Raw genomic sequence first — 493,003 nt, forward strand, 5'->3', positions numbered from 1 at the left:
TTTTTATATATCGTAGCTACTATGGCTGCTGTGAGAAATGGATTGGGATGGCGTTGGTGGATAAGACCAGAAGCTGGAGACCAGTCAGAAGACTGCCTCAGGTCATAAGAAGAGGTTACTTCTCTCAGGTCATCAGCAAGTATGTTTTGAGAGGTCTTTCAGGCAATGGTCACAGACGTGTACTGATTATTACAACATCCACTGTAACACAGTTGGCTGGTTGGGCACTCATAAATGTTATGTCCTTCACTTGACATTTTCACCAGCTGAGCAAATCATATCATCCAACCCTGAAAATACAATATGTACATCAATTCAACACAACAAATAATTTTTGAGTAGTAAATATGTGCAAGTCACGTGTTAAGATTTAGATATTCCCAGGTGTGGTGTCACACACCTTTAATCCCAGCAACCTAGGAGGCTGAGTCAGGAGGATTGTGGGTTCAAAGCCAGCCTCAACAAAGTCAAGGCACTAAGCAATGAGCCCCCATCTCTAAGTAAAATACAAAATAGGGCTGGGGATGTGGCTCAGTGGTCAAGTGCCTGGAAATTCAATCCCCAGTACCTAAAAAAGAAAATGAAAGAAGGGGAATGAGGATGAGGTTCAGTGGTAGAGAGCTTACCTAGCATGCCCAAAGCCCTGGGTTTAATCCCTAACACCACAAAAATCAGTAAATAAATCAAAATAGTAGAAGAAAGACAAACTCTGACCAATAATTACATTAATCCAGACATTTTCTCTACAATGAAGATGTAATTTCTGGGAGCCAGACTCAAGAATCGTCTCAAACACTACTTACCAATATATCAGAAAATGACTAGCACCAGGGGAAAATGTACTAAGAAAAGGAACCATACTGGGAGTGTCGTTCAGCTGTAGGGATTCTTATCTAGCATGTTGTGAGACCATGGATTCTGTCCACAACATTGGAAAAAAAAAAGATGAGGAAAGATAAAGGAAACTTACTAAATAAACCAGGCACATCGGTACACACCTGTAATCCCAGCAACTTGAGACTAAAGCATAAGGACACAAATTCCAGGCCAGGAACTTAGCAATTAGCAATTTAGCAAGACCCTCCCTCTCTCAAAATAAAATAAATAAATAAATAAAAAGGGCTGGGAATGTAGCTCAGAGGTAGAGTGGCCATGGGTTCAATTCCCAGTACCACAGGAAAAAAAGAAATGCAAAAGGCGAAAAAAAAATGAATTTTTTAAAAACTTGCCTAATAGAAAAAGAAATACAAATTAAAGCCATGATTTAATACGATTTTTATCTATCAAACTAGCAAACTTTTTTTTTTTTCAGTGCTGAGGATCAAACCCAGGGCCTTGCATGTTCTAGGTAAGTGCTATACCACCAAGCTACATCCCAGCCCTGGAAATTATTTTTTAAACTGTATACTCAGTGTTAGTAAAGACAAGACAAAGTAATGTATGTACTTGATATACGTTTCAAGAAAGAAATTAAATTGGTTCCTTCTGGTGTGTAATTTAGCAATTCACATAAAAAGACCTCGAAGTTACACATGTTCTTTGACACAGAAATTTTAGGTGTTTATCTTTTTTTTTTCTTTTTTCAGTGCTGAGGGTGTAACCCAGGGCATCATACATGCTAAACAAGTGCTCTACCAGTGAGCCACATCCCCAGGCCCACTAAACATTTATCTTAAGGAAATAATCATTGAAACCCCAAAAGATTTTGCCACAAGAATTATATAATGGAAAAACTAGAAGTGGCCTATATTTCCACAATTGGGCATTTAAGCCAAGGTATATTTACAGAGTACTATGCAACCATTAGAATGTCAAAAAGAAAGAACAGTTTTAGGATGAGGGAATATATTTTCATTATTAAGTAAGAAAAAGTCAATTAAAAAAACATATTACTTGCATTTTTTATAAAAGCTTACTTGGGCTGAGGATGTAGCTCAGTAGTAGGGTATTTGCCCAGCATGTAAGAAGCCTTGAGTTCAATCTCCAGTACTGCCAGAAATAAAAATAAAAATTTTAAAAAGTAAATTTTAAAAATTTATTTGTGTATAACTTCAAGACTAAAAGAATTTACACCAAATTGTTACCCCTGTTGATCTTAGGTGATACGATTTCAAACAATTTAAAGTTCCTCATTTGATCTTTGTATCTTCTAAATTTTCTTCAATAAGTGGGAGATAGAGCTCAGTGGAAGAGCACTTGTCTAAATTTTCTTCAATATGCAAAAAAAAAAAAAAAAAAAAATAGTACCAGAGATTTAAACTAGGGGTGTTTATCACTGAGCTACATCTGCAGCCCTTTTTATTTTTTCATTTTGAGACAAGTTCTCACTAAGTTGCTTAGGGCTCACTAAATTACTGAGGCTGGCCTTGAACTTGTGATCCTCCTGCCTCAGCCTCCCAAGTCATAGGGATTACAGGTATGTGCTAGGCAAAATTACCATACCATACCTGGCCTGGCCAGGCAAAATTATTTTTAAAAGTGTTTGGAGTAGCGAGGAGTGGTGACACACGCCTGTAATCTCAGCAGCTAGGGAGGCTGAAGCAGGAGGATCTTGAGTTCAAAGCCAGCCTCAACAAAAAGCAAAGTGCTAAGCAACTCAGTGAGACCCTACCCCTAAATAAAATACAAAACATGGCTGGGAATGTGGGTCAGTGGTTGAGTGTCCCTGAGTTCAATCCCCAGTACCAAAAAATAAATAAAATGTTTGGAGTACTTTTTCTTAGTTACAAATCAAACTTATAAAGTCATTGGGTACTTTGTCAAGAAAAAGGTACGAAAGTCTCTACTCACCCTGATGTAGAAAGATCTAGGAAATTCCTTTCGAGGTAGAGCTTAAGAATATCACAGAAGGCCCCTTGGGAAGCTAAGGTCCCAGCCCAGTAGACCAGTGTCAAGAAAGGGATGTAGGGCAATACAGAGTTTGGGCAATTTGAGAAATTCTGAAGTATTTAGAAATTGATAGAATAAAGAAACACACTGATCATAGGAATTTGGGGATGCTCTCTGATTTAGGAAAAGGAAACTCAGTGTTTGATTTTTAAAACATTGATACCAAAGATGACAGGACAAAGGGTTACTCCTGGTGCAAACCTTGAGTTCAACTAATCAGCCAGATTTTCTTTTTCTTTTTTTTTTTTTGGTACAAGGTTCACTTAACCCTTGAGCTACCTCCCTAGCCCTTTTTATATTTTGCTTAGGGCTTCACTAAATTGCTGAGGCTGGCTTTGAACTTGAGATCCTCTTGCCTCAGCCTCCTGAGCAGTTGGTATTATGGGCATATGCCACCCGTGTCGCCCAGCTCTCAGATTTTCTTTAAACTTTAGTTTAATTAAATTTATTTTTCTACATTACATTGCTAAAATCTGAAAATGAGGTTATGTGCTTTACACCTAGGAGACTATTCATATATTTGACCAAGAGATCATACATTAAAAAATAGAGATTTAAAAAAAGATATGAGTAAAATCATACTTCAAATAGTGCCTATTTATGGGATGAACAAAGGACAGAGTGAAATAACACAGTTCATTTGGGGTCAAAAAAATTTTCCTGGAACCAGGCACACACCTATAATCTCAGCAACTCAGGAGGCTGAGGCAGGTGGATTGTAAATTCTAAACCAGCCTCAGAAATTTAGCAGAACCCTGTTTCAAAATAAAAAATAAAAAGGTGTAGTTCAGTAGTAAAACTTCCCTGGATTCAGTCCCCAGTACTGGGGCCTCCCCTAACCCTACTAACTTTTCAAGCCATGTTTTACTAGGTATGTGTGCCTTGGGAAAAGAAAATGCAGAATATTCATGCTCTGCCTGAGCCTCTGAGAGACCCTCACTGCTCATATGTCAGGACCTCTCCAGAAATTGTCCTTTCCCAGGGTTCTCCTAGGCAGAATATCAAGGGTGGGGCCCATTCTAAATACCCTCAGAACTATATCCACAGAGCAAACCTCTACCCAGAAAGTCAATTGGTCAAAAATTTCACACTCCACGTTTGAAGAAAAAAAGTCTCCATTTATACCTAATTGTAATCAGCAACCAAAGTCATTTGTACATCATGGAAAAGACATTCTGCATTTCCCAAAGAAATGATTTAAGGAATCCACTCCTCAAAACTGAAATTATTATTCTAAGTCTAAGAAGTTTCATGTCATACTTCCAAATGGATATTATGGGTATTGTTTTGTTTGGCAGGGTACACATTGCTCTAATTATATGGAAACGGTTCACCAAGGAAGCACACGGCAACCATCATGCAATCTGAGAGTAATTAACAGCTTCATTCTGTTGTCTAAACCACAGCCACCCAATAAAATATTAAAATTGTAAATAACATGCTAGTAAATTTTGTTAACTCTTCAAGCTATGTTTTACTAGGTATATATGCCTTGGGAAAAGAAAATGCATAATCATAATATTTTCAATTTCTCCAAACAAAAAGACTTCAAACAAAAGAAATGCTGAAAGACTTTACATAGCATCTAGCTAAAAAAGCTGAACTGTTTTCGTCTTAAGGAAACTGTGATGTATTATACACCCAGCTTTGGGGGCAATGGAAACAAAATGCTAGTCAACTCTATTAATTTTGCTTTATTCATTCAAAACCAAAAGGACCCAGCCTGTGAAAACAGAATCAGCCAAAAGTGATTCAACATTTGATTACTATGTAAGCCCACTTTGGGAGCTTTCTCCCTAAAGTGCTCTCACATTTTTTCCAGCTCTCTAGATACTTATTATTCAACAAATATTTGTATTAAGGACCTTATATGTGTCAGGTAAGGAGATTCCTAGGGAACTTTTTTGATCCCTGCAATTGTCCTTATGCAGTGCTGAGCAAAGAATCCAACAGAGCCCCAAAATGGGTCATGACAGAAAATTCTAAGATTGCTATGGTAAGTTTCAGGCTGGCTGTCTCAGCCAATGATTCCATTAAGCCAAGCACTGAGGGTGAATAGGGCCAATCAAGTTGGCAATAAGCTATTTAGAATGTAAAGCTAGAACCTAGACATTTCTGTCAAAGCCAGCCCTTGATAGGGGGACTGCATGCATTTACAGGCCACTAAACTTCACAAAATGATCTGCACTATGCATTTGTGGGAGAATCAAAGACTGAAAAACACAATTCTGATGTGTCATGAGAGTTTGTAGTCAAGCTAGGGATTAAGAATTTTGGTGCTGCAAAGAACTTTGGGGATAAAGAGAACAAGGTACTATAGGACTAGAAAGTCTCTCATGCTCTCCAGATAGTGAATGCTGTGCATGGCTACCTCCTGCCCTGCTAATCACAGAGGCTTTGATTGTACCAGAAAGGCTTTGTAAATTTTTTTTCTTTTTTGTAATTTATTTTTTAGTTGTAGGTGGACACACAATATCTTTTTTCATTTTTATGTGATGCTGAGGATCGAACCCAGTGCCTCACACGTGCTAGGTGAGCACTTTACCACTGAGCCACAACCCCAGCCCAGCTTTGTAAATGTTTATTTGAATTTTAAGTAAATTATTACATGTTATTCCATATACTAATTTCAAACAACACAAAAATGCATAGAGTAAAATGTCCCATTTGTCTTTGGTCCCTAGCCATCCAATTCCCTACCTCAAAAGCTACCTAATATTACAACTTTCTTACATATAATTGTGTAGATGAGGCATATCTGTTTGTGGAAAGAGATAGAGATATATACAAAAATCTATTCCTTTATTTTCTCACCTATTTTTTGTTTTTGTTTTTGCTTCGTTTTTATTTTGGGTACTGGGGATTGAACACTGTTTTACCACTGAGCCATATCCCCAGCACTTTTTTGTTTTTGAGACAGAGTCTCACTAAGTTGTTTAGGACCTCGCTAAGTTGCTGAGGCTGGCCTTAAACTTGTAATCCTCCTACGTCAGTCTCCAAAATATTTTAGATTATAGGCATGTTTCACTGTGCCTGGCTTCCTAACTCTAATTCTCCTTTTCTTTTTTCCTCATTGGTTCTAAGGATTAAACCCAGGGCCTCATGCATGCTAGACAAGCACTCTACAACTGAGCTACAACCTCAGCCCTTTTATTATTTTATTTTGAGATAGGGTTTCTCTAAGTTTCCCAGGCTGGCCTCAAATTTTGATCCTTCTGCCTCAACCTCTTTAATTTTCAAGACTACAGATGTGTGCCACCATGCCTGACAAGGTGTACTTTATGTATATTCTGAATATTAAACCTTTATTAAATATATGAATTGCAAATATATTCTCCCATACTCTAGGTTGTCATTTCACTCCAAGGATTGTGTTCCTTTTAATGTACAAAAATTTCTAAATTTGATGTAGTCTCATTTGTTTATTTTTGCTTTGGTTGCCTGTGCTTTTGATGCCATATCTAAGAAATCACTGCCCTCCTTTAAGTCTTTATTTATTTTGTGGTCTTGGGGATTTCAACCAGGGCTTCACATGTGAAAGGCCAAAGCTCTACCACCGAGCTAACTTCCATTCCCATATCTAAGTGTTTAATTCATTTTTAGTTTTTTTTTTTTGTAGATGATGTAAGATAAGGATTTAACTTTTATTCTTTTTCATGTGACTATCCAGTTTTCCCAATAGCATTTGATTGAGAAACTGTCCCTTCCCCATTGAGTGTAGTGGTTTCCTTTCAATATAAACATTCTTGAGTCTGTTTCATTATAAAGACAAGCAAATAAGCTAGGTGTTGTGGGTTCATGCCTGTAATCCCAGCAGTTTTGGAGGCTGAGGAAGAAGGATCAAAGGTTTGAGGCCAAACTGAGGAGTCTGACACATGCCTGTAATTCCAGTAGCTGGGAAGGCTGAGGCAGGAGGATCACAAGTTCAAAGCCAGTCTCAGCAACTTAGCGATGTCTGTCTCTTGATAAAATATTAAAAAAGGAGTGGGGGTATGGCTCACTGCTTAAGCTCCCCTGAGTTCAATCCCTAGTACCAAAAAAAAAAAAAAAAAAAAAAAAAAAGTTTGAGGTCAGTTTCAGCAACTTCGCAAGATCCAACTTAGTGAGACCCTGTCTCAAAATAAAAAGTAAAAAGGGCTGGGGATATGTCCCAGTGGTAAAGTGCACCAGGTTCAAGCCTCAGAACCAAGAAATTAAAACAAAAAGCAAAAGCTTTCCTTTGTTTCTATTTCGCACTTGTATGAGTTATTTACTACTGTGTGTGTGGTATACTATGCCAAAATTCCATGATTTAAAACAACAATCACTTATTTTCTCACAACTCTGCAATTTGGACAAAGACCCATACTTTGCTCTATGTGGCATCAGCTCACCTGGCTTAACTGAAGGACTCAGAGGGTCTATTGGCAATTTAATACTGGCTGTCAACTGGGCCATGATCGGAGTCTCAGTTCTTTTCTACATGACTTTTCCATGGGCTGCTTGGACTTCTTCCCAACACTGTGGCTGTGTGCAAACATGAGTGTCCCAAGAGTAGACAGAACCAATATCTTAAAATTCTACCTTCTATAGTCAAAGAATTGAAAACTGATAGGAAATTTCAAAATTCTTCTAGCACATATAAATCCCACAATAGCATCTAAAGCATTTTCTGAGCTCATAAGGATAGGAACTACATGTGTCTTATTATTCACTGTTGTATTCCCAAAGATATCAGTTCTGGAACCCTCCAAGGTATACATAAAGCACTCTAAGAATGTTGGTTAAGTGAATGAGTGAATGAATGAGTTAAGAGATAACCGGTGGGCTGGGGTTGTGGCTCAACGGTAGAGCACTCACCTCGCATGTGTGAGACCCAGGTTCGATCCTCAGCACCACATAAAAATAAATAAACAAACCAAAAAAATGATATTGTGCCCTCTATAACTAAAATAAATATTTAAAAAAAGATAACTGGTATTAACTGATTTTTATACTTCTCTATAGTATAGGGACTATATCTTTTTGAGTTCAAATGTTTTTAAAAATATTTTTAGTTGTAGATGGACCCAAAACCTTTATTTTATTATTTTTTTTTTATATGGTTCTGAGGATCAAACCCAGTGCCTCATACATGCTAGGGAAGCACTTTACCAATGAGCTACAACCCCAGCCCTCAAATGTTTTATTATCAATAACATCTTGCTTATCTCTATCAAAGGCTCTTTTCATCTTATTTCCTCCTTGGTAAAAATGACCAAAAACAATTTGTTAGGGGCCTCATTTTTTTTTCTTTCATGATGGAAAAAAAATGTATATTTAGATTTAGTCAGCTGGACTCAGTTTAGATGCTAACAAATTTGTCAGCAATATCCAAAGCATCATAATCAGAAGCCAGTTGAACATATAACCCATTTCCTCCTGATCAGGGTATTGACCTGGCTACATCAGTGTCATAGAGCTTCCTAGTCTGTTTGAGCTGGTGTCTGGCCTTGACATACACAATGAACACAAGTGTGTATTGTCTTATATATTCTTCATGGTGACAGAGTTCTCCTAGGGTATCTTCTGAGGCTACCTGGGACCTACATGTCTTGGGTTGCTAGAAGGTAAATGATGTATAGATCTTCCCCTCCCCTCCTTTGAGACAGGGTCTTGCTAAGTTGCCTAGACTGGCCTTGAACTTAGATCCCCCTCCCACAACCCCCTAAGTATCTGGGATTACAGGTGTGTACCCTTCTGCTCAGCTATGGATCTTCTTGTGTGTGGCTGTTGACTCCTTTCAGCACTGCTTTCTTGGCTTTTAAAATTTTTGCTTTGGCTTTGGAGCTTCTGTCTTTGCTTTTGGTGCCATCTTGGTGAAAAAAAAGCAGACACTTTTTGTGTTTTTTTTTTTTTTAAAGAGAGAGTGAGAGAGGAGAGAGAGAGAGAGAGAGAGAGAATTTTTAATATTTATTTTTAGTTCTCGGCGGACACAACATCTTTGTTGGTATGTGGTGCTGAGGATCGAACCTGGGCCACATGCATGCCAGGCCAGCGCGCTACCACTTGAGCCACATCCCCAGCCCATACTTTTTGTTTTTTTGAGACAAGGTCTTACTACATTGTCCTGGCTGGTCTCCAACTCCTGGACTCAAGCAATCCTCTGGTCTCAGTCTCCCAAGTAGCTGGGACTACAGTTTCATACCACCATACCAGGCTGGGAGCCTCGTTTTAACCATCCAAATGTTTGAAGTAATTTGTAGACCCTCTTAAGTCTTCCCTTTCAGCAACTGAACAGTCCCAAATCTCTCTTTCTCTCTCTCTCTCTCTTTTTTTTTTTTTTTTTTTTTTGAAGTACTGAATTGAACCCAAGGACAGTCTGATATGGAACACAATCTCAGCCCTTTTTAATTTTTATTTTTTTGATTCCTCACTTTAAACAATTTTTTTTAATTAGTTATACATGACAGTAGAATGCATTTTGACATATTGTACCCTTTTTATTTTTTATTGTAAGACAGAGTCTTACCTGGAATGGTGGCACACTCCTGTAATCCCAGCAGCTCAGGAGGCTGAGGCAGGAGGATCAGGAGTTCAAAGCCAGGGCTGGTGATACATCTCAGTTGGTATACTGCTTGTCTTGCATGCATAAGGCCCTGGGTTCAATCCCCAGCACCACAAAAAAAAAAAAAAAAAAAAAAGAGTTCAAAGCCAGCCTTAGCAATTTAGCAGGCCCTAAGCAACTCAGTGAGACCCTGTCTCTAAATAAAATGCAAAAAAAGGGCTGAGGATGTGGTTCATGATTAAGTGCCCCTGAGTTCAATCCCTGGTACACACACACACACACACAAAAAAAGTCAGTGTCTCATTAAATTACCGTTGATGATCTTGAATTTACAATCCTTCTGTCTCAGCCATCCCAATAGATTAGATTACAGGCATCACCACTTCATCTGGCCAGTCTCAACTCTTAACTTCTTTCAAATATCAATTTAGTTCCTGTTTGATCTTTCTGACCTCTCTGAGTTTTCAAAATCTTTCTTAAAATGCAGAGTTTCCAATTGGTTCATGATGCTTTAGTTAGGATGAGACAGACATATTGAATATTGTAGAAGAACTATTGCTGAAGGACATCAGGTTTATGCATTCTTTTCTTAACACTTTCCTGTGATAGCTGATCAAGTATACTTTTTTTTTTTCCAGAGATGCCTTGGATTTGAGAAAAGACAACCAGAATTCACACCAGTACAAGACAATTGTAACAGGGTCTTCTTAGGGTTGCTGTGAGGTTGAAATAAACTAGTGTTCATAGAAATCTTGAATCTCCACCTCCACCATTCTGGCTGAGTGGCTTTCAATTCATTCATTCATTTCATCCATTCAACACATAGTTTTTGAACCTACTCTATGCCAGGTACTGTGCTAGGTACTAAGGATAAAGTACTTAGCAAACAGACCCAGCCTCTGCTCTCATAGAATTTATGTTCCAATTAACAAAAGGAATAAGTAAAATATACTCTCTTAAATAGTGATAAATACTAAGAAGAAAAATTAAAAAAAAAAAAAAAAAAGGAATAGGATCCAGGTGCCGTGACACAGGGATGTGGCTCAGAGATAGAGTGCCCCCAGGTTCAATTCCCAAAAAGGGGTGGGGAATAGGGAGTGTGGTGTGCAGGGATTACAATTTTCAATAGATTTAATAGCCAGCATGGTGGTGCACACCTTAATCCCAGCAGCCCGGGAAGCTGAGGCAGGAGGATCACAAATTCAAAGCTAGCCTCAGCAATTTAGTGAGGCACTAAACAACTCAGTGAGACCCTGTTTCTAAATAAAATACTAAAAGGGCTGGGAAAGTAGCTTAGTGGTTGAGTGCCCCTTGGTTAAATCCCCAGTACCCACTCCCCAAAAAACCCAATAGAGTCAATAACACTTTTTTTGGACTATGATATACTAGAAGGTGATAATTAAGTCAAAATCCTAAAGATGAAAAAAAAAATACTAAAGAGGCAAAGCAGTGAATTGTATGGATTTCTGTGGATAAAAGAGAATAGTGCAAAGGCCCTGAAGTGGTAAATGGCCCTGAGAAAGAGCAGGGAACTAGTGTGGCTGAAGAGAAGTGATTAGAAGACCAGAGCAGAGTTCACAGGGGACAGCTTCCACCAGAGAGAAGGGCATGGGAGCTGGTCAGTGAGCTGTGACTCAATTAATTCATTTCTGACAATTATAACAGGATCTTAAAGTTGCTGTGAGGTTTAAATAAACTAATGTACATAGAAAGTGCCTGGCAGAGACTAGGCCCTCAGCAGAAATGAGTTTAATTGTCTGCAAGTCTTTGAGACTGTTTTCCAAGTTGGGGAATTGAATTGGTTTTTCCTAATGATTTGCTTTGAGTGATTAGAGAGATGTTTCTGTTCTGGAGCATCTTCATGGAACAAAAACAAAAGCATGTGCCTAATGTCAATTAAAGTGCTAACCCACATACCAGAGATTTTTTTTTAAGGTGTCAATGGACCTTTATTTTTATTCATTTACATGTGGTGCTGAGAATTGAACCTAGTGCCTCACACTTGTTAGGCAAACACAGCTACCACTGAGCCACAACCCCAGCCCCAGAATTGTTTGTTTTTGTTTTTAATCTAAGAGATCCAAAATTACATACCCACCCATTGATGACTTAAAGAATGCTGTTGTGAGACCCTCTTTTAAAGGAAGCTGAAGATGAGGTGAGAGAGGAACAGTGACCCTGGGTCTCTGGGGAATGATAGACTGATTTAGTCAATTCTGCAGAATATTCAGTCAATGCATAAATCTGAAAGACTAAATTCTCTCTGATACATGCTGAATATCATGTCTAAAATAAGAGTTTCCAGTGACAGTACTGCCTAACCAACAGGTGTTTCTCTGCCTATTTATTTTTTGGAAGGTCGAGATTTTAGTTAAAGGGATAGAGGCATCCTGACCAATCAAGCAGCCAATCAAGAGACATTTGTTCAAGAACAAAGGTGAAAGAAAACCAATGGAGAGTAAGCTCCAGTTCCAGAATCCAGAGGTGGAAATTGTTTTCATTTGCTTCCTCACAGAAGCCCTTGCTTTCTGGCCTCTAGAACAGTCTTGCTGTTCTTGCAACAGATAGAAACCTAGGGGGCATGGTGGCACACGCCTGTAATCCCAGCAGCTCAGGAAGCTGAGACAGGAGGATCAAGAATTCAAAGCCAACCTCAGCAAAAGAGAGGCACTAAGCAACTCAGTGAGAAGTGAGACCCTGTCTCTAAATAAAATACAAAATGGGGCTGGGGATGTGGCTCAGTGGTTGAGTGCCCCTGAGTTCAATCCCTGCTACCACAAAAAAAAAAAAAAAAAAAAGAAAGAAAGAAAGAAAAGAAAAGAAAGAAATCTAGGTGGATTGAATTAATTATTTTTTCTGTCTTGAATCCATCAATCACAGGCCTTTTAAATATTAATGGATCAGGCTAAGACAACCTCAGATTCTCTAAGAGGTATCTAGGTAACACAGTTCAACTATATCATCAACTAGAACTAAGCTAAACACACACACAAAACCATAATGACAAAAGACTAGTTGCGTTAGGCAATAAGATTACTTTATCTTATTTTTCAAAATATTGATTTTTGAAATTAAACCGGGGGGCTGCAGTAAATGTAAATTACCTATGGGTTTTATGTAATTAATTTGTAGTTGAAGAGGAAAGGGACCAGGGGGCAGGAAGAAAGGAGAGAAAGGGAAAATATTGAAGAATAATATTGACCTAATTATATTATTGTATCTTGTACATGTGTGAATATGTAACAACAAAGTCCACTGTTACACGAAACTATAATACACCAACAAAAATGTGGAAAAATTTTTTGTTAAAACTTCATATAGGTGTAACAGGGGTTCACTTGATGCTTTGACTATATCCCTTGTGGCTTTGAAACTTATGTTTTTTTTCTTTTTCCCAACCTTCTTCTCCCTGATCTCCTCTCTAATCTTCTTTTCCCTAACCTTCTCCTTCCTGATCTCTCCTCCCTAATCTCATTTCCTCTGAATCACCTCTATAAAAGCCCCCTATTCTTACTGATAGGTAGAATCACAGCCTTTGGGACAAGAGTCCCTGTGTTTCTCCTTTGCTAGCAAAGCAATAAACTATCTTACTCCTTTTTCTCAAAACCAAGTTCTCATTATTGGATTGGCATTTGGGACAAGGAGAAGCTTTTGGCAACATAGGGTCTGGGTTGTAGCTCAGTAGTAGAGCAATTGCTTAGTACATGTGAGGCACTGGGTTCGATCCCCAGCACCATAAATAAATAAACAAACAAACAAACAAACAAATAGATGTATTGTGTTCATCTACAATTATATGTATCCTTCATATAAAGAAACAACCTGGTGATATATGCCTATAATCCCAACAAAAGGAGGTGAGGCATAAGAATTCAAGTTTCAAAAGATGTCTGAGCCATTTAGCAAGACCTTGTCTCAAAATAAATATTTTAAATTTGATCATTGTACATTTTATTTTTAAATTATGTTTTACATAAAAGGAGCACAACTTTTCATTTCTCTGGTTGTACATGATGTAGAGTCACACCATTTATGCAATCATACCCATATATATCAGTGTCATTCCACCATCTTTCTCTCCCACAGACATCCCTTCCCCTCCTATTCTTCCCCTCTGCCCAATCGAAAGTTCCTCCATTCTTCCCTTGCCCCCACCATTATAGTCAGCATCCACTTATTAAAGAAAATATTTGGCCTTTGATTGACTTTCTTTGCTTACATAATATTCTCCAACTCCATCTATTCACCTGAAAATGCTATAATTTCATTCTTCTTTAAGGCTGAGTAATATTCCATTGTGTATATATACCACAGTTTCTTTATCCATTCATCTATAGAAGGGCGTCTGGGTTGGTTCCACTGTTTAGCTCTTGTATTTGAGTTGTTATAAACATTGAGGTGGCTGCATCACTGTAGTATGTTGATTTTAAGTCCTTTGGGTATAGACTAAGGAGTGTGATAACTGAGCCAAATGGTGGTTCCATTCTAAGTTTTCTAAGGAATCTCCATACTGCTTTCCTCCTGCCCACATCCTGCATAGGCGGTGGAAATGGGTTCTTCTTGGTGGAATGGGCTGGCTGGGAAATAAAGGCCAAGAAAGACAAAGCAATTAAAAAAAAAAAAAAATATATATATATATATATATATATATATATATATATATATATATATATATATATACACAGAACACAGGAAATATTTTTAGAAAGCTGGGGTGGGACTTGCTAGCCAATCTTAGGGATCAAGCTTCCACACTGAAAAAAGAAAGCAAGCCAAATGGAGCCTGCACTTGCTTTATTTATACTGGGGAACATCAAAGGTTTTCCATGGAATATTCTTTGCCAAATAAGGTAGGAGGTGGGCTATGCAGTTCCCAGGGGGTTAAGACCAACTCCAAAGCTACCAGGGTAGAGTGGGGATAGAGGTCATGTGCCTTGGGCAATCTATTGCGCAGGGGAGCCGGGATAATTCCCAAGGAAAACAGGTGGCTCCCTGCACTTTCCAAAGTGGTTGCACCATTCAAAATAAAATCTTAAAAGAGGACTGAGGAGGGCTGGGGTTGTGCTCAGTGGTAGAGCGCTCAACCTCGCACGTGCGAGACCCTGGGTTTGATCCTCAGCACCACATATAAAAATAAACAAGTGAAATAAAGGTGTTATGTCCAACTACAACTAAAAAATAAATATATATATTTTTAAAAAGAGGACTGAGAATATACCTATAGGGTCTTGATTTAACAAGCAGCCATCTTGAAGGTTAACCACCACCTTAGATAAGGTTCACCATCCTGTACTTTCTCTTAGCCGAACTCCCCCCACCCCCATTAGTGACCTACCCCATGGTACCACAGCCCTCAGCCAATCCCAGAAGGACACGATCCCTTGGCTCTGGAAAGCCCCATGGTGCCATCAACCTAAGCCAATCCCATGCTACTCCCACTCGCCTCGCTCTGAGGCAGGCACCTGAGCCTGACCCACAGCTACACCTCCAAACCCAGCCCCACAAAAGCTGGACACCCGAACATCTCCTATAGAGAGATGGCCTTCATTTATCAGCTCTGACAAATACATTCTCGTGTGGATCTCTGGCTGGTCTCTGTCTTTCATTTCTCGCTCCTGGTTCCTTGCTTTCCTTTCAATAACTCGGTGGTAGAACACTTGCCTAACACTCATAAGAACCTGGGCTCGATCCATAGTATCACAAAAAAAAAAAAAAAAAAACGCATAAATAAAATAAAAATAAGGCTGAGGATGTAACTCAGTAGTAAAGTACCCCTGGATTCAACCCCCAGTACTGTAAAAAAAAAAAAAGTACATTAGAAGTACACTAGACATGCATTACTTTTGTTATTTAAAAACATTGTCTGCTGGACTTGGTGTCCCATGCCTGTAATCCCAATGGCTCAGGAGGCTAAAGCAGGAGGATCATGAGTTCAAAGCCAGCCTCAGCAATTTATTGAGGCCCGAAGCAACTCAGCTAGACCCTATCTTTACACAAAATATCAAAAAAGCAGCTGGGGATGCCCCTCAGTGGTTAAGAGCCCCAGAGTTCAATCCCCAGTACCAAAAAAGATTTTTAAAAATTGTCTGAATTTTGTGTTAATTAAAATTCAGCTGCCTAATATTTCTAAAAATCAAATTTGCTTTCTCACTAGAAACATAAATAAATCAATTCATTATATTTACTTTCTTTCCAGAAAATGGCTTGAGAAAAGCATAGAAAAGCATACCGTCATGAAGGTTTGTGTCCCTATGATTTAATAATGTTATCCTGTACTAGGTATTGTTGGTTTTTGCATGTATTCATTGCCTCATCTTATCTGCACAATCCCATGAAGAAGTTTCTACTAAGGAGCCAATTTTAGAGATGAGGAAACTGAGGAGAAGAGAGGGAAATAAATTACCCAAGTCAATTAAGTGGTATGAGGCACAGATTTAGGTGGATTTAAAGCCTTTACAACTATCGGATGCCGCACTACCTTTCAGAGAGGTGAGAGCATTAAGGCAGCCCGAATCACCTCCTCATCTACTGCCTCCCACAACTGTGGCATACCCCTGCTTCCCGCACCTCTCCTCTCACTATTTGTAGCTGGCCTGATTTCAGGGGAAAAGAGAATTCCTTCAGCTTCTATCTTTCCCTGCATCATCTCTTCCCCCCTCTAAGAGAGACACTTCCATTCAATGTTAATTCCTCAAAGACTGAGGCCCCATCTTTATTCTCTCTTACCCCTCACGTCCACAGCATGTCTTTTTACTCACTCTTTCCTCTTGGGATATGAAGTGGGTTGCCAGATTTAACAACCCTATATTCATTGCAATCTTTGGGACATACTTATGCTAAAAAACTAGCTGGGTACAGTCGCACACACTTGTAATCCCAGCAGTTCGGGAAGCTGAGGCAGGAGGATGGTGAGTTCAAAGCCAGCTTCAACAAAAGCGAGGTGCTAAGCAACTCAGTGAGACCCTGTCTCTAAATAAAATACAAAAAGGACTGGGGATGCGGCTCAGTAATCGAATGCCTCTGAGTTCAATCCCCAGTACAAAAAAAAAAAAAAAAAAAAGCCTATTCATTATTTAACTGAAATTTTAATATAATGAGTACCCTATATTTTAGGTGATCCTATCTATATAGTCTTCCTTTCATCATTTTTGGTGGGTTTTTTGTTGTTGTTGTTGTTGTTGTTGTTGTTGTTTTGGTACTGGGAATTGAACTCAGAAACACTCAACCACTGAGCCATATCCCCAGCCCTATTTTGTATTTTATTTAGAGACAGAATCTCACTGATTGCTTAGTACCTCACTAAATTGCTGAGGCTGGCTTTGAACCCAAGGTCATCCTATCAGCCTCCTGAGCTGCTGGGATTACAAGCATGTGCCACCACACCCGGCCTTCCTTTCATCCTAAGAAAACATACCAAATCAATCTTAATCCCTCATCTCCTTCCAACCTCCAATTGCCCAACCAGAAGACACCTATCACGCCCATGCCTCCTCCCAGGGAAAAATGAATGACAGTAAAATCACATCTGCTGTTGCCCAAATAGCCCTTGTTTGGGCCAGGCATGATCTGGCCTCCTCTGCCCACTGCCTCCACAGCAGACTGGAGGCAGACCTAAGAAATCACTAGACTGAACTCTGAGCCAGTCTGATAGTCTAGCTAAAGACCAACTGTCCCCAAAGATACAGTAGTGTTGATGCACTAGGAGACCTCTGCTTGTAGCAGACCCAGTACCCATCACCCTTGGTTACCCTCTGCAAGTATCAAATGCAGCCTCAGCCTGACAGTATCAGCACTTCTCCCCCTAACCTCACTCTCAACCCCTAGAAAAAGGAGTGTTGCATGGGCTCCGAGTGTAGCTAAGTGGTAGAGTGTTTGTAAAGCATGCATGAGGCCCTAGGTTTGATCTCTAGCACACGGTCCCCCACCCCACCACCACCAAAAGGAACCTGGTCCTGGGCTTGCTGCCATTCTCTGAGAGGTGGGGAATATGTAACCCTTCAGGAAGAGACTGAAGGATGATAGATATTCCTGAAACTTGGGTTTTATCCCAATCACATAATTGTATTATACTATGTTTTCACAAATTTCTTGAAAGCAAGAGCTATAACTTTTATGTTCAGATGCTGAGAATAAGTACAAGGCCTAGGTAGTTACCCATGAATGAATGAATGAATAAATCTACAGATAAAATGGCCTCAATAAGAGAAAATTAAGCAGGGTGTGGTGATGCATGCCTATAATCCCGGGACTAGGGAGAATGAGGAAGGAGAATCACAAGTTCCAGGCCAGTCTCAGAAATTTAGCCAGACCTGTCTCAAAATTTAAAAAAAAAAAAAAAAAAAAAAAGAATTAGAAGAGGAATTAGAAGAAGAAGGAGGAGGAGGAGGAGGAGGAGGAGGAGGAGGAGGAGGAGGAGGAGGAGAAAAAGAAAATTAAACTGTGGCATCTCAGCTCTCTGAAATACCAAATACTTATCTAAAGCAAAAAGCATATCTCAGGCTAGGGTTGTGGCTCAGCAGAAGAGTGCTATGAGGCCCTGGGTTCGATCCTCAGCACCACATAAAAATAAATCAATAAAATAAAGGTATTCTGTCCAACTACAACTAAAAAAGTAAATAAATAAATATTTTTTAAAAAAGCTTATCTCAAGGGGCTGCAGTTGTAGCTCAGCATTAGTGCACTTGCCTGGCATGTGTGAAGCACTGAATTAGATTCTCAGCACCACCTATAAGTAAATAAAGTAAAGGTCTATCAACAACTAAAAATATTTTTAAAAATAATCTCAATTTATGGAAATGTGCAAATTAACCAATTGAATTCAGAAAATAAACACTGGCTCATTTATTTTTATTTGTATTTTTATTTATAATTATGTTGAAATCTATGTACAAATCACAATCAAGCACAATTAAGACTGGCAAAAGCCTGGCACGGTGGCACATGCCTGTAATCCCAGTGACTCGGGAGGCTGAGGCAGGAGGATAAAAAGTTCAAAGCTAAGAGCTGGGGTTGTGGCTCAGTGGTAGAGCACTTGCTTAGTATGCGTGAGGCATTGGATTTAATTCTCAGCACCACATATAAATAAAGAAATAAAGTTTAAAAGTCCATCAAAAGTTCATCATTAAAAGAAAAAAAGTTTAGGGCTGAGGTTGTGGCTCAAGCGGTAACGCATTCACCTGGCATGCGCAGGGCACTGGGTTCGATCCTCAGCACCACAAAAAATAAAAAAATAAAGATGTTGTGTCCACTGAAAACTGAAAAATAAATATCAAAAAATTCTCTCTCTCTCTTCTCTCTCTCTCTCAAAAAAAAAAAAAAGTTCAAAGCCAGCATCAGTAACTTAGTGAAAACTTAATCAACTTAATGAGACCCTGTTTCAAAAAAAATAGAAAAGTCTGGCAAAAAAATTTGGAGTTTTAATACTTTAGAAACTAGTATTCAGTAAAGGGTATTCTATGGTTTTATTGTTTTGTTGTTGTTGTTGTTTTGTTTGTAGTATTGGGGCTCGAACCCAGGTGTGTTCTATCAGAGCTAGATCCTCTGCCTTTTTACATTTTTTAAAAATTTTTGATGACAGGATTAAACCTAAGGTGCTTAACCACTGAGCCACGTCCCCAACTCTTTTTTATTTTGAGACAAATTCTCAGTAGGTTGTTTAAAGTCTCACTAAATTGCTGAGGCTGGTTTTGAACTCCCAATCTTCCTGCCTCAGCCACTGCACTTGCTGGGATTACAGGTGTGCACCACCATACTCGGATAATATTCTATAAATTTACAAATATTATTATTTGTTTATAATTTTTAATATTTATTTTTTTTAGTTGTAGATGGACACAATATCTTTATTTTATTTTTATGTGGTGCTGAGGATTGAACCCAGTGCTAGGTGAGCTCTCTACCACTGAGCCACAACCCCAGCCCTAAATTTATTTTTATAAATTTATAAATATTCTATAAATTTTCTCAATTTCAAAATAAATATTTCTTTTTAAATTTTTTTAGAGAGAGTGAGAGAACTTTTTAATATTTAATTTTTAGTTTTCGGTGGACACAACATCTTTATCTTTTTATTTTTATGTGGTGCTGAGAATCGAACCCAGCACCTTGCACATGCCAGGCGATCACGTTACTGCTTGAGCCACATCCCCAGCTCCTTAAATTTTTTTTTTTAGTTGTAGATGAATACAATATCTTTATTTTTACTTATTTATTTATTTTTATGTGGTGCTGAGGATCAAACCCAGTGCCTCACACATTCTAGGCAAGTGTTCTACCACTGAGCTACAACCCCAGCCCCAAAATAAATATTTCTTTATAGCTGAGAATCAAGAGGGATCTCAGCCTCTGAATCACTGGAATAAATAAATTCACAGGTTCATAATTTGAGCTCTTATTAAAATTTTTTTTAAAGAGAGAGAATTTTTTTTAGTATTTATTTTTTTAGTTTTCAGTGGATACAACATCTTTATTTTATTTTTGTGTGGTGTTGAGAATCAAACCCAGTGCCCCACGCATGCCAGACGAGCACACTACCGCTTGAGCTACACCCCCAGCCCCAGCTCCTATTAAGATTTGCACAAGTTAAATTTGCTCCCATGTTCATGATACTCTATGACAGAAACAGTATCTATTCAACACAAATGGAAAGGAACTTATGGCCATGACCTGGTTTATTTGACCAGTAAACACGACAAGTATAGCTGGGCATGGTGATGCACGCCTGTAATCTCAGCAACTCTGGAGGCTGAGGCAGGAGGATTATAAATTCTAGGCTAGCCTCAGCAATTTAACAAAACCTATCTCAAAAATGTCTGGGGATGTTGCTCAGTGATAAAGTACCTCTAGGTTCAATCCCTGGTAACAACAACAACAACAAAGTGTGTATTTTCATTGCACCATATAATTTCCATTAGCTCTTTGCTTTTATTTTTTATTTTTTAGTTGTAGTTAGACATAACACCCTTATTTATTTTTATGTGGTGCTGAGGATCGAACCCAGGGTGTGCATATGCTAGGCAAGTGCTTTACCGCTGAGCCACAACCCCAGCTCCTTATTTTTTTGAGTGCTGAGGATTAAGCCCAGTACCTGATACACACACTCTACCACTGACCACTGACATAGATCCTCAGCCCCATCTTTTTACCTCTTATGTCTGAATAGGTTATTTTGTTTGTTTGTAGTTTGGGGATTTTTTCGTTTTTGTTTTTTGTTTTGGTACCAGAGATTGAACTCAGGGGGCACTTAACCACCAAGCCACATCTCTAGCCCTTTTTATTTATTTATTTTTATTTTAAGACAGGTCTCACTAAATTACTTCGGGCCTTGCTAAATTGCCAAGGCTGGCTTTGAACTTGTGATCCTCCTACCTCAGCAGCTTGGATTCCATGTGTATGCCACCACACTAGCTTGTTGTTTCTTTGTTTTTTGTTTTCTTTGTTTTCAGTACTGGGGATTGAACCCAGGGTACTCTACCACTGATTCATATCCTGAGCCCATTTTATTTTTTATTTCGAGTCAGAGTCTCGCTAAATTGCTAAAACTGCCTTGAATTTGCAATTCTCCTGCCTCAGCCTCCCAAGTCACTGGGATTATAGATGTTGGTCACTGTGCCTAGCTCAAATTGTGTTTAAATTCTAGCCTTGTTCCTGAAATAATAGCTACAGATTCATGTGACTCCCTAAACTACATTTTCATTGGTTATCCTCTGTGAAAACCCTTGGTGGCTCCTAGTTGCCCAAATCTAATTCCTCAGCCTACTGAATTCCAATCTGCTCTTTCAATCTTATCTTTCACTAATCTCTTTTTCTTAACTAAATGCCTAATACAAATGCCTAATTCAAGCCCTACTTTATACATTCCTCAGGTCCTCTCTATCAGTGTTTTGGATTCCTTCTTCTTCTTTTTTTTTTTGCCTCAAAAAGTGACATTTATTCAAAGAAAAAAAAAAAAAAAAAAAAAAGACAAGATGTCCATTCCTTGGCTCCCTTCCCCTCTCCTTCCAGTTGTTCCTTAGCCCGCAAAGGATTGAACACTGGCTGGGGCTAGCTAGCAGGACAGCTCTTCTTAGATGAGGTCAGCAACAATGAGGGGCATCTCTTCAATGGAGATGTTATAGAAGGTCTCAGTGTTTCTAAGAGTCCTCTTGTCTTCTTCTGTCACCATGTAAACAGCCATATCTTATGGCCAAAACTCCTACTTTGACCAATTCTGGGGGTGTGGTTTTCCTTGTTGGTGGGAAGGTGATAGTTGATGACTAGAGAAACCTGCTGCACATCAATGCTTCTGGTCAGAAGGTCAGTGATAATCAAAAATTGCCTAAAGCCAGACCAGAACTCCCTTATGATCACATCTTATTCCTTTTGGTCCATATCTCCATGCATGGCAGAGACAGTGACGTCTTGGGCATGCATGTTCTCAGTGAGCCAATCAACCTTCCTTTGGATGTTGATGAAGATCACTGTCTGGGTAAAGGTCAGGGTTTCATAAAAGTCACACAGCGTGGCAAATACCCTCCAGGGTCAACTCTTCCTTCTTTTTTTTAATTGGTAGATGGACACTGTAATGTACTTGCTTAGCATCTGGATGACCATCTTAAGTGACAGCCGGCATCTTAAGAAAAAGTTTTGCTCTCCCGCCCAAGGGCCTTTCTGAGAAAGGTTCACCACTCCCTCTTGTTAACCCCACCCTTAACCTCTCACTCTCCTTCTATGGAGAGATGGCCTTTATTTGTTATCTCTGACAAATAAACTCTCGTGTGTATCTCTTCCAGGTCTCCAGTTTCTCACTCGCCCATCTCCAGGTTTCTCACTTTCTTTTCAGACACAATACCTTTATTTTATTTATTTATATGTGGTGCTGAGGATCGAACCCCGGGCCTCACACATGCTAGGCAAGCACTCTACCACTGAGTCACAATCTCAGCCCAGCTCTTCTTCTTGACAAGAATCCAAATGGGGTCCCTCATGAACTTCTTTTCACATCAAATACATCAGAAGGCATTGTAACTGACAACAAAACCACTGGGTACTGCTGTTGAGCTTCTGGAAAACGTCATAGATCTGGTCCTTGAATCTGCAGCTTAAAGTTTCATCAGCTTCATCCAATGCAAACATCTGGATATATTTGGGAGACAGGTATCTCTGGTTGAGCATACCAAACACACAGCCAGGGGTATCCACAATGATATGGGGAGCCTCCGTCTGCAACTTTTGCACCTCAGCACACACATTGGTGCCCCCAATGCAGGCATGACATCCAATTCTTAAATGGGTGCCAATACCAAGGACTGGGTGGATTTTAGATCTAATTCAATCTGCTGGAGAATTATATGGCAAACGTGGCTTTTTTCCTAGTCCCAGACTGGGCTTGAGCAATCACATTATAACCCTGGATACAAGGAAGAATGGCTCAATGCTGAATGGCAGAGGGCTTCTCAAAACCATGGGTATAGATGTCACAAAGGAGGGTCTCTTGGGCTATTGTCTCTGGATCAGGAATCCTGACTTACAGATATGATCCTTAGAAACTAGGCTCTTCTCTTTTTGTTGAAAAATCAATCTTCCTTTCTTCCTTTCACCAAGGATTGAACCCATGGGTGCTCAACTACTTAGCCACATACCCAGCTCTTTTGATTTTATATTTTTGAGACAGGGTTTCCCTGAGTTGCTTTGGGTCTGGATAAATTGCTGAGGCTAGCCTTGAACTGGCAATCCTTATACCTCAGCCTCCTGAGTCACTGGGATGATAGGCAAGTGCCACCACACCTGGCTAGAACATTTCTTCTTTGGAATTTTCTTTGGCCCTTATCATTTTCTGGCATTGTTAATATCCTTTATGTGTTTTCATTTGGTCTTCACAAGTAAACAATGTCATCACTGAGGTGGAATGAACCAGCAGGCTGATCTTCACAAGATAGGTTAGGGCGTCATCAGACAGATATAGAAGTTCAATTATGTATACTCCTATTAACTGAGTGGTATTTTATAATTTCCAGAAATAGCCAGATGTAGTGGTGCACACTTGTAATCCCAGTAGCTCAGGAGGCTGAGGCAGGAGGATCATGAGTTCAAGGCCAACATCAGCAATTTAGTGAGGCCCTAAGCAATTTAGTAAGACCCTGTCTCTAAAATATTAAAAAGGGCTGGGGTTGTGGCTCAGTGGTTAACTGCACCTGGGTTTAATCCTTGGTACCAACAATAATAATAACAACAACAACACAGTCAGATTGTAAAACTGAATCATGCTAACTAAATCCTAAGGAAGATTTATAACCATAAGAACATACACCAGAACCAACCCAGATGCCCTTCAATAGATGAATGGATAAAAAAAATGTGGCATCTATACACAATGGAGTACTATGCAGCAATAAAAAATGACAAAATCATGGAATTTGCAGGGAAATGGATGGCACTAGAGCAGATTATGCTTAGTGAAGCTAGCCAATCCCTAAAAAACAAATACCAAATGTCTTCTTTGTTATAATGAGAGCAACTATGAACAGAGCAGGGAGGAAGAGCAGGAAGAAAAGATTAACAGTAAACAGAGACATGAGATGGGAGGGAAAGGGAGAGAAAAGGGAATTTGCATGGAAATGAAGGGAGACCCTCATTGCTATACAAAATTACATATAAGAGGTTGTGAGGGGAATGGGAAAATAAACAAGGAGAGAAATGAATTACAGTAGATGGGGTAGAGAGAGAAGATGGGAGGGGAGGGGAGGGGGGATAGTAGGGGATAGGAAAGGTAGCAGAATACAACAATTACTAATAGGGCATTATGTAAAATTGTGGATGTGTAACCGACGTGATTCTGCAATCTGCATTTGGGGTAAAATTGGGGGGTTCATAACCCACTTGAATCTAATGTATGAAATATGATATGTTAAGAGCTTTGTAATGTTGTGAACAACCAATAATTTAAAAAAAAAGAACATACACTATTTTTATAGACCTTTATTTTATTTATTTATTTATTTTTATGTGGTGCTGAGGATTGAACCCAGTGCCTCATTCGTGCTAGGCAAGTACTCTATCACTGAGCCACAACCCCAGCCCCCCAAGAACATACACTTTTATTTGAAACTTTTTTTCAGATCATTTTTATTTGGCAATACCAGTAGACATTTGTATAGGCTAGTATCTTGATATGAACCAAATAACAGATAAAGAAGTTTTCAGCCAGCCCTGGTGGCACACTCCTATAATCCCAGCTACTTAAGAGTCTGAGGCAGGAAGACTAAATTCCAGGCCTGTTTGGGCAATTTACCAAGACCTGTTTTAAAACAAAAAGAACTGGAGACACAACTCAGTTGATAGGGTGCTTTCCTAACTTTCCCAATTGAACCTAGCTTTACTGGATTCAGTTTCCAGTACAGCAGAAAAGAAAGATGAGGAGAAGGAGAAGGAGAAGAAAGAGGAGGAGGGGTAGGGGAAGAAGGATGTGGGGTCAGGGTTGTGCAGCTCAGTGGTGGATACTTACTAGCAGAATACTTATCTGCGTTCAGTTTTCTAGGAGGAGGGCTAATTTACAGTAAGTAGCTGTAAGAGGGGAAAAAAGGAACTGGCTTTGTAATTATCTATGTTTTCTATTGCTGTTATAACAAGTTACTGTAACCTTGGTAGCAAACAATAAACAAATATACTATCTTATAGTTGTTTGGTTTAGAACACCCGTCTTAGTCCAGGTGGGGTGGCACGTGCGTGTAATCCCAGCAACTGGCAAGTTCCAGGCCAACCTCAGCAACTTAGAATGGCCCTGTCTCAAAATAAAAAGTAAAATGAGCTGGGTATGGGGTATGTAGGTCATGGTAAAGGGCGCCTGGGGTTCAATCCCCAGTACAAAAAGAAGAGGAGGAAGGAAAAAAAGAGGAGGAGGAAGAAAACAACAACACCCATTGTAGTCTGCACAAGATCAAGATGTGCTTCTTTCTGGAATGTCAGGGAGAGAATCTGTTTCTTTGTCTTTCCCAACTTCTACAGGCCCTCATATTCCTTGGTTCATGAACCCCTTCTTCAAATCATGCTAAAATCCTCTTCTACCTCTCCCCCCCCTTTTTTTTTGTGCCAGGGATTGAACCCAGGGGCGCTTAAACACAGCCACATCCTCAGCCCTTATTTCCTGGCTTCTCTTCCACTATTTACTTATTTATTTTAAATATTTATTTTTTAGTTGTAGTTGGACACAATACCTTTCATTTTATTTATTTATTTTTAACATGGTGCTCAGGATCGAACTCAGGGCCTTGCACATGCTAGGCAAGTGCTGCTCTACCTATGAGACACAACCCCAGCCCTCTCTTCTGCTTTTAACGACCTTGGTGATTAAATTGGATTTAGCCAAATAATTCAGGATAATCTCTTCCCCATTTGAAATTCCTTTCTCCCTTCCTTTCTTTTTTTTTCTTTCTTTCTTCCTTCCTTTTTTTTTTTTTTTTTTTTTTTGGTGCTGGGTATTGAACCCAGGTGTTCTTAACCATTGAGCTACATCCTTACCCTGTTGTTGAAAGTTTGGTCCATGACCCCAATGCCAGTCCAGTAACGAGGACACGGTTTAGAGAAAAATGAAAAAGAAGGTTTATTGCTTTGCAAGCAAAGGAAAAACACAGGGAACTCCTGTCCCACAAGCTGTGATTCTCCCCATCAGCAGGAACAGGGGGCTTTTTAAGAGGTGATTCCGTATGTTCTCTGTCTGGAATCGTAATTCACCTGTTAATTTGGGAGACAATCGTTTTGGAAATCTTCTGGTATCACCCCCAAAGTCTGGATTACTTCCTTCCTATTGTGGATGTGTATTTAGGGACAAACTAACTCTGCCTATAATGGGGAAGATTTATTTATTTGGTGCTATGTATTGAATCCAGGGGTGCATAAACGTTGAGCCACAACCCAAGTCTGTCTTTCTTTCTTTCTTTCTTTCTTTCTTTCTTTCTTTCTTTCTTTCTTTCTTTCTTTCTTTATTTTTTGAGATAGGATCACACTGAGTTGCTTAGGGACTCACTAAACTGCTGAGGCTGACCTCAAAATTGTGATCTTCCTGCCTCAGCCTCCCTAGTTGCCAGGATCATAGGTGTGCAGCACTACCCCTGGCCTAATTTTATCTTTTTGTTGGTGGTGATAGTGCTATGGCCTTGCACATACTAAGTACATGCTCTACCAGTGAGCTACACCCCCCAGTCCCTTATTCATTTTTATTATATATATTAAGGTGTATAATAACATGTTTTCATACATACACACATATATATAACAAAATAATTACAGAAGTTTCTTTCTTAGAGCATGCTACAGGGATACTGCCACATCGATGCTCATAGCAGCACAATTCACAATAGCTAGACTGTGGAACCAACCCAGATGCCCTTCAATAGATGAATGGATAAAAAAAAATGTGGCATCTATACACAATGGAGTACTATGCAGCAATAAAAAATGACAAAATCATAGAATTTGCAGGGAAATGGATGGCACTAGAGCAGATTATGCTTAGTGAAGCTAGCCAATCCCTAAAAAACAAATACCAAATGTCTTCTTTGTTATAATGAGAGCAACTATGAACAGAGCAGGGAGGAAGAGCAGGAAGAAAAGATTAACATTAAACAGAGACATGAGATGGGAGGGAAAGGGAGAGAAAAGGGAAATTGCATGGAAATGAAGGGAGACCCTCATTGCTATACAAAATTACATATAAGAGGTTGTGAGGGGAATGGGAAAATAAACAAGGAGAGAAATGAATTACAGTAGATGGGGTAGAGAGAGAAGATGGGAGGGGAGGGGAGGGGGGATAGTAGGGGATAGGAAAGGTAGCAGAATATAACAATTACTAATAGGGCATTATGTAAAATTGTGGATGTGTAACCGACGTGATTCTGCAATCTGCATTTGGGGTAAAATTGGGGGTTCATAACCCACTTCAATCTAATGTATGAAATATGATATGTCAAGAGCTTTGTAATGTTGTGAACAACCAATAAAAAATAAATAAATTTAAAAAATTAAAAAAAAAAGAAGTTTCTTTCTTTCTTTGTAGTAAGAAAAGGTAATCTCTACTTTTTTAGCAAACTTCCAGTATACAATATTATGAACTATAGTTCTTATGTTGTACATGAGATCTCTGGATCTATTCATCCCACATAACTGCAGATTTGTACCCTTGACCTACATCTCCCCATTAAGACCATCTTGGTCACATATGCAAAATCTAAGGTGGTAAAAAATTAATTACCAATCATTGTTTAAGGGACCTTATCTGGTGCCTGAGGTGCCAGAAGAAGAAGTCAAATTTCTGGAATGGAATGCCAAAAAAATTTTGGTCTCAGGCCATGTAGTTCCCTAATGCCCAATGGCACTCAGCTGCATGGGATTATGGGAAGTTTTGCCCAAGCAGGACATCTTGGGGTGCAGTTATCCCAGCTTCCCAATCCATTCTGGGGTCTTCACCCCTGCTGGGCCCTCAAAGTAGTAATAATGTTCCTAGGTCTCTAGCACCCCTCCTTAGCACCCCTCCTTAGCACCCCTCTTCATCACCCCCACTCCTTCTCCCAGGCCTCTCTTTCTTCCCTCCCCTTCTTTGCCGGATTTACTGGATTTTACAAAACACTTGAAGAGCACTTGGTGTTAAGCTGCTTTTGGCTTTCCTTCTTGCAAATTCCTAGGGAAGAAATTACAAAAGTCCTATACAAGAAGGACCTGTGCAGAGTGGGATAGTGGAGCAAAACACAGTATTATAGTTAATAAATTATCACACAAAAACACTCCCGTTAAGTAAATACAGCCTACTATTTTATCTTTTTTTAACTAGAATTTTTTTTTAAGATTTTTATAAGCCAGGCAACATCTGTTTACATTTGTCACTTATCTGAATGTTTCTCATACTTTATCTTACATTAGCTATTTTAACCTGGATGCTCCCTTAAGATATTTCTGGATATCTTGATAACCCCAGCTACACAGGAAGCTGAAGCAGGAGGATTGCAAATTCAAGGTCTGCAATTTAGCAAGACCCTCCACAACTTAGTGAGATGCTGTCTCAAAAAAAAAAAAAAAAAAAAAAAAAAAAAAAGATGAGAATGTATCTCCCTGGTAAAATGTTTTGTTTGTTTTGGTAGTGAGGAATGAATCCAGAGGTGCTTTAACACTCAGCCACATCCCCAACCCTTTTAATTTTTTTATTTTTTGAGACAGGATCTTGTTAAATTGCTTAGGGTCTAGCAAATTGCTCAGGCCAGCTTTGAACTTTTAATCCTCCTTCTTCAGTCTCTAGAGCCCAGGATTATAGGCGTGCATGACCACACCTGGCTAATTCAGTGGTCCAAACTACAGTGCTGTGCAACCATCATCACTGTCCAGTTCTAGAATTTTTTATCACCCCAAATTGAAGCCTAGTACCTATGTAGTCATTTCTAACCCAACCGATGATTTGCAGAGGTGTTTTTGTTTTTTGCTGTGGGGATTGAGGCCAGGGCCTAATACATGTTAGATAAGCACTCTACTGTGGAGCTACACTCCCAATCTCAATAGTTTTCTTTTTTCTTTCTTCTTTTTTTTTTTTTTTTTTTTTTTTTGGTACTGGAGATTGAATCCAGGAGTGCTTTACCACTGAGCTACTTATTTTTCAACTTTGTGTGTGTGTGTGTGTGGGGGGGGGGGTGGTACTCAGGGACATTCGACCACTGAGCCACATCCCCAACCCTATTTTGTATTTTATTAGAGACAGGGTCTCACTAAGTTGCTTGGCTCCTCGCCATTCCTGAGGCTGGCTTTGAACTCACGATCCTCCTGCCTCAGCCTCCCAAGTCCATGGGATTATAGGTGTGGGCCACTGCACCCAGTTTATTTTTTACTTTGAGACAGGGTCTTACTAAGTTTCTTGGAGCCTCAATAAATTGCCAAGGCTGGCCTTGAACCTGGTATCCTCCTGTCTCACTTTCTTTACCTGCTGGGATTACAGGTGTGCACCACCATACCTGGCTAACACCCTGAGATAGCAAGTAAACATATGAAAAAAATGTTTAACCAAGCAAAGTGGCACACACCTGTAACCCCAGCAACTCAGGATTATTACACACAAACAATGAGACAGGGGGATCATAAGGCCAGCCTTGGCAATTTGGTGAGGTCCTAAACAACTTAGTGAGACCCTCTACGAAAATAAAAATAAAAAGGACTGGGGCTGTAACTCAGTGGTTAAGCCCCTCTGAAGCTCTTCTGGGTTAAATCCCAAATTACCACGACTGCCCCCCTTCAAAAAGAAAATATGTTTCACATCATATGTCATTAGGGGAGGGCAAATTAAAACAATGATGAATATCATTATACATGGATCAGAAAGGCCAAAATCCAGAAAAATGAGAGCAAGAACTCTCAAACTGGGCATGGTGGCCCATGCCTGTAATCACAGAGATCTGAGAGGTTGAGGCAGGAGGATTGTGAGTTCAAAGCCAGCCTCAGCAAAAGCAAGGAGCCAAGCAACTCAGTGAGACTCTGTCTCTAAATAAAATACAAAATAGGGCTGGGGATGTGGTTCAGTGGTTGAGTGCCCCTGAGTTGAATCCCCAGTATTCTTCCCTCCCCTCAAAAAAGAACTCTCATTCACTGCTGGTGAGATATAAAATATCAGGGCCACTTTAAAAGACAGTTTGGCAGTTTATTACAAAAAGAAACACATTCCAATCCCATTACCTACTCTACATGCCCTCCCCCCCCAAAAAAGAAATATACTCTATATAAATTCAATATAAATATATTGAATCCAGGGGTACTCTACCACTGAGCTACATCCCCAACTCCTTTTGGATCTCACTAAATTACCCAGATTGGTATACTCTTCCTGCCTCAGTCTCCACAGTCTAGGATTACAGGCATGGACCACTGTGCCTGGCTCATGGAGGACCTTTAAATGCACATTATTCAATTAAAGACATGAATCTGAAAAGATTAAACCTAGTGTATGATTCCAACTCTGGCATTTTGGAAAAGGCAAAAGTGTGAACAGTAAAAAGATCAGTGGTCACAGGGGTTGGGGGAAAGAAGGGATGATGAATAGAATCACAGAGGATTTTTAAGTGAAGCTATTCTATATGACAGTACAATGGTAGACACCTGTCATTATGTCTGCTTGCTAGGCAGATAGTTTTAGGGGCGATTGTCTATGCTTCTGGGGTGGATGGGAAACAACTGCTTTCCCTTGAAATGGCTGTTAACACTCCTTCAAGTTGTTCTTTGGTTTCTGATAAGGCCCTACAGAGAAACCTGCAAAAATCGCTGAGTCACTTACTCTTCTTGGTGACCAAGCATAAACTTGGCTCATTTTAATAAATTTTTCCTGCACAGGAGGCTTTCGGATCTGCCATTTTTTGCACATATCATCTCCTAATTGCACACTGGCTTTGTACCCACCAAGGAGCAAACTCATGGTGTTTGGTTAAAGTTCTATATTTGTCAAAACCCAGAGAATGTGCAACACCAAGAGTGAACCTTAATGTCAAGTAAGGACTTTGGATAATAATGATGTTTCAGTGTAGGTTCATAAATTGTAACAAATGATACCACTGTGGTGGGGGACGTGGATAGTGGGGAAGGCTGTGTAGGTTTGGGACCTGGAGGTGGGAGTGGTATAGGAAACTGTACTTTCTGCTCAATTTTGCAGTGAAACTAACATTGTTCTAAAAAATAAAGTGTATTTTAAAACAAACAGACAAAGAAAAAAAAAGAATGTAACACATTACTAAGATAAACTCACCCAAGATGTAGCATTAGGTGAACCAAGGAAGTTCAAACTGTTTTATGGGCTGATTTTGTAGGAGTTGGGGGAGATAAGTATGGTTCAAAAACATAAATAGAAGAACATAAAGAATTTGCTAGCAAGGGGCTCCTTCTGGGGAATGGATTGGGGAATCAGGACTGGAGAATTTTTATTTCCTTTGGTCTGTAGACCCAAATTGTAACATGAGCTTGTAGTTCTGGTTTTCCTTGATTACAGACTTTATTTAAGTAATAAATTGATATAGGTATTTTCTTGTCAAAATATTCTAACAATTCAGATAATAGAAAAGTGCGCTTGACCTCCCTCCGCTCAACCCCACCCCTTCCTGGGAGATAGCCACTGCTGGAAGTTGTTTGTGTTGCTTTTTTATCGTTCTTAAAATTTCTATGCAAATCCCTTTAAGCTGCTTCAATTGCTGTGTTTACTAGTAATTGTCAAAGTCCCCAATAACCACAGAAATGCTGTTTATGGGGAAAGGGAAGTTTTAAAATAGGGGAGCAATAATGTTTGTCAGAAACCAGCCAGGCAGCAGGGAAAACCCCAGCCTTTTTTAGCTCTCAGAGACCAGGAGGATGGCTTAAGGTGACTGCCCAGAGGCTGGGAGTGGACAAAGAAAGGAAGCCTAAAACAATAGGGTCACTCCACCTCTGCCCATTGGGAGGTGTGGCTGCTTCAGTAAATGTGGAATTGGCTTAAACCAAAGTAATTTAGGGATTGAGAAGTTACCAGAGTGAAACTTTCAAATCTTTACTTTAAGTTTTAGAATAGGCTGTGATGAGAAGAACGGAATCCTCTGAGAGTCAGAGGCTTCTTTAGGCCCAAACTTAGTTTTTGACTTTTTTTTTTTTTTTTTTTTTTTTTGCTATACTGGAGATTGAACCCAGCGCCTCACACATGCTAAGCAAATGCTCTACCACTGAGCTACACAACCCCAGCCCTTGGCCCAAACTTTCTAAAAAGTAGCAACTAAAATGTTGGCACTAAGATTATTCTGGTGCCTTACAGTTTCTGTAGGGATTAAAATAAGTGCATGCCACAGAATCTTTTAATTAAGAAAGTTGTTCTCACTGGGTACAGTGGCACATGCCTGTTACCCCAGCTCCTTGGGTAGCTAAGGCAAGAAGATTGAAAGTTCCAGGCCAACCTTGACAATTGAGCAAGACCCTATCTCAGAATTTTTTAAAAAAATAAAATTTCTGAAAATGTGGATGTGTAACCGATGTGATTCTGCAATCTGTATTTGGGGTAAAAATGGGAGTTCATAACCCACTTGAATCTAATGTATGAAATATGATATGTCAAGAGCTTTGTAATGGGCTGGGGATGTGGCTCAAGCGGTAGTGCGCTCGCCTGGCATGCGTGCGGCCCTGGTTCAATCCTCAGCACCACATACCAACAAAGATGTTGTGTCAGAACAGGAAGGAAGAGCATGAGGAAAAGACTACAGTAAACAAAGACGAATGGGGGGAGAGAAACGGAGAGAGAAGGGAAAGCATATGGAAATGGTAGGAGACCTTCAATGATACATAAAATTATAAGAGGTTATGAGGGGCAAGGGGGAGGGAAAAAAAAGGGAGAGAATTGAACAACAGCAGGGGAGGGAGAGAGGGAAGATGGGAGGGGAGGGGAGGGGAGGGGAGGGGGGATAGTAGAGGATAGGAAAGGTAGCAGAATACAACAGTCACTAATATGGCATTATGTAAAAATGTGAATATGTAACAGATGTGATTCTGCAATCTGTATTTGGGGTGAAAATGGGAGTTCAAAACACAATTTGAGTCAAATGTATGAAAGATGATATATCATGAGCTCTGTAATGCTTTAAATAATCAATAAAAAAATATCAGTGAAAAAAAAAAGATGTTGTGTCCGCCGAGAACTAAAAAATAATAAATATTTAAAAATTCTCTCTCTCTCTCTCTCTCTCTCTCTCTCTCTCTCTCCTCTTTCACTCTCTCTTTAAAAAAAAAGAGCTTTGTAATGTTTTGAACAACCAGTAAAAAATAAAATAAATAAATAAATAAATAAAGTTTCTGTTTATGTCGTCTTTGGATTACCTGACAATTTTTGCAAAATATTAATTTATCCCCTAATTATAAAAAAAAGTTACAGTATTTTTACAAAGTTCGGGCCAGAAAATGTATCAAAAGACGGGAAACTCCTAACGTGGGCCTCTGATTTAATTGAAAAAACCCCAAGACTGGGACTCTCATCCTGCCTCTAACCACTGTGTGAGCTCATGCTTAATTGCATAATGCTTTATTTGTCTCATCTGTAAAAGGAGAGTGTTGGTACAAATGATTTCCCTGCTCCGAAGGCTCAAAAATCTAATCATTGAACTCATCTAGTTAATGTAAGACTGTCAGACTGAATCATACAGTCAAAATGAAGTGGAGAGTTGGATCAATGGTATGGATCATTCTGGGGGGAAAAATTGGACCTCAATTAGATATATTTCAGGCCAAATTGTTTATTCTGTTTTATTTTTCTGGGGCTGTTGCGACAGAATCCTACCTGATGGATTGAGGTCACTTATTTGTTCTCAAATCTGTTTGACCTAGCTGAACCCTTCAGAGTTCCACACCCTTATACCAAACAAAGCGCAGTGTTGCCCTATATACTCTGAAAAGGCAAAGATGTTCTTTCAACCCAGTGCTGACTAGTGTCTACCATCATCGAGTTAACAGCCCATCTTAAACTCAAAAGTGCCTATGATTCATCTGGGGACCTTTTAAAATGCCAGTTCTGATTCAGCAGATCTGAAGTAAGGCTCAATATTTTTTGCTATGTTTGGGATTGATCTCAAGGTCTCATACATGGTAGACAAGGATTCTATCACTAAGCTACATCCCCAGCCCAAGATTCTGCATTTTTAACAATCTCCCAGTTGCTGGTGGTCTGTATTGTACACTTAAGTATTGAGAGGTGTGTGCCACTTACTGCAAGTCAGTCACCATTCAATATGCTTTACATTTATTAACTCACAACAACCCCTTAAGGTGACACAAATTTCATTATGTGCTTGGCCTATAGTAGTAGTTACCCAATGAATACCATTGAATGAATGCATTCCTCTTTTACAGATGGTGAAATGAGACTTAGGGCCTTAAATTACCTAATATTGCACAGCTAGAAAGTGGTTAAAAAAAAAAAAAGTGACACAGGACAGTCTGACTATAGGGCCCATGAATAATGTCTCTTCTTTTTTTGAGATAAGGTCTCACTGTGTTGCCGAGGCTGGTCTTGAACTCCTGGGCTCATGTGATCCTCCTGCCTTAGCTTCTCAAGTAGCTGGGATTCAAGGCACACACCACTGCAGCCAGCTCACTATTTCTTATCCTAGTGATTTTTCAAGTTGACCAAGCTAGTTCATACTTTCCCATTCCCCACCCGCACCCCCACCACCAGTGCTGGAGATTGAGCCCTATACCTTGCACATACTAGGCAAGTACTCTACCACTGACTTACAGCCCCAGATTCATACTTACCCATTTTTATTCAGGTTTCAGTCTGATATGACTTTCTCTTTTCTCCTTTTGGTCAGGGATGTTCTTCTTAGTCTGAAGTACCTAACTTTCTCAAAACGCCTCTGGGAAGTCTTCCTTCACCCTGAGGCAGAATTACTCACTCCTTCTCCTTTTGTTCCCATAGCATTTTATTCATCCCTGTAATTACAGACATTCTAACACTATATTATGATTTATTTATGTGTCTACATCTCACCAGGTTGTGTTCTCCTTCAGGGCAGGGACTAAGTTTCATTCATGTTTGTATCCATAGCCTGGCATTTAATCAGGATTCAATAAATGTTTGTTATGTGAATGAATAAAAGAAAGTCTTTGATTTGACTTTACAAAAGATATAGGAAATATTTCTTTGAAAGGACATTTCTTACAATCACCTTTCTATAGAAGCTAAGGGCATAAGATTAAATCTTAACTTTGCTGATGCTTTGGCAAGAAATTATTTCAATACCAACAAGGTGTCTTGCTTTCTGACATTACTTAATACAAACGTGTCAAGGAATAGTTATAAAGACAAATCTTAAGTGCACTTACATGGGAGAGGCTGAACAAATAAATATGAATGGTTTGCTGATAGTAGCAATCCAAGGAATGTATCCTAGGGAATTCAATAGCCAAAAAGCCTCAACTATGTTCATTTACCTTTTAAATTTTAGACAAAGGTGTCGAGAACAGAGGGGAAAAATTACCAGACACTTGTGCTCAGTCCGTTTTTATGACTTCTAGTTTCAATGCCTTCTGAAAACACTGAGGACTTCAGGTTCCCTACTGTAAGTAATGTGTCATCTCTTCTTTGTCTATGCAATTAAAAAAAACTTTATTTAATTTATTATTATTATTATTATTATTATTATTATACTGGGTATTGAACCTAAGGGCACTCAACCACTGAGCCACATCCCCAGCCCTGTTTTGTATTTTATTTAGAGACAGGGTCTTGCTGAGTTGCCTAGGGCCTTGCTAAATTGTTGAGGCTGGCTTTGAACTCAAGATCTTCCTGCCTCAGCCTCCCAATATGCTGGGATTACAGGCATGTGTCACCACTCCCAGCTATTATTTATTTATTTTTATATAGTGCTGAGGACTAAACCCACTGCCTCACATGTGTTAGGCAAGCACTTTATCACTGAGCCACAACCACAGCCCCAACTATGCAATGTTGATAACAGTAAGTTCAATTCCTCAGACCAGTCATTTGGTAGGTTATTCACATAGTTGGGTCTCTGAAATTGTTAATTCCTGCCAACCTGTCTTCTAACTTTGAGATATAACTGACCCATTGAAAAATCCAGAAGTAAAGCCATTCTCTTCATTGGTATGCTATTAAACATGATAATTATTCCAACATTATTTTCGGTGACTTGATTAAGACCTTTCTGCCTTTTCCCTCCTCATTTTTCTTTGTGTAACCAAAAACATCAGTTGTAAAACTCTCAAGTAACTTCTATTGCTGGGTATGGTGGTGCACTACTGTAATCCCAGCAACTCAGGAGGCTGAGGCAGGAGGATTGAAAATTCAAGGCCTGCCTCAGCTACTTATTGAGGCCCTCAGCAACTTAGTGAAAGGTTGTCTCAAAATTAAAAAATAAAATAAAATAAATTAAAAGACCTGGGGTGGGGCTGGGATTGTGGTGCAGTGGTAGAGTGCTCGCCTAGCATGCATGAGGCACTGGGTTCCATTCTCAGCACCACATAAATGTAAAATAAAGATACTGTGTCCACCGAAAACTAAAAATTAAATATTAAAAAAAAGACCTGGGGCTGTAGCTCAGTGTTAAAACACTCGTGTGTTCCATCCCTAGTACCAAAAAGAAAGAAACTTCTCTTAATTCCATAAATATGGCCCAAAGCATCAACTCCACAGTGATAAAGTTTGAATGAACTATATATGTAGGGGCATCTTCTAGCTATTTCTCATTGTTTACTCATTAAAAATCTGCTTGCCAAAAAAGGAGCCAGGATATCAAAAAGACAGTGGATTTGTGGGTACATCCCAGAAGCATTTACAAGTAGACAGACAGGAACCTTCAAGCTGACCCGAAGAAATTGTTGAGTTATAACTTAGCGTTTGAAGACTAGTGAGCCAAAAAGATTCAGGATTCAGAGAAAGAGGATGATTAATAGCACAAAGCCCAAGAGAACAGGGGTGGGGTGTGTGATCCACAGCATAGGTGGAAAAAATAGCCTTAATAGGTGAAAGGAAGGGTGTTATTTTGGAGGCAGGAAGTCAGGGGAGTTCCTTTTAAAGACTTCTTGTTTTCTCTGAAGTTGGAGGTGAGGTCATTCTTGGAGGGAGAAGCAGGAGGGTCAGAGGTTTGTGGAGGTTTGAAATGGTTGTTGTGGATAATGGGAAACACTCATGAGGCTTGGCAGCCCTGAGGGGCTCCTTGCAGGTGGCACTACAGAAAAGCTAAGGGATCTGAGGATATAGTTCAGGGTAGACCCCTGCCTAGCATGTGCCTAGCATGTGAGAGGCCCTTTCAATCCTCAGGACCAGGGGAAAAAACACAAACAACAGAAAAGCAAAGGGACTATCAGTCATGGTGATGGGCCAAGAGACAAGGGCTAGAGAAGGAAGAAATGATGGCAGAAGGAACACAACAGTATAAAATGATTGCATCAAGCTAATTAACACATCAAATACTTATTTTTTTATGTTGAAAACATTCAAGATTTACTCTCAGCAATTTTGAAATATACAATACATTATTGTTATTAACCTATTGTCACCTCAAACTTTTTTCTTCTTTAACTGATGGGAATTGAACCCAGGGGCACTCTACCACTGAGCCACATCACCAGCCCTTTATATCTTTTTCTTTTGAAGCAGGGTTCTCCCTAATTTGCTGAAGCTAGGTTTGAACTTTGTGTGTGTGTGTGTGTGTGTGTGTGTGTGTGTGTGTGTGTGTTTCTGGGGATTGAACCCAGGGCCTTGTGCATGCGAGGCAAGCACTGTACCAACTGTAGCTTTGAACTTTTGATCCTCCTTGCCTCAGTCTTCTGAGTTGCTGGAATTACAGGTGTGCACCACCATGCCCTGTGTCCTGGTTTTTTGTTTTGTTTTGTTTGTACTAGGGATTGAGCACAGAGGTACTTAACTTCTGAGCCACATCCCCCAGTCCTTTTTATATTTTATTTTGAGACAGGGTCTCCCTAAATTGCTGAAGCTGACTTTGAACTTCTCATCCTCCTGCCTCATTGTCCCAAGCCGCTGGGATTACATGCATATGCCACAATGCCTGGCAAGATGTTCACTCTTAAAACATCAAAAAGGAACAAAAACATCAACTTAAAACAAAAGACATCATAAAGCAAACTATATAAGTGTTTGGAATAATTTCTTTCTTTTTTTTTTTTTAAGAATTTTTAATATTTATTTTTTAGTTTTCGGTGGACACAACATCTTTGTTGGTATGTGGTGCTGAGGATCGAACCTGGGCCGCACGCATACCAGGCGAGCACGCTACTGCTTGAGCCACATCCCCAGCCCTGTTTGGAATAATTTCAAAGCTACCAAACTAATTCAAACTAATGTCCAGACCCACATCTGAGGTTTTTAACAAAACTATGAATGTGCTAGAGATGAGTTAACATTATTGGTTTTGTTTTGTAAATGGGGTGCTGCAAATTTTTGTGGGAATGGAGGGGTAACAGGAATGAGTGAACAAAATATGTGTATAAATAAAAAATTAAATTGCTAATGAATCTACTTTAAATTTACTGGAACAAAACTTATTCTGTTTTTCCTCTTTACCTTTAGTGCTATGGAAGCCAGAGTCTATCTAGTATTGATTTACATCCCCAGCCCATTTTTTATTTTGAGATAAAGTCTTGCTAAGTTGTATAGGCTGGCCTTTATTTTATGATCCTCCTGACTCATCCTCCCAAGTATCTGATATTATAAGCATGAGCCAATATGTCCAGTTTCATTTTTTATTATTTATTTATTTATTTTATGGTGCTGGAGATTGAACCCAGGGCCTTGTGCATGCAAGGCAAGTACTCTACTTACTGAGCTATATCCCCAGCCCCCAGTATCATTTTTTAAAAAAATGGTAATATGTAGAAATGGTCTATTTATTTATTTGTTTTTTTTTATTTATTATTATTATTATTTTTTGGTACCAGGCATTGAATGCAGGCACGTTTAACCACTGATCCACATCCCCAGCCCTTTTAAAAATATTTTATTTAGAGACAGGGCCTTGAATTTGTAGTCCTCCTGCCTCAGTCTCCTAGGTGCTGGCTGAGATTACAGTCTGGGATTCTATGTGCCCGGCATAGAAATGGTCTTAATATGTACATACTACCATTTTTTCTTTTTTTTTTCTCTCTCTCTGTTTTTTCGCTTTGTTTTTGAGTACCGGAATTGAACCCAGGACCTCACTCATACTAGACAAGTGCTCTACCCATGAGCTACATCTCCAGACCAAAATATATATCTTTTTTTTTTTTCTTTTGGTATCAGGATTGAACCAAGAGGCACTTAACCACTGGACCACATCCCCAGCCCTATCTATCTATCTATTCTTTTTTAATTTTTTAAAATTATTTATTATTATTAATTTTTTTAGTTGTAGTCGGAAACAATACTCTTATTTCACTTATTTATTTTTATGTGGTTCTGAGGATGGAACCCAGGGTCTCGCAAGTGCAAGTGGAGCGCTCTACCGCTGAACCATAACCCTAGCCCTCTATCTATTTATGTATTTATAGTACCAGCGATTAAACCCAGGGGTGCTTAGCCACTGAACCACATCCCCAGTCCTTTTAATTTTTTTACTTTGAGGGCTTTGGTGAGAGCTTTGCAACTTAACAAAACTGAGGCTGGCTTTGAACTCATAATCCTCCTCCTCTGCCTCTGAACCACTGGGATTGCAGGCATGCAATACGGTGCCTGGCTTATGCTATAAAATAGACTCAGCTCTATTTTTATTAATTTTATCTAGAGGAATTCAATTAGTTTTATTAATTAGATCAATTTCTAAAGTTACGTACCTAGAGAATCATGTTCAAATAATGCTACATCATCTTCTCCTTTTTATTTTTTAATTTATTATTTTTTGGGGGGAGGTACTGGGTTTGAACATCAAAGGGTGTTTTACCATTGAGCAACAGCCCCAGTTTTGTGTGACACGGTCTGGAGAAATTGCTGAGGCTAGCGATCCTCCTGCTTCAGCCTCCTGAGTTGTTGGGATTACAGGAATGCACCAGCATGACTTGCTTCCTTTTGAATATTTTTACATCATATCCAATACATGTTTTGTTGTATCGGTCAAATCTTCGAAAATAATATGGGAAAGTAGCTGCACCTTACATTATAGGCAAAAGCTAACCTCCCTTATGTTAGAAAAAGTTCCTACCGAACCCAGAGAAAAAGCCCTAGAGAAAAATGGACAGGGGCTATGAATAAATATTGCAGAGAAGGAAATACAAACTTAAACACAAGGAAAAATGGCACAGCCACACTTAAGATGATAAAAATGCTGTGGTGCTGTTTTTTACCCATCAGATTGGCAAATCATGGGAAGTTTGTTAACACGAGTGCTGTGGGAGAATAGGTGATCTCTTCTACTGCTGATGGGAATGTAAATTGATTTAATCCTTGTGGAGCAAAATTTGGCAATATCTGTCAAAATTACAAATGCATATACCCTTTGACCTAGCAATATCACTCTTAGGAATTTATCTAGAAGATATATTTGTACACATGTGAATTAATCCATATGCATGGTTATTTATTACAGCATAGTTTGTAACAGCAAAAAACCGGAAACAAATGTTCCTCAACAGGGAATGGAATAAATTGTAGCATGTCCATTAAATGGAATATTAGGCCACCAAGAAAGAATGATGTGTTGATAAAGATCTTTGATATATGTCACTAACTGAAACAAATAAGGTGCAGAACAGTGTTACGGCATGCTACATTTATGGTGGGAAAATGTGGCAAAATATTAATATATAGTTTTATTTGGGGTACTGGGAATTGAGCCCAGGGATCCTCAACCACTGAGCTTCATCCACAGCCCTTCTATTTATTTATTTATTTATTTATTTTGCAGTGCTGGGAATAAAATCCAGGGCCTCACATATGCCAGGCAAGCACTTTACCGCTAAATTACACCCCTTTCCAACCCTTTTATCTTGTTTATTTATTTATTAGTACTGGGGATTTAACCTAGAGACACTTTATCACTGAACTATAACCCCAGTCTCTTTTTTATTTGTACCAGGGATTTAACACAGGGCCACTTTACCACTGAGCCACAATCCAGCCCTTTTTAAAATTTTTTACTTTAAGATAGGGTCTCACTAAGTTGCTGAGGATCTTGCTAAGTTGCTGAGGCTGGCTTTGAATTTACAATTCTTCTGCCTCAGCCTCCAAAATTACTGAGATTACAGGTGTGCACCCTGTGCCTGGCTTTTATTTTTTAATTTTTATTTTGAGACAAGGTCTTGCTAAATTGTCCAGGCTGGCCTCAAACTTTGGATCTTCCTGTCTCAGTCTCCTGAGTAGCTAAGATTACAGATTGAGTGCAAAGATTAAGCCCAACTCTGATATATGTGCTTTCATTTGTATATTCATAAAGAAATTCTAGAATAATACATAAGGTACCTACAACAGGGATTCTTTTGGTACTCTGGGTCTGAGCCAGTGGGATTCAGGAGTGGGAAATGTTTACTGAACCTGTTTATATTTTAAAGTGTTTGAACCGTGAAAACGCATTGTCTATTTTTAAATGTGGGGGGAAATATGTTTAAATTGGCTATTATGGGCTCCTTTGAAATTGTTAACAGTGCACAGTGAAGTAGCTGGACACATATCCACAGGGGCTCACCGCTGAGGTGAGTATATATGTAGTTTTCTGCTTTGGAATCAGAAGACCTCTATATGCTGAGCTCAAATATTGGCTGTGGCCTTGGGCAAATTCCTTAACCACACCCATGAGAATACCAACCACAAGGGGTTGTCATTGAATTAGGGAGATGATGTTATATAGGTTTTAGATCAGGGCCTGGCATGCCTTTTCATATCTTCTGAGAGTTGGCACCTGTTCCTCCCTTCTCCCAAAGGCATTGGTACCCGTTTCCCTTCCAAGTACAAGGTAGTAGTTTGTTTACATGTCTGATCCTTGTATAGACAAACACCATGTCTTGCTCATCTGGGCTACCTGCGCCCCACCCAGAACCATTGCCCAGCATATAGTAAGCTGTAGTGGGCACGTAATAAATGTGTATTCATTTATCCAGTGTAGATCTATTGAGCACCTATCATTTTGCTGAGTGCTCTCTTGCTGCTGAGCCTTGAAAAGACCTGTGGCTCTTGCTGACAGCTTAGAAGAAGAGATAAACATTAGACATATATATATTTTGGTACGGGACATTGAACCCAGGGGCACTTAACCACTAGCCCCCTTTTTAAAAAATTTTAATTAGGGATGGGGTCTCACTGAGTTGCTTAGGGCCTCGTTAATTTGCTGAGGCTGGCTTTGAAGCCATAATCCTCCTGAGCTGCTGGGATTACAGGTGTCTGCCACAGCGCCAGCTAGACAGATACCTAATTACAGTGGGATGAGTGAAAAGGATAGTATATAGCACAACGAGCTAGGTGTGAAGATGCATGCCTGTAATCCCAGCATTTCAGGAGGCTGAGGCAGGAGGATAGTAAATCAAAGCCAGCCTCAGCAACTTAATGAGGTCCTTAGTAACTTTGCAAGACCAAGTCAACAAAATACAATGAGACTATAAAGAGTCTCTCTTAGGAAGTGGCATTTATATGTGTGTGTATCTAAGTATGTATGTACTGGGATAGAACCCAGGGGTGCTTTATCACTGAGCTACATTTCCAGCCCTTTTAAAAAATTATTATTATTATTATTATTTTAATTAAGAGGTCTCACTAAATTACTGAGGCCAACCTCAAACTTGAGGTCCTCCTGCCTCAGCCTTCTGAGTCACTGGGTTTATAGGTATGTTTAACCACACCTGGAAGGAAGTGGCTTCTAAAATGAGAACTGAATCCTGGTGTGGTGGTGAAGCAACTTCAATAGCCCTGAAGGCAGACTTGATAAAACTTGTTAACACTGGTGGACTTGGTAAGAACAACTGGTTTCTAAGAAGGGTTTAAGATAGGAGAAAGAAATTGATTAGATATGAATTTCTTAAAATCTTTCTAGCTACCCTAGAAACAACATTAGTAGACTTTTGTCATGTCTATGGATAAGTGTTAAATGAATGAGTAAATGAACCCCAATCAATTCATCAACAATTATCTTCAAGTGCACTATAATACAATGTCCTTTTTGGCACATTCTTTTGTATTTTCCTGAGACAATATATCATTTTTATTTATTTTTTCATGGGGGTACTGGGGATTGAATCCAGGGACACTTTACCACTGAGCTACATCCCCAGCCTTTTATTTTTTATTTTGAGACAGGGTCTCGCTTAGTTGCTGAGGCTGGCCTTCAACTTGCTATCCTCCTGCTTCAGCCTCCCTAATGGCTGGGATGCTGGCATGCACTAACATGTCCAGCTCCTCTTTACTTTAGATCTAGGAAGTCGCAGACATTTTCAGCTCCAGATTAGTAACCATTTTTAAGATGATTACAGATTGATCCTATTACCTTTCAATATAATTTTACTCTAGAAGATCTTCAAATCTTAAAACTCTTTCGTGGGTGGGCTACACAGTCTTCATTCCACCCAGAGCACCAGCCATACCACCACTCTCTGCTCAAACATCCCAGTTACTGCTGAGGAGACACCTCAAGGAACATTCCCAAACAATAAACAAGTAAGTAGTTCTGGCAAAGGAGCAAAGCAAATAGGGACTGAGGAACATCAGAGTAAAGCTAGCTTTCATCTTAATTAGTGTGATTTCTACAGTATTTGCCGTAAACATCTAGAAATTGATTTAGGTAACATTTCAGAAAGTGCTACCTTTACAATTATAATAACACCAGGGAATCAAATGGATCAATCCCATCCATTTGGCCAAAGTTAACAGAATTCAAATGATATAGCAACAGATTCTGGTTTTCTTACAAAAAGAAAAGTAACAGTACAAATAAATGGTTTAAAGCTCTGGAATCATTTTTATTCTGTTCTTAATCTTACAAAGAATTTGACATTATTGCTAACATCATCAAGATAATAAAGTAATAAAGTAATAAAGTTCTGAATCTCTATTTAGAAAGTTATAACTTCATGAGGAAATACCTTTTGTTTTTCCTTCGTGTGGCAATCTAAGAAAAGGAAGAAGTCATTGCCATATAATATAATTAGTGCTGTAGATATCAAACATGGTGCTGCAAGCTATCTAAACGAATACAAATTCTAAAGAAAACAGTCAAGACTGTAAATGTCTTCTTGAAAAACATTTCTTCACCAAAGGTCTGTAAACATCCAAAAATGAGTCCCTGCATGCTGGAATGTCTTGTAGAGTGGCTTGATGAAGTTGATAATCACCCTGGGTGACAAAATTGTTCTTTGACAGTGAGGGATAGCTATTTGATAATTATTTAGAACTTGAATTTTTGGTTTTGTAGTCAAGGAAAACATTGCATTTTGTGAAGTAATTAACATAACTATTATCTGAAAACTAGTTTGTCATGGGTACTATTTGTCAGTGAAACAAAAGATGAATCCTGACAGCAGTGTGCCTTTGGATGCCTGAGAGTGCCTGGTACCATGAACTGTACATACACATTCAGAAAATACCTAGTGACTCAAAAACAACCAACAAGAGGAAGCAGCAGCTCTTTGTTTCCTGGCTGCCAAGAGGTGAGCAGCTCCTCTGCTACACTTCCCCACCACTGCACTTCAGGCCCAAAGACAACCAGGCCAAGCAACCATGAACTGAAACCTTTGAAACAGTGAGTCTAAAACAAACCTTTATTTCTTATAAGATGACTATCTCAAGTATTTTGTCACAGTGAGGGAAAACTGACTAACACAATAAAATTCTAGTATCATTTTAATCAGTGCACATTTCAAGCTCAAGTTTAAAATTTTTCTGACAGAGAAACAGATTTTGGAAAGAGTTAGATAAATATTTTTCATCTGTAGTCCTGTGTTTCTTTTTTGTTTGTTTGTTTTTTGTTTAGTACTGTGGATTGAACCCAGGGGTCCTTTACCACTGAGCTACAGACCCATCACTTTTGATTTTTCAGTTTTGATACAGGATTTTGCTAAGTTGCTTAGGGCCTCTAAAGTGCCCAGGCTAGCCTGAAACCTGCAATCCTCCTGCCTCAGCCTCCCAACTTGTTGGAATTGCAGGTATGTACCACTACATCTGGCCGGCATGCTGTAATATGGCACTGACTTCACAAAATAAATCAAATCTCAAAGACAGTTTAAAAAAATAGTTGGTCATTTGGGTTGACTGGCCAAGAACAGATTAAGGAAATGTTTCAAGAAACATGTCACCACAATGAGCTTAGAGAATTCTTTAATGGACTGCTTCAGAGGAGAAAGGTGGGAGGTCAGAGTGACCATCGTGGGAGGTCAGAGTGACCACCTTGTGTGTGCAGTTTTCTTAATTTGCTTTGGCTTAAAATATGCAGCATGTCAAAAGGCCATGTTTTGGGATATCTGGTGCTGATGCTGAGTCCTACTGTGTGTTGTATTGTACTATTGGTGTAGGGTGGATAGGAGTGGGCTGTCTCCAGACAGTGTGGACATGCTTTCTGATGGTTGTTTGGGAAAAGATAAGAAGGAGAATATCTCTCTCTCTCTCTCTCTCTCTCTCTCTCTATATATATATATATATATATATATATATATATATATATATTTTTTTTTTTTTTTTTTTGGTGGTGGTGGTGGTGGGGATATTGAACTCAGGGCCTTGTGAATGCTAGACAGGCACTCTACCAACTGAGCTATATCCCCAGCCCCAGAAAGGAGATCATTTAAAAAAAAAAAAAAAAAAGGAGGAGGAAGAGGAAGAGAATTGGATGTCTACAAGTAGCAGGCACTTTGATACAAACTTTATAGGCATAACAGGTGTTAACTACTGGTTCTCACAATGACCCTGTGAAGTAGCTCTCTTGCTGTTATCTTCACTTTGCAGATGGGGGGACTGGGCTAGACAGGGCAAGTAATTTATCTATACTCGGTCACAGAACTAAAAAGTAGGAGATTTGGGATGAAAAAATTAGACTTACTCACCCAAGGGCATTCTACCACTGAGCTACATCCCCACCGCCCCCCCTTTTAATATTTACTTTTTAGTTGCCTCGCACATGCTGGGGGAGTGCTGTACTGCTGAGCCACAACCCAGCCCCAGCCCTAGCCCTTTTTATTTTTTAGTTTGAAACACAGTCTCACTAAGTTGCAAAAGGCTGGCCTTGAATTTGAGGTCCTCCTGCCTCAACCTCCCGAGTCACTAGGATTATAGGTATGTGACACTGGGCCCGGCTCAAAATAGACATTTATCTCTAGAGTTTTTAATCACTATGCTGTTGCTTAAATGTGGGATGACTGGGGCTGGGGATGTGGTTCAAGCGGTAGCGCGCTCGCCTGGCATGCGTGCGGCCCAGGTTCGATCCTCAGCACCACATACAAACGAAGATGTTGTGTCCGCCAAATACTAAAAAATTTAAAAAAAAATGTGGGATGACTAAAGCTGAGTTTTTCAAGCAGTAGGTCATAGTCCATCATTTTCTTTAGTCTTTTAGAAAGAATAGCAAAGAACAGAATAGAATGGAACAGAACATATCAGAGTGCATTACAGTTTCATAGAACTGCTGTCCTGTTTCAGGTATTTACGTATAGATGAGGAAATGTGAATGGAGTGTAAATTCAGTTCTTTTGGGTTGACATAAATCGCTTATGGCCCTGCTAACTTGCTGAAGTAGGCCTGGAATTTACTATCGTTCTGCCTCAGCTTCCTGAGTCCTATGTCACTGTGCCAGCCTGTTTTATATTTTTGGTGGTGCTGGGGATTGAACCCAGGGCCTTATGCATGCAAGGCAAGCACTCTACTAACTGAACTATATTGCCAGCACTCTCCCCCCTTTTTTAAAACAAGCAGGAGTTTATTAGGAAGGGTGAGAAATGTAGATAACATGCAGTACAGGCGCTGCACAGTCACCAGAGAGGATGATCATAGCTTGAGATCTTCTATGGTAAAGAAGCTTTCTTTCAATTAAATTAAAATTTTGGGTGGAGTTCAAACTATTTTCATCTTTAATCCTTTTTGGTCCTTTCAATATTTTCAGGAAATACAATTGAGTTGATTTATTTTTAGGTTTAATTTTGCAAGCAAAATAAGATTACTATATTTTCCCTCTGGCAAATTAATTCTGTTAAGTTTATATGTGTGACAATCAGGTTGTTTGCTACTGTGTGGTAGATTATTTTCATGTTTTGAAAAATAGTTTGTTTCTTTCCTAGTTTACCACCAAGAATTATGCAAATGAAAATGAATTTGTTTTCCTGACTTTGCTTCTTATTTCATGTATGATTAATTGCAATCGTGTTGAAATTTTTTTTTCTTTTTGGTGGTATTGGGGATTGAACCCAGAGGTTCATGCATGCTAGGCAAGTGCTCTACCACAGAGCTATATCATCAACCCTCTATAGATTGAAACTGTCTCCTTAAGTGGACCAGTCTGGCCTTGAACTTGCAATCCTCCTGCCTCAGCCTCCCAAATAGCTGGGATGACAGGTGTGATCCACTATGCCCAATCTGAAGTATTTTTTGACAGGATATTAAACTTGGAATTTTTAAGCTTTTGTCATCACTTCTTTGATTTTGGATTAAGTAAAGGTTGATAAATGATTTGAACCATTCATTATGTAGGCTAAATGTGTTTATAACGTTAACTGTTAAGATTATTGCTGATTCCCACTAATGGGTTATTGATTAACTATAATGACCTCCTCTACCGTATCTGATATGTCCATTGTGAGTTGGCACAGTCTATAATTTCAAGAATCATAGTTCAATATTTTATGATTCAAAATAAGATTTGTAGGCTGGGCACAGTAGCTCACACCTGTAATCCCAGCAGCTCAGCGGGCTGAGGTAGGAGGATGGTGAGTTCAAAGCCAGTCTCAGCAATGGTGAGGTGCTTAGCAACTCAATGAGACCCTGTCTCTAAATAAAATGCAAAATACGGCTGGGGATGTGGCTCAGTGGTCAAGCACTGAGTTCAATTCCCGGTACCCCCCCCCCAAAAAAAAAAAAAAGGAAAATAAGATTTCTAGAAAGAATCTAAAAAGTATATCAGATTTTTTCTGTAAAGTAAGCACTGAAAGCCCTTTCTGACATATCTAAGTGACCAGATTTTTCATAATGAATGTAGCATACAATATATATTTTTACACTGCATTGGACAAAGGTTCTCCATGTAATGTGATTCTAAATGCCTGGTTGCCCACACTTTCTGTATACATTGTTTAAAATGAGATCCCTTTGAGCATTTGCTTTAGAATAAGAATCTGGATGTTTCCTTTCCTTCAAGGAGTAATGGGAAATTGTACAAATTTATTTTATTTGCCTCTTTTGACAATAATAATACCATATGGAGGGGCTGGGGCTGTGGCTCAAGCGGTAGTGCGCTCGCCTGGCATGCGTGCGGCCCGGGTTCGATCCTCAGCACCACATACAAACAAAGATGTTGTGTCCGCCGAGAACTAAAAAATAAATATTAAAAATTCTCAAAAAAATACCATATGGGACTCAAAATACTTTATTTAAGTAAATAAGTATTTATTCAAGTATAGAAAAAGCTTCCTTATGCTATGTATTCCCAAAATTTCTAATGAAAAAAAATTTTTTATTCCAATGACTTGGGAGGCTAAGGCAGCAGGATTATATTTTAATGCCAGCTTCAGCAAGTTAATAAGAACTTGTCTCAAAATAAAAAGTAAACCTAGCATCTCAGGAAACTGAGGCAGGAGGATCTCAAGTCCAAAACCAGCCTTAGCAAAAGTGAGGCGCTAAGCAACTCAGTGAGACCCTGTCTCTAAATAAAATATAAAATATGTGGCTCAGGGCTGGGGCCGTGGCTCAGTGGTAGTGCACTTACCTGGTATGTGTGAGGCACTGGTTCGATTCTCAGCACCACGTATAAATAAATAAAAGTAAAGATCTATCAACAACTAAAAAATATTTTTTTTAAATGTGGCTCAGTGGTCAAGTACCCCTGAGTTCAATCCATGGCATCCCCCCAAATAGGTTCAATACCCTGTGTCCCCGCCAAAAAAAACCCCTCATAACCTTACACTTCTTTATCTCTTTCTATCTATATCTATCTACACAGATATCTATTTATTATGGTATTACTACTCAGCTACGTCCCCAGCCCTTTTTATTTTGTGGCAGGTTCTCATTAATTTGCCCAGGATGGCCTTAAATTTTCAATCCTCCTCCCTCAGCTCTAACACTACAAGTTGCTGGGATTACAGGCATGTGCAACCTCACCTAGCCATCTCTTGTAATGTTCAAGAAGACAAGAATACACAGACAATTGTCACTGAGCCAGAAAGGACATTAGAAAACTTCTAGTAGTTTGACCACTTCACAGATGGTGAGGAGCACTATTTTTTAGAGCTGACCCGGAAGGGGAATCTAGACTTCCTGATTCCAAGCATTTTTCACTGTCCCATTTTGTGATTGATTGATTGATTGATTGATTTTATTTGTTTGTTTTTGGTATGGAGAATTTAACCCAGGGGAACTTTACCATTGAGCTGCATCCCCAGCCCTGTTTCATTTTGCTATAGGGTCTTTCTTGCTAAATTGCTGAGGTAAAGCTGTCCTCCAACTTGCTATCCTCCTCTTGCCTCAGCTTCCTGAGTTGCTGGGATTACAGGTATGCTCCACCATGCCTGGCTGGTAATGTTAATTATTTTTTAATACTTTTTTAGTTGTAAATGAACACAATATCTTTACTTTATTTATTTTTTTATGTGGTGCTGGGGATGGAACCCAGTGCCTCACGCATGCTAGGCAAGCGCTCTACCACTGAGCCACAACTCTGGCCCAGTAATGCTAATTTTTTTAAAAATATTTTTTAGATGTTAATAAACCTTTATTTTATTCATTTATTTGTATGTGGTGCTGAGAATTGAACCCCGTGCCTTACACATGCTGCACAAGTGCTCTACCATTGAGCTACAACCCCAGCCCAGTAATGCTAATTTTTAAAAGAATGTGGCAACATTTAGAAAAATACTGTTTGATTCTGTGTAATTTTCTTTTTTGGTATAGCTCACTTATCTCTCCATACTGCAGAGCTACTACAGGACCATATATATCCTGTAGGAGCAGAATTTGGAATATAAATGAGGGACTCATACAAGAAAGTATTCTTGTCCCTTGAGCAAACCTTGTATGTTTGCTGTATACCAGTCATTTCCACAGTTTAAGTTGTTTGGCTGCAGCTTCAATAACCAAGGAAATTATGTTATGCACAAGACCTTGGGGATTTCATGTTCACTGGGGCCAATAAAAAGCAAATTGTGTCATGCTTCCTTACCAAGAACTTCATTATGATATTCTGCCAGTTACCTTCTTAGATCTTCATGTGATTCTGTTTCTTTCTCAAGATTCTTAGGCAGTTGGTATTTGTTTTTTAGGGATTGGCTAGCTTCACTAAGCATAATCTGCTCTAGTGCCATCCATTTCCCTGCAAATTCCATGATTTTGTCATTTTTTAGTGCTGCGTAATATTCCATGGTGTATAAATGCCACATTTTTTTTATCCATTCATCTATTGAAGGGCATCTGGGTTGGTTCCACAGTCTAGCTATTGTGAATTGTGCTGCTATGAACATCGATGTGGCAGTATCCCTGTAGTACGCTCTTTTAAGGTCTTCAGGGAATAGTCCGAGAAGGGCAATAGCAGGGTCAAATGGTGGTTCCATGCCCAGCTTTCCCAGGAATCTCCAAACCGCTTTCCAAATTGGCCGCACCAATTTGCAGTCCCACCAGCAATGTACAAGTGTACCCTTTTCTCCACATCCTCGCCAGCACTTGTTGTTGTTTGACTTCATAGTGGCTGCCAATCTTACTGGAGTGAGATGGTATCTTAGGGTGGTTTTGATTTGCATTTCTCTGACTGCTAGAGATGGTGAGCATTTTTTCATGTACTTGTTGATTGATTGTGTATCCTCCTCTGAGAAGTGTCTGTTCAGGTCCTTGGCCCATTTGTTGATTGGGTTATTTGTTATCTTATTGTCTAATTTTTTGAGTTCTTTGCATACTCTGGATATTAGGGCTCTATCTGAAGTGTGAGGAGTAAAAATTTGTTCCCAGGATGTAGGCTCCCTATTTACCTCTCTGATTGTTTCTCTTGCTGAGAAAAAAACATTTTAGTTTAAGTAAGTCCCATTTGTTGATTCTTGTTATTAACTCTTGTGCTATGGGTGTCCTATTAAGGAATTTGGAGCCCGACCCCACAATATGTAGATCGGAGCCAACTTTTTCTTCTATCAGACGCAGAGACTCTGATTTGATATCAAGCTCCTTGATCCATTTTAAGTTAACTTTTGTGCATGGCGAGAGAAAGGGATTCAGTTTCATTTTGTTGCATATGGATTTCCAGTTTTCCCAACACCATTTGTTAAAGATGCTATCCTTCCTCCATTGCATGCTTTTAGCCCCTTTATCAAATATAAGATAGTTGTAACTTTGTGGATTAGTCTCTGTGTCCTCTATTCTATACCATTTGTCCACCCGCCTGTTTTGGTACTAGTACCATGCTGTTTTTGTCACTATTGCTCTGTAATATTGTTTGAAATCTGGTATCGCTATACCGCCTGATTCACACTTCCTGCTTAGAATTGCTTTTGCTATTCTGGGTCTTTTATTTTTCCATATGAATTTCATGATTGCTTTATCTATTTCTACAAGAAATGCCGTTGTTGATATAATAAGAGCAACTATGAACAGAGTAGGGAGGAAGAGCAGGAAGAAAAGATTAACTTTAAACAGAGACATGAGATGGGAGGGAAAGGGAGAGAAAAGGGAAATTGCATGGAAATGAAGGGAGACCCTCATTGCTATACAAAATTACATATAAGAGGTTGTGAGGGGAATGGGAAAATAAACAAGGAGAGAAATGAATTACAGTAGATGGGGTAGAGAGAGAAGATGGGAGGGGAGGGGAGGGGGGATAGTAGAGGATAGGAAAGGTAGCAGAATACAACAATTACTAATAGGGCATTATGTAAAATTGTGGATGTGTAATCGATGTGATTCTGCAATCTGCATTTGGGGTAAAATTGGGAGTTCATAACCCACTTCAATCCAATGTATGAAATATGATATGTCAAGAGCTTTGTAATGTTGTGAACAACCAATAAAAAAAAAAAGATTCTTAGGCAGTTTTTCATTGAAACCCTGTTTACTCTGTCCTCCTACTGGTTCTTTTCCTTTCATTCATATTTATCTATCTGCTGTGCTAGGAATTGAACCCAGGGCCTTCCACATGATAGGCAAGCACTCATATTAAACTACCTCCCTTTTAAGTCCCTTTAGTAGTCCTGCTCTCCCTCCTTAGTCCCTCTTTCTCCCAGCTCTCACCCTCACTTCAAAGAAATATGTTTGCAAATCTTTCCCTCCAACTAAAGCTTCCATGACTGTTTTAGTCAACCTTTTCATTGCTGTGACTAAAAGACCTGACGAACAATTAAAAAAAGAAAAGTTTATATGAGGGCTTATGGTTTCAGAAGTCTCAGTTCACGGACAGCAGGCTCCATTTGAGATGAGATTGGTAGAAGGAAGTGGCTCATGCGAAGATGAGCAAGCAGAGACTCCACTCTACACATACAACATATATACCCCCAAAGGCATGCACCCAGTCACCCACCTCCTCCTGCCACACCCTACCCCCTTTGGTTTCCATATAGTTAATCCCATCAGGGGATTAATCCACTGATTGGGTTAAGACTCTCATAACTCAATCCTTTCTCCTCTAAAGCTTCTTGCATTGTCTCACACTTGAGCTTTGGGGGACACCTCACATCCAAAACCATAACAATGCCTGAAAGTACTCTTCCCACCCTACACCATTCATCTGCAAGAAAAACTAGAAGGGAGAAATAACATCTGCCCCATCCTCAGTTTTGCTTCCCCTAAGGCAGAGACTAGAAGATGACTCTTAGAAGCTGGCTTTAGGATTGACATTAGTCCTTTGGGGCTTCTCTGGAGAGAACTGCAGTTTGAGATGTGAAAAAGCCTTGGTGGGGAGGGCAGGGAATCCTTGTTTTCTTTTTAGTCTAGGTCTGTGGAAGGGCACTCACATCTCCTATCCTAGGGATTTAGCCTGAGGGGCCAGTTGACCCTGGTGAACTCAGTAACAGAAACAACAGAAGTCTGGGAGTCCAAACAGGCTGCAGACTACATTTTCCAAGTACTATGAATAAGTGAACTCTTCTGTTGGAAAGATGATGAGGAGCTGTTTAAATGCTCAACTGGATGAGTGTGGTGGTGCAAGCCTGTAATCCTAGTGACTCAGGATGCTGAGGCAGGAGGATCACAAGTTCAAGGGCAGCCTCTGCAATTTAGGGAGGCCCCAGTTCAAAATAAAAAATAAAAAGGGGGGCTGGGGATATGGCTCAAGTGGTAGCCCGCTCAGCTGGCATGCGTGAGGCCCGGGTTCGATCCTCAGCACCACATAACAACAAAGATGTTGTGTCCGCCGAGAACTAAAAAATAAATATTAATTTTTTTTTAATATTTAATATTTATTTATTGTATTTTTAGTTCTCGGCGGACACAACATCTTTGTTGGTATGTGGTGCTGAGGATCAAACCCGGGCCGCATGCAGGCCAGGCGAGCGCGCTACCGCTGAGCCACATCCCCAGCCCTAAAAAAAAAATTTTTAAAAAAGGGCTGGGGATATAGCTCAGAGTGCCCCTGGGTTTAATGCCTAATTCCACATACACACACACACACACACACACACACACACACACGCACATGGACACACATAAATAAATAAATAAATTTACATGTCCAACTGTCCCTTGAGGTCCTACAGGCTTATTGAATTCAAGGATTAGGTTTTGTAGTTTTGTATCTTTCTGTAGCATCAGAGCTGACACTACTGTGAGTAAAAATGAATAAATCCTTGTGACACAGATGAATGAAGGATTCCATTGTCTTGCCTCCAGGTTTTCCTAGCCATGACACTGGACACATGAATTCCTTAGAAAACCAAGATTGTTGTGGACCTCCCTGGATTTTGCAAATGCTAGAATAGATTCTGGACTTTGGGAGGCTCTCTGAACCCTGGTCTAATTTCTATGGCCTGGGTTTCTTGGCCTCCTGACTTACTCTCTTCCCAACCAAAAAACTGAGTGGGTGGCACACACTTGTAATCCCAGTCGCTCTGAAGGCTGAAGCAGGAGGATCGAAAGTTCAAAGTCAGGGCTGGGGATGTGGCTCAACTGGTAGCGCGCCTGGAGTGCGTGTGGCCTGGGTTCGACCCTCAGCACCACATACCAACAAAGATGTTGTGTCCGCTGAGAACTAAAAAATAAATATTAAAAATAAAATTCTCTTCTCTCTCTCTATCTTAAAAAAAAAAAAAAAAGAAAAAAAAAACGAAAGTTCAAAGTCAGCCTCAGCAATTTAATGAGACCCTGTTTCAAATTTTTAAAAAATACAAGAAGGGCTGGGGAAGTGGCTTGCCCTCCTGGGTTCAATCCCTGGTACAAAACAAAACAAACAAAACACAAAACCTGAAACCCTTGTCCTTGATAAGGAGATATGCATCCTGGTTATGTAGAAAGAAGTTAGAACTGTTTACACTGGTGTCGTTCATAAAATCCCCTTCTTGCTTCTCTGTAACTCCCTTGAATTGAGCCCACTGGTCTATCGCAAAGATAATAAAGATTGCAAATGGCGCAAGGGTAATTAAGCTGATGATCTTCATCATCTCTCACCTCACTGCCTCTGAAGGCCAGCCCAGCACTGTTTTCTATTTCCTTAGTCTGGTGCACCTGTAGGCTTGTTTTTGTCTCAGTCTCCTGGGCAGCATATGGTTCCCACTAAGCTCATGCCTTCCAGCCTGGACTGCACACCCCTTCCAGCCATGGGGGCCCATTTGTTCCTGAGTTGCTACACTACTTCAGCTTCAGCTTCACAAACTCTCGCCCACTTTATTAGCTCACCTCATGCTCTCCTTGTCTCTCCAAATTCACTGTAAAACCCTTTGAGGGGAATTCTATTATTACCTATAAAGAGAAAGAAGTGTTGTTTGTCTTGGTGTAAACAATCTGGAAAGAAAAGGCTGTATGGTGCATTTGTGATGAGTGTAGAAATTATATTTAGATTCTACAAAAAATCTATTGTGAGTCAGACACTGTGGTGCACACCTGTAATACCAGCCACTGTGGAAACTGAGGCAGGAGTATCATAAGTTCAAGGCCAGTCTGGGCAACTTAGCAAGAAACTGTCTCAAAATAAAAATTAAAAAGATGATCCAGGGGCCTGGCGTTGGGGCTCGGAGTGCTCACCTAGCACGTGCAAAGCCCTGGGTTCGATCCTCAGCACCACACAAAAGTAAAATAAAATAAAGGTATTGTGTCCAACTACAACTAAAAAATAAATATTAAAAAAAAGAACACCTGGGGATGTAGCTTAGTGACAAAGCAATTGCCTGGCATGTGTGAGGACCTGGAGTTGATCCCTAGGACTGCAAAAAAAAAAAAAAAAGAGTGATCCAATTATTATTCATTTGAAAATCTTCAGATTTTGGTTACATTACAAATAGAGTTATATTGGCAAATCATGCTAGATCATTCTTCAAAAGTTATTTTCCCCCATAAAAGTGAAATTACTGGGTATACCCTGAAGTCTGAGATGATAGACTATTCTTAAGAACATATTCCATGAATTGTTACAATTTTCAAAAAATGTCTGAGCAAATGTAGTACCTGTTATTGAAATAAATCTCTTGCTTTTCAACATTTCTCTGTTTAAAGATAATAGAGCAGTTAAATAAATAAATATTAAATAAATAAGCAGCTAAATTCTAGGGTGTATGTTAACTCTTTTTCTCTTGAATATATATGTGTGTGTGTGTGTGTGTGTGTGTGTGTGTGTGTACTCTTGAAAAATATATATATATTCTCTTGAATATGTATAGATATATTTTTATTTTATTTTATTTTTTGATACAGGGGATTGAACCCAGAGGGACTTAACCACTGAGCCACATCCCTAGTCCTTTTTATTTTTTTATTTTGCCACAAGGTCTCACTAAGTATTTAGGGCTTTGCTAAGGTGCTGAGGCTGGTCTTGAACTTCCAATCCTCCTGTCTCAACTTTCTGAACCTATGGGACTACAGGTGTGAGCCACTGCACCCAACCTCTGGAATATAATACACACACACACACATATATATATATATATATATATATATTTTGGGGGGGGTACCAGGGATTGAACTCTGGCACGCAACCACTGAGCCACATACCCATCCCTGTTTTGTATTTTATTTAAAGACAGGGTCTCACTTAGTTGCTTAGTGCCTCACTTTTGCTGAGGCTGGCTTTGAACTCTCCATCCTCCTGTCTCAGCTTCCTGAGCTGATGGGATTACAGGTATACGCTACAGTGCCCAGCTCTCTGGAATGTATTTTAAGAGAACCCGAAAGTTTCCAATTTGGCTAGGCTATACTGAAGCTTTTTAAAAAAATTATTTCATTATACCTATATGTGCCAATCCATTCAGGACATGGTATTTCTCTTTCTTTTCTTTCCCCAATATTCTGGAATTTGTATCCAAATAAAAAGAATAAAGGTGTTGGGATTGTGGCTCAGCGGTAGAGCGCTCTGCCTAGCATGGGCGGGACCCGGGTTCTAGTCTCAGCACCACATAAAAATAAAGGGATTGTGTTGTGTCCATCTACAAAAAAGATTCTTAAAAAATAAATAAATAAATAAAAACGAAAGGGTTCATTCTTTCTAGGAAACTTCCTTATACTTTAGTCATTCATTTACTCTATTTTTCTATCTATTTATTTACTTATTTATTTAATGTTTTGATACCAGGGATTGAACCCAGGGGTGCTTAGCTACTGAGCCTTATTCCCAGCCCTTATTTATATTTTAGAGACAGGTTCTCACTGAGTTGCTTAGGGCCTTGCTAAACTGCTGAGGCTGGGTTTGAACAAGATCCTCCTGCCTCAGCCTTTGGAGTCACAGGGATTATAGCTGTGCGCCACCACGCCTGGACTATCATTTACTTTATTTATTTATTTTTTTGAGAGTTTTAATATTTATTTATTTTTTAGTTTTCGGCAGACACAACATCTTTGTTTGTATGTGGTGCTGAGGATCGAACCCAGGCCGCATGCATGCCAGGGGAGCAGGCTACCACTTGAGCCACATCCCCAGCCCTCATTTACTTTATTTATTTATTAATTTGTATAAGGGTATCCTTATATTCTTCTTACTTTATTTTCAACTACCTTAACTTTCTGTATCCATTTCTGCATATTAACGTGGCAATAATTATAATTCCTACCTAATTGGATTGTTGTGAAAATTAAATGATTAAATATCACAAATTACATAGAAAAGTTTCTGGCAAATAGTAAGAGTAAATGTTAGCCACTATGACACTTTCCATTTTGATTATTACCTTCATCTTGTGATCTGTCTGGGCTCACGGTCTATTGCTGTTTGATCTGTCATTCTGAGTAAGCATGTAGAAATCAATTCAAAAGGGTTTATAGATAATACCACCTAAAGGCAAAATGATGTACTAAGATTTTGCAAAAAATGCATTTATGATGCTAATTCAATTTCTTCAGAGAGGGATTTCTTATGCTCAAGAAGTGCATTTTAAAACTTCTCCTAGCAGGAGAGAATTATAAAGTACAGAGTACCTAAAAATAACATATTTTTTAGTGAGCCCAGTACAAACTTACACATACTATGCTCTGAACTTTAATTTTTTGGTCTTCTCAATTCAAATTCTTAAAGAATCTCTGTCCTTATCCTACCCCAACAGATACCACAGTGACATAATCTAGTGTCTCCTTACCCAAAGTGTGGTCCATGTACTATTGACATCAACATCTTCTGGAAGTTGGTTAAAGATAGAGAATTTGCTGGGGACAGTAGCACATGCCTGTAATCCTAGCAACTCAGGAGGCTGAGGCAAGAGGATTGCAAATTTGATGCCAGCTTCAGCAATTTAGTGAGACCTCGATTCAAAATGAAAAAATAAAAAGGGTTGATCATGCGGCTGGGGTTGTGGCTCAGCAGTAGAGTGCTTGCCTAGCACATGCGCGGCCCTGGGTTCGGTCCTCAGCACCACATAAAAATAAATAAATAAATATATTGTGTCCAACTAAAAAATAAATATTAAAAAAAAAAAGGGGTTGGGCATGTAGCTCAGTGGTAGAGTACTCTGGGTTCAATCCCTAGTACTGAAACAAAGCAAAACAAACAAAAAAAAAAACCCGAAAAGCAGAATTTGGGGCCTGCTCCAGACCTACCAAATCAGAATGTGCATTTCCATAGGCTTTCAGGCTCTTCCTATTTACAATAAGGTTTGAATAGCACTAATCTTGTTGAGAGGCAGCTTTCTTTCTCTTCTCCTACCCCCTGTAGAGGACCAGGATAACTTCAAGCATTTTATTTCTCAATCTCTGCACTACTGACATTTGGGTTGAATAATTTTTTGTTCTAAGGGTTGTCCTGTTCATTGTAAAATGTTTTGCAGCATCCCTGGTCTCTACCCATTAAATGGCCAGTTGTGACAACCTTAAAGGTCTTGGGCTGGGGATATAGCTTAGTTGGTAGAATGTCAGGTGCATATGCACAAGGCCCTGGGTTCAATCCCCAGCACCACACACAAAAACAATAAAAGTTCTCTAAGTTAGCCACTAAGTTTCTTTTTAGTATTGCCTTGACCTTTTACCTACCTGTAATGTGCTCTATTTGTGCTTATTGATGCTATTTTGTGAGATAATCCTTGATTATTAATGTCTCATATGGGGGCAAAATTACCAACTGTTGAGAACTACTGAAACAGATCACTGTTTTTTTTTAGCTAACTTTGTTACATCCTTTATTTCTTCTAGAGTCAGATTGCCTAATAGAACAGCTTCTATCATTATAATCTATTTTGTTCATTATGAGAATAAGATTTTGAAACATGATATTGATAAAATTCTACCAAAATTTGAGAATAAATTTCTACTACTCTTTTTTTTTTTTTTTTTTTTTTTGGTACTGAGGATTGAACTCAGGGGCACTTGACCACTGAGCCACATCCTCAGCCCAATTTCTGTATTTTATTTAGAGACAGGGTTTCACTGAGGGTGTCACTGAGTTGCTTAGCGCCTTGCTAAATTGCTGACTCTGGCTATGAAGTCATGGTCCTCTTGCCTGCACCTCCCAAGCCGCTGGGATTACAGGTATGCCCTATGCACCCAGCTACTCTTTCTTCATGGTCCTAGGAATTGAATCCAGGAATGCCTTACCACTGAACTACATTTCCAGTCCTTATTTATTTTTATTTTGCGACAATTTGAATTTGTGATCCTCCTTAGTTTCCCATGCAATACTCTTGTCTGCTTTTTAAGCTTGGTGGTATACCTGAATCTCTTCTCTTAATCAACTAGAGCAGCAGATAGACAGTACAATACAGGGCAGAGTCAGACAGACCTAGTAAGTGGTGAAAATAAAAGAAAGTATAACCAACTTTGTTTAGAGTGGCATCTAGTTGCTTTTCTGCTTTTGTTCAATCATAGTGCCACAGAATTTTATCTAGTAGCATTTCCTAATTAGTATTAATTTCTAGGGGTTCATATGATTAGAAAAGCTAAAAAAAAAGATCTGGGCTCCATGGCAAATGCCTATAAATCCAGTAACTTGGGAGGCTGAGGAAGGAGGATAACTAGTTTAAGCCAGCCTCAGAAATTTGGAGACACCTGTCTCAAAACAAAAATTAAAAACAACTGGATATGTAGCTCAGTGGCAAAGTGCCCCTGAAAGAAAAAAGGAAAGAGAGGAAGTGGAGCCAGGAGGAAGAACGGAAAGAGGAAAGACAAAGCTTTTACAATGAAATATGGTAAACCCCTACTTTCTCTGCCTCCCACTTGGCCCTCTCACTGTCTGACTTCATCTTCCTCTTCAGTGACTCTGATCACAACTGGCCTACCTGGTGTTCTTAAATACACAGTGGTGTAATGGCAAATGCTTACCAAGAGGTACTCAGGGGAAAATATCCTGACATTTAGTTGACTTCCATGGTATATGTAATCCCACCAAGTGACCAATGTCACAAATTGTGAAATTGTGAAGAGATAAAGAAGTAACATATCATTATATCCTATTTCTTGTGTTTGTATGTGTGTGTGTGTGGGGGTATACTGGCACTTAACCACTGAGCCACATTCCCAGCCCTTTTTTATATTGTTTAAAAATATTTTTAGTTATAAATGAACATAACACCTCTATTTTATTTACTCATCTTCATGTGGTGAAGATTGAACCCAGTGCCCCATTTGTGTGAGGCAAGCACTCCATCACTGAGCCACAACCCCAGCCCTTATTTTTTATTTTGAGACAAGTTCTTACCAAGTTGCTCAGGGCCTCCCTAAATTGCTGAGGCTAGCTTTGAACTTGTGATCCTGCCTCAGTCTCTTGAGCCGCTGAGATTACAGTGTGTACTTGGCTCATATCCTGTTTCTATCATGCAGATATCATTGATGTAAGTAACCTTAAGAGCACAGATAAAAGTAAAGTATAATAACATAATAAGGAAGTCATGAGTTGTGTGTTTTTGTTTTTGTGGGATGGGGATGGAACTCAGTGGTGTTCTACCAGTGAACTACTCTCTTCTTTATTTTGTGATAGGATCTCCCTAAGTTGCTGAGGGTGACTTGGAACTTGACTTCTTCCTATCTCAGCCTCCCAAGTGTGAGCCACTGTGCTTAGCTACCTTTGTTTTAAATACAATTTAATAGTACATTTGTGTGTGTGAGGGGGGTGGGGGGGAGAGAGAGAGAAAGAGAGAGAGAGAGAGAGAGAGAGAGAGAGAGATGCTAGGGCTTGAACCCAAAGCCTTACATGTATTACGCAAGTACACTATCACTGAGAAACATCCCCAGTTCCTTATAGTTCTTTATTTGTTACTTTCTACATTCTTTTTTTTTTTTTTTTTTTTAAGGCGTGAGAGGGAGGGAGAGAGAGAGAGAACTTTTTTTAATATTTATTTTTTAGTATTTGACGGACACAACATCTTTGTCTGTATGTGGTGCTGAGGATCGAACCCGGGCCGCACGCATGCCAGGCGAGCGCGCTACGGCTTGAGCCACATCCCCAGTCCGACTTTCTACAGTCTTAACTAGAATTGCATCTACCTTTACACTTCCTGTTCCACTACCCTGATCCACTTCTTACCTTAGCACTTATCACCATGCAACATACTATTTCTTATTTATGTTATTTACTTCTGGTGTCCTCCATTTGAGTCAAATTCAATGAAATTTAGAATTTTTTAAAATATATTTTTTAGTTATAGGTGGAGACAATATCTTTATTTTTTATTTTATGTAGTGCTGAGGATCGAACCCAGTGCCTTATGCATGCTAAGCAAGCACTCTACCTCTGAACCACAACCCCAGTCCAGAAATTTGGAATTTTTGTAGGATTTGTTTCCCCTGGAAACATCAGTACTTAGAAAAGTGACAAGTAAATGGGGGGCTCTCAATATTATTTTGAGTAAATGGATGTGTCATTTCTTCATCTATTTTATTTCCTTTTCTGTTTTCACTGCCTAATACATAATGGAATATTTTTATGTAAGAAGTGGCATTCTTCCAATCTATAGGTACAAACTTCACCTTTCCAACTATAAATCAAAATGGACATGTTGGGCACAGGAGTACATACATGTAATTCCAGCAATTTGGAGGCTGAGCCTTGGCAATTTAGAGACCCCGTCTGTAATCCCAGGGGCTCAGGTGGCTGAGACAGGAGGATTGTGAGTTAAAACCAGTCTCAGCAAAAGCGAGGCGCTAAGCAACTCAGTGAGACCTTATCTCTAAATAAAATATAAAATAGGGCTGGGGATGTGGCTCAGTGATTAAGTGCCCCTGAGTTCAATCCTTGTTTCCAAATATATATATAAATAAATAAAATAAAATAAATAAAAATAAAAAAGGGTTGGACAAGTAGTTAAGTGATAAAGTACTCCTGGGTTTGAGCCCCAATACCCGCCGCCAAATTGTAATGAACTGAATGTTTGTGTCCCCTGCTGAATCTGTATGTTGAAATCCTACCTCTTTCCCCAATATAACAGCATTAGGAAGTATTAGGAGGCAGGACTTGGGGAGAGTGATTTTGTCTTGAGAATGGGGCCCTCATAATGAGATTAGTATTTTATAGAAGAGGGCCCAGAGAGCTCTAGTCCTTTCATTCTCCCCTGACTTCATGGGGAGAAGTCAGCAGTCTGAAACCCTAAGGAAGACCCCCATTAGAACCCAACCACACCTGGCATCCTGATTCCAGGCTCTAGAACTGTGAGGAATTTTTTTTTTTTTCTGACTGGGGATTGAACATGAGTACTCATATATGCTATTCAAGTGCTCTACCACTGAACCACTTTCCCAAACCCAGTAAAATGTGTTCTTTAAGACACCCAGAACATGACACTTTGGTATAAGCAATCCAAATTGATTGTTAGAGTGAACCTACAATCCCAGCTAGTTATTTTTATTTCTGGCTTAGAAATGCTTCAGCAAAATCAAGTATGGTTTTCCCTATCCTATCTGCAAATGATCCTAGTTAAATAATACTTCATCTTTCATTTCTCCATGAGTCATATTTTTTGGGATCCCTTGTTGAATGTCATCACATAGAACTGTATAAATTTCTCAGACTGTCTATCAAGCAATCTTGTTAGATGCTTTTTCCTCTATGTTCTCAAAAAGGCATGGCTGGGGATATAGCTCAATAATTGATTGCTTGTCTAGCAAATGCAAGGCCCTTGGTTAGAACCCAGGTACCACCAAAAATAAACAACCAAACAAAAGGCAACAACTGGGCTGGGGTTGTGGCTCAGTGGTAGGGAGCTCGCCTAGCACATGTGAGGCCCTGGGTTCCATCCTTAGCACTACATAAAAATAAATAAAATAAAGGTATTGTATCCAACTACAACTAAAAAAAAAAAAAAAAAAAAGGCAACAACTTCCTTTTGGACAATTGCTGTTTCTGCTCCTGATTGAGAGTTCATAGACTCCATGCAGGTTATTCACTGAGGTTCAGGTGATACATGGACTTATCTCCACAGACAGAATATTCACAATCATTTTCCAAAAAACATTTTCAAAGCTGTAAATTGGGCTTGGTAGGAGTATATTTGCAATCTGAACTATGCCATTCTAGGTCATTTTTTTTTTTTGTAGAAAAGAGCAGGGCACCCCTTTCTCTCCTATACTCATGCTTCAGCATTCTACACAATTATACTTTCATCTGAGTTAGATGGGTAATAGTTTTGAAATCTAAAGATATGGTGTTATATACACTTTTTATTTATTTTATTTACTTATGTATTTATTTTGTAGTACTGGGGATTGAACCCAGGAGCACTTAACCACTTCTCCAGCCCCTTTTCATTTTTTGAGAAAGGGTCTTACTAAGTTGCTGAGACTGGCCTCAGACTTGATATCCTCCTGCCTTATCCTTCCAATTGCAGGGATTACAGATGTTTGCTACCATGCACAGCTCTCATGAAGCATTTCTAAAAACAAAAACAATTTCCTTGTAAGATATTCATGAAGAAATATTTCTTCCAGAGAAATAGTTTTTGTGTCTTCAGAGACTTAAAAAGTCACAAACATGGGCTTGGGCTGAGACTCAGTGATAGCGCACTTGCCTGGCATGGGTGAAGCACTGGGTTCGATTCTCAGCACCACATTAAAAAAAAAAAAAGGTCTATCAACAACTAAAAAAACATTTAAAAAAAAGTCACAAACATGTCTTATAGATTCATTGGGGAAATATGCCCATGGAATTGTAAATTTGTGCTCAATATATGTATGTGCACAGTTGCTCAAACTCATAGTTGTGTTCAATCCAAGTACCTGTTTTTCATGGATGATGGGAAGAAATGAACATTGCAGCATTGCTGTATCCCTGAGAGCAAAGAGGTTTTTTTCCTCAAAAACAGTGAAATGTTCAATTGTTATTAAAATGGACTCATTACTTAACTTTAATTTAAAAAAATATATTATATGGACTTTTAACCTTATGTCTATTCCTTGAGCTCACAGTTAGTGGATATCACCTTCAGAGCTCAAGAAATACACAAAAGGAGCAATATCCATTAAAGGTCAAATGAAAATGCTATTATTGCTCCTTTGAATTATTAGACTCCAGTGTGATTTTTTTTTTTTTAAACGGGGATTGAACCTAGGGGTGCTTAACCACTGAACCATGTCCCCAGCCTTTTTATATTTTATTTAGAAACAGGGTTTCACTTAGTGGCTTAGGGCCTTGCCAAGTTGCTGAGGCTGGCTTTGAACTCAAGATCCTCCTTTCTCAGCCTCCCAAGCTGCTGGGATTACAGGCATGCGCCACCATGCTGGGCTAGTGTGAACTTTCTTACAGGTGCATGTCATGATTTCATTACCTATAAATGGAAATAATAAATACCTATAACTTTGATAGACAACAAACAGGTGTTGTTCATATAGTTCGATGGTATATAAATTAATAAAATTTTTTAGGGGACACCTTGGCAGTACCTATCAAGAAAATTACAGGAACTTTGACACAGTAATTAGGACTTTAACCTAGAGATAGAGCCACATTTGTGCCCGAAGATAAGTGTATAGAGAGATTCACTGCAGCTTTATGGGTCAGAGGGAGAACAGAAAACAGCCTAATTATCCCTTGTGGGGAAATGGTTGAATCATGTATGGTACTGAGAAGATGGGGAAGATTACAAGACTATTAACAAGGATGAGGTGGATTTACATGTTCTTACCTATTAAGTTATAAGCAAGTTGCTGAAAAATATGTCATATGTCATGCATATTGAATAAAACACAAAGCAAATGGTTATGAACACACAGAAAATTTCTAAGTATATCTAAGACTCCCTGGATGATTGCCTTTGGGCAGGCAAAAGGATTGGGGTACATATGAATGGGATTTTCACTTTTTACTGTAGATACTTGCTTCTCTGTGACTGAATTGTTAACCATGATCACATATTATTTTTATTTATTTATTTTTTAATATTTATTTTTTAGTTTTTTTGGCGGACACAACATCGTTGTTTGTATGTGGTGCTGAGGATCGAACCCAGGCCGCACGCAGGCCAGGCGAGCGCGCTACCGCTTGAGCCACAACCCCAGCCCTCACATATTATTTTTAAATTAAAAATAATTTTTAGGGCTGGAGTTGGGGCTCAGTGGCAAAGCGCTCGCCTTGCATATGTGAGGCACTGGGTTTGATCCTCAGCACCACATAAAAATAGGTACACAAAAATAGAGATACTGTGTCCATGTGTAACTTTAAAAAAAATAATTTTTAAAAACAGAAAAAGGTGACAAGTGGATAAAAGGAATTTATAGGTTTCTATTTCTTTTATTTTTGATGAGCATTACCATTTTGGAAGATAACATGAACTACCAGCCAGGTACAATGGCAAATGCCTGTAATCCTAGTGAGTCTGGAGACTGAGGCAGGAGGATGGCAAATTTGAGGTCAACGTGGGAAACTTAATGAGACCCTACCTCAAATTTAAAAAGGGCCTGGGTACGGAGCTCAATGAAAAATCATCCTTGGGTTCAATTCCCTTTATTCCCTGTCCCCACAAAAAAGAGAAAAAGAAGAAAATAATTGTGGGTAAAGTGGGCTTGCATATACATGTATGAAATGGGGAGAGACACAGAGGGAATGGGGGGGGGGAGAGAGAGAGAGAGAGAGAGAGAGAGAGAGAGAGAGAGAGAGAGAGAGAGATGCAAAATAATAACTATCTTTTAGGACTGTGAAGAATTCAATAAGAACATTGTATAAAAGGTCTCCTACTAGATGGTAGGCAGGAACTCAATACAATTTGCTTACCCATATTCTATCTCAAAGTTCCAAATCTGTTTGTTTTCAAGGAATGAAGGCAATGAAAAAGTATTAAGACACACAGACTTGTGTTCTAAATTTGATCCTGAAAATACAGTGATCAAATTATCTGCCCCATCACCCACCCTCCCTCCCTCCCTTCCTTCCTTCCTTCCTACCTTCCTTCCTTCCTTCCTTCTTGGTGTTGGGGATCAAACCCAGGGCGTTGTGCATGGGAGGCAAGCACTCTACCAACTGAGTTATATTCCCAGCTCCTTGTCACTTCTTTTTACAGTTGCTAATAAGTTTATATGCAATACTTCAATTTAGCTAATTCTAGGCAAAATGGATGGATCAAATATTTGCAACCAATTTACTAAAGTTAGAGAGAGATGTCTGGGGGTGTATGATTTAAAGATGGCCTAAAAAGTCAAAGGGCTGGGGTTGTAGCTCAGTGGTAGAGCACTTGCCTAGCATGTGTGAGGCACTGGGTTCGATTCTCAGCACCACATATAAATAAATAAATAAATAAATAAATAAATAAATAAATAGAATAAAAGTCTATCAACAACTAAAAAATATTTAAAAAAAAAAGTCAAAGAAGGGGATTGCAAACTGAGACTATTTGACTTTTATAATCTATGTGTTGCTTCAATGGGTTATATTGCTCCTTCACATCCATTTGATCTTTAACTCCAACTTGTGAAACAGGCATGAAGCATACCAATCCCATATAAACCATAAGAGAGAACCCGACACCCAAAGAGGTAGCAGTGACTTGTCCCACATCACCCTTTGAGCAAAGCCAGGTCTTACTCCCAGTTTTTTTTTTTTTTTGTACTGGATATTGAACCCAGGGGTGCTTTAGCACTGAGCTACATCTCAGCCCTTTTTATTTTTTCTTTAAAGACAGGGTATAAGTTCGCTGAACTGGCCTAAACTTGAGATACTCCTACCTCAGTCTCCTAAATCACTGGAATTACAGGTGTGTACCACTTTGGGCATGGGGGATTGAATCAGGGTGCTTAACCATTTAACCACATTCCTAGTCCTTTTTTTCATTTTGAGAATGAGGTCTTGCTAAGTTGCTTACAGCCTTGCTAAAAGGCTGAGGCTGGCCTCAAACTTGAAATCTTCCTGGTTAGCTTCCCAAATTGCTGGGGTTACAGAAGTGGGCCACCTCTGGCCCAGTTGGTTTTCAGTCCCATTGTTCTGCCATCCAAAAACCCGGTGTGGCTTGGTCCAAGGGCTAAAAATGTGGGGGACTTGTGTCCTATTTTTAAAAAAATCTTGGATTTTCTGGTTAAAAGAATATAAGTATTTCAAATGACCAGTGTATATCATATATATTATATATTATAGTTTGATATTACTCAGTCAATAAATAAAAATCTTAGATCTGAAAGCCAATCATTATCTTTTAAATACATCTAAGCATTGAGTTGTCACTAGGTTTTTCTTTATTGGAGGGAGAGGGAGTTATCCTTAAGTGGCGCTTCCATATTAATTGTACACTGAGTGAGGATTTGCTGAAGAAAATTGTGTTGCTTTTATAAGCCATTTGTCTGCCTCTTGGTGGCACAATGGGCCTAGTAAATTTTGGTGGGCAGCTTGCTCTGTCTTTTCTTTCAATATTTATTTTTTAGTTGTAGTTGTACACAATACCTTAACTTTACTTATTTTTACTTATTTTTAATAATACTTTACTTATTAAAAAATTTTACATGGTTCTGAGGCTCGAACTCAGGGCCTCCCATGTGCTAGGCATAAGCAAATGCTCTACTGCTGAGCCAACCCCAGCCCAGCCCCCCAGCACAGCTGCTTGCTCTTTCTTCTCTTTTTTAGTTTAAGGACCTTTATTTTATTCATTTACTTATATGAGGTACTGAGAATCGAACACATACTAGGCAAGTGCTCTGCCACTGAGCCACAACCCCAGCGCAGCTTGCTGTTTCTTAAGAACAATCTGTAAAGCTGATTTGGAGGACACTTGGGGACAAACAAGAGGCAATCATGTGAAAGCGTGACTTTCAGAGAAAATACTATTTGGTAAGATCAAGTATGTGAAGGGCAGCTAGACTTTAAAGAAAAAAGTGTGGCAGATCAAGGGCACCAAGTGGGACTTATTTAGAATACAAGCTCAACCAGAGAAAATTCGAGTTACAGTGTTTCGGTTTTTAGGAATAGTTAAGTGTCTAAACTACCAAATCTTTCCCAGGACTCTTGAGATCACGAGTCGCCAAGATTGCATATCCCGCAGCACACCGCCAACCTTATTCCTGGGAATTCTCATCTTAAATTCCTGGGCCCCAAACCCTGGCTTCGGAAATTGATTACAGTTCCGGGGCCTACAATCAGCCTCGGAAGTATCCTTTTCACACTTTTCTCCCCCTCCATCCCCTCCCGGCATTTACAAGCAACTGGGTGTGCCCTCCCCTTTCCGAGCGCAGCCCCCATCCCAGGGGCGGGTCCTGGTCCTGGCGGGCTCAGGTCTCTGCAGGTTGGCGGGAGCCGACGGGGGCGGGCCGGAGCGGGTCCGGGTAAAAGCCCCGCGAACGCCGCCGCGCGCTGCGCTCCGCGCTCAAACTCGCGCAGCCACCAGTTCACTAGCGGCGTCCCACCCTCCTCGTCACCAAAGGCGTCCAACCAATGAACGGGCGGGAAAAGCCTGGCCAGCGAGCCAAGCACCGGGAGGGGGTAAGGCGGCAGGGGGAAGGGAAATCGAGGGCGGGCCGCATTTGATTGACAGCGCGCTCGAGCCAATCCTCCAGGAGGCTTCTCTTCGCTCCCTTCTCCGCTCGGCTCAGTTCTAGGTCCCACCTCCTCCACCCCGCTCCTCACTCCTTTTTGACCCACCCCACTTCCCCTCCCCCACTCTGCGGGCAAATCGCTGCTGAAAAGAGGCGGGGGCCGAAGCAGCAGGCTCGTGTGGAGCTTTGAGGACGGATTGACAGTCATTGCAACCAATAAGATATAGGCTGATGGCGCGGCTGTGGCTGGAGTCGGCCAATGGGCAGGCAGGCTGGGGGCGGAGGCCCAGGTTCCAAACGCTCCGCGGCGCCATGGGCTGAAAACTCAACCGAGATGGAATCTCCCAGTCTGAACCGGTTTCAACCGGTTCCGAGTTTGAGGCACTAGGAGGAGGGGGAGAAGCGGCTGCAGCGGCCGCGGCAGGAGCAGCGGGAGCTACAGCATCAGCAAGAGCAACAGTAGCTACAGCCCCGGCGGCGGTGCTTGTTCCAGTCTTTGCTGCTGCAGTCCGTGCAACCACCCAGAGGGGGAGGGGGGAACCACCAGTCGCTGAGGAGCAAGAGAAGGGGGGAAAGTTTAGGCGAGCCGGGGTGGGGGGGCCCAGCGCCGGAGCCGCGTGAGAGTAGGAGCCGTGTTTTGGTAGGGGGGAGTCGGACTGCAACTGGCAGCAGAGCGTTTCCCCCGACCGTGTGGACTCTACACCCCCTACTCCTGCCGCTCCTGCTGCCGCCTGTGGCTGGAGGGTCCCCCTGGGGCTGAATCTTTGGGACTTGACCCCGTTCCCCTCCCCCTTTGCTCACTCCCCAGCCGGGCGGGAGCATTTATCCCTCAGATTAATTCCCCTTTTTTGGGGGGGGCGGGTGGGTGTGTTGGGGGGAGGTGTCCCTGGAATAGTAAATATTGAGCTTTTTTGCCCTTCTCTCCGTTTTTTAATTTCCTTTTTTTAAGGTGGGAAAACTGAAACCCACCTTGATTTCCTCCCCTTTTCCCCTTCCCCACCTTCCCTCGCCCTAAACCCCGACAAGGAAGGAAGAAGCAGTTGGTTCAATTTCTGGGTAAGTCGACTGTGTCTTCAGGGCCGAGGGTCGGGCGGCGGCGCGGCCGGGCGGGAGGAGGCCGGCGTGGGGCGCGGTGGCGGCCGCGGGAGGCAAGCCCGGGAGGCGGCGGCGGCGGGCGCGACGGGCCCACGGTGGAGCCTGCGATTGAATGGAGACGCTTCTGCCGCTGGGGGATGGAGGCGGGGAGGCGGCCGCGGGAGGGGAGCGCTTGCTGGGTCATTCGAGTGTGAGGGTGGCGGTGGAGGAAAGCAAGGAGCGTGGTAGTGAAGCGAGGCCCCGCGAGGGGGTGGAAGGGCTTCCCCGACCCATTGGGCTAGGCAGAAGTTGGGGTGATTTGGAAACATCTCAGTAAATTATGAGGAGTGGAAGTTTCCAGAAATATTTAGTGCAGCAGCATTGAAACGTCCGCCTGCATCACGTGGCCCCCTCGGTGGAGAGCTTGGGATGGGGGAGGGAGGGGCTGCCTAGTCCGTGCTCCTTCTGCAAGAAAACTCTATAAAGATTTCTTGATTTTTTTTTTTTTTTTTTTTTTTTGGCAAAGTAGGATGAGAAGTAGGAAAGATTAGTTAATTTCTCAGGGATCTGCAAATGGGGTTCCGAGTTGTGTAGTTCTTTTTCGGGGATTTGAATGTTTTAAGTTGGTCGAATCACTGAGACTGCTAGCAGTGTACGGTAGATGATGCCCTGATTCTCCTTCATTCGGATGTCTCTTGAGTTTGGGGTGGAGGGGTGGAAATGGTGTAGTAGAAGAAGCATTAGTTACATGCCCAGCCCGGCCGCCTGTGATCACTCAGAGGCCGTGCTACAGAGAGAATGGGGCGGTGAACTTAAGGCGACTGGTCTAAATGCCTCCTCCGAGTATGGGCGGGGTGAGTGCGTGCTCCTGTGTGCTATAGTTAGAAGTGCTGCAAATCGGTTCGAGTGGGAAGCGAAGGGAGGGCGGGCCTTAGTGAGGTGTGTTTCTCTTGAATGAAGCAGGCTATTTCCCACACACCTAAGTAGCAGTCTTTTGCCTTGAAGCGACTTGTTTTTTCACATACTGTGAAGTTACCATTAAGCAACGGTTGTGATATTTTTCTGGTTTGGGGTGGGAACTGGTACTGTGTAGTTGTTGCCTGTTCAGATAGAAGTGGCAGTGAAGGTATTTTGGTAATTGCTTCCTAGCTAGAGTCACCGCATTGCTGGATAATCCTTTAGAATATGCAGTCCGGTGAGTGGATTTTAGGTTGAAAGGATCCAACGAAAAAGCGTGTGTGCTTACACCTTTCCCGCTTTTGCTGTCTGCCTGATTGTATATCTTAAGCATGTGGACACTGATGGTAGTGGAAAGAATGTTTTGGAAAAGGTTTGATTTGGGGGTACTAAATGCTTGGCATTGACCACAAAGCCGCCATTTCTGTACTACATACAGTTCAAGAATAGGTAGGTCATTTTGAAGATAACCACTAGTTCTAAGGATTGCAAACTACTACTGTATTTAAACGCTTCTATTCTAAACCTGATTTTTCATTTGAAAACTCTAGCAAGAAAAACTCTAAGAACAATGTACTTGAAAGTAACTTTTATGCAGTCTATGAATCCTTTTTTGTTTGGAATATAAATTATGACAAGTAGGTGAAAAGTTTAATTTTTAACCAAAAAATCGAAACTTGATGTGTAGGTAGATCTTGGTGCTTATTGGACGTTCGTTTTAAGCTTTAATTTTTGAGGTTTTATTCTTAAAATTAAGGCACTTGATAGTAGAGGTAAATTATGTGTCTTTTTTTGTGGAATATACATTTTGTTAGTAATAAGATCTAAAGTGTTTTATTTGACAGGTATTTTGCTGCTTAAAAACTCTAAACATTATAGAAAGTTTTGAAGTTTTATCATTTACAAATTGTCAATAATGGACTAAAATACATTGAAGGATTGGAAAAAACCCATGTACTCAATTTCTTGTCTTTTACATTACATTGTGTAATGTAGGTATATTTTACAATATCTCTAACCTAGGTAACTCATCTTTTGGACTTCTAATTTATTGTAATTGACATTTGATACTGACATAATTTTTAAGACATTTATGCTAAAATTGAAATCGCTGCTTTTGTTAAGGACAGTTATCAACTACTGTAAATAGCCAATAAGTAATTTTTCCTTTCAAACTAATTTGCCTAGACACAATGTAATCAAATTAACCACTCATTTCCTGATCCTAGAAGGGGAGAAGTGAAGGTGACTATCTGACTTTGTTCTAAACATTTAAGGGTTTTATAGATGGGTTTCAAGGTGTTTTGTATCCTCTTTAATTGTATTCAAAATTGTAGCTTTATAAAATTTGGACTAGAACTATCATGTTTATGGTATCTTAATACCCTTCCCCCCAAAGGTTAAGGAACTATTGCCTCAACCAGTCTGATTTAAGTGGCACCTGTTAACTTTTTTTTTTGGTACTGTGGAACTCAGGACTTCCCACGTGCTAGGCAAGCTGTCTACCATGAAGCTATATCCCCAGCCTTGAATGGCATTGATTTTTGAAGGAAAAACAGGAAAGAATTTTGTAATTTTGGGCAACTAAAAATGTGAATATGTGCCAGTATTTTAGAGTAGAATCCTCTTAGAAGGATAACATTGCATATAAACCCCAGTAGGTTTTAGCCAATACATTTGAGTTAATTTACCACTTTGTCCTGTTGGTGACTACATACCTGAAAATTTTTTTTAAAAATCTAATTTTGGCCTGTTGCATAGGACTTATTACATAGGAGAGCATATGTTCATAAGTGTAATTTTAATCCCCAAATTCATTGAAACATTTGAGTGTAGAAATTAATTCTTGAGGTTAAGAGAATTGTTAAAAAGATTTGTTGACACTTGTTACTGGTGATTTGCAATAGGAAATCTTGTATGTTCATATTTAATGTGTATCATCGTCCTGTCTTTTCAGCATATCTTAAGAATTAAGATATTTGAAGGGAGCTTATACTGAGCTATCCTGAAGATCCTACTTAGAAGAAAAAAGCCATGTCTGCTAATCCATGCTTAAAAATTTGCCATCAAGACTTGTTAACTATCAATTTTTAGGGCTATAAAAGCCTAATAATGGATTCTCTTAAAAAATAGGTTAGCATACTTTATAAATGTTAGTAGTTTAGTAAAATTTTTCTGGGGTCTAAAACCACTAGGAAATTAATGGACCCTAATAACTAATGTAGTTGTGCATTAGCTAAGTTCAGCTTTTGTTACTTGGCTGTCATTAAAGGTTGTTTTGTGATAATAAGGTAGCTTCTAAAGTTTGCTATTTAAAATATTTGTAAGAATATGACTGAAGTAAACTTACTTTAGAAAGTTTTTTTTTAACTGATAATATTAATTTCATGGCCAGCTTCAATTTTTTTTCTTTCCTTTCAGTAATCTATGCCAGCAATTATGACAATGTTAGCAGACCATGCAGCTCGTCAGCTGCTCGATTTCAGCCAAAAACTGGATATCAACCTTTTAGACAATGTGGTGAATTGCTTATACCATGGAGAAGGAGCCCAGGTAAAGTAGCTGACCAAAACTTAATTATTAAAATGTAACAAAGTTGATAGATAAATTATCAGTTTTTAAAAAGATACTCTACTTTTAATATGAATTTGGAATTGTATATTAACTGTAATGAGAATTTGGACTGGAGAAAGAGATTTCATATGTTTGATGGTTATGAGTAGGATATTGTAGAATATTATACTTACTATGTTGGTAACTTCAGAAATATTCACTATTATATATTAAAAGTTAGTTGGGCATGGTGGCACAGGCTGGTAGTGCCAACAACTTGGAGGCTGAGGCAGGAGGATGGAAAGTTCCAGACCAGCCTCATCAACTTATATGCTGTCAGTAAAGTAAAAAAAAAAAAAAAAGTATGTCGTGTGTATCTTTTGTGTGTATTAAGTTTGGAATGGGTATGGTTATTCTGTTTTATTTTATGTGGTCCTGGGGGTTGGACCCAGGCCCACAGGCATGCTAGGCAAGTGTGCCACCACTGAGCTGCATCCCCAGCCCTCTTGATTCTTTTATTTTTAAATATGAAATTGCAGAACTATTTCATAGGTGTTTAAAAAAGTCCAATAATGACCAAACATTTTCATATTAGTTGAATTTTGTGGAATGTAGTAATGTGGATAATTGTCTTAATATAAGCCGTGTTTTCATTAGTTTGAGTTTTTTTTTTTTTTTTTTTTTAACATCCAATTAAAAAAATAGGTGAACTGGATATGCTGGGGCCTGTAATCCTAGCAACTCCAAAGGCTGAGGCAGGAGGGCACATTTAGGGCAATCGTGGGCAATTTAGTGAGACTCTGTCTCAGAATAAAAAAATATAAAGGGCTGGGAATGTAGTTCAGTGATAGAATGCCTTGGATTCAAATTCCAGTACCAAAAATAGACATAAGTGAAACAGGCATTAAGTTTTTAAGTTGTATGATACAAACTAGTCAGTCAGTCATGAATTTTATGGAATGAACTATTTTTGAGTAAAATTTCTGCAGTTGTATCAAAAATCTTTAATGTGATATGACATAATATCTAACGTTACAAGTTATGTTGCCAAAACATTCCTGGTTGAACAGTGTTTTGCTAGTAAATAGGAAGTTATTTATATTGTCAAGATATTTGTATAATTAAAAGACCCTGGGTGCTATCTTATTTTTTGGAAACTTGAAAAGTGGCTAAGTCGTTTCTTATAGGTAGCCCAAAAAGAATGATATGTAAACATTAAGCGATCATAATTATTTTGATTACCTTGTGAAATCCACAGTGCTGATATCACTATAATAAACAGAAACTTCAAAAAGGAAAAAGGTTGACAAATGTTCTAAAACTAGAAAAATGTATCCTGGAGTAATTTTGTGTTAGTCCAGGTTAATATTCCCAGGGACTTTTTGATAAGTATGTTTTACATCTCCAGAAGTGTTACTGAGAAACTAATAGTTGACTGTGTATTAAATTTATATATTTCTTTTTCTTATGCTATACATTCAACATGAGCTTAAAGCTTCATTTCTGCTAACATGGATGCATGTAAAGCAGCAGCTTTTAAAAGAGTATTAAAGTAAGTTTGAAAAACATGAAGTAAAGTTAGGTTCAACATCAAAGTCACTAATGGAAGCACTAGTCTATAGCAATTAGGAGGAAGAAAACCATTTACTTTCACATTGATTCAGTTGCTGATATCACTTAACCTTTGCTCTTCTTTTGTGGGGGGATCAGGAATTGAACCCAGGGTACTAAACCACTGAGCCACATGCCTAGCTTTTTCTTTTTTACTTATTTATTTAATCTAATCTAATTAATTATTATTATTATTTAAATCTTATTTATTTTTGTCTTTTTTGGAACTGGGGGTGGAACCCAGAGCTTTGCGAATGCAAGGCAGACTCTTTGCCACTGAGCTACATCCCAGCCCTAATTAATTATTTTGGGTGCCAGGGATTGAAATTTCACTCACGAGCACTTGACCACTGAGTCACATCCCCAGCTCTATTTTGTATTTTATTTAAAGGTAGGGTCTCACTGAGTTAAGCGTCTTCCCTTTGCTGAGGCTAGCTTTGAACTCATAATCCTCCTGCTTCAGCCTTGGGAGCTGCTGGGATTACATGTATGCACCACCGTGCCTGGCTGTTTTTTATTGAGACAGGCTCTCACTATGTTGCTGCGGCCTTGATAAATTGCTGAGGCTGGCTTTGAATTTTCAGTCCTCCTGCCTCAGCCTCCTGAGCTGCTGGGATTACAGGTTTGTGCCACCAAGCCAAACACATCTTTGCTCTTTTTAACATCTAAAAGATGTTAAACTAATGGTAGTAGTGAGTTGTTGGGTTTTTTTTTTTTTTCCTTTGTTTTTGGTATCCAGGATTGAACCCAGGGGCACCTAACCACCGAGCCACATCCCCAGCACTTTTTCCTATTTTATTTAGGGACAGGGTCTCACTAAGTTGCTGAAATTGGCTTTGAATTTGTGATCCTCTTGCCTCAGCCTCCCAAGCAGCAGGGATTATACGAACTGCCATTATGCCTAGCTTATTACTTTTTTAATATATTTAGTTGTTGATGAACTTTTATTTATTTATTTATATGTGGTGCTGGGAAACAAACTCAGTGCCTCACACATGCCAGGCAAGTTCTACCACTGAGCCACAATCCCATCCCTGATAGTACTTTTTTTAAAAAAAATCTTTATTTTATTGGTTTTTACTTTTTTTTTTAATGTGGTGCCTATGATCTAACCCAGTACCTTATGCTCACTAGGCAAGCACTTTACCATTGAGCCACAACCCCAGGCCCCCTCATACTATTTTTAATGTTTCATAATATTAAGAGATTTATGTTTTATTGTATACATATTTTAAATTTTTTAAAATTGTAGATGGACAGAATGCCTTTATTTTATTTGTTTCTATGAGGTGCTAAGGATCAAACCCAGTGCCTCAGGCATGCTGTTACTGAGCTACAGTTCTAGCCCCATTGTTTGTAAATTTTTTTATAAGGGCAGCAGCTTTCCATGAAGTATTTTGCTTATGTTATACATAAGCAAGTGCCAAGTCAGTAGCATAAATAATCTGCAAACTATTATATAATAAATGAGGGAGCTGAGATTTAGAGCTTAATGCCATTTAAAAATTTCTTTTAGCCACTAATTGTCAAGTCTTTAAACTTCCAGGTCAGTTTAGTTTTCATATAACACTTCCTTGGGGATCTTACTCAAAAGCAAAAAGAGTTAGAGACCTTTAGTAGAAAGTATGTTTTTAGTATAGATGTTTTATTTGACATCCAGGAAGTTCTCTAGTCACTCCTATAGAGTCTCATTTGTATAACCTATCTTCCAAGAGATTGAAAAGTTAGTCATGATATGTAAAGCATAATACATAGAAGTAAGTTCTTAGTACATAGAAGACACTGTAAAGGGTACATTTAGAAATAAGTGTAAAATGTTTAGCATGTTTTCGTTTCTTCAATTTATTTGCTAATGTCAAAATAAGTGCTAATAATGTGGCAACAAATTTATTGTGCTCAACTGTAGAATCCTAGTATTTTTTTGTGGATGAAATGGCATGTGTGGGTGGGTGGAGTACTAGGGAATGAACCCGGAGTTTCACACATTGCTAGGCAAGTGCTCTGCCAGCAGCAGAGCTATGTCACCAGCCCTCAAGGATGAAATAACTTAAAAAAAAATCTTCCCTTTTAGCCAGGTGCATTGGTGCTTTCCTGTAACTTAGTAAGACCTCAGCAACTTAGTGAGACCCCATCTCAAAAAGGACTGGGGATGTAGCCCAATAGTCAAGTGCCTCTGGGTTAATCCCCAGAACCACCACCACCCCCCCCAAAAAAAGATATTCCCTTTTAATTTGTAGACAGAATTTTTGCCTAGATAGGTAATTTAGTAAGATATTTAGCATTGTAACATTAGGATTGCCTTATTAAAAAGCATTTTTCTATTTTTAGTCAAGAAGATAATTGAGAAAAAGATGGAAGTGATAGATGTTTTCTGCAATATTGTGTTCTTTTAAGTATCTTGAACTCATTTAACCTATTGCTTAGCAATTAAAATGCTTTCACCCATTCAGTTAGTAGCACCGGAGATGTTTGATTTTCCTCCCTCTTCAGTAACAGTATACTTTTGTGTTTTTGTTGTTTAAACCCCTACTGGCATTTTAACATAATAAAAAATATGTGAGGATGCTGGAATTAGGATAAAATAAAAATATTAGGGTGGAAGTACCGTTAGAGAGTAAAATTACAACTAATAGGAAAGAACATGGTGTATGGTAACATTGAAGTGAATGATGGTAGTATAGGAAGTATTTGATTTGCTCAAGTGTAGAAAACTCATCACTGTCAGAATATTGTTTTGACCAAGTAAGTTTTATTTGGCATGGATCTTTGGCAAATCCTATCCTCTCAGTATTTTCTCTGTGTTAGTGCATATCTATAGTTAGATATGAATAACTAGTTATTCTCAGGTAGAGGGTGAAAACACAACTGAAGTCGGTTTTGACCCTAGGTAAGTTTATATCATTACTCTATCTGTGCAGTGCTGGGGATTGAACCTAGGGTCTGTTCTAGCTTAGGCAAGCACTATATCACTAAACTACATTCCCAGTCCTGTGTCCTTATTCTTTCTGCCCTTTATGATTTCTTATATGACACAACACTTTATTGGATTCTATTAGTCCCTTATTAAAATCAAATATTAAATTGTGTATAATAGGCCAAGTGTAGTGGTGTACACCCTGACCCAGGAGGCTGAAGCAGGAGGCTCTCAAGTCAGCCTGTGCAAATTAGTGAGACCCTTTCTTAAAAAAAAAAAAAAAAAAATATACCAGGGTTGGAACCCAGGGGTGCTTAACCACTGAGCAACATTCCCGGCCCCTTTATATTTTTTTATTTGGGGCCTCACTAAAATACCGAGGCTAGCTTTGAACTTGGGAGTCCTATTTCCTCGGCCACTGGGATTACACCCTTGGGCCACTGTTCTGGCTTTATGGTCTCACTAAGTTGCTGAGGATCCTGCTGAATTGCTGAGGCTGGCTTTGAACTTGAAATCCTTCTGCCTCAGCCTCCTGAGCTGCTAGGACATTATAGGTGTGTATCACCATGCCTGACCTAAAATAATGAAGAAACAAGGAAAAGCTGGGAATGGAGTGGAGTGACCTTATTTTCAATCCCTGATACTGCAAATAAATAATAAAATTGAAAAGTAAACTGTATAATTGGATTTTAAAAGTTTACACTTTAATGACTAACTTCTAACCCCATGTCCTCACAGTGGAATGCAGGCAACTGTGATTTTAATCTTTTAAATTCTGGTGGGATTTAGGGTAGAAAAACACTGTAAGTTCTTGCTTATGTGTCTCTAAATAACAAGCAGTGGGTATTGCTGATTAAATAATAGGATAATCATGAATGGGTCATATTTGCTCTTTGAGGAAAAGATTATTGTTAACATCAAAGCAAAAAAAGCATATGATTTTTTTGAAGTTCAAATCATAAAGCCAAGCTATTGATTTTCAGGAGTCTCTGTCCATTGAAGAAAGAATATTTCCTGTACCCTTTTTATTTTATTTTATTTATTTATTTATTTTGGTCACCAGGGGTTGAGCCTAGGGGTACTTTACCACTGAACTGAGCCACATCCCCAGCCCTTTTTCCTTTTTTGTATTTTATTAAGAGACAGGGTCGCTAAGTTGCTGAGGCTTGCTTTGAACTCATGATCCTCCTGAGCCTTCCCAGACACTGGGATTACAGGCATGCCCTACCTGGTTCCTGATTTCTTTTTGATATTTTTTTATAATCCATAGAATTGAACCATTAATATAGAAAAGGGTAATTGACAGTTGGGGAATGGGCTGGGGATTGAACCTAAGGACTATTATGTGCTCATTGACAAATTTTAAAATTGTCAAACTTTAGTATTTTTCCTGTTGTAAGTTTTGTTAGAAATAAGAAACATCCAGTTGAACCATGTGTTCTTTCTGTCTGAGCCCCTCTAGTTGCTGGGATTGCAGCCATGTGCCATTGCACCTATAGTAGATGTGAATTTTTATGTTACTTTTGGTTGATTTTAAGTGCTAAGAACTGGTAAAACAGTTCTAACAGGGTAGGTCTTTGTTAGCATTTACCAGGATTTATTTTATGGGGTGTGGGACTAAACCTACTGAGCTACATCTCCAGCTCCACATTGGTTGAGAATACCAAATAAAAATTTGCCCCAAAAGGCTGTTGTTTTTCAAAGAAACAAAGTATTCCTTTTTATTTTTTTCTATCTGGGCTTGAACCCAGGGGTGCTTAACCATTGAGCCAACATCCCCAGTTCTTTTTATTTTTTATTTTGAGACAAGGCCTCCCTAAATTGCCGAGGATGGCCTCAATCTTTAATACTTCTTCCTCAGTCTCCTGAGTCCCTGGGATTACAGTTTATTCCGCCATGCCTGTCTAAAATATTCCCATTTTTTTAATATTTATTTTTTAGTTGCAGTTGGACACAACACCTTCATTTTATTTATTTTTATATGGTACTGATGATCGAACCCAGTGCCTCGCACATGCTAGGCGAGTGCTCTACCATTGAGCCACAACCCCAGCCCCTAAAATACTCCCATTTTTAATTAAGCCTTATTTAGAACATTTTTATTACTTTCTCAAATGTTTCCAAAATTAATAGAATTACCATCCTATTAGAATTTGACTCCCTTATTACTTAACATTTAAGTGAATGATTCAAAAGAACAAGTTAGCTTAAAATTCTTTTTGTTTGATATTTTAGCAAAGAATGGCTCAAGAAGTATTGACACATTTAAAGGAGCATCCTGATGCGTGGACAAGAGTTGACACAATTTTGGAATTTTCACAGAATATGAACACGAAAGTAAGCAAGTGGTGGTTTTAAAATGCATTATTTCTTTTCATTCAGTCGTAAACTTTGAGGAAGGTATCTCATTTTTAGTATTAGCATTTGTTATCTCAAATCATTTTATATTGTAAACTTATTTCAAAATTTAGTCTTAAACATAGAATTAATTCTTGCACATAGTCCTAAGAATTAGAATGGAGTTTTGTAATTGGGACTAGTACGCAAGGTGGCTTTTTTTTTCTTTTCTTTTTTTTTTCCTTTTCTTTTTAGAACATGCATACAGGTCTAAGTAGCATAAATTCTGAATGTTATTCAGAGATGAAATAACATCTGAGGAATTATTTTGGGCAAGTAATCAATATAATACAGGCTAGGCATGTCCACTCAAGTTGTGTGGACAGCTTAAAACCCTACTCCATGGTACCAATGCTTTTAATGGGACAGCACTCAGTTTTCATTTGCAATTGAAAATGTTATGATTCTTTTTTTCTTAAGTTTGAACAGAAGGGTTGATCAAAATGTGTTTTGACTGTTTTAGGCTTGATGATTCACGCTTCTCTTTAAACTGCCTTAAAGTAATAAAATACCGTGGCGTTCTGTTTAATACACAAAAGGTTTCAATTTGATAAACCTTGTGTTAAAACAGAAAATAGCCATGTTCACATCTGTTTCTGAAATCAGACTGTGTTAATTAACAGTTTTAAAATATTAATTAATTTTGACATCTTGTAAATTTTAGGGAAAAATACAGTCCAGAACTTCCTCAAAGTGCTAACCTTAAGTAACATAACAGTGTTTGCCTGTTTGCTTGCCTGGTAAATTTTGCTTTTTATACTGACAGACATTACTAATGTTTAAGTTGATTTATCAACAGTATTTTTAAAAACTCAAATTTGTCTTGTGAAAAATGAGATGATTAGAGGAACAGAAAGAAAGCAACAGGTAAAGAATTCTTCAATTTACATAAATTACAAATGATTTGGTGCTAAATTTATGCACTATGACATTTGGCTTTTATGCAATCATTTTTTTTTCTTTAAAGATGTTAACACTACCTGATATTAATCATAATGTTCCATTATGTTGATTGCTTGTAATAGGAAGAAAAGGGGTGTCTTCCTGTGCAACTGACACAGCTAGGCTTTGACGGCAGGCCTCCACAAGGTCTACCCTTTTGATTCCCTTTAACTGAATTCTGTTCATCAATTGTTTTTGTTTCATGGGTGGTGGGAGGGGAAAGGGGAATTCAATGCATAAAATAAGTATTTCTAAGGGCTCAGTAGAAATTTCTACCATAGGGATCATTTCATGCATTTATTTTTTCATGCAGTCTTTGCTGTTATCTGTCCCTCATCTTCATAAATCAGCAGTGGATTTCTCAAGTTCTGAGATGTAAAACAGAAGTGAGTTTTAGAATGTATGGGTTATTTATGGACATTTCTAAAGTAGTCATTTATCATTGGCTTTCAGATTTGACTGCCAGTTCAGATTTTTGAACCGAAATACATTTTTCCCATTTAAGGGAATGTGAATTGTTTTCCATGTGAAGTCTTTTATGTCTAAGAGGACTTTGGTGTTAGGAAATTATGGTAGAGGGTGGATAAAATAGACAGAGATTGATTGATTTCCTTTGACCTAAGCTGTGCAAAGCTTTTGTTAGGGTCCCTGCCTCAACCCATTTGGCAGAACAATGAGATATGCATTCTGTGTTCAGTAAGCTGATACCTTTTTACCCTTGGAGAAAGGATTAGAGGTTAGTAAATAGGTATTTTAATTAATAATGTGTTGATCAATAAAAAATAAATAAATAAAAATTTTGGTCCAAGTAAGATGAAATTTTAAAGATTTTGATTCTGATACACTTGTGGATTTTGTTAGTATTTTAAAGGTCTTTTGCTTATTAGCAAGAAGCATTTTTGTAGTAGAGAGTACATTGTTTTGACTTTGTAAGTCTTTTGACAGTCTGATCTTGTGCTTGAAAACTGAAGAAAAATTTCAATATGTTCTTAAAAGCTAATTTAGAATTTCTATCAATTGGGACTTTTTTTCCCCCCTTTGGTTAACATTTTTCTGAGACCTAGGTGTAGCTAGCTGTGTTCTTAAAAATGAACAGAATAGAAAGCTTCACTACCTTACTGCTTGCTGATTACGAAACATTTTAATGGCTTCAAATTTGTAATTTCAGAATTTCTTTGGCCTTGTTTTTATTCTGGAAGTCTGTAAGGAAGGTTCTGCAAGTGTAGGATTGAAGTTGAGGTGGCCAAATTTTCCTGGAAAGTGTGAAATGTTAAATGAAAACAGCAAAAACATTAAACTGTTTGAGCACAATGTAGTTTGGGACAGTCTATATTGTGCTTTGGATAAAAAGCATTTGCATGATCCCTTTGGTTGAAATACTAATGCTCCTATTTTATTGTTTAATGACTAACCATTTTAAAGATGAACTCTTATTCTCAGCCAAAACTTGCAATCTGAGGTCACGTCTGAATGAGTTTACCTTTCAGGTATTATAGGTGATTCTTCCAGCTAAAATATACCACATTATTTTTATCCCTTTTCTTCCTCCTGCATGTCCACACTGATTGGTCATAGTAATAATTTTAGGTAGTAGCTCTTGGAGCATTATAAATTCTTAAAAACATTGTTAACTGTTTTAGAGTGTGTAATCAGCAAGAGGGACAAAATGGCTTGAAAGTGGTATCTTTTTAAACTTGTACATTTTTTAAATAACTTTTTTATTTAGGAAGGAATACCTGAAAGGTAGATGCAGATTGCAACCTGCATTTGTATATTTTTTTGACTGTGCACAAAAGTTTATCTTTAAATTAGTAGAAATAGCAATTATAAGGGTGGGGTTAAAATTGAAAATAAACCCATGGGTTGTCTTGCTGCTCCTTAAGTAACACACCAGTGATGCTTAAACAGTTTGTATAGAAAGTATCTGTGACAATACTTTAATATTTGGCCAAAAGCTTACAACTCCTAGAGGATGGTAGGAAGCTTGATAGCATCCAAGCTACTAAATTCTTAGGAGCCTGGTGGTGTTAAAGATGTGAGCTTATGAGCAGTCAGTTATGCTGTGAATTCATATCTGGCTGCTATTTTTCCTTCTACAGATAAGCCCATTTGGCTGCTAAAGAGGGCTTTTTATTTGGTTCTTCCTCCTGGTGTGAGCATGTATAAACAGCAGGACTTTAAATAGTAAACAGTAAAATGAGGAAAATGCATGAAATCTCAGTGTATGGGTGAATAGGTCTTTGTTTAATATATGTAATTAAACTTGATAGCATAATGTTTTTGAAGCTTTAGATGTAAATGTGTGAATGTCTGTCCATTTGTGAATTCCTAAGAGTAACCAGTCCTATGGCAATATATTCACATGCTTCTATTCTCCAATTTTCAGTATTATGGACTACAAATTTTGGAAAATGTGATAAAAACAAGGTGGAAGATTCTTCCAAGGAACCAGTGTGAAGGTAGGAAAATGTTCTAAAGAATTATAAATTCAGAGTTTTATTATTTCTGGTGCTTTTATTTCAGTGAGTGGTTTTGGGGGGGAACGAGGATTGTTGTAGTTTATTTTTCCCTAATGGAAATTATATGCTTTCCTCATGTTGCAAGGCAGGTTTTGTTTACATTGGGAAAGGTGATTAGGTTAAACCTTTGTAGAGACCATGCTGGTCAAACATTTTACAATACATATTGGAAAATATATGCAGGGCTGGGGGGTGTTTCAACTGGAAGAGAGAGTGCTTGCCTCACATGTGCTCCTCTGTTTGACCCACTACCACACGTAGCACAATACATACATACATAAATCTGGAACACATCTGGCAGTGAAAGAAATTTGAAAATTTGTTAAGTTCACAAGACAGTAATTTGAAAAGTAAAAGTACTTTAGCAGGTTTAACTGGGCTTAAGGAAAACAAAGTATGAAAATTCATAAGATTGTTTGTGTTTTTTACCTTTTACATATTTTTGGTTGCTTTATATATAGAAAATGAAGATGTGGTGATAACTTGATTTTGGTGTTTAATTTTACTGCATTTGGAAGTTATCTTTTAACAAACTTGAGGAAAGTTGGAATTCTTTGCAGTTCTAGTTGTCACTGACTTTATTATATATTTGTATCACTCTTTTTTTTTTTTTAAGTTGTGATGGACACAGTACCTTTATTTTATTTATATGTGGTACTGGGGATTGAACCCAGTGCCTCACATGTACTAGGCAAATGCTATACCACTGAGCCACAACCTATCACTTGTTCATTTCTGTTTAAAATGTAAATAGAGCTGAGCATGATGGTACAAACCTATAATCAGGAGGGTGAGGCAAGAGGATCACAAATTTCAGACTGAGCAATTTAGTGAGATTCTGTTTCAAAAGAAAAAGGGCTGGAACTTAGCTAAGAGGTTAAGCATCCCTGGGTTTAATCCTGAGTACCCCTCTAAAAAAAGTATGCACACATATATCTATTTGTCTGGGACTTTGTAATGGGGAATATATTATCTATCTATTTTGAGACAGGTTCTTATAAGTTGCTTAGGAACTCACTGAATTGCTGAAGTTGGCCTTGAAATTGTGATCCTCCCGCTTAGCATCCCTAGTTGCTGGAATTACAGGCATGTGCCACCAAGCCCCCCTGCAAGCCCTCTTTTGTTTTTGTTTTTATGGTACTGTAGCAAACCCAGGTTGCAAGCATGCTAAGGATGTACTGCACCACTCATCTGTATCCCTAGGCTGCCTTTGTTTTTATACACTTTCATCCCTGCTTTATATTACATAGGATTCTAATAAAGCTTTTCCAGCTCTAAGTGGTTAAGGATTGAATTTAATCAATGTCATATATATTTGTTACTAAAAAAAAAAAAATTAGGCTCAAGGCCTCCTTGAGATTTTGACTTTTTTTTGCTTTCTGCATTAATAGCAGTAGTATGTTTTGGTCTTGTTTTTTTTTTTTTTTTTTTCCATAAAGGTATTGTAACTCCCATGTGTTCATAAGTTAGTATCAAACATATTACAGGGCACAAAAGACTGTTTACATTTTAAATCTGCTTTGCTTATAAAAGGGAGAGAGGAAGGAATAGTGATTACTCAGCCTGACTTAGAGATTTGTTTTATTCGCATGTTACCATCCACAATGCTGATATTAATTACTTAATTTCTCTGCAACTACTCTTTTTGTTTGTTTGTTTGTTTGTTTTTGTTTTGGTGGTGGTAGGAGTTGAACCCTAGCATCACCTACTTGCTCATTTTCTACTTCTGAGATGTCTTCCAGTCAAATATCTTTTTGAAGCATCAGAATCACTTTTCTAACCTCCTGTGTTTCTTTCACAGTAATAATGAGATTTGTTGGGATATAAAATTTTATTCACTTATATTTGGTGGTGCTGGGGATTGAACTGACTTAATCCTCAGCCTTTTTCATTTTGAGATAGGGTATCCCTAAATTGCCAAGGCTGGCCTTAAACTTTTGATCCTTCTGCCTCAGCATCCAGAGTTGCTAGAATTCCAGGCATGCATCATTTTTCCTGGCAACACGTCATTTTTAGAAAAAGCATTCTAATAAAAAATTATGTTTGCATTTCATAAAGTGTATTACATTGCTGTGATTCTTATTTAGCATTAAGTCTAAAAGTTGTTTGTTTTTTTCTTAAATATTTTTTTAGTTGTAGTTGGACATAATGACTTTATTTATTTTTCTATGGTGCTGAGACTCAGACCCAGTCCCTCGCACATGCTAGGCAAGCACTCTACCACTGAGCCACAACCGCAGCCCTTGTTTATGTTTTTTTTCTATTTTGGTTTTTTGCTTCCCCTTCCCTTACTATAACATAAGGATCAGAGAATGTTTTTGTGGCATTCTTATTGCTTGATAAATTGGTGTTCAGTATATAATTATTCAGATGATTTGCCATTAATACAGTGATTATGTTCTCCAGGTTATTGCTTTAACAATCTAAAGGGTTTCCAAATATTTTTGCTTATTTATTTTTCCATACTGGAAATTGGGAATTGATCCCAGGACCTTGTACATTCTAGGCAGGCATTCTACAACTGAGCCTTTTTTATTCTGAGATGGGGTTTTGCCGAGTTGCCCAGGCTGGCTTTGAACTTGTGGTCCTTCTGTCTAGCCTCTGGAGTAGCTAGGATTATAGGCTTTTGTCATTGTGCCCACAGCAAACAACAGCCTCAACACACACCCACCTCAGCCCCATGTGCTGCCATGCTGGCCTCCAGATTGGAATCCTCTTGACTCAGCCCCCTGAGTTGCTGGTCTTACAGGCATGTGCCACTAGACCCAGCTAAAAGGAATATTTGTTTTGATGAATTACTATACACTTAAAAATCCTTAACAAAAGCTTAAGAAAGGTGAAAGGGAAATTTTAATATGTGAAGTAGAAGAATTTCCAAATAAGGACTGGTTGCTATTCACTGATGCTTGAAAGGAACTGTGACTGCCAGTAATACTAATTATCTTAGCTGTACATGAGAGTCATGATTCAGGTAACCTTCCCTACCCTTTCCCCTTTTTTTGGTATGAGGGATTGAACCCAGAGGTGCTTAACCACTGAGCAACTTCCCCAACCCTTTTTTATTTTTAAAGACCCTGCTAAGTTGTTGAGGCTGACCTTGAACTTTTGCTCTTCCTGCCCCAGCCTCCCCATTTGCTGAGAGTATAGGCATCTGTCACCATGTGTGGCTTCCTTCATTGTTTATTGAAAAAAAAATATTGGCTAATTAATAATTTTTTGTTCTGTAATATATGTAAATTTTTGAGATGGGACTATCTGATGGGACTGGGGGATGTAGCTGAGTGGTAGTGTACTTTGTCTAGAGTTTACCAGGTTTGCATATGAGTACTGCAAAAGCAGGGGTAATATTTTCAGTATTGTGTATGATTGACAAAAGCTTTTCCTCACCCCTGTGCTGGGGATCAAACCCAGAGCCTCATGCATATTTTGCAGGAGCTCTACACAAAGCAGTTTTAAAACTAGTTAATATAACTGGTCTTAGTAGAAGAGGGATGTGTTTTATTGCTCAATTATCAGCTTGCATCCATGTAGTAAATATGAGCCAGGAAAGTGTGTTTTGTTCAATGGTCATAGATTCTTGGTTCCTGTGTTATTTGTTTTTTGTGTATATGTGCGGTGCTGGGAATAGAACCCAGGGATGCTATCTGAGCTACATCCCCAGCCCTTTTTTAAATTTTCTTTTTGAGACAACGTTTTGCTGTTAAACAGTTGACCTCAAACTTGGTGCTCTTCCTACCTTAGCTTCCTGAATTACTGGAATTACAGGCATGTTCATGATGTGCAGTATATTATTTTTTGGAAATATGACTGGATTTTTAGTAAAATTTTTGTTGTGGCATAATGTTATAACACTAACTGTATTTAACCTTTTTTTAAAGTATAGAAATTAATGTCACTAAGTACATTGACAGTGTTATGTAAACATTACCCATCTCCACAATTTGTTTTCATTAACCCGATTGAAGGTGTATTCATTACACGACTAATTGCCTATTACCCTCTTCCTTCAACCCTGGGTGGCCAACCACTCTTCTTTCTGAATTTGCCTATGTACCTCGTAAATGGAATCATGTAATATTTGTCCTTATATCTGATTTATTTCACTTATAAAATGTTTTCAATATTAATACATGTTACAGCATATATCATTCATTCTTTGAAGGCTAAATAAAACTCCAGTGCACATATACACCAATTTGTTTATGTATTTTTGCATTGATGGGAATTTTGGTTGTTTTCATCTTTTTTTACTGGAGTGAATTTTGCTGCTGTAAGCTTTAATAAAATGTATCTTTTAGTGTTTTTTGTTCCATATCTGTTTGCAGTTATAGACCCGTTCGTTTAAACGGTGAATGTTGCTTGTTTCATTGGTACACTCCGGTAACCCCATTGGCTTGGGAAACTGGGGCAGGAGGATTACAAGTTCAAAGCCAGCCTTAGCAGCAAGGCCCTACACAACTCATTAAGATCCTGTCTCTAAATAAAATATTTAAAAAGTGCTGGGGATGTGGTTCGGTTTTTTGTTTTTGTTTTTTTTTTTTAAATGTTTGTTAGCCAAGTGCCATGGTATACATCTGCCATGGAGGCTGAGGGAAGATCATTTGAAACTATGCATTCCAGCATTAAGACCCCACATCATAAATAAAATTGGTGTTTGAGAAATCCATTCTTAAAATGACTAAACATGTAGGCCTAAGTTACAGTTTGTCTAGTCCTACTGTGGAACTATCGTTTATTAACCCCTTTTTAGAATTGTCTAACTATTTTTCTCCCAGTTGGCTATTTGTTCTCACACAAATATTTTATTAAGTGGGAAATCATCTGCATTCCCTTGAATATGTAAAGAAAGAAAACAGCCGTCTTTAAGTGATCATCTTTCCATCAGAGTGATTTGAACAGGTCTAATTTTTGTAGTTGCAGATGGACACAATACCTTTATTTTTATGTGCTTCTAAGGATCAAACCCAGTGCCTCACACACATGCTAGACAGGCAGTTACAGCCCCAGACCTGTAATAAATATTTTCGTTTTGTAATAGGCATTGATAGAGAAATGTACAAAATATACATTTTCATAGCTTGTGAATAAAGTAAAAGAGGTTTTCACAGTGTTTGCAACTAAATTGAACTCATCTTTTCTATACCCGCTTTGAAGTATATTTTTGTTTTTATCTTTTTTTTTTCTTTTGGTGGTGGTGCTGGGTATTGAACCCAAGGCCTTGTGCATGTAAGGTGCAAGCACTCCGCCAACTGAGCTATATCCCTAGCCCTCATTTTTTATTTTCAGACAGGGTCTTTCTAAGTTGCTTAGAGACTCACTAACTTGCTGAGGATGGCTTCAAACCTGTCATGCTTCTGCCCCAGCTTCCCAAGCTGCTGGGATTACAGGTGTGTGCCCATGAGCCCTGCTATGATTTGAATTTTGAAAGTTTTGCTTTTATAGAAATAATGATATCTCAGTATGTTGTATTAATTTCTTCTCAGTATTTAGTGAATTTTCTACATATAAAAAACTCTTGGCAAATACTCATATTTTTTTTACCTTTTACCCTATCATCATATATATCCATTATTTTGCAAAGCAATTCTAAGGGCTAATTATTTTTGCTGTGATTTGTGAGATGATATGTGTGTTCTAAGCCAGCATGGGAGTTATTTAATTCTCGTCTTTTTGCCAAAGTGGAGTTGGCAGCATTCTGTTGCATATTGATATTGAATAGTTGAAACTGATTCTTTCCCCCTGTGCTGGAAAGCAAGCCTTATGCATGGTAAGCATGTATGTGTTCTGCAGGTAGATTAATAGCCAAGCCCTGAGGTTTTTGTTGTTGTTCAGAGTGAGAATAGGGTCTTGGGCCATTTGATTGTTATAATGTCAGTAACCAAAGAATTTACTGTTTGAATCCTTTGAAAATACAAATGATATAGTAAACATGGGAAGACATTAAACCTCAATGAGAACTCATTCTTGATTTTACATTTTTTGGTGCTGGGGAATCAAACCCAGGGCTTCATACATGCTTGGCAAATACTCTACTGCAAGCCGTTGTTCTTGATTTTTATATCAAATTTTATACCACATATTTCAAAGATAAAGCTACTAGAAGACATCCTACGTTTATGTGTACTTTCTGTGTAGTTGGAAAAGAAATTCCAAATTAATGCAGTTTTTACTGAATGATGTCTACAAAAGTAGTCTAATTATGTTTAAATAAGGTTTGTTCTGCATGTTACATTTTGTAACTCACAGTCACTACTTCATTTATCAAATTTCATAATTATTTGTTTAATCTCACACACAGAACTCTTTCTGCTACTTAGAAGCATTTGGATTTTCTATCCTAATGTATTTATTGCATCGTTGGGGGTTTTTGTTTGTTTGTTTGTTTTTAATACCTTTATTTTCATGTGGTGCCGAGGATCAAACCCAGCACTCTGCAAGTGCTAGGCAAACGCTCTACCACTGGGTTTTGTTAAGTACTCAGAGATGATTTTCTTTCTTTGTGGTCTGATGGGGTGCTTAGCCACTGAGCCACATCCACAGTGGCCTCTAATGTGGGATCCTTCTGGTATAGTCTCCTTAGTAGTTGGGATTGCAGACATGTGCCACCAGGCCCAGTTCCTCCAAAGATGGGTTTTTTAAAAATGATGAGGGTGGATTAAATGCAACTACTGCACCATTTTAAAGAAGATAGTTGATATCCGAGAACTTTGATATCAGAGGGCATCCTGTTGATATTCAGGAGTTCCTTTATTTCAATGACATTTTCCAGTTGTCATGTTTTATGCTTTGCCTCAAGTACCAGTGAACTTTAGGAAACCCTGAATCATGGGAAAAGCATCCACATCTTAATATATGCCAAATAGAGGCTGTACTATTACTTTAAGACATTGTCTTGTTCGTTATACAGATTTAAAGTACTGAATTTTCTTACAATGTGGTATTAAAAGTTATTTAATCACAAAATAAATAAAATATTTTAGAGGATAATTTACTTTAGATCCCTCCCCCCTTTCTTAACAGTAAAGCACACTAGGTTCAATCCCAATCTCCTGCCCCTGAAAAAAATCATGGAAAATAATTTAGAAAGAGTTATATGAGTGAGATTGTGGGGCTGGATTGTGGCTCAGTGATAGAGTCCTTGCCTTGATCCTCAGCACCACATAAAACATAAATAAAGGCATTGTGTCCATCTACAGCTAAAAAAAAATAGTAATAAAAATAAAATTTAAAAAGTGAGATTGTTGCTCATTTCAAAAAGGACTGAGGATGTGTAGCTCCTGAGTTTGATATCTAGTATCAAAACAAAACGAAAAACATTATTTTCTGTCTATATGAAATTTCCTTTTGTTATTTACAAGTTATTGTAGAATTAGAAGAAAGTTTCCCTTAAAATTCTTCATTTTATTGTAACGTTGATGACTGGGCCTCGGTATAAATATCAAAGCCAGAAAAATTAACACCAATTGATTACTACTAATTATAGATCTTACATTTCCTCCCTAATGTCCTTTTTCTGTTTCACATTATGTTTATCTGTCTCGTTAATCTCTGAATGACATTTTCTTCCCCTCTGGTGTGATGCTGGGGAATGAATTCTGGGATCTGATACATGATAGACAAATGCTCTACCACTGACCTACACATCCTCTGGTCCTATTATGATATTGCCTGCTCGTTTCTTATTTATATGATTTATTTTCTCTTCATGGATCAGTGTATTTTATGGAATGGAATATGTGTCACCTAATGTTGACAGAACTTTTTTAAGGTTTTATTTGTTTTTATGTTACTGGGGATTGAACCTAAAGGCACTTTACCACTGAGCCATACCCCCAAAGCTTCTTCTTTTAAGACAGGGTCTGGCTAATTTCCATAGGGCCTTCTGAAATTGCTAAGACCTGTCTGGAACTTGTAATACTCCTGTCTCAGTCTCCTGAATTTCTGGGATTATAGGCATGTACCACCAGTCCAGGCAACATTTTAATGGAATGAATATATGAACATATATGAATAAATATTTAATTTATTCATTTTAGTTGATAGACCTTTATTTTTTATTTATATATGGTGCTGAGAATAGAACCCAGTGCCTCTCTACCACTGAGGCAAGCTCTCTACACTGAGCCACAACCCCAGCCCCTTAATGGGATATTTTTTTTATTGCCCTTTTTATTGTATATGTTTCCAATGTAACAGTTAGGAAAATTTGGTACTTGGCAAACAGTTCATTAATCTTTTCTCATACCATATGTATTCATACTACTTTCCATTGAATTTTTCATTTGATATATAGCATTTATTGTGGCCTATTGTATTAGTGAAGTTTTTTCAAGATTAGGAAAGTGTTTTCATGATACTTATAAAATGTATTTATTTTGTTTTTATTGGAGACATTGGAGGAAATTGAAATTGTTAGTTCTATCATAGTTAATAGAAATTGTATTTTCAAGTGCCAGTGAAGGGGAACCATGGTTTAAATGGTTGGATACATTTTCTAATTTGAGTGTCACTTGCTGAGCAAATTAAATTTCCATGTTCAGGATTTGGTAGGTGGGGCTTGAAGACACTATGTTTCAGTTAGCTCTGAAAACTGCATGTAAATCTTCATGATTCATTGATGGTGGCAAAGCCTAAATCAATCATGTAAAAATATTTGCAGTCCTTAATTCCATGTTGTGGGAAATATTCAATTGTTCAATTAGGGAACCTGCCTCAGATCTGTTTGGTATATTATATTAAAGATATGTCACACTAAGTTTTTAAAAACTTCAAATTTTTTTTTTAAATAGGAATAAAAAAATACGTTGTTGGCCTCATTATCAAGACGTCATCTGATCCAACTTGTGTAGAGGTAAGAGGGCTTTTTTTTGAATATTATTTTTGAGAAGGTAAAATCATTTAAATATTCTTGACTAGAATTTACTTTATAGATACACAAACGTAGGCATATTTATAGTAAGTATAATCATTGTCTCCTAGAAGGATTTTTTATGTTAATGTTCTTTGTTAGGCCTTCATTAAGCTCTTACTTAATCTGTTCTTTTTCCCTTCCTCAGAAGGAAAAGGTTTATATCGGGAAATTAAATATGATTCTTGTTCAGGTAAGTTTAAACTTTTTTCATCAGAAAAGTAAACTATTTTTCTTAGGCATACTATTTGACATAATTTAATACTGTTTTATCAAATAAAGTAGATCGATGTCTTGCAGAAATAGCATTAGTAACCTAACAACTATAATATTTATAATTTACTAGATACCTTTTGAAATGCTTAATTGTATGTGTGGTGTGGTAGGAAACTTCGAGTATTTTAGTCTTTTCAATTATATTACTCCATTGTGGATTAGACTGTATATTTGAGTGTCTCTGGTTTTCCATATGACTGATGTAATTTTCTCATTTGCTTGGCACTATATATTTATGTGGTGCTGAGGATCAAACCCAGAACCTCGCACAGCTCTACCGCTGAGCCACAACCCCAACCCCTATATCAAGCTTTTATTCTTATATCTTTGACTTGGTTTTTGACCTTTTTCTAATTCTCCATTAAGTCTTTTCAAACTTACTTTATTGTCTAAATGTAGAATTTTTATATTTATTTATTTATTTATTTATTTTTACAGTATTGTCACAGTACTGTAAGTTTACTACCACTTACTCGTCATACCAGAGAATCTTTAGAAAAATCCCTAGCTTAATTAAAACAAATTATATCCCATGCTGCTTCTTTTTTTATTATTATTATTTTTTGTTGTAGTGGGACACATACCTTTGTTTGTTAATTAATTTGAAGTATTTTGTCAATGGATCTTTAATATTTATTTTCTTGGGTGTATATGGACACAACACAACGCCTTTATTTTTGTGTGGTGCCAAGAATCGAACCTGGGTCCTGCCCGTACTAGGGGAGCGCTTGCTCTACCGCTGAGCCACAATCCCAGCCCTGACAATGGACCTTTAATTAATTAATTTATATGCAGTGTTGAGAATCGAACCCAGGGCCTTACACATGCTAGGCAAGGGCTCTGCTGCTCAGCCACCACCCCAGCCCCTAATAATTTATTTTATGTGGTGCTGAGGATCAAACTAGTGCCTCACCCATGTTAGGCAAGCGCTCTGCAACTGAGCTACAGCCCCAGCCTGTAACATCCCATGCTCTTATATAGTCATGTCAAAATGAATCCAGTGTTATAACTAACAAGACCCAATTAAAATATATATATATATATATATATATATATATATATATATATATATATAGATGCACTTTAAAAATTCCTATGGAGTAGGTTGTAGCTCAGTAGTAGAGCACTTGCCTAGCATGTATGAGGCACTGGGTTCAATCCTCAGCACCACATAGAAAATACACAGATAAAATAAAGGTATTGTGTTCATCTACAACTAAGATTTAAAAAAAAAAAAATCCCTAGCTTATCACATACACAATACAAACTTAAGTCTAATTACGCTTTTTTTTTCTTTTTTGAGAGAGAGAACAAACAGGTATGTTAAATCATCTTCGGAAAATCCAAGATGTATAGATTAAGGCATAATTCTATGCTGGGGAGTATTTTAGTATTTATCAAGGGACTGGGTTGTGGGTCAGAGATACAGTTTTTGCTTCGCATATGCAAGACTCTGATGTTGTATATCCCCAAAACAAAAATTTTAAAAATTTCAAGGCTCACATTCCATAAGAGGAGTCTTTCTCATTTTTGGAGAATACACCCAGGAACTCAACATCTACCATGTAGTTAGTTAGTTACTCCACCACTGCACTACTCCCCAGCATAGAATTATGCCTTAATCTATACATCTTGGAGTCTCCTAAGATTATTTAACACATCTGTTTGTTCAAATGTTGATATTCATACACATTAGAGACAAATGAGACAATAAGTTAGAATAATCGAGCTCAGTCATAGAATGTTTAAGGCAAAGAGAATTTTATCTGTATTTTTTCACCCTGTATGTGGTAATGGGAGTAGCATGTTTTCTGCTTTAATAAAGGGGGAAATGTGGTAAATATTTAATCTCTGCTTTTTAGTATACTGCATGAAAATTCTTTGAAGATTTTACTTGTGTTTGACAAATGAGATGAAGTTCACATTTGTTATTTTAGATACTGAAACAAGAATGGCCCAAGCATTGGCCCACTTTTATCAGTGACATTGTTGGAGCAAGTAGAACCAGTGAAAGTCTTTGTCAGAATAATATGGTGATTCTCAAACTCTTAAGTGAAGAAGTGTTTGATTTCTCTAGTGGACAGATAACGCAAGTGAAAGCAAAGCATTTAAAAGACAGGCAAGTAATACTTTTTCTATGGATTTTCTAAAATTATATCATCAGGTTTAGAGACAACTGTGATCTGCAAAGTGTTTTATTACTTGAGGTAGTTTCATAATATAAATTTGAACTGGTCCTAAAGTGGGTATGTTGTAAAATTGACTCATTGGACAGTATGTGAAGTGTTAAGAGATGTTGTCCTCCTTCAAGACCTGTTTTATGTGATAACTATTCAATCATGAATTCTAAATAAATGATTTATGTCCACTGTCAACTGAATACTTAACTGTCCCTGCTTCTGTGAGTTCCATTTATAGTTAACACTAGGAACGCACCAACTTGCCTTTAGGAGTAAATAGCCTGGATAAATTATAGATATAGCATATTCCTTCCATTTAGTACTTAAAATTTGTTCTTACTACAAAGAATGCGCCAGCAAAGTTTAAGTGTTTAAGTCACTAGTGTCTTTAATTACCACGTTGCTAAACATATTTCAGTGTTTTCATTGCTATGAAATAATTGTGATCCTTCTCTTGATCTCTCCCTCCCCCCCTTTTTAGCATGTGCAATGAGTTCTCACAGATATTTCAGCTGTGTCAGTTTGTGATGGTAAGTGCTTTTAATTTGATTTTATTTTAAAATGAATTATGATAGGAAAATAATTACTTACAGAACTGGTTTTGTTACAGGAAAATTCTCAAAATGCTCCACTTGTACACGCAACCTTGGAAACCTTGCTGAGATTTCTGAACTGGATTCCACTGGGATATATTTTTGAAACAAAGTTGATCAGCACCTTAATTTATAAGGTACAGTGAATGAATACATTTAAGTTAAATTTGTCTAAGTAATCACACATATATCATTATTTTCTTTTTTTTCAAATATTTTTTAATTTTAGGTGAACACAATATATTTTACATTTATGCGGTGCTGAGGATCAAACTAGTGCCTCGCGCATACTAGGCGAGCGAGTGCTCTACCACTGAGCCACAACCCCAGCCCCTATGTCATTATTTTCTTTCTTTTAAAACCCTAACGATCAAACTTATTTGAGAAGGAAAGGAACTGCTTAAGATTTGGGTATAGTTGCACATGTGTTTGGTTTCATCAATTCAAGAGGCTGAGGCAGGAGCATCACAAGTTTGAGGCCAGGCTCAGCAACTTAGTGAGATCCTGTCTTAAAATAAAAGGAGCATATCAGACTTAAAATCCAGTGATTTTGTCAATTATCCACGGAATTTTGTTAATTTATTATGTTGTTACTGTGTGTGTGTGTGTACACACACACGGGATTGGATTTAGGGGCACTCAACCACTAAGATACAAGTCACAGAAAAGTGATATTTCAGTGAAATGAAGAGTATATTTTACCTGAAATTTTTAAATGAGTCACGTGTGATTCTGTTTTGCATTTATTCCTCTATCGTTAAACACTGTTAACCTAAGAGTGATGTGATAGATGTGATGAATACTATATTTTATTGGACCTCATAAAAGCAAACTATTGTATCTTATTTGAAATTTGTAGATTAGGGTATATCCTGTTTTTTTAGGCTTCTAGTGCTTGCTAAAAATGGTGTGCCGTTTATACCTTCTCAGCAATAGAAGATAAAACATTTTTCTATACCTTTACTAAATTACCTAGTTACATGTTGACAATCATCTAAAATACTAAAAATCCAAAGTGCTGGGTCCTATTTAACTACATAGGAAAGATGTCTGTAGATGTCATATAACAGGTCCTGAAAAGTTTCTAAGCAAATTGTTTTTCAGATGTCTAAGGTCACATCAAAAAGAAAATACAGGGTACTCTTAAGCATTTATTGTATATTGGGCAGATAGTGAAATTTATTTAAAATATGTACCAAGGGGCTTGGGTTGGTGCTAAGTAGTAGAGTGCTTGCCTAGCATGCATGAGGCACACTGGGTTCAATCCTCAGCACTACATAAATGTAAAATAAAGATTGTGTCCACTTAAAACCAAAAAAAAATTTAAAAATAAATATGCAAACTTGCCTAGCATGTGCATGACTCTGGGTTTGATCCATAGCACAGCCAAAAACAAAACAAAAAAAACAACAGTGAGTTCTAAGGAGGATAATAAAAAATGTGACCACACTATGTGCCTGAGAAGTTGAATAACTTCAATTTCTATACTTTCTCAGAAGATGACTGTGATGTAGGAAATACATATTAAGGTATTTTACGGGGGTGAGGAGTGTGTGTGTATGTGCACGCGCGCACACATGCACTTACAAAACAATACTTTAATCCATTTACCTGTTTTTGCTTGTATTGTGTTCCTTATTGTTAGCATCTACCTTTAAGTGTTTTTGTGCTGTTTTTAATTTTATGCTTCTCCCTTCTTTTGAACTAGTTCCTGAATGTTCCAATGTTTAGAAATGTCTCTCTGAAGTGCCTCACTGAGATTGCTGGTGTGAGTGTAAGCCAATATGAGGAACAATTTGTAACACTATTTACACTGACGATGATGCAGCTAAAACAGGTAATGCACCACTGTCTGAAAAAGAGACTGAACAATTTTAATATCTTGGAAAACATCTTCGAGTGTGTATATATCAGCTATCATGACTTCACATATATAAAATATATTGTTATCCCCAAATGCTAAGTGATTTATACTTTCTCAGCAATAGAATATGAAAAAGATTTTATTTTATTTTTTAAGAGAGAGGGAGAGAGAGAGAGAATTTTAAAATTTATTTTTTAGTTTTTGGCGGACACAACATCTTTGTTTGTATGTGGTGCTGAGGATCGAACTCGGGCCGCACACATGCCAGGCGAGCGCGCTGCCGCTTGAGCCACATCCCTAGCCCTAAAAAAGATTTTATATACCTTTACTAATCCTGGTTATGTTGACCATCACATGAAAGCCTAAGAAATGAAGTTCTTGGTTCTATCTTAACTACAAGTGAAATATGTTTGTGTAAAATCAGTAGTCACGTAGAGGTTTGAGCACTCTGGAAATTCCTTGAAATAAAGGTTTTAGGAATATTATGGTAATCTTTCTTGTAGACATCTGAGCATGCAGTGGGAAACTTGGAAACTGTTTACCAGATCTGCTTGGTATCATATCTGAATTACTTGTTCCCAGCCCTGGTTGGATTAGTTATCTGATAGGTGGTCTAGGAAGTCAGTCATATACTATATTACTGATTGTGATCTGAATGGATTATTTTTCTTTGAGAAAAATCAAAATCTAGGTTATAAAAGGAATGGCAGACCTAGGCATTCACTGTATGTTTTGATATTAGCAAATGGGTGTCAGAATCTTAGAACTCTAATCTCTTTTGTTCTGTAAATTGCATATTGATAGTCTATTTTTCAATTTTCAGATGCTTCCTTTAAATACTAACATTCGACTTGCATACTCAAATGGAAAAGATGATGAGCAGAACTTTATTCAAAATCTCAGTTTATTTCTTTGCACCTTTCTTAAGGAACATGGTCAACTTATAGAAAAAAGATTAAATCTCAGGGAAACACTCATGGAGGTAGGCTTTATGGAACCTTGGTTCCTGAAGTTCTCTATATAATACTAACAACTTTTAAAAATATGTGCCTTTCTTCTAAAATGTATGTACCTTTTGAAATTTCTTCTTATCTGTTACTTTACCTCCTCATAATAAATGTTCTCAATTCTGAATTTGTTATGAGGCATTATCCTTTACATCTTACTTTGTGTTCTACATAAAACTAGAACTAAAAATCAAACATTGCTTCTAAGTCAAAAAACACTTTTTAAGTAATTGAGGTGACTGATACAACAAAAGTTTGGACTAACTGGTTAGAGTGTTTACTAAGCGTGTATAAGACCCAGGGTTCAATCCCCATCATTGCCCTCCTCCACACACACACACACACACACACACAATTTAATAAAGTTGTATAATTCTATGGCAGTTTAGTATATTCAAAATGTTGTGTATCCTAAACATTGTTTAGTTTCAGGATATATTCCTTATCTCCAAATGAGACCCTCTTAACAATCATTGTTAAGAGGGTCTCATTAACAATCATTACTCTGTATTCTGGCAATTGCTTCATAACTTTCTGTCTCTGTGGATTTACCATAGTCTGGTTATTTCATATGTGAATCTCACATGTGGCTTCTTTCACTTTAGAATCATATTTTAAAGATTCCTGTAAACTTTACCTTCCTTCATTCTTAATAATTGAATATTATTCCATTGTATGAGTATATTAAGTTTTGTTTTATCTATCCAGTTTTGATGGACATTGGACTTATTTCTACCCTTTGGTTATTGATTCCAAAGACATTTTTAAAAGGCTTGAGTAAGCTGTATAATGATTAACAACTATTAAAGACATTTTAAAGTATTACAGGGCATGTCTGAAGCAGCATTATTTGTTTCAGAGATGTTATTTAGTTTGATGCTTAATAAAATCTGAGTTGTGCTTTAAAGATTATGGAGATAGGTTAGTAATGTTTAAGAATTTAATTGTGTTGGTCTTACATGTAGGCCCTTCACTATATGTTGTTGGTATCTGAAGTGGAAGAAACCGAAATATTTAAGATTTGTCTCGAGTACTGGAATCATTTGGCAGCTGAACTCTATAGAGAAAGTCCATTTTCTGCATCTGCTTCTCCGTTACTATCTGGAAGTCAACATTTTGATGTTCCTCCCAGAAGACAGCTGTATTTGCCTGTGTTATCAAAGGTAACATTAAAGTGATTGGGCGAGTGCTCTTTTTCTTTACTGTAATTTCAAAGATTTCATGGAAATAGTTTGATAAATCTATTTAATGAGCCAGTTACAAAAAGAAAGAATCTTGACTTCTCAATTAATGTTGAAAGCTAAAGTAGGAGAAGGATTGACAGCTTGCAGTTCTAAGCCAGGCCCCATGGCAGAGCCTTGTAATAGGTAGGTAAAGGCAGGAGGATCCCAAATTTGATGCCAGACTTGGCAGTTTAGGATAACCCCATCTCATTGTTTTTAAAAATGATTATTTTAAGTTGTGTTGCTGTAGCTTGGTAATGCTCTCTGAGGCTCAATACCAAGTAGCGGTTGGGTAGAGGATGTAGTTCTCAAAAGCAAGGTCCTTCCGATAGCATTAGCATCATCTATGAATTTATTAATACTGATTCATTAACTATTACCATTCTAGTGAATGAGAACAAGAAACAAGAAGTTTGATTATTTTGAGTTCTTTTAAAACACATGGTTAAATAAGGTTTTGAAAACCATTATTGTAAGGGCTGTGTTGATGTAGTGTAAGCTCACTGGTAGAGTGTTTGCCTAGTATGTGTGAGGCACTGGGTTTGATCCTTAGCACGACACAAAGGTATAAAAATACATTGATGATATTTTAAAAAGATCCATTGTAGAGATGCATTTTATATATTTTCTTAATAATTTTATTTTTTTCTGGTACAGTAATTTAAGTCCATGCTTAAAGTTTTTCTATTTCTACATTTGAAGTTGATTTCAAATGTCTAATTTTTCTTGATTGGTTTATTATTCAATAGGTTCGTTTATTGATGGTTAGTCGTATGGCTAAACCAGAGGAAGTATTGGTTGTAGAAAATGATCAGGGAGAAGTTGTGAGAGAATTCATGAAGGATACAGATTCCATAAATTTGTATAAGAATATGAGAGAAACATTAGGTAAGTTACCATTAGTTTCATTATTGGTATTGTGAATGTATTCTTGGGTGGAGAAAACTAGGAAAAGTGCTGTACTTTTTGAATTTTTCAGTAGGTATCTTTATTAATGTACTATTACTAATGAAAATCCTTTGGTTTGTGGAGTTTTCCTCTTTAAACATTTGGAACTTTTTCTTCTTTGTAGTTTATCTTACTCATCTGGATTATGTAGATACAGAAAGAATAATGACTGAGAAACTTCACAATCAAGTGAATGGTACAGAGTGGTCATGGAAAAATTTGAATACATTGTGTTGGGCAATAGGCTCCATTAGTGGAGCAATGCATGAAGAGGATGAGAAACGATTTCTTGTTACTGTTATAAAGGTATGTGGCAGATATGCATGAAGTAGAACCGTTTGATGGGAATATTTTGTTTTGGTAAATGACTAAATTTGTCTTATTTTACAGGATCTATTAGGATTATGTGAACAGAAAAGAGGCAAAGATAATAAAGCTATTATTGCATCAAATATCATGTATATAGTAGGTCAATATCCAAGGTTTTTGAGAGCTCACTGGAAATTTTTGAAGACAGTCGTCAACAAGCTGTTTGAATTCATGCATGGTAAATCCGTTCAGCTTTTCATGTGTTTGATTTAGGTTTTACTTTTGTTGACCAAAATAGATTAATGTTTTTTGTCTTGTTAGAGACCCATGATGGAGTCCAGGACATGGCTTGTGACACTTTCATAAAAATAGCTCAGAAATGCCGCAGACATTTTGTTCAGGTTCAAGTTGGAGAAGTAATGCCATTTATTGATGAAATTCTGAACAACATTAACACTATAATTTGTGATCTTCAGCCTCAACAGGTATGTAATGGGCAAATGAACATGTTATTTTTATAAAGTAAGCACTATATATTCATCCCAACCTACTAATGGTTTTAGAAGGAGTGCCATTTTTTAATTCATTTCAAATGTTTTTGTGGTTAAATTTTCACAGGCGGATACGGTAACAACAGATTATTAGGCTTTGGCATACATAATATAATGTTTCAGTACATTTGTAAATGCTTTGTATGTGGTTTTCCTCAGTGGGCTAAATAAGAATGTGAAAGTAAAACATGTTTGCTTTTTAAAATAGGTTCATACATTTTATGAAGCTGTGGGATACATGATTGGTGCACAAACAGACCAAACAGTTCAAGAGCATTTGATAGAAAAATACATGTTGCTCCCTAATCAGGTGTGGGATAGTATAATCCAGCAAGCAACCAAAGTAAGTTTTTGTTTATTTTTCTGGAAGTTCAAGTGGAATTGAATATGACTAATATTTGTATTATCCTGTTTTGATCACAAGATGAGAAGATTAACTAATAAATACTTTTGGGGACTAGGGATTAAAGGTAGTGTCTATGGATATAAAGAACACACCCTGCCAATTAGCTATGCCTCTATCCCCAGTAATGAAGACTTCTGCGTTTATTTTCGAGTTGTTGTTTTATATCAGAAATAATAAATAGGATGGTGCTTTTGCATAAGGGAAGTATTGTGGGTGTCTGTGCTTTAAATGTTAATAATTACAATGACAATTCTTCTTTCCACCAACTCCAGAATGTGGATATACTGAAAGATCCTGAAACAGTCAAGCAGCTTGGTAGCATATTAAAAACAAATGTGAGAGCCTGCAAAGCTGTTGGACATCCCTTTGTAATTCAGCTTGGAAGAATTTATTTAGATATGCTTAATGTATATAAGTGCCTCAGTGAAAATATTTCTGCAGCTATCCAGGCTAATGGTGGGTAACTCTGAATTATTATAGAATGATAAGAATGCTATGTAACGAGTCAGTTCTTTCACTGCTTTAGGTTAAACTTCATTATTTCTCACAGACCTGTATCAACTTTCTGAAGTCCTAGATGACCCTGGACATTTTCTAAACAATTGTATGGCCTTTGCTCTGGGGGTATAGCTTAATGCTTGTACCCACTTGGCATGCACAAGGTCCTAGGGTGATTCCCTGTTCCCTTCCCCCGTTCTCAGCCATGAACCTTGTCTTAAAAGTTTATTTTCCAGTAAACTCTGTACTTTTGGCTTAAAATTTTTATGTTAAACAGAAAGTAATGGTATTGCAGAAACCCCTAATTATTAATTTCAGATTAGATTCTAATTGATCCTATTTTTTAGGCGAGATGGTTACAAAGCAACCACTGATTAGAAGTATGAGAACAGTAAAAAGGGAAACCTTAAAGTTAATATCTGGTTGGGTGAGCCGATCCAATGATCCACAGATGGTAAGTAAAACTTGTTTTGATAGCTTTTATGTTACAATATTCTGCTCTCCCTCCCCCCAAATCTGTTCATCAGTAAGAGAAAGTATGAAAGAGTGGTGATAATAAAACAAGATAACTGAGAATAGGTTATTGTTTGATTTCCACGGACAGGGGAGGTTTGATTAATGAAGCTTGGATGCAGTTTTTGTGTTCCCCGTGATGGAGCAATTTATATAGCTGCATAACTATCATTTGTTTTGTAATTGAGTATACACATCAAAGATTTAATCTAATGTGATTTCCAGGAACTGAAATAGCTTTGAGAAATTAAAACTGGCCTGATATGCCTCAACTTGGAAATATGTGAATTATTCTTAGGTATTGTTATGTGTTTTTCTTCATTTGAGCTTTGCATAATTACCAAAACATCCTATCCCATTACAGTTACTATTTCAATGGTGGTTAACAAAAAGTGTGCTGTATACTTTAATACTTTGGAAATTTCATATTGTTCTTTATGAGGATTTATTTTTCAAGAATCTTATTTGAAACAATTCTTAAGGTTGTTAACAAAAATTGAAATGTGTATTGTGTGATCAAAACTGTATTAAGTGCTGAGGATGTTTAGCTCAGTGTTAAAGAAATTGCCTAGCATAGGCAAGCCCTTGGCCTTAGGTACTGTCACCAACAACAGAAAATTGCAGGCAAAAGATGAGTTCAAAGAAATTTTGAAGGTGATAATTTATAGTAGCTTGGGCAGATTTCAGGAGCACAATGAGAATGATGTTACGTAATACTGTGGGTTAAACCCTGGCAGGGCCTGGCATGGCCTAGGCAGCCAGTTGCATTACCACTGAACTTGGAACCCTACCTTTTTTTGAGATGGAGTTTGCTAGGTTGTCCATCCAGGCTGCCACATCCAGCAAATTTTAACAGACTCATATTGTGTATTGTAGGACATTAATAATAGTCCTTTAGTCCTTTTGTGGGGTTGGGGGATAACCCAGGATTGAACCTAAGGGTGCTCAACCACTGAACCACATCTCCAGCTGAGTAGTTCTTAGGACCTTACCGCTGAGGCTGGCTTGGAGTTCATGATTCTTCTGCCTCACCCTGTTAAGCCACTGGGATTAAAAGTGTTCACCAACCACTGTCTCCAGTTTATTAATAGTCGCCTTAAATGAAATATGATTTATTTATTTTACGTGACGTACAGAATGTATTTTGTATGTGTGTGGTTGTGGTGCTGGGGATTGAACCCAGGGCCTTCTGCATGTTAGGCAAACACTCTACACCAACTGAACTATATCCCCAGTCCCCAGAATCTATTTAAAAAAAAAAAAGTTAATGGTTTTGGAACAGTTGTAGGATTTTTTTTTTTTTTAAGGTATTGGTATTAATCCAGGGGCATTTAGCCACTGAGCTACATCCCCAGCCTTTTTTTGTTATTTATTTTTGAGACAGGCTCTTGCTAAGTTGCTCAGGGCCTCACTCAGTTGCTGAGGCTGACTGAACTTTCAACTTCCTTGCCTCAGCCTCCTGAGCTACTGGAATTCCAGGTGTGCATTACTACACCCAACTCCAGTTCTTTTTCTGAGAATGTCTGGTTGTTATCTTTTGTTTTTTAAAATACTTATTAATTTGTATACATTGACATGTCTTCTAGAGGTTTAGTATGATTCTTGGAGCTTGTAGATATTAATCCATTTAAGAAACAGGTAAATTAGACACTCTGATTTTAATTTACTTATATATTATTCCTAGAATCCTGGTCCTGTCCTAACTCGGAGCCAATAACTAAATTTTTCTGCATCACTTTTCTTATAGAATAGATTTGAACCATACTGTGTCTAAGAGTCTTTCCAGTTTTAATTTTGATTTTTCTGGTCTCTCCTGCTAAAAACAAAAGGGAATAGAGGTATAGCCTAGTAGGAGAACATTTATGTAGCATGATGCCTAAGGCTCTGGGTTCAATACCCTGTACCCCCACTCCCACCCCAGTTTACCAGAATGAAAAGAAACTTTTTTATTTAGTGTAGAAAAACTTACTAAAACACAGGATTTCTATTTTCAGCAGATAATCAACCTAAGTCTTAAAAACTGTTTATAATAATAAGTACCTAGATTAAAACTTGGAAGTTTTTTTCCCCCTCAACAGGTAGCTGAAAATTTTGTTCCTCCTCTGTTGGATGCAGTTCTCATTGATTACCAGAGAAATGTCCCAGCTGCTAGAGAACCAGAAGTGCTTAGTACCATGGCCATTATTGTCAACAAGTTAGGGGGGCATATAACAGCTGAGATACCTCAAATATTTGATGCTGTTTTTGAATGCACGTTGAATATGATAAATAAGGTATGTGATTTATATTTTAATTAGATAATTGGAAATATTGGGATATTTCCTCAATTCTTGAATATGTAAGTGGTATTTCTGAGTGTAGCATGATTTTCAAGACTCAAAATTAAACATTTTAATGTCTAGGTCAGGGTAATGTTGTTGTTGTTTTGTTTAATGTATACAAAATCTTGGTAATAACCAAGGATAGGCCTGGGGAGATAGCTCAGTGGTACAGCTCTTAACTAACATGCATGAGGTCCTGGGTTTGATTCCTCAGTACCACCAAAAGAAAGATACTGTCTATGTGGAAAGAGGTGGGTAAGGGCTGGGGCTGTAGCTCAGTGTTTTAGCACTTTCCTAGCACATGTGAGGCACTGGGTTTGATCCTCAGCACCACATAAAAACAAATAAAATTATGTCTGTGTACAACCTATATATATGATAACACCTAGGAATTAGTGATGAAAACTCAAGGAATGTCTAATATTCTTTTAAGAAGGTTGTTAACCCTGAAAGAAAAGTTGGATGTCCTGTTTCAGCTTCCCAAATTATTAGGATTACAGGTGTGTGCCATCATCCCCAACCAAATTACACGGACTTTGATGAATTTGCTTTATGAGTATGTGGGCCTTCTAAGTTCATTAAATCTACTTCATGTGTGTGGTAGGCATAGTTTCACCACCCTTGAATGGTGGGTTCTATTTGCTTTGGATTTACCATTGTGGGGCATTTTTTCTTATGGGATCCGTTGATAACTCAGCAGTTATATTGAAGTAAGCCTTTCCCTTTCCCTCCAGTCTCACATAAATAAAGCATTAAAATGTTAACTTTGTTCCCATCCCTTATTTTTAGGACTTTGAAGAATATCCTGAACACAGAACGAACTTTTTCTTACTTCTTCAGGCTGTAAATTCTCATTGTTTCCCAGCCTTCCTAGCTATTCCACCAACACAGTTTAAACTTGTTTTGGATTCCATTATTTGGGCTTTCAAACACACGATGAGGAATGTTGCAGATACAGGTAAATACACAGAAAAAGTATACTTAGATTCGATTCAAATTCTGTACAGGAGATTCCCTTTCATCCACTGTTTCAGTTCTTAAGGTTTTCCTGAAATCAACCAAGATCCTAAAATATTAAATGGAAATTTTTCAGAAATAAATTCATTAGTTTTAATGAATAGTTTTAACTTTGTAGCATAGTGAAATCTTCTGAGCTGCCTGGAATAGTTCATACCTTTAGCATATGCATACTCCATATGTACTGCCAAAAGTGTCTGATAATATGTCATTAATCTCTTACTCTGCCTGGTTTATAAATTAAATTTAGATACATGTAGGAGAGAACATAATGTATACAGTGTTCAGTATTTTCTTGGTGTCAGGTTCCCACTGTGGTCCTTGAAACAGCATCTCCTATAACAAGGGAGATTGTCTGATAAAATATAGTTAATAGTTGTAAATAGGTTAGTATCACTTCATTTGTCTTGATTTTTATTTTTGCCTTTTTTATTATTTTTACATGACAGCGGAGTGCACTACAACTCATGTTATATGGCATATTTTTTCATTTCTCTGGCTATACATAAAGTGTATTCACACCAATTCATGTCTTCTTAACATGTCCTTTTGGATAATGATGTTCATCACATTCCACCATGGTTTCTAATGCCCTTTCCCTCCCACCCCTCTGCCCTATGTGTGGGTGTCTAAAAGTATTTTAATCAACTATTGTAAAGCTTAAGTCCCTAGGCAAAATTGAGTTGTGCCAAGAAGGGCCTAGGTATGGGTAGGGAGAACATCACTTAGACTTAGTTCCATATCCTCAGTAGTGGTTTTTTCCTTTTCTCATATATGCTTTTTCTCTATAACACTTAGGACCAGCTAGGGCGAGTGAAAGAATATTCTGGCAATGTAGGTTTTTATTTGTTTTAAAATAGTAATTTCATGTAACAGTAAATTCCACCTAACTTTGCTACCTGTTTTAGGGAGTATATGTGTATTCAGCTGAGCTTTCAGAAGTAGTAAGAAGGTTAGGGATGGTCTTTATAAGTAAGCCAGCTTTCAATGTAGTTGTACTCCATTGCTGGTTCACAATTAAATTGAAGTACATAATTTTTAGTCCTCAATAGAAGAGGGGAGAATAAATTTGTTTATTGGTTGGTAATGATTTTACATTGATCTTTCTCTTTCAGGCTTACAGATACTTTTTACACTCTTACAAAATGTTGCACAAGAAGAAGCTGCAGCTCAGAGTTTCTATCAAACTTATTTTTGTGATATTCTGCAGCATATCTTTTCTGTTGTGACAGACACCTCACATACTGCTGGTAAGAATTTAAACTTGTTAAAATGTTAAGTGTTCTACTTGTTAAATTTCATCTGAGTTAATGATTTCCTTCTCATCAACAGGTTTAACAATGCATGCATCAATTCTTGCATATATGTTTAATTTGGTTGAAGAAGGAAAAATAAGTACACCACTAAATCCTGGAAATCCTGTTAACAACCAAATGTTTATTCAGGAATATGTGGCTAATCTCCTTAAGTCTGCATTCCCTCATCTACAAGAGTAAATTATTTTTATAAATACTACATTGTTTGAGTTTTAAAATTATTTTGGTGGGATATTGAGGATTACAACTTACAGCTGAGGTCATAACTCAGTGGTAGAGTGCTTGCCTACAATGTGCATGGCCATGGGTTCAATCCCAGTAAATAATTTTAAGAGTAATTTTGTAAACTTTTAATGCTTGGGGGTTTGGGGGGTTTTTTGTTGTTGTTGCTTATTTGTTTTAATATTATTTAATGATTTAATGCTCTTTTTTTGTTTGTTTTTTGTAGTGCTCAAGTAAAGCTATTTGTGACGGGGCTTTTCAGCTTAAATCAGGATATTCCTGCTTTCAAGGAACATCTAAGGGATTTCTTAGTACAGATAAAGGTATGTAATTATTTGCAGTTAAATATTAATGCTTAGTGCAATTAATTGTATCAGAATTAGTAACTTAATTCACAATGTGTAAAACAGGTGTGCTTTTAAAAAATGTACTACTGGGGCTAGGCACAGTAGTCCCAGCAGCTTGGTAGTAGTAGGCTAAGGCAGGAGGATCGAGATTTCAAAGCCAGCTTCAGCAACAGTGAGGCACTAAGCAACTCAGACCCTAACTCTAAATAAAATACAAAGTCGGGATGCGGATGGGCACAGTGGTTAAGCACCCCTGGGTTCAAACCCTAGTACCAAAAGAAAGTCGGTATCATAGGATGTTGAGTATTTTTTCTTCAAAATGCATTTATTGTGTTGGAGGTTCTATCTTTTTTATCCCTCACTCTACAGTCAGGATTCTTATTATCTTCCACCTCATCCTCTTTAATGGCTCAAACTGTAAGGAAGTACCCTCTTTCCTTTGTTGCTGTAGAGAGTGTACAGAATGTGATAATTACCTGAAGCCCAGTTGTGGAACCCAAGAATATAAACAAACTTGGTTTTACCACTATCATTAACCTTAGGAGAAACGCCTTTCTTAATATTGTTGCATCTGAAGAATATTTAATATTTGGGATCGTGCTGTACCTACCTTGTAACCTCTTTATTTCCAACAACATTGGGTTTAACTCAGTTATATAGTATTGTATTAATATACTAGAGCTTAAAACCCAGTTAATATATTAATGTTTCTACTCTTTTCACAGGAATTTGCAGGTGAAGACACATCTGATCTGTTTTTGGAAGAAAGAGAAACAGCCCTTCGACAGGCCCAGGAAGAGAAACATAAACTTCAAATGTCTGTCCCTGGCATACTTAATCCACATGAAATTCCAGAAGAAATGTGTGATTAAAATCTGAAGTCATGCTAGGTTTTTTCCTCTTCAACTCTTGTTGGCAGACAAGAATAGTATCTGGATATTTGTCGACCAAAATGATGCCAATTTGTAAATTAAAATGTCACCTAGTGGCCCTTTTTCTTATGTGTTTTTTGTATAAGAAATTTCCTGTGAAATATCCTTCCATTGTTTAAGCTTTTGTTTTGGTCATCTTTATTTAGTTTGCATGAAGTTGAAAATTAAGGCATTTTTAAAAAATTTTACTTCATGCCCATTTTGTGGCAGGGCTTGGGGGGGAGATAAAAATTCAATTTGAACATATACTTGTAAATTCTAATGCAAAATTATACAATTTTTCTTGTAAACAATACCAATTTTAATTAGGGAGCATTTTCTTTTAGCCTGTATTTCAGTCTAGAAGAAAAGGTAATGAGTAAAACAAATTGCGTTGTTAAAAGGATTATAGTGCTGCATTGTCTGAAGTTAGCACCTCTTGGACTGAATCGTCTGTCTAGACTACATGTATTACAAGTCTGTATGGCAAGTTTGCAGCAAGATCATGTGCATATCATCCCATTGTAAAGCAACTTCAAAAAATATGGGAACACAGTTAGTTATTTTTACACAGTTCTTTTTGTTTTTGTGTGTGTGTGCTGTCGCTTGTCGACAACAGCTTTTTGTTTTCCTCAATGAGGAGTGTTGCTCATTTGTGAGCCTTCATTAACTCAAAGTGAAATGGTTAAAAATATTTATCCTGTTAGAATAGTCTGCATCTTTTTAACAACTCATTAAAAAAAACAAAACAGAACTCTGGCTTTTGAGATGACTTATACTAATTTACATTGTTTACCAAGCTGTAGTGCTTTAAGAACACTACTTAAAAAAAGCAAAATAAACTTGGTTTACATTTATTTTCCCTTTATCGACTCAAAATTATTCTTGTATTAACGGATGTGGTTTTAAGATTTCTAAGGCTTAGTCTTGAGGGCTGGGGTTGTGGCTCAGTGGTAGAATGCTTGCCTAGCATGTGTGGGGCCCTGGGTTCAATCCTTGGCACCACATGAGGATAAATATATTGTGTCCATCTACAACTAAAAAATAATTAAAAAAATAAAAGGGTAAGTCTTGAGCCTTTCAAATGGTGGGAGAGGTAGGAGCAGTGGCTCATGTGTATAATCCTAGCAATATGGATTCTGTCTTTAAAAGGACCAGGAATGCTGGGCTTGGTGGTGCACACCTGTAATCCCAGCAGTTTGGGAGGCTAAGGCAGGAGGATCACGAATTCAAAGCCAGCCTTAGCAAAAGTGAGGTGTTAAGCAACTCGGATCCTGTCTCTAAATAAAATTCCTAAATTCAATCCTCAGTAAAACCCCCATCCCAACAAAAAGGGGGGGACCAGGCAGGAATGTAGTTCAGTGATAAGCATTTCCAGGATCAATTCCTAATACCCAAGAAATGGGGTGGGAGGTTGTTATTATAACGTCAAGCCAGCTTCGAATTAGGTTTAATTTTTTTTTTTAATTCTTGTTGCAAACAGTGGTTTTTCCGTTGGTATCTCATATGATCCCCTCCTCAGCCTCAGTGTCTTATTGAATAGAAATAGCCGACCTATCCTCTAGCTCCTGGACTCTTGCTTTGGGTATTGTAAGAGACCAAGTTCTGGCTTGAGAACCACAATGGTCCACATTGATTTTGAAAGGATTGGCACTAGCAACTCAACTAGTGCCAGGAACGAGTTAGTGTTTTTTCTAAGGCTCCAACCCAGGACCTTACAAATGGGGTGGAGGGAGTGCTCTACCTGAGTTATACCCCAGCTCCAAGTGTCTGCATTGAACTCAACCAAGGTGGTTGCAGTTACAAACAAGATTAGAATCATTTCTTAAAAGTTTTAAGATTTCTAAAATACTTAGCTGGGCCTGGAGATGTGTATCTTTATAATCCCGGCTACATGCAAAACAAGAATGAAAAGTTCAAGGCCATCCTGAGACACTGGCTCAGAGTTTAAAGGAGAAGGCTCGGAATGAAGTTCAGTGGTAAAGCGCTTGCCTAGCAGGGTTGAGTTAAATCCCTAGTCCCAGGGACAGTGAGGTTTGCTGGGTGTGGTGGTGTGGGCATGAAGCCCTGTTGTGAGATTTACACAAGTGTGAATCATTTTGAGCCTTCGAGTTCAAGACCAATCTAGGCAACAGACTTATTTTAAAACTATTTATTTGCTATTATCAACACACTTTGAAGAATACTAAAGATAGTGTGTTCTCTTTGTCAGGTGCTTAAAATGGTGAAGGCAGTCAAAGTCATCCTAGATTTTTTTACTTTGTTTTTTAAGGTACTCTGGGTTGGACCTTGGGGTGTTGAACCATATAGAGTCACATCATCAACCCTTTTTATATTTTGATACAGGGTCTCAATAGGTTGCTTAGGGTCTTGCTAGAGCTGACTTCAAACTCTATGTCCTGCCTCAGCCTCCCAAGTCACTGGGATTACAGGTATGCTCCACCACCCCATCCATCCAAATAATAAAACAGGGTTATTGGTGTAGATGGAGCATATTTACCTGGGTTTCATACTCCAAACCTCAAAGAAAAAAAAATGGGGGTCAGGAGTTGAATTTGGTGTGCATAATAGGTTATCCTCCACGAAAGTGGTTAGCTGAGTGGTGGTGTTTTTGTTGTTTTGGCATTTTATTGGTGCCCTACCAAAATTTCCTCAGCCCTTTTTGTTTTTTTGAGACAAGGTCTCAATAAGCTTCTGAGGGCCTCACTAAATCACTGAGGCTAGCCTTGAATTTGTGATCCTTCTGATACATATAGTTATTAATTTGTAAATAGTACTTGTGTAGTCCTCATTTATTCCATTTGTACTTTGTGGGATACATCCTCAGTAAGCGTAGAAAACTAGCAAAAAATCCATAATATATATATTTCCCCAGTTAGGGAAATGTCACTTGTTGCTTCTTTTCCAAATGGAAAATATGCTTTGCATTTGTAGTCATTTGTCTTAGTTAACATTTTCTCCACACAGTTTGCATCTGGTTAGTTATTTTTCAGATTTATTTTTGGGTAACCACTGAACCACATTCCCAGCCCTTTTTATTTTTTATGTTGAAACAGGGTCTCACTATTTTGCCTGGGGCTTAGTGGCTTTGAACTTGCCTCTCCATGTTGCTGGGATTTCAGGTGTGTGCCACCATGCCCAGCTCAGATCTGTTTTTAAAAACAGTATCTGGGATTGGGGTTGTGGCTCAGCAGTAGAGCACATGTGAGGCCCTGGGTTTGATCCTCAGCACCACATAAAAACAAAATAAAGGTATTGTGTCAACTACAACTAAAAAGTAAATATAAAAAAAGAAAAAAATAGTATCTAAAGCCAGGCTTCAATGAAATTAAATTCCAGCAACCCAAGTTGCTGAAGCAGAGGATTGAAAATTTGAGGCCAGCTTTTTACCCTCTTAGTTTCAGGGGAAAAAAGGAAAAGAAGTGGAATGTAAACTCAGTGAAAAAGTGTCCCCCTGGGTTCAATTCCCATTACAACAAAAAATAAACTACTGCTGCTTGCAGTGGCTCATGCCTTGTTATCCTAGCAAGGCACGAGACAGGAGGATTGGAAGTTCAAAGCCAGCCTCAGCAACTTAGTTAGACCCTCTCAAGGGGGGTTGAGGAGGTGGTTCAATGGTAAAGCACCTCTGGGTTCAACCTCTGGTACCAAAAAAAAAAAAAAAAAAAAAATTTTTTTTTAATTGTTAGTATTTATTTTTTAGTTCTCGGCGGACACAACATCTTTGTATGTGGTGCTGAGGATCGAACCCGGGCCGCACGCATGCCAGGCGAGCGCGCTACCGCTTGAGCCACATCCCCAGCGCCCCCCCCCCCCCCAAAAAAAAGAAAAATTTTTTAATTGGTCTTCCATTAAGGAAGAAAATAAAATATGTTAAAGGAACTAGTGTTCTCCAGAGTTGGACAAAAGATGTGAAAATAAAGAACAGGCAGCTGACTCCATAATGGAAAAGTGCTGAAAATGCCAATGAAATTGTGTGGCAGTGGGCTGGGGATATAGCTTAATTGGTAGAGTGCTTGCCTCACATGCACAAGGCCCTGGGTTCAGTCCCCAGCACCACCAAAAAAAAAAAAAAATTGTGTGGCAGTGATGCCTGCCTTTATTATTCAATCACCATTTTATTATTCAATCACTATCTACAATGCCTAGAATCTCACCAACTCAAGATGCTGAGGCAGTTCCAGGCCAGCCTGGGCAACTTGGTCTCAGTAAAAGGGCTGTGGATGTAGCTCAGTGGTTGAGTCTACCTGGATTTATATTGGGGGAAAAATATGTGTAGTTGACAGACAAAACCATTCAGACGTCATCTTTGTTATTAATTGCTGTATGGATTATCAAGTAAAAAAAAATCTACATGTTCAAATTTAATAAATGACGGCTGGGATTGTGGTTCAGTGGTACAGTGCTTGCCTTGCGTATGTGGGGCACTGGGTTCAATCCTCAGCACCACATAAATAAAGGTATTGTGTCCCTCTACAACTACATTTTTTTAATTTAATAAATGAAACTTAAAAACCTAAAGCCTAGGAAAAATTAGAGATTGAGGAAAGAGCCTAAGAGTTGGGAAAGTTCATATGCAGACCTGTCATTTGGTTGCAAGGGAGGTTGTTTGAGAAAATGGGTATCTAAAATTCCAAGTATTTCCTTTATCCATTTTTTGCGGGGTGGGTAGTTACTGGGGATTGAACTCAAGGGCACTTGACCACTGAGTCACATCCCCAGTCCTTTTTGTATTTTATTTAGACATGGGGTCTCTCTGAGTTGCTTAGTGCCTCACTTGCTGAAGCTGGCTTTTGAACCCAGCCTCCTGAGCTGCTGGGATTACAGGCATATACCACTGGGCCCAGCTCCTTTATCCATTTAAAAAAATAAAAATAAAATCTGGGGCTGGGGATATGGCTCAAGTAGTAGCACACTCGCCTGGTATGCATGAGGCACTAGGTTTGATCCTAAGCACCACATAAAAATAAAACAAAGATATTGTGTCCACCTAAAGCTAAAAAATATTTTTTAAAAATCCGTTTTAGTTGTAGATGGACACAATACCTTTATATGTTTATATATTTTTTAATGTGGTGCCAAGGATCAAACCCAGTGTGCCTCACGCACGCTAGGCAAGCACTTTACCACCGAGTCACAACCCTAGCCCTCCTTTATCCACTTTAAAAAAAAAATTATTTTTTAGTTTTAGGTGGACACAATGTATTTTTATGTGGTGCTGAGAATCGAACCCAGTGCCTTACACACGCTAGGCGAGCGCTACCACTTGAGCCACAGCCCCTATCCACTTTTTAAAAAATATATATTTTTTAACATATTGTTTAGTTGTCATTGAATGTTTATTTTATTTATGTGGTGCTGAGAATCTAACAGTGCCTTACACATGCTAGGCAAGCTCTCTACCACTGAGCCACAACCCCAACCCCTTCTTTAACCATTCTTAATTGGGCTAATGCCCAAACTGTATCATCTTTTTCCTATAGTGCTTACCAAACAAGGCCTTTTTTTCCCCCGACATTGGAATGGAAGCAGTTGTTCTACACTCAAAATCTTCCCTTTTGCAGGCTGAGTGGTAGAGTGCTTGTCTAGCATCAATGAGGCACTGGATTCAATCCTCGGTACCACATAAAAACAAATAAAGGTATTCTGTCCATCTACAACTAAAAACATATATAAATCTCCTTTTTTCCTCTCAAGTCTCTTCTATTAGCCTATTAGCACAACCAGAGTTTTATAGAAGCTGTGGCATATTTTGTATCTCAGTAACATATATGTGAGATATAGTCTGAACATTACTTTTCAGCCCCTGACCCCAAATAAACCCTACAAGCTGGGGATATAGCTCAGTTGGCAGAGTGCTTGCCTCTCATGCAGAAAACCCTGGGTTCAATCCCCAGCAGCACAAAAATAAATAAATAAATAAATAAATAAAAATAACCCTACAATTACAACAGTAAAAACACACCAAAAACCCTCAGTCTCCCATACTTTGGGCTCAATATATTATAGAAAGATTATTCAAATTGAGGAGGTCAGATTCATCTAACTACTTAAAAGTAAACAATGGGCTGGGGTTGTAGCTCAGTGGTAAATCACTTGCCTAGCATGTGTGAGGCACTGGGTTCAATCCTTAACAGCACATAAAAATAAATAAAATAAAGGCATGCTGTTCATCTACCAAAAAAAAAAAAAAGTGAGATGAACATAACAATAATAATTTTAAAAAAACTATTCTAAAATGTGCTTCACCATTTTAGGAATTATCCAGCTCATAGACACATGGTACCATTCCACAAGAAATCCTTTTGTTCCTGAGTCCACTCAAGTCTAGATTTTCATCTGGAAAATTTTTATAGGTAGAACTAATGTCCTGAACTTTGAAATTGACATACTTATCCTGTAGGTTGCTAAAGCATTACAGATTCACATTGTTTTATTTCGGTTTTTAAAGAGTCTTAAAACAGCCAGGTGAGGTATAATCTGCAAGGCAGGAGGATTTGCAAGTTCAAAGCCAGCCTCAACAATCTAGCAAGGCCCTGAGCAATTTAGCAAGACCCTGTCTGTGAATGAATGAATGAATGAATGAATGAATAAAATGGGCTGGGGATGTGGCTCAGTAGTTAAAAGCCATAGGGTTAAATCCCTGGTCCCACACATTAAGTAAAACATAGGCAGTTACCTATAAGAAGAAATCTGCTTTTTTTTTTTTTTTTTTTTTTTAAGAGAGAGTGAGAGAGGAGAGAGAGAGAGAATTTTTTTAATATTTATTTTTTTTTAGTTCTCGGTGGACACAACATCTTTGTTGGTATGTGGTGCTGAGGATCGAACCTGGGCCGCACGCATGCCAGGCGAGCGCGCTACCGCTTGAGCCACATCCCCAGCCCAAGAAATCTGCTTCTTGTGGTACTTGTAACTAGTTGATGAGCTGTGAAAATGCTATAATGTTAGTAAGGGAACAACTACTATGTATTTGATCCACTTAAATAACACCCTGATAGATTTTAGTAGCCAGTTTCTCCGTAATACTTATTTATGGTCAGTAGTTGCTATAGTTTGGATCTGTGTGTATGTGTTTGGCACTGTGGATCAAACCCAGGATCTGGCACAGGCTATATCCTCAGCCTCTTAGTTTGGATATTCATCTCTAGTTCTTTTTGTTTTGAGGCTGGATCACATTAAATTGCCAAGTTTAGCTTCAAAGTTGCAATCCTCCTGGGTTGGCCTCCCAAGTTACTAGAATTATAGGCATACTACACCGTACCTATCTTAATTATTTATCTTTTTTAATATATATGTATATCATGGGGATTGAACCCAGGGGCACTTAATCACTGAGCCACTTCCTCCGACCCTTTTTTTAATTTGCTTTATTTTGACACAGGATCTCCCTAAATTCTTAGAGCCTAGCTTAATTACTGAGGTTGGTGTCAAATTTGTAATCCTCTTGCCTCCCAAATCACTGGGATTATAGGCATGTGCCACCATGTCTGGTTAATTTTGATTTGAACATCCTCCAAAACTCTTTATTAAAATCTTTTTTTAAATACCATTTGGCCTATTCAGTTAGGGAGAGAATTTTTTATTTATTTTTGGGGTGCTGGGATATGAACCCAGGGCCTCATGAATGACAGGCAAGTAGCTTACCACTGAGCTACATCCTCAGTCCAGTGTGGTGAAATCTTGACCTCCATCCTGTGGTGCTACTGGGAGGTGATGGAACCTTTAAGAGGTGGGGCCTAGTGAAAGGAAGTTAGAGGCACAGGCTTCTTCCTCTTTCTGCTTCCCAGCTGCTGTAAATTGAACATGCTCCCTGTATCACAGACTTCAGTCATGATATACTGTGCTGCCTCAGGCTCAAAGGCAACAGGGCCAAGAGACTACAGAATGAAACCTCTGAAGCCATCAGCCAAAAGAAACCTTATTGCCAAGCACAGTGGCACACTTCTGTAACCCCAGCAGCTCAGGAGGCTAAGATAGGAGGATCACTAGTTCAAAGCCAGCCTCAGCAATGGCAAAGCACTAAGCAATTCACTGAGACCCTGTCTCTAAATAAAATACAAAATAGGGCTGGGGATGTGGCTCAGTGGTCGAGTGCCCCTGAGTTCAATCCCAGTACCACCCCCAATGTGCCAACAAAACAAAATAAAAAAACCCTCAAAGTTTTGATGAACATTCTTGTAACTAAATTGTAGCTTTCTAATTGTTCTTAGGTAAAATTACTAATCGTGGAATTTTATGCCAAAATATACATAAAAATAAAAGCTTTTTTGGGTACAGTGGTGCTTGCCTGTAATCGCAGTAACTCAGGAGGCTGAGACAGGAAGATTGCAAATTCAAGGCCAGCCTCAGCAGTTTAGTAAAGGCCTTTCTCAAAATTTAAAAATAAATAAAAAGGACTGGGGATATAGCTCAGTAGTAAAGTGCCCCTGGGTTCAATCTTTTTATTTTTTTTTAGAGAGAGAGACAGAATTTTTTAATACTTATTTTTTTCGTTTTCAGCGGACACAACATCGTTATTTGTATGTGGTGCTGAGGCCGCACGCATGCCAGGCGAGCACGCTACCACTTGAGCCACATCCCCAGCCCCCTGGGTTCAATCTTCAGTACCAAAAATCAATCAATAATTTAAAATGACAGAATAAATAAAATCTTTTAGTATATTTTTTTTCAGAAAAATTTGACCAGTTTTTTTTCTCACCAATAATATGTTTAGGGTTATGATTTCTTTCTACCTTGACCCAAGTTGGGAATTATTAGAAATTTCCTTTAAGCTTGGTGTGGTAGCATGCACCTAAAATCCCAGCTACTCAGGAGGCTCAAGTGGAAGGATTGCTTGAGCCCAGAAATTGAACACCAGTCTGGACAACATACTATGATATCATACCATACATTTTTTTTTAATAGTTTAATGCTGTAAACAGTCTTCAGTGTACTGTAATGAAGATTTAGTATTCATAATTCCCTTCCATGGTACTAAATCCAAAAATATTTTGTAGATCTCATTTTAGTTAACTTCCCAGCAGCATTCAATACTTGTCATCTTCTTTTTGAGTTATTTCTCCTGGTTTAAATGGCATCAGAATCCTCCCAACTTGATATTTTTAAATTGGTTTGGGACCTCTTTTCTTCTATTTATTTTAAGTGTTAAAAGTAGTGGTGCTGGGGCTGGGGTTGTGGCTCAGTTGCAGAGCGCTTGCCTAGTATGGGTGAGGCACTGGGTTTTATCCTCAGCACTGCATACAAATAAATAAAAATAAAGGTCCATTGACACCTTAAAGAAAAAATAAAAGGTCCTATTTAAAAAAAAAAAAAAGTTGGGGCTGGGCTGTGGTTGTGGCTCAGTGGTAGAGTACTTCCCTAGCATGTGTGAGGCCCTGGGTTCGAGTCTCAGCACCACATATAAATAAAATAAAGGTCCATTTACAACTAAAATAAATATATATATTAAAAAAAGTGGTGGTACTGAACTGGGATTGTGGCTCAGGGATAGAGCACTTGCCTAGCATGCGTGGGGCACTGGGTTGGATCCTTAGCACCACATAAAAATAAAGTAAAGGTATTGCGTCCACTTACAGCTAAAAAAAAAAAAAGTGGTGGTGCTGGGGATCAGGGAACGGGGGATGTGCACTGCCAGTCATGTGTGTCTTGGGGGGAAAAAGAATAAGTCCATCAAGGTTCTTACTTTGGCTGGGTGCAGACCTGTTATCCCAGCAGCTCAAGAAGCTGAGGCTGTAGCTAAGAGACGTGACAGGCCTGTAATCCTAGCTGAAGCAGGAGGATTGTAAACTCCAGGCCAGCCTCATCTCAGCAACTTAGTCAGACCCTAACCAACTTAGTTGACCCTGTCTCAAAATAAAAAGGTCTGAGGATGGGGGCTGTGGCTCAGTGGTAGAGTGCTTGCCTAGCATGCATGAGGACCTGGCTTCAATCCTCAGCACCACATAAAAATAAAGATATTATGTCCACCTAAAACTAAAAAATAAATATTAAAAAAAAAAAAGGTCTGGGGATGGAGCTCAATGGTAAAACACTCCGGAGTTCAATCCCCAGTATAAAGAAACAAAAAAGTGATTTTGCACGCGTCTGGACAGCACGTCGGTCGCGTTATCCTTCTCTTAGTCTCCGACCTCTCGCCCTCGCCTTATTGCCAAAATGTCGCTGTCTAACAAGCTGACTCTGGACAAGCTGGACGTTAAAGGGAAGAGGGTCATTATGAGAGTGGACTTCAATGTTCCTATGAAGAATAACCAGATAATGAACAATCAGAGGATTAAGGCTGCTGTCCCAAGCATCAAATTCTGCTTGGACAATGGAGCCAAGTCAGTTGTCCTTATGAGCCACCTCGGCCGGCCTGATGGTGTTCCCATGCCTGACAAGTACTCCTTAGAACCAGTTGCTGCAGAACTAAAATCCTTGCTGGGCAAGGATGTTCTGTTCTTGAAGGACTGTGTGGGCCCAGAAGTAGAGAAAGCTTGTGCCAATCCACCAGCTGGGTCTGTTATCCTGCTGGAGAATCTTCGCTTTCATGTTGAGGAAGAAGGGAAGGGAAAAGATGCTTCTGGGAACAAGGTTAAAGCTGAACCAGCTAAAGTAGAAGCTTTCCAAGCGTCACTTTCCAAACTAGGGGATGTCTATGTGAATGATGCTTTCGGCTCTGCCCATCGAGCCCACAGCTCCATGGTGGGAGTCAATCTTCCACAGAAGGCTGGTGGTTTTTTGATGAAGAAGGAGTTGAACTATTTTGCCAAGGCCTTGGAGAGCCCAGAGTGACCTTTCCTGGCCATCTTAGGTGGACCTAAAGTTGCAGACAAGATCCAATTGATCAATAATATGCTGGACAAAGTGAATGAGATGATTATTGGTGGTGGAATGGCTTTTACCTTCCTTAAGGTGCTCAACAACATGGAGATTGGCACTTCTCTGTTTGATGAAGAGGGATCCAAGATTGTCAAAGACCTTATGTCCAAAGCTGAGAAGAATGGTGTGAAGATTACTTTGCCTGTTGATTTTGTCACTGCTGACAAGTTTGATGAGAATGCCAAGACTGGCCAGGCCACTGTGGCCTCTGGAATACCTGCTGGCTGGATGGGCTTGGACTGTGGCCCTGAGAGCAGCAAGAAGTATGCTGAGGCTGTTGGTCGGGCTAAGCAAATTGTATGGAATGGACCTGTGGGTGTCTTTGAATGGGAAGCTTTTGCCCAGGGAACCAAAGCACTCATGGACGAGGTGGTGAAAGCCACTGCCAGGGGCTGCATCACTATCATAGGTGGTGGAGTCACTGCCACTTGCTGTGCCAAATGGAACACAGAGGATAAAGTCAGCCATGTGAGCACTGGTGGTGGTGCTAGTTTGGAGCTCCTGGAAGGTAAAGTCCTTCCTGGGGTGGATGCTCTCAGCAATGTTTAGTACTTTCCTGCCTTTTGGTTCCTGTGCACGGCCCCTAAGTCATCTTAGCATTTTTCGCATCTCCACTTGGCATTAGCTAAAACCTCCCCCCACATCAAGGTTCAGCTAGTGGCCAAGAGAGGTAGCACCAGGAACCCTTAAACAGTTGCACAGCATCTCAGCTCATCTTTACTGCACTCTGGATTTGCCTATATCCTTCAAGATCTCATTTAAATATTTTTTTATGAGTTTTTTTTTAAGAGAGAGTGAGAGAGGAGAGAGAGAAAGAGAGAGAGAGAATTTTTTTAATATTTATTTTTTAGTTCTCGGCGGACACAACATCTTTGTTGGTATGTGGTGCTGAGGATCGAACCCGGGCCGCACGCATGCCAGGCGAGCGCGCTACCGCTTGAGCCACATCCCCAGCCCCTCATTTAAATTTCTTAGTGACTAAACCATTGTGCATTCTAAAGTGCATCTATTTATATTTTGCCTGTTAAAACAAAGTGAGCTGTGTTAGCTTAGTTCTCTTTTTGAAGTAGCTTATTTTGATTAGCTTGTCACTGTTCAATACTCGGCATGGAAACAAGATGAAATTCCAGTTTTAGGGAGAAGCAATTGATGAACTATTAAATGATCAATAAACATGTCCATTGAAACTGGAAAAAAAAAGAAACAAAAAAGTTATTTGTTCCTTTCCCCTTCATTCTATTCCCTCTTGTTGTATGATCTTAGTTACATTCACCAGTTTTGGCAGGTATTATAAATAAAGTGAACACTCAGCTTCTGTTTCCTTTCTCTACAACAAATACTGGAAAGTAAAGTACTTCATTTCCAAGCTTTTCTTGTGGCTAAGGGTGGCTGTATGACAGAGTTTGGACAATCAGTTCTGAAGTTAAATTAGCTATATAGTCTTTGCTTTCCTGCTAAGAAGGAACAGTTGAGTAAATGACTTTTTTTTTTTTTTTTTTTTTTTGGTGGTACCGAGGATTCTACTCAGGGCCTTGCACCTGCTAAGTAAGCACTCTACCACTGAGCAATGCCCCAGACCTTTAATTTTTTTTTTTTATTTTGAGACAAGAGTCTCACTAAAGTACCCAGATTGACTTTTTTTTTTAAGAGAGAGAGAGAGAGAGAGAGAGAGAGAATTTTTAATATTTATTTTTTAGTTCTCAGAGGACACAACATCTTTGTTTGTATGTGGTGCTGAGGGTCGAACCCGGGCTTCACGCATGCCAGGAGAGCGGGCTACAGCTTGAGCCACATCCCCAGCCCTCCAGATTGACTTTGAACTTGCAATCATCCCGCCTCATCCTGAGTAGTTGGAATTACAGGTGTGCCCCACCATGGCCAGATTTTTATTTCTTCTTCTGGATTTTTTTTTTTTTTTTTTTTTTTTTTTTTGTACCAAGGATTGAACCCAGCAGTGCCTAGCTACTGAGCTACAAATCCTTTTTGTTATTTATTTTGAGACAGGGTTGCACTAAATTTCTTAGGGACTCTAAATTGCTGAGGCTGGCTTTGAACTCATGATCTTTCTGCTTCAGCCTCCCAAGCCACTAGGATTGCAGGTGTGCACCACTGTGACCAGGGCTGGAACTTTTAAGTAATGCTAAAGGTTTAGCAATTATCTTTCTTCCGTGAAGCAAAGAGCCAGCATACTAAGAAACATTTTCATATTTACCTTTTTAGTCCAGACCTTGCCTTTGAGTTTTAAAGTTTAACAACTGTATTTACATTTACTCTTTAATAATTTCAAAAGTACATGAAGCTTTCAAAATACAGTACTTGTCATCTTGACCCAACCTCCCCTTAGTTGTCCTTTAAGTGATCCCTAACCTAATGAATGCTACTAGCTTATAGGAACATAATCATAATAAATAAGCACATTTTTTTTTTTTTTTTTTTTTTTTGGTGCTGGGGACTGAACCTAGGGTCTTATGTATACAAGGCAAGCACTCTACCAACTGAGCTATATCAACAGCCCATAAATGAGCACTTCTGGGGCTTGCTCTCCATGGTCTTGGCGGCAGCTGGCTCAGGGCAGAAGGCCGAGCCATGTTCTACCTAAATGGTTTTGATTCCCACCTTCTATTTCTATACCTGCAAACTGTGAATCAAAAGCCCTTGAAATATGTGAGTAGTGACCTTGTCATTTGGAAGCTTCCTGCGCCTTTGATTTGAAAGGATTCCATAGAATCAGATGTGCTAGGACATTTCATGTCCCACAGTGGTGCTAGGACAGAGGTTGGGCGCTTATGGAATTGGAGTAACCCTTATGGCATGTCAAGGGAAAATAACAAGCTACCTCAGAGAGGAGTCGACTCATCTGGTCTCTCTCTAATTTAGAAATACAGTTATCATAGGGCTGGGAATGTGGCTCAAGCGGTAGCGCGCTCGCCTGGCATGCGTGCGGCCCGGGTTCGTTTTCCAGCACCACATACCAACAAAGATGTTGTGTCCGCCGAGAACTAAGAAATTAATATTAAAGAATGCTCTCTCTCTCCCTCCTCTCTCTTTAAAAAAAGAAAGAAAGAAATACAGTTATCAAAACGGACTCCAGAAGAAAGAACTGACAAACCAGTAATGATGGAAGAAATTGGGAAAGGTGCCAAAAAATATCCCTCACACCACCAGGCTGGTGTCACAGGTTAAAACAAACAAACAAACAAAAACTCCTTCATTAAGAAGAAGCGAGTTTAAGCAACATGATGGATTCAGAAACTCATGAAGAGAGGCCACCAATTCTCACATCTTCAAAACAAGACGTCTCACCTCACATTACAAATGTTGGTGAGACGAAGTGTTACTTTTGGCTGCTGCTCAGCTTTCAACTGCGTAGCCATCACGTTTCCCATCCAGAAATTCTGTTTTCCGCACAGCTCCACAGAATCAAAACCTGCCAAGCTGTACTTCAGTTGAGGGGTGAATGGATTTAGAAAGTTGTATGGAGGGATCCTTCCGCCATTGATGCAGAAAACAACCACCTTGGCACTTATCTTTGATCTGTATGAGGATTTGTCTTTCCTTCTCCAAAAGCACGTCAGTGTCCCAGAGTTTGCAACCCATGGCTTGGCGGCTGTACTTGCAAGCACAACCAAGCTATTTTCACTCCATTGAAAAGAGTTGGGTGGGGCTGGGATGTAGCTGAGTGGCAAAGCGTCTGCCTTCTGCCTTGCTTTCGCAAAGCCCTGGGTTTTACCCCCAGTTCCAAAAAAAAAAAAAAAAAAAAAAAAAAGAAAAGAAAAGAAAAAGAAAGAAAAGGAAAAAAAAGAAAAAGAAAGCAAAGAAAGCAAAGAAAAGAAAAGGAAAAAAAAGAAAAAGAAAAAAAAGAAAGAAAGCAAAGAAAAGAGTTGGGCGTATGTGTGGGGGTGGGTTGGGGGGCATGGTGGCTCAGTGTCGCACCTTGTAATCCCAGCAGGCTGGGAGGCTGAGACAGGAAGATCCTGAGTTCAAAGCCAGCTTCAGCACTTTAGCAAGTCCCTAAGCAACTCAGCAAGACCCTGTCTCTAATTAAAATACAAGATAGGGCTGGGTATGGTATGTGATTCAGTGGTTGACTGCTCCTGGGTTCAATCCCCAGTACCAAGAAAAATAAATAAAGAAATGGGCACTCCCCCCGCCCCAGTACTGAGAATTGAAACCAGAGCACTGACCTACATCCTCAGCCTTTTTTAAAAAAAATGTGGAACAGGATCTCACTAAATTGATCTTGAATTTGGGATTCTCGTGTCTCAGCCTCTTCAGTAGCTGGGATTACAGGTGTGTAACACTGTGCCAATCTAAATGGGCATATCTATCCAGTTGTGCAAATCACGAATCTGGAGACAGTCCTATGTTTTCCTCTTTCCTCATAACCATTAACCAAGTCTTATTCTTTTCTTCTGTAAAGTATCCTTAGGATTCACTGTCTTTTTTTTTTTTTTTTTTTTTAAAGAGAGAGTGAGAGAAGAGAGGGAGAAAGAGAATTTTAATATTTATTTTTTAGTTTTCGGCGGACACAATATCTTTGTTATTTTTTTTTTTAAGAGAGAGTGAAGAGAGAGAGAGAGAAAGAGAGAGAGAGAGAGAGAGAGAGAGAGAGAGAGAGAGAGAGAGAGAGAGAATTTTTAATATTTATTTTTTAGTTCTCGGCGGACACAACATCCTTGTTGGTATGTGGTGCTGAGGTTCGAACCCGGGCCGCGCGCATGCTAGACGGGCGCGCTACCGCTTGAGCCACATCCCCAGCCCCTGTTATTTTTTTTTTTTAAAGAACAACTTACAGCATTTTTCCTTTTACTCAAAGAATAAATTGATTTTACTTATTTAAAGAGAGAGAGAGAGAATTTATTAACATTTATTTTTTAGTTCTCGGCGGACACAACATCTTTGTAGCTGAGGATCAAACCCGGGCCGCCCGCGCATGCCAGGCGAGTGCGCTACCGCTTGAGCCACATCCCCAGCCCAGGATTCACTGTCTTTTCTTCATCATTACCCTAGTGCAAGCTATCATCATCTTTCTGAATTAACATTAGTGACCCTCAGTTTTCCCTACCTCCAGTCCAATATCTATGAATTGTTAGTCACAATATTTTATTTATTTATTTAGGTATTGAGGATTGAACACAGGGTGCTGTACCACTGAACTATATTCCCAGCCCTATTTATTTTTAAAAATTTTTTTGTAGTTGTAATTTTTATGCGGTGCTAAGGATCAAACCCAGTGCCTCACACAAGCCAGGCAAGCACTCCACCACTGAGCTACAGTCCCAGCCCCCTGTTTAGTTTTTATTTTGAGACAGGGTCTCCCTTAATTTGAGGCTAGCCTCTCAACTTGCAATGCTCCTGCCTCAGCCTATAGTCACTGGGATTTTGAGCACATGCTACTGCATCCAACCAAATCATGTTTCTTAACATTATTGCATAGTTATAGCTTCTCTGAACATAAACAAGATTGAGGTTATCTGCTTTTAAGTACCTATGAAATTGAGCCCACCTAATCCAGGATATTCTCCCCATCCAAAGGTCCTTAATTTAATCACATATTTAGAATGTCTTTTACCATATGAACTATCATATTCACAGATTCTGGGGATTAGGATATGAACATGTGGTGTGGTGGGCATTTTTCTTTTCTTTTTTTTTTTAAAGAGAGAGTGAGAGAGGAGAGAGAGAGAATTTTTAATATTTATTTTTTAGTTCTCGGCGGACACAACATCTTTGTTGGTATGTGGTGCTGAGGATCGAACCCGGGCCGCACGCATGCCAGGCGAGCGCGCTACCGCTTGAGCCACATCCCCACCCCATCCTACTATCTTTGATGCCTTGGTTTCTGCTTCTTGCCTATTGGTTTGTTTTGGAATGTCTGCTGCTACTCCTGATATCACCTCTGTATGCAAGGCAGATAGAAAAGGGATGGAGGGGCTGGTGTTGTGGCTCAGTGGTAGAGTGCTTGCCTAGCATGCAGGAGGCCCTGGGTTTGATCCTCAGTACCACATAAATGTAAAATGAAGATATTGTGTCCACTTAAAACTTAAGAATAAATATTTAAAAAAAAAAAAAAGGGATGGAGGTGTACAAAACACTACCAGTGGTCTGTCCATATTCCCTAATTCTTATCACTTCAGTGCAGATGTGGACATTCTATTTGGTAGTGCCTGAATGTCTATACCTGTGGGTTTTCTTTGGATGCCTGTACAAAGAAAGAGTGGTAGGATAGTAGAGAATGCTGCATACAACTCATTCCTCTAGCAACAATCAATGACTAGAATTGATGAAAATACCAACTCCCTTATCTCTTTGGTGAGACTTTTTTTTTTTTTTAACTTTGAGACAGGCTCTTGCTAAGTTGCTTAGGGCCTTGATAAATGGCAGAGGCTGGCTCTGAACTTGCAATCCTCCTGCCTCAGCCTCTGAAGCCATTGGAATTACGGTGTGCACCACTGCTCCCAGGTGGTAGGATGATTTTGAGACACATTTCATATTGGTTATGTCCAGTTTCCCAGTAGGATTAGGCTGTGGTGGGCTGGGGATGTAACTCAGTGGTAGAGCACCCGGCTAGCATGTGAAAGGATTTGGCTGTGATGACACTCATGGGAAAGGGTTTGATAATGAATGTTTTATTGGATAACTCTCTCCCCGTTTTCCTATCTCACTGCTCCACTATCCTACTATTCTTTCTTGGGAATACATCAAAATAAGCCATTTCGATTTAGATCATTCTACTTGGGCCTGCTTTTGGCGAACCATGATCACCTTACCACCATTTTCTTGTCTTTAAAGTAGATGTTAGCCAATAATGGAGGCTGAGGCAGGAGAATTGCAAGTTCTAAGCCAGCCTCAGCAACTTAGTGATACCTGGTCTAAAAAAAAAGTTGGAAATCATTATCTGGAGCTTATATATTCTTCATCATCAATAAGAACAAAAATGTAGCTTTCCTACAAACAGGACACATGGACAATATGTTTTAGATATATAAACTGTCCTACAAATAGGACATTAGGCAAGTATGATATCCTTTTATACATTAAATATACAAAGAAGTGACATTCATGACCTGTTTGACAATTATTATTATTATTTTTTAAAATATTTTTTTAGTTGTAGAAGGACACAATACCTTTGTTTTATTTATTTATTTTATGTGGTTCCAGGTATCAAACCCAGTACCTCACACATGCTAGGCAAGTGCTGAGCTACAATCCTGGCCCCTAGACAATTATTTTTGGTGGAAAGGAGCAAAACACTTCAAAGGCTTATAGTAAACTTTTGAAAATATGTAGTCAATTTTGAAAAACCTGGCTAGTTTTGACATTGTTCTTGATCTTGTCATTTGAGAATAATATGACTTCTTATGTCAAATCTATCATGTTTTTCCATACTATCACTTAAATTGTTATATCTACCCAAGACCTTGATTCCAGAGCAATGACTCTACTCTTTTTTCCATCACTGAACTTTGCTGAGTTTTTCCACTGTATTATAGGGTGTTTCAACAATGGCACGCTTATTATCTAACCATTTTACAATGGGAATTTCATTATTTACATTAAATCTGTGATCATATGACCCAGTTGTTTTTTCATCATTCTTAGTTTCAGAAGACACTTATTTACTCCATTTTCTCTCATGGTGACTGTAGCATGGAATTCAATGTTTTGAAGGTGTGCCAACAAGTCATACTAGTGAACAGATTGTCAAAAACAACACAATGTGACTCTGGATTCTCTAACACTTGGAGCATTTATAGAATTACCTTATTCTCAGGCAAAAGATCACTGTGTAGTCATTCTCAAGCATTTTTTCTACACTATAAGTCAAAGTTATAGCAGTAACCCAATATTCACACAGTGCCCAGAATTCATAACCAAATTTTATGGGCTTACTTCTTACTTCTGTTTCAGGGAATTGTGTCCATAATATCTGATAATCATTTCATCCACTACTAAGCATTCTTCAAAGATACTAAACTTCATGTAAAACTTTTGAATCATATTTATTAGAGGACAATTTTCTTTCTTTTTTTTTTTTTTTGGTACTGGGGATTGAACCCAGAGGCACTTAACCATCAAGCCACATCCCCAGCCTTTTTTGTTTTGTGTTTCTTTTTGAGACAGAGTCTAAGTTGTTTAGGACCCTGCTAAATTGTTGAGTTTGGCCTTGAACTTGAGATCAAGTTCTGCTTTAGCTTCCCAAGCTGCTGGGTTTACAGGAGTAGGCCACTGAAACTGGCTGAATTTTAAACTTTTTTTTTTTTTTTTTTGGTAGCGGGAATTGAACTCAGGAGCACTCAATTACTGAGCCACATCCTCAGCCCTATTTTTATTTTATTTAGAGACAGGGTCTGTCTGAGTTACTTAGTGCCCTTCTCTTGCTGAGGCTGGCTTTGAACCAGAGATCCTGCTGTCTCAGCCTCCCAAGCCACTGGGATTACAGGTGTACACCACCTTGCCTGGCTTAATTTTAAACCCTTTTCTTCAATATTCTTCCATTTGTTATTGTTTCAAAACTATATGACATCATAGTTCCTGGAAAGGATTTCTTGACATTGCTTTTTTTTTTTTTTTTTTGTAAATGGAACTGAACCCAGGGGTGCTTATCCACTGAGTCAACATCCTCAGCCCTTTTTATCTATTTAATTTTTTAGTTGTAGTTGGACACAATACCTTTATTTATTTATTTTTATGTGGTGCTGAGGATTGAACCCAGGCCACAAGCTAGGTGAGTGCTCTACCGCTGAGCCACAACCCCAGCCCCAGACTCTTTTATTTTTGAGACAGGGTCTGCCCAGGTTAGTGCCCCACTAAATTGACAAAGTTCGCCTTGAACTTGCAATCCCCTTGCCTCAGCCTCTACAGTCTAAGATTAGAGGTGTGCACCACTGCACATGGCTGACATTGCATTTTTGATGGTAAATCTACCCAAATCTTCATCATTTGACTAGTAGTTCCTTATAAAGGGTAGCTTATGATAACCTGAAAACATAAGAATTCCTAAAAATGTTTTTAACTCACTTATACTAAGTATTTCAAATTTATTCTTACTTTCTGTAGAATAGTGTACAGTTTCTTTAACAATATGATCATATATTTCAGGTGTCAATATTTCTTCAAAAATCTCCACTGGGCTGGAAGACTCCAATGAATCCCCCATTTTTCGCAAGCATTCATAGTGTTTTTCTAGATCAGTTTGGTGGCACATGCTTGTAATTCCAGCCACTCAGGAGGCAGAAGCTGGAAGATTGCAAGTTCAAAGACAGCCTCAGGAACTTAGGGAGACCCTATTTAAAAAAAATGTCTGGGGATGTGGGTCAGTGGTAGAGCACACCTGGGTTCAATCCTTAGTACTTATTTTTTTCCCAATTCTCTAATCATTTATCTATTATTTTTCTCAAGAGAACACAATTCTAAAAACATTTATTTCCAAGTTAATCATAAAGGGCTGGGGTTGTAGCTCAGTAGTACAGCATTTGCTTAGCATGTGTGAGGCACTGGGTTCAATTCTCAGCACCACACATAAATAAATAAAATAAAGGTCCATCAACAACTAAAAAACTGTATATAAAAATAAAAGTATAAATATATGCTCAACTGAAGTTTTTTTTCTTATTGTTGATACATCTTTATTTTATGTATTTGTTTATATTCGGTGCTGAGGATCGAACCCAGTGCTTCACACATGCCAGGCAAGTGCGCTATCGCTGAGCCATAGCCCCAGCCCTCAATTCAAGTTTTTATAGGTGTCCTATATACAGTTCAAAAGGACATAACGGGCTGAAAAATAGAGGTCAGATATGGTGGTCAGCATATGTAATTCTATCTACTTGGGAGGCTGAGGCAGGAGGATCACAAATTCGAGGTCAGCTTGGCCAGTGTAGTGAGATCTCATCTTTAAAAAAGTAGAAAGATAAATTAGGAAAGGGCCCAATTAAAGAGTATATTCTTTTTTAAAATGTCTTTAAATTTTTTTTTTAGCTGTAGATGGACACAATACCTTTATTTTATTTATCTATTTATTTTTATATGGTGCTGAGGATTAAAACCAGTGTTTCACACATACCAGACAAGTGCACTACCACTGAATCACAACCCAAGCCCTAAAGAGTATATTCTAAAAGCAACAGAATTTTCTTTTATTTTTTGTGGTTCTGGGGATCGAACCCAGGGCCTTGTGCATGCAAGGCAAGCACCCTACCAACTGAGCTATATTCTCAGCCCAAGCAGCAGGATTTTACAGGAAGGAAATGATATAAACTAATTGATGTTTAAAAATAATCATTCTAGAAAATTTAAGAATCATGCCACGATTTGCTAAGCTTGTGTTCAAAGCACTGAACTAGGTAGTGTGGCAAGAATAAGTATACCTGTGTATTAATAGTGCATAACATAATAGCTGATGTGTGACACGAGTCAATTATTATCTGTTTTTTCGTTTTGGGGTACTGAGGATTGAACTCAGGGACACTTGACCATTAAGCCACATCTCCAGACCTATTTTGTATTTGATTTAGAGACAGGATCTCACTGAGTTGCTTAAGTTGGCTTTGAACTAGGGATTCTCCTGTCGCAGCCTCCGAGCTGCAGGGATTACAGGCATGCAACACTGAGCGCAGGAAATTCTTATTTTTAATTGAATCCAGAGCATTTTACCGTTGAGCTACATCTCCAGTCCTTTTTAGTTCTTGAGATAGAGTTTTAGTTGCTAGGGCTGGCCTAGAACTTTCTGACTCAACCCCGTGAGTTGCTGGGATTCACCAATGTACCTTGCCAAGTGCAAATTCTACAGTAACTCTGGTTTGTAATATTTCTTTTTCTTGTTTTTGTGGTGCTGGGGATTCAACCCAGGGCCTTGTGCATGCAAGGCAAGCACTCTACCAACAGAGCTATTTCCCCAACCCCTGCTTTGTAATATTAGTACCAGGTTTTAACACAAAACTTGACAAATAACAGAAAGATAGATTAAAATCCTATGTTCAACAATAGCAACCAGGTGGGGCACAATGGTGGACAGCTTTAACCCCAGTGATTTAGGAGGCCAAGTCAGAAAGATTGCAAATTAGAGGCCAGTCTCAGCAATTTTTGAAACCCTGTTTCAAAAACAAAACCAAACAAAACTAGAAATGTAGGTCAATGGCAGAGTACCCCTGTGTTAAATTTCCAGTACTGCAAAAAGATAAAAAGCAAACAAAACTGGAAGCACATGCCTGTAATCCCAGCAACTAGAGGCTGAGGCAGGAGGATCCCAAGTTCCAGGCCAGCCTCAGCAACTTAGTGAGACCCTCAACAATTTAGCGAGACCCTTTGTTAAAACAAAAAGAATAAGGCCTAGGATGTACCTCAGTGGTAGGGTACCCCTGAATTCAATCCTCAGTACAAAATAAATAAATAAAAGCAACCAGAATATTGAGAAAGATAAATAAGTTCCACAGAACTATTAATTTTCCAAAGTTATTTATGTTTTTTCTTTTTATTTTTTTGTACCAAGGATTGAACTCGGGGGCACTTGGCCACTAAGCCATATCCCCAGCCCTATTTTGTATTTTATTTAGAGACAGGGCCTCAGTGAGTTGCTTAGTGACTCATCATTTCTGAAGCTAGCTTTGAACTTGTGATCATCTTGTCTCAGCCTCCCCAGCCACTGAGATTATAGTTGTACATCACTCGACCAGCTACATGGGATTAGTTTTGCAGACAAATATTTAGATGTTATGAATATGCTATGAATTGGAAAATCAAATTTCAGATTTGTATAATTTTATAAAATGTAATTCCACCACTAGATGGCAGTATATAAACAAAATATTGAAAACAGTCATCCTTCAAGCTATCATAGGTAGTATGGTGATAAATCCAGACTTATTCACTATTCTTTGAGACTGCATACCTTACAAGCACTTTAAAAGGTCTCAATACAAATTACTGAGGCAATAGTAAAGAGTACAGAGTAAAGAGGCAGGTAACTTTTTTTTCTCCCACAGGCTTGTATCTTTATTATAAGAAGCAGTTGAATAGATAAAAGGGTTGATGAATAATCACCCATAGGACAAGTGTGATCTGCTATGTTTTGTATGTCTTGTGGACTAGGAACGATTTTTACATTTTAAGAAAATGGGGAGGTTGAAGCAGGAACATAAATTCTAGCCCAGCCTCAACAATTTGGTGAGACCTTGTCTCAAAATAGGGCTGGAGTTGTAGCTCAGCGGAGATGTAGCCCTCCCTCCCCCAGGTTCAATCTTTAGTACATACATACATACATACACACACACACACACACACACTCACACACAGATGAATTATTATCCTGTGTATCATACACACACACACACACTCACTCACTCACACACAGATGAATTATTATCCTGTGTATCATTTCCCCGTTTCCCAATTACTGGGGGGATTGAACTAAAGGGTGCTCTACCACTGAGGTACAGTATCAGCTCCCACTTTTTTTTTTTTTTCCTAATTTTGAGACAGATCTCATCAAGTTGAGAGGCTGGCCTCGAATTTGTAATGCTCCTGCCTCAGCCTCCAGAGTAGCTGGGATTACAGGCACGTGCCTGACTTGTATCAACTTTAAGATGTATTTTTACCCCCCTTGGGACTTGTTAAAAACATGATAAAATGGATGCTGTATTATTTTGTGTATCAAGATGTTTCAGAGAGAAAAGAAATAAAAAAGCACAGGGCTAGGTGGCACAAAACTGTAATCCCAGTGGCTCAGGAGGATCACCAGCCTCAGCAATTTAGTGAGACCCTAAGCAACTTAGTAAAACCCTGTCTCTAAATAAAAGAAGGCCTGGTGGGCTGGGGTTGTAGCTCAGCTCGCCTAGCACATGTGAGGGCCTGAGTTTGACCCTCAGCACCACATAAAAATAAAGGTATTGTGTCCAACTACAACTAAAAAATAAATAAAAAAAAAAAAAAAAAGAAAAAAAAGAAGGGCTAGAGATGTGGTTCAGTGGTTAAGCCCCCGTGGGTTCAATTCCTAGTAGGAGGGAGGGAGAGATTTGTGTTAAAACCTGGTATTAAAAGCATCATCATGCCCCCCTTTTTTCATACAAAATCTATCCATTTATTTTCTAATTAATTTTTTATTTATATATGACAGTGGAATGCATTACAATTCTTATTACACATATGGAGCACAATTCCTCATATCTCTGGTTGTATAAAAAGTATATTCACACCAATTTGGAAATGTCATCCCTCTTTTTGTGGCACTGGGTATTGAATCCACTGGGTGCTGTATAAGAACTACACCCCAGCCTTTTTTCTAATTTTAGAGACTGGCCTTGTTCCAACTTTCAATCTTCTTGCTTCAGCCCCCAGAGCTGCTGGAATTCACAGGTATGTGCCACAAGCAGCCATTCCCCACCCCTTTTTTTTTTTTGTGGTCTGGGGATTGAATCTAGGGCCTTGTGCATGCATGGCAAGCACTCTACCAACTGAGCTATATCCTCAGCCCTCCCCACTTTTTTTTTTTTTAATTAGGAAAGAATAATTCTTCCCAAAAGACTCACCCTATGAATTTCTGGTTACATTTCATGGACAAGGGTTCAACTGTATGGCCAGTCCTAGAGAAACTAGATTTTACCATGATTTTTGGCTTAAACAATTCTGAAGACTCAAGATTTCACTGATGTCACCTACAAAATTTGGGTTCTGGGGCTGGGGTCGTGGCTCAGTGGCAGAACACTTGCCTAACATGTATGAGGTACCGGGTTTGATTCTCAGCACCGTATATAAATAAATGAATAAAATACAGATCCATCAACATCTACAACAAATATATATATATATATATATATATATATATATATTTTAAATTTGGGTTCTGCTGGCGGAAAAGGAGTAGATGCAATGAATGTTGAATGGACAATATTGGATGCAGAAACCCAAGTTTAGAGGGTAAGCAAGGAAGATTATGTATGCAAAATAGCCCTACAGCTTCTAAGGAAACTTAAAACCAGTAGGGTACAAACTTTATGACACCGACAGAAAGGCATGGCATAATGGGCAAGGTGGTCTGTGTATGGAGAAATTGTGTGACGTAATCTCGACAAAACCCATAAAAAATTACTACCGAGGCTTCCTTCTTAATTTTTTATTTTTTATCCACACATACTTTTTCTATTTTTCCAAGGCGTTCTTTAGCAGGTGCAAGGAAAATTTTCCAAACTAACTAGTTAACACAATACCAAACTTCAGCCGAGGGTCCCCTTCACCCGTACTTCACTCCTCGATCGTCTTAATAGCCCTTGCTATTGCACTCAGCTCTGTACTCTTGCAGATACAGAGTGGACAGGCATATTGTGAGCGAGCGGCCTTCTCGCGTTAAAACGAGATGCCATGCGAACACTGTACCCGCCATTTCTAGTACCGTCAACCTGTCTTATTGCCAGAGACAGATGGGCCTCAAATTGCAAGGTAGCAATAAACGGGGATGCAGGTTAAGGCGGGCCCTGGGATGTTCCATTTTCACTGAACCCCGTGGGGAGAGGGCCGTGTGCCGGAACCTGGCCTGCCCTGTCGCCTTGGCCTGGCACCCTTGTTGACCCCCTACTTTCCTCGCACTAAAAGCGCCTGAACGCAGGCCGAAACCTTCATTAACTTCCCTTCTTGGGCTGGGAGGAAAAATGGCGAAGCGCAGGGGCGGGCATCAGGATGGCACGAGTGACCCCGCGCTCGTCAGGCCTTGCAGCCCACGGCGTGAGCCACGGTGGGCGACGCCGCGCAAACGCGACCCGCTAGGCGCCTCCGCCATCTTCGCCTACTCACCCGGACTCCCCCCGCAGACGCGCTGGCTTCGCGTTTCCCTTCCGGCCGCTGACAGAGATCCGGGCTGGGAGGGGTGGGCGAGCGCGCGGAGGGGGTGGACCGAGGGCGGGGAGGCCGGACGGAAGAGGAAAGGGAGGGCGGCGAGCGGCCACGGCGGGGTGTGGAGCGTGCGGCGTGTGTGCGGTGGGAGGGCGGGAGAAGGGGGGGGAGGCGGAGTAATGAGAGCGCGAGGCGCTTCTCGTCGGCTCCTTCGCACGGGCGGAAAGAGCCGAGCGCAGCCCGAGCGCCCTATTAAAATGGCGGCGGCGTCGGCGGTGGCCGCGGCGTCTGGTCGGTGAAGTGACTCTGCTGCTTCTCTCCCCACCCGCCCCCTCCCTCTCCCCTCCCCTGTCCTTCCCCCCCTTCCCCGCCGCCGGCGCCTCCGCGCCCCTCCGGCCTGCGCACCTCCCCTCGCCCCCCTCCTCTCCCCCGCCCGCTCCGGGGACCGCCGGCCCCCTCCCCCATTCTCCTGCTCCCCGCCCCGTCCCCGCCGCCGCCCGCCCTCGTCGCCTCCCCGCCCCGCCGGCCGGCCGGCCCCCTCCTCCGCCTCTCTCCCCTCCCCCCGCCGGTCGGGATCAGTCAGTACGATCCGAAGCGGGGGAGGGGGGGGGCGGCGGCCGAACGATGTGCGAGAACTGCGCAGACCTGGTGGAGGTGTTAAATGAAAGTAAGTAGCCGGGGTAGAGGCCTGTCGGGGTGCAAGGTTTGGGGTCCTCGCGGCGCTCTCCGGCCTCCCCAGGCTGCCGCGGCCTGCGGAAAGCGACGGCTGGGCCCGGCGGCGTGCGGGCCTAGCGCCCGGGGAAGGTGCGCGGTGGCGCGGCCGCCTCGGCGTCTCGGGCCCGGCCGCCCGGGTTACCTGGGCGCTGGAGAGGCGGCGGCCGACGCTGCGGAGCTCCGGCCGGGCCCGGCCTGGGTGCTCTTAGAAAGTTTCCTCATTACAGGTGTCAATTAACGAAGGCACTAATGAGCCCCTCGCCTCCTTCGCTGTGCCTGGAAGGTGAGGGGAGGTGGGGTCGTAGGAGAAGGATTTCCTCCGCAGTCCGAGTGCTCCGGCCGCCCTCTTTGATTTCTAGCGTGCTGTTGAGGCCTCTCTCACCTGCTAATCTTCATTAAACTCCCTGGGAGGAGGGTGGTGGATTTTCCCTCCCTTGGGGGGTGTGTGGGTGTATTAAACCCATCTGCTACTCCTTAAATAGCTGAAAATGAACTGTGATAGTGATGACTGGAACCTTCATACCTCTTTTTTAAAATGTTATTTCTTACTGTAACATTAATCGTTTTAGTGGTAAATTCTGTTAAGGAGAGTAGGTACTATAGATACCATCCCGGGATAGTCATGGCTTGTCTCCTGGAAAGAAAGACCTGATTCCTTATACTTTTTATTGTTAACTAGCATATGTTGATCATTTCTGGCCAGATTATTTTATTCCTGACCTTGGAAAGATGGTATTTCAGTTTAGAGATGCAAGCAATATTGCAAGTCAACTACTTCTGGGCCCGAAGGCCTAGGTTGGAAGAGGTAAAATTCGGTGAAAAGACCAATTTACAGAAACTGGATTGATGAGAAAATGCTTGTTTATGAACAGTTTATGTAGGAATTGAACTTGTATTCTCTGTGTTTTATTTCGACACACTTCCAAATTACCTTTTTTTCTAATATCATTCACTTAAACAACTGATACTTAAACAATTGATATGCAAAATGCGCCATCGTGTTTGTGTTTGAATTTCCATTAATGACCAAAGGTGGTAAGAAAAGTGGAAGAGTTCTTGTTTGCTTTCAACTGTGTATTTACTTCCTGACAGGTGGAAGTAGGCTTTTGCCCATATTCAAATGTACTTCTAGCATTTGTGTCATGCTAAATTTTTCTAGAATTTTAAGGTTATTTGTATTTTGAGATACTTTTGTTCTTGGTGCAGGTGGTTTCTGATATGAAGGTAAGCATAAGTCCTTAGCAATTTTTTTCAGTAAAACTATTCTGTATCTTCCATGTGTGTGACTTTATTTTGTGGTACTGAGGATTGAAACCCAGTGCCTTCATGCTAAGCAAATACCACTGAGCTCCCAACCCCCCCTTTTTTTTAAAATTATGTTTTGAGGTAGGGTCTTCATAAATTGCTCAAGTTGGCCTTGATCCTGTGATCCTCCTGGCTCAGTTTGCAGAGTTATCTAGTATTACAGTACAGGCACACACTACCATGTCTGGCTGATTGTGACTTAATTCTAAGTTGGAAAAGTAATGAGTTTGCTGTCTCATGCATGTTAGGAAAAAATAATTTTCAAAAAACTTATTTTAAACTTAACTAGAAACATTTTAATTACCACCCTCCCTGGGTGGGGGGGTTTGAGCCCAGTCCTGCTTCCACTGAGCCTCATCCCCAGCCCTTTTTTATTTTTAGACAGGGTCTCACTAAGTTGCTTAAGGTCTCACTGAATTGCTGAGGTTAGTTATGAACCTATGATCCTTCTGCTTCACCCTCCCCAACTTCTGAAATTATAGGTGTGTACCACCACACCTGGTATCATAGTATCTTTTTTTTAAAAAAATACTTTTTTAGTTGTCAGTGGACCTTTAATGTATTTATATGTCGTGCCTAGAATTGAACCTAGTGCCTTACACACACTTGGCAAGCACAGTGCCACTGAGCCACAACTCCAGCCCAAAATTATAGTATCTTAATTAAAGTTTATTAATCTTTTGAAAGTTATCTTGATATTAAAGTAGAGTCTTATTCAAGATGATCTGGGAAACACCTGGAATTTTGGTATAAGCCAGTGGCCTCTTAAAGTACTTTTTTTTTTTTTTTTTGCAGGGGGAGGATTGAGAGGATGACTGGGGATTGAACGAACCCAGGGGTACTTTACCACTGGGCTGTATCCCCAGCTCCCTCACTTTTTATTTTTCTTTTTGTAAATTTTGAGACTGGGCCTCACTAAGTTGCTGAGGCTAGTCTTCAACTTGCAGTCCTCCTGTCTCAGTCTCCTGAACTGCTGGGATTGTAGCGTGTGCCATCATGCCTTGTTTAGTTTAATATCTCTTTTTAAGGTTCAATTTGAACATTTGCCTGCAGCTGGGTGCAGTCAGGCAAACCTGTAATCCCATCAACTCAGACTGGATCAGGAGGATCACAAATTCCAGGTCAGTTTTGGCAATTTAGGGAGATCCAATCTCAATAAAAAAAGGGCTAAATTAAAAAAGGGCTGGAATGTGGCTCGGTGGTAGTGTCCCTTGTTTTAATAATCATTTAACCACACTCCTCCATGACCTGCTAAACATTTAAACACTGATCTCACAATGATGCTTCCTTTTTTTAAAAAAATTTACTTCAGCAGTTTTATATGAAGTTTATATGAGGCTATTGACAGTTGCTTTTTTTTTCTCTGAGGTTGTTACAAGATTATTTTTTTCCATTGGTGCAATTCCTGTATCCCCAATTTTTTTTTAATATTTATTTATTTTTTTAGTTTTCGGCGGACACAACATCTTTGTTTGTATGTGGTGCTGAGGATCGAACCAGGGCCGCTCACATGCCAGGCAAGCGTGCTACCACTTGAGCCGCATCCCCAGCCCTGTGTATCCCAAATTTAACATAAAGTTGTTAAATTCCGTTGGACACAGTGAGACACACACACACTCTTGTAATCTCGGCTATTCTGTGGAGCCTGGGGTAGGAGGATCCCAGTTTGAGGTTGGTTTGGGCAATTTAGCAAGGTTCTGTCTTAAAACTTTAAAAAGGGCTGGAGCTATGTAGCTCAGTGGTGGAGTGCTTGCCTAGCATGGTTGGGGCCTGGATTTAATCCCCAGTAACACACACACACACACACACACACACACACACACACGCAGATTGTTGAATTCCTTGAGGACAGAAGGTATTGCTGTATCTTACCATAGGAATATTTATCCGTGGCTATGATGAATGGAGTATGATGATTGAAACTTGATGAAACGTGTTGAATCAGGAGATTATACGGTCTTGTAATCTCAGTATCTATGGTCTGCCTTTTTTCTCCCTTATAGGTTGTACAAAGATGCATATCAATTCAACCTTGATTAGAAATTCAGAATTAAAGCCCCAAAATAACGTGTTTTAAGATTTCTTTTTAAAAAATTATTTTTTTAGTTGTAGTTGGATATACTATCTTTATTTTATTTTATATGGTGCTGAGAATTGAACCCTGGGCCTCTCACGTGCTAGGCGAGTGCTCAACCACTGAGCCACAACCCCGACCCAAGGTTTATCTGTTGATATCAACTCCCCATAACAATTTCACCTACCAAGAGAAGAAATAGAATTATTTATTTTTTTGGTGATGTATTTTGAGTTGATGTTAAAGAAGCTATTAGAATTATTAAAAAAGCCAAAGCCCTGTTTCTGTTCAAATTTACAAACCCTGATCAAATTTAAAGACATGTGCTTGAAAACATTGATAATATATAATCTAAAAAAATTTTTTTTTTTGTGTGTGTTGTTGTTGTTGCTGGGGATTGAACCTCGGGCCTCAAGCATGCCAGACAAGCACTCCACCAGAGCCATATCCCCAGCTCCAAATTTTGAAAGAGTACATGTGGCTGGGTGCACACCTGTAATCCCAGTGACTCAGGAGGCTGAGGCAGGAGAATCTCGAGTTCAAAGCCAACCTCAGCAATTTATCAAGGCCCTAAGCAACTCGGTGAGACCCTGCCTCAAAATAAAAATAAAGAGGGCTGGGGATGAGGCTTAGTGGTTAAGAGCCCCTGGGTTCAATCCCTGGTACCAAAAAAAAAAAAAAAAAAAAGTACACATGTGGATAGTATGTCAGATAGTCACAGAGGGTAAGGATTTCATATAGAATATTATTTAAAGAATAATATTCTTTAAATAGAATGTAATATAATTAATAAAATAAAACTTGGTAATAATAGATTGTAAATAGCTTCCTTTTGTCATTAGTTGTTTTTTTTTTTTTAATGGACACAATACCTGTATTTTATTTATTTTTATGTGTTGCTGAGGATTGAACCCAGTGCCTCACACATGCTAGGCAAGTGCTCTACCACTGAGCTACAACCCCAGCCCCTATCATTACTTTTGGGGGGGGGGTGCGGGGGAAGTTTTTTTCTTCTTTTTTTTTTTTTTCTCCAAGGCTGAGGACCGAACTCAGGGCCTTGTGCATGCTAGACAAGCTCTGCCACTGAGCTAAATCCCCAACCCCTAGTTTTTGAGAGTGTTAATATTACCAGTTGTACCTGTAGTTCTACTGAGAACTAATTGTAGGAGGAAAGGAAGTTCCAAGCCATTTATACATGTAAGGCTCCAGCCATAGTGTAAACTTCCATCATAAAACATACACAGATACACAAATACATGGATTTGTCTATGGGTGATTACCCATTGAAGCATGCCTGGATTCAGGCTAAATCCCTAGTAAGGACTGACCCTCACCCTGTTTTTAATTGGATACTTACAGATATTCTGGAAGTTGAAACTTAGGCGTGTAATAGGTAAGCTGTCTACTGAGCTATATCCCTAGCCCAGTACTAACATCCAAGTTTCCATTTTCCTTTATGTTTTGTTTTTAATTAGGAAGGAATTTATAGCGCTTGGATGTACTGGGTGGGTTTTTGTGGTATCAATTTGTGGAATTCTATTCAGTTTAGGATAAAGTCTGTTTATTTTTTGGCACTGGGGATTGAACCCAGGGGCACTATTCCAATGAGCTACATCCCAGCTCTGTTTTATTTATTTTTTATTTCTAAGAATCTTACTAAGTTTCTTAGTTTCATTTGACATATCATTTGAGATTCTCATTAGGTATGGTGATGCCTGCCTGTAGTCCTAGAACCCTAGAAGTTGAGGTAGAAGGATCACAAGTTCAAGGCCAGCCTCAGCAACACAATTTATTGAGACTCTGTCTGAAAATAAAGATTAAAAAAGAGCTCAGTGGTAGAGCACCCCTGGGTTAAATCCCCAGTACCAGAGAAAGAAGGGGGGAGGGGGAAGGAGCTCTATTAACTGATTTTAGATTAAAAAAAAAAAAAAGGTTTAGCTAAATTCATATAACTTGCTAAGTTCACATGGTTACATTTTGAGAAGCCAGGGTTTGATCAGAACTTAATCCAGATCAGACTACAACTGTATAAATTTTGTGGTGATATATTATTTTTTTGGGTCATGGGGATTTAACTCAGGGGCAGTTTACCATTGTTCTACATGCCCCTGTGTTCAATCTCCAACACTGCATAGGTATTTGACTCTTAAAATTTGAAAATTTGATCTTACTGCATTACATAATCTCAAATTATGGATTTTTACTTGGTAAATTAATTTTGTTAATAATGTCTTTTTTGGGGGGCGGGTATTTGGGATTTAACCCAGGGGTACTTTACCACTGAGCCACATTCCCAACCCTTTTTATTTAAAATTTTTTTAGTTGTAGATGGACACAATACCTGTATTTTATTTATTTACTTTTATATGCTGCTGAGGATCTAACCCAGTGCCTCACATGTGCCAGGCAAGTGCTCTACCACTGAGCTACATCCCCAGCCCCCAACCCTTTTTATTTTGAGACAGGATGTCGCTCAATGGCTTAGGGCTTTGCTGTTAAGTTGTGGAGTCTGGTCTTGAACTCCTGTCTCAGCCTCCCGAGTTGCTGGGATTATAGGCTGTGCCACTGTGCCTAGCAATATATGTCCTCTTAAAACAATGTTTGAAATACTGACTTTCAAGGATAATAGTATTCAGATATTTAGTCTAAGTATCTTTATTAAGTAACTTCTAAACCATGATGCACTATAAGTACTTCAGTATATTACATGTAGGCTATCGGCATTGTGTAATAACATTTGATAACGTTTCATGAAAAAAGTATTAGTTAATATTCCTTGTATGTTTAATAGTGATAGTATCTGTAGGTCTACTTTATAGGTATTTCCTCCATGTGGAGTGATGTATTAATAAAAACTATATTTCCAGGCAAGTGCTATATCATTGAGCTACATCCCTGCCCCAAATTTTTATATTTTTATTAAAAGAAAGGAAGTTTACCACAATGACTTGACCAATGTGTGATCTTAGTCAAATGGACTGTGCCTTTTGCTTTTTCACTTGTTACCTCCCCACGTTATAAGGTTACAGATGCTCACTGCAGGTAAATTGAAAACTTTTAGATCACCTATAATTTAACCACCTAACTCCTGTTGATACTTTGAAATATATTTTTTTTGTATACTATACTTTTTAAAATTGGAGAATGAGATGAATGTAGCTTAATATCTACCATGTTTCCTCTAACATTGTTCGACCATTTTCTTTATTTAAAATTTTCCCCCAGTGGAGCTGGCAAGGTCACCAAGTCTGCCCAGAAAGCTCAGAAGGCTAAATGAATATTACCCCTAATACCTGCCACCCCAGTCTTAATCAGTGGTGGAAGAACAGTTTCAGAACTGTTTGTCTCAATTGGTCATTTAAGTTTAATAGTAAAAGACTGGTTAATGATAACAGTGCATCATAAAACCTTCAGAAGGAAAGGAAAATGTTTTGTGGACCATTTTTTTTTTTGTGTGTGTGTGTGGCAGTTTTAAGCTATTAGTTTTTAAAATCAGTACTTTTTAATGGAAACAACTTGACCAAAAATCAGTCACAGAATTTTGAGACCCATTAAAACAAAAAATTTAATGAGAAAAAAAAAATTTTCCCCCAGTACTGGGTATTGAACCCACGGGTGCGAAACCATTGAATTATACTCTAGTCCCCACAACTCCCCTCCCGCTTTTTTTTTTTTTTTTCTTTTAAGACAGAGTCTTGATAAATTGCTTAGTCTGGCCTGAATCCTGAATCCTGAATCTTAGAATCCTCCTGCCTCAGCCTATGTGTTGTTGGAATTACCAGTGTGCCCCACTGGGGTGGGGGGAAATTTGTACTGGAGATTTAAACCAAGGGGTACTTTACCACTAAGCTACATCCCTAGCTCTTTTTTAAAATTTTTATTTATTTATTTTTTATTTTGAGACTTAAGTTGCTTAGGACCTTGGTAAGTTGCTGAGGCTGATCATGAATTTGTTATCCTCCTGTTTCAGCCTCCTGAACCATTAGGATTATGTTGCAAAATTAGTTTTTTTTGTTTGTTTTTTTGGTACTGGGGATTGAACTCAGGAGTGCTTTACCACTGAATTGCATCCTCAGCCCTTTTTGAAACAGTCTCACTTAAGTTGCTTAAGGTCTTGCTAAGTTGCTGAAGTTGAACTAGAAGTTGTGACACTCCTTCCTTAGCCTCCTGATTTCCTGGGATTACAGGTGTGCGCCATCACACTTGGCTTCTATTATTAGCTCTCTTTTTTTTTTTTTCTTTGCAGGGGCGGGGTGTACTGGGGATTGAACTCAGAGTCACTTGACCACTGAGCCACATCCCCAGCCCTATTTTGTATTTTGTTTAGAGTCAGGGTCTCACTAAGTTACTTTGCACCTTGCCGTTGCTGAGGCTGGCTTTGAACCTGTGATCCTCCTATGTCAGTCAGCCTCCAGAGCCACTGAATTACAGGAATGCCTGGTGCTTTATTAGCTTTTGAAAACATGTTTTTGTCTGTAATATTTCATCTTACATAGAATTTAATATTTCTCTATTATGTTTCTTATTCTTTCATAAATATGAGTAATGCTGTAATGAGCATCCTGGGACATAACTCTTTTAATTAAATCCCTGATTCTGAAGACATAGATTCCTAGAAATGTTATTACCATGTAAAAAATATAAGTATTTTTCTGTCTAGCTTTTTTTTTTTTTTCCTGTGCTGGGATTGAATGTGGCCTTGTGTGGTAGGAAAGTGTTGTACCACTGAGCTACACTCCCAGCTTCAGTCTGTTCATCTTATCCCCCCCCCCCCCAAAAAGACTATTTCCATTCTTAAAGCAGAGTCTGTGTAACTTGGGCATCCTCAACCTATGGTGAATATTGTCTTAAAAAAAGTGTTTTCACAGATTTAAAAAAAAAAAATGAAATTGTCATTTGCAGGAACTTGAGACTGTTCTGTTAAGCGAAATAACCCAAGCTCAGAGGGTCAGGGGTTGTATGTTGTCTCTCATGTGGTAGAGAGGAAAAAGGAAAAGGAAGGTGGAGGGGATCTCATGAAAATTGAAGGGAGATTAGTAGAATAGAGAAGAGGGACCAGTGGGAGGGTCAGGGAAAGGGGAAATTCGGGGGATGATATTAACCAAATTATATTGTCACTTTGTATGCCTGTAGGAATATGTAACATCTCCCACCCTTATGTACAACTATGATGTACCAATAAAAAAATGGGGGGGGGTTTGGCAAAAAAATCTAACAGCCAGTTTAACCACTCATGTTTTTATTAGCCATTTATGTTTTTTATTTAATGAACTGTCTTGTGTTGTCACTTTTTAGGTTTTCATATTTTATGTTCTAACTTAATAGAGTTGTCATAGGACTGTTAAACCTTATAAGAGGAGTTGAGTATGGTCAGCCCTTTGTATCTGTTTCAACCAGCTGTAAATTGGAAAACAACTGGGTCTTGTATTGAACATTTACAGACTTTTTTTTCCTTGTCATTCCCTAAATAATACAGAATAACTATTTATATACATTTACATTGTATTTGCTGTTATAAATAATCTAGAGTATATAGGAGCATGTATGAAGCTTGTGTGCAAATGCTGTGTACCATTTTATACAAGGGACTTGAGCAGCCTAGGATTTTGGTATTCAAGGGGGATCCTGGAAGTCCCATTTTCCCCTATACTAAGGAATGACTATATTTCAACCTTTTGGCCATATTCACCACATAGTTTTAGTTTGTTTATTTTTTATATGATTCTGGGGATCAAATTCAGGATCTTGTGAACACATGCCTTACCGTTCAACTATATCCCCAATCCTTTTTTATTTTATTTTTTAAAAATATTTGTTTTTAGTTTTAGGTGGACACAATATTTTTATGTGGTGCTGAGGATTGAACCCAGTGCCTCATGCATGCTGGGCAAGTGCTCTACCACTGAGACACAATTCAGCCCCTATAACTATTTTTTTAAAAAATAATTATAATACTGGGAATGAACCCAGGGAAACTTTACCATTAAGCTACGTATCTAGCCCTTTTTATTTTTATTTTTTAAAAATTTGAGACAAGCTTTTGCTGAATTGCATAGATTGGACTGGGATTTGTGATCTTCCTGCCTCAGCCTCCTGAGTTCCTGTGTAAAGGCATGTGCCACTGAAGCTGGCTACTTATAACTTTCAGTATTTTTTTTAATATTTATTTTTTAGTTGTACACAATACCTTTATTTTGTTTATTTATTTTTATGTGGTGTTGAGGATCGAACCCAGGGCCTCGCGAATGCCAGGCGAGCACTGTACCACAACCCCAGCCCTCAGTATTTTTTTAATGCATGCAGCAGCAACTTCAGAGTTGCCTGTCTAAAACACAGATATGAACATCATGTTTCCCACTTAAACTGTCACAACTCTTCACTGCTTGAAGAATAAAAGAATAAAATCTTAACACTGTATTATAGCAGATTGTCCAAATTTACCTTTCCAGACTTCTCACCTTTTTTGTGAGGCTTCTCAAATCTCTTTTACGCTTTCTTAAAAATCGCTTATAACTTTTAGAGAATACTTAATTTGTGGCTCCCCCTCCCTTTAAAAATACTTTAAAATTAACAGCAGCTTCCTTTGAACTTTGTTTGCTAGATGGTGAATTCCTTATAGTCAGGGATCATGTTTTACTTTTTCTTCTCCCAATCCTAACATTGTTTTGTAGAGAGTAGAGCTAAGTGAACATTTTTTTAAAAATATTTTTTAGTTATAGACGGATGCAATATCTTTATTTTGTTTATTCATTTTTTATGTGGTGCTGAGGATTGAACCCAGTGCCTCACATGTACGGGGCAAGTGCTCTGCCGATGAGCCACAAGCCCAGCCCCAGTAAACATTTTTTTTAAAAAAATATTTGTTTTAGTTGTGGGTGGACACAATAACCTTTATTTTATTTTTGTGTGGTGCTGAGGATCGAACCCAATGTCTCATCTGTGCTAGGTGAGCGATCTACCACTGAGCCACAACCCCAGCCCCAAGTAAACATATTTGTACCATAGAAAAAAAAATGCAATTGTGGGCACTGGGGGGTGTAGTTCATAACTTCTTTGTGCTACCAGGGATTGAACCCAGATTAACCACTGGGTTACATCTCCAGCCCTTTTTTATATTTTATTTAGAGATGGAATCTCGCTGAGTTGCTGAGGCTAACTTTGAACTCATAATCCTCCTACCTCAGCCTCCTGAGCTGCTGGGATTATAGGTCTGTGCTACCTTGTCCGGCAGGCTGTTTTTATTTTGAGACAGGGTCTCCCTAGTTTTTTAGGGCCTTGTTAAATGGCTGAGGCTGGCTTTGAATTTGTGATCCTGCTGCCTCAGCCTCCTGAGTTCCTGTGATTACAGGTGTGCTATACCACACCTGGCAGAGGTCCTTTCTTTCTTATATCCCCCGGTGTTGGGGATGCAAATCAAGTCAAGATGGCGCCTGGCAGTTTGCCAGGAGGAGTGGTTTGTGAAGCAATGCCAGTGAGCCATTAAGATGATGAGGATTTCTTATTGACTGACTGCTGTATCTAGATGATGATAATTGAGTCAAGCTGTGTGTAATTAGTTAAGTATATATACCTCTGCTGTCCGGCAGAGAAGCGGTTCCTGCTTCCTTGGGTGCCCGCTACTTTGAGTTCTTGCTCAGTTCCCGCTGAGTTCCCTTGCAATAAAGTAGTTCCCCTTTCAACCTTCAAGTTGCTTGTCACCTCCCGGTTATTTGTGCCCAGCTGGACTGCTGCATTTGGTGGCCTGTAAGGGGAACGCCTGAAGCTTGGGGGGAGAACAGCAGCTGATTTGGATTCCAGAGAGACTAACTAAAGCGATTTCTACAGACCATAAAGAAGATGATTTGGCTCAAATCCATAACAGCTGATATCCAGAACCCCAGTTTAGCTATCCTTACATCTGAGATAATGGTTCTTCTACACCTGGAGGCTATTAAGCACCCTTAAGGAGTATTTCAAATGTAAAAAACCTTGAGGCTTACTTGTGGGAATACCTTCAAACCCATATGCAAGTTACAAAAAGAATTTTTCTTTTTTGAGCTCATACAGACCCAGGTTAATGTTTTTCTGATCAGTTGTATTTTTTAATCAACTGTGGAGTTTTTAAACATTGCAGTGGAGATTTCACCTGTGAAAAGCTACAAGGCCTTTACTATTGTGCCATGTGTGCACACTTGTGTTGTATGTTTGTATGTGTGTATGTCCATATATCAGGAGCACTCATGAAAAAATGGATCCATATATCTTGTATTCACATGATTTAAACAGTTTAATTTAAATTGAGTATTGTTTTAATATGTAAACAAAAAAAGGTTAACAGATCTGTTTGTTTACTTTTACCTTTCCTTTTCATTATATCTAATAATTCTGTTCAGGATAATGTAAATTGTTCAGAAAATTGTTTTCTTAGTGCCTGTTGGAATGCTACACAATTTTCTTTAGCTATCATTGCCAGAATTCCTACCTTAAGACAAAAATAGAAGAATTTCCAGTATTAATGAAAACTAAATGAGACTTCGGAATTACAGCTACCATCATCACAGCTGTTGCTGTTTCTGCTGCTGCCTCTACAGCTTTTGCGATAGCTATCACACAAATTGTATAAACTGATGCATCAATGAATAATGTAACTCAACAAGTAATGCTTAATCAAAGAGTTGATTTGCTTTGAGAAGAAATAGACATATTAATGGATTCCTCTGCTTTAAGCTGCTTGCGGAACTTACCTGGACTATGTATCACTTATATGCATTATGAACTAATCTATGGATAATTGTAATAGTACCAGGGTATCTTTGCTGATGGTGTCATCTGTGATAGTTTTTCCAGAGGTTTCTCACTTGGCGCAGTCAATGGCTTGGTATTGTGGCATTTTGTATCCTCTTCCTGCTTGTGGCAGGTTGTTTATGGTGTTTGTGTAAAAACCACTATGGTTGTTATCCACAAGTATGGCTAAGTGTGTTGGGCTGGTAGTCAAAGACGGGTAAGATCCAATTACAGTGGTACCAACCTAAGACAGGAGGCTGATGATTTGAGGTCAGACCATCCGATGATGGGTAAGGACCGTATGTAGTATTGGACAACCTAAAACGGGTACGGTCCCTAAGCCACTTACTTGTTTAATAAAACAAAAGGGAGGAGATGTTGGGGATGCAAATCAAATCAAGATGGCGCCTGGCAGTTTGCCAGGAGGAGTGGTTTGTGAAGCAACCCCAGTGAGCCATTAAGATGATGAGGTATTCCTTATTGGCTGACTGCTGTATCTAGATGATGTTAATTGAGTCAAGCTGTGTGTAATTAGTTAAGTATGTATACCTCTCCTGCTACCTTGGGTGCCCGATATTTTGAGTTCTCGCTCAGTTCTGGCTGAGTTCCCTCGAAATAAAGTAGTTCCCATTTCAACCTTCAAGTTGCTTGTCACCTCCCAGTTATTTGTGCCCAGCTGGACTGCGGCACCCGGGAAAGCTATACTTCTTAGCCATTGCAGATTGGATTAGAGATAGACTCCTGACTTCCTTGGATTGATGGGGTTTCTGTTGACTATCAGGTTTTTCCTGTAAAAGAGTATTTTAACTAAATGGCCATTTGGCTCTGAGCAATCAGATGAGGGCTTTGGCAAGCTGATGTAGGGGAGCAGAAACATTGAGCTATCAGAGGAGACTGTTTGCAGAAAGAATTGGAGCAGATTTGTGGAAACAGTTGACGTTGTATCTGTATGAAGAGAGAAGAAAATATCTGGTGGTTTTCCAGTATGTGGCTTGAACTCCATTTGAGTTATCCCCTTCTTGTACATATCATACGAGTTAGCATTCAGCCAAAACGGTTTTATTCCAATATTACCCCTTGGTGGGTTCTTTTATTGGAGAGTCAGTATAATTTTTACCCATTAGTGCTTCATTGTAATTTTCTTTAGGTTTTTAGAATATGTTAAGTGTCATTAGTAGCGTTAAGTGTCATTAGTAGCCTTCAGTGATGAGAAGAGCCCCATCCATTGATATGTGAGGGTGATTAGGCTTTTTTAAAAGAATGAAAGTAGCTTTGTTCTTTCTCAATCTAGAAAGGAGGTTAACTTCGCTAGAAGAAAGTCAAATAGAATAGAAAACAATTAAGGTGAAAATTATAATCTGAAACTAAGTTTACTAAATAAATCTCTTCAATCATTCTTTCCCTTTCCTCCCACATGCTATTTATATAAACTAATAATTACACGTTACTCTTTTGTTGGTATTACTACTATTTCAGTGCTGGTGATCAAACCCAGGGCCTTGCTTATTACTGTGTAAGCACTCTATCCCTAGGCTCCTGATATTATTATTTAAAAATTTTTTTTTCAGTTGTAGTTGGACACAGTATCTTTATTTTACTTATTTTATGTAGTGCTGAGGATTGAACCCAGGGCCTTGCCTGTGCTAGGCAAGCCCTCTACCGCAAGCCACAACCCCATTCCCCCATATTATTTTTATTAATAAGTTGTAGGTGTCTTTCAGTATGAGCTTAATTATAATTTTCATAGCTTCAATGTCGTTTTTCATTATTTGATTATACTTTGACTTAACCAGCTCTCCTGACAGTTGTTTGTTATCTTGAATAAAGTCTTTGAAGTCATATCACTGAGTATTTATACAGACTATCTGGAAGAAAATGTGACAATAAGAGAAAATTGGAAGCGCAGGTTTGGTGGCACACACCTGTAATCCCAGCGGCTCCCGAGGCTGAGATAGAAGGATCATGAGTGTTCAAAGGTAGCCTCAGCAACCATGAGGTGATAAGGAACTCAGTGAGACCCCATCACTAAATAAAAAAATACAAAAAGGGCTCAGTTCTACCACGCGGCCTGCGCAGTGGTTTCATTAATGAGGTTCTAGGCATAAAGTTAGTTAGAAGAGATCGAAATAAAACACACAGACAGTACCTTATTTATATTGCTAGGTCCGAGACGGCTCACCTCTCTGGTTCCCACCTCTAGCCGCCCAGCAGGGCAGCGAGGATTACTCAGGGCTAGCAGAGGAGAGAGAGAGTGAACAGCCGAGGAGTAGCCTTTTATTGGGGAACAAGAGATTCAGGGGAGAATTCCATCCAATGAAGGTTGAGGGGGGGCTGCACTCCAAGGTCAGGGTCAGTGATTGGGTCCCCGGGGTCAGTGGTCAGGCACACCCCCACACGGATGGGCTCTCTCATCAGGAAAGGGTCGGGAAAGCTTCGACAGAGCCAAAGCGCCTCAGGCCTTTAACAGGAGTCACCCAATCACGTGTCAGAATGGCTTCCCACACTCAGTGTCAAGTGCCCCTGAGTTCAATCCCTGGTACCAAAAAAAGAAAAGAAAATTAGAAGAAATAAATGTGTGCTCCCATAATTATAACATCAGGCTTTGCAACGCAAAATCTATTTATTTATCTACTTATTTATTTTTAACTGCTGGGAGGGTTTTAAAATGTAATATTGTACTAGGCATGATGGCACGTATCTATAATACCTGTGACTTGGTTAGCTGAGGCAGGAGGTTCACAAATTTGAGGTCTGCCTGGGCAACTTAGTGAGAACCTGTTTCAAAATACAAAGGGCTGGGGGTGTAGCTCAGCGGTAGAGTGCTCCTGGGTTCAATCTCAGTACTAAGTAAGAATGCAATGTACTTGTTCTAAATCACAAGACAAAATGGAGGGGTACTTTTTATTCTGGCACTTTGTTTTAGACTCATGAACCAATATTTTTTAATTATTGAGAAAGGTTTATTACCTGATGATGGATGTAGAAGTGCAAGAGTAGTAGCAAACACTAAAGCTCAGAAAAAACTAAGACTTAAGAAAACTCCTTAAAGGATGGAGGTGTGTAGTTCAGTACTGTCAAGTGCTTACCTCACTTGTGTAAGTCCCTGGGTTTTGATCTTCCAACACCTCAAAAAACAAGAAACAAACCAAAAAGCTTGAGTTCAATAGGGCTTTTGAAGTTGTGTAAGATCAATAAAGGAACAGTGGACCTACTGCTTAGTAGAGTGCTATAATGGAATGTGGTCAATGGAATTGTTTTACTCTAGTGGTATTTTGTTTCCATCTTCCCTTCTACATGGATCCCTAAACTAGCAGAATAAATTATATATTAAGTGGGACTCTAAATCCCTAATCAGAAAGTCCACCAAAGCTTTTTGAGCTAACATTCACATGTTAGCTTCAAATTTTGGATTTTCAAATGGGGTGCTCAACCAGTACAGTCTATGCCAGTATTCTAAAATCTGAAAAATTCCCAAATCTGAAACACTTCTCATCCCAAGCATTTCATATAAGGGTGAGAGATTTGCTATTGTTGGTCAAATATAAAATCTCCAAGGTTTTGCAGATTACATCCAGTGAAGGTCATAGAGTTTATGGTTATGATGTGAAACTTCAATTGGTAAATGTCTAGAATAGCAGAAATTGGCAAATATAGTCTTTGAGTATTCCCCCTCCCCCCCCCCCCATTTTGGAAACTATAAGAGAAATTTGCCACCATTAAATAATCACTAAGGAAAGAAAAAGTTTAGTAAAGAATCATGGCAGTAATACATAACTTCTATTTATAGATGTGTAGCATTTGACTATATCAAGCACTGGATAAATCTTGACACTATCCTTGTAGAAAAGATGAAAAAAAATCTTGTTAACCTGAAGGGATGTGACTGGTGACAAACTACAGGACTTTTTCCTTATTTCCTTTTCAAGATTTTTAGTAGTGATCATGGTTTAGAAACAGTTTAGAAACTGTTTCTTAGAATTGTTCCTGTTTGGGGGAGTGAGGGAGACTTGAAGCCCCATCCACTGTCGTAAAGTTAAAAGCTCAATTTTTTTTAATATTTATTTTTTAGTTGTAGTTGGACAAAATACCTTTATTTTATTTTTTTGTGGTGCTGAAGATTGAACCCAGGGCCTCTCACTTGCTAGGTAAGCACTCTACCACTGAGCCACAACCCCAGCCCAAAAAGCTCAATTTTATTTGGTTTATATTGTTAGATTTCTTTTGTGGAGAAAAAGAGTATAGTTGATTTATAAATAAGCTTGTAAATTATTCATCTGTGGGCACTCAAAAAGGTAATATAAAACTAGACACAGTAGTATGTTCCTATAGTCCCAGTTACTAGGGAGGCTGAGGTGGGAGGATCATGAGTTTGGGACCAGCCTGGGCAACATAGTGACACATCAGCTTAACAGTCTTCAAGTGTTGTGCCCAAACTACAGGCAGTAGTAGTACCATGCTTGTGCAGTTAGAATACTGTTGAATTACATGTAACAGTGGTAATATATATGCTCCTGGATTTATGATGGGGTTGTCATGATTAAACTCATTGCAGAGGGAAAATACCCTAAATTGAAAATTCATTCAACACACCTAACCTACCAAACATAGTTTAACAATGCAGTACACTATAAAGTGTTGGTTTTTGACCCTTGTGGTCAGAAGATGTGGCTCTTTCACTGTGGAGCATTGCAAGAGAGTATTTTAACAGCATATCAGAAGCCTGGGAAATTGGGTATGGTAGGATATGCCCGTAGTAATCCCAGAGACTCCAGAGGCTGAAGCAGAAGGATATTACAATTTCAAGGCCAGCCTTAGCAACTTAGACCCTCAGCTACTTATTGAGACTGGGGGACGGAGGGGATGAACTGGGGATGTAGCTCAGGACTTCAATCCCTAGTACCACACACCTGCCTCCAAAACATAACCAACAGCAAAAAAAAAAAAAAAAAAAGGAAAAGCTCAAAATCTATAGTTAGAAGTATGGTAAAGTAAAAGAATCATAAGTCAGGGACCATCTGTATATTTCTGTAGCTATTTGAATACTGTAATTTCACATATATTCATTGAAACTCACAAGAACCCTGGGGGGGGGGAGTAGCAAGACTGATTAGAATTTACTTCTTTTTTCTATTCAGTGTACTTCTCATTAACCAAGTTTTTTTTTTTTTTCTTCCTTTTTCCTTTTGTAAGAGGAAGTTGGGAAACTGGAATCTGTTAAAGAAATTGTGGAGAGATTAATTTGGCTAAAGTGGGTTAGACAAGGAGGTTTCAAGGAAAATGGAAGACTGAATCGGGCCTTTGCATAATTGGAGTATTTGTTGGGAATGAGAGTAGTAAAATAGCTTACTTTCCCTGATTTGAGAAGCTCACATGACAGCCCTGCTAAACCTTGTCCAATTGTTTTGTGTTACCACCTTTCTGTTATGCAGTTCACTGCCACTGTGCCTTTGTTGTATACATTATGCCTTTAAGTCTTGTTTTTGGTTTGGTGCTGGGATGAACCCGGGAGTACTTTACCACTGAGCCCTATTTATTATTTTGGGACAGAGTTGCAATTGCTTAGGGCCTTGCTAAGTTGCTGGGCTAGCCTTGAATTTGTGATCCTCCTCCTCCTCAACCTCCAAAACATTAGGATTACATGTGCCATCGTATCCAGCTGCCTTCAAGTCTTAAGTGTTGATTTTGTTTTTCTCAGAGGCCACTCTGAAGTTGTTTTCCTTCATAGTTTATAATTACATATTTATAATTGGCTGACTTTTTAATGCTTTTTTATTCTATGAGGTTATCGGTTATATGATTGTGGCTCTCTGTTGTAATTACATTTCACAGTGCTTGCACATGCTAGGATTAGTACTGCTGGAGATTGTACTCAGGTGTTCTAGGCAAGTGCTCTACCACAGAGCTACATTCTAGCTGTTTTTTTTTTTTCCTGTTTTATTAGTATTCTTGGATATTTTGAATATTGTCAGTACATGGTTTTGTGATATCTTGCTTACTGCTCCTTTCATAAAAAGGTACTATGTTGATTTTCCCACCACCTACCACGAGAAGAGATGGGATGTTTTTAAAAACTGATTTTGCCAGTGACTTGGGGTATTTAAAATTTTTCCTTAATAGCTCTTGATATTAACATGCATGGGTTAAAGATTTTAAGATGGAATTATTTTTTTTTAATTTTGTTTTTTAGTTTATGTGGACACACAGTATCTATTTTTATGAGGTGCTGAGGATGGAACCTAGAGCCTCATATATATGAGGCAAGTGATCTACTACTGACCTACAGCCCCATCCTAGGAATTATGTTTTTAATCAGTTAGGATCCTATGGCAAAGACCAGCAAAAGTAACACCTTTGAACATAAATGAAAAGTAGTTATTTAAAAAAATTTTTAATCTTATTGTTATTTGAAGCATTAATTAAGCACTTTGGGCGTGTGCTATCTTGAGGCATGGCTTACTTTTAATCCGTACATTTATAATATCAGGACTTCATTTCTTTGTGTCTTGCTATGTTGTCCTTTCTTGGTTTTGACTTCAGTTTGGCCATTCCCCTCTTAGCAAAAATTGCTGTTGAACTATCTTTATACCACACTGTTTAGATATCACATATGTATACAATGCAGGTGAAAAGAGAATCTTCTGGAACCTGCTGTATAAGAATAAGGAAGCTTTTTCTAAAATCTTGCCAGCACATCTTACTTCACATATTGGCTCATATATCTTTGGCTCTATTCCTGAGATAGAGTTCAAAGAGGACAAACTTTGGTTTAAACTAGACAGGATCCATTTCTGAAGCTGATTTTATCTAGATCTCATAAGCTAAAAGTATGGGCTTCTCCACAAGAAATTTAAATATTGGTTACTATGAAAGCAGTGAAATTGCTTTGGATAGCAAGCACACAGATGCCTAATACAATGCTATGCTAAAAATAATTTATTAGTATTTACTCAGCTGGTTATTTTGAATGTCTCACCTTAACTCTTCATGTGTAAATATTTGTTTTTTCAGTGTATAAAAGTATTTTGAGGGGCTGGGGATGTGGCTCAAGCCGTAGCGCGCTCCCCTGGCATGGGTGCGGCCCGGGTTCGATCCTCAGCACCACATATAAACAACGATGTTGTGTCTGCTGAAAACTAAAATGTAAATAAAATATTTAAAAAAATATTTTGAATGTTAAATGTTTAAAGCATCCCCCCCCCCCCCCGCCCCGTTACTGGGGATGGATAAAGGGACCTTTTATCACTTTAACGAAGGATAAAGGGACCTTTTATCACTTTAACGAAGGCAGACTGTGTTAGTTGCCAATGGTAAAATTTGAACTTTGAAGCAAAAATTGGGATTTTTTGAAAACTTGTACCTGGCAGTGTGAACATGACAGCTGCCCAATGCTTATAGATTTTTCTTTTTCTCTCTTTTTTTAATATTTATTTTTTAGTTTTTTAGGTGGACACAATATCTTTGTTTTATTTTTATGTGGTGCTGGGAATTGAACCCAGGGCCTCACACATGCTAGGCGAGTGCGCTACCACTTGAGCCACATCCCCAGCCCCCTTTTTCTCTTTTTATTCTTCTTTTTTTGGGTATTGGGGATTGAGCTCAGGAGTGCTTTACCATTGAGCTACATCCCTAACCTTTTTTATTTTTTATTTTGAGACAGGGCCACTAAAGTGCTTTAAGTCCTTGCTAAATTGCTGAGGCTGGCTTTGAACTTGTGATATTCCTGCCTCAGCAGCATCCGGAGCCTCTGGAATTACAGGCTTGTGCCACCCCCCCAGCTAGAGTGATTTCTTAATATGAAATGTTTGACATTCAGATTTTTCAAATATCAGTTTTTTTTTTAAAGAGAGTGAAAGGAGAGAGAGAGAGAGAGAGAGAGAGAATTTTTTAATATTTATTATTTTTTAGTTCTCGGCGGACACAACATCTTTGTTGGTATGTGGTGCTGAGGATCGAACCCGGGCCGCACGCATGCCAGGCGAGCGCGCTACCGCTTGAGCCACATCCCCAGCCCCTCAAATATCAGGTTTAAAAACTTAATTTTTCCTTCTCAATTTGGATCAAGATGAGAATTGGTCTTATTCTATTTACTAATTATACTTAACCTGGTGGATGTATAATTTACATACGATAAAATGATGCATCTATTTTAAGTGAACATTTCCATTCATTTTGACAAATGTATTTAGTCTTGTAGAAACTACAGTTGTACATTTGCATTAGGCCATTTATCCCCTGTGCCCATTTGTAGTCAAACAGATCACCACATTTGTATCCTTGTTAACTACTGATGTGCTTTATTGCCACCTAAACTTAGAATTTTTTTGCTGTAATTTTGTTATATGTATTTTTTTGTGGTTCTGGAGATGGAAACCATGGCCTTATACATGCCTGGCTAAGTGTTATACCACTCAGCTACAACCTAAGCCCTTTTAATTTTTTGAGACTGGTTTTAGTAGGCTGCTGAGGCTGGCCTTGAACTTAACTCTTCTGTTAAAGCCTCCCAAGTAGCTAGGATTGCAGGTATGTACCACTGCAACTGTCTTATGAGTTTATTAAAATGAAGATGAACTGTATGTGCTCTTTGTAGCTTGCTTTTTAAAAAAAAAATACATTTATTTTATTTATTTATATGTGGTGATGAGGATCGAACCCAGGGCCTCACACATGCTAGGCGAGTGCTCTACCACTGAGCCACAACCCCAGCCCGCTTTTTTTTTTTTTTTTTTTTAACTTATGGCTATAAGTGATCCATGTTGCTTACCAGTATATCAGTAGTCTTATTATTGCTTAATACAATTTCATATATCGTTATGCTATATATTTTTTGTATCCAGTCCATTTTTGGACATTTGGTCCTTTGGTTTGTTTGTGATTTAAGGCTTTTTGAATAAAGTTGTTGTCAGTATTTTGTTTTGCTTTTTTGTGGTTTGTTTGGTTACCTCCCTGGACTAGTTTGATGAATTCTGACTTTCCCATAGTTTATAATTTGATGTCTGTGTTTATTGTTTTAATATATAATCCTTTTCATTCTTTAATTTTACTAGTGAATTGTCTTCCTAGGAATTTTGCCTGAGTCAGCATAGCTTAGTGGTCATGGTTATGTTTTTCTTAAAATGTCTTAGTCTCTTGTTATATGTATAACTAAAAAGAACCAATTAAAAATGTTTAAATCTCTGGGCTGGGGATGTGGCTCAAGTGGTAACGCGCTCGCCTAGCATGTGCAGGGCGCTGGGTTTGATCCTCAGCACCACATAAAAATAAAATAAAGAAGTTGTGTCCACCAAAAACTGAAAAATAAGTAGTAAAAAAATTCTCTGTCTAAAAAAAATAAGAATGTTTAAATGTCTATATTTCTCTTTTTGTTTGTATGGAGGGGAGGCTGTTTGTTGAAGAAACTGATGGTACCATGGATTATTTAGCCATAGACTTTCGTAGTCTATGTTTGCTAACTTTATCCTTGTTAAATAACTTCACATGTATTTTTTTTTCCTCTATTTTTATACTTTGATTATTTGGAGGTTTGATTAGACTTAGTTAGGTTTCTTGACAAAACTGTTTATTAGATTTTGCTGTGTTTTTTCCTGCTCTTGGGCATAATATGAAATTGTTGCCCCCCCCCTTTGGTTGTGCCAGCAGCCACTGCCTATATCTTTTTATATCATTAGCAGTTGCAAAATGGTTCTAATCCAGTGGTCCCCTGCCCCCTTTATTAGCTGGACTATGTGTATAAGGAGAAATTTCCTTTTGTGACCTATTTCTTTGAAGTATCTTTTGTATGGAAAAGGCAGGATAAATGGCTCATTGTTTTTCCTTTACCTATTTTCAAACAGTGAATTCTTTAAAAAGTGAAAAGGTGATCAATTTAGTCTTAAATTTTTTTTTTAAAGAATCATGAACTTATATAATTGAAAGTATTGAGTAGTTTGCCTTTATTAAGATTTGGGGGCTATTTTCATACCATTTTGTAATGAGCATCCTTTTTTTTTTCCTATCTGATGCATTTTTTTTCCATTGTTAGGATATATATTTTACTTGTTTTCTGCTGATAGCTATTCAGATTAAATTCCAGTGTCCTGTTTTTATAAATAATGTGTTGAATATCCATTAATGTTATTTCATATGACAGAACATCTGTAGGAAAAAGGTGCTTAAACAATAAGAGGATCAGTGTATTTGTATTGATAGGTACTTTAGCAAATTATCTTCACTTTTTTTCTTAATGTTTGCCAACTCTAGATATTTTAAATGTTTTGCCAACTAGGTTCAAGAGAAATAATATTTCATGGTATGTTTGAGCCATGTACAACTTTTTGTTCATTTTCTGCCCATTTTCTACGATTTTTGTTTTTTCATTCTAATCTCTTGTCATTTTAGATTACTCTGTTGCAAAAGATTTGTACTAATTTTTCATGTCTTCGAAATTTGCTTTTGTTAACATTTAGTCATACAAAAATGTTAAAGTATTATCAATTTAGAACACTTTAAGAACACCGGTCTTTATTACTGCCGTCTTCCACATTGTCCTCAAACTAGTATTTTATTTTGTTAATTTTTTGTTAAATTTTTTACTTTGGCTACATATTTATTTCCTTCTTTATTTACTATTTTTCTTCTTGCCTTTTGCCCTTTCTTTTCTTTCTTTTTTAATGCTATTATTGCTGGGTATTGAATCCAGGGCCTTGTGCATGGGTAAGCATGTGCTCTACCTACACTCTTCTTTCTTTTCCTTTTCCACTCATGGCTTTTGTAGTAAACTATATGTATTTGTTAAATTTTATTTCACCCTTCCCTTTGAGGTGTCAAGTTCCACAAGGGTACATATCTTAACATTTCAAAGTTCTAAGATCATAAGTCTGCCTTTGATTTTTTAATTATCATTACTCTGTAGACTTTTAGTAAAACTTTGTTTTGACAAATTTCAAATATGACAAAAGAACACAAAAAGTGTTAAGACTTACGCTTTTTCTGATAATAGTTCATCTAAATTCATAGCTAAATGATACCTTTGTTTGTTGACTTGTATTTGTTAGTTCTTTGGCTAGTCTTTTAAGTATGTTTGTAATTCCAGGTTTAGTAGTGTGTCATTTATACTTTACCACCACATACAACACATTTTAAAATATTTAGGGTTTATGGCAATTTTAGGATTTTCTGCATACTGTATTGTTTCATGAATCAAGCCTTAGTTTTATTAACTTTTTATTTTATTTTATTTTGCCTTATGGAGATAGAACTCTGGGCCTGGCACATGCTAGGCAAGTGCTCTAACACTGAGCTATACCTGTAGTCCAGTTTTATTAATTTCCTTTATTTGTGTGTGCTGGGGATTGAACCCAGGGTTTGTGCATGCAAAGCAAACACTGTATCAACTGAGCTATATCCCCAGCACCACCACCCCTGTTTTTGTACCAGTGATTGAACATTAAACTTGGGGCACTTAACCACTGAGCCACATCTTCAGCTCTTTTTGTTTTGAGGTAGGGTCTTCCTAAGTTGCTTAGGGTCTCAAAGCTGCTAAGCCTAGCCTTGAATTTATGATCCTTTTGTTACAGTCTCCCAAGTCGCTAGGATTATATAGTTTGCTTTTGGTTTTATTAACTTTTTTAACAGCTGTGTGTGTGTGTGTGGGGGGGGCGTTGGTGTTGGGAATTGAACCTAGGGCATCCTGTATGCTAAGCATATATTCTACTACCCTAAGCCCCCCTTATCTTACCTTTTTTTTAGTTGTAGATGGACACAATACCTTTATATGTTTTCATTTTTTTCAATTTTTTTTTTAGTTGTCAAAGGACTTTATTTGTTTTTATATGGTGCTGAGGATTGAACCCAGTGCCTCACACGTACTAGGCAAGCACTCTACCACTAAGCCACAACTGTAGCCCTTACCTTCCTATTCCCTTATGCAGTAGTTATATAGTTATAACATTATATCTGTCTGTTTCTCTTAGTTCTCTGAATCTTTGCTCTTGATAATACTCTGGCTGTGATTCCATCTCCGTGTGGCTTCTCTGTCCTGCCCACTGGCCTATTGTTGATGCTTAATATAGTATTTCGTCTCTCAATTTCAGGATTATGGGATTTTTTTCTATTCATTTTCATTTTCCAGCAAATTTTATCATTTTCAGCATTAGGACTCTTAACTCCTTGGTTAAGTTTATTCCTAGCCTTTTATTATTTTTCATGCTATTGCAAATGGAATTGTTTCCTTGATTTCTTCTACAAATTTTTCATTGTTGGTATATAGAAATGCACCGAATTTTTGTGGGTTGATTTCTGTATCCTGCAGCATTTTGAATTTATTCTTTTTGTGGGTTCCTTGGGGTTTTCTGTGGTGTTCGTGTTATATATGGACATAGATAATTTTACTTTTTTCCTTTTCAGTTTCTTTTTCTTGTCTAACTGCTCTTACTAGAACTTAACATTACTATGTTAAATAGAAGTCATGTTAACTAACCTTTTCTGTTCCTTATCTTTGAGGAAAGGGCTGTCTTTCACCATAGAATATGATATTAGGTGTGATTCTGGAGAATGCTAGTTTGTCTGATTCTTACAAGACATTCTTCTCTTACTTTTTGGTTTTCTGGTGAATGTAAATAAACAATAGAAAACTTACATTAGTTAGAGTGCCAGGTGTCCTGATGAAAATGATTGTCTGACCACACATAAGTTTTTGAGAACGTGTGCCCTTTGGTTTTGTATTAGAGAATGTTATGATGGTTGCAGCTACTTTGTTCATTGTTTTAAGGCACTGTTATTGCTGGGATGGAAAACTGGCATTGTGTATTATGGTCCCTTCTTTTTTCCTTGTTGACAATTCAACTTATCCCCCTACTATTTCTTATCCTGTCCTGGTTGCTAGGTTTTGTTAAGAGAGTTCTCCCTGATGGTTGGTAATATCTTTTGCTTTCAGGACCTCTGATATGACCCAGGTCCCAAAAGCCTCATCTTGGTTCGTGCCGTTACCTTATGATGCTTTGTTTGGCATATGCTTGGTTGTCTTGTGCGTTTTCCTTCTCTTGCTAGCCAAGAAAATCTTGAATCTCCTACTTGTGCTGCCAGCATTCTGAAGCTGAATATAGGAAGAATACTGTTAAGTCTCACCATTAAGTATAGTTTGATTTAAAAAAAAAAGTTGTTTTTTTTAAAAACATAAATTTTAAATGTAATTGGTAAATAGAAGGAAAATATTGGTAGAATTGAACACCTCATTGGTTCATAGGGATTTCCCCTCAATACATGAATATTTTATGGTGCTTCAGGCAAGCGTTCTTGGGATTCAAGAGAAGACCCTAGCAGTATATAAAGAAAGAATATAAAAGCTGTTTTCAGAAATATCTTTCAGAAATATCTTGTTATATATATTATGACCTGTTTAATGGATTCAAGGGCCCATGTTTTCTATTTTGTAAAGCTATAGGTGGAAGTTGAAGATAGGGAAATGATTTTACAATGTTGGGTTCATGAGAGTGGTTGTATCTGGTTTTTATATTTGGGGAAATAACCTAATTAGAACTGATGGTCCTCAGGCATCTTCATATTAAAAGAAGACGCATGAACCTTATGGTTTACAGGTTGAAAGTGCCAATAGATTTACCTCTGTTAGTACTTCTCAGTAGTATGACTTTTTAAAAATTTTTAGTTATAGATGGACACAGTGTCTTTGCTTATTTTTTATATGGTGCTGAGGATCGAACCCAGCGCCTCACACATGCTAGGCAAGTGCTCTATCACTGAGACATCACCCCAGCCCCCTCAGTACTATTATTGATTTTGTCAGTGCTCTAGGTATAAAGTTTCATAGGTTTTAAGTATGTTGATTTTAACTGTGCTTTATTGTTTGCTTCATTATTTTTTCATGAAAGATTTTGAACAACAGCCTTCTCAGGAATGCTTATATGACATTATAGTAAGAAATGTCTATACAGAGTCATTTACATCTTTTCAGTGTGATACTTCTGACTTTCAGTTGCATGCTTTTTCAAAGACTAGATCTTCGTGAAGTTCGAAAATCTCTAGAAGGGGGCTGGGAATGTGGCTCAAGCGGTAGCTCGCTCGCCTGGCATGTGTTCGGCCTGGGTTCGATCCTCAGCACCACATACAAACAGGGATGTTGTGTCCCCCGAAAACTAAAAAAAAAATAAACAAATATTTAAAAAAAATCTCTAGAAGGGCTGGGGATATGGTGCAGTTGGTAGAGTGCTTGCCTCACACTCACAAGGCCCTGGGTTCAAACCCCAGCACCCTCGCCCCCAAAACAAAACAAAACCCACAGACACATGAAAATCTCTAGAGAGGAATAGTCCTTTTAGGGATTGTATGTGTGGGTGTGTGTATGTGTATGGAGGAAATAAAGGGGTATCTAACTATTCCCTCCCCCCATATTGGGGGTTGAACAGAGCCTCACATACGCTCTACCAGCTTCTAGAAAGAATAGAAATTCTAAAAGCACATTCTCATCTTTTAGCTTTATCCATTTCCTGTTGAGGTAACCTTTGTTAATGCCGGTATGCATCGTTATAGTGTATTTGTACTAGTACATTAGTCCATAACATTTGTGCATGTGTTAAAAGTTAATAATTTACTGTCTGTATTCGTAGGAAACTTTACCTTTTTCATTCATCTTTTGAAATTGAATACTACGTTGCTCTTTGATTTATCATTTTCTGATAAACCCATCATTAGTTGAAGATATTATAAATTGAAAACATATTTAAGGGTTAAACATATATAATGTTTAACCCTACTGAATATAATGGTATTATTTCTATTGACCATGTATTGTTTTTGCATCATCATAAAGTGGAAAATTTCTAAATTGAACCTTTGGAAGATGGGGACTATCTGTCTTAGATCTTTCTTTTTTTTTAATATATATTTTTTCTTTTATTTTTTTTTTATATATATTTTTTCTTTTCTTTTCTTTTTTTTTTTTTTTTTTTTTAAGTTCTCGGCGGACACAACATCTTTGTTGGTATGTGGTGCTGAGGATCGAACCCAGGCCGCACGCAGGCCAGGCGAGCGCGCTACCGCTTGAGCCACATCCCCAGCCCTGTCTTGGATCTTTCCATACACGGAGTTCAGTTTGTTAACCAAAGTATCCATTTACCTTTTTTTTTTTTTTTTTTTTTTTTTGGTACCAGGATTGAACCTAGGGTTGCTTTACCACTGAGCCACATCCCCTGCCCTTTTTAAAATATTTAAATAAAATATATAAATATTTAAATAAAATAAATAAGAGAGGGGCTGGGGATGTGGCTCAGCGGTAGCACGCTGGCCTGGCATGCGTGCGGCCCTGGTTCGATCCTCAGCACCACATACAAACAAAGATGTTGTGTCCGCCGATAACTAAAAAATAAAATATTAAAATTCTCTCTCTCCCTCTCTCTTTAAAAAAAAAAAAAAAAGAGAGAGGGTTTTGGTGAGTTGCCTAGCACCTTGCTAAGTTGCTAAGGCTGCCTTTGAACTATCCTCCTGCCTCAGCCTCTAAGTCGCTGGGATTATAGGCATGTGCCACTGCACCTGGCTCCATTTACCTCTTATGGATACTATTTTTAATCTCATTCATGTCAGCCTAAGTTCTTTATCACTGTACTAAAATCATTTTAAAATAAGACTCTTTTTTTTAAAGTCCCCTCTCCAGTTAAAATTTTGACTTATATTCTGTGAACTACCTGGGTACAAATGGCTTGACTTCTTCTTACCCCGTACTAGGGATCAAACTTAGGAGAAACTTAACCACTGAGCGACTGACTCCCCCCCCCCCCAACTCCCCCACCTCCTCACCTTTGGAGGTCCTGGTGATTGAACCCAGGGGCACTGAACCACTGAGCCACATCCCCAGCCTTTTTAATATTTTATTTAGAGATAATGTCTAGCTAAGTTGCTTTAGGGCCTGAGTTGCTGAGACTGGCTTTGAGCTTGTGATCCTCCTGCCTCAGCCTCCCCGATCCGCACTTTTAAAATTTTTTATTTTTAAACAGGGTCTCCCTAAGTTGCCCAGAAACTCGAAATTCTCCTGCCTCAGCTTCCTGAGTTGCTGGGTTTACAGATGTGCATCACTGTACCCAGCTGGTTTGACATTTTAAATGCCTTAAATCTTAGTCCCTGAATAGTTGTAGTTTTAATTTTGTTTATAAGAAATAACTTTTGAGTTGGGCACAGTGGTTATGCCTGTAATCCCAATGATTTGGAAACTGAGGCAGAGGAACTCAAGTTCAAGGCCAGCTTGGGCAATTTAGCAAGATCTGGGCTCAAAAAATAAGCATTACAAATACTCCTCCCCCCATACTTGAATAACAGGCTATATGTCTTTTGTGTTTTGCATTAGTTTTTATATAATAATGTGTATTGTTTAAAAAGTTAAATAGTATACACCTATGTGTATTGTTTAAATAGTTAAATAGTGTAATTACTATATATCTTCACTTGTACTGTGTGCGAGCCTTGTCAACAGCTATTGCTACAGCTCCAGTTTTTTCTCCTAAAGGTGATCACTTTCTATTTTACCCGATTTTGCTTCCCAGCTTTTACCGGCCTCAGTATATACAATATTGTATTGCGTGTACTTTTTCTCTTTATGGTGCTAGGCGTGGAACCCAGAGCCTTATGCAAGGTACTTGCTCTACTGCTGAGCCCCTCCCACCTTTTTCTTTTTTTTTTTTTTTTTGGTACCAGACAGTCTTGCTAACGTGCTTAGTTAGGGCCTTGCTAAATTGCTGAGGCTGGTCTTAAAGTTGTGATTCTCCTGCCTTAGGCTCTGACATCGCCTGGTGAGCGCCATCATGCCCAGTTTATTTCTTAATTTGGTACTGGGGATTGAACTCGGGGGCATTTGACCACTGAGCTACATCCCCAGCCTTATTTTGGATTTTTTTTAAATATATATTTTTAGTTGTAGATGGATACAATACCTTTATTTTTTTATTTTTATGTGGTACTGAGAATCAGACTTGGTTCCTTACACGTGCTAGGCAAGCACTCTACCACTGAGCCCAAGCCCCAGCCCCCATATTTTGTATTTTATTTAGAGACAGGGTCTCACTGAGTTGCTTAGTGAGTGCCTCACCATTACTGAGGCTGGTTTTTAACTCGTGATCCTCCTGTCTCAGCTTCCTGAGCTGCTGGGATTACAGGTGTGTACCACTGCATCTGGGTATTTTCTTTCTTTCTTTCTTTCTTTTTTTTTTTAAGAGAGAGAGAGAGAATTTTTTAATATTTATTTTTTAGTTTTCGGTGGATACAACATCTTTGTTTGTATGTGATGCTGAGAATCGAACCTGGGCCGCACGCATGCCAGGAGAGCTCGCTACCGCTTGAGCCACTTCCCCAGCCCCTTATTTCTTGATATATATTTTGACATTTGACCCCCTCTACCTCCCTTTTTGGTCTGTTGACTTTGCTATGGATGTAGATTAGCTCTTTTGTCATTGACATACCCTTCTAATTTTTTTCCAAATCAGTATGGTTATGTATTAGGATGTTATAAATATTGTTCACTGCTGAGCCAGGTAGTTTAGTGTAATTACTGTCTATCTTCACTTGTACTGTTTCATTTCCTGTAATTATTGCTAAGGGTGTGTGTGTGTGTGTGTGTGTGTGTGTGTGCTGCATTTATGAGAATTCCTCTGGAAGCTTGACACATTTAAAACTGTTCTGAGGGGCTGGGGATGTGGCTCAAGTGGTAGCGTGCGTGCCTGGCATGCATGCGGCCCAGGTTCAATCCTCAGCACCACATACAAACAAAGATGTTGTGTCCGCTGAAAACTGAAACATAAATATTAAAAATTTTCTCTCTCTAAAAAAATAAAATAAAAATAACTGTTCTGAATGAGTAGAAGTTTTACTCTTCACTGAAATCATATATACATGTTTAGTTGTCTGCATCCTTGTCCCCCCATACAGTGATAATTATAGGATCTCTTTTCACATATCCAGGAGTTTCTTTTTAACTGTGAACTTCTTTACCTAGAATGCTTTCTTTTTTTTTCTTAAATATATGACTCCTTAAGTTTTCAATATTTGCTTTAAAATCACCTCTTCAGAGTATTCCTGACTTCCCCATTCTGAGGTGGCTTATCCTGTATTAATTGCGGCACAACATCCTACTTGGTTTCTTCTTGAAACAATATGTATGTATGTATGTTTTTATTTATTTACTTCTTGTTTTCTTCCTCTTCATCACTGGATTAAGTTCTATGAGATGGGGATGTTTTATTCACCATCATGTATCTAGTAATTAACCCAGTGCTCAACAAATATAAATGAATGCATAAGTGATTATATCCAGACAGTGAAGATTTAAATGCCATGTGTTCTGTAATCTTGGCTTTTATTTGTCTAGCAAGGAGTTGGTGAACTATATAACCTGGCCACTACTTGTTTCTTGTAATATTGTCCATGCTCACTTATTTACATACTGTCTCTTTCATGATACAGTAGAAGAGTTACATAGTTGTGACTGATATCTTCAGACCTACAAAAGCCAAAATATTTACTTTCTGGCCCTTTAGAGAAATTGCTGACCTTGTATTATCAAATATTTTACAATCTGCACCATTTTTAGCCAGAATGTGTTCAATTTTTAAAAAAGTTTTAGGTGGACACAGTACCTCTATTTTTTAAAAAAATGTATATATTTTTTAGTTGTTGATGGACCTTTATTTTATTTATTTGTATGTGGTGCTGAGAATCGAACCCAGTGCCTCATGCATGCTAGGCAAGTGCGTTACCACTGAGCCACAACCGCAGTTCTACCTTTATTTATTTTTACGTGGTGCTGATGATCAAAGCCAGTGCCTCACAGGTGCTAGCCAGTACTGCGCTCTACCACTGAGCCACAACTCTAGCCCCAAAATGCAATTTTTTTTTTTTTTTTTTGTACAAGGGATTGAACTCAGTGGCACTGGACCACTAAGCCACATCCCCAACCCTATTTTGTATTTTATTTAGAGACAGGTCTCACTGAGTTGCTTAGCACCTCGCTATTGCTGAGGCTGCCTTTGAACTCATGATCCTCCTGTGTCAGACTCCCAAGCCCTTGGCATTATAGGCATTGCGCCTGGCTCTCAAAATGCATTTTTTTAAATGCAGTTTCTTTTCTCAGTTTTACTTTAGATTCTTTTTTATAGTAGTACATATTCTATATGAATTGGTAATGTGTCAGTCAAGGTCCAGTTAGAAAATTGAAAAAGGAGTTTAATAAAGCGAGTGAATTACACAGATGTTGGATGTTTAAAGGGCAAAGGAAGAGGGAACCATGTAGAAATACAGAGACTGCAGGAAGCAGCTAATTTTTTTCTTAAGACTGTCTGAACAAAGGCCAAAGAAAGTTGTCAGAATCTAGTGACTTAAAGGAAGGCATTCTGTTTGACTACCTCTGGTACCTCCTAGAAGGGTACCAAGAGATTGTTTCTTGGAATGCTAAGAAAAGCTGGAGGCTAGAGTGGGTGCTGCTGCTAGGTGATGCTCACAAGTCCATTTTCTATCCTGCCTTCTACTCTTTTAGTTCTTCATAGGCACTGGATGAAAATCTTAACAGGAAGACAGCTGGAAATGAAAAATGTAGCTTGCAGGGTCCCAATCCCAGCATCATAAAGCATAGAACAGAAGGGTGGGTTTTGAGTTGATAGATAATAACTAGAATAACTGGCAAAGTATTCCCCTTTCCTTTAGTTGCATCTGTTAAAAATCTGTTCTTAAGCTTAAATTAGTCAGTAATTAAATTAAGATTTATTTTCTTCGTTGAAAGTAAAAGAATTAACTGAAATATTTGCTTTGTTAATTTAAGCTTTACTTTTGAAGTATTGGCTTTAAGATTGGTTTATCATTTCATAATTAACTTTTTTTTCTTCTTTGTTTTAGTATCTGATATAGAAGGTGGTGATGGATTGCAGCTCAGAAAGGAACATACTCTCAAAATATTTGCTTATATCAATTCCTGGACACAGAGGTATGTGTCTTTAGATATTTTAAAGAATCACTTTTTGAGTTGTATTTTAAATTGCCATTATTTGTCATCAAATTTTCTTTTAGGGATTTATTGGATTGGATAACTATTACTTTTTTGCAATACTGGGAATTGAACCCAGAAGCATTCTACCTGAACCACATCTGCAGTTGTTTTTTTTTTTTTTTTTTTTAACTTTTAATTTTTTGTGTGTGCTGGGAATCGAACCCAGGACCTTGTGCATGCAAGGTAAGCACTCTACCAACTGAGCTGTATCCCCAGCCCTGAATTTTTAAAAATTTTTTATTTTGAGACAAGGTTTTGGTAAATTTCTGTATTTAAAAAAATTTCTTTTAAGTTGTAGATGGATACAACACCTTTATTTTATTTATTTACTTTTATGTGGCGCTGAGAATCAAATCCAGTGTGTCACATATGCTAGGAAAGCACTTTGCTGCTGAGCTACAACCTCCGTCCCTGGAATGTATTTTGATAGAAGAAATTTTGGAACCCAGCTTGAAAATAATTTTATTTTGATTTATAGGTTCCTCATGAATGTTTTTATTTTATTTTTATGTTTTGTGATACTGGGGGTTGAACCCAATGGCACTCTGTCACTGAACTGCATCCCCATTTCTTTTTATTTTTTGTCCAAGTTGACTTGTATTCTTCCTGTCTCAGCCTTCCAAGCTACTGGGATTACAATTGTACTCCACCTTGCCTGGCTCAGGAATATTTACTTATTAACAGTTTTAGTAATTGTCACTACATTTTTTTTTTTTTTAAAGAAAGACTCTTTTTTTTTTAATATTTATTTTTTAGTTATCGGTGGACACAACATCTTTATTGGTATGTGGTGCTGAGGATCGAACCCGGGCCGCACGCATGCCAGACGAGCGCGTACCGCTTGAGCCACATCCCCATCCCTGTCACTACATTTTTTTGTGCAAGGCATTTACCTTTTTTTAATTTTTGGGGGGGGTCATTGCATGCAAAAGTGTAAACACTTAAGTAGGTTGCATATAAGTCTACTTGGGAAATAAAGTCCTCATCAGGCTGGAAATAATAGGTATAGGAATGAGAAGAAAGTAGGATGATGCGGGCGGTGGAAGGGTATGTATGATATTGGAAAATAAATGCAAATAATGTATACAGTTCAAAATGGCAATTTTGGGGAATAAGCCTATTAAAAGGAAAAAAAAAATGATGGCAGGCATGTGGGTATAGGTCTGAATCCCAGCTACTTCGGAGGCTAAGGCAGGAGGATCACAAGTTCAAGGCTAGCTTGGACAATTTAGCAAGACCTTGGTGCATGCCTGTAATCCCAGAAGCTCAGGAGGCTGAAGCAGGAGGATCATGAGTTCAAATCTAATCTCAGCAAAAGCGAGGTGCTAAGCAGCAGTGAGACCCTGTCTCTAAATCAAATACAATATAGGGCTGGGGATGTGGCTCAGTGGTCGAGTGCCCCTGAGTTCAATCTCGGGTACCCCCTCGACCCCCCTCCTCAAAAAAAAAAAAAAAGACTAGGGATTAAATATTGCTGAGGAGAAGTTAGCTGTTTTTATTCTTGAACTTTTCCCTTTCACTTTTAGCACATTCCCTGGAAGCTTTTAGGATCACTGTTTTTTTTTTTTAAACATTTTTTTTAGTAGTTGATGGACCTTTATTTTTTTTTTATTTGCTTATTTATATGTGGTGCAGGGAATCAAATGCAGTGCCTCACATGTATGAGGCGGCAAGCACTCTACCGCTGAGCTACAACTCTAGCCCCAGGTCACTGTCCTTCTTAAGCTTCAAAAATTGCACGAATGACCTGGGCAAGATGGCATGATCATAATCCCAGTGACACTGGAGACTGAGGCAGGAGAATCACAACTTAAAAGATACTCTGAATAGCTTATAGAGACCCTCAGCAACTTAGATCCTGTCTCAAAAAAGAAAATGTACTTTGGATGTGGCTTAGAGGTAAAAGCCCTCCTGGGTTCAATTTCCAGTACCAAAAATAAGAAGAAGGCATGACTATGCATAGTTTTTTGGGTGCTGGGCATTGAACTCAGGGCCTTGTGCATATGAGGTGAGCACTCTACCAACTGAGCTATAACCCCAGGCCTGATTATACATTTTTTACTGGGCCATTCTGTTGTGAAATTTTTTTATTTCATAATGCATATTTTCCATTCTGTCTTCCTAGAAGTTTTAAAAATCTTGGATTATAAGCTTTTCTTTTTCTCTCCATTATCAATCTTTGTTCTACTTTCTTGAAGATTTCTTCATTTTTACTTTCTGGATTTTTGAATTTCATAAATTGCTGTAATTTCAATTGTTTTTTAAGTTATAAATGCTATAGTTGTAAAAGATGTATATATTTGTGCAGTTAAAGAGTACCCCTTCCACCCCACCCCCGTTGCTGGGGATCAAACCCAGGACTTCAAGCATATTAGGCAAGTGTTCTACCACTGAGCTAAACCCCCAATCTCAAACTGGTATTTTTATAACATTCCATTTTTGTTTCAGCAATCTAGTATCTGTTACCATCTCTCAGATTGTAAATTCCAGTTAAAAATCTTTGGTTTTTCTTTCTGCATAATCTTATCTGAATCTTCATATTGTTTGTTTTTATCTGCCTTTGATGATGCAGATCTCCCCACCCCCAAAGAAAAAAAGGCTTACCCTTGACTATATTTTTATGGTTAAGAGAGAGACACTAGGGGCTGGGATTGTGGCTTAGTGGTAGAGCGCTCACTAAGCACACGCGAGGCCCTGGGTTCGATCCTCAGTACTATATTAAAAAAATAAAATAAAGATATCTGTCTACCTATAATTAAAAAATAATTAAAAAAAGAGAGACAAAAAAGTGAATTAATTCAAAGTTCTCTCTGGGTGGGGCATCTCAGATGTTCTGTACTGTATAATAGTAAAATGAGCAGGCCTTCTTACTGGCTTCTCTCTTGGGCTGTGTTCCCCAACAGAGGTGTCTGTTAGCCTTGTGCCAGAGATGTAGTGTGTTGATTAGGAAGGGAAGGATGTTTGGTATTGAGTCCCGGATTCATTCATTCATTTATTCATTTATTTTTGTGGTGTTGGGGATTGAAACCAAGGCCTTGTACATGTGAGACAAGCACTTTACCAACTGAGCTATATCTCACAGTCTGGATTTTGCCCTGTGTTTCATCTTTGCCTTTATAGATACCTGGGTGCTCTTGAGTCCTGGGCTTTTCAGTGTTCTTTGTAGTATATTTTCTTGTTGTAGAAACATTCCACTGTAGTCCTTCCATGTTTTTTTCACTGTTACTACTTTTTAAAAAATTTTTTCTTCTTTTTAGTTGTAGATGAACAAATGTTTTGTTTATTTTTATGTAGTGGTGAGGATTGAACCCAGTGCCTCACACATGCAAGGAAAGCACTCAACCACTGAGCCACAACCCCAGCCCTACTCTGCTACGTAATTCTCCATTTTATATCATCAAAATATGTTGATATCTGTTATCTTTTGATTTCATTGTTTCTGTATTTATGGAGACTGAAAGTCTTTGTTCACTTTATCATATTTGTAGAGGGATTTGTTTTATGTGAAATCAAGCTGAACTTAAGAGAAAAGTGATGTTTTTATTTAAAAACACCCTTTCCACTTACACTGTGCATATTTTTATTTAAAAACACCCTTTCCCCTTATACTGTGCATATTTTTATTTAAAAACATCCTTTCCCCTTATACTGTGCATAATATATATCTCAATTCTGAGAAGCAAATTCAGAGACTTGTGCTTCTCAGAATTGAGATATATATTATGTATAATTTAAGATAACATTTTGTATATATGTATGTGTCTGCACTTCAGCTCTCCCTGAACTTATGTATTTTTATTCAGGCACGTGGATCCACTTTTTCATATTAGTTTCTTTATATTTTTGTCTTTGAAGATTAGTTTCCTTGTCAGTTTTTAATAGTTTAACAATGCCTAATTTTTAACAACTAACTTTTAAAGTAAATTTGGCTTTCCTAATCCAAATCTGATACCAAGATCTTTTTCCTGGGAAAGTGGAATCTCATTTCCACTAAAGAAAAAATACTTAAATTTATGATCTTAAAGGAAGAAGCTGTTCATCAAAATAACTTTAGAACAGCTGGGTGTGGTGGTGTATGCCTGTAATTCCAGCCACTCTGGAGGCTGATGTAGGAAGATTGCAAATTCAAGGTCAGTCTGGGCAATTTTGTAAGAAGTTGACTCAGGAAAATAAAAAATAAAAAGAGCTAGGGATCTGACTCAGTTCAATCCCCAGTACCTGGAGGTGGTGGTGTGGTACTTTTGTAGTAATATATTTTTCTTATAGAAATTGTAGCAAGCATTGTGATGCAAACCTATAATCCCAGTGACCCTGGAGGCTGAGGCTGGAGGATCACAAGATTGAGGTCACCCTCAGCAATTTAGGGAGACTATTTAAACAGTGTGTGTCTGTCTCTGTGTGTGTGTCTGTTTCTCTTTCTCTTTCTCTCTCTCCCCCTCTCCCCCCCCCTCTTTCTCTTTCTCTCTCTCTCCCCCATATACTGGGGATTGAACAAACTAAGGGACACTTATGCACTGAGCCGCATCCCCAGCCCTATTTTATATTTGATTTAGAGACAGGATCTCACCGAGTTGCTTAGCACCTTGCTTTTGTTGAGGCTGGCTTTGAACTCACAATCCTCCTGTCCTCGGAGCCACTGGGATTATAAGTGTTTGCCATTGTACCATGCGAGAGCCTGTCTCAAAATAAAAAATAAGGGCTTTGATGTGGCTCAGTGGTTAAGTACCCGGGTAGTAGGTTCAATCTCTGGGACCAAAAAAAAACAAAATCAGGAAAAAAAAAAAAAAGAGGGCTGGGGTTGTGGCTCATTCGTAGAGCACTTGCCTAGCATGTGTGAGGCATTGGGTTTGATTCTCAGCACTGCATATAAAGAAAATTGAAAACTGAAAAAATATATAAAAAAGAAAAAACAAGAAAAGAGAAAAAGGAAATTTTAAATATGGAGGAGACCTTAGAAGTAACAATTTTTCTGGGTGTGATGGCACATGCCTGTAATTCTAGCGGTTTGGGAGGTGAGGCAGGAGGATCCAAGTTCAAAGCTACCCAATTTAGTGAGCCGTTAAGCAATTTAGTGAGACCCTGTTTCACAATAATAAAGGCTGGGAATGTGGTGTAGTGTTTGTGTCTTGGTTCAAACCCTGGTTGCAACAAAAAGGTAAAAACACTTTCATTTTGCAACTGAGAAAATAGGCATGATATGTTATTTATCTATTTTTGGATAGCAGATTACTCTTAAAGTGATATCTTAACATCAATAAACATTTACTATCCTCCGAGTTTCAGTAGGATAAGAATTTGGGATTGGTATAGCTGGTTGGTTTTGACTTGGTTTTAAGGTTTCAGTCAAGATGTTAGCCAGGTTACAGTTATCTGAAAGCTTATGTGGGGCTGCAGGATCTACTTCAAAGTTGGCTCACCAGATATGGTTGTCAAGTTAGTGCTGTTAATGGGAGGCCTTATTTTTTTCTCATGTGAATCTCTTTGCAGGCTGCTTGATTGAGTGTCATTATAACATGTGGCAATGTCTTTTATGACCTAATCTCAGATGTCCTGCATTGTCATTTCCATCACATTCCATTCATTAGAAAGCAAGTTTAGTCCATGTTTAAAGGGAAGAATCAGGGCCTTCACCTTTTAAATGGAAGAGTATTAAAGAATTTGTGGCCATATTTTAAGTTCACCATAGTGATCGAAGTGAAATTATTCCTATGTGGTAATACAGGGAGTTGGTGATCTATTTGGACTATAGTTCAGATGTTTTGGTAATATTATAAGTGCAATTACAAATAATAGCTGCTTAACTGTCATCTACCATTGGACATCAATATTGTTAGAACAGGTACTTAGGGATTCATCAGATATTATCTACAGTATGCCAGGCATTATGCTGTTAACTGGACATGTCTAAGAGAACTGGATAAACATGTATTACTATTTTTTTCTCCCACTTTTCTGGGACTATACTGGGACCGAAGTAATACACGTGTGCATTTGGTGTTTTTAAACACATTTGATCTGTCAAAGAGAGTCTGAATACTCATCCCAAGTAGTCCTCAAGCATATTGTTAATTTAAAGAAGTAGATGTTTAATTAGTCGATAACAAAACCCCATATATTAAATAACTAGCTAGCTTTACTAAAGTATATTTTATTATAGCCAGTTTCTTAATGCTATTGAGTATTCAGTCTTGAAGAAGCAAAGAAATATAATTCCTATTTTTAAATAGTTCCTTATGTAGAAGTTCAGATAAGTGAGTACATAAAACTAAGAATGATAGCTATAATCCCAACATGGTGACTTTCATTAACTGAAATTCCAGTTGGTATGACAAGGTGCTTCTCTAGCAGGAAAGAAATTAAAGTTTATGAAAGAAATATTTTAATTTTTGCTTGTTTTTTTTATATCACTTATTAAAAATATTGTTTCTAAGAAGCATTTATTTATTGAATTTTATTTTCTCTTATAGGCAATGTCTATGCTGCTTCAAGGAATATAAGCATTTGGAGATTTTTAACCAAGTAGTGTGTGCACTTATTAACTTAGTGATTGCCCAAGTTCAAGTGCTCCGGGACCAGCTTTGTAAACATTGTACTACAATTAACATAGATTCTACGTGGCAAGATGAGAGTAATCAATCAGAAGAACCATTGAATATAGATAGAGAGTGTAATGAAGGAAGTACAGAAAGACAAAAATCAATAGAGAAAAAATCAAACTCTACAAGAATTTGTAATCTGACTGAGGAGGAATCTTCAAAGAGTTCTGATCCTTTTAGTTTATGGAGTACAGATGAGAAGGAAAAACTCTTACTATGTGTAGCAAAAATTTTTCAAATTCAGTTTCCCTTATATACTGCTTACAAGCATAATACGCATCCTACTATAGAGGTATGTAAAAGTAGGTATTGTGAATTTTCATATTACCAAGTCATAGCTTGGCAGTCTATTTCTCACTTATGAATGAATATGAAGGCAATTATTGTTGATCCAAATATTTATAAAAATCACTGCTTTGAAAATTTTTTTCTCCTAGAAAATTTCTGTAGCAATTTGTGTTGAAAATTTGGTCTGCACAAATTTTTAAATTTTAAATTTACAAATTTTAAGATTTGTAAATTGAACCATAGATATTAAATCAGTAGTGACATTAACATTTTACTTATGTAGACATAAGCTCTGTGTATTGTGATTCTTTGAAAAAATAATGGTTGAGGGAAAAAAACAGAATTTTTAATTTCATTCCTAGAAACAGATGACAGGTTGGAATTCTCCTTCATCAAGATAAAAGCTTAACAAATTTTCTGTGTTGTTTTAAGTAATAATATTCTCTTTTGTAAGTCAAGCTGTTGAACTGTTAATGTCATTTTATAAGAATTTTTAAGTTTGGTAACTCATTAAGATAATTAAGATAGTGGAATTTATTTCTATAAAGAAGGAATTGTGACAGTTATGTGATAATGTATTAGTATCTTAACACAATGGTTATTTATTATTTCTCACAATTCTGGAAGTTGGTTAGACAATTCCTTTACCAGTTTTGTATGGGCCCAATTATGCAGCTGTATTTACTTTGAGAGTGGAAAAGTCCAGGTCATACTTTGTGTAGTGTCTAGTATTTGGTGCTGGCTGCTCCCTGAAACTTTCTGTGTTTTCTTCCCATGGCTGCTGCTTTCCCACTAGGCTAGACTGGGTTCCACACAGTTTTAGCACTACTCAAAGAATGCAAAAGTAGAAGCAATAAGGTCCAGTCTCTGAAATGGCACAAAATAAATTCTGCCATATTCTTGTGTTTGAAGCTGTTCACAAGGGGGCCCACATTCAAAGGGTTAGTGAAGTAGACCCTATCCCTAGATGAGAGGAGAGGTCAAGTTTCATTTTTATCTTTGATGATGTGTTTCCTATATATAATGGGATGAGAAGAATTGTGGCTATAGGAGAATCTACCAAGTGCCTTTTTTTTTTTTAAAGTCTGTCTTTTCTCCACCAGAATAAATAATATTCTGTAATCTTCATACATGACATATAAACTTCTTTCTTCATCTGGAAAATAATAAACATTTATTGGAATATTTTCACATTAAATTGAGACAGCTCAGGGAGTAGATATTTTCCCTATTAGAATTTGCCATAAGAATATTTTAAAATCATATTGTGTTCTGTCTTCTAGAATTCTTAACCTATTATCTTCTCATACGGAAACTTTTCCAAAAACCTTTTATATAGGATACATTGAGCATTAAAAAAAAAAGTCATCAGAATCTTTTCAACAAAAAAGGATACATCATGCAGTACTGAACTTTTTTTTTTTTTTTTTTTTGAGGGGGTGCTGGGGATCAAACCCAGGGCTTCACACATGGTAGGCAAGTGTTTTATCACTGAATTAAACTCCAAGCCTAAAAATTTAATGTTAACACCATATTAATAGTCTTTGAAAGTCTTAACTTGGTATTGAAAGGTAATAGAAATAGTTTGGTTAGGGGATCTACTCCTCAAATTCATACAGAAATAAAGTTTTCTAGTTAAAATTTTATTTTTATTTTATTTTTGTGGTGCTGGGGATTGAACCCAGGGCCTTGTGCATGCAAGGCAAGCACTTTATCAACTGAGCTATATCTCCAGCCCTTAAAAATTTCTTGATAGAACTAAAAGCATTATTAAGTCTAACTAAAAGCATTATTAAGTCTGCTGTTCCTAAAGTCACTTTGCTCCTCAGATTTGTTTTGATTTTCAAAAGTGCTTATCCCTAGGGGCTGGGGATGTGGCTCAAGCGGTAGCGCGCTCGCCTGGCATGCGTGCGGCCTGGGTTTGATCCTCAGCACCACATACAAGCAAAGGTTGTGTCCACCGAAAACTAAAAAATAAATATTAAAAAATTCTCTCTCTCTCTCTGAAAAAAAAAAAAAAAGTTAAAAAAAAAAAGTGCTTATCCCGACGTTTGTGGAGGCGCATACCTGTAATCCCAACAGCACTGGAGGCTGAGATGGGAGGATCACAGGTTCAAAGCCAGCCTCACCAACTACGAGGTGCTGAGCAATTCAGGAAAACCCTGTCTCTAAATAAAATACAAAATAGGGCTGGGGATGTGGCTCAGTTGGTTGAGTGCCCATGAGTTCAATCCCCAATACCCCCACCCCTAGAAAAAGGGTGCTAATCTCTAATGTAGTTAGTTATACACCTCTGCTTTTTCTTTTGTAATAAAATACCTCATTATTACTATTCTTGAAGATCATTTTATGTGACTTAAGTATTTTGTTGAAAGTGGTTTTATAAGGTCTTTGAGGTAAAATTCTAATGAAAACTCTCATGAAGGACCTTTCTTATACAGCATTCTGTATTGGGTATGTACTTCTTTAGTCCTATGTTTGTAATAGTTGTTTCCCAGATTTTTTATGTTTTAGCAGTGATCTGTTACAAATATCGTAACATTTCTGGCTTTCTATCCTGGTTGCCCTGTAATTAAATATTTTAAGGGTCAGCTATTTCAGAGAGTCTTAGATTGAAACCTTTGTGTAGTTATAAAATTATTATAAAATTATTTTGTATATTTCCAAATGATATGAATATACATAAGCTAGCACTTATTATACAGTGCAGTAGGGCTTTTTTTAAGAAAATATTTATATTTTAGTTATAGGTAGGCACAATATCTTTATTATTTTTATGTGGTGCTGAGTATCGAATCCAGTGCCTCACGCATATTAGGCAAACACTCTGCTGCTGAGCCATGGCCCCAGCCCAACTTTAGGACTTTTTGAGGACAGTAAAAAGTAACTTGAAGAGTTACTTGAGAAAGTGACTTGAAACTATGGCCCTAGTAGTAAAAGCTTGGAAGCAGATTAAATTTACTATATTTACATTGATAGGTGTTCAGCTTTTCTCTACATCATATTTGCTTATTTTGAAATATTATGTGAGTTCTGTGTGATGGTTTTCAATCATTTTCACTTTATATGATAGGATTATAGCAATGAATGAAAGGTTTCCTTTGGCAGCTGTTTTTCAGATGAATATCTTGCTTTCTGATTACAAAAGCATTTTATTGCATTTTCAGTATGATTTAAAAAAAAAACCAACCCAATCTACAAAATATTTTTAAAGCCTTGCATCTCCCTTCTTTTGTATTTCCTCAAAAAACTTTTTATCTGTTTAGTTTAGATCTTTCCAAATAATTAAAAAATTATGATCATCAGATCCTGGGTATAAATCCTGTTCTTAAATAAATGTCCTACAAGGTGTTATCTTTCTCTGCTTGTACATATGGATCTACCTTTAAAAAAAATATATATTTTTTAGCCGTTGATGGACCTTTATTTATATGCAGTGCTTAACAGGTTTTTAAAGGTATAACCTCTATGCCATAAAAATCACTTGTTTAAGGAACAGTTTATTTTTAGGACATCTAGAGAGTTGTTCAGTCTTTGCCATATCCAATTTTAGAATATTTTATTTTAATTCAGTTACCAAGCCACCGGTTATTTAGTCACCTGATGAGTATCTGTTCTTTCTAACTTAAGGGTGATATACAGAATTTCAGTGAGCATTATTATACATATATTTTCTAACATTTCTCTGATTAGTTCTTTTTTTAATATTTATTTTTTAGTTGTAGTTGAACACTATACCTTTATTTTATTTATTTACTTTTATGTGTTTCTGAGGATGGAATCCAGGGCCTCGAACGTCCTAGGCAAGCACTCTACCACTGAACCACAATCCAGCTCCTAATTAGTTCTTTAGGATAAGTACCCAAAAGATGAATCACTGGTTCAAAGGCAGTGTACATTTTATATTATTTTCTTCAGCTTTTTGTAGGCATGGGGATTAAACTTAGAGGTGCTGTATCACTGAGCAATATTTCCAACCCTTTTTGTTCTTTAATTTTGAGACAGGATCCCACTGAGTTGCCCAGACTGGCCTCACCGTCTGAGTAGCTGAGATTTCAGATTGACAGTACCTGGCTGGCAATGTGCGCTGTAAATGTTGATAGGTACTTTACCTTCATTAACAACGAATGTTCTTCCAGGCATTTTAAATCTCATGTATGGAAAGAACATTGTGGAACTCTTTAAGTATACCTTTAGAGAATTGCAGAGCACAATTTCAAATCACTTAACTGAGTTATATTTTTATAAAAATCACCCTATTTTTAAGGAAAGGTTAAAGTCATTTCTGTTTAAAAAGGAAAAGTAATGTGTAGTACATACTCCTGAACGATTTCTTTCAAGAGGGTTGAAAAATACTTTAGAGCTAAGTCATATTAGCTTAAATGAGGAATATCACTGTTGATGATGTTAAGCAATTGCAGAATAATCAGTGTGAGTTTTTTATAAAATCAGTTTTTAGAAGACCTGTATACTTTTTAGATTGTCATTTAATACTAGTGACTTAATTTTATCTACTTTTTTTTTAATTAGGATATATCAACTCAAGAAAGTAACATATTAGGGGCATTCTGTGATATGAATGTAAGTGTTCCATCTTTTTCCATTTTTAACATTTTTGGAAAATGTTTTTTTCTGTTTGTCTTTTGAGTGTATTTATATGTTTCAGTATCTTTCTAGTATTGCTATTAAGATGAAAATTTTTCCTGTTAAGTTTTAAAATAGTGACATTCTCTTCATTTTCATAGGATATAGAAGTACCATTGCATTTGCTTCGTTATGTATGTTTATTTTGTGGGAAAAATGGCCTTTCTCTCATGAAGGATTGCTTTGAATATGGAACTCCTGAAACTTTGCCATTTCTAATAGCACATGCATTTATTACAGTTGTGTCTAATGTAAGTATGGTTTGGAATTGATTTTAATCTTGGGAGTGATGTTTTGTGTTTTAGTAACATCCAGAAAAAGGAGATTTTTTAAAAATAATTTCCATGTCAAATAACATTTCTGTATTATATTTTGAAAAAATGGAATATAGAAATCATTAGAATTGAATTAAATTAACCCTTTTTTAAAGTTAGAATAGGTAAAGACAACAATTAACTTTATCTAAAATGAAACATAGCTATTTACAAAACTCTTCTGCTGAAATTAACATTTCTTGGAAAATTTGGCGGTTTTAGATTATTTAAATATTGGATAACCAATGATATTACTAGTGTGCCTGTTGTCCCTTTATAAAGGTGTAACATTTCTTTTTGCCTTTGTAAAGAAGCTAAGTCTTTTGTTTGTTGGGAATGTCTGTTCTGTGAAGTATAGTAAGTATGGTACTAGAGATAAATAATTTTACTACCTGTATATTCAAACTTTAATAACATATTCTGGTCATCATTTTAAAAATGGGTATAGCAAGTTAAATGTAACTTTGTTAAGAACTGAACTCTTGTGCAACTGTTTGAATAAAGTAAATAAAAAATAGAAACATTGAGTGAAAAATGACTCAAATATTTTGTTGCATATTCCATTGAAACTCTGTAGTGAAATAATGTACTGGAAAGAGTGCTGGTATAATTCAAACTTATTGATTATTGGAATCTGCATATTTCCAAATTAAAATGAATGATCTCTAGCTGATTGTGGCAATGTACACCTGTATTCCAAGCAGCTCAGGAGGCTGAGGCATGAGGATCTCTAGTTCAAAGCCAGCTTCAGTAACTTATGGAGGGCCTAAGCAAGCCAATGAGACCCTGTCTCTAAATACAAAAAAGGGCTGGGATATTACTCAGTGGTTAAGCGCCCCCGAGTTCAATCCCCAGTACCCCCCCCCCAAAAAAAAAAAAAAAAGCGATCGCTATCAAGTTTATTTTTATTTCTAAATCCTATGGTTTCTAATAGTTTAAAAATATTACATGTAGTTGGGCATGGTGGCACCTGTCTGTAATCCAAATGACTCAGGATGCTAAAGCAAGAGGATCACAAGTTTGAGGCTAGCCACTCAGCAACTTAGTGATACTCTGTCCAGAAAGAAAAGACTGGAATTGTAACTCAGTGATTAAAGGGCACCTGGGTTCAAGCCCCAGTACAAAATAAACAAACAAAAAAGGCTATACATAATGGCAAGTATACTTTATAGGTTTCTGATTTATAGTTGCATTTAAATTCTGAATTCAATCCTTAACTTTTTAATCTATAAAATGGGAATGATGATGGTATCTATCTTAGAGGATAATTGTAAGTCTTAAAATTAAAAATTCTAAGTTTGGATGTGGCACTTGATAAATATTTGGTGGCACATAATTGTTACTCATTTTGGCTATTTTTCTTTCTTTTTTTGTTCTGGACCCTGAACCCAGAGCCTTGCTAATGATTGGTAAGCACTCTTGTCATTGAGCCATCCTCAGTCCTTTTTAAAAAATTTTATTTTGGACAGGGTCTTATTGAGTTCTTTCTCAGCCTCCCAGGTCACAAGGATTACAGATGTGCACCACCTCACTTAGCTTTGTTTCTATATTTTCATGCATAAGTGTTGTGTGTCTGTTAGGTTATTCCTAGGCATAATTCCTGGGATTTTCTGATGCTATGGTAAAAAATCTTTTTGAAAACTTATTTACTGCTAGTTCCTGGCATATAATAAAAATAGAAAAGTTATGTGTTTCTTTATTAACTTTTCAGGCAACAATCTTGCTAAATTCACTAATTTTTTTTCTCTTTACATAATAATATCATCTTAGAATGATAGGTTTTAATTTTTTCATTCTGGTTCTTAGTTTTCTTAAGTCTTATTGTGAAGGATCTTGAGTTTATGTGGATTGAAGTCCTTGTCATTTTTCTAATTGATGAAGGAAAAGTTTTAACATTTTATCAGTAGTATAGTATTTACTGTAGGTGTTTTATAGATATCTTTTTGATTACAATGAAGTCAGATTCTATGTATTTCTAAATTTGTTTTTAATTTGCCTATATCCAAGCTTAATATCAGAATTTCTTGTTTGGTAGTTTGGTTTAAATCTTTATTCTTAAGATAGGTAAAGTGCTATTTGAATATTACAATGTTATCATATTAGATTTAGAAATGGGTTGGAGTATCTCATGGAAAAAAGTAATGAAGCAGATTTATTATAACATATAACTCAGAAGAAGGATGTTCTTAGTTATAATTTATTTCAGCAAATAGTTGCTGATAATATAATGTGTGACTGTAAAAATATACTTGCCTTACATGGATGAAGGCAAGTATCATGTAATTTGACAAGGAAGGATAATAAGGTTTATTAAAATCTAAGATAGACTCTTTCTCCCTTTGGGGATGGACTGCATTCTACCTTAAATGGGTATTCCTTGATTTACCCCAAAAGTTTCTTGCTCTTGAGATAGCTCACATTCTCTCACTTTCTCCCTTGAATGTTCCTCTGCTTTCCTCCATAAGTTTTTTGTGTCTTTTGGGGGAGAAGAAAAAAACAAAAACAAGCGATTTAGTACTTTGTGTTGGAATTTCTGTCACACAGAGAGAAAACGGTAGAATAAGAAGATACTAAAATAGATGGTTTTCCCTTTCTGGCAAGAAGCTGATGTTAGTTCTAAATATGGATTTTTAAAAATCTATGTGTGAAGGTTAAATTACCTGATATATGTATAATTCCTTTTGGTAGCTTATACTTTTCAAAATTGATAATAAAATGCAAGTAATTTTATAGGCAACAAAATATACTTTTATTTTTAATTATTTGAAGATATGTGTTTCACATATTTGTTGTACAATAATGTCATCTGTATGTTTCTTTATAGATTAGAATATGGCTACATATCCCTGCTGTCATGCAGCACATTATACCTTTTAGGACCTATGTTATCAGGTACGTTTATAAAATTTCTTCCCCCTGATTACCAATTTAGTATATTTAAGCAATTTATAACACAGAATTATATTGTTTAAAAATCCCTTATTATCCTCTAGAGAAAATACTATAACACTCAGTGTCTAGTATTTTTTTATGCACATATATGGGTTTATATTTAAAGTTTACTTTTTAGCAGTTTTAGACTTGTTTGCTTATATGAATATATAAAAAGAATTGAGATTTATAATGGTTCCTCTACTGTATTTAGTTTAAAAAAAAAAAAAGTAGTATTATGTAGTAGGCACTGAGGAACAGAGAAAAAATAGAATTCTCCTTGTGGTCGTAGTGATAGAACCCAGGGCCTCATATATGTTAGGCAAGCATTACCATTGAGGTGTATCCTTAGTCCTTTATTTTTCCCTCTTAGTCCTTTTTTGTTGTTGTTGTTGTTGTTCTTTTTTGTCTGCATTTAGGACAGAACCCAGGGGCATTCAACCAATGAGTTACATCCCCAGTTCTTTTTATTTTGAGATAGGTTCTTGCTAAGTTGCTTAGCTTGGCCTTGAACTTGAGATCCTCTTGCCTTTGCCTCCTGATTTGCAGGGATTCTAGGCATGTATCACTGTGTCAGACTCCCTATTTCTTTTCATTTTACTTTGTGACAAGGTCTTGCCAAGTTGCTTAGCCTGGCATTGAACTTGTGATTTTGCTGCTTCATTCTTCTGAATAGCTTGGATCATAGGCATGTACCAGCATGCCTGGCTAGAAAATAAATAAATATATATATAGTATTTTGAAAATATATAATTAATTAGAAGTAGTACAGGGTAAATAGTAGCAAGCATTAAGAGTTCTTGAGGGCTGGGGATGTGGCTCAAGCGGTAGTGCGCTCGCCTGGCATGCGTGCGACCCGGGTTCGATCCTCAGCACCACATACCAACAAAGATGTTGTGTCCGCCGAGAACTAAAAAATAAATATTAAAAATATTCTCTCTCTCTCTCCCCCCCTCTCTCCTCTCCTCTCCCCTCCCCTCTCCTCTCCTCTCTCACTCTCTCTTAAAAAATAAATAAATAAATAAATAAGAGTTCTTGAGGAGCAGGTGTCATTTGAGTTTTGTAAGTTTCTTCCCCCCCCTTCTTCTCTCTCCCCTCTTCTCCCTCTCCTCAGAAGCAGGTGTCATTTGAGTTTTTTGAGTTCCCCCCTTCCCCCCCCAATCTCTCTCACCCCCCCTTCTCTCTCCCTCCCCCTCTCTCTCCCTCCCCCTTTCTCTCTCCTTCCTTCTCTTTTCTCCCCTTTCCCCCCATGTACCCCCACCAGTCCCCCCATCCCCTCAGTCTCCCCCCATCCCCCCCAGCCTACCCCCTCCTCTTTTTTTTTTTTGGTGGTACCGGGGATTGAACCCAGGGCTTTGTGCATGAGAGATAAGCACTCTACTAACTGAACTATATCCTCAGCCTTAGTTTCATAAGTCTCAACCTAAGATAATGATGAAAGAAGAGTTTTATCAATTAGACTTAGAATATGAACTGTTAGAATCTAAGAATTTCCTCAGTGAGAAAATACCCCAGGAGTACTTTATACTTGTTTTCTCATTCATTAGCAAAATTTTGGGTGCCTGCTATTTTCCCAGTACTGTTTGAGTTGGTGGAGAAAATAACGATAATGCAAATAGTGACAGTATGATAGGGAATATGTCTTTGTGATATGTGATGTCTGAAGGACATAAAGCAGCCAGTCAGGTGATGATCAGAGGATAAATTGGGCATAAGCCATAGAGAAGGAACATATGGGCATAGGCTTTGAATTTAGAAAGAGTATGATATGTAAGAACCTGAAAGTAAATTGTTGAGCTTGTAATGTGTTACAGGGAATAGTTATGTATGAGATTGGAATGATAAGCAGGGGCAGTTCATTCAGGACCTTCCAGGACACTGTAAGAAGTTTGGATTTAATTTTAACAATAGGAATATATCAAAAGGATTTTTAGCATGAATTATGTTTTTTAAAAGATCACTTTTGCATTTACGTTTATAGTAAGTTATGGGAGGGCTGGAGAAAAAGTTAGGAGACTGGTTAAAAGGTTAGTGCCACATTTCTCAAAAAGTTGTTAATGGAGATTTTGAAAATTGGATGGATTAAGTAAAAATAAAATCAACAAGACTGGTAGTTTTGTGGTATAAGGAAAAATGTAGCATTGTAGATGACATTAATTAATACTCCCAGGTTTCTCTTTTGTATTATGGGTGTCATTAATGAAGATATGAAACACTAGAAGAACTTAGAGGTGAGACTTTGACATGTCTGTTGGACATTTAAATGATTGATGCTGGCAAATTGAGAATATAATTTTTTTCTACGATTTAGGAAAAAAAATAATTCAGAATTATCAGTATAAAGATAGTATTTAGAAACGACTAGAATGAATGAAGTTACCTGGGAAGAAAGAGAATGTAGGAGAATTTAGGATGGAATCTGTGTCAGTTGCTTTTCCCATGCAAGGAAAAAAAACCCTGAAAGCTTAGTGTTCTTTTTAATATTTTTTAGTTGTAGATGGACACAATACTTTTTTTTTTTTTTTTTTTTTTTTTTAAGAGAGAGGAGAGAGAGAGAGAATTTTCAACATTTATTTTTTAGTTCTCGGCGGACACAACATCTTTGTTGGTATGTGGTTCTGAGGATCGAACCCGGGCCGCACGCATGCCAGGCAAGCGCGCTACCGCTTGAGCCACATCCCCAGCCCGACACAATACTTTTATCTTGATTATTTTTATGTAGTGTGGAGGATCAAACCCAGTGCCTCACACATGCTAGGCAAGTGCTCTACCACCGAGCCACAGCCCCATCCCAGCTTAGTGTTCTAAAATAATAGCCAATTATAATTCCTTATAGTTCTCTGATTGACTAGACAGGTCTGCTCTGGGCTGGCCTGGCTGAAAATGGGTGGTCTAGGAGAGCTTCACTCACACATTCTGTGAGTGGCAGGCTGATTGGTCTTGGAAAATAGTGGATTCACATACATTTTCCAGTTGATTTGCTGTAAATTGGGGTATCAGCCATTTCTCTTTCATTCAGGAGGCTAATCATATGTTAAATGACTTGATTCTTTATAGTTGCTCATTCAAGTTGGGCTCTCAACAAGTCAGACCTTTAAACATCACTTAGAAATAAGTTGGCATTAAGTCTAAGGATGCTGGGTTCTACTGTAGTGAACATTACAGAAATATGGAGCAAAGGAATGTTATTGAATTAGTGGACTTTAGAAATGTCTTGTGAGCATTTGCATTTTATATTTTTGAATCATTTAGGTATTTATGCAAGCTTTCTGATCAGGAGTTACGACAGAGTGCGGCTCGTAACATGGCTGACTTAATGTGGAGCACAGTGAAAGAACCATTGGATACGACATTATGCTTTGATAAAGAAAGCCTAGATCTTGCATTTAAGTACTTTATGTCACCTACTTTGACTATGAGGTTGGCTGGATTGAGTCAGATAACAGTAAGCCACATTTGCTTTATTGTTGATTGTTTTTTTATTTGCCAGAGTATGATCATATTACTTACTGCCATTAATTAGCAGTTAATATTAGCCATTACTGCTGTTTTAAATGAATTACTTTGTATTGTCTTTACAAATAATTTCTGTATTTCTCTTATCTTAAATATGAGGAGTCTAGGCTTAGATTTATAAAAATTTATACCTATGTCTATTGGATTTCAGGTCCAACTTTTTTGAGCCAGGGTCTCAATATGTTGCCCAGGTTGACTTGGAATTCCTAGGCTTCAAGTGATAGTACTGCTTAAGCCTTCCAAGTAGCTGGAACTATGGGCATATACCACTGTACCTGACCACCATCTAAAGATCGTTAGCTTTTTTGGGGGGGGTTGGGGAGGTGGGCGTTACCAGGTACCAGGGATTGAACTTGTGGGCACTTAACCACTGAGCCACATCCCCATCCCTACTTTGTATTTTATTTAGAGACCGTGTCACTGAGTTGCTTAGCACTTCACTTTTGCTGAAGCTGGCTTTGAACTGGCACTCCTCCTGCTTCCCAATCCACTGGAGTTACAGGCATCCACCACTGTGCCTGGCAACTGTTTGCTTTTTTACATTTAGAAAGCATTGTTTGGGGAGGGAAAAAAGTTGAAGGAATTATAAATGGTTTCTTAAATTAGTTTGCCATGTAGAAGCCACAGAATTTGGATCTTAGGCTGCATTTGACCAATTGTAACATTGTTTTGCACACTGGTTTAAATAAGGGAGAAATCACATATGAATCTAGTCTTGGCTTCTCTTGGGGAATGGGGAATGGTCAGAAGATATCCTTGGGTTGGCTTTTTTTTTTTTTTTTTGGTGGTAATAGAGATAGAGCCTAGGGCTTTTCATATGCTAGGCAAGCACTCTACCACTGAGCTAACTGAACTGTACTCACAGCCTGGGCTTGTGGTCTTGCATTAGAACAATTTACAGAAGATAAGTAGTTAGCTGAATTCTTTAGAGTTGAAATACCTTCCTGTGGTTTGCTACTAATCCCATTAATTTTACTTATTTACATTTTCTGTCTGTTTATGCTGTAGGTACAATGAAAATCTGAAGTAGCTTAATTTTATTCTTGTGCTTGACTTTGGAAATAAAATGCTTCTTGACATTTTCCTAGATAGGTCTTAAATGAATTTATCTAGGGAACCTTTCCTGAAACCTTCTGTGTTGATATGTTACTTGTTTGCCTTGCATTGTTTTTTTTTTCTTTTCTCTGTGTTCAGCTTTATTTTCTCTAATATACTTAATATAATGAAGCATAAATATTACTTATGAAATGAATTTTAGCATTTTATTATGATAAAGGAAATAGTTACATTAATTGAGAAGCATGTTTATCTGAAATTCATATTTTAGAATTTTATTTGGTTATCAGTTAAGATATACATATATCAATTAGTTTGTGTTTCTTGCCTCTTGTAACATAAAAGGATTTGGAAAAAACTTTTAATATCTTTTCTCTAATCAGAATCAACTTCATACCTTCAATGATGTGTGTAATAATGAATCGCTGGTATCAGACACAGAAACGTAAGTAGGAATGTTAATTTTTACCTAAATATACCATTTTAATGTGTAGCTATTTAAACAGTAAATAGTTGTGACTTTTTATGATTTGAAGTGTTTTCTAGAATTTTTTACCTAAAGGATACTGTTTTTGCCTAATGTCTTCAATTTGTACAGTCTTTAATAAGCTTTCAGAATAATATGTTGAAATATTTCTGTGGTGGTTCTTGTGTGTCGGGGGCACTGGGGATTGAACCCAAGTCATGGTAGGCAAACTCTCTACCACAGTCCCATTTCTATAGTTTTAAAAAATGCACTAACATGTAATAATACTTGTCACAAAATCCTAAAGGATACTGTTTATTACAGAATAGAATATAGTAGTGAATATGGTCCTGATAGTTTTCAGATAGTCTTAATTCAGGTTGATGTGACAAAGTACCATAAATTGGTGGTTTACAAACAAGAAAGAAAATTTCTGGTGTTCTGGAGGTTGAAAGTCTATGATCACCCTGTGCCAGCATGGTTGGGTTCTGGTGATTTGAAAATTGCTGTTTTCTCTTTGTGTCCTCACATGGCTGAGAGAGAGAGACAGATATCTTATGGGTATGTTTTATATCGGCACCAGTCCTATTTATGAAAGCTCCACCCTTATGACCTATTACCTCCTGATATTACCGTGGGCTCCTCCTACCATCAATAAAAATTAAAAAGTCTTGGAATTTTCAAGTAATGCTGCAAATGTAAGCTAGGGTTTTATGGTAGAAGAACAGTGGATAAGGAATAAGAAGGAATTCCATTCAAAAAAGCATAAGGAATACATTGAGGACATGATTAAGAAAATAGTAAAAATTTTGAGGACTAGTTTGTAAATTTCACTTTTTTTTTTTTTTCCCCTTTTCTGATATTGGAGATTGAAGCCACAGGTTCTTTACCACTGAGTCACATCCTCCTCAGCTGTTTTTGTTTTGAAACAGAGTCTTGGTAAATTGCTGAGACTAGTCTTGAACTTGTAATCTTCATGCTTCAGCCTGTCTGGTTACTGGGATTACTGGCGTGTGTGTTGGGCAGAATTTACCTGTTTTAAATGTATAGTTCAATGAATTTTAGTAAACATTACCATCATTGCACAATGATTCCCTTTGTCTATCTGTAGTCAGTGTTTATTCCCAGTCTCACTAATCTCTTTTCTCTATAAATTTGCCCATGTTTGATGTTTCATATAAATGAAATCATAGGATAGTGATCTTTTTCATCTGGCTTCTTTTTGTATGTGTGGTGCAGGGGATCAAAATCAAATTCTCTGCATGCTAGGCATGTGGTCTACCCCTCCCCCCAGCCCTCATTTGGCTTCTTGCACTTAGTATGATTACTCACTTTTTCTTTTTCCTTTCGTCCTTCCAGAGGTTCATTCATATTGTAGTATGTATTAGTACTCTGTTTTTTTATTGCCAAGTAGTATTAAATCATGTAAATTGTACCACACTTTCTTTTTTTCTTTCACTTTCTTATTTATTTATTTATTTATTTATATTTATTTATTTTACCATACGATTTATTTATTTTTTTTAGTCATACAGGACAGCAGAATGTATTTTGATATATAATACATACGTGGAATGTACATACATCAATCATATTGTCTATTCTATTCTGCTGCCCTTCCTATCCTCTCTACTCCTCCCCTCCTCTTCCATCCTTTCTCTCTATCCAATATAATGTGACACACTTTTTTTTTCTTTTTCTGATCACATCATATATGTATTTTGTATAATAATGAGGTTCTCCTTCCATCTTCGGTGCAACTCCCCTTCTCCCTCTTTTTTCTTCCTACCTCTCTTCCCTATTTAGTGGTAGTCGTCTTCTCATGCTCTTCCTCCCTATCCCATTTTGAGTCACCCCCCTTATATCAGAGAAGACATTCGGCATTTGTTTTTTAGGGATTGGCTAACTTCACTTAGCATAATCTGCTCTAATGCCATCTATTTGCCTGCAAATGCCATGATCTTGTTATTTTTTACTGCTGAGCAATATTCCATTGTGTATAAATGCCACATTTTTTAAATCCATTCATCTATTGAAGGGCATCTAGGTTGGTTCCACATTCTAGCTATTGTGAATTGTGCTGCTATAAACATTGATGTGGCTATGTCCCTGTAGTATGCTCTTTTTAGGTCTTTTGGGTATAATCTGAGAAGGGGAATAGCTGGGTCAAATGGTGGTTCCATTCTCAGCTTTCCAAGGAATCTCCATACTGCTTTCCACATTGGCTGCACCAATTTGCAGTCCCACCAGCAATGTATGAGTGTACCTTTTTCCCCTGCATCCTCGCCAGCACTTCATAATGGCTGCCATTCTTACTGGAGTGAGATGGTATCTTAGTTTTAATTTGCATTTCTCTGATTGCTAGAGAAGGTGAGCATTTTTTCATGTATTTGTTAATTGATTGTATATCCTTTTCTGAGAAGTTTCTGTTCAAGTCCTTGGCTCATTTGTTGATTGGGTTATTTGCTTTTTTGTTGTTTAACTTTTTGAGTTCTTTGTATACTCTAGAGATTCGAGCTCCATCTGATGTTTGAGTGGTAAAAATTTGTTCCCAGGATGTAGGCTCCCTATTCATCTCACATATTATTTCTCTTGCTGAGAAAAAACTTTTTAGTTTGAATTCATCCCATTTGTTGATTCTTGGTTTTAACTCTTGTGCTATAGGAGTCTTATTAAGAACTTTGGGGCCTGCCCCATGTGATGATGATTAGGGCCAGCTTTATCTTTTATTAGACGCAGAGTCTCTGGTCTGATTCCTAGCTCCTTGATCCATTTTGAGTTGACTTTTGTGCATGGAGAGAGAAAGGGATTCAATTTCATTTTGTTGCATATGGATTTCCAGTTCTCCCAGCACCATTTATTGAAGATGCTATCCTTTCTCCATTGCATGGTTTTAGCACCTTTGTCTAATATAAGGTAGTTGTAATTTTTGTACCACACTTTCTTTACCCATCTACATCTAAAATGTAGATGGATATTTGGATTGTTTTCACTATTTGGTTAATGTGAGTAATGCTGCTATGCACTTTCATATACAGGTGTTTTTGTGGGCATGTATTTTGCAGGTAGATATTGAGGAGTAGGATTGCTGCTTCATATGATGAATTGTTTAACTTTTAAAGAAACCATCAAGTTATTGTCCAATATTCTTGAATTACTTTATATTCCCACTGACGATGTATAAGGGTTCTACTTTCTTCTCATTCTCAGCAGTACTTGTTATTATATTTTTGATTATAACTCTTCTGTAAGTATAAAGTTGCATTTCTTTAATGGTTTTATTTTCATTTCCCTAATCACTAATGATGCCAAACATCTTTTTTGTGTGTGTGTGCACACGCATGTTTTGCAGGGAGTGAGCCCAGGGCCTTGTGTGTGGTTAACAGGCACACTATTTTTGAGCTACTTCTTTAGTCCTGAGCATCTTTTTTATGTTGTTATTTGCCATTCTGTTTGTTTTTTGGTGAATTGTTTGTACCTTTGCCCTGTTTTTAATTGGGTAGTTTGCTGTGTTTTATGGCCTATCATGTGGTTTGTACTTCATCATGTTCTGTGTTTGGGTAAGAAGACTATTTTGTTGTTAAATGAAGTGTTCCATAGATGTCTGTTAGGTCTAATTGATACATAGTGATGTCTCATATTCTTTCTTTCTTTTTCTTTTTTTAAATCCACGACAGCAGAATGTATTACAATTCTTATTATACATATAGAGCACAATTTTTCATATCTTTGTATAAAGTATGTTCATGCCAATTCATGTCTTTATAAATGTACTTCGTTTTTTTTTTGCATTACAATTCTTATTATACATATAAACCACAATTTTTCATCTGTCTGTATATAAAGTAGGTTGATGCCCAATTCATGTCTTCATACGTGTACTTTGGATAATGATGTCCATCACATTCCACTGTCCTTGCTAATCCCCTGCCTCCCCCTTGCCCTCCCTCCGCTGTCTCTCATATTCTTGCTGATTTTCTGCCTACTTCTTTCTGTTACTGAAAGTAGGGTATTGAAGTCTCAAGATCCTCATTATTTTGTATTTGTGAATTGATTTGTTTGCTGTAGCTTTTCTGTAACCCCCAAATGTCAACCCTTGTAGCATAGTCATTCATTCACATTCGTACAGCAGTAGAAGATTCATATTCTAAGCTTAAGTTGAATAAGGCAACATTCTGCCATCTTGTTTGAAGTGCAAAAAGCTGGGGGCTATGTGCCAGTTGAATGGGATTTGAATACCAACTCTAGTACATTACTAGGAGGCAGCTTCAGATAAGTCATTTAAACACTTCTAAACATCTCTTTCTCTGTTATAAAATAGAAAGAGTAGAATCAGCCTGTAAGAGTTGTTTTTAGGACTGAAGATTATAATCTGTGTGTGATATATTATATTCGTATTTCCCTTAGGATAAAGGTTCACTATTAGTTAATTCATGCTTTTGCCGGGACTATAATAGCATATGTCTGTTGTGAGGACGAAGAATTGATTGTCCTATTGAACTGTTTCTTTGATTCAGTTTTTGCTTCATGTATTTTTGGGCTCTTTTTTTTTTTTTTTTTTAAGAGAGAGAGAGAGAGAATTTTAATATTTATTTTTTAGTTCACGGCGGACACAATATCTTTGTTTGTATGTGGTGCTGAGGATCGAACCCGGGCCGCATGCATGCCAGGCGATTGCGCTACCGCTTGCGCCACATCCCCAGCCCGATTTTTGGGCTCTTTTGTTAGGCACACGTTTGCAGTTGTTATGTGAGCCTGATAATTTGATCCTTCTATCATTAAAATGTATCATTTTTTGTCTTTTTAATACTCTGATTTAGTCAGTATTTATTAGTACAGCTACTATAGCTTTCTTGTAATTATTATTTGATAATTCTTTTTTAAAATATTTTTTAGGGGCTGGGGATGTGGCTCAAGCGGTAGCGCGCCCGTCTAGCATGCGCGCGGCCAGGGTTCGATCCTCAGCACCACATACCAACAAGGATGTTGTGTCCACCGAGAACTAAAAAATAAATATTAAAAATTCTCTTCTCTCTCTCTCTCTCTTTCTCTCTCTCTCTCTCGCTCTCTCTCTCGCTCTCGCTCGCTCTCGCTCTCGCTCTCTTTAAAAGAAAATATTTTTTAGATGTAGTTGGACACAATACCTTCACTTTATTTATTTATTTATTTTTATGTGGTGTTGAGGATCGAACCTGGGCCTCATAGGTAGTAGGCAAGCACTCTACCACTGAGCCACAACCCCAGCCCCTCCCCACCCCCGATAAAATTTTTTTTTTGTCATCCTTCTATTTTGTCTGTTTTTGAATCTAAAATATGCATTTTGGAAGTAGCATGGAATTGGACCTTAAAAAAATCTAGCCCTTCAGTCTCTCTGGAATTTTTAATCCATTCACTATTACTGTTGTTTTATAGCTGGTTTTACATCTGCCATTTTGCTATCGATTTTGTCTTATGTTTTTATATTCTTTATTGCCTTACTTTGCAGTATATAGGCATATTCTAGTATGCTACTTTAATCCATTACTTAAATATTTAAAAAATTGTTTGCCAGGTGTAGTGACACACACTTGTAACCCCAGCAATTTAGGGGGTTGAGGCTAGAGGAATGCAAGTTCAAAGCCCCCCATTAATTTAATGAGACTCTGTCTCAAATAAAAAATACATAAAAAATAAAATAAATATATAAATATGCAAATATATAAACATGTAAAATGTAAATATATAAGAAGTAAAAAGGACAGAGTATGTAGCTCAGTGGTAAAGCACCTCTGTCTTCAATTTTCAGTACCAAAAAATCAAAAACAAAGAAACATGTTTTTGGTGGTTTGCTCTAAGGGTTACAGTATGTTAACTTCTTCAAATTACTACTAATTTAATAATAATATGAGAAGTTGCTCCAATGTAGCTATTTTACTTTGTTCTCCATCAGAAGTCAGCTCTTGATCTTTTTTTTTTAATTAACATGTTTTAGTTGTTAGTGGACCTTTATTTTTATTTATTTATATGTGGTGTTGAGAATTGAACCCAGTGTGTCTCACACATGCTAGGCAAGGGCTCTACCACTGAGCCACAACCTCAACCCCCCCTCCCCCACTATTGATCTTTTTCTTGTTTGTTTAATTGTTTCTCTTTGACAACTTTTAAGAGTTTTCTTTTTCCTGCCCCACAATGTGGACTCTTTGTGATTAATTTCTATTTGGAATATGAAAAAAAAAATATATATATATTTGTGTGTGTGTATGTGTGTTTAAATTCAGTTTGGGAAGTTTGGGCTGTTATTTCTTCAAATATTGTTTCTGTACCTCCCCGTCCTTGAAATACACACACACACACACACACACACACACACACACTTACATATATATAATACATACATATTTTTATTTATATGTATTTTTATGTGTGTATATTTGTCTCCAGAGTCCTGAGTGGTTGTTATTGATAATATAGTTGATGTTTATTCTTCATCAACCATTACAAAAGTAATAGTGTGTAAATTAGAGTTGAAGCTTATGGATCGTTACTTCAGTATGAATACCCAGAAATAGGTAAAATATACTACTAGTAGTTTATTTTAACATTTTGCCTTTTGTGGCCCATATATCTAATTCTCTTTTTAAAAGAAAATCTTTAGAACTTAGCATAAAGTGTAGTTTTTGAATAAACAAGAAGAAATTAAAATTATTCATTTTTTGTAGTTTTTCTATATATAATTAATATAGATGAAAAAATTTGGAAATTTTTTATTGTAGCTGATGTTTCTTCTGCTTTTTATAATTTACCTATCATTTCTATTTTACTTCATTAGTGGAATCTTAATTAGTATCAGGCAGTGATTTGCAGTTTCGCTTGGAAATAATTGTTCTTTGTTCATACTTTTGATAACCTACTTTCTTGATGTTATCTCATTATAGAGGGTGTATTGGGAAATGTACTATGGAAATTAAAAATTGGGAATAAATCACCAACTAAATGTTATACTTGATGTTCTGAGTTGGGTACCTCATTGTAGTAGTTAGGAATATCCTAGCTTTTCAGTTATTTGTTTACAAATCCAGGTAATATTAGCATTTGTTACTGTCCTTCTTAGTTACATTTTAAAATACGGTAAACAGTTAATTGTATATAATCACTTCTTTGTAGTTTGTATGGGAACAAATTGCAAGTTTTATCAGAGCCTGCATTTTAGACATGGGGAAATGATGATTTTAAAAAACATTTTTTAAATGTATTTATTTATTTATTTTTTACTTGGCTTTAGGTCCATTGCAAAAGAACTTGCAGACTGGCTTATTAGCAACAATGTAGTGGAACATATATTTGGACCAAATTTACATATTGAGGTTTGTGGACAATTAAATGGTTTTTGTATTTTATAGACAGAAGGACATTTTAAAATATTAACTACATTAAGTTTTCTTTTTCCAGATTATCAAACAGTGCCAGGTGATTTTGAATTTTTTGGCAGCAGAAGGGCGACTTAGTACTCAGCACATTGACTGCATTTGGGCTGCAGCACAGGTAAACTTAATATCTCAGATTTATTGAGCAATTCTTTATTATATGTTCTAAGTGCTTACCCCCTTTTAGGATAAATTCTGTTATCATTCCAATTTTATAGCTAAAGAGGAAGAATTTTATAGCTAAAGGAAAAGCTGGGAATGGAATTTCTACATCCATGTGTACTATGTTACTGATAAAACCGAAGGAAATTAGAATTAATTAAATCTTCTTCATAAAACAGTTTTGGCTTTGAAGAGACCTTTTCTTGTTGTTCTCCTTTATACTGTTTACCCTTGTATCTTGAATATGATAAATTTCTTTTTTATTGTACAAGTTTTTTCTTTAATTTTTTGAATAGTATCTATTAATATAATTCAGAATCCTAAAAGTAAATATAAATGGTTATATTAAACATTTTCATCTCCACATCTATGAAGCATGTAGTTCTTATTTTAGTTGCATTAGAGAATTTTTTTTTTTTTATAAACAGAAGATCATATCTGTTTTTATCTTTTTTCCCCACAAATGTAGCATACCAAACATACATGGCTTTTTTGACCTAAAATTTTAATCTGGCAAGTTCACATCATTATAAAAAATGCTTTCTTATTTATTTTTGTTGTGTTAGGGATCAAATCTGGGCTTCACACATCTAAGCAAGTGTTCTATCACTGATCTGCATCTCCAGACTTTTTTTTTTTTTTAAAACATATCCTTTATTTATTTTTATGTGGTGCTAAGGATCAAACCCAGGAGCCTACACATGCTAGGCAAGTACTCTACCACTGAGCCACAACCCTAGCCCTCCTCAGACCTTTTAAAAGACTATATGGTGTTTCATTATTTGTATGTATTTAATTTAGGCAGTTCTCATTCATGGACATTATTTTTTTTCCCTAGTCTTTTCTGTTATAAACAGTGCCATAAATATTAGCCCCCCCCCCTCCCCCCGCTTTTTCTTTTTTAAACAGTCATGAGTTTATAGAAGGGATAGAAAGGTGAAAGGGGGATACTTTAAAGGGATAGAGTGGGTTCTCTCAAGAGTAGAGAAAGATGGTGCTCCCTTCTTGCCCTCTACTTTGAATAGGGTCCCAGGGAAGTTTGCAGAGAGACCCATCCAGGCCCACCTTTTGACTTTTGATAAACAGTGTAGGAACTGCTCTTCCTGCTTGGACTGCCTCTAGAGAGGATGGTGTGGTTGTTCACAGAGTTGGAGATTTAAGGAAATTGAGTTTTCCTGGTTTTGCCTCAAGTTTCTGACCCCTCAGTTGGTTTATTACCCTTTGAATGCCTTTAGCAAGCTTTATTTGTGAGGGTCCTGATGTTTTTTTTGTCTGAGTGATTGGGGGTTAGAATAGTTTAAGTGATCTGGGATGGTCCAGGTCACCTAACAGGGTGTGACATTACCTATAATGTTTCTTAAGGGGATGTAATTATGGTTGGAGATATTTTAACATAACCATGCCCCCATCTTTCAGTGCTTATCTGTCAGCTAAGGCTTCCTGTGGCTCTTCATTGTTGTTTGTCCTCCCCCCACCCCCCATTTATAGCTAACTAGTTACCTCCCCTCTTCAGGACTTGGGTTCCTAAATTCTTTTTAAAGTATTTGGGCTTTGACTATCTCTTGCTGCTTCCTACTGAGAGAAGGCAGAATCCCTTGTCCTTTATCAAGTGTGGCATGGACAGTTAAGGGTATGTAGCATCAGGGAAATCCAGAGGTGCGTGGTGTTTGTTGGTAAGTGACTGGACAAGGCATAAACATGGCAAGGACCATATACAACTGCAGGGCCTTTAGAAGGGGATCTGTTGTTCCCTGTTTCCTGGCTGACCTTAGAGGGCAAGGGCCAAAATATTGGCTGCTTTTTCCTTAGCCCTGTTACTCAATTGTCTTGGGTCTCCAAGTTTTAGTTTTAAATATTTATTTAGTACTGGGAATTAAACCCAATAGCGCTTTATCACTGAGCCACATGCCCAACAAAAAATCCTCTCCACCCTTTAAACACTTTTTTGAGACAGGGTCTCACTGAGTTGCTGAGGCTGACTTTGAACTTGAAATCCTCCTTCCTCAGCCTCCCAAGTTGCTTGGATTACAGGCATGTACCACCACACAGTTTAAGGTGTATTTTAATTTAAGGGTTTTACTCTGGTCCTGCCCTCCCCATCCCCCTAGTACTGAAGATGGAACTTGGTGGTGCTTTACCAGTGAGGTACACCCTTGTCCTTAATTTTATTTTTTTATTTTTTATTTTGAGACAAACTCTTATTGAATTGCCAAGATAGGCCTTGAATTTGTGATCCTCTTGCCTCAGTCTCCCTATTCGTTGGGCTTATAGGCATGGACCTCTGTCCCTAGCTGGTGTGGTTTCTTTTTTAAAAAAAATTATTTTTTAGTTGTCCATGGACCTTTGTTTTATTTACTTATACATGATGCTGATAATTGAGATTAGTTTTTCAGTAAACATAAAAGCTAGTACATAGAGTACATAGAGTAACATTTTGATTTGAAGTTATTTTCTCTGCCATTTAAAGCTACTGTTTTTCCCAGATTGGGTTACATCTTTTCATCTTCCCTTTCCGTTACTCTATTTTTGTTCTGGGATGGGGCTTTTCTGGGTATCCAGCAACCTAGGCCCTTGCTTGCTGTGAAAGCACCACTACTGAACTATGTATCCAGCCCCTCTGCTTACCATTGTATCATAAATCTTTATATCACAGAAGTTTAAAAAACAGACTTCACAATCATTCAATTCTCTTAGAATTTGTTGTTAAATACTTTTTAGATTTTAAGGACTTTTGCATAAATTTATGTAACTTGTGATAGTATTTTTTTCTTTGAGTGAACAAAGTAGTGTTTTGGTATAATTTTCATGTCTTTTTTTTTAATATTTAAGTTTTAGTTGGACACAATACCTTCATTTTACTTATTTATTTTTATGTGGTGTTGAGGATCGAACCCAGCGTCTCGCACATGCGAAATGAGTGCTCTACCACTGAGACACAACCCCAGCCTTAATTTTCATATCTTTTAAAAAAAATTTTAAAAATATTTTTTAAATTGCCAGTGGACTTTATTTTATTCATTTATTTATATGCGGTGCTGAGAATCGAACCCAGTGCCTCACACATGCTAGGCAAGCACTCTACACCCAGCCACAACCCTAGCCCAATTTTCATGTCTTGATAGGAACCAAACTCGCTAGGATACAGAAGGGTTCTTAAGTATTATCTGAGTCAGATATACAGTATGCACAATTTGTAGACATATGGTTGGTTCATACTTGTTATCAGAATCTCAGAGGTATTAGTGATGCCTGATTTTAGGAACACTGACAAATACTTAGGTAGTTGTTAACTTCCACTTCTGTATACAAATTTAGATTGCTGCCTTATGAGACATTGCAGAATGCTAGTGTGTTATCACTACACTTAGTTGTAGTGTGGCCACTGAAATATCTTTTTCCTTTATTACATCTTATGATTTAAATCCTGTTTCTTCTTGCCATTTCAGGCACTGTTATTAAAGTAAGTAATGTGTTTCTAGTAGATCTGTCTCAAATGGACCACCTGTTGGAACCTTTTGGGGGAGATGATAATGAAGGCATAACTTCTTATAGTCTTCAGTGTCATCAGGTTTTCAGTATGTAGAACAAGAGAATATAAAAGGGCACCAATTTCTATGCTTGAAATCTGTGGCTTTGTATAATTTTTTATCCCAGGGAAAAGCCCTGGTGAATAGGTAATAAAGATTGGTTGCTTGTATTTTTGTGACCAACAGATGGCTGAAAGATAATTGTTCTTTATAGAAAATGTCACTTAAATCTTTGTTTTCATTTCCACGTCTCAGTCATGCTTTCCATGAAATACATTACTGTGATCCCAGAATATATTTCCCAGTTACATTGGGAGGATTACCCGTCCTACATCCTGAGACACTCCATGCCTTATTCTGAGTCAAAACTTTCTCTGGATATTATATTTTTAAAAGGTGTTCCCATTCCTTATGATTTTAGATATGAGGTGTGCCCCCAAAACTCATGTGTGAGACAATGGAAAAATATTCAGAGGTGAAATGATTGGCTTACGAGAGGTATAACCTAATCCATTGATATGAATAAACTGGGCCAGAATTGTAGGTATAGGTAGGTGGGGTGTGACTGGAGGAAGTAGGTCACTGAGAGTATGCCTTTGGGGATTATATTCTGTCCCTGGAGAGCAGAACTCTGTTTCTTGTTTGCCATGCCCTGAGCTGCCTTCCTCTGCCATACCTTTCTGCCGTGATGTTCTGTTTCACTTTGGGTCCAGAGCTATTGAGTCAGCTGACATGGAGTGAACCGGTGAAACTGTGAGCCAAAATAAACTTTTCCTCCTCTAAGTTGTTCTTCTCCTCAGGTATTTGGTTATAGCAACTAGAAGCAGACTAAACCACCTTTTAAGCTTTTTTTTTTTTTTTAAATAGGTGTAACGGACACAATGCCTTTATTTTATTTATTTATTTTTATATGTTCCTAAAGATTGAGTCCAGTGCCTCACACATGCTAGGCACTCACTCTGCCACTGAGCTACAGCTCCTCATTTTACTCTTTTAGAAATTGGTTAGTCTCACATCCATTGGTGACTTTTTTTTGGGTTTTCTTTGGGGGTTTGTTTATTTTTATCATAATGATTCATTTCTCTCTTTGTAGGATGAGGAAATTATGTTACCAATTTTCTCCTACTTCCTCATTTTTAATCTTCCAGTTTAAAAAAAATCATTGTACTTTATAAAATATTATACAACATTTAATTTCTGTAGTATAACCATAATTCCCATAGTTATTTAGTATTTATTTTTAAATATGTGACTCAACCACAGTCCTTTTTTCTTGTTATTTTCTCATCCCCATTCCCTTTATTCCAGCGTTAATTTGTATTTATTTTGTGAATTCAGACTAGCCTTTTTTGTTTTGCCTAAAATGAAATTTGTAAATGTTATATTGCTTTTCTACATGTTTGAAATGTCTTTTCTTTATCCTTTGAAAAAGGGCTTGACCAAATAAATATGATAGTAAGCCATTTTTGTTTTTTTTTTTTAAAGAGAGAGAGTTTTTTATTTTTATTTTTTTTAATATTTATTTTTTGGTGGACACAACATCTTTATTTTTTATGTGGTGCTGAGGATCGAACCCAGTGCCCCATGCATGCCAGGCGATCGCACTACCACTTGAGCCACATCCCCAGCCCCAGTAAGCCATTTTTAATTCCCCATATAACTTGATATCAGACATGATTACATTAATTTCTAAGCAAATAAGGTGGGGAGAAAAATGTCTTGCTAAAACATATGCTCATTATCTTTTATTGGGTGGAGTTTTCTCTTGGTTTTTCCAAGTGTTTTTTAATATGTTGAGGGTTTTTGGTTTGGTTTATTCTGAGTTTTTGGTTGATGACTTACATGTAAATATTTTTACTTTCATTTTTTTAAAAAAAATAATTTTTCGTTGTAGATGGACACCATAACTTTATTTTATTTATTTAAATAACTTTTATGTGGTACTGAGGGTCAAATCCAGTGCCTCACACATGAGCACTCTACCACTGAGCCATAACCCTGCCCACTTTCATGTTTTTATTATGGTAAAATATACACAACATAAAACTTAACATTTTAGCCATTCATAAATATACAGCTCAGTGGCATGAAATAAATTTGTTATGTAACTTTCTCTTTTTTTCACCATCCCCAATAAAACTGAACATTTTAAACAGTAATTTCCAATTCTTCACTTGCCTCTGGTTTCTTCTAGTCCATATTCTGTCTTTATTGATTTGCATTTAGATAATTCTGTGTATGCCTTTTTCAGTGAACAGTGTTTTCAAAGTCCATTTGGTCATCATGTATATCAAAATTTCCCTTTTATGGCTGAATGTTTTATTGCATGTATGTTCTACCTTTTATCTATTGTATTGATGGACATTTGGTTTTTTTCATCTTGGCTGTTGTGAAAAAGGATGATAAGAACATGGGTGTATAAATATTGTCAGAGTCCTTTCATTTATTTTGTACATATACTTACAATTGGTATTTCTGGATCATATTGGTTAATTCTGTGGGGAACCTTTTGGGGAACTGCTGAAAGTTTTCTTCAATGTCCACACCATTTTGTATTCTCACTGACAATAGAGCTAACCCTCTATTGTCAAAGATTTCTGAATATCTTTCCCAATACTTGTTATTTTCCTTCTTAAAATTTTTTAGTCATCCTGTGGTGTGAGTTTGTATCCCATTGTGTGTTTTAATTGCATTTTTCTAATGCCTAATGATTTTGGAGATCTACCCTTTCATGTATTCATTGACTAGTTGTTTATTTTCTTTTTTAAATTCACATTTTTTAAACTTTATTTTTATATATGGTGCTGAAGGTACAACCCAGTGTCACTCATATGCTAAGGCAAGTTCTCTACCACAGAGCCACAATCCCTGTCCAAGTTGTTTATTTTCTTTGGTCTATCAAAATCTCTTGCCAAAATTTGATTTGGCTCATTTTTGTTGCTGTTGCTATTGTTGAATTTTAGAAATTCTTTATATATTCTGGATGGTAAACTTTATGAGGCGTATAATTTTCATATATTTTCTTCTAGACCTATATGTGGCTTTTCACTTTAGTTTTTATTAGCATTGAAAAATAAAATTGGGGAGCTGGGGGTGTGGCTCAAGCGGTAGCACGCTTGCCTGGCATGCGTGCGGCCCCGGGTAGATCCTCAGCACCACATGCAAACAAAGATGTTGTGCCCGCCAAAAACTAAGAAATAAATATAAAAAAAAGAAAAAGAAAATTGGGACTGGATTTGGAGCTCAGTGGCAGAGGCTCGCCTAGCATGTGTGAGGCACTGAGTTCGATCCTCAGCACCACATAAAAATAAATAAATAAAATAAAGATATTGTGGGGCTGGGGTTGTGGCTCAAGCGGTAGCGCACTCGCCTGGCATGCGTTCGGCCCGGGTTTGATCCTCAGCACCACATACCAACAAAGATGTTGTGTCCGCCGAGAACTAAAAAATAAATATTAAAAAATTCTCTCTCTCTCTCTTTCCTCTCTCGCTCTCTCTTTAAAAAAAAAAAAAAGATATTGTGTCCATCTTCGAAAAAGAAAACTATATATTTAGGTGTACAAGTTGATGTTTCGATGTACATTGTGAAATTATCATAATCAAGGTAACATACACAAGTGCTTCATTTAGTTACCTTTCACCCCTTCTCTTCTTCCTTTTTTCTTTCTTTTCCTTCCTTCCTTCCTTTTTTTTTCTTTTTTTTTCTTTTTTCTTTTTTTTTTGATGAGAACACTCCTAAGATCTACTGTCTTGGCAAATTTTTAAGCATATGACACAGGTGGTGGTGGTGTGGCTGGCCCAGGACCTCAGGCATGCTAGGCAAGTGCTCTACTACTAAATCATGCCCCCAGGCCCAATGCAGCGAATGTTAATTATAGTCATGCTGCTGTACATGAAATGTCCAGAATTTATTTATCTTACATAATTGAAAATTTGTACCATTTGACCAACATCTTTCTACCTCTCCCTCTTTCCAACTCTTGGTGAACACAGTTCTCTCTGTTGCTGGGATATATATATATTTTTTTTACACTTATTTTTCAGTTGTAGGTGAACTCAATACCTTTATTTTTTTTTTAGTTTTATGTGGGGCTGAGGATCGAACCTAGTGCCTCACGCCTGCTAAGCAAGCGCTCTTCCTCTGAACCACAACCCCAGCCCTCTGTTGCTAGGATTTTGATATTTCTAGTGTGAATGTAAGTGAGGTAATACAGTATTTATCTTTCTGTGTCTGTTGTCTTTTTTTGGTAACCTTTATTTAATTAATTAATTTATTTTTATGTGGTGTTGAGGATCGAACCCAGTGCCTCACACATGCCAGATGAGTGTGCTACCACTGAGCCACAACCCCAATCCCTGCTGTCTTTTCTTTTAATGTGGTACTAGGGATTAAATGCATGCTAGCCCAGCACTGTACCAAAGACCTATGTCTCCAGGCCTTTCTGTTTTGAGACAGGGTCTCACTAAGTTGCCTAAGGTGGACTCAAACTTTGTGGTCCTCCTGTCTATGCCTCTGAAATACCTGGAATTATAGATGTGTACCACTGTGCCTGGCCAGTGGTCTTATTTCTCATACGGTAATGTCCTCAGGGTCATCAATGTTGTTGAAAATGAAGGATTTCATCTCCTTAAAGGCTGAATCCATACTATTCCTACATGTATGTATATTTATGCATAGCACATTTTGTTTAGCCATTCACCTGTGGAAAGAAAAGGTTGTTTTCATATCTTAGCTATTTTGAATAATGCTGTGATAAATATGGGAGTGTAGATATCTCTTTGAGATAATTGGTTTGTTTTCTTTAGGAATGTGTTCCAGAAGTAGGATTGCTGAATTGTAAGTAAATTCTATTTTAGGTTTTGAGCAACTTCCATATTGCTGTATTATTTTCCATAGTGGTTATATGAATTTATATTTCCAGCAACAGTGTACAAGGGATCCTTTTTCCCCCAATGTCCTCACCAGCCCTTGTTATCTTTTGCCTTTTAGGTGATAGACATTATAAGGGGTGAAGTAATATCTCATGTGTTTTGAATGTATTTGCTGATGAGAAGTTGTATTGAGCACTGTACATTCACACTTGCCTATTTGTATGTCTCTTTTTGAGAAAATTATATTGTCTTTTTTTTGTTTTAAATTAAGGATTGAACCTAGGGGTGGGGTGTTCAATCGTGAGCCACATCCCTAGCCCTTTTTTATATTTTATTTAGAGATAGGGTCTTGCTGAGTTGCTAAGTGCCTTACTAAGTTGCAGAGGCTGGCTTTGAACTCGCAGTTCTCTTGTCTTAGCCTCCCGAGCCACTGGGCTTATGGGTGCATGCAGCTATTAAAATTACCCATTTAAAATTTATTTGGGGTAAAAATTGGGAGTTCATAACCCACTTGAATCTAATATATGAAATATGATATGTCAAGAGCTTTGTAATGTTGTGAACAACCAATTAAAAAAATTTATTTGCTTTTTTTTTAAAATTAAATTTGTTATATATCACAGCAGAATGCATTATTTGCTTTTTTGATGTTGAATTGTTTGAGTTGCTTAATATGTATTGGACATTAACCCCTAATCAGATTCAGATTCATAGTTTGCAGTTTTAACTTTCTTTTTTTAAAAAATATTTTATTTATTTATTTATTTTTTAGTTTTTGGCAGACACAACATCTTTCTTTGTATGTGGTGTTGAGGATCCAACCCGGGCCGCACGCATGCCAGGCTAGCGCGCTACCTCTTGAGCTATATCCCCAGCCCTTAACTTTCTTTTTTGATACAGGGATTGAACCCAGGGCTGCTTAACTGCCCCCTTTTTGCTAAGTTGCTGTGGCTGGCTTTGAACTCTTTCAGACTTCCTGCCTTAGCCTCTTCTGAGTTGCTGGGATTTTTTTTTTTTTTAATTTTGATCTTAAGCATTGTCATTCATATATTACACACACACACACACACATACACACACACACACACAGAACATAATCTGCAAATAGATATTTTTCTTCTCCCTTTATGATTTGGATGCCTTTTAATTTTTGTCTAATAGCTGGGATTTTCTATTCTAAGTTGAATAGAAGTGGTAGGATTGGGCACTCTTGCTTTGTCTAGGATCTTACAGGAAAGAAAAACTTAGTTTGTACCCACCAATTATGATGGTAGCTGTAAATATGAACTTTCTTATGTTGGATAAATTTCTTTTCTACTTTTTTTTTTCTTTTTTTCTTTTTTGGTGCTGGTAGTACTTGAGATTGAACCCAGGGCCTTACACATTTAGGGAAGTGCTCTACCACTGAACTACATCCCCAACCCCTTTTCTACCCTTTAAAAATTAAAAAAAAAAAAAAAAAAATCCTGAATAGATGTTGTTTTTTTCTCCCTTTTTGTACCTAGATTTGAACCTAGGGGCACTTAACCACTGAATCACATCTCTCTCCCCTTTTAAAAAATTTTTTTGTGATAGGGTCTTGTTGCTTAGTTGGTTAGGTTCTTGCTAAGTTAGTGTCAAACTTTTCATCTTCTTGCCAAACCTTCTGAATCTCTGGGATTATAGGTATGTGCCACCATGCCCAGCTGTGATGTTCAATTTTGTAAAATGCTTTTCTTTTTTGCAGTTACTGAAATTTGATAATGTGTTTCTTGTGTGCCTGTGTCTGTCTTTTGATTATTTTTTAATGTTTGAGGCAGCCTCTTGCTGAGGGTGGCTTCAAACTTCAAATCCTCTTGCCTCAGTCTAAGGAGTACCTGTGCCACCATGCTCAGCCATGCTATTATGCTTTCTTAATTTCCTTTTTGTATTATTCATTACTGGTTTGTGGAAACAGCTATTTTTTCATATTGATCTTGAATCTTGAAACTGAATTTGGTTCACAGCTATATAGCTTTTTGTGAATTTTTTTGAGTTTTCTATATGTGTATATATGATTATATGTCATTTACAAATAGGGATGTTTTTGCATATTTCTCTCTAATTTGGATGCCTTCTTTTTTTATTTTTGCCAAATATCTCGGTATCTCAGTTTAGAACAGTTAAGTAGCATTCATGAATATGGGTAGTTTTGTTTTGATTTTAGGGGTAAATCTTTGGTTATATCTATAAGTTTAGTCATAATATTTTAACTTCCAGTTGTATTGACTTTTTTTTTCCCCTTTTTTGTGGTGCTGGGGGTTCAACCCAGGGCCTTGTGCATGTAAGGCATTACCAATTGAGCTATGTCCCCAGCCTTTCTGTTTTTTTTTTTTTTTTTAAAGTAAGTATACCTAAATGTTTGTCATCTTTTAAATCTTTTAGAAGAACCCATTTTTGTTTTGTTGGATCCTCTCCCCACCTCCATTTGGTCTTCTATTTCCTATTTTTTAACTTCTCTAATTCTTATTCCCTTCCTTCTGCTGTCTTTGGATTTATTTTGTTTTTTTAGTTCTCTGTGTTTAAAAGTTTTGTTGTTCATTTGAGATCTTTATTTATCTTTTTTTATATCTTTATTTTATTTTTATGTGGTGCTGAGGATTGAACCCAGTGCCTCACACATGCCAGGTGAGCATGCTACTACTTAAACCATATCCCAAGTCCCAGGGAGATCTTTTATTATTTATTTATTTATTTATTTTGAGAATTTCAATGTTTATTTTTCAGTTTTCGGTGGACACAACATCTTTGTATGTGGTGCTGAGGATCGAACCCGGGCCGCACGCATGCCAGGGTAGCGCGCTACTGCTTGAGCCACATCCCTAGCCCCGAGATCTTTTATTTTTAATATAGCTTTGCATTTGTAAATATGAACTAAGATTTATAGTTATACATTTCCCTCTAAGGGACTGGTGGTATAACTCAGTTGTGGAGTGCTTACCTACTAAGTAAGCATGAGGCCATTCATGGGTTTAATCCCTAGCACCACCCATAATAAAACAAATCCTCTGAGCATTGCTTTCTCTGCATCCTGTTATTTTCGTGTTTTTTTTTTATATTTATATTTTAGTTGTAGTTGGACACAATAACTTTATTTCACTTACTTATTTTTATGTGGTATTAAGGGTCGAACCTAGGGTCTCATAGGTGTGAGGTGGGTGCTCTACCACTGAGCCACAACCCTAGCCCCTGACCCTGCCTTGTGTTTTTATTTTAATTCATCTAAGTGTTTTCTAGTTTGCCTTGTGATTTCTTCTTGTGATTTGTTTTTATTGCTTAATGTCTACATATTTTCCAGTTTTCTTTTTGATATTGCTTTTTAGATTTGTCTTCCTGTGGGTGAAAAAGTTTTGTATGATAGCCTTTTTTTTTTTCCCCCAATTTTTGATCTAACATAGTCTCTCTTTAAGACTGTCCCATGTGGTAAAGAAAATATATTTTCTCCTGTTGTAGCATGGGGTGTTCTGTCTGTGTGTTTGGTTTATTTAGTTTATTGTGTTGTTTAAGTCTTCTGTTTCTTATCTGTCTGCCTTCTTTATTTTCTCTTTTATTTATATTAGAAATACCATTGTTTTATTATACTTTTTATTTCTATTAATTGTTGCTACATAATGGTTATAATTGTTATATTTTCTTGTATTGAACCTTTTATTGATAAAATCTTTTTGTCTTTGATAATGTCTTAAAATTTTTTAAAATTGTGCTTAAAAAATTGTACAATTCAGTTTGTGAAGTATGTTCACATAGTTGTGTAACAGATCTCTAGATCTGTTCATATTATAAAACAAAAACTATGCCCACTGAATAGTTCCTTCTTATTTCTCCCTCCATGTACCCTCTGGTAACTCTCCTTTCTACTTTTTTGTTTCTGTGATTTTGAGCCATACTACATTTGTGCTTTTGTGATTTGCTTTACTTAGTGTAGTCTCCTCAAGATATATCCATATTGTACCGTGTGATAAGATTTTTTCTTTGTAAGGCTGAATAAGATTCCATTTTATGTATTTAACTCATTTTGTTTATTCATTCATTTTTTATTTTAAAGAGTGAGAGGGGGGGGGAGAGAGAGAATTTTTAATATTTATTTTTTAGTTCTCGGCGGACACAACATCTTTGTTGGTATGTGGTGCTGAGGATTGAACCCGGGCCACATGCATGCCAGTTGAGCGCGCTACCGCTTGAGCCACATCCCCAGCCCTCATTCATTTTTTAATTAATTAATTTTAATTAGGTATATATGACAGCAGAATGCATTTTGTTTCATAGTACACAATTGTTATTCATTTAAAAAATATTTTTAGTTGCAGATTGTCGCAATACTTTTATTTTATTTCATTTTATGTGGTGCTGAGAATTGAACCCATGTGCCTAGCAAGTGCTCTACCATTGAGTGCCAGCCTCATTCATTTTTTGATGTTTTGATTTCTTCCACATCTTGATTATTGTGAATAATATTCCAGTGATTGTGGGAGTGCAAGTATCTCTTTGAGGTCCTGTATATTATTATTATTATTATTTATTTATTTTTTTAAAGAGAGAGTGAGAGGGGGAGAAAGAGAGAGAATTTTAATATTTATTTTTTAGTTTTTGGCGGACACAACATCTTTGTGTGTGGTGCTGAGGATCGAACCCGGGCCGCACACATGCCAGGCGAGCCTGCTACTGCTTGAGCCACATCCCCAGCCCCCTCTATATAATTTTGGATATGTACCCAAGAGAGATTTTTAGATCAAAGTGAATTCCATTTTTCTTATAACATTTTTTTTCGGGGAGAGGGGATACCAGGAATTGAAATTGAGCCACACCCCCAGCCCTTTTTTGTATTTTATTTAGAGATATGGTCTCACTGAGTTGCTTAGCACCTCAAGGTTGCTGAGGCTAGCTTGGAACTTGTGATCCTCCTGTCTCAGCCTTCAGATCCGTTGAGATTACAGGCGTGCACCACCGCAACGGGCTCTTAAAACTGTTTTAATGTTTAAATTCCATCTTACTTGATGTTAGTATAGCCAGCTGAGTTTGCATTTGCTCACTTTCTGCATGGAGTATTTCATTACATCCTTTTGCTTTCACATTATTTGTATCATTGGATATAAAGTGAACCTCTGTATAATAGTTGAAGCATATGTTTTAATCCATTCTGCCGATCTGTCATTTGATTGAATGCTTTAAAAATAATTACTGCAACAATAAATGTTGTTGAGGATGTGGTGAAAAGGGTACACTCATGCATTGCTGGTAGGACTGCAAATTGGTACAACCACTATGGAAAGCAATATGGAGATTCCTCAGAAAATTGGGAATGGAACCACGATTTGACCCAGCTATCCCACTCCTTGGTTTATACCCAAAAGACTTAAAATCAGCATATTATTAGCGATGCAGCCAAATCAATATTTATAGGAGCTCAATTCACAGCAGCTAGACTGTGGAACCCACCTAGGTGTCCCTGAATAGATGAATGGATAAAGAAAATATGGTATATATAATCAATGGGATATTACTCAGCTTTAAAAAAGTAAAATTATGGCATTTGCCAGTAAATGGTTGGAATTGGAGAATACATGCTAAGTGAAATAAGCCAATCCCACAAAACTAGAGGCCGAATGTTTTCTCTAATGTGTGGATGCTAATTCACAATAAGGTGTGTGGGGGGGCACTAGGGAAGAATAGCATTACCTTAGATAAGGTAGAGGGAAGTGATGGGAGGAGAGGGGAGGGGATGTGGGGATAGGAAAGATAGTAGAATGAAATGGACATTATTACTGTATGTATATAGGTGACATGACCAATATGATTCTGTAACATGTACTCTCAGAAAAATGAAAAATTATATGCCATCTATGTGTGAAATATCAAAGTGCATCATTGCATTCTACTGTCATGTATAACTAATTTAAATAAAAAAAATTTTAAAAAAAATCCTGATAGTTGTGTCATTTTGCCTTTTGTTTTCAGCTTGTCACAGAGTCACTTTTGTTCTTTTCCCCTATTAGTTTTTTTGTTTAGTTGCTTTTTTCTTTGTAATTTTTTAAAAGAAATTTTTAGTTGCTTTTTAAGTGAAACATTTTTATTCCCTTTTCACTAATTTTTGTGTTTAACATGGAGATTACACCTAACCTCCTAAAGGTATGTCTAATTTGAATTTATACCAGTTTAACTTCTGTGCTATGTAAAAACTGTGCTCCTATATGATTCCACCCCCCCATTTTGGTATTGATGCTACAGATTGCAGTTTTGTATATTGTGTTCCCAAAACATAGACTAGTTTCTTTTTTTACTTCATATTTTCAATAATGTAGAAAACAAGTGGAATTACAAACCAAAATTATAATAAAGCTTGCTTCTTATTTATTAAATTATATTTCTACATAACACTGTGGTACATTTTGGCATATTCATATGTACATCTAATGTAGTTTGCTTTATTTCAATCCCTAATACTTATTTTCCTCCTCTTTCCTGCCCATGGTAATAATGCTATTTTTTTTATAATTGCCTAAATATTTATATCAGAGATTTTTATTTCTTTTTTACCGTTCAGCTTCCTTTCACTTCAGTTTGAGGGTATCCTTTTAGCAATTCTTACAGGGCTGGTCTGGTGATAACAAACTCCTTTAGTGTTTGGTTTTCTTAGATTGTGATAATCTCTCTCATTTTGAAGGGCAGTTTTGCTCAATATAGAATTTTTGGTTGAAAGGTCTTTTTTTTAATTTCAAAAAAAGGTATTTTTAAATTTTATTTTTATATATTTATTCTGAATATATAAATCCACTGCCTTCTGGCCTCCAACGTTTTTATGAGAAATTGACTGATAATCTTACTGAAGATCTTATATACTATTAGTGGCTTCTCTTCCCCCTTTGGCCTTCTGGGAAGTTTGGTTTTATTGTGTATTGATGAGTCACTTTGAAACTCCTACTTGGAATTTATTTTAATTCTTGTATTTATAGTTTCATATCTTTCATCAGGTTTGGGTATTATTTCTTTAGGTACTCTTTTTATGTGTTTTTTCTTTTTTATCCTTGGATTCCTATAATGAGTTAGTTGGTCTGCATCAGTGTATCCCATAGATTGTTTTCTTTCCTTCATCTCCTGCACCTCACTGACTTACTGAGTTATTTTCAGGTGTGCCGATTATTTCTTCTGTTTGTTCAGAGCTGTTTATGAACCCTTCTAGTGGATTTTTCCTTTGTTGTTGTACTTTTGCACTCCAGATTCCCCCCCTCCCATTTTCTTTCTCCTCCTCTCTCTTATACTGGGAACCTTTTTAAGAGCACTCTACCACTGACCTCAGTAATTGTCAATTTTTTGAAATAGTGTCTTACCCAAACTGCCCCAAACCTGTGATCCTCCTGCCTCACCCTTGCAGATTGCTGCAATTAGAGGCATGTGCTGCTGTGTCTAGCTTAGATTTTCTTTAAAATTTATGTAAGCAGGATGGGGTTGTGGCTCAGTGGCAGAGAGCTTGCCTCTCACATGTGAGGCACTGGGTTCGATCCTCCACCACATAAAAATAAAGAAAGAAAATAAAGATATTCTGTTCATGTATAACTAAAAAATATTTTTAAAAATAAAATTTTTGTACGTTATTGATGATTTTACTTTGTTTTCTGTCTTTGTCCTTCTCTTTGCTCTGTGAACACTGTTAACATAGGAGACTTTAAAAACACCTATGTTTAAGGTACTAAGTCCATCAGATGTGCCCTCTTACTTACTTACTTACTTATCCCTCCCCTTTTTGTGATACTGAAGATGGAAGCCAGGGTTGCTTTTCCAATGAGCCACGCCCACAGTTCTTTTTATTTTTAAAATTTTGAGTTTGGTTTCAGAAAGTTGCTGAGGTTGGCCTTGATCTTTTGGTCTTCTTATCCTTAGCTCCCGAATAACTGGGATTACAGGTGTGAACTACCTGGCCAGCTCTCAGATACATTTTCTGTTTATTCATTTTGTTCCTCAAGTGGATAATACTTTGCTTTTTTTTCCCCCCTTGTGATTATTTTTGGGGGAGCAGGGGCAGAGTTCAGTTAAAAACTGGCCATTTGAACTTTGCAGTGTTTTAAGTGTTGAAATCAAATTTTCTTTCTATTTCAGGTCTTGGTCTTTTTAATTGATATAGTGGTTTATTTTGTTAATAGATCAGACTATTATGAAAGCTTATGATATGTTCAGGTCTTTTCTAAGCCTGTATCTCTCCCTCGGCATACACAGTAGCCCAGTGTATATAGTTGTTTCACCAGTGTATATAGTTGTTTTTTAATGTCCTCCAAATAAGTTTCAGTTCCTTTAAATCTTGTGATATTAACTTCACTTTTTTTTTTTTTAAACAGTTGTAGCCATCTTATGTATCTGTACTTCACCAAATAGAGATATTTGGAGGACTGTTCCTTATTTCCCACTCTGGCTCCAGCAAGGTCATCAGAAAACACTGTTGATGTCCAAACAGTTCCCTGCCCTTAGGGAGGAATGGATAGCATTTATGTCACTGAAGGTGGAGATTGACAGCAATTTAACCACGAAACTTTTCTCTGTTAGTGTAAGAGTTCAGATTAACTTGAGTCCTTGAAAAAATGCCTTAGACAGTTTATGCTGTTACATTTATTGAGGTGGATTTCTGGCACTTTGTGTTCTGCCATCTCCCTGTTGTCCTTTTCTTCTCAATAACTAATAGAGGACGATTTGTGAACCAGATTCATGCTTCCATCTTTACTAGGATTGGAGGCATGCTATTTTTTTTCTGTACTTTTTGAATTTTCATTTATAATATAGCCATCTAAAAGGGCCTAATATTTTTTTTCCTCAGAGAATTTCATAATTTTCTTTCAAGGAACTTGTCACTTAACCAGTAAAATTTGATTATCAAAATTAAGGCTCTTATGGAATTCTCATTTTTTTAGTAATTAAATTTGAAGAAAATCAGATATGTGCTGCAGAAGTGAGCACAGAAATCTATATTCTATATTTTATCACAGTAGAAAACGTGTATCATAATTGCTTATTGGCAAAATGAAGTATGAACTATTGTCTAATTCTAATGTTAATCAGAATGATGTTAAAATCACATTCTTAGATAAAGCTTATAAAAGTGGTGAACTTAATTGATATTTTACTTCTTGAAATCAAACAGTATTTGTAGTTTGAAATTACCATCATTATTCCCCTTCTCTTCCTCCTTTTTTCTCTTCCTCTCCTCTTCACAGTGCTAAAGATGAAACCTAAGGCCTTGTGCATCCTATTGAAGTACTCTACTACTGACCTACATCCCATGTCATTTTTTTTTCAATGGATAAATATAAGTGTTGAAGTAAATGGTATTGAAATAGTGTAGTTCAAAAGAAGTCTCATCAACATAGAATTTCTCCAATATTATTTTCTTACTCTAGTTTTACCTTCTGCTTCAGAATTAGACAATACATATTGACTGTGTGATAGTGAAGGCAGAATTTATATGGTTTACATCCATGAAATATAAAAATCAATGCTTAAGATTCAAAATCTCAAATTTTGTACAGTTTCGTGTGTGTGTGTGTGTGTGTGTGTGTGTGTGTGTGTGTTGTACTGTGGTTCAAACACAAAGACTTGACACATGATAGATGAGTGTTCTACCACCAAAATACATATCCATTCCTTGTATAAACATTCTATGTATTGAAAATAATAGGAAACCTCATCTTTTTACTTTTGAGAGCCCTTAAATTAGTAATTACTGGTCCAGTCTTACATTTCTTATTTTTTGATTTAGCAGTTCACAGTTTTATGGTTGAAAAAGATTCTATTAGTCATATCTTTTTTTATTGGGGGTGGGGGGAACCCAGGATTGAACTCAGCATTCCACCACTGAGCCACATCCCCAGCCCTATTTTGTTTTGTTTTTAAATATTTTTTTAGTTGTAGATGGACACAATATTTTTATTTACTTATTTTGATGTGGTGCTGAGGATTGAACCCAGGGCCTCACTCATTTGAGGCAAGCGCTATACCACTGAGCTATAACCCCAGCCCTCCAGCCCTATTTTGTATTTGATTTAGAGACAGGGTGTCACTGAGATGCTTTGCACCTCACTTTTGCTGAGGCTGGCTTTGAACTCATTGAACATCCTGCCTCAGGCTTCCAAGCTGCTGGGATTACAGGTGTGCACCACCAAGTCTGGCTAATCATACCTTAAAATTTTTTTTAAGTTGTAGGTGGACACAATGCCTTTATTTTATTTACTTGTTTTGTGGTGCTGATGATTGAACCCAGTGCCTCACACATGCTAGGCAAGTGAGCTATAACCCTAGCCCAATAGTTATATCTTTACAAATATATTTTTTCTCATACTTGCTATTTCTGCTTTAAAATGAAAGAGTCTTTCTCTTTGTCTTTTTTTTAAATTGTAGAGTGTTAAGAGGGTTTCTACTGTGTACTCCAGTAAAAGTTATATAGACACTTTTTAAACGGTTAATATGAGGGGAATAGTATATCTGAAATGTTTTACTTGTGTTCTCTCTGAATTGCAGTTTATTTTTAATTGCCTACATTTTAAATATATATGTATGTATTTTTTTAGTTATAGGTGGGCACAATACTTTTATTTTATCTATTTATTTAAAAAATTTTATTGTCTCCTTTTAGTTATATTGCCTACATTTTAATTTTGTATTTAATTTGCTTTTATATTAATGATGTACCTACATTTCAATGGCATCTTCTTAATACTTAGATTTTGAACTAATTATGTGCTTCTCTGTTGTGATTAGAAAATTAAGCTTATGATTTGTTTGGCTAAAATTTGCTTTAAAATAAAATTTGTGTCAAATTTTATTTTTACTGTTTTGCACTGCTATTTATTGTATTTGGTAATTACTATTTTAAGAGATTTAAATCAGATTTTATTTTCATTATGTTTTACACTGCCATTTATGATACTTGGTAATCATTATTTTACCAACTTAAAAATACTGGTTCATTAACTAATATCTTGAAATTTCAAGCTGTGTTACCTTTTTCATCTCAAGTGATTTATTTATTTACTTATTTTTAAAGAGAGAGAGGGAGAGAGAATTTTAATATTTATTTTTTAGTTCTTGGCGGACACAACATCTTTGTATGTGGTGCTGAGGATTGAACCCGGGCCGCACGCTTGCCAGGCGAGCGCGCTACCGCTTGAGCCACATCCCTAGCCCTCAAGTGATTTATATAGGGCAATTATTTTTAACTATTGTCTGTATTTCTGTTTTGTAGTTGAAACATTGTAGTCGGTATATACATGACTTGTTTCCTTCACTCATCAAGAATTTGGATCCTGTACCACTTAGACACCTCCTTAATCTGGTTTCAGCTCTTGAGCCAAGTGTTCACACTGAACAGGTAATACATTCAGGACATAATAGTGATCTGATCCCCCTGGAACACCCCCCCCCCCCCAATATAAGATGACAACTTATTTTGTGATTCAGGTATTTTACTTGTCATTTATTGTTGACCTTTCAGTTAGACAAAAATGTTTTACATTTGCTACAATGTTTCATAAAGGCTCCAAATTAATCTCTCTCTCTTTTTAGACACTGTACTTGGCATCCATGTTAATTAAAGCATTGTGGAATAATGCCCTAGCAGCTAAGGCTCAACTGTCTAAACAGAGTTCTTTTGCATCTTTATTAAACACTAATATTCCTATTGGAAATAAGAAAGGTTAGTAAAGCATATGGTATTTTAAATTTACTTGTACAAAGTTAATGAAATTTGAAGTGTTTTCTGCTATTGGTTGAGCATCCTTAATCTGAAAATCTGAAATTTGAAATGTTCCAAATTCCAAAACTTTTTGAACATTGACGTTATGGCACACGTGGAAAATTACACACCTTGCATCATGTGAGAGGTCACAGCCAAAACATAAACATACTAAAAGTATTGAAAAATCTTCTTCAGGTTATGTGTATAAACCTAAAGATAGAAGTGGTGTAAAAGGCATATATGGAATAAAAAATGGATTTTGTGTTTAGATTTTGGTCTCATCATCAAAATATGTCATTATGTATGTGTAGATATTAAAAAATATGAATATATCTGAAATCTGAAACACTTTTGGTCTCGAGCATTTCAGATAAAGGTTACTTGATCTATATTTACAATTCAATTTTAATTACAAGATAAGTTTGGGAATGGGAAGTATACTCTATATGAAAGGATTAATAAATTGTCTTTGGTTCCTGTTTTTGGTTTATCAAGTAAAGTATAGTAAGTTTTGGTAGGTCTGGATATTTCTCATCTTTAATATTGTTTCCTTTAAAAATTAAAACAAATTTGATTTAGAAATAATTTTATGAGTAGAACATAATAGTTTTCTTTTTATGTTCCCCACTTGAATATTTTTCTGCTGCGTCAGGTGCTTTATGCGTATCTTTCACATGTGTAACTCTTAAGGACTTCCTAAAATTTTACGTATTTACACCCAATTTTTTCTCCTGACATTATATACTACTTTTCTCTTAGGCTAACCTGTGTAGGTACCCACAATAGCTATTCCAGGTTTCCCTGTTTGTATTTTGATTGTGTAATATGAACAACTGATAAGCTGTCCCCCAAAAGCTCAGTCACTTAGAATGTTTTCCTCCTTTCCCCTTCCCCTTTTTCCTTCAGAGGAAGAAGAGCTCAGAAGAGCAGCTCCATCACCTTGTAAGTTGAGCCTTAGAAATGCATGACAATATGACTTACAGTTTTGTTTTAGTGGTCTTCTGGAGTTAATTGATTTTATATAGCAACATCAGTAATAAAGTTTATTTTGAAAAGACATGAACCTTAGTAATCCATCTTCAGTCTTCCTCCTTTTTATTTTGGGTAGTGTTGGGGTTTGAACAAATGGCCTCTCACATGCTATATAGGTGTTCTACCACTGAACTGTACCCCTGTCCTCCATCTTACCTGTTTTGATTCAAACCATTAGTATCTTTTAATTGAAATTGTGTATATCCACTTTTATTTTTTGGTACTGGGCATTGGACCCAGGGACACTTTACCACTGAGCTGAAACCCCAGTCCTTTTCGTTTTTATTTTGAGGCAGGGTCTTGTTAAGATGCTGAGGCTAGCTTTGAATTTGCCATTGTTCTGCTTCAGCCTTCTGAGTTGCTGGGATTACAGTTGTGTGCCACCATTTTGGCACTGTGCATCTACCTTTAGAAGTAATTGCCAAATGTGAACAAATTTAGAGATTGTATTTTTGGCTACTTAGCATAAAGCTTTGGCAAATTACTCAAAGAATCAGTTTCTTCTGTTAGGTCTATGCTAGTACAAATTAGAACTAAAAATAAAAAAATCTACTTTCCAGGGTCACCTGCGGCAAGTCCTCAAAGCAGTGATAACAGTGATACACATCAAAGTGGAGGAAGTGACATTGAAATGGATGAGCAACTTATTAATAGAACTAAACATGTGCAACAGAGACTTTCAGACACGGAGGTATGAAATTATTTTTTCCTATTTTCAATGATTTTTGTTTCTGCCTTGTTTATCATTTGAACTGGGAATATAAATGTAACCCATGGTGACTCTTCTCTTTTTAGTATTTTTGACCTCTTTTTAAAAAATTCTATTTTGTATAGTTCAAAAGAATATGGCAAGACTGTGGCCATCTTTTATAAAAACACAGTGTTTTCATATTAGTTACTTTTTTCCTACTAGTTTGACTATTTAAATCTATTTGTTTCTAAATACAGGAATCCATGCAGGGAAGTTCTGATGAGACTGCCAACAGTGGTGAAGATGGAAGCAGTGGTCCTGGTAGCAGTAGTGGGCACAGTGATGGATCTAGCAATGAGGTCAATTCTAGCCATGCAAGCCAGTCAGCTGGGAGCCCTGGAAGTGAGGTGCAGTCAGAAGACATTGCAGATATGGAAGCCCTGAAAGAAGAAGAAGATGAGGATCATGGTCATAATCCTCCCAAAGCCAGTTGTGGTACAGATCTTCGGAGTAGAAAGTTAGAAAGTCAAGCAGGCATGTGCTTGGGGGATTCCCAAGGCCCATCTGAAAGAAATGGAACAAGCAATGGAACAGGAAAGGACCTGGTTTTTAACACTGAGTCGTTGCCATCTGTAGATAATCGAATACGAATGCTGGATGCTTGTTCTCACTCTGAAGACCCAGAACATGATATTTCAGGGGAAATAAATGCTGCTCGTATAGCACAAGGTTCTCAGGAGTCTTGTATCACACGGACTGGAGATTTCCTTGGGGAGAGTATTGGAAATGAATTATTTAATTGCCATCAATTTATTGGTCCCCAGCATCACCAGCACCACCACCACCACCACCACCACCATGATGGGTAAGCCTGCTTAAAAATAACTATTCAGCTTGCATTTCTTTTACAGAAGTATTTTAGCTACATTTATTCAGTTAAAATTTATTCTAGATTATTGCTGTTAAATAATATGGTGCAAACTGTAAATGCTAGTCAAATTTATAGTATGCACATTTAAAAAAGCAAATGAAGCAGTATGATTAATTTTCATTATATATTTAAATGAGTTTTTTTTCTAAAATATCATTTCCAAATTAATCAGTATGAAAATTAAGATACTTTGCATTTTTTAAAAGAATTCTTGAATACTTAGTGTATATTTTATAATTTTTTATTCATCTCTGTTTAGCCACTTTTTACGTGTGTGTAGTGACCATAAATGTCTAGTGGATATCATATTGAAGAGCACAGATTTAGACTTTTAGCACTTGTATCGCCTGAAAGCAGATTTCAGATTGCTCATGCAGTGGATCTGGGGGTGTAGCTCAGTAGTAGGGCACTTGCCTTGCATGCATGATGCTGTGGGTTTAATCCCAGCATTGCCCCCAGAAAAACCCATCAAGGAAAAAAAAAACCCCACAAGATTACTTTTGGAAACTGCTTCTAAACTGTGATGATGAAAAGGGAAATTAAATGCTTTTCCTAATTAAATACTAATTAGGATAAGCTGTAGTATAATTTTTTTGGTTATCTGTGAATTATACCCATAGTATTTAATAATGATTCTTACTAGTGATATTATATTGAGCAAAATATTTAATTTTTCTTTAATTTTCTCACCTATAAAATGGGAAAAATAGTAATAGTACCTCTGTCATGGGCTTACTGTGAGAATTTGTGGACTAATGTGATTGTCACAAAATAAGTGCTCCGTAAGTATTAGCTGCTATTTATTATTGTCATTAAAAAGAGTAGATTTTTTTTTTTTGTACTGGGGATTGAACCCAGGAGCACTTAACCACTGAGCCACATCCCTAGCCCCACCCCCCTGCCCCTTTTTGAATATTTTTGTAGTTGTAGATGGACATAATACCTTTATTTGTTCATTCTCCCAGGATTGAACCCAATGTCTCATGCAAGCTAGTAAAGCACTCTACCGCTGATCCACCCCCCACCCCCACCCCACTACAGCCCTACAGTTTTATTTTGAGACAGGGTCTTTTTGAGTTGCTGAAGCTGGTCTTAACTTGTAATCTTCCTGCCTCACCCTCTTCAGTTGCTGAGTTTATAGGCATGTACCACCGTGCCTAGCCAAAGAGTAGTATTTTGAGTTGATGATGAAACATGAATATGTGATTTGTTAGAATAAGTTTTCTTAGCCATGACATTTTGCTAGATTTTCCAGAATTCAACTGAGTTGTTTGAGTGCTCTATATATTTGTACTTAACTACTTTGTTTCCTTTTTCTGTTACTAACATATCTAAATTGAGGGCAGTGTTTCTTAGTCTTGACACAGTTGACATATTGGGCCATATAATTTTTTTTTAAGTATTTTTGCTGTAGTTGCCCACAATACCTTTATTTTACTTGTTTTTTATGTGGTGCTGAGGATCGAACCCAGTGCGTTGCATGTGCTAGGCAAGCACTCTGCCACTCAACCCCAACCCCTGGGCCATATAATTTTTTGGTTTGAATTCTCAGCAATGTGAATTCTGTCTTGTGCATTGTAGAACATTGAACGGTTTACATAGCTCCTATCTCTAGAAGCCAGTCGTATATGTAATAGTAATAATAATAATTATAAATACTCTTGTTTAGAATAACAAAAATGTCTCTAGATATTGCCAGATGGCCCTGCTGGAAGACAGAATCACCTAGTTGAGATTCTTTGTTTTAATGTCTCATATTAAGGGTGTGTGCATTCAAAATTGTTCCTAGCCCTGTTCATGATGAAAACATAACAGTTCATTGTAAAGCTGAGATGCAGTATGTTCTGTTTAATATGTTGCCTGTCTTGTCACCCATCCTAACAATAAGTTAAAAAGAAGTCAACCCCACAAGATATAATGACTTAATTTTTTAAGCTCTTTCTTTCTTTCTATATTCCATGTGTCTGATACTACTTGTGTATCTCTAAATTAACCCTGCACTTTTCTTCTTGTTAGTTTTTCATCTTTTTGTTTTTACATTCTTTTCAGTATTCAGTACAATGTTTTAGAAGTGAGTGCTTATGTATCTTTGTTGTGCATGCTGGCCTGGTAAATAGGTTTTGGGATATATATTACAATATACATTGATGAATTGTGTTTCTGCTAAAAATCTCCCAATTAATTTATTTTTGGTGGTGCTGGGGATTGGACCCAGGGCTTTGTGAATGCTAAGGATGCACTCTTTCATCCACATCTCCAGTACTCCACTTATCTCTGTCTAGATTGCAGCCATAAATTGAAATATTTCCTTGGTAGTTATCCCATTTGATTCTGAAGATGTATGAACAAATGTAAAAAAATTTTAAGGTTTCACTTTGTGACTTTATGAAATAATACATAACTGGGAGTATTATTGATCTTGCCAAAATGAATTCTCTCTGAAGTTGTTCTAGCAAGGTATAAGTATTCATTTGTACATATTTTAAAGTATGATATGTCCACATTGTTAAATCACGAATAATAGTTCTAACATTGGGGTCTGTAGTTTTTATAAAGCTCATTAACATTCCATATATATATATATATATTTTTTTTTTTAAAGAAACCTTCAGATCCTGGCACTACAAAATAGTAACAACAGCAACAAAAACCAGTTTGCTTTGTTTCTGATTGTGTTGTAATTTGTGCGAACTGTTTTAAGAGAGGCATTTTTTTTAATGATTCACAAATTATGTTTAATTTCTTAAGTACTAACTGTGCTTTTCTTTGTATTATAGGCATATGGTTGATGATATGCTAAGTGCAGATGACGTCAGTTGCAGCAGCTCGCAGGTCAGTGCAAAATCAGAAAAAAATATGGCTGATTTTGATGGTGAAGAATCTGGATGTGAAGAGGAACTAGTTCAGATTAATTCACATGCAGAACTAACATCTCATCTCCAACAACATCTTCCCAATTTAGCATCTATTTACCATGAACATCTTAGTCAAGGTAAGGTTCTGTAGTAAGTAAAGTAAATTACTTTCTTCAAAGCAGAAATAATTTATATTGTTAAAAGAAATCAACAGTTAATGTTATGATACTTAAGTTTTTTTGCCAAAACAATTTTGTATGATGATTATCTTTCCAAAGGAGTGATATCAGTTTAAATACTCCATTGTTAATATAAATAAAGACTGCATTTCTATCAAGTGATGTTCAGCTGGAAAAGACTATGCTTATTAAGAATTTTTAAGGAAATTACAGATTTATATTTTAGAAAATAGATGGCTGTATGGATTTTATTTTTCAAAATCATAGGAGCCGGCTGCAGTGGTACATGCCTGTAATCCTAGCTCCTGGGAAGTCTTGGACAAGAGGATGGCGAGTTCAAAGCCAGCCTCAGCAATAGCAAGACACTAAGCAACTCGATGAGACCCTGTCTCTACATAAAAATACAAAATAGGACTGAGTATATGGCTTAGTGGTTGAGTGCCCCTGTGTTCAATCCACAGCACCCCCACCACACTCCCCCACCCCTTAAAAAAAAGGAACTGAAAGTAATAGGAGCTGGGAATGGTGGTGCATGCATGTAATTTCAGTGGCTCTGGAGGTGGAGGCAGGAGGATTGCAAGTTTTAAGCCAGCCTCAGCAATTTAGCAAGGCCCTATACAACTCAGCAAGACCCTTTCTCTAAATAAAATATAAAAAGGGCTTGGGATGTGCCTTAGTGATTAAGTGCTCCTCGTTTCAATCCCTAGTACTAAAAAGCAAAAAAAAAAAAAAAAAAAAAAAAAAAAAAAAAAAAAAGATGTGCACATGTGCACATACACACATGTACCCCTCCCCCCCCCAAAAAAAAAAGAAGAAAGAAAAAAATAATAGGAGATTACAGCAATTCTGTATTATAGGATTTCATTTATATGAAATATCTATAATGGGCATATCTCTATAGACAACGTATTTTAGTTGTTTATGGATTGAGAGGTTTGGCAGGGTTGGGGGGGATAAGGAAGGGTAACTGCTAAAGAGCAAGGCATTTCTTTTTAAAAATTTATTTAATTTTAATTCTTTAGTTATACATGTCAGTAGAATGTATTTTGACATACATACATAGAGATAACTTCTCATTCTTTGGATTGTACATGATGTGGATTTACATTGGTCGTATATTCATATATGAATATAAGAAACTAATGTCTGATTCATTCTACTGTCTTTCCAGTTCCCATTTTCCTTCCCTTTTTTTCATTTCCCTTTGTTTGTTCTAAAGAACTTCTGTTCTTCCAATGCATTTCTTCTTACTGTGGTGATGAAAATGTTTGAGAAATGATCATACTAATTATTCTAGATTGATCTAAAGAAAGTAATATAACATGACCAGATCTGGAGGATAGAAGAGATTAAAGAGTAGAACATTGCAGTCCTGACATTTACGAGATTGAAGCAGGAAGATCACTTCAGCCCAGGGGTTTAAAGCCAGCCTCGGCAACATACTAATGAATATACAGGCACATATACATAGCCACCCAAACCCAACCATCCTCTTGCTTAGTTAGCATAACATCAGCACATGACTAGGCTATGAAATAGGATTTGATATGATAGTACATTACAAGTAAACCTGATGCATTGTATTTTTGCTAAAAGACCAGATCAGACTTAACACAATTCATGAATCTTGGTAATAACTTACTGATTTCAAATATTCCTTGGTAGTTGTCTTGACTTTTATTGTTGTGTTACTGTGGTTGTTCTGGAGTAAATAGGTTAAGATTGAGGTCATCAGATTGAATTTGAAGCCATATTTTAAAATCCTCACCATTTTCTTTTTCCATGTTTTTTTTTTTATTTAGTCAGTATTTTGCATATCCTTTTTCATGAAGTTGACCAGAATGATTATATGTGTTAATCCACTTAGAATCACCTTGTTTTGCAAAATTTTAGCACTATAAAGAATCTTCAACACATTTGGACAAATAATCAAATTTAAACATGGACCCCAGCTGCAATGCCATATACTTACAGTTCCAACTATTTGGAAGGCTGAAGCAGGAGGATTGTTTGAGCTCAGGTGTTCTAGGCCAGCCTGGACAACATAGTGAGATGCTTTAAAAATAATAATAAAAAAACATGGGCAGAAGATACTTCAAAAAGAATATACTTAAAAATGGTTAGTAAATGACAGGCACCGTCCCCACTGTAATTACAGGATTACATGCCTGTAATCCTAGCAGCTTTTTTTTTTTAAGAGAGAGAGAAGTTTTTAATACTTTTTTTTTTTTTTTAAGTTTTCAGTGGACACATCTTTATTTTATTTTTTTAATGTGGTGTTGAGGATCGAACCCAGCGCCCTGCGCATGCCAGGCAAGCTCGCCTACCGCTTGAGCCACATCCCCAGCCCATCCTAGCAGCTTTTGAGGCTGAGACAGGATTGTAAGTTCAAAGCCAGCCTCAGCAATTTAGTTAAGGCCCTAAGGAATTCAAAGAGATTTTGTCTGTAAATAAAGTTATAAAAGAGGCTGGGGATGTGCTTGGTGGTTAATTCCCTCTGGGTTTGATCCCTGGTACTTAAAGAAACAACAACAACAAACCCAAAAAGAAAAGATTAGTACATACTACTACTACTTTTTTTTTTCCTTTGGCAGTGCTGTGGAATCAAACGGAGGGCCTCACATATTCTAGGCAAGTGCTATAGCACTGAGCCACATCCCCCGTCAATAACTATTTTATTAATGTTTCATCATATGGAAAATATAAGTTAAAATCACAGTGATATACTACTACACATCTATTGGAATGGATAAATTTAAGGACTGAAGATATCAAGACTGACATTAAGAATGTGAAATGAAACTCTTTTACATTGTTCTTGAAGCATATAAAATATAGTCACTTAACTGGTGTATCATTGTCATGTCCCCTCTACCCTGTGTGCCCCCAGCCTATTTTATAGTCCCAGGGATAGATCAACTTCTTACAAAATTAAATATATACCTACCACATAACCCAGCTGTTCCTGCCCTAGGTTTTTTATCCAAAAGAGATGAAAGAATATCTATAAAAAGATTTATTGTAAAAGAGTGATCATACCTGCTTCATTCATAAGAACCTAACTAGAATTAACTGGATGTGGTTACTCAACACCATTAGGGTTTTTTGTTTGTTTTTTTCCCAAAGGACACATATCTTTGTTTATTTTTATGTGGTGCTTCGGATCGAACCAGGGTCTCACACCTCTGAGGCAAATATTGTACCACTGAGCTACAGCTACAGCCCCCAACACCATTAGTTGTTAAAAAATAAAAATAAAAATAAAAAACACTATGGCAAACGAAGCTAGCAACAAGAGTCGATCCTGTATATCACATATGTGTACTTATAGAAGTACTTCTAGGCCAGTCAAAAGTAATTTGTAATGACAGAAGATTGCTCAGTGACTGCCTAGGATTTGGTGGGCAATGTCTGATTGTAAAGCATCATGAGGGAACTTTCTGGGGTGATAGAAATATTCTTGGCCTTGATTATTTATGCTTTTAAACAATGTTTAATTAAGTGGTGCTAGGGATGAACCCAGAACCTTAGGCAACCTGAATAATATACACTCTATCACTGAACGACACCCCTACTACATATTCCATCTTTAATAAAATTAATTTCAAATGGTAAATAATAGCCCCCCTCCAAAAGACAAGTCAAGACTGGAAGAAATATTTAGTAATTATGCATCTAATAATGTGTTTATATCTAGAATATATAATAACTTTTATAACAGTAATAAGACAACTGATTTAAATTTTGGGGAAGGATTTATTTTACCAAAATAGGTATGGGAGTGGGTAATAAGTATGAAAAGATACTCAATGTCATTAGTTATTAGGGAATTACAAATTAAAAACCACAATTTCACACCTAACCAAATGGTTGAAAATACAGCTGGCCTTAACCATAGTCTTAGAATGAAGAGAAACATGAACCAGGTACCCTCCTATGCCATTAGTAGGCATGTAAAATGGCATAACAGTTTAGCAATTTCTTAAAATATTATGCATGCATATACCAAGATGCAGCAGTTCCAGTTATAGGTAACTGAGAGAAAGCATATGTCTATCCAAAAATTGTTACACAGATGTTTATGGTAGCGTTATTCATTATAATGGCAAAAACCATTATGAAAATGTCCTCTAACTGGTGAGTGCATTCATTTTTTAAAAAATATTTTTTTGTAGTTATAGATGGACATAGTATCTTTATTTATTTTTATGTGATGCTGAACCCATGGCCTCACAGGTGTGAGGCAAATGCTCTACCACTGAGCCACAATCCCAGCCCCTGCAATACATATTTCTATAAAACAATATATTACTTCCTAATTATAAGAGACATACTACTGATAAATGTGTATTAACATGGATGATTCTCAAGAACATGTTAGTAGCAGAAACCACATATAAGATCACATGTTATATGATTCCTTTTACATGAAATTTCCAGAAAAGGCTATTTATGGGGATTCTGAATCAATTTAGGACTGGGGAGTGATATCAGGGATTAACTAGGAACTGGGGAACTTTCTGGAGTGTTGGCAAGTATTCTAAAACAGGATTGTGCTGATAGCCACACCTTTCTCAAATTAAGAAAATCATTATACATGTACAATTCAATAGGTAAATTTCAGCAAAACAAAGCACAAAAGTGTTTTTGGTTAATATAACAGAACAAGTAATTATTTAGCCTAGTGTTCAGAAATTCTGAACTATTATAATAGAACTTCTAATTTAATTGAATGTTTTGGGATAGTCTTTTTTGATAAAAATAATTTGCCCTTTTGTCCTTTTGAATCATAGAAATTATAAGAGAATATTATAATTTTAATTATATTTTAATAATAAGAAGGTCATCTAGAGGAATGCCCATTGGTTAAAGTATTATTTCAGATATCTTATCTTCTTTATACTTGAGTTTCAAGTATTTATAAATAGATAACCTTGATATATGAAAAACACTAGTCATATTTATTAGAAATAATAGAGGGCTGGAGTTGTGGCTCCTTGAGCACTTTACTTGCCTATCATGTGTGAGGCACTGGTTTCAATTCTCAGCATCGCATATAAATAAATGAATAAAAGAAAGGTCCATCAACAACTTTAAAAAATATTTTTAAAAAAGAAATAATGGAATGGAAAGGGAGTAGTTTCTTTAGACTTACCTCTAAACATTTGTTGCCATTCATAAGTAATTATGCTAGTGTATTTTTACTTTGTGATCTAAGAAGAGCTTTATTTTTACACTTTTCTTTGGGTTTTTAACTTTATGAATGAATGCTTTAATTGCCAATTTCAGTCAGTTGTATTTGTCTATAGTGTGCTCTTTTTTGACCCTTCAGGACCTGCAGTTCATAAACATCAATTCAACAGTAATGCTGTGACAGACATTAATTTGGATAATGTTTGCAAGAAAGGAAATACTTTGTTGTGGGATATAGTCCAAGATGATGATGCAGTAAGTAATTTACTAAAACCAAAAGAGTACATAATTACAGCAAAATGTAATCAGGATAAATAATAACTTTATGCATGTACTTTTTTTGTAGGTTAATCTTTCTGAAGGATTAATAAATGAAGCAGAGAAACTTCTCTGTTCCTTAGTATGTTGGTTTACAGATAGACAGATTCGAATGAGATTCATTGAAGGTTGCCTTGAAAATTTAGGAAACAACAGGTAAAGAGGAATTAAAATCTTTAAATTTTTTTTGGACTTTATTGATGAGGTATAGTCTTTTCATAGTTTTTGATGTACTATATCTAATTTTTAATTATTATGATTTTCATGTTAGGAATAAGGATTTTTCCCTTAAGGGAAATTTTATTTTTATATATATGTTGTGTGTGTGTGTGTGTGTGTATTTTTTTTGTACACTTTTCAGCATTCTTGGTTAGATCATCTACAACAGAAACAAAGTTATTCTTTTCTTGATTTTGGGAACTCAATGATGATTACTTTGTTTTAAAATTGCAGTTAATTTTTTTTAACTGTTTCCTATTGTATAAAAGGAACCTACAAGAGAAATTAGACTTGGGCTAAAATATGCACATTTTATATGTAGTGTTGCTTGTCCATGTGAGTGCATCTCTTTTGTTTCAATTTCTTTTTTTTCTTTTTATTTACACGTTGATAGACCTCTATTTTGTTCATTTATTTATATGAAGTGCTGAGAATCGAACCCACTGCCTCACATATTCTAGGCAGTTATACCACTGAGCCACAGCTCTAGCCCTTTTGTCTCAATTTCTATAGTGTGTAAAAGCATTAGGTTAGTAACTCAACCAGTTAAGTACATTTAATATATATAGTTCACAGATATCACTCATACCTCAATAAAATGGTTTAAAAAGTACAAAATAGGCCAGGTATGGTGGTACATGGCTGTAATCCCAGCGATTGTGAGGCTGGGGCAGGAAGATCACAAGTTTAAAGCCAGTTTCAGCAGTTTAGTGAGGCCCTAAGGAACTTGGTGAAAACCACTTTCAAAACAAAAAATATGAAAAAGCGCTGGGGATGTGGCTCAGTAGTTCAGCACCCCTGTGTTCAATCTCCTTCACTGCTCCAACCCTCCCAAATACAAAATGGGAGCTATGAATGTAGCTCAGTGGTAGAGTATTTGTCTATGCATGATGCCCTGGGTTTAATCCCTAGTACTGCAAAAAACAAAAATGGGGAAAAAAATACATGCAAACAGTTCATATGATAATGGGTCAATATTCAAAAAACATAAGAAACTACAAAAATGCCAATAAATGAATAGATAAAAAGCTATTGAAAAGTAAGCCGGGGCCTGGGGTTGTCCTCAATGGTAGAGCACTTGCCTAGCATGTGTGAGGCACTGGGTTTGATTCTCAGCATCACATATAAACAAATGAAATAAAGGCCTCTTGAAAACTAAAAATATGTGCATTAAAAAAGAAGAAAAGTAGTCGAGGTGCAGTGGTGTATGCCTGTAATCCCAGTGGCTTGGGAGGCTGAGGCAGGAGGACTGCGAGTTCAATGCCAGCCTCAGCAAGAGGGAGGCGCTAAGCAACTCAGTGAGACCCTCTCTCTAAATAAAATACAAAATGGGGCCGGGATATGGCTCAGTGTCCCTTAGTTCAATCCCTAGTACCCCATTCCCCGCCCCAAAAGGGTAGGCAGTAAACCGTATGCATATAGGCATTTCTCAAAAGAAGACCTGTAGATGGACAACAGGTATATGAAAAAATGCTCAACATCCCTAATAAAAAGGGAATGCCAGTCAAAACCGAAGTGAGATATCACCTTACTCTTGTAAGTTTGGCTGTTACCCGAAAGACTGAAAGGTAACAAGCACTGGCAAGGATAAAAGGAAAGGAAGCCCTTCAGTGTTGGTGGGGATACACCCATAAGATTGAACAATTCCACTCCTGTGTATATATCCAAAGGAAATTAAATCTGTGTCAAAGATGTCTGCACTTCCATGCTTATTGCAGCTCTATTCACAATAACTAAAAAATTGCAACAAGTGTCCACTAGTGAATGAATTGATGAAGAAAATGTGACTACTCAGTCATAAAAAAGAATGAAATCGTGTCATGTTTGACAACATGAATGAACTGGTAATTATTATGTTAATTGAAATAGGCCAGGCACAGAAAGATAAGAACTTCACGATGTCACTCGTATTTGGATCTAAAAGTTGATCTTACGGAAGTCAAGAATAGAATAGTGTCTATAAGATAGTAGAATAGTGTTTACTGTGGAGAAAGCAGGGGGAAAGGAGTGATGGGGAAGGGCTCATCAGTGAGTACTAAATTACAGTTAGATCTGATTAAGAAGTTCTGGTGTGCTATTGTACAGTAGGGTTTCTTTGGGTAATAAGAATGATATACATTTCAAAACCTAGATAAAAGTATATTAACCTAATTTAAACATTATACAATGTCATATTACTGTGTTAACATTTAGACTATTTTTAAATTTTGTTCTCGTGGAGGCTCAAATGATCACAAGTTTCTTGACTAATCTGTGCTTTTCTGTTGATATAGTGTCAAATTTGCTTTGATTTTCACTGTTTTGAAAATGTTCCATTCTCTGATGTAGTGAAAACATGGTTTGTGTATGTATGTTGACAGTTCAGTTATAAATACATTGTTCTCATCTCACATATGCCTGCTGTGAATGTCCAATTTTATTGAATATCTCAGTGCTGCAAAGTATTATTTTTCTCTTATCCAATTAGGAAAAATACATGTTTTCTCCTTGTGATTCTTCAAATGGCATAGTGTAAATGAGAGTAGAAAAATTGCTGGTTCATTCAGGTATAAGAAGCACCTAATAGAATTCTGGTATTGGATCATTTATCTTCTTTGGTTTGTGGGGGTGTGTATGTGTGTTTGTGTGTATGTGTATATAGCAAATCCAGATAGTCCACAAAAAACTTAAGAATATATATTGCAGTACTGTTTAACTGAATATTCTTTGTATAGATATCCAAATGCCAAAAACCAGTAGAGTGAATAATTGGGGTTTTTATTACTGAGCTTTACCCTCAAACTTTGTTATTTGTGAAATGGGGTCTTGCTGAGTTAGGTTATCATGGCTGGCTTAGAACCTGACATCCTCCTATCTTAGACTCTTAATTCACTGGGTTACAGGCATGCCATTCTTTTAAAAGAATATTTTTAACGGCTGGGTGTTATATCATCATTTACATAGATTTTATAACAATTAATTGTAAAATGTTGATTGTTTTATAAGCCTTTTTGAAAGCACCAGTTTTTTAAAAAAATATAGTATTAATTTACACTCGTGTGTTTTTTTACCATGACCCAGCAATTCCACTTCTAAGTATGTACCTAATAGATTCATCCAGATGGTCCACAAAATACTCAAAAATGTGCATTGCAATACTATTTTAAATAATTGAATATTCTTTGTATAGCTGTCCAAATGCCAAAAATCAGTAGAGTGTATAAATGGGGATTGTTCATAGAATGAAATGCTATGTAGCAATCGCAGTCAATGAACTATAGCTGCTTGGAACAGTGTGGACAAATCTCATATGCATAATGTTGTGAAAAAGGCTAGATATGAAAGAGTATTTGTATTCAATTTAGTTTAAAAACAGGTAAAAACTTTTACTGTCTTTGGGCTTATAATCATAAAGGGGGCACAATGGAGGCTTCTGAAGGGTGATATTGATATTGCACAGCTATATTTACATCAGAATTTTGAGTTGTGCACTTAATTCTGTACACATTTTTGCGTATGTGCTCTATTTGAATAAGTAGAAAAAGTGAAAGATGAAATGTCCAGCTATGTAGAGTCCTGCTTTCATGGATTACAATGATGATATAGACATATCCTTACATATCCATATTTTAAAAAGAAAAACAGTGCAAGAATGTAATATCCAAATTATTCCCCCCCCCCCCCCGGGGATGATTATGATATTTTTTCTTCTTTATGTCTTTCTGTGTTCCATTTTCTCCAGTGAACATGTACTGGTTTTTTGTTTAATTGTAGATGGACGTAATGCCTTTATTTTATTTTTATATTTTTATTTGGTGCTGAGATTTAAACCAAGTACCTCACATGTGCTGGGCAAGCACTCTCCCACTGAGCCACAATCCCAGCCTAACATGTATTTATTTTATGAGTAAGGAAGCTTAACATATTCAAAAGGAAAAATCTATGTATAAAATGGAAAAATTGTCAATCTGGAATTTTTATTTTTAATCATTACTTTCTCCCCCCTCAAATTGAAAACAAAATATTATTCATTTGAGGCAACCCCTATACCATAATTATGATTATCTAAGGGTTTATTGAATATGTAGTAAGCATATATCTACTTGTAGATATATTTGTCTTCAAACTTTACTCAGTTGGTTACTATATTGTGCTATCCTTACTTTCAGTAGCATTAGTCATATGTGACAGTATTTTGTGGTATTTTCAGCCTGTAAAATATGGCACCATGTCCAGTGAATAACAGCTAAAATTAGTGAAGTTTTTATGTAAACATCAATCTGCATTTCCATATGAATCTGTAATTCTTAGTGGGAGTGATTGTTTTTCCTCAGGCAATGTCTGGTAGTCACTTGTAAGTGGGGTTAGGATTATTATTTCAGATCAATAATGCTGTTATACATACTGCAGTACAGACCAGTTTTCCAGAGCAAAAAGTTCCCAGCCCCAAACCCTCACTAGTGTTAGAATTAAGAAACCATATTCTAAACACAAGATTCATTTCTTCAAACCTAGCCTTCTGTTTTATTATCATGGTAAGAGAATATGTGGCATAGAGTGCTGCTATTAATGAATAAGAAACAAATCGGCCACTGGGATTTCACCTAATTTACCGTAATCCTGACATGTGACCAAAATATTCTTTCTAGTTCTTTACTTGGTATGATTGGTACACCTACCAGCATTTTTTCCCCTTCCCATCAAACCCAGAGGTAAGCACTCTACCACTGCATTACACCTCCAGCCTGCTTTGTTTTTCTGTAGTCATAGTCCAATTTATACAGTGAACTCGGGTATTTTTTCTATGGTAACATATTGTTTCTTGTGAAATACAGAGATCTAAAAGGAAAATTAAGAGTCTTCCATAAATCACCCATTATTCTACCATTTCTACAGGCCCATTGTAAATGCTTTTCAAAAATGCACCTATAGGCCTGGCATTGTGGTCCATGCGTGTAAAGATCTCAAGTTTGAGGCCATACTCAGCAACTTAGTGAGACCCTGTCTCAAATTAAAAAATAAAAAGGGCTGGTGATGTAGCTCAGTGGAAAAACAGTCCTGAGTCAATCTATAAGATGGGTGTGGTGTGCTGCAGGCCTGTAATCTTAGGGATTCCTGAAACAGGCAGGAGGATTACAAATTTGAAACAAGCTGGTCAGGTTAGTGTGACCCTGTCTCGAAGTAAAAATAAGAGCTCAGTAATAAAATTCCCTTGGGTTCAATCTCCAGTCTTGGGAAAGGGGGGTCTGTAACTGTGATATGTAGACCTATATCTTGTGCACATTTAGCCTCAGGCACATTGTTTTGTAAGGCAAAGAATAAGATTTCAGCAGTGCAGAAGTTTAAAGTTATGCACAGAAACATAGTAGACGGAATTTAGAATAGTTTCATATATTGAGAGCATGAGGCAGAGAGCAGCTCCCATAATGAAAATTCTGTTACTTTTCAGCTTAGTGTTTATTATCAAGGATGAGTAAGATAAGACTACTTCCCAGTGAGTTGAGTTGAAGTCAGCTTTGGAGCCATCCCTGAAATTCTCTGTCCTCCTAGGAACTGAGATGAGATTTTTCTGGGATTTATCCTTTGAGTTCCTTTTTTGCTTTTCTTCAGCTATTTGTAGATACTTTATCCATTTGTTCAAATTTCTTACCTATGTGTACAAGTCATTTCTTAAGTTAAATCATTGCATGTGTCAGGGATTCTGTTTACTTAAATGGAGGTTCAGATTATTTAGAAATGGATGGCACTATTTTTGTTTTTAAATTTACTTTTTGGTACTGGATATTGAACCCCTGGGTGTTTCACCCCTGCATTACCTCCTTGTCCCTAAGTTCTTTTTTTTAAATTTTTTTAATTTTTTAATATTTATTTTTTAGTTTTCGGTGGACACAGCATCTTTGTATGTGGTGCTGAGGATCGAACCCGGGCTGCACGCATGCCGAGCGCGCTACCGCTTGAGCCACATCCCCAGCCCCCCTAAGTTCTTTGATGGTTCATTATTTAAGCAGACATATAGTCAGTATGTACTATTAGCAAGATTTTTAATTGATAAAATAAGGGTGTGCTCTTGTAGAGCACTTTCTGGTGGTCAACATTGAATAAAAAATACTCATTAGATAATGGTAAATGAAAGAAGTAATCATGGTGAGATGATGAACAGTGGAAGGGTTTCACTTACTACAGAGTTGTTCTTATGTGAGTGATGGGAAGGAATCGTGCAGCTATTTAGACAAAAATCTTTCCAAGTACACACATTAGCAAAGGCCTTACAGCAGGAACATGCTTCTCTGTGTTGAATGGGTAGCAAAGACAAAGATTGGGAGGAAGTTAAGTTAGACTGATGGGAGGAATGGAGGCAGTTCATACAAAGGTTTGTATTCCAATTTAAGTATTTTGGATTTTATATTCAGTAACAATATGTTTTTATTTTCTCATTTTTCTCCTACTAAGAATTTATTCACCACTGCTTCCCTGCCATCACAGAAGCACAATTCTTTTTTTAAAAAAAATATATGTATTTTTTAGTTGTTGACGGACCTTTATTTTTTATTTACATGTTTATATGCGATGCTGAGAATCGAACCCAGTGAGTTACACATGCTAAGCAAGCCTTCCACCACTAAGCCAAAACCCCAGCCCGCACAATTCTACATTGTAAGCGTGTGTATGTATACACATACATACATGTATAAACTCACATACATTTATACAAATAGGCTTTTTTTGGTCACATTGTGTGAAAATTGGGGGGGAAATGGTAACAATAACTTGTTAAAGAATATTTTCATGGAAATAACATACCTTTAAATGTTTTTCATTTATATTTTTACCCACACATTTATGGTGTGTTTTCTTTTAAATGTCTTGGATTAGAATATTAAAACTTGGATTTCTTGCCCTAACATGTATAAAATGAATTTATAGTTTAGAAAGAATATATTTTGTTTATAGGGAATATATTGTATGTAAAATTCACTGAATTCTTTTACATTTAAGAGTTTAACTGAATTTCTGGTAAAAAGAAAAAAAAAACTAGTTACTCATAGTTAACTTTAATTTTATTCTATGAATATGTTTTTGTTGTTTTCAGATCAGTAGTAATTTCGCTTCGTCTTCTTCCAAAACTGTTTGGTACTTTTCAGCAGTTTGGGAGCAGTTATGATACACACTGGATTACAATGTAAGTAAATAAAAGAATAGTATTTTAAAGTTCGTTTTTCAAAATTCTACTTATCCGTTATGATTTGGAATAACTTACTGATTTTATACTAGGAAAATTGAGTTTAATATGATTTAAACGTTTTCTTAGATTTCTCTATGGAATCTAAAAAATTCACAGCCCTGTAAAGACTGTGTCTCTCTCAGTATAAAAATCAATGAGTTTTGTTTGCTTTGAGAATAATACCGCAACAACAAATATTTTAGAGAGAAGACCTAGTACATGTTCTCACAGCAGAAGATGATACATAATAAAATAAAGCATTATTAGATGTTTGTGAAATTTCTTTGAATTTATTCTTGAAATATTTTTGAATTGGGGAATTTTGTTTTGGCGGCGGGGTGCAGGGCATTGGGGTGTGTTAGAGGTTGAATCCAGGGTCTCATGTATGGTGGACAGTGCTCTTCCACTGACCTACATCCCACCTTATTTTAAGACATGGTCTTGCTCAGCCTCTCCTCCAGTTTGTGATACTCGTGCTTCAGCCTCAAGTAGCTTGTATAACAGACCCGTGTCCCTGTGCCTGGTTTAGGGATAATCTTGACAGGTTACTTTATTGCTCTTTTACATTTATAGAGAATTGACAGTATTATCCTTGAAAGAATCCTTTTAACATTATGATGTGAAAGAACTCTGAGCTACTGTGTTATAATGTTGTTATTAGTAATTAACAAAAACCTCCCTTTTGCTGGGTGTGGTGGTGCATGCCCATGATCCCAGGGTCCCTGGAGGCTGAGGCATGTTCAAAGCCAGCCAGCCTCAGCAATATAGCAAGGCCCTACGCAAATTAGGGAGACCTTTTCTCTAAATAAAATAGTTTTTCAAAAAGGACTAAGGATGTAGCTCAGTGTTTAAGTGCCCCTGGGTTCAATTCCTGGTACCAAACAAAACAAAACAAAACCACCTCCGTTTGTTAATATATTATATATTTCAGCATTCAGCATTTCGAACATATTATCTCTTAAACTTTTCTAATGGCCCGTATTTTAAAATTAGGGACATTTATCCCTAAATCTTTTATCAAACATTCAAGTAGCCAGTAAATAGACTTAACAGGTCAGGTTACTTGACTAAAGCCACGCATCAAGTGTTTTAGAGCCAATTCCATGTTTTGTGTTGTGGGTGTGTAGTTTTGTTTTTTTTTGGAGTTGATTTGAAACCCAAGTGTTATTAAATATTTTTTCTTTCTAATCTTGCCTTCATTGAAGGAGTAGCAAGTCAAGAGTAACCTATATTGAAAATATAGGCTAATTGCTGTGGTACACGCCTGTTATCCCAGTGATCCAGGTGGCTGAGGCAGGAGGATGGAAGTATCCTGACCAGCCTTAGCAACTTAGCATGGCCTCAAGCACCTTAGCGAGACTGTCTCAAAATAAAAAGGGCTGGGGATGTGGCTTAGTGGTAAAGCACCTGTGAGTGAAATGCCCAGTACTCGCCAACATCCTCACCCACCCCCCCAAAAAAAAGAAAGAAAATACAACCATGACAAAGAAATGATATAATTTATGATGTTAGATCTTTTGAACTTTAATAAAAAATGTTTTTGGTGTGTTGCTGGGATTTAAATCCATGGCCTCTTAAATTCTAGGCAAATGTTTTATCACTGAACCATAAACCCAACCCAGACTTTTGGTATTTAAATACTTATTTATCTGTACATTTTAGCAGATTTATTAGTACCAAATGTTATATGAAATAATTCGTTAACTATGGAATATCTCAATGTATTTATCACTTCTTAAATTTTCTAGTATTTCTAGATTGTTTTGGAAGTTAACACTGGGGTATTTCTTTAGTCCTTTTTAAAAATTTGTTTAAAAGGTAAGTACAATTGGCAATTCGAAAGAGATTCATTAAATAAATTTATATTGTCTCTCTCTATATGCCAGGTGTACTGCAAAAATCTGTTGCATGACAACCAAAGGACATAAAATGAAATGGTATATTATATTAATGGTATATTATGTTAACTCATAATAGCAGTCTGCCAGGCATTTTATCCCATTCATAGGTATTGAATACTTGAGATTTTAAAAACATTAACAATATTTTAAATTTGTAGAAATTAATGTGCATTGCTTAATGTATTTTAATCATTCAGCTATAAGTAAAATTTGTAAATTTTTGATTCTTTGACATTTTTACATGCAAAAATTTTTCAGATAAACTATTTTCTGTCCAAGCATGGATTTTATTCTGTTTCTCTGCTATCTTTAAAATTATTGTTTTTCTTTAATTGGGCCAGGTGGGCAGAAAAAGAACTGAACATGATGAAACTCTTCTTTGATAATCTGGTATACTATATTCAAGCTGTAAGAGAAGGAAGACAAAAACATGCACTGTAAGTACTTTTCATCTAGATTTACATATGAGTTTACATGTGGATTACCTTTCCTGTGAAGGATAATTTTCTAGTGTTTCTATTTCTTCTATTTCATATAGTAAATAAATGTAACAGAAAAGTTTATTTATGTAAAATTATAAGAGAAAGAAATGCTGATTAGCATGTCTTTCTAACTTAAAAATTATGATATTCCACTTTAAAATCTTAGTGAAATTAGCTTATATAATTTGGTAGGTTGGTTTATTTTTACTACTGATATTTATTGAAAATAATTTTTTTTAGAAATGAAAACTAAACATTCTCTAGAAATCTTCAGTATCCTTGTCTTCATGTATTAGGGCATTGATTCTAAAATTTGTAAATATTTACTTCCAAAAAATAAACAACATAGTTAAAACATTTACATTTTCCTCTTATGATTGAATACTACTATTAATTATGATTGAATACTACTAGTAATACTACTATTAATGCTATTAATATGTTTTAGGACATGTAGATGGTTTCAAAACTGGTGGTAGTACTGAGTAATATTTTACTTTCTCTCTATATCTATATATAGATATATCTGTCCAATATTGAATAAGTGACTTGGAATAAGAATTGTAGAAACAAAGTAGTAGAGTTGAAAACTTTTTGAAAGGAGATACATGCCTAAATGCTTAGGAGGAGATGTATACAATTCAGATTTCTGCTGGTGAACTTACTGTTGTGGCATTATGTCTGAGTCAAAGACGCCACCAGTTCAGTGTCAGTACTGAGCATATCAATGAATAAGAGAAGGAGTAAATCTGTTTGAGAAAACCTCCACATGGATGGAAAGTGGGCCAACTGTAGAAGTGTTGTAAAAGTTGTAGACTTTAATAAATAGTTTATTCACTTCCTAAAGTGAATTCATTCATTTTCCCTCAGAAATAATTTCCTTCTGTAGATTTTGCTGTGACCTTTATTTAGGGTACCACTATTTTGTTAGTAACCTGAAACTCTTGAACTCTTAGACTGTATGGGGTGGGGAGCTTTTTGCTATTCTTTTATTTTGAACCATCGATGATGGTAATAGCGATTAAAAATAGCTAGTGGTATGGACTGATGTCTGAGTGAAAGATTAAGCATTCTTTGATATTTACTATGTGCCAGGTGCCATTTTAAGTATTAAAGGTATAGAGCAACCCATTTGAGGTTGATGGTTTCATTTTGCAATTGCAATAACTGAAGTTATGAGACAGTAGCCACACATTTAAAACGGAATGGGGCCAGGATTTGTATTCAGCCAGTCTGTCCTTAGAACTCAATTGTTTTTTGAGGGGAAGGGCAGTACTGGGGATTGAACCCAGGGTTGGGGAGGCTCTCTACTATAGAGCTACATCCTCAGCCTTTTTTATTTTTTGATTAAAAAGTCTGACTAAACCACCAAGGCTGACCTTCAACTTCTGATCCTTCTGCCTCAGCCTCCTGAGTATCTGGAATTACAGGTGTGTGGCACTACACTGTAGTTGGAACTCATATTCTTAAGTGCTATATTATACTGCCATCAATATTTACCTATCTTTGTACCAAAATATATCCATGTCTTTTCACAAATTGACCTTACCAATTACTGTTTTGTTCCTGATGACCAGCCTCTGGGTCAGATTTTTACTTCAGTCTTGTTAGTTCCTTTCTTATGCTTGTCAAATTAGGCAGTCAGCTTAATATTGGAAGAATGCATGTGGGCTTTGAATATCAGACAGCCATGGGTTTAGATTGTGAATGTATTACTTTAATCTTATTTCAATTATCTTTTTAATAAATTCCAATTATTTTACAAGTATTTATAAGAATGAAATGATGTGAATTGTATCTGGTATATAGTAAATTATTTGTTTATTTATAAGTTGTGATTACCTGGCTAAAACAAAATAAATAGGAATTCACATTTAGCTTATCCATAGCATGAAAAATTAAATACCAATGTCTGCAACCTAGTATTCTGAATACCTAAGATCTAAACCCAGTTAACCTTTCATGTTTCATTGTTCAATGAGTTTTAAAGGCAGCTTAGTCTACAAGCCTACCAAATTATTTTTGAAGTTTTTATTTAACCTAAATTTACTCCGTTTCATAGCTTTTCTTACAAAGTTCTTTGATATGTTCTTTTAAGACCTTATTGAAATTCTATTTTTCAGAATCCGTGTCTTTCGTTAATTATTCCTCCAGGATATGAGGATAATACTAGCCTCTTTAATCTAAGCATTACCATATATCCTCTGTAAAAATTGTAAGATAAACAAGGAGTACAAATGAAACCACCCATGATGCACATCTTCAGCATTCTTAGGAGACAGAATCTAAATTACCTGTCAGTGAAGAAAAAAACAGTTATAGTAGATCCCCAACATAGTCACAAGTCAGTGGATTTGAGAAGGAACAGATGACTAAGAGCAGAGAATGGGAGACATAGATTAATTGTCCTCATAAAGGCAGAGTCCAGCCCTAAGTGCCCAGAAATGAATGCATTTCTGAGATGTGGTTGTTCACTGTATTGACTACAGGAGAGTTGGATACTTTGTAATGGAGTCAGAAGTAGGGCCTCATTAAAACATTCTTTCTATGTGGAAAGATAAAGGAATAGTGCTTCTTAGAGACAAATTTTATATTTTCATAGAGCATGTTACTGTATCCTTGAAACTAGCTGATCTACCTTGTTTCGTGGCATTTTAGGAGAAACCCCAGAACAGAGAGCTGTTATCTGGGTTGTTTTACTATGCTTCCTCTGTTCTTTCATGCTGAAAAACAGGGTTGTATATTTGTTTTTCTTTGTTAAAGCATATTGATTTCATAAATTTTGCCCCCTTCCACCCCCATGGGGATTATAGTAGGTGAAAATCTCAGTATTTTCCTAGGAAAAAATAGTTTGGGACATGAAAGATAATACTTCTTTCTTTAAAAGGCATGTTACAGGCTGGGGTTGTAGCTCAGTGATAGAGTGCTTGCCCTGCATGTGGGAGTCACTGGGTTCAATCCTCAGCACCACATAAAAATAAATTTAAAAAAGTCTATCAACGACAACAAAAGATAAGCATAAAATAAGTCATGTTACATAATTTCTTGAATTCTAGAGAAAACTGTTTCAACATTGAGGCTACAAATAGAATTTTTTAAAAAGCATTAGTTATGAAAGAGTCATTCCTAATGGGGAGACCATTAATTGCCTTGTATTCTTTCTAATGTCTGAAACCCATGCAGTATTTATCTATTCATTTCAGTTTTAATATCTCAAATAATTTTTCTGGCTAATGTTTTCAGTAGCCAATAGGTCTCTGATGTAATGGGCAGAGTCCCTTCAAAATAGTTAAGGACTGGACGGTAGGATTTATACATGAGAGAACAAAGAGACTGAACCCATGACTTCTAGGGTTTGAACCTCTTATTCTGGAATGCAAGTGTAGGAGAAGGAGAAGTATGCAGAATACAAAGGTACTTTCGTAAATGGCAACACTTGATTCCTGATTTGTCTGGGATTGATGTCCTCTAGACTCTGGTTTAGAAGAGTGTATTAACTCAAATAATAGAAATAAATGGGTGATAGACTCTTCTTTGAACCTATACTCCTACACCTCTGTTTTTACTATATAGTGGTGATGAAGGGACAGAGATATGAAACATGAGTTTTAGATAAAAATATGGATTTTTTTACTTGTTAACTTCTAATTTATTTGCATATTACATAATGAAAAAATGATATATCTTTTGTTCTGCTATTGAGGTCTTATGTATTTTCTTATCTAACTTGAAAATCAGTTTTGTTATAGTTTGAAGAGTTTTACACTTTAATAGCATAAATTTTAAACAACACTTGTCATTATGAATATTTTTTTCTGTAACCAAATTTATATAATTGAAATAATTGCTAATTTTGAATTGTTACAATGAATTTATGCTATCTTAGTTATGGTTAGGACCATTAAACCTTTAAAAATAAGAAACGGGGTCTTTTATTTAATTATTTTAATGACTTTTTATAGGTACAGCCATAGTGCCGAAGTTCAAGTTCGTCTTCAATTCTTGACTTGTGTGTTTTCAACTCTGGGATCCCCTGATCATTTCAGTAAGATTTTTAATCTGTATATTTTAAAATGTTTTGACACTTTGAAGAGTCCAGTTGAATTTACTCATGCCTTTCACGTTTGGCAGTGATTATTCTCAATATATTTAAAAATTATGTCAACATTTAGAACTTTATAAATACAATTGAAATTCCTGTTTACATTTTAAATGCACTTTCCCAGGGTTTCATTTTTGTAATATCTTTTATAATCATTTTTAAGAGTTGGTCTCAGATTATTTAATAAACACATTACCATTAGTATTTGTTTTCTTGGAGGCTTTATGATTTGTTATTACAACATTGAAAATATTTTTCTTCTTTAAAACACTGTATTTCCTAAGTTCTCAAACACCATCTTTTAAAGATGAGCATGGCCCTCACATTCTCTTTCTGGCTTCAATTTCTGAAAATGTTAGTTTCTCAATATATTAAGAACTCATTTCAAGGGTTAGGGTTATAGTTTAGTGGTACAGCACTTGCCTAGCATGTGTGAGGCACTGGGTTCAATTTTCAGCACCACATATAAATAAATAAAATAAGGGACCATTGATAACTGAAAAATATTAAAAAAAAAAAACCATTTCAAAAACAAAATATTTGTGATAGGACAAAAGTCACTGTAGGGGGATTGCATCTTTTATTACCTTTTGTTGTAGATTCTTACTGTTACTAACATTATAAATAGCCACTGTTTATTATCATCAGTGCTGTATGATTTGGGTTAATAGGTGATACATTTGGGGGTCCTGGTTTTGTTTAAATTAATTTTATCTCATTGTCATTAAGTAGAGACTGATCTGAGATACTGGAGTGTGTGAACCAAATCTGCATGTTAGTGTTCTCAGAAGAGAGATGAAAACTTGATTTCTGTTGACTGAAGTTCCTTATCTTTTGCAATGCTGATTTTATTGTCTTTCACATGTTACGTTCTTTTTTTTCCTGTGTGCCTGTGCTAAACCTCATTTGTTAGAAGGCCACTTTTTCTTTTGCTGTGGTTAATACAGTCAAGCTGATGGTGTCTTTCTAGCCTAAGAGTATTCATCATCACTCTTTCAAGTCCATATCTGTGCTTAAGATACATTATATATTTCTCTGGTGATACTAACAAATTCCAAATGTAAGCCATCTTTTTTTTTTAATATATATATACTGAGGATTGAACCCAGGGCTTTACTACTGAGCAACATCTTTAGCCATTTATTTATTAGTGTTTGTTTATTTAATTATTTTATTTTGAGACAAGGTCTCTCTAAGTTGCTTTGGGCTTTTAGGAATTGTTGAAAACTGGTCTAAAGATTTAAATCCTCTTGTCTCAACCTTTTGAGTTGCGAGGATTACAGACATCTGCTTCCACACCTGGCAAGGCACCTGTTTGTGGTGGGTTTTTTTTTTTTGTTGTTGTTGTGACACAATACCTTTATTTTATTATTACTTTTTTCTTTTTAACGTGGTTTTGAAGATCCAACTTAATGCCTCACCACTGAGCCACAACCCCAGCCCTGCAGGACACCTGTTTTTGATAGGAAATCTCTGCTCCTTGTTATTAAGTCATTTATTGTGCCCCATTATAATACTGTACAAGAAATACATAAAATATAACAAAACCAGACTTATGCAGGAGACATCAAGGCAAAACACTTGTGATTAGTATAAGTAATTACAGCTAACCATTAATTTTATATTTATTTTACACAATGTAGATTCTCTGAGTTTACAATAGCTACTGTCCAGACAAAATCAAATAAAAAACATTTCTCCCACAGTAGAGATGTAGTTTTCTTATTGGCACAGTATACATTAACTATAATGTGTTTACTTCAGTCATGTATAATTGCATCAAGTATGCTAATACAGATTTTCAATATACCAGTAAGTATTATTTTTTGAAAAATTTAAAACATTGACTGAGTGTTGTGGCACATGCTTTATTATTCCAGCTCTTTGCTTCTAATTCTAGTCGTGGGAGATTGAGCCAAGAGGGCCTCAACTTCAGGAATTTGATTTTTTAAAATTTCCTCCTCCTCCTCCTCCTCCTCCTTTTTTTTTTTTTTTAACCTGGGATTGAATCCAGCGGTACTCTACCACTGAAATACCCCTAACAATTTTTTGTTTTTTATTTTGATATGGGCTCTTGCTTATTTGTGGATGTTGTCTTTTGACTTACAGTTATCTTGTCTCAGTCTCCCAGGTCATTGTGATTACAGGGGTGTGCTACCATACCTGGCTTCAAAATAATTTATTCATTTATTTTTGGTATCAGGGATAGAATCCACTGAGCCACATCCCACGTTCTTTAATTTTTTATTTTGAGACAACTTTTGCTAAATTACTAATGGCATTGATCTTGTGGTCTTCCTGCCTCAGCCTCCCAGATAGCTGGGATTAAATGCATCAGCAACTGTGGCTACCTCAAAACAACATTTAAAAAGGACTACGATGTATTTCAGTGATGGAGTGCTTGCCTAATTTCGGCAAGGCCCTGAATTCAATTCCCTCTGTTGGTGTTATTTCTTTCCCTCCCCCCCCCAATCTCTCTCCCCCCATGTCTCTCTCCCCCCATGTCTCTCTCCCTCCCTTCTTCTCCTCTACACTCCTTCCGTCCCTCCCTGTTCCTCCTCCCTCCCCCCCACACCAATTTAAAATAGTAACAGAAACTAATATATGACATATTTAAAGTGGATTAGTTGGTCAGCCTTTTGTGTATACAATTATGATATGTTAAATAGTTAACTAATTAACAGGATACTTTTTATTTTGAAGACTCCTGTATTTTCTTAATTTTGTTCTTTTCAATTACCTAGTGTGTTTTAAGTTGTAAAACATAGGTTTGTTTGTATGTTATTTTTGTTAGCTCTTTGGAGCATATATTCTTCTCAGAATAATCTGCATATTAGGAGTTTGAAAAACTGATAGGATACTTTTATTCAGATGTGAAATTCTTTAGATTGCTAGTGCTATTCATTATTTTCTGAGTTGTGCTTCATCTTCTGGAATTGTTCTACTTTTCCAATAAAGAAGCATTTGTGATAAATTTCAAGTTATCTTATGGGCTGGGGATGTGGCTCAAGTGGTGGTGCGCTCGCCTGGCATGCGTGCGGCCCCGGTTCGATCCTCAGCACCACATATAGACAAAGATGCTGTGTCCGCCAAATACTGAAAAATAAATATTAAAGTTCTCTCAAAAAAAAAAAAAAGTTATCTTAAATTTCATTCACTGATAACTGTAAATCCATGTCCCTTTATGTTCTGGGGAACCATGCTAAGTTTTGAAATGCTTCATGATTTACATTTGAAATTCCTGTGATGCTTTTTTTCTTTTTGGATTGTCTTTTTCGTGTTCAACTTATAATTCCCTCTAATCCTCTGTTTCTGAGTGGTTCTTCATCTCCATTTCTTCTGTCATATTTGGGTCAAAGTACCATGCAGATTTTATCTCATTAGTCTGCTTCCCTAGCACTGTTCTCCTCTGATGTGTTGCTGTTGTCTGTTTTACCCAGTTCCCTATAGTTTTGCTTTGTTCATCACAAGAATTCGTTTTTTATATTTTATAAAAATTTATTACTGTTGTTTATCTCTTGTGTATAGAGAATGGCCTTGAATATTGTATCTAGTCTATTTGTATTTATTTGTAGTCTTTAAACCTTAGAACTAATTTTTCACATTTTGATATTATGTACCCCAGTCATTTTTTGTGTGTGGTGCTAGGGATTGAATCCAGGGGTGTGTATGTGTCAGGCAAGCACTCTACCAACTGAACTATATCCCCAGCCCCTACCCCAGTCATTTTTACAATGTGAAATGGTATGTTCATGTTTTAGGGAGAATTATATTTTAGATCAGTTGGCTCTTCTAGAATACTTTATAACTTTTTTCAAGTGATTTGTGTATAGGTTATATTTATATTTTGAAAGCATCTTATAAAATGCTTTAAGACCCAGCTGTGGTGTTGTGTTCCTATAATCCCAGCTACTTAGGAGACTGAGGCAGGAGGATCACAAGTTTGAACCCAGTCTATGCAATTTAGTGAGATTCTGTCTTAAATAAAAGAAAAGGTAGGAAAGTAGGTCAAAGATAGAGTGCTCCTGGATTCAGTCTTCAGTACTACCACCAAAAAAAAGAGGGGTTATATCTCCTTTAGATTTTGGCTAAATTGGTGCTTCTAGAACATTGTATTTCGACCAAAATGTTGTATATATGCCAAAAAGGAAGTCATAAAGAATTGTGATTCAGATAGTAAATACTACATACATATTTTTATCTAGGGTTAAGTTTAGAGCAAGTCGACATTTTATGGCATTGTTTAGTAGAAGATTCTGAGTGTTATGATGATGCGCTCCATTGGTTTTTAAATCAAGTTCGAAGTAAAGATCAACATGCTATGGGAATGGAAACCTACAAACATCTTTTCCTAGAAAAGGTAATATCCTTTCCTGATAGTTTTGTTGTTTTTCTATATTCCCTTTTCATCTTTTGAAATATGAATTCTGTAATGTTTTCTCTTATTTTTTTTAAAACCAGATAAATGTACTATGTTTTGGCAGTCATTATATAATTTTTTGCCACTCAGATTTTGCAGTAACTTTTTCCTACTTATGTAGTTATGTAAGTACTTAGATTACACAAGTGTGAGAGCTGTATTTTGTGACTCTTCCTTAGTTAAATGGCTGTGGTTTTAATCAGTCTTCTGGGCAAATATCAGTCATTCTCCAAATTGTAGATTCCTGAGAAAGTATTGTCATGATGGTAAAAATGTTTGGGTTCTTGTTTTCCTCCATTAGATGCAACAGTTGGTCTAGATGTTAATTTTTCTATATGAACTATTCCCATTTGAATGTTGAAAATGAAGCAACATACTTATTTTTCTTATGTTTAGTTTTGTGATCTCACATTATATCTGTAGTAGAGTAAATATGAATGAGTTTTAGAATATAAAAATTAAAATCACATAATAGATTCAGGACCAGGCTACAAATAGAACTTAAATTCAAGTTATCTTAAATTTCATGCACTGACTTTAATACAAACTATAAACGTTGTTACCTAACTCATAAAAGTATATAATGTAGAAATTCGATAGATGACATAATGTTTTTATTCACTTTGTCTGATTTGGGTCTCTGTACTTTTTGAAAATTGAAACATAAGTCAGTCGGGTAGGCTTCAGATATGCCTGAGTAGAATATCACTAAATAGTGTTTTAATTTAAAAATTATATTACGATTATGAATTGATATTGTCTTCTATAATGTTTTCAGTAAAATAAAATTTGTCAACTTATATATTATAACACTTTTAAACTAATTATCTCACTAATTTAGATTTAACATTTTTTTCCCAAGATGCCCCAACTAAAACCTGAAACAATCAGCATGACCGGCTTAAACCTGTTTCAGCATCTCTGTAATTTGGCTCGATTGGCTACCAGTGCCTATGATGGTGGTTCAAACTCTGAGGTATGGTTTTATAGTTATTGTTAGAATTTATTAAGCAAGTATGTGGAATTTTCCTTGTGTTCAAATTAGATTACTATATAACCTATTTACTTATTATCAAATAGACTCTTATTCTAAGTTTGAAAAACTTTATCTTTTGGTTTTTAAACCAAATGATTTTTTTTTCATTATCAAAGATAACCTTAGAGGTGCTTAATGAAAACCTATTATACTTTCACTGATTTATAGAAAAGAGGCCATCTGAGTGCTCTTGTAGTCTCTTAGAAATTCCTGGATAATTTGAAATGGTAGGCTAATTTGTCTCAAATCTGATTTTTGAGCTATTTAGTATTATTGTATGATTTTAAGTTAGAATTTAAATCTTCTGATAAGTTTCAGCATTTAACAACAAAACGCAAAGATGTCTTTATATTTTTCTTTCCTAGCTATGTGGTATGGACCAATTTTGGGGCATTGCTTTAAGAGCACAATCTGGTGATGTGAGTCGAGCAGCTATTCAGTATATCAACTCCTATTATATAAATGGTAAGTGATTTGAAATATTAATAAGTAATCATTATGTGAGAGCATTTGGTTAAATTAAATTTCATTTGATTTTCTTTAATATATCTAAAGAAGACTAAGATTAAAATATGTGTAAACATCTGGCTTTCAGGTAAAACGGGTTTGGAGAAGGAACAAGAATTTATTAGTAAGTGCATGGAAAGTCTTATGATAGCTTCTAGCAGTCTTGAACAGGAATCACACTCAAGTCTCACAGTTATAGAAAGAGGACTGCTTATGCTGAAGACACATCTGGAAGCATTTAGGAGAAGGTAATTTTTTAATGCTATACTATTAGAATGAATTTCAGTCCTTTTATTGCTGACAAGTCCAAATGTATTCTTAAACCCAAATTTTTGTTGAGTGTAAGGAGAAAGCATAATTTACCAAAACCAGAGGGTCAGTAATAGATGTAATTAATTTTTATTTAGAATCTGTACCCGTTTCACCTTGGAAGAGGAAATGTAGTTTCCTGAAAAAAGTTGTAAAGCTTTAAAAATCATTAGACTCTGAACAAATATGCATGAACAAGAATCTCTGAACAAAACTCCATTTCTAAAAAGGTATTATATGATTGTAAAGGCAGAAACATCACTTCTAAAAAAAGTTACACGTAAAACTCTCACGAAGAACATCAAATAATCTTTCATCGTTGAATCAAATTGAGTCATTTGTTTCATTTGCTGTTTTTTTTTCTTCCTGGACTAGGAGACAGTATTTTAATTTTGAATTTCCATTTACCATGGAAACATGACCAAAAAATTCTGTGTTAATGAATATCTGTATAATTAATTTAGACATACCCTGTGTAATACAGAAATAAAGCAAATTAACATTTATGAATATACCAACTGAAATGAAAGGTGAGTAGATAGTTTTAATTAAGAAATTGTTTGTTAAAAATCATTAACTATGAGTAAATGTAAAAGTACTAAGAACTGTGTTGAAAAATTGTTAAAAGTAACTTCTTTCAACCTCAGATCTTAGTTAGATAATGAAAGTTAGATATTACAAGTGATGTTTATTAATGTTTTTTACTAAAATATCAGGAAATATTGAATAAAAAAGGTGTACCCAACACATTTCTTATAAATAACATGATTCCATGGTTTGAAACATTTGACCATTGCAGAATTCTTTTATTATGATTACAATTTGTAAAAATAGCACTTAAATAATTTCTTTTGTTTTCAGTGAATGTGTGAGAGGACTTTTTGATTATTTTTTCTCATAGAACCTTCACTGTGCCTCATTACTTTCACCAGTTTAAAAAAAAAATTAAGCAAATGTGGTAAAGTCATTCAAATTAATAAAAACTCAATGTATATATTCATCATAAGATTCAGATATTAAACTAAGATACTATGTAGGAAATGAAAGTTTCCTTTAATTGTTCTCTTCCTATTAGAGATAGTTACTGTTAATGGTATGATACCAAATTTTTTGTGTGATGCAAAAAACAGATAATACCTATTGATTCAAACCATTAAAACTTACATAGTATTACTAGTACCTAACATTGTAATTAGTACTCTTAAAAGAAATAGTCTTTAGGAAGTACATTATTTTCTGATACTTAAGTAGCATTTTTTAGTAGTTTAATGAATCCAGGTAGCAACATCCCTTTGTATTTGTTTCATGTTAAAAATTAATGTTGGCATTAATTTATGTAAATACTCATTTTTGTGAGTAACCGATGAACTAGGAAATAAGTAAAGCTAAGTTGTGTTTCTAAAAATTTATCTGCATATTTTCTTACAAATTTTTGTCTAGTATTAAGTATCAAGTATAAAATCTCAAGTGCTTAATATGTTTAGTGGTAATTGACAATTGCCTAAAATTTAGATTGAAACTATAAGCATTTTTCATGTATTCTTTATATGAAAAGACTGAATAGTAATAATGTCTTAAAGGGCTTTCCTCATAGAAAGAGATAAGGTTATAATATTAAATAGTGGTTTTCAATGAGAAGTGATTTTGTTTCTGAAGGGACAGTAGTTAATGTTTGGAGATATTTTTCATTACTACAGCTTGGGGATTATTTGGCATCAGACTCCAGAGATGCTGCTATACATCTAAAGTGCATGAGATAGCCTCTCTTCTGCCTTCTGACAATAGTAAATTACTGTGCTCAAAATGTCAGTAGTGCCAAGATTAAAAAATCCTGGTCTTGAAATATGCAACTGAAAACATTTTAAGATTACTCTTTTGCTCAGTCATAGAACCTAGACGTTGGATCATGTATAGGTAATAAGATCAGTCCATTTATTCCTTATTTTCTAAAATTGATGGTTAATTTTAGCCATTGACCATTTTTTTCTTATTAAATTCAGGTACCTGCATTCTGTCTTCACCAACTAAAACTAAGAAAATTGACAAATATTTAGTTTGTGTTTTGCTAGATGCTTCTTTCATTTGAAATATTTGTCTATTTTATTATTTTAGCAATCATGCATTTTGTTAGGCTGGCTGACATAATTACTACAATATATTTCTGTGAAAAATATTGTTGTATCTTCTTATAAATGTTGGAATGATAACTTGATATTTCATTTACCCAACTATTTTTTTTAATTCCTTCAGGTGCTTGTGTTTCCCTTGTCTCCCTTTTACATTATAAAGTATTTGCAATAGGATTTTTTTCTTCCCAGTAATTTTTCTTGGAGACTATTTTGTTAGGGTCTTTTGTCATTATTCATTTAAGTCTGATTCAACATAGTGAACCTAAGCCTAAATTTAGTGTTATAAATTGGTGTGTGCTGGAACCCTCTGAGAATTTTTCCAGTTTGTAATCATTATAAACTTCTTTGACATTGAAATATTTTAAAATTTTATCTTTCCTATGTTTGTTTTTATTTCATCTTAGGTTTGCATATCATCTGAGACAATGGCAAATTGAAGGCACTGGTATTAGTAGTCATTTGAAAGCATTGAGTGACAAACAATCTTTGCCCCTAAGGGTTGTATGCCAGCCTGCTGGACTTCCTGACAAGGTAAGTTACAGAATTTAATTTCCAAATTGATCCCATTTCTCAGTTCAAATATCTGTGTGGGTTTTTGTTTGTTTGGTGTTTTTTTTTTTTTTTTTTTTTTCCTTGTTGTTGTTTTGGCTTGTTTGGGTTTGGTTTGGTGTTTTTTGCTTTTGTATTTTTAAATTGGTTGCATCTCATATTTCAGATGACTATTGAAATGTATCCTAGTGACCAGGTAGCAGATCTTAGGGCTGAAGTAACTCATTGGTATGAAAATTTACAGAAAGAACAAATAAATCAACAAGCTCAGCTTCAGGAGTTTGGTCAAAGCAGCAGAAAGGGAGAGTTTCCTGGTAAGTTTAACAGTTAAAATTTTCATTTTTTCCCCTAGGTTCTGTTGTATAGAAACTATTGGTCTGTTTTATGCTGTACTAGCAGAATCTCTTAAACTGGATAATTTATTAAGATCTGAAATTAATTTTTGTTCTGGATATTGGGAAGTACAAGATCAAGGTGCCAGCAGCCGGTGCAGAGAGCTGCTTTGTTTCTAACATGGTGTCTTGAATTTTGCTTCCTCACATTGCAGAAGGTGGAAGGCCTAAAAGAAACACACTTTTTTTTGTCAAACCTTTTTATACAGCTATTTATCCATTCATGAGAGAGGAGCTTTTGTGACCTCACAGCCTTCAAGAAGGCCCCACCTCTTAACACTAATTGCATAGGCGATTAAATTTCACCAAGAATTTTGGTACAGGACAAATATTCAAACCATAAGAGCAACTTTAATCCTTTACTTTAAAGGTTCACCACATATGTTCCCCTCCCCTTGGTACAGTTACCTTTTAGGTTTAAAATTGCTGGGAGTTGTTTAAGATATTGTTTGCAAACATTCTTCAAGTACCCCATATTGCCCAGTAAAAATTTTCTGCCTTTTTGATGTATTTTATTTTTTCTAAGCATAGGAAATTAATACCCCCTTGAATCTCACCCATGCTGCTTTCCTTTTCTTCCAAAAATGTATTGTGTTAGGAACTTTTTTCAGGTGAGCCTCAAATACACCTGAAAAATTCCTCTATTACTTGTACCAACTAGTTGGTTTTTACTGTCTTTCCGCACCTAAAATGTGAACTACTCAGAGAAATGACCATGAAAAATGTTTTTACTTCTAATTTAAGGGTCTGAAATAATAGTTGAATACAGGTTAAGCATAGCTCATGAATATCTGAAATCTAAACCATTTTGAGCACCGCATGATGCTCAGCAGTTTTGGATTTTGAATTTTGGATCTTGGAATTTTTTTAATTAAGTATGCTCAACAGTAAAGTCTATGCAAATTTTCCAAAATCTGAAGAATCCTGAAATCCAAAGCACTTTTGGATAAGAAAATACTAACCTGTAAGTATTTAGAAAAGAAGATCTAAAATGTCTAAAAGATATTTTGGGGACCTTCTTCACTTGGCTATGAATCCTTCAGTAAGGAGCATCTCTGACATTCTTGCAGTAAGGAACAAAAGATCTGACTACAAGATGTATCATATGCCTTCTCTAAAGTATCAACTCTTAGTGAATTCACTATTGTTTTCTTCAATAATTACATTTTTGGTAGGAAATAATAAATGTGGAAAAGCCTCCCTCTTACCTCCATTTTTGCTTGAGTCACATTATTTCTGGTTTCATATATCACAAGATATAATGTAATAAATCTCTCTCTCTTTTTTTTAACTCAAATGATAGCTTTTCATTTGTATTTTTCCTCTTTTCTTGTAGTGCTTAACATTTTCATATAAGGAAATTAAATTCCTGGAAAGTTTTTTGTTGTTGTATTTTTGTTGTTGTTTTGGTAATGCGAACTGAACCCATTGGAGTTTAACCACTGAGCCACATCTCCAGCTCTTTTAATTTTGAGACAGGCCCTTGCCATGTTGCTTAGGACCTCACTAAGTTGCTAAGGTTGGCTTTGAACTGAAGATCCTCCTGCTTCAGCCTCCCCAGTCACTGGGATTACAGGTGTGCACCACTGTATCCAGCTAATACAGAGTTTCTTGGGAGAAAGTTTCTGAGGTGAAATTCTAGGGAATTTGATGAAAAATCTCTCTCAGCTGGGCATAGTGGCCAGCACCTATAGTCCCATCTACTTTAGAGGTGAAGGCAGAAGGATCAGTTGAGGACAGAAATTCAAACCATCTTGGGCAACATAGTAAGATCCTGTCTTTGGTGGGGGGTGGGGGTGGGGGTGGGAGGGAGTATCTCTTCACAGATACAGTGACACTTACCTATAATACCTGCTCTCTGGAGACTGAGTCAGGAGGATCATTTAAGCTCAAAGAGTTTAGAACTAGCCTTGATAACGTAGTGAGACCCTGTGTCTTAAGGGAAGAAAAGTTTCTCATTATTTTTTCATACCCGTCTCCTTTCTTTCCTATCTGTTTGCTTGTTTTCCTTCTTCCTTTCATTCTTCTTTCCCTCCTTGGGTTCTCTGCCACTGATTTATACCTGTAGTCCTTTAATTTTGTGACAGGGTCTTAATAAGTCTTAATAAGGCAATCCTCCTGCCTCCACCTCCTGAAAGTTGCTGTTATAGGCATATGCCCCCTTGCCTGGATTTTTTTCTAAATTTTATAGTGTAGTATAAAATTTAGCTACTATAGCTTTGTAGTGTAGGTCTTTGTCTACTCCAGTAATAACAACATAGACATGGATAGCAGTTATCTTTTTCTGTGTGTCTGTGTGGTACTGGGAATTCAACCCAGGGGTTTACCATTGAGCTAAGTTGTCCAGGCTCTCCTCCTCCTGCCTCATACTGCTGAATTGCTGGGATTACAGGTGTGTAACAGTGTGCCCAGCTTTTTTTTTTTTTTTCTCTTCTCACCTTACCCATTTAATGTATAAGTCTAGAATTAAAAGTGCCTAGACTATTAATGTCTCATAGTGTCCTGAGGCACTATTCATTTTTTTTTTTTTCTCTCTCACCTCTCCCCTTCCTTCCATTCTGGCTTTTGTAGGGTGGGAATGTTCATTGTTGATATTAACTGTGCCAAATCATTATAAAATATAGTATAGAATATGAGGTTATTTCTCTGGTTTAGAATTTGATTTTTTTAGGAACTTGCTAGTCATTAAATTTTATTTGGTTTACTTCTTGCAAACTTTGATATGATCTCTTACATTGTTTTCCTCTCAATTTATGTAAACTTTTTTAAAACATATTTTTCATAGAGTTTCAGAGGGAAAAATTAGAGATGTGTTGTTTAGTTTATCATAATAACCAGAGAGTTTACAATTTTTATTTCTTTTTTGTTTTGTTTTGAAACATTCATTATATTAATATTTTCTTAAAGTTAAGAATGCTTTCCTAAACTGGAATAAGCAATTTTTTTTTGGTGGTGGTGGTATTGGGGGTTCAATACAAGGTCTCAGGTGTGTTAGATAGACCCTATATCACTCAGCTGCACTCCCTTTTCTTCTTATATTGAGGTGTGGTCTCACTGAGATGCTGAGGCTGGCCTGTAACTTTGCATCTTCCTGCTTTAACTTCCCAAATAGCTGGGGTTATAAGTGTGCACTAGGAACAAGCAGTTTTTTTTATTAAAAAGAACTCAGAATCTGAGTTCTCTTTTAGAAAAACGTCTTTCATGTTTAACAAGAGTAACAGTAGGAAACAAATCAGTGTTGTATTGTCTTAGCAGTCATCATGACCACAGGTGTTTTGTTTTAAGTGTATAAAGATCAGTGATCATAAGCTATATTTGATTAGTTTATTAAGATGGAAAAGTCATTTAATAAAAATTTATCCAGTGGCTATAGTTTTGTTTAATAAACACTGTGCTTTACTAGCATTCATTTTTTCCCCTAGTTTTGTATTATACAAAATGATTAGAGTAAGAAATATACTTTTTGGAAGAGAGAACTTAGTTTTAATCAGGGAATAATGATGATGAATTGAAAACTAAAGAAGTGCTCTATAACAATTTAAAAAGTTATGATCATTTTGTGTGTGGGGGGGATGGGTGGGTACTGGGGATTGAACCAGGGGCACTTACCTGCCAAGATACATTTCCCCCCTCCCCTCCCCTCTCCCCCCCCTCCTCCTCTTCTTCTTCCTCCCTTCCCCCCCCCTCTTTAATTTTGAGACAGGTTCTTGCTAAATTACTGAGGCTGGCCTTCAGCTTGCTAGCCTTCTGCCTCAGCCTCCTGAGTAGTTGGGATTACAGGCCTACGCCCCCATGGTTTTTGGGGGGCATATTATAATTATACATAATAGTGGAATTTGATGTTATATATCATTATAGTGATCTTTAAAAAATTTTTTTTGTGTAGTTGTAGATGGACAGAAAGCCTTTATTTTGTTTATTTTTATCTGGTGCTAAGGATCAAACCCAGTGCTTCACACATGCTAGGCAAGTGCTCTGCCACTGAGCTACAGCCCCAGCACCTCATTATGCTTAATGTGAGGGATTTGTGAAGTATATGAGTATAAAAATTTCTGAGATTTTGTGTGTGTGTGTGTGTGTGTGTGTATGAACAACTGAATAAATAGATACCTAGCATGTCTATCTACTGAATATTATAGAAATATCAAATTTATTTTTTAGTTTATTTTATCTAAGATTTCAGTGGAATTTCTGTTTAGAATTTGAAATTACTCTGAAATTGTCTATATTAATAAATTAATATCAAGTTCTGTGAGGAAAAGCACACAAGGGTAATCATTGAACATTTAAAGTGCATGATTTTGTGAAAAAATTTATTGATAAATATATAGAGTGGAGAATCCTGAGAAATAACTATAATGTATTCATACAAGTATTACTCATTTTGACGGAAGAAAAAAACTATTTCTAATTTATGGTATGTTTAAAATGTAGTATCTGTATTGATGAACAGTAAGCAAGTTCCAAAGAAAGTATGATTAGATATTTATCAATCCCTAAGGGCCAAGATTTCTTGGCTTAAAATTAAAGAGAAGGAACAGAAAATATGGGGCTGGGGCTAGGGCTGGGGCTGGGGCTGGGGCTGGGGCTGTAGCTCAGTGGTAAACTGCTTGTTTTGAATGTGTGAGGCACTGGGTTCGATCCTCAGCACCACATAAAAATAAATAATCATTCTATGTGTTCATCTACAACTAAATAAATATTAAAAAAAATCTATTGCAAACCACTTGTACTTAAGGGAATTGTTAAAATGAATCTTACTGGGGAAAGCCATTTTTCTACTCTGTTTGAAGTAATGTCCTGTAGAATTTTTTTTATTTGAAGAGAAAAGGTAATTTTAAATGTTATATGTCACTATAGAAAGTAGTTCTCCTCCCTTAGTCATTATTTCTGAAAATTTTTTTTACATTAAGTTAGGAAAATTCAATATTTTTAATGTCTATTCATCAGTGTTTCATAGTTTTGCTTAATTTTTCTATTCTTCTAGGCATTTCCTTTTAAAAAATTCATACATCATACAATAATGTCTACTGTTTCTAGTGCCTGGAATACATATGTATATATAAAATGAAATCTCTGCATGTGGAACTGGGAGGAGTTTTTTGAGGAGAGACAGATGTAAATACATCCTTTAAGGAAAGATAAAGCAGAGTAAAGGGCCAGTAGTGAAATGAGGCCCTTTAGATTGAGTGGTTGGGAGGAATTTTCTTAATGAGAGATTTGAAGGAAATTAGGGAAGAAGACCTTGTAAATTCCTGAACAGGAACATTTTAGTTCTTGAGATGAACATGCTTAAGAAAGGGCAAGTAGATCTGAATAGGGAAGCACAGTTTTGAGGTAAGGAAATGAAAGGTGGAGACAACAAAAAGAACTTTATGCATTCTAGAAAATAAGTTGCCTTTGTTGAGTTTATTGAACAAAGTTAGCCTTTTAAATAAATTAAATTATTGAATAAAGGAATAGATATCAAAGGTTAAAGCTGGTATTCCCATGAATGTGTTTGTTTTGCACTCGTTTTGTTTTTGTGGATAGTAAACAGGGAGAGAGAACTTAATCATCAATACATGCCAGTTTGCCCAACTAAGGCATTAAAGAATCTCTGTATATTTTTGTATATCTTTGTATGTTCCCCTGTATGTATTTTTGGAAGAAATGCAGTCTATTCCCAGAAATTTTCTGTAATGTTATTTTTTAATTCTTATAACATTTTTCATATTGTTAACAAATAATAATTGATCTAGTTAGACTAGTCCTAATGGAGAACTTCTTTGTGATTTTTTTATTGCCTGAGGGCAACTTCAGACAACTGAAAACTTGCTAAAGCATGTTTAGTACTGTCTCCAATTCTCTTAGTTATATTTATGGTTAATGTACAGTGGACTTAATTACTAACTATACCCTTGTATTCTTGTTAGCAAATGAATTAACTATAATTGTTTTTACTTTTTTTGTGATGTTTTTAAGGAGGGCTAATGGGACCTGTAAGGATGATTTCATCTGGACATGAGTTGACAACAGATTATGATGAAAAAGCACTTCATGAACTTGGTTTTAAGGACATGCAGGTACGTATATAAATTGTGGTTTGTGCTTTAATTAGCTGTTGATTGATAAAGACAATAGAATATTTAGAAGTTTAGTCTAAAATTTATTATTGCTTTTATTTTATTGAAATTGCAACAAATTACTTTATACTTGACTTATTGTTTTATTAAGCAAAAAACTTAATGTGTATTATCCCCCCCCCCTCTTATTTTTGTAGATGGTATTTGTATCTTTGGGTGCACCACGGAGAGAACGGAAAGGGGAAGGTGTTCAGCTCCCTGCGTCTTGCCTACCACCCCCTCAGAAAGACAACATTCCGATGCTTTTGCTTTTACAAGAACCCCATCTAAGTACTCTTTTTGATTTATTAGAAATGCTTGCATCATTTAAACCACCCTCGGGAAAGGTGGCAGTGGATGATAGTGAGGTAACCATATCAGACTTCATTTCCACAAATCTTTTTTTTTTTTTTAATTTTTAATTAATTAATTAATTATCTACACATGACATTACAATGATCTTGGCAATTCATACATTTGTATCATTGGGGTATAATTTCTCATTTTTCTAATTGTACAGATTGCAGAATCACACTGGTCATAGAGTCACCTATATACATACATCAATCATAATGTCTATTCTATTCTGCTGCCCTTCTTATCCCCCCTACTTCTCCCCTCCTCTCCTCTCCCATCATTTCTCTCTATCCAATCTAATGTGACACACTTTTTTTTTCTTTTTCTCATCACAACATCATACATGTATTCTGTATAACGATGAGGGTCTCCTTCCATCTTCCGTGCAACTCCCCTTCTCCCTCTTTTTTCCTCCCACCTCTCTTCCCCATTTAGTGGTAGTTTTCTTCTCATGCTCTTCCTCTCTATCCCATCCACAAATCTTATTTTTGTTTGTGATACTGAGAATTGAACCTAGAGCCTTGCACATGCTAGCAAGTGTTCTACCACTGACCTACATTACCCTTCCCCCTCCCTCTACTGTTTTTGTCTCTTTTCCTTTTTTAAATTTTGAGACAAGAGCATGCTGATTTGCTTAGGTTGTCCTTGAACTTTTAGATCCTTGTGTTTCAGCCTCCCAAGTAGCTATGGTTATAGGCGTGTACCACCATACCGAGCTCCATAAACTTGTTTTATCTTTCTATTGAAAGAAAAATAATTTTCTCAGTAATCTCTCAAAAAACAATATAACATAGGAACACATTTATTTGTTAACTATTTAAGTGCTTAATATGATCAGACATTCTGTTTTAATGAAAGTGTTGTTTAAAGGATGATCAAATGAGGTGTATTTCAGTCTTGAGTCAGAATTGAGTTGTGAATGGCAAGTTTACCTTGAAACTCCAGCTCTAAAATTCCCTTGCCTTTAAAGTACAGTTAGATCTCCATATCCATGAGTTCTGCATTTGTTCTTTGTTTTGCATTTGTAGGTTAAACCAGCTGAGGAATGAAAATATTTGGGACGGGGAGGATCTGTTCTGAACATGAAGATTATTTTCCTTCTCATTATTCCTTAAATAATATAGTATAGCAACTGTTAATACAGTATTTATAATATTGGTATTTTAAATAATCTGGAGATTGTTTAAAGTTTATGGGAGGACATGCATAGATTCTGTACTATATATTTTATATAAAGGATGTGGGCATCCACATTTTGGTGTTCATGGAGCGGGGGGGGGGGGGTGCTGGGACCAATCGGGGATAGATATTGAGGGATTACTATATATTGGTTTTATAAAGTGCTTGTACCAAAAGAACTAAGTTGCTTTTTATTGACTTTTAGAATATTCCTTTGGCATTCCCTAAGAGTGTATTACACCAAAGAATTAATATAATAGGAGCAATAATAGTATAAAAATAAATTATACTACATGGAAAATGCCCAGTGAATTTGATGTTTATTGTCTTCTGGGGTGGTACTTTGACATTTTAATTACTTATTTTTTTATACTTTTGGAAACATCATTTAGAATACTCTTAGCACCTTACTGAGCTAAGATTTAACAAAAGATAATATGAAAAAGAGTATTCTTTAAATTTGCTTTCTCCTCTTAATGTCTGTTCATCTGAAACTGTTAAATAAGATATGCGGGGCTGGGGCTATAGCTCAGTGGCAGAGCACTTGCCTAGCATGTGTGAGGCTCTGGATTCAATCCTCAGCACCACATAAAAATAAACAAATAAGATAAAGGCATTCTGTCCATCTATCACTACAAAAAAAAAAAAAAAAGGACATGCATTAACAAAATAAGAGAAATGATAATAATTAGTCTTGAAATTTACTAATGGTTTTATGAAACAGGTGAACTCACTTTTGAGATTTCTTATGTCCAGCCTTAAGGAAAGGCTATTCTAGGGAAATGTTTATAATCAGTTTTAAAAAAATCCCTTCTTTTTTATGACTATTCATATTGTCTTAAATATATTCTATTTCCCGTGTTAAAATTGTCTTATTTTCACACTACTTGAGTAAATTTGATTATTAATAATTTTTGTGCCAAACAATTGAACTTATTTAATTTTTTTCCCCTGATCTGTCTTGATAAAGCAGTTGTTCTTATTTGTATAGAGCTTAAGATGTGAAGAACTTCATCTTCATGCAGAAAATTTGTCAAGGCGTGTCTGGGAGCTGCTCATGCTTCTTCCAACTTGTCCTAACATGTTGATGGCATTCCAGAATATCTCAGATGAACAGGTGAGCCTACAAAATCTTTTTACTCTCCTTGAGGATGTTACTAGTTATGTTCCTGCTGGCAGTAGCTCACTTTCTGTATCATACCTCGGCAAATCTAAATATAATTTTTGCCTGTTTAATAGAAAAAGTGTATCATTTTAATTGTTTAGTGAGGTTGAGTAGCATAGTAAATAGAAGGTAAGAATGCTTTCTGAAATTGTCTCTAGAAAATAGGGATTTGTCTTCATGTCAGTGGTTAGTTTTTTTTTTTCTTTAAGAAATTACTGTATGTTTCCAATATTGCTTTTTGACAACAAAAAGTAATGTGTAGGGGGCTGGGGATGTGGCTCAAGTGGTAGTGCTCTCACCTAGCATGCGTGGGGCACTAGGTTCGATTCCTAGCACCACGTAAAAATAAAATAAAGATATTTTTTAAAAAAGTAATGTGTAGGGAAAATACACTAGAGTGAAATGAATGCATCAGTGCTTGTTTTGAATGCTTACACAAGTCAACTGACCAATATGTGTTTAGTAATCTTCCGATGGGGCATACCTTCACATATTATTATATGTTGACTATATTGGTAAAGATTTTTTAAATTAAAGATTATTATTATTATTTTATTTGTTTATTTTTATGTGGTGCTGATGACCGAACCCAGTGCCTCACTTCTGCTACGCTAGTGCTCTGCTACTGAACTGCAACCCCAGCCCTAAAGATTATTTTTAAAACTTTTGTAATATTGGTTTTCTTTTGTAGATTTCCAGTAGAACTCCTGTGAAATGATTAAAATAACAAATGTGCTAATGTTATGTTACCAGTTATTGATGATTTGGGCACTTTGGTGTGATTACAGGTCTTATGTCTCATGATTTTTATGTAAAAATGATGGGCTCTAGAAAATGATTAATTATGACCCAGAGTAACTGTAATGATAATTTCAAAGATCCATTTCTTAGTGTGAATAACATTATTTCACATTGATCCTAGAAAATAACAATGGCTTTCAAATTAATAATTTCCCATGCTGGTGTTTGTATTTTATTGGTTTTATTTGAACAAAATTTTATGAATAATTGGTGTTTTAAAGTATGTTGTTAGTACCAGTTATTTAGTTGGTCTTTATGTATTTGAATATGTTTCAAAGTATATGTAATATTAGTATTTTTATATAATGTCTTTCTGTAGTTTTTCGTTTTGGATACCCATTACTACAATTGACTTGAAACCTCTGTTTTTTCTTTTTTAAATTTAAGAGTAATGATGGACTTAATTGGAAAGAACTTCTCAAAATTAAGAGTGCCCATAAGCTTTTATATGCTCTGGAAATTATTGAAGCACTGGGAAAACCTAACAGAAGAATAAGGAGAGAATCAACGGTAATTACAATTCCAGTATCATCATTAAATGCCTGTATTTTCATTGGAGCAAAATGCTGAATGTATTATCTTTTCATTCTAGAAAACATTTTCTACCAATGCCTTCCCTTATTTTAATTTTTTCTTTTCCTACAGGGAAGTTACAGTGACCTTTATCCAGATTCAGATGATTCAAGTGAGGATCAAGTGGAAAATAGTAAAAATTCCTGGAGTTGCAAGGTTTGATCATAAGTTTTGTGATATATTGATAATAAAAATTTACATTTTCACAAAATTAGGGTCTATAAGTTTTTATTTTTAAAATTAATTTATTATTTAAAATAAAGCATAGTTTAAATTTATAATAATGTCAGTTGAGATTGACACTCCTATTTTTAGCTCTAATACCCCCCCACACCCCATTGAAATTCTGTGTTAAGACATCCTAGTTAGCCTGGGATTAAGTTGTTTAGGGCCTCACTGTGTTGCTGAGGCTGGCTCTGAACTCTTGTGATCCTCCTCCCCCTCAGCCTCCTCAGTTGCTAGATTTACAGGTGTGCATCACCATGCTGGACACAAAAATATTTTTTAAAAAAAATTATTGAAAATTAATTTATTTTATATAGAATTTATTTTGTATTTAAATGAAAGTAATTTTCTAAATGAAAGACATAATATTTGCCAAATATTATTGGTGGATCGACAAGTGGGTTACCTTTACTATATATATATATATATATATATATATATATATATATATGGTTTTCTCTTATCATTATCCTCACAATTGCTTATAGTTTGTTGCTGCTGGAGGCCTTCAACAGTTACTAGAAATTTTTAATTCTGGAATTTTGGAGCCTAAAGAACAGGAATCATGGACTGTGGTAAGTGAAAAATTTAGTGTTTTAACTAATTTAAGTAGTTAATCTCATGTGAAACTTCCATTTCCATTAGCAAAGGGTAACTTTTATACATACTTCATTGTAATTAAAGAAAGCATGGCATGTAGTAAATTTTAAAATATAGAATTTAATAATCTATGGGATACAATTTCTTTGTATCAGTTGTGTTAAAAATTCTTCAGGGGTAAAATTACTCTGAATTATGACAGGTTTATAATCGTTTTTCATTTAGATTGTTTAAGTTATATATTAGTACTTAATATGGATTCATGTAGACAAACGTTTTGTTACTTTTTCACATTGTTTTACATCTTTTTTTTCATTCTATTTTGACATTTCTTCTTCTTTTTCTTCTTCTTTTTATTAATATTTTTTACTTGTTGATGGACCTTTATTTTATTTATTTGTATGTGGTGCTGAGAATCGAACCCAGTGCCTCACACATTGTAGGCAAGTGTGCTACCACTGAGCCACAACCCCAGCCTAACATTTCTTTTTTATAGCAGTAATATTCAAAAGAGTTTTGGTATGCTGGGGGATAGATACAGAAGTTGAGAGAAGCCTTTGAAATTTTCGTAACACTTGGACATTGCTGCAATATTTTTTACAATATTCAACAAAAGTATCAGTCTTCATAACAGAAAAATGGTACTTTATCACTACTAATTTGAAGAAGCACTGATCTGTAATAAAATATACAGTAAAATAATGTTCCTTACGGAATAGTAAAACCTTCATAATGAGCCAGGCATGGTGGTGAACCTCTCTAATCCCAATAGTTTGGGAGGCTGAAACATAAGGATTGCAAGTTTGAGGTAAACCTGAATAATTTAGTGAGACCCTATCTCAAAAAAAAAAAAAAAAAAAAAAAAAGGGTTTGGGATATAACTTAGTGGTAGAATGCTTTGGGCTTAATTCCTTGTACTATATAAAGAAACAAACAAAAAACAACCATAAAACCCAACTTGATATTGATATCTAAAATGATGCAGATGTGCTGGGGATAAAGCTCAATGGTATAGCGCTTACCTAGAGAGTTGGAGAGAGGTTCCACCCCAAACACTGCAAAATAAAGAAGACTGCACAGTTCAATCTTGAGTTAAATGTAAAGTGGATTAGTATCCTCATACATTCCATTCAAGTATTAATTTATTAGTACTTGATTTATAGATTTACCTTGGAACATACGATTTATAAAGTAATGATTTCATTTCAGATATTACTATGCCCACGATGAGAGAAAATATATTTGGAGAGCATTGTTATCTACCAAGCTTTTGTTAATCTTGCCACTGTTTTCAACTTTTCTTTTATATATTTTGCTTCAGGTGTTTTCCTTTTGAAAATATCCACATCTATAGCAATTAATTACTGTAGTGCTATGCTTAATATTTGAAATTTATTTTTGTTGCATTTTATTGGTAGTAATTTTTTATTGTCCCATGAATATCTGAGAATGAGGAGGTGGATTTTGGGTCTTTGAAACTGTAGAACAATTACACTAATTGTAATTTGTGTAATCCACCTCCTCATTCTCAGATATTCATGGGACAACAAAAAAAATTACTACCAATAAAATGAGTAATGATTCATCTATAGGAATTTAGTTTATAAGCTATTTTATGTTCTTAGTAAAATTTACATGAAAAACGTATGTTAATAGTTTCTCTGTTTTCTTTGAAATTGTGAATACTTTTATGAAGCTTCAATAAAGAACATTTTACTTACCTGTGTGACACATGTTACCTTTACAATGCTTAAAATGCCTGAGTTACAAAGCATGCTTGAATTACCAACTGTTGTCAGGTCAACTGTTTTCTCCTATTTATAATACATCTCTCTTAGTATTATGGTATACTTGTAAATTTAGGGTCATTCTTTTTACTTTATCAACTCATTTCCCTTTTAAAATGAAATTAGTTGAGTTATGCTTATTAATAAAAAAATTTTCTTCTTCTTACTCTCCCTTCCCCCTCTCTTCCTCCCTTCCTCCCTCCCTTCCTTCCATTCTTCCTTTGCTGGGGCTGAAATATAGGACCTTGTACGTGCTAGGCAAGCATGCTACCACTAACCTATATTCCTAACCCCAAACTCTTTTAGAGATATAATTCACATATAATAAAATTTGACTTTTTAAAATGTACAGTTCCATGGCTATTAGTATAGTCACAAAGTTATACAACTGTAACCACAGTTTCATTCCAGAACAATTTTCTCACCTCATAAAGATATCCCATACCAATTGGCAGTAGTTTCTCTGTTTCCCCAAACACTTTAGCCCTAGACGCCCACTTAGCTAATTTACTCTCTATCTCCATAGATTTGCCTATTTAGGAACTTTTATAATTGAAACTATACAGAGGGTGGTTTTCTATGAGTGGCTTATTTTACTTAGTGAAGTGTTTTCCAGGTTTATCCTTAAAAGCATGTGTATATAATCCTTCCTTTACAGGAATAAAAGAGTTTTACCAATTGAAAGGCATTTGGGTGGATCCACCTTTTGGCTGTTGTGAACATTTGTGTTCCTCAACGCTTTTAAGTTCTTCTGAGCATATTTGTAGGTGTGGTATACCTTGCCAATGCTTGTTAGGTGTCTTTTGTGATAGCTTGCCTAGTGGGTGGTAAATTGTATCTCATTGTGCTTTTTTTTAATTTGCATTTTTCTAAAGTTAATGATATTAATCATGTTTTACTGTTTTTATTGGTCAATAAGAGCAAAGAAGCACACATGCGAGTGTGTGTGTGTTTATGTATTTTCTCAGGTGAAATATCTTTTCAGTCACAGCTGAGTCCAGGGAGGATGATATTTATCAGTTGTTGAACCTTGTGATGTTTTCATTTCATATTCATTCCTTTTTTTTTGTTGTTATTGTTTTTGTTTTGTTTTGTTTTGTTTTGTTTTTTGATACCAGGGATTAAACCCTGGGCACTTATCCACTGAGCCACATTCCCAGCCCTTTTTATCTTCTTTTAATTTTGAGACAGGGTCTCACCAAGTTGTTTAGGATATTGCTAAATTGCTGAGGCTGGCCTGGAATTTGAGATTTTCCTGTTTTAGCCTCCAAGCTGCTGGGATTACAGGTGTGCTCCACCATATCCAGTCACTGGTGGTTTTTAATTGGGTTATTTTTATTATTGATTTGTAAGAGTTTATTAGATTGGATACTAATTCTTTATCAGATTTGATTTACATATATTTTATGCAAGTAAATAGATTTTTTTCTCTTTTCTTGCCCTGTGATATACAAAAGTTTCTAATTTTAATGAAGTAAATATCTTTTTCCCCCCCTTTCCTTGTACTTTTGGTATTGCAAGAAAGCACTAGCTAATCTGAGATCACAAAGATTGATAACTGCTTTCTTCTGAATTTACTAGTTACAGCTCTCATGTTTAGGTTGTTGGTTTATTTTAAATGAATTATAAGATGGAGTACTACACAGCACTAAAAAATGACAAAATCATGGAATTTGCAGGGAAATGGATAGCACTAGAGCAGATTATGCTAAGTGAAGCTAGCCAATCCCTAAAAAACAAATGCCAAATGTCTTCTTTGATATAATGAGAGCAACTAAGAACAGAGCAGGGATGAAGAGCAGGAGGAAAAGATTCACATTAAACAGAGACATGAGGTGGGAGGGAAAGGGAGAGAAAAGGGAAATTGCATCGAAATGGACAGAGACCCTCAATGTTATATAAAATAACATATAAGAGGTTGTGAGGGGAATGGGGAAAAAAATACAAGGAGAGAAATGAATTACAGTAGATGGGGTAGAGAGAGAAGATGGGATGGGAGGGGAGGGGGAATAGTAGAGGATAGGAAAGGTAGCAGAATACAACAGTTACTAATAGGGCATTATGTAAAAATGTGGATGTGTAACCGATGTGATTCTGCAATCTTTGTAATGTTTTGAACAACCAATAAAATAAAATAATTAATAAATAAATAAATAAATAAATTATAAGAAATATGAGGTTACAGTATACTTTTCATGCACTAAATAATGCATTCCTCTTAAGATAGAGCTCTGTTTTTGAAAAAAGTCTGCACTTGTGTCATTCCAGCAAAACAAGATAAAAAACATTTTTATTTTTTCAGAAGTTTCATCCTGCTCTTTGGAATAAATTTCTCCCCCTCTCCCAACCAACCAGCCCTGGGCTTTGTATTACTCTAAATTAGGTTTTAATTTTATAGAATTTCATATGATTGGAACAATATTATATATACTATTTTTTTTCCTTAACATGTATTTTGAGATTGAATGTATATTGGTAGTCTTAGTATTTTATTGCTGAGTAACACATTTATTGTATAAATGTAAGAAGTGTTATTCATTCATCTGTTAATGGACATTGAGTTGTTTCCAGTTTGGGGCTATTATTAATAAAACTGTTAAAACATTTGTGTATAAGTCTTTGTTTTATATGTTTCGTTTTTGGTAAATGCCAGATATGAAATTACTGAGTAATTTACTGGTAACTATAATATACTTCACAGGAAGCTGCCAAACTGCTTTCCAAAGCATTTATATCATTTAGAATATGAGAATTTTATTTGTTTCACATCTTTACCCTAAGATGGTGTGGTCACGCATTTAAAATTTGAACTAGTTGGAGAAGTGAGGGTGTAGCCCAGTGGTAGAGCATTCAAGAGGCCCTGGGTTTGATTTCCCAACACTGCCAGAAAAAGAAAAATATTTCTTAAGTCATTCTTCTGCTTCTGAATATATGGTATCATTTCATGGTGCTTTATCCTCCCCTGATTATTATTAATAATGTTTAGAATCTTTGCCAGTGCTTATTGATTATTTGTCTGTCTTTTTTAGTGAATTGTTTGTTCTTTTGTGGTTTTGGTTTGTTTATTTTGCCTCAATATAGAGCTTTTACATGTGCATCACCCACCACAGCCTACCTGTTTTACCAGTTTGGACCAGTCTTTTCTCAGATGTATGCGTGGGGAATGTTTACAGTCTATGACTTGCTTTTTCCTTGTATTGACAGTGTCCTTTTAGGGGAAAAGTATTTGTTTTTAACAAAATTTCCATTAAGTCTAAAAGGTCCCAAAGATTTTTCTCCCGTCTTATTATTTTGCTTTATGATGCATTTTGAGCCTTTGTGTGCATATATAAAGTAAGGTTGATGTGTCTGTTTTTTTCCCATATGATAATCCAATTTTTCTATCATTTGTTGAAAAGACTTTTTTTCCTTCTCTCAATTATCTTGATACCTTTCTCCAAATTTAGTACTGTTATTGAGGGAAGAATGCTGTTTACTGAAATATGGATATAAGAGTATTGGAATCAGGAGAATAGGAGGCTAAAGATTTTTGTAGTGTAAGGTCTGAAACTCTTATCTTGTATATAAGTGATATTTTAATTTTTTAAAAGAAAATTGAGTTAAGATCTTGAACTCATGTAAATTTTATTTTTCATACCAAATTCTTAATATTTTACCAAAGAGATACTTCATTTTATTTATGTATTTATTTAGTACTGTGATGCTTTACCATTGAGCTACATCCATCCACCTGCCAACCCCTACTCAAACAGGGTCTGACTGAGTAGTTTAGGGCCTTGCCAAGTTACTGAGGTTGACATCAAATTAGCATTCCTTCTGCCTTAACCTCCCAAGTCACTGGGATTACAGGCATGTGCCACTGTGCCTGGCTTTTCTTTAAACTATAGAAAGTACAATTTTCATTTGAATTGTTGTCTTGAGTTACTGAGAATTTTTTTTTTTTTTTTTTTTGGTTTCAAAATATTAAGAATATAGGGCTGGGGATGTGGCTGAAGCGGTAGCGCGCTCGCCTGGTATGCGTGCGGCCCGGGTTCGATCCTCAGCACCACATACCAACAAAGATGTTGTGTCCGCCGAGAACTAAAAAATAAATATTAAAAATTCTCTTCTCTTCTCTCTCTCTCTCTTTCTCTTTAAAAAAAAAAGTATATATATATGTCTCTTATGGGGAAACTGCGCAATATTTTGTCTCAAAATATTGATAAGTAAATTATATCTTTGTATTTAAAATTTTTTTTTTAAAAATTGTATTACATTCTATGCTGTGTATCTTCCCAAAAGTCCTGTAGGTGCCTGTTGTATATATTTTTATGATAATTTCATGAAAGAAATGAATGTGTCATTTCCACTTCTTTAAATATACTCTCTGTATATTTTCTTTTTCTTTGTTTCTTTTTTTTTGTTGTTGTTGTTTGTTTATTTTTTATTTTTCTGTGGTGCTGGGGATTGAACCCAGTGCCTCACACATGCTACGCAAGCACTCTACCACTGAGCCACAGCCCCAGACCCCAATTTTTTTTGTGTGTGTGTGTGTGTGTGTGTGTGTGAGCGTGCGCGGTCGCACGCTGGGGATTGAACCCAGGGCCTGGTGCATGAGAGGCAAGCACTCTACCAACTGAGCTATACCCCAGCTCTTGTTTTCATTTTTGTATGATTAGATTGTTACCATAATATTTGAGCAGCAAGATTGTACATTAAGTACTAGCTATACTTATTTTTATTCCCTGATCTTTTAAAAATTTCAAAATTTTATTCTGACCATGTTATATTAATGACAATAGGGGAATAACTTTTTTTTTTCTCTCATCCACAGTGGCAGCTAGATTGTCTTGCTTGTTTGTTGAAGTTAATATGCCAGTTTGCAGTAGATACCTCTGATTTGGATTTAGCTTATCATGATGTCTTTGCCTGGTCTGGTATAGCAGAAAGCCATCGGAAAAGAACGTGGCCTGGTAAATCAAGGAAGGCTGCTGGTGATCATGCCAAGGGCCTTCATATACCACGATTGACAGAGGTAAAGTAGAGAATTTAACAGTAAATTGTAGTTTTAAATCTAACACGTTCTGAGGGACTGTGTGTGTTTTTGTTTTTTACAAAGCAAAGAAATACACATTCAGCTAAGAAATGTTAGCTAAGGTGATACCATGGTTTTAAAGTGGTAGTGATGATGAAGTAATAATTCTTTTCAGTTCATTTTCCAAAATGAAAGCATGATGTGCTGTCTTAATGTTATCTATCTGTAGAGTTACAGTCATTATTTGAACATTATTATATTCAGTAATTTACATACCAAGTATATCAGGCTCCATTCAGGAAAACAGAAACATATTAGGTATTTTGGCATTGGAAATTTAAAAGTGGAAGATGATTTTATAGGTCCATGTTGGAGTGTGAAAAGAAAAAAGGGAGTGGTGAGGAACCCATTCACCATCCCTAAAAATTGAGATAAAATGTGTTCGGGTTATGAAAGAATTAGAAGCTTATAGAAAGGATCATGTTTAACTGGGGTTTTAGTTTCTAAGAGAGTGGGTCTCTCAGCAGTAGCTGGATTCTCAGAGGAAACTGAATAAAAGCTGATTATAGGAGTGCCTAAAAAATCTGTAGCCTAAAACCAGCTGCCTCTTCTAGATAAAATACTTTTGGAACAATGCTGACAGGAGGGTGGGGGGATGGGGAGTAAGCATTCTGTCTAGTTTCCTGGGTTGGCAGAACCTGAAAGGAAGCCAAGTGGCAAAGGAAGAGTTTGAGTTCTGATGTACTACCCCTAGTACTGTAAAATTATGTAAATATGTTACTATTGTAGAGAAGGTATATTAGAGGTGAATTTTAAGTAGAGAGAAAATAGTTTAATAATCAGCATATATAGCAGTTCTTTTTGACTGTTGATACTGCTCATCTAATCAGATTTTCACACTTCCAGCATCTCTGTCAATAACTGGGAAGTGGGGAGAATTTAAGATTAGTTTTCAGTAATATCTTTCTCATTCGGTATCTTTTGATAATAGTAGCTCACTTCCTACCTTTCTAAGAAACATAACAGTAATGAATTGTTACAGATAGATGAATATTTTGGTAAACATAAGATATGGAAACTACTGGTATAAATGGAAACATGGAGCATATTTCTCTTTTGCAATATTAGGGATTAAACAGGAAAAGTGATCTCTGCCAGTATTATAGATCATTTATATGAAATAAAATTAAACATTGGAAGTGCAATGTAAACTAACACATCACACAGTGTTGTATGTTGGAAACTATTACTTAATAGTAACTTTTCATTGTTACAATTTTTGGTAATGTGTTTTCCAAGGACAAACTTTTCAGATTATAATATAAATGTTTAAATTGATTATGATTCTTTCCAACAATCAACTCACTTAATTTCCTCTTTTGGGTACCAGGGATTTGAACACAGGGATACTTGACCACAAAACCACATTCACAGCTTTTTTTATTTTTAGACAGAGTCTCACTAAATTATTGAGGTTGGTCTCAAATTTGCAATCCTCCTGCCTCAGCCTCCAGAGTCACTGGGATTATAGGCATGTGCCACTGCGCCCAGCTCCTCACTTAATTGCAATGTTTGTTGATCCGTTTTTGTAATTTCCCTCTGAGATTTGAATAATATAAATATATGTAACTCTAGATTAATATGTACACATGGATGGAGTTTTTCATTGCTTTTTTTTTTTAAAATATATGCATCTGGGTGCTTGCTTGAAATAAATCGGAATATTCAACTGAACCTTCTCTAAGTGTCAAGTGATTATCATTAATATCTTTATATATTGCCTTACAGAAGTTTTTTTCTATACATATACCAGTATTCTTTTTATAGTTTAGAAAAGATGCATAATATATATTCTTTGTATTAACTTATTTGCTAAAATAATTATAGGTTAGTATGTATATAAAAACTCTTTAGAGGTAAAATTTCTTTCGTGTATTAATTCTGGAGACTAACTCATCTAATTTTGATGTACCATAGGTAGTAAGGAAGAACACTTAATCCATTTAACAATGTACTGCCATACTTCCAAATGGTTTCCTTACTGTCGTTTTAGAAAGTTGCCTTTCACATCTCAGACTAAGCCAGTTATGGTGGTGCACACCTGTGATGCCAGTGACTAGGGAGGCTGAGACAGGAGGATGGAAATTTCAAGGCCAGCCTGGGTATTTAGCAAAAACCTGTCTCAAAATGAAAATATAAAAAGAACTGGGGATGTATAGCGCCCATGGATTCAATCCCTAGTACTGGGGAATGGGTTGGATTGGAGGACAAAAACCAGAAAACCTCAGACTATGTCCCAGCCCTTTTTGATTTGCCTTTGTACTTGTGATCCTGCTTTCTCATCCTCTCAAATCCCTGACAGATCACAGGTTTGTGCCACTATGTCTGGCAGTAGAAACTTTCTTGGTTTTCCCAGAGATGGGATTTGAACCCAGGAGTACTTGACCACAAAGCCACATCCACACCTATTTTTATTTTCCTTTTGGCTGGTTTAGCACATTGCATTTACTGTTGTTTTAGTGCTCTCTGCAGTTGAGTACACCACTGAACTAAAACAGTTCCCAGAATAAGTTCTGACTTGCAGAAAGGATTTAGTACTTCTTTGTTAAATTAGTGAATTAGTTTTTCCCAATAAACATGTAAGTAACTAGAACTTAGAAATTAACTATCAGGATTATGTGCTTTGAAAACTAACAAAGTAAATGTTGACCCTCAGGATTTTGAATCTATCCATAATATGTTATATTGCTTTTTAAAAATATTTCAGGATGGTTGAGGAATCTGGCACTGCTTGAATTTCTCTATATATTTTCTTGTACATAAACTTTAAAAAAATACTTTAATTTTTACTTAAACTGTCCTCTATCATTGCTGCAAAACCCACTAACGTTTGAACTATGTAGTATTTTTTTTCTTTTTACCCTGTTGTGTGATATTGGAAAATCTATGGATTAAATGTAAAGAATATTTTTGCCTCCTACTTCTAAATTTTCAGTATGTTCGTTTGTAGTTACTGCTCATAAGTGTGGTTACAAAATTCTGGTTTTCTAACATTTGATATTTTTATGGTAGTTTCAAATAATTCTCTGGATATTTTTTGTATTGCTGTAGATAAATATCAAAGTAATTTGGAATCTTGAGTTATGAATATTTGTTTTGTTTGACCATATTTAAAGATTGATCTGAAATGTTTTTGTTTTGAAGGTATTTCTTGTTCTTGTCCAAGGAACCAGTTTGATTCAGCGACTCATGTCTGTTGCTTATACATATGATAATCTGGCACCTAGGTACGCATTTTTCATAAGTTTCATATGTATGCATTTGTATTAAGAATATAATGTTTATACTTCCATTTCAGAAAATTTAAAAGTAAAGGAAAATTGTTAGGGCTTTTTAATGAACTGTGATACTTTTCACCTAGATTGGCATAGGTTGTCCACCTTTTGCCAGGAGTTATCATTTATTCATAAATAGGTACTTTCAGTTTATGTTTACATATTTTTCTGAATTTTTTGAAAGTAAGTTGCAGATATCATGACTAAGTTTATGTAAAAACACTTTGTTTTTCTCCTAAGATTGAAACTATTTTCCCTGCTTTAGTTGTCATATTTCTTTTTCTTTTTCTAATATTTATTTTTTAGTTGTAGGTGGACATTTATCTTTATTTTTATGTGGTGCTGAGGATCGAACCCAGTGCCTCATGTGTGCTAGGTGAACGCTCTACCTCTGAGCCACAATCCCAGCCCCATAGTTGTCATATTTCTTCCTTTTCATTTAATCAGATACTTTCTTAATCTTTCTTTCATGAAGAATACAGGCTTTTATTGTGTGTGGGGGTGGTGTACTAGGTATTTGAACCCAGCTTCCACCTGTTTTTTTTTTTTTTTGTTTTTTTGTTTTTTTTTAATTTTGAGACAGTCTTACCAACTTGTAAGGGCCTCGCTAAATTGCTGAAGCTGGCTTTGAACTTGGATCCTCCGGCCTTAACCTCTGGAGCTGCTGGGATCACAGATACCAGGCCTGGCCCAGATTTTTTTTTTTAATAGAGCATTTTCAGTCTGGGTTTTCTTGATTATTTCTCATGATTACACACTTATAACAGAAAAACCCTTTAAGTAATATTGTATCTTTCCCAGTTCATCCTGATGTTTATATTTTTCCCATTATTGATGATAGTGATGCTGATCATTTAATCTGGTTTCCTTCAGGTTACTCTACTGTAATGTTTGACTTTTTTTCTTTTGTTAAAGATCAGTCTGTGGGAAAACATTTGAAACTACAAATTTCTTGCTTCTTGTGAAACTTTGATTCATTGGTTTTAGCTTTTATTGATTTTTTTGTTAATTTTGTGTTTATTAATTGACATCCTATTGTGAGGAAAAAGCTTTCTCTCTTTATAGTCAATATCAATTTGGATTCATCACCCCTACCACCTTCAGTATGTATAGTTCATTACTGTCATTATTCCCTTTGCTCAAAGTGTGTCAGAGTTGGCTTATGGAAGCCTCTCTGAGCTTGTTCATGTGACCTTTGGCATAGCCTTATGGTTTAGGGTGGGGGTAGGGGTTTCCTTTTTGTTTTTTTAATGTCAGTACAATACTTTCTAGGCTTATTTTGTAGCTTCTCTGTCTTAGTCCTGAAGTCAGCCATTTTAAAAAGAAGTCCTAGTGCCAGTTAGTAGGGAACCTTAAAAATGTGAGTCCTTAATGTATTCATTGTTACTGGTATATCATTGCTCCTAGATTCACAGAGGATAGAGATGGAAATATGTATGAAAATATAAACATTGATATCCTATTTATTTGGACTACTTTGGAGATTGTTAATAACGTAGAAAACTTTAATATGGAAATCCAAGTAAAGCAATTGCTAATTAATACATGGGGACCTAACCTTATGCTAGTTATTTAGTCATATGTTAGACAGTATAAAATTGAGTTTGAGTATTTGAGAGTTGTTTTGTGGGGCTGAACTTGATGATTGAACTCAGATGATTTTTAAATCTAATGTAAGTACCCTTAAAAGGTTTTTACCAGGCAAGTGCTATGGCACACACTTGTAATCCCAGCAACTCAGGTGGCATGAGGATTGCACATTCAAGACCAGCTTCAGCAGTTTAGTTTAATGAGACCTTGTCTCAAAGTAAGGAATAAAACAAACTGGGGATGTAAGTCAGTGGTAAAGTGTCCCTGGGTTAAATTCTAAGTACAAAACAACAACAACAACAAAAACCCACAACTAGTTCCATTTTATAGAGTTCATTATAATCTTCGCCATATCATTTTCCAACCCTCTTCATCCTTGCTGGTTTCTCAGGTTCTGTTTTTGTGTCATTGTGATCTTTTCAGAGGTCCACACATAAAGTATATAGAATGAACTTTTTTCCTGTATAAACAAAAATATTTTAATACCTATATGAGCATTAAAATTGAAAAGTACAGATATGCATGGTGGCACACACTTTTAATTCCAACTATGTGGGACCTGAGACTAGAGAAACGCAAGTGCTAGGATAACCTGGCAACACAGTGAGATGCTGTGTTGAAAAGGGGGGGGGGGATGAGTTTTCTACTCTTGGTTTAAAAATGTGTGCATATAGGGGCTGGGGTTATGGCTCAGTGGTAGAGCACTCGCCTCGCACTGGATTCGATCCTCAGCACCACATAAAAATAAATAAATAAAATAAAAGTATAAAAAAAAAGTGTGTGTGGTACCAGTGTGATTAAAACTAAATGTTAGATTTGACTCTTCAGTTAAGACATATTAATGTGATTGATACATATTGATCTCTTACTTTAAATTGATGAGTGAGTTTTGAAACTATGAGAGATGGTAATACTGGAGGGGAATGATTTTTTTTTAAAAGCAAATAGTTTAAAGCAAATAGTTTATATTTAATGGTTTTGTTAAAATAAAATCAGTATTCACCTTTTTAAATTGAGGGCATACATTTTCCATTGAAATTACATAAAGTGTCATAAGAAAAAGTAGTGGTAAAATAATAGTAGAGAAACTATTGAGTTTTTTTTTTTTTTTTTTTTTTTTTTGTTAGCAGGGATTGAACCCAGGAGAACTTACATCCTTTTTAGTCTTTATTATTTTTTATTTTGAAATGGGATCTTCCCAAGTTGCTTAGGGTCTCCCCAACTTGTTGAGGCTGACCTCAAACTCAGAGATTCTCCTGTCTGAGTTGCTGGGATTATAGGTGTGCACCACTGTGCCCTGCTTTATTCTGTTTTCTCTACATTCTAGTAATTTGCCTTTGATGGTTCCTGAGAGACACTGGCAATATAAATACAGCGGGAAGGATATCTTAACATGAATTTTTTGAGTCTCTAAATAATTACAGCTTATATCTTTATAATACACATATTTTTTAAAAAAAATTTTAAATTTTTTTTTGGGTGGGGGGGAATCAAGGATTGAACGAACCCCAGGGCACTGAACCACTGAGCTGCATCTCCAGCCTTTTTTGTTGTTCTTTTTGAGCCGTGGAAGTTGCTGAGGCTTTGAACTTGTGATCCTTCGCCCTCAGCCTCCTGAATTGCTGTCCATACCCGGCTTTTTTTTTTTTTTTTTTTTTTTTTTTTTTTTTGAGACAGGCTTTTGTTGCTGAGCCTCAATCTTAGGTTCCTATTTTAGACTCTATGAGTTGCTGGAATTACACACGTGCATCTCCCCACCTGACTTGACTCTGCTTCTATGAGCTTTACTTATTAACAATATTTTTAATAATGATTATTTTAAAATACATAATTCTTTTAGAATTTATTTGGGAGGAATTGTAAGCTTTAAAGGACATATGATAAGTCATTTTTAATTCATTGCTGAGTTTAATTAGTGGTGGTGACATGTTTTTACTTTACAGAGTTTTGAAAGCCCAATCCGATCACAGGTCTAGGCATGAAGGTAAGAGTTCCACAAAGTTAACTTTTAATGAATAAAGATGGTAATAATAGGTGCAAGATTGTTTTATCTTTATAAACATGTATCTTTGTTATATCAAAAACCTTTGTAGTCATAATTTTTTCCTTTTTTTTAGTTTCACATTATTCAATGTGGCTCTTGGTTAGTTGGGCTCATTGCTGTTCTTTAGTGAAATCCAGCCTTGCTGATAGTGATCATTTACAAGATTGGCTGAAGAAATTGACCCTCCTTATTCCTGAGGTAATTACGGTAACATTTAGAGATTAATACTTTGCACAAGTTTTCCAATTATTAGCATTGACCATTAAAAAGAGCTATTGGAAACAAGTATGTGTGATTATGTAACTATATCTATCATATTATCTAGTTAATTCTTTAAGGTATAGAATGTTTTAAACAATGTACCACATTTAGTTAACATTTAAGAAGTGTGAATATATTTGTAGTATCCATCCTTTATTATTATTTTTTTCTCCTTTTTTTTTTTTTTTTTTTGGAATACTGGGAATTAAACCAGGGGTACTTTATCACAGAGCTATATCCCCAATCCTTTATATGTTTATTTCAAGACAGGGTCTTGCTAAGTTGCTTACAGCCTCACTAACTGCTTTTTGAACTTGTAGTCCTCCTGCCTCAGTCCTCCAAATCACTGTGATTACAGGTGTGTGCCACTACACCTGGCTGTATTTGCCTTTTTGAAAGACTTGTTTATTGAGTGATTACTTTGCTTTGGATTTTTTTTTTTAATTGCCTTTTCTAAGAGGTGGAAAGAATTTGAGCATTTATTTGGTAATTCATGTTTTAGAAAACTTGTTTGCTTTTTCTGTTTAATAGAGGTAGGAGAAACTAAAAGTCAATAAACCAAATATATTTTTCTTCTTATGTTGACACGGAGACCTCAATAATTTTTAACATCTTTTTCTCAGTATTCACTGACATAGCATTCCATATTGAAATTATAGAAACATTTTTATTAATAAAGTTAACTACAGAGTTACATTTTTTAAATAAACACAGGAGTTGTACTTCTTTTTTTTAATCTATTTTTAGTTGTAGATAAAGTAATTTAATGTATTTATTTATATGTGGTGCCGAGGATCAATCTCAATGCCTCAAACATGCTAGGCATGTGCTCTACCACCTCAGCCCAAGTTATATATTGTTTTAGTTAGCATTGTCCACTGCTGTTAACTGTGGATTGAAAGTCATGTGTATTCTCGTTCTTGCTCTTAGGTATCTATTATGACATTTGGCCATTCCCTTGGGATCTGGGAAATGTTCTTTTTTCTAGATTGTTTCTAGTTCTGAAACTGTTGTATTGTTATTTATTTACCTTGTAAATAACTGGGTTATGAATATTTTGCCCTTAATCTCTTTTTCTATTTGTTGTCATTATTCTTATTTGGTTTTCTGGTCTTATGGGCATGGTTAGGAATTTCTAAGAAAAAAATGTATTTTTATAGTACTGGATACATGGATACTTGTATTTGATCATATATTAATAGTATGCATGTATATGTGATCAGGATATTATATTTGAAACATTATTGAAGAAGAGATTTAAGTTATTTCTGCTAACATTAACATTAGTTTTTTAATAGTAACTTATACTGTCTCTGAAACTGGCTTTTTTGTTTAGACTGCAGTTCGTCATGAATCTTGCAATGGTTTGTATAAGTTATCTCTGTCAGGCCTAGATGGAGGAGATTCAATCCATCGTTCTTTTCTGCTCTTGGCTGCCTCAACATTGTTAAAATTTCTTCCTGATGCACAAGCACTCAAACCTATCAGGGTAAGATTTTACTACATTCAGGGGAGATTTCTGTTTCTCTAATTTCTTCTCCCCAGAGTTTATTATTGTATTATATCCTATGTGGTTTTTACATAGAAGATGGTAGTAATATTATTCTTAAAATGACAGCATTTTGACACATTGTCTCCATGTTACAACTAGTAAGAGAGTCTGCATTTGAATTTTAGCTCTTTGGGCTCTCTCATGGGTTGACATTTGTTCTTGGTTCTGAGCTTTGTGTTAATAAGTTAAATGATAGAAATTTCTGTCACAAATGTAGCTTTCTTCTTTATTCATTCACATGTTTTTTTTTTTTTTTATCCCCAGGGTGTTCTGAATTTTTAATTTACTTTCTTGCCATACTGTATGTTCTAGCCTTGTTTAACAATTTATTATTGTAACCTAATAAATCCAGAGCCCACTAATATAAAATTTTTGATTATCTCAGAAATAGGTGTTGTAGGATGTAAATTATTTTTTTTTTCAGGTATAAGTACTTTGAGACTATTTTTCTAAACTGTTTTGATCTTAGTAATATTATTTAGGGTACCTGTTTATTCTGACCTTCCTAGATGCTGTGATTACAAGCATGTGCCACCACGCCTTGTAGTTATTCTGATTATCTGATTTTATAGAAAGTAGGAGGGTACAGCTCATTTTTTCTTAGATTTTTAACACTGTTGAATTTCTTTTGGGATTTAATTTGTTTCACAAATCTGTAGTTTCTTAAATGTATTATAATTTAAGCTATTTTTAAAATGTTTTCACAAAGAATAATTTTTTTTAATAGATAGATGATTATGAGGAAGAACCAATGTTGAAACCTGGATGTAAAGAGTATTTTTGGTTGTTATGCAAACTAGTTGACAACATACATATAAAGGATGCTAGTCAGGTATGTTCAGAACATTATATATTAAGTTGTCAATAGATGTGGATTATGTACAGGGATGTGGATGATTTTTGTTAGTCTTTGTACTTAAGGAAAGACAACTTTAATTATAATAAGTGTTAACTATTTGGTACTGTCATATTTTTTCTACTGTATTTGAACCTTTCTGTTCTATTACCTTCTTACTCAACTTTCTTTAATAACAAGTAGATTTGGAGTCTTGCATATGTAAAATAACATTTTAATTAAAACTGAAGTTATTTTAAGGTAACAAAACTGACAATTTTGGCTCAACTACTAATTTTCTTTTACTAGACTTAAATGACATTTTCATTCAAACAAGTAATTTTCAAAAGCAGATTTGCCACCTGCAGACTTTTGATTTTTTCCCCTTTGTACAAATTTAGTTAAACCAAAAATGCGTCTGTTAATTCAAAATAAATGAGAAATGTGAGGATGTTTATAACTGGGATGTTAAGTTCTTCTACTTTTCATATGAGAAGTAATTATAAAAATTAATATTAAACAAGTTTTATTTATTGATAATTAAAATATTGAGACCAGATAAATCTATTTCTTAAATCCTTGATTTGCTCATTGAGCTAAAGTACAAATCTAATCATCCTTACACAAATTATTTTCCTTCCTAAAGATCTAGTTTCTTTGAGATACTCTTGAATTAAATTCTATTTGGTAAAATCTGTTACGATTTTTTGTTCCCCAGTTATAGTGAAAATTAAAGCTTTTTAAAATTAACTATAGGCTTTAGTTTATTGTTAGAGCCTAGTGTAAAGGTGGTATCAAAAACAAACCTTAGTGGCTATGAATGACATCTTGGTAAAGTTGTTACTAAAACAACAAACTAAAGTATTATCATCTCAGTAGGTTACTGTGACTATCATAATTTATTGCCAAACATTCATTTGATTCTTTTTTGTAAGACTATTAATACTGCACTTAAAACTATAATTTTGTTGACATGTGTAAGAAAGGAATACTAAATTTTATAATTAATAAATTTGGGATAACCAAGCTATTTACTATAAGGATGTGATTTTTCTTCATTGTTTTAGTACTGTGTGTACTACTAAACATTGGAATGTGTATTTGAATTTTGATTTTTCTTTTTGTATTAAGACAACACTCCTTGACTTAGATGCTTTGGCAAGACATTTGGCTGACTGTATTCGAAGGTAAAATTTTATGTGACATTGACAATTATTAAGAACAGATAAAGGCAAAGTATCTTGATTTGCTTACATTCTTTTTTTTTTTTTTTTTTTTTTTTTTTGTAGTAGGGAGATCCTTGATCATCAAGATGGTAATATAGAAGATGATGGGCTTACAGGACTCCTAAGACTTGCAACAAGTGTTATTAAACACAAACCACCCTTTAAATTTTCAAGGGAAGGACAGGTGTGTATTAAAATATCCAAATTGGGGCTGGGGATGTGGCTCAAGTGGTAGCGCGCTCGCCTGGCATGCGTGCGGCCCGGGTTCGATTCTCAGCACCACATACAAACAAAGATGTTGTGTCCACCAATAACTAAAAAATAAATATTAAAATTCTCTCTCTCTCTTTCTCTCTCTCCCTCTCTCACTCTCTCTTAAAAAAAATAAAATAAAATAAAATAAAATATCCAAATGTCTGTTTGAAATCTGATCAACACTTGGTTTTTGATCATTTGTGGATATGTATATTTTTTTAAAATCCAAGTTTAAAGAACTTAGTTTTTGGCTTAAAAAGTGAACATTGAGTAAATTGAACCCTAGAAATATAAAAGTTGAGTTTGTTTTTAGAGTGCAAAAGCTAATTTTAATTGCTATTACCATATATCAAAAGATAATCTTACACTTGAGATCTCCTACTATCATAATTTTTTTAAAAAAGTACTAGGGATGTAGCTCAGTGGTAGAGTACCTCTGAATTCAATTCCAGTATGACAAAAAAAACCTTTAATAATTTGATTTCTGTAATATTAAATATTTTGAATTAATAGTTTAAAATATAAACTATTGTCTTTAACTTACACAGTGGAATTAATAAGTGGTCATTTGTACATTGCATCCCTGTGCCCAGCTATGTCTTTTAAAGTTGTTATCTGCCGTGGGCACTTTTTCATTTCCTGCATGGAGGGAATTTGTTTTGGTTTGGATAGTAGTTATCTTGAGGTTTCCGACTGTGTTAATATCCTCATGGGTATAGACTAAGGATTCTTGTGTTAAATTTAAGGCGACAGTTTTAATCTATTTTAAAACTGTGCCACTTTCTGAAGTCCACTCTTGTTTTCCCTGGTTACTGAATTTTTTTCCCAATAATTTTTTATTGACATAATGTTTACAAATATTTATGAAATATAGTGTGGTATTTTGGGTTTTGGGGGGTGGGGGTGGTGGTGGTAACAGGAGATTGAACTTAGTCATTTGACTAGAGACACATCTCCAGCTCTGTTTTGTATTTTATTTAGAGGGTCTCTCTGAGTTACTTAGTGTCCAATTTTGGCAAAGCTGGCTTTGAACTTGGGATCCTCCTTCCCCAGTCTCCCCAGCCGCTGGGATTATAGGGGTGCACCACCTCTCCTGGCTCAGTATGGTGGGTTTTTTGTTTATTTCCTTGTTGTTGGTTTTTTGTTTTTTTTGTTTTTTTTTGTTGTTGTTGTTTTGGTACCAGGGATTGAATTCAGGGTCACAGGACCACTGAGCTACATCCCCAGCCCTATTTAGAAACAGATTGTCACTCAGTTGCTTAGCACCTCGCTTTTTGCTGAGATTGGCTTTGAACTTGCTATCCTCCTGCCTCAGCCTGGAGCCACTGAGATTACAGGCGTTTGCTACCACGCCTGGCTTTAGTATAGTGTTTTAATTAATTCATTCATATATTGGGTAATGCTTAACTCAGGATAATTAGATATCCATTTTTATCTTTTTACCATTTCTGTATGGTGATTACATTCAAATTCCTCCCGTACTTTGAGAGATATGATGCGTTGTTGGAAATGATACTTAGCTGTGCCATAGAACACCAGAAGTTATTCTTCAAACCGAACAATAACTTTGTACTTATTGATCAACCTCTCTCCTACCTTACCCATTCCAAGTTTCCCTTATGTTATCTTCCAATTTTAGTTTTAGTTTCAGGTGTTATAGTTAAGTCATTAATCCATTGTGAGTGGATTTGGGTAAATTGTGAAAGATTAGGGGTTAGTTTTGTTCTGGGGTGGACATCTAATTTGCCCAGCACCATCTAATGAAGACTGTGCTTTCTATAGTGGAAGTTCTTACATTTAGCACTGTAGTTGAAAAGTTGCCTATATATTAATTATATTATTGTTTTTTCTGGCCTCTGTTCTGTTCCACTGACCTGTATATTTTGAATTCAGGTAGTATAATGCCTCCTGTTTTGCTCCTTATCGATGAATGGTTTTGGGTTTTTTGGGGGGAAGTGGGGAAAGAGTTCTACCCCTGAGCTACATCTCATCTTGCTGAAGATATTTTTTTGGGGGGAGGGTTGCCAGGGATTGAACTCAGGGGCACTCGGCCACTGAGCCACATCCCCAACCCTATTTTTGTATTTTATTTAGAGATTTATTTATTTGTATTTTATTTCACTTATTTTCTAAGTAGAATTTATTTCATTTTAATTTGACTCCAGTTTACTGATCTTTTATGGAATCTAGGTTTTGTGTTGACTTTAAATATACATAGTACCAGGCTGGCATTATAGCTCAGTGATAAAGTGCTTGCCTTGCACGAGTGAGGCCCTGGGTTTATCCTCAGCACCATACAAAAATAAACAAATAAAATTAAAGATATCGTGTCCATCTACAACTAAAAAAAAACACACAGTACCTTGTTATATTTCCATAATTTTATTTTTACATTTATATTTTTCTATAATGAAATCATTTAGGTGAGAGGAATGAAATAACTTTTCTTTCAAGTCAATACCAAGTACCGTATTTATTGGCTAATTTACTTTTTAATCCACTGATTAGAAATACCTCTTTCATATTCTGAACTGCCATATGTATTTTGCTTTCTTTCTAAGCTTTGTGTTTCATTCCACTGATGTTCGTTTTCACTCACCAATGCCATATCTTAACCATGTAAATTTAGAGTTGTGAATAACTTGTGGTGGTGGTTCATCTTCATTGTTATTCCTGTTTGGAATTTTCTTAGCTATTATTTTTCTAAATGACCTTTAGAATTCATTTGGTTATTTTACAAATATTAAAATTAAATTTTTCTATTGCAATTGTATTGATGCAGTATTGATCTTTGTTACTGATTTTGCCTATGCAAAATCAGTAACAAAGATAGTATTTATCATATTTACACAAAATTAATAGTATTTATCTTATTTACACAAAATTAATCTGTATTCTTAAAGCTTTCTTCATATGGAATTTGGATTTAAAGTATTTTTTAATGTTTATTCCTGTGAAGTCTTCATGAGTAATACTGTTTTTGCACAATCAGAATCAGTATCATAAGGGTATCAATTCTATATCAATACAACCCCAATAAGAAAAAGTAACAATTCATGCCATAAATTGAATATTGTCTTTGATTATGTTTTCTACCTTGATGTTTATGTGAAAAAAAGGGTTCTTGTGTATTTATTAGAGACCACCTTTTATTCTATTCTATCTTTTTACTTTTTGGCTGTCCTAGGGATTAAATTTGTCAAAGTCTATCTTCAATTTATTTATTGTTTGTATTTATTTTTTCCATTATCTTTAGTTTTTAGTGTTGTTTTAGGTCTTTAATTTGTTTTTGGTTTATCATCTGCTAGTAATTCTTTTATGTCTTATTTTTCATGTCTGAATTCTACTTCACTTTTCTAATTTTTCTGGTCCTTCCAAACAGTGTTAAATAATAGTTGCTTTTTAAGTTCCTTGTAAGAAAGTTTTGGTGTTTGTTATCAAATCTGTATGTGATTTCCTTCTGGTTTTGTGCTTTGGGAAAACTTCAGAATTAGCTTTTATACTGGAGGAGATATATGAACTGAATTAATTATTTTATTTTAAAGAATTTACTCATGCTTTGTGTGGGAAATTAGACTGCTGGTACAGAACTTGGAAGGCAAATGTGTTAGTAGAAGTTCAGGACAGAGATGATAGTGAAAAGTGGTTGGATTTGTAATACTTATTGGAAGTAGAGCTCACAAAACTAATATATTTGTATTGGATTATAGAGTGAGAGAAAGATTAATCAAGAATAAATCCTAGGGCTGGGGATGTGGCTCAAGCGGTAGCGCGCTTGCCTGGCATGCGAGCGGCCCGGGTTCGATCCTCAGCACCACATACCAACAAAGATGTTGTGTCCGCCGAGAACTAAAAAATAAATATTAAAAAAAAAATTCTCTCTCTCTCTCTCTCTCTCTCTCTCTCTCTCTCTCTCTCTCTCTCTCTCTCTAAAAAAAAAAAAAAAAAAAAAGAATAAATCCTAGGGCTGGGGATGTGGCTCAAGCGGTAGTGCGCTCGCCTGGCATGCGTGCGGCCCGGGTTCGATCCTCAGCACCACATACAAACAAAGATGTTGTGTCTGCCGAAAACTGAAAAATAAATATTAAAAATTCTCTCTCTCCCTCTCTCTCTCTTTAAAAAAAAAAAAAAAGAATAAATCCTAAATTTTAAGCTTTAGAAGCTAAGTGAATAATAATGCAGTCACTAAGAAAAGGAAATCAGGATAGAACCAACCATAATGGAAGGAAAAAAGTGGTTTTAATCAGGAGTTCTATTTTATACATGTTCAATTTTAAGTGTCAATTTGACATCCAAGTGGAAGTGTTTAATGCAGTTTGTGTTGTATTGTTCTAGGGCAAGAGCCTTTCACGAAACTGAGACAGCTTGAATGTCCCCCTTCAAATCCCCATTATTGTGATCAAGTCAGAAAGATTTTAGATGCATGGCTCACAGTAATAGGCATGAGTTTATTAGACAGGAAAAGGGACACTCTCAAGGGAAAGAGTGGATTCTCAGGACAGGGACTGCATGCCTCTCCTGCTCTTCAGTTTTATTGGGGTTCTAGGAAAGTTTCCAGAGAATCTCACCTAGTTCCATCTCCTGGCTTTTGATTGACAGCAGGAGCCCCACTGCCTTGACAACTATGTCTTGCTTTGGCCTGTGCTAACAGGCTCTAATTGGAACCTGTTCTTAACCAATTTTATGGTTAGGGGGAATTACTCTTGAATCCCTGAGTTCTGGGATCTAGTCTCTGTAAGGGTCCCAAAAGTCTCCCCCTCCAGGGAGAGACTGATTGGCATCTCGGGTCTGATGTTCTCTTTCAGGTAACAGATTGTTTGCTAAGGAATGTAACATATCCTATGGACTTAAGCTAGACAGGACTGTAGGTAAAAAAAAAAAAATTTTTTTTTTTTTTAAGAAAAGAGAGCAAGTCAGCACAGTAGGCAGTTTATAGAATTATTACCTTATCCTGATGTTCCTACCAGTCATGTCTGTTTGTCTCCTATCACTAATATTAAGGAAAATCTCTCTACGGTTTATCTGTCAAAGGATAAAATTACATCAATTTAAGCATCACTGTTATTGGGGTTTTGTTTTTTGTTGTTTTCTTTTGGGTACCGGGGATTGAACTCAAGGGCATTTGAACACTGAGCCACATCCCTAGCCCCATTTTGTATTTTATTTAGAGACAGGGTCTCACTGAGTTGCTTAGTGCCTCGATTTTGCTGAGGCTGGTTTTTAATTTTTAATTTCCTCCCTCAGCCTCCAGAGCTGCTGAGATTACAGGTACACACCACTGTGCTCTGTTTGGTTTTATTTTTTTATTTAAGAATGGGCCAGAGGGCTGGGGATGTGGCTCAAGCGCACTCGCACTCGCTTGGCATGCGCATGGCGCTGGGTTCGATCCTCAGCACCACATACAAATAAAGATGTTGTGTCCGCCAAAAACTAAAAGATAAATATTAAAAAATTCTCTCTCTCTCTTAAAAAAAAAAAAAAAAGGCAAGGCTGGGTTGTAGCTCAGTGGTAGAGTGCTTGCCTTGCATTTGTGAGCACCAGAGTGCTTGCCTAGCATGAGTGATGTACTGGGTTTGATCCTCAGCACCACATAAAAATAAAGGTATCGTGTGCATCTACAACTAAAAAAAAAAAAAAAAAGAAAGAATGGGCCAATACTTCATAAAATAGAAGTATTCCAGTAGTTCGAAGTACTAGAGTGCTGCAAGGAATCAAAACACATGCTTGGAAGTAGCTCAGCAAGGCAAACCTTACTTCTGCAGAACTTGTGCTATAGAACAAAGTTTTGCAAGCAAGCATGCTTGGGTGGTCAGTCCACCTATTTTTTTTTAAAATTTTTATATTTGTAATTGTATATGGACAGAATGTCTCTCATTTATATGCATATCTGGCTAACTTGTGGAAATTTTTATCTTCTCCTGGATTCATGCTTTGCCATGAGTCTCATTGTTCCTTATTTGCCTCATCCATGCTCCCTGTAATCCCTTAGTCATCTTCCTTTTTTACAACTTCAGGCTTTTTTCTTTTTTCTTTTTTTTTGGGGGGGGGGGGTTGGGCTTTGAAATCAGGGGCACTTTACCACTAAGCCACATTTTCAACCCTTTTTTAATTTGACACAAGTCTCACTTTTTGGCCTAAGGTGGCCTGAAACTTGTAATCCTCCTGCCTCAACCTGCAAAATTGCTGAGATTACAGGCATGCACCACCATGCTGGCTCAGGCATAATCTTCATTGTTTGTTTCTGTTGGATTTTCACATTCTAGAAAGAGTAAGTGTGGTCTAGAATTATGATTCAAGCAATCTGATTTTGTGCCTTTGTCCCAATCTATAGTCAAGCCTCTGATGCTCCTTTTTGAAATAATGTGCCTTCTGGCATCTCGAGCATGTTTTGGGTCTAAACATTCACAAACCCTGCAGAAGTGAGCACCAGGGTTGGAGACACAGATTCTTTACTTTTTACTGAAGAATCCTCAGAGGCTGGCACATAAGTAAAACTTACTTTCCCTGGGTATTTGCTTTCTAAACACAATTTCTTCTTTTCTGAGTTACATGTCAAAACCACACTATGATCTATAAATAAAAATTATTTTTAATATTTTCTCAGGCAACACTTTTGAGTAAGTTCTTTCTGTGGAGCATACTAAAATATATTTACCAAATGGATGTGTTTATGTAGATATTATTATTTTCCTAGAGACACCTGTTTTCTGATGAACTCAGAATAACAAAATAAAAAATACTGTTCATTTTAGTGTGTTTAAAGGCCAGTAATTCTGATAAAATGCTTTTATCACAGGCTTTTAAATCACGCTCCCCCAGAACAAAACAAAACAAAACAAAAAACATTGGAGCTACTAGAATGTAGCTTATCTAGTTCTTGGTGAACTGGTGAGCAGAAGTAGTTCATTGTTAAGTTACTTATTAGACAATTGAGACTTTCTGTTTGAATCAATTGACTTTATTTTCCAAATGAAGTAAATGTTTTCATTTATGTCTTTATGACAGTCATCTTATTTCTGAATTGTAATATAAGTAAGATGAAATCTTATTTGTGGGTCAACAACATAAAATAAACCCGTGTTCACTTTCTCTATTTCTTAGCCATATCTGCTTTTCTTTGCAAAGTCAAACTATGAATTATACATTCTTTGTCTCACAGAACTGAGAATATAGTTGTACTCATGGCTAATATTTATTATAGAGAAATGAGTTCACAAAGTAAAATCAGAAGGAAAAGATGTATGGGGCATAGTCTAGAGAAAACCAGAGGCAGATTCCCAGGATTTCTCTTTGGTGGAGGTGTACAGATAGTGCTTCCCTTAGCAAAGAGTGGGTCAAAGTAAGTGAAATGTGGTCTAACAGGGAAGTTTGGGTTTGTTTGTTTGTTTTTTTAAATTCTGGGGAGCTTAACCACTGAGCGACACCTCAGCCCTTTAAAATTATATATATATATTTGGAGATAGGGTCTTGCTGAGTTGCTTAGTGCCTTGTTTTTGCTGAGGCTGGCTTTGAACTCACCATAGTCCTGCCTCAGGTTCCCAAACCAGTGGGATTATAGGTGTGTGCCACTGCACCCGACCCAGGGAAACTTTTTGGGCCTTAGATATCCAGGGTTTTATCTATAATTCATATGGACACATATGAACTACATAACTGAATGGTCATTGAAATTCCAGACTCCCAAAAAGGAAAACATAGATTCAGCATTAATTATATACAGTTGGGCACAATGAGCTACCTTTATCACTTAGAGAAAGTTATATGTCATTGAAGGAACTTGTTTATAAGTGCATTTACCAAACTACAGCCAAAGGCTAGCCTTACTAAAGGCTAAGGTAGGAATATTTCAATCTTATTATGTTACCTTTATTCTGCATTGTACCTTGGGAGGGTACCCCAGAGAATGTGCCATAGTAGTATTTGGAAAGCTTGAGGGAAATAACTAGGTAAAATATAGCAAAGTAAGAATACCAGTTTAGAAAGGACAAGTGGAAAGATAACCTAGCACCTCTTTCCCAAGCAGATTAAATTTAGGAAAAAGCATACCTAGAATGAAGATACAGAATTTGATTTTCTTAAAACAATTTAACTCATGGCAAATCTTGTTAGTTCAGTTTGAACTTCACTGTTATAGAGGTTAAGACTATAGTTTCTTGAATCCTGACTGGCACCTGCCTCGCCCACTGTAAGACTATTGGAAAAGTTCCTAACTTTTGTTGATTTTCATTTTGGGGCCTTTTCGAGAGTGAGTAGCACTTACATGCTCAGTGTGATGAAGTTACTCTGTTGGCTGTTGTTGTTTTTATTAGTAGTGTGAAATAAGAAGACAGTTAAATAAGTACAGATGTATCTCTGGGATTTGTTATAAGGCAAGGGTAAGGAGTTATGAGGTCTTAACAAATTTCTGATCACTTAATGGAATGGAAAAGAATAACATGCATAGATGGTGTAAGAAGGAGCTGTTATATATTAAGAGGAAGGGAAGAGTAAAGGAACTCAGTGTATTCCATTTTCTGTAAAAGAATGAATATTAGAAAGACTTTCAGATAATATTATATGGTGCCATTAAGTTTTAGGATAACTTTTTAATAAATTGTAGATAGTCTTATATTCCTAATCTGTTGTTCCTTGCTTTTAGAAAGTAATTAATATCGAAATTTAGATAATGTATTTGACTTTTCTGTTTTTCTAGGAGTTTTTAAGAGATATCTTCAATCTCCTGTTTTTGTTGCCCAGTCTGAAAGATCGACAACAGCCAAAGTGCAAATCACATTCTTCAAGAGCTGCTGCTTATGATTTGTTAGTAGAGATGGTAAAGGGGTCTGTGGAAAACTACAGGCTAATACACAATTGGGTCATGGCACAACACATGCAGTGTAAGAGTTCTTCTTTACCTTTCATCTTTATAAATTTTGAATGCAGAAATGAGATTTTGGAAAGCATCTTTTAAAGAATTCAATTCACTCACTTTAACAACTTAAACCATTATTGATAGAATAGGAAAGTTGCAAAGTAAACATTGGTTTGAACAAACAAGTTTGAAGAGTTTTTTAAATAAATATTTTAAATACTTTGGATTTTTGTAAGTAAAATAATTTAGTGTCACATAAAATCAAATTTTTGACAGTCAAGTTTGAATTTTTAAGAGAATGAGTTTAGAATGTATTCTAACAGTTTATAAAATTATAAAAATATTTCATATAAACTAGATAACTAGTGGAGGTCATGGCTGTTAATAATAACCAAATATATTGAGTTTAATAGTTTGTTTTGGGGGGCATCTTTTCTTCCCTCTTTTCTTCAGCAGCCCATGCACCTTATAAGTGGGACTACTGGCCTCATGAGGATGTCCGGGCCGAGTGTAGATTTGTTGGCCTGACTAACCTTGGAGCTACTTGTTACTTGGCTTCGACTATTCAGCAACTTTATATGATACCTGAAGCAAGACAGGCTGTCTTCACTGCCAAGGTAGAGTTTTTCTGATATTAAAAGACTAAAAAAAGACCAAATTTTAAAATTTTATTTATAAATCTTCGTTAATTTGTGGTGTACTAAAATAGTTTTTGAGGAATTATGAGTAAAAATATGAGAGAAAAACTCATTATATAAGTAGTTAATGAGTATATTTTCATTGTTTTTACACTTGAGTAGATGACTCAGTAATTTATTTCTCAAAGGAACACAGTTGTAGAATGTACACATTCAGTGTATACAGTAAATATTTTCAGTAAAAATAAATAACATTCTTAATTACATAGAAAATAAGCAAAACAAACTAGGGAAATACTACCAGAATCACCGAGTATGTTTCTTTTACGTAAATGAGTTTGTGGGTTCAGTTTGTTTGGATAAGTTCTGCTTCACTTATTTTTTTTTATCACTTTTTCTTTCTTGTCTTCATTTTGTTCATCGTGGATTATTTTTTAATTTGCCTTGTCTAATAAGTTCTTGGCACATTTTTTGTTTTTTTGTCAATGGACCTTTATTTTATTTTACTTTTTAAATTTTTATTTATATGCAGTGCTGAGAATCAAACCCAGTGCGTCACACATGCTAATGCTAGGCAAGTACTCTACCACTGAGCTATGACTCCAACCCCTTGCAGATGTTTTTTATGGTTGCATTTTTATTTTTGTTTTCCTCCATCATGTAATCTTTATCTCCTGGCTCCCCCCCCCCCCCACTAATGAAATTGTATGATTCTTTATGTGCCTTCAGTGAATTATTTAATATGTTTAAATTACTCTTTGAAGTCTCCAACTTACAGTATACTCAAGAAGGTTTGGGTTTTGGCTTTGATTATATGATTTTTTTGTGTGTGTGTATATGGAGGTACTAAGGATCGAACCCAGGGGTGCTTTACCACTTAGCCATATTCCCCAGGTTTTTTGTTTTTTATTTTGAGACAGGGTTTTTGTTTGTTGTTTTATACCAGGGATTGAACCCAGTGCCTAACCACTGAGTCACATACCCAGTCCTTATTTATATTTTATTTAGAGACAGGGGTCTCACTAAGTTGCTTTAGGGCCTCGATAAATTTCTGAGGCTGGCTTTGAATTTGAAATACTCCTAAGCCACTGGGATTCCAGGTATTCACCATCATGTATATGAATATTCTTAAGTTATCAGCTCTGTAGATTGAGTGTAACTACAAAGTAGTTCAACAAGAGTTTCATTAGCTTACAGAAATTTTTATGACTAAAGGTGGTGGACCCATCTTCATAGTTTTATAAAATCATTAGTTATCAGAGAAGCATTTTTTCAGGGTTTTTTTGTTTTTCCTGGTGATTTGACCATGTTTCTTGTCGTCTCTTCATATTAATGACCACTTTTAAGCTATTAGTACTGTCAGGAATTAGCAGTGACAGAAAGAACACTCAGATAGGCTAACTAAGACTCCTAGTGGTGTTTTAGATTAAAAACTGAACTTAGATCTGAACACATTGGCAGTATAATCCCAGTATTTTGGGAGGCTAAGGCAAGAGGATTTCTAGTGTGAGGCCAGCTAGGGCAATTTAGCAAAACCCTGTCTCAAACTAAAAATGAAAAAGGGTTGATGATGCAGCTTTGTGGTAGAACCTGCCATGTATGGGATTCAATTCCCATCCCCCACAAAAACCAAAACAACAGCACAACAACAAAATACCATGTATAGTGGTGTATGCCTATACTCCCAGTGGCACTGGAGGCTGAGGCAGAAGAATCCTGAGTTCAAAGCCAGCCTCAGCAAAAGTGAGTCACTAAACAACTCGGTGAGACCCTGTCTCTTAAAAAATACAAAATAAGGCTGGGGGTGTGGCTCCTTGGTCAAGTGCTCTTGAGATTTATATCTACATAGAAAACTCTTAATAGAATTTGACATGATTTTGGAAAGTTGATGCTTTAATACCAGAACTTCCATTGTTTTTATTATTCCCTTTTCACAGAAAGATTGACCAAAACTACATGTATTCTGATACAGAAAGTATAGAATTTTACCATTTGTTAGTGTACAGTTCCGTGGCATTAAGTCCATTCACATTATTAAGCTTATTGTTTTTTATTCTGAATTAGCACTTTGCATATATCAGATATATGTTAGAAAATGTCATTTGGTGTGGGTATCCTCATAAACTCGTGAAATATTAAGCCTCATTTGTCAGGAGTATACTATAATTATTTTTGCAAAGTATTACTTGAATAATAATAGGCTGTATCTAGAAAGTGTCCAGCATGTACGTGAGTCTCTCTGGTAAGGTCAGTGTTTTTGTCTAAGTCCCTAGCTAGATTCCTGAATCTGAGTTTTTGGCAATTTAGTATTTAGATGGTTGTCAAAGATCATGACCAGTATTCCTCTTTAGTTTCCAGAATATGCCATTCCCAAAAAAGTAAAAATATGATTAGATGGTGATGAAATATTGCTTACTATTATGGTCAGTATTATTTTTCAATGTATTGATTTACTTGTAAAAGACAATTCATTGAATACTTAAAATGTTTTTTCTTGTAAGTCAACATGTACCATGTAAGTGTTGATCTTGAAAGCAATGTTTCTAAGATTTGTTTATTCAGGTTTCTTGACATAATGGTGATAGCTTTATTTATTGTAGAGAAAAAAAGAGTTCCAGTTTTTTGAATGCTGTAGTTGCTAAAGAAAGAATAAAAAGTGTATTTTTCCTGCAAATAGCTAACAGGATGAAAACAGATACAGTGTTGAGCACTTTGCATGACTTTGTTTGCTAGAATGTCCAATTTACTACCATCAACAAGTTTTGACGAAAGTTTTCATTTTCAGTATTCAGAAGATATGAAACACAAAACTACACTTCTAGAACTTCAGAAAATGTTTACATACTTAATGGTAAGTTCCAGAATTGTGGTGAGAAACTAATTCGATATGCCATCTGACAAAAGCTAAAACACATGGAGATTTAATTTTTTTAGTTACCTGTGGTCTTGTCATAATGACTTTTAAGAGTCCTTTCTCAGTTGTTGTCTGTATTCTGTTAATTTGTCCTTGTGTCTGATTTTTTTTTCCCATCATAGAGTTACCTCTTTTAGGCCTTGAGCTTTCTGGCTGATTTCTCTTGCCCTCTTAATTCTTACCCTCAAATGTATAAAAGTAATCATTGATCAAAGGTAAAAAAGATAGCAAATCTCAAAATTATTAATCCCCTGCTTAAAACTTGTCAGTGATTCCTCATGATGAACAGATGATATTCATAGTCCTCTCCCATGGCACATGTTGTCTGTGATTTTCAAGTTTATCTCCTTATCCCTCCCCATATCCAGACTCAACCTTCAGTATCTGTACCCCCTTTGGAGTCCATTACTCTGTTGCTTTCTTACTTGTATAGATATTTATGCTATTACACCTGCCTGCATCATTGTCACTCCTCCATTTTCATTCTGTTGTCAGCCTTGGTTTTCAACCCCCTAAATAGGACAGAGAATTCACAGACTCACCACAGTGTTTCCAGGCCTCCATGCCTTTTACTTTTACCTTTTGTATTGAAGTTTGAGTACAGTTATTATGACACAATTTATTCTTGTATTTTTCAGTTACTAATACATGATAGGGACTGAAAAAATAGTTCTTTTGTTTTTGTACTACGGATTGAACCCAGGGGAGTATTACCATGGAGTCACATCCTCAGTCCTTTTTATTTTTATTTTGAGACAAGTTCTTGCTAAGTTGTTATTACTTGTCTAAAACTTATAATCCTCAGGCCTTAGCCTCCAAGTCACTTGGACTACAGGTATGTGCTCTCATGCCCAGCCTGAATAAATTTTTTTTTTTTAATTAAAAGATTTAATAGTCATCCCTTGATTCTGTTCTTAATGCACTTCTTAAGAGAGCAGGAATGTGCCATTTGCACTGAGATACAGAACAGTATTAACTTGTGTGTGTGTGTGTGTGTGTGTGTGTGTGTGTGTGTGTGTGGTGCTAGGGATTGAACCTGTGGCCTTAGTGCATGAAGGCAAGCACTCTACCAACTGAGCTATATCCCCAACACAAAAACTACTATTTTAAACTATAACAACAACAACAAAAAACTATCGAAAAAGAAAGTTCAATCTGTAGAAAGATTTATTCAACCTGGAGTGATGGCAGTGGTGCATGCCAGTAGTCCCGGTAATTTTGAGAGGCTGAGGCAGGAGGATCGAAAGTTTGAACCTAGCCTGGGCAACTTAGTGAGACCCTGTCTCAAAAATTAAAAGAGCTGGGGATGGAGCTGGGGTTGTGGCTTAGTGGCTGAGCACTTGCCTCGCACTTGTGGGGCACTGGGTTCAATCCTCGGCACCACATAAAAATAAACAAACGAAATAAAGATATTGTGTCCATCTATAACTTAAAACAAAACAAAACAAAAAACAACAAGCTAGGGATGGAGCTCAGTGATAAAGAGCCTTTGGTTTCTGTTCCCAGTACACCCTTAGACTCCACGCCCTCCAAAAAAAACTTAACTTACTACAAATGTTTTTGTATTTATGCTTCACAATACAAATTGGAGTCCTTTGAGTCAAAGATTTCTTACAGAAATTCCTATACCTAAAAATAGTTTCATAAGCTTCATTTAAGCATCTTTTGGCGCTGAAACCATTAAATTTAAATTGGTATGATTATGCTAAGTGAAGCTAGCCAATCCCTAAAAAACAAATGCCAAATGTCTTCTTTGATATAAGGAGAGTAACTAAGAACAGAGTAGGGAGGAAGAGCATGAGAAGATTAACATTAAACAGGGATGAGAGGTGGGAGGGAAAGGGAGAGAGAAGGGAAATTGCATGGAAATGGAAGGAGACCCTCAGGGGTATACAAAATTACATACAAGAGGAAGTGAGGGGAAAGGGAAAAAAATACAAGGGGGAGAAATGAATTACAGTAGAGGGGGTAGAGAGAGAAGAAGGGAGGGGAGGGGAGGGAGGGGGGATAGTAGAGGATAGGAAAGGCAGCAGAATACGACACTAGTATGGCAATATGTAAATCAATGGATGTGTAACCGATGTGATTCTGCAGTCTGTATACGGGGTAAAAATGGGAGTTCATAACCCACTTGAATCAAAGTGTGAAATATGATATATCAAGAACTATGTAATGTTTTGAACAATCAACAATAAAAATTTTTAAAAAAATGAAACAAAAATGAAGTTAGGAGAACCTTGTAACTTTACCACATGTTTTATTGTTTTTGTTCATTCACTTAAGAAGCTGTTGTGGCTATTTTCTTGGTATTGTTTAACAAATTCTTTTGGTTTATAGGAGAGTGAATGCAAAGCATATAATCCTAGACCTTTTTGTAAAACATACACCATGGATAAGCAGCCTCTGAATACTGGGGAACAGAAAGATATGACAGAATTTTTTACTGATCTGATTACTAAAATTGAAGAAATGTCTCCAGAACTGGTTAGTACTAGAATACTGAAAAGTTTCTTTGAAGTTTATGAAGATTTGCCTACATTTTCATTTCTGACTTTTGTTTGTTTTACATTAAAGAAAAATACCGTCAAAAGTTTATTTGGAGGTGTAATTACCAACAATGTTGTGTCCTTGGTAAGTATTTTACCTGGTTTTTGCTTTTGGAGATGTTAATGTATTTTAGCTCATTACAGTAAAAATTACTAATTTTTGACTATTGATCAATCAGGATTGTGAACATGTTAGTCAAACTGCTGAAGAGTTTTATACTGTGAGGTGCCAGGTGGCTGATATGAAGAACATTTATGTGAGTAACATTGTATATATTTTAGACCTTTTATGTTTTAATTATTTTGATATAACAAGCTTGTCATCTTGAAAGAAAGTTAACATTTTTATGTTTTCATGTATATTATTCTTGGCCTGCTGATCAAATAAAATTAAAGGTAGGCCACACAATATTTTTTGTCCAATCAAAATATAAATACTTAGCTCTTTAAAAATTATAGTAAGATTCATGAGGGGAAAAAAATGGTATTTTACTAAACAGTCACTGTTTTAAAACAAATTTGATTTATTCTGCCCAAATTGTAATTATTGCCTTTTCTTCTTCTTCTTCTTTTTTTTTTTTTTTTTGTTCCATGGCTCTTTAATTTATTTATATGTTGTGCTGAGAATTGAACCCAGTTCCTTACACATGCTAGGCAAGCGCTCTACCACCGAGCCATAACCCAACCCCATTTAATGCTTTTTGTATGTTTACATGCTGTAAACAATAACAACATGAACTTTTAAAATGTGGTTTTATACACAGGAGTCTCTTGATGAAGTCACCATTAAAGACACCTTAGAAGGTGACAACATGTATACTTGTTCTCATTGCGGGAAGAAAGTACGAGCTGAAAAAAGGTATGCTGTTTGAAATACAATTTTTATCCATTTTATGTACTGGTGATTAAAACCAGGAGTGCTTTACCCCTGTGTTATCTCCCTTCCCCTGTTAGAGGCCCCTGATCCCCTTTTCTAGATAGACATGGTCTCCTTAAATTGCCTACACTGACTTCACACTTATGAAGATCCTGCCTCAGCCTAAAGTTCCTAGGATTACAGACTTGTGCCACTGTGCCTGGATGATTTTTATCATTTTGATAAAATCATCCAATGGAAGTAAACCAAATTAGGGATAAAATAAGATTAAACTGTGAAAACTGTGTGTTTAATGTAAACTCAGCTGCTTGGATCTCAATCTCATGCAGTAACTTTTCATTCATTATTCAGTGAATTATAACTTGGTATATAAATTCAGTTACAGAAAGAAAGTGGGACTTACTAACCTTGTGCAAGAAGTCTAATTTTTAGAAGCAGACCCAGGAAAGGAAGGAAAATAACCATTTTTATAATAATTTACATTTACGCCAGGTGCGGTGGCGCATGCCTGTAATCCCAGCAACTCATTAGGCCAGCCTCAGCCAAAAGTTAAGCACTAAGCAACTCAGTGAGACCCTGTCTGTAAATAAAAAAATACAAAATAGGGCCAGGGATGTGGCCCAGTGGTCGAGTGCCCCTGAGTTTAATCCCTGGTAAACTCCCTCCCGACCCCAAATCATATTTCCTCTTAGGTATCTAGCTTTAGTGATTTCTTTCATAGGTATCTTTTAGTATTTTCTGTTTAGCAGGTACTACTCTCATGACTACTTGATTTTATTCCTTTAATCCTCACAGCATTCTTTTTAAGTAGTTTTTATTATTATTCCCATTTTTATAGTGAGGACATGCAAGCACATAAGAATAGAGACTTTCCAAATTCTGATCTGTAAAATAGTGTAGATGAACTGATTTTAGGGAGATAGATAATCTAACAGAATTCAAGTTCTCTTTGAGTTCTCTGCAAGCAGTTACCTATTGTTATATGACCTTTGAAAGAGGTCTGGGTTAGAGTTAGATTTAGAAGTTAGTTAACTTTTGAGTTAAAGACTATTGTATAATTTTTTTATGCTGTGTTCAAGCTGATTCTTTTTATGTATTGATGTTATTTTAAGTTTTTGTATGCAGTTCAAAAATACTTTTCCTCAGTGTAAATTTTTCAGAGGATTACCTGGAAAATAGTAGTTTATGTATCTTCAAATAAAAAATTGATTTACTTTATAATTCATATCAAACATTTTATAATTTTTTATTATTTCATGATCCATGTTTATTGATTTCTTTAATCTTTGAAATGCTATTTTTTCAAAGAATATTCTTTTGCGGCCCGAGTTCGATCCTCAGCACCACATACAAAGATGTTTCAAAGAATATTCTTATGGATTAAATGATTAAACAATAGATGGATTGGCACCAAAAAGGGTTTTTATTTATTTTTTGTTTGTTTTTTATTTTTATTTTTTGGTACCAGGGATTGAACCTGGGGGCACTCAACCATTGAGCTGTATCTTCAGCCCTATTTTGTATTTTATTTAGGGACAAGGTCTCACTGAGTTCCTGTTGTTGAGGCTTCTATTGTTAAGGCTGGCTTTAAACTCACAAGCCTCCCCAGCTGCTGGGATTATAGGCATGCACCACCATACCTGGCACAAAAGATTTTTAAAGCACCCTATGTTTTCTTTTTGACCTTTAAATTCATCAAATATTTACCAATGTCATTCTGATTGTTTACCTCTCTACTGTATGCCCAGTAGAATATGATAGAGTGTTTATTTACAAACCAAAGTACATGTACTCTTCTTGGCTTCTATAGTGAAAGTTTCTTAAGGGCTATAAATTGGTAGGTTTAGGATAGAGTGATTAAATACAGGTGTCACATTATCATTGAATGATACATAGAAATTGGATTAAAAGACCAGTTTATGCCATTTATCATTAGGAATAAAAGGAGAGCGATAAGACCTTGTATCTGTAAGAAGTCCAGGGATAGAGCTGGTTGTGGTGGTATATACCTCTAATCCCAGAGAATAGGAGGCTGAAGCAGAAGAATCTCAAGGTTGAGGATAGTATCATCAATTTAAGGAGATCCTGGTTCAAAATTAAAAATAAAAAGGACTATGGATATATGTAGCTCAGTGGTAAATTGCATTCGGATTCAATCCCCAGTACAAAAAAAAATTCAGGTTTAGGCTAGCCTTTGTCAAGTAGAGAATTCATATTAATTAGTAATGGAAAGTAAGATTGGTATCATACAATGACATCAAATGGTTGACATCCACATTTTTGAATTAGCTTCAATCACTTAATTATTCAGATATCAGTATGTCTTCATAAGAAAGAACATAACTGATGCAAGGAACTGAGGCCTAAACCATCCTAAAAGTACAGAGAAAAAAGTGACAAGAAAAGTAAGGAAAGTTAGAAAATTGGGATGGTAATCAAAAAATTGGGACAGAATCTCAAAAATAATATCTTCAATTGACATAGTTCACAAAGATGAAAGAATATGTTAGCAGAATAAAAATATTGGGTTTGTGAGCAAAATAGTCATTCATTTTTCATGTTGTAGGAGTAGAAGCAGGATTGTTAGATTACATGGCATTAGGTATAGACTATTCATTTTGACAAGTTTGACAGTAAAAAGAAAATAGGGAATATAGAAGCTAGAAGGAACTTTGGGACCAAAGAATTTTTTTTTTTAGATGAAAAGATCTATGTATGTCAGAAGACAGAGAATGAGAAGCGTCATCAATAAGGTTAAGAAAATATTTTTTCAGGTCAGTGTGCATTTGAATGGAATGCTATTCTTTGGCTCAATCTCCATAAAACAGGTTCGTTGCAAGAGAGAGAAGCTATAGATAGAACTAATCACATGGAAGCAGAGCTATGCAAGCAGTTATAAAAAAGAAGACAAATTCCTGTGAGAATTAGGATTAGGGTAAGAAGAAGGACTTAAACAGAATGAGAATCAATCTAAAGTTACCTACCATAGAGGAATATAATGAGTCACTCATAGATCATTGAGGGGTTTGTTCAATTGCTTAGGTTCTTTCTAGATTGCTTTGGCTAGCTTTGAACTAACTGCCTGCCTCCTGCCTGCCTCCTGCCTCAGCCTCATGAACCACTGGGATTACAGGCATGTACTACCATGTTCCGCTGATTCTTATTATTTAAGGTGGGAAAGAAAACTTAACCAAATACCTCCTTGTTGCTAGAGTATGATGTGCACTTTTTCATGCTTCCAAAGTATGCATTGATATCTTTATCATCATTTGCTATTTTTTTAAAAAAAAATTTTAGTTATAGGTGGATACAATGTCCTTATTTTACTTTATGAGGTGCTAAGGATCAAACCAGTGCCTCACGCATGCTAGGCTAGCCCTCCGTCTCTGAGCCACAACCCCGGCCCTCATTTGCTGTGTTCTACTGTGATCTTTAATTTTTCTTACCTAGACACAGGATATCTCTTTGAAAAAAGGGGGAAAATGTCATGTAAGTGTTTCAGTAAGAGTGTGATTTAGAATACTACTTTAAGTTGGTTATTGAAAGTAGGGATAGTGTAATGTTAATGAAACTGATGATCATTTTGTTTTGATTTTGTTCTTTGGCGGGACGGGGGTGGGGTGGGGGGGTGGGGAGGAGGGCAGGAGGCACTAGGGGTTGAACCCAGGGTGCTTTACCTCTGAGCTACATCTCCCACTGTTTTTATTTTTTATTTTGAGACAGGATCTTGATAAATTTCATTGAGCTTTGCCAATTTGCTGAGGCTGGCCTTAAACTTGAAGTACTCTTACTCAGCCTCTCCCCAAGTCACTGGGATTATAGGCATGCCACACAGCAAACTAAAGTATTTTTGAATGACAATATTTAATAAGTTTGTTTGTTTTCTACTTTTCAGGGCATGTTTTAAGAAATTGCCTCGTATTCTGAGTTTTAATACTATGAGGTATACATTTAATATGGTCACTATGATGAAAGAAAAAGTGAACACACACTTTTCCTTCCCGTTACGTTTGGATATGACACCCTATACTGAAGATTTTCTTATGGGAAAAAGTGACAGGAAAGAAGGTAATTTTCTATCTTTCTGTTGTCTGTGTTATAAGTCTCCATAACAAGGAAATCATAAAGCTATTATCAACTACATAGTTAAGAAAATTAAACAGTCTTAGAAATGAAAATGTTTTTAAAGACACATTAATTAGCCAATAAATATGTAGTATTCTACTAGTATCATGTTTTAGGTAGTGGAGACATAAAAGTGGAACAAGATAAATATGGTTGCTGCTCTCGAGGAGCTTAGATCTAAGTGGGGTAAGTCTTATGTTGAACATGAAATTAAAAGTATGATGTGTTAACAATAGAAGAATCAAGACTTTCATGGGAAGGTAATATTTAAGCAGAGATAGGAAGTTCAGTAAGAGTTAGTTCAAAAGAAGTTAGGAACTCCTGGGTGGGAGGGTGGGGAAGTGCTGGTTAATGAGACATGTAAAATGCAGTGGTCAGAACATTTTTTTTTCTTTTGTTCTTAGGTCATATTATAATATTTATTTACTATGTAACCATTAAAAGAATTTTAAGCAGGGAGCTGACAAATAGGTGAGCCTTTGGGAAAGATTATTCTAAAATGGATTAGAGAATGATGAAAGGTATGTAGAGAGGCCATTCTTATAAACCACAGTGAAGATTGTGGCTTAAATAAGAAAGAGTGCCAAGGGAGATGAGAAGTATATGTATTAATAAGACTTTATGTAGTTAATAAGACTTTATGACTGAATAAATGAGTCCAGTAAAAAGTTATTGAATACCTATGTACTATGTAATTTGTGACAATACAGTGATGACAGAAACAATAGAAGCCTCCCATGAGGTTTATATTTCAGTTGGTTGGCTTCTAGTGGGTGGGAGTGGAAGAGGGGACTCTCTTGTTTCCATTTTAAGCCACTGGATGAGGGAATATTGATGTCAGTATTTCAGAAAGATATCAAGAATGAAGGAATGTGGTCTTAAGAATTAAATGCTAAGGAGAAAGAACTGTTCTAATAAGAATAGGACTAAAAATAACAAATTAAAAGTCTTTGGTTATATTTATCAGAGTAATTTTATTTGCATGTTGCAATAGGAAGGCAGATTGCAATGAGTTAAAGATGACACTTGGTAGCTGGGTATTGTGGTGCACAGGAGGATCACAAGTTCAAGGCCAGCCTCAGCAACTTAGTGAGACAAACACACACTAATAAAAAAAGGACTGGGAATATAGCTGTGTGATAAAGCATCTCTGTTTTCAGTTCCCCTATACCATAAAGGGGGAAAAAACACAAGAAATTGGTACTTAGTTCATAACTAGATAAGCACCAAATTATTTCTTCATGAGACCAATATGTTTTTAAACTAGTAGATGTGTGCCTCAAGGACTATAGGATTTAGGAAGGGAGATCAGTAAGAGAAGAAAATTGAAAGCGTCTGGGTCTTACCTTTTCTGGTTTTCTTTCTACTAGAGATTGAAGCCAGGGGTGCTTAACTACTGAGTCACATCTGCAGCCCTTTTTATTTTATTTTGAGACAGGGCCTTGTTTAGTTGCTGATGCAGGTCTTGAACTTGGAATCCTCCTGCCTCAGTCTCCCAAGGCACTGGGATTACAGACATGTGCAACAATGTTTGCCTTGCATTTTCCGTTTTTCCTTAGCAAAAAGTTGCCTTTTACATAATGAGGATCTTGGCAGCATCTTATTTACATTTTAAGGATATAAGGAAGCCACCTTACTATGCTAGCTTTAGGAAAGAGAACTAAATTTTAATCTATAGCTTCAGCTTAGCACTTCATGAGTGTTCAGTAAATTTTTTACCCTCACTAAATGGGAAATAAGAGATGTAAACAATGAATATAGGTTGTTGTATCAAAAGAAGAACATACTGTTTGTTTGAAGATGGCAAGTAAAATGTGAAGGAATATGGGATTAGGGAATTCCCTTAGGATATGTGTATATTAAGTTTCAGGAAATGGTCCAATAGGGATATATTTGAAAACAAAAGTAAAGTTAAAAAGCGGACTTGTTTATATACATCTTACTTTTTACACCTCTTATCAAACCATTTGGAAAACTGTAGTAGGACTTTGTAATATCTGTGCTTTGTTGTATTGTTCACTGATGACTCCATGCTTATAGGGAGCAGAAATTTGTGCCAAGATAAAGGATTTTGCTAGGCTACTAGTGACACATTCAGATTCTGCACACCTAAATGAGCCCATCTATGCTTCTCCGCCAATGTTTTGACATTTCTTTTTACCTAATTGTAAATTCACTATCTAGTGTAGACTATGTGTTCAAGTTAACCAAATCTGCTCTTTTTTCTTGTGTGGTGGTGGGATGGATATATATATATATATATATATATATATATATATATATATATATATATATATATATATATCATAAGTCAAAAATCTTCTTCAAACTTTTTAAACAATTCTGTGATTTTTTTTTTTCCTTAGTGCCTTTTGAGAACTAGATTTTATATGTTTGGTGATGGAAAGTGTATCTTGTGTTTTGTTTCTAACTACACAGACCTTCTAATACATTGTGCTTTCTATTACCTGATGGATATTTGGAAGCATGATACCAGTACAGTGCTCTATTTTCCTTGAGACTAAAAGGCAAAAATATGCTAATGCTTTTTTAGGTCTGTGTTTGCCAATTCCTAATACAGATAAAATTGAATGAAACATATATTCTGTATTTCAAAATCCTGTCAGATTAAATGAACATTTTTATATTTAATATATTGTGGTTTCCTATAATTACGTGCTAATATCTGGTTGTTTCCCAGTTATTTGTATAATATATGATCCTAATATGTCACTGTTAGGCAGTTATCAAAATTATTGCCATTTTATGTACATTATTTCAGGTTTTAAGGAAGTCAGTGATCATTCAAAAGACACAGAGAGCTATGAGTATGACTTGATAGGAGTGACTGTTCACACAGGAACGGCAGATGGTGGGCACTATTATAGCTTCATCAGAGATATAGTCAATCCACATGCTTATAAAAATAATAAATGGTGAGTTTTTAAAATGTTTTTTGCTTTGAATTTTTAACTTTCTTCCCCTCTTTTCCCTGTTTTTAAGGTATGAGTTTAAAGTAGTTTTCAGGTATATTCAGTTTTTAACTCTCTGAAATGAATAAGGAAAAGAGAATTTTTAAATGAGAATGACTTTCAAAAAACTATGAATCAGTTCTTAAACTTATGGGTCTCTGAATTCTCGAGCATTTGATGAATGCTTTCCTCAGAAGAATAAGCACAGATTTTTACACACAGTCTTAGGAAATTCACAGTCAAAATTGCTCATTCCAAATTTTACCTTCTCCGTATTCATTCACTTTGTTGAATGCCTTCTATAGGGTGCCATAAAGTCCTCATGTATGCTAATTGCAAGTTATTTCCATGTTCTACTCTAGAAAACCTTGCCTTTTCCTACCCACACATTTTATTTTCTTTTATGAAGTTAACAGTGGGAAATTAAGTGGGTACCAAATAACTGTTTTGTGGTCTTTGGATATCCTCTGTAGATAGTATATGTATGCCTAGGCATTGTGCTCAGTTTCAGGGATATTGCTTTGAACAAATTAGACAACTGTTAATTGATCTGTAGTTAGCAAAATAGTTTCATTCAGCTGGTACTTCTCACCCATTCAGTCATTGTGTCCATGGTGTCATTTACTTTTCTTATCAATTTCCATAAATATATTTTGAATCTTTTTGGGTAGTTGTTATTTTTTTTCCCTTTCTTTCTTTACTTTTTTGGTACCAGGGATTGAACCCAGGGCTATGTAGCCACTGAACCACATCCCCAGCCCTTTTTATTTTTCTTTTAAGACAGGGTCTCACTAAGTAGCTGAGACTGGTTTTTTTTTTTTTTTTTTTTTAAAGAGAGAGTGAGAGAGGAGGGAGGGGGAGAGAGAGAGAGAGAATTTTTAATATTTATTTTTTAGTTCTCGGCGGACACAACATCTTTGTTGGTATGTGGTGCTGAGGATCGAACCCGGGCCACATGCATGCCAGGCGAGCGCGCTACCGCTTGAGCCACATCCCCAGCCCTGAGACTGGTTTTGAACTCATGATCCTCTTGCCTCAGCCTCCAACACTGGGATTACAGTTGCATGCCACCATGCCCAGCTTCCCAGCCCTTTCTTTAAATATTTTTAGATAGAGCTTCGATAAGTTGCTAAGGCTGGCTTTGAACTCACGATCCTCCTGCCTCAGCTGCCTGAGCTACTGGGATTCCAAGTGTGTGCCACCACACCCTGCTTGATCATAAATTTTGAAATGGTTATCTTTGAAAGTTCCCACATCTATCTCTTTCTCTCTCTCTCTCTCTCTCTCTCTCTCTCTCTCTCTCTCTCTCTTTAAGAGAGAGAGAGAGAGATAGTGAGTTTTTTTTTTTTTTTAATATTTATTTTTTGTTTTGTTTTGTTTTCCTCAGACACAACATCTTTGTTTGTATGTGGTGCTCAGGATCTAACCCGGGCCGCATGCATGCCAGACGAGTGCTCTACTGCTTGAGCCACATCCCCAGCCCTCTTTTTTTTTTTTTTTTTTTTTTTAATAATATCTGTGTTTTAGGGTTTTTTGTTTGTTTGTTTGTTTTAAGGTGAACACAATATCTTTATTTTATTTGTATGTGTTGCTGAGGATTGAACCCAGTGCTAGGCGAGCACTTTACCACTTGAGCCACAACCCTAGCCCAGAAAGTTTCAAAGACTAAGTTCTCTTTCCTATATGATAGCTTTACGTGTTATATTTAAATAAAGTTTCTATTCCTTGTTTTTGTTAATATTAAGTTGTAATGGATTTATCAGTTTTTTTTTTTTCTTTTGTGGTGCTAGGGATTGAACCCAGAGATTTGCACAGGGTAGGCAAACACTGTACCACTAAGCTACATCCCCAGACTGATCTGTCTGATTTTAAGGTGGTCATGACTGTTAGGAAATTCCATTCCCAACTTCTAGTAGTGTCCAGGAGTTATAAAATCAAGAACTTGTTAAATTCTAACTCATGAAATAATAATTTGATCAGTATTTGCCACATATTAGCATATAATCTCAATATTGTGAAAGTAGTGGCAAGTATAGAGATTTATTTATATACATGCATATTGATCAATACTATGTGTTTTGTTTTAGGTACCTTTTTAATGATGCTGAGGTAAAACCTTTTGATTCTGCTCAACTTGCCTCTGAGTGTTTTGGTGGAGAGATGACGGTAAGTTTCATTTAGGAATTATAAATGGTTTGTGACTTTTCAGGTATCATAAAATCCAATAACAAGGTTTCATAACTTTTTTATAATTGCTATTTTTATATCCAAAGTTGATTGATATGTATTGGAAGTTTAGAACATTCATAGTATACACAAGACACTCAGGAAATATTTAAAAATTACTGTTTTTGCCCTCAAGCAGTCTGATCAAAAAGTTAAGTCTTAAAAATAGAGCTAAATAATAATACAGAAATTAAATTATATTGCCAAGAGCATTATGATGGAACATATTGTTTACTCAGTGAATTCTATGGAATTAGAGCAAAAAGAAATTATCATTTCTTGATGTAATCTCAAAAATCTTGCCCAAGGAAGTCTTTTTATTATTTTAATGCTTTTTGAAGGTACTGGCAATCTTACTAACACTAGTTATGGGTTAGAAAAGGAACTCCTTTGTTAAATAATTTATAGTAGAACATTAAAAAGACATTTTACTTCTTCATCTGCTATTTATCCTGGCATAATACCAGTTTCCTGAAAGCTGTTTTAATAGGAGCATTATTGGGCTAAGGATGTGGCTCATTAGTACAGTGCTTGCCTAGCATATGTGAGACCCTGGGTTTGTCCCCAACACCAGGGGGAAGAAATAAACCTGTTGATTCTCACAGGTCAGAAATTGAAATAACTTCTGGTTGTAACCATTCTAGGTTTTAATGAAAGACTTCTCATTGCTTCTTGGTCCTCTTGTCTACTGTTCTGAATAGAAAGCATAGTCCAGTTGCTAACATTTGGAAATGTGTAGGAAAGAAAAGTTATTATTTACTTAGCATTCGACCTATCACTAAATCAAACATCTCTAGATGTTATTTCTAGGACATTTTTTTTTTTAATGGAGTTTTTCCTGAAAAGAAAGGGATAAGTTAGTTGCAGAGTTCTCTTAAAAGGTAGTTTACCAAATCACAGGTCCATTTAAAATAAAAATTTTAAATAATTTAAATAAATTAAAATAAAATAAATGTTCTTTTATATATTTTTGATAAAGTACTTTGAAAAAAAAGTTTTGAGTCTGTGTTTTCCGAAACAGATTTCTCTCTTACCATTGTCATGCCCATAATCCTCCTTGTCAGTTGCTCCCTGCCCCCTTTTGGCCTTATAAAAAATATTTTCTGTCACAACCTAGAATTCTGCAGAATTACTAGTAGAACTTGAATATCTAATGATTTATTAGCCCCACCACTGAACTCTATATTCCACATGTGCAGTTTTCTCTATAAATTCATCCTCTTATATTTCGTGGTCTATCTTCTCTTACTTAGATCTCATCTCTTATACCTTCACTCTTCTCTTTCCTTCTGTTTTGTTTTCTTTTCCATGATTTCTTTTGTGATATCTTTGGTTGACTGATGTCTTTTTCTGATACTTAGTTCTCTGTCACCTATCAGTTACATTCCTTATGTATATACTAACAAATCCATTTTATCTGCAAAAAGTCATAACTCTAAGGCTCAAACTTTTTGTTTTTTAAGAATTGGTTGAGTACATATGGATAATATTTTGAAATCTCAAAATATATGACAACATTTTGCGTATAAAGTATTTCCGTAGTATTTTTCTTATTTACAGGGTTACTGAGAATATACAGTTTAAAATTGATATTTCTACTTACCACATTTACAAAAATTAGATCCAGACCAACTGTTTCCTTGCCACACCTTTCTTTTTTACACGGAAATTTTCTATCTCAGTTTTATAGCACTCTCTATCTGAAAACCATATACATGTGTTTTTTATGAATGCAATATAATTTGAAAACTATTTTCAACTTACTTTGAAGTATTAAATAGCTGTTTATGAAATAATTTTTACATAAGTATAGCTGAATAAATTCATTTTGTAAAGCAAATTTTTTTTTTTTAAACAGACGAAGACCTATGATTCTGTTACAGATAAATTTATGGATTTCTCCTTTGAAAAGGTAATCATTTATTTCATGTATCATAATTTTATATTGTTTTCTTCTACAATGTCTAATTTTAGAGTTATACCTTGTCACAATGAAACTATACTTTTTTTTTTTTTTTTTTTTTTTTTTTTTTTTGCCTCTGAAAGACACACAGTGCATATATGCTGTTTTACAAGCGTATGGAACCAGAAGAAGAAAATGGCAGAGAATACAAATTTGATGTTTCATCAGAGTTATTGGAGGTAAATGTTCATTTGACTTTGGTAGTAGTTTGAAATATTTAACTGTTTATGCAAGGAATTCTACAGGCTATACAACATTGATATCTGTAGTTCCCAAGTAGATTTTTTTTTCTTCTTTTTTGCAGATTGAATCCAGGGGTGCTCTAACCCTGAGCCACATCCCCATCCCTTTTTATTTTTTATTTTTGAGACAGTGTTTTGCCAGGTTGCTGAGGCTGGCCTCAAAATTGTGATCCTCCTGCCCTTGCCTATACTAGCTGGGATTGTAAGCATGTACCACCATGCTTGGCTCCATGTAGATTTCAAGAATATTTTAGTCAGTAGTCTTGATAATACTGACATAAGACAGGAGAATGAAAAATATGTGAAATTAAAGGAAGTTGAAAATAATTATTGGAGAAAGTGAAGAAAAATTAGAAAGCTGAAAGGATTAATGGGATGAGGATATGCTCACAAATGATTCATGAGGTTGATAATTTTCTCTCTTGCATTGGGTGGTTTGTTCCTCTTCATGAATCAGATAAACATTTAAGTATGCATTTAAGATTTGGGGGTTTTGTTTTGGTTGGGTTTGGGTGGTGCTGGGTATCAAATGCAATGCTTCATGAATACCAGGCAAGCACTCCACCACCAAGTTGTATACTGATCCTACAGTGCATTTGAAATAAATTTAAATTTTATTATGTATGTTAAAAAATGTCTCATTTGCAATAATGAGGCTTTTTCTTTGGTGGTGGTGGTAGTATTAGTACATTATTGGTTACATAATGAAATGTGTATCATGTCCGTGAAACACAGGAAGCCATAAATATAGAAAGTAGATCTTCTCCAGAAAGGAATACCTGATAAATATTTTTCCATCTAGACTTTTACTATAAGGAATAAAATAATTACTTTTTCACTGTTGGAATCAAGTCTTAAAACTGAGTGGACTTGGATATAACTTAGTAAGTTCTTGCCTTGCCATGCACAAAGCCCTAGGTTCAATCCCCAGCACACACACCCCCACACACACACACCAAAAAACAACAACAACAACAACAAAAAACTGGACTTGGTTGGAACATAGCACATAGCTCTATGGTAGAATGCTCTATATAAGGATTAAAAATATTTAATGGCTATTAACCTACATGTGAAATAAAATGAAATTTTAAGGAAAACCTTGATGTATATTGTTTATTACATCAGTGGTTCCCAAACTTACTGGTCTCAGGATTTTTTAATATTTTTTATTTTTAAGTTTTAGTTGTAAATGGACAAAATAACTATTTCATTTCATTTACTTTTATGTGCTGCTAGAATGGAACCCAGTGCCTCATGTGCTAGGCCAATGCTCTACCCCTGAGCTACAAGCCCACCCTCCTTTGTATTTTTAAAAGTTATTGTTGACCTTGCCATGCATGCTGGTGTAATCCCAGCAACTCCGGAGGCTGAATTGGGAGGATTCCAAGTTCCACATCAGCCTCAACAATTTGGTTACACTGGAGGGTGGGGCTAGGGATGTGGCTGAGTGGTAATCTGGAAAGCATGAGGCCCTGAGTTTGATTCCCAGCACCATCAAAAAAAAATAAAAAGGACTATTGGATGTATAGTAGTTTACAAGTAAAGCACTCCTGTGTTTAATCCTTAGTTACCTCTACACTGCATTAGAGAACTTTAAAAATACAATTTTTTAAAAAATATGCCTTCCAATATTTACCACATTAGAACTTAAAATTTTAGAACAATTTAAAAAACAACAAAAATGAACTAAGTACATGCTTACATAAATAACATTTTGTAAGTAATATCTATTTTTTTTCCTGAACAAAACAACTCAGAAAAGTAGCCCTGTTTTAAGTTTTTGCAGATCTCTTTAATGTCCAGTTTGAGACAAAACAACTGGATTCTCATAACAGCTTCTGCATTCTATCTTCTGATCTCACTCATCTGGGAAATCTCATTGTATGATCAGGAGAAAATGAGAGTTAACAGTTTTACTGAGAAAATTGTTTTGAACTCATAGACCTTCTGTAATGGTCCCAGGAACCCCCAGAGCTTTCCAGATCATTCTGGGGGAAAAAAAATTGTGACAAAAGTAAATCTCAGACCTTTACTGTAAGAAGAAAAGTAGGCTCTACTAAGTACATTAGAGTATTCCTGATTACAGACCTAAAACAATCATTTTATCCTATGATTGTTTTTTAAAATAATACTTTAATAACATTTTATTAAAAATTAAGTTAAAATGTTTAAAATACGTATAAACTTAACATTGATGTAGGTATTAACTGGAATCTGGTCTGATAGGTTTATTTAAGTATAGCTATTTAGTACACTTTTCCAAAAGTTGACATATGAAATTTTAGAACCAGACAAGAGATTAAATTAAATAAACTTATTAAAAATTGTAATGACTTAACACAAAATACAAATGAAATTCTCAGAAAGGGTAGTTAATAGGGATTCCTGGTTAAGTGTCAGTTCTAGGAGGTTAACTGTAAATTGAGACTTGAAAATTTAAGAGGAGGTAATTTTGTGAAGAATCCTTAGGCAAAGAGAATATTATATAAGAGCTGGCTTATACCTTAATCCCAGCACTGGGAAGGCTCAGATGAGAGGATTGCTTAAGCCCAAGAGTTCAAGGCTAGCTGGTGCAATATCATGAGATTCCAATTCATTTCTTTCTTTTTTAAATTTGGTGGTGCTGGGGATCAAACCCAGAGCCTCCTGGTTGTGAGGCAAAGTGTTATATCCCAGAGCCACATCCCCAGCCCCATGAGATTCCATTAAAAAAGGGGCTGTAATCCCAGCAGCTCAGGAGGCTGAGGCAGAAAGATAGTAAGTTCAAAGCCAGCCTCAGCAAAAGAGATGCGCTAAACAACTCAGTAAGATCTGTCTCTAAATAAAATACAATATAGGACTGGGGATGTGGCTCAGTGGTTGAATGCCCCTGAGTTCAATCGATGGTACACCCTCATCTCCCCCGAAACGAAGGACAAAATTTGCTCTAGGAATTGAAAGGTGAACTACTGGGCTGTGATATTTAGTTAATTGAAGGATGAATGACCAAGATGAAATTGAATCATAACATAGAAAATAGCTAGGGAAATTCTAATAATGCAGTGCAGTGGTTTCACACTTAACTTTCCCAGTTGTTCCTAAATACATTATTGATAAAGTATAAAAAGTAGTATTTAAAAAAACAACATGAATGTTTCTGTACAACAAAAATAGAGCACAACTAAAAGCACTGAGTATGGTAGAAACCCAGAGACTACGTATGTGTTAGGTCCAGAAGCAGATGGTGGTGACCAAAAATGAGGTTCACATAGGTTAAAGGAGACCTGGATATAATATTGACTTCATGGCTAGAAGGATCAAGTTTGGAATGGAGCTCCCTTGCTCTGAAGAGGTATATAATGAGATAGACAGAATGTGGTAAGACTGCCCTCCAGACTGCAGCTCTGTAGAGAGCTGGAGCCTGGAAATGCTCAAGGACTCTAAAGTAGACTGTTGAATGACTGTGTCTACAATTTCTCAAGTATCAATGTGGATCAGGAGCCCTAATAAATGATTATAAGAGCTGCTTCTAGGCCAGGGTAGTAGGCTGGGGAGGCAGGTAGAAGTAATTCAAAATTTTTAGGGGGAGAATTAAAGATAGGGTTGGAACTCTCAATGAAAGATGAACCTGCCACCTCAAATGCCAAAATACAGAAATGCAGTGCTAAGAAATACAGCCAGTAAATCAGGAGTGGTGGCACACACCTGTAGTCACAGTGACTCAGGAGGCCGGAAGATAACAATCAAGGCCGGCCTCAGCAACTTAGGCCCTAAGTGACATATTGAGACTTCATCTCAAAATAAGAAAATGGGATGGGGATATACCTCAGTGATAAAGCCCCCCTGCATTTAATCTCCAGTACCAAAAACAGAAAATAAAGAAATACAGCCAGTAATATCAGTAATCAGAACATAAATTTGTTCTAGATAAAAGTATTTTTATTGGGTTGGTTGTGTAGCTCAGGGGTAGAACACATACTTTTAGCCTGCATAGGAAATTAGGTTCAATCCCGTATACTAGATTTTTTTTTTTTTTTTTAATAGAACTGTCTACAAAAGCTTAAAGCATGTTTAGGCGTTTTGAGAGATAAATGAACACAAACATAGAGTGATCCTGTTGGTTTATAGTATACATAGAGATCACTTTTCATTTAGGCTGGCCAAACTTAAATTTTTTTTTTTTTTTTGCCAATATTTAAATATAAGCCTTCTCTTATAATCTGTTCTTACCAAAATGGAACACAACTTAGGTAGTCTTGATTTATATATTTGATTTTCAAGATGGACAGAATTTCAGAATTCTTACTTTTAAAACATTTATAAAGTATGTTAAAGGCCCACAATTGCTTGCGTTAGCTAGATGAAGGAAAGAGTAGGTTTAGTATCTAATTTTCTGGGGTTTTTTTGTTTGTTTTTTGTTTTTAACCAGGAAAAACATGAATTTTAAGTGCACATACTTTTTTCTTTTATAGTTTTTCAGTTTTTGTTGTTTTAGTTTTGGTCTAAGAAAAGTATTGGTAAAATATAATGAAATAATCTACCTTCTGGTACCTGATGTTAACATTTTTTTCCCCCCTCAGTGGATTTGGCATGACAACATGCAGTTTCTTCAAGATAAAAACATTTTTGAACACACATATTTTGGGTAAGTTAGGTAAATTTGGTGCAGTGTTTTTTTAATTTAATTTTAAAAATGTTCTTCTGTAAGAATTTTAAGTTTTTCTTTTTAAATTCTAGGTTTATGTGGCAGTTGTGTAGTTGTATTCCAAGTACATTACCAGACCCTAAAGCTGTATCTCTAATGACAGCAAAGGTAATATATAAACTTCAGATAAGTTCATCAAATTTGTCAATTTAAAATGATTAAAACCTTTTTTTCTTATTTTTATCTTTTCTTACAGTTAAGCACGTCTTTTGTCCTAGAGACATTTATTCATTCAAAAGAAAAGGTATGTGTTCTGTTTTGTAGATTTTTTTTTTTTTTTTTTTTTTTTTTTTTTTTTGTCATTTGTGTTATCAGTTATCTTTTGCTTTTTGTCTCTTTGGCTCAGGAGTCCCTGTGCCTTGACTGACTGACTTCTTTTATTTATTTTCTTTTTTAGCCCACAATGCTTCAGTGGATTGAACTACTGACCAAACAGTTTAATAATAGTCAAGCAGCTTGTGAGGTGAGGTGAATAATTCAAATAATACATAATTTATGATTTTCTTTTTTCTTTTTCTTTTGTTCTTAACTAAAATATTACAGCAAAATTATTTTATCTGTTATAAATCATAGGGAACCTAGTCTAATCAACTTTTCCTATATTTTATAGCTAAAAAAGTTAGAATTTTTTATCAAATTTATTAGACTAAATAATCAGTTATTTTAAAATTCTTGAGGCTTTTTTTCCCCTTCTGTTACAGAAGGAAAAAATATAGAAGACTTAAAAGATGTTCCAGAATTTTTTTTAAAAACTTGTTTTGATGGTGCTGGGGATTAAACCAGGGGCATGATAAGACAAGCTCTACCATTGAGTTACACTCCCAGCCCCAGATATTTTTTGGTTGTATTTTTGTTTTTTCCTGGTATTATTAAGGTATAATTGACAAATAAAAATTGTATATATTCAGGGCTGGGTTGTGGCTCAGTGGTAGAGCACTCGCCTGGTGCGTGCAAGGCCCTGGGTTCAATTCTCAGCACCACATAAAAATAAATAAATAAAGAGCTGGGGATGTGGCTCAAGCAGTAACGCGCTCGCCTGGCATGCATGGGGCGCTGGGTTGGATCCTCAGCACCACATAAAATAAAATAAAGATGTTGTGTCCACCGAAAACTGAAAAATAAATATTAAAAAATTCTCTCTCTCTTCTCTCTCTTTTAAAAATAAGTAAATAAATAAATAGGCATTGTGTACAACTAAAAGAAATAAATATTTGTTAAAAATTGTATATATTCATTTTCAATGTAATGTTTTAATATATGTATATGTCATGAAATGTATATACCACAGGTTAATTCATATATCCATTACCGTTAGGTACCATTTGTGTGTATGCATGAAGATATTTACGATCTACTCTTAGCAAAATTAAAAAAATAAAATACTCCCCCCCAAAAAAAAAATTTTTTTTTTAATATTGAGGATTAAACCCATGGGTGCTTAACTACTAAGCCACATCCCCAACTCTTTTTATATTTTATTAAAGACAGGATCTCACTGAATGGCTTAAGGCCTCACTTAATTGCTGAGGCTAGTTTTGAACTTGCAGTCCTGCCTCATCATCCCCAGCTGCTAGGATACAGGTCTGCACCACCACACCCAGGTTATTCTTAGCAATTTTTATTTATTTATTTATTTATTTATTTATTTTAATTTGTAGATGGACATAATATCTTTATTTTATTTACTTATTTTTATGTGGTACTGAGGATCAGACCCAGTGCCTCACACATGCCAGGCAAGCACTCTATCACTGAGCCAAACTACTTTAGAATGTTATTAGAAAATGCTTTAAAACACCTAACCCCCACCCACCCATTCCTAGTATACATCTTATGTCTAATTTTAGTTTCCTCAGTTTTAAGAAAGATACACTCCTCAAGGTAATCTACTCGGTTAATGACAGCCATATTACCATCTTAATATAATAACTTCTGATAAGCAACTAAAAAGAGTTGTAAACCTCTCTAGGAATTCAGATTTTAGGATTTTCTAGAGGTTAGAGATAGCAGCATAATGTGCAGTTGATGAAATTGGTTTAAAACTTATTTAGACTAATTTTTAAAGTTCATTTTAAAAAGCCATTTAGTTTTACCTTATAGTAAGACAATAAGAGGATCTGGTCATTAGAAATTTCAAACACAAAGTATGACTGTTAAAAACTTTGTAGTTAAGCTAGGCTTAGTGGTGCATACCTATAATCCTAGCAACTTGGGAGACTGAGGCAGGAGGATTACAAGAACGAAGCTAGCTTAGGCAGCTTAATGAAATTAAAATTAAAAAGGACTGGGGACATACAGCTCAGGGGTTGAGCACTCCTGGGTTCCATTTCTAGTACCACAAAAACAAATAAGTAAATTTTATAGTGAAAATTTGGAAACATGCACAAAAATGGAAAGTCATAATGAACTTGCCTGTACCTATTACCTAATTTCAACAGATAATATTCTTTCATTCTGTTACATCTCTTTCTATGCCTCCATGCCTTTTTCAGGCAAAGTCTTTTCAAGCTAAACCAGATAACTATTTTCTGTCTATAAACACTTAGTATATATTTCTAATAGATGATAACTTTTTAAACTATCACTAGAATTTTATTTAATCCCAGGAAAATTAGAAATGATTCCTTAATGTCTTTTTTTTTAAACTTTATTTACTTATTTTTTTATGTAGTACTGAGGATCGAACCCAGTACCTCACACATGCTAGGCAAGTACTTTACCACTGAGCCACAACCCTAGCCCAATGTCTTCTAATACCCACTTTGTATTCAGTTTTCTTTTTTTTTTTTTAATGGCCTTGTTGTTTATTTCTTTTTTTTTTTTATTGTTGGTTGTTCAAAACATTACATAGTTCTTAATATATCATATTTCACAGTTTGATTCAAGTGGGTTATGAACTCCCATTTTTACCCCATATAGAGATTGCTGTATCACATCAGTTACACTTCCATTGATTTACATATTGCCATTCTAGTGTCTGATGTATTCTGCTGTCTATCCTATTCTCTACTATCCCCCTTCCCCTCCCCTCCCCTCCCCTCCCCTTTTCTCTCTCCACCCCCTCTACTGTAAATCATTTCTTCCACTTGTATTATTCTTCTCTTACCCCTCCTTTCCTCTTATATGTAATTTTGTATAACCCTGAGGAACACCTTCCATTTCCATGCTATTTCCCTTCTTACTCCCTTTCCCTCCCACCTCTCATCCCTGTTTAATGTTAATCTTCTTCTCAAACTCTTCGTCCCCACCCTGTCCTTGGTTACTCCCCTTATATCAAAGAAGTCATTTGGCATTTGTTTTTTAAGGATTGGCTAGCTTCACTTAGCATAATCTGCTCTAATGCCATCCATTTCCCTCCAAATTCTATGACTTTGTCATTTTTTAATGCAGAGTAATACTCCATTGTGTATAAATGCCACATTTTTTTTATCCATTCATCTATTGAAGGGCATCTAGGTTGGTTCCACAATCTTGCTATCGTGAATTGTGCTGCTATGAACATCGATGTAGCAGTGTCCCTGTAGCATGCTCTTATTAGGTCTTTAGGGAATAGACCGAGAAGGGGAATAGCTGGGTCAAATGGTGGTTCCATTCCCAGCTTTCCAAGAAATCTCCATACTGCTTTCCAAATTGGCTGCACCAATTTGCAGTCCCACCAACAATGAACAAGTGTACCCTTTTCCCCGCATCCTCTCCAGCACTTGTTGTTGTTGGACTTCATAATGGCTGCCAATCTTACTGGAGTGAGATGGTATCTTAGGGTGGTTTTGATTTGCATTTCTCTGACTGCTAGCGATGGTGAGCATTTTTTCATGTACTTATTGATTGATTGTATATCCTCCTCTGAGAAGTGTCTGTTCAGGTCCTTGGCCCATTTGTTGATTGGGTTATTTGTTATCTTATTGTCTAATTTTTTGAGTTCTTTGTATACTCTGGATATTAGGGCTCTATCTGAAGTGTGTGGAGTAAAGATTTGTTCCCAGGATGTAGGCTCCCTGTTTATCTCTCTTATTGTTTCTTTTGCTGAGAAAAAACTTTTTAGTTTGAGTAAGTCCCATTTGTTGATTCTAGTTATTAACTCTTGTGCTATGGGTGTCCTATTGAGGAATTTGGAGCCTGACCCCACAGTATGTAGATCATAGCCAACTTTTTCTTCTATCAGACGCTGTGTCTCTGATTTAATATCAAGCTCCTTGATCCATTTTGAGTTAACTTTTGTGCATGGCGAGAGAAAGGGATTCAGTTTCATTTTGATGCACATGGATTTCCAGTTTTCCCAGCACCATTTGTTGAAGATGCTATCCTTCCTCCATTGCATGCTTTTAGCCCCTTTATCAAATATAAGATAGTTGTAGTTTTGTGGATTGGTTACTGTGTCCTCTATTCTGTACCATTGGTCCACCCGCCTGTTTTGGTACCAGTACCATGCTGTTTTTGTTACTATTGCTCTGTAGTATAGTTTGAAGTCTGGTATAGCTATACCATACCGCCTGATTCACACTTCCTGCTTAGCATTGTTTTTGCTATTCTGGGTCTTTTATTATTCCACATGAATTTCATGATTGTTTTATCTATTTCTACAAGAAATGCTGTTGGGATTTTGATTGGCATTGCATTGAACTTATAGAGAACTTTTGGTAATATCGCCATTTTGATGATGATAGTTCTGCCTATCCATGAACAGGGTATATTTTTCCATCTTCTGAGGTCTTCTTCTATATCTCTCTTTAGGGTTCTGTAGTTTTCATTGTATAAGTCTTTCACCTCTTTTGTTAGGTTGATTCCCAAGTGTTTTATTTTTTGGGGGGGATATTGTGAATGGAGTAGTTGTCCTCATTTCCGTTTCAGAGGATTTGTCGCTGATATACAGGAATGCATTTGATTTATGCGTGTTGATTTTATATCCTGCCACTTTGCTGAATTCATTTATTAGCTCTAATAGTTTCTTTGTAGACCCTTTTGGGTCTGCTAGGTATAGAATCATGTCATCTGTAAATAGTGATAATTTAAGTTCTTCTTTTTCTATTTTTATGCCTTTAATTTCTTTCGTCTGTCTAATTGCTCTGGCCAGTGTTTCGAGGACTATGTTGAACAGAAGTGGTGAGAGAGGGCATCCCTGTCTTGTACCAGATTTTAGAGGGAATGCCTTCAATTTTTCTCCATTCAGAATGATGCTGGTCTGTGGCTTATCATAGATTGCTTTTACAATGTTGGAAGTATGATCTTGTTATCCTTAATTTTTCTAGAGTTTTGAACATAAAGGGATGCTGTACTTTGTCGAATGCTTTTTCCGCATCTATCGAGATGATCATATGGTTCTTATTTTTAAGTCTATTGATGTGGTGAATAACATTTATTGATTTCCGTATATTGAAGCAGCCTTGCATCCCAGGGATGAATCCTACTTGATCATTGTGTATAATTTTTTTGATATGTTTTTGAATCCGATTCGCCAGAATTTTATTGAGGATTTTTGCATCTAGGTTCATTAGAGATATTGGTCTGTAGTTTTCTTTCTTTGAAGTGTCTTTGTCTGGTTTAGGCATCAGGGTGATGTTGGCCTCGTAGAATGTATTTGGAAGTTCTCCCTCTTTTTCTATTTCCTGAAATAGCTTGAAAAGTATTGGTGTTAGTTCCTCTTTAAAGGTTTTGTAAAACTCTGCTGTATACCCATCCGGTCCTGGGCTTTTCTTAGTTGGTAGTCTTTTGATGGTTTCTTCTATTTCCTCTATTGTTATTGGTCTGTTTAGGTTGTCTATATCCTCCTGACTCAATCTGGGCAGATCATATGACTTAAGAAATTTATCTATGCCTTCACTATCTTCTATTTTATTGGAGTATAAGCATTCAAAATAATTTCTGATTATCTTCTGTATTTCTGAAGTGTCTGTTGTGATATTGCCTTTTTCATCCCGTATGCTAGTAATTTGGGTTCTCTCTCTTCTTCTCTTCGTTAGCATGGCTAAGGGTCTGTTGATTTTATTTATTTTTTCAAAGAACAAACTTTTAGTTTTGTCAATTTTTTCAATTGTTTCTTTTGTTTCGATTTCATTAATTTCAGCTCTGATTTTAATTATTTCTTGCCTTCTACTTCTTTTGCTGTTGTTTGCTCTTCTTTTTCTAGGATTTTGAGATGAAGTATGAGATCATTTATTTGTTGGTTTTTTCTTTTTTTAAGGAATGAACTCCAAGCAATGAATTTTCCTCTTAGAACTGCTTTCAATGTGTCCCATAGATTCCGATATGTTGTGTCTGTGTTTTCATTTATCTCTAAGAATTTTTTAAATTCCTCCTTGATGTCTTCTAAAACCCATTGATCATTCAGTAACCTATTGTTCATTCTCCAAGTGATGCATGATTTTTCCTTCCTTCTTTTATCATTGATTTTCAGTTTCATTCCATTATGATCAGATAAGATGCATGGTATTATCTCTACTCCTTTATATTGTCTAAGAGTTGCCCTGTGACATAATATATGATCTATTTTTGAGAAGGATCCATGTGCTGCTGTGAAAAAAGTGTAACTGCTTGATGTTGGGTGGTATATTCTATACATGTCAATTAAGTCTAGGTTGTTAATTGTGTTATTGAGTTCTATAGTTTCCTTATTTAACTTTTGTTTGGAAGATCTGTCCAGTGGTGAGAGAGGTGTGTTGAAGTCTCCCATGATTATTGTATGGTGGTCTATTAGACTCTTGAACTTGAGAAGAGTTTGCTTGATGAACATAGCTGCACCGTTGTTTGGGGCATATATATTTATGATTGTGTCTTGTTGGTGTATGGTTCCCTTGAGCAGTATGTAGTGTCCCTCTTTATCCCTTTTGATTAACTTTGGCTTGAAATCTATTTTATTAGATATGAGTATGGACACTCCTGCTTGTTTCCGCAGTCCATATGAGTGGTATGATTTTTCCCAACTTTTCACCTTCAGTCTATGTATATCTTTTCCTATCAAATGCGTCTCCTGTAGGCAGCATATTGTTGGGTCTTGTTTTGTGATCCATTCAACTAGCCTGTGTCTCTTAATTGGTGAGTTTAAGCCATTAACATTTAGGGTTATTATTGAGATATGGTTTGTTCTTCCAGCCATATTTGTTTATTAATGTTACTAAACCTGGTTTGTTTTCCTCTTTGATTACTTTCCCCCCTTTACTGTCCTACTTCCCACTGTTGGTTTTCATTGTTATTTTCCATTTCCATTTCCTGTAATGTTTTGCCAAGTATTTTTTGAAGAGATGGTTTCTAGCTGCGAATTCTTTTAACTTTTGTTTATCGTGGAAGGTTTTAATTTCATCTTCCATCCTGAAGCTTAATTTCGCCGGATACACGATTCTTGGTTGGAACCCATTTTCTTTCAGTGTTTGAAATATGTTATTCCAGGATCTTCTAGCTTTCAGAGTCTGTGTTGAGAGATCAGCTGTTATCCTGATTGGTTTACCCCTAAATGTAATCTGCTTCCTTTCTCTTGTAGCTTTTAAAATTCTCTCCTTATTCTGTATGTTGGACATCTTCATTATAATGTGTCTAGGTGTGGATCTCTTATGATTTTGCACATTCGGTGTCCTGTAGGCTTCTAGGATTTGGGATTCTGTTTCATTCTTCAAGTCTGGGAAGTTTTCTCGTATTATTTCATTGAATAGATTGTTTATTCCTTTGGTTTGGAGCTCTGTGCCTTCCTGTATCCCAATGACTCTTAAGTTTGGTCTTTTAATGTTATCCCATATTTCTTGGATGTTCTGCTCATGGTTTGTTAGCAGACTTGCTGAGCTGTCTATGTTCTTTTCAAGTTGAAATACTTTGTCTTCATTGTCTGATGTTCTATCTTCTACGTGATCTACTCTGCTGGTAGTATTCTCGTTTTTTTGTTTTGTTTTTTGTTTTGTTTTTTTTTTTTTTTTAAAGAGTGAGAGAGATAGAGACTAGAGAGAGAGAGAGAGAATTTTTTATTTAATATTTATTTTTCAGTTCTCGGCGGACACAACATCTTTGGTATGTGGTGCTGAGGATCGAACCCGGGCCGCACGCATGCCAGGCGAGCACGCTACCGCTTGAGCCACATCCCCAGCCCAGTATTCTCAATTGAGTTTTTAAGTTGGTTTATTGCCTCCTGCATTTCTAGGATTTCTATTTGTTTGTTTTTTATTACCTCTATCTCCCTGTGAAATTGATCTTTTACTTCCTGGATTTGTTTATGTAGTTCCTTGTCAAAGTGATCTTTCATTGTCTGATTTTGCTGTCTCATGTCTTCCTTGAGATTCCAGATCATCTGAAGCATCTATATCCTGAACTCATTTATCTGACATTCCATCTGTTGTAGCTATTACCTCTTCTAAAGTTGAGTTGACCTTCATTGCTTGTGGTCCTTTCTTTCCTTGTCTTTTCATACTGGTCGCGTTTCTTTCTGCTTGGTGAAACTGTTGTGTTTTTGGAATTTTACCCCTATTTATTTATATTGCTCTTGTATAGTTTGGAAATCTCCCTTGCAGGGCGGGTAGTGGCTATGCTCCTCCTCTAATTAGGGTGATCTGTCTACCACGCTGTTCGGTCGCAGGTCTGCCCACCCTGCGGGCGCGGGTGGCAGCTCTGCTCTGCCCCCACTCCAGTTGTGGTGACGTAACTACCACGCCCTCGGGTCGTTGGTCCTGATCTGGATGTGGGCGGCGGCTCTGCTCGGCCCCTACTCTAATTGGTGTGACGTGTCTACCACGCTGGCAGGCCTCTAGGCCTGTTCCGCAGGTGGGTCGCAGGTCTGCCTACCTTGCGGGCTCGGGTGGCAGTTCTGCTCAGCCCCCACTCCCAGTGGGGGTACCTGACTGCCTCTCCAACGGGTCGCTGGCCCTTTTCCGGACACGGGCGTCGGCTCTGCTCCACCCCCACTCCAACCAGTGTGACGTGACTGCCTAGGTGCTACTTGTCCACCACGCTGGCAGGCTCCCGGGCCTGTCCTGCCAGTGGGTCGCAGGTCTGCCTACCTTGCAAGCTCAGACGGCGGCTCTGCACAGCCCCTACTCCAAATGGGGTGACTTGGCTACCGCGCCGTCGGGTCGCTGGTCCTGTTCTAGGCGTGGGAGGCTACTCTCTTCGGCCCCAGCTGTAGTTGGGGTGTCGTGATACCACGCCGGCGTGTCACTTGGCCTGCTCTGGGCGCAGGCGGCAGCTCCACTCTGCCCCCCCTGGCCTCCACAGCACCCAGCAGGACCCGGACCGAGAAGCGGTCACCGCAGGTTCCCCAGCCCTGGGCCAAAGCAGCTTCGGGAGCCAGAACCCGGCCTCTCCAATCCCAGCCACGCTCCGCTAGGAGCAGGCTCCAAGGAGCGACCCCCCGAGGGTTCCCCAGCCCCAGGCCAAAACTGTTCCGGGAGTCAGGGCCCAGCCGCCCCGAGCTCAGCGCACGCTCCACTTGTAGCTGGCCTCAACACACAGTCTCCGCAGGTTCCCCAGCCCTGGGCCAAAGCAGCCCGGGGAACCAGAATCCAGCCGCTCAGAGCCCGGCGCACGCCTTGCCAGGAGCGAGCCCCAAGGAGTATTTTCCACAGGTTCTCCAGCCCCGAGCCTGAGCGATCTGTCTGTGAGACACAGGCAAATACCAGCCTGAAATCACCTGTTCCGTAGCTGAATGAGCTGAGATCAGTAGAAAACAGGGATGATTACATCAGCTCTCCAAGATGGCGGCTGCTGTCCTCCTCCGTGGTCCGACCCGTGTCAAGAATCGAACTGGACCGCTTCTCTCCTCTGTCTCAAAGCCGGAACTCAGCACTAAGCACGGCCATTGCACCACTGGCAGGAGCCCCCAGAATCCGCATCGCTGCACTCCCGCTCTGGCACCTCGCCGCTTCCCAGCACACGCCGCAGACTCCAGCTGCAGGGCAATCGTCTATCAGGCAATGTGACCCTCCGTGCAGAGAAATCGCCTGCGACCGAGTCCCCCCAGCCAAACCTTGCGCAATGGAAATCCGTCCACTAGATTCTGGAGCACCTCAATTTCACTGGAAATTCCCAACAAGATAGCCTTCAGCTGTTTCACCTCGTCTTTCTCCCGCACAGTGACGTGGTGCACTGGGGTGATGCACTCCCTTCGCCGCCATCTTCCAGGGCGTTATCCTGTATTCAGTTTTCTTTATCTAGAAATTTTTTTTCCACTCAGTTGGAATGAACTATTTAACAATGTGTATATTTTGCATTTGTCTCTTTGAAACCTCTTTCATCTGTAATAGTTAACATCTTTTTTTTTTTTATTTCCATGCCATTTTCTCTCCATGCCATCTTCTGCAGGATTTTCCACATGCTTATAGTCAAAAGACTATATTGTCTTCATATTATTCAGCCTATACCTTTGTTCCCCTCCCTCCTCGTGGCTATTTGATAGATCCAGAGACTCATAATTAGTCATAATTTTTTTTGTTTCATACTGAGATCCTATTATTAATAGAAACAAGAGATTGGACAATGTTACATTTCTGAGATAAAAGGAAGTATTATGTTTTATGTTAACTACCTCAGGTTGCCATCATGCAGGTTATGTACTAAGATATAAATGGCATCCTTGGAGCTGTATAATGAGGTGAACCTTATTTTAGATGTAAGGCTTTCTAACAATTAGAGAAGTTGTTTCAGTAAGAAGTTAAAATGATCAGAACATAATTAGAAGTAAAATCTTCAGTGATTCCCCTTCCCTTTTTTTTTTAATCTAATTTAACAAGTATTGCTTGACTGTTGAAATGATGTTCTGTTATTTTTAAATTTTTTTTATTTATACATGACAGCAGAATGCATTACAATTCTTATTACATATATAGAGCACAATTTTTCATATCTCTGGTTATATACATAGTATATTCATACCAATTCATGTCTTCATACATGTACTTTGGATAGTAATGATCATCATATTTCACCATCGTTAATTACCCCATGCCCCTCCCTTCCCCTCCAACTCCTCTTCCCTATCTAGAGTTTGTCCATTCCTCTCATGCTCTTGCTCCCTATCCGACTATGAATCAGCCTCCTTATATCAACGAAAACATTCAGCATTTGTTTTTGGGGATTGGCTAACTTCACTTAGCATTATCTTCTAACTCCATCCATTTACCTGCAAATGCCATGATTTTATTCTCTTTTATTGCTGAGTAATATTCCATTCTGTATATATGCCACTTTTTTTTTTTTTTTTTTAATCCATTCCATCTGTTGAAGGGCATCTGGTTTGGTTCCACAGTTCAGCTATTGTGAATTGTGCTGCTATAAACATTGATGTGGCTGTGTCCCTGTAGTATGCTGTTTTCAAGTCCTTTGGGTATAGACCCAAGAGAGGGACAGCTGGGTCAAATGGTGGTTCCATTCCAAGTTTTCCAAGAAATCTCCATACCGCTTTCCATATTGGCTGGACCAATTTGCAGTCCCACCAGCAGTGTATGAGTGTACTTTTTCCCCCACATCCTCGCCAACACTTATTGTATGTTCTGTTTTCTTAACAGTGGTTTCTAGACCGCATGGCTGATGATGACTGGTGGCCAATGCAGATACTGATAAAGTGCCCTAATCAAATCGTGAGACAGGTAAGAAAAAATTTGAAAATGGAAAAGCTTTCAATTTAATTCTAAATTTGTATGTGAATATTATCTTAACCTAGGATAACAGTTTGAAAAGATCTGCCTTCTCCCATAAAAATAATTTTGCTTTTGTTTTCTCAGCATCTCTCAACATCAGCTATCACTAATTAAGAGATTAAAACCATAAATATTGGGGCTGGGGATGTGGCTCAAGCAGTAGCGCACTCGCCTGGCATGCATGCGGCCAGGGTTCGATCCTTAGCACCACATACCAACAAAGATGTTGTGTCCGCCAACCAAAAGAAAACATAAATATTTCCTAGATACAGCAAGATACGCTCAAATTGCCTTTCCTTTTTTTTCAGGTCATATCCTGGATTCTTTATGACCTATACTGATTCTTTTTCAGATCCTTAGATATTCTAACCATGATACAGTAATGTAATGAGAGTTGAATGAATGGAATGTTGTTTATTTCTGACAGAGTCTGAATTATCAAATGAATCCATTTGTGTCCCCTAAATTTTAAGGGAAAACTATGTAATGAAATTTTAAATATAACTTTGTAGTCACTTGTGACACAAAACCAAGAACTTAATCTATATTTTATGCCCCTTTCCAACTGTAATTGAAATAGGGTAAAATTTAGTGGCCTGGGTTTTTGGGGGGTTTTTTGTTTGTTTGGTTTTTGTTTTTAATATTTACAGAGTTGTGGAACCGTAACTATTGACTTTAGAACATTTATCATTCCCCTCTCCAAGACACCGCATATTTCATTATCAGTCAGTTCCTTTTTTATTAACCCTATTCTTCTCCACTCCTGACAGTTACTAAGCTTCTTTCTAGATCTATGGATTTGCCTTTGTGATCATTTCATATAAATGAAATCATACAGTATGTATTCAGTTGTGACTTGCTACTTTTATTTAGCAGTCTTTTTAGGATTTATTCATGTTATAACATGCATCCATTCTTCATATCTCTCTCTCTCTCTCTCTCTCTCTCTCATTTTTATTTTATTTTTTTACCAAGTAATATTCCATTGAATGGATAATACCACATTTTATTTATCCATTCAGCAGTTTAGAAACATTTGAGATGTTTCTACTTTTGGGCTAATTTGAATTCTGATAGAAACATTTATGTGTAAATTTTTACTTGAATATTATTTTCATTTCTTTTTGGTAAATATGTAAAATGGAATTGGTAGGTGATGTGGTCACTCTTATATTTAACATTTTAATCTACCAGACAGTTCTTAGTGACTGCATCATTTTACATTTCTCCCACTGATGTATGAGGGTTCCAGTTTCATCATATCTTCTCCAAAACTTGCTACTCTTATTTATTTCAGCTATCCAGGTGGATATGAAGTGGTATCTCCTAGTGGTTTTGGTTTGCATTTTTATTATATCTAATGAGATTGAACAATTTTTCATATGCTTATTTGCCTATTTTATATCTTTTTTAGAGAATATGCATCCACTTAATATAAGTATCCCTTGGAAGAACTTAAATTATATTTCCTTCTCCAAGCCATTGACCCTCTCTGATAAGCAACTGTTCTGCCTTGCTCCACTATTCTGACGAAGATAGAGGCTAAATTTGATTTTTACTTATCTTTACCAACTAAGAAGATTTAGTGAAATTTTTCTTTTGATTATCTTTTGTCCTTGTCATGAAACTCTTTTTTGATTTTGGGTTTTTTGTTTGTTGCTGTATTTGGTCCTGGGTATTAAACCCAGAGCATGCTAGGTACACTTACAGATTCTACCACTGAGATACGCCCCGCTATACCCCTCCCTCTAGGTCCCCCCACAACCTTTGAATTTTGTTGGGGGGTTTTTTGTTGTATTTTTTTTCTGGTACTGGGGATTGAACCCAGGAGTGCTTAACCACTGAGACACTTCTCCAGTCCTTTTTTGAGACCGGATTTTGCTAAGTTCCTTAGGGCCTTGCTAAGTTGCTGAGGCTGGCTTTGAACCTTTGATCCTCCTGCCCCAGTATCACAAGTTACTGCAATTACAGGTGTGTGGCAGTGACCTTGGCTTAAATGTTGTTTTTAATTCTATCTTTGCCTCATATCTTTAGTCTTTAATTGAGATTCCAAGGAAGCCTTAGAAGGTCAAAAACTCATCTGCAGGCAAACTACAATTGGGCAGTAGAGAATATTCATTATGTTAAATTTTTAGAATCTGTTTTCACTATGATATGAATTGACTCTTAAGTTCTCACATCTTTTCCTTTATAGATGTTCCAGCGTTTGTGTATCCATGTGATTCAAAGACTGAGACCTGTGCATGCTCATCTCTATCTACAGCCAGGAATGGAAGATGGGTAAGAAGTATTTCTTTAACATTTAATTTTTAAGCTTTTTTGATCATCTGCCTGTGAAATATTTTGAAATATCCACAGGGAGATATTTAGATGGTTTTGTTTAAACATTATCTATAATAATACAAATCAAGAAAAGAAGTCGATTTTTTTAAAAATAAAGTGTATTTGCAAAATCTCTACAAATAACTTTATGACTTAGTCTTTTTATTTAGATTCATTTAGTCACAGTAATTGGAGTATAACTACCTACATTATTATAGTTAGTATCCAGTATCACAAAAATATGTGAGATAAATTTAAGTTTTAAAAACATTTTTTTTTCTCCCAGACAGTATTTGTCCTCAAATTTAATATATTCTCTAAGATATATCTAATTGGCATTTCAGGTCAGATGATATGGATGCCTCAGTAGAAGATATTGGCGGTCGTTCATGTGTTACTCGATTTGTGAGAACTCTGTTATTAATTATGGAACATGGTGTAAAACCTCATAGTAAACACCTTACAGAGTACTTTGCCTTCCTTTATGAGTTTGCCAAAATGGGTGAAGAAGAGGTGAGACTTAATCTTGTTTATTTGTTGGATTATGGACTTATTTTCCGTATTTAGAATTTGGTTTTAATTTAAATTTTTGAATCAATTCTTTTAGAGCCAGTTTTTGCTTTCATTGCAAGCCATATCTACAATGGTACATTTTTACATGGGAACCAAAGGACCTGAAAATGTGAGTAAAGTTTTGTCTTATATTAGGGACTTGGAGGCCATATTTCCAGTAGTTTGCGTCAATCAGACAGTCAGTCATGAGATGTTAGAATCTTTTAAAAATCCCTTCTATTAGGTAATGTTAGGGGTCTAAGTTTGGTTGATATTAATATAATCATAATAGATACAGCAAACAAAGAAACAATTGAAGTAAGTTTCACTGGTAAGGTCCTGGAACAAATTAAATAAATGTAGTCAAGTAGCCACCACCTACTTTGAAGTCTTATAAGCAGTGTTTTGTTTTGGTGCACATTTTTATTATCAAAAATTTTAATGCTGTATGTATGTATTGGTGGTGATGGTGCTGGGGACTGAACCTAGGGCCTTGTGCATGCTCGGCAAGCACTCTACCAACTGAGCTCAAAAATTTTAATGCTTGCTTCATTCATTCATTCATTCATTCATTCATTCATTCATCGGTGGTGGTGGTGGTGCAGGGGATTGAACCCAGGGCCTTGTGCATGCTAGGCAATCACTCTACCAACTGAGCTATATCCCCAGCCCCAATTTTTAATTCTTTGCTGTTAAAGTTTTAGAAGACTTTGACAAACTTAAGTAGATGGTCCATTGATAGTATTAAAGTATTATATGAGTTTTATATTGTCTGTGAGAACTACATTGAATTGCCATCATCTGTTTTCACTATCTTAATCTTTTTCTGGGTCCAAAGTGATATATAGTGTTTTTATCTCTTTAACTAATTTTCTCTTGCTTTTTTTAGATCATAATATCATTTTATTCTCTTGTATTTCAGAGCTCTAGTGAATATCCCTTTGAAATACCTACTATTTAGATTATCTGGAAACTCTCTAAATGAGGATTTCTTCTTTTGTGTGACTGGCATTTTTATTAAATAAAACATATGGTTTTATCATACTCATAATTTTTTATCTTGACTTAGCTTCCAAGGGGCTTGCTTATAAGTTAAAAAAAAAAGAAGAAGAAGAAAAAGTTATTAAAGGATTTATCCCTTTAGTTAAGTCAGTGTTGAGAACTATATTTATTACAGGTCTACAAAGCTCACTCTAAATGTCCTGAATATGGTTTAGAGTGTTTCAGTTAGGATTAAGCCTTTGAGTGGTGGTTTTTCACAATACATGTTCCTGACACTGTCTGCCTTGAATGATTATATAAAATAAGTCAGTGGTTGTCAAGATGATGTTAAAATCTAACATTATACTAAAATGGGATTTTGTTCTCCTTAGCCTCAAGTTGAAGTGTTATCAGAGGAAGAAGGAGAAGAGGAAGAAGAAGAAGAAGATATCCTTTCCCTGGCAGAAGAAAAATACAGGCCAGCTGCCCTTGAAAAGATGATAGCTTTAGTTGCTCTTTTGGTTGAACAGTCTCGCTCAGAAAGGTGAAATGTTTCAACATTCAAAATGCTTAATGTATATTTGGTTTTAATCTTCTCATGTAATTGTTTTATCACTATTAATTTGTTTTTTATTACATAATTCCTTTTAAATAACACCGATATTCATCAATTCTTGTGGCTTAAGAATTTCAGTCCTTTCTACCAAACTTTTACTTTGTCTGAGTCATGTTAGAAATAACAGTAAATGTTTAGCAAAATTATATATGCATTCATCTTTAACCTAGCATCTCTACATCTAGATATGTATCCTAAAATACAGAAAGATACACACAAACACACACAAACATACACACAAAGCTATTTATTGAAACAGTACTTCTTATAGCAAGAGACTGAAAATAGCAAAATATCCATCAAAGGGGGACTAGCAGTTGAACAATCAAAGTATACATTCAGTAGTGTCCCTTATGGTTAAAAAAAATATGGAATTTCTCATGGATAAAGTTTGATACAAATCCCCTTACTCCCCTCTATCAACCTCCCCTTTCTTAAAACCAAAACAAAAATAGCATATTTTATACCCCCGAACAAATAAGGTGGAAAAAAGTATATGGCATCTTCTTAAGAAAAGGGAGACTAAGAGAAAATGTGTGTATATAATGGTATTTATGTATTTCGTATTTGCAAATTCACCTGCTTGCTATATTGTAATGCCCAAATCAGCATTTGAGAAACTTTCACAGTCATTTACAGATGTACATATGCAGAGCAATGAAAAATTTGAGTTGCTTGACACATACTTTCCTAGTCGAAGTCAAACAAGGCAAAGCTCTGCCGTCTTGTTTCAGTTTTAATGTTGTAAACAATGTACTTTTCATGATGTATGCCACGTTTTTCAGATGTTTATGCTTCCCATTGGTGATTTCACTGTTTTTAAATGATTCCCAAGTGTAGTGCTGAAGTGTGCTGTCTATGTTCCTAAGCTCAAGGAAGGTTGCAATGTGCCTTAGGGTGAAAATACATGTGTCAGATAAGTTTCATTCAGATATGAGTCATAATGCTGTTGGCTGTAAGCTCAATGTTAGTGAATCAACAGTATATATTAAAGAACCTGTGTTTAAACAAATACTCATAAACAAAGTAATATATTGATTAATTGATCAAACTGTTGTGACCCAAGTGTCATAGGAACCTAATTCTGTATTTTCCTTAAAAACAATGATTTGGTTTTTGTTAATTCAGTGTTTGTAGCAGTTCATAGACATAACTACCACAAATATCAAGAACTAACTATAAAAATCAGAAACAGTTTTTAGAAAACTGAGTAACAATGGAAGTGGGAGGGGAACAATGTGGTGGGCACAGAAATGGGAGATTGACGTAACAAAATTGTTTTGTAGATTTAACTTTGGAATTATGTAAATGTTTTGTATAATTATAAATAAATAAATAAATAAGAAGCAATCCCTAAAAATCAAGAGTATAATGAAATAAGTGATCCTTACTATATATTAAGGAGGTGGTATATCCACTGGAGAGGAATTAGCGTACTTTTAGAACTCATTAACTGTAAATTTCTAGTGGGATATATCATGAAAGACAAAAGGAATTGCAAAATTGTCCTAAACTTTTAGAAATTATATTGTTATCCAGTTGGAATTATTATTCTGCAACTATGTGCCTTGGTTTTGGGCAAGACATGAATGAGCATCTTGGAGTTTTTATATTTTTTTTGATTCTGGAAAGCCTGGAGGTTATGTTAAAAGAACATCATGTTAAAAGGATTCAACAGCTGGCTTAGGTTTCTGCTGGTCATAGACTGTACAACTTGAGCATCAAAAATAAGAAAAATTAGTGTGGACTGTGAAACACATCAGACATGTTTAAATGTGTAAGTTCAAAATGATAACTAGAAAGTTTGAAAGAATTGTTGACGACCTTTGGAGTTTACTAGGAAATCAAATCATTATTTTGAAAACTGATAAAGGAAATGGTATCAAAGATTTTTTTAATCATGCCTGCAAGAAGTAAACCTCTTGGCATCCAAGTGGCGGATAGGGGAAAGTTCATCATCATAGAGATATTCGAGCTAACAAATGAGCAAAGACTATTGGAACTAAAGTATCACTTTTTTGTAACACAGAATGAAATAATGGATATAGACAATGATCTTCATTGTTGGAAAATGTTACAAAAAAGAGTAACCCTTCATTGTGTGCCTCCTGATGAAAACCACACTACCACATACAAAATATCCTTGATTAAAACGGCCAGTTTGCAGGAAGTTTGGGGACAGAGGACCATGTTAAAACACCACCAACAGAATGTAATTAATAAAATATAAATGTGGGAAACTCAATGAAACAACCTGTTTTCTTCAACAGATAAATTACAAGAAAAAAACAAGATGGAGGGGAAAACAGTAGATTAAAAATTGAAGAGACATTTCAGCCAGTTGCAACAAAGGACTTTACTCAGATCTTAATTGAAACAAATTAACTATAAAATTATTTTTTAGAAACCTAATGAAATTGTACACTGGATATCGTAAGATAGTAAGGGATTATTGACTTCTTTTAGTCCTGATTAATGGTACTGTAGTTATGGTTTTCAAATTTATCTATTAGGGATATGTACTGAGATTTATAGGTTAAATGATAAAATACCTGGAGTTTGCCTCAGAATAATGCATATTGAATGACTGATGGCCAAAATGAAACAAGACTGGCTAGATTTTAGTAAATTTGAGAGTGAATGGTGAGATACTTGTGCATTATTCTATTTTTTATGTCTGAATTTTTTCTGTAATAGGTTTAAAAAGAAATATGCAGTAATTTTAAACTGGAAGGTAAAACTCTAATATGTAGTCTATTTGTTTTTAAAAGGTCTGATGTCAAAAAAAAGAACCCTCTAGGTAATATCAGACCCATTCTAGCATTTTAATTCACATTTTAAAATATTGAGTTAATTAAATGGAAATAAAGTAGATTGGGGCTTTCATATACCAATCCTGGAGTCTTGGAAAATTCCTCAAGAGATGCTTAGAAAGCCAGTCTAACGATCAGAAAATCCAAAAATCATTTTATGATGGTGGGTTAATACAGTTATAGAATCACCAATTTTGATGCATGTCATTTATAAATAACTCTAAAGTAATACACAGGGAAAAAATTTATTTCCACTAATATTTTCTTTTAGGCATTTGACCTTATCACAGACTGACATGGCAGCATTAACAGGAGGAAAGGTAATGCCTTCTCTAATATTAGACAGTTTGATCATCACAAAAATTGCAACAGTTCTTAAATGGGCAACTTTTGCTTTTAACAGGGATTTCCCTTCTTGTTTCAACATATTCGTGATGGCATCAATATAAGACAAACTTGTAATCTGATTTTCAGCCTGTGTCGGTATAATAATCGACTTGCAGAACATGTAAGTGAGAAAAAGAAGTCTTTCATTTGTTGTAATCTAAAAAAGAATATTCTGAAATGATCTTTTTTCTATTATAGATTGTGTCTATGCTTTTCACATCAATAGCAAAGTTGACTCCTGAGGTATGTAAATATTTGTTAATGCTTTCAGATGAACTTTTCACATTGTTCAGGTTTCTCCCTTAACATGATAACCTATTTTTTAAGTATATAATTTGAACAAACCAAATTACCTCTTTGTTTTATTATCTCAAATATAAGTTTCCCAACTAACTATAAATGTATAAGTAGATTTGATGGATCATGGAATTCAACCTAGATGCTAAGCTTTGAAGTTGTTTGGTTTGAAAGCATAGTTGTGTCCAAAGAAAAAGAAGACTGGCCAGAGTTCCAGAGACAAATATGTGGGAAATAGTATAAAGTATCATATGAAAGTGTTTTTATAAATTGGAAGCATAAGTACTTTAAAAATGCATGTCAAATAGAATATATAAATTACTCCTTAGAGATCATAGATTGCTACAAGGAAACTTTTAATCTAAAAATTTCAATAGGATATATTTATTTCACTAACAGAACCTAATTTGGAAGTTGGGGATATGGTAATTGAAGGATTAAGAAATGACAGTTAAATGAGATCTATTGTAGGATGTAGAGACTACAGTTAATAATAACACACCATATACTAGAAAATTGCTTAGAGTTTGTGTTCCTTCCCCTCCCCCCAAAAAAGAGAGAATTAATGTATATGTTAATTAGCTGGATTTAGCCATTCCACACTGTATGCATATTTTAGAACATCATGATGTACACTGTAAATATGGACAATGTTTTTCAATTTAAAAAATAAATTTTTAAAATTATATTTTTCCAAAATTCATTTGACATTCATGAGCTCTGTTGATCTAACATAGCAGATTTAAATGTTAGAAGAGTATAGAAGAGTGTTAAGTGATCTAAATATGAATGTTTGTGGATCTTATAGGCAGCAAATCCTTTCTTTAAATTGTTGACTATGCTAATGGAGTTTGCTGGTGGACCTCCAGGAATGCCTCCCTTTGCATCTTACATTCTGCAGAGGATATGGGAGGTAAGTCTTGCAGCAGGTGTTTTCAGTATTTATTTTTCTGAGGATTTTACTTTTATGATACAGTCTCTATCATCCTAAATACCAGTTCCTTCTTATTTGTGTGCCCCAAAATAGTTGCTGTAAGTTACATGTTCACAAAAGAAAAGGAGTTTTGGTCAGAAGGCTTGGGGAGAACTGAGCTCTGCTAGCCTCCCAGATGTTTTAAAAATTTATTGTATAGTCAAAAAGCTTCAGGCAATGTAAAGATGTCATTTCTATACTCTCAAAGATTCCATAAAGGAACTAGATACCCCAGAAATTGAAACCAGGTGTTTTCAGCAGTTGACAGAAATGCTAGAGGAAATCCAACCACTTCTTTTTTTCCAAAGATAGAGCTGTGGTCACAGATTTTCTCCTTAGTGACTATTGGGAAAGCTGTAGTCCAGGAGTCAGGAAGCCATTTCTCTATAGGGCCAGGTAGCAACTATTTTAGTGTTTGTGGGCTATACAGTCCCTGTTGGAATGTCTTAGCTTTGCTGTTTTAGCCGAAAATTAGCCATAGACAATAAGTAAATGAATGGGCAAGACTGTATTCCAATGAAATGACATTATATGCAGCCACACAATTTGTCAGATTTCTAAGATTCTTTTCTCCCATTTGGGAGTGGGGGGAGGGGGAATTGCCACAGCAATGTGATTTACTTAACATTTCTCACACAATAGTAATAGGTTCCATGGAATAAGGAAAGTAAAGATAAGCTTTATAGAAGTAAAAGTACTTTTAAATGAATTTATAAATAAGATCTAAAAGTCACCGTGTTCTCATATTTGTCCTGTTTTACAGTTCATGGTTATTTTAAATTTTGTCAACTAATGACTTTTTCCTATTTTCCACTAATAAAAGTAAAGAGCTTTAAAAACATTGGTGAAACTTTCTTTATGCTCTAGTTTACCCATAGCTACTTTAGCTCTAAGTGTCTAATGGCATGTATCAAAAGTAAGTAAAAAAGTAACTGTACATTCAATTAACCTTATTTACTGCTCTTGTCATTTTATTTATAGGTGATTGAATACAATCCTTCTCAATGTCTGGATTGGTTGGCAGTACAGACACCCCGAAATAAACTGGCACATAGTTGGGTCTTACAGAATATGGAAAACTGGGTCGAGCGGTTTCTGTTGGCTCACAATTATCCTAGAGTCAGGACTTGTAAGTCAAATGTTCAGAATTTAGCAAACCATTTATCATTATTGTTCATTTTTTATTTTTGTTTCTTTTTATGGTACCTATCATATGCCTATTGTATAATACAAAACTCCTGGAAATGTTGTTCTTAAAGGCTAGTGTTATATTGGTATTGGGAAATCTGTGGCAGTGTTTTACAAATATCTACAAAATATCTGTAGTGGTTGGGTTTGTGGTGATGGTGGTGGGGTTTTTGTTTGTTTGTTTGTTGTTGTTGTTTTTGCTTTTAAGAATAGGACACCATGACCAGATGTGGTGGCACATGCCTATAATCCTCTGTAGGCTGAGGCAGGAAGATCACAAGTTTGAGGTCACCTGCAACAATTTAGTGAGACCCTGTCTCAAAAAGGGTAAGGGTGTGGCTCAGAGATTAGGCACTTCCTGGATTCAATCCTCAGTACCAAAAAAGAAAGAATGAGAAACCTTGTTCTTTCTCAGGGATATCATCCCTACTACCATTTTTGTTTCCTTGCTTGACAGATTGATGAAGCATGATCAGCTTTAGTGAAGGAAGTAAAAGATCAGAAAATCCTGTCTTAAAAGTGACTTTCCAGGAAGCTAAGAGTAAGGTATTAATAAAGTCAGGAAATACTGACTGGAATTATGAGAGTTAAATGATAAACACCTTTATTGTGCATAAAGTAAATAGAAAATAAAGACCTTGGAAGACAGACGGATACATGAAAAAAAAATTTACAGTAGGAAATTGCTTACAAATATAGAATGTATTCACTTCAATTTAAAGAAATGAAAATCAAAGTAGGTCATATTTGAATTTTTTACTTATTAAAACCCTATTTCCTAGCTGTCCCAATGAAAGATAGACAAGGGGGTTACCAAAAGGGCACAGAGCTTCTAATAGCTAAAACAGGAACAACTTAAGTAAAAGAGGAAATAACAAAACACTGTTATAACCTAAAGTACAAAATAAATATCCTTGAGTTCATACTGATATAAATACATGGTCAAATAAAGAAAGAAAGAACAAATCCATATAGAATTCCAGAAAATTGATGTATACATCCCAGAAACTCCTCATGCCCTGAGTATGAGTTTAGTGACTTAAGAATAAAGCGTGTAGAGATGTGGGAAATAACTGTTAAAATGAAGAAAGTTGATAGTCAAAACAGGTTATTAAGATTAACATCACTGGATTCATTACTAAGTTGATAGTACATACCTTTGATACATTATGTAATGCTTTATTTTCTGTGATCTTCCCCAAGTTTTTATTCTGAGTCAAACCATGGGTACACATTAAACTGAGTTTAAGGAACATTCTATAATCTGACCAGTAAGTACTACTCAAAACTAGCAACATTATTAAAAATAAGGATGTCTGAGAAATTGTCACAGCCAGGAAGACGTTAAATGATGATTAATATATACTAGAACTGGGGACATACCTCAGTTGGTAGAGTGCTTGCCTCTTGCATGCATAAGGCCCTAGGTTCAATCCCCAGCACCACCAAAAAAAAAAAAAAAGTAATCTATCCTAAATGAGATCCGGGAACAAACAAAAGACTATTGGGTAAAACTAGTAAAATGTACATAGTAAGGTGCCAGACTTGGTTCCTGAGTCCCAACAAATATAGCATAATAATAATAATAATTGATGTTAACAATAGAGGAAACTGGGTGAGAGGTGTGGGAATTCTTTTCTACCTATTCTAAAATAAAAGGTTTTATTTGAGAGAAACACCTTGTAGGGAGGAATACACATGGATTGCTCTGCTCATGTTTTTTCTGACAGTTTAGTTGTGATACCTAGCATGACTGCTGGTTGGCATTTGTTTTCTGACCATTGATCATAAAACATATAAAATAAGTATGCTGAACTAAAAGAATTTAACTGGCTTTCAAATTAATATTCATGACAGTACTAAGGAAATGGAAGTTTTGTATATTGCAGTGATATTGTAATGTTGTTACCCCTGCAAAAAGCAATTTAGATATATATACCATGATTTCTAAAAACGTTATTCCCTTTTTAACTCCATTTCAGGTATTCTAGTGTAAGTAAGATGTTCAAAATATGGATTTCCAGCAATATTCATGATTATGAAAAATTATAAACTTCTCAGTTAAGAGCCTGGTGTGGCTGAGTGCAGTGGCACACAACTGTAATCCCAGCGAATTGGAAGGCTGGGGCAGGTGGATTGCAAGTTCTTCAAAGCCAGCCTCAACAATTTAGCGAGAGCTTGTCTCAAAAAATAAAAAGGTTTGGGGACATATCTCAGTTGGTAGAGTTCATTGGTAAAGCACCCCTGAGTTAAATTCTTGATTGCCAAAAAAAAATAGAGCCTCCTGTGGAGGTACATGCCTGTAGTCCCAACTACTTAGGGGGCTGAGATCCGGGAACAAACAAAAGACTATTAGGTAAAATAGCAAGATCATTTGAGTCCAGATGTTCAAGGATAGCTTGGGCAATATAGTTAACTCCCAGCAGCTCAGGAGGATGAAGCAGAAAGATTCAACTCCAGTCTTAGGAACTTAGTGAAGGCCCTTTGCAGCTTAGTAAGTCCCTTTCTCAAAATAAAAAGATAGAGGGGCTGGAGCTGTGGCTCAGCAGTAGCGCACTTGCCTGGCATGTGTGAGTCACTGGATTCGATTCTCAGCACCTTGTATGAGTAAATAAAGGTCTCTCAACAACTAAAAAAAAAAAAAAAAATTAAAAACAAATACATAGAAAGGACTGGAGATGTGACTCAGTTGGTAAAGCACCCTGGGTTCAATCCCCAGTACCAAAAAAAAAAAAAAAAAAAAAGCCTAGCAATAAAAGAACAACAACAAAAAATACCTGCTCAGTGAGAAACAAATTGCTGTGCACCATTTCTGAATTACAATAGTAAATGTGTGGTAATATAAAAGTTTTTTTTTATATATGTAACTTGAAAAGTGCGTCCAAGCTGGGTGCAGTGGTGCATGCCTATAATCCCAGTGGCTCAGGAGGCTAAGGCAGGAAGATCATGAGTTCAAAGCCAGCCTCAGCAAAAGCGAGGCTCTGAACAACTCTGTGAGACCCTGTCTCTAAATAAAATACAAAATAGGGCTGGGGATGTGGATCAGTGGTCGAGTGCCCCTGAGTTCAAAGAAGAAAAATAGAGACAGTAGTTGAAGAGTTGCCACGTAACTATAGAAAATTTGATCTAATAGTTCTATACTATAAGACTAGAATTAGAGACTCTTAGGTTATAGCAAGACAGTTTTTAGCCAGCTGGCCTGCTCTTCAGAATTAACCTTCCTAATTGTTCTGAACAGTAAACTACAAGTTAAAGTTGTATTTTCTCCCTAGCAGAATTTGCTTTTCATTTAAAAGCAAATAGCTTTTATAGAAATGAAGGGATGGGCGGGAGCTATAGCTCAGTGGTAGAGCACTTACCTAGCACAAGGGATGCACTGGGTTTGATCCTCAGCACCACATAAAAATAAGAGAAATAAAAGTATTGTGTCCATCTGTAGCTAAAAATATAAAAAAGAAAAGAAATGAAGGAATAGTTAAATAATGTAACAAAGCAAAGCAAAATTTTAGAATGTAGGTGGTAGGTTCATGGGTCTTCAGTTGAGTTTTTTTCCCCCACCCTTTTAGGTGTGTTCAATTTCTCCCCCTCTACTCTTGGGGATTGAATTGTGGGCCATCATGAAAAATTTTCTTGATAAAATATTAGAGTGAAGTATAAAACTTAAACTGCCTTCTTAAAACCACAAATGTAGATTTATGCAAAAATTAACCAGGATGATACTATAAGCCAAATTTTTACATTCAAAACATACCAAACTCTACCTTAAAGAATTAGACTAATCAGAAGAGCCTAGTGGCCAAAAAAGTGTAGAAAATGAAGTATTATACACAAAATTTAATTTGAAATAAGTTTGTGAAATAGACTACTATTAATCTTTCTTTATGCAACACTGAGGATTGAACTCAGGCACACTCTACCACTGAACTACATCACCAGCCCTTTTTTACTTTGTGACAGGGTTTCTTTCTGTTGCCTAGGCTGGCCTTGAACTTGGGATCCTCTTGCCTCAGCCTCCCAAGTAGCTGAGATCACAGGTGTATGCCACCTAGCCTAGAAACTACATTTGATTTTAGAAATGCTAATTTTATTTGCTTTGAAGATATACTTATCAAATTATCCATAAAATGGTAAAAGAAATTAGCATATTGAAAAGAGTGTACCCTCATGTATTTGAGTCTTAAGAAGGCTCTGTAGCAAATGTTAGGAACATTAGCCCTGAGCCTAGGTTTAAATCCCACTTTTCCACTAGCTGTGTAATCTAAGGTAGGGTTATGTTTTTAAGCCATGGTGAAAGTGGAGATAGTAAAAACAGTGGCTATCACATAAAGCTATGATGTCACATAGCATATTTACACGAAATGTTAGCAATTTTTGTTATTGATTGTTACTGTTATTGTTATTGTCTTCATTATTGTTTCTTAAGGCTAGTCTTCTAGTCTTCACCTCTTTCTCTGTGTGAACTTGGTCTTTGCTCTCGGCAAAGATTCATATTTTCCACTGTAACATCATCTACCTCCACGATGATTGTGAGGATTATATGAGATATTTATAATTTTTATAAAGTATCTAACTCAAAGCCTTGCTCATAGAACTGCTTTTATAGGTGGACTCAGCTAATAAGTCATTAATCTCTCAGAATTATAAAATGGGCTTAATGACAGTTTTCAGGTATGTTGAAGGAGGAATTCTTTGGATATGAGGTTAGCCTTAGAAAACTTATTTTCCAAAATTAATGTCCTATATTTAGCTCATACAATTTTATTTGTTACAAAAGACTTTTATATAGACTGCAATCTTTATTACAAATTTTATACCATTATCAGTGAATTATTACAAAATGCTATTATTTTTTAAATAACAAGAATACTAAGACCATAAAACATTAAATGGTTTGAGCATTCAGGAACTTTTTAGTGGGTCCTCTTGCTCTCAAAGCTATGTTCTCTTTATTTAAATCATACTATTCTCTCAGAAGAAATAAATGATAAAGTAATCAGGAAAATTCTGCACCATGGTAAAGCTAATAAACAAAGAGGTTTGAGAACTGTTCTCTTGATGTTGATTGTTGTTGCCAGTTAAAATACTCAGTGGCAGAATGGAAGGTATCTATTTCTGTCCCCTTGGGAAATCTTTCTGTGGGGCCAAGTGTAAAGCAGAAAGATATTAAGAGATGTCCCTCTATTTTTATTTTCATTTTTAAAGGGCAGAGTGGCTTTGTGTTTAATGACTGCTCTTCAGTCTATTTTATATCTTATAAGGATCTGACAGTTTTGTTTTACATTTTATAGCTGCAGCTTATCTTCTGGTGTCCCTTATACCAAGCAATTCATTCCGCCAGATGTTCCGGTCAACAAGGTCTTTGCACATCCCAACCCGTGACCTTCCACTCAGTCCAGACACAACAGTAGTCCTGCATCAGGTCTACAACGTGCTCCTTGGTTTGCTCTCAAGAGCCAAACTCTATGTTGATGCTGCTGTTCATGGCACTACAAAGCTAGTGCCCTATTTTAGCTTTATGACTTACTGTTTAATTTCCAAAACTGAGAAGCTGATGTTTTCCACATATTTCATGGATTTGTGGAACCTTTTCCAGCCTAAACTTTCTGAGCCAGCAATAGCTACAAATCACAATAAACAGGCTTTGCTTTCATTTTGGTACAATGTGTGTGCTGACTGTCCAGAGAATATCCGCCTTATTGTTCAGAACCCAGTGGTAACCAAGAACATTGCCTTCAATTACATCCTTGCTGACCATGATGATCAGGATGTGGTGCTTTTTAACCGTGGGATGCTGCCTGCCTACTATGGCATTCTGAGGCTCTGCTGTGAGCAGTCTCCGGCGTTCACACGACAACTAGCTTCTCACCAGAACATCCAGTGGGCCTTTAAGAATCTTACACCACATGCCAGCCAATACCCTGGAGTGAGTAAAATTGATACTCTTGTATCTATAGCCTCAAATTGATAAGCAGTATCTTTCTCCTTCTAATGAGGAGTGGCAAAATACAGTCTAACTTTAAAAATTCTTTCTTAATGACTTAACATGTTTGCTTTCTTGAATATGCTTATATAATTTTTTATTCTTACGAAATTGATAAATATGTGGATGCTTTCTTAAATTGAGTTAAAATTTTTATCTGGGGCAGAACTTACCTTTTTTAAATTTAGACTTTTGAAAATATATCTTTCATATGTGCCTACTGAAAAACCCAGCTTTATGGCACAGTTTTAGGAAAGTAAGTGCTATTTTAAAATACTGGGTGTAACTCAGTAGTAGAATGTTTGCCTAGCATGCATGAGGCACTGGGTTTGAACCTCAGCACCACATAAAAATAAACAAATTCTGTCCATTTACAACTAAAAAAAAAAAATTCAATACTTATAATCAGGCTCTGTGTGCAATACTGAACTGAGCACATAATCTCATTTTAAGCTAGTAGCATTCCCTAGTGCTGTTTCTCAAACTTACATTCAAATGAATGAAATGATTAAGAAATTCTTCAGAGCTGAGTGTTTTTTGTTACCTTTTTGTTGCTGTCACCAATACACCTGACACGTTAGAGGAAGAAAGGTTTATTTGGAGCTCCTGGTTTTAGGTCTTAATCCATAGATACCAAACTCCATTGCTCTGATCCCATGGTCAGGCAGCATACCATAAGGGAAGGACCCAGCAGAGGAAAGCTGCTGAGCTCATGGAAGGGTCAGAAAGCAGAAAGGCAGAGGGGAAAGGGCCAGGGCCCTCTCCCAGTGACCTACCTCCTCCAGCCACGCCCCATCTTCTTACAGTTACCTCTTAATCACTCCATTCAAACAAGGAAGGACTGACAGCTTTCACAATCCAATCATTTCATATCCCTCTTGTAACAGGAACTTTTGGGAGGTATCTCATATCCAAACCATAATTCCAAGTGTGTTGTTATACACTGGTAATCCCAGAGACTTGGGAGCTGAGGCTGGATGATAGCAAGCTCAAGGCCAGCCTCAGCAACTTAGCAAGACTCTGTCTCAAACTAAAAAATTTTTAAAGGATGGAGGTATAGCTCAGTGGTAGAGATGCCCCTTGGTTAAATCTTCAGTACAAAAAGAGAGAGAGAGCTTCATCAGGATATAAGTGTATATAGTCTAAATCTTCACAGAATATTTGTAAGTTTCATATTAAAATTCTCCCCTGCATGTAAGACTATTATTCCTAGATATTACTTTTTGGTGTTGTGTGTCTCTATGGTAAACTTTTTTTTTTTTTTTAATTTGTAGATGGACACAATACCTTGTATTTTATTTATTTATTTTTATGTGGTGCTGAGAATCAAACCCAGTACCTCACACATGCTGGGCAACCATGTTCTGCCCACGGAACTACAATCCCAGTAAACTGTTCTTTATAGACGAAATACTGCATTGTTTTAGAATTTTTCACCCAGAAAAAAAAACTAATTTCTACTTGAGCTAATTAGAGTGCCTCCAATATAGGAAAGAATGTCAGTGTATTTAATATTAAGAAGTTGAAAGTCAAGGGTTTAAGAATGCAGAGGAGAAGAATGAGAGTCTAACTCTGAAGGAGCCATGACAGGATTTGTTTCAGTGGATTTGTCTTTATCACAGGTCATGTGAATAACATTTAATTGCTAAATATGATATCCAGGGTTAACTGTACCTTTGAGCACTAGATGAGTTAGAATGCTATTCTCTCCCATTGTCTCTTGTCCTTGCCATGAGTGAAATGTATCACCTTTTTATTATAGAACTTACCTATTTCATATTTTTTATAAAAATGGTGTTAAGTAAACCTTTGCCATGAAAAATATAAAGCAGGATTGCAGTTCATTGACAAGTATGTATTAGAAGAGCAACCCTTACCCAACATGCATATAAATAGAGTGGTATAAGCTAGTGATTTTCCTGAAATATTCACTGCATTTTATCCATTGAGAGCTTGAACTAACCATCACTCTAGAAAGATCATTCCAAATGTTGCCACAGAGGGTTAGTTCAGAAGCTGTATTATTAATTCAAGTGTAATTTCACTGTTCAAAATCTTCATGACAAAGCAGTGATGTCTCATTTATTAAAAGGGAACAGGGGACTGGGGTAACCTGTCTCTGGATACATCTTCAAATTTATAAAACTAGTGCTTTAAACAGTATTAACACTAAATATTTACTCTTTATTAACTGTAAGATTTATTGATTTCTTTGCATAATATATTCAATTTTTAAAATAGAATTCATTACTCATTTTATGATGATAAATGTTTCTGAATAGTAGTGTAATCCCATTTGTGTAATTTTAAGAGTTAGCTAATGAGCATAACATTCAGAAATGAGAAGCAGACATTGTAATGTGTCATAGGGTTAAAAGATTATCAGATTGTTTATTTGCCTTTTTTAGGCAGTGGAAGAACTATTTAACTTGATGCAGCTGTTCATAGCTCAAAGGCCAGACATGAGAGAAGAAGAATTAGAAGATATCAAACAGTTTAAAAAAACAACCATAAGTTGTTACTTACGTTGCTTAGACGGCCGCTCCTGCTGGACTACTTTAATAAGGTAAAAAAAAAAAAAGACTTTTTTGATGTTGTTTGCTTTGTTTTTTTCAAGAGAGGAAATGGGCACTATACTTTTGACAGAGAAGTAATTTACCTTGTTAATAACTAAAAGTTGACTTAATCTTTCAGGTTATTGGTGAAACATTTAGTAACTTCAGAAAGTTTTTAGATTACCTTCCCCCGGAATCAGAAAACTTCTTTTAAAAAGTTTCTCTTTGAAATTGGTTTGTACTTGTGTGTGTATGTTTTTCAGAATCAGAGTCTTAGATCTAAAAGGAACCTTATAATCTTCTACTTAAAACTTGAATCCTCCTTACAATTTATCCTAACTTATATTTGAGTAGTTCAGTTCTAGAGATCTCTCAAAACAGGTCTCTCCTTCTTTGTATGAGTCTGATTGTTAATGTTTCATTCTGTTTAGCCCAGGATCTCTTTATACCTGACTTTCTTATGGGGTGAGTTGGCAAAATTTGTATATGATCAGTTGAAAGCTATAGAAGTTATTGAATGCCTACACATTACACTAAGGAACAGCTACACATTACACTTAATTCCCATTATCCATAGAAATAAAATTTAGGCTAATTTCTTTTTCTTTCTTTCTTCCCCCCACCCCCCATTGAACCTAGGGGGACTTAATCACTGAACCACATCTCCCATGCTTTTATTTTGTTTTTAAATGTTTATTTATTAGTTGTAGTTGGACACAATACCTTTGTTTTTATTTATTTTTATGTGGTGCTGATGATCGAACCCAGGACCTCTCAAACGCTAGGCGAGCATTCTACTGCTGAGCCCCAACCCTTATTTTTTATTTTGAGACAGGGTCTTGCTAAGTTGCTAAGACAAATGTCAAACTTGCAATTCTTCTGCCTCAGCTTCCTGAGTCACTGGGAATACATGCATGTGCCACTGCCCCGTCTAGGCTAATTTCATCAAATACTTCAAACAACAACAAAGCTTCTAAATATTACCTCTAACACTTGAAGGTGTGTCATTTATTAGGCACACTTTTTTTTTTTTTTTTTTTTTTTTTTGTGGTACTGGAAATTGAATCCAGGACATGGCATGTGGTAGGCAAGCATTTGTACCGCTGAGTTACATTCTCCGCCCTTTTTATTTTATTTTTTAATTTTATTTTATTTTAAGATAGGGACTTGCTAATATTGTCCATGTTGGCCTTGAACTTTCAGTCCTTCAGCCTCCCAATGAGCTGAGATTATAAGCATGTACCACATTATTCAGTTTAGGCACTTCTTTTTCCTTTGTGGTACTTTGAGAAAATATCACTGTAGTAACACGCCCAAGATAAGATTTTTTTTTTTTCAGATTATCTTCCCTCAGAATCAGAAAGCAGAAGGATCACAAATTCATGAATTTGGCAAGACCTTGTCTCAAAATAAAAAGGACTGGGGATTTGATTCAATGGTAAAGTGCCCCCAGGTTCAATCCCCAGTAAGAAATTATTATCTTTTTTTAATTTTGACATTGGGGTAGGAATATAGCTCAGTCATAGAACATTTGCCTAACATGCTAAAGGCCCTGGGTTCAGTCCCTAGCACCAGAGGGAAAGATTTTTAGCAGTAATTTGAATACATTGTTTTCTCAAGGTTTAGTACTTAAAACTTATTTTCTTTTTATTTGGTGGGGGTGGTACCCAGGATTGAACTCAGGGGCACTCAACCACTGAACCACATCCCCAGTATTTTATTTATTAGAGATAGGGTCTCACTGAGTTGCTCAGCACCTTGCTTTTACTGAGGTTGTCTTTGATCTTCTTGTCTTAGCCTCCAAGCTGCTGGAATTTCAGGTGTGCACCACTGCCGTTTCCAGCTTAAAGCTTATTAAAAAAAAAAAAAAGATTTTCTTAATTCTTTATTAAAAAACTGAAGCATCATGATAAAATCTCATGATTTCTAGTTCTTTATAACAGCAAATTCTGGTACCTAATGAAATATGGTCTTTAAGCAAGAGTAATCCAGATACTTTGGTAATTTTGTTTTTCTTTTGGTACCAGAGATTGAACTCAAGGGTACTTAACCATGAAGCTATGTCCCTGCCCTTTTTATTTTTTATTCTTTATTTTTTTTTCCTTTTTAGTTTTTGAGGTCTCACTAAGTTGCTGACGGTGGGTTTGAACTTGAGATTCACCTGCCTCAGCCTCCTGAGCCACTGGGATTATAGGCGTGCTCCACTGCACCCAGCTGTAATTTTCATGTAACTTATATTCAAGAACAAATTAGGCTGTTTGGTTTGGTTCTCCCCAGTTTAACTCTTTCTTCCCAATAACCAGTTGATGAGTGCTTTGATAATACAAGTGGTTTTTTAAAATATATTTTAAGTTGGACACAATACCTTTATTTTATTTTATTTATTTTTATGTGGTGCTGAGGATCAAACCCAGTGCCTCACACATGCTAGGTAGCGCTCTACTGGTGAGCCATAAATAACCCCAGCCCCACAAGTGTTTTTTTATTATGCAAAACTTTCAACAATTTAAAAGATAAGTCCATTATCAAAATCAACATTGTTTATACTGAAACTTCAAAAATATTCTCATCATACATTTCTTCTGCTATTGTGGATAATTAAGAATTGTTTGATTAATACACATTTCTCTAAGTTACTTGGAGGCTTTCTTATTTAATGTTATTTCCTTTTACAGCTTGATTATCTCTTATCCAAAGTTCTTAGGAGCAAAAGTATTTCAGATTTCAGGGTGATTTTTTTATTTTTACTATTTGCATAGACATTCTGGTTAAGCATGCCTAATCTAGGAATCTAAAATGCTACAAAACTCTATTTGTTAAGTGTCAATATGATTCTCAAAAACTTTGAGATTTCAGAGTAATTTGGATTTTAAGGTTTGGGATGCTCATCCTGTCTTGTATTACTAAGAAACAAATGTAATATTCTCTTTTCTAGAGATAGGAAAGAAGAAAGCTTAAGTGATAATTTTACTTCTTTTTCATCACCCAAGTGGTTTGTTTTGATTCAGAATTCTCAAACTGGACCTTATGTATTCTTCTAGTGCCTTCAGAATACTATTAGAATCTGATGAAGACAGACTTCTTGTTGTATTTAATCGAGGGTTGATCCTGATGACTGAGGTAAATCTTTTATTGGATTTTACTGTGGATTTATCTTATTTTAATGTTCTCACCAAAGATTTGTTTTATGGATACAGTTTATTTAGACTGTTACAAGTAACAAGGTTTCAATTATATAGATTAGCAATTGCTGATTTATATTTCAAAAATAATCAGGTTACAATTTTTAGGGTACTGTTTCTTTTCTGTATTAATTCCATACCTTTCTTCTCTTTTGTATCAGAACAACCACTTGAAATAGACTAATTGTATTCATTTCATTTGTAAGAATAGAAACTAATTTCATGTTATTATTAAATTTATATTATCATTATTAAAGGTCACATACTGTTTCCCAAGAACCCACTTATTTGATGCAGTTCAGAAACTAAGATTAGCATCATCAGAGGAAGCCAGTAAGATTGTTATAAGTGAAAAAATCATGTCATTCTTTCCATAATTCTTTATAATAAAGAGTGAGATGGTTTTAAAGACACCAGAGGTGCATCGTACGTTTCCTCATAATGGAAATAAGAAAACAGTACATGCCAAGAGTACCATGAGAATTGAGAAGTAAGATTGTTTTTGCAGTTAAAGGTATTACAGAATAGGAAACAAGCACATTTGAAACTGCTCTTTGAAGAATTTGGACTTGGAAAGGTAAGTTAGGGACCCAGTTAGATAAATGGCATCAAAGAAATTTTGGCTCTGGTTGAGGAATGCCAAGTATTTCTGTTTTAATTAAAAGAAAAGGAATGTAAAGAGGAGTAAGGAGAATTTCATTTGTTCAGCAGATGTATGAATGTTTTCTTTGTGTCAAGTACTGTGCTAGACACTAGAGATATAGCAGTTCATACTTTACAGTTTATAAGATAAATATTGTATATAGTTTACCATATTCAGCTCAGCATTTTGATCTTTGAATTGTGAATAGTATATAGACTTTGACCATTAAAGAGGACTAGAAGATGATGCTTCATTATAAAATGAAGTAGGGGAAAAAATGGATTTATTTGAGCTAATATAATTAAAGGAATTAAAAGACTTGACAATATAGTTTAAGGAATTGAATTCCTACCTTTTGGAGCTCTTTCACCTCCTTTCAGTCCTGCTACAACTATGGCTAATAGCCATTCACATTGTCTTTCAACAGAGGCCTTGGGAAGTTAGTTAAATCAGTTGTCTATTCTCCCTAATCTTCCTCTTGTTGCTGCTGCTTTAATCCTGGGGATTGAACTCGGGCATTTTACCACTGAGCTACATCCCTAGCCTTTTGTATTTTTTATTTTAAGACAGGCCCTCACTAAGTTGCTAAATCTGGTCTTCAATTTGGCAGTCCCTCTGCCTCAACCTCCAGAATCACTGGGATTATAGATGTGCATCACTGTGCCTGGCTGCTTTGTGATTTCTGTGGCTTGCAGTCTTAGATTTTTTGTTCGTTTAAGAAATATAAATTAAATTATTGCTTTAGTCCAAAATTGTAAACTATGTGAGCTCTGAAGGTGAGGACTATTCATATATGTTAAAGGGGCTAACTGGAAGAGATTTTCTTGAATAGAAAGCATATTTGCTTTGCACACATGTGCATACACACAGTCTAATTCTGAAAACATCTGTCAGAGAGAATGAGCACAACCATCTTGTGGCTCAGTAAAGTAAAAATGAAATTAAGTTTTCAATCTTTTTAAATTACTTGTAGTCTTTCAACACATTGCACATGATGTATCATGAAGCTACAGCTTGCCATGTGACTGGAGACTTAGTAGAACTTCTGTCAATATTCCTTTCGGTTTTGAAGTCTACACGCCCATATCTTCAGAGAAAAGGTTTGGTCATTCCTACTTCTTATTTTTGTTACTGCTACTATTAAAGAAAGATAAGATTTTGAAATTGCAGGCTCCAGAGAAATTGTCTTTAACCTCTAGTTTATGCGCAAAAGATGGGGCCTAAAGAACTAACATCCTGATGTGAAGCTGGAATGCTCCCAGGTTTTTTCTTTATGAATGCCTGAAAAATAGATGGGCACATTATAAAGTGTCAAGGTTCTGGAGACTGGAAAACATTTCTAATCACAGTAACAAGTTGTATTTTTTAAAGTTCTCCAGCTGGAAATTTCCATGGCTCAGATTAGATCATTTTTAGTTTCAAGAGAAATTACTCTAAAACATAACTCATGTCCCTATAACATAGTTGAATATGGAACTTTATATATTCCTAGAAAGTGGGACATATTCATCACTAAACTATGTACTATTTATTAGAAATCTAGCAGATTTAATAATAGTAGTAGCCATCTTATTAAAATGATCACTTAGCTTTCACCAAAGATGTTTTTATTTAATTAATTTGGATCTCTTAGAGTTATCATTCTATGAATATTATAGGGAAAAAATGTGAGGAATTGTGGTCTCTCAAAAGCATATTTATGTATGCTTTTATATTTGCAGATGTGAAACAAGCATTAATCCAGTGGCAGGAGCGAATTGAATTTGCCCATAAACTGTTAACTCTTCTTAATTCCTATAGCCCTCCAGAACTAAGAAATGCCTGTATAGGTAAGTTACCTGAAAAATACACTTAAGTAAAAGCCTAGTAGAAGAATGTTTTTATGAGTTTTTTAATGATAAGACGTGTTGTTAGGTCTCTGTTTGGAAGGCATTTACACTTTTTTGTGTAGCTCATACTAGCTAACAGGTCCTAAAAAAATCAAGTTCTGTTTGTTATCCCCATGTGATAGTGAACAGATCACTCAGTACATCTGGGTTCTTTCACCTTACATCTGGGTTCTTTACACCTTTATATGTAAGTGTCTCACAGCTCTTCCTCTGATCTTCTGATCCTTTGTAAGCAAAGTGAAATCATGTCGAGTTTATGAGGTAGAAGTGACATTGTAAAGGATTGGGACGATCATTTCACTGTGAATTCTTTTGCCTAAAGATAACTCTCTGTAACTATTTTTAGGTTCTGAGTATTTCACCTTTTTATGCATTATATATTTATTATAAAATAATAATTAGCGGTTATTAAAAGATAGCCCCTTGTTTTGAATTTAAAACCTAGAAACCTCTTAATATCATTATCTTTAGAAACTATTACTGTTTGTTTACAATAGAATCACATATCTCAGGTTCATGTGTGAGCAGTCTTGATGTTCATGTAATTCCTGGCCTTCTCTTTCTATACTTCTGCAGTAAAAGAGGAAAGGCGCATAGCCTTTCTGGTGCCTTTACTTATCACCATAGTTTCTGGTAATGGTGCCTGATCACCAGAAACTGCCAGTAGCCTGTTTTCATGAACTTGATTCTTCTAGGATTAGAGGGTAAAAATAAGTCCCCTTCATATAAAACTTTAATATAAAAGTTATGGATTATCAGTTACCCCCTCAGATCCAAAGAACTTTGAATTTTAGGTCCTTCCTAAGCTGTTGTAGTTGATTTTATAAAGACACATAATGAGTGTGCATTAAATATTTCTCAGTACTTCTCTATGAAGGTTTTCTTGCTGAAATAAAATACTAATATGTAGTGCTATAAACTTTTATTTCTAAGACTGGGCTTTGTGGCACATGCTTATAATCCCAGCTACTGGGTAGGCTGAAGTGGGAAGATTGCAAGACCCAAGGCAGCCTAGACAATTGAGCAAGACCCTGTTTCACAGTAGAAATTTTAAAAAGGACTAGGGACATAGCTGAGTAGTAGAGCACTTGCCTACCATGCATAAGGCCCTGGGTTCAGTCCCCAGTACTACAAAAAAACTTTCTAAATAATGGCCCTATTTTGTGGTTACTTATTCTCCTTATCCAGATTTGATTGAGCATCAGACAGAATTTTTCCCAGTGTCAGGAGATAAAACCATTTGTAATCCTGCAACTCCATCAGAATTTATGAGTTTGAAATTAGCAGGAAGATAAAATTCCAGTGTTTTAATACATAAATTGTGTTTTAATTTTCAGATGTCCTCAAGGAACTTGTGCTTTTGAGTCCCCATGATTTTCTACATACTCTGGTTCCATTTCTACAACACAACCATTGTACTTACCATCATAGTAACATACCAAGTACGTATTCATCTAGCTCAGTACTTGAATATGGTTGGTATTTAATCATTCTGCACACTGAAGCTTGGAGATTTATTTTTTCCATTTATTCTTATTGTACACTTTTAATATCTTAGTGTCTCTTGGACCTTATTTCCCTTGTCGAGAAAATATCAAGCTAATAGGAGGGAAAAGCAATATTCGGCCTCCGCGCCCTGAACTCAATATGTGCCTCTTGCCCACAATGGTGGAAACCAGTAAGGTATGTTGGGATGCCAGGAAAATCATGTTTCTGTAGTTCAAAGTAATTTGAAATTTTCCCCCTGGCAGTTATGAGTACATTAGACTTTAGTGGTCATGTTATGGCTCCTAAGAAAATTAGTCTCATTTGGACTTTTTCCTTTTAATGCTCAAAATGTTGGTTGAATATTTGCAAAATTAACAGTAAGCACAAATAAGAAGTTCCCTTACCCTAAAGAGCTTAATAGTAAGTCTTAGTATTTGTCATTAGGCTAAATTTTAACTGGGTCATACATCTAAATCTGAAAAGTTAGGTACTTATTATTTTTAATTTTGGCCACATAATCAAGACTTCTTTTACTGCCCTTAAATCACATTCTTCTTCACCTATGCATAATATCATTTATTTATAGATTTGTCATTAATTTTAGCCCGGTTCCTGTCCTTCTAAAGCTTATTCTAAAATAAGGCCAATTCTAAATCATAGAGCCAAGGTACATTGACACGAGATAATTTATCTTAGTTTTAGTATTTTTTAAACACTTTTCCCCCTTTATCTTTCTTCACTCACAATTCATTTACATCCTGTCTTGCCAACCCTCTTTGGATCTTAAGTATACTTGAGAAATTCTCATAAGATAAAATATTAAAAACAATTAACACTGTTATCCTTACAGAAGTAACTCAGATCTCTTTCAAAAATCAAATTTAATCCATTCTTCTTGATGATATGTCTGTAGAACTAAAGTGTCACATGTTAAAATCTTAGAGTAATTTACTTTATTAAAGTATATAGAAATAACGGGTAATTTTAATCAGTAGCATTTGCACACTGAAAATAAACTTATGAGAACTAAGATCTTAACAACATTACTAGAAATTTGGAACTTAAAATTAGGTTCTTTAGAATTTAAAGATTTAATCAGATTTTTAGTTAAACTTATTACATTTGCACAAAAATGCTCTTTAATTTATTATACAATTTAAGTGCAACCATTTTATCATCTTTAACCTTCAGGGCAAAGATGACGTTTATGATCGTATGCTGCTAGACTACTTCTTTTCTTATCATCAATTCATCCATCTATTATGCCGAGTTGCAATCAACTGTGAAAAATTTACTGAAACATTAGTTAAGCTGAGTAAGTATAAAAGATGAGCAGTAAATTCCACTGAATTATTTTAAGCCCCTAGCCATTCAGGAAGGGGAGAGAAAATATGAGACAATTCTTTTTTTCTTTTTTAAAGTGAATGTTTAAAAATATTAATTAGTATTTTTGGGAACATTTTAATTTTTATTAAGAAAACACCAACTTACTGGTTTCCATTGAACAGTTTCACCCACAGTTTCAGCTGGCCTATAAGAAGGGTGGAATAGGGCTGATCACTTTTCTATGTAGAAGCCCAAGTCCTCCATCATCTGCCCAGCAGAACTTAAAAACAAAAGCAAAACAAAAAAAAAAAAAACTGCTCTGCCTAGGGAGACAGGCTTAGAGATGGACTTCCCCAGCCCTGGTCTTGAGGGTAAGATGAGATCTATAGTGCCAGCTGTGCTTGGAGCTGGCAGTGCAGAAACAAGCTGTGTGGGCCCGCCAGCGTGAAGCAGAGGTGCATATATGAGTAATTAGGAGGTAAGTCTCTATAGGTGAGTGAGAAGAAGAGAAATTTGAAAGGGGAAATAATAGAAATATCAAACAAAACCATCAAGGAATTATGTAGGGAGAGAAAAACCGTTTCAAATTTTTTAATAGTAACATTGTCTCTTCAAGGATGTGCCCAAGAGCTGTTAAGAACACTGTTTCCTTCGGGTGACTTTCCTCTAGGTCTTTAAGCCCAGAGGCTATCAAAATATCTCAGTTGGGAGAGTGTTAGACTGAAGACGACACATAGTCCTCCTTCAGATGTCACTTACTTCAGGACCAACAGAGTTCTGGGGCTTTGCGTGCTCTATCCCCTGACTTTATTAGGGATGACCCAGGGTTCTCTCCAGTGTTCTATAGTTTTGTTTTAGAGGATGGGAAATAAAATATTCATGGAACCACCACTTAGATCAAGAAATGGACTGTTACCATACCCTAGAAGTGGTACCTCTTGTGCTTCATCTCAACCACAACTTCATATGGCAAAGATTTTGATTCATTCTAGGCAGGGCAAAAGATGTGATCCTGGGCTGGGTATATAGCTCAGTTGGTAGAGTGCTTGCCTTGCAAGCACAAGGCCCTGGGTCCGATCCCTAGCAACACACACACACACACACACACACAGTGATCCTGTCTTAGATTTTCATTATCCAAGAAGAAAATAATAACAGCTCTCAGGGATAATTCCTCTTCAAAAAAGCCACCTTTTATTGGTAAGTGATGAGCCCATATTCAGATTCAAAGGATTGTTTCTTCCACATCTTATCATTAGCTACTTGATATATATGTGGATCTGAAATGCCAAGATGTGAGGGGCAAGGATTCCCTCAGATTGGCTATTTTAGGATTATGTACCTGGGTTGTAACACTTGATAAAAGACTAAAACCTAGCAATGGTAATGACTAAGTATGAAAAAATATCTAGTTCTAGGAGTGAAGCTTTGGTTCTAGGTAAAGACAGGAACAAAGAAAGAAACTCACTTTTGAAAAAATTCCTGGTGATTGTGTTCATATAATTTATAGCAAAAATTGTTAGGAACTATTCTAGCTACTTAAACAGCTTTAACCAGCTTTGAACAGCTTTGCTATCTTCCACATCAACACAAATGCATTTTTAGGGAAATTAAAAATAGAGGGGGGAAGGAAAAGAGGTACATCTTCCCTATAATATATATATAGAGAGAGACGGCTTTTGTGTTCATGATATTTTAAATCTTACATCACTCTTAACTGTGAAGCAAGCTGCCTTAATGTTCTCTGTATATAGTAGTGCTGTTTTATGGGAACTTCTATGAGGATGGATTTTTCTCTAACTGCATTCCTGTCTACAACATGATAGCCACTGGTTACATGTGAGTGTTGAGAACTTGATATATAACTATGGAACTAAATTTTAATTTTTTAAAATTATAACCATATTAAAGTGCTAAATGTGGCTGGTGGCAAAGCACTAGATATAAACCAAAATCTTTATAATTGAGCAGGATAGCTAGGTGTGGTGGCGCACACCTATAATCCCAGTGGTTTGGGAAGCTGAGGCAGGATTCCTGAGTTCAAAGCCAGCCTCAGCAAAAGTGAGGTGCTAAGCAACTCAGTGAGACCCTGTCTCTAAATAAAATACAAAATAGGGCTGGGGATGTGGCTCAGTGATGGAGTGCCCCTGAGTTCAATCCCTAGTACACTAAATAAATAAATAGAGTGGGATGAAAATTTCCTTGGTTACATATTTTATCTTTGTAATATGATTCCTATTTTTAGTCCATAAACATAAATGCAAGAAATTATGTTTAGTAATGAGAGATGGAAACAGGATGAGTTTAAATTGATTTTGAACCTCATTTGTTCAAACTTTGACATTAAATAGTCCAAAGGCCAGAATATTAAAATATTTTGACTATAGATGAGATTGTCTGAAATTGGATTGCTAATGATTTTCAATTTTGAGGAAAAGTCTTTCTGGTGCTTTTTATATTGGTAACTGAACAAATTTTAAGATTTATTAGAGTATAAAAGGGAATTATTAATAATTATATAGTAGAATTGCAGAAAATTGTAGAGCTGTAGCTACTAAACAGTAAAAAAAAAAAAAAAAAGGTGGGGGGGAATGTTGTGGTACTTTTCAAGTGAAGACAATCCAGAATGGGGTTAGAAAAGACAGAGAAGTCAGGAGAGAATTTAGGGAAGTGAGCAAAGCTGCTAACAACCATCGGAAAGCACAATGTGTGCTTTCTGATACTTGAAAATAGCATAATTAGCCAGAAAGTTTCTGAAAAAGAGTAACAATAAAGAGCACTGGCACCGCTGATTTCTAAAATACTTATTAAAGGTACAGTAATGTTTTATGGCTTAATTCCTATAACAGATTATAATTTAAAACAGTGTTATGTTTTAAAGATACATGTATCACTCAAAGACTTGTCTCCCACCACTTTTATTCATTTTTTTGTTTATCCTTTTTGCAAATACATTTTCTCCCCTTTCTTAAAGAAAAGTAAAACCATGTGGTACAGGTATAGAGATAGGCAGAACAGTGGAAAACAGCTCTAAAAAACTTAAGGATTTGGTAGATCCTAAAGATATCAAATTAGTAGAAAATGGGTGGTATTGAGATCTTTGGTTAGCTCCTGGGAAGGGGTGGGGAGTGGGGAATGCAAGTCTTTTAATACTTTACTCATTGGACCAAAATAAACTCCAGGAGGATTAAAGATTTGCTTGGGAAAAAAAAAATCTTTGGAATATTTAAAACATGAGATCATGCTTGATAACACCTTGAGAGTTAAAAGGCCATAATAGCAGGACATAAAACCCAGAAACAATAAAACAAGAAAATGAAAAATTTAAATCCATAAAAATGCAAACTGCTGCATGGTTTAAAATGCCATAAGTTGGATTAATATATACACACTAATGGGAAAGTGTTTGCATACTGTCAGATAAATGAGAGATCTTATAATGGAATGTGGCAATTTGGGGATGAAATTTGGCATTATGAATTAAAGTTTAGGATATTCTTGCCTTTAACCCAGCAACACCAGATACAGGAATCCATCCTACTCTACTCCTAAAAATGTCAAACAAACATACAGAGGTTGTTGGTTGTTTTCACTTTGTAGTGGGTAAAAACTGGCAACAACCCAAATGTTCTCCAGTGGGATTTTAGTTAAGTAAAGCCATAGTCCATCTGTTTTGTATAGACTTAGGAAACATAGGAAAGATCCTTGAATTACATGGAAAAAAATTTTGCTTTTAAAATGGACTGGGTAGGTATAGCTGTATGGCTCATTGGTTGAGCATGACTGTAGGTTTATCCCCAGCACCACAGAATAAAAGAAAACAGTGTGCAGAATATAATCACATTCTTATAAATGAAGGGATGGAAATCACTTTTTGAGAATGCTCAGGGGAAAAAGGATAATACCTATAGTTTGTAAGAATACAATTATGCTTTTATTCTCTACGTTAAATGTAGCTGTAAGGGTTTAAATTCCTTATAATACTCATACATTGTTTTGGAATTAGAAAAAAATATTTGAAATAATATGGAAAACTCATATTGCAGACTTCAAATCATACCCCTCACTTTTTTTTTTTAAAGGTTTCCTAGTTAACATGTAAAAGCAGCGATGGGATGGTCAAATAAAATAAATCCTTAGATTTCATTATTGTTTAAATTTTCATTTGCAGGAACAAAACAAAGACTTTTATTACTTTTGGTATTTTGACTTTTTTTTGAAAAATTTTCTTAAGACATTAATGAAAAACTGATTTTGCAAGTAACTGATACACTTTGAAAATTCAAAAACTCATCAATATAATTAAAAAATGAGTATAATTGGCAGAAGTAAGCAGTTTAAAAATCTTATTATAGAAAGCACAGCTCTGATTCATGCTGCTGCTTTTCAGGGTATCAGGGTAGTCTTGACTAGGGAAATGACTGGTTTGCTGCTTCCCAAAAGGCTTCAAAGCGTACATATACTCCAGGCATCCATTGCAGATCAGAAGTCATCTTGTGCCAGCCCACAAAGAGCAAATCCATTTATGCTAGGCTGATAGGTAGTAATCACATTTAAGAAACATTTATAATAACTCCAAAGTTAGTTGCCATTTTTTTATTTTGCAAGGGAAGATCTGGTATAGGGATCAGAATCTTCGGTACATATTATGACCATCAGATTGATTGATTGATTGATTGATTTTTAATTTTTTTTATTTTGGTACTGGGAATTTAACCCAGAGATGCTCTACTACTGAGTAAAATCCCCAGCCTTTTTTATTTTTTATTTTGAGACAGGGTCTCACCATGTTGCCCAGGCAGCCCTTGGGATTCTCCTGCCTCAGCCTCCTGAGTAGCTTGAGATTACAAATGTGAGCCACAATGCCTGGCCTGATTTTTTTCAGTAACCTATAAGGGAAGCCAGATAAATAGTAGTTTGCTTAGTGGGTATTAAGACAGAACAAAGGGATCAAATATGTGGCATTTCTAGGCTAATGTCTTGATTCAATCTTTTGAAAAAGCCACCCCCTTCTCCCTAATAATGTATGGATGGTATAAATGCTCCTAGAAGAAACTAGGCAGAGAACCAAAACAATCAGGAGAAACCATAACTAACTAGTAAATTTATATAAGAAATATTTCCTCCTCCTAGCAATCATGGAAGTATAAAATAATCTGATACCATTTTACTGACAGTTTTCGAAAAATGTTGCTTTTAATGATTTACAATCCGGTGGTTTCTACATTATGAAGTATTACTAGTGAGGAGAAGATATATTTGGAATAGTTTTTTGACTTTGTATAACTAGTTCTTCTTGGGCTGTGATGGGGCAGAGTATGGACCTTGCTTGAAGATACCGGAAGTTACAAGATGAAGAAAGATAAGTGATAGAAAAGCAGATTATATAATCGTGTTTTAGATGTGACTGTTCTGTTGACTGAGACAGCCTAGCCATGTGAGAACTGAGAACTTCAGTGATTGCAGTTCCCCATGCCTTGTACCCAGTGAGTGAGACACTGAGTGCAAAGTAGGTACTATGGAAGGTACCGGAGGAGTGTGTGGAGTTAACAGGATATTGGCCTCTGATTTGAGTCACAGAGCCAAGAGGCTTCTCATCCTCAGAGAATATGCTAGGAAAAAACTGAAACCCTTGTTCTGAGGGGGTAGCCTGCCTTAGTAGAGGCAGCACAGCTTGAGAAGGAATATGTAAAACTTTTTTTTTTTTTTTTACTAAAAGAATACAATATAAGAAGATCCAGGAAAATAATTTTCATATTAATAAATAAGTATGTTACTTACTGTATAACAAGCAGATATATCAAATTGTGATTTCCTAGATGTTATATTGTAATAAAGCTAATTGTAGTATCAGGTTGAAGTATTAAGCATATATTAGTCTAGGTTATGAGCAGATGTGAAGATGATCATGAAAATGATACATGAATGACTGCCCTCTGGGTAAACATTGATTACTGGAAAGATTATGGGCTTTAGAATCAGAAAAATTGGGGGTAGTCTCTAAAATGTATTACTTACCAACTTTTGGATGAACCTGAGCAGATAATATAATCATGAGCCTAATTTCCTCATTCAAGAAAATGAAACAAATGAGAATAAAATATTTCCCAAAGTGGATGAGAAAATTAAATGTGCTTATTTGGCATAGTAGCACAAGGTCTATCATATTTTGTTTGTTTGTGTGTTGTAGTGTTATCTGTAGCCAAGCCACTGACCCTGACTAGATCCCAGCTGGGCCACTCGCCCAACCAAGAAAAAACCAAATAATATAAAAAGTAGAGCTGAATTTTATGCAGTTTGATCAAACTGGGAAGAAATAGCGAGGTTCTCTGGCTTGGCTCCCAAACAGTAGTATTAGCTTTTTGATAGCTATGGAAAAGAAGAGTAAGGATTATTTTACTTTGGGGAATAACCAGGGATTAAAAAAAAGCAAAAAAAAAAAAAAAAAAAAAGCTTATAGTGAACAGTTCTTCTCATGAGAGTGTTTGTATAGAACAGCCTTTAATTCAAGGATTAGCAGACTTTTTCTATGAAGAGCTAAATATTTTAGACTTTGCAGTCCACATGTGGTCTCTATCACATATTCTTTGTTTGGCTTTTTAGATTTTTTTCCCCAAGCTTAATTTTTAGCTCATCAGACCATACAGAAATAGACTGTGGGTCAAACTCAACCCAAGAACCATAATATACCAACCCTTCTCTCATTTTATGGGTAATTAAGATTAAGGAACAAGGGAGCATAGAAACACTTTCCCTATAGCCACAGGATTGATGACAGGTCTTTCTTAGCCTATCTGTGTATGATGTTACAGTAGGTAAATGCTTCCAAGCAGATTAGGTGAAAGTAAAGGAGAAAGATGAGAATTTCCTTGAATTTTTACACGGGTACTGACGAATCTTGACGGGAAAAAAAAAAAGCTTATCTACAAAAGGGATTCTAGGTGTCCTTGGTAAGTTGAATAACTGGCTGTTCTAATTTGCTTGTTAAGATTTTTCTCAAAATCCTTAGTGTACTAAAGGGATTGGCAAACTATTAACTCACTTGCTGTCTATTTTTGTATAATCAGCAGCTACCTACTAGATAAGAGTAGGTTTCATATTTTTAAATGGCTAAATAAAGTCGAATAAGTGTGGCTCATGAAAATGAGATTCAAATTTCCATATGCACAATTTTTTTTTTCTTTTAAGTCAGCCACAGCCATTTATTTAGTATTGTCTGTGCTGCTTTCATACCACCTTGGCAGTTGAGTACTTGCAGCAGACATCCTGTGGCCACAAAGCCTAATTTATGATTTGGCCCTCTACTGAAAAGTTTGCCAACTCCTGATCTAACCATACTTTTTACCTGGAAGAGGATAGCTTATGTTATATTTCTTTAAATTTACAGTTTCTTTGGGGGTGGAGAGATGTGGAGATGAGAAATTTATGTAGGTCTGTGGCATTGCAATATCTTGTAGTTAGACAGGTAGGAGGGTGGGAGGAATAAATCCCATATAAATATATTTGACATCTGGAATAGTCAAGAGGAAGAGGTTAAAATCACAAAGTTTCCTGGGCTGGGGGTGTGTGTAGCTCAATGGTAGGGTGTTTGCCTAGCATATGCAAGGCCCTGGGTTCCATTCCCAGTACACCTGCCCAAATAAAAACAAACATAGATGATCGAGATTAGACACTCTTGAAATATCAGATATGATCCACCCAAAAGCTTGTGGGGACAAGGCAAAAAACCTGGTAGACTCAGAACAGTATTTGTTTAAATATACCACAAAGATAGTTCTCCCTATCTTTGGAGAAGCACAAAGAGAAAATTATGTCTTCTAATTCTCCACATCTCCCATTTGATCTTTTCTGTCTCCCCTGAAATAAACTATTGCATGGAAATTTTCTAATATGCATAATAGTAATACCTTTAGTCCAAGAAAGCTTTGGAGGCAGAGTTGTTTAAGTTGCTCAGATCCTTCTGGGAATGAGGTATGGGATAAAAGTAAACTCAGAGTACTGTTAAATACTTCACTGGTTAAACATTGGAGTGAATTCTTCCCCTATAAGTACTTTTTGTATTTCTGTAATTATAGAAAATATGTATAGTTATAACCAGAAACAGCTATAATTTTTGTATCTGTAGTTTAGTATCTCAGTAGTGTAATTTATAACCTCTTCTGATTTCTTTTTAAATATTAGGTGTCCTAGTTGCCTATGAAGGCTTGCCACTTCATCTTGCACTGTTCCCCAAACTTTGGACTGAGCTATGCCAGACTCAGGTAAAGCACATGAGTTTTAGATTTGGTCTTTATCTCACCTGGCCAAGTGGTCAGGAATTTTAGGAACAATGGGTTGGAAACTGGTTATGTTTTAGAATTAATGGAAATGTTAGTTTAATAAACCATGGACATCTAGTTTCCCTTTTGAGGCTCTTTCTTTTATACCTCAGTAGATTTGTATCACAGGAAATATTTCAAATAAGCTGTTTATAATTGAATTTCATATCTGTAGGTCAGTATCTACATTTGTGGGAAAAGTCTAAAATGGGGAAATACCTGGGGAAGAAGCTTATGTCCCTTTCTCTCCCCTCCACTATTCCAAAATCTTTTAGCAGAAACCATGTTGCCTGGTTAGTTCTTCCTGATCTTCAGTTTTTCAACAGTTTTATGCATTGTTTTCTCACCAATAGTCTCATGAGAATAGGAAAGCTCCTACCTCAAGTGTCTTTAAGAGCCAGCTTCTTAGCATTATTAATGCTTGTTAAATTGAAGAGAAAGAACTGGGAAAACAAGCAAACAAGCCAGACTGATCCTAAGGTTTGACTCAGTTCTTGGATCTGGCCTAAAGAATCCCCTCTCCCTTTAAAACCTGAAAGAAAAAATCTTCTTTCTTCTTGATTGCATCTGCCTTACCCCAGTGGAAAAGATGAGTTTGTTGATCTTCATGGGCACAAATTTTTAACCACATTATAGTTTCACAAGTATGGTCCAGCCTCCAACTGGATGTTTCTACTAGATGTTTGTCACAAAGTACTGTAATGATTGTTATTCATTATGTCCTTTTCCCAAACTGAGAGGTCTTATATGGTATCATCTGTTTCTTTTGGTGAAATGTTACTTTCTTTTCTTCAGTAGGTCTCCTTGAGAGGCATGGGTCTCATTTAGCTCACACGACTTAGAGTGTGGTAGGCATTCAAAAAGTGACTCTCTGTGCCAAGCTGATGGCAAGCACCTGTAGTCCCAGCAGCTTGAGAGGCTAGGGCAGGAGGATTACAAATCCAAGGCCAGCCTCAGCATTTTAATAAGATTCTGTTCAAATTTTTTTTTAAAAAAAGGAGGGGGAGGGAATGTAGCTCAGCAGTAGAGTGCCCTTGGGTTCAGTCCCTAGTAACAAAGGGGATGAGGGCTCCCTGGTTGGTTTTTGAGCTGAGTGGTTTGTTCAGTAAATTGGAGCAGATCTCTGCTTCCCCCTTCCCTGTTGATGCTGTTGCCCTTTTCATGGAAAAGGCAGACTTTCCTAAAACTAAAGGTCTAAAGACCTGGGTCCTATTCCTACTCTACTTTTATGTTCTTATGACAGTTCATTACCCTTATTAAGTATACACATGTGTATACTATCTAAACTTTATTCAACTTTTTTTTAAATCTTTATTTCATCACTATAACTATAAGATTAGTTTTTTTTTTAATTTTTTTTAAAGAGAGAGAGAATTTTAATATTTATTTTTTAGTTATCGGCAGACACAACATCTTTGTTTGTATGTGGTGCTAAGGATGGAACCCGGGCCGCATGCATGCCAGGCGAGTGCGCTACTGCTTGAGCCACATCCCCAGCCCCTTATTCAACTTTTTAAAAAGTCTTTTAGTACATTAAAAAAATCATATACAGGGGCTGGGATTGTGGATCAGTGGTAGAGTGCTTGCCTAGCATGCATCAGGCACTGGGTTCTACCCTCAGTGCCACATAAAAGAAAAAGATATTGTGTCCACCCAAAACTAAAAAATAAATATTTAAAAATTAAAAATACAAATTAATAAATGATCAAAGGAAAGACTATTAGAGTAGAGGAAAGGGAAACAGAAGGACAGGAAGGAAAAGGGTGATCATGAACTAAAAGTGATTTACATGTATATGTGTTTGTCAGCATGAACCCAGACGACTATGTGTAACCATAAAGCTCCAATTAAAAAAAAAAATCCTTTTTTCCCCCATATAAATACTTTTATTAAATCACACACCTGTTTAGAGACAATACTTCTCGTGTCTAAAAGCCAGAATGATTTGCAAACAGGAAAACCAAATTTTAGTGAACTTTCTGGGTACTTGGAACTACTAATTCTCTGAGATAACTATGGAAAGAGGTTATTGTTTACCTTTGCAATAAAAGGTGGGGAAGTATTTACCAAATTACAGTTACTAATGAGATCAGATAATAAAGTTTAGCACATATTAAAGAATATATTTTAATTGTTAATTTGTCTTTTCTCTGGATGTGGTTTTATTGTGATTGATAACAATTGAGTCCCTGAAAACATTCTCATCCTATTCTATTAGCTTTATCTTTCCAGTCCTTGTTAGTTCTTCTCAGTGCTAGATAGTAAAGCAACATTTCTTTTTTTTTTTTTTTAAGGGATTAAACCCAGGGGCACTTAACTACTGAGCCACAACCCTCGCCCTTTTTATTTTATTTTGAGACAGGGTCTCACTAAGTTGCTTAGGGCTTAAGTTGCTGAAGCTAGCTTTGAACTTTCAATCTTCATCCCTTAGCCTGTTCAGTTTTGACTTTCAGTTTCTTTCCCCTACACTCAGGTATATAGTCCAAATTTGTAATATTTTAATGTGTTGGGAGCACAGTTTGTATAATTGCAAGTTGCATAGACTGTGTTGGAAGTGTCTTTTCAACAATGATTTAAAGTGACGTTAAAATGTCCTGTCATACATGACATTTAAGTCCCCATTATTACTTCATTGGTTAACCATCAGTGCTTCTTCTCTCCACTTTAGTCTGCTATGTCAAAAAACTGCATCAAGCTTTTGTGTGAAGATCCTGTTTTTGCAGAATATATTAAATGTATCCTAATGGATGAAAGGACTTTTCTAAACAACAATATTGTCTACACATTCATGACACATTTCCTTCTAAAGGTGCGTAGAGCTTTAGAAACTGTCACTTCTAGTTAGTTAATGCATGTTTTTATTATATTGGTCTTTTGGAGATGTTTTTTATACCATCTTTTTCAGGTTCAAAGTCAAGTGTTTTCAGAAGCAAATTGTGCCAATTTGATCAGCACCCTTATTACCAACTTAATAAATCAGTATCAGAATCTACAGTCTGATTTCACCAACCGAGTTGAAATTTCCAAAGCAAGTGCTTCTTTAAATGGGGTAAGAACTATGTAAAAGACTGGGCATGTTCTTAAATTCTCCTTAAATCAACTCTGTTTGGCCTTTGTAAGATTTTACCATCCAAGTTACAAGCAGTGAAGAAAAGTTTTTAAAAATGTGTTTGCTGTGCCTTGTGTGTATAGAGCACACTTCTATCACCTTAAAAGATGAGCTAATGCATGAAGTATTTTAAGAACAGTAAAACTACAAAGAAATATTCCCTTTATCTCTGCTTGTTTTTGCTTTTTGAAACATTACTTGTGATGTTTCTGTTACTGCCTCTGACTCTAAGTAACCTGAACAGTCTAATACCTATTGATTATAAAAGGCAGTTAAAACTAGAGAATTAGTTGCTTTGTGTAGATCCCCACAACAGCTGTGTCACAGAATGGAACCTGGAAATATGTGCAAGAATATCACTCAGCAGCCTCCTAAGTAACAAGATGCTTACAAACCAGAACAGATTGTGAAGCTAAGTGAGCAAGACCTTTGTGACATTCATCAGAATTTAGCTTGAGAAACTGTGACTTCTATATTAAGACCTAAATTTCTCATGGATCATTGAAGGTTTGATTTTAAAATTAAGTCTCCATGAGGTTTTTTTGTTTTGTTCTGTTTTGAAAAATACTGTCTTAAGTCTGTCTTACTTGACATGAGCTTAAAATTAGTGACTTAGCACTGATGAAATATAGTAGTATCCCAATGCTGGCTGATTTTAGTGTTTTGGTGTCCCCCCCTCCCCCTTTTTTGTGTGTGTGTGTACCAGGAATTGAACCCAGGGGCACTTAACCACTGAGCCACATCCCTAGCCTTTTTTATATTCTGAGACAGGGTCTCACTAAGTTGCTGAGGCTGGCTTTAAACTCAGGATTCTCCTGCCTCAGCAACCCAAGTCACTGGGATTACAGGCATGCACCACCAAGCCCAGTGTTAGTATTTTTCCTAAAAAATATCAGAGAAACTAAACCAGAATGGACTTCTGGGAAAGTAAATAATCTGCGTTTACCTGCAAAATGGTTGTGTCAAAGGTTGGCTTTAAAAATTGAAATGTTCCTCTCTGGGTTTTTGTAGGACCTGAGGGCTCTTGCTTTGCTTCTGTCAGTACACACTCCCAAACAGTTAAATCCAGCTCTAATTCCAACTCTGCAAGAGCTTTTAAGCAAATGTAGGACTTGTCTGCAACAAAGAAACTCACTCCAAGAGCAAGAAGCCAAAGAAAGAAAAACTAAAGGTTAGCTTTATGGACATTAATACTCTACCTTTAGGGTTGGGAATGGAAAGAATGCATGATGTAATGGACTTTATAATGCTGTATATTCCATTGAATCTCCCAAATATAAATGTTGATAACAAAATTGCCTTCCCACAGTTACTCTCCCCTATGTGTGATCTTATGACCACTTCCAGAGAAGGTTTCATTTTGATGTTTGTCTTCACAGATGATGAAGGGGCCACTCCTGTTAAAAGAAGACGTGTTAGCAGTGACGAGGAGCACACTGTAGACAGCTGCATCAGTGACATGAAAACAGAAACCAGGGAAGCCCTAACCCCAACTAGCACTTCAGACAATGAAACGAGAGACTCCTCAATTATCGATCCAGGAACTGAGCAAGATCTTCCTTCCCCTGAAAATAGTTCTGTTAAAGAATACCGAATGGAAGTTCCATCTTCGTTTTCAGAAGACATGTCAAATATCAGGTCACAGCAAGCGGAAGAACAGTCCAGCAATGGTAGATTTGAAGATTGTAAAGAATTTAAAGACCTCCACTGTTCCAAGGATCCCACCCTCACTGAGGAAGACTCTGAGTTCCCTTCTACTTCTATCTCTGCAGTTCTGTCTGATTTAGCTGACTTGAGAAGCTGTGATGGTCAAGCTTTGCCCTCCCAGGACCCTGAAGCTGCTTTATCACTCAGTTGTGGCCATTCCAGAGGATTATTTAGTCACATGCAGCAACATGACATTTTAGATACCCTGTGTAGGACCATTGAATCTACAATCCATGTGGTCACAAGGATATCCAGTAAAGGAAACCAAGCTGCTTCTTGACACTAGATGTAGCATGTCTACTTTTAAGTACCCTTCCCCCCGCCCCATGCTGTTTGTATAAGTTTTGCTTATTTGTTTTGTGCTTCAGTTTGTCCAGTGCTCTCTGCTTGAATGGCAAGATAGATTTATAGGCTTAATTCTTGGTCAGGCAGATCCAGATGAAAAAACTTGCATCTTCAGTATACTTTCTAAAGGGCAATCAGATAATGGATATGTTTTATGTAATTAAGAGTTCACTGTAGTGGCTTTCATTTAATATGGCTGTCTGGGAGAAACAGGGTTTCCTAGCCCTGTACAATGTAATTTAAACTTACAGCATTTTTACTGTGTATAATATGGTGTCCTCTGTGCCAGTTTTGTACCTTATAATAGAGGCAGATTGCCTCCGATCGCTGTGGTTCTTATTATCAAAATTAAGTTTACTTGTATACGGAACAACCACAAGAAATTTGATTCTGTAAAGAATCCTCTTTAGCTGTGGCCTGGCAGTATATAAATGGTGCTTTATTTAACAGAATACCTGTGGAGGAAATAAAGCACACTTGATGTAAAAATAATTGTTTTATTTTTATTGACATGACTGATTGCTATTCTGTGCACTTAATTAAACTGATTGTGATGACTTTTTATTTGTTTACATACGTTGCTTCGGTCTTCTCAGATGCAAGTACTGAGGAAACCATGAATGGGAGAAGCAATTATCCACTCCATTCTGTTTCATTACAAGTCTTCATGGGAGTCCCAAAAAGCAATTCAGCCCATCAACTTCTTAGTCCTCTCTACCCCAGAGTGCATAACTGTTGCAGGACTAACCAAAAAGGACAGAGAGGAGTGTAACAGCACACACTCAACTATCCCTCAAGTTAGCAGGCTTTTGAAATGCAACATGCCACTGTTTACCTAAGAGCTACACACCTTAACCCTAAAGTAAAACAAAGGATTATTATAACATGCCGTTTATTTTTTATCTTCTTTAACTTAAACTACATCTGAGAGTAAGCTTGTTAGGACTACCTTTACCTTGGGAAGCTTCAACTATCTTTACGCCGTCTATTTCCAGAGGAAATCTATGGAAGGTGGGGTAAACAGACCTAATTTCAGGTTGCTTACTATTTTCAAATTAGCCAAACAATGAAGTTCCTGGATTTCATCCAATATCAAATAAATTAAGATTTGGGGGGGTCTTGTTTTTTTTTTTTTTTTTAAGGAAAGACAGGGATGTGAAATATGATACGTTCTACTACCAAAAAAAAAAAATGCCCTTATAAAACCTATTCAACCATTGAGGGTGGGCAGCTGGAGTAAACCTTTTATTTCTTCAAAATGCTGCTTCTGCCAACAGAATTTCATATTTTCTTCTTTACAGACAGGAACTCCTTTACAGTCCAATTGTAATTCCGTTTGCCCTAGAGTAGGTACAAAATTCAGTGCAACTGTTGCATAGTGTTCTGGAAGAAAAATAGGAGCCTTATTACTGCTCTAAGAAAAGGAAAATTTCTCCATACCAATGTTAGTGTGGTTGGACCTTTATACACAAAGATCATATAACATACCTTCTGGCCAGTTCCTACACCTCCATTTCATGACAATCTTGCTGTTTTTTAACTGAAAAACAAAAGAAAAGTCCACTGAAAACACCTTTTAAAACCTTCCACAGTACAACACAGAAAAAGACAATCCTTTTCAGTTAAAATCCCTAAGTACGAGAAGAAATCAGTGAACAATACCTTTCAGTTTTACATGCTGGCATGACCAATAATCCATTCTTTACTGCTAACAGCATTAACATCAAAGACAGAACAGTAAGTAATACTGGTAGCCACAACTGAGCCAATGTTAAGGATGAAGTAAGTGACATTAGGCAACACACTCTAATGACAGAACCAGAGGAGGGATTGATTGGAGTTAGATTCAGACCTTTTTATCCTCTTCCCTTGCTAGGACTAGATCCCAGCCCAAGATCTGTTTTTTTTTTTTAAGAGAGAATTTTAATATTTTTTAGTTTTTGGCGGACACAACATCTTTCTTTGTTTGTGGTGCTGAGGATCGAACCTGGGCCGCACGCATGCCAGGTGAGCGCACTACTGCTTGAGCCACATCTCCAGCCCCAAGATCTGTTTTTTTGAAAATCATTAAGCATCTGCATGATAACTGACAGTTTATAGCTTTATCATTACTTCGAACACTTAATGATGTCTGTGTGTATATAACCACTTTCAAATATTTTACGTATAACTATAAAATTTTCAAGATAATATGAGCTCGGATAAAGCCCAAATCAAGTTAAAACCAGCATAGACATAAAGACCAATATTAACGAAAACAAGAATTAAGTCCCAGCTTTAACCCTGTGATTACTTACCAATTCTAGGTATTCACCAGTGATGTTCCCATCAAACATTTGGAATTTTCCTCCTTTTTCAGCTTCTAATACAGCAGGAGCTTTGGAAAATTTTTGCACCAACTAGCCAAGCAAAACAACAGACATGTCATTCCAACACATGCTGTTACCGTGTGTGTGTGTGTGTGTGTGTGTGTCTCAAACTCAAGGTGTTGGGCATTCTAGGCAAGCACTTTATCACCAAGCTATACTCTCAGCCCTGCTATTACCTTTTTTAATTTAAGTGTAAAGTACATTATTTAACTCTGGGGTTTTTTTGTTTTGTTTTAATCCTGGCCACATCTTTTGCTTGCTTTCTTACCTACAGGGAGAAAATTTGATCAACTACTATATCCTATAACTGCTGATACAGGCCCCCAAACCACCCATTTGTCCCCTCAAATTATTTAGAAGCCATTCTCCTTCATTTTCATCACCACTGTCCCATAGCACTTCAATCAAACCCAGAGCCACAAGGAAAAACAACACCTCCTGTTCTTTGTGGCACATTTTCCCCCAATGTCAGCATTTAGGATACAAGCTTAGGGAGTTGACTTACATCCTTCACGGTGAAAATGCCATATAGTTGCTCTACTGTTGTATCAAACAGTTCCGTCATGTGCAGAGCCACAGTGGGAATCCTTACGCCCAGTGCCACTGGAGATGAGGCATGAGCCTCAAGAAGAGAAGAGGTTCCAGGGAATAATGAAGCACATCAAGAGAGAACAATGCTGGGATTTTAGTCTTCTCAATAAAACCATCCCAAATTCTACACTACACCTTCCAAACACACATAAAAGCATCAAGAAAAGCCTTTTTCTTAGCTCTATCAGGTCTTCATTTTGGAAAAAGTTTATTGTTCCTATGAGCTCTTAAGCTCTGTTCCAATCCCAGGCTATGGCTAAACACCCTTTAATCCCAGTTGGACATACCCAGGGGGTATAAAAAATGTGATGAAAGATGATCACACTTAAAGGGTGATACACATGCACACATTCCCCAATTCTAAGAAGAGGACCTAAAATCTCCCACCCCCAAAGTCAAGAGAAAAGTTTCTTCCACTATGGTATGTGAACCTAAAAGTCACCTGGTAAGGTTTTATAATCTTGCCTAGCAAAGAACACTGCCTGCCATCCACTCGTGTGTATACCACTGGTGTGTGTGTGGATACATATGTTTGGGGGTGGGGACAGTCCTGCGAATTGAACATAGGCCCTTGGGCGTTCCAGGAAAGCACTCTACCACTGAGCTACCTTCCCAGCCTGAGAATCATTTTTTTTTTTTTGGTACTGGGGATTGAACTCAGGGCCATTTGACCACTGAGTCACATCCCCAGCCTATTTTTGTATTTTATTTAGAGATGGGGTCTCACTGAGTTGCTAAGCACCTCACCATTGCTGAGGCTGGCTTTGAACTCGCGATCCTCTGTCTCAGCCTCCCAAGCCACTGGGATTACAGGTGTGCTCCTGAGACTCATTCTTGATGGAAGGGACCATTAAAAGTCCTGTTTACACATTTTCTTACATTAAGAATGAAAGTTTTCAGTGTGGGGATGTTGCGCAGTGGTACAGTGCTTGCCTAGCATGTACAAGGCCCTGGGTTCAATTCCCAGCACCACAAAACACACAAGGGTCTCCTTTTATCATTTCCACAACAAAATGGCAAATCTTAAAGTGTCACAGGGGATACAAGGGTAGATTAATGCCTTCCTTACTGTTCTTCATCATCAATAGACCATCTGGAGCTTTGATTCACTTAAGCATTTCCTTTTTCCCCTCCCCACACTTTGGCACCAAAGGTCTCATACCTGCAAGGTATTTTCACTTGGTTTCCTTTTAACAGTTAATTCCTGCGTTGACAAAGCTTTTGTTGGTAAAATCATTCCAGTTGTAAATTCTATAAAAAAATGTGGGAAATGGTTTTAATAAAGATCTATTTCCTTTTAAGCACAAAGAGTAAGGTAGAAATAGCATGTGAGAAAATTTAAAAAAAATTGATATTTGTAAAAGAATTCCTACAGCATTTTGAGGATTTCAAGACTACTCCACAGACTACTGGTGCTTCACATCACGAATTTTATGAAGCAACAAAAGTCTGCTATTTTCTTTTTTCAAATTCCTTTGATCAAGTTCTTAAAAAAAAAAAAGGTAGAATTTTCAAAACTTCTTTTCCAAATAGCTAAGTTTTATATGATTAACTCACCTACTATCAAAACTGGACACTTTCTGGTTGCTTCACCACCACCTCACCAAGCTTGTTCTCACAATTTTCAAGTCTGTGAGCCAGCCGTACACATGCTACATGTGCAGTTTTGTGGGAAAAGAGGCAACCCCAAACCTATCTATGCCAATACTTCGATGCTTAGATGGCAGGCCCAAGAATGAAATGCAGGATACGGCCCTGCCGAGCATTCTGCCTGGCGGGAAACTCCTCTAATTCAGGGAGAAGACAACATCCTCACTTCCATGCAGCACAGGGACTATCTAGGTGTATCTCAACTACACCTATAATACCTGCAATCACTTGCATTCATACATTCATTCATTCAACAAAATTTATTAAGCACCTACTCTGTGCCAGGCATTGTGCTAGATGCTGGAGGTACAGCTGTGAACAAGACAGACACCTTCCATGCCCTCATGGAGCTTATGGTCTAGCAGGGAAGATAGACATTAAACAAGTAATTACACAAACAACTGATTAGAAGATTTTCATTCCAGAAAACTATGATTAACAATTCTGTAGTCACAATGGTTCATGCTGTGTACAATACCGATGATCACTAATTATAATGTTCTTACCCATGACTTAGCTCTCAACATCGAGACTACAATTTATTCTGCAGTACACAGAGGTGTGCTTAGAACTTAACCTGGGAATCCAGACCACAGTGCAGAGCATAATTTGGGTAAATAGAAAAGGAACCCTCTGGTTCACAAGGGATGCCTTCTTTACCCGTCTTAAGTGCCTTCAGGTAATCTCCAAGGGCCTCCCTGACCTTGGCGGTGCCTGCAGTTTTCATAAGATCCTTCAGTATATCCCCATCTCCTTTCTTTTTACTCACGTTCACCTACAAATCAGAAAAATACAAACCTAAGAAAAATCTGGTTTAATGTATTTTTACAATATTTGGCTCTATGGATATGGAGAACCGTGAAGGTTGGGGAGGGAAACAAGTGGCAGCAAGAAATATGGGAGGTTTCTTCACAATACAGCTGGAGAGAATGTAAAGGTTTCTAAATCAAGGGTGCACTGATGGGGCTGGTGGCCAGACCTTGGATAGAATGTGAATCACTATCTGCATTTGAAATTGTGTGCACTTATGTACATGAATCAAATTGCTGATGTGCTGTCTAGTAAGGCAGCCACTAGCCACATCTAGCTACTGAGCCCTTGAAATGTGGCTGATCTGAACAAGATGTGCAATAAGTTTTATATATAATATACACCAGACTCCCAAGACTTAGTATGAAAAAAGAATGGAAATACCTCATTAATATTTTTTTTATATAATTACATGTTAAAATCACACTTTTATATATTGGATTAAATAAAACTTCATTTAAATTATTTCCTGTTTTTTAATATGGCAACTAAAATACTTAAATTGCATATGTGGCTTGTATTATGTTTACATTGAACACCTGTGTTCTAGAACCCCAAAGGCACTATAATCAGGAAAATGAAAGCAGGGAGTGGTGGTGCACATATGTAATCCCAGTCACCCAGGGGGCTGCGGCAGAAAGATGGCAAGTTTGAGGCCAGCCTGGGCAACCTAGAGACACCCTACCTCAAGAGAAAAGAAAAAGGACTGAAAGGACTGGGGATGTGGGGATGTAGCTCAATGGTAAAGCACCTCAGGTTCAATCCCCAGTACTGAAAAAAAAAAAAAAAAAAAAGGAAATCAAGTCCCCATATAACCTGGCCGTGGGCTACACACTTTTGACAGGGAGGAGAACTAGGCAAGGGAATGTATGGAAGAAAGAGCAGAGTACGGATGGAGAAGACAGAAGGAGAAGGTAAGCATCAAGAGCACTCAGTGGTTTTCTCAGAACAAAAGAGATGTTGGTTTGAAGGTGCCTCAGTCCTGATGCAGTTAAGCTGGGCTCCGTGCCCAGGCCTCTTCAAATCTAGAGTTTGTTCTATAATGTTCCTGAGGGTCAAAATCTAAAAGACCAGGTTAACATGCTATTGAAAAGCTTCTCCGCTGATGATCTGAATCTAACAAAGTGAAACCATCCCAGCCCCTGATGTGTGGCCACACGAGTCTGAAGGCAGCCCTGCCTTTAGGGCATTTGATATCCTTCCTTAACGGCCAGTGGGGAGATTGTGCACACTCCAGGCACTGCTCAGCATGACTGAGTTCCTGCGTTTTGGGAAGCCTTCATGTTAAGTACATTCACAAACCAAAAAAGACCCTTCACCAGACTATTTTGTTTCGGAAAACATAGCTGCTCTACAAATGGTCTCTCTCTCAGAGACAGGCTTTCCACATCAAGAGGGCACCACCAGCAAGCCAAGCACAGGACTGACACAGGCTCCATCTCCAGGAGGACTGGGAGAGCCGGTCAAAAGCAACACCTACTAAATACTAGTTTACAAAAAATCATGACATACCCAAGGGAGCATAGCTAAAGGCCGAGAATTGTCACTTAGAGGGAAACAGCAAAGGTACAAGGAAAGTGAAACAAAGTCACATTCAGCAAGCCATGCAAGTGGCCTGAGCACTGGACAGTACATACATTTTTGTCACATTTTAACCTGGTGACACCCCTGAAGCATAAATTATGCCCATTTTCCAGATGAGGAGGCTGTAAAGGGTACAGTCACCTGCCCAGGGCCCACCTGGTCCCTGGGGGAATCGAGGCTTCCTGGAGCTCCTCCTCTTCCTTCGCCACTCTAGCTCCACACAGTGAAGCATCCTTCTTGGAAAAGAAGCTGTCCACAATTCACCACAACCACCACCCAAGAGTCATAGTCTGGGAAACAGTTATGCAAATGCCCAACATCTATAGCCGAAGCTGGAGTTGAAAAACTGAAAAAGAAAAAAAACTCCATCGGATACCTCGGTGTCATCTACTTCATTTTCTTCAGAAAGGTTTGGTATCTCAATCAATCCTTTGTGCTTCACACCAGACTCTGTAAGTGTACCTAAAAATAAGCAAAATGGGTTCTTTGATTAAAAAAAAAAAAACTGGTTTTACGCAAAACAGAGGTCTCACCTCCCTCAGAGGTTGCAGCCACATCAGAAAGGAGCAGCTAGAACAGATGGCATAAGACTGGCCAACCAGTGGTGCACAGAAGTCAGGGACAGCAGTTTGGCAGGAGGAAGAGGGTCCGTAACTTGTGTTTTTTTGTTTTTTGTTTTTTCTTCCCTGCTATGGTACTAGAGACTGCACCAAGGCCCATTTTACCACTGAGCTACATCCTCAGCCCACAGCCCCTCTCCACCTTTTATATATATATAAACATAAATATATATATATATAAACATAAATATATATATATAAACATAAATAAACATATTTTTGTGTATGTGGTGCTGGGGATCAAACCCAGGGCCTTGTGCATGCAAGGAAAGCACTCTACCAATTGAGCTATATCCCAGCCCAACACATAAACTTAATTCAGGATTGATCCCAACCTTGCAGAGCCTCTGAAGTCAAAGAGGAATTTTTTTTTTTTTAGAAGTAGTTGGACACAATACCTTTATTTTGTTTATTTATTTTTATGTGGTGCTGAGGCTCGAACCCAGGGCCTCGCATGTGCTAGACGAGCGAGCACTCTACCGCTGAGCCTCAATCCCAGCACCCCCCCACCTTTTTTTTTTTTTTTTTTTTTGTAATCACAATGCAGGTTACATTCACCTTACACTGAAATGACTAGACCTTTCCTGACTCCCCTCCCCCCACCCCAAAAGAGGCCTGAAGAGTGCAGGACTCACTTCCAGAGCACACACCGCCCTCTGGCTTCACATTGGTCATGCCTTGGCATGATCTTCCTCACCCTTCCTTACGCAAGTCCTCAGCACTAGTCAAAGCCCCAGTTAGCCCCTCTCAACTCTCCAGGATAAGAGGAGGGCTGTCAGCATGGACTGAGCTCCAAGCCACACAGGTGTCGCTTACTAGAGTCTCTGAGGGAGTAGATGAGGAGACTAAATGCTAAAATGAAAATGGGAGCTACCAGATAGGCCTATAGATGTGGTCAATGTGACACGTGCAAGGTGGGAAGAGGTGCAGAACAGTGACGTGGGAGTGGAGGATGTCCCCAGAACAAAGCCCTGCTTGCTCTCCTTCACTTCTTGACTGCAGCTTGCAGGGCTTTATGCACAGTCTGGTCTCTTCACCCCACTGAAACTACATGGGCTTGATGGGCTTCATGTTCTTATAATTCACAGACAACGGGAATGATAGCTGACAGATCAGCTCCAGACCAGCCTCTTCAGAGAGGCCCTCCAGGTGCAGGACGATGACCTTTCAAAGGCTGGTGCCAAGCACTGTGATCAGGGCTGTGTCACTCCTGGAGCTAGAGAACTATTTCTTCATTCCAGAAGGGCTACTGCTTTGGGCCAAGGAAAAGGAACAGACACAGGCCAGGAGGCTCCTCAGGGACCTAGAGCCCTGCCCTGGGGAAGAAGGCAGGAGCCAGCAGTAGCCAATAGGAGAGAAACTGAGGACAAACTCCCAACTGGAGGGTCCTGTTGCAAGGCAGGGCAGGGTAGAACTGCTTTTGAAGCTTGCTGCTGCCTCCCTGGGTTCTGGCTCCTGCTAGGAAGGCAGCCCCAGGCTGTGGCCAAGTACAGGCTGATCTCCGACAAATTCTCCAGAGAAGAGCTGTAGGGTTGAGGCCCAAACTTGAACACAGAACAATCCTCCACAACCAGCTCCCACCCTTTATCCTCTTCTTCCTTTTCCTGTGTCTCCATATCCTTGGTTATTTATTGCACACACTCTGTCCATCCAGCCAGGAGCTAAGTACACAGGAAAATTCAGCCCAAACGCCCCAAAAGTAAAAACAACCAAAATGTCCATCAACTGATGAACGGATAAAGAAAATGTGGTCCATCCATACAGTGAAATGTTTCTAGGCTATAAGAAACAATGAAACACTCATGTGTGCTATACCATGGACAAACCTTGAAAAACATGAAGTAAAAGAAATCCAACACCAAATACCACATACAGTAAGATTCTTTTTAGGGACTGGGGTTGTGGCTCAGCCGTAGAGCACTCACCTCGCACATGGGAGAGATCCTGGGTTCGATCCTCAGCACCACATAAAAAATTAAACAAGTGAAATAAAGGTGTTTGTGTCCAACTACAACTAAAAAAATTTTTTTTAAAAAGATTCCTTTTATATAAAATGTTCAGAGTCAAATCCATAGAGATAAAATGTAGATTCATGGCTGCCAGGGGCCTGGGAAAAAGGAAACCGGGAATGACTGCTAATGGCACAGGATTTCTTTCTGGGGTGAAGAAATGTTTTAAAATTGTCTGTGGTGACAATCTGAATATACAACTCTGAATATACTGAGAAGCCACTCAATGATGCATGTTAAAATGGGTGAATTATAAAGTATGTGAATTGTATCTCAATAATTCTGTTATAAAAATAAATCCCTGGGGCTGGGTTTGTGGCTCAGTGGTAGAGCACTTGTCTAGCATGTGCGAGGCCCTGGGTTCGATCCTCAGCACCACATATAAATTAATTAATTAATTAATTAATTAAAGATATTGTGTCTACCTACAACTAAAAAAAAGAAAAGAAAAAGTCCTGCCCTGATGAAGAGAGGAGGAGGAGTATCACATAGAGCATACCAAGTATCAACACTTTAGGGAAAAATGAAGTAGGAAGAGAGAGGGTACAAGGAGGGATCTGCAATTCATTACAGGATGGAGAGAGAGGGCTTCACTCAGGATAAGAACCTGAGGAGGCAGGCAGCTGCCAGGGTCAGGGAGGCTATTCCAGGGAGCAACTCCATGAGGCTCCAGCACAGGTGCCTGTAGAAAAGGGTCAGCTCAGCCCAATGAGTTCCAAGCAGCCTGACAGCAGGAAGAAAGGGGAGCTCCAGCTTCCGGGACCCAGCAACACCAAGGGCAGTCTTAGTGTCAGGAACTACTAATGCCAACTCAGAAGCCTAAAAGATATTCACTGAATGAATAAACTGACTGACCCAGGCTGTTTGCAGTTCCACCCTTCCCTCTCCCTCTCCCTCTCCCCCCCTCTCTCTCTCTCTTTATCTTTATCTCTCTCTCTCTCTCTCTCACATACACACACACACACACACACACACACACACACGTTACCTTTCCAGCCCAGCTTGATGTTCCATTCATAGAAGAAAATCAGCTTTCCTTTGCGGCTGCTGCAGGAAGCCTCACCTTCCACCTGCTTCAGTTCACTGACCTCACAGTGGCCAGCCTCATTCTCCACAGTGATGCCCACCAACAGCTCTCGGAGCTTCCCCTTGGACCAGCTGGTGGCATCTCTCTCTGTCCTGCCAGGGATCATAAGGGCACACTAGTGAATGGAAGCCCCAGCTGCTATCCACCAGACCAGACTGGGTACCCCGGTGGCATCCAGGCCCAGCCAGATCAGTCCAAGTCCTCTCAAATTGCCTTAAGAAGCCTGCCACCCTCCAACATGCTTCTCCAACAAGCTTCGTACCAAGCATCTTCTAATCTCCTGCTGAGTTCCTTGTTATCAGCCAAATCATATTTTGTCTTAAAAAAACACTATCTTTTGGGGGAAAGAGTGTCTAGGAATCTCACACATTGGAAATAGATGGGCAAAGCCTGGGCCACATATATGTAAATAGGGTAATAATTGAAAGAACACCAATCATGACAAAACCAATTACAAGTGTTTCCACATATGCATTACCTCATGCAATCTTCTCAAATAATATTCCCATTTTGGAGGAAAGAAATGGGCTAAGTCAGTGCCCTATCCATGGAGCTGGGTCTAGGAAACTCGCGGCGCCCAGAAAGTGCCAGCCAAGTCATGCTGCCATCCCCACAGGTTGGTGGCTTGGCTCTGACTTAGGACCTGTCTCAGAAGGCTCTTGCTGGTCTTGAGGTGCCCCAGCCCTGGGGACCTGAGGGCATCCCTTCCTGAAGCTCTAAGGGAGAGAGGGAGGCAGGCATCATCCCATGTTTCTGATAAGGTACAAAGAGGACGCTAACTAGCTCAAATTCAAAGAAAGCAGGGCTCAAGGGTGGACCACCAAGTTAGGTAGGTGCAGAAGGACCCAAATTCCTGCGGTCCTTTCCACATCAAGACATCCCCCACGCACACGCACGCACACAACCCAACTCCCTTTTAATATCCAGGGGCATCCAGAGGGCAGAGGGTGGGGTGAGGCCAGAGGCCCTAAGGTCTGCGGCCTCCCTGAGGCTGTCAGAAGAGAAAGGGTACATCAGAAGTCACTCGTGGAGCCCAGCCTAACTTTCAGGGAGGAGCCTGAAGCCCGGCGAGCAGGGTAGGGAGGAGCATCACCTCCTGCCTCAGAGGGCCCCAGGGCAGCGGTCCTCGGCCGCCGGGGAGAGCGCCTGGCCCAATCCCACCCAACCCGCCGGGCCGCGAGGCCCAGGGAGGCCCGGTCCCTGCGGCCCAGCCCGGCTCCTGGAGGACAGAGGCCGCCCGCCGCGCCCCCGCCCGCCGCACCAGTGCCAGTTGTTCACGTTGGTGCCGTCCTCCCGCTCCTCCACGATCCAGCGCGGGTCCCCCTGGCCCCACTTGGCCATGGCTGCCTGGCCTCCGCGGAGAACAAGGACGGACCGCGGCGGCTGCGGCTCCGCGCCGGCGTTTCCGGCCTCCGAGCCGAGAGCAGCACGCTCGCAGCGCCCAGAAAGTGCCAGAAATCCCCGCCCCCGGCTCCGCCCCGCCCCGCCACCCGCTCGGCTGCGGCTCGCCGAGGAGCGCTGGCCGGGTTCCGGGAGGTCGGGGTGCTGGAAGGGACTCGGGCTCGAGGGCCCGGGGCGGCGGGAGGGGAGGCCCCGGGCTCCGCTGCACGTCTGGCCCCGCAAACGCCATTAAGGGAAGCCTCGGTCGCCTGCGAGTGGCCGAGACACGACTCGGGATGCTTATTGCGATTGCAGTTGTCTCCAATGACAGGCAGCGCGGCGGGGAGTTGGGGGAGCGGCGCTCAGTGCCGGCGCTGCGGGCTGCCTGCGGTCGGCTGGGTCCTGGTTTTAGGTGAACACGGAGTTTGAGGACCAGACCCGACCCCAGACCCAGGGCGCTCACCGCGCGACTCGGTCCCGCTGCGCGCGCTCCCACCGCACCCTGTGCAGGGTTTTGTCCCAAAGTTCATGCACAGCTGTGGACCTCGCTTGTCTCTTGGAGGCCAAGTCTCTGGCCTTTCCAACACCTGGTGGAATAGCACGAGCAACCGAGTGCTGGGTTACTTCAGGAATATTTACATTTTATTCATGCAATAATCCTGTAGAGAGAATGAAATATTGTGATTGCAAGCTCATGTGACTGCAGCTCAATGCACCTTGCAATAAGTAAGTGGGTATTAATGATTCCTTTTACATGTCTTCACCATTTAGCAAAAACTTTGTACCAACTGGAAAATGTTACTAAGGTATATGTGTAGATTTATTTTGCAGATAAAATGGGTTTGATAATGTAAGCGGGGAGAGTACCTGGCTGTTCTGTTCCCCTGTGCTCACCTGTTCTGTGCCTGTGGTCTGTGCTCATCCATGTAATAAACTAACGGTCAAGGATGGCTTTTCTCCATTTGCTTACTGGAGCTACTGCATTCCAACATCATCTTCCAAAGATCTACAACTGTTTAATATACTGCCTTACAGTGCTTTTACCCCAAAACAAAGTGACATTGTGATTTCACCTTTCATACTTCACCAAAATCATGGACAGCTGATGGAAGGTATCAGGGAAAAACTGGAATGACAATTAGTGGACACCATTTTCTCCTGGATTAGCTGCTCATCTTTTTTCCAATTCAGAAAGAATATTACTGATAGAATATTACATGATAAGATTTAAATATGATCCATTTGAACCTGGTGGCAAATAAAGGCACTAGAAAACTTAGGAAGATAAAGTTACAATCACTAAAATGTTAGGTGGATAAAAAATTACAATAGTTACACAAAAGAATTAATTCCAAGGGAAATAACTCTGTTACAATGTAAATGAAAATATCTTATGTAGATTAATTATCAAGAATTAAATTATCAGGACTGGGGTCTTGGTACAGCACTCACCATGTGTGAGGCCATGGGTTGGATCCTTAGCACCACATAAAAATAAATAAAATAAAATAAAGGTATTGTGTCCAACTACAACTAAAAAATAAATATTAAACACATTTTTAAAAGAGTTATATTGTCCTAAAATAATACATCAAGAAAGCAATTTCAGATACGTACGGATAGGTGCATGCCTGTAGTCCCAGCAACAGGTTTTGATTGGTTTGATTTGGGAGGTGACCAGGAGATGAGTGAGTTGGCATCCTGCCTGTAGCCAAGCCAAGGTGATAACCCTGACAGGCTTGAGAAGAAAAACTGCAAAATGTTCAAGGTATCTCTTTTTTCCCATAATCAATCTGTGCTGGGTAAACCCAAACCATTTTCACCTTTAGGGAAGGCAGCTGAGAGGATTGACTCTAGCATTGCGCTTCACTAGAGTCAGGACTTGGAGCAGTTTCCAAGTCACAATAGACCTATAAGCTGCTAAGGTTCTGCCTTTGAGGAAGTCACTATTCTTGTCTCTTTTTATAACCCTTATGCCTTTGCCTCAGTTTAATTCCATTCATATTTATTGAGCTACCAGTAAGCACATCTGCCCCAGCACATTGCCACTGTAGCACACAGCATTCTATGTACAGTCTTTGCTCTCAGCCTGCTATCTGCATTGGCCTGGTGACCTTCAGAGAAGGCACTCCTCTATATTCCTGTGCCAGAGCTGTGTCCAACACAGAGGAAATCTGTTTGGATGACTGGATGAATAAAGGAATGAACATTTCTTAAACTTAGGTGTTTGAACCTATTTATCGGCTATAAAATCTTTTAGGAGGTATCAACCATCATTTTATCTTAATGACATAGAATTTTTTAAAAATATTTTATTAGTTGTTGATTGACTTTTATTTATTTATTTATTTATTTTTTAGAGAGTGATAGAGGGAGAGGGAGAGAGAGAGAATTTTTTTTTAAAAGAGAGAGTGAGAGAGAGGGGGACAGAGAGAGAGAGAGAAAGACAGATCTTTTTTAATATTTATTTATTTTTTCTTAGTTCTCGGCGGACACAACATCTTTGTTGGTATGTGGTGCTGAGGATCGAACCCGGGCCGCACGCATGCCAGGCGAGCGCGCTACCACTTGAGCCACATCCCCAGCCTGAGAGAATTTTTTTTCAATATTTATTTTTTAGTTATTGGCGGACACAACATCATTGTTTGTATGTGGTGCTGAGGATCGAACCGGGGCCGCAAGCACGCCAGAGGAGCGCGCTACCGCTTGAGCCACATCCCCAGCCCCTTTTATTTATTTATATGTGGTGCTGAGAATCAAACCCCATGCCTCACACATGCTAGGCAAGCACCCTACCACTGAGCCACAACCCCAGCCCCAATGACATAGAATTTATCAGAGTGATTTCATATGGTTAAGGTCAATATTGTTTCTTTAAATTGTTGTGTATGGGTGTGTTTAGTGTGATGTCTTGTGGTAAGATTTTTTTTTTTTTAACTTTAAAAGCAAGCCAGGTGCGGTGGCACATACCTGTAATCCCAGTGGCTTGGGAGGCTGAGGCAGGATGATTGCGAGTTCAAAGCTAGCCTCAGCAAAAGCAAGGTACTAAGCAACTCAGTGAGACCCTGTCTTTAATGAAAGACAGAAAAGGGCTGGGGATGTAGATCAGTGGTTGAGTGCTCCAGAGTTCAATCCCCAATACCCCAAATAAAAACAAAAACAAACAAAAAAACCCTTAAAGTTCGAAAGTTACTCCTGTTAGCAAACACAAAGAGAAGTACAGTAGTTTGCAACAGTTCATCTGTTTTGCACATGCTAGAATCCCCCGTACCTAACACAGAGCAGATTTCAATAAATATTGGTGGAATAAATACATCAGTTCATAAGCATAGATGATATTCGTTGAAGGGATATGAAAGAAGAACTAGGCCTTGATGAATGGATAGAATTTCAGTAGGCAAAGCTGTGAAAGATCATTCCAGACCCAAGAGAAGCATCAGCAAAGATGTACAAGTTACAAAAGGAACCAAGTGGAAAGTAAGATGTTCACAAAGCAGAACTGGCAAGGAGACACTAATGAGGATATTTTGAAGATGGAATGTGAATAGCGTAGGAATTGTAGAAAGCCAGTGTGAAGGCTTTCTGTACCATCCATGCAGTAAACATGGTGAAGTCTCCTGTGACACTGGTGGAGCACATTGGCAGCGACCAATCCCAATGCTTGGGTCCTAATCTTGGCTCTATCACTTACTGAGCAAGTTTAGGTAAACTCCTTCACCTTTGTACTTCATCATACATAAAATGCGAATAGTGTTAACTATATGTATGAGGATTAGATTCTGCTGCTAGTTAACTGTGGGAGACCAGACCTACCTCCCCAAAATATGAAGGATTGTTGAGCAAAAGACAGAAGAAACTGACATGCAGAAAGCTCTCTGCCCTTCCTCTATTGTTCTAAAAGCAGGATTGACAAAGACAAAAGAAATTCTGTGCCCCTTCTACCTGGGAGAACAGCTAACCACTCAAGACAACTTTGGACACTTACTAACCTAGAGACGGCACCAGATGACCTTATGTTAACAAGCTTTACCACCAGAAAATAACTGAAAGTTATTTTTCCTTGTTTTGTCGTTTATCTAAAAATTTAGTGTTCTTGCCAGATGTGGTGGTACACACCTATAATCGTAGCTACTTAGGAGACTGAGGCAGGAGACTCAGAGGTTTGAGGACACCCTGTCTTATAATAAAGAGGGTTGGGAATATAATTCAGTGGTGAGAACCCCTGGGCTCAATCCCCAATACTGCAAAAAAAAGAAAACCAGAAAAAAAAAAAAAGACAGGAAGAAGATAAAAAAAAGGAAGGAAAGAAGGAAGGGAGGTATTAAGGGAGGGAGGGAGGGAGGGAGGGAGGAAAAGGAAAGGAAAGAAGGAAGAGAGAAAAGAAGCAAGCATATTGGAGACAACTGTGTCTGACACCCAACCACATAGGAAATATGAAGTTCAAGGAATCATATTACCTTTTCCTATGACTAAAGCTCTTAGAACTTCTCCTGGCTTGTAGGAAGCACATAACAATAAACGTCCTTTTATCCTCACTCTCCCAGGATGATCACTTTTATTTTAATTCACCAACCATCACCAAACTCCAAACTCCTAACTTGACACTTTCAGCTTAGACTTCCTGGTCAAGGCAAAGGTGATTCCTAGAGTCAAAGTTGCCCACCAAAGGGCAGGAATCTTGCAGGAATGGGTCCACCTTAGCACCCTTGCCAAGCTCCCTCACTGGTTAAGAGCACCCCGGGAATGAACTCAGAGTACAGCAACTGAGATCCTCCCTCAGTTGTGCATCCTGCCAGGAGATATGACAGGCACATTATCTTCTATCACTTCCCACCCCAATTATCCACTTCTTATACAGCATCTTCTAAAAGAATACAGACTAGGCTTCTATAACAAGAGATTCTCTGTCACCCCGACCTCAGTCCCCCCAAAGTGACTTAAACAAGTGACAAGTTTATTTCTCCCTCACATGATAGTCTAGGATAGTGGGGCTCAGGACCAGTGTGTTTGGCTCCCAGACTGCACCTTGTTGCTTCTCCATTTCTGAGATACTACGCTCATCTGCCTTATCAAAGATGGCTCAAAACTACTTCTATATTCTGCTCTACAGGAAGAAGGAAAGATAAAAGGCAAGCACTCTTTATTCCTTTTAAGAGCCTGACTCAGACTTCTACACTCTCCTCATTGGTCAGGACTTAGTCAAAGGTGGCTAACTCCCAATGTGAGGGGAGCAGTTGCCCACAAGAAAAAAGGTCAAGTGGATATTTGGAGAACAACTTGCAATTTCTGCTCAGGGCCACTTTTCTAAACCTGCTCCTCTTCCTGGTTGTGTCCTGTGTTCCCTCAGTAGACCTCATGTAGGCTGTCACCATGAGAGTCACCTGAGGCTGGGGTGTGCAGTGACACTGCTCCCCCTCCTCCCCAGAACTCCTACACAACTAGAGGCAGCACCATCCATGCAGCAAGCTGGGCTCACACCAGCTGGGCTCTGAGCCCACTTGCTCATCCCTCCCAGCTGACTGTACCTCCTGTTTAGTCTCCTACGTATTTTCCTCAAGCCATTCTTCTTTGTCCCACCCCAACTTATTTTGCTTCTGGTTATCATCTTTTGTTGCTTGTATCTTTGTAAGGTCTTCCTAATGGTCCTCTGTCCCTATTAGTCTCGTTTCCCTACAGTTCTTCCTAATAGACTTGCTGTGCTTTTACATTCTTCAATGACATGTCCCATCTACCCCTTAGCAAGGCTCACTCCAGGGCTGGACCAGCCTGCCTTCCCAGCCCCACATCTAGAGCTGTTTCATTGCTGGCACCATGCTGAGAAGACAGCTCTCCAGTGCACCTGTGCCCTCGAACATCCAGAACCCTCTGCCTGGTGCATCCTGTTTACCCTTGCCTCCGTCACCCAGGCTTTGTTCAAAATTTTCTTCTGCAAAACCTTGCTGATATCTCAGAGAGTCACTCTTCCCTCTGTCAGGCCCATATAGCACAGGTACTTTATTTTGTTTGTTTAACATATGATAGAAAGGGTATAAAGTTAAAATTAAAGCTTATTAAGTTCCTTTTTAATAGCACATACACTTTAATAGCTCTGAAACCAGAGGGTATCTTCAACAGGCAGTGCCTGATGATGGTTCTTAACTTTTGCTGAAGTACACCCAGAGAGGATTTATATTTGCTTTCCCCAGTTACATGGGGCAGCACCTTCCTGAGTCTGTGTGGAAGGCAGCCTCCTAGATGACACTCACCTTTCCCTGTCTCCTAGTATTCATGTCCCTGCATAATCCCCTCCCCTTGAGTGTGGGCTGGACCTCCCAACTTGCTTCCAATGAATAGAATAAAGCAACAGCGATGGAATGTTTAGTTATCAAAGTTACCAAAAGACTGCTGTCTTTTTTTTTTTTTTTTTTGATACTGGAGATTGAATCCAGGAATACTCAACCATTGAGCCACATCCCTAGCCCTTTTTATTTTGAAACAGGGTCTCACTAAATTGCTTAGGGCCTCGATAAATTGTTGAGGCTAGCTTTGAACTTGCAGTCCTCCTGCCTCAGTCTCCCGATTATAGGCATGTGCCACCACACCCAGTAATGGCTGTCTTCTTGCTAGCACTAAAGCATACTCAGGCTTGCATGCTCCCTCTCTTTTTCCCTTAGCCTTGCTCTGGTGGAAGTAGGCAGTTTAGACATCAGTATAGGTTTGCAAGTATATCATAGGGTCATTCCAGGCAGAGGGACTCTGTGTCCAAAGGTGCATAGGCTTTTTTTAAAAAATATTTTTTTAGTTATGCTTGGACACAATATCTTTGTCATTTTTATGTGGTGCTGAGGATCGAACCCAGTGCTTCACATGGGCTATGCAAGCACTCTGCCACTGAGCCACAATCCTAGCCCCTGCATTCACTTTTAATTTTGACAAATGCCCCAATTATCCTTTACCAAATTATACTGAGATGTATCTCATAAGAATGCCTTTCCCCACCTTTCTCCCTTTACCTGTATCATCCATCTTTCTGATATTTGACAGTTTGATAGATGAAATAATGTTTTAATTTAGCTTTAATTAATAAATCAGAATGAGCATTTAAAGTTTTCTCTTTTTTTTTTCAGTGCTGGGTATTGAAACCAGGGCTTTGCACCTGCTAGCCAAGTGCAACTCTACCATGGAGTTACAAGCCCAGCTCCAGATATCTTGGCCATTTGTTTTTCTCCCTATACCTTTGCCCATTTTATTTTTATTAATTTTTTTAATTGATGCATAACAGTGGAATGCATTACAATTCTTATTACACATATAGAGCACAATTTTTCACTTTGCCCATTTTAAAAGTAGGTAATTCATACTTAATGCTTGAAGGAAAAAATTCCTTATGCATCTGAATGTTTTGAAGCATTTCTTCATAAAATAAGAAAATCATTGGGCTGGGGATGTGGCTCAAGCGGTAGCATGCTCACTTGGCATGCGTGCGGCCCGGGTTCGATCCTCAGCACCAAATACCAACAAAGATGTTGTGTCTGCCGAGAACTAAAAAATAAATATTAAAAAAAATAGATTTGCATCCCCAGGAAAACATCCTTCAAAAATAAAGGAAAAATGAAGACATTAAAAAAAAAATCATCCTTTTGTGGCGTTTTTTTTTTTTTAAGCCTTTCTTAACATTCAGGCAACTAAATAAGCAAATAAGTAGAACATAACAGAAGCCAGATTTCTCAATGCTGAGGAAGGCAGTTACAGAAACAAAGGAGGTGAAGCTACAATAAACCCTACTGGACTGGAATTGGATGTGTTGATGTGAGCTCATGGTCTTTTACAAGGACAGCTACAGAAATGAAAATTTCTTACCCTTAAATGCAGACTAGACCTGGTGGGTTGCTCCTAACCAATAGAATGTGAGGAAATTATACAAGGAGTCCTCCAAGACTGAGTGCTAAAAGGATACAGCATTCACAGTGTTCTTTGTCTGGCTCTTACTGGGCATCTTCAGCTGAACCTCTGGCCAATACTTCAACAGAGCTAAAACCTGCCTAATTTTGTTACCTTATTAGTCACTTCTCTGGACTTTCCCATCTCTGAGAAGTATCCAAGCTCAGGAGCCGCCTTTGTGTCCTCCTCTCGTTCTTTCCACATCAAACCAAGAATTCTTTATATTCTCACTGCATTCTGTCCACTAGATTCCAGACCCAGGTCCTTCAGATTTGCATTGTCACTTAGTCATCTCCACTTACCTCCTACATGCTCCTCTTCAATAACCTAATTCTAAAGGAAAGTCCTCGAGCAACACCCCCGCCAACCATTATTGCCTTCAACTATTTATCACTGTGTTACTTAAGACCACGTAGAAACACAAAACTGGCCATTGGCTCTTAAAGCTTTCTTTTGATGCAAAACAAGTTTACAAATCAAATGAAAACAACAGCTCAAAACCAATAAAATTCAATGAACATTTAATGTCAGATGCTGTTCTGTGGACCACACTATAATCTCAGTGGTTTTCTGGACTTCTGTGTGCCTATGCTACTACAGGAACTGATGGCCACTTTTCTCACCATTTGCCTCAACTGGAACTTTCACCAGACCTTGATTAGTAGTCAGTCACCAGGGAATTGGCTAACCCTTCACATAGGCACACCATTTGGGTATTAATTCTTTCTCTATTATCAGCTTAGGACAAAGTAACTTGGTTCCCTAAATACAGAGGCACATATGGGCAATGAAACCATGAAACACACAGCTTAAAATAGTTACCTGGGTAAGTCTGAACTTTCTTAGATTAAAATTGCAAATATTCATTTGTGAAGGGATAAATAAAATATGAAAGGCATACAAATGAAATATTATTCAGGCTTAAAAGGGAAGAAAATTCTGACAACATGAATGAACCTTGATGACATTGTGATGAGTGAAATAAGCCAGAACCATGTCTGACTTTACTTATACGAGGCACCTAAAGTAGTCAAATTCTGAGAGACAAAGCAGCATCCTGGCTGCCAGGGGGTTAGTGTCAGGGCTCAGAGTTCCACTTCTGCAAGATGAAAAGAGATCTGTGGATGGATGATAATGATGGTTGCACAATGTGAATATATCTATTGCTACTGAACTGTACACTTAAAATGCTTAAGATGGGGCTGGGGATGTGGCTCAAGCGGTAGTGGGCTCGCCTGGCATGTGTGCGACCCGGGTTCGATCCTTAGCACCACATACCAACAAAGGTGTTGTGTCCGCCGAAAACTAAAAAAAAATAAATATTAAAAAATCTCTCTCTCTCTCCTCTCTCACTCTCTCTTTAAAAAAATAAAAATTAAAAAAAAATAAAATAAAATGCTTAAGATGGCAAATTATATGTGCATTTAACCATAATAATAATTTTATTATCATCAGGTGAAAAAATTTTTAAATCCTTGCCGAGGACTCAGCAACTCAGAATATTTCTGGAGACCCTCCTCACCCACAATCCATTGTCCCCCATACCTGAACCAACCCTGGAATCCTAACAGGAACCTTCCTGCTTCTCACCAGCCCTCACTGTTACTCTCAACTCTTCTTGACACTAACCTTCGGCTCTGGATATTGGTATCCACCACCACCAAACTCAACATACACCCTCATTTCTCTGCCTTGATTTACATTTGCTTTGATTAGCCAATCCTTCCACTCGATTAGGTCACTCTTCCTCCTCCTCCCCACAGGGACTTCTTCCCATTTAAGGGTATCATTAAGACCAATCTGGCATTAGTCACACATTCTAAATCATTTTATCACATATGCTCCCAATCATTCAACAAACATTTATTGATCATATGCCATATATATGACAATATGCTATGCCCTAAATCAAGGGCTAACTTTTTTACTTTTTATTTATCTCATAGCCCCTTATACATTTCACAAACACAAATGTTTACTGCAGTGGATTGAATGATGTCATATGGGTCTGAACTATCATATTCCACATATGGACAATACATTTTAAACTACTGAAATCAAGAATAGTATCACCTCAGGACTTCTTTGAAATAATAGGATGTTTTGTTGTTGATAGTAATTTGCTTTTTGGACCAATCTTAAAAAGCAGCTGTTAATACAAGAAAGGTTTCAGGAATTAATATAACAGGTATTATACAGTAAAAGAACCTCCTCTTGGGGCTGGGGTTGTGGCTCAGTGGTAGAGTGCTCTCCTAGCACATGCGAGGCTCTGGGTTTGATCCCCAGCACCATGTAAAAATAAATAAACAAAATAAAGGTATTGTGTACAACTAAGAAATAAATATAAAAAAAGAGAACCTACCCTCGTTTTTGGAAGCTTCCATAACAACATCTGCAATGTTACTTGGTCATGAATACCTGGGATCACAGGAATACTAGAACAGGTATTTCCTTAAAAGTGTTCCTTCAGCCCAGTGTGGTGGCAAACACCTGTAATACCACCGGCTCAGGCATTGAGGCAGGAGGATGGCAAGTTCAACATCAGCCTCAGCAACTTAGCAAGGCCCTAAGCAACTTAGTAAGACCCTGTCTCAATATTAAAAAAAATAAAAAAGGGCAGGGATGTGGTTCAGAGCTTAAACACCCCTGGGTTTAATCCTGGTAGAAAAAAAAAAGTACTCCTTGAATATGATTTACCTAACAGACATCTGCACAAACATAAAAAACTTTATTCACATGTTAGGACAGTGTTTGAGTAGGCACAGTTTTAAGAATGCTTAATACAATTTGTTTATTGAACTCAGAGTTGAGTCTTTGGAAAATTATATTCAAGCCTAAGGATTTTACTTACAGAATTCTGTATGTGGCTCACACTTCTTTCTACACAAAGGTAAAATAATATCTGTATTTGCTTAATTCCCAATATTTTGTTGTTTCAACATGACTTGGTACACTCAGTCATTTCAATGTTAGTCAAAGTTTATATTTTTTTCATTCTCAGCTTTTTTTGAGCTTCATTTTCTCTCTTTATGTTCTCGAGTGTAACTTCGAGGTGCAGAGTATTCATTACCAAGATCCACGACAATTACTTCCCTAGAAAATGTCACTCCTTTTAAAGGTCTTTTTGAGTTTTCAACATCTGAAGAAACTCTATTGACAGGTAGGTGTGTTATCTTCAACTTTTCACCCTACAGAGAAATGGCACAAGTAGTATAAGTGATCAATTTATAAACATGACAAGTCCTGCTTTTAAAAATATAGGTTCTGTGTACACTGTGAATGAGACACAGAAAAGGTATTTCTAAATGATGTAAGAAAGCAACAATACTGAATAATATTCCATTGTGTATATATATCACAGTTTATTTATCCATTCATCTATTGAAGGGCATCTAGATTTCTTCCACAGTTTAGCTATTGTGAATTGAGCTGCTATAAACATTGATGTGACTGCATCACTGAAGTATGCTGTTTTAAAGTCCTTTGGGTATAGATGAGGAGAGGGTCAAATGGTGGTTCCATTCCAAGTTTTCTTAGGAATCATCACACTGCTTTCCAGATTGGTTACACCAATTTACAGTCCCACCAGCAATGTATGAGTGTACCTTTCCCCCCACATCCTTGCCAACACTCATTGTTGTCTGTATTCTTGATAACTGACATTCTGACTGGCATGAGATGAAATCTTAGAGTAGTTTTGATTTGCATTTCTCTAATTACTAGAGATGTTGAACATTTTCTCATATATTTATTGACTGAATGTGTATAAGTGGATGCTGATTCATAATTGGGGGACATGGAAAAAATGGAGGAACTTTGGGCAAAGGGGAGGGGAATGAGGGGCTGGGGTTGTGGCTCAGCTATAGAGTGCTCACCTCGCACGTGCGGGACCCTGGGTTCGATCTTCAGCACCACATATCAAATAAATAAATTAATTAAATAAAGGTATTGTGTCCAACTACAACTAAAAAATAAATATAAAAAAAAAAAAAAGATGGGGGCTGGGGATGTGGCTCAAGCAGTAGCGCGCTCGAGTGCGACCCGGTTCGATCCTCAGCACCACACACAAAAGAAAAGATGTTGTTTCCGCCAAAAACTAAAAAATAAATATTAAAATTCTCTCTCTATCTATCTATCTCTCTCCCTCTCTCTCTAAAAAAAAAAAAAAAAAAAAAAAAAAGATGGGGGCTGGGGTTGTGGCTCAGCGGTAGAGTGCTCACCTAGCACAGGCGAGGCCCTGGGTTTGATCCTCAGCACCACACAATAAATAAATAAATAAATAAGATCAAGGTATTAAAAAAAAAAAAAAAAAACGATGGAGGCTGGGATTGTGGCTCAGCCGTAGAGTGCTCGCCTTGCACGTGCGGGACCCTGGGTTCAATCCTCAGCACCATATACCAAATAGATAAATAAAATAAAGATATTGTGTCCAACTATAGCTAAAAAATAAATATTTAAAAAAATTATTAAAAAAAAGATGGTGGAATGAGATGGACATCATTACTCGAGGTACATGTGTGACACTGTATTGTGTACAACCAGAGGAATAAAAAGTTGTGCTGCAATTGTGTACAATGAATCAAAATGCATTCTGCTGTCATACACAACTAATTAGAATAAATAAATAGATCAATAAAAAAGAAAGCAACAATAATCCATCATGATCACATTTTTATATTTCTGTGGTTGTAAAAATCTACATTGACACAAAATTATTTGATAACATGTATTACTCTCTCTATGAAACACCCAGGAGCCACAGTCATGTGATGGGAGGGCATGTGCCTATTGTCATTTGGGGTCCTGAATATGAGCTTACCAAAGGTCTGGCAATCTCTGTGCTGCTGGGGATAGAGCCCAGAATTAGAGCAGGGCCACAGGAGCTGGTCCTGGGTTTGGCCACAGTGGGGAAGTGAATAATTTGTTCATTTTTTGTTGTGTGGTGGTGGGGTTTTTGTTTTGCTTTTTTTTTTTTTTTTTTTTTTTTTTTGAGTGTAAAAGAGTAGGATTTAGTCAAGTGAGAAGAAAAGAGATAGAACTCCTGCAGGGTGAGAAAGGACCCAATGGGGGTTGCCCTTTGTCTCATGTTTTCATTTGTAACACAAGAACCTTGGATCCCTAGATGACCTAACAAGATTTCTTATAGCTATAAAATCATAGGAGCCTAAAAATAAAAGAAAATGAAAGGGAATTATGAACAAAAACACAAATGTAAGAATGAAGAATGAGCTGGGCACAGTGTCCCATGCTTATTATAATCCCAGGTACTCAGGAGACTGAGGCAGGAGGATTGCAAGCACAAGATCAGCCTAGGCAACTTAGCAAGACCCTGTCTCAAAATAAAATAAAAACAGCTAGAGATGTAGCTCAGTGGCAAAGCACCTGTGGGTTCAGTCCGCAGTACCTGGGTGGGGGAGGTGAGACTGAAGAATGAGCGCACTTCTAGGCTTGGTATATGCAACTGGTTTTACTAATATGAAATGAGAGTTTAGGAGAATGGTTTAAATGACTAGACACTGGACTCATTCCAGGTACAAACCAAAGTTACAAGAGATGCCATCCCTTGTTATTATACCTGGCTGAGTAATTTTCCATCTCTTCAAACTAAAGCTAAACCTTAGGAGTAGAAAAAGCACATCACCTCTTGATCAGTTTCTCCAGCATTCCCAGACACTTGCTTCTTTTTCATTTTGTCTCCCTCCTGTGCCTCCATGTCCTCTCTGTTTTCTAAGGATGTGGCCACCGCTTCCTTATTCCGTCTCTGGACAAGAATGCCGTGCCTCACTGGTGCATTCATGCCCATGATTTCCATTATGACCCTGGAAAAATCAACCAGCAGGGTTTTAAAAATCCATGCATCCTAGTCAACATTATCATCTACAAAAGTGACTTTCTACCGAATCTTCAGGTACAGACTTTTCTTGGCCTCCTGTATTATTCTCCACATTAGCAGGCAAACACGCTTCACCTCCATTAGCATCTGTACAAGGAATTTTTTCTGTCTCTTCTCTCTTGCCTTGAAAACTGAAAACAAATAAGCAAAAAATTCAGAAAAGGAAAAATGACCCTGATTCTGGCTTGGGAATTTCACTTTAATAGGAAATTAGCATTTCTAAAAACCCTTAAAAGGAAAACAAACATAACTGCAGCATTACTTCTTCTATTTTGTTTTATATAATTTCTAGATACATATGCTAGTGTGATTTGAAATCTGATCCCAACTTATCAACATGGATTTATACCATTTATATAAAAAAACCACCAATAAAAGGAGGATGCAAATGAGGCAAATTAGAAGGATGATGAAGAAAGTGAATGCTGTGGCCTCAAAGCTAATACGGTTGCCAGCCGATATGTCCACTTTCACAACCATAGATTCCCCAAAGCCTTCTCCAGCTCAGTTTGAATGTAGTTCTTTTGTTCTTTAAGTTTTCTAGAAACAGAAGGGGAAAAAAAAAGGCTGCTTTCATTGTTGTTCTTTTGATCAGCTGAGCTTCATAAAAGACACTCTACTTATGTTGGTGGTGTGACTCACACTGGCTAGTTTCTCTCCATAAATGTGGTGGGGGCTGAGGTGGACAGAGGGGAGACTGAGCTGGGACCTGTTGATCACTCAGCTCACCTCCCCTCACCCCAAAAATTATCTGAATCCAGAGGGGAGAGGAACTGGAGCAGCTGGAGCCAAGCCCAGCTCCCATTCTTCTCTCTTCAGTGACATCACAGAATCATGGAACTGCTGAATTAGAGACCATTGCCTGGTATCAGAGGAACCACTCAACTCTCCTCCGAGTGCAGCGTGTCTGTGTTCTCCTCTGAGAGGTCCAGCCTGGAGACCACATTCACTGTCTTGACCATACGTTGGACAAAGATTTTCTTCCTAGTCTCCAAACACTGTCTTTCCATTCCCAACCTAAGCCTGACGCTCTTATTGCTTGTTCATGGACTGAAGCAACTGGCCCACTTCCTTCTTACAAATCCCTTCCATATCCTCAAGGTCAGTAATGAACCCTACCTCTAACGGTGCTCTCTCCAGCCTGAATAGCCCATCTTCTTCCAATCCCATCTCTCTGGATCTACTTCCTGGATACACCAGAAAATTGGCAGCTCTGAAGGCTATGGCTTGAGGCAACAGGAGTAGAACAAGATGATCAGAGTGAAGATGAACCCTGGCCCTGATCTAACTTCAGGTAAGAGCATGTGACACCATGGCAAGGAAGGAGAGGATGGAGGTAGGACTTTCTGAGAAGGAAGATAAAAAAGAATAGGGCAGCAATTTTAATATCTAATATAATATCAGACTGGGTAATTTTTTTTTGTACCAGGGTTTGAACCTAGGGACCCTTAGGTTCAGCCACATCCCTATCCCTTTTGTATATTTTACTTAGGGTCTCAATAAATTACTGAGTCTGGCTTTGAACTCCTGTCTGATCCTCCCAAGCCGACTCTGGTAATTATGATGAAAAGAAATGTATTTCCTACTGTTCTGGAGGTTGGGAAGCTTAAGATCAAGGTGTCGGCAATTAAGGGCCCCATCTCTCTGCTTCCAAGATGGTGACTTGAATGCTGGTCCTCTGTAGGGAAGAAATGTCATGTGCTCACATAGCCGAAGAGCAAACTCGACCCACAGGCCCATTTTAAAACAGCACAGGAAGGCACTCCCAGACACCTCCCAACTCTGTCGCACTGGGGATTATGTTTCTAATATCAGTTTTGGAGGGTACACATTCAAACCACAGTGGGGGGGGGGTCTTTGGACTACAGTCACACGTGCTGTCTTCCAGAAGGGCATGATATGCAGCTTCTTTATCTCTGGATGCTCTAGCAATCAGCACTTGAATGCTCCATAAAATTGAGTGTGTGTGTGTGTGTGTGTGTGTGTGTGTGTTGTGTGTGTAAACACAAATCAAATTTGTTGGAGGGTTCAAGGCCAATTTTTTAAAAATATTTTATTTTATTTATTTTTTAGTTGTAGTTGGACTCAATACCTTTATTTCATTCACTTATTTTTATGTGGTGCTGAGGATCAAACCCAGGGCCCCGAGCATGCTAGGCAAGCAGCTCTACAGTTGAGCCACAGTCCCAGCCCTCAAGGCCAATTTTGCAGAATACCTGAACATCAGAGTCACTCCTTACAGCAAAATTCCTGGACTACTCCTCCAGCCAAAGCACCCAGATAAAAATTCAGAGCCTGTTTCCTTACTCTCCATAGTGCCAGAATGATGTTAATAGTCCAAATCTGCTCCCATGTCATGGACATGTATTAGGCTGTTTGTGAGAAGATGGAAACATTTTATATTGATCTACTAGTGGCTACAAAGGTATATATGTATATTAAAAAAAAAAAACATTTCATGCCCTTTACTATGTGATATTAGAACTCAACACACAGGAAAATAAGGCCAACCCTCAGCCTGAGTTTGAGTCTGCAAGTTGGTTCTGTCTCCAAGATTTACCAGAAACATTGGGAGATGGGAGACCTGTAACAAATACATAATAGAAACAACTCGTAGGATTGGTTACACTGAATCATAAGGGCTTTCACTGAATGTGGCTTAGGGAATCAATATCTTAAATTTATATGTATGGTTAACATAATTCTGGAAAATGGAGTGTTATACAACTTTGGTCTCCAAATCACATTTTAAATGCACTGGACTGTAAGCTCTGTGTGGTCATGGGGTCTCACTCAGAGACAGATCTCCAGGCTCCAACAAAGCATTCCTGGCACAGAGATGTTTGCTACAAATATTATTTGTGGTGGGACATTATAATTGATTTAGCAGAAATGTAAATGGATTATAAAAGAATACTATGAACCAACCACTATATGCTAAAATATTGAATAACTTAAATAAAATGAAAGTATTCTGAAAAACACAAAACCTATCAAGACTAAAACAGAAAGAAATAGAAAACCTAAACAGACCTATAATGATATTTGAGTCAATTATCAAAAACTTCCCCATAAATAAAAGCCCTAAGTGACATAAAGTCACTTGGGAACTCTACCAAACATTTAAAGAACTAATGCTAATCTTTTTCAAACTCTTCCCAAATATTGAAGAGGGAATACTTTTTTCTTTTCTTTCTTTTTTGGTACCAGGAATTGAACTCAGGGGTACTTAACCACTGAACCACATCCCAGCCCTTTTAAATATTTTATTTAGAGACAGGGTCTGGCTGAGTCTAAGTACCTCATTAATCTGCTGAGGCTGGCTTTGAACTCACAATCCTCCTGCCTCAGTTCCTGAGTTGCTCAGATTACAAGCATGAGTCACCGCACCTGGTGAGGGAATAGTTTCTAATTGATCTATAGGACTGGCATAACCCTTATATAAAAGTTAGACAAGGACACTATACAAAAACTAAAGACCAATATCCTTTGTGAATATATTGATACAAAAATTCTCAACAAAGCATTAACAAACCAAATTCAGCAGTTATACACCACAACCAAGTGGGATTTCTTCCAGGAATGCTAGGATTTACAAAAATTGTTCAGATGTCCCAATAGAGGATTAATAAAACATATAAAAACTTAAAGGAGGTAGGTGGTATGGTGAGAAAGAGAAAAGATACCAAATAAAACATTGTATACAACTAGTCTAAAACTGAAGCTTAGCCCTGAGCTCAGAGGGTCATCACTGCCTCAGTCTCTTGAGCCTGAAATCTGGAAGCCACCACACACTCCATCTCTTTCCCCTCTAATTAATGACCAAATCCTGCTGATTTGACATGCTATTTTTTTTCCCCAAATCACTTCTCCTTTCCTTCTCCATCACCTGTGGCCCAAAGGTCAGCCAGGATGACATTACCTCTCCCTGCACCATGTCAAGAGTGTCCGACTGGTCTCCTTGCCTCTGATCCATCAGTTATCTTGGTCCAATCCATCCTGGTAATGCTATTCTTAGCCCAAACCCTTCAATGGCTCCCCACAACCAACAGGTAAGCCTTCTGGACCTGCCGTACCTCCCTGGCCTCATTTCCCATCATCCCTCTTACCATTCTCTACACTCTTTGTCCTCCCATCTCAGTGTCTCTGCCCCACATAAACTCTGGATTGTCCCACATACCTCATCTAACGTCCTCCAAGAAGCCTTCCCTCAGAGGATGGGAGATGCTTAATGCATTGTGTTGAAATCGTTTCTTCTCCAGTTTGCAGCACCCACTGGACTCAGTTTCTTGAGGGAAGGTTTTGAGGCTTATGCATCTTTGTTACTCAAGAGCCTGGCACTTGTTTGAAAAAGATTTATTGAGGACCTACTGTATGGTGGGTAGCTTGGTAAAGAAGGCTGACAAGTTGCCTATTTCATGGCGCTGGTACTCCTGAGAGAGATGGAGGCAAATTTTGTGGATGAGCCAGATCCCGCAGATACAAAGAGAAAGGAGCTTCCTTCTTCCCTTATCCTCCATGTCCTCCCAACCCACTTTGATGAATCATGTCTTCCCGGTTCCTGCCTCTTTGTGGATAAATAAATAGATGCTCTCCTTGTTTTGGCTTTCAAAATCCCAGCTCCCGTGCACTGATTACATTTCCAGTCTTCTTTTAAATGGAAACATCTCCCTTCCTCCAGCTGGGGTCTGTCTGAGGTGTGACCAGACCTTCTCTCCACCCCTCTGCACTTGATATTGGATGGTGTTACAATGGTCTTGGCAATTTTGAAATCCGGAAAAGCGAATTAGGGACATGTTCAGTTTGGGATTCATGACACATATTCGTGTGATTTCCGGTAACCTCCATATATAATGAAATGATTTCCAGCTGTCCTGCTATAGGAATGACTCCCAGGAATACTCTCTACCACTTCCTGGGCCAGTTCACCCTGAGTCATGAAACAGAAGTGCAGAACCAGAGGTGGATAATGATATGAATGTCCTATCACACCTGGGGCTGGGAACTTTTGAACAATGGAGGAGAAACAGGTTTGAAATGTATAGATTTAGCAGTTGGTTTGCAAAAAAATCTTCTAATCACTTGACAATGTAAAACTGTAAGTGAATGATTCAGTACTCATTTGTCAAACAAAATCTCTCTCAGTAATAAATGTACACCATCAATGTCATATGAAGAAGCAATTAAAGCCTATGTTGACAAACATACAGGAAAAAGTATTATGGAAATGGGTCAGGCAGTTCATTTTCAGAAAATGTTATTTTTCTGAATTTGTGGTATCTGTCAACTTTTAAAATTATCTAAATTTATTTTCTTATTTTAAATATTCACATTCATACCTCATTTTTTCCCCCTTAAGTACCAGGGATTGAACCCAGGGACAATTAGCCACTGAGCCATATCCCCCAGCCCTTTTTATTTTTTATTTGAGACAGGGTCTCACTAAGTTGCTTAGAGCCTCGGTAAGTTGTTAGCTTCAAACCTCTGATCCCCACAACCAACTGGTAAGCCTTCTGGACCTGCCGTACCTCCCTGGCCTCATTTCTCATCATCAGACTCCCAAACTGCTGGGATTATAGGAAGGCACTCCCACACCCAGCTTCAAACCTTATTTTATTAATAATTTTGTATTGTTCTTTTTGGGGGGGAGGCTGGGGCTTGAACCCAGAGGCACTTTGCCACTGAGCTACATCCCCTTTTTATTTATCTTATATTTTATTTTGAGACAAGGTCATATTACGTTGCTGGGGGACCTTGCTAAATTGCTGAGGTTGACCTCCAATTTGTGATCCTCTTACTTCAACCTCCTGATTTGTGATTACAGGCATGTGCCACCTTGTATTGTTCTTTAAAAAGTGCTAAATGCGGCGTGGTGTCAGGTCCCACAAAACCTGGATTCATCCCTTCCCAGGGATATGTATCAATCTTTTTTCCTCCCCACCTCCTTTGTTTTGTACTAGGGATTGAACCCAAGACCTCATGCATGGTAGGCAAGTGCTCTACTGTTAAGCTACATTTCCAGCCCTTTTAATTTTATTCTGAGACAAAGTGGGGCTGAATTACTCAGGCTCTCAGGGAACCTGTAATCCTTCTACTTCAGCCTCCCAAACAGCTGGGATTACAGGTGTTCACATTGCACCTCAGGCTAATCTGAGAAGTCTCCTTTAAATGCAATTAGCCCCTTCCTCCAGCTCCTTCCTCCAGCACAAATGCAAAGCATACTGATAACTGTCTCTGAGGAAATCTTCCCTCCACATCTTCACCCTCTACTCTTTCATGGGTTATATAGGTGGGTAGATTACTGATGAAGGAAGAACCAATTTCTCCACCCCTCACTTGTATGGGGGCGGGGGTAGGTCCCAGGAGTACTTGTTAAGTCTTGTGTCACATTTGACCTTTAGAACCTCTGCTAAAATTCGAAGTCACACAGCAACTATAATATGAGTAAGCAAACCAACATGAACTTCAGATCTCACAAATGCTATAAAGAAAATAAAGTAATTGGGATTAATAATGAATGAAGCCTACTTTCTACAACCAGGAGAGAATGAAGAGAAGGAACCACTCTTAGAAGATCTGGGGTAGAGAGAATTGAGTGCAAAGACCCTGAGGAGAAACTGAGGTGGGCATAGTCAAGGACCCAGGGAAGGCTAGGACATTCAGAGCACATCTTATCAAGGAGCTTAGGAGACTAAACCCAAGTCAAAGTCTGGCAGGGGAGACAACACACAGGACACACATAGTTCAGCAGTTTAATTTTACTCTAAGTAGAAGAGAAAGTCATCTGGCAGTTTTAGTTAGGAATGCAACATGCTCAGATTTTTTATGTCTTTTAGAGATTTGGCTGGTTGTGATGAAAATGTAGATGAAGCAAGTCAGGAAAGAGCAGAGCCAAGAGACTAGAAGCAGGTAAAAGAACTGGATCAGGATGGTAGCTGTGGATGACCCGGAGTGCGGGTGCTGACCGTTTTGTGTCCGACCACCAGCTGTTTCCAGGTTGGAGGTGGTCAAGCCTTTAGAGGACAACACAGACCTGGAGTGGACACCTTGACTGCAGCCCTGTGCAGAGACTGGGAAGCAGAGTCCTGGCTCAGTTGGGCCAGATTCCTGACCCTCAAACCCTGAGCCGATGCTACGTGGTGGGATCACTGGTTACACAGCAGAGAACTAATACAGTTCCCAGGTGATGCTGATGCGCTTAGTCTGGGACCACACTCTGAGTAGCAAGGTTGAAAAGAAGGAGAGTGAGATCATTCAGAGGAGAACTAGAGCAGTCAACAGAAGGGCCCGCGGAGACTGGCATTGGAGAGCATCCCGGTGACTGCATGTGCTGCTGTTTGTCCTGCCCAGTGCAAACACAACTAAAGTAAACTGTCCCTGAAGAAAAAGAATCACTGGAATAATTAAGGAGTCAATAAAGTTGGACAAACATTTTTTGGAGAATCTGTTTAGGGTTGTAAAATTTTCTGTAAAGCTCTTAATATACTGATGACCTTAGTTATAGTCATAGATCCAGAATCTTCCTTTTAAGTATTAGTTTCAAAAAACTGTTACTGAATTTAAGAACTTGGAGGAAAATAATAAGTACAAAGTTAGGACTGATCTTAGAACATTATATATACTATCCAATCAGAAATTTGGAGCATGTGATGAGGTCAAGGGAAATAAGAGCATTAAAAAAAAAAAAAAAAAAAAGACAGGGGCTTGGGTTGTGGCTCAGCTGTGGAGAGCTTGCCCCTTCCCTGTGAGGCAGTGGGTTCGAGCCTCAGCACCACATAAAAATAAATAAACAAAGGCATTTTGCTTATCTAATATATATATATATACACATACATGTACCAAACTATTCATAGCACAGCAGCTCTATTTATGATAGCAAAAAAATAAGGGGAAGCTAGGTGTGATAATGCATGTCCATAATCTCAGCAAATCAGGAGGCTGAGGCAGAAGGATTGATTGCATATTTGAGGCCAGCCTCAGCAACTTAGCAAGAACTCATCTCAAAAAAAAAAAAAAAAAGACTGGGGATGTAACTCACTGGTAAAGTACTCTTGGATGCAATCCCTAGTATCTACCAAGCAAGCAACCAACCAACAAACTAGGGAGAAAACTGTCTACTAACTGAAAAATGAATAAATAAAGTATGGAACATTCATAAAACTAAATTCTATGCAGTGATAAAAGAGTGCACTACTGATACAGCAATCTGAATAAATCTTAAAAGTGTTGAGTGAAGGAGTCAGACACAAAAAGATATACATTGTATGAATTCATTTACACAGAGTTCAAGAACAGGCAAACAGTGTATGGTAATTAAAATCAGAATAGCATAGTGACTTCTGAGAAGGGAAGTAGTGCCTGCAATAACCACAAAGGAACCTTCTGGGCTGATACAAATGCCCTATATCTAGACCTGGATGTTGGTTACATAGATGAATATGACTGTAAAATTTACTGGACTTTATGCTTAAGATCTACTATATACTTTATGCCAATTATACCTTCATTTTTAAAATACAAATACCCTGAAATAGATGAGTCTGGATCTCTTGGAAAGTAACTGGGCTGAAGATACAAATTTGAGATTTGTCTGCACAGAACATTTAATTCCATGGGTCTGCATGAGATCAACTAGGCAGCGAATTTAGATAAAGGAGAGAAGAGACTCCAGATAAAGGCCTAGGGAACCAGAGGCTAGGAAAAGGAAAATAAATGAGCAAAACAGACTGAGATGAGAATTAGGAGAAGGTGGTCTCAGGGCAAATGCTTTAAAAGAAATGGAGTGGTGAACTGCATGAAATGCTTCTGAAAGCCAGAAATGAAGCAGAGAAATAGGATATAAAAGATGTTCAGCTGTGAATAGAGGCTGTCTTCCAATATAATCTAGTCCAATTAATTCCCAGTTCCAACTCTAGTCCCACCATTTAAGCTTCAACAAAACCTAAAATCTTTTGATTTAAAGAACTATAGCAAAAGCTTTAAAAAAAAAAAAGTCTGCCTGATGAGGATTGCAAATTCAAGGCCAGCCTCAGAAACTCATCAAGGCCCTAAGCAACTTGATGAGACTGTGTCTCAAAATAAAAGATAAATAGTGCTGGAACTGGGTGAGGTTGTGGTGCACACCAGTAATCCCAGTGGTTGGGGAGGCTGAGGCAGGAGGATCCAAAGTTCAAAGCCAGCTCAGCAAAATGATATAGAATGATGAAATGATATAGAAGAGACAGTAATCTTGAAAAGTTTCAGGATGATACCTACTTCTATGGGAGAGTTCAAGAACAGGCAAAACTGGTATATGGTAATTAAAGTCAGAATAGCATAGTGACCTCTGAGAAGGGAAGTAGTGACTGCAATAACCACAAAGGAATCTCCTGGGCTGATATAAATGCCCTATATCTAGACCTGGGTGTTGGTTACATATATGAATACAACTGTAAAATTTACTGGACTTTAGCTTAAGATCTGCTATGGAGACCTCCGCGCATGTTGGGGTGACTGGACGACAGCGGTGTTGGGACCATGTCCTTGGAGGTGACCAGGAAGACTGCAGGGATGGTGCTAGCAGAGTTGTATGTCTCAGATCAAGAGGGAAATAATGCCACGGGAGATGGAACCAAAGAGAAACTATTTAAAACAGGCCTAAAGGCTTTGATGACAGTAGGAAAAGAACCATTTCCTACCATTTATGTGGATTCACAAAAAGAAAATGAGAGGTGGGACATTATTTCTAAATCACAGATGAATAACATTAGGAAAATGTGGCATAGGGAGCAAATGAAGAGTGAATCCCAAGAGAAGAAAGAGGCAGAAGATAATTTGCGAAGAGAAAAAGAACCTCGAAGAAGCAAAGAAGATTACCATTATGATCCAAGTCTGCCAGAGCCACATGTGTGAAGATTCATGCATTAGAAGGATATAGAGGCCAGAGAGTAAAGGTGTTTGGCTGGGTCCATAGGCTGCATAGGCAAGGAAAGAATTTAATGTTCCTGGTGTTGCGGGATGGTACGGGTTATCTTCAGGGTGTCTTGTCGGATGAGTTGTGTCAGTGTTACAGTGGAGTAGTTTTGTCTACTGAGAGTAATGTTGCTCTAATATGGAATACTAAATCTTACTCCAAAGGGCAAGCAGGCTCCAGGGGGCCAAGAGTTGAGTTGTGACTTCTGGGAACTTATGGGGTTGGCCCCTGCTGGAGGAGCAGACAACTTAATCAATGAAGAATCTGATGTCGATGTCTAGTGAACGACAGGCACATGATGATCCAAGGAGAAAAATGTCCCAAATCCTAAAAGCACGTTCCAGGATCACCAGGTGCTTCTTTGATAGGGGGTACTGTGAAGTTACTCCTCCAACGTTGGTGCCGACACAGGTAGAAGGTGGTGCTACGCTCTTCAAGCTTGACTATTTCGGGGAAGAGGCATTTTTGACTCAGTCCTCTCAGTTGTACCTGGAGACCTGCCTTCCATCCTTGGGAGATGTTTTTGTATTGCACAGTCATACAGAGCAGAACAATCCAGAACACGAAGGCACCTAGCTGAGTACACTCACGTGGAAGCTGAGTGCCCTTTCCTGACCTTTGAGGATCTCCTGAACAGATTGGAGGACTTGGTTTGTGACGTGGTAGATAGTCTTAAAATCAAGCATAGTGTATGACCTCAACCCAAACTTTAAACTCCCTAAACGGCCTTTCAAACAGATGAACTACTCAGATGCTTTTGGGTGGCTAAAAGAACACAATGTAAAGAAAGAAGATGGGACTTTCTATGAATTTGGAGAAGATATCCCAGAAGCTCCTTAGAGACTGATGACAGACACCATTAATGAACCAAGCTTGCTGTGTCGAATTCCTGTGGAGATCAAGTCTACATGCAGCCATGTCCTGAGGATTCCCGCTTACTGAATCTGGTGCCCAATGTTGGTGAGATTGTGGGAGGCTCAATGCGTATCTGGGATAGAGAAGAAATGCTGGCAGGTTATAAAAGGGAAGGGATCGACCCCACTCTGGTATACAGATCAGAGAAAATATGGTACATGCCCTCATGGAGGATACTGCTTGGGCTTGGAACGATTCCTGACTTGGATTCTGAATAGATATCACATCCGAGATGTATGCTTATACCTTTGATTTGTCCAGCACTGTAAGCCATAACTGATTCCTCCTAAAGCATGAAGAAAAGATGGTCATGAAAGAAACAGATTGCCTCATTAAAATGAAACAAAATGCCAAATTGTTCCATGTTTATTCCATTGGGGTATAGCTTTCTGGTTTTTTAATTCCCAACTACCATAAAACCATAATAAGTAGTCCACATTATTTGAACATAAAGGGACATTGATATCATTTTAAGAAAAAATATCCACTACAAAGTCTGGGGAAATATATGTGGCATGTAACTCTGTAGTTAATGGATACATTTCAGCATTTTATCCAGTTATAGCAATTGTGTTAAATATACCATACATAATTAAACAGTTTTTAATTTTCGTGTAAGGTATCCTAAAAATATATTTAAAACTTAATCTTTCTGTACTTTTAAATGTAACTGGAATTATTTAATTTGTATCATTTTATTGTATCAGTGATTTAAAACACATCTGCGGGGGCAGTTCGCAGTGTGGGCATAAAGATTTGCTAGTGTTGGAGGGTACCTCAGCAGTAGATTCTGGAATCTAATGAGTACAATGTTTGACATCAGTTAATCTTTTCTGAATCCACATAGCTGCTTTTAATTTTGAGGCATATGAATTGATATGGAAGAATTTGTAAAAGTGGAATTGCCTTAAAATTTAGAGTGAGCATAATTGTTGGGGAGAGGCATGGTATTCAAATGATTGACAGCATCCTTCATAGCATTAGTTTAAGATAAAGGGGTAGACCGAGTTTCCTTTTTTCCTGGTGATTCTTAAAATTAAAAATATGTTCCAAAGGAATTTGGCAGTTTGGGGCCGGGGTTGTGGCTCAGTGGTAGAGCATTCGCCTAGCATGTACGGCGCGCCCTGGATTCGATCCTCAGCACTGCATAAAAATAAATAAAGGTACTGTGTCCAACTACAACTAAAAAATAAATACTTTCAAGAAAAAAAAAAAGAATTTGGCAGTTTGACTGGCTGGTTGAGTCATCCCTCCCATGTCTGTGCTACCTTACATACTTCACAGCAGGACTTCAGAATAGATTTAGTTAATTTCTCCCTCAAATGCATGCCACGTATTCTCAATAGGCTGTATTTTCCCAGTGATCAATAAATGAACACTCATTAAAAACTCTTTGCTGGTTTAATTTTCTCAAACTGAACATCACTATCTCACATTATGAGATATCTTATGCATTATCTTATGCATTTTATCTCTATTTTTTGTGGTGTATATATATAAAGTTAGATATTAAACTTAGGTTGGTATTATTAGTGTTATGGTAATTAAAGAGGCCAATTTTTAAAAATTAGATATTTAGGCCCTAGTTACAACTTTTTTGTACCCTTTTTGTGTTAATTTCTGACACTAGATTCTTTGTGCAATTAAGTGAAAATGATGGAAATGAGGCATTTGTAGTCTATGTGGCTATATCTTTAAATAAAAAGTACTTGGAAGAAGGTGGGAAAAAAATCTACTATGATACATTTTCTGGAGAATCTGTTTAGGGTTGTAAAATTATAATTTTCTGTAAATAGAAGAATGGAGAGAAGAAATTTGGAGTTTCATTCATACTAGGTTGAGATTCAAAGGGATTAATTTTATTATGTATAAACATTTTTTGTGACTAATATACATAACTAAAATTTTAAAAAATAATTTTAATGCTAAAGCAAGTAAGACGGAAGAGCATATATGTGTTTTTTAAATATTTTTTTAGTTGTCAATGGACCTTTATTTTATTTATTGATACGCTGAGAATTGAACCCAGCACTTGCTAGGCAAGTGCTCTGCCATTGAGCCACAACTCCAGCCAATATATGTGTTAATAGTAGTTAGCTTTTAGAAAGAGAAATTATGGGAGCTTTTCTGTTTTTACTTTTTATGCATGTTTAAAGTTACTATAGTCTTATTTATTTTTAATGGGCAGTAGTCATATAATACAATATAATGAAGTCTACACTGAAAGTTTTGACTTCATCTGTCCTCCCCTCCATCCTATAGGAAATGAAAATTTTAGCTTCTTGTGTCTACTTTAAGAATTTATGTGGAAGGGTCATGGATACTCTCATTTCTCTTTTTCCACATAGAAGACCTACCTACCTTATACACTGTTCTGCACCTAGATTTTTTTCACTTGGCAAATATCCTGGAATTGTTCCCATAAGCTGCTTTCTTTTTTATAGTTGCATAATGCTCCATGCACTATCATTTTTAAAGTCAGTCCTCTGATGGATACTTAGGTAGTTTCCAATTTTTGGCTATTAAAATAAAAAACCTCATTGGGTGCGGTGGCCCAGGCCTGTGATACCAGCGGCTTAAGAGGCTGAGGCGAGGGATCCCGAGTTCAAAGCCAGCCTCAGCAAAAGCAAGGCAACAAGCAACTTAGTGAGATCCTGTCTCTAAATAATAAAATACAAAAAAGGGCTGAGGATGTGGCTCAGTGGTTAATGCTCTGGAGTCCAACCCCTGGTACCAAAAAAAAAAAAAAAAAAAAAAAGGAAAAGAAAAAAAATAACTTCTTGCATATACCATTCCATATATAAGGAAGTATATATGTAGGAAAAATTCCTGAAAGTGGGGTTGTTCCATAAAAGCAGAAATACTGGTTTGTTGTTGTTGCTGTTGGTTTTAGAGGGGGGCTACCAGGGATTGAACTCGGGGGCACTCAACCACTGACACACATACCCAACCCTATTTTGTATTTTATTTAGAGAGAGGGTCTCACTGAGTTGCTTAGCACCTCGCTTTTGCTGAGGGTGGCTTTGAACTCGTGATCTTCCTGCCTCACGACTAAGGACTGTGGCATTCTGCTCTTCTACCAGCACTGTAAGATACCACCTGTTGCCCCTACTTCCTCCTACATAGAATACTCTGCCAAACGCTTCAATGTTTGCCAAGTTGATGAGTAAAAAAATTGTATGGTTCAAATGTGCATTCCTCTTATTAAAAATGAAGTTAGGTATCTTTTTATGCTTAAAGTCTATCTGTAATTAACTACGTGCTCTTTGCTCTCCAGTCTTTCCCCCATTTTTCTTTCTTTTCCTTCCTTTCTCTCTCTCTCCCCTCCCCTCCCCCTCCTCCCCCCCCTCTCTCTCTCTCTTTTTTTTTTGGGGGGGGGGTGCCCGGGATTGGACTCAGGAGCATTCAACCACTGAGCCACATCCCCAGCCCTCTTTTGTATTTTATTATTTAGAGACAAGATCTCACTGAATTGCTTGGTGCCTTGCTTTTGCTGAGGCTGGCTTTGTTGTTTAAATATCTTACAATGAACACTTAATATATTTGTATTTGTAAAAAAAAAAAAAAATATATATATATATATATATATATATATATATATATATATATTTTTTTTTTTTCAAGGAAAAGAGGTGGTGAAAAAAAGAGATGGTGTTACAAAAAACGAACTAACCAGCCCTCCTAGCCCAAGTTTGGAATCCGCTCAAGGAGGGATCTAGTGGGTGCTCTGAAGACACAGTCCCCCGAGCGACCCCGCGAGGAGGTTCCAGGGCGCATTAGCGTCTGCGTGTACGCTAGATTCTGCTCCGGGCACCCAATTTGTGTGCGCATGCTCTAAAGAGCCCACGCCTCACCTGTGCGCATGCTCAGAAGCCTCACCTCCTTTCGCCGCATTCAACAGAGAACTAAAGGATTTTGCGGCTACGCAGAGCTGGCGCTGGGAGCTCACCTAGGCCCTCTGCTGTCGGAAAAGCTCTTACCGCCCCTGACATTAGGAAGGAATTCCAGCCACAAATGTGCCTTATTAATGTGGTGGACCTCCAACCGCAAAAAATCCCACTGCATTACACTAGAGGGTATTCATCATCAGACCCTGCAAAAGGTGCTAAAGCGAGTTGATTTTTTTAAAAAAAATATTAATGTTTTATATTGAAGAGGAAGTTGATTTTTTAAGCTTCTTTCTCCATCAATGGTGTGGAGACGCTGAACGAGTTGAGGTTTGGAAACTTGAGTCTATCCTAACTTCACAACCAATTTTCTCATCTGAAAAAACAGGACAATCTTTAAAAAAAAAAGTATATATATATTTTTAGTTGTAGATGGACACATACCTTTATTTTATCTATTTTTATGTGGTGCTGAGGATAGAACCCAGGGCCTCACACGTGCTGTAGGCGAGCACTCTACCCATGAGCCCAACTCCAGCCCTGTTATCTGACTACTTTTGTTTTTGCATGGAATGTTTTTGTGATTTGATCCTGTTGTATGTTAAAGATCTATTTTTTCCATTTTTATTGTGGTAAAATAACACATAACATAAACTTACCATCTTACCCATTTCTTTTTCTTTTTTTGGTACTGGGGATTGAACTCAGGGGCATTCAACCACTGAGCCATATCCCCAGCCCTTTTTTGTATTTTATTTAGAGACAGGGTCTCAATGAGTTGCTTAGCGCCTTGCAGTTGCTGAGGCTGGTTGTGAATTCGTGATTCTCCTGTCTCAATCACCCAAACAGTTGGGATTACAGGCGTGTGCCACAGCACCCAGCAACCATTTTTGAGTGTACAGTTCAGTAGTGGTAAGTACATTCACACTGTTGCATAACCAATACCATCATCCATGCACAGAACTTTTCATCTGCAAAACTGAAACTCTGTACACATTAAATAATAGTTCCTCATTCCCTCAACACCTAGCAAGGGCCCCACTTTCTAAAACTATCAGGTTTCTGATTTTTAATATGTGAATTTGGGGGATGGAGGACACAAACTTTTGAACCATCGCAAGTCTTTTGTCCATTTTTTGTTTATTTTTGCAGTGCTGGGGATTGAACTCAGGGCCTCATACATGCTAGGCAAGTGCTCTACCATTGAGCCAGTCTCCTTCACCTATTTTTAAAAAATATTTATTTTTTAGTTGTATTTGGATAAAATACCTTATTTTATTTTATTTATTTTTTTATGTGTTGCTGAGGATGGAACCCAGGGCCTCACATGTGCTAGGTGTGCACTCTACCGCTGAGCCACAATCCCGGCTACCCTTCACACATTTTTTAATGGTAGTGTTTATTTTGAGGTTGTTGAATATTTGGGTGTTTTCTATATATTGTAGATTTAATCCATCATTAGATATATGATTTGTAAATATTTTCTCTCATTCTGTGAGTTGCTTTTACTCTGTTGATACTGTCTTTTAAAAATATTTAGTTTTTAGTTATAGGTGGACACAATATCTTTATTTTTATGTGGTGCCAGGGGATCAAACCCAGGGTCTCACACATGCTAGGCAAGCGCTCTGCCTCTGAGCCACAAACCCAGGCCCCTGATACTGTCTTTTGATGCACACATTTTTGGATTTTTTAAGAAGTTGAATTTGTCTCCTTTTTTCTTTCTTTGCTTGTACGTTTAGTGTCAAATCTAAGAAATTGCTGGCAAATCCAATGCCATGATGTTTCCCCCATGTTTTCTTATATTTAAGTCTTTGATGGTTTTGCATTAATTTTTGTCAATGATGTTAGGTAAGGGTCCAATTTAATTCTTTTGCATGTGGATATAGTTTTTCTAGTGCCCTGTTAAAAATCATTTAGTTTTATATGTGAAGATTTATTTTTGGACTCTCTCTTCGGTTTCATTTGTCTTTATGTCTGTCTTTATGCTAGTACCCCAATGTTTATGTTTAAGATACTTTAATCCAATATCATCTTTGGACTGGATATTTTAAAAAAATATTACCATCTGACTATTACAAAGTTAAGCTGAACATGGTGGTGATTGTATTCCCAGCGATTTGGAAGGCTGATGCAGGAGGATAGAAAGTTGAGACCCTGACTCAAAATAAAAACTTAAAAAGGGCTGCAGTTTAGCTCAGAGGTAGAGCACCCCTGCATTCAATCTCTAGTATGACACATGCACAAAAAGTTAAATAAATGATTAATTCTTTGATTTTTATATGATATCTGTTCATTTGCAAAAATAAAATCAAACCCAGGCTATTCATTTTGGGAATGAATTGATTTCACAAAGAAGACAGTAACGAAAACACACACAAGGATGGTGTCAGAACAGGGCCTCAGGGATAATTCAATGATAACAGGCACTGGTGACTTATTCTGAGGACAGCAATGGAGAGAATGGAAGGGTCAGCCTGGTGGGGCCAGGAGATTGGCTCATACCAATTCAGTAAATATATAAATATATTTTGGATAGTGGTAACCCAATTTCTCACTAACTGAGAAAGGAAGTTAAAAAAAAAAAAGACCCAAAGCCATCCTCTAGTAAATGGGAAAAAATTGAAGCATTTTGTTTAAAATCTGGGACAAGATAAAGATGCCCACTTTTGCCACTCCTAATTAATACAGTGCTAGAAATTCTAGCCAGAGCAATTAAGAGTAGGAAATAAAAAGGATAAGAATATAAACAGAGATCAAATTATCACTGTTGGCAGATATAATCCTATACCTAGACTATCAAAAAAAAAAAAAAAACTCCACCAAAAGACTTGTGCTAATAAATTTGGCAAAGTGGCAGTTTACAAAATCAACATACAAAAATCAATATATTGTAACAATCTGCTAATAAAGAAATCAGTAAAACAGTTCCATTCACAATAGCCTCAAACACACAAACAAAACCTAGAAATAAATCTAACCAAGGAGGTGAAAGACTTCTACAATGAAAGCAATAGAACACTGAAGAAAGAAATTGAAGAAGACACAAGATGGAAAGACCTCCTATGACCATGGAGAGGTGGAATCGATATTGTTAAAATGGCCATACTACCAAAAGCAATATACAGATTCCCCATCAAAATACCAATGACATTCTTCACAGAACTGGAAAAAAATAGTCCTAAAATTTATTTGGAAGAATAAAAAACCCAGAATAACCAAAGTAATTTTAAGCCAAAAAAAATCAATGCAGGACGCATCACACCACCAGACTTCAAATTATTCTTTAGAGCTATAATAACTAAAACTGCATGGCACTGGTATAAAAACAGATACAGAGATCAGTGGTACAGAATAGAAGACACAGAGGCAAAACCACACAGATACAGTCATCTGATCCTTGACAAAGGTATCAAAAACACACTGGAGAAAAAGAGCCTTTTTAACAAATGGTGCTGGGAAAACTTTTTATCCATAGGTAGAAGAATTAAACTAGATTCTCATTTCTCACCCTGCACAAAAATCACCTCAAAATGGATCAAAGACTTTGGAATTAGACCAGAAACTATGCAACTTCTAGGAAAAAAAAAAAACCCCACAGGGTCAACACTTCAGCTTTCAGGCACAGGCAATGACTTTCTCAGTAGTAGTACTAAAGCTCAGGAAATAATGCCAAGAGTGAGATGCCATGAAATTTCTCACAACAAAGAAGAAAAGTGTGAAGAGCAAACTTACAGAATAGGAGAAAATCTTTGCCAACTACTCTTCTGACAGAGGATTAATAGCCAGAATATACAAAGAACTCAGAAAGTTTCTCTCTCTCTCTCTCTCTCTCTCTCTCTCTCTCTCTCTCTCTCACACACACACACACACACACACACACACACACACTCATCAAAATAATAAAAATTTTAAAAGCCCCAAAATAATCCAATTGCAAATGGACAAATAAACCAAACAGATACATACTTCTCAAAAGAAGAAATACAAATGACCAACAAATATATGAAAAAAATGTTCAACATCATTAGCAACTAGGGAAATGCAAATAAAAAATACATGGAGAGGGCTGGAGCTGGAGTTTAGTGGTGGAGAGCTTGCTTCACACATGTGAGGTACTGGGTTTGATCCTCAGTGCCACATAAAAATAAATAAATGTAACCATACACAACTAAAAATATTTTTAAAAATACACTGAGATTTCAGAATGGCAGCCATCAAGAGTACACACAATAGTAGCTGGGTACACACTTATAACCCCAGTGGCTTGGGAGGCTGAGACAGGAGAACTGAGGGTTTAAAGCCAGTCTCAACAATGGCAAGGTGCTAAGCAACTCAGTGAGACCCTATCTCTAAATAAAAAATTATGTAATAGGGTTGGGAATGTGGCTCAGTGGCGGAGTGCCCTTGAGTTCAATTCCCAGTTACCAGCACCGCACCCCCCCCCCCAAAAAAAGAATACAATAATAAATGCTGGAGAGGATGTGGAGAAAAAGAGAACACCTTTACATTGTGGGTTGATGGAATTGTAAATTAGTACAACCACTATGTGATCAGTATGGAAGTTCCTCAAGTGATTAGGAATGGAACCACCATATGACTCAGCTATACCACTCTTGGGTAGTTATCCTAAAATCATCATACTATAGCAATACATGCACATCCATGTTTACAGAAGCACAATTCACAATAGCCACACTATGGAACCAGTCTAGGTGTCTGTCAGTGGATAAATGGATAAAGAAAATGTGGTATATACACAATGGAGTTTTACTCAGCCATAAAGAAAAATGAAATCATGTCATTTGCAGGAAAATGGATGAAGCTGGAGATTATTAGGTTAAGTGAAATAAACCAAACACAGAAAGTCAAAGGTCATATGTTTTCTTGCATATGTAGAAGCTAAAGAAGAAAAAGGAAAAGAAAGGGGTGTATGTGTGTGTGTGTGGGGGAAATCACATGAAAATCCAAGGAAGATCAGTAGAGTGGAGGAAAAGGACTGAGATGGGAGGAGGGGAAGAAAAAAGGAAATACCAGGGAATGATAACTGACCAAATTACATTGTGTGCATGTATCAACGTGTAACAATGAGTTCCACGAGTTCCACCATTATGTACAACTACAATGCGCCAATATTCTGTTAGAGCTGCACAAATGGACTAAGAGAATAGGCAAAGAACATGAACAAGCACTTTTCAAAAGAGGGAACATAAGTGACTGATAAACACATAAATATATGTACAGGCTGGCCTCAAATTTGTGATCCTCCTGCCTCAATCTCCTGAGTCGCTGGCACCTGGCTTTGCTAGAAGTATTTTCTAGGGGGAGACCCATTTTTTATTTGAGAGTTTGCATTAATTTGCTTGCCATTGCTTATTTTTGTTTGTTTAAACTTTTAAACATTTCTCACCTTTCAACTTTTCAGAACTATTAGATTCTAAATGCTTATAGAACCTGTGGAATAAATACACAAAGTCCTGGATCTGAAAATAAGCAATTCTGATGTTTGAAGGGCATCAAACTTAAATTTGATCTTGTCAGTGGTCAGTCTTGTTCTTTGTTCAGGAAGCTGAGACAGGAGGCTCACAAGTTCAAAGCCAACCTTGGCCCTTTAGTGTGGCCTTAGTAACTTTGGGAAGCCCTGTCTCAAAAAAAAAAAAAAAAAAAAGGCGGGGGTGGAAAGCTGGGGATGTGGGTTAGTGGTTAAATTGCCCTGGGTTTCATCCCCAGTACAAAAATAAAAATGCATAATGTGTAAGTAAATTAATCCAACATTTTTCTTGTACTTTTAGTGCCACCTCATGGTAGTGCTCTGTTGTCAGAATTTACATTTTTCTGATCTTTTATGCTCCCGAACACATTTTTGACTGTGGTTTCAGTGTTGGTCAGTTAAAGATTATCTGTCACACAGAAGTATGTTTTTCAATTTATCTTCCCAATAGAGTTACCTGATGATCTTTAAAATATACAGACCATAGGCCCAATTCCAGAGCCACTATCAGAGAGGCATTAACACTGATTTGTTGGACAAAGTCAGATGTCATTTAAAAAATACTCAGTTCTAGGGGCTGGAGTTGTGGCTCAGTGGTACAGTGCTCGCCTAGCACATGCGAGGCCCTGGGTTCAATCCTCAGTACCACGTAAAAATAAATAAATAATGATATTGTGTCCAACTAAAAAATAAATATTTAAAAAAAATACTCAGTTCTGTAACTGAAGAAAGAACCACCTGCCAACCCTGAGGACATGGCTTCATATACTCATGCAATAAATAACTATACATTGGGGGTGTACTGGGAATTGAACCCAGGGATGCTCTACCAGAGATATATCCCCTACCCTTTTTTTTTTTTTTTAATTTTGAGATAGGTTTTCACTAAGTTGCCCAGTCTGACCTTGAACTTACAATCCTCCTGACTCAGCCTCCTGAGTATCCCTGGGATTCCAGGAGTGCACAAGGGCACCAGGATATTCATGAGTATTTGTGGCTAAAAATGCAAACACTTTAGAAATCCCTTTAAATATTTATTTCTGATGTAAAATAATTCTGAGTTGGGTGCAGTAATGCATGCCTGAAATTTCAGCAACTCATGAAATTGAGGCAGGAGGATTGCAAGTTCAAGGCCAGCCTGGACAACTTAGGGATGCAGTAAATAATTTAATGAGACCCTGTCTCAAAATAAAAATAAACAAATAAATAATAAAATCATTCTGACAGTTGCTATACTCCTTACTAAAGCTTTATTATTTTTTAAATTTTTTAAAGTACCAGAGATTGAAACTGGGATGCTTAACCACTGAGCCACATCCCTAGTTCTTTTTATTTTTTAATTTTTGGGTACTGGGGATTGAACTCAGGGGCACTCAACCACTGAGCCACATCCCCAGCCTTATTTTGTATTTTATTTAGAGACAGGGTCTCACTGAGTTAATTGGTGCCTTGCAGTTGCTGAGGCTGGCTTTGAACTTGCAATCTTCCTGCCTCAACTTCCTGAGCCGCTGGGATTACAGCTGTGTGCCACCATGTCCAGTCTTTTTTTTTTTTTAATTTTTTTAAATTTTGAGACAGGGTCTAAGTTGCTTAGGGACTTGCTAAGCTGCTGAAGCTGGCTTTGCATTTGTGACCCTCCTGCCTTAGCATACTCTCAATGACAATATTGATGTTTTAAACAAGTCAACACATACATGTAAAGCACTTGGAACACTGACACAGTGTTCAAAAAATATTAGTTATAATTATTAGACTACATAAAATACTTAGCCTTGACTCATGTTATTCCCCCACCTATATCCTTACCTTTTTGTTTTGCCAATTATTGAAATTATCTCCTTGCTCAAATCTTACTTCCTTTATGAGGTGAGATTTTGCACTCATTTCTCTCTTCTCTGACTTGTGTTGTACTCACAACATTGCCACAGTTAATATTCCCATTCCTGTTTTGTTGGTCGACCCCCTGACCAGCTCTATTAGAAATATTTTATTCTCTTTAAAATATATGAAACAGGGCTGGGGCTTGGTTCAGCGATAGCACACTTGCCTGGCAATGTGTGAGGCACTGGGTTTGATTCTCAGCACCACATATAAATAAAGGTCTATCAACAACTAAAAAACTAAAAAAATAAAATAAAATAAATGAAGCAAACCTGACAGTGTTCACTTTAATTAGTTAGTTTGTTTGTTTATTTATTTATGGTGTGGAGGATTTAACCAGGGGCTTGTGCATGCAAGGCAAGCACTCTACCAACTGATCTATATCCCTAGCCCTTACATTAGTTGATTTTGATTAAGATTTTTTTTAATATTTATTTTTTAGTTTTTTAGGTGGACACTGTATCTTTTATTTTTATGTGGTGCTGAGGATGAAACCCAGTGCCTCATACATGCTAGGTGAGCACTCTATCACTGAGCCACAACTTTAGCCCCTTGATTAAGATGTTTAATACACTGTTGAAAGAAAACGTAGTCAAAAGTTCAGCTTATTTAAATTTCTACTCTACTCAGAATGTGAAGCTGCCCATTTTGGCAGAACTCATGTGGGTTCATGTCTACATCAACCCAAACTAGTATATCTTTTTACAGGATGACAGACTGGTCTTGAGAACCATATTGAAGTATTTGTCCCAAGGCCTCCACTTGTTGAAATTAAAATGCCAGGAGGGGACAGAGCAGACTTTGGAGATATCAATAAGGGTGAACTCCCAAATGTTTGTTGGTGCCAGCTGTTCTCACTGCTGTAGGCTCTGGGGACACAGTGGAGCTCATAGATTCTAGCAAGGGAGACAGACTGCAAATCAAAAACAAAAGGAATATGTCAGAGTAGTAAAGTCATAACACATAGAAATCAAATGATGATCAGAGTGACTTGGGGGTGGCTTTTTTTATATTGGGCACACAGGAAAGGCCTCATGTGAGGAAGTGACATCTAAGCTAATCTCTGGTAATAACCCCTAGGCAGTGGGAATAGGTAATCTGAAGGAACTAAAGGTGGAAATAAGCTTCCTTGTTGGGAGGATCAGGTAGGCTGTGCTCGAATGTTGAAATAAGAGGAAAAAGGAGATCCAAGGGGCAGCCAGGGCCTAGCCATGTAAAAATTTGCAAACCCAAGTTATAGAGGTTGTATTTTATTCTAGGTTTGATGGGATGCAATTGGAATTAAAAAAGGTAGTGGTATGATCTGATTTGCATTTTAAAATCAATATAATTGTTTTGTATATAACAAATTATACAGAGGTTGGACTGGAAGCCAGGAAATAATTTAGGCTTTTGTAGTATTTGTGCAAAAGATGTTAATGATTGGGAGTGGTGATAATGGAGATGGAGAGAAGAGAGTAGATGCTGGGTATGTAGAGGGTATAGTAAGATGTAGGGCATAGCTAAAGAGCAGTGTGGGGGGTCACTAGATGGAAATTACTAAGAGGAAACATCAGGGGGAAGATTCTGATAAACCATCTAAACAAGACTCTTGGTGATAGGCCAGGTGATCCGACATCGCATAGTCATGAGGAACCTGATCAAATGCCAAGGATAATCAGGTATTGAGGATAGAGTGTTCTTGCCAAAATGACTTAGCAGCGGTTTTCAGCTAAAACTGGGCTTAGAAGGGCAGATGGGCCTAGAAGGGTTTGACTAAATTTGACCAAGTAGAAGATTTTTTTGTCAGTGCACACACACTAGTATTAGCAATTCAAATTCTAGGAAGAGGGATATCAAACTTTCATAAAGGAACCTTCTAAATGTTAACATAACAATGTAACAATTATAGTTGACCTCTATGGAGGCCTTACCATAAAACCAGAAAATACTGGACTAATTATTTAGATTAACTCAATCCCTCCAACAATCCAATAAGGGTGAGAAGAATATTATCCTGTGTCTTTTTCCCCAGCAAATCATCTTTTGATGAGTGGGAAAGTTAGCCTATGAGAACTGGACTGGCTGAGAAGCCCAGTGCCTTTTTCCTGGGAGCTGTGCAACCTGCTCAATGATAGCCAAAAGTTGGCTGAAGAATTATTCCCAGATATTGGAGACAAATGCCTTTTTATATTTATTAAAATTTATCATTAGCAGATAAACATGACAGAGATTCAGCCTCAGCTTCCAAAGCAATTAACAATTTTACAGTATCTGCTTAAGCAGAAAACAACAGGCAAAACAATGGCATTGTGTGCAATCAGCATTGTTATCAGATCATCTTTCCTGCACTGCTTTTACTCATTTGCTTGTTTATTTTTGAAGAGCCATGGAAGGCGCCCAGGGCTGAGCTACACCCCAGACCATCAGAAATATTTTACCCCTGAATATTTTGCTAAATCCTTACCAGGGTACCTTCATTCAAAATACTCTCAAAACTTAAAAGAATTCACCTTGAAACACTAATTTTCCATGAAAACCCATAGAATCTAGAACAATGAGGACTTTTTCAGAGAGTATGGAATAATTCAGATGAAGAGACTTTCCAAACAACTTTTGTCACTAAGGTTTATTTCAATTTAAGAAATGTGAATTCAGAATTAGTGTAATGTAAATCTCAAAGTTTGTGGCAAAAGAACTGCTATTAAGGGTTTGGGTAAAATCTTGATGGAGCCAGGTGTGGTGTTGCACACCTGTAATCCCTGCTACTTGGGAGACAGAGGCAAGTCTCATGACAGCATGGGCAACTTAGTAAGACCCTGTCTCAATATTTTTTTTTAAAAGGGCTGGGAATGTAGCTCAGTGCTAAAGCACTTGCCTAGCATGTACAAGGCCCTGTGTCCAATTCCTGAAAAGAAAAAAAAAATTTTGTGGTACTTGTGCATGTATATAGACAGACATTAACAAAATAAGAAGCACATTCTGAAGAGAATCAAATTTGGACAAATTCTGGTTTGTAAAAATAAATTCAGTTCCCCCAGGAGAAGTAATTTGCATTTTCACCATCAGTTAAAAATGAAAAGAGCACATTTTTCTCTTCTAATTGTGACCATCACAGCACTGTACAAAGTGCAGTACAGTTTGTACTAAAGTACAACAAACCCAAATTCTTTTTATCAGAGAATACAGTAAACCACAACAAGACTCTTAGTTAAACAGGGTTTACATATAATATACTACAAAACATTTTTTTTTGAAAATAAATACTGTATAATCTATTTTCAAGCATCAAACAATTGAAACAAATATATACTGGAACAAAATTTCCAAACAGTTTAAAAATTTATATACATACAAAGCCATACATATAACATCAAATAACATCTAGTTTTATATATGTAAACTAAACATTCACTAAAAATGATTTCTGTATGTGTAAACTAAGTATAACACTTGAACATTTAAAAAGAAACTGATGTTCTGTTACACATTATCAAAGTCTATCCTCTGAATAATTTGAAGACATTTCTACTAAAAGGCAAATACAGACTAAAAATAGAAACAGTGCATCTCAAAGTTTTTCAGAGACTTACATATCAATAATTTTCAAACATATAATTTATTGTGTGCTATGGTTTGAAACAAATTTTCCCTGAGCACTTTCTGTCTGGTTAGAAAAATTAAAACATGATTTATAAAACAGAATTTTATTTTAATTTTTCTTGAAGTATGCAATTTCTTGCCATCTGATATATTTGGGAAGTTTTTAGACATCTGTAAGGTAACCAGCAATCATAACTGTTTTAAAGGGCTACTTGAATGGCTACAGAAATATAGATGGGTCTTGAAGCCCTGAGAACTGTACAATGAGTGTCTCACACAACTGAAGTAATTTGTTATCCTAAAACTATCAATAGTTATTTTAACAAATTCAGAATGGCACTAGTTCACAGAGAAAAAAAGTAATCATTAGTGATTCCAGCTCAGATGATCAAAAGGATAAGCATCGAAAACTGAAAGCCAAAGTTGCATTAGCATTCTATTTTCTATGGAATAATGCTGAAAAAGAAACTAACCCTTCTGCCCAACACAGTATTTAAATACCTACCTCACCTTGAAACTTTATTAATGCAGTTTTGAGATCTGTTGCTCCTTAATATTCATGCAGATTTATAATCAGCATCACTGGAAATTTCATCATATAAACTGCAGTTCTCAATGCTATACCCAAGATTTACAGCCCAAAAGACATACTACGATCAGTGCACATGCACAGTAACACTACCAGTTGTGTTCCCTTAATATTTTAGCCACTTGACCATTTAGGCCTCTTCTCTTCAAATAAATAATAACAAATATTAGGAATCTTAACTATGCAAAATTTGTAAATTGTTTTCTACATAGCCTAGAATTATACTAAAAGAAAATTGGAAGTTTCATATTTACAATTAGATTTTCATAAAACCTAACTATATATGTCTCTTTGTGTCTTGCAAGAACAATTAATAAATAGAACATTGAGAAGTTATCATTCTGAAGATCTTCAAGAAGCAAGCAATTTCAGATGTCCAGGAAGTTATCTTCTGTCTTTTTATATTTTAAGGTGCTTTATACAGGACGCCCTGGACCAAAACGACTTTTAGACCTAGATTTTTTTAAACAGAAAAGAAGGTCAGAGTTGCTTCTAGAATAACAGGAAGTTGCTGCTGCTTTAAGATTGTTTGCTTGACAATATTCAAAGTTTAATGAAATTTCATATAGCTCCATAATTAATTTTGTAAACCCCTTGGAGTAAGATATATTTTGGAATTCATATTAAGAGATCATATGGTATGCATAATGTATAGGAGCAGGGTCCTGTACACATTGTTTCTTCAGTGAAACAAATGAACATTTATATTAAGTGAGAAAAGTGAAGACTACAAATATCAGAGATTAGTTCAAGTTTGTTTTTTTATTTTCTCCCAGTACTGGAGACTGAACCCAGGGATAGAGAAGCACTTTGTCAAAGAGCTATAATCTCCAATCCCTTTTTAAGCAATTTTGAGATAGGATTTTTAGTAAATTGTTTAGGCAATCTTTGATCCTGTGATCCCAAGTAGATGGGATTACAGGCATGGACCACTGCATCTGGCCTCAGTTAAAGGTTGAATTGCACAAATGTACAAATTGACTCACCCACCAAAAAACCTTTGACTTTCTGAGCTTTCTCTATTTCAAAATTATAGATAAGGAATTAGAATGTGTAATATATTAATATTCAAATCTCAATCTTTAAAAGAAAATTTGTGATATAAAATGACATAAGATTTATAAGTTATATTTTATTAAAAACAAAATAATAAAACAAGAAATGGGAAAGACTTCATGGATTTATATGAAGTAATAATATATAATCTACAAAGACTACAAAAATTTTGCTAATTCACAGTTGCATTGTAGCTTTCATTTTTATCAGCACTGGTTTATGAAGCCAGCCCAATAAGTGAAAAACTAAAACAAAAACAAAATAAAACCTTATGCTTTCATTAAATTTTGTGTTCATGAACTTTTCTCAATTTGGGGGTTAAAATCTGGTTCTGATTGATGGTTAATCCTTGAAGCAAAACATAAAACCAAACACAAATGATGTGCTTCTAGTGTTTTTGGCTTAAAAAAAAAATCACTTCAAAATCATGGCCTTCTGAATTAGTTTCTGCTAATTTACCTTGTGTTTTTCTCTGAGCTGTTTTGCCGTGCACTGACTGGTACGGAGGCTTTGATTTGTGCTTCGAGCCTGGAATAAATACCTCCTGCGAACTACAAAATAAAGAAGCAAAATTAAGTTATTTTCAAGGAATAAACAGAAGTTCTGTTTTACTAAAATAGCATATTCTTAAATTAATAAATTATGGTATTTTTAGTCTTTAAAATTCAGACTTTTTGAGGGGTATAATTTACATACAGTAAAATTCACCCTTTTAGCCTACAGTTCGGGGTTTTGACAAATGCATATAGTTTTGTAACTACTATCACAATGAAGATACAGGATAATTCTATCACCCCCCAAAAAATCCTGTGTCCCTTTTAAATTATCCATCTACCACTATAAATTCCTGGCAACCACTCATCTGTTTTCTGTTTCTACAGCTTTGTATTTTCCAGAACATTTTGTGTGTGTGTGTGTGTGTGTGTGTGTGTGTGTCATATAGTACAAACAGCCCGTTTCTCTCACTTAGCATATAATGTACAGGGGATTTATACACATTGTTGTATACATTTGGAGTTTGTTGTCTTTTGTATGTATGTATAGTATATCCATTTGTTAAATGTAAAACTTTTGATGCTAGGAATTCTCTGAATAAAGGGGCTTATTGAGGCATTACAGAAATTAAAACAGAACAAAGAAAGGACCAGGTTCTGGGACAACTTATCTAGCTACTAGCAAGATTAGATAGCAGTTGAGCTTATTCAACCTGGAGACTGGGAGTATTCTTACAATGAAAATTGGAAAATTAAGGCAATAAGTTGCTTACATCAAATTTACATTAGTTACTGATAAAAGTGGCAGGGTATGATGAAGCAGGGGAAGCTTCGGGGTGGGAGGACAGTCTACCACAGAGAAGTATTTGATATTTGAGGATTGGTTGAGGTTCATAGTTGAGAAAATTGTTTTATGAGCTGATTGCATCTGACATTTAGTAAACTGGGGTGTAAGTCAAACTTTCAACATATATTCCTATATTACTTCCTCTCTTTTCTTTTTCCTATTCATCTTTTGGCTTTTTTTTTTTTTTTTTTTTTTTTGGCAGCACCCAGAGCCTCAAGCATGCTAGGCAGGCACTATACTTCTGAGCTACATCCTCAGCCCTTTTTACCTTTTTATTTTGTTTTGAGATAGGGTCTCGAAAAGTTGCCCAGGCTGGCCTTGATCTTGTGATCTTACTGCCTCAGCCTCTAGAGTGGCTAGAATTATGGTCATGCACCACTCTGCTGGCTTCCAGCCCTTCTTAATTTACCATATCTTGTAATTTTATTCTTGTCACATTTATCAGGAAAAGGACATCATTTGGGAGTATTACTAATTTTTGGTATTTATTAGTAAAACCACTATAATTGTATAAACTAATTTATATGGGAGTGTTTAGAAATTGCTACACTATTTTCCAAATGGCCAATTTTTTAATTCCTACTAGGTCTTATATGAGAGTTAGTTGCTTTACATACTCATTAGCACTTGGTACTTTTAAAAAATTCAGACACTTTTAGTTAGTGAATAGTGGTATGGCATTGAGGTTTTAATTTGTATTTCCCTAATGACTAATTATGTTGCATCTTTTCATGTATTTATTTGCCATCTGACTCCCTTCTTTCAAAGTGTTTGATTAATCCTCTGCCTATTTATTTTAATTGAGTTATTACTGAGTTTGGAGAGTTCTTTACAAATAATTGTTTTGTATCTATTTTCTATTAGTACACACAGCTTTTCTTTTCATTCTCTTAATAGTGTTATTGAAAAATAACTTTAAATTGGGATGAATATGATTTGTCAATTTTTTCTTTTATGTTAGTGAAAGAAGAATGCAATCAACAAGAATTTATAAATGTATCTTTTGTAATTGGTGTTGTAGCTAAGAAATATTTGTCTATCCTGTGGTTACAGATATTTTCTCCTATATGTATTTTATTTTATTTTTGATGCTGGGGATAAACCCAGGGCCTCATGCATGCTAAGCACATATTTTACCAGTAAAAGCTATACCCTTAGCAGGAAAGTAAAATTTAAATAAAAGGATTAGGGCAAGAGTTATAGTACATACAAAACATAAATACTTATGATAATACATGATACTGTGACTCATATGTAATTCTAGTTAGAATGCAGGCATTTCTAGTCATCATTTTCAGCAAGATTTCATCTTATTTTAGAGATAACATCTAAATTGCACACACAAAGTTGATCAAAATTAGCACATTCAGAAAAGCTGCCCTCTGGATAGTTAGCATTTGGTTAATAAGGACAGTTATTCTACTTTTGGTGTGACATCACACTTCAGTGACACTATAGTTCATAATGTATGATATAAAGGACCCCTGGACCATAGATAATAGAAAACTTTATGTGAATTGTGGCTAAATAGTACAGAACACAAAATTATCTAAATTGTTCTTTTAAAATTCTTCTTAAAACATCTTTATACTCTTTATGTTAAAAATAAAATATGAAGGAATGTTCTATATAAGTATAATATAATAGTGAACAGTTCTTACTTCTTTTGTTTCCTTTGACTTGACTCGGTCCAGATCACCCAATCTCATTTTTATTAGATGCCCTGTAATTTCAGACATCCGCCGCTGATCTGAAGGTAAAAAATGATAAGTATTATTTCTCATGAGGATGACTTATAATTTTTATTTCTTAAAGAAGATTGTAATCAACAAGGGTTTACAAATGTATCTTTTGCTATTATTTTTCAGATGCATACTTCTATGAAGAATTTAAGGCAAGTGGAAAAATGACTTGTATTTTGATAATTGTGCTGATTTTTAGGTTACTATAAACCTATGATTTGGATATGATTTGAGTATGTCCCCCAAAGGTTTATGTGCTAGAAGCCTGGTGTCCAGTATAGTGATTTTTATTTTTTTAAATTGGGATTGAAATCAGGGGCACTCTACCACTGATTATACCCCCAAAACTTTATTTTTCATTTTTATTTTAAAACCCAGTCTTGCTAAGTTGCTGAGGCTTGCCTCAAACTTGTGATTATCCTGTCTCAGCCTCCCAAGTTGCTGAGATGACAGGTGTGTGTCACCATGCTTGGCCTTCAGTGTGGTGATTCTCAGAGGCGGTGGAACCTTTCAGAGGTGGTAGAACCTTTAAGAGGTGGTAGCACCTTTAACAGATGGGGCCTAGTGGAATGTAGTTAGGTCACTGGGAACACCATCTTTGGAAGAGTTTAATGTAGTCCTTGTGGGACTCTGCTTAATTCCTACAAGAGCAAATTATTATGAAAAGAATAAGCCTGACCCCCAAATCTCTCTTTCTTCCTCCTTTGCTATGTAATCTCTCTCTCTTGCATATGCTCCCACCACGATGCCATCTGCCATGTGGTGATGTAGCCAGAAGGCCTTCACCAGACCAAACATTTTGTTGTAACAACAGAAAATAGACTAAGACATAGCCTAAAACATATTCAGTCATTTTTTTTACAGAAAAAGTAGGGGGCAAAAGTCAGTCTAAAAGGTCTCAAAATTATAGACACATAAAACAATACATTATTCACTGAATTATCTAGTAATGAAATCCTGGTTGGTGACTAAGATAATGTGCAAGTTTTGGGACTTATACCATAGAAAACCTTTGAAGCTATTCAGCATACTTCATAAAATAAAAGATGTTCTTATCCACATAATAAATTTTACCATCTTCTCTTTGTGCATCTTGGTTGAATCTCAAGGACCTTGTGGCATCCCATTTATTCTTCTGCATACTTACACTATTGAAAAAATTTTAAAAAAATTAGCATTGATGCTTCTTTAAGAGTAGATATTTTAATTAGATTAAAGAATAATACTCACATGAAAGGAGACACATCTCTAGAAGCTGACTAAAAAATTAGACAACATTAAGCTCCAATTAGAACATATTTACAAATTAGTTTTATAGCTAATTATAAAAACAGTTTACATTTATTGAGCCAAAAGCATTCAATAAATACCAAGTGCATTTACAGCACTAAGAACATTTACAAGTGTATTTCATTTAAACCTTGCAACAACCATGTGCAGCAGGCAATATTTTATGATCTTCATAATCAAATAGGCTCAGAGAAGTTAAGAAAGTTCTCCAAAGAGATATAGACCTAGAATTTGAATCTACTTTGTCAGTTATGAACATTTAAATTGGGTTTGAATTAATCTAATTTGTGAGCTTGTGCTACCTAACACAAAGATGAATGCACAACCTGTCCAATCTCAGCCCCAGCCTTTCACATATTTTTGGAACTCATAATTTCTGTTTTTAGTCAACTGCAGCTATTACTGTCCTTAGTCCTATCTGTTTTTTTACTCCTTCCTTTAATGGCACAGGGAAATAAAAATCATTTGAAAGGCCATAAAATATAATTTGTTTTTAATTAATTAATTAATTATGGGTACCAGGGATTAAACTCAGGGATACTTGGACACTGAGCCATATCCCCAGCCCTATTTTGTATGTTATTTAGAGACAGGGGTCCCACTGAGTTACTTAGAACCTTGTTTTTGTTGAGGCTGGCTTTGGACTTCAGATCCTCCTGCCTCAGCCTCCTGAGCTGCTGGGATTACAGGCATGTATCACTGTGCCCAGCTTATTTTTAATTTTAAAAGTCTACTTCCCTCTTATTTTTTGAATAAGTGATACTTGTTTAAAATTCAAAAGGTTCAAATAGCAAATATAATAGAAAGCCTCTTACATTTTTAAAAAATATTTTTTTAGTTGTCAATGGACCTTTATTTTTATACACAGTGCTAAGGATTGAACCCAGTGCCTCACACATGCCAGGCAAGTGTTCTACCACAGAGCAGCAAACCCAGCCCTGAAAGCCTCTTACCTTTATCCTCTCCACATTCAGTTCCTTTCCTTAGGGCCAATCAATCTTATCAATTTCTTATGTAGCTTTCTAGAGATAGTTTATGTATATATAAGGAAATTCATACATATTTCCCCATCTCCTTTACACTGTGAACATTGTTCTGCATCTTCTTTTTTTTCATTTGTCAATATATCTTAAAGATCTTTAATCTCAATCTATAAAGAACATCATTCATTTTTACATTACTAGCATTCCATGAGAAACTCATTACTCTTCTATATTTTATTTTTCCTGAATATACTTGCTTATTTCTTCATATGAACTTTAGAATAAAAAAATGATCAGTTACCTTCTCCAATGCCTTTTCTTTCTTTTGTGCACAGGGTGAAGACATCTGCTTTTTTGGTGGTTTAGTGAACTTCTTTGGTTTCTCCTTTTTCCCTGATTATGGAAGGTCAATGTTATGAGTATAAGTCTCAGACCTCTCCAATTTACTTGCTACTTAAAAAAAATACCTTTATTTTGTTTATTCAGTTATTCAGTGCCTCACACATGCTAGGCAAGTGCTCTACCACTGAGCCACAACCCCAGCCCCTTACTTGCTACTTTTAAACAATGAAATCATTTTTAAAAAACCCTAAAAAGCTAAAAATTACCTTTGGACAAAACCCCCAATATAGAGAAATTAAACTGAAACTGACATACATGAGTTCATTTTAATTACATTTTTCCTTCTATTTGGTGAAACTTTTTTGGGGAAAAAAGAGAGAACAATGACGATGAAGTCCCACTTATATGAAATAGGAAAAATGATGGAGAAATTACATATTTATTTTCTGAATTTGACAATGGAATCATTTTCTAATTCCAAAATTTTTACTTAAAATTACTATAATGTAGAAAAATACAATTTGAGAATGGGGTGAGTAGTCATACACATACAAAATATTTTTTTTTTTTAGTTGTAGATGGACACGATACTTTTATTTTATTTATTTATATGCGGTGCTGAGGATTAAACCCAGGGCCTCACACATGCTAGGCGAGCGCTCTACCACTAAGCCACAACCTCAGCCCCCACATACAAAATCTTTAAAATGGTTTTTGCTCAGGAAGGAGGTAGGACAGTAATGATCTTGGGAAGATGCTGAGTTTAGATAAATTATATTCTGGACTAAGTCATTCTTGGAGTCAATATTCTGAATCTATCCTGGCTGACTATGAAGTGGACAAAGGAGGGAAAAAATACAAGGAGGGGGAAGAAGCATTCCATAGAAACAATATATGAAGGTAAGGACTATACTGAATAACTGTTTCCCAAATGAAATTATTTGTTTACCTTCTCCAGAAGTCTTGTTATATTGTTTAAGAAGGAAACTATCAAAATGATAAGTGGAAAACCCATGCTACATAGACAATAACCTTGAAAATGCTGTAACAAAAAATTAATAATCTAGATAGATTTACTTGCCTGCTGACATGTCCTGACCCCCTAACACCTCTCTCTCTGTTAAACTGGGTAACAAGTTTTATAAAGTTGCTAAAAAATATGATAGGGTAGGACATATGGTAATGACAATATGAAGGGGCTGAACAATTCCTTACTAATAAAACAGCCATAAAAACAGAACAAAAAATTATAAACAACCATCTGAAGGTAATAGTAAATAGTCAAAGTTAGGCTGAAAATTGAGCATTTACACTATAAAAATTCATGAAGTAAAACTGAGTTTGTGGCCTTCTTGCCTGAATGTACTTCCTGGCTCAGGGAGGGAAACTGCAGCCTTATGAGCCCAGGCAGAGGATGACAAGTGTTCAAAGTAATAGAGAAGCTACAATTGTAAAGAAGAAATTTTGGAAGCAAGAAAGTCACACAAGACCTAAAATCTAAAATGTGAGTACAAAATGTCCATATTCTTAGTCAAGTATTAAACTTGGAAACTGTATGAGAGATTCTAGGAAGCCCAGGTAAAAGGCAGGTAGAAACTATGTTGGACCATCCACTCTGCAAAACAGAACTGCTCTTAGTGAGATATGGGAGTTTTTTTGTGCTTTTGAATGGATTCTTTCCCCAAACTGCACATATCTCAAGCTTCTGACAGCAAGACATCTTACTGGCTTGATGTATCAGAGTATAGACTTAGATCTGAAAAAACTACTAAAAATTCAGGTGGCATTTGTAAACCACGGGATCCACTAAGTAGGTGAGCCCCAATATCTGAATGTCCTTGGCTGACTCCTAAACTACACAGGATGGTGTGACTGGGGATGAGGGTGAGGTAGGCTAAAGCAATAGCCTACCTGTGCAGTTAGCAGTTAAAACAACTGTGCAGAGACAATCATCTACTGCATATCATAGGTGAGACAGTCTGCAATTTGAATCAGGTAAATTAACCACCTACTAGAACAACAACAACAACAACAAAAATCAACGATCCTCAGAAGAATAAACCAGATTTCAGAGTTGCATAAGGAAAACCTTCATTTTTCAACCAAAAGTTTCAAAATAGAAATTCTGACCCTCTTAGAAAAGAAACAGTTAACAGAAACTGACTTGGAGAGGGCCTACATATTGGGTTTAGCAGATACTTCAAAACAAATGTTAATAGAGGAAAAAATTGTTTTATTTAGTGAACACAGAATGTCAAGCAAGAAGTAGAAACCATAAACAAGAACTGAACAAATTCTGAGCTCTTTTCAACAATAATCAAAATAAAAAACTTTCCTATATAAGCTCAAAAAATTTTGAAATAGCAGAAGAATGAATCAGTAAAAATGAAGATAAAGTATTAGAAATTATCCAATCTAAATCTAAATCTAAATCTAAAGAACAAAGGGCAAAGAGAAGTTAAATGAAAAGAAACAAAGTCTTCAAGTCTCTGGGACAGTATCAATTTATTTTTAAAATTCTTTTGGTGGAATAAGGGGTCAAATGCAGGAGCACGCACCACTAAGCTATATCCCAGCCTTGTTATTTTTAGACAGGGTCTTGCTAAATTGCCCAGGCTGGCCTTGACCTTACCTCAGAGTAGCTAGGATTATAGGCTTGTACCACTGTACCCAGCTCATCTGCTACATGTGCAACTGAAATTCCAGAAGATGAGGGGAAGATATTTAAAGAAACAATGACTGTAAGCTCCCCAAAATTTGTGAAAAACATCAATTTATAGATCTAAGAAGCTCAATAGACCTTAAGCATGATAACGGAAAAGAAAACTATGTCTAGGCACAACATAGTCAAATTTCTAAAAGATAATGATAAAATCTTGAAAGCAGCAAGATAAAACAGACAACATAAAATGACACAACAGCAAGATAAAATGACACTATTGATGGCTGACTTCTTGTCAGAAACAGTGCAAGCCAGAAAACAGAGTCTCAGTTACTGAGTAGCTGAGGATTACAGATGCATGCCACCATGTCTAGTCTTTTACTTTTTTTTTTTTTTTGTACTGGGGATTAAACTCAGGGGCACTCAACCACTGAGCCACATCCCCAGCCCTGTTTTGTATTTTATTTAGAGACAGGGTCTCACTGAGTTGCTTAGTGCCTCACTGAGGCTGGCTTTGAAGGAGCAATCCTCCTGCCTTAGCCTCCTGAACTGCTGGAATTACAGGTATGTACCACCACTCCTGGCTAGCCTTACATTCTTAAGTGACGTGCAATCATTTAAAGCAAAAATCATAACATTGTTGAGTTTACAATGTACATACAGTTGACCCTACGTATTTGTGTTCTACATCTGTGGATTCAATCAACTGCAGATTGAAAATATTGGGGGGAAAAACTGTCTGTACTGAAAATGTACAAACTTTTTTCTTGTCATTAAGAAAAAACAATATAGTATAATAATTATTTAAATAGTATTTGTGTCCATCTACAACTAAAAAAATATTTTAACCCTAGTCACTTTGCAAAAACAATTTTTCAGATTTTTATAAAGTTAAATACATTTACTATGTGACCCAGAAATTCTATTTTAGGGGTCTCTTCAAGAAAAATGAAAACATGTCCACAGTAATTTGTAAGCAAATATTCACAGCAGCATTATTCATAATAACCAACAATTGGAAGCAACCTAAATGTCCATGAAATTGTGAATAGATAAATATGGCATACTCTTATAATGTAATACTACTCTGCAAAAAAAATGAAAAAACTACAGACATATGCAACAATATGGGTGAATCTCAGAAATAAACTATGTGAAAGAAGACAAAGACAAAAGACTGCTCATGATTCCATTCATATGAAATCCTACAAAAAGTAACCATAGTGACAAAAAACGGTTGCCTCAGAATTGAAAGGGAAATTAATGTAAAGGGCAGGATAGAATATTTTGGAATGATATGCTAGACCTGTATGCCAAAACTCACCAATACAAAAATGGGTGTGTTTTATTAAATGTAAATTATACCTCAAATAGTTGAAAAACATGAACATATTAGCAATTTCTCCTTGACGAATGATAAATGAAAAAAAATAATAAAATACCAGTTTGGGGTTCAATCTCTGGTACTCCCACAAAATAAAAAACAACAATAACATTTTTTTTCATTAGGGGATTCAACATGTTAAGGAAAATTAAGTAAAACAAAGATAAGACAAAGAGAGGGCCACATTGGTTTTTTTGTTGTTGTTAATGTACCTTTATTTACTTATTTATTTTATGTGGTGCTGAGGATGGAACCCAGTGCCTCACACATGCTAGGCAAGTGCTCTGCCACTGAGCCACAACTCCAGCTCCCCCACATTGTCTTTTTAATGTCTTATAAAGGATCATTTAACAGGCCCACTCAACAATTATTTAATTCTCTAAAAAAGCTCCTTTTGCTATTATTTTTATTTTTTAAAAATTTTGATGCTGGAGACCAAACTCAGAGCCTTGTGCATGCTAAATATGTGCTCTATCAACTGAGCTGCAACCATAATCTCAACTATCTACTGGTTGAAGTCCAGACATAGTAAAGATACATGTTATCTTGTTTTCCTAACAGAATTGGAAATTATTTCTATCTAGTAGAAAATATAACCTCAAGGTTTATTCATTTATTGCTTTGTAGGACATTAATCATTTTGGTAAACTTTATAAACTTTGTTTAACTTTATAAAAATCTGACTTACAATCTTTTTTTAACATGGGATTACAGTGGCCCACACCTGTAATCCCAGCAGCTCTGGAGGCTAAGGCAGGAGGATCTCAAGTTCAAAACCAGCCTTAGCAAAAGCGAGGTGGTGCTAAGCAACTCAGTGAGACCCTGTCTCTAAATAAAATACAAAATATGGCTGGGGATGTGGCTCAGTGGCCGAGTGCCCCTGAGCTCAATCTCGGGTACTCCCCACTCCCCCCCCAAAACCTACAAAACACCAAAAAAACAAATACCTATAACACGTGAGTCTTTAAAAGGCTGTTTTGAACCAATTTTACCTGCTGTTTCTTGAAACCAATGAGTTGAAAAGTTTTGACCCAACTTCATATTATAGTTGTATAATAAACATGCTTTTTAAAAAAAATTTAGTTGTAGATGGACACAATATCTTTATTTATTTATTTATTTTTATGTGGTGCTAAGGATTGAACTCAGTACCTCATGCTTGCAAGGCAACCGCTCTACCGCTGAGCTATAACCCTAGCCCATAAACATGCTTTTAATATTTAAAAAAAATCATACTTATTGAACGGCTTATTTGAGTTCCACTTCAAATCATCTCAGGTTCGTGTCTCTGATCACATTTCACCTAATCTGAGTCACAGATTACACTGGAAGTGGAAATTGGCAGATTTATTTCTCAGTACACTGTACTTTACAACTTTATGGGAATCTTAAAGGAGCATCCTTTCTTTCTTTTACTCCCAATGTTATAACCTGCCACATAGAAACATTTTAAAGACAATTTCCCAATCCTTGCTTGCATCAAGCTTCAGAATATAACTTCTTCATAAAGAATGTGATTTAATTTTAATTTAGAAGTCAATACTTTGTTTCTTGGATACTTCTTCTTCATCACCAACTTCATCTTCAGTGACCTCAGATCCAGTGGTATATTCTTCTTCTTCTGAAAATAATGACTGTTGTTTCTAAATTAACAAACACATCTATTACAAATGTATTATTATCAACTCTGTAATGAATTCCTTAAAACACATTTAACTATACTTATTTTGGATGAATTAGTTGAACAAGAGCTGATAAAATGACTCCTGTCTACCTTGCACAACATTCAGGATATGGTCATAGGAATTTCTATGTTTAGGGCTGGTGATGTAGCTCAGTGGCAGAACACTTGCCAAGCAGTGTGAGTTTACAAGTTTGATCCCCAGAACTGAGAATTTCTATATTCTGGATTGCATTACATCTAATATTTTTAAAAAACATTTTTTAAAGATGTTGATGGAACTTTATTTTATTCATTTATTTATATGTGGTGCTGAGAATCAAATCCAGTGCCTCACACATGCTAGGCAAGTGTTCTACCACTGAGCCACAACCCCAGCACCTACATCTAATATTTTAAAATTTATTTCCTTCACAGAATCTAGAAACGTGATAGACAGATAATCAGTATTTGTTGAACTTTTGTCACTCAACATGTTACTTGATGTTAAGATTAAATTAAAACACAAAGGCTGGCATTAAAGTTGTTAACAAGTACATGTGTACACTCTCTCAATGAATGTGGCCTTTATTACTTAAACTTTTCTGTACCTATCAGTCCTATTGTTTGCTATCCCTAACCCAAATTTCTATCCTATTTTTATAAATACTGAGTAAGCAGATTAAAAAAAGAACCAATTAAACAATCAAATAATGAGACCTTAGTAGATTTTTTATTTGTTTAATGTTCTATATGTGATTTAAAGTGACTTTAAAAAGTCTTTTAATAAGATCTATGGCTTATGCAATCAGATAATGGAGATGATATGTCCCTCTTAAACAATCTAACAACATTTTTAGTATGTGCAAAATTGAAGAAGCTGAAAAAGTAGATATACATTTCACTAAAACTTACAAAGTAAGTCACTGATAATATTCTATTAAATTAAACTTTAATTTAGGAAGAAAGAGAGCCATGAAAGCTGAATATAATTGCTTACTTACCAGTTGCAGAGTCCAGTTTTTTAGGGACAAGAACTGTAAAAAGAGGAAGAAGAGATTACTAAATCTGCACTCACTCACATTGCACCTCCTTATTTTCACATGGATATTACAGAAGAGTTAAAACAAGTTCCTTTCCCAGTTGAAACAACTTAAAATTCAGGTTGAAACTGATATATTAAGTTAATATATCTGTCTTTTAAATCTTCTATTAAGAGAAGAATGTGAATGTTTAAAAAAAGCAAAAAGGGCTGGGCATGTAGTTCAGTTAGGCAACATGCAACAGAGTCTTGGTTTAATTCCAAGACTTTACAGGAAAAACAAAAAAGAAAAAGAAAAAAATTGACACTTTTCCAGCTTCATTTCCAAATGATAAAAGTAAGTCACATGTAAAGATAACAGACTTTTTGTTATTTTTGAACAATTTTGAAAAATTGAATGTATTTGAAAAACTAAACATATTTCTGACTTAATAAAAAATTTCATACCAAATGTTATAGAAATAGAGGAGACAAAATATTCATTCATATTATCTTCATTTCTCGGTAGTTCTTAATTCTTTGAGGGCAAGGAACATATCCTAGCACTCTTATAATCATATCAACTCAGCATAATACCTTGTTATGATTAGATAGTTCAATTTCAACTTAAACTGACCAAGTTCCTGTCAAACATGAAACATCATCAATTGTTCATATGGAGAATAAGTAAAATTAGTTACTCACAGCATTGAGCTCTCCAGTTTTGGGGCCCCATGGTGTATGTGGCTCCAGTAAAACATCACATTCTAGACCCTTTTCATCAGAGGAGCCAACTGCAGGATCACTTGAAAGAAAACACATTTTTGTGAATTGTGAAAATTCTTAAAAATTTAAATGAGAATATCTTTTAACTGCAAATATTTTATTGTCAATTTTAAGAAAAATGGTTTGGATTAAATTCTCACACCACAAAAAAGAAAGGAATACAGTTCCTGAATATAAGGATGCCATTTCAACATTTTCATTTCTTAATTCATCTAGCAATTCCCCTTTATGGAAGATGACCTCAACCATCAAAACTTTTTCTAGCTGTATCAATTAAGCAATTAAAAAGGGCTTGGGCTAGGGGTATAGCTTGGAGGTAGAGTATTTGCCTAGTACCTATGAAGTTCTAGGATTCACCCCCAGTAACAACAAAAAAATGGGAGAGGAAGTGGAGGAGGAAGAGGGGGAGGGAGAAAAGGGGAAGGAATAAGGAGGAGGTGAAGTAGGAATGCTCAAGCAAATGTGGAAAAAAATTAAAAATCCTCAAAAAATTGGATTTAGAATCCCAACTTTTTTAATCACCAAGAACTCTTCATTAGTTTTTTTTTTTTTTCTCTTGGATCTCAGATATTTTTAAGTATTTTGCCTACCAAATAAATATATGCTTACACTTATTGTAAGCTAACATAATTTCAGCTAAACTATCTGAAGCAATGAAAACTACTTAAGGACTGACATTATTGATTTGGGAAAGCACTAGATATCAGGGAATTCTGAAATGGGAACCTTCACTGAATTCCCCCACTGAATAAGGCTGTAATTCAGTGTTGTTGGATTTTTTTCCCCCTCACCTAACCAAATCTTTAGAAAAAGGCACAACAATGACATCTTTGTGCTTATTTAGATCGTCCAGTATTCTAGTAGTTGGAACGGACAGCAAATCTCCACCTTCACCTTGATCATGAAGCGTAACCATGTGGTCCTTCACTTTACAGCCCTGTCATGTAAGAGATACTAAATTAGAGAGGTTGATTCATTAATAAAAACATTTCTTTAAAGATCACTGTTCTTATTCTTCTTTGCTTAGTCAAATCATATTTAAAAACATTTCTTGAAAAAAAAAAGTAAAAAGATTGAAACATAAGTGTACAGCTTCAAAAATACCCAATAATATCCATTTAACCACCACCCACCTTAAAAAAAGAAAACACAAATGCACATATGCACCTGTGCACACGCACACACATACACACGAGAACACTCCAGGAATCACCCATGGGTCCATTCCTGATCATTTAACTGCTTCCCTTCTCCCAAAAGATAATTTCTATCCTCTATCCCAATTGTATGGTACATTCCCAGCCCTTTTTTAAAATTTTGAGACAGTGTCTTGCTAAATTGCCAAGGCTTGTGATTCTCTTGCTTCAGCCTCTTAAATTGCTGGATTACAAGTATGTATGCCTGGCATATTGTCTTTTTTTTTTTTTTTTTGGTACTGATTTGTAGGATTCATATCTATATAGGTGAGTTTGGGGAACATTTACATCTTTGAGTGTTCCAATTTATGAACGTGGTACAACTATCCATTTTTAAAGTCTCCTTATTTTCTCTCATTAAATAATTGTTTTCTGCATAGAGTTCTTGCATATATTTTGTTAGGAATAAATCTAGGTATTCACTTCTCAACCCATACCTATATATAGGGAGTGGTTCATCTTTGGTGCTTTATAAATATTTTTTTGTATGGATGATGGTGATGAAAAGCTTTAAGTTCCTTTCACCCACTCATGAAATTTAATTATATAACATTTCAAAAGTGTTAGCGATCACGGAATATAATCTATACTAGTATACACATACAGCACCAAGATATATGTGCAAGGATGTTCATTACAAAACTTATAATACCATCAATCTGGAAACAACATAAATGTTTATCAACAGGATAATGGTTAAAGAAATTGTGATATATGCATAGTTTGGACTATCACACAGCAGTTAAATGAACTGTCATAGAGAGATAACCTAGGTATGTTGTTGAGTGGAAAAGTGCAAGTTTCAGAATAATATGAGTAGTATAATTCCATATCTGAAACAAAACAAAACAAAAAAATACAAATCATTTGTGCCTAAAATGTATTTAAAAGGTCCAAAAGGAAACTATTAAACATAGTTACCTATAAGGAAATGGAGACTAGGAGAATGGTGTTAAGAGGAACTTTATTTCTTCTTATACTTATTTATGTACTGTTAGAAAACTTTTCTACATGAATATATTACTTTTATACTTTAAAAACAATATGAGGAGAAAGGGTTTACATAAAAGTGTTAGGGAGTGTGTTACTATAAAAGCGCAACATTCAAAATTTACCTTTGTAAGCTGAGTGGGATCAAATCGAAGAACCTTTTGATTGCAGCAGGGATAAATTCCAGTGCCAACAGTGCTCAGTGAGTTTGCTGCAGTAGAATAAACTACTGTTTCTGAGTGGTACTGACAATGTGAAAGTTCAATACAGAGAAAAGCCTGAGAAAAAGAAATATATAAAATCAATGATTATTCCCACAATGAAATTATACATCTCAGGGGTTGGGGTTGTGGCTTGTGGTGGAGTGCTTGCCTGGCATGTGTGAGGTACTGGGTTCAATCCTCAGCATCACATAAAAATAAATAAATAATGGGCTGGGGATGTGGCTCAAGCAGTAGTGCGCTCGCCTGGCATGCGTGCGGCCTGGGTTCGATCCTCAGCACCACATACAAACAAAGATGTTGTGTCTGCCGAAAACTAAAAAATAAATATTAAAAAAAAATCTCTCTCTCCCTCTCTCTCTCTCTCTCTCTCTCTCACTCTCTCTTATAATAAATAAATAAATAAATAAAATAAAGGGGCCCAAAACCACAAATACACGGAGCACTGGAGGAACCCAGCAACCCCATCAGGGTAGTGCCCAGGACACATTGTCCATCAGATCCCTCATCAGACAAACCAGAGGGAGCGCAGGGTTGGACATCTGCGCCTCCGCCAGAGCAGTACTAACTCCAGAGATGGGAGTTCAAATCATTCCCATAGGGGTAAAAGGACCTCTTCCCAAAGGAACAGTAGGCTTATTATTGGGACGCAGCTCTTCTACTCTAACAGGACTTATGATAAGTCCTGGGGTAATTGATCCCGATTATGAAGGTAAAATAAAAATTATAGCCAGTTCTCCAAAGGGTATATCAGTAATTTCACCAGGAGATAGAATAGCACAGTTACTAATAATACCCAGCCTACATGATAAATTTTTCAGTCGTACTGTAGAAAGAGGTTCCAAGGGATTAGGTTCCACGGGTGTAGATTGGGCTATGCTTTCTTTAAATTTAGATTCTTGCCCCATGCTAAAACTAAATATTCAAGGACATGAATTTAATGGGCTACTGGATACAGGTGCAGACCTTAGCATCATCTCTCGTCAAGAATGGCCAAAACATTGGCCATTACAACAAGCCACTCAAACGCTTCGAGGCCTAGGAGTGGCGACTAATCCCCATAGAAGTGCAATGGTATTAGATTGGAAGGTTTTCCTGAGGAGCTGTTTTGTTTGGCGTGTGTGGTTCTAAAAATAAAGTTCGTTTCTTTTGATAAGTGTCTCCTGAATTGTGCCCAGCCAGACCGCGGCATCCATCAACAACTAAAAAAATATTTTAAAAAATTATACATCTCAAAAATACTATACTGAAAAACATGTGTTGTGTATTTCACTTATATGAAATGTACCAGAAAGGCAGATTTATAGATAAAGTAGATTAATGATTGTCACAGGGAGTGGAAGCAGATGGGCAAATGGGACTTTTCTGGGTGATGAAAATGTACTATAATCAGTTTGTGGTGATTATTGTACAACTGTAAATTTACCAAAAATTACGTAGTTGTGATAAGTGAATTTTATAGCATGTAGTGTACCTCAATAAAGTTATGAAAAAGAAAAACCACTTTATTCAAAATTCTAATGAATTACACTGATATTTACTCAGAAAATTTCCAATGAAACATGCAATAAAAATTTGCCTTACTTTATTATTCCTTGACACATATACACATATATATTTCTTGGTGGTATGGGAATTGAACCCAGGGGTGCTTTACCACACCCTAAGGAAATGGAGACTAGGAGAATGGTATTAAGAAGGACTTCTATTTCTTCTTATACTTATTTATGTACTGTTAGAAAACTAACAGAAAACTGGAATTTTATTATTTTGAGACAGGCTCTTGCTAAATTTCTGATGCTGTCCTTGAACTTGTGATCTTCCTGCCTCAGCCTCCTGAGTCTCTGGGATTACATATGTGCACCACTGTGCCTGGCTCCTTGATAATTTTTTCTATGACATATTTTTGAGGTAAATATTTATCATCAGTATAATGAAAATTGTCCTTTGAGTTATTAGAGAAAAGACCTTACCAAGGTTTAATTATAGATTAAATAATCAGATTTCAAATGTGTATATAAATTGGCAAAAATTCAAAGAAAAAAACAAAATTAGCTGGGCAGAGTGGCTCACACCTGCAATCCCAGCAGTTAGGGCTGAGGCAGGAAGATCACAAGTTCAAGACCAGCCTCAGCAACTTAGTGAGGCCCAAGCAACTTAGCGAGACCCTGTCTCAAAAATTTAAAAAATTAAAAATGGCTGGAGGGACTGGGACTGTAGCTCAGTGGCAGAGTGCTTGCCTAGCATGTGTTATGCACTGGGTTCAATCCTTAGCACCACATAAAAATAAACAAATAAAATAAAGGCATTCTGTCCATCTATACCTACAAAAAACAGGAAAAAAAAAAAAAAAAGGAATGGGGATGTGTCTCAGTGGTTGAGAGCCCATGGGTTCAATACCCAGTACCAAAACAAAACAAAACAACAAACAAACATAAAGTCCCCACCATCAACAAATTAACACCCCCCCCCCCCAAAAATCAAACAAACCTGACAATATCAAATGTTAGTGAGATATAGAGAAATAAGAACTCTGACACATACCTGGTAGGAATGCAAAAAGGTTGAGGAACTTTAGAAAACTGCTAGGTAAATGGTAAATTTTATATTTACTATAGAATCTTATAATCTTATTTCTAGGAAATTAATCAAGAAAAGTAAAAACCTATATTCATAGGAAAACCTGTAAGAAAATGTTTATAGCAACTTTCTTCATAATGGTCCTCATCTAGAATCACTACAAATGTCCTTCAGCTGGCAAATGGAATAACGTATTGTGCTATATTCATATAACGACTCTACCTGGCAATAAAAAGAAACAAACCAATACATGCAACAACAGGGAAAAATTTCAATTCCATTTTGCTGAATGAAAGAAGTTATAGTTGAATAGCTAAATACTGTATGGTTTTATTTAGATGATATCCTGGAAATGGCAAAACTATAGACAGAAAACAGATCAGACTCCAGTTCAGAGTGACTGGAATCACTTCTTCCTGGGAAGAAGAAATTAACTGAAAAAGGGCAAATGGAAGCTTTTTAGAGTGATGGAAGTATTCTGTACTTTGATGGTAATGGCAGTAATATTACTATGTGTATTTACCAACCTAGATATGGATGGATTTTATTATATATAGAATATGATTCAGTAAAATTGATTTAAAAAATTGTGGGAAGGGCTAGGAATGTGGCTCAGTGGTAGAGCACTTGTCTAGCATTTGTGAAGCCCTGGGTTTGAACCCTAGCACTGTAAAAATAAAATAAAATAAAATCCTGGAAACATAGAGAGCTCATTAAGTGGGAACTTATATGTTTGGAAATCCCACTCTGATAGTTTTGATAAACTGATTTTCCTTCCCTCTACTGAAAATCATTACCAAAGTGAAAGAGGAAGAACTTCTAGGAGGGGAGGAAGACTTTAACAATTCATAAGAAATTATATGTAGAAAACTTGGGACTGGGGTTGTGGCTCAGTGGTAGAGTTCCTGCCTAGTATGCATGAGGCACCTGGGTTCGATCCTCAGCACCACACAGAAATAAAATAAAGATATTGTGTCCACCTAAACTAAAAAATAAATTAAAAAAAGAAATTATATGTAGAAAACATGATTCATAATAAGATTAATTAGGGATTAACTTTTCTAAAGACCTATTTTTAATTCTTTTTGTATTTGTACATGGACAGAATGCCTTTGTTTATTTTTATGTGGTGCTGAGGATCGAACCCAGTGCCTCACATGTGAGAGGCAAGCGCTCTGCCACTGAGCTATAGCCCCAGCCCCATTTCATCCTATAAAATTTTCTTTCAAATAGCAAGATTTCTTGTAATTTTATTATAATCTTCATTCATAAAAATGAACAGGGCTAGGGGCTGGGGTTGTGGCTCAGCAGTAAAAACACTTACCTAGCTTGTGCGAGACCCTGGGTCCGATCCTCAGCACCACATATAAATAAATAAAATAAAGTTAAAAAAAATGAACAGGACTAGGGATATAGCTCAGTGGTATAGTGCTTGTCTAGCATGTCTGAGGCCCTGGGCTTGATTTCCAGTGCCATAAAAAAATAAAAACCCAAACCTTTTTGGGAACACATTGTTTTAACAAAAACAATTATAATTAAAACACACAATCGCACAAATACACCCCAATAGCACCTTACCCGTAAAGTGCTTCTGAATTTCCACAGAAATTTACTGGCCAACATGGAAATATTTTGACTAAGAATAATTAGAGGAAGGAAGGATTTTTTTTTTTTAAGCATTGAAACAATAAATTTGCTCACTCCCTCCCCACTGCCCCAATACTGGGGATTGAGCTCAGGGACACTCTACCATTAAGATACATCTCTACATCCCCAGATTTTTATTGAAATAGGGTCTTGGTTAAGTTGCCATGGCTGGCTTCAAACATTTTTGATCTGCCTGCCTCAGTCTCTGAAATCAGTGGGATGACAAGGATATTGGGCACTTAAAACCTGTTGCTTTTCTAAAATCCAGTCAGGAACTGGTTATTTATTTTTAAAAAAAATATTTATTTTTTTAGTTTTAGGTGGACACAATATCTTTATTTTTTATTTTTATGTGGTATTGAGGATCAAACCCAGCGTACCATGCATGCCACGCAAGCGCGCTACTGCTTGAGCCACATCCCCAGCCCAGGAACTGATTATTTCATCAATAAAAATAAAATAGAGGGGGAAAAAATTGCAAGAGAAATGAAGCCAGATACAAGCAATGTTTAATGGCAACACTGCTTTTGCCACTAGTTTTCTTTTTTTTTTTAAAAAAAAACTGGGATTGAACCCAGGGGTACTTTACCACTGAGCTACATTCCCAGCCCTTTTTATTTATTTTGAGACAGGGTCTCACCAACTTGCTTAGGGCCCTACTCAATTGCTGAGATTGGCCTTGAATTTGTGATCATCTTGTCTCAGCCTCCCAAATTGCTGGGATTAAAGGCATGTGCCACCGCACCCAGCAGCCACTATTTCTTTAAAAGAAATGCTGGATATTGTCCAAACACATCCAAATTTAACAAATTAAACACAAGATATCAAAAGAGACTTGCCCTTAACATTTGCAGAGTAGGATTTTTAAAAAAATAACTCACCTGATAACATCTTGAACAAGTCAGCCAGTTGACTGTTCCCCACAATCGCCAATACACATCTCTCCAAGATTTTAGTTCTTCAAAAAGGGTATTCAAATACTCATGAACATCCCAAGTCTTATCTCTGGAGAAAGAGCCTCAATTGTTATATATTATTATAAGGCAAGCATCATAACCAATTTGTTCTAAATAAATATTTTTAGATTTGTAGCTTATTTCCAGAATACTCCTCAGGTATGATATGGACTACATTGATAGGTAGATAAAATTTCACTTGGGAGTTTGATTATTCTGTGGACAACAGAAGATAGTATGAAAGGTTGAATGTCAAATTGTTTTGCTAAGTTAGAAGAAGTATTATTAATTAAGTAGTATAAACAGGCCAATACTTGGGACTTAGGCATATGTTGTTAAAGAAACCTTTATTCTAACTGCATTTGTTCAAAGAAATGTTATTAGTAACTTATAATTCAAAAAACCTATGTCATTTGTTATATATATTTGCAGTAAAATGAATGGAACTTGAGAACATTATGATAAGTAAAATAAGCCAAACTCAGAAAGCTGAGGGTCATATGTTTTCTGTTACATGTGGAAGTTATATGGAAAAGGGCAAAAAAAGGGAAGGGGATGTCATGAAAATAGAAGGGAGATCAGATAGACCAGAGGAAGGGACCAGAGGAAGGGAGGACAGGAGGGAAAGGAAGACACTGGGGAACAAAATTCATCAGATTATATTGTTCTACTGTGTGCATGTATGAATATATAACAGTTAAATCTACAGGTATGTATAATTACAATGTATCAATAAAAATAAAAGGCCATATTGATGTGTTGGTTCTTTACATTATTTTCAAACAGCATTTTCTTGTAATTGAGCAATATAGCTATATACAACTAGGTCTTATTAATATACATTTTAAAATTAAATATAACAAAGGCTTAAAACTATTTGCTATGGCCACATGTATCTCAAGTTCTTTTTAAGTCTTTATACTAATCTAATTTTTGCTATTTTTTTTGCTAAGTTCAATAAATATCAAAATGCCATCATGTTATTACAGATTGAATAGGCACATTTGTTTAAAAAAGTTATTTAAAGACTATTTAAAAATAATTTTTTTGTAGTGTAGATGGACAGCATGCCTTTATTTTATTTGTGTATTTTTTTATGTAGTGTTGAGAATGGAACCCAATGCCTCCCACGTCTAAGGCAAGTTCTCTGCCACCAGCTACAGCCCCAGCTGTATTTTTAAAAATACTATTTTTAAAAATATTTTTAGTTGAGGATGGACACAATGCCTTTATTTTTCATTTATTTTTATGGTGTGAGGATTGAACCCAGAGCCTCACCCATGCGAGGCAAGCATTCTACCACTGAGCTATGACCCCAGCCCCTTAAAGACTCTATTTTTAAAATGTATACATGGCTAAGTGTAGTGTTCCATCCCTGTAATACCAGAAACTCAGGAGGCTGAGGCAGAAGGATTACAAGTTCAAGGACAGTTCTAGCAATTTAGTGAGACCTTGTCTCAAAATTTAAAAAATTAAAAGGGACAGGGATATAGATTAGTAGTAGAATAGCCCTGAGTTCAATAACAGTACGGAAAGAAAATAAAACAAAATGTATCAACTTATAAATGTATCAACTACAGACTTAGATGAAAATGAAAGTAATTTTCAAAAAGTAAATCAAATCTCAGACAAAAAAGTATAAAATTCCCGGTGCTTATGATAATAACTAGTGAAGATTCACTGATTATTGTATTGAAAGAAAAGGAAACATTTTAAAGTTGACTGTGCTACTAATACTAAGGTTAAATTAAGTGTTGCCCAGTATTTCTGTTTTGATGTTTAAGATATACAATGTAATACAGTTTTTTTTTTAAAAAATAAAAGGGCTATCCACTTTTTGGGAGGGAGGTGGGTACCAGGGTTTGAACTCAGGGGCACTGGACCACTGAGCCACATCCTCGGTCCTATTTCGTATTTTTATTTAGAGACAGGGTCTCACTGAGTTGCTTAGCACCTCGCTTTTGCTGAGGCTGCCTTTGAGCTTGTGATCCTTCCATCTCAGCCTCCCAAGCTGCTGGGATTACAGGTGTGTGCCACTCTGCCTGGAAGGACTATATATATATATTTTTTAAGTTGTAGATGGACACAATACCTTTATTTTGTTTACTTATTTTTATGTGGTGCTGAGGATCGAACCCAGTACCTCACACATGCCAGGGATGCACTCGACCACTGAGCCACCACCCCAGCTCCAGGCTATACATTTTTAATACAGAAAAAGAACAAGCAAAAAGAAAATTAAAGTCATTCATAATACTATCATTTAAAGGTAACACCACAGTTAATATTTTAGTGAACATGTTTGAAGTTTTATTTTCCCCTATTTTCAAAAATTTACCATTAATGACTTTCTATGCAAGTATATATATTTTTGCAACATTATTCTTTCTTTTTGGTTCCAGGAATTTAACTCAGGGGCACTTGACCTCTGAGCCATATCCCCAGCTCTATTTTTGTATTTTATTTAGAGACAGAGTCTCACTGAGTTGCTTAGCACCTCACTTTTGCTGAGGCTGGCTTTGAGCTCACGATCCTCCTGTCTCAGCCTCCTGAGCTGTTGGGATTACAGGCATGCACCACCATGCCCAGCTCTGCAACATTCTTAAAGTCTGCACATTAACAATTGACTAGAGGGGCTGGGAATGTAGCTTAGTGGTAGAGCAATTACCTAGATTGTGTAAGGCCCTGGGTTCCATCTCCAGCATAGAAAGAAAAAAAAAAAAACAGAAAAAAAGAAAGAATTGATATGTTTTATATACTACACTATAGTATGGAGATTATATATATATATATATTAATAATTTGGGTGTTTTTTCTTTTTTTTTTTTGGCTAGCTAAAATACTTCATATAGCAATAAGTGTTCTCATCAAATGCTTTCACAAAGTCAACATTAGATAAATTCCTAACAGCAGGATGTTGTCAAAGAATACATACATTGTAAAGTTTCTGCTTTTCCAAGAGATTATAGCAATTTACAACCAACCCCCCTTCCAACTCAGAATGAGAACTTGTATTAAACTTAAAAAGGACAATAGGTATTATGCATTAATGAAATATATATTAATAGAATACTGACCAATTATGAAGAATAAATAGATTATGGAAACTCTGAACTTAATTTTTCTCATTCACCAAAATTCACTTGAAGCCAAAATATAACACTTATAAGATAACTAAATCATTTTAATGGCATTAACCAGAATATCTTTTAAGATTAATATAATTTGGGGCTGGGATTGTGGCTCAGGGGCAGAGCGCTTGCCTTGCACATGTGAGGCACTGGGTTCGATCCTCAGCACCATATAAAAATGAATAAACAAAGATATTAAAAAAAAGATTAATAAATTTTTATCATTTTGAAGTTTGAAGACACTATATAATTTGCCCAGTAAATAAAATGTAGCTTTGGGCTGAGGATGTGGCTCAAGCAATAGCGCACTCGCCTGGCATGCATGGGCGCTGGGTTCAATCCTCAGCACTACATAAAAATAAAAGATGTTGTGTCCACCGAAAACTAAAAATAAAATAAAATAAAATGTAGTTTTTACAACAACTTTGTTTTGTTTTCTAAATCAAAGTTGTATCATATGCAGAAAAGACACTATCCTATTCCTTATGAAAGAAGTTATACTTTTATAAATATACTAGAAATTCACACAGAAAAGCTGCATTTTATCTTCACTGCACCTTATGTGAACATAGATAATATTTCCATGTCGATCGACATTAATTTTTCCAGGAACACAAGAAATTCTTCTTTCTGTTTCTTTTGTTAAAAGTTTCTTACACAAACAGCATCTATAACACAAAGAAGATAGAAAAATTATTTTTAAAAACAGTAAATTAAGAAATATGGCTGTATTATATATCATACTAAAGGAAAAACATTACCTATATAATGTTGCAGCATTACTCCGAGAATCTGGATTCAAGTACTCAGGATCAAACAGTCTCTCAATCTTCTTACAAAAAAGTTTACTATTAATAATAAATTACCAAAAATTAATTATCTATATTTACTTTATAAAAATATTTTATAGTGAGAAAAATAAGCACTGTTTTACATATATATATATATATATATATATATATATATATAATAACATTAATAAATTTCTAAAGCTGCTCTCTCTCTGGGAGTTTATAGTACATTTTTGGTATTCTAAGTAAATAAACCTAACAATGACAACTGCCTGATCAAGAATCTATTTTCATCTGAAAATAAGACGATGATAAATATGTGCCTCTCCTTCTCTCCTTTGTTATTAGAATATTCAAAATTAAATATTTTTAGAATTTAACAATCCAAGTCTATCAATAACTAGGCATTTGATCTTTTTTTTTTTTTTTTTTTTGGTACTGGGATTAAACTTAGGTGCAATCAACCACTGAGCCACATCCCCAGCCCTTTTTTTGTATTTTATTTAAAGATGGGGTCTCACTGAGTTGCTTAGTGCCTTGTCATTGCTGAGGCTGGCTTTGAATTTGTGATTCTCCTGTCTCAGCCTCCAAGAGTCACTGGGATCATAGGTGTGCGCCACCGTGCACAGCTAGGTATATGATCTTTAGCAACTTCCTTTTGCTGAAACTTTTTTTCTTATCTATAAAATGTGGTTAATAATTCCAAATTCATAAGACTTTATAAAGATTAAATGAGGGGCTGGAATTGTGGCTCAGAGGTAGAGCGCTTGTCTATTACGTGCAAGGCCCTGGGTTCGATCCTCAGCACCACATAAAAATAAATAAATAAAGGTATAGTGTCCAACTACTTCTAAAAAAAAAGATTAAATGATATAGTTTTTAAAGAGTTCTAGGTATAGTGTTAAGAATTAAATAAATGTTAATTACTTTATTATTACATGTAATACTCTATATCATTCTCCTTAAGTACTGAATTCTTGGATAATCTTCTGCATTATCCATTTCTTCCTCTTTAATGGATCATCCTGATCAGCACATAAACATGATTCAGTGCCCACTCCTCTTTATTTTGCACTAAGGATCGAACCCAGTGGTGCCTTACACTCAGTTACATCATCCCCAGTCCTTTTTATTTTATTTTTTCTTTGAGACATGGTCTTGTTAAATTGCTGAGGCTTTCACTAAGTTGTTGAGGCTGGCCCTGAACTTGTGATTCTCTTGCTTCAGCTTCCCAAGTAGCAGTGATTAAAGGCATGCACACTATGACAAGTTCAGTAAGTCCCTTCTTTAAAAATATTCTCTCTTCAGCCTACCTATTCATAATATCTGCTGCTGAATATTTTTAGCAGCCATTCAGAGCAAAATATCTGCAAATTTTTTTTCTAAATCTAATTGGTCACATTTCTGTTTCTATCTTACTCTACCTCAAAGTAGCATTCCCACACATTTGGTCACTTAATTGGTACCTCCTTTTTTTAAAAAATTTTTAATATTTATTTTTCAGTTTTCGGCAGATACAACATCTTTGTTTGTATGTGATGCTGAGGATCGAACCCGGGCCGCACGCATGCCAGGCGAGTGTGCTACCATTTGAGCCACATCCCCAGCCCTGGTACCTCCTTTTGAAACTTTCTTTCCTTCTGCCTTTCCTTCTATTTCACTGGTTCCTTCACAGGTCCCTCACAGGCTACTTCTCCTCTGTTGAACCTCTAAATACTGAGTATTCTAATTAACACTCTCTTGTTAACAATTGATAAGTAAAAACAGCATTTACAATAGCATCAAAAATTAAATAATTTGGAAATTTTAATTAAAAAGGGAAATTTCTCTACATCAAAGATAATAAGACATTACTGAATTAAGTTAAAGAAGACTCAAAGAAATATAGGGTTATATCATATTCATGGACCAAAAGGCTTAATATTAAGATGTTAAATTCTTCCCAATTCATCTATAGTTTCAATATTAATCCCCAAATTCTAGCAGATTTGTGCATATATGAAAAACACAAGCTAATTATAAAGTTTATATAGCAATGCAAAGGACTTAAAATATCCAGACAGCAATCTAAAGAAAGGTAAAGCTGGAAAATACCAAAAATTATTATAAGGCTACTGTAATTAATTCAAGAGGACAGGCAGATCAATAGAACAAAATGTAGAACTTATAAATGGACCTTATGAATAGTAACCTGATTTATCGTACAGGTGACACTTCAATTCAGTGAGGAAAAAAAGGTCTTTTCTGGTGGTCTGTCAACTAAATATCTAGTTGAGCAAAAAATGAACCTTGACCCCCATTTCATACCACACACACAAAAAACTAATTCAGGACAAATAACAGAAAAAACAGGTTATCTTTACCACCTTCATGTAGGCAAAGAGTTCTTGAGCAGGGTACAAAAAACACTAATTGTGGTCTCTTGCTAGGAAATCTCATTCAGTTCTGTTATTTAAATCTCATATACTCTCAAATTTCTATTTTAAGCCCTAACTCTGACCTAAAATATAGACTAATGAATTCAATATCCACCTGTATGCCATCTGAATGTCCAAGAAGTATATTAAACAGCCTCAAAATCCAAATCTAACTCTTTTTTTAATATTTATTTATTTATTAGTTATTGGCGGACACAACATCTTTGTTTGTATGTGGTGCTGGAGGATCGAACCCGGGCCGCACGCATGCCAGGCGAGCGCGCTACCGCTTGAGCCACATCCCCAGCCCCCAAATCTAACTCTTGATTTCTCTTACCCCAATCTTTCCTTTCTCCATTAATGGCACTACTATCCATGTAGTTGCTTAAGGTAAAACCTATTAATTATCCTGGAAATCTCTCTTTCTTCCCACATCATCCAATTCACAAATATGTCAAATCTTTCTAATAACATACACTGAACCAATCTACTTCTTTCTAGTTTCACTGCTTCTACCCTAGTCAAATTCTTTCATTTTTTCCCAGACTACTGCACTAACCTTCTAATGGGTCTCCTGTTTTTTTTTTTTTTTTTTGTGTGTGTGTGTGTGGTGCTGGGGATTGAACCCAGGCCTTGTGCATGCAAGGCAGGCATTCTACTGCTTCTTATATCCCTAAAGTCTATCTCCATATAGCAACCAGAATGATCCCTTAAGACAAATTAGATCATGTCATTCCCTTACTTCTATTCACACCTAGAACAAGGCATATCTTCCTTGCTATGACCTCAACAGCTCTTAAATAATATGGCTACTGCAGATCTCATCTCATATCACTTTCCCCTTTTATACTAGAGCCTGTCTTAATAATTTTAACATAATTCAATACAACCATATGTTTATATGTTCATTATACAAAATAATTACTAATTTTTTTATTACAAGCCACTGGCTCTTAAAACAAAAATATATTTTAAAATATATTTTAAAAATAGAATTTCACCAAAATTAAACAGACATATTTCATTTAATAGGAACATTAGATTTAAAATTAAATTTACCTTCTAAACTTATCTTTTTTGTCTTTTAAATCATCAACTTCATCATGTGTGAACAGATCAGCTATACGTGTAAGAAGATTTGCATTAATACAGTTCATGTTGCATGGGGTAGCTACTATGGCATTCATGTTTTTGTGGCAATATTGAATACACTGTTCAACCTAAAAAACACAGAATAGAACAAATAATAATGTCATACCTTTCAAACATAAAATTCATCAAAAGCCTAATCCATGTATTGCTATTTACTAACTGGGTTTGCCTATTTGGTTTAATCTGCCCTTGCAATGTGGTCCAGCAGGTTTATTTTGTAAACACACAGACAAACCTAGCAAAATTATTTTCAACCTTTTCTATTTCAAATAATAATGTACCTTTTATGGTTGTGGCAGGTATGGTATAAACCTTAATTCTGTACCTTTGAGTAAAATACATACAAGTGACTTTCTAGTTAAACTTCATTATAATTGTAAGCCTCCATTTCTTGGGGTAGTAGAACCAAACCTTCAGTAACTTAAAGGCTTTCTTACTTGTGTTAGATTTGCTCTCTGACTTCCTTCCCCTCCTTGCAACCTAAAGTGTATTTATTTAGTTTAAAAGCAAAGAGAAGTAGTCACTTATTCTTTGAAATATTTTACCAATAGCATAAAAATTATATTTTAGGATGTATATTTCAAAACTCAGTGTAAGGACTCTGTTAGTCTTCACTTTTGTTCTGGAGCTCTTCTCTGAAATAATACCAATTGGTTAAATAGGGAGAGGCTAAGAAGTAGAAAGAACACTATAACTAATAAAATTAGTAAAACTCCAAATAATCAATCAAACTTCTCTTCTGCCAACCATAGCAAAGGAGTATTCTGTCCTATATCGTTTTACCAGAAGCTAAAAGCAAATATTTTTTAAAAATTAACCACAAAATATCAACCACAAACATATAAAATTATTTGAAAGAAAAAGAAATGTATTAAACAAAATAAAAACAAATATATTTAACATTAGAACTTGAAATATGTATGTACACATATAGTATTTTTATCTTTCACCAGCTACTCTTAAGCAATAGTCATGAGCTCCTGTGATACAGAAAATCACAGCACTTAATAGTTGGATATTGTTCTTCATTCACTTTTTTTTTAAAAAAAAGTATATATTTATTTTTTTAGTTGTAGTTGGGAGAAATATCTTTATTTTATTTATTTTTATGTGGTGCTGAGGATTGAACCCAGGGCCTCACTCGTGCTAGGCGAGCGTTCTACCACTGAGCCACAACCCCAGCCCCTTCATTCACTTTCATAAATGAAAGACACATAAGCAAAACATGAAATTACTTCAATAGCAAAACAAATATATTCCAATTAAGCTTCATTTAATTTGGTGGTAGGGCAAACCCCTTTGGGGGTAAAGTTTCATCTAATAAAAGTGAGCTACTTCTTGAGGATTAATTGCTTGCTTTATAAGCATAACACATAAAAACCTAGTTGTCTTAACCCTTTCCCAGCAGAACAAAGTATCTCCAAACGTGAAATTTATTCTAATGAAATTACACTCGTGGGCTGAGATTGTGGCTCAGTGGTAGAGTGCTTGCCTAGCATGTGTGAGGCACTGGGTTCGATCCTCAGCACCACATATAAATTAATAAATAAAGGTCCGTCAATAGCTTAAAAAGTTAAAAAAAAATTACACTCTTGAATTAACAACAACTATTTTAGTAAGAGGTCCTAAAATTTTCCAGACATTTGAAGAGATAGGGGTGAGAGGAAAGCCTCAAGGGAAGTTCTTGAAGTTTTTAAAATTAATACTTACTAATGAATCCATTTTCAAAAACTCGGAGGAAATAAGAATTGAAATGACATTTCCTGGCTCTAAAGAAAAAGAAAAGAAAAAAATTAAAATTTCCTTTTGATTTGTATCTCAGTCTCCTCAAAATAGGCTCCTTCTCTCCTTAAAAGAAGATGTTACTTTAGTAAGAACAATTTAATTTAACCTTTCTTACGCTATAAGGCTTAAATACATAAAATAAAGAAAATTCAATGTTAATACTTACAGTATACAGAAAATGCACAGTAATTTTTGTCCTGGAATTAGATTTGTATTAAGTACAAAGATTCCAACTAAAGATACGACATAAGCAAAAGTCAGAGTGAGAAAATATTTAAAATAATTAATGAGAGCATTTGGTATTTATGAAGTTATTTTAAAAAGAAGTTCAGTGCTGGTTATAAATGAATATTTAATTTAAAAAATTCTGAAACTGGGTATGGTGATGCATGCCTGTAATCACAGTGGCTCAGGAGGCTGAGGCAAGAGGATCTTGAATTCAAAACCAGCCTCAGCAACAGTGAGACCCCGTCTCTAAATAAAATACAAAATAGGGACTAGGGATGTGGCTCAGTGGTTAAGTACCCCCACTCCCACCCCCACCCCTGCCAAAAAATAAAAAAGAATTCTGAAAGCTAATAAAAAATTTACTACTCCAGAAATACTCAAGTTACTTCCTAGAGGCATACTAAATGAGCCTTCGGGCATACAGATAAGGAAATGGGGATGCTGCCTGACACAATTTCAATAAACCTGCCATCCCCCATGAAGTATATTTAAGAAGAAAAACTGATTTGCTACCATTCCAGTACTATAACAATCCTTCTAAATTCTTTTGTGCCAGAAAACATTCTTGTATTAGGCAATAACTAAAGTAAGCATTCCAATCTTTTCCTAAATAAGAAGTCTGGTTAATGGTTCTCAAATGGAAATGGTGAAAGGAGGAAGCAGCTGGTGAAAAAGCTCTTCAGGAAATTGTAATGTACACCATTCCAGTTAAGAACCAGTGGCTGGATTATTAGAGATTAAAGTACTTTTTAAGTATTAAGATGTAGTACTTTTCCTGATGATGATAATGAAAACTGCTTTTATAAAAGTTTACATTTGTAGCCACTTACTGAAAGTCAAAGATAACAGAATGACCAGCTTTGCACTATTTCTTTCACATATGTAAATATGCTGGAACAAACAGCATATTTTTTTTTTTTTTTTTTTTGGTACCAGGGATTGAACCCAGAGGGCCTTAACCACTGACCCACATCCCCAGCCCTCTTAGTATTTTATTTAGAGACAGGGTCTTGCTGAGTTGCTCAGGGTCTTGCTAAGTTGCTGAGGCTAGCTGTGAATTTACAATTTTCCTGCCTCAGCCTCCCATCTGCTGGGATTACAAGTGTGCACCAGCACGCCAGGCTCAAACAGCATTTTTTCCTTTCTACATATTTTTTTTTTATTTCATACACATATACATAAATACATAGCTGAATGGTTTAGAATCTCTCTACTCTGGCTGAAGGTTCTGATTTAGCAATCTTGTATTTTATACTGTCAGTATAGACTTATTTTCTAATAATGAAGTGGTGGCTCAGTGGTAGAGCACTTGCCTAGCTATGTGTGAGGCACTGGGTTCGATTCTCAGCACTACATATAAATAAATACATAAAAGTCGATCAACAACTAAAAAAATATAAAAAGAGCTTAAAAATGATACTGCTGTAAATAGCAACTCTAGTATACAGAAATACTTTATTAAACTGCAAGTGTGACTTCCTACACAAGTCTATTCCCATTAAAGATCGTTATTTTTGCTATCATTTAGGACATTGGGTCTCAAATTTTCTGTCTCAGAACCCCTTTATGATCTCAAAAACACAATACTAAATAAAGAGCTTCTGTTTATGTGGGTTATATTCATCAGTATTCCACATATTAGAAACTAAGAAAACAGAAAATTTTAACAAATTTATTTTATTCATTTAAAAACAGCAGTACTATAAACCTATTACATGTTAACATATTTTTGTGAAAGATAACTATACTTTTCAAAATAAAAAAAGTAGTGAGATGAGCTTCATTGTTTGACATTTTTACAAATGTCTGACTTAATAGAAGACAGCTAGATTCTCATATATATTTCTTCATTGAATTTGTGGGTAACCTTCTTTGATGTCACACCAATATCTACTGAGTGGTAGTTTCTTCTGGGTTAGTTGCAATGGAATCTGAAACCATATCAACGAACTTTTTCTGCTCTGTTAAACAATTTATCTAGGGCTGGGGATGTGACTCAAGCGGTAGCGCGCTCGCCTGGCATGCGTGCGGCCCGAGTTCGATCCTCAGCACCACATACAAACAAAGATGTTGTGTCTGCCGAGAACTAAAAAAGAAATAAATATTTTAAAAAAATTCTCTCTCTCTGTCTTTAAAAAAAAACAACAATTTATCTAGTACTCTGATTGGATCATAAACCCATGAATGATTTTTTTAATACACTGTGTAGTAGACACCCAGAAAATATTAGCCAACTGGTGAGACATTTCACTATATAATATGTATTTTAAAAAATCACATTCATTAATATAACCACCAATCATATCTCATCAGAAACGTCTTTGAATATTGAGAAGCTGTCAAGCACACAGAAACAGATAAACTTTCCTAAATTCTAATTCGCAGCTTGAAAGTTTGGATTTTATCACTGACAACAAACACATGTTTTCCTTTAAGCAATTAGCTAATTCTCAAGAAAATATAGCCAAATACTTAAGTCTAAATAATCATGATTTCTGTCAGTTGCTTTTTCAATTAAAAATGGTTTTCTGCTTTTAAAAAGCAGTTGGTTTAGCTCATGACTGAATTGCACAAGTATTTTTCCTAAAGACAATCATCATACCCTGGGGTGCAGGAGAACACTTCCTTTTCTATCACACATTTTTTTTTTTTTTAAAATAGCACTAGGGATTGAACCCAAGGCCTTGTGCAATGGAAGCACTCTACCACTGAACTACATCTCAAGTTCTTTTTATTTTTTGAGACAGGGTCATGTTAAGTTGCCCAGGTTGGCCTCAAACTTGCAATCTCCTGCCTTAGCCTTCTGAGTAGTGGGGATTACAGGTGTGCCTCACTGTACCCAGGCACACAGAATATTAAAGAAGGTGTGTGTTAAGGGTTGAGATTTAATAAAATAAATAATTTTTATTGCTTCATCAAGAACATTCTTAAGTGAATCTACATTTTGGTACCATTAATCGAACTCAGGGGCACTCAACCACTGAGCCACATTCCCCAGTCCTTTTTTGTATTTTATTTAGAGACAGGATCTCACTGAGTTGTTTAGCACCTCGCTTTTGCTGAAGCTGGCTTTGAACTCGCAATCCTCCTGCCTCAGCCTTCAGAGCACTGGGATTACATGCGTGTGCCACCATACCCGGGCTTTTTTCCTTGCTCAACTATGAGTGTATGGTGTTAAAAACAATGACTACTACTACAGTTTCGTTCCTGTATCTTGATTTGGCATAAAGGTCCAACAGTTTTGCTCACCACTGCTTTTGCACCATTTGAGCAATCCTTTCTCTCTCTCTCTCTCTCTCTCTCTCTCTCTCTTACACACACACACACACACACACACACAAAGATAAATAACACCTTGGTATTTTTATGTTTTGATCTTGTGGATCTTTTAAAAGGGTCTCCAGGACCCCAACTGTCCACAAGTCATATATTAAGAACTGCTGACCCATTGGACAAAGTACAGCATCCCTTTATGTTCAAAACTCTAGAAAAATTAGGGATAACAGGATCATACCTCAACATTGTTAAAGCAATCTATGATAAGCCACAGGCCAGCATCATTCTGAATGGAGAAAAATTGAAGGCATTCCCTCTAAGATCTGGTACAAGACAGGGATGCCCTCTCTCACCACTTCTGTTCAACATAGTCCTCGAAACACTGGCCAGAGCAATTAGACAGACGAAAGAAATTAAAGGCATAAAAATAGGAAAAGAACAACTTAAATTATCACTATTTGCAGACGATATGATTCTATACCTAACAGACCCAAAAGGGTCTACAAAGAAACTATTAGAGTTAATAAATGAATTCAGCAAAGTGGTGGGATATAAAATCAACACGCATAAATCAAATGCATTCCTGTATATCAGCGACCAATCCTCTGAAACGGAAATGAGGACAACTACTCCATTCACAATATCCCCCCAAAAAATAAAATACCTGGGAATCAACCTAACAAAAGAGGTGAAAGACCTATACAATGAAAACTACATAACCCTAAAAAGAGACATAGAAGAAGACCTCAGAAGATGGAAAAATATACCCTGTTCATGGATAGGCAGAACTAACATCATCAAAATGGCGATATTACCAAAAGTTCTCTATAAGTTCAATGCTATCCCAATCAAAATCCCAACAGCATTTCTTGTAGAAATAGATAAAACAATCAGGAAATTCATATGGAATAATAAAAGACCCAGAATAACAAAAACAATGCTAAGCAGGAAGTGTGAATCAGGCGGTATAGCGATACCAGACTTCAAACTATACTACAGAGCAATAGTAACAAAAACAGCATGGTACTGGTACCAAAACAGGCGAGTGGACCAATGGTACAGAATAGAAGACACAGTAACCAATCCGCAAAACTACAACTATCTTATATTTGATAAAGGGGCTAAAAGCATGCAATGGAGGAAGGATAGCATCTTCAACAAATGGTGCTGGGAAAACTGGAAATCCATTTGCATCAAAATGAAACTGAATCCCTTTCTCTCGCCATGCACAAAAGTTAACTCAAAATGGATCAAGGAGCTCGATATTAAATCAGAGACACGGCGTCTGATAGAAGAAAAAGTCGGCTATGATCTACATACTGTGGGGTCAGGCTCCAAATTCCTCAATAGGACACCCATAGCGCAAGAGTTAACAACCAGAATCAACAAATGGGACTTACTCAAACTAAAAAGTTTTCTCTCAACAAAAGAAACAATAAGAGAGATAAACAGGGAGCCTACATCCTGGGAACAAATCTTTACCCCACACACTTCAGATAGAGCCCTAATATCCAGAGTATACAAAGAACTCAAAAAATTAGACAATAAGATAACAAATAACCCAATCAACAAATGGGCCAAGGACCTGAACAGACACTTCTCAGAGGAGGACATACAATCAATCAACAAGTACATGAAAAAATGCTCAACATCGCTAGCAGTCAGAGAAATGCAAATCAAAACCACCCTAAGATACCATCTCACTCCAGTAAGATTGGCAGCCATTAAGAAGTCCAACAACAACAAGTGCTGGCGAGGATGCGGGGAAATGGGTACACTTGTTCATTGTTGGTGGGACTGCAAAATGGTGCAGCCAATTTGGAAAGCAGTATGGAGATTTCTTGGAAAGCTGGGAATGGAACCACCATTTGACCCAGCTATTCCCCTTCTTGGTCTATTCCCTAAAGACCTAACAAGAGCATGCTACAGGGACACTGCTATATCGATGTTCATAGCAGCACAATTCACGATAGCAAGATTGTGGAACCAACCTAGAAGCCCTTCAATAGATGAATGGATTAAAAAAATGTGGCATTTATACACAATGGAGTATTACTCTGCAATAAGAAATGACAAAATCATAGAATTTGGAGGGAAATGGATGGCATTAGAGCAGATTATGCTAAGTGAAGCTAGCCAATCCTTAAAAAACAAATGTCAAATGTCTTCTTTGATATAAGGGGAGTAACCAAGGACAGGGTAGAGACGAAGAGCTGGAGAAGAAGATTAACATTAAACAGGGATGATAGGCGAGAGGGAAAGTGAGAGTTAAGGGAAATTGCATGGAATTGGAAGGTGAACCTCAGGGTTATACACAATTACATATAAGAGGAAAGGAGGAGTAGGAGAAAAATTATATAAGTGAAAGAAACGATTTATAGTAGAGGGGATGGAGAGAGAGAAGGGGAGGGGAGGGGAGGGGGGACAGTGGAGAATGGGATAGACAGCAGAATACATCAGTCACTAGAAAGGCAATTTGTAAATCAATGGAAATGTAACTGATGTGACACAGCAATCTGTATACGGGGTAAAAATGGGAGTTCATAACCCACTTGAATCAATCTGTGAAATATGGTATATTAAGAACTATGTAATGTTTTGAACAACCAACAATAAAATAATTAAAAAAAAAAAAAGAACTGCTGACCTACAGACCTATTAATTTGCCAAGTATTTACTATAATTTAACTAAATTTCTAAAAAAAAGATACGAGGTATCAATTTACCAAAAGGCTGGTATAATAAAAGCATAAATATTCAAACAATTTTCTACATTTTACTTTTGGCCTGAAAGAACTACCAGGTGACACACAAATTTCACTATAAAAATAAACAACAATTTTCTTTTACCTAAAGTGGGCATCTCACAATCTTTATTCTCCTTAGTGTTTCTTTTAACATATTTTATCAACCAGTTGAAAATATGAACGTCACAATGAACTGAAATGTCCACCTCTTCCCAGCGCTGGGCATCCATAGATAAATATTCAGCAAAGTACTTCATTTCTGATATCAAAAGATCTCGTGGGCAAATAAAATCTTCTTTCAAGTTTTTTCCTTCGTCACATACATGGATCACCATGTTTGGCCTTCATAAAAAATGTTACACAGAAATGAAATTATTAGAATTTTAGAAGAGGATCCAAGAATATTGACATTTAGTAGAGGTATGAGAACAGGATTTTTTGAAGACTGTGACCACAAATTAGTTTTTTAGTGTTTTGACATTCAGAATTTTAAAAAAATGTCTTGTTAACCTGGTTATATCAGATTAAAACTAATTTTAGTAGGCTACTGATTTAATAAAACAAAAATATTGTTACTAAGGGACCAATAATTTACATGGTTTTAAATTTTATTTCAAATTATATATTACATAACAAAGTTTATAAAAATCATACCAATTCCCAAAGAGAAATTAAGTAATATGTTTTAATTCTTGTGAGAAATTTAAAATAGTTCTTTTACATGGTTATGAGTGTGCAAGGGAAATAATAATTAAATATTAAAATTTTCATACTTTTGAAAAAGGAAAAGCAGCTAAAAGTATTCATTGAAGAATCAAATTACAAATTACCATGGCTTGCTTAGTTTTGTTTTTTTTTTAAATAAATATTTTTAGTTGTAGATAGACACAATACCTTTATTTATTTATCTTTATGTGGTGCTGAAGATCGAACCCAGGGCCTCACACATGCTAGATGAGAACTCTACCACTGAGCTACAACCCCAGCCCCTTACTTAGTTATTTTTAACAGCAAGAAAGTGTACTTCTAGGCATTCCTGAAATGTACATTAATAAATGTAGTTAAAAAGATTCTTAAGACTACAATGTATTTACATATTTAAAATACTTTAATAAGTTCAGATAAAGCATCAGAAACTTAGCTTCAACAATTATATATACTTTGATTTTATTTTCTTTGAAAATCGTATCACTTCAAAAAAAAAAAAATCAGTGTGATCCAAATCTGCCTTCATGTCATTACAAAGAGAACAGAATAAATAGGAAGAAAGCACTGTACTACAATATGAACTTATTGTATTTAATTGAACTTCACAAAATTGGATAGAAAAAAATTACATTTTATGTAAAATTGGACCGGGCTATCAGAAAAAAAGGATTATAATCAATGCTCTATCAGTTATAAGAATTAAAATAAATAGCTCTTCCAAAGAAATTATGGTCAAAATATAAATAGATAATACTATTATAATTAAACATAAAATTTCTGTGGCTTTTTGGACCACAATATAAAATACTAGATAATTCCAGTAAAAAAAAAAAAAAGTACCTGGGACTGGGGTTGTAGCTCAGTGGTAAAGAGCTTGCCTAGCACTTGTGAGAAACTGGGTTTGATCCTCAGCACCACATAAAAATAAATAAAATAAAGGTATTGTGTCCATCTACCACTAAAAATAAATATTAAAAAAAAAAAGTACCTGGAAAATGTTTGTATCCTACGAAGAAACTTATCAACTTAAAAAACCTATGTGAATAAACCAATAATCACGGAACTGTGCACTTTTAAGTGTTTTTTTTAATTGTGGTAAAATATACATACCATAAAATTCACCTTTTTAAAAAAAGTATTTATTTATTTATTTTTACTTGGACACAATACCTTTGTTTATTTATTTATTTTTATGTGGTGCTGAGGATCGAAACCAGGGCCTTGCATGCGCTAGGTGAGTGCTCTACCACTGAGCCATAACCCCAGGCCCAAATTCACCATTTTACCGACTTTTAAGTGTATGGTTTCGTGGTACCAAGTACATCCACACTGTTGTGTTTATCATCACCGCTACCCACTTCTAGAACTTCTTAAGAAAAGGTGAATTTAATGATATATGAATTATGTATTAATGAAGTTGTTATTAAAAATCTATCAAAACTAAAGATTCATGAAGGAACTCTCAAGGATGATAAAAATGTTCTGTATCTTGATTTAGGATAGTTATACGGTGTACCTATTTGTCAAAACTCAAAGTAAACATTTAAAATACATGCATTTTATAACACTATAAAATATCAAAACTTGCAATATATTGAAAAACAGTCTAATACTAAATGTTTATATAATGAGTAATTATAGTCAAATAGTTCTAAAATAGAGTTAGTTTCTTTAAATAAAGTTGGACTACTAATGGCACAGAGACTGTTCTTTAGATATAAAAATTTAATTTCCAAAGTTTTACATTAATAAATGTTATTTGTAATTTTACAAATATGAAAATAACTTTTTAAAGATGGAAAACTATAGTCTATTTATAAACATCAGGAACAAGTCATATGTTTAGGTATTAAGCAATTGTTTACAACTCAACATGTAAACTAAGCTAATTTCAACTATTTTAGCAATTGTGTAATGTAAAATTTCTGAATTATGGTAACTGATGCATATTATCACTAATTGTATATTTTATAATTTAAAGTTGATATTAATATTAAATCTTATCTAGCAAATAACCAGCCTCCTACCCTTCAGATTCTTCAGTCTTTCCTCCACCATTACGAGTAGTACAATTTTCACTTTCTGAAGAACAATTCCTTGTGGAAGCTATACTATGTCTTCCTTAAATACAGAAACAGACACATACAAAAGAAAAGGGTGGGGGGTTAGCGTTTCTAGCTGAGAATGGATTTTTACTTACTGAATGGTAATACTGTAAATGCATGGTTTCCAAGGCTAGTTAAAGATGGTATTTGTCAAGTGGCATTTTTCATTATATTAATATTTTTAAAGGCATATGGAAGAAATAGTACAAAAAGTGAAGCACAAAATTGCTAAAGTTACCATGAAGTTTTCAAAAACTACTGATGTAATAATAATAAGTACAAATAGGGGTCAAATGTCTCAAAGCCAACAGCATAGTTTTCTCTTCCTGAAGCAAATTCTTATATCAATACTCTCTGACTACCGCTGCTGAGATCAACTCAGTACACTCTGAGGATTTCTGATATTAATTATTTCCAGGAAACATCTTTTCTATCTTACCACTGTATCATTTGAATCTCCTGTTAACTGCAGTAAAAAGTAGTTGTAAAAAAGATTATGTGAGAGACAAGCAAGATTCTCTCAGTAGGAAAAAAACAGAAGTAAAAAAATAGGTCAAATTTCTTTAAAATAAAGTAAAAGAATATTCATAGTGAATAATAAATAATGTATGAAATAACTAGCCCAACACACTGTAGTAAAAAATTTTGATATAGTTAAGATTTTGTTTTGGAAACAGTGTTTGACTTATATAGCAACAATTAAGAAGTTCTTAAAACAGAGAGGACAATTATAATTATTAAAATATGAGAAAATACAAACACTAATAGATGTTTATATTAGCCTTTAAACAAAGAAAACTTGATTGGAACATAAAATTCCACAGAGTACTGTATTTTGTTTTAAAATCTTACCTGTCTTGGAAACTGCATCCTGACCAACTGGAGTCTCCTGAAAATCTCCCTGTGTCTCAAGAAGTGAGGTTTTGATATATGTAGCTAAAGTTTCAACAGGACTCTCTCCAGCAGCCATTAAGGGATAATACTGGTTGTCAACAGGTGAGTTGCCACTGCTCTTCAATTCATCAAACCTTTTTGCACACTGTCATGATATAAAGGGAAATAAATGAAACTTAAAAAGATATTTTCTTGCCTACTATTTGAAGATATTTTCCTTTAATCATTTTTTGTAAGTGAGTATTGATCTATTGGTGACATCTACAACGTTTATATGTGTTTCAATAAACAAAGGCCTGTGACTTTTTTCTCTTTTAAAATTCAGGGTAGAATTCTTTTTAAATATGCATTAACCCAAAGGAAAAAAAAATATTTAAACTCATGTAGAAAAATGAAAACTGTCTTTATTCGCCATATTTCTTTTTGATATGCATATATTATCAGTTGAAAATATTAACTATTTAGTTAAATACTTGCCTTTTATTTTTAAACGAGTTTCCACTAGGAATAAAATCAAATTCTAACCTTTAATGGAAAGCAAATCAAAGAGTATCTGATTTGTGACACTGGATTTTCTTTATTAATATAATAGTCTTTGTTTTTTACCTATAGTGTTTTCTCTTGACTAAAACAATTTGTAGTAACACTTCTTCGCCACCTATTGGGCACAGTCTGCTCTAGGATATTTTACTTAATGGATTAATTGTTCACGAAATCAGTTTAGAAGGTTCAGGTTAGTATTTGGGAAAAAAAATACAAGAGTACAATAGATTAGAAAATATCAAGAGTGCATTGAGCTAAGGCTAAGTAGTCCTTTATGAAAATGTTTTTTCTACGTGTTTACTAGGTCACAAATATAAAATGCCTTCCTTACTGTAAGTCTTCGTCAAACACTGTTAAAGCATCCATTTTTAAATCTCCATCAACATCAATGTGGATGGCAAGTTAGATAGCAGATCAAGTAATCTGGGGGGTGCAAAAGGAGAAAAATGTATACTACGTATATGTATGTATGTATATATATATATATATATATATATATATATATATTAAATGAATAATATGCATTAGTAATTAGGAAAGTGCAAATCATTCATTTATTATACAAGTAATTTAACAAGTACCCACAAGATATCAAAATATCAAGCATTACTTTAGGTAATGACTGTTTACATGGTTACTATTACTACAAAGAAATATCTACCCAAGGCTTAGTCCTTTGAAAAGTGAAGTTTTAAGAAAGACATTTGAAGTGCATGAATCTCATGAAAAGAGAAGGGGGAGACCAGCCAGTGGACAACCTGAAAAGAACTAGGGGAATGGAAGTGAGAAGGGAAAGGTGAGATACTGAGGGATGAAATTGACCAAAGTATATTTTGTGCATAAACAAATATGTAACAACAAATTCCATTATTATATATAATTATAATGTGTCAATTAACTTTTTAAAAGTCTTTTACAAAATCTTAAGTTGAATAAAATAATTAGTATGATAAGTGAGAAGCATAGAAAATATTTTTTGTGTGAAGACAAAAGTTGTAGAAATGTGCTGGGTATGGTGGCACATGCCTATAATCAATCCCAGAGGCTTGGGAGGCTGAGGCAAGAGGAGCACAAGTTTGAGACCAGCCTCAGCAACTTAGTGAGACTCTGTCTTAAAATAAAAAAAAAGGGCTAATGTAGCTTAGTTGTAAATAATCCTGAATTCAATCCCTGGTTAAAAAACAAACAAACATAGAGATGAAATCAGGGCAAAGAAATAAAACAAATGCTATAACATCATTACAAAAATGTACAGGTACAAATGTACATGTACAGGATCAAAAGAGAAATTGTTTAACTAAATCCACTTTTCCTACAAAATGAGATTATTCTTTGTAACACAGAGAAAGTGGTAGGTAAACATTTTTCCCCCCAACTGCGATGAAGACCTTGTCTTTGTGTATTTATTTTATTTTATTTTTTGGTAGCTAAGCTTTTAAAACAGGGATTCTTTTGAAATCTTTCAAGTAAAGTTTATACTCATATTGGAAATAGCATGCAGATTTATCTTATTTACCATAATTTACAGTCATTAATAATACTTAAGTGAGAAATTTATGAATTCTTAATATTTGAAATTGATATATGACTGCATAAAAAAGCACATGAACTGTAAATAATTAATTATATTGTTAGATATTCTTTCATGTTTAAGAAAAACTATGGGGTATCTATAAACAAAAGAATGAGGTTGGACCTCCTACTTCACATCTTATACAAAAATTAACTCAAAACAGATCAAAAGATAAATTAAAAAGCCAAAGCTATAAAATGCTTAGTTATAAACATTTATAAAACAGTTAAAAATATTTGTAACCTTGGATAAGGTAGTGGTTTCTTAGCCATGACACTAAAAGCAAAAGGAATAAATGCTACCTAAACTGGATTTTATTAGAATTAAAAACTTCTAATTCAAGAAAATGAAAAGACAATCCACAAAATAGGAGAAAAATATTTCCAAGTCATATATATGACAAGGGATTTGTAATACAGAATATATAAAAAACTCTTACTAGCAAAAATTAAAAATTTAAAACATAGCCAAAGGATTTAAACAGACATTTCTCCAAAGAAGATGTATAATTGGTTAATAAACACATGAAAAGATGCTCCACATCATTAGTAATCAGGAAAGTGCAAATCAAAACTGCAATGTTTCACTTCACACATGCTAGGATGGCTATAATCAAAGACAGATAATAAAATTGAGAAGATGTAACGAAATTAGAAGTCTCATCTATTTTTGGTGGGAATGTAAAATAGTACAGCTACTTTGAAAAAACTAGATAAGATTATTTCAGCTAAGCTAAACACTTATCTAAAATTTTTAAAAATAATTTATACTTTCTCTATTTTCAAATCATCAACAAGTCACCTCTGAAATGGAAAAAAATTATAACACAGGGAATTAATAAGAGAATGTTCAAGAAACAAATAGAATTTTCTTGTCTACCAAATATTAAAATAATACCAAAATTAAGTAAGTCAACATGAAAATGTAGTGGGTTATTAGATAAAGAGATCAATGGATTAGAATAATACTTGATATAGAAAGTGTAAGGATCAGGCAGACAGGTATGTTGTTAGGAGAATATAACAAAAATGACTTTCTAGTGGGCAATATGACAGTATTAATAAATGCCTTAAAAATGCATGTGCCTTCTGATCCAGATATTCTGCTTTTGTGATAATCCCCAAGGAAATGAAACTAAGATATTTGTTATAGTGGTACCATAGTAGACAAAAAATTGGAAAAAATGCCCTAAATATCCAACAAAAGGAACTGATTTACTGGGCTTGGTGATGCATGCCTATAATGCTAGAAGACCTGGAGGCTAAGGCAGGAGGATCTCAAGTTAGAGGCCAGCTTCAGCAACTTAGTAAGATTCTGTCTCAAAATTAAAAATATTAAAAAGGGCTGGGAGGGAGGTTAAGTAGTAAAGCACTTTCCTAGCATGTGCAAGGGCCTGGGTTCAATTCCCAGTATCAGGTGGTGAGAGGGGAAAAGGAGGGGTGAATATTGGCTCAATAATTATGATATGGCTCAAACAAAAGCCATTAAATGTTACAGAATTCTATTATTGACATATAAAGATATTTACAACATGATGTTTTTAAAAAAACAAGTCCTGAAAATAGTACATTTGTTGTATGCCCATTTTTAGAATTATACAGGTTCAGAAAAGAATTGGGAAGAAAATATATAAGTGTCAACTGCTTGATTTAGGTAAGGTCAGATTTTTCTGACTATAATTCTTATTTTTTGCATGTTACTTTTGGTGTATGTATTCATTTTCCATTGTGGTGCTGAGGTTTGAACTCAAGAGTATGCTAGGCAACATTCTCAGTATAGCTGTGTATGTATTCTTTAATGATATGTTTCATTTAAAGTTATTAATGTTATTCTGATATATACTTAAATAAACATTTAAAATTTAGTAGTACTAAAAACACTGTGATTCACATTCAGTTGGATTTTAGTTAAAAAAATTTCTCAGTAAATTTAACGATAGTGGGGCTGGGGTTGTGGCTCAGTGGTAGAGTGCTCGCCTAGCACGCACGAGGCACTGGGTTCGATCCTCAGCACCACATAAATGTAAAATAAAGATATTGTGTCCACCTAAAATTAAAAAAAAAGAGTAAATATTATGGAATGATAGAACTATTAATTTTCTTAGGTTTGATACTGTGATTATGTAATAATGTTCTGATTCTAAGGATATGCAAGCCACAATCTATAGGGATGAAGTATCATGGTGTCTAAAACTTATAAGTCCTAGAAAAAAATTATACAAAGAGATAAAGAAAATACCTATAATTGCTGGACCTATTTAAAGGAAATAAGACTACTATGCTATTCTTTAAACTCTTCTGTATGTTTGAAGGCATTTATAATAAAAAGTTAGAATAACAGATGAATTCAATAGTTTCTCCTGTTTTAAAACCTAATGTAAAAATCAAAAAGGTAATATATAAATTAGGAAGCAATGATATACATTAAAAAATAAATTCTCTCATCATTTCACAATTACCTAAATATAGCTGAGAGCAAGTTATCTCTGTGGGGACTGGTTTTCTCAGTTGTAACAGCATAGGGTGAAACTTCATTCATTCACTGATTTGACACCTATATTTTGAGTGTATATGATGGGCCAGGCAGTTGAGTAATATGCTTTAAATTTATTGGAGAAAAATTACTATCATTTCCACTTGTGTAATCCTTGTACCAGCAAAAGTTCTGAGGTGTTTCTCAAACTAGTGTTCATGATTGAATTATAGAAATATATGTGTTTCCTCTAAGAATTTTTCATTTTAAGTTTTGATTCTGAGGATAACATTAATAAGATCATCTAAATTATCAGGATGATAGAATATTTTGAGGCCTATTTGCTTTTCTGTTTACAGTTAAATTGGTACCAATAAATATTTCAATTGTCTATGGTCAAGGGGGGCATAGAAGAGATGCATCAGTGCCAAATGAAGGTAAATAATGTCATGATGTATCACAAGACTTCCCAGTAGGTTAAAGAGAAAAGCTGAATTCAAACATATCAAGTGGGTTAATATATAATTTTTACAGTTTATATCCAGTCAGTCATATAAATATGTGCATACAGTGTTTATAAATGCATATGTATTATAAAATTTGAATTGCTTTCTCTTACTTATTGGTTGTTTCTTTAAATTGCTCAGTTTTTTTTCTGATTTTTTTTTTAACCCAGGAGATATCTGGGGGAATGTTATTTACCTCTTTAGGTGTTAATCCAGGTACAAGCCTTGCCACAGTTTCCCAGTTGATAGTCTGAGGGATTCCAATTAATGGATAAAGGATCATGTCCAATACCATTTGGTTGTTATTGTTCAGGAAATTGTTGTTTTCTGAATATCCACGACTCATCTTTTGGAACTAGGGATAAGGAGGACAAGCAGCTTTATTTATATCTGAAATTTCAATGTTTTCAGAAAATTATACATTAGTTATAATGCATTTCTAAAAATTATCTAGTTAGGTACAGCGGTATACACCTGTAATCTCAGGTATTCAGGAAGCTGAGTCAAGAGGATCACAAATTTGGGGCCAGCCTGGGTAGCTTAGTGAGACTATCTCAAAATACAAAAATAAAAAGGGACTAGAGATGTAGCTCGGTGGTATAGCTCCCCTGGGTTCAATTCCTAGTACTACAAAACAAACAAACAAAAAACCCCAAAATAAATTTAAAAACTGCTACTATATAAAGGAAAAATAAAATTTACTTAAAATAAACTCAGATTATTTAGCCCAAATCTCTTCAAATATAAAAGCATCTGAATATTATGATTTCATAAATGGATACATAGGATGAACAGATGGATAAATATTCAATAAATGCATAACAGAGTATTAATGGTAGAATCTAGGTAATGGATTTATGAGTGTTAACTACAAAATTCTTTTAGACTGCTGTATATTCAAAATTTTTCACAGTAAAATGCTGGGGGGGATGGGATATAATTTATTTTCCTTAAAAAATCTGTTAAGTGTGCCTAATTTATACTTATTAGCAATCCATAGATGATAACTGTGAAAAACCCAAACACATAGCTTGTTAAAATTAAGAATTATAATTTCATTCTATTCCTAAGTAATATTCCCTTAGTTTTTCTATGACTGAATATCCATTCTACAAAAGATGAAGGTACAATGAAACTTAAAATTTAGGTTAAGCATTATAGTCATTGTGCCTTGTGATTATTACTTATAAATGGTAGAGGAATTATATCAACAACTATAATTATTTTTACATTTTGAAACAACTTTTCTTTGGAAAATTCTTCATCCTTCTTGTCTTCAGAAGCAAAGGCGACAACTGGACTGATAAGGTTCAATTCTTACACACAAACAGACACACTGCCACTTGTATAAGCGGCCAATAACCCCCTCAAACATATACTCCTGCAGAATGGAGAATTCCCAGGGTTCCTACCCATTTCTCTTCCATCACAATCTCTACTTAACCCAGGAGACTTTTAAGAACATATCCAGTGCCTTATATCTAAATCAAGGGGGTCCAAGTTTTCAGACAATAATATCACCAAGTAAAAGGCTCTAGATGGCTTTCCACATGGATGTAATCCAACATACATTTAGTGGGTCCACCTCTGCCATGTATTAGATATAAAAGTTCCTTCAATGACCATGCCATGTGGTCCCAGTCTTCAAGGAGTTTATGCTTTGGTGAGGGATATTAGTAGAAGAGTATATTTTAAACATCATATTAATATTATTTTGTATAAGAATCAAAGCAGAGGGAAGCCATGGAACAGCAGAGGAGGAACACATTATGGCTGTTATCTACTATGTATCCACCAGGAGCCATGGAACTGTGTTAAGTCTTTTGCATGTTATTTCAATAAATCCTCATCCCTATAAAGCAGGTTCTTTCTAATTTTATAAGATTAGGAAATAGGCTCAAAGTTTAGTGATTTGTATAAGGTCACAGAGCTAGTAACACACACACCAAGGATTCAACCTTAGGTAAAACTGACTCTCAAATCCATGTTCTTTCCAGTCTACATAAGAGGGGAGGCACTGAGATGGGAATGATGGTGTTTAGGGTAAGGAGATACAGATGCTAATTCATTACGGAGCTAATTATGTTTAATTAAACAACTTTGAAAGCTTTTGCTTTCGAGGTGAATGGGGGGAAAGGCTGTGGGCTTGGAATCTAAAAAGGTTACCCATTCAAATTTAAACATTTTAGGAGACTTTTTATGTTAATGTGTTTCTGAGGCACTTATTTTATTCAAACATTTACTAAGGAGAGGGGCTCAGTGGTGCATGCTTGAAATCCCAGTAACTTGGGAGAGGCTGAGACAGGGGAATTGCAAGTTTGAGATCTCAAACTTGCAATTTGAGACCTCAAAATTAAAAATAATGGGGCTGGGGATATAGCTCAGTTGGTAGAGTGCTTGCTTTGCATGCACAGGCCCTGGGTTCGATCCCCAGCAACCCCCCCAAAAAAAAAACCCATTAAAAATAAAAAAGACCTGTGGATGTAATTCAGGGATAAAATGCCCCTGAGTTACACCCAGTTTTAAAACAACAAAACAACCAATAAATAAAACAATAAAATAAAAATATTACTAAGCCCCCACTATGTGCCAGGCACTGTATATGAACTTGGATCATGAATTTACAGATGAAAATAATGACAAAGGTCTATGGCTACTCATATATATGATTTATCTGACATTGGATTCTAGGTTGAAACAATCTCTGAATATTAGCTGTTTCTATGGGAAAATATAGCCTATTTCAGGATAAGAAGTACAAAGCAAAGCTTCCACTGACAGACCAATACAGTGGAAAAAGCAGTGTACACAAGAGTCTGAAGCTCTGGATTGAGTTCTAGCGTCAATGGTACGTTATTGACTCTTATTGAACTGCAGTTGTAAAATTAGGTGATGAAAACACCTCCGACAGCGAAGAGATTCAAAAGGATTGTTTTGTGAAAGTACTTTGAAATTAAAGCACATCACAAATGAGATGCAGCATACAATAACAGCACCTACTTCCTAAGACTGTGTTCACAGGTGTTGGATTATAGTAAGCTTATAATGTAACTATGACTAGTACTACATAACTGTTAAATAAGACACTGGTATAACATATGAGGTGGCAGGCATCATAGCTCTCCTATATGTATTTACATGGACATTAAAAAGAAACACATAAAGAAAAATATTAATTTTCCTACCAACCAGAGTTGTACCTTATTGAAGGGCCAGTATAATGTAGTGATTATGAGTGTAGATTCTGGAGTCAGATTGTCCAAGTTTGCATCCTGGATCTACAACTTAAGGTATTATCTGGTTCAGATAATTTCTGTGCCTTAATTTCCACATCTCTAAAACAAAGAAAACAATAGTAGCTAGTTCACATATACTTTTGATGAAAAGTACTACCTGACACACAGTGAGGACTATGTTTGTAGGAGAAGCATTACCATTTCTGAGATTTTTAGATTAAACAGATTCATAAAGATTAATATGATGGATAAAAGGAAAGACAGTAATATCCTAATGAAGTAAAATTGAGTGAGTTGTAGATGTTAATCCACTTTACCACTCCTAGTAGTGCAACCTGGAGCTTCAATTGTCTCACTTATATGAAAAACAATAGCTACCTTTAGGATTATTGTGAGAATTAAATAACATTATGAAGCACCAGCACATCTTCTGGCATACAAATTGTGCGAAGTAATTTACTGCTATCATTATATCCCTCATTCCTACTTTAGCCATTATTGGCATAAAAATTTCCCACGAATTAGTTTAATAACTGAGTGTGACAATAAAAGTCAAATTACCCTACTATTAAATCCACTCCCATTCATAAAATATCAAAAATTTAAAACATTTAAAGTAAAACATTATTTGCCAAAAATCAAAATTCTATTATTGAATAGTTCACACTTGTTAAAGAACGGTCCCCCCATCCCCTCCCTTATTCTCATATCTTGGTTTATGTATACGTATTAGATTTAATCTACTACATACAGAACCATGACAAGCATCTATTTTTTTTCTTTTTTCAAATAGAAAATGTTCTTGTAGACAAGAGAATTTTCCCCGCAAGGCAGAGACAGGATAGTAAGACAGTGCCCAGTGGGGCAGGTCCGAGGCCTTTGGTGTAACAGGGGCAGTAACACTGAGTCACCCTGGACCAGAGAGAAACCTGGAGCCGGATTTCCTGACCCCCGACCACTAAGGAGAATCTAGGGAGTTGGCCTTGATCCAGAGGGAGAAAGTAAAATCACATCCCACACCCAGGCTGAGTGGGTCAAAGCCCTTCAAACCTCGGCCCGCAGGCTCCTAGCGCGGCGCATCCTCGGGGCACCCCCCAGGACCCTCGAGGTTCGGCTCCACCCGGTGTGGGCGCAGTCTCGGGGGCGGGGTGGGTGAGGAGCAGACAAAGGCGCCGGGCAGCGGGGCGAGGCGGGGACAGATGCGGGACAGAAGCTGGGACTCCCTCAGCTGGTGCGCGGGCGGGACCCGCGGCAGGGAAGAGAGCCAGCGGGTGGCGGGAGTCTGGCTGGCTGCGCGGGGCGCGGAGGGCTGCGCGTGAGGGCGTTCGGGTGCGTTTGGGCGAGCGGGGCTCCGGCCCTGCTCACCCCACCGGGGTGGGGACAGCGACGGTACCCGCTGGCGGCGAGCGGTACCGCCCTTCGCCCTACTTCCTGCTCCCGGCGGGAGCCCGAGCCCTCGGGCGTCTAGCTCACCTCCACAGGCCGCGGCTCACCTGCAGTGGCCGGCGCCGCCCGCGCTCGCGCCAAGAGGCCCCCACGACCCAGCCCGCAACCCGGGCCGCGTCGCCCTCACGCACCGGTCCTGGCTGCCGCTCGCAGGCGGCAGCCTAGCACCAGCGCCGAGGGGCGGGGGAGCGCTGGGCCCGAAGCTGCCCGGCCAATCGTGGGCCAGCGCCGCCGTGGCGGAGCCAATGAGCGATGAGCTCCTGCGAGGCTGGAGGCCGCGGGACTCGCGGCGGCAGCGGGCAGCCTTCTTGCCTTCCCCTTCCCCCCCCCTCCCTGCATTTAGCTCCCTGGCTTGTCGCAGTGCAGCGTCCCCACCCTCCCAGCGTCTTGTCTCTTAGCAACCAGGTCCTCGTAGCCTCGTCTTAGGTGATCAAAATTGAGTCTAGAAGAAAAGGTGATACGTGGAAGATAAAGGAACTGGAATTAAAGAATGAGTGAAATGGTTCACGGTACCGGTCATTGTGGTATATCTGCTTAGGTAACCGGACACTAAGGGTGTCTTGTGTGTAGCATTGTCTGTATCAGAAGGCATCACTTAAGGAATTTAAATAGCTCTGAATTATAAATTCGGTTTTCATACATTAATAGATTTGGCAAGGCTGTGCTAACTGTGGTGAATACCACGACTGGGAATCTAGTAAAATGTACAAGGCTCAATTTTGTAGGGAAAATGCAATTGGAATGTGTTTATTCTGTGAAGCCAAATTGTTAGATCAGAAAAGACGGAAAAAGTAAAGCCTTGGGCTGGGGATGTGGCTCAAGTGGTAGTGCGCTCGCCTGGCATGCTTGGAGCACTGGGTTTGATCCTCAATACCACGTAAAAATAAAATAGAGGTATTGTGTCCACCTAAAACTAAAAAATAAATATTAAAAAAGTAAAGCCTTGGGGCTGGGGATGTGGCTCAAGCGGTAGCGCGCTCGCCTGGCATGGCATGCGTGCGGCCCGGGTTCCATCCTCAGCACCACATACCAACAAAGATGTTGTGTCTGCCGAGAACTAAAAAAAAAAAAAAAAAAGGTAAAGCCTTATCCAAATGAATATTGTAATAAAACCTGATGATTAAATAGAGATTAAGTGGTTCACTGTACAGAATGTCACTTTTCTTAAAATTGTATCATTGGTGACTTGAAATCTATTATTGGTGCTGGGGATTGAACCCAGGGCCTTGTGCATGTGAGGCAAGCACTCTACAAACGCAGCTATATCTCCAGCCCTTTTACTATCATTGTTTTGTTCCACAAATACATTAAAGTTAGGTGAAGTTAGGTTAGATAAATGCTTACAGAGAAACTACCTGCTATCTGTTTCCTTTTTTCTTCCACACAGGTTGATACTCAGTTGTGAGGGTGGTAAAGCGTCTTAAACCATGAGAACAAGAACAATCCATAATGGATTATAGATATATGCATTGGAGAAAATGTCACCTGTATTAATTTGAAAGGCCGATTAACAATCTTATAGCTCTAAGGGAAGTGGTTCAGAGAAAGAATGTATGTTGGCTATCACTTTTTGCAAAAGCAAGATTCAACCAAGAGATGTCAATTAAGAACCAGTTTGCAAACAGATTGAAGAAAATAGAACTATTCTTCTGGAACCCTTGTTGTCCCTGCACATACTACTTAGAGTCTCCAGTGGTCAGTTTGGATACTTAGTATCTCAAGCATTTTCTCATCACTCATCTTTTCTAGGACAACACATATTTACAGACCAACAGAGCTAGAAAGGATCCTTGAGAGATCAACTTCAATCTTTTCAATTTAAAGCTTAAATGTGGATAAAGGTAAGTGGTTTACCCAAGGTCAAATGTCTAACTCATCAGATTCAGTTACATTGGCCAAGGGAGAATTTTTGGCATTTGTACAGGTGTTTCTTCTTGACCCTTTAATGCAGAATGGGCAATTTCATCTAAGGCTTCCACCCAATTCACCTTCCTCATCAAGTGTAATCTTTTGTATGCATTAGATCATTTATGCTCTATTGATTTTAGTACAATCCAAGTTGTTTAAATAAGGAGACCCCCAGCACAGTGTCTGAAACACAATAAAAGGTTATTTCTTTCAAATTATGGTAGAGGTGGGTGGTCCAGGATTGGTAGGGCTGGTTTGTCATCTTTGACATATAGTTATGTCAGCATCTAAATGGTTAAAGAACTCTTCTACTTCCACTGCACAGAAGGAATGCAGGGACAAGGCAAGAGAAATACACACCCCAGTACTTTTAAAAAAATACATTTTGACTGACAAAAATTATGTATATTAATGGTATACAACATACTGTTTTCAAATATATATCCATTGTAGAATGGCAAAAATCAAGGTATTGTATACAGTCTCACATATTTATTTGTGCATTATTATTTATATAATTATTGTGGTGAACACTTAAAATCTACTCTTAGTAATTTTTAAGTGTATAATACATTGTTATTAACTATAGTTACCATGTTATTCAATACCTAATTGAAATTTTGTATCCTTTGACTAACATCTCTACAGTGCCAACACCACTCCAAGCCCCTGGTAACTATCATTTTACTCTTTACATTTGGCTTTAGATTTCACTTATAAGTGAGATCATGCAGTATGTGTCTTTCTGTGCTTGTCTATTTCACTTGGCATAAGGTCCTCCAGGTTCATCCACGTTGTCACAAATTATAGGACTTTCTTCTTTTTTAAGGACTGTACAATTTTCCATTTTGAATCCATACCATATTTTCTTTATGCATTCATCCATCCATTGATGAACACGGGGTTGGAGACATCTCTTTGACATTGTTTTCATTTCCTTGGGATTATATACAGTAGAGGGATTGCTGGATTGTATGATAGCTCTATTTTTAATATTTTGAGGAACCTCCATAAACTCCCATAACAGCTATACTAATTTCAGTCCCACCAATAGTATGCAAGGAAAAAAACCCTTTTTCTCTACATCCTTGCCAACAGTTGTCACCTTTGCTTTATTTATTTATTTTTTATGCTATCCATTCTAATAGGTGTGAGACAGTATCTCAATGCAACTTTTTTTTTTTTTTTGTGGTAGCAGGGATTGAACCCAGAGGTGCTTCACTATTGAGCTATGCCCCCACCTCTTTATTTTTGAGACCGGGTGTTTCTAAGTTACTGAGAGTAATCTCAAGTTTGCAATGCTCTTGCCTTAGACTCCTGAGTAGCTGGGATTATGCCTTGTGCCTTTGATTTTCATTTCCCTAATAATTAGATGTTGGGCATTTTTCATATACTTATTTGTTGCATGATACAATCCAGAAGTTACATCATCATCACTTCCTCCTACATCCCATTGGAACTTAACTTCGAAAGAGGTGGCTAGAAAATATAAACTCTTTCTAGCCAACTAAAATGTGGGAGTTCTACTTATAAATTACGGAGTGTGAATATTGGTGGTCAATTAGTTTCTACACCAATAACTCCACCTCAGGGATAAGCTACACAGACATCTATTATTGACTCTATTAAAACAAATTATTTTAAAAACATTTTTAACCATGGTAAAGTGTAAAACTAAAAAGGAACACCATTTGTACTGAAAAAAGCCCAGAATGTTTATGAATAAAAGGCAATAAAAATAATGCAAATGGCTTTGGGACTCCAACAAGAACAAGCATTGCCAGAGAACAAGACTTTATTTTTTTTCTCCATACAAGGCAAAAGTTTGCACAAAACCAAAATTAATGTGAGAAGGTAAACAAAAGGTATTTACATATTCCTTTCATCTGCTTCAAAGTCTCTAAAAAACTAAAAAGTGCGTGTTGGGGGCCATGTTCATTTCTCATGTATTTCTGATGGTTATATCTGAGTAGAGAGCTTTTTTAACTACCAGAAAATGGAGGCCCCTATTTATAATACCCACTTGAGATTCCAAGTGTTGAGACTACAAGTCCTACGTGGCATCATCACACATGTGTGCCCAACATTGCAGAATCCTGATTGCTTATTGCTTAACAGTATTTCCCCCTTTGTTTTTTTTTTAATATTTATTTATTTATTTTTAAGAGAGAGTGAGAGAGAGAGAATTTTTAATATTTATTTTTCAGTTTTTCGGCGGACACAACATCTTTGTTTGTATGTGGTGCTGAGGATCGAACCCCGGCCGCACGCAAGCCAGGCGAGCGCACTACCGCTTGAGCCACATCCCCAGCCCTAATATTTATTTTTTAGTTGTAGTTGGACACAACACCTTTATTTCACTTATTTATTTTTATGTGGTGCTGAGGATGGAACCCAGGGTCTCAAGCGTGCAGGGCGAGCACTCTACCGCTGAGCCACAACCCCAGCCCCTCCCCTGTTGTCTTTTAATACCTGTACAGGAAAACAGAGAGAATATCCCATTCTTCTAATAGAGTAGTACTCAAGAATATTCCTGTTCCTAAAATATATTTTTTTTCACTTGATCTCATTAGCAGGATTCCTTAGTGTCTGATTCAAAATCACATATTGATAACATGGAAATTAACAAATGGCTATTAACAGCAAGAGTTAATACATACCAAGTCCTTACTATATGTCAGGTGCTCTGCTAAGTGCATGAAACAGAATCCTTTAGTCCTCTCAACAACTCCCTGAAGTAGTTACGATTTTTATAGATGAGGAAATTTTGTAGATAAGGAAAGTGAGATTCAGAGGTTAAGTTCTCTTAGAAAGCTAACTAGCAATTTGACAGAGCTGGAACTTAAACATAAGCCTTGACCTTTTTAAAAATTTTGATCAGAAGTAATATATTCTGCCCTTAAAAATGCACAGATTCCTCTAACTGGTGTCCACAATAATTTTTATTAGTTTGGTAGGCATCTTACTTAATCTTCTCATCTTCCAATCCTAGAAATGTATGAAAGAACTTGATCCATTTTCAACTTATAGAATATTAATAAGCTTCAAATGGAAAATGTGTTAACCATTCATATTAAGATATTCATTTTTTTGGTATTTTATTTACAGACAGGGTTTCACTAAGGTGCTTAGTGCCTTGCTTTTTTTGCTGAGACTGGCTTTAAACTCATAATCTTCCTGTCTCAGCCTCCTGAGCTGCTGGGATTACAGACGTGCGTCACCATACCTGGTCATTTTGGTTGTTTTTTAAGTTTGCATTTTAACATACAAATGGAAAAACATATTTAATAATTTAATACAGTGGTTGAAGAGTGGATTTTTTCCAATTAATTATGAGTTTGGTTGCTGAAAATCATTGCACATGGTTTACAAAGAGTTTCAAAGAATGTTATTATTGATTACAAAATACACTCAAAACTATACATTATAAATGTATCTTTCCTCTCATAAGCCAGAAAGCACTTAGTTATTTTCTAGATCTTAAAGCAGAAGTTTTCAAATACTCGTTTCAATTTAGGGCCCTGTGAAGATCTGTGGCAAAATGAGAAAAATAAGTGAAATTGTTATAGTTGCTGGTTTGTTAAGTTTGCTAACACTTTTTTTTTCCCAAAATGATACCTTTTCTACTTTTTAGTATTGATATCCTTCATTCCTTTTTTCTCCTCATATCCTCTTGAGAATATATTTCCTAATTTCAAACTAAGGATTAGTTTTTAGAAAATAAATACCTTTAATAGTTAAAAAACCCAGAACATCCCAAAGAAACAAACCCATCACATATCATTAATTTCTCAAAAGGTTAAATTGTAATAATTGGTTATTAGAGTATGGAAATTGGAGTTCTGGGAGAGGACTATATGTGAGACTCTCCTGGTTATCAAGACAGACCTTGGCTAAGATTCACACATTCAAGCACTGTTGATCTCCAAGGAAGTGGGGGAGAAGGCAAAAATCAATCAAAACTGATGAGCTGAAAAACTAGGCAGAAGGGAGGAATGTGGGTTCCTTGTGGGTAGACAGCCTTATAAGTAGCCTAGCTGTCAGGATATAAAGCTTTAGGCCAGTAAATAAAGTGGGAGAAGGTGATCCTGGTTTCTTACTCTAATGTAAGATCTTCAAGGGAGGTCTAACATGGTTCCATAATGGTGATACTCCCACAGTACTTACCAGCATGGGCAGAAGCAAATCTTCTGTGGAGTCAAGACTTCCCCAGTATTGGCCTGTAGAATTCATATATATTAGCAAGCAAAGAACTACTAAATATCATTATATATGTGAAGAGGCCAGACACTGAGAGTCAGACAAAACAACAAACATTTTACTCCCAAGGATTGCAGATAATGGAATTCTTAGAGACATAACATAGTGTGCTTAAATAAAGGCCACAATAAATTAACAGGAATGAACAGCAGATTAAAAGATGAATTCTAGCTGGGTGTAGTGGCACACACTTGTTTGTAATCCTAGTGGCTTGGGAAGCTGAGGCAAGAGGATTATGAGTTCAAAGCCAGCCTCAGCAAAAGCAAGGTGCTAAGCAACTCAGTGAGACCCTGTCTCTAAATAAAATACGAAATAGGGCTGGGGATGTGGTTCAGTGGTTGAGTGCCCCTGAGTTCAATCCCCGGTACCCGCCCCCCTACCAAAAAAAAAAGACAAATTCTAGATAAAACATAATCTTTGAGATATAATTTTTAAAATTTAAAATATAAGTATTAAAATGTAATTATGGAAACTTAAAGAAACCTCAGTGAATGAATTAAATGATAAATTAGACACAGCTGAGTGAATAGCTGAGTAATACATAATATACATTAAATAAGTATTCAGATTAGAGCACAGAGACAAAGAGATGGAAATTAAGAAAAGGGAAGACAAAGTGGGGTCTAATATAGGTCTAATTTTAAGTTCCCAAAAGAACACACAGAATGAATATAATAGTTGTGAATTTCCTGACTTGATTAGAAGGATGAATCTAAAAATCCACAGATCCTAGAAGCAAATGCATTAGAAACAGAATAGATAAGATGAAATTGATAGGAGGCAAAGTATCAATTCTAATCATTCCATCTAAAAGGCATGCTTTCAAATTCACAATAGGTTACTGAACCAGCCTAGGTGTCCTGTCAACAGATGAATGGATAAATAAAATGTGGTAAATAGATACAATGGAGTTTTACTCAGCTAAAAAGAAGAATGAAGTTATGTCACATGCAGGAAAATAGATGGAACTGGAAAAAACACGTTAAGTGAAACAAGCCAGTCTCAGAAAGTCCAGTCATTATGTTTTTTTTTGAGAATTTTAATATTTATTTTTTAGTTCTCGGCGGACACAACATCTTTGTTTGTATGTGGTGCTGAGGATCGAATCCGGGCCCCACGCATGCCAGGGAAGCGCACTACCGCTTGAGCCATATCCCCAGCCCAGTCATTATGTTTTATCTGTGGAAGCTAGAGAGAAAAAAGGAAAAACAAAACAACCCCTCCTCAAAAAAAAGGGGAGGAGGATGGATTTCATAAAAATAGAAGGCAAATCAGCAAAGTAGAAGAATAGGGTTAGTGGGAGGGAGAAGAGGAGGAAAAGGTGAGGTACTGGGGGAATGAAATTGACCAAGTTATGAACGTTATGTGCAGGTATGAATATATCAAAATGAACCCTGTTATAATGTATAATTATAATGTGCCAATAAAAAATTTAAAAATAAAGGGAATATTCCCTATATGACTTGCCTTTTTCCCTTGGGGCTTATTTTCCAACTGAAGCCTACCTATTGGCTTTAAACTAAAACTTCTTCAGTGTGCTGGATTATGAAAAAAATATATACATATGTTTAAATGACTTAAAATTTAAATGATCAAGGACATACTGTATGATTTTTTAACAAATTAATCTCAACTTCTTAAATCTACTAATAGTGCAAATGACAAAATATGACATTGGTGCATTAGTTATGAATGTCTAGGGAACTGGTGCATACTATAGCTTGTAGTTGTGAAGTAAAGGTATTACTTTATATCATACCAATGTCATTTATCATTGTTAGTTGTAGTTTCATAATGACATCCATATATTCTTTTCAGAATGAAATCTTTTGGTATTAATGACAGTATTAGGAGGCAAAACAATATATGCTACAAAGGGGGGAAAAGGATGAAAAGATAATGCAGAGAGAGAAGAAAAAAAGGTATAGTTTAAAACAGTGTGACATGAAGAAATTACTGACATGATTCTTAACCAATGACTAGAAAGGTGCAGAAGAAAGCTATAAGGGTGTCTGGCAGAAGAGTGTTCCAGATCTAGGAAAACATCTGTGAAGGTCCTCAGTTGGAAATACGCCTAAAATATTCAAGTAATAGTAAGGAAGTTTGATACCTGGGAAGAGAGCGGTAGTTTGAGTAGAATGGGATAATATGGTCTGACATAAAACTGAAAGAACTGAAGTTTTACTGAATCAAATGGGAAGCCACTTGAAGACTGAGAACTGTCTCCTGGATTGCAGTGTGGTGGTCATTGATAACCTCAAGAAGAGTGACTTTTCGTGATAGCAAAATATTTTGCTGAGTCAAATGGAAACCAGAGGATTATTGTGATCTGATTTAGATCAAAAAGAAAAAACACACCCTGATTATTCTGTTCATGTTATTTTTTGTTTTCTTTTTGTTACTGGGGATTGAACCCAGGGATGCTTAACCACTGAGCCACATCCCCATCTTTTTTATTTTGAGACAGGGTCTTGCTAAGTTTTTTAGGCTGGCTTTGAACTTGTAATCCTCCTGCCTTAGCCTCTGGAGTCACTGGGATTATAGGTGTGTGCCATTGTATCCAACTCTCTGCTCTTGTCTTGACAACAGATTGTAGGTTTGGTGAAGTAAGGGCAGAAGCAGAGAGATAAGTCAGAAGCCTATTACAATAGTCTAGGTGAGCAATGATGTGGCTTGCACTGGGGAAGAGGTAGTAGAGATGATGAGGAGTGGTCAAAGGCATTTCTTGATATATACAGAGGATACATGACAAAGAGAGATGATTCCAAAGTCTCTGGCATGAACAAGTAAAAAGAAAGATACAGTTGCCATTTACTGATAGAGGATGAGAGGAAGGAACAGGTTTTGAAGGGAAAGTCAGGAATTAGTTTTAGGCATATCAAGTGTGAATACCAAGCAGAGATAGTGAACTGGCAGGTGACTATATGATGATTCTGGAGTTCAGATAAAGGATTGGAACTGGATATAAAAATTTTGCAATTAAGAACATATGGGAGAGAGGGAAGATGGCAGCGAAGGGAGTGCATCACCCCCGTGTACCGCGTCACTGTTCGGGAGAATGATGAGTTAGATCAGCTAAAAACTATCTAGTTAGGAATTTCTAGCAAAACTGGGGTGCTCCAAAACCTAGTGGAAGGATTTTCATCGCACGAGGATCAGCTACAGGGGCTCAAACGCGAACGATTTGTCCGCACAGAGGGTCACGCTGCTTATTCAGCAAATTGCCCCGCGGCTAGAATCTGTGGCATGTGCTGGGAAGCAAGAGATAGCAACGCAAAGATACAGCGCTGCGGATTCTGTGGGCTCCTGCCAGCTGTGCAATCACTGTACACAGTGCTGAATTCTGCGTTTGAGACGGGGGAAGGAAGCGGTCCAGTTCGGTTCTCCACACCGGTCAGACCACAGAGGAGGCCAGCGGCCACCATCTTGGAGAGCTGATGTCATCATCCCTGTTTTCGACTGATCGCAGCTCATTCAACTATAGAACAGGTAATTTCAGGCTGCCATTCGCCTGCATCTCGCAGACAAATTACTCAGGCTCAGTGCTAAAGAACCCGCGGAAACTGCCTTTCGGAGCCTGCTCCTATCAGAACATACACCGAGCCCGGAGAGACCGAATTCTGGCTCCCGGAACTGCTCTGGCCCAGGGCTAAAGAACCTGCGGAAACTGCTTCTCGGTCCGGATCCTGCTGAATACTGTGGAAGCCAGAGGGGCAGAGCAGAGACGCCGCCCGCGCCCGGAGCAGCCCCAGCGACCCGCCGGCGTGGTATCACTTCACCCCAACTGCAGTAGGGGCAGAGCAGAGACGCCACCCGAGCCCGCAAGGTAGGCAGACCAGTGACTGATCAGCGGATCAGGCCCAGCGGCCTGCCGGTGTGGTAGACATGTCACACCAATTGGAGTAGGGGCAGAGCAGAGCCACTGCCCGCGCCCGAAACAGGCCTAGCGACCCACCGGCGTGGTATCACTTCACCCCAACTGCAGTAGGGGCCGAGCAGAGCAGCCGCCCGAGCCCGCAAGGTAGGCAGACCTGTGACCGACCGGCGGAACAGGCCCAGCGGCCTGCCGGCGTGGTAGACACGTCACACCAATTGGAGTAGGGGCAGAGCAGAGCCACCGCCCGCATCCGGAACAGGCCCAACGATCAGCGGGCGTGGTAGTCACGTCACCCCAATTGGAGTAGGGGCAGAGCAGAGCCGCCACCCACGCCCGCAAGGTAGGCAGACCTGCGACTGACTGGCGGATCAGGCCCAGCGGCCTGCTGGCGTGGTAGACACGTCACCCCAATTGGAGTAGGGGCACAGCAGAGCCTTCGCCCGCGCCCGGAACAGGCCCAGCAGCCTGCCGGCGTGGCAGACACGTCACCCCATTTGGACTAGGGGCAGAGCAGAGCCGCCACCTGTGCCCACAAGGTAGGCAGACCTGCGACCGACCGGAGGAACAGGCCCAGCGGCCTGCCGGCATGGTAGACACGTCATCCCAATTGGAGTAGGGGCAGAGCAGAGCTGCCGCCCGCGCCCGGAATAGGCCCAGCGGCCCGCTGGCGTGGTAGTCACGTCACCCCCATTGGAGTAGGGGCAGAGCAGAGCCGCCACCCGCGCCCAGAATAGGCCCAGCGGCCCACCGGCGTGGTAGTCACGTCACCCCAATTGGAGTAGGGGCAGAGCAGAGCCGCTGCCCGCACCCTGAACAGGCCCAGCGGCCCGCCAGTGTGGTAGTCACGTCACCCCAATTGGAGTAGGGGCAGAGCAGAGCCACTGCCCGCACCCTGAACGGGCCCAGCGGCCCGCCAGCATGGTAGTCACGTCACCCCAATTGGAGTAGGGGCAGAGCAGAGCCGCCGCCCGCACCCTGAACAGGCCCAGTGGTCCGCCGGCGTGGTAGTCATGTCACCCCAATTGGAGTAGGGGTAGAGCAGAGCCGCCGCCCACGCCCGGAACAGGCCCAGCGACCCACCGGCGTGGTAGACACATCACCCCAATTAGAGTAAGGGCAAAGCAGAGCTGCAGCCCGTGCCTACAAGGTAGGCAGACCTGCGACTGACCAGCAGAACAGACCCAGCGGCCCACCAGCGTGGTAGACAGATCACCCCAATTGGAGGAGGAGCACAGCCGCTGCCCGCCCTGCAAGGGAGACTTGTCAACTATACAAGAGCAATATAAATATATAGGGGGAAAATGTCAAAAACACAACAGTTTCACCAAGCAGAAAGAAACGTGAGCAGTATGAAACGACAAGGAAAGAAAGGACCACAAGCAATGCAGGTCAACTCAACTTTAGAAGAGGTAATAGCTGAAGCAGATGGAATGTCAGATAAAGAATTCAGGATATACATGCTTCAAATGATCTGGAGTCTCAAGGAAGACATTAGACAGCAAAATCAGACAATGAAAGATCACTTTGACAATGAATTACATAAACAAATCCAAGAAGCAAAAGATCAACTATACAGGGAGATAGAGGTAATAAAAAACAAACAAACAGAAATCCTAGAAATGCAGGAAGCAATAAACCAACTTAAAAACTCAATTGAGAATACTACCAGCAGAGTAGAACACTTAGAAGATAGAACATCAGACAATGAAGACAAAGTATTTCAACTTGAAAAGAACATAGACAGCTCAGCAAGACTGTTAAGGAACCATGAGCAGAACATCCAAGAAATATGGGATAACATAAAGAGACCAAACTTAAGAGTCATTGGGATACAGGAAGGTACAGAGCTCCAAACCAAAGGAATGAACAATCTATTCAATGAAATAATATGAGAAAACTTCCCAGAATGAGACAGAATCCCAAATCCTAGAAGCCTACAGGACGCCGAATGTGCAAAATCATAAGAGATCCACACCTAGACACATTATAATGAAGATGCCCAGCATACAGAATAAGGAGAGAATTTTAAAAGCTACAAGAGAAAGGAAGCAGATCACATTTAGGGGTAAACCAATCAGGATAACAGCTGATCTTTCAACACAGACTCTGAAAGCTAGAAGATCCTGGAATAACATATTTCAAACACTGAAAGAAAATGAGTTCCAACCAAGAATCGTGTATCCAGTGAAATTAAGCTTCAGGATGGAAGATGAAATTAAAACCTTCCACGATAAACAAAAGTTAAAAGAATTTGCAGCTAGAAAACCATCTCTTCAAAACATCCTTGGCAAAACATTTCAGGAAGAGGAAATGGTAAATAACAATGAAAACCAACAGTGGGAGGTAGGACAGTAAAGGGGGGAAAATAATCAAAGAGGAAAACAAACCATGTTTAGTAACATAAATAAACAAATATGGCTGGAAGAACAAACCATATCTCAATAATAACCCTAAATGTTAATGGCTTAAACTCACCAATTAAGAGACACAGGCTAGTTGAATGGATCACAAAACAAGACCCAACAATATGCTGCCTACAGGAGATGCATTTGATAGGAAAAGATATACATAGACTGAAGGTGAAAGGTTGGGAAAAATCATATCACTCATATGGACTTCGGAAACAAGCAGGAGTGTCCATACTCATATCAAATAAAATAGATTTCAAGCCAAAGTTAATCAAAAGGGATAAAGAGGGACACTACATACTGCTCAAGGGAACCATACACCAACAAGACATAACAATCATAAATATATATGCCCCAAACAACGGTGCAGCTATGTTCATCAAGCAAACTCTTCTCAAGTTCAAGAGTCTAATAGACCACCATACAATAATCATGGGAGACTTCAACACACCTCTCTCACCACTGGACAGATCTTCCAAACAAAAGCTAGATAAGGAAACTATAGAACTCAATAACACAATTAACAACCTAGACTTAATTGACATATATAGAATATACCACCCAACATCAAGCAGTTACACTTTTTTCTCAGCAGCACATGGATCCTTCTCAAAAATAGATCATATATTATGTCACAGGGAAACTATTAGACAATATAAAGGAGTAGAGATAATACCATGCATCTTGTCTGATCATAATGGAATGAAACTGAAAATCAACAATAAAAGAAGGAAGGAAAAATCATGCATCACTTGGGGAATGAACAATAGGTTACTGAATGATCAATGGGTTATAGAAGACATCAAGGAGGAAATTAAAAAATTCTTAGAGATAAATGAAAACACAGACACAACATATCGGAATCTATGGGACACACTGAAAGCAGTTCTAAGAGGAAAATTCATTGCTTGGAGTTCATTCCTTAAAAAAAGAAAAAACCAACAAATAAATGATCTCATACTTCATCTCAAAATCCTAGAAAAAGAAGAGCAAACAACAGCAAAAGAAGTAGAAGGCAAGAAATAATTAAAATCAGAGCTGAAATCAATGAAATCGAAACAAAAGAAACAATTGAAAAAATTGACAAAACTAAAAGTTGGTTCTTTGAAAAAATAAATAAAATCGACAGACCCTTAGCCATGCTAACAAAGAGAAGAAGAGAGAGAACTCAAATTACTAGCATACGGGATGAAAAAGGCAACATCACAACAGACACTTCAGAAATACAGAAGATAATTAGAAATTATTTTGAATCCTTATACTCCAACAAAATAGAAGATAGTGAAGGCATCGATAAATTTCTTAAGTCATATGATCTGCCCAGATTGAGTCAGGAAGATATAGACAACCTAAACAGACCAATATCAATTGAGGAACTAGAAGAAACCATCAAAAGACTACCAACTAAGAAAAGCCCAGGACCGGATGGGTATACAGCAGAGTTTTACAAAACCTTTAAAGAGGAACTAATACCAATACTTTTCAAGCTATTTCAGGAAATAGAAAAAGAGGGAGAACTTCCAAATTCATTCTACGAGGGCAACATCACCCTGATTCCTAAACCAGACAAAGACACTTCAAAGAAAGAAAACTACAGACCAATATCTCTAATGAACTGAGATGCAAAAATCCTCAATAAAATTCTGGCGAATCAGATTCAAAAACATATCAAAAAAATTGTGCACCATGATCAAGTAGGATTCATCCCTGGGATGCAAGGCTGGTTCAATATACGGAAATCAATAAATGTTATTCACCACATCAATAGACTTAAAATTAAGAACCATATGATCATCTCGATAGATGCAGAAAAAGCATTTGACAAAGTACAGCATCCCTTTATGTTCAAAACTCTAGAAAAACTAGGGATAACAGGAACATACCTCAACATTGTAAAAGCAATCTATGCTAAGCCTCAGGCTAGCATCATTCTGAATGGAGGAAAATTGAAGGCATTCCCTCTAAAATCTGGAACAAGACAGGGATGCCCTCTCTCACCACTACTGTTCAACATAGTTCTCGAAACACTGGCCAGAGCAATTAGACAGACGAAAGAAATTAAAGGCATAAAAATAGGAAAAGAAGAACTTAAATTATCACTATTTGCAGACGACATGATTCTATACCAAGCAAACCCAAAAGGGTCTACAAAGAAACTATTAGAGATAATAAATGAATTTAGCAAAGTGGCAGGATATAAAATCAACACACATAAATCAAAGGCATTCCTGTATATCAGCGACAAATCCTCTGAAATGGAAATGAGGAAAAACACTCCATTCACAATATCCTCAAAAAAAATAAAATACTTGGGAATCAACCTAACAAAAGAGGTGAAAGACTTATACAATGAAAACTACAGAACCCTAAAGAGAAAAATTGAAGAAGATCTTAGAAGATGGAAAAATATACCCTGTTCATGGATAGGCAGAACTAACATCATCAAAATGGCGATATTACCAAAAGTTCTCTATAGGTTTAATGCAATGCCAATCAAAATCCCAAAGGCATTTCTGCTAGAAATAGAGAAAGCAATCATGAAATTCATATGGAAAAATAAAAGACCCAGAATAGCAAAAACAATGATAAGCAGGAAGTGTGAATCAGGTGGTATAGCGATACCAGACTTCCAACTATACTACAGAGAAATAGTAACAAAAACAGCATGGTACTGGTACCAAAACAGGCGGGTGGACCAATGGTACAGAATAGAGGACACAAAAACCAATCCACAAAACTACAACTATCTTATATTTGATAAAGGGGCTAAAAACATGCAATGGAGGAAGGATAGCATCTTCAACAAATGGTGCTGGGAAAACTGGAAATCCATATGCAACAAAATGAAACTGAATCCCTTTCTCTCGCCATGCACAAAAGTTAACTCAAAATGGATCAAGGAGCTTGATATCAAATCAGAGACACAGCATCTGATAGAAGAAAAAGTTGGCTACGATCTACATACTGTGGGGTCGGGCTCCAAATTCCTTAATAGGACACCCATAGCACAAGAGTTAATAACTAGAATCAACAAATGGGACTTACTTAAACTAAAAAGTTTTTTCTCAGCAAAAGAAACAATAAGAGAGGTAGATAGGGAGCCTACATCCTGGGAACAAATCTTTACTCCTCACACTTCAGATAGAGCCCTAATATCCAGAGTATACAAAGAACTCAAAAAATTAGACAATAAGATAACAAATAACCCAATCAACAAATGGGCCAAGGACCTGAACAGACACTTCTCAGAGGAGGACATACAATCAATCAACAAGTACATGAAAAAATGCTCAACATCGCTAGCAGTCAGAGAAATGCAAATCAAAACCACCCTAAGATACCATCTCATTCCAGTAAGATTGGCAACCATTAGGAAGTCAAACAACACAAGTGCTGGCGAGGATGTGGGGAAAAGGGTATACTTGTTCATTGTTGGTGGGACTGCAAATTGGTGCAACCAATTTGGAAAGCAGTATAGAGATTTCTTGGAAAGCTGGGAATGGAACCACCATTTGACCCAGCTATTCCCCTTCTTGGTCTATTCCCTTAAGACCTAAAAAGAGCATGCTACAGGGACACTGCTACATCGATGTTCATAGCAGCACAATTCACAATAGGAAGACTGTGGAACCAACCTAGATGCCCTTCAATAGATGAATGGATAAAAAAAATGTGGCATTTATACACAATGGAGTATTACTCTGCACTAAAAAATGACAAGATCATAGAATTTGGAGGGAAATGGATGGCATTAGAGCAGATTATGCTAAGTGAAGCCAGCCAATCCCTAAAAAACAAATGCCAAATGTCTTCTTTGATATAAGGAGAGTAACTAAGAACAGAGTAGGGACTAAGAGCATGAGAAGAAGATTAACATTAAACAGGGATGAGAGGTGGGAGGGAAAGCGAGAGAGAAGGGAAATTGCATGGAAATGGAAGGAGACCCTAAGGGTTATACAAAATTACATACAAGAGGAAGTGAGGGGAAAAGGAAAAATAACACAAGGGGGAGAAATGAATTACAGTAGAGGGGGTAGAGAGAGAAGAGGGGAGGGGAGGGGAGGGGAGGGGAGGGGAGGGGGGATAGTAGAGGATAGGAAAGGCAGCAGAATACAACAGACACTAGTATGGCAATATGTAAATCAATGGATGTGTAACTGATGTGATTCTGCAATCTGTATACGGGGTAAAAATGGGAGTTCATAACCCACTTGAATCAAAGTGTGAAATATGATATGTCAAGAACTATGTAATGTTTTGAACAACCAACAATAAAAAAAAAGAACATATGGTATTCTAAGCCATTAGATTGGATGAGATAATCAATTAAATGAGTATAGAGAAGTCCAAGGGCTAAACCCTGGGGCCCTCCAACATTTAAGAGTGGAGAGATGAAGAGGAACCAGAAATGAAGACTAAAAAATAAGAGGTCAACAAAATTGCAGGGAAACAGGGTTGGGGTTGTGGCTCAGTGGTAGAGTGCATGCCTAGCACATGTGAGACGCTGGGTTGAATAGTCAGCACCACATAAAAATAAATAAATAAATTAAAGATATTGTGACCAACTACAACTAAAAAAATAAAAAATAAAAAATGCAGGGAAACCAGGAGAATGTGATCCTCTGAAAAAATAATTTGAAGGAAGAAGGAATAAAATAAGTCAAATAGAATGAAGACAGAACTTCCATTGGATTGCAGTGCAGTGGTCACTGGTTACCTCAAGAGTTATCCATTCTTTCCATTGGTGAGGGCAAAAACCTGCTGAAGTAAGTTCAAGACAGAAGAGAGGGAGTGCATTCTGCAGCACAGTGACAACTCTCTCAAGGGTATATGGCTATCGAAAACCAGTTTCACCTTTATCTCCTTTCTCCTCAAAAATCTCCCCTAAAATTACAATAAAAAATGAGAGTTATTAAATAACAAGGATAAAGAATGAAAATGAAGACAATAAAATATGAGACTTTTGTGGGGCTGGGATTTTGGTTCAGAGATAGAGCACTTGCCTACCATGCGTGAGGCAACAGGTTCGATCCTCAGCACCACAAAGAGGTAGAATAAGGATATTGTGTCCACCTATAACTAAAAAATAAACATTAAAAAAATGAGACTTTTAGAAGTCAGAAAGCAAATGGTGGGAAGTAATTTAGAAGAACAGATGAAATCACATCTAAGAGTGATTTTAACAACTAAGACCATATCAGGTACCATTCTTTACACCCATGTACAATATGTAGAAACTTGGCAAATGAAAAAATAAAAACAGGGCAATTTCAATGCAAGGAAAACCAGAATGCTTGATAATAAATGAACAAGAGAGTGACGAAACAGTCTTTACATGATCACAGTGAAACACTTTTACTAACTTGAAAGCTGAAATAGTGTATTAGGAAGATGAGATAAGAGGATGTGGGGTGGTAGTATAATGTAGTCAAGGTCTTCCTGTAGGGGAGTGTGTTGACTGATAATATCTAAAATTGATAAATCAAGAAATAGCAGATTAAGGATATTATTTAGAATAAGGTAAATACTAAAGAATGGGTAAAAAGAAACAAAAAAAATTTAAAAAGCTGGGGATCTAGATCAGTGGTAGAGTGCTTGCCAAGCACATACTGGGCTCTTGCTTTAATACTCAGTACTGAAAAAAAAGTATGATGTTATGGTTTAGATATGTTTTAGGTGTTCTCCAAAAGCTCATGTGTGAGACATATATAAGAAAGTTTAAAGGCAAAATGATTGGGTTATGAAAGCCTTAGTCTAAACAGTGCATTAGTCCTCTAGTAGTGATTAACTGGGTGGTAACTGTAGGCAGGTAGGATGTGGCTGGAAGAGGTATGTCATGGGGGATGAGCCTTTGGGGTACATATTTTGTTCTTGGTGAGTGGAAATTTCTCTCTGCTTCCTGGTGCCACATCCCCAGCTGCTTTCCTCTGCCACACTCTTCTGCCATGAATGTTCTGCCTCACTTTAGGCCCTGAGGAATGGAGTCAGTTATCTGTGGACTAAGAACTCTAAATGGTGAGTGCCAAATAAACATTTCCTCTGTGACATTGTTCTTATCAGTTCCTTTGTTCACACACACACACACACAAATTAGTACTAGGAGTGGGGCTGTTGCTGTGACTAACCTAACCATGTGGTTTAGAAGCTTTGTGGAATTTGTAGAAGGAATTTTGGAAAGTTTAATGATGCAACCTGGAAAAGCACTAGAATGTTATAAGTAAAACTTAATGGTAGAGTTCAGAAGATAAGAATGCTAATAGGACTATGGGCAGTAAAGACTGGGCTTATGAGGTTTCAGAGGATAAGGAGGGCTCTATTGGAAATTGCACTAGAGGTCATTCATATTATGTTCTGGCTAATTAGTTGTCTATACTTTCCTATGGCCTGAGACTTTCTGTGAAGCCAAATTTAAAGACTTTCTGTGAAGCCAAATTCTGTAGATGCCTTAATCTGGCAGAGGAAATTTCAAGGCAGCACAACATTCAGATGGTGGCATGGATATTGCTGGCAACTTTTATCTAAATTTATTGTGATTTTTAGAGGCAGAAAGCAGAGCAGAAAGATTTGAGCTGGGCATGGTGGTGTATATCTGTAATCCCAGCAGCTCCGGAGGCTGAGGCAGGAGGATTGCGAGTTCAAAGTTAGTCTGAGCAACCTAAGGAGACCCTGTCTCTAAATAAAATATTTAAAAAGAAACGTTGGGGATGTGGCTTAGTGGATAAGAGTCCTGGTACCAAAACAAATAAAACCTTGCAGTTTGGCCAGAAAACTGTAACACTGGAGCTAAGGAAGTTGTGGTTGTTAAGACATAATAGCCACTAAAGAAACATTAGATACTTTACCAAGAAACAATAAACAATTTTACCAAGGAAAAATGGTCTTAAGATATCTCAGGAGGGGCTGGGGATGTGGCTCAAGCGGTAGCACGCTCACCTGGCATGCATGCGGCCCGGGTTTGATCCTCAGCACCACATACGAAGATATTGTGTCCGCCGAAAACTAAAAAATATTAAAATTCTCTCTTTAAAAAAAGATATCTCAGGAATTGGCAGGCTCAAGCTTGTAACACTACAAACTCCTTTGAGAAGAGATCAGGGAAGCACCTGGCTTGCAAAGGAGGACCTAGGAATTGGTTCACTATGTTTAGCCACCTAGGTACTTAGAAACTGTTGTAGTCATGGTTCCTTGGGGCTTGCTACTGCTGGAGATGGTGGCAGACCTTGGAGTCAACCACATTCTGCAGGACTGCAGGATGCTGGAGTTAGGGAGTCATAGAGGTTCCCACCAAGATTTCAAAGGAAGGCCTTAGAGGCCAGGCCAAGTGCAGCAGGGTACTAGTCCCTGCAGGCTGCCCTAAGAGGGTGATGCATGAATATATGAGACGGAAGCCAAAGTTGCAACGGAGACTCCTGAGATTAAGAGAGGCCAATACTATGGAACATCTGCCGAGGAAGGCTGTAGGAATTCAGCAGAAATAAGCCAACAGAGAGGCCATGTGGGCTGCAACAAGCAAGATCATAAGAGCAGAGCTAGCTATACAAGTCCTTTGGAGAGAATATCACGATGCCATGTGCCCTAGATGTTGAATGTGGAAATAAAGGACTTGTTCTACACAGCTCGATTTTGGTCTTATTTTGGTCCCATCCCTCCTTTCTGTGCTCCTGTTTCTCCCTTGTGGAACGATAATATTTAGTCTGTACCTTTAAATATTGAAAATATGTAACTTGCTTCTTATTTTTACAGTGGCTAACACTAAGAATTTGCCTTGAGTCTCAGAGGAGACATTGGACTTGTATTGCTGAGACTATAGGGACACTTGAAAATGTATATTATAGGGGCCAAATGTATTTTGCATTATGAGATGGGCATGAGCTTTGGGGGCCAGGGGCAGAAATGTTATGGTTTAGATGAGGTGTCTCCCAAAAGCTCATGTGTGAGACAACGCAAGAAAGTTTAGAGGTCAATTGATTAGGTTAAGAGAATTTTGACTTAATCATTACATTATTCCCCTAATAGGGATTAACTGGGTAGTAACTGTTGGGAGTTAAGTGTGGCTGGAGGAGATGCATCATGGGGATGAGCCTTTGGGATATATGTTTTGTTCTTGGTAAGTAGAATGCTCTCTGCTTCCTGGCACCATGTCCCCAGCTGCTTTCCTCTGCCTCACATTTCTGCCATAATGTTCTGCCTTACCTTAGGCCCTGAGAATGGAGTCAGACTTCTATGTACTGAGATCTTTGAAACCACGAGCCCCAAATAAACTTTTCCTTTGCAATATTGTGCTTGTCAGGTCTTTTTGGTCATAGCAGGGAAAAAGCTGACTAAAACATATGATTAGGAGGCTGGGGTTGTGGCTCAGTGGTATAGCACTTGCCTAGCATGTGTGAGGCACTGGGTTTGATCCTCAGCACCACATATAAATTAATAAACGTCCATCAACAACTAATAAAATATTAAAAAATATGATTAATACAAAAACTTATAGAAAGATGGCAGAAGTATATGAAGTAATAATTGATAAAATAATTGATGGGAAACTATACCAATAAATAGAACTTTTTAACAAAAAGTTGTTAGAGACAAAAAATAAGCAATTATAAAAGGCAAATTGAAAAGCTAACAGACTCTTCAATATAACATAATTTTCTATTCCATGTTTCCTTATGGCAGTTATTTCCCTAGAATATCATTTGTGCTGCTGCTTTCTACTTCCTTCCTTCCCTTTCTGTTTCTTAGAAGAGTGAGTTGGTATATTTGGAAGAAGAAACTATAACATTAGGTTTTTCAGTCCCTCTGTACTGTCATTGGATCTGCTGACCTACACTAAAGGATATTTTTGGTCTGTTTTCCTAGTCATTATGTATGTTTGATGGGCCACCTCTACCCGAGGTTGCATACATGAATTCAGGGAAATATTAGCAAACCTTATAACAGCCCCTACGAACTAGATTTAACACTAACAAAGTTCACTGCCAGCAAGTCCCACCTGTCTTCTCAAAGCGTTCAACTAACTTTTCAATCTCTTAAGTGTAAGCAAGCAACAAACAATCACCATAAAAACAAGGACAGCCTCTATCATGAAAAACAGAGATTGATCACACACACACACACACACACACACACACACACACACACACACAGAGAGAGAGAGAGACACACACACACACACACTTAGGAAAATGGAAACTTCAAAACAAAATAATTCAGTCATTAATATCCTCAGATTGATTCTGTTAGACTAGCAAAAGATGCTATTAAAAAAGTCTTTAAGGGGGGGAAAGATTCATATCAAGAAATTTTCAGGGCTGGGGATGTGGCTCAAGCGGTAGCACGCTCGCTTGGCATGCGTGCGGCCCACGGGTTCGATCCTCAGCACCACATACAAACAAAGATGTTGTATCCGCCGGGGGGGACAAAAACATTAAAAAAATTCTCTCCCTCTCTCTCTTTTTTTTTTAAAAAAAGAAATTTTCAGAACTGAAGGATACAAATTTCTAAACTGAATGGGCTTATTACATACTCTTCACAATGTATTGAAATATATCCATACCAAGGGACATTATAAAATTTACAAATGCTTAAAGTCAAACAAGATCCTACAAGCTTCCAGAGAGAAGGAAAAATAGAAACAAACAAAATAGGTCTCATACAAAAAAATCAAGAATTAGAATGGCTTTAGACAGATTTCTCAGCTATAAGCCAGAAGACATCAAAGAAATCCATTGAAAATTTTAAAGAAAAACATGCCAACTTGGAATTCTGTACTCAAATTTCTATTCAAATTGAAAGAATTATAGACATTTCAGGCATATAGGTCTTAAACTTTTTCTGGGGAAGTGACTCAGTGGTAGAACACTTGCCTGGCATGCACGAGGCCCTGGGATCAATCCCTAGCACTGCAAAAATGTGTCAAACTTTACCTTCCATGAAAGCCTTTCTCAGGAACTTTTAGAAAATGTACTCTGTCTCCAACTAAATCAAAGAGGTAAATGTGGGTATGAAAACAAGAAAGATCAGAGGACCTCAAGAAAATGAAGTGAGAACCCAGCATAACAGTTGTGTGTCAAAGAGCAACCAGTTCTTAAGTGTACAAATGATACAAAACATACTGTAAGCTATCGTCAACATGCTACCTTCTGTTGTCACATATTTTAATCTGATGATGCTTGGGTGAGCCTGGCCTAGATTTTTATCAATATTTGGTTTTCTGAATCTTGTGCTAATGAAGTCCTTCTTTCCTTCAAACATTGCTCCTTAGAGCGTTTGAGAACCCACAAGTGTTCTGCTTTGATTTACTCCTGAGAGCTACAGAGGGCTTAAAAGTGGAAAACCCTAAGTGGCCTGCACTCCCTAACTTTGTTATAGGCAGATATCCAGTTTCAGCAGCTAGTGTATCTTTTAAAATACACTAATCATGGATAACCCTATGTTTCCAAGGTTTGCTGAGGGCCTTTCCCAGTGACTTCCACAGAAAAGGCATTAATAAATTTCTTGAGAAAATGAAGCCAGACTATGATCCAGTTCCTCTATTCAGGTTAACTTCTCTAAGGATACTTCATCAAATAGTGGCAATACTGTCTTTCCTTAATACAGCCAGGTTTCTCCATGCTACTCATTTATGTGTACTTTTTAATAAATCAAATTATTTCACTGAAGAGATTGTATAAAGAATGCAAGAATAATCACTTGCCTCTTTCCTTTCCTAGCATATATGATACAGCTCTAATTAATCAGAGAATATGCCAGAGCATGTTGAATCCCCAGAATATGCTCCCTTAGACCTTGCAGAACCTTCAAGAGTCTGATTCTATATCTTCAAAATTTCATTGCAGCAAATGTGCTTTCTCTTTATCCTCTATCTCACTTAAACATTCCTACTTTATATCATTTCCAAAAAGCAGTACATATAAATATAAAATCTGAATATTTGTAATACCTCTGATATTCAATAAATTTCTACATTTTGTTCCTAAAAAAAAAGAATGCAAGAATGACTCAATGTCAGAACATAAATTTCTTTCATCATTAATTACTATTACTAAAGGTAAAAAAACAGATGATCTAGACAAATGATTTAAAGTAGCAATCAAAAGGAATTTCTAATAAAATCCAACTAGCATAAAACTCATAGCAAGTATCACATTTAATAGAGCAACTTTAGACTCTGAAGCAGAAATATGAAAAAAATGCCTGCTACCACAGCTGTGAAATACAGACTGACAATTGAGGCATATCAATAAAAGGGAATGAAAGAATGAGAACCAAAGAGGATGAGAAAAACTATCATTATTTGCATATAGAAAGACAACTCAAGAAAATCAATATTAGAAACTCAGTATTCATCAAAACTGTAAACATGAGACCAGAATATTATGTATAATCTACTTCTCTGCACTAGAATAATAGGATATTATTTTGATGGTGATAACAATTAATTAGCCAAATAAATAAAACGGGATACTATGAATAAATGGAGAGATTTACATTCATGAATGGGATGATTTTATCTTGTAAATATGCCAATTCTGTCTATATTAATCTATGAATTCAACCCAACTCTAATAAAAACTTCAGCAGTTTATTTTAGGTAACTTAATAAAATGATACTAAAATTTATATGGAATATAAATATCTATTTTTAACAGAATAAGACAAAAGTTATTCACCCATTTGATAGGAAGAAATCTTACAAAGTTAATATTAAGACAATGTTGGGGCTGGGGATGTGGCTCAAGCGGTAGCGCGCTTGCCTGGCATGCGAGCGGACCGGGTTCGATCCTCAGCACCACATACCAACAAAGAAGTTGTGTCTGCCGAGAACTAGAAAATAAATATTAAAAATTCTCTCTCTCTCTCCTCTCTCACTCTCTCTTTAAAAAAAAAAAAAAAGACAATGTTGGCCTGGGAAAGGAACTGCCATATACCAGTAGAATAGTTTTGTTTTTGGGAAAATTGACTGCAATTCTGTTCAGCATACTCAGAAGACACTCACATGCTAAAAGATCCAAAACAATATAATTTTTACCAAGGATACTTAAAGCTGGAAGGATATAGCACACTAAACAAAAGCATGCAGAGAAGAGTATCTTACTACATGGGAACAAGCCTCCCATGCAGCAGGAAACACTGCCTTGTAAAAATCTTTGCAGATATGTTCCAAGTCTCTGCTATAAGGAATAAACTCAGTTAGCAGAGTTATAACTTACTTTTTAGTTGTAGATGGACACAATATCTTTATTTATTTTTATGTGGTGCTGAGGATCGAACACAATGCCTCACACGTGCGAGGCAAGTGCTCGACCACTGAGCCACAACCCCAGCCCCTCCTTTTCTTTTTAGAGCTAAAATGTTGCTGGTAAACTGCTAATATTCCATATTTATTTTAACCCAGTAGATTTCCAAGGAAACAGTGGTATGAAAATATAAACTCAAGACAATTTTTTCAGTGAGAGGGAGAGAGAAGGGGTTTTGTTAATTCCTTTCCCCCTAATGAATAGGTGTAGAAAAAACTGAATTTGCATCTCATACTATAGGGAAAAATAATTCCAATTAAAGACCTAAAGGTACAAGGTAAACTATAAACAGAAAAACAAGATCTAAAAAACACAAAAAATTGGTGGTGGTGGGGATTTCTGTTTCATGAAAGATACTAAAAAATGAGAATTAACAAAAGAATAAGGTATTTCCATCATCTCAATCTGACAGGGAATAATATTGAGGATATATATATATATATATATATATATATATATATATATATAATTTTTTTTATATTGTAGTCAGCAAGAAGGAGAAAAACCTAATAGAATGTGGACAAATTCTAAGTATAGGCAATGCACAGAATGGAAACTCAGAATGATTAAAAAGCATAATTTACCCTGAGTAATCAGATAATGCATATTAAGAAAAAGTACTATCATACACATCAGATTAGCGAAAAATGAAAGTATCAAGTGCTGCTGAAGATGTAGAGAAAATAAAGCCTTATGTCTTGCTGGTAGAAGGAAAACAGGTACAACCATTCCCAAGGATAATCCAGAAGTACTTAGTGAAATTAAATATTCATATACTCAAATATATACCATATATATACCAAAGAAACTACAGGGCAGGCTCATAGGAACACACGTATAAGGCTGCAGATGTGTGAACAGACAGGAACAACTTAAGTACTTGAGTTATAACATGTAAACACAATACAATAATGTATACTAGTTAGAAGCATGTTAAATATAAGTAACATGAATAGGTTTTGAAAATCTACTATTTTATGAGTTATAGAATCAAATTTATACCAGTTTCATTTACATAAAATTTAAAAACATAAGGATTATTATGCAGCTTTTCAAGAAAATACATCTAAAATATTGAAGATGTTTTGGAAGAAAAATGCTAAATATAGTATGGAATGAGAGCATAGAATTGTAGGCGGAGGATAAAAACTATTAAGGTAAAATAAAATAACATGTCTAGTACAGAAAGTCTAATGAAGAGTATGATAAAAAAATGACTCAATTCTGAGCACCTGAGGTCCTTCAAAAACACTTATTTTACCCAAGCAGAAACTCAATTTTAAGACTTAAGTTAGATCAAACATTATTATAGGGCATAACATAGTTCATACCCCACAGGATTCATGAGTTCCTTGACCTTAAAACAGTTAATCTTCTCTGATAAGAAAAAGTTAAAAACATTACATAATATGAAAGGACATTTCAAGGCAATACTGAGAAAACAAAATTTCTTGTGTTGAACAAATATACCACTGTGTTTTTCTAAGCTAGGCTATTCTGGTATTAAAAAAATAATTTAAAATTACATTTTGGGCAAAGTTATTATCTACTTTTAGTTTTTAATTAGATGTAATTTTAGTTAAATATGTATGCATCTGAAATACTCTGACACTTTCATAGGATTAAAGAAGTTTAAAAATACATTAAAACTTACAAAACATGTAATTACCATAACATTTCACTTCTGATTGTGCTATGTACGTGTGTGAATATATATATATATTTATATTTATATATTTATATTCATATATATATTTTTAAATAATGCTCTCATGTAGCTGGGAGTGGTGGCACATTCCTATAATCCCAGTGACTTGGGAGACTGAGGTAGGAGGATCCAAAATTCAAGACTAGCTTCATCAATTTAAGCAGACTCTGTTTCAAAATTTAAAAAAATGGGTGGCTCGGTGGTTAAGTACTCCTGGGTTCATTCAATCCCTCATACCCCCTACCCCAACCAAAAACCAAGAAAACAAAACTCTCATGAAGCAGGTGTAGCACCTATCCTCAATATTATCAATGAGGAAACTGCAAAATAAATAATTAAACTTTGGAATTAGTGCTGCCCAAACTAGAATCTAGGTTTCCCAAAATCTAAATTCAAGGTCTTATTTAAGTTTCCTGTAGGTAATTTTTTTAATAATTATTTATTTTTTTAGGTGTAGATGCCTTTATTTTTATGTGGTGCTGAGGATGGAACCCGGGTCCCGCCCGCACTAGGCGAGCACACTACCTCTGAGCCACAATCCTAGCCCCTAGGTAATTTTTATATAAATATAAATCTAGCATTTTTCTTTACATCACAAAGAAATAGAATAGTTACATTGGTGGGCAGGTAAGTAGGTAATATACACAATGATATGAAGAAAAATGGAGACTTTCTAAACTTCAAGAGTTAAGAGCCTATCTTGTTTTTTTTTTTTGAGTACTGGAGATTGAACTCAGAGGTACTTCACCATTGAGCCACATCCCCAGCCCTAATTTGTATTTTATTTAAAGACAGGGTCTCACTGAGTTGCTCAGTGCCTTGCCATTGCTGAGGCTGGCTTTGAACTCACAATCCTCCTGCTT

At 36.8% G+C, this 493,003-nt stretch overlaps 7 protein-coding genes and 1 pseudogene across 13 annotated transcripts; 5 read left to right on the top strand and 3 right to left on the bottom strand.

The window, feature by feature from the left end:
* Nucleotides 1-68,702: 68,702 nt before the first annotated feature.
* XPO1 (exportin 1) lies at nt 68,703-109,588 on the top strand. Its single transcript, XM_081265061.1, has 25 exons — nt 68,703-69,566; nt 72,963-73,094; nt 79,855-79,956; nt 83,345-83,417; nt 92,267-92,328; nt 92,534-92,578; nt 94,599-94,780; nt 95,323-95,371; nt 95,452-95,571; nt 97,143-97,271; nt 98,122-98,280; nt 99,271-99,468; nt 100,278-100,416; nt 100,601-100,782; nt 100,867-101,023; nt 101,107-101,270; nt 101,545-101,679; nt 102,015-102,198; nt 102,588-102,694; nt 104,832-105,026; nt 105,864-106,032; nt 107,207-107,341; nt 107,424-107,583; nt 107,856-107,952; nt 108,702-109,588. The coding sequence occupies exons 2-25, from the start codon at nt 72,969-72,971 to the stop codon at nt 108,846-108,848; spliced, it is 3,216 nt and encodes a 1,071-aa protein (XP_081121187.1). The 5' UTR covers nt 68,703-69,566; nt 72,963-72,968; the 3' UTR covers nt 108,849-109,588.
* A 9,451-nt stretch (nt 109,589-119,039) lies between these two features.
* LOC308632681 (phosphoglycerate kinase 1-like) lies at nt 119,040-120,194 on the top strand (the record flags this gene model as incomplete). Its single annotated transcript, XM_081264961.1, has 1 exon — nt 119,040-120,194. The coding sequence occupies one exon, from the start codon at nt 119,040-119,042 to the stop codon at nt 119,655-119,657; it is 618 nt and encodes a 205-aa protein (XP_081121087.1). The 3' UTR covers nt 119,658-120,194.
* LOC308632682 (phosphoglycerate kinase 1-like) lies at nt 119,718-120,327 on the top strand (the record flags this gene model as incomplete). Its single annotated transcript, XM_081264962.1, has 1 exon — nt 119,718-120,327. One exon carries the CDS (start codon nt 119,718-119,720, stop codon nt 120,291-120,293), a length of 576 nt encoding a protein of 191 aa, XP_081121088.1. The 3' UTR covers nt 120,294-120,327.
* A 13,536-nt stretch (nt 120,328-133,863) lies between these two features.
* Nucleotides 133,864-362,544, top strand: USP34 (ubiquitin specific peptidase 34; the record flags this gene model as incomplete). Of its 4 annotated transcripts, XM_081265549.1 has the most annotated exons (80): nt 133,864-135,237; nt 167,287-167,374; nt 173,905-174,325; nt 178,852-178,902; nt 179,067-179,216; nt 182,104-182,171; nt 185,463-185,655; nt 187,166-187,227; nt 194,510-194,591; nt 194,677-194,769; nt 214,451-214,576; nt 214,771-214,900; nt 215,849-215,884; nt 216,535-216,665; nt 216,923-217,530; nt 220,374-220,588; nt 225,963-226,078; nt 226,170-226,297; nt 233,430-233,519; nt 235,804-235,899; nt 239,907-239,989; nt 244,252-244,406; nt 245,329-245,442; nt 245,868-245,967; nt 246,098-246,257; nt 248,852-248,978; nt 249,163-249,310; nt 255,353-255,453; nt 255,651-255,860; nt 258,020-258,145; nt 259,382-259,504; nt 259,640-259,723; nt 260,281-260,367; nt 266,993-267,193; nt 270,398-270,480; nt 274,062-274,102; nt 274,236-274,360; nt 275,760-275,912; nt 276,703-276,807; nt 277,942-277,997; nt 278,100-278,220; nt 286,984-287,167; nt 287,599-287,759; nt 290,566-290,631; nt 293,032-293,178; nt 293,269-293,325; nt 293,420-293,497; nt 294,005-294,099; nt 298,013-298,185; nt 301,025-301,178; nt 303,302-303,380; nt 305,299-305,352; nt 305,487-305,582; nt 310,208-310,272; nt 310,365-310,440; nt 310,529-310,576; nt 310,730-310,795; nt 321,807-321,887; nt 324,133-324,218; nt 324,605-324,773; nt 324,868-324,942; nt 326,186-326,337; nt 329,494-329,542; nt 329,626-329,730; nt 329,808-329,852; nt 330,715-330,819; nt 331,861-332,008; nt 337,356-337,990; nt 340,456-340,613; nt 343,644-343,722; nt 345,401-345,527; nt 346,149-346,256; nt 347,654-347,758; nt 347,875-347,999; nt 348,996-349,119; nt 357,312-357,391; nt 360,117-360,257; nt 360,354-360,497; nt 361,569-361,728; nt 361,937-362,544. In XM_081265549.1, the coding sequence occupies exons 1-80, from the start codon at nt 135,195-135,197 to the stop codon at nt 362,542-362,544; spliced, it is 10,638 nt and encodes a 3,545-aa protein (XP_081121675.1). In that variant the 5' UTR covers nt 133,864-135,194. The 4 variants fall into 4 exon arrangements, 3 of the variants coding, with proteins under 3 accessions (XP_081121675.1, XP_081121676.1, XP_081121677.1); XM_081265550.1 differs by lacking the exon at nt 215,849-215,884; XR_014018694.1 differs by lacking the exons at nt 360,354-360,497; nt 361,569-361,728; nt 361,937-362,544 and adding an exon at nt 350,885-350,969 and having other exon boundaries at nt 360,117-360,251.
* A 215-nt stretch (nt 362,545-362,759) lies between these two features.
* On the bottom strand, nt 362,760-374,888 carry LOC308633080 (activator of 90 kDa heat shock protein ATPase homolog 2). Of its 3 annotated transcripts, XM_081265554.1 has the most exons (10): nt 374,591-374,888; nt 373,231-373,421; nt 369,990-370,075; nt 367,880-367,994; nt 366,732-366,820; nt 365,484-365,600; nt 364,907-365,008; nt 364,098-364,149; nt 363,852-363,992; nt 362,760-363,352 (listed from the first exon to the last, which is right to left on the bottom strand). In XM_081265554.1, the coding sequence occupies exons 1-10, from the start codon at nt 374,668-374,670 to the stop codon at nt 363,324-363,326; spliced, it is 1,002 nt and encodes a 333-aa protein (XP_081121680.1). In that variant the 5' UTR covers nt 374,671-374,888; the 3' UTR covers nt 362,760-363,323. The 3 variants fall into 3 exon arrangements, with proteins under 3 accessions (XP_081121680.1, XP_081121679.1, XP_081121681.1); XM_081265553.1 differs by lacking the exon at nt 362,760-363,352 and having other exon boundaries at nt 363,729-363,992; nt 374,591-374,884; XM_081265555.1 differs by lacking the exons at nt 362,760-363,352; nt 374,591-374,888 and adding an exon at nt 373,808-374,045 and having other exon boundaries at nt 363,729-363,992.
* Nucleotides 374,889-385,643: 10,755 nt separating this feature from the next.
* LOC308632796 (uncharacterized protein C2orf74) lies at nt 385,644-389,002 on the bottom strand (the record flags this gene model as incomplete). Its single annotated transcript, XM_081265154.1, has 4 exons — nt 385,644-385,817; nt 388,271-388,448; nt 388,546-388,653; nt 388,872-389,002. The coding sequence occupies 4 exons, from the start codon at nt 389,000-389,002 to the stop codon at nt 385,644-385,646; spliced, it is 591 nt and encodes a 196-aa protein (XP_081121280.1).
* Nucleotides 389,003-398,038: 9,036 nt separating this feature from the next.
* LOC308632866 (asparagine--tRNA ligase, cytoplasmic-like) lies at nt 398,039-399,665 on the top strand (annotated as a pseudogene). Its single transcript has one exon. The product of its transcript is annotated as an asparagine--tRNA ligase, cytoplasmic-like (transcript).
* A 13,165-nt stretch (nt 399,666-412,830) lies between these two features.
* SANBR (SANT and BTB domain regulator of CSR) lies at nt 412,831-465,869 on the bottom strand. The gene is made up of 23 exons (XM_081264400.1): nt 465,734-465,869; nt 464,205-464,339; nt 461,479-461,631; nt 461,201-461,359; nt 455,869-456,055; nt 454,939-455,032; nt 452,307-452,545; nt 445,878-445,936; nt 444,075-444,235; nt 440,569-440,655; nt 440,365-440,475; nt 436,602-436,725; nt 431,398-431,550; nt 429,878-430,023; nt 429,006-429,105; nt 428,284-428,316; nt 427,163-427,262; nt 421,533-421,624; nt 420,189-420,217; nt 420,033-420,106; nt 418,878-418,966; nt 416,335-416,426; nt 412,831-415,272 (listed from the first exon to the last, which is right to left on the bottom strand). Exons 4-23 carry the CDS (start codon nt 461,348-461,350, stop codon nt 415,236-415,238), a joined length of 2,157 nt encoding a protein of 718 aa, XP_081120526.1. The 5' UTR covers nt 461,351-461,359; nt 461,479-461,631; nt 464,205-464,339; nt 465,734-465,869; the 3' UTR covers nt 412,831-415,235.
* Between the last annotated feature and the right edge of the window lie 27,134 nt (nt 465,870-493,003).

The sequence above is a fragment of the Spermophilus citellus genome (genome assembly GCF_964194105.1).
Source record: "Spermophilus citellus genome assembly, chromosome: 13".
NCBI classification, from domain to species: Eukaryota; Metazoa; Chordata; class Mammalia; order Rodentia; family Sciuridae; genus Spermophilus; species Spermophilus citellus.

Excerpts from the sequence above, each read along its gene's own strand:
- LOC308633080 (XM_081265553.1), bottom strand. The coding sequence starts at position 374,670 with ATGGCCAAGTGGGGCCAGGGGGACCCGCGCTGGATCGTGGAGGAGCGG. Across the intron at positions 367,995-369,989 it reads ATGAAGTAGATGACACCGAG|GTGAACGTGAGTAAAAAGAA; the intron begins GTATCCGATGGA and ends TCTGATTTGTAG. Across the intron at positions 366,821-367,879 it reads CCTGAAGGCACTTAAGACGG|AATTTACAACTGGAATGATT; the intron begins GTAAAGAAGGCA and ends ATTTTTTTATAG.
- SANBR (XM_081264400.1), bottom strand. The coding sequence starts at position 461,350 with ATGAGTCGTGGATATTCAGAAAACAACAATTTCCTGAACAATAACAAC. Across the intron at positions 455,033-455,868 it reads GGATGCAGTTTCCAAGACAG|GAAGACATAGTATAGCTTCC; the intron begins GTAAGATTTTAA and ends TCTGTATTTAAG. Across the intron at positions 421,625-427,162 it reads AGAAGTATCCAAGAAACAAA|GGAAAAAGGAGAAACCAAAG; the intron begins GTATTGACTTCT and ends TTCCATAATCAG.
- XPO1 (XM_081265061.1), top strand. The coding sequence starts at position 72,969 with ATGCCAGCAATTATGACAATGTTAGCAGACCATGCAGCTCGTCAGCTG. Across the intron at positions 95,372-95,451 it reads AGCTGTGTCAGTTTGTGATG|GAAAATTCTCAAAATGCTCC; the intron begins GTAAGTGCTTTT and ends GTTTTGTTACAG. Across the intron at positions 100,783-100,866 it reads TTCTTGTTACTGTTATAAAG|GATCTATTAGGATTATGTGA; the intron begins GTATGTGGCAGA and ends CTTATTTTACAG.